The sequence below is a fragment of the Orcinus orca genome, chromosome 1 (assembly GCF_937001465.1).
Source record: "Orcinus orca chromosome 1, mOrcOrc1.1, whole genome shotgun sequence".
In the NCBI taxonomy this organism is placed as follows: domain Eukaryota; kingdom Metazoa; phylum Chordata; class Mammalia; order Artiodactyla; family Delphinidae; genus Orcinus; species Orcinus orca.
This window is the reverse complement of record NC_064559.1, coordinates 117739046-118312270: the sequence shown is the minus strand read 5'-3', so window position 1 is coordinate 118312270 and position 573225 is coordinate 117739046. Positions and strand designations below refer to the sequence as shown.

Sequence of the window (573225 nt, the reverse complement as noted above, 5' to 3'; positions counted from 1 at the left end):
TGTGGTTGTGAAATTTTCTTTCTTTGCCTCAGGAAATCAGGACTGGATTCTATTCAATTTTCTTTCCAAGAAATATCAAATGTCCACTTGGTATAAATATTCTGACAGTTCTGACCATTTCCATATGGAAGAATTTTTTACTTTTAACTATGTTTTCCCTTTTTTTACACTAAAAGTAGTTTTTTCCTTTAGTTACCTAAAACAGTTGCCAATAAATTCTCAGCATAAACTGCACATAAACATAATGTCAGAAAGAGTTAAGAATGCCAGTTATCATATTTTGAAGTTTCACCAACAATCTTGGGAACATGGAGAATTTTTATTCTTTACAACACCTGGTAAGGTGTGACTCACATATTATCATCTTCATTTTGCATCTGAAGAATCAAATAACTAAGAAACAGACATATCCCTTGTATAAATCATGTTATTGCGTTTAACTAGAAAAGAGAAAATAACATCTGGGAAAACTTTATATTAATATTGAAAAATGCAGTTATTTGAGATCTATTGTGGCAGAAAAATTCTACCCCTAATACATTTTTAGAGTAGGTCCTGGAATATGTCTACCAAGAAGACTTAAATGATTTTAGGGGGTGTTGTTTAGATTAATACAGTTGAGCATTTAACTATTGCTGGAATCCCCTCTCTGCCTTTTCCCATCACCCAAGAGCTCTTTTTAATTGACGATTAAATTAAAATGGAGTAGTAACATTTAAAATTATGTGATGTTTTTATTAACCTGAAATGATAGCTGGTAAAATGGGCCATTATTCTGCAAGACCTAATTATGTTAACACTAAAGATTTAGCTAGGCTGGCTGGAGCAAACTGCCGCGAATTGGAAGTAAAAAATAGTATCATTTTCTTAACCTAGTCTCATTTTTTCAGAGGTGTCGCTTTTAACTATTATTTAATTAGTGAACTATGAAATCTATGGGAAAAAGAACCTGACTGGAAGAGAGAAAAATAATAATTACTACCCCTCCTACATCTGTCTGAATAGACGCCAAAATTCCTGTGTGGCGAGAATGTGTCATTATGTTAAAGACACAGTGTACCACGGTGTGTATCCTCTAGCCACCCTGCCCTGAGAGTGCCACATTACAGCTTTGCTCGTACCGGGGGAAGTCATTCAAATCTAATAAAAGAAAGAAAATGGCAGAAAATCACACACCGGAAGTCCTGTTAAGAATAGGTGATTCTTTTTGACCCAGACAGGAAAGAACACAATGTCATCTTTGTTTATTTGTATTTTGCTCTGAAGGAGGGGTCACTCCTGTAGGGGTATGATTTTCCCTCTACCCATGTGAAACATGGCAAGAAAACATTCTCCAAGGAAATAGCATTTTGCTATTTACCAGTCGTGCCTACCCCATGAAGCCCTTAGGACTCGTTTTGGCTTTCATGGTGTGATAAACACCTAAAGGCAAGAGATTAGTGGCATCACTCTTCGTCTCTTTTTCTCTCCCTTTGGAAAAAAAAAAAAAAATGGGTCCAAATATAGAATGATGCCATTTGCAAGAATCCTTCAGTTAGTTGATGCCTAATTATGAAGACTCCAGCTAAATATTTAGTTTACTAAATTAATAGTGTGGCAAGTATTGCAGCAGCTTTACAACCACTTAAACTTGTGTTTACATCCTGTGTGATTACAATTCATAATTGGGAAAGCAGTCAAAACTAAATGCATTCTGATCAATGGTTCCCATTCTGCAAATAGACCCAGCACAACACGTTGCAGTGAGTGACTTAAAAGCGGGCCTTCTGTGTCTAGAGTTCCAACTAGACTTGGGAAAGACAATGGAGGGATTCTAGCACTGAAGTGCTTTAACTTAGGTGTAAGATTTTCTGTATAAGTGATTTTTTTTCTGGGCAGAGGGTCTATTATACTCTCTCTCTCTTTTTTAATTTGTAAAAAGCCTGAAAATATAAGGATGACTGCACTAAAACCTCAGGTTAAGATTTACCCTAACTATGGAAGTTTTTTTTTTTTTTAAATAATAAACTGTTGAAAGGGGATGAGTGAAAATAACACGTTGGTACTTGAAAGCACGTATTTTCCAGCAATTGGCTCTTTTTTCATCTCTTACTGACCTTATCTCTCCTGAGCTGCTAAGGGCATCTATATTCTCTTTTGTAGATATATATTTTAACATGTTCGTGTTTGTTCTGGAAGCCACATGAAGTAAAAGTGAAAATAACCTAGGTCAGGAGTGTAGTGTGAGTGGCAAATGATGAAAATGTCTTGGCAACTCTGCTATATTTCTCATGGCAGCATGTAGTATCAATGGACACTCACTTCCTCTGGGTCCCTGGGTCAACCTTCCTTTAAACTTTGAAGAATATTGGTTCCAATAAAGAGTCCCAAATAAAGCTCTTGGGAGAATCTGAATAATATAAATATCTGCATTAATATGTTGATAATAAAAGCCTCATACCTCATAATCAGTTCCAATTAAATGGTAACTAAATCCTGGCAATTGGATATATAACATTTTTCATTCAATCTGAATATGTACATATTTCTATGTAAATTCTCACTTTAATGCACACAACATATTTTCATTTACAATCACATATCTGTACTATTAAGTGTGGGCTACCTCTAATCAAAGGCAGATATCACTAGGTTGATTTGAGACTTGTCTATTCGAAGATGTTGCCACTGAGACTTAAATCCCTCTGCATTAGTCAGTTTCTGTCACCTGAAATATGAACACACTCTGAAAAAGTCAGAAATAATGTGGGTTCTGATGCTGTTCTCAGGGTTGTGAGAAACACAACCACTCTGACTTCTCTGTTGCAGACATTTTACTAGAAAGGGCTCAAACTTGTACACACTTGTACATTTAAAAAAAATAAAATATGTGTGACACTGGAACACACTCAGGTTGAATGGCACAAACTTATTTTCCTTTTGGCTGGTTTGTTTCATTTTTATGGTGACTCTCGATACAAGCATCAGATCAGGAGCAAAGGTCTTTCTAATTGTCTGTATGGTTCCCTGAGTTGTGAGCACTATTCCCTCTGTTCTGTTTGGGGGCCCTGATTTACATTCCCACCCTGTGCCCTAGACCTGTGCTATCCAAATCGGGAGCTACTAGGCACCTATGGCTTTTGAGCACTTGAATGTGGTTAGTCCAAACTAACATGTCCTGTGAATATAAGATACTCACCGGATTTCAAAGAGTACAAAACAAATGAGAAAAGAATGTGAATTATCTCTTTAATCATTTTCCTATTGATTACGTGTTGGAATGATAATATTTTGGACACACTGTGTTAAATAAAATATATTATTAGAATTGATTTTAACTGTTTCTTTTTCCTTTCTAACGTGGCTACCAGAGACACTTTAATCACATAAATGGCTCACATTATATTTTTATTGGACAGCTCTGCTCCAACCACCTAATTTTCCCATCTCTAAAATAGGGCTAATAGTATTCACTCTCCAGAGTTAATGTGAAAATCTAAGTGAGCTAATGAACGTGAAATTATTGGCAAATTGTAAAGTGTAGGAAGTGTCTAAGAGTGTTGATGACCATGATGGTGATAATCATGATATTTTCAAGCTGTAGTTCCACCTTTCTAGATTTCTCTGGAAATTTTCAGCCAGAGGTCTCACCAAAGCTTTCTCTGAAAGTGCTCCAGGGCAATGAATGCAAGGTTTTAAAAGTTTTGAATGTGACATATGACCTGAACAAGAAGCTTACATTTGTAACAATATCAACAAAGAGAATACTAATGGTAGTAAAAAGTCATAGTAATAGCAACCACACAGCTAATCTTTGATGAAAGCCTTGAGCCAGGAACTGTGTTAAGTATTTTTACCATCTTTATTCTAAATAATGCACTGCGTTTCTGTTAGTGCCGTTTATGAGCATATTGCTGACTCATTTTCTTTCTGCACACTTAATTGTTTCTAAGTTCTGTATGTAGACAATGAACGAAAGATGGCAAAATGTGACTTAGCAACAGCAACTCAGGGGACAAAGGCAAAATGTGAGTCGACAATATGTGCATACACTTGCATAACAGTTCTAGCATCGTAATGTGCACGGTGTTAGGATTTCTATATAGGCATTCTTCATTTTACTGCACTTCACTCTATTGTTCTTTGCAGATAGTGAATTTTTTACAAACTGGAGGTTTATGGCAACCCTGAGTCAAGCAAGTCCATCAATGCTGTTTTTCCAACAGCGTTTGCTCACTTCGTGTCTCTGTATCCAGTGTCGGTAATTCTTGAAATATTTCACATTTTTTCATTATGATTATATGTGTTATGGTGATCTGTGATCAGTGATCTTTGATGTTACTATTTCAGAAAAATTACAACTCACAGAAGGCTCAGATGATCGTTAGTGTATTTTAGCAATAAAATATTTTTAATTAAGGTATGTACACTGTTTTTTTAGACATAATGCTATTGCACACTTAATAGACTACAGTGTAGTGTAAACATAACTTTTATATGGACTGGGAAACCAAAAAATTTGTGTGACACTTTATTGTGATATTCGCTTTATTGTGATGGTCTGGAACCAAACCCGCAAGATCCCCAAGGTATGCCTTATAGTTGGATTCAAGTGTTGACCCTCTCGTTAATTTAAATTCTGTCTGCTTAAAGGATGGTTTTCATGAGAGAACACTTTTGTTATCTCACCGCTCCATTCATAGCCTCTTGAGATAAACTGCTCACTCCGTAGCCTTGAACTCAAACCCCACCTTCATACTGTCCTCAGTACACCTCTCTAATCCATGAAGTCTGAAAATGCCCTGCGCGTTCTCATCTTCTTGACATGTTTAGGTCTTTTTTTTTTTTTTTAAGATGTTGGGGGTAGGAGTTTATTAATTAACTTATTTATTTTTGGCTGTGTTGGGTCTTCGTTTCTGTGCGAGGGCTATCTCTAGTTGTGGCGAGCGGGGGCCACTCTTGATCGCAGTGCGCGGGCCTCTCACTATCGCGGCCTCTCTTGTTGTGGAGCACAGGCTCCAGACGCGCAGGCTCAGCAGTTGTGGCTCACGGGCCTAGTTGCTCCGCAGCATGTGGGATCCTCCCAGACCAGGGCTCGAACCTGTGTCCCCTGCGTTAGCAGGCAGATTCTCAACCACTGCACCACGAGGGAAGCCCCATGTTTAGGTCTTTTTAAAAACCTGGAATGCCTTTCAACATTCTTCACCCATAAAAATCCTACCCCAAGTCAAGTTCCACCTCTCCAAGAAGCCTTGTCAATCATCCTCACTACTTCTACTCATGCTTAACGATCTGACTCACCACTTAGCTCTTGTTACATGTGATTTATACTGATTTACTTGTTATCTCTCCTAATAGATTATCATTGTTAATACTAACATTACACATATAGACACACACACACACACACACACACACACAGGATTTTGCTTATAACAGGGCTCCGTACATTCATTCACAAATATTTATTGAGCACCTATTCTGTGCCTGGCACTGATCTAGATGATTGAAGCAACAGAGTCTAATACAAATTTGAGTGTGTCCCTCTCATTATATTTAAATAGTGCAATTTAAGTAAATTACTATATTAAATAGTATAAAATAAACTGAATTTCTGAAGAGAAAATGTGTATACATTAGATTTATAGATTGAATATCATTTTAAATACTTTAGGGGAGTATTCCTAATTAAAACCTGTGGTTTTAATTAGGAATACTCCCCTAAAGTATTTAAAAAGCAAGCAGTCCTTTATAATATCATCAATGTATCCCAGTTTACCTTTACTAATTTCAGATTTTGATATACATTGCTTTTTCTTAAAATAGAAACATCTGTATTCCTCATTCTTTGTTGTACTTTGCCCTTGAGCAAATCGTTCTCGACTTGAGCGTGCACCAGAATCATCTGGGGGGCTTTAGTAAAACCGTGTGCTAGAGCTAACTCCTGAGTTCTGACTCAGGGATTCTGAGGTGAAGCCCAAAGGTTTGATTTGTAACAAGTTCCCAGGTAAGGCTGTTGCTGCTGGTCAAGACATCAACCTTTGAGAAACATTGCTTTAAGCTAATTAAAAACCTGATGGCAATTTCCTGAGAAACTCACAGGACTTAACCTAACTCCCCTTCCTTGAGACTCAGTGACCTAACATTAAAATGGGTATCATGATTTTCACCCCACAGGCTTGTGATGAGGATTAAATGAGATAATGTACATGAAACTGTCTTATCTGAGGTTCACATTCAGGAAATGTGATTTGAAACCACATACTTTCAATTTAGCCATAAAATAAGGCAAAGGCATTTATTTCACTAGATTCTCTCACTCCAGAAATTCAAGCTATCTATTAGGAATTCTGGTCTCTAAATTCAACTGATTTCACCTACAAAATGATAAAATAATAGGATCTTACAGTCGACAAAGACCTTAGAGATTTTCTGGAAGGAGCCGTTAAATGTTTCGGACCAGGTAAATCGTCAAAACTTTTTTGTTTACTTTCTTGATTCAATAAAGCAATCAAGACAATTGAACTGGTTGCTTGCATCATTCCTCAACTTGAATATTTGGTTCTTCCTAAATTGAATTATTTGACCGAAACAAGCTCCATCCAGACTAAAAGAAAAAAAATAAATAAGATTCTCGTTTTTCTTGTCAGCTCATGGTTGTAGCTTCCACACGGAAGCTCTGCGGCCCTTAATTAAAGCCCAGTTCCTTCTGACTCCGGCTTGCCCTCTAACTCACTCTGTGGCCTCGCTCTGTGATGTTTCTCTACCCACTGGAAGGGCTCAGAGGGCTATTAATGCAAGGAATCAATGATCAAAAATTAATTTTGAAGCCTATGTTAAGAGCCCATTAACAGTGCAGCTTGCCTAACCAAGAGTCTGAGCAGTGCAGCTGAGATCTTCCAAAGGATTTGAGAGCAAAATTTTGCAGGTACAATGTATCTTGAGAATAATGATGCATGTCCCTAACAGCCTAGTGCTAAGTTATAAGCCTAAATTGGAGACTTTAAAGAGGAATACACAGCCTCTGTAATTTCCAGTTTGGTGTAATAATATGGAAATGGCTTTTGATGCCGGGATTGGATCAGCATAAATGAGCTGGAATTGATAGATGCCTGTAATACCAGGGGCAGGAGAGAGTGATCACGTCTGTGTCCTTGCTGACTTATCTAGGGCTCTCCAGACGTGACAGTTTTAAGGAGTGAGACTTTAAATGTGTTACGGAAACGCACTACACTATCCTTCAGCACAGAGCAAGGTACTTCTAAAATTGCCTCAACGAGAATACAGAATGGGGAGGCTCCTTTCCAGGAAGGGAAAAGGGCTTTTGTTCCCTGTAAAAAGTAAAAGGAGATGGTAAATTCAGAAAAAATGTGATGGAGGTGTTCTGAGGGCACAGAGCATTAGCTCTTCCTCTAGGAGACCCACAGGCCCAGTCCACCCACTCTGTCCCCTTGAAGTGATAGCATTCCAAAAGGCAGACACCTGCACCCTTTGGGGGGGCAATGTAAGGGACACTCAAGGGCAAGACAGTTACACTCATGATTAACATGTTAAAACAGCAAAATTCAAAGCCTGTGGTGACAGAGGAAATAAGGAGCTTCTTTAGTTTCTGTATAATCAATAACATCTAAAGTATTACCTAACAGTTTCACTAAGAAGTTGTCACGGCATGGATAAATCATCAGGATTTGTGGAACAGTGGCAATTTTAGACTAGCCCAAATGGAATCAAACTTGATGAGATCTTTACAAAGCACATAAGAGTTCCTATTATTTGTTTGCTTCAGCCTCATCTTCTTGCCAACCTGTGCTCCAGCTGAGTGCGGTGATGGCAATTCCCTGAAGGCACCAGACTCGGGTGTCCCATGCACCTGTGCACTTGTTGCCCCTTCCATCTGATGGGCGCCTCTCCATTGTGTCCATCTAGTGAGCTCATCCCTTAAGACCCAGTGGAGCTACCTCCTGTTTCATGTACGTTCCGGTTATTTGCTGTGTACCAACCACCCAAAAACTTATTGGGATAAAACAAGACCAGAAAGGATGGTTTGTCCCTCCTCCACAATGTCTGGTATCTCAGTTGGGAGTGACTCAAATGTTGGAAGACTCTCAGCTGGGACTGGGAGATCCACTGAAATATCTGGCATGTTTTCAGGGACCTTGAATGCCAAGCTCAGCTGGGATCATCAACCAGACTACCTACACATGGCCCCACCGGCATACCAGACATAGGGTTGTCAGGTGTCTTATATAGAGGCTCAGTATTCCAGCAAACAATATGGAAGCCAGAGGCCTTTTAAGACCCAGCTTCAGAACAGATATAGTATTACTTTTTTCACATTCTATCACTCAACACAGTCACAAGATTCAAGAGGAGGGGACAGACTCTGCTTCTCATTGGGAGAAGTGTCAAAGAATTGGGGACCTTTTTTCTTCTCTGATCCTCCCAACTAGGGTGGTACTTTCTCCTTTACCCACCCCTGTACCATGGGATCTCTATCAACACCTGCTTCTGGCTGTGCTGTGTGGCTGTTTAGTCCACTGGCTTCCACACTAGACCCTGATATGCTAGCAGCATCGTATTTGCAAGGCCTGGCAAAACTCACATAAGACATTGGACAAAAAGTGCTTAATGAATACTTCTCAAATGGAGGGTCTGTTTTACATTTAGATTCCAAACAAAAACTCTTCCACCAAGGGGTGTGTAACCCCTGCCCCATGCTCAGCCCCACTGTGCTGTGTGGAAGAGCAGTGTTTGTGAGCAGAGGGCATGGTGGCCAGGAGAATGTAGACTCAGACTTCTCAGTGAGAGGGACCACCAGAGGCCACAGCCCACAACCTTTTTAGGGCGAGTTATCAAAGGCAAATGCCAGTAATGATCAAACACCCACCAGGGCTGTCAGAGGCACAATCTTGCTGTCATTCTCCTCTGCCATTGCCATCTCAACCTTCCCCTGGAATCCAGCCTCATGTGTCCAATGGCCTATGGGACACCTACATGGATGTCTAATAGATGTGCTCTACCAGCATGTCTCAAATACCAAACTCTCATGTGCCCACCTCCTGCAACCCCCATGTGCTCCTCCTAAGCTTTCCCATCTCAGGTCGTGGTACCTCCTTCCCCACCCCAGTTTCTCAGACCCCAAGCTTCTGATCTTCTCATCCTATCATATCTCCAGTCAGCAAGCCCTTCCAGCTCCACCTTCAGGTTCCATTCCAAACTCAGCACCTATCCCACCTGGTCTTCTGCAACAGTGTCCTTACTGGTTTCCTTTCTTCCAGGCTCACCTCTCATCAGATCTCCCCTCAGCAGGCAGAATGACCCTTTATATGAGGAAATACGGCCGTGTTCCTCCTCAGCTGAAACCCACCAACAGCGTCTCCTCACACGGAAAGTCCAAAGGGATTGCTAAGACTCAAAAGGCCTACATGGATAGCCCTCAGCTACATCTCTGCCCTAACTTCCCACCACACCACCCCTCACTCTTCCCACTTCACACGCACTCTGCCTTTCCCTCCAGCATACTCCAAATCAAACCTCTCCACTTGTTGCTTCCTCTTCCTGGAATCTTCTTCCCTAGATATTCTTCATAATTCATTCAGGACTTGGCTCAAATGTCTCCTTGTTGGAGAGGCCCCTCTTCCTCACCAGTCACCTTTTTTTTTTTGATGTGGACCAATTTTAAAGTCTCCATTGAATTTGTTACAAAGTTGCTTCTGCTCTGTTTTGGTTCCTTGGCCGCAAGTCATGTGGGATCCCAGCTCCCTGACCAGGGAGCGAACCTGTACCCCCTGCATTGGAAACCAAAGTCTTAACCACTGGACCGCCAGGGAAGTACCACCAGTCACCTTCTATTCCTTCATCCAGCTTTATTTGCCTTCTTACCGCTTATCACTACTGACGTTATATTTACTATCTGTTTGTTTATTGTCTATCTCCTTCCACGAGAATGTCTGCTGTGTTTACTGCTGCATTCCAAGCATTCAGAACAGTGCCTGGCATTATAGAAGGCACTAAATAAATATCTGTGGAATTCATGAAGAAATTAATGAATGCTCCTGGAAGACATGGATCACAGTGCTCTTGCCTGCAGATAAGGCGTTAGGACCCCTCTGATCTGTGCTCCAAGTGACCACTAACAATCTAAAAGTATTTTGGTTCAAGACATGAAAAGGATATGCCATCCCTGAATGAAACTGTGGGATGCTTTTGTTTTTGTTTTGTTTTCTTTCTTTACAACAAAAACAGTTTTGTCTCTATATTCCCAGTACCTCACAGTGTCTGGAACTAACAGTACTTGATAAGTGTTCGCTGAACTCATGCTCAGTAGACTAGAAGTACACAAGATGCCTTGATGACTTACCATGTGTAAAAATTAACCGGTGAAATGGTAGCCCCAATTTAATTCTGCAAATACTTCATTGACACCAAGTATGTATCAAGCATAGTGCCTCCGGCACCGTGTTTCTCCCCTCTCTGCTCCATGGCTCATTTGAGGGTTTGGAAGAAAGGAGAAAGTGGTCCTCACTGCTAACCAGCTAGTTCCAGAGAAAAGTGTACCTGGATCCTCTTACCTTCATTAGCACAGCCTCTCTCCCAGCACAGGCTAGAGTGATGTGGCTGGTCACTCCATGCTGGCATCTCTCCCTGAATTTCAGGGAGATAAGAAATAGTGCCGTCTTTATTCTGTGCTTACATATATATAGGATAACTTTTAAGGAAATTAATGCTTGAGTTTGGACAAAAGCCCTTAATTTACATTTGACATTTCCTGTCTTCGGATGTTAACATTCAGTCACTCAGGTGGCGTGATCTTTCAATAGGTCCCAAGACACTGTGCTTTCGGCATTGCTTTTTGCCAGAATGGCCCTCTTACGATAGGTGCTAAATAAGGACAAAGTGAGACGGGGATGCTGCTTTGTGTTTGTAAAACTTCTTTCAACCCAGGCTTTCCAAGCATGGTACAAACATTAAGAGAAGTTATTATCCCCACTTGACAGAAAGAGGAGAAGCGTTTGATTTCTTTAGTAATAGCCTCTTATAACAGTTTCCAAATGTAGTTACATTGGTTGGAAATGCCAACTTGTGCAACGAAATTATCAGCACATTATGTGAAACAAGTAAAGGGAAACAGTACTTCCTAGGACATATCACGTACAAGAGGAGTCTCCTCTAGATCCTGACTCCCACTCTAGCTGGGGGTAAAACCCCAGCATCGCCATAATGAAGAAATCTGATTCATCTTTTTAGGTCATGGTCGAATGTTCTAGCATTATCATTTGAACATTATTATTTGGGCCCTGACTAAACCTTGCTGTGCCTCAGTTTCTTCACTGCTAAATGGGTTTAATAATTCTACTTCACACTGTTATCATAGGAATTGAATGTATCACTACAGATGCCATTATGGAGGTGCTATTCAATCAGGAGAAACAGAACCAAAGGAATGACCATGGAAAGGTTTCCAATACTACCTTAATTTCCCAATTATAGGCAGAGTTCAACATTCTAAGTAAAATACAGTCATAATCAGTGACACCTGGGTCCCTTTGCTTTCCAAGCCTTCCCCTCTTTTTCTCAAGACCTCTTTCTCCTTGGTATAGCTGCCTACAGATAAGACCAACTCACAGTCTCTAGATGATATTCCATCCCTGACCTACTCCTGTCGCTATGAGATGGGAAATTGTTCTCTGAAGACAGAAATGTGCTTACAGTACCTATACACATTCTCATCCCCTTTGGCAATAAAGCCTTAAGGAAAAAAAAATGTGTTTTTGAAGATGTGGCCATAAAACTATCTGGTAGGACCTTATCATCTCAGGGCCAAGAGAAAAAAAAATAGCACAAAAAGGGAAATTTCAATCAATGTTACAGAACCACAGCAGTAAAGAAGCTGTTTCCGGAACAACATAATTGCTGAGCCACGTGACCTTTGCTGTCACGTGAAGAGCGAGGAAATTCTCTAAATTAAATCGGTCAGAATGGTGAACCCGAGAGGTGCCTCCTGATTGAGACCTCCAGCGGCAGGGCAGAGGGCCAGGCTGGGAAATCAAGCAGAATTGAAGTTTCCCTGAGAGAGCAGTAAAGAGCCAAATGGTAGGTGTTTATAAGTTTTGCCAAGTCGTCTCTTGCTGACAGACTGTTGCTTCTCAATTGAGTATTCCACTTCTGTTCTATGCTTCTGCTTCTGTGTCATGGCCTTGCAAATACCATAATGTAATCACAGCTTGTTTCCATCCTCTGAACCTGTACCAGAAGGTAACTCCCAGCTATGTGTGTGTGTTGGGATTAAAGACCAAACAGGCTCATAGCCTCGTGATACTCAGATACACTTCTTTTGAAACAAGGCATTTGGGCTGAGCAGATCTGGGCTTCATATGTACCTGGGAAGAAGAATAGGTGACGTCTCCCTGACCTTATTTACATATGGCCAGGCTGGAGCTCAGGTGCTGTTCATTAATGGTGTTAAGAGGCACCTTCCCCCACTCAGCCAAGAATGTTTAGGGCTCAGCTGCTACCAAGGAGTGGGGTAAGGCAATGTCCTCCATTCTTGTCCCTCCCCACCCCCATGTACCAATTTGAGTCTCCAATTTATTAGAATGCTAACTTGGAATGGATCACACCCAAAATCATATTCCAAGAAAGGACATAAGGGTCCATGGGAGGAAAATGACTTTGGAGTCAGTATCACAGCCTAAGATGCAGGGGAGCGGTTTGGAGTCCAGTCCAGTCAACCTCCTGCCATGGGGGGTGCCTTGGGGAAATGGCTGTGGGTATAGTCAGAGTTCCAACAGGAAACAGACATCATGCTCTAGGAGGGGGCAGTTGAGGAGAATTTAATGAGGGGACTATGTTCACAGACTTGAGCTAAGAGAAAAAGAGTGGTGAAGTATCTGGGTTTGGGGAAGAAGCTACCACCCCTGGGCCAGAAGGGCAAAGGTAGTGAGCCATCCCCAGAACCTGGAGAGACTGGTGGCTTCGGGAGAGGTGTGGGCTTCCATAGAGGAACCAGCCTCTGCCAACCTGCATCCTGCGAGAGGGGATCCTGGGGAAAAACTCCAATTCTTCTCTGCCCTTGAGTCTCTGTCAGTGAGAAGCTCTGTCAGTGGCCAAACTCAATAGGGATAAAGAGGGCAAAGGAGCCTATATGATCCATGAAGCATTACCCAAGGCAGAAAGAAAGCAGAGAAGAGTGGTGGGTAGGTCTGTATGTGCACATGGAGAACATGCAGCATCATTCTTCTCGCCCCCCAAGGTCCTGGCCAATTGGGGAAATCTGAGACTCTTCATGGAAGTCAAGACAAGTGACTTGATTAGGCTTATCTCTGAGACGCTGTCAAGGCCTGTTCTGTCTTGGTTGGCAGCACCCCAGAATGTTGACAAGTTTATGGTTCTACCAATAGCAACTAGGACATTTTGCAACACGGTAACCAGTGCAGAGGTGGGTGGTGGAAACTATGGCCATCAGGAGTGGATGATCCTGCTACAGTGGCCCCTCTGCAGGATGACTGGAGGCCAGCAGTTTCTGAGCCCGGCCTCAAAGGACACATGCAAACTCCCAGTTCCCCAAAATGGACATCTGTAGAGCAATGACGAGAGTCGACATGTAAGCACCCTGGGGAACCTCAAAGATTCTGGAGGCGTGGGAATAGGGCTCAGCAAACTTTTCTGTAAAGAGTCATATGGTAATATTTTAGGCTTTGTGAGCTATATGTTTTCTGTTGTAACTATTCAATTCTCTCATTGTAGCACAAAAACAGCTACAGTACAGCTACTTTACAGACAAGTAAACAAATGAACGTGGCTGTGTTCCAATAAAACTTTACAAAAATAGGTGGCAGGTTAGATCTGACCTTCAAGTAGTAGTTTGCAGACTACTGGCTTAGAACATTGAGATTTAGGGGGTTCATGTAATCCTGACCTCATTTGTACCTGCAAGATGGCAAGGCTGGGGTCATATCTGTTTTATGTATTTACATATCTGATTTTTATTAGGTCGTAAGTCTCATGAAAACAGGAGCCATGTCTTATCGTTCTGGGCATCCTTAATACCCAGAACGACACAAATGAATGAATGAATGAATGAATGGATATCCACAAAAGGTTTACTATAATTTGTAGTTCCATTGCAGTTCTTGTTAAGTTAAACCTCCTGCCTCGTTCATATATTAAAATATTGAATGGTCAGAAGATACATAGAGAAAAAAAACTTTGTATGGGTCCTAAATCTCTCATAAAATTGAGACACAGTTTTATGTGCTGACTGGTGCTGCTTTACTTTAATGAAAGTGGAATAGGTTAGCTCAAACAAACAGCTGTTGACAGTAGAAAAGTAAACAAGATCCTAATTAATGCCTTTGCTAATGAGACTCCCTTAACCATGACACATGAATTAGGTGTTTATTCCTAACATATGCTTAACTTACAGGGTTGGGTATTTGGTGCTTTATTTATCACACATGGCCTTCAAAAACTCCAGAAAAAAAAATCCTTGCAACTCTGTTTTTTTTTCATTTTTATTGGAATATAGTTGATTTATAATGTTGTTTTAGTTTCAGGTATATGGCAAAGTGAATCAGCAACTCTTTTTTGTGATCTTGCATAAGTTCCCTTTCTATTTTCCCTTCCTCCCACCCCAGGGTACTTATGGTGCACCTGCTATCATTAGTGCTCTCATAAAAGATAACTTTGGAACTGCCTGTAAGACACTAGTCTTAGCATCCCAACCACTAGTGCAGATCCAGGACTATATAAACCCATTTGCAGTGAGGTGGAAAGAGCTGGAGAGGAGAACAGCAAATAGTTTATGTAGTATAAGTTCTCACCACCACCCTCCTTCCCAAGTGAAAAGCAAAAGCACATATGCCTTCCATGTAGTCTGATTCTTCTTTGTGATGAATGGAATACAGCCAACAAAGAAATGGAAGAGTGCTTTTGCTTTTTACTTAAACAGTAGTTTGAATCATTTGACCATAAAATCCTGAAATAAAGGAGTTCTTAGCTTTCCCACAGCAGAAACAAACTTTTGGGGATGGTGGAGTTTAGGGAGCCCAAAGACTCTAGTAAATGTGTTTTGACATGAGTGGTTGGAAATGTCTATGATCAAGCATCAAGAAAGAGATATAACCTTCTAGGTCACTGAATTCATTCAGTAATATTTATTGTGCATTCACCAAGCACCCAGCAGAGATGAATCCATATCTGGATGCTGGTACTTCATCCAGTCCTTTGTTGAGCCGACCTACAAACTGTTTTGCAAACTTCTTAGAAGGTATATATTTGATACTTGTTTGATAGTCATCACAGAATCAGAAACAAGTTCCCTGGACACTGACACTCTTGTGTCTGTGTTTGTGCCATGTTTTGCCATGCCTTGCCTTGACATAGCTAGCCAAGGGAATGCAAAAAAGAAAAATTGTAGTTTATTGACAGGCAATTGATAAAGTATTATTCTCATTTGTTGGTGAAAACAAAAAAAAAACTTTTGTAGTTTATTTCAATCTAAGTAAAATGTGAATTTCATCTTTTTATTTTTTAAAAGGGCAACATTTAATTCTTCATAAAACCTGTGGTCCAAGTATTCCTATTTTGATAAATTATAAAATGACTTTCTCTTCTCCCACCTTCTCCTGCTGAGACCTGGCACTACCTAGATCTTCCCTTCTGCCCTTGCAACCCCTGGTGTATGTCTATTACTCAGAGCACCAAGTGGAGGTCAACAAGTTACTGAAAAAGGCCAGACTAATGAAAGAAATCCTACTGCTTCTCAGTGAGTGTTGGCCTGAAAGCACAGTGATTTGTTTTACACTGGGGGGACAAGTTATTGTATGTCAGCCTATGTATGGCAATACATACAGTAAATGAGCCAGACTAATAGCAATATTAAATTGTTTAGGTGCAAATATATTTAAAACTCTATGAAATAAAAAAGGTACCATCCTCATTCTTCTGCTAAAATTAATTCTTATGAATAGTATGACATGAACACAGACCATGAAAAATACTGGAATTTTAGATCAAATAACTAATGTAACTAGAGCTGATTGGTGGCAGATAGTTACATATTGAAAGGCAAACTTAAATCAACTACTTTCATGCTGTTTCTGGATTTCTCATTTACTTTGAAAAATAGTTGTTTGGTTCTAAAGGAGCTATAAGTGTAAATAGTAGAAGACATACTCAGCTGTGGGTGCTGAACCATCAATGAACAGCATTATTGATACCATCAATGAACAGGATTATTGAGCCATCAATGAACACCATTATTGATACCATCAGCTGTGAATTTAAAGCTCTTTTAGTAAGAAAACAGGTATATTTTCAATTCAGATTGACACTATTCAAGATACAGGCACAACTGACATCTCTTAAGTAATACTGTACTAAGATATATCACAGGATCTGAGAAAGTGTCTGATACTTAGAGGAAGCATTAAGTCAAACACTGGGAAAAATACATTCCAACTGCCACAGATGTTCTCAGCAAAAGTGTGTAGGATGTTCAGCTGATGGAAAATTCAATATAAAAGGACTATTTGATGAATTATGTTCTTAAAAACAAATTATCCAGGTTTCTGTGTGGTGTGATTCTTTGTTTTGAATTTGCTAATTGGATATAAGATATAAATGCTAGTCCTTGTTCAGCTGTTATATCCCTCTGGGTCATCTTTAAGAGAATTATGTGGGAGAGAAGGGGTTTTTAGATGCCATTTTAAACTCTCTTTGGGGAAATGAGGCAGTGGACTAAAGATATGGATTTGACAAAAGTGTTTGAGAATTAGAGAGCTCAAAATATGATCCTGTGATTGCATGAGAGCATTCCAGTTTGAGTGTGATAGTAATAGAAATATTGAATAATGTAGTCACACAGCACAAAAATTGTTTGATTTGGGTAGCAGGTTAAGACACTAAAATAGAGACCAGAACTCAGATGATCAGTCAAGGGGCAAAGATTGCACAACCAAACTCAGCACATGGAATGTGATTCCTACTTGCCAAAGAAAATGCCAAACCCTAAATTAGAAGCATCAGCAACTGAAAGAATGTTGGTTATATATCACCTCCAGCCCTCTTACCCTAGATCCATTATTTTGCAGATAGAGAGACCAAGGTCCAAAGAAGAAAAGTGATTCCTCTGATCATATTTTTGTATTCATTCATTCACTCAATAAGTATTTAATGAACATCTATGATGAGCCAGGAACCATGCTAAACAGTAGGCAGGAGTAGATCTGTTACTGTACAAAACTTGGGTCCACCTGCCTACACACAGTAAAGCCAATCTACTGACACCAGGTTGTGGTGAAGGAAAGTGCAGCATTTATAGCAGGGCACCAAGCAAGGAATACAGGCAGCTAGTGCTCAGAAGGCTCAAACTCCTTGATGGCTTTCAAGGAAAGGTTTTTAAAGACAGGGTGAAGAAGAGGGTTGTGGGGTGTGTGATCAGCTCATCTTCTGATGGTTTGGTGGTGATGTAATCAGGAGTCAACATCATGAGACTTCTGAGGTCTATGTGCTTGTGGGTAACATATAGTTAACTTCTTCTACCTAGTGGGGGTTTCAGTATCTGCAGAACAGCAGATGTCCTTTGAAGGACATGGCTCAAGATATTATCTATAGCCCTTGAGGAGGAACTAAATGTCCTTGACTTTGTTTAATTGCTAATCTATTATTATTTTGTCTTGCTTGACTATTTTCCTCTCTTTCTGCATTTTTTCACTTCTCTGGTTAAATTTATTCTTTGGAACTCAGGGAAAGCCTTGGAGGCTAAAGTTTTCTTCATGCAAAAGGCAGGTGGAGGACATGGGGGGATCTGTCCCAGGAAGGCCCCATGGGGTCCTGCTTGGTTACAGATCCAGCTTTGTGAATCCTGAAGCTTATATAGTTTTAAGAAAATAATGTAACTAATACAAATTGCAAATCAACTATACTCCAATAAAAATTTTTAAAAAAGGAAAAGAATGTAAAATTATGTCAGAAAGTAGGTACTCATGTAGAATAATAGAAAAATACAAATGAAAAAAAAAGTTAAAGCCAACAATCAATCATCACAAGCATCACAAAATCCAGAAAAATAGAAAAATATTTTTATTAATTGCCTAGCACACTTTTTTCTTTTTTTAAATTTTTATTTTATATTGGAGTATAGTTGATTAACAATGTTGTGTTAGTTATCACACTTTTATAATATCTTTTCCTGACAATTTTGGCTGCATATTCATTGATCACCTTTTCAATGACAATAATTTTATAATATTTTCTATAGACAGAAAGGAAAAATATTTTAGTCTTTCCTTCGACATCATTGACCAAAATTTGTTTCTGATAATTGGCAATTTGAAATGATTTTTTTCAGCTTTACAACTCATTATTGGTTATATAATATAAAATTTCAGAATTGCCATCAAATTGGGGAAAACATTCATCAAGGAGAGAACTTCTCATTTGATTTGGTTCCAGCAATGAGAACAAAACCCTCTATGACTTTATACAGCTAGTGATTGGAAGAATTTTTCATAGACTAACTTCTGGCGCCATATAGTTCAAACCTTGTTTCTCTTCTACTACCCCCTTACTCCTCTGCTTGAAGCTGTAAGAACACACTCATTTCAAACCACAACCTCTGGTCCTTCATCGTTATATCCCAACCCCAGATGAGTGAGCTCAGAAGGCAGTAGGATCCTATCTGGAAGCCGTTCTTAGACTGGATCAGCAAGCAATAACTTAATGATACAAAAAAGTGAATATGAACCATGTAAATATCTCTCATTAAACCAAAATTAAATATATATGGAACTCAGCTCTTTCTTAGCTGAATTCAAAAATCACTGCTGGACCTACTAGAGAATGGGCTTGAGGACACAGGGAGGGGAAAGGGTAAGCTGGGACAAAGTGAGAGAGTGGCATGGACATATATACACTACCAAATGTAAAATCGGTAACTAGTGGGAAGCAGCCACATAGCACAGGGAGATCAGCTCGGTGCTTTGTGACCACCTAGAGGGGTGGGATAGGGAGGGTGGGAAGGAGGGAGACGCAAAAGGGAAGAGATAGGGGGATATATGTATATGTATATGTATAGCTGATTCACTTTGTTATAAAGCAGAAACTAACACACCATTGTAGAACAATTATACTCCAATGAAGATGTTAAAAAAAAAAAGTCACTGCTCGTCACATAAACACTTCTCAACATGAGGAAAGTGTGACAGAGGGGAAGTCAGTGGGGAAAGACCTGTAAGTTTAACTGATTGTGTTTGAAATATTTTACTTATGCAAAGTTTACCAAAAATAAATGGCCATGTGAACTTTTGTTAAAGACCCCACAAGTAAAGGGACAATGCAAGTTGGGAACCTGAAGCCTAAACCACACTAGCTTTATGGTAAACGCACTTCAGGTGGTAGTGATTCAATAATGAACATCAGGAAGCCATTTGAAAACCATCCAGTGGCTCTCAGTCTAAACCAGTAGATTGGCAATTACCACACAATGTGTTATTTGCTGACATGGAGAATAAGCATGTGGTCTACTTATAAAAACACTAGAAAACATATCTGTCCCTCAGACCTGTCAGGGAACAAGGGAAACTGGTTATAATTGAAAGTAGAACCTAGTCCCATTTCACTTTAACCAGTGCCTAGAGCCAGATAAAAGATATTTTCCAAAGGCTGTATGCTATTCTTTTTTTTAATATAAATTTATTTATTTATTTATTTATTTATTTATTTATTTATTTTTGGCTGCATTGAGTCTTTGTTGCTACGAGCGGGCTTTCTCTAGTTGGGGCAAGCAGGGTCTACACTTCATTGGGATGTGCGGGATTCTCATTGCGGTGGCTTCTCTTGTTGTGGAGCATGGGCTCTAGGTTCGTGGGCTTCAGTAGTTGTGGCACATGGGCTCTAGAGTGCAGACTCAGTAGTTGTGGCGCATGGTCTTAGTTGCTCCACAGCATGTGGGATCTTCCCGGACCCGGGCTCAAACCTGTGTCCCCCTGCATTGGCAGGCGGATTCTTAACCACTACACCACAAGGGAAATCCCCCAAAGGCCATTTGAGCTTATGATGAGCAGAGTTTTAGTTTATGATCCACATGATGGCCACTAACAAAGGACACAGTGAAGCTAATTGATAAAGGAGTCTTGTTAGATTTTCAAGAAGTGATAAACTAGATAGAGCAGCCCCCAAATTATTTATCATCTGCCAAGCAAATTTTCCAAGAATTACAAGTTAGAGATCAGTATCTTGTCCCTTAGACAACTTCTATAGCCCCTGGAACCCTGGCACCCATCTATAACGCACCTATAACTGCTTTGTATTGACCACTCATCATCAACAGGCTCTGGGCTAAGGGCTATATACATGGTGTGCTACATTTCATCCATTTGAAAACCTTCATGTTTGGGATTCTTAGTCTCTTTCCAAATACGGAAACGGATGCTTCAGGAAGTTTAAATGCTTTGCCCAGGGTATACAGATAGTAAGTTGTGAAATGGGATTTGCGATAAAGACTTTCTGACTCCAAAGCCTGTTTTGGGCTTACTATGTGTCAGGCACAGTTACCGCCACAGGAGATAAACAGGTGAAAATAACAGTCCCTGTCCTCACAGAGGACAGACTAACAAGGAACAACAACAAAACCCCAGGCATGTCGTATCTCATGGGTGATAAGGGCTGTGAGAAACTCTGTTCATCCCCAGCTATCACTGCCCCCGCTCACTCGTTCTGCTCTATCACTCTAGACTCCTTACTTGTTCCTTAAATACACAAATATTCACATCTCAGGGCTTTTGTGTTCGATGTTTTCTTTGTCTTAGAACAATTTCCTCCTAGTTTCCATATAGTTTATTCCTTACCTTGCTGAGGTCTCTGCTCAGGTGTCATTTCCTTAAAGAGAAGTTTGACCAAACTGCCTGCCTTTCACTATCTTCTTCCTCTGTTTTATTTTTGTTCATGTCACTTAGCATTACCTGTATGCATGAGTTTACGTACATTTACTCATTTATCTGCATTGACTTTCCCACTAGCATTTGAACTTCATGAGATCAGGGCTTTCTTTTTGATAAATTTATTTTTATTTATTTATTTTTGGCTGTGTTGGGTCTTCCTTGCTGTGCACGGGCTTTCTCTTGTTGCGGCGAGCGGGGGCTACTCTTTGTTGCGGTGCACAGACTTCTCATTGCGGTGGCTTCTCTTGTTGCAGAGCACAGGCTCTAGAGCGCAGGCTCAGTAGTTGTGGCACACGGGCTTAGTTGCTTCACAGCATGTGGGATCTTCCCGGACCAGGGCTCGAACTCGTGTCCCCTGCATTAGCAGGCCGATTCTTAACCACTGCGCCACCAGGGAAGCCCCAAGGCTTTGTTTTATTGTCTCTCTGTCTCCAGTGCTCAGAACAGCATCCAGTCTATTGTAGGTGACTGGTAAATATTGGTGAATAAATGGATGTGCCTCCTGTGTGGCCTGATATCATGAATGGTCAATGAGATAGTCTGTCCCTGAAAAGCAAAAGCAAAAGAAAGATACAAGTCCCTATAGACCTGTCTTTCCACTAAAGGTCTGGATCTATAGTCTGAGTTGTTAAGAGTCCCAGAGAAGCCTCCTGCTTCTTTCTACAAGACAACATTCTTTTTCTTGGTCAGGTAAACTCTTTTCCTGTGAGAGGGCCAGATTTAAGACCAAAATTGAGATTCTTGGCAACACATTTGGTCCTCACACGGACTTTAGTTCTTTGCCATGAGTCACATGTACCTCTACTTGACAGCAAGTCTGACTCTTAAGATATACTTATTGTGTTTCTCTGGGAAGCTGTTTGTGATATTTAGAACAACTTTGTCTGCCATGTTATAAAGTAGACATGTGCTATGGAAAAATGGCTAAAGTTAGTCATATATGCCTAGTGGAGGTGGGACTAAGGATTTACTTGGCAAAAAAGCTGGCTTTGAAACTATTGTTCCTTGGGCCCTATAATGATAGCCTCCTAGTAATAACGCATTTAATGACGAGGATGCATTCCAATGAAACCCTTAAATGCAACAATTCATCAGAGGAGTAATGACCTAGAAAGTGGCAGGGTGTGCTCCAGCTTTGGTGACTAGTAAGTTGCTTCCATTTTCCTAAATTGCCTAAGAACATAGTGGGTTCAGACAGGCCAGTGTGTACAGAAGCATCACTGCAGCTCCATTCCCCAGTTGAGGCCTCAGCCTCATCCCCTATAGCCATGGCTACCAAGAATTTGTGTTATTAAAAAAATACCATTACCTTTTAGAACAATGATGTACTTTATAGATACCGGATGCTCCTGAAATCTTTGCTGGTGAAACCTCATCTCTTGCCATTTGACCCAACCCTGGACACATAGTATGGTGGGAAAATGCATTTATACTCCATAGGCATAGATATTGATTTAAAGCCTTAATTTTGGGGAAGGATTGCCATCATGCCACAGCAGTACAGGAACACCTCCATGCCCTGCAGTCGTCAGGTATGATTTACGAGGTCAGAGGTAGGGCTGGGGAGATAAGGTCCCCTCTGCTCCTGGGGCTGTACCACATTCAGTCATAAGGATGGAAACAGCAAGTTGTGCCTTGCCTGCGCTCACCTATTCTCATGACTGGGCAAGGACCTATCTTCTTCTCGAGATAGATTCCCTGCATCTTCAGATGCTGCCTTGTCCACCATCACCTCAAAACATAGACATTAACTGGAATTGAATATTCAGTAAATTCTTTGAAGTCTGAGACCAGAAATTCTCTAAGCCCACTCCAAACTCTGGTCAAAGGATCTTTGCATCTAAAGGTCTATAGACAACTCTTATTAATTAAGCCCTTTACTATTTGCCAGTGACGTTGATGCGTAGTAGGCAAAGGACAGAAACATACCAGGTGAGGGCAAACAGGTAGTTAAGGGCCAGATCAAGAAGAAACTGTTCATGAGGATTTGGGACACCTCCTTTTGCACTAGGTCACAAAACTTGTTATTGACAAAGCTGGGACAAATATGCAGGCCAGTCTGATCCCACGGCCCAAACTTTTAACAATGATGATGTATCCCTAACTGTATTTATTACCGTTATAAGTCAATTGCCTATAGAAATTTCAGTCTTATTTGTATTTTATCTTATTTCTGTTTCCAGTCTAATTTCTCATTTTTTTTACATCCTTTCATTTGATGAATTTTTTAAAATAGCTATCTCTACCCATTGCCTCCCAATTCTCACCACCTCTTGCTCTCTGTCTCTTAAAATCTGTTCTCTGCTCTCAATAATCTTTCATGAAACCCCTTCCTCAAAAAGTTCTAGTGTGGTTATTGAACTTCAGCTCTAATGGGATTATTTTAGTCCTCATTTTTCTCAGTGTCTCCACAGTGTTTCATACCCTTTCCTTCCAGAAAGCCCCTTCTCCTTTAGCTTCTGTGACACAGCAACACCCCCTCCTTTGCTCCTTTACTGTCTACTCTTCCTTTCCTGCCCCTAAATGTGTGATTGAGCTTCTGTTCCCAGTCCTCTTCTCTAGGTCATCATTTTCTTCACTTCAGTTACCACCTAGACATAGGTGATGCCTATGCTCTGAACTCTATCCTGAATCCTTCAATTTTAATTGGCCCCTGGACCAAATTCTTCTTTCCTCTCCAACTCATTGTTCCTACTGCATTTCTTATTTCTGCTAAAGGCAACTTAATTCTTCTAGTACCCCAGGCTGGAAAACCTAGTCATCCTAGACACTCTGCTCACCTCTCACAGGTAACCATTCAACGAGTCCTGTAGATTCAGCCATGACAATATTTCTCCTATCATCTCTCTTCTATTCCACTGTCAGCATCCTAATTCTTGCTCTCACTATCTCTGGCCTGGATTATTGAACATATTTTCCTGCTTTCCAATAAACTGACGTGAGAGTAGTCTTTCAAAAATGTAAGTTCTGAGCCCATATGCCACTCCCCTACTATTTAAAAAATAACAGTCCAATTAGTCCTCATTGCCCTCATAACAATATTGAGACTCCTAACCACGACTTGTGTATCAATCAGGACAGGATACAGTCTGCTGAAGTAACAAACAATTCCCAGTGTCAGAGTCCTTTAAAATAATGCATTTATTTCTCATTCACACAAAGTCTGATATGGGTTCAAATGGCCCTCCAGGGACACCATCCTACATGTGATGGCCCAGTGTTGAATTTTCATGTCAACACATGTTTTTGTAATCTCATAACAACCGAACCAGATATAGAGTTAGGCACCAGGAATTAAATGTTTCTTCCCACACGCCTCCCATTAGCCAAAGGCGATCATGTGGCCATGCCTAACTTCCAGGAATGCTGAGGGACAGTCCTCCCATGTTCCCAGAAAAAGAGGCCAACAAGACTTCAGTGAACACTAATAAGGCTGTCCACACCTCACAAACATTTGCATGGTCTGTTCCCTGCTTATCGAGCTAAGCTCATCTTTGGCTACTCCATCTCCCTTTGACAATCTAAGTTCCAGCATTCCTGAGATAATTTCAGTTTTCCCAAATATGAGATGGCTTCCATATATTTTTTTTAAATTCTCAGGCCTCAGAGTTAAGGTCATCTATCCAATAACCCTTTTCTGACCCCTAAAGAATATGTTAGGTACCCTAGTAACATGTCTGCATAGACCCTGCATTTATTGTATTTCCATGAAGTTTTCCTTTTGTACTATAACTGCTTTTTGCATTGTGATATCATCCTCAGAAAACTGAAATTTCCTTGAAAGTAAGTAGCATATCTTATTCATAGGGCCACCCATTTAATAGATGCTCAGTAAAAATTGGCTCAATAACAGCATCGTCTATCACATAAAGTCCAAGATTTTTGGCTTAACCAGAATCTGACTCGTATCACCTTTCCAGAGTTATCTGCATTACATGCCTTCATGAACCTTATTTTATCACACAGTTATGTTACTTAATACATCCACTACATGCCCCACATTTTCCCATCCTTGTATCTTTGTTCACACTGCTTCCTTATCCTGGAAGCTTTCCTAACCACATTTTTTTTTTCATGTCCTACAGATATTTCAAAGACCAGCTCTAAAGACAATTCTCTTTCCATCCTGAAATAATGTCTCCCTCCTCTGAACGCCCATCAAATTTTACTCATAGCCTGTAATACCACTTTATCATACAAAGTGCTCAATAATGGTTTGTGGGATGAATGTTGAATGCTTTAAGTAGTATAAAATCCTTTCCATTTCCTCCCCACCTCAGAAACAAGACGTGGACATCAAAAATCTATGAAATATTCAACACCATATTCAGTCCCTATTAACAAGCTGCTGGAACAATGACCCTAGAGTGCAGAATTATCTGTGAAACTTTAAATGAATTATCAACAATCAACATTTTGCCAAGGAAGACCAATAGGTATATCGTATTTGTCGTTTTGCCTATTCTTTCTTCCTGTTGGACTTATTAATGCCCATATCATCAGAGATATAATAAGCCTTAAAATTAATGTGTGATGTCTTTTATAGCTTAAGACTTAATGTATTGCCCAAGCCTTAGATTCTGGCACAATTAGGTTTGATACATGGGCATTTCTGCTTACGCGGGACTTAGTAGTAAAGGACTCCACATTTTGAACAGCCTCATAAATATATATTGAATTTAACTTTCTAACATGCAAAACCCATTTTTCTGTTATTTGGAGGTTTTTCTGGCTTGGGGTAGAGCAAGTTTCTATAAGTATTTTTGTTGTGTGCCATTAATTAGTTCATAAATCAAGGTGTCTTAGAATCGCACAGATTACCCTAAAGCCAATACGGTTAACATCGCAACATACAACTGCATTTTTCGATCTCACCTAGGTCTTGCAAAGGTTTTGTCCCAAGCAATTAAGATTGCTAGGGTCACTTGGACATTAATAAGAAGTTAGTGATACTTCAACAGTTTTTACTGAATTCCTTTTTTTAAAAAAAGGTTACATTTTTTTGTTATAAAATTTTATCTATGAAATTATGAGCCACTAATTTTCCAAAGACTAATGAGCAAATGTTACTATCTTAAATTACACAATTACATAAGTTTTCCCAAAAATCGGTGGAGAAAGATAGAGAAAATACTGATGAACTAAAAGATAAAAAGTTGAGTTAATGTCTCCCAAGCTTCTCCTACCCAGAAACAGCCACAATCAATATACATATATTTTATTACATCCCTTAGGCCTTTATTTGTGGGTTTTTTTCTTTCTCATTTATGGTCAAACTGCCTTATCTGCTTTGTTGCCCACACTCATCTGTTGGTTGTTATGCATATTTTTGATGAGGCTGTGAAACTGTGAATTCTCTCACTTCGTGATAGAGGCAAATAGGAGCAAGACACTCAGAGGATAAGAACTCTCTTACACTGGATATTCTCCAACACTTCTGGTTTCACCAAAGCAACAAATGGGTCTGGCTCCATTACATCCTTCCTTGGTGTAGCCACTCTACCCTCACCTGGGCACATGCAAGTAGTATGCCCAGAGGCCATGCACTACCATTCCTGGCCTGATTTTCACTTCTGACTTTGGAATTGATAACTTCAATGAGGAAGCAAAGCCACATGACGGAGAAAAATAACCAAAGATTGAAAAGTGACTTTGGCTGAAAGCAGGTTAGCCTAGAGATAGATTCATTTATTTTTCTTCACCTCCAGCTCCCAAGCTCTTAAAGAGTTAAATAAAACTAAAGTGATCATCACTGACCATGCTTCAGGGTAGTGGTCATTAAAAAACAAGTATGCACGTTATCCAGATACTGTGTCTGGTTAACTACCCCAGCTCCCCCCAACCCTCCTAGAGTATGATTGCACAGAGGATCTTTAGATGGGCCTGAAAAGCTCAATAATACACCCCTGATTTAACAGGAATATAGAAGAGTAGGCGCATTCTCATTTCAGGTCATCCCCAAAATACAGACCCAAGCTTTCTTGACATCTAGACCCACATAAACCTTACTTTCTAATTTATGAGGTAAATTCAAAAACTTATAATACTTATTCTTTTCTCAGAGGTGGTAAGACTGATATTTTCTCTTCAATCATCCACTAAAATAGATTAGTCACGTTAAGGATTAAAAACAAAAGGAAGCAGAAAACAAACATTTGAAATAAAGATTTACCAAATATGGGCAACAGAAACTTCTTTATGGGAGATACTGGCAAGTATGGCTGCAGTACAGGGTTGGGTAGAAGAGATTAGCGTGCAAAACTGAACAGGAGAATAAAGAATGGAGAAGAATTGCAGGGGAGCAGAGCAAGAGACATTTAGAGGTATTCAAACAGGTCAAACAGATACACACAGGGGAGTTTTCAGGAAAAACAAAATAAGCTGATATACCTTGGGGGGAAAATATTATAGCAGAGCATGCCATATGTCAATAATTAAAAGAAGAGGAGAGAGAAGGTGAAGAGGCAGAGTGAAGGAAGAGGCTGAAGAGGAAGAAGTGAAAGTGAGAAGGAAGTAGATGGGGGGAAACTCCCAAGCATTCTGCATGCTTCCGCATGTGAGAAATGGACTGGAAGCTGCCTTTCACATTCTTACCAAGGCCTTGAAAAAGGAACTTCATTGAGGGAGAAAAGCAGTGGCCATGTCTTCAGTTCAACTTGAAGTATAATTTTCTATGTGGCCTACGATGAAATCTGTAGTGCAGATGTTGCAATGTCTCCTCTTATGTTTTTCCATATATTCAGCATCTATTTTTTAAAAATAATTATAATTATTTAAAATAATTATATTATATATAATTATATTAATTATATAATTAATTATATTATATATAATTATATAATTAATTATATTATATATTATAATTATATTATAATTATAATTATTTAAAATAATTCCCACTCTTTAGTAAGTAAAAAACAATTTTCTAGGCCAGAGAGGCCTCCTTAAGTGACGACACTGTGACCATGGAGAATCATGAATCCATCCATCCATTTATGCAGCCATTCTTTATTCATTTATCACCTGTTCAATTATTCTTTATCAACTCTTATTTATCCATTCTTTATTCCCTAAAGGCCCTGATATTAGGCATGAATAGATCAATAAGATGAAGACCTTAAGGAGTTTACTCTCTAGGATATCATTACATTTCTATTCTGGTAAAAACACACAAGTTCCTTGTTTTTGTCTTAATCCTGAGGTTCCTAAGATTATATTGCACATGCACACACACGTGTGCACACACACGCACATACACACACAGCCCTCTTCAGAGCAATAACCTAATAATTTTCATCAACTTAAGGGAAAAAATTATATTTGTACATTTTTCAGAGTTCAACAGGTTTTCTTTTACTAGAAGAAATAAATCATGCCAAGCTCCCAGCCTTACATTGCCTGGCATGCAGTGAGTAGCTGACTTTTACTTCCCTTTTCTCTTCCCCCTATAAGAGCTGTCTTATGGGATGTTCACATCCACCCACCCTGTGAGTTAAGCTGAATAGGGTTTGATCACTCTCATTAACATATGCAGAAAAGAAAAATCTAAGAATAACCAAAGTGACAGAATTGGGAAATCCATGACTGCTGACCCCTAATCCAGTATTCTTTACACTCAACATGAAACAGCTATTGCTAGGACAATTATAGGGGGGAAATTGCAGTGCAAAAGAAAATCCGGCTTGGAGTTGAATAGTCAGAGCTGTTACATCACAGTGATTTTTCTGAGCCTGCTTCTACATAACCGACCACTATCAGCTCACTCTCACGTTGATCTCTCCAGCATATGAAGTCCTCTACTGCGACAGCAGCAAGAACTTTGGTTTGCTGTCATCTCAGAAATCCCATGTCAGATAGAAAGAGAGCACTTTCTCAGTGACAACCACTGCCATTCCCTTCTTATGCCATCAGCATAAAAGCCAAAGTTTTCATAATGAGCTTAAGGTGAGATGCCATGAGGCCCTCAATCTTCTGCAACACCCCCCTTCTCTCTGATCCAGCCACACAGGCCCTCTTGCTGTTCCTCAGAACAAGCTAGGCCTACTCCTGCATTCAAGCTTTCGCTCTCCTCTTTTCTCTGCCTGGAACACTCTTTTCCGAAATATCCTCATGGAATCCTTCCATACTGCCTTCAAGTCTTTGCTTAGAGTCACCTTTTCCATAAGCCTCACCCTGTCCATTATACTGCAAATGTCAATTACCCCGCCCCTGCCATTCCCCTTCCTCTACTTTTTTTCCATAGCACTTATCATCTTCTGAAGTATATATTTACTTACTTAATATATTTATTATTTATCATCTGTCCCCACGTCCTTTGCCAGTCTTATTCAAAGATACATCTAAAGTGGCGCAGAGGAAATGTTTATTAAGTTTTTGTTGAATGGATGAATGAACACATCCCTAAACACATCCCTGAAGAAGTCAAGGATTTGATTAAGATGGATGCATGGGAGATATTGTTCATATACTGAGATTCATAGGAGGACTCAAGCCTTTCAAACCTTACTTTTTATAACTATTACAGTTACTTAAATATCTTTGGTTCTGTTTTTTTCCCCTCATGAAAATAATTCCCAAAGGGATCCGGAGTTCCCTTAATCCTGCATTGTCTCCCTGTACGAGCCAATTTCCCCCAGGGCTGCCAGCTCTGTCGAAGCAGCATGGGCGTTGCACTAATTGGCGCTCGTTCCTGCCCCCACCTGAGACAGCAAACGCCTTCAATCTGCACGCAGTCTACTTGCAGACACACTTCAGAGCCCAGTCAAAGCTGGTACACCTGGGCTTGCCTTGCCAGCAGCATGTTTTCCCGTTCAATCCGTGTTAACATTCAGTGCAATCTGTCCTAACTGGCACGTATTCTGTCTGATAAACCTCATCCTCCCCCTTCTGGCTTCTGGCTTCTTTTCTCTTATAGAAACGTTATTTACTTATAACATTTGTAACAGACATCTCTACAGCCAAGAGGGAAGTGTACTTCTCCCTAACAATCCCCACATAAGATACTAAGGGTGATATTTCCACTTGCAAGATATAGGCTAGGAAAGTAGCATAGGTTTGACAGGAACTGGAGCTGGAAGGAGAAGAGATGGAGATCCGAGGAAGCCCCTGCAACAGGGTAGGTTTGCTAAGCCATCTCCTCACAGAGCCAGCTCCGCGTGCCTCAGCCTCCCAAAGCACTCAGAGTGCTTCTTCCTTCACATGACTCTGATGAACATTTGGAAGTGGACAACGCTGACCTCTGATCTGTTTGACTGAGCCGTACCCCACAGAATATATCTTGCCGGGAAAGGAGCAAAAAAAGCCTTTATACTTACACAGTTGGAATAAACTCAACAAAATGTGACACAGTGGAAAGGATGCTGGACCTGGAGTTGGATGGTTTGGCATCCAATCTCTGCTTTTCCATTTACCAGCATCACTTTAACTTGGATTGCTCATCTATAAAATGGGTTTTATAGATTCTCTCTTTTGAGAGCACCGGATCACAACTAACTGCTGAACGGTCATCGACAGGAAGACACTGGAACTCACCAAAAAAGATACCCCACATCCAAAGACAAAGCAGAAGCCCCACTGAGATGGTAGGAGGGGCGCAATCACAATAAAATCAAATCCCATAACTGCTGGGTGGGTGACTCACAAACTGGAGAACACTTATACCACAGAAGTCCACCCACTGAAGTGAAGGTTCTGAGCCCCTCATAAGGCTTCCCAACCTGGGGGTCCAGCAATGGGAGGAGGAATTCCTAGAGAATCAGACTTTGAAGGGTAGCAAGATTTGATTGCAGGACTTTGACAGGACTGTGGGAAGCAGAGACTCCACGCTTGCAGGGCACACACAAAGTAGTGTGCAAATCTGGACCCAGGGGAAGGAGCAGTGACCCCATAGGAGACTGAACCAGACCTACCTACTACTGTTGGAGGGTCTTCTGCAGAGATGGGGGTGGCTGTGGCTCACTGTGGGGACAAGGACACTGGCAGCAGAAGTTCTGGGAAGTACTCCTTGTTGTGAGCCCTCCCAGAGTCCACCATTAGTTCTACAAAAGAGCCAGGTAGGTGTCAGGGTTGAGTCACCTCAGGCCAAACAACCAACAGGGAGGGAACCCAGCCCCACCAATCATCAGACAAGTGGATTAAAGTTTTACTGAGCTCTGCCCACCATAGAAACAGCCAGGTCTACCCACCACCAGTCCCTCCCATCAGGAAATTTGCACAAGCCTCTTAGATAGCCTCATCCACCAGAGGGCAGACAGCAGAAGCAAGAAGAACTACAGTCCTGCACCTGGTGGAACAAAAACCACATTCACAGAAAGATAGACAAGATGAAAAGGCAAAGGGCTATGGACCAGATGAAGGAACAAGACAAAACCACAGAAAAACAACTAACTGAAGTGGAGATAGGAAACCTTCCAGAAAAAGAATTCAGAATAATGAAATTGAAGATGATACAGGACCTCGGAAAAAGAATGGAGGCAAAGATCGAGAAGATGCAGGAAATGTTTTACAAAGACCTAGAAGAATTAAAGAACAAACACCTAGAAGAATTGAAGAACAAACACCTAGAAGAATTAAAGAACAAACACCTAGAAGAATTAAAGAACAAACAAACAGAGATGAACAACACAATAACTAAAATGAAAACTACACTAGAAGGAATCAATAGCAGAATAACTGAGGCAGAAAAACGGATAAGTGACCTGGAAGACAGAATGGTGGAATTCTCTGCCATGGAACAGAATAAAGAAAAAAGAATGAAAAGAAATGAAGATAGCCTAAGACACTTCTGGGACAACATTAAACACAACAACATTTGCATAGAGGGGTCCCAGAAGGAGAAGAGAGAGAGAAAGGACCCGAGAAAATATTTGAAGACATTATGGTAGAAAACTTCCCTAACAGGGGAAAGGAAATAGCCACCCAAGTCCAGGAATCACAGAGAGTCCCAGGCAGGATAAATCAAAGGAGAAACATGCCAAGACACATACTAATCAAACTGACAAAAATTAAAGACAAAGAAAAATTATTGAAAGCAACAAGGGAAAAATGACAAATAACATACAAGGGAACTCCCATAAGGTTAACAGCTGATTTCTCAGCAGAAACTCTACAGGCCAGAAGGGAGTGGCATGATATATTTAAAGTGATGAAAGGGAAGAACCTACAACGAAGATTACTCTACCCAGCAAGGATCTCATTCAGATTTCACAGAGAAATCAAAATCTTTACAGACAAGCAAAAGCTAAGAGAATTCAGCACCACAAAACCAGCTCTACAACAAATGCTAAAGGAACTTCTCTAAGTGGGAACAACAAGAGAAGAAAAGGACCTACAAAAACAAATCCATTACAATAAAGAAAATGGTAATAGGAACATACATACTGATAATTACCATAAACATGAATGGATTAAATGCTCTAACCAAAAGACACAGACTCGCTAAATGGATACAAAAACAAGACATATATATGTTGTCTACAAGAGACCCACTACAGACCTAGGGACACATACAGACTGAAAGTCAGGGGATGGAAAAAGATACTCCATGCAAATAGAAATCTAAAGAAAGCTACAGTAGAAATACTCGTATCAGATAAAATAGACTTTAAAATAAAGAATGTTACAAGAGACAAGGAAGGACACTATGTAATGATCAAAGGATCAATCCAAGAAGAAGATATAACAATTATAAATATATATGCACCCAACATAGGAGCACATCAATACATAAGGTAACTGCTAACAGCTATAATAGAGGAAATCGATAGCAACACAATAATAGTGGTGGACTTTAACACCTCACGTACATCAATGGACAGACATCCAAACAGAAAATTAATAAGGAAACAGAAGCTTTAAATGACAAAATCGACCAGATAGATTTAATGGATATTTTTAGGACATTCCATCCAAAAGCAGCAGATTACACTTTCTTCTCAAGTGCACATGGAACATTCTCCAGGATAAATCACATCTTGGGTCACAAATCAAGCCTCAGTAAGTTTAAGAAAATTGAAATCATATCAAGCATCTTTTCTGACCACAATGCTATGAGATTAGAAATCAATTACAGGGAAAAAAACATAAGAAAAACAAACACACAGAGGCTAAACAATACATTACTAAATAACCAAGATATCACTGAAGAAATCAAAGAGTAAATCAAAAAATACCTAGAGACAAATGATGATGAAAACATGATGATCCAACACCTATGGGATGCAGCAAAAGCAGTTCTAAGAGACAAGTTTATAACAATACAAGCCTACCTCAAGAAACAACAAACATCTCAAATAAACAATCTAACCTTACACTTAAAGGAACTAGAGGAAGAACATACAAAACCCAAAGTTAGCAGAAGGAAATAAATCATAAATATCAGAGCAGAAATAAATGAAATAGAAACAAAGAAAACAACAGCAAAGATCAATAAAAATGAAAGCTGGTTCTTTGACAAGATAAACAAAATTGATGATATATTAGCCAGAATCATCAAGAAAAAGAGGGAGAGGACTCAAATCAATAAAATTAAAAATGAAAAAGGAGAAATTACAACAGACACTGCAGAAATACAAAGCATCTTAAGAGACTACTGCAAGCAACTCTATGCCAATAAAATGGACAACCTGGAAGAAATGGACAAGTTCTTAGAAAGGTATAACCTTCCAAACTGAACCAGGAAGAAATAGAAAATATGAACAGACCAATCACAAATAATGAAGTTGAAACTGTGATTAAAAGTCTTCGAACAGGGCTTCCCTGGTGGCGCAGTGGTTGAGAGTCCTCCTGCCGATTCAGGGGACAGGAGTTCGTGCCCTGGTCCGGGAAGATCCCACATGCCGCAGAGTGGCTCGGCCCATGAGCCATGGCCACTGAGCCTGCATTTCTGGAGACTGTGCTCTGCAACGGGAGAGGCCACAGCCGTGAGAGGCCCGCGTACCGAAAAAAAAAAAAGTCTTCCAACAAACAAAAGTCCGGGACCAGATGGCCTCACAGGTGAATTCTGTCAAACATTTAGAGAAGAGCTAACACCCATCCTTCTCAAACTCTTCCAAAAAATTGCAGAGGAATGAACACTCCCAAACTCATTCTTTGATTCCACCATCACCCTGACACCAAAACCAGACAAAGATACTACAAAAAAAGAAAATTACAGACCAATATCACTGAAGAATAAAATCCTCAACAAAATACTAGCAAACAGAATCCAACAACACATTAAAAGGATCATACACCATGATCAAGTGGGGTTTATCCCAGGAATGCAAGGACTCTTCAATATATGGAAATCAATCAAGGTAATACACCATATTAACAAATTGAAGAATAAAAACCATATGATCATCTCAATAGATGCAGAAAAAGCTTTTGAAAAAATTCAACACAAATTTATGATAAAAACTCTCCAGAAAGTGGGCATAGAGGGAGCCTACCTCAACATAATAAAGGCCATATATGACAAACCCACAGCCAACATCATTCTCAATTGTGATAAACTGAAAACATTTCCTCTAAGATCAGGAACAAGACAAGGATGTCCACTCTTGCCACTATTATTCAACATAGTTTTGGAAGTCCTAGCCACGGCAATCAGAGAACAAAAAGAAATAAAAGGAATACAAATTAGAAAAGAAGAAGTTAAACTTTCATTGTTTGCAGTTGACATAGAGGATCCTAAAGATGCCACCAGAAAACTACTAGAGTTAACCAATGAATTTGGTAAAGTTGCAGCATACAAACTTAATACACAGAAATCTCTTGCATTCCTATACACTAATGATGAAAAATCTGAAAGAGAAATTAAGGAAACACTCCCATTTACCATTACAGCAAAAAGAATAAAATACCTAGGAATAAACCTACCTAGGGAGACAAAAGACTTGTATGCAGAAAACTATAAGACACTGATGAAAGAAATTAAAGATGATACCAACAGATGGAGAGATATACCATGTTCTTGGATTGGAAGAATCAATATTGTGAAAATGACTATACTACCCAAAGCAATCTACAGATTCAATGCAATCTCTATCAAATTACCAATGGCATTTTTTACAGAACTAGAGAAAAATATCTTAAAATTTGTATGGAGACACAAAAGGCCCTGAATAGCCAAAGCAGTCTTGAGGGGAATAAAACAGAGCTGGAGGAATCATCCCTGACTTCAGACTATACTGCCAAGCTACAGTAATCAAAACAATATGGTACTGTCACAAGAACAGAAATATAGATCAATGAAACAGGATAGAAAGCCCAGAGATAAACCCACACACCTATGGTCAACTGATCTACGACAAAGGAGCCAAGGATATACAATGGAGAAAAGACAGCCTCTTCAATAAGTGGTGCTGGGAAAACTGGACAGCTACATGTAAAAGAATGAAATTAGAACACTCCCTAACACCATACACAAAAATAAACTCAAAATGGATTAAAGACCTAAATGTAAGACCAGACACTATAAAACTCTTAGAGGAAAACATAGGAAGAACACTCTTTGACATAAATCATAGCAAGATCTCTTTTGATCCAACTCCTAGAGTAATGGAAATAAAACCAAAAATAAACAAATGGGACCTAATTAAACTTAAAAGCTTTTGCAAAGCAAAGGAAACTACAAACAAGATGAAACGACAACCCTCAGAATGGGAGAAAATATTCACAAGAGAATCAACGTACAAAGGATTAATCTCTAAAATATATAAACAGCTCATGCAACTCAATATTAAAGAAACAAACAACCCAATCCAAATATGGGCAGAAGACCTAAATAGACATTTCTCCAAAGAAGACATAAAGATGGCCAAGAAACACATGAAAACTTCTCAACATCACTAATTATTAGAGAAATGCAAATCAAAACTACAATGGGGTATCACCTCACACCGGTTAGAATGGGCGTTATCAGAAGATCTACAAACAACAAATGCTGGAGAGGGTGTGGAGAAAAGGGAACCCTCTTGCAGTGTTGGTGGGAATGTAAATTGATACAGCCACTATGGAGAACAGTATGGAGTTTCCTTAAAAAACTAAAAATAGAATTACCATATGACCCAGCAATCCCACTACTGGGCATATACCCTGAGAAAACCATAATTCAAAAAGACACATGCACCCTGATGTTCATTGCAGCACTATTTACAATAGCCAGGTCATGGAAGCAACCTAAATACCCATCGACAGACGAATGAATAAAGAAGATGTGGTACATATATACAATGGAATATTGCTTAGCCATAAAAAGGAATGAAATTGGGTCATTTGTAGAGATGTGGATGGATCTAGAGACTGTCATGCAGGGTGAAGTAAGTCAGAAAGAGAAAAACAAATATTGTGTATTAACACATCTATGTGGAACCTAGAAAAATGGTACAGATGAACCAGTTTGCAGGGCAGAAATAGAGACTTAGATGTAGAGAACAAATGTATGGACACCAAGGGGGGAAAGTGGTAGGGTGGTGGTGGGATGAATTGGGAGATTGGGATTGACATATATACACTAATATATATAAAATGGATAACTAATAAGAACCTGCTGTATAAAATAATAAATTAAATAAAATTCATAAAAATAAATAAAATGGGTTTTATAATAGATACAGAGCGAGTCGCTGCTCTGGAACTTGGAGAGACATAAGATTGGCATCTGGGAACTCAACTAGTAGAATTCCACACAATGGATGTGACAAGCATCTACGGTAGCAAACCAAGAGATTCTCTGTGACTTGTAGCTTTAGAAAGATCCCAAATTCCGATCAGGTTGCTCTCAGGGAGGGTTAACTTGAACCTAATTAAGATTTAGTAGTAGAAAAAAAATCAATCATATTGAGCCCTTTTTGTAGAAAGATTTTGTGAACAAGGAGATAATCTAGGACAGGCCGGGGGTTGGGGAGGGTCAGTCATCCAGTATGGCTCATGGACCAAATCCAGCTTGTTGCTTGTTTTTGTAAATAGAGTTTGACTGGAACATTTGTTTACATATTGTCTATAGCTGTTTTTGTGTTATAATTACAGAGTTGACTAGTTATGGCAGAAATCATATGACGCACAATACCTAAAATATTTACATCTGACCTTTCACAGAAAAAGTTTGCTAGTCCATATTGTAGAAGATCAGTCTTTGATCTCTTCTGGCTCATCTCCAGAATAAAATATACTCCCATTGGTTCCCAAAATGGGGCTGAGCGGTCCTGGTTCTTATCAGTATCCCTTTGTGTGGGGTGTACTTATAAATGTCCCCTAGTGTGGATATAGTGATAGAAACTCCAGAGTTTCCAAGTTTGGAAATGTTTACGGTGAGATGCCTGATGAGTCCAATACAAGAAGTTAGAGCACCTAATAGCCACATTCCCATCTTAGAGATGAATGCATCAAGCTATCAGAGCTTAACACTGTTTAGTATTCAAATATATAATTCCCAGGTCTATTCCACACCCCTAAAGCAATCTTCTAATAATTTGACTTGCCCTAGAGAGCTGGTCAAGTTGACATCTTTCTGCTTGCCTGTTGTACTGCTCTTTACACATGGCTGAATTGCTGTTCTGGCATATCTTTGTCAGTCTCTGTGAACTTGGTTTTTGTGCCTCAGTCCCTGAATGGGAGACGCCCTCTCAATGTACTAATACATTCAGGGTTCTGAACCCACAATGTTGTCATGAGAATTATATAAATAATGAGCATGGACCCAACTTGGTAAGCTATAAAGACCCACTGTGCTGCTTTGATCCCAGTGTGCATAGTTAGTAAAAGCTGGGGGAAGGGGGTGGGACTATCCTCTGTGGAAGAGGCTTTGCTAATAGTGGAAATAATGTCATACAGTTTGTTAACACTTTTTTATTGAGGTGACTGGTAGAAACTTATATGCCAGTTTCAGTTCAAGTTCTTATTTAAATGGCTTGTCAATCTATCCTGCCCTCCCCCTTAGCTCCCTCCCAACCCTCAGTGAAGCCCTCGTCATTTCTGACCTGGGCCTGCAACACCTGCCTGCCTCGAGTCCAGCCACACCAAGTGATCTCTCAACCACCAAGTAATAGACTGCTCTACCCAAACATGGAGCTCAGTATGTTGGCCCCATTCAACTTTTTTCAGTAATGTACTTTCAGACTCCTCCACATCCGGGTCCCACGCCGCCAGACATCACCGGCCACACCGGCCATGATCCAGCTACCCTCCACCATGTACAAATTCTCCAACTCAGTATTCCCATTAACTCCTTTACTATGACAGGCTGCTGGTTGTTCCCGACAGCTCATTCTTTCTTTTCTCATCTTATTAAAAATACATTTCCCTGCCTTCCCATCATCACTTGGTAGGCTCCAGTTCACCATTTTTGCGAAGAACCACGATGCCCTCAGGACGAAGCAGAATTAATCCTTCCTTGCCTATGCACTCCACAGCTCATTTACTGCTGTAATTTGATTTTTGACAGTTCAGATATACATATATATTTTTTATGGCTGCGCTGTGCAACTTGCAGGATCTTAGTTCCCTGACAAGGGATCGAACCCAGGCCCTGGCAGTGAGAGCGCCGAGACCCAACCACTGGACCCAGGGAATTCCCTGTAATTTGAGTTTTGGCTTGTCTGCTCCATAACCATACTCTCCCATCAGCAAGGTGAGAACCATTTTTAGTTCATCTTTGAATCTTTAAGCCAAAGTTTAGCATGTGGTAGGAAGTCAATATGTTTTAGAAAGTAAATGAATAAAAGCTCATCTCCTCATCTTCTAGCTCAGCAGGAAGGAGCATTTGAAGGGCCAAGAAGCAGAAGACAGCAACTAGAGAAAGAGGGTAAATTAGAAGGAAGGAGGGAAGGGTGAGGCATAGACCCTTCCCTCCAGGTCTTCTGCATCCTCACCAGCACCCGGCCCTCTGTAGGACACAATAACCGCTTATTGATTGGACCCAATCTTTGCTTGTCATTATTGCTTCCTTCTGTCGGATCCCAAGGAAGCTGTTATAGGAAGTCACTCAGGAGACTAAAAAAATAGTGGGGGCAGGGTGTCAGATTGGCTGTTAATTAACAACACCCATCACTCAAATCATTGAGTAAGCACATCTACCTTAGATGTATGCATGTGTTTGGACATATGGCTTTATTTAATTCAATATATTTCAGTTTATAACATGTTTCACAATTACATGAAAGTTATTAAAACCCGTTTCTTTATACAATATCATCGGATTTTCAGACAGAAACTTTCAAAGGAGATTTCTTCTCTAACTGATCCTATTTCTTTCCTATAGTCATGTCCACTCATGATACTCTGTAAATACAGCACATGTTGGTTGTATTAACACATGCTAGTGAAAGAGCTGGGAAACTCAGTGGCCTTTAATTATTCAGGATTTAATCATGCAAGCATGTACAATCAATATTTGTTCACCTTAATCTGATTACCAGCTAGTGGTGTTCAGTACCTCCATCAACAGGATAACAGTATGACACATCTCATAGACTTTCCCTGGACTCTTCTAACAAGCTTATTGGGAGGATTTTAATCAGCTAATGAACTCATCAACGGCATTTTCAGGAACCAGTGCACCTTCCTGCACTTCCATCCCATGACCATACCTTTCTGACATCTTGTGGCCACAAGGAACATGACAGTCTATAAACCCAACATCTGTACCCAGTGCGAGCAGCATCTTTGAATGCTAATGTCAGCATTACAGTTAGAGCAAATACGAAACTGCTTAGAAGATGTGTGACATGTAATTGTTTCATCTAATTAAAATGGAAACTAGCCTTTTTGTTTTATATTTATGAGTCAAGTTGGAACACGTGGTTCAATTCTTCTCTAGGAAGGAATGGGGCCTCTACCCAGGCTATACATCTGGCTTGATGTCAGCTGCCTTGGCCACAGAACATTTCTCCTGTGAAAGATCCACCAAAACAGAATGTGGCTCACTGGGCTGAGGAAAGAAAACATACCTGCAGTCAGCTCCTCTGGGAAAGAGGATTTCAAGCGGGGATTGTTGGAACAAAGAGTGAAGAATCCTCTGAAAGAGGAGACTGATAAAAGGATTTATTTTCAACATATATAGTATAATTTCGTGGCTCACAAACTTCTTTTTAGCACTAGAAGCATTTTGTTTAAAACCAAGTTTAGTGTGGAGTCCTATAATATAAAGCCGGGGGGAAAAAAGGTGCTTTGATTGAATCAGGGGTTCTGAGCTCCACTGGCTTAGCTTTGCTCACCGCCCTGAAAGACCTGCCCAAATCCATACCTTTAAGGGAACAGCTTGATAACCAATGGAAAGATGGAAAGAGTTTAGATTTGAAATTGGGACTCCTAGCTTTGTATCCCAAATCTAGTCCTTAGTAGCTGGAGCATCATTTAATAAGTCATTAACCTTTCTGAACCTCAGGTTCTTCATCTATAAAACAGGGGAAATAATATTTATTCCACAGGGTTATTGGGAACATGAAAAAGAGGCAGTAAAATGAAAGTGCTTTGTAATTACTAGACAAATGATCATGTTGTCATCATTAGGCAACCATAATAGGCAGTCACACAACCAAGAGGAACAGGCGCCAGACAGTGCCTGGCCTTGTCCTCTTGCCAAGCTCCATGGAAATCCGGAGGAATCTATTGGAAGTCTTGATGGATGAATATGTGTCTGAATAGCTTAAAATAGCTAAGACACAGCAGAATGCTCTGAACACTGGTATATAGGGTCTCCAAACACATGTTGGTTCATTGTCATCACGTTGTTTGTGAAGGATAGCTATCCCTGAATCCGTTACCCACTCCCACCTTATGTGATAATGAAATCAGAAGATCTATACTTATATGTCTTAGAAGAAGGTACAGATACAGAGTCACAGAGAGGATGTAACTTGTCTCTGAGCATACAGCAAGCTTATGACTGAATTGGGACTAGGTTGCATTTCTCTTGTCACTCCAGTGACCATTCACCTGCCTAGGACAGCCTGTTTTATAAAGAATACGTGTCTATGTCAGTGAAGGAAGGATGGCGAACTAGTCAATTTCAGAATCACTTCTAGGAGCTGGGAGCTGGCTGAGGACAGCAGATAAAACAGCATTGAAACATAGCATTTGCTTCCCTTGCGAATTTAATGAATGGGGGATGGAATCTGTTCTCTCTGCTGGGAAAAGGACCAGGAGATATTTCTAAGTGTTTCCAAGGGAGGAACACTCTTCACTGATCAGCAGTAGGATGTCAGCCCTTGGAGCCCATGACTCTGGGCACACAGCACCATGAGTGTGTGATACCAGGTGAAGAGATGAAAGGAGGTGTCACTATCATGACAGCCAGCTGGGTGTTACCGGTGAGCTAGGATGTGGTCAAACACATAGGACCTGGCTTATCCCCCAGCACACCTTGAACACTTTAGAATAAATTCTCAAGGAAAGGTATATAATTTCCAGTGGAGAACTTTACAAATAAGCTGTCTGATGTGTGATCCTGACCCCAAAAAGAAGATATAGGCAGAATCAGCTTAACACCTTCCTTTTAAGCTGAAAATTATATGGTTGTATTGTGCCATTAAAGATAATTTTAAAGAAAATGGATATTTAATTTAAAGATCATTTCTGGCAAGGCTGACCCCTATCTTCACCAGCATTTGAAGCTATTATATAAACCAGCAAAATCAGAACCACGGCAATCTTGTCTATTAATGGTCCACGCACTAGTGCCTTTTCTCTCATGCTCTTTAATATTTGCTATTTCCTTTATTTGAACCAAAAGGAGAAAAAGCTCAGTCGCAGAAATAGAACATGTCACACCTGAATTCAGTAGAGTCTTTTTTTTTTTAAAGACTCTTCCGAGGCAAAATGATAAATGGCTAATAAGAAACAGGGGTGCCTGGGGGCTGGCGAGGAGGGGCTAAGTGCACATTGGAGAATTCAGGATTCAGTGATAGGGAGATGCCGTTTGTACCCTTGAAGAAGGAGCTATTGATTCCCTTTTAAGGAGAACAGTTTGGATCCTGGGCACTGCTGAAGGTGGAGCGGCCGCTTCTCTGAGGCTGCCACACTGAGTGACCTTTGCACAGGGCCGCAGCAAGAACAATGGAGAGGGGCCACTCCGAAATTACTCACTGGGGCTGTTTGATTTGTTTCTGTGCCAGATGTTTTCTCGTTGATCCCTGCCTGGCCCATATGTCCTCTGTGAACAAGAGAGCAAGCAGAGCCAGCAGCCACCACTTCAGAAGCAGCCACCAGAGCGGGCTAATGGAGTCCTTGGCAGGAGGTTACCGTCTGATTGGTTCTTCAAGCGTTTCTCTTAGAGATCAAGGGCATTATGTAGACAGCACACCTGCCCACTCCCGGGGCCAGGCTCAGGGCAGCTAGGCAGCCTTGATTCCCACTGAGCTCTAGTGAGCGTCACGGAGCCCCTCAGCTGTGTCCCTGGACCGCTCCCTCTTTTCATCTCCTTCACAAGAAGCCCCTGTGGAATTTAATAAACAGCAGCGGCCGTGTTCAAAGTGGGACCTAATCTGGCCAGCAGGTTTTCTGTTCCCACTAGCAGTATCCATCTGCTGTTCACCGAGCTGAGGTTGGGGGGTGCTCTGCCATCCTCCGAGTGAAGCGGGGAGGGGGGAATTACCATTTTAAACTGGCAGGAAGAGACAAGAGACTTGAGGGCTTGTTCATTTGGGGAGTAGGCTGGGTTTGTTCTTTGTATCAAGAACTGCATTGTGGTGTAAAAGGCAAATGCACCTTTCCCAGCTTCTCACAAGGCCTGTAAGGGACATCGCTTTTGTCTGCTCACCTCATCCCCTTCTGGAATAGCTGCCTCCCCCTATTCTTGGGCACCTATCTCATGCTGGAAATCTAAGAATTTCTCGGCAGTTTTCAAAACAAAACTGGACCGAGAGTCAGTCCTGCTCCAGGAATGGGAACTGTAGGATGTGAGTCTCATGGCAGAAGCCAGAGTGCCATGAACAAGGCTGGGTAGACACCAGCAGCGGGCCAGCCCACTCCCAGCCAGCGACTCCTGAGGCCCCGCTGCAGCTCTGCCCTTCCCGTTTAGCTGTCTGACCCTTCTTTCAATTACACAGGATACTCCCATAGCCTTCTAGTAAATTACTATTTTTGCCAAAGCCATTTTGAGTCTCTGCCCTTGAATCTGAAAGAGTCCTGACCAGTAAATTGATCACATCAAATGGAAAAACAGGACAGTACCCTGAAACACCACATTTTTGAAAGCCAACTCTCTGATTAACCAATTTGCCAAAAATCAGTTCCTCAAATAATCTATCACTATTTACTGGGAGACCTAGTCACAGAGCTGAGAACTTCCCCAGACTTCGGCTTGGCAGTGGCTTCTCTGAGGCTGTCACCAGCTTTTAGCTATGATGTAATTCAGACTCTTCTAAGTCTGAATGTCAGTTTCCTGTGGATTTCCTATCTTGAATGCCCAGGATGTTTTGAAGAGTAGAAGTTTTACATGCAAGTGAAATGTTTCCCTTAAATACAGTTTGCCAACTTTCTAAGTTAAGACCTTATACCCCTATTTCTGCCTGTTTCTTTTCTTCATCTTCTGCTGCTGCTGCCTTGTACCTCATCCGTATCCATGCCCACAAAACAGTTGTGACGAGCTGTTTGAGATCCAGTTAAAGATGGCATCTGACCAATTTTAGTAATTTGATCATTCACAAGTTAGTCTTCAGGCGAAGTGTGAATAATTTATTTCCAGTGACTTGACCATGATTCCAAGCACCCTTACCATTAAGGATAGGCTGGAAATCCAAGAGGAGCCTACATAACCCAGCTTTTATTTACTCCTTCACCCTTCCTGTTCAGTAGTCTAGTTCATTTACCTCGGTAGTAGCTCTCCCCATCCTCCAAGACAGATTCTGAGCCTGTTCTGTAGGGTCTGTCCTGTTGCTCTGAGAGGGCCATGGCTCCCTCTCGGACTGGGCAGGGTGACTGCATTACCTATACCCTCATTATAGCTGTTACTTCTTCACAGCACATCAGTCAGCTGCATTCATTCATTTTTAGTTACAGCTATTTGCTTCCTATATCCTTCCCCGCTAAACTGCAAGTCCTTGGGTGCAAGAACAAATTCAGTCCGGCGTCATCAACGTATCCCGGGTACCTGGCCAGTCAATGGCACCGTTTGGAAACGATCCTATCTTCAGCTTCCTGTACCGACTCTGCCGTTGCTCACTTAAAACTTCTGTCTTCAGTAGACTGAGGATCAGACCCCAGTCATCCATGCCTTCTCTAGCAATCCTGGCTCTTCCGATGGCCACGTGACTGGAAGAGCCTGGTCTCACCTGCTGGACAAGCCCAGCCTAGGCTTCTGCTTCCAATTATTTGACCTGAGCAACTGTTTCCTTCACCTGTCAGGTAAATCTTTGCCACTTCTGGGTCTACCCAAGAGAGGAGCATGAGACACCTGACACCCATTATCTGCGATGACAAGAGAAGGAGACTCAGGGAGATGCTTCAGAAAGAGCAGGGACTGCTCCTGTGGAATGAATTGAGGTTAATATCAGGTTCTATCATTTTGCGTGATGTGACGTGTTGTGAAGAAGAGTTAATAATAACAACTGTTTCACAGTGGCTGTTGTGAAAATAAATACAGGAGCAAATAGAGAATGCCTGGCCCAGAGTAGATGCTCATTAGTATCCTCTCCCCCTCTGCCCGCTGTTGGGTCACACTTACCAGCTAGCTAAAGAGATTTCACACTTAGAGTCTCTGCCTGAGCTCACACCCTTGGCCCCTAGGACTTCCTACGCTTCTCTTGCTTTAAGGGAAAATTTAAAAGCCCTGGAAAAAGTGTGACTGGTTTTAAAATTACCATCCAGTCTATACTCACATCAGGCCAAAGTCGGGCTGGACACAGAGGTGCTGCCTACAGCTTCCCCCCGGACCCTGGTGAAAGCCAGTTTCCTGATTTCCCCACTGACTGAGGGGTCTCTGCAGCTCTGCACAGCAAGCCTACTTCCTGAGCAGAGCCTATGTGTCCTGTGCAGCCCACCTCCTCTAGGCTGCTGCCCACCTGCTTTATCTGACCTTGACCTCTTAATTTAGGGTGGACAAATTTAGCAAAGAAAAATATAGAAATACAGAGTATCTATTTAAATTTCAGATAAACAACAAATACTTATTTCATGTATGTCCCAAATATGCATTGTTTACCTGAAATTTGCATTTAACTGGGTGCCCTGTATGTTTTCTGGCAGTATGTGACTTTGCTGGTTTCCTTCTCTTATGTGGCTTCCTAAATACTCCCTACCCCGCCTCTCCACCCGGGTCTCTCTCTGTCTCTCTCTCTGTCTCTCTCTCACACACAGACAGACACACACACGCACACACACACACACACACCCGTAACCCAAGCAGACCCATGGAGAGAGCTCAATAAAGTGAACCCTCTCCCCACCCTTGCCTGTCTGCCTCAGTCAGGAGTCTCTAACAACAGTCCTGTTCTTACTTGTTTATCCAGCTGCTAGCCTCACTTTTCCATGTCTGATCATTTACACTGGGCACTAGCCTGGCTCAGGCTCATAACAAACCACGCCCTTGGCCCAATACCAGCTGTTTCTGTAGCCAGAATGGGTACCGTTTTTCCTTATGCACTAAAATGTAAGAAGAATAACTTAACCCTTTCCATTTCAAGTCCCTGTTTTGCATCTCCCTCTAAAAGAGTGATCACCCAGCAAGCAAGGCTGCACTATTTCGTTTTCCCCCTCTTTTCTAGGCATCAGTGATATATTCCAGAAAACCTCTCTGGCCCTCACTTTCAGTCTCTGCTGAGCTCTTTGTACTGCTTTCTTAAGGTGTTTTTGTTGTTGTTTTGGCTTGTTTGCATGAAGCTACACTCCAGAGTGCTTCCCTGAGGTAAAATTAAGGAGGGGCAGACTGTATTTGGAATTCTCAAGTTTGAGAGTTGATAAGTCTTGGATCTCGGACCGGAAGAATGCCAAGGTCTGGTATATATCCAGAATTCTTTCATTTGACTTTATGAATTCCAGAAGCCACAGATTTTATCTGAGACTAGAAGAGCTACAGTTTAAATTGTCAGAGATCCCCAAAACACAAAGCAAGCCCCAGGCCCTATGACCTCATGATTCTGAAGGGAAAGAGTGAGAAAAAAATCAGAGAATCTGAACCAGTGCAGCCTGCCAGATATCAGAGAGAAAGAAACACCTGCTCCAGCCACATTGAAGACAAAACAAAGCAGTGCTCAAACTAGAGAAAGAAGGAAAATCTTTTGTCATCGCACACGAAATGTTTGGCAACTGAACGAACTTACGCATCAAGCTCATTTTGGTAAGGGTTATAAATACAAACATCAAAAGATTCTTTTCAGCGTGCCCAAGAGAGAGCAGGTGTTAATGAGAATGAAATTGTAGCAAGGCAGGCTGAATTTTGTTTTGTCCTGGTGTTGCATTATTAGTTCATCACATCCACTTAGCACTCCAGCCTGTGCAGAAAAGAATCTATGCAAATAGTCTGGGCTATAGAAGCCATGATCAGAGTGTGGTCCTGGGCCACAGGCATCAGCACAGCAGAGGAACGTGTTAGAAATGCAGTTTCTTGGGTCCCCCGTCAGGCCTGCTGAACTCAGGCAGTGGAGCCCAGCAAACCCTGTTGCGAGCCCTCCAGGTGACCCTGATGTACTAGAACAACCACTCAGACATCACCTCCATGGTTCATGGTGATTGCCTGGAAACTCACACTCTCTAAGGCTTTGGGAAAAAAGAAACGGCTAGTGGTTTTTTTGTTGATTTTGTTTTTGTTTTAAATATGGCAGGAGTCTAACTTGGTCCCTACCTTGCTTCGCATCAATATCAAAGTCCATGTGGTGTTAATTCCGGACACAAAGAGTTATTTATTTAGTTACCCACAAATAACAAAAGCATTGTTTTCTTACTCCTTACCCTTGTCTGGAGTTCTGAAGAGGGGGAACCAGAGGTAGAGAGAGAGAGGGAGAGAGAGAGAAGGGTCCAAATTCCTGTCTGTCAATATGGAGCAACAAACAGTAAATGAAAACAGGTCTCTTAGGAGTTGCAAAACTGCCTTTACATATTTTCCCTGACCCTGAATACAACGGACGTACCAGTCAGTTTACTTAAGAAAAGCAAAAGGGGGACTTCCCTGGTGGTCCAGCGGGTAAGACTCCGCGCTCCCAATGCAGGGGGCCCAGGTGCATCCTTGGTCGGGGAACTAGATCCCACGTGCATGCCGCAACTTAAGAGTTCGCATGCCACAACTAAGACCCAGTACAGCCTAGATAAATAAATAATAAATAAATATTTGAAAAAAAGAAAAGCAAAAGGGAGACAGTGAAAGGGCACCTGTGCCACTCACAAGTTTTTAAGCCAATTTCCCACTGTGATGGCAAAATAACTCTAGGTTTCTCTTGAGGCTGATTGATATTTAATGTAAATTTGATAAAATGCTTACAACTTCTACGCCATCTACTTTTCCCCTACATACTTCACTATAATATATCTGAGACACTCTTTACATTAGAAAAAAGATTCGAATTATGATTTTTTCAAAGACATGATATTCATGAAATGACTCGTAATTGTTGCCAGCTGGGCGGCCCCTTTCCCACAAGGTGAGGGCTCCTAAAATGATGAGGAAAGCATCCGAATTTTCTTTTGCAGTCGGTGAAAATCAAACACTTTCGAATGAGAATTAAGCTGGCATTCTAGAATGTCTACATGTCTCCGTTTTCACAGTGGAAGACTTGTGGCTTTGGTCTCTGTCTCAGAGGTCAAGAGGTGAGAGTGAGGTTGCTGTGCTTGAGATCTAGTAGGTGGCTCGTTGCCCCTGACTCAAGCCCCATCTCAGCACATACAACCTCCATCTAGATTATTTTTGCCCTGTTATATGGCTCTTAATTAGAAGCCCATACATTTTTAAACCTTGGGTAACTGTACTGATCTTAAGCAACGATTCTTGGTAGAGGCCTGACAGTGAATGAGTCATATCATACTCTATGGCCTTCCCAAATATAACTTTGCATTAAAAGTATGCTCACAAGGTCCTAAACTTCAGTGTGTTTATCAAATATTAAATACACGCACAGTGATTAGTGAGATTTTGGGGTTTTGTCTGTGAGATTGGTGAAACTCAGGCTTTCTGCTTTACATTTACTTTTGTGACCAGGAAAAAAAAGTCGATTTCATTTTAAAATAATAAAACTATTTGGCTTCAAAGTAACTCCCCCCAAGTATTTATTAATTTCTGTGGTGGTTTTAGCGTATGTTCACCATCCTCCTCCCCCAAGTGTGGGCTGGAGTTAATGTTTCTCTTCAAAGGAATAAAGTAGGGAAAGGGAAGAACAGTAACTTTACAGTGGAAGGTCCTGGAAAGTACCACCTTAACCAATCCAAGGAGAACATCACCAATAATAAGTCATGGTGATGTCATGTTGATATCATGTGATGGGAAGGTTAACTCAGTGGCATTCTACCCTGAAATCCAAAACCCCAGTCTAAGCATGATCAAGCATCAGACACACACAAATTGGGGGACATTCCTCAAAACACCTGACCAGTACTCTGCCGAAGTATCAAGGTTGTAGAAAACAAGGAGAGACTGAGAAAATATCACAGATTGGAAAAGACCAGCCAGCTGAATGCAATGCGGCATCCTGAACAGGATCCTGGAAGAGGGAAAGGACATTGGTGGAAACAGTAGTAAAATGTGAACAAAATCTGTCTCAGTGTGAATTTCTGTGTTTTGAAAAATGTACTGTGGCTGTGTAAGGTGTTAACATTAGGGGGAAAGTATATGGGAACTCTCTGTACTGTCTTTACTTCTCAAATGATTTCAAAATAAAAAGTTAAAAATATAATAAGGCTGGGGGCATTTATAAAGACACTAAGCCATCCCCCTGCCAACCACAGCTTATGTACCTAGGCAGCTACTATCTGAGGGCATTGCAGTCAGTCCTTACAGACACAAGAACGCTCATAACTTTGAGCATCCTTTTGACCACCTCCCACAGGAACGGCACATCCTAAGAAGATGTGAAATCACCCTCTGCTTGGGGAAGAGAGGAGTTGGGACAGGAATTCTGCTCACAGCATGCCCTGCATGGCTCCACTGTGGCATGCCCTGCACCTTTCTTGTGGCTGCCCTGGAAAAGAAAGGGTGCATCTGAATATTCAGCCATTTCCTCTCTTCCAAGCGAGCCCAACCAGCCAATCTGCTTAATTCTCCATTTGCCATAAACACAAGACTAGGACATTTTAAATGCACTTTTTGCTTGGTTTTGTTTTTTTCTCCCAGCATGAAAAGAGCTCTTTTACCTCTGAGGGTTTATGTTCTGTCATTTCATGGGCATTGATCTCTTTGCCACATAGCCCAGTATGTCAAACGCCTGAAATCTCTCCTCACTATACTTTGCCACTGGATTTCATTTTCTATACTAGTTCCCAGGGATAGCTTCTCTTTTTTGAAAAACAAAGGATCCTGCCAGTACAGCAACCTTGCTCACAACCTATTTCAGGACGACATCTGACCCAGGAGGTTTGCGTTTTAGCTCAGCTGTTGCTGGTACTGTCATCACACAAGATTCTCCCGTGAGCAAAAACCCTCCTACGCCTCTGTGGATCTCAAAGGGCGTAATTGAATAGACAAGAATGGTGACAACGGGCATCCGGTATCTACAGGGCACTCCACCTTTGGAGACCACTGGCAGTTCATCTTTATGATCATTTGCAAATATACACTGAGGAGACTTTGATGAGGAGATAATGAAAACATTGAACCAGACAAAGGAGAACCTGTCTCAAAGGTTCTGGCCATGAATTCTTACTAGGTTCCTGAGGCAAGTCAGGACCAGAGGAAAAGAATGGGAAGAGATTAATCATGTAAATATTTGGTTCCCTAGTCTCCACCTAGTCTCAGTGGAGACTCACATGTGCTCCAAGGAACTCTGACTGTTTTCTTTTTTTTTGGGGGGGGGGGGCGGGCGGGAAATATTAGGACATGCTCAGAAATGAGACTCCTGAGTCATTGTGGGTTGATCTGGAAGATGAGATCCTTGCTGACAATGTCCATTGAGCCATGCGCAAGTATTGAGCTCCAGCTCTGCAACTCAGCAAGATAGTGCCTATGATTATATAAACGGAAACTCATTTGCTTCAAAAACAAAAACAAGAACAAAACCAGATTTATCTTACTTGTTTGCATGCTTAGTTTACAAGTAACATTTTCACAATATTTTTTTTTAAAAAAACACCATAATTCCAACATTTAGCAAGTCACCTCTTTGTTTATTCAAGTGCCCTTCTACGAGTTGTTCACGTATGGCCATGTTTTACAAAATTGTAATCATAGCATAAACAGATTTTTAAATTTTGTTGTTTAGCTTTAAATGACACAGCATTTTTCTAAGCTCCTATAAAATATACCTAATTACTGTTTTTTAGTAACTGTACAATATTCTATTTTGTTGGTATACTGTAACTTATTTAACTAGCCCTTCTTACTGGGTATGAACTGCTTTCCAGTTTTTTGCTGTTATAAATCAGAATTCAATATGTGTGGCTTTTCTCTTTTTCTGGATAATTTATTTGGGATAACTTCCCAGAGGTTGAATTTAGAGGCTAAGGAAAACTTTTTAATTTTCATTTTTATAGATCATCAGTAATTTTCCAGAGGCATTATCTATAATATGTTTCCTTGTCTAAATGGGTCGAGAAGACTGGAGATAAAAGTGGAATAGAATAGAATAGCCTTGTTTCTGTTGAGCACCGGAGCCATATATCAAAGTGTCTACTGGACATCTCTCTTTGGATGTTTTGTAAGTATTTTAAATTCAACATTTCCACAACTACAGTTGTCGTATCCTTCCCACCTCCTGAAACCTGCCCTCCTCCGGTGCACCCTGGCTCAGAGAAAAGCATCACCATCAACCCCATTGCTCAAGCCAGAAGCTTAGGAGTCATCCCTGATTCCTTCTTTGCCCTCACCTCTCCCTCCATCTAATCAATCATTATGTGCTGTGGGTTCTGTCTCCTGGGAATCCCTTGAACCTGACCATTTCTCTAAATATCCACAGATCCCATTCTAGTCCAAACCCCGTTGTCTCTCACCTGAACTACTGCACCAGCCAAGTAACCGGACCCCATGCCTCTGGTCTTATACCCTTCTAATCATTCTTGTTGCACACAGGCAGATCTTTCTAAAGCATTTCATTCCTGTGCTTAGAATTCTTTGTTTTCCCATTTCCCTTTGCATGATTCTAAACTCCTCAACCAGATTCACAGGGCTATGTGGGATCTGACCCTTTCCAATCTCTCCAGTTTCATTATGAGTCATTCTCCTCCTTGTTTCCTCTGCACTAGCCATTCTTGTCTTATCTTTGTTCCTGAAATGGCCCTTGCTCCCTCTTGCCCTGGGGCTTACACATGTGCCTTTCTCTCTTTTACCGCCCCCTGACCCCCACCTCCTAATCCTCCTAAATCCTGCCCACCCTTTGTATCACATCTCAAATGTGTCTTCCTCAGAGAGGGCCCCGGCCTCAATCACTCCCACCACCTGGACTGTCGTAGTGGAGTGATACGCTCTCGTAACACTCTATGCCTCTCCTCCAGTAACGTTTATCTCACTCTGTTATTAAACATCTGTCTCCACCCCCAGATTGTTAGCTCCATGAAGGGAAGAACTGGTTTTTGCCTTGGTCATCACTGCATCGTCAGTGACCAGCATGCATTTGAGACATAATAGGTACTCAATCTATATTTGTTCAGTGAATGAACAAATGAATGAAGCGCCTAACCCTATTCTCAGACCCTATTTTTAAGATGTCTCCCATCACATTAAACAGGATATTCCAAGAATCCTACTCCCAAATATATTGCTTATGATTCACATCTCCACATTTTATACTGAATGTGCACTAAACTGCAATAGGAATATTTTAACGGTTGATTTTTCTCCCCCCAAGTGGATAGATTATTAGTACAACAGCAGACCAGTGACTAAAGGTAAGGCTAATCCTACGTATTTTCTCCTCTTCCCTGCTTCTCAGACTTGCCCTTTTGGAGAGGAGTGATAAAGCGGATGGATTTAGTTTTTATGTCAGTCATCATCCGCTGAGTGGAGGTTTTCTGTGTGAAAGGAAAGGCTAGCATTAAACTGATTGATGGTTCATTTTTCCTATTTGCTCCTTGGCCACTGGAGTGACACAGGGAGGGCTGTCTAGTTAGAAGTGTGCGAGACAATGGCTCTGACAAAGGCTGTTACACACACAGAATTCATTGCTTATACCCGATCCCTGGAAATGAGCATATTCACACGTAGTCACCTGCATGTTGAACTGCTTGGGAAAATCCATCCTGCACTTATTCAAGGTCTAAAAGAAATTAACATTAGCATGTAATCTCACAAGGAATATTTGTAATTGTATTTCTCTAACAAATGGGAGATGACAAAGAATTCATATGTATATTAATAATTTCACCTTTGAGTTTTCTTCATTTCTCGTCACACCAGGTCCTGTAAGATATGCAAATATGTGATTTCCATGCACTGCTGTAGTTGTATGTGGCACAGGTGCTGTATCCTACCAAACTTCAGCCTTAGAGCCTATTGCTGTTATCACTTCCCTTATTAAAACATCCACGGTTTTTGCCCTAGACGGTGAAGCTCCAGGCAGAAAGAAAGAATTCACCAAGTGGATCCAATATTGTCTACCAGGGTTTATTTTCCCCCTGGGGCTGGCTCACAGAAAATTCCTCTGCCACCAGCCTGCCACCGGAAATGGTTGCACCCTCTTGAATGCTCCAGCACAAGTGGGGACAAAATCTTCTGCCTCTGGCTGTCCTTAGCACAGCTAAGCCTGGCTGGGCCTGTCAAAAAAATTAAGTACAAAAGGAGCACACAGGAGGGATAAACACAAAGAAAGCAAGAATGATAAAATGCCCTGCTTAGAAAGTACAGATTTCTGAGCCTGCCTTAGCCACCTTGCTCTGGAGGCTCAAAGGCCCTTCTCTTTCTATAATTTTCCCCTGAGGATGATGTTATGCTTTAACCTGAAAAGGGAGCAGTGCACCTGACTTTCTGGCTTCTCGGCAGTAGTGTCACTAGTTCCAGACGAGCCTCCATCCGAAGTCCAAGTGAGTTCTCCCCTTGTTCCTCCTGTGCAGACAGTATAAGAGTATCTCACCCCTCTCCTTCCAGCAGGAAATGTGAATATATGAATAAGAGCAACCATCTGTTGGATTCTGGTTCTGGGCCCAGCATTGCAATAAGAGAAGTTTCTTAAGGTAAGGGGCAGGGGTAGGGTGAGAGGCAATAGGGGAGAACTTGTTTTGTGATTCACAGGAAAGGGCAAGTTCACAAGAAATGGAACATGAGTCCATGGGGGTCATTGGTAACCAGGTCTCTTGTTTCTCTCTTCCTCTCCCTTTCCCTCACCTTCTCTGTCTCTCTTTCTCCCTATCTATCTATTATCTATCTATCTATCTATCATCTATCTATCTATCTATCTATCTATCTATCTATCTACCTATCTTTGGAACTGCTAATGGGAATGTATACAGATGCCAAATGTGGCAGTTATCTTATGCTATACCTACTGGCCTGCTGGTGAGAAGCACGCTCTAGACCAGCGCTGTTTGCAGTGATGGAAATAGTCTGTACCCAATGGTGCTGCCCAAGATGGTAGTCACTAGGCTCATGTGGCTACTAAGCACCTGAAATCTGTGACTAAGAAAGTAAATTCTAAATTTCATTTAATTTTAATTTAAGTTAAATAGGCACACACGGCTGGTAGCCAATGTTTTAGGCAGTGCAGCTCAAGAGGCTAAATGTGTCAGGGACCCAAACGAAAGTAGGTACAGCATCTCTGCCACAGGGGTGAAGTCCCACACCCACCAATCCACTTGTCAAGCCATCTGGCCCAACAAAAGAGACTCTTCAGGACCCCCTGTTTATTTCATAGACCTGCACACATCCTTGATGATGCGCTCTCACAGCACTCTGTGATTTTTCCTTTGGGGCACTTTTCACAGCTGTAATTTAGAAACCATTTGTGAGGTTCATTCATTATTTATTTTGTTTAACAAACAGATATTTATCCAGTGTCCCAGGCACTGTTTCAGGCACTGGAAATGCAAAGTGATCAAAGTAGGTAAAGACCCTCTCAGGAGCCTGCTTTCCAGTTGGTAGAGCCAGACCATAAACAAATAAAGGAATAAATGTATTTATTTACCACTTCACTCAAGAAATTCCAAGAGTTTTACGCGTTTTGTGCCAGGAACCAGGGATGAAAACCATATATACATTAGTAATATTACAATGTCACATCATTCTTTTACCACCATTACCATAGAGTAAGTAGTCAATAAATATTTGTGGGCTAAATGATTTGCAGATAGATGATGGCAGGGGCAGAGTTAGGGGAGACTTTGCACCTTCTAGCCCACCCTCTGTATTCACTGTTGCCTTCACACTGACCTAGCCGCGGTCAGGTTTTATGAGCCATGGCCAACCATGCAAGGAGGCAGGTGAGTTGCTATGAGCGAGGTAGAATGGCAGGAGTGTCCCTTGGCCACCCTTCCCATCAATTGACCCCGTGCCTGGTTGACTGAGAAGCTGGAACAGTATGGTGAGGAAGCAGATGGAGGGCGCAGCGGAAGAGGTGGTGTCATGGCTCGCGCTGGCTGCTGAGCTCCATGGGGAAATGGATGCTGACGGCTCAGGTGGGTGGTGGCAGGAGAAGCCGTGTACGTTACGAGCTTGCTCCGCATTTCTGTAACAACAACGATGAGGGCAACTGTATCCCTATCCTCCCCCAAGGAGAAAGGTTGGTTGTGCTCCCGCACCCCCCTTTCACCTCTTCCTCCCGGGCAAGACAATGCCCCCAGTGTGCCTGGGTCTAGCAGGTATATGGGAAGACTTCACGTGGGGATGAGACCTGTACATCCTCTGGTTCAGGATGGGTGGAGGGGGGCACCCTTTTCCCAGGAGCCTGATGTAAGCACAGGACTGTGGAAGCAGAGCTGCAGCTGCCCTCCCTTTCCTGTCCCTCCCCCAGGGAGAACCAGGTGCCGCCCCTTCTGCTGCCGCTGCTCTTACATCCCGGCTCCTCCGCGGCTGTCCACTTACTAAAAGATAGTTCCCAAAGGCCTGGCCCGAGCCCCGTAGATGACACACACCGAACACACAACAACTTCAGCCGTCTGAAGGGCCCATCCTCCACCTGCAAGGGGTACCTGAGTTACCAGTTACGTGGAGATCACAATGACCCCCAGCGATTCGTATGCACCGCCCTTTCGCCACCACCCTACTCCGAACCAGAAGCGACCGGAGAGTGAGACACAACTTCTCACGGGGCAAACGTGGATTTGAGACATGCAAGACCAGACTGAAACCCTGGGGAAGGGCACCGTGACCGCTGCTCAGGGCTGGCCCTTCAGCCTACACCTGGCCTCTGGACTGAAAGGTGAGAAGTTCCCAGGCAGCAGCGCAGGGAGGAGGGGGAGGGGCAGCTGAGATGGAGGCAGGGCTGGAAGGAAGAGAGCAGACCAAGAACAAAGGCGCCCGCATGCCAGGCAGGAGGGTCTCCTTCCTGCCTCGGGGCTCTTGGTGAAAATCCAGCAGAAGGCAATGTGTGAAACTCCTGCTTCTCCTAGGGGTCCGGCCCTCCTGCAGCTCTCACGCACCCCTACCTTTCCCCTGTCACATGGCCTCACTGCTCCCTGCCACGTGGCCTCCAATCCTCTCCTGTGCTTTGCACCTGCTGCCTAACTGAGTGATCATCCGGGGCTTTAGGGTCCCCAGAGGGAGGCTCCTCTTCTATTTTACCTCCGTTTCTAGAACCTGCTGCATCATCGCGGTGGAGACCAAGAGCTAGACCCTACACCTGGGGAAGGAGGCTGGGTGGAAAGGGTGGAGGATTGACTGTGCCCCACAACCTCAATTCTTACCACGTTCCCTGTCATGGGTGCTAAAGCAAGGGTGAAGATGGAGTGTGGTGCGAGACACAGCCCTCCTCTGTGGGCTGTGCAGCACGGCCTCGTCTCAAACCAGACCCTGGACCACCCTCTGCCCCTGACTCTCAGACATCCATCATGTCCCTGACTTCAAGCCCCACAGTGTGGAGCTCCTCCCAGGGGAAGGAGAAGCTCCAAGGAGGAGCTGGGAGGAGACAGAAACTCAGCTCAACTGGCACATCAAGGTCAGGGGCCTCACCTCTCCTGCTATTAAAGAGGAGGTTCTGTAAGCAGAGAAGGGAAGCCAGCTGAGTGACCTCTGAGTGGAAATCAGGGCAGAAGTCTTTTGCAACAGGATCCCCATGGGAAACATGACAAAATTAGTAATGGGAATGAGGTCTCCCTCAGAGGATGTAAGAATCACTGGCTTGAAAATAACCGCAAGGTCTAGTCCAGCTGCCACCAGTTGCCTGAATTTTTCCAACAAATTTTTGGACAAGCAGTTATCCAGCCTCACACAGCAGCTCAGTGCACCATGTGGCAGCCCCTCCTGTTGGGGGACAAGGTTTTAAAACCCCCTGCGGGTCTAGCACTTCCAGGGGCAGCTCACGGTGGGCAGAGGGCCGCACACAGGGGCCTGGGTCCAGCACATTCCTCCATCAGGCTGGTGTGTTTATATTCCCCTGATTTCCAGCAAAGACCCTTGGTGAGATCAAGATTTCTTTACTTTGGCCTGCTTATGTGGCTGCTTTAGTGAACCAGTCTTAAAATGTTCCCCAGGGGAGGCCAATCTTTTGTTGTTATTGGCTTTTATTCTTATGAAAGCTCTGGGAATCATGATTTCAGAACCAGAAGAAACTTAGTCATCTAGTCCAACCTCCTCATTTGACTCATGAAAACTGAAGGGAGCCATGAGCCTTGGGGTGGAATTCAGACAATATCCCCGCTGTTTCCACCCAGTGTGTCCTCTGAGGTTGCAGCTCCTGTAGCTCTGGGACCCTCATAAAGGTGTTCAGTGCCCTCCCTTCAGTTTCCCATTACCTGATCCACTGCAGCACTGGCCCTGTTGACTCTTCCCTTGTTGTCAAAATCCTCCTTCCTTGGGCTTTGCATCACCGTTCCTGGTTTCCACTCACCTTCTTTCCAATCTTCTCAGCTGGATGTTTTTCTACCTGCCCCGTAAATGCAGGTATTCCCTACAGCATGCTCTGGCCCCACCTTGCTACTCACTCCAAATATTCTTTCTCTTGGTTACAATCACTGCCTATATATGGATAATTTATCCATATCCGTCTTCAACCCACAGCTCTCTCCCCAGCTAGTGGTTGTACTTCAGAGCCATTGATCCTACTACTTACTGTTTCCTTCTCAGTGTCTCATAAGCATCTTCACTCAATATGTTAAAAAATGGAATTCATTATCCACTCCCCCCAACCTTGTTCCACTCCTGCATCCCCTACCTCCCCGATACCTGCCTCTAACTGTCATAACACTCAAACCCAGAAGTTATTCTAGACTTCTCTATTTTCCTCAACTCCTACTTCCAATTTGTGCCCACCATGAAGAAATGATGGAAGGAGTACAGCAAACGATTGCAACAAGATTGAGGAAAGTGGACTTGCTTCCCAACCTTGAGGGATGTCAAGACTGTGACAAAGAACAGATTCTCAGACTCTTCTGTTAAGGTCAGCAGACAAACCAGGTTTGCATTACCTCCTACCATTGCACAGGGCAAGGTCTGGGGAAAGGATGTGCAGCTTCTGTGCTCTCTTTGAGGGCATCACCTTCCCCATGTCTCCACGTGTTCACAGACCTAGGAGCGCTCCAAACCCTCTCCTTTTGGGTTTTTTATGGAGGCCTCATTACATAAGACATGGTTGATTAAATCATTAGCCATTGATGATTGGACTCAATCATCTCCAGCCTCTCTCCTCTGCCAGAAGACTGGGGCTGGAGAGGGGCTCAGGACTGAAAGTTCCAACCCTCTAATCATGTGGTTGGTTCCCCTGGTAACAAAGCCCCATCCTTAGATGCTTTCCAAAATTTACCTTATTAACCTAAACCCAGTTATGAGGGAAACGGGCTTGTTATGAATGGTAAGACATCCATTTCACCTGTATGGCTCTGAAGAGACTTCAGGAACTGAGGACAAGAAATCAAATATTACAACAAAAGATGCCCCCATTCCTCTTATTGCTCAGGAAGTTCCAAAGGTTTTGGGAGCTGTGAGCTAGGAACGATGGAACCAATATCTATGAGAAATATATTTTGGTCATCTGAATGAGCAAATAAATATTCTTATACATCACAATATCTCAGGCTGCCAACATCTGCGCAGCCCCTCCTTGACCACTGCCTCCTCCAAACATTTCAGCCACTTAAGCCTACTCACCTTAAAAATAATGTGCTCATTTGGGCAGCTTTGCTCCACTGATTGTGCCTCTCACAGCTACATTTCTTATCTCCTCTCTGCTTCCATTTCCCCACCTTCCCTTCTTCTCTCACTGCCTTATCTGCCTTATGCCCCAATGCTCCCATGAAACTGCTCTCACCAGTGGCCTCCATGTTCCTAACTCCAGTGTTTACTTTTAGCCCCTGCCTTGCTTGATCTCTTCATAATATTGGGCACAGCTGACTGTACCTTCCTCTGTACCCTTGGCTTCCTTGACATCTTTTTCTCCTAACTTTATGGTAGCCTCTTTTGCCTACATGACCCAGGCTTTGAAATGTTGGAGTCAGGTGGCATTCTGCCCCAGCCCTCCTTCCTTATTCATCCTAACCCTTTCCTTGTGGCCCCACCCACCCCAATGACGTGGCTCACCATCTTTCTCTAAACTAATGGCTCTTAATATCTGTTGCACCTGCTCAGGCTTGCTCCTAAGCAGGAATATCACCACAGGGATGTTGCCTATGTATACGTCACACTCAGAACCTTCATGTCATGACTCAGAACCTTCTCCACCTTCTCACCCTCACCACCATATCACTCTGCATCCCAAACCCCACTTACTTCAGGAAGCCTCCCAGAAAATGACACACACCTGCTGTTCAAGGCTGACTGTGAGGTTCATCTTTAACCCCTCTCACTTCCAAATCCACCCAAATCCTATTCAAACAGGTTCTAAGTTCATGTCCTTCTCTCTAATGCAGACTGCCCCAGCCTGTGACCATCATCTCGCAACTGCACTACAGCAATCACCTGTCATCACATCTCCCTGTGTCCACTCTTGACCTTTCCCAACCCATTCTCACACTGCATCCAGAGAGGACTTTATAAAATGTACACAGGACTATGTCACTTGACTGCTTAAAAGCCTTCGATGGTCCCCATGGTTAGGGTAACACCCCAAACCAACAACCAAATCAACGTGGCTTAATTTCTGTCTCACAATGCCATTTCTCAAACCCAGCTCTCCAGCTTAATTCAACATTTTCACTTCTTCAAACGCTTCAATTCTTTCTCATGTCTAATTAATTAATTACTATTCCCACCCATTAGACTTGAAGATCCATGAGGTCATGAATCTTTGTTTTGTTCACCACGGTATATACAGCAATAAGCACAGTGCCTAACACATATTTGGGAAATATATCATTTATTTATTCAGAAAATAGCTTTTGGGCTTCCCTGGTGGCACAGTGGTTGAGAGTCCGCCTGCCTATGCAGGGGACACAGGTTCGTGCCCTGGTCCGGGAAGATCCCACATGCCGCAGAGCGGCTGGGCCCGTGAGCCATGGCCACTGAGCCTGCGCGTACGGAGCCTGTGTTCCGCAGTGGGAGAGGCCACAGCAGTGAGAGGCCCGCGTACCGCAAAAAAAAACAAAAAAATAGAAAATAGCTTTTAGGTGCCTAATGTGTATCAAGCTCTATTCTTGGTTCTTCATGATATGGAAATAATAATTTTTTAAAAGAGAGACAAAACTCCTTGCCCTTAAAGGAGTGTATATTCTAGTAGAGAGAGACAGAATAAACACAATGAGAAAAATATACAATATATATGATGGTGATAAATTCCACAGAAAAAAATTAAGTGGGGAAGGAGGAGGAGGATGGAAAGAGAAAGAAAAGGAGGGAGAGGGAAAGAGAGAGAAAAAAACAAGTGGATATTTGGAGGAAGAATGCTCCAGCAAAGGGAGTGGACAACTTCAAATGTCCTAGACGAGCATATGGCTTCAGAGTTCATGGACCAGAAAGGTCAGTGTGACTGGAGCAGAAAGAGCCCGGGGAGAGCCATGCAAGATCAGTGCAGAGACACAAGGGGCTCCCTGACACCGGAGCTGAGGGAGCTTTCATGCCGTGCAATGTGGAGCCACTGGAGTGCCTTCAGTAGAGGAGTGCCATGGTGTGTCAGGGATTACAGCAGTCTCACTCAGAATGCTAGGTTGGGAATCGACTGAATGGGAGTAAATATGGGAGCAAGAGTGCCAGGTAGGTGGCTTCTGCCACCATCTGGATGGCAGCTCCACCCAGGGTGGTAGCAGAGAGGTTGAATACCATACATATTTTGAAGGTAGAATTGACAAAGTTTACTGATGAACTGGATATTGCATATGAGAGGAAGAGGAAGCAAGAATGATTCTAATGGTTTTGGGCCTGAACAAATGGATAGATGGAGTTGCCACTGAGATGGGAAAGACTGTGGAAGGAGTAGGTTTGAACATATTAATTTTAAGCAGCCTATTAGACATTCGAGACATTTCATGCTGATCAGAGTTGCATTTTTTTAATTAAAATATCACTTGTCAAAATGCCTGCTATCTTTTTGCATGAGTCTCATTCCTTTCAGGTCCAAGGCTCTGGCCCTATCCCAAACTTTATAGATGTTGTAAAACTTGTCTAAGGGGATACATTAGTTTGCTACCGTCTGTGGTGCCAGATCTTCAGAACTGCTGTTGTCTAGATTTACTCTGAGCATCGTTTTAAAAATTTAATAAGCAAAACATTCCTGGTTGTGCAGAAGGATTGGAACTACTCTTCACTCTAAAGCTTCCCAAACTCAGAGGTATTAGATGAGGTTTTCTTGGCCAAACCATGTGCCAGGTCCTCTGATAAACCATCTGCTAGGAATCTGTCCTTCCCTAGCCCTGAGCCAAGCTCTCCAGATGGGGCTGGGAAAGGACTCCAGTCTGGATAACGAAGGCAAAGGGATAACCATGGGCATGTTTTCAAATCATTGCGCCCGGGTCAGCAAGGACATCCTCAGCTAATGCCCTTTCAGGCCTTCTTAGACTGTAAAATCATTGCTGGCCCAAGGATGGGATATTTAAGCTCAGTAAGTTCCTGAAAGAACCTCTGTGGGTAAATTGGGGGCAGATGTTGCCCCCATGAGTAAAGTGAAAAAAATCAGAAAACTCCAACCTGCTGAAAGACAAACGTTTTATCTCAAATCTACGATGCTAAACGAGTGAGTGCACTTTCTTTTCTTAAAATAACTTGCTTACTAAGGAAAAAGATGTGCACAGTTCTCAGACTCAAAAGTGCATCCAAGGAAAAGAGCCAAGTTCTACAGACAGTGCATAATCCACCTTCAGGTTCTTGTGACAGACCTTCAGGTGATTCAAATTTTAGTGTCTGTTTGGAATGAGTGGTCCCCTCTTGAAGAACTTATGAAGCAAGGGGTCCAGCTGAATTCCTAGGGTAGTCCTGGACAGTACCTCTCCTGCTATTCTCATATCGAATAGAGGAACAATATTTCCTGGTGCCGGGGACAGGAGTATCCATCAAATAACCAGCCTGGTTTCTCTGAGAATTAGCTCACAAGACTGATTAGCAACAAGATTTCCAAACCCTTCAGGGAAAAAGGCAACAGCAATGAAATGGGGATAAAGCTCTTCAAAGGGAGGCTTTGAAGATAATAACATGCAGTTGAATATAGAATCACTATAGGTTTACTGTTTAAAAATTCATCTAGAATAGATAGGTAAGTAATGCACTGGGTAAATAAGAATAGATGGAGTAATTTTATTAATAAATGTGTTAAATAACATGATACTCATCTATCTAAACTTTAAAAAAACGATGTAAATAGTTCAAGTAGATTCTGTTTTCATCAGTATCTAGGGTAGGGGTTCAAATGGGGAGACCCCTAGAGGGATGCACGAGAATCTCAGAGATGTAGAAACCACACTTGTCTCTCCCAACCTGGAAACTGTGATCTGCTGCAGGTACAAGACCCATAACTCTATCCCCACAAAATACCCGCAGGGGAGCGCGGGTATTCTCCAGCTGCATTGGGGCAGATAAATTTTGGGAATGAATTGATGTGTATTCATCATAATGTACATTTGTAAATTTGTGATGGTAGGTGGCAGTGATCCTGTCCTGAAAATTACTCTGGAATCATGCCCGCAACACTGACACGCTAATCACGTGTTTGGGGGTTTAACCAGGGAGGCAGGAGTCCTATGTGGGCCACTTGCTAGCTGTGTGATCTTAAGCAAGTGAAGAAAGCTTTATGTGCTTGGTCTCTTCATCTGTAAAGTGGGTAGTAATAGTACAGCCCTCATAGGAAGTTGATGAAATGACTTAGTACGTACAAAGCTTTTCTTCCGGTGCCCGGCCCATAACAAGTGCTGTATAGTTTTTGCTATTTTAATGTCCCCATCATTGTTGGCATAGACACAGATTCTATACCGAATCTGACCAAGAAATGGATTAAAAGGATGCAAGCAAACAAGTCACTGATTGTGTCCCATATCCTGAAGTGACTGCCACCCGAAAATGCCCAGGAACCAAGGCAGGATGGGAAATCACAGAGCGCAGGTTGAGCACTTTTAGACCCTGCTGTGCAGGGACAATGAACTGGCAGAGCTTTGTGGCTAGAGGACAAAGAGGGAGTTCAGATAGCTTTTGGTCTTTTACAGAAATTGAAATATGGTAGTATCGTTCTCTCTTCCACCATCCCCCATCAAAAAAGAAAATAACCCTAAAGATTGTGGCATCAATGTGTAAAGTCAGAGGAAAACATGAAATTCTCAGCTTTTTCCTAATCTGCTGATGTTCCAGACAAACACAACACATTTAAAAATTTTGCATTTTAATGATTTTAGTAGATTGGGCCATATAAAATTGCTGATCTGTGGATCAGATAAGATGAACTATCAGCAATTTTCATAGGGGTCAATTTATAATATGCCCTGGATATTGCTATTCTGTGCAGTACACTTTAATTGTTATTTTTTATGCTTTGTACCTGAGGGAAAATTTATTAAAAGGCATGTTTAAAAAGATGTATATGAAATAAAAACATTTCAAGGCTGACCTATGGCTACATAAACATTGAGTTTGCATAAAAACTTCCATTTTTTCTCGCTGATACATGGAACTTCTAAAATTGGAAGGGGCTTTAGGGAACACCTTTTCTAAACCTTTCTTCTGACGAGGAAACTGAGGGGTCCTGGAGAGGTAAATATATTTGGTCAAAGTTACAGAAAGTTTCATAGCCAAGAACAAATCTCAGGTCCCCCGAGTCCCTATTCAGTTTCTCTTGTGGGAAAATCGAATCTCTATTGTCAGGAAATTTGTCAGGCAGGTGCAGGCTGTGTTCATAAAGAAGCTATACTCATGGTGTGGGTAACACGGGTCTGAGCAGATCTACTCTAACCTGAATGCCTTCTTCTTAGCCAGGCTCCTGATTCTGGGCATAATAAAGCTTGAAAAAAGAAAAGCTATCTGTATCCAAGAATTCTCAAACCCCTTCAATCAAGTGATGCTGCTGTTACAATGTCCAGGAAAGAAATATTGAAAAAGAAGGTGTAAGGGCATCTACCGTGCTTTCATGCAAGGTACCTGATGTTACCCCTGCTTTACAGATGAGGAAACAAGTTCAGAGAAGCTTCCAGCACCCATGTCTGTCCATATTAGCATAGAAAGAAGGGGCCACCTTCCTTCCAGCTTCCAAATCTCACAGGAGTATATTCAGTTGGGAGAACTTCATGGGAGAAACCTGGTCTCAAAGAGCCTTGAACATGCAGTGGTTAGCCTTCTAACCTCCCAAACTGAAAAAAACATAAAATAGAGATAAAGGCAATCCTAGGAGGAGGCCCTGTACGGAATGCCTGGTACTGATTGGTTTGGGTCTCTTTCCCTGACCCAGTAACAGAGGCATAGTCTCATGGCTTAAAGTCTCATGGCTTAAAGCAATCACGGTTTATTTCTTAAGCTGAGGGTTTGTTCATTTCTTGAAGTACAGCTGAGCCTTGAACAACACAGGTTTGAAATGCACAAGTCCACTTATATGCGTATTTTTTTTCAAAATATATATGGGTAAATTATTTGGAGGTTTGACACAATTTGAAAAAACTTGCAGACGAGCCCTGTAGCCTGGAAATATACAGAAAATTAAGAAAAAGGTATGTATGTCATGAATGCATACAACATATGTAGATACTAGTCTATCCTAACACAGGCATGAGTGATACTTAACATAAAATTCATAATGTGTTACTTTTCTTACTGTTTTATAACTTTGCTCTCGAAGAATTAACATTATCATACAGTATGCCTCTCTTGTCATTGTGAAACTGAGGGTTAAATCCACTTCATCTGCCTTCACTAATCAAGGTAGTTTTAACACTTGCATGTCCTCGTAGCAGCACATCGCCTAAACAATAAGATGTTTGCCCCAGTTGTTTTCTAGGAACTTGAACTCAGCTGCGTCTAGTTGGAGCTGAGCCGGTTTAAGACCACCGACCCTTCAACTGGGCATGCGCGAGTGACCTTTGCAGCCTGCAGAGGCCTGTAGCCTGGTTAAGCCTGCGCAGAACCATGACTACCGCACCTTTTTCCAATCACTGTCCGCGCACCCTCCAAGTGCCCCACGCCTCAGACCGCCTTGCTGCTTTGTTCGTTACCCCATAAATACCCCGAGCTCCCTTGCTTTTGGAGAAGGTGATTTGTTCTTCTGCCTCGTTGCTTGCCGCCTCGCGAGTAACCTCCACACACCCCTCTCTTTGCTGCAAACCTCGGCGTCTCAGCGTTCTGGCTTGCGGTGCATTGGGCAAGGTAAACCTGATTCAGTAACAATTGACGCAACTGTATCTCTGTTCGTTTGTTTGTTTTAATGTAACATGTTTCCAATATGATATTATGAATATGGCTATAATACTGTATGCCATAAAAAATGTTATAGTTATGCATTCATTGGTGTATAGGCTAGGCCACCGTGAAGCCAATTGTATCGATTACACTAAGCTGCCGTAAAGCAATCATGTTGCTGTTTCTTCGTTATCAATGCATGAATCGTTATATCTGTAAATACAAGTTTTTCACATTTTTTCATTTTTGATACCTAGTGTTAGTAACATGTGTGATATTGACTGTCTTTTGTATGAGACAATATTGATGTAGGTACCGACTATCCATCTTGTAAAGAGATGACAAAAGCTTACGGTATTGATAAATACAGTACAGTTCTTGTAAATGTATTTTCTCTTCCTTATGATTTTCTTAAAAACATTCTTTAGTTTGCTTTATTGTAAGAATACAGTATATAGTACATGTAATATACAAAATATGTGTTAATTGACTTTTATCAGTAAGGCTTCTGGTTAACAGACTCCTAGTAGTTCAGTTTTACTGAACTAGGGGTGTCGGCAAAGTAATCCCCACATTGTTCAAAGGAAAAGTGTATATGTGCAGGTGCCGGTGTAGGTAGGAAGAATACCCAAATGAAATGTGATATTCTTAGTAAACGGAAAGGGGAAATGGGTACTGGGTAATCAGCCGACAGATACCTGGTAGCGTAGCCTGTATTTAGATATGCTATAATTTATTCAACAGATTTACTACTGTTGGACACCTATGTTCTTTCTGATTTTTCAGTCTTCTAAGTTGTCTCTGCAAACACTTTGTTGGTAGCTCTACATTTGTACACATCCGTGATTATTTTCCTAGAACAAATTCTTAATGTTGAATTGCTGGGTTAAAGTAGATGAATGTTTTAATTTTTATTGGAGTATAGTTGATTTACAATGTTAGTTTCAGGTATACAGCAAAGTGAATCTATTATACATATACATATATCCACTCTTTTTTAGATTATTTTTTCCCATATAGCCCATTACAGAGTACTGAGTAGAGTTCCGGGTACTATACAGTAGATCCTTATTAGTTACAAAGTAGATGAATATTTGATTTGGTCTTGATAAACTTTCTCCCAGAAAGTTTGTTTCCCACCAGTTAATACCTCATAACCCTGGGAGTTGCATGTGTACACACACATGTGCGGGTATGTTTTAATTTTTGCAAATTTGATAGGTAAAAACCTGTGCTTCTCAGATTATGTTCCACAGTGGTGTGCTGGGGTGTGAGGCCACAGAAAAATTGTCACATCTTCATGCAACTGCAATTCTTTCAGACTTACAGAAACTATTTTATATTTCATGATATCATAACGCAGAATGAAAAATCTGTACAAATTTTATTGATAAAACATGAATCTTCAAATGAATTTCCTGTTTACAATGGGGTGCACCTATCATCTCCTTCCCAAGATTCTCCCTAATTCCAGAAATTCACTTTCCTCTGTATTAAGAGACCTTGGTAGAAATATTGAAATAATTGCTCTTCACCAGGGTTCTCTGATTATAATCATTGATTAAATAAAGCTGTGAAGATGCAAAGAGATAGTGCTGGCCCTGAGCGTAAGAATCATATTCAGAGACAAGAAGTAGGAGAAAGAGGAAATGGATAGAAGATGCTAAAACCTGACATCAGAGGGCAAGTAGTTTCATCAAGGGTAAAGAAATTACTCCAGAGGTTTAATGATAGAGCTATGGCCTACCATTTCTAGTGACAGAATCCAAGGCTCTTGCTTTTTGCCTCAGGAAATCCCAGCCTGCAGTCGCCAGCAGATTGGCAGGGGGATGAAGCCTGGCAGCTGTGTGTCCCACCATCATAGGGAAACCCTTGTTAATTCTCAGCACAAGTCAGTCCACAGATTCTTTGTGATCGTATGCCATTTATCTGGTTAAAATGGTTTCAATTGTTTTGCTTATAAGAATCACTTACTATTTGGAATGCAGTGACATTCAATGAAAACTCCAATGGTGAATGAGGAAGAGGTAATATCCAGTTCAATTCACTTATGAATAGCAGGTGTCATTGTGAAGGCATCATTGATGGGTTTTGTGCTCCTCAATTTTCCTAATGATAAAATTCCTGTTCTCTGGGCTGTCCCAAATTGTAGGGGTTCCAAAACAGTTCAAAAGGTTTTTTCATGCACTGCAGCTAAATTAAAATATGTCATCATAGCTCTTAAAGACAAAAAAAAAAAAGACTTCATAGCACTCAAGCCAAGTGGTTTCCACCTGAATGACTATTTGCACATCAAGGTTAGCAAGAGAGTAACAGATAGAGCTTAACTGCACCCTACTGAGTGAAGAGTGCCCTTTCAGGCACATTCATGCAGGATGTCTCTAATAACATGTAATAGCATGGTGATTACGTCTGGGATAAGACTAGTTTTCTCCCCTATAAATCTGGATGCAATAGCCTGTGTGGACATCCTATTTGCCCCTAGATCCATGCTCTACCCTGTAGGCTATAGGCAGCTGATCTTTATGGACAGCATCAACCAGAGGCCCTTGACCTCTTGCTTATTATTGTGTTTGGAAGTGGGAGGTCCTGGCAGAGATGGGAGGGTGGAAGACATTGAAGCAAAGGTATTTATTCCCCAGACCTCTCTGTAGGGCTGTGGGTTGGCAGTGACTCGTCCCAGGCCCTCTCCCCAGCTTCCTCCACCAATTCGAGTTCCTGAAACCACTCATTCCTCTTGCTCCTTTGGTCCCTTGTTCTCCACTGTTGCCAGCCCAGGGATGCTTCACCAAGCCTCACTGGTTTCCTTTAACCCTGTCCTGGGCTCTGTAAACAGTCTCTTCATTAAACTCTCTATTACTCACGTGCCATATGTTTCTTGCTGGGACCATGACAAATGAAGCTCTTGTAGATTCTATCAAACAGCATGAAATGTAATTCCAAGAAGTGCTTGGGGAAAGTACTCGATTTCCCCTAATCCACACTCTGAGTAGAAATGAGCACTTGACCAACCAAGAATTTATTTGGGTTTTTGAAAGTGTTTTTACTGTCTTTCAGAGATGACACTAGTCATCCTGTTCATGACTTGGTGTCCTTTCCAGTTGTACCCCCAAGAGATTAAGTAGCACTGATACACAAACTCTCCTCTAAGGCCAAGGGTATTGGTATTATTGGAGGGGGTGGGGGGGAGTGCCTAATACTCAAAAAAATCTGACATTAAAGAATATGTTAAAACAATACACATTCCATAAAGAACAGTTAGTGTTATTAATGTGACCTTATTTTTGTTTGTTTTTGTTTTTGCGGTACGTGGGCCTCTCACCGCTGTGGCTTCTCCTGTTGCGGAGCACAGGCTCCAGACGCGCAGGCTCAGCGGCCATGGCTCACGGGCCCAGCCGCTCCTCAGCATGTAGGATCTTCCCGGACCGGGGCACGAAGCCGTGTCCCCTGCATCGGCAGGCAGACTCTCAACCACTGCGCCACCAGGGAAGCCCACGACCTTATTTTTGACTTGTAGTAATTGTTAAATGGATTAAGGGAGGTCTTTGGCACTCCTAACTCTGGTCTGCAATAAAACATTAAATGTCTTGTCTATCCTTCCAGTGCCTAGTAACTTAACATGAAAAATCCAAAGTTGCATGAAATTTTGATAACAGAAAATGCATTCCTTGCCCTTCTCCTTGTAACCAGTCTCGAGAAAAAGTAAAATGCTCTCAGATCCTTCTCGTGTGGGAACTTATAGGGCTACTGTGAGAACAGAGATGGTCAGGGCATTAGATGTTGGACATAATGAAAGTTATTTGTGGAGAATTTTAGGTAGTGAATCTGCCAGTGAGGGAAGTGGAGTCACTATGAATATTATGAGATAAGGGCTTTATTGTAGGAATTAGACCTCACACAACAGCAGAAGTAAAGGTTGGAGGGGAGTTGGAGGAATAGAAAATAAGTCACAAACTATACCTTCTGAAGCATTGGAATGGTAGGCAGGTCAGAGCAGGAATATCTAAGAAGCCACTGGACCACAAAAAGGAAGCTTGTGGAAAGGTCTAGGAACCTGTTGCCTTTGTGGAGCTACCACCTCCGTGGTTCCACCATCAAGCATCTGGTAAGAGGCCTAGCACTGCTGTTGGTCAACAAGGCCAACCAATAGGAAGAAGAGCAGGAGGCAGAGTAGAGGAGAGTTGGGAAAAGCTCTAACCTCCCAGGCTCTCCCATGCTTGTTCATCACCATTTATCCAACATGACTCCTTCTGGGAGTAATGAACACTGTTTCCTTTCTATCTTCCAGATCTCAGGCAAGTTCCTTGGTTGGCTCTCACTGGGAACCACACAGAAAAGGGAATTCTGGGAAATGTATTTCCCAGATTAACCAAGTCAATACAGCATAATCCAGCACAGTTCATTCCTTTTCAACTATACATTCCTCTTCAAGCATATTTAACTTCTGAATAAAGACAATAACAAAATCATGCTTCTACCTAACATAGAACAACTGTTTGAAAGTGTACAACCTCTCCTCCAGAAAGGACATATGAAAAATCTCCTATGTCACTTTATCCACCTTTTGGTGATATTCATTCCTCTTCTGAGTCACACTCCCACTCTGATAGCCTAAAACCTAAATATTGAGATGTGAGGTTAATCACTATGAATACATCTTATGTTAGACAGTAGAAAAACTGGTTAAGTATGTCTATATCATCTATATATCAGTACATTTATATAAAAGCAAGAATGGATTTATCACTACTACATTCCTCATTTCTGCAGCTGACCGTGTGATTACTGGTATTTCTAACTTCTTTCTTCCACTGTTTATTCCATATCCCTATTTTTTCCTAAGTTGGTCATAGTTCCTTCTTTGATGAGTCGCCAAACTTTGTGCATGAAGGGTTTGAACATTAATAGTTTACTGTTCTGTTGTAGCTTTCCATTAACTTTTATCACAGGTTATGGGAATACTAATACACAGCCCAGAGGAACTCTGATTCTAGACATACTCTTCTCTGACCCATTGTGCAGTAGCAACTTAATTTCCCCTTGATAATCAGGTCTCAGTATAGTAATCTCCTTTTTGCCTATTGGCTCAGTGACTTGAAGCCAAATGGCCAGGTGGCAGCTTCAACTTCCAGCTTAATGGATTTGTTGAATCCCCTGGTGGAAGCATTCTGCCTTAGAAACTAAGGAGTCAATGGGTTTAGCCCAAAACTAACGGGATAGGAAGCAAAATTTCAATAAGGGTCACTAAGGGTAATTGTGAAAGGACCCACTCCCATATCTATCCCTTGATTACCAGACCTGAAAATCTTGGCTATGGGAAAAACAACATATATTGATTCCTATACTATACTGGAGAGTATTACCCCAACTTTATAATATTGCCAGCCAGCTGGACCCATAACTGAATCTTTAGTTCCATCAGGTCAGCTGCTTCAGCAAGATGGGGAAATATGGTAATACCAGTAAATTCTGTGAATACAGACCACTGTTGAACTTACTTTGATACAAAATGAATTCCTTGGTCAGAAGCAATGCTCTATAGAGTAATAAGACACTCTACAAGTCCATAGATGGTGATTTTGGCAGAAACACTCTGGGCAAAGAAGAAATCCATATTCAGAGTAAGCATTTATTCCAAGGAGAACAAAGCACTGCTCTTCTATGATGGAAGTGGTCCAAAGTAATCAGGTGGCTGGCTGGTTCCCCTGGGGAATGGCGCCATATTTGGCACTCAGGCCTGGTCCCTGTTGTTGGTAGGTTGGGAGCTCAGCATAGGCTATAGTCGGATCAGCCTTAAAGAGTGGAATCCCTTGTGGCCGAGCCCATGAATATCAATGCCAATAACCAAGGTTTAATCAGGAAACTAGAGCCACTATGACTGTTATTGGATAAGAGATTTATTACGGAATTAGACCTTATACAACTGTGGCAAATACTTGAAGTTTCAGCCAGAAGGGAATGTTGGAGGAACCAAGATAGTTGCCAGTCAGTCCTCCTGAAGCACTGGTGCAGGGTGGACGAGTCCAGGCTTGCAGGGAAATCTAGGTGACCCTCCAGGAGCTGCAAAGGGGAAGTTTTTGATGGTTCTGTGGGAAGCTGTGGCCTCTCTACTCCTGACTCTGTGCATCCTAAGCCAAACATCTGGTTTTGAACGTGAGAGTCAGGTCTAGTAGTTGGAAAGAAGAGCTAGATAAATAATGGAGAAGAAAAATGACAATTGGCATCCCCTGAGCACTTCTGAATCTGTTCTCTACATATTTGACTGAAAGACCTTCTTTGAGTAATGCCTATTGCTTTACTTTTATTTTCCAAATCTCGCACTAGTTCATGTTTTGCCAACTTTACTCCAGGGACACGAAGGGAATGAGATTCTGGGAAATGTAATTCCATTTTAACCAAGTTGATCTGGCCCAATCCAGCACAGCCCCAGAGGAAAAGACTGGTTAATCATTCGTTCATTAATTCAAGCAAGAACTATATTGTGCCAATAAGACTCTAGGTACTCATTTTGCAGACCTTAAAAACAGCCTTAATGAACTTGAATAATAGTGGGACAGATATTATATGTGAATTTCAAACACTGAAATCCATAATTATAAACATGATAGTGTAGTGATGGAAAATAAGATGAGACCATGAGAGAGCATGACAGAGGAAGAAACCTTAGATTGGTCAGAGAATATTTTGCTGAGGAATGACATCTAACCTGAGACCTGGAAAAAATGCAAGACAATGTTTCAGAGAAAAAAGTAAGACAAAGACATTGCAAAATGTCTTGAAAGGAGTTGAGGACACTTGCTATAGACTCTTCCTCACCTGCCATTTTATTTGGAATCCACTCCAGAGTTTTTTTATCCCTTCACTAAAACTCATGATGTCAGGGTTACCATCAAGCCCCTAATTGCCAGATCCAGTGGTTAATTCACAGTCCTCATCTCCCTTGATCGCTCAGCATTACTTGTGCAGCTGATCACCTCCATTTTGAAACATTGTCTTCACCTGGCTTCCAGAATGCCAGTGTTTGTCTCTACCTACTAGAATGTGCTGCGCCTCATGACAGCAAGGGCTTTGGCTTGTTCGCTACTGTATCTCCAACGGCAAGGACAGTGTAGGCCCAGAATAGACGCTAAGCATCAATACTTAATGAATTAAAGGAGTCTAGGAAGAAACAGCTAGGGATGTAGGAAAGGGAACAACAAAAAAAATGGTGTTCTAGAAGCTAAGTGAACAGTTATTTCAAGAAGGAAAATGTAATCAGCCATTTAAGTGCTGCTGAGAGCTGACTTTTGGATTTGGCACTGTGGAGGTTTTATTTATTTATTTTTAAATTTTTCATTGAAATATAGTTGATCTACAATGTTGTGTTAGTTTCAGGTATATAGCAAAGTGATTGTTTTATATATATATATATTTTTTGTTTTACATTCTCTTCCATTATAGGTTATAACAAGATATTAGGTAAAAAAAAAAAAAAAAAATACTGAGTATAGTTCCCTGTGCTATATAGTAGATCCTCGTGGGTTCTCTATTTCATATATAGTAGTGCATATATTTTAATCCCAAACTCCTAATTTATCCCTCTCTCCTCCTCCCCTTTGGTAACCATAAGTTTTTTTTCTATGTCTGTGGGTCTCTTTCTGTTTTGTAAATAAGTTCATTTGTATCATTTTTTAGACTCTGCATATAAGCAATATCATATGATATTTGTCTTTATTTGTCTGGCTTATTTCACTTTGTATGATAATCTCTATGTCCATCCATGTTGCTGCAAATGGCATTATTTCATTCATTTTTTTATGGCTAATACTCCATTGTATATGTGTACCGCATCTTCTTTATCTATTCGTCTGTTGATGGACACTTAGGTTGCTTCCATGTCTTGGCTATTGTAAATAGTGCTGCTATGAACATTGGGGTGCATGTTTTTTTTTGTTTGTTTTGTTTTTGTTTTTTTTTTGCGGTATGTGGGCCTCTCACTGTTGTGGCCTCTCCTGTTGCGGAGCACAGGCTCTGGACGTGCAGGCTCAGCGGCCATGGCTCACGGGCCTAGCCGCTCCGCGGCATGTGGGATCTTCCCAGACCGGGGCACGAACCTGTGTCCCCTGCATCGGCAGGTGGACTCTCAACCATTGTGACACCAGGGAAGCCCCATGTATTTTTTTTTTAAATGATGTCTTAATATATTTTCTTTACTGCCTAGGCCATTCATTCAAGACCAAGTAGCACAGTAGTATTCCTATTAGGGACCACAAGTCCTAATGAAGGAAAATTATCACTAATTCTCTTTATTTCCATTGGTAAGTTTGAATTCAGTTTCAAAGGTTTGAAAGGTGTTTTATTATTTTTTTAAATAAATGTATTTATTTATTTATTTATGGCTGTGTTGGGTCGTCGTTGCTGTGCATGGGCTTCTCGTTGCAGTGGCTTCTCTTTTTGCAGAGCATGGGCTCTAGGTGCATGGGCTTCAGTAGTTGTGGCTTGCAGGCTTCAGTAGTTGTGGCTTGCAGGCTTCAGTAGTTGTGGCTTGTGGGCTTCAGTAGTGGTGGCTCGTGGGCTTCAGTAGTTGTGGCTCGTGGGCTCTAGAGTGCAGGCTCAGTAGTTGTGGTGCATGGGCTTAGTTGCTCCGCAGCATGTGGGACCTTTCTGAACCAGGGTTTGAACCCATGCCCCCTTCATTGGCAGGCGGATTCTTAACCACTGCACCACCAGGGAAGCCCTGAAAGGTTTTTTTTTTTGTTTTTTTTTTTAAGTATAGTTGATTTACAATGTTGTGTTAATTTCTGCTCTACAGCAAAGTGACTCAGTTATATACATATATACTTTTTAATAATCTTTTACTTTATGGTTTATCCCAGGATATTGAACATAGTGCTATACAGTTGAAGAGTTTGTACATTTATATCCAGAAAAATGATAGAGATGGGAAATTATGATCAGGAATGTGTTCCCTCCTGTGCTCACAACGTGTCTTACAATAAATGGATGGAGAGTTACATAAAGTTAAGATCACTGGATGAGATGGACTTGGGATCAGGCAAACAAAATCAGAAAAGAGAGCCCTCTGAAACTGATGATCATAAAAATAATGGCTAGAATAATGGCTAGAAACTCAGGCTACATCACAATTTGGAGAGTGCTTATAAATGAAATGAAGCTGCATCCTTTCATAACATCAGAAAACAACTACTTTTTTTTCTCATGCTAGATTCTTCCTTCTTTTATTGGCATATAATTGCTTTACAATGTTTTGTTAGTTTCTGCTGTACAATGAAGTGAATCAACTATAGGTATACCTATATCTCCTCCCTCTTGGACCTCCCTCCCTCCCCCTCCATCCCACCCATCTAGGTCATCACAGAGCACCAAGCTGAGTTCCCTGTGCTATATACCACAGGTTCCCACTAGCTATCTATTTTACACATGGTAGCATATTTATGTCAAACCTAATCTCTCAGTTCATCCCATCTCCCCCTTCCCACCCTGTGTCCACACATCCGTTCTTACATCTGTGTCTCTATTCCTGCCCTGCAAATGGGTTCATCTGTACCATTTTTCTAGATGCCACATATATGTGTTAATATAAGATATTTGTTTTTCTTTTTCTGACCTACTTCACTCTGTATGACAGACTCTAGGTCCATCCACAACTCTACAAATGACCCAATTTCGTTCCTTTTTATGGCCAAGTAATATTCCATTGTATATATGGACCACACCTTCTTTATAAATTCATCTGTCAATGGACATTTAGGTTGTTTCCATGTCCTGGCTATTGTAAATAGTGCTGCAGTGAACACTGGGGTACATGTGTCTTTTTGAACTATGGTTTTCTCAGGGTACATGCCCAGTAGTGGGATTGCTGGGTCATATGGTAGTCCTATTTTTAGTTTAAGGAACCTCCATACCATTCTCCACAGTGGCTGTATCAATTTACATTCCCACCAACAGTGCAAGAGGGTTCCCTTTTCTCCATACCCTCTCCAGCATTTATTGTTTGTAGACTTTTTGATGATGGCCATGCTGACTGGTGTGAGGTGATACCTCATTGTAGTTTTGATTTGCATTTCTCTAATAATTAGTGATGTTGAGCATCTTTTCATTTGCTTCTTGACCATCTGTATATCATCTTTGGAGAAATGTCTATTTATGTCTTCCACCCATTTTTTCATTGGGTTGTTTGTTTTTTTGATATTGAGCTGCAAGAGCTGTTTGTATACTTTGGAGATTAATCCTTTGTTGGTTGCTTCGTTTGCAAATATTTTCTCCCATTCTGAGGGTTGTCTTCTCATCTTATTCATGGTTTGCGTTGCTGTGCAAAATCTTTTAAGTTTAATTAGGTCCCATTTGTTTATTTTTGCTTTTATTTTCATTACTCTAGGAGGTGAATCCAAGAAGATATTGCTGAGATTTATGTCAGAGTGTTCTGCCTATGTTTTTCTCTAAGAGTTTTATAGTGTCTGGCCTTACATTTAGGTCATTGATCAATTTTGAGTTTATTTTTGTGTATGGTGTTAGAGAATGTCCTGATTTCATTCTTTTGCATGTAACTGTCCAGTTTTCCCAGCACCACTTACTGAAGAGACTGTCTTTTCTCCACTGTATATTCTTGCCTCCTTTGTCATAGATTAGGTGACCATAGGTTCGTGGGTTTGTCTCTGGGCTTTCTACCCTGTACCATTGATCTATATTTCTGTTTTTGTGCCAGTACCATACTGTCTTGATTACTGTAGATTTGTAGTATAGTCTGAAGTTGGGGAGTCTGATTCCTCCAGCTCCATTTTTCTTTCTCAGTATTGCTTTGGCTATTCAGGGACTTTTGTGTTCCCCCACAAATTGTAAAATTTTTTGTTCTAATTCTGTGAAAAATGCCATTGGTAGTTTCATAGGGATTGCATTGAATTTGTAGATTGCCTTGGGTAGCATAGTCATTTTGACAATATGGATTCTTCCAATCCAAGAACACAGTATATCTTTCCATTCATTTGTGTCATTTTCAGTTTCTTTCATCAGCGTCTTATGGTTTTTGGAGTACAGGTCTTTTGCCTCCTTAGGTAGGTTTATTCCTAGGTATTTTATTTTTTTTGTTGCAATGGTAAACAGGAGTGTTTCCTTAATTTCTTTCTGACCTTTCATTGTTAGTGTATAGGAATGCAACAGGTTTCTGTGTATTAATTTTTTATCCTGCAACTTTACCGAATTCATTGATGAGCTCTAGTAGTTTTCTGTTAACATCTTTAGGATTTTCTATGTATAGTATCATGTCATCTGCCAACAGTGACAGTTTTACTTCTTTTCCAATTTGGATTCCTTTTACTTTTCTTCTCTGATTGCCAAAACTATGTTGAATAAATTGGCTAAGGGGTACATCCTTGTCTTGTTCCTGATGTTGGAGGAAATGCTTTCAGTTTTTCACCGTTGAGAATGATGTTGGCTGTGGGTTTTTCATATATGACCTTTATTATGTTGAGGTAGGTTCCCTCTATGTCCACTTTCTGGAGAGTTTTTATCATAAATGGATGCTGAATTTTATCAAAAGCTTTTTCTGCATCTAGAAATGCTGAAATGATCAATGATCATCATTGAGATGATCATTTGTTTTTATTCTTCACTTTGTTAATGTGGTATATCATACTGATTGATTTGTGGATATTGAAAAATCCTTGCATCCCAGGGATAAATCCCCCTTGATCATGGTGTATGATCCTTTTAATGTACCGTTGGATTTGGTTTGCTAGTAATGTGGAGGTTTTTAGAGGACATTTTGTTGGAGTCTTTAGGTCAAAGGTCAGATTGGAGTAGTTTCAAGAGAGACTAGAGGAAGAAGTAATGGTAGCTACTTTAGCTCTTTTGAGGAGTGTTGCTTTAGAGGAGGTTGTAAAATGGACAGTAGCTGGAGTGAGATATGGCATGTAAAGGAGCTTTTCCTTAATTTTTAAAAGAAATTTATATCCTGATGAAAAGGGTCTGTTAAAGAAATGAAGCTTGAATTTTCAGAATGGAGAGGGCTAATCACTGGAGTGATGTCCTTGAGGACAGGAGAGGAATGGGATTCCATGTGTAAGTGAACTGGTGGGCTTTGGACAGGAACATGGACAGTTCATGTAACAACAAGAGGGAAGGATGTTGGTGCAGATGTGAATAGTTAAGCGGTTGTGGTAGGGAAAGTCTGTGGATGGGCTTCTGTGCCTTCTCTCCAATTCTGGTGTCTTCTCCACCTCAACTGTAAACGCTGGAATGCCCCAGGGCTCAGTCACTGACTTGCTTCTCCTACGTTCGTTTGCTAAGATGATCTCATTTAGTCCCATGAATTCAAATATGCATCTCATTTCCAAATGTTTGTATCCCTCCTCAACCTCTCAAACCACCAACTCATACCCAACTGTCTACCTAGTGTATGTGCTTAGATGGCTAACAGGCATTCTAGGCTTAATGAATCTACACCTGAGCAGTTGACTTCTCATCTCCCTTCCCAAATCAGCTGCTCACCCTTCACCATGCATGCACATGCTTAAACATCATTTAAGCCAAGATGTTGACATCAGCCTTAATGATTCTGTTTTTCACATCATTCCACATTCGCACTGTAAGCAAGGCCAGCAGTGATTTCAGTATATATCTGAGATGCCAATACTTCTCACAATCCCATGATATCATCCCAGTATGGGCCACCATCATTTCTCACCTGGATTTACACAATCATGATTTTATGGTCTCTGCTTCCACTCTTGTCTCCCTTTAGTAAAACTTCCACCAATAAGCCAAAATGACTCTTTAGAAAGAAAATCGGATCATGCCACTTCCCTGCTCAAAACTTTCCAATGAGTTTTTCAAAATTAAATCTAAATTTCTTTCCATTTATCTGCAAGGCCCACAGTGATCTGGTTCAAGATTAGGTTTCTAACTCATCATCTGCCCATCTTTCCCTTGTCCACTCTGCTCCAGAAGCACAGGTCCACCTGCTGTTACTTGGAAATACCAAACCAAGCACACCCCACCCCAGGATTCTGCACTGGCTCTTCCCTCTGCCTGCAGTGCATTTTACCCTGATATTCGCAGGGCTCCCTCCCTCACTTCTTCAGGTCTGTGTTCAGATATTCCCCAGAGAGGCCTTCCATGGCTACCATGTCTAAAGTAGCACTTTCCTCTGTCTCCTTCCTCTGCTTTGATTTTCTTCATTGTATTTATCACTTCCTAAAATTGTTGTGTGTATTTGTCTGTCTCCCTGTTCTTGCCAATAAAAAGTAGGCTCTACCAGAGCTGAGAGTTGTCTGTTTTGTCCACCACATATCTCCAACTCCATGCCCATACGTCAGTACTCAGTACATGCATTGAATGAATGGGAGCTGTTGAAAATTTTGAAAACAGAAATGAAGTGATATAATCAAAAGAATGGCTGCCTGTTAGGGGCTCTTGCAATTGTCTAGGTGAGATGAGGTTGACTTGGAGTAAGGTAGAGGGAGTGGAGCTATTAAAAAGAGACTGAGTTAGGTCTTCTGCCTTTCAAAGTTGTACACCCCAATTTTGTTTGAGCCTTTCTCTGACCCATTTACAAATTTGATTCCCTGGCCAAATATCTATCGAATGTCTTGGCACAGAATAATAGAATGCTAAAACTGGAAGTAGGCACATAAATTATCAAATTTGATGCCTTCCTCCTACAGATGAGGAAACTGAGCCCCAGAGAGATTAGAGATTCCACTCAGAGTCTCTTGACTTGTTAGTGGAAGGAGCCAAGACTAAACCTGCTTTGCCTTATTCTCACTCCTATGCTTTCACCTCCCCACTTGCTGTATTACAGATTTTTTAAAAAATTACATGTACTTGTAACATCTTAAGGACTTTGAAACTGCTAATTGTTTTAAAAATAACTTGCTATGTGATTACAAGTTCAAGTTTGGCTTTTTGCACAATTTTAATTGTATTTTGGACTGTGCTCAGAAGTCCCAAGAGAGTATATCAGATTTTTGTTGGCATCTTTCTGTTCAATGGCTTCAGACTAGTGGTGCAGAAACCAAGGCATCATTCCAGGGTTGTTTATCCCCCCTTTCCTTTATGATCCTCCTGGATATCTACTCAGTGTCATCTTTGAGGCAGGATCTTAAAAAGTGGGACTATGTCCAATGTTTTAAGGAAAATGAAAAATAAATTGAGTGGTATCAGTAGACCAGACAGTCTGAATAAAGGTAAAGGTAATAAATTTTTTCACACTAATGTAGATTCATTTCATCACATACCATTAATATAAATTTCCACCTTCAAAGCACCCAGGCAACAATACTGTCAATGTTAAGTGTAATAAATGCTGAGGGCATTTTCCCGCCTCTCTATAAAACCACAGCACACTTTTCCTTCCTCCTTCATATTATGCAGGTCTAATTTGCACAGGATTCAGGAGCATTTCACTAGTTCATTTAAATAGGTTGCTTGTTCCTAATGAGCTCATCACACAAGAGCACTTAAGAGCTTCCCTCTCCTTAGCGAGATGATGTGTGACCCTGACATATAGGGTGAGAAAAAAAGGGGTCCTTCACTTGGGCCTGATGGCCTGAGAAGCTGAAAAATAAATGGGTAGAAGTAATATTGTTTCTATTGGCAACTACTTAATAAACTTCTTTGTAAACCAAATAAACTTCTTTGTAAACCAAAGAAGTTTGTCTTTGGTTTACACCCCTCGAACCTGAGCAATACAGACCCTGGATATGTTTGAGAGGTGTGGCTTTGGCTTCCCTTTGCCACATTTTATCTACCCATGCTGCACCCTCTCCCTACTAATCTCTGCTGAAGCTGTTTATTTTTATTAATTAATTAATTAATTAATGTGTCTGGACTTCGTTGTGGCATGCGGGCTCTTCGTTGTGATGCGTGGGCTTCTCTCTAGTTGTGGCACGTGGGCTCCAGAACACGTGGGCTCTGTAGTTTGCGGCATGCAGGCTCAGTAGTTTTGGCGCATGGGTTTAGTTGCCCCGCAGCATGTGAGACCCTGGTCCCCTGACCAGAGATCGAACCTGTGTCCCCTGCATTGGAAGGTGGATTCTTCACCACTGGACCACCAGGGAAGTCCCTGAAACTGTTTATTTTCTAGGAAGCTGTCATATTTTGAGAATATGAGGAAGAGAGCTGTTATGGGTTGAATTGTCTCCTCCCAGAATTCATATGTTGAAGTTCTAACTCCCCAATACCTCAATGTGACCTTATTTGGAAATAGAGTCCTTGCAGATGTAATTAAGTTGAGGTCATACTGAAGAAGGGTGGGACCCTAACCCAGTATGACTGCTATCTTTACAAAATGGGGAAATTTGGACATACACAGGGAGAGTAGCATGTGAAGATTAGTGTCATAAACCAAGGAACTACCAGAAACTCAGAGAGAGCCCTAGAACAGATCCTTCTCTAGTGCCTTCTGTGGGAGCATGGCTCTGATCACACTTTGATCTTGGACTTCTGCCTCTAGATCTGTAAGAGAGTAAGTTCTTGTGTAATCCACAGGGTATGTGGTATTGATACATTGTTACAGCAGCCCTCCTAAACTAATATGGGAGCTGCTAATGGAGGAGTGGCAGAGTGTTAATTTCACAGGTTTAGCTCTGTGTCAAGCCAAACCATCCCCTGTAGCTTCTGAAATGTACATGGGATCATGTCACTGCCCAGCTTAAAACCCTCCAACGGCTCTCACCTCCCTCATTAGAAGGCCTACAAGACCTACCCAATCTGCCCCAAGAAACTCTCTGACGTAACCGCCTGTTACTCTCTTCTTGTTCACTCTCTCCAACCCCACTGCCCCCTGCGGTTCTATACAAACTCTAAGCACTCAGGTATTTACAGTTTTCCTCTCACTTAAATTTGGTTTTTGTTCAAAAATAATTTCCTCGACCACCCTATGAAAAATAACACTCTTATTTTGCTTTTTCCCCCTTCAATAACACCTATCAGTACCTAACTTGATGTATCTCTTTATTACTTGTCACCATCTGCATGCGTGTAAGCTCCTCAAGTGTAGGAATTGTCAGGTTTGTTGTTGGGTCCTCCAAGCCTTTGAATGGTAGAGTACATCAGAGGATCTCAATGTATCTTTCTTGAATGAATGAATGATTTGCCAGATATTTGGATTTTGTAATTTTAAAATTTCAACAGCTATACTTCCAAGGCATGCCTGGCTGCTGCTTTCACTTTTCTGTTACTGTGAGATTGATTCCACTTCCTATGTGTCTGAAAATTCTCCTTTCTCATTCTCTCCCAACACTTTGAGCCTCAGGAAGGGCATTTTCTAAATGAGAAAAGACAGAAAATTAGCTCCTCTGAGAAGTCATTCCTCTCTTATTCTTTCCTGTATCCTCTGCAAAGCCTTGCACACAGTAAATATTGATTTAAGGAATCAACAGGAATTTTTTTTTTAAACAAAGAACCAAATTTTAATCAACTAAATTTCTCCAAAGTAACCCACGCTTTCCAGGTGAACCTCATACTTGGCTTAAATGATCTTTCAATTTACCCACCCGTGGTAAGCAGCTGTTGCCATGGCTCACAGTGATCCCTTGGTCTTGGTATTCACGCGTTGGGTAATCCCCTTCCCTTGAGTGTAAGCTGGTTTAGTAGCTCACTTCTAAGGAATAGACTAGAGCAGAGTGATGGGCTGTCACTTCTGAGGTTAAGTTATAAAGAGGCTAGCTTTCACCTTGAGTCCATTTGCTCTCTCCCTCTTGGATGGCGCGGTTTGGGGAGAGGCCAGCTGCCATGCTGTGAGGCAGCCACGCAGGGAGGCCCACATGACCTAGCTTGAAAGCTGATTATTCCCCACTTGAGCCATGAGATGACTGCAGCGCTGACTGACTTGATTGAGGGCTCATGGGAGACCCTGAACCAGAAACCCCCACTAATCTATTCCCCGATTCCTGACCTACAGAAACTGTGGGATAATAGACATTTGTTGTCCTCAGCTGAAAGGGCTGGACTAATTTGTTATATGAGAGTAGATAAGTAATAAACCATGTTTAATTTGTGCTCATCACTTCTAAAGCACTACTGATGTGAAAAGTTATCTTAAGATGTTTCTTCCAAAGTCTAATATACATACAAGAGGGATTTTTTCCATGTCTGAGTTTAGTTTGTAACATTTATTTTTGTAAAATGGCCAAAATGCAAATATAAAACCTCTGTTAATACATGTTATCCCACTTAATCCTCATGAAAACTGTCTGAAATAAGGTGCTATCATCACCCCATCTTTTTTTTTTTACATCTTTATTGGAGTTTAATTGCTTTACAATGCTGTGTTAGTTTCTGCTTTATAACAAAGTGAACCAGTTATACATATACATATGTTCCCATATCTCTTCCCTCTTGCATCTCCCTCCCTCCCACCCTCCCTATCCCACCCCTCCAGGCAGTCACAAAGCACCATGCTGATCTCCCTGTGCTATGCGGCTGCTTCCCACTAGCTATCTACCTTACGTTTGGTAGTGTATATATGTCCATGCCTCTCTCTTGCTTTGTCACAGCTTACCCTTCCCCCTCCGCATATCCTCAAGTCCATTCTCTAGTAGGTCTGTGTCTTTATTCCTGTCTTACCCCTAGGTTCTTCATGACATTTTTTTTCTTAAATTCCATATATATGTGTTAGCATATGGTATTTGTCTTTCTCTTTCTGACTTACTTCACTCTGTATGACAGACTCTAGGTCTATCCACCTCATTATAAAGAGCTCAATTTTGTTTCTCTTTATGGCTGAGTAATATTCCATTGTATATATGTGCCACTTCTTCTTTATCCATTCATCCAATGAAGGACACTTAGGTTGTTTCCATCTCTGGGGTGTTGTAAATAGAGCTATAATGAACATTTTGGTACATGACTCTTTTTGAATTACGGTTTTCTCAGGGTATATGCCCAGTAGTGGGATTGCTGGGTCATATGGTAGTTCTATTTGTAGTTTTTGAAGGAACCTCCATACCGTTCTCTATAGTGGCTGTACCAACTCACATTCCCACCAGCAGTGCAAGAGGGTTCCCTTTTCTCCACACCCTCTCCAGCATTTATTGTTTCTAGATTTTTTGATGATGGCCATTCTGACTGGTGTGAGATGATATCTCATTATAGTTTTGATTTCCATTTCTCTAATGATTAATGATGTTGAGCATTCTTTCATGTGTTTGTTGGCAGTCTGTATATCTTCGTTGGAGAAATGTCTATTTAGGTCTTCTGCCCATTTTTGGATTGGGTTGTTAGTTTTTTTGTTATTGAGCTGCATGAGCTGCTTATAAATTTTGGAGATTAATCCTTTGTCAGTTGCTTCCTTTGCAAATATTTTCTCCCATTCTGAGGGTTGTTTTTTGGTCTTGTTTATGGTTTCCTTTGCTGTGCAAAAGCTTTGAAGTTTCATTAGGTCCCATTTGTTTATTATTTCCATTTCTCTAGGAGGTGGGTCAAAAAGGATCTTGCTGTGATTTATGTCATAGAGTGTTCTGCCTATGTTTTCCTCTAAGAGTTTGATAGTTTCTGGCCTTACATTTAGGTCTTTAATCCATTTTCAGCTTATTTTTGTGTATGGTGTTAGGGAGATATCTAATTTCATACTTTTACATGTACCTGTCCAGTTTTCCCAGCACCACTTATTGAATAGGCTGTCCTTTCTCCACTGTACATTCCTGCCTCCTTTATCAAAGATAAGGTGACCATATGTGCATGGGTTTATCTCTGGGCTTTCTATCCTGTTCCATTGATCTATCTTTCTGTTTTTGTGCCGGTACCATACTGTCTTGATTACTGTAGCTTTGTAGTATAGTCTGAAGTCAGGGAGCCTGATTCCTCCAGCTCCGTTTTTTGTTCTCAAGATTGCTTTGGCTCTTCGGGGTCTTTGGTGTTTCCATACAAATTGTGAATTTTTTTGTTCTAGTTCTGTGAAAAATGCCAGTGGTAGTTTGATAGGGATTGCATTGAATCTGTAGATTGCTTTGGGTAGTAGAGTCATTTTCACAATGTTGATTCTTCCGATCCAAGAACATGGTATATCTCTCCATCTATTTGTATCATCTTTAATTTCTTTCATCAGTGCCTTACAATTTTCTGCATACAGGTCTTTTGTCTCCTTAGGTAGGTTTATTCCTAGATATTTTATTCTTTTTGTTGCAATGGTAAATGGGAGTGTTTTCTTGATTTCACTTTCAGAGTTTTCATCATTAGTGTATAGGAATGCCAGAGATTTCTGTGCATTAATTTTTTATCCTGCTACTTTACCAAATTCATTGATTAGCTCTAGTAGTTTTCTGGTAGCATCTTTAGGATTCTCTATGTATAGTATCATGTCATCTGCAAACAGTGACAGTTTTACTTCTTTTCCTATTTGGATTCCTTTTATTTCCTTTTCTTCTCTGATTGCTGAGGCTAAAACTTCTGAAACTATGTTGAATAAGAGCGGTGAGAGTGGACAACCTTGTCTTGTTCCTGATCTTAGTGGAAATGCTTTCAGTTTTTCACCATTGAGGACGTTGTTGGCTTTGGGTTTGTCATATATGGCCTTTATTATGTTGAGGCAAGTTCCCTGTATGCCTACTTTCTGCAGGGTTTTTGTCATAAATGGGTGTTGAATTTTGTTGAAAGCTTTCTCTGCATCTATTGAGATGCTCATATGGTTTTTCTCCTTCAATTTGTTAATATGGTGTATCACGTTGATTGATTTGCATATATTGAATCCTTGCATTCCTGGAATAAACCCCACTTAATCATGGTGTATGATCCTTTTAATGTGCTGTTGGATTCTGTTTGCTAGTATTTTGTTGAGGATTTTTGCATCTATGTTCATCAGTGATATTGGCCTGTAGTTTTCTTTCTTTTTGACTTCCTTGTCTGGTTTTGGTATCAGGGTGATGGTGGCCTCGTAGAATGAGTTTGGGAGTGTTCCTCCCTCTGCTATATTTTGGAAGAGTTTGAGAAGGATAGGTGTTAGCTCTTCTCTAAATGTTTGATAGAATTCGCCTGTGAAGCCATCTGGTCCTGGGCTTTTGTTTGTTGGAAGATTTTTTTTTTTTTTTTTTTTTTTTTTTTGCGTTACGCGGGCCTCTCACTGCTGTGGCCTCTCCCGTTGCGGAGCACAGGCCCCGGATGCGCAGGCCCAGCGGCCATGGCTTACAGGCCCAGCCACTCCGTGGCATGTGGGATCTTCCCGGACTGGGGCACGAACCCGTGTCCCCTGCATTGGCAGGCGGACTCTCAACCACTGCGCCACCAGGGAAGCCCTGTTGGAAGATTTTTGATCACAGTTTCAATATCAGTGCTTGTGATTGGTCTGTTCATATTTTCTATTTCTTCCTGACTCAGTCTTGGCAGGTTGTGCATTTCTAAGAATTTGTCCGTTTCTTCCAGGTTGTCCATTTTATTGGCATAGAGTTGCTTGTAGTAATCTCTCATGATCCTTTTTATTTCTGCAGTATCAGTTGTCCCTTCTCCTTTTTCATTTCTAATTCTATTGATTTGAGTCTTCTCCCTTTTTTTCTTGATGAGTCTGGCTAATGGTTTATCAATTTTGTTTATCTTCTCAAAGAACCAGCTTTTAGTTTTATTGATCTTTGCTATCGTTTCCTTCATTTCTTTTTCATATATTTCTGATATTTTTATGACTTCTTTCCTTCTGCTTACTTTGGGGTTTTTTTTTTTGTTCTTTCTCTAATTGCTTTAGGTGCAAGGTTAGGTTGTTTATTTGAGGTGTTTCCTATTTCTTAAGGTAGGATTGTATTGCTGTAGACTTCCCTCTTAGAACTGCTTTTGCTGCATCCCATAGGTTTTGGGTCTCATCACCCCATCTTAACTATAGAGAAACTGAGGAACAAGCAGTGTAAGCAGCTTGCCCAAGGCCATCCTGCTAGTAAGTGGTGGAGCCTAAGGCTGACAACTTGACCACTAATCTGTGCTGCTGCTTAGATGAAAAATTCGATTGTAATATTAAAATAGGCCAAACTGCCTTAAAAACTAGCTCTAGCTCTAGTGTAGAAGAGTTACTCTCCAGGACTAGAGTTTTCATGATTCAAAGATGGGACGTTACCAACCTTTGAATTCTTAGAAAAATTACATGAGGTGAGATTTTAAAAAAATATCCAAATGGGAAGAGACAAAACCTAAATTATCATTGGAAAAAAAAACAGAAACATTTCCCTCTCTGAGGCAAAGTCATTCAAATCACTAGAAAATCCAAAAGCATTCGCTGATCAGACTTTGAGTCATTATGAGATTTACTGACACACTTCCAAGTCCTCAGTGTGTGCTGACAGCAAGAGGCACGAAGATTTTTGACCCAGCTGCACTGCCACCTGACCTAGGACCTCAGCAAATGCACACAGTGTAGACAGCAGCTCCCCAGAACGACTCTCTGAAGAAAGGCCTTAGGAATTGTGAAATCTTGGAAGCTCCTGTGCATTGTCATATCACAGATGAGGGTTGCCCTACCTGCCTTTCAGGGCTGTGCTGCTCCAAATTCAATGAGATGAAGTATGTGAAAAGGCTCCGTGATCTGTAGGTCTCAGATGAAGGGAGACTTTTTATTTTTTATCATTGGCAGAAGGAAAAGGTGACTAAATGAGATCATTTGTATTGTGCCTTCTGTGGGCAGAGAGCAGTACAACTGAAATGTACTGCTGTGGTGGCAGGGCTGGTGTGCTGTCCAGAGCACACATGCCAAGCAGTTAATTCAGAAAGAGAGAGAGGTGGCCGGTGTCATGACACTGGCCAAGAACTGGCCAGTCTCCAGTGCGACCATGAGTAGCGGTGGTTTCAGGGGTTCGATTGTAACCATCCACACAGAATTCAACTGCTGGAGTCAAAGCCAAAGCACATTTAGCTGTGTAGCCATAGAATCTAGAGCTAGTGCCCACAGGTCCCCACATAGGAGTGCTGGGGACTCGCTCACTGTACAAACATCCCCTGACTCTGGCATGTGGTCGTGGACAGGTGCTAAGGGTACCAGTGTGAGTACAGCAGACCCTCGGAGCTGCCCCTGTGCCACTAACAGCCATGAAATGACTGTGCAAAGAATTGTGAGTACAACTGGACAGATATTTGACTTTCACAGTTAAGTGCTAGCATATCTTAAAACCTCTGCGTTTCAATGAAGTCTTTGAATTTCTTTGTGTTTCCTCCATGGTTCAGAATAATTTCGCAAAACCACTGGAGTTAGGATGGAATCACAGTTTTCAACCAGTTAACCCCTTCATTCTCCAAAGACACAGGGGCTCTGTGTGCTTTGCCCAGGGTCACTCGGCTGGTGAGGGGCGATGGCTGTGCCTGCAGAGGGCAGGTCGGCCATTCTGGAGTTCACTTTCCCCCTCAGGACTCAACACGGACGCCAGTGTCCGTTAGCGGACAGGGCATGGAGTGACTTTTGTGTTCATTCTGTTTCTGCTCTGAGGTGTCTTGATTTCTGGGTCACTGTGATTGTATTGTGCCTAGAAATTTTGGAACCTTCTAACAGGGTCAGTCTAGAGTGCTTCAGGAGGAACTGTTTGCTCTTCTGTCACTATGTCCCCGAATCCTAATTGATGGCGCCTAACTAGAGAAAGGATTCCTTTCTGACCTGTTTTTCAGGACTTGTTCATTACTTACAGTAAGGTACCTTCCAAAGTCTGCCAGATTCGAGTGCATAACGTTTCTAATCAGAGTCCAACCAATCCCAGAAAACTAGTTTCAGTGAAAAATGAAGTGACTAATGGACTAAGTTTAAATGATTATGAGCTGGGTGAAAATCTCATTTTTCTAGTCAAAATAGTGTGGAGCTGTTAAATTCAACTTCTGAGATTGTGGGTTTGAATATTAATCTTCCTGAACACACACCTTTTTATTCCATCTGTAATTGGAATGCTTAAAGTGTAATCATGTGCAAGAAACAAAGCATGAGCTCTAGTATTCAAAATAAAAACTGCCAGTCCATAATCTGGTTCTGAAGTATTTTACAGTTCTTCAGGGGAAGGGGACCAACATTTCCTGAGGACCTACCATGTGCCAGGCTCTTTACTGGCATCTTTTTTCATATGTTATGGTTTATTCTTCATAACAGCTCTCTCAGACACTTATGATTATCCCTTTATTACAGAAGATGAAATTGGTGCTCAGAAAGTCACTGACAGGGCTGGGGTTTGAACCCAGGTGTGACTGCTAAAACTTCCACTTTCTATAATACCAAACGATTTAACGTCCTTCCTGGAGACACTGTCTAATTGAGAATCTATAGTTTTGCCCCTTAATCCAGTAAGTGAGTCTGAATTATACTGAAGGAATTCAAAGATTAATATAGCAACTACCCACATTTTGCCAGCAAATCCATCTGACAATGGTAGCCACGATGATGATGATGATAAAAATGGCTCAATGTAAGCAAGGCACCATTCCACTTTATATCCTACGTATGGCCTCAGTTGAGTCTCACAACCATCCTGTGAAGTACCTGCTGTTATTATACTGATTGGCTGAGGCCCTGTGTGGCAAGGATGGGATGTGAACCCAGATATGCAGTCTGAGGTCTGGGGATATGCTTTCATCACTCTTCTCTACAGCTGTCAAATTAAATAGAACAAAGCAAGGCACCTAAAGACTAATTATCAACATATTTTACTTCAATTACTTGATGGAAGACAAAATATTTGAATGCTTTATAAAGGATATTCCCATGTTAACTAATAAATCGAGGGAGTTCTTATCATGATTGGCAGTGGTGGTGAGAGTGGTGATAATAAGATACAAGGTCTAAAGTCACATACATGTTAACATGTCGAAGAGAATTCCAAAGGAATCAGCCCTTCAAGTAAAGGGAGTAAGGGTTGGGATAACCCACTGTACTATAATGAAATAGGGGAGATCTTATATTTCTGAGCATAGTGGTACTGGTGACATCAACCAGAAGCTACTACCGTGGAACTGACTTTTCCTTAGAAGGAACGGGCTTCCACCCTCTCCTGAGCTAGCCGGTCTCCACCACTGTGGACAGCCCGCAGGCCTGCTCTGCCAAGGGAGACTTGCCTCTGTGTCTCTCTGGCTTAGCAGTTCATCATTTTCTGTGGAAAAGTTGAATCAAAATAGAAAAAAAGCTCAATCTCCTCTGACACCTCTCTCTCCAGGCAATATCTGTTTGGGGCTTTCTTTTAAGAGGCAGGAATAGGAGAACATTTCTGAATTCTGTGTTCATCTTCTATCGTTACGATATCTTGTATCATAGCTTCTCAGCTGTGCAGTCTTAGAAACATCCCTAATCTCCCTCTTGACCCTAGTCTAAGTGTCATGGTACAGGCTCTGGAGCCAGACTGTCCAGCTTGGAACTCCATCTCCGACGCTCGTCAGCTCTGAGCGCTGAGTCAAGCTACAGCCTTTTGAAATGCCTGTTTCTTCATCTGAAAAGTGGAGATAATATGGGATTATACCTCCTGGGGTTACTGCAAGTTAGAGCACATAAAGCATTTAGAACAGTGCGAGGCACATGGGAAGCATGTCAACAATATATTATTTGCAACTACTGAGTATGTCTTACAGGCCATTGTTCATAACTGTTCAGGCAGCAAGCCTGAGCTAAACCAGATCAAAGTTAGGGCTTCTAGCCCCGTGTTTCTGATGAGGTTGGTACATGTTGAATTATGTATGGAATTGTTCTATGGAAAGACTTCAACTCTCGATATAATGCAAGTAGTAACTATTTATTATATTGACATATTTACAAAATATTACAAAGTGAAATACCACTCTAATTCACCATATTACACAGGGCTGCATACAGGCAAGACAAAGTATGGAAAAACATTTACTTCTGTCTTTGGTATTAGAAATCTACACAAATTCGCAGCATTAAAGTTTCCAATATGAAGTATTAAACATAGACAAAGATGTAATTGGCAACGTCATGAAAAGGGACTCTACTATCCTCTGCTGGGAAACCCCCAGGCCCATGAAATGCAACAAGAAAGAGAGGGAGTCTATCGGCTAAAACAACAATAAAAGAAACAGCACAAGTTACAATACTATACACAGGAGTGTTTATGAAGCTGCCCTCTCCATAACATTTGGCAGACAGTAACAGACAAAACATTCCCCAGACACAGTGTTGCAGATAAGACTTTATGGGAAAGAATCCACTCCAAGATACACCTTGAGGGTATAACTTTACTGTACAGAACATCTTATAAAACTCAATTTCATGATCATTTACACATATACAAAAACTTAACTGGTTTTTGCAAATAATAACTTTTCTAAAACACAATCACAGTTTACATAATTCTGAGGTAAAGTTCCTGAATCTATACTATTTAAGAAGTCCTAGCCCACGAGGGTCTCAAAGGGAGATGTGTCCAATGAACATCAAGTTCTGGCCCTCAAGTGGGTTGGGGAGAAGGCCAGCCACGCCCACCTCATTTTAGAGATGGTCCAAAATTTCAGAACTAAATGTTCCTACTTTGGCTCTATTAAGTTAATGCTTTTAATGTTTTCTGCAAACACTCTCCGAGTCTTGTCAGAACATGACTTCCGCTATGGAGAAAATATTTCATCAGGAAAGGGCCAAGTTAGTTAGTGTCTTAACTTGACTGTCTTGACTGGGCACTCTGTACATCCCAGGAAAAATGTACTTAGACTTCTCACATAAAGGGTGAAGACTTGGTCAAATAAGTGCACTGCAGACTGATCTTCCCACTGGTTAATACACACCCAGAAATGGCCTCAGATGGGAAGAGCCTCAGTGAGAGCTGGGATTCCCCCAGTGAATAAGACCAGAAAAGCCTAGTGACCCTCCTTCTGTCCCTGAAATGCATAAAGGACCTTGCTGTGCTTTCCTTCAAAAATCCTCGACAAGGTTGTTTGTGCTACTGTAAATCCTCTAGGAAAATGTGGGAATCAGCAATATATCGCAGGTCTTTTTTCTGCGGGGGGGGGGAGGGGGGCTGGGGGGGAGGTGTCAGGGGAGAAAAAGGCATATGTTAATAGATGTTGCTTCTCTAAAATGACTTACTATAAATCATAGCCCTTGGTCTGTTTCTGTAAACAATGCCACCTTAATTCAGATTATTTGTGACTACCTAAAACATACCCAAGATTATCTCATGAGTGAAGTACTACATTTCCAAAATAACCCTATGAAATCATGAAGGTTGTGAAGATTTAATATGAAGATACTCTTTTAGGTACTCTTCTGTATGTCTTCTTTTTATGAAAAAGTTTGCAAATCTCATCAGGACACCAAATGAATAATGGACCCCCCCTCCCATATAATATCACTTATGAAGCAAACCTGAGCATTTGTCTCTTATATTTTAACATGAGTGACATCGAGGGGTAAAAGTGTTTGCCAGGCAATGAGTCACCTTGTGAAGCAATTTAAGACAAGTAATGCTGGATCTTTCCAATAAGCTGCCCCAGTGGCAGAACTCCCATTTTTCTTCATGCTGGGAAAGGCAAAATTAAACTTCTGCTTCTCTGTACCATCAAAAATTCTGGTGAATGGCACGTGAGAAGAAAGTAACTATGTGTTAAGCATTTACTAATGGCTGGCTGGCATTCATGGCATCTGACTGGACGAAGGAAAAAGAAACATGAACCAGTGTGTTTGCAGGAGGAAGAAAAGCTTTTGGCTTTGCCCTGGTCCCTGACGATGACAGGCGGGCAGGCTGTTTCTTGCACAGCTCTAGGCGAGCCATTAATCTGTCCGTACCAGCATCTTTAGAAACCCCAGCATTAAGACTTAGGAGGGGAAAAAGAGGGAGGATGTTGAATAGCCAGAAAGGCAGCTTTTTAAACACTTCAGTGAATTCATAATGCTGTGCAGGCTTCTGTGTATCCCTTCTCTGAAATTCCTGGTGTGGGGTGCAACGCTGGATTGGAATTTATTCATCTTCTTCCACATACGTGGATGGAAACCAGCCCACCTAAAAGGGAAAAGCAACCAACACAGCAACGTGACTCTGCATCTGGCACTTCAAAGGACTCTACAGAGCATTTCATTTTCATAACACCCCGAATTAATCTGGCCTTTTATGCCCACCGCAGGTGAAGAGGATCGGTTTAAACTGCTCCTAAAAGGCCAATAGAGTGAGTGACAGAAAGGGTGGAATACAATACCCTTAAACAGTGTTCTAATCTGCTAGGACACAAATATGTAAATTAAGGGACTCTACTAGTTAATGCTTCCTATTTCTGCTATAGAACAAGATATAAAGACAGAGGTCCTATGCCCCACTCTTTCCAATTTAGAGCATCAGCTCTTATAGATATTTTGTACTCCACATAAAGTTTATGCTCTAGACTTAAAAAGAGGCTTAGAGACTCAAAAGAACTGATATGCTCAACCCTTTTCCCAACAGGAAGCCATCAGACTTGCCCAAGTAAACTTTATTGATGCCGCTATCATATTCACTCAACACGTTTTTCTTGAGTGCCTATTTTCAGGAAGGAGCACCACCGTGCGGAGCCAGGGCTCTGGGGGGTGAAGCCGGCCACACGGTGTAGGGTTCCCCCAACCACAATGGGCGCCAGCGGCTGCCCAGCCCCCTTCATTCATGTGACGAGCACATTGAGAGGGACAGCTCACCCTGCCATTTACTTCTCCTCTCCACCAGCCATTCGCACTCATCTTCGTGTAAATCTTCACCACATCTCCTTTCAACAAGGACAATTCTCGCATATCTCTTGCACAGAAGTCATACCGAGCGATGGCGATGCCCAGCACCTTTGGACTTAACACTGTAAAGAAAGGATGGGGCGTCAGAATTGATGTGCAGTTTACCAACCATAAGCACCTAATCAGATGGATGTTATAGATGCTGTCAAAATGCGCGGCCGTGATTTTGTCACAGACTAGTGATGATGGCAGAGGGGCTTGAAAGCAGCAGAACTGCTGTTTCAATTCAATCAGGTGTAGTCAAGTTCATTTCACCAAGTTTAAAAAACTTGTTCTGTTTTCACATTCTTCATAGGAACTTTGAAACAGGGACTAGTTTTTGTAGTTAAAAAAAAACAAAGGCTAATATCTAAGTTACTACCTAAGGAGATAGAATCTCAAATAACTAGCATAAATTTCCTATTGATGGCATAGTGATCCATTTTTAACTTGAACCTCTATGGTCAAAGCTTCACATTTTTATCTTGTAAACTTTTCAACTTAAGACTCAAAGCAACCAACTTTTTTTGCTCTGAAAGTCTCTTGTTGAATCCATGTCATCACTTCTATCCTCCCCCCTCCCCACGAACAGCCTTTGTTTTCAGTTAAAACTATTTAGGGATAGTTACTCTTTTATATATAATTGTACTCGTGAAGAAGCTTAAATCATGTTTCATAGAATAAACAGATAAACACCATCCATTTATCTTGTTTCAAACAAATACTGCCTTATAGAAAACCTTTACTGAAATACTTAATCAAAAAGAAGATTCAGGGCATCTGCCTCCTATATTCAGTTTTTTGTTTTTTTTTTTAAATGGTAGGAGAGGAGCTAACTTCCTCCCTGCCCTCACCTGCCTGTCCTGAAAAGAAAATGCTGTTCAAGCTGTACATTTGTTTGCCTCTAGTGTTTCAGGACACATTTTATATTAACATCTCTACCTGTTGCTCCTTGGGGTTATAAAGTGTTTTCAATCATATGTTCAGTGATTCTGAGAATCACTCACTTGAGATTGGTGGGACTTTATAAACCTTAAATGGTAGAGAAACTGAAGTATAAGGAAAAAAACATGGGAAACGCCACACATCCATATTTTTAACAGTTCCAAGTGCCTAGGCAGCTGCAGTTATGGCCTGTTACCCTGGAAGAGCCTGCCCACTTGGAGACCGGGATCTCTGGCCTATTTTTCAGGGCTCTGCAATGACAGAAATTTTTTTTTAGTCTCCAGGTGTCCGTCATAAGATAAACGAATAGCAATGCTGTAGATTTCAGAACTGTAAAGGAGCAAAAATAGGTCATTTTATTTTACTGTTCAGACACAAACCACTTTAATAGTTTTCTTACTGAAAACCATCCCATTACTGGGGCACTACTCTTAGAGTCGTGCACATAAAAACATCCCAGTGATGGAAAAACCCATCCTCAACTGTGTGACCTTGAACAGGTCTCTAAACCCTTCTGGGCCACATTCTCTTCACCTAGAAAATGAAAGGTCTATACTAGATGACTTGTAAGGGCCTTCTGGTACTAAATTATTCCACTGGGACTTAGAGGTTAATTTTTAAAAATCTGTAAGAAAACATACTTTATCCAGCCATCATGTACTCCCCTATGTGTCACATAAATAGCCCTTACATTCTCTGGCTAATGACAGAAATCAAGACCAGAATGCCCTGCACAAACTGATGGGCACAGTCATCCTTTAAAGCAATTTGGACCGAATTGTACTCTTATATTTGGAGATAAAGTTGGGATTTGGGTCCTATTTATTTTCTTAATGGAAATACATGAACACTGGCTTTTCTCAACTCAAATTTCTGATCCTCAGGAAAACTAGTTTTATGGAGTGCTTCATTCCCCCTTTATACTTTCGGCTCTCAACTCTTTCCAGCTGATGAAAGAGAAAATGTCTTGCTGAAATACATAACATGAGCACACACACAAAACCAGAGGAGTGGTATGTCAAGACAAACGATGACTTGATGACAGAAAAGGAAAGTGCATGGTGGGAATGGGACTCGAGGGGCTGTTTGTGAGGAGATGTATCTACATGAGAAGCCATACACAGAAGTCAAAATATTTTATTTGCAAACAAAAGCAAGTTGAAAAGACATATAAAAGCAGTAAAGCAGTACCTGACCAGAAAGGAGTGGAAGAAGGGGGAACAAAGCTGTAGTCTGGAGGAGTTACAAAAGAAAACCCACAGAACAAAGAAGGGGCTTAGAGAAGGAAAGAAAAAGAGAGAAGCAAAGACCATTTAGGTGTTGGCAAAACATATTTCGACACAGCTATTTCGTTGTCTATAACCTTAAGAAAATTGTCATATCAAAGTTGAAATATCAAGCTTTGCTTTCACCCACTTGTCTCCTATCACCATTTCTAAATGAAGAACAAGCCAGATTATTACATTTTGACTGACATTAGTTCTGCAATTCAGAGCGATCTGTCCCTTTAGAGGTGAACACAGCATACCCACTCTATCCAAGGACGGCCTTCTCCTCTTGATGTGGTGCACAATTCCCACTTTGTCACATCAGTGGAGAGGGGGATCCTGTAAATTCTTAACGTAAAATACGCTTCACATCAAAACTGATACAAGAAGTAAGAGCCTATAGGGTGGTGTCAGTGAAACATGCAGCGCCCGTTGAAAATTCAAGAAAATCACTCAGACGATTTGTTAGGAACCACACACACCCTCCAAACAAGCATGCACATGCTAGGTTACTTCCAAAAATAAAATGTAAACCACTTTGAATTATATCTGGAAAAGAAAGTAAATCTATCCCCAACTTGTAGGAACGTACAGAAAATTTCTATGCATTTGGATGCTCAAAAACGTCTCACGTTTTAATAATCAGAGCTAAAATGATCAAATGGTTTGGAAGTGTTAGATGCCATGCTCCATGTTTTATATTCATTTAATTATCACAGCAACGCAAAGGGGAAGGTACCATGCTATTTCTTCTTCAGATTTGAGAACAACCTAGATTCAAACCTAGGCAGTGTGACTCCAGAGCCGGGGCTCTTCACTGCTACCCCGCTCTGCATCTACCCCTCTGCTTCAGGTACCACCTTAGGCGGTTTTAAAACTCTCCCTGCTGATACCATGGTGCCATTGCAATGGAGAAGGAAGGTGTGGTTGTAAAGTTTCTCCCAATATTTATCCCTCCCTTAATCCATGTAATAGGTTATTTCGTTGGGCTATGTTTGCCCAGAAGGGATACTAAGTTCTTGCTACTGGGATATATACAGAAGTATCATAAGGCAACTTCTGGTACCTTTCCTGGGAAGGCAGCTGGCACACACCTTCACCCTTCTCTTTGATTCTTTATTCTATGCTGCTGTCTGGAATGTGAAAGCTACCATTCTGCTTCTTGAGGAGGCTGCCCTCACCTTAAGGATGAGCTTCAAGGAAACTGAGTTACTGAAAATTTTATGGCAGAGATACTCCTGTCAAGAAGGGGCCCTAGAGATACTAAGAACGTCAGTAGCTCATTAACGGGATACTTAGATTCCAACCAAGTAAACTGGGGAAAGGAATTGGAAGGAAGGGTTCAGACGTTCTTTGGTTCATATATACATTGTTGCATTCAATGACACTTTTCTCATAAATGGCTTCGCATACTTACTTTTAACCTGCCCTGGAGTATATCCTTGTTAATAATCAAGGTTCTTTTCTAATCCATTGCATGTTCCAAGTTACACTTTTTTATTTTAAAATGCAGCAGTACATGCTATTGCAGCTAATTTTACAATCTGCGCAATTCACTTATTGCCATGCAGTGTAACTGGTTTGTTTTGTGTTCCTCGAGATCATATTATACCCACTGTTAGAGAGAGGAGAGGATGTCATCTTTAATTTAAGGAGGAAAAGGCACCCTAACGCTACTTTCGGCAGAAAATCTAGTGCCAAGATTCCTACCCCACGTTTGTGAGAACTTAAATGAGAACTCCTCATTCTCTCCATTACTTCTTTGTAATGAGGGGCGTTTTCTCCCCAAACTGCTTTCTCAAGTGTCCATCCCCGATTTTATCTCTGGGACTATTTATCCATGGAGTAATAAGAGCAGACAGTATTTCCCCAAAATTTCTAATGAAGGTAATTCAAGAGTCTGAAATATAACAAAAGATAAGTTAACTCTAGAAGGAAGAAATAAGAAATCAGTGAAAACACTATTAAATGCTATTTAAATCTCAAAAATAGGTTATCTAATCTATCTACCTTTCTCTCATCTTAAAATATCTAACATTCCTGAATATGGATAATGCCTCACTAGAGGACTTGAATCTGTTCCAAATACATAACATCGCTGTGCTACCCCTCCCTCCTAACCCTAAAAGCCCTGCAAACATTTGCATTCACGTCAAGTACCTATAATTTGAACCATCTTAAATCTTATCTAAACATTATCATCTTTACTAAATGGTAGCTCTTCCCACCGTGGTTAGGCCTCCGCTCCTCTGCTGGCTTCACTCTAATTTTTTCCCCAATGAATGGAACAGATTCTTGGATATGCCTTGGGGCTCCTCCCCTGAATTCCAGTCTGTGATTTCACACATTTTCATCACCCTGCCATGAGGTACAGTCATGATCTCTGATTTAACTTGTCTGAAACCAAACTCATCATCTTCCTCCCTGTAACCTAGCTCAACCTCCCACAATTGTGTTATTTTTCCAACTACTCCCACGTTCTCTTTGCAAACCATCTTTGCAAGGTCAGTATACCTCTTTAGCTCTTTCTGTCCACTCTCCTCTTCCTCTGAGATATAAAGTTGTTCCTTCACTAAATTCTCAGTTCCACCATCCCAACTCAGGGACTTACACCATTTCTAAACTAAGACAACTGCCTCCTAATTGGTCTTCTTACTTTCAGCTTTCTTTCCATTCTATTCTAAATGCCGCCCCTCAGCTACTCACCGTAAACAGACTCATCATTCCTTTTCCTAAATTATAAAATCCTAACTCTTGACTTCAATTCCATAGCAATTCGTAGTCTGGCTATATCCTGCCTTTCTCACCAAGTCTTCCATCATTTATCCACACAAATTCTTTTCATCCCAGCTTCCTAACTGCCCCCCACACCCCAAACACCAGCCCCACCCTCATTCTGGCACGCTGTTCCTTCACCTTGCTTCTGCGAACCTTAACCTCTTTGTCTCCGAAGCTCAGCTCAGGCCCTTCCCTGACCAATCCAGATAACACTCGTCCCCTTCTCTGTCCTCTGCAGCCATCTGTGAGGCACTTACATCATGGTGCTCCCCGGCCCTGCTGTTTAATTACTGCATGTGCTCCTGTGTTCTATCTCAATGAATCGTTGATTCTGGAGAGTAGGGACTGGCTCTTACGCTGCTTCTGCATCCCCACGGGATCAGGCCCAGGACTAAGCAACTGAAGCTGCTAAGTGGATGAGGATCTCGGCAGGCTATTTAATTCTGCAAGCTCCTTATTTCTCCTCCTCCTGTTTGTTGAGCTCATCTTTTGCTCACTTAACTGCTCAAAGACTTCCAACAAAAGCCAGCACAACGTAAAGGGAAGAACGTGAAATACGTTCAGGTTTTATTCCCCAGGATCCCTGAGAGCCATAATCTATCAATGATATTCCTACAATAACTATAATATTTCTGAATGTCTCATGGCATTAACCATACTGTACACCTGAGGAACCTTCTCAGGAGAAACTGATTAACCTTTTGCTCCTGTCACCCAGTATGTAGCTCTCAGCCAAACACTTTAAAGCTTGGTAAGATGCTTTCTACTTCTCTACACATCGTAGCGTGACTTATTGTTGCCGCTCTTTCTATACATAAATTTTCAATGTGTTTGGGTCCTTAACTCTCGTAAGCTGGCAAAACAGCATTTGAATGTCTGGCACCTATGCAGACGAGTATGAAATAATGTGTTTCCCTAGGAAAGTATGGATTTAAATCTAGATGTAAGCAATGTCAGAATAAGGTATTTGATAAAAATATTTTGCAGAATGGTTTAACCTGCAAAACATATTTCTGTCCATACTGAGAATACATCCACCTATTTCTACACACACGTACAGATACGTGTTTTCTTCATCAGACTCCTCCGACTATACCGAGATGACGCTAATATAAGAATTATTGGTATGTGCAGATCCTGGAATGGAATAGAAGCAGCTGAGTAACAGTGACGTTCAGATGGGAATGTTGAGGGATTATTATTTCCTATCCCTTTCACTTCCTGGCCTAATAGTCACTTCACCACCTAATATTATAGGAAGCCTGCTGCTAGTACATTACATTATTCTGGGAAGCTTCTTGAGAGAAAGAACTTTTATTCATATCTGTATCCACTGAGATAATAGTAAATCTACGTTGAGACCTTTTTCATTGAAGTAATCATTTGCAAACTGCATGCTTAGTTAAGGGCCTAACTTTCGTCCTTCCTCAAATACTTCCAATTCCTTATTAGCACAGACAAAGGAAAACCTTGCTCAGAGAGACCATCACACTTAGGTGGGGGTCTCTGGTTATTTTCACATGATACCTGGCACTCAAATGGGCTAATGTTCATGGAACATTAGCAAATAAGTGGCTCATAGTTTAGTGACTTAAGAGGTCTCGTTAGGAGTTATTAAAATATTAACTCAAATATTAAGTCAAATATTAACTTTTCCAAGTTAAATGAAACTTGAAGTACTAAAATTCTCTAATTGAAACAGAAGCTATTAGCATAGCCATAATAAACTGACTGGTACATCATAAGTGAATATTATCCAGTTCTGAGACTTGACTGAGAGGACAGAGTCACAGAAGCATGTCAATTAAAAGAGGAACACAATGTTCACAGAATAATAAATTACTAGTGAATTGGTATCTGATACCTATACTTTTGTTAAGGTTAACTAAGCATTGCTTTAAAGTATTATGCTCTGCTTTGATTAGGCTATTCATGTTCACAAGCAAATGAAAATCCACTCAAATTTCAATAACATTTGAAATTTGTACACAGCAGAGACCAAGCTCAATCAACACTAGTCCTTAAGGTACTGGTGACCAAATCAAAGTATTTTTGAACTACCACTTAATTATCCATTATATGTATAAGTGAATATGATACTAAGCATTTGCTAATCTCTGGGATAGACATTACCTAATGCTCAGCCTTAAGATGTAACAACCACATGTGTTTACACTCATTTATGTTAAAAAAAAAAAAAAAAAAAGTAAAAATATCAGGCAGTTGTACCAATGATACCATCATCAGTACAGCTATCCCTGTGAGTTTGGGGCCCAGCAGTGGCCTAGAGATTTTCCTGAAGGACTACGTTCCTATGTGGGACACTTTGAGGGATCCAGGAGGTTCCTTTTACCAAGATTGTATACAGGTGGCCTAACAGCAGAGAACATGCTGAGAATTTAATGAATGTTTAAATTTGTGACCCTTAACCTGGTTTTATTTTAGAACGTAGCCATGTCTTCTTCTTAGACTCCCGGAAACATTTATAGACATAGTATCAAATATGTGCTCCCCATCTCCCTCAAATATATCGTATTTATAGTATATTTTATATATTGTCACTGAAAAGGTAGGAATGATTCAGATGGGTTTCATTTAATTGAATGCTGACATCTGGTAAATGGACAAATCTCTTTTAACCTAAAATTCAAAGCTATGACAAGGGAAACTTAGAATTATTGTGAAAAGAAACAGCTACTTTATATTCAGTACTGCACAGTCTAAATACATAAAGCCATTAACAAGCAAAAATATGAGTATAAGGCCTTATTGTTATGGAAAATTAGATCATTTGACATTTCAAGGGATTTTGGATTATTTCTAGGCATCTAGTTTATCAAGATGTGACCCTGATCCTAAATCCTTACTCTTTAATGATAATTGGCAGACATCTATTAAATAACTACTAATGTGCCAAGGACTGTGCTAAGGTGCTATTGGAGATTAAACAGATAAGACAGAGCATCGACTCTAAAGGAGCTTACAAATTAGTAGAGAGACAGACACAGAGATGATACAGATATGGAAATTACCCATCTTGGATAGAGTGCTATGACTAGACTTTAGGCTCCATTTGAGCCTTTCCCTACAAAAATCTCCAATCTTCCGGTTGCTCAGGCCAAAAGCCTTACAGTCACAGCCTTGGGTCTTCTCTTGCTATTCTGTCTTACGTCTGATGTGTCTGCATGTCCTGTTCGGTTACATATTATAAAGGTGACCCATCTGGCTACATGTTGTCCCAGGCTGCTACCATCTCTCACCTGGATTGCTGCATGAGCCTCCTAACTGGTCTTCCTGTTTTTACACAGACTCTAGAACAATCCTATTAAAGTCAGACCATGTTTCTCCTTTGTTTAAATCCTTCCAATGGCTTCCCATGTCTTCTGGAACGAAAGCTAAAGTCCTATAAAGCCTCCCAGAGGCTGGCCTCCCTTGCCCCTCTGATTCCATCTCTGCTGCTCTGGCCACATTGCACATGTCATACATGCTCCTTACTTTGCACTGGCTGTTCTGCTCGCACTTCCTTGAATCTTTACTCAAGTGTTACCTTCACAACGAGGCCTACCCTGATGCCCCATAAAAGAGTCACGGACGCATAGCACTTGTGCCATGTGGTGCAGAGAGAAAGCAGGGCTTATGGGGGGAGGGAGTGATATACAAGCAAAGAAGTAGGTAGAGGGTCCTCAATCCCCTAATTTGCCACTGTCCTACTGCTTAGGTTGGGCACGGATGGTCTGTACACGCCATGGTCAAAGTTCCAGTAGCCTGCTCTTCAGATGGATGGGGTATTTATGTGAGTTTATGATAGCAGAAGCTCCCTGTTTGCTTTGGACCGGATATTTGTGTCCCCCTCCAGACCCCAAAATTCATATGTTGAAACCTAATGCCTCATGCCATGGTATTAGGAAGTTGGCTTTTGGGATGTGCTTAGGTCATGAGAATGAAGCCTGCATGAATGGGATTCGTGCTCCTAAAAAGGCAATCCCGCAGAGCTTCCTCGCCCCTTTCCACCATGTGAGGACACGGGTGCCTTCTATAAACCAGAAAGCAGGCTCTTACCAGATACCAAATCTGCCAGCACCTTGACCTTGGACTTCCCAGCCTCCAGAACTGTGAGCCATAAATTTCTGTGGTTTGGAAGACACTTGGTCTATGGTGTTTTGTTATAGCAGCCCAAACAGACTAAGACACTGGTCATACAAATGACCTTGTTAGAAAGGGGAGCTTCGGAAGCCAGTGGCTAGTATTAGCCTGTTCTACTGTTGAGAACTGAAAACTGCTGAACCGGCTCTCTATTAAGCTACCAAAAGGAGGAAAAATGAATCTCTACTTTTGTCCCTCATCATCTGACCACCCCAGTTAAAATCATAAACCATCCCCAGCACTCCTGAGTAGCATTACATTGTTAGATTATCTTTTCCAGAGCACTCACCAACTTTAATATACTATATAATTTATTTTTAATCTATTATTTGCCTTCCCCATTATCATGTGAGTTCCACAAAGGCGGAGACTTTTTTTTTCCACTGCTGCGTATCCCCAGCAATTTGAACAGTGCCAAGCCGGCAGTAGGCTCTCAATAAAGGTCTGTTGAATGAATGAATGTGGGGACCTGTGGGGTTATTGGTGGGAATGTAATAACTAAAGATGAGATGAGGAGAGAAGTTCTTGGAGAACTGCCCTATGAGGAAGAAGAATAAAGAAAAAGAGGGAAAATTAACAGGGGAAGATGGAGCTTTGAATAGAAAGACTGAGCTTTGAATAGGAAAAGATCTGAACGAGCAAGTCAGATATCTTGAAGTGTTTATGCTCAATTCTGACAAATTTGAGTGTATTCAGAGCAGAGTGGCCAGGATGGTGACAGATTTGGCAACCATGTGTATGACAACCGACGGATAAATCTGAGTAGCTTATTGAAAAAGAAAGAAATACAGTGGGGAAGGGAAAAAAGCACATCAGATGAAAGGTAATCACGGTAGAGTGTGTATGTAGTATAGTTAACTTTGAGTAATTCTGAAGAGATGAGCTAATGATAGTAAATAGCTCCAATAAGTCAAGTTTCTGGATCAACATAAGCATTTAAAAAATTCTGTTCAAAAAATAAATTGGGGGGCTTCCCTGGTGGCACAGTGGTTAAGAATCCGCCTGCCAGGGGCTTCCCTGGTGGCGCAGTGGTTGGGAGTCTGCCTGCCGATGCAGGGGACATGGGTTTGGACCCTGGTCCGGGAGGATCCCACATGCCGCGGAGCCACTAGGCCCATGCACCACCCCTGCTGGGCCTGAGCTCTGGAGCCCGTGGGCCGTGGGTACTGAGCCCACGTGCCACAACTGCTGGGGCCTGCGTGCCTGGAGCCCGTGCTCTGCAGCAGGAGACGTCACGACAATGAGAGGCCCGCACACAGCAACGAGGATCCAGCATGGCCAAAAATAAATAAATTTATTAAAAAAAAAAGAATCCGCCTGCCAGTGCAGGGGACACAGGTTCGAGCCCTGGTCCTGGAAGATCCCACATGCCGCGGAGCAACTAAGCTCGTGGACCACAACTACTGAGCCTGTGCTCTAGAGCCTGTGAGCCACAACTACTGAAGCTCACACGCCTAGAGCCCATGCTCCACAGCAAGAGAAGCCCTTGCACCGCAATGAAGAGTGGCCCCTGCTCGCTGCAACTAGAGAAAGCCCGTGCGCAGCAATGAAGACCCAACACAGCCAAAAATAAATAAGTAAATAAATTTATAAAATAAATAAGATGGGTGATTTGTATGGCCGTAGACATAAAGTCACCTGAGTGTCAAGTAAAGCCAGAGGATGACCTCTCAGGAATGTCACAAAAAAATACTTGCTAAAAAAGCCTCTACCAGGGTTGACGTTGCTGCTAAGTCTGAAGTGCCTCAATACCAGAGTCCCCCTGCATTCCTGTCTATTGTTCAGCTGTTAAGCTAAACTGTATGTAACACCCAAGGGATATGTGCAGTAGAGTGTTCAGTGCAAGTAGATGCTCAAAAATGTTGAATGCATAAAGCAGTGAATGAAGGGAAACCCTGGCCAAGTCGGACCGGCTCCCTTATGCAGATCTGGAATTCAGTAGGGGAAGCTGTGTATCAGTGGTATATATGAGGAAAAAAAGAGCTCTCAGCATTGTTCCTCAAAGCTAGGAGACTGATCCAAATTTTAGCAAGAAAAAAAGGAATTCCTCTCAATTTATGTTTGTTCTACAGGGAAGAGAGACTAGAAAAACCAAAGCCTTGGATCAGGGCTGCCACCTGAGGACACTATAGTCAATTAGGGAACATTACACATATTGAGACCAGTTTTTAATTTAGAAAATAAGGTTTATAGAAAGAACAGTATACAAAATGAGACATATTAAAACATAAGGACTGCTTTTTGAGTTTTGAAACATGAAAAAGGACAGCTTTGAGTGAGGTTACTGGAATCTGTAGAATTTCGATCTGCAAGCTATCGATTTCTGAAGGGACCCTGGGTACTGGCTACTAATTCTTAAAGCCATCAGGTTCAGGATAAAAATCCCTCACAGTAGCTACTAAAGCTCCTGAAACGAGTAAGTAAAAAAGGGAAGCCCAGTATGACCTAATAATGAACATGTTCGGCTGTAGGTGATTAGTTGCCCAAGAACAGTAAGTTCTGTGGACATGATAGACATCCTGAGAAAAAGAGTATAAAAATGACAGCAACGTGTTAGAACCACCTTAGCCCATAGAAAAGCATGCACAGAGCACTTCCCATGTGCCAGACATTGTTCTAAGTACATCACATACACTAACTCTCTCATGGCTCATAATACAAACATTACACATTATGAGACAGTGCTGCAGGATGAAATAAACTAGGGAAACTCATCACTTTCCTATATCATACAAGCAGCACTTCTGGTACATCTGTTTAACAAACGAAACCTTTCATGATGCTTCTCACAGGACTGGTGATTCATTAAACACTCAGTTGGAGACATTAATATAAGTGAAAGGGGTTTGAAAAATATAGTGTTCTTTTAATCATTAAATTATTGAATATCAGACAGAATTACTAGGTTCTTATTCTATATCAAGTATTTTATATAGTGTTTCAAACAATCGGTCATGTAGACCTTTTTGGGAAACTTTCATTGGCTAGAAGTGCTCTCTCTCAGGAAGACAGTGCATTTCACTGCAGGAAAGTTACAAGCCATTGAAAACACTTCATTGTATTAAGGTAATGTTTCCCTTGTAACTCCCCATCCGTTGACTACCCATCTGCCCTAATAGTGCAAAGTCCTCTTATAACTCCAACAACAAAAAAATAAGGATGGAAAAATTTGGAGAAAAATTTAAAATTAGTATGATGAGATTATAGTGAGTTGAATGGTGCCTCACCTCCCCAAAGACATGTCCGCCTAGAACCTGTGAATGTGATCTTATTTGGGAAATGGGTCTTTGCCGATGTAAGTTAAGGACCTCAAGATGAAATCATCCTGTATTATGATGAGCTCTAAATGAAATAAGTGTTTTTATAAAAGAAGAGAAAGGGAGATGACACACAGAGGAGGAGGTTATATGAAGACAAGGCAGAGATTGGAATGGTGTGTCTGTAAGCCAAGGGACAGCAAAATTTGCCAGCAGCCATCCAGAAACTAGAAGAGAGGCATGGTAATGGATTCCCCCTCAAAGCCTCCAGCAGGAGCCAACCCTGCCAACACTTTGATTTCAGACTTCTGGCCTCCAGAACTTAAGAGTAAATTTCTGTTGTTTTAATCCCCTTCATTTATGGTAATTTTTAAGGCAGTTCTAGGAAGCTACAGTGAGATTAAAACAGATATTTAAATTACCAGGATAAAATTAGATTAAATCAAACCCAAATGCCAAATGACCAAGGAAAAAGATGACAAAAGACTGAGGATAAAATTAGGAGATCAGAATAAGAGTAGATGAATATAGATATGTTGAATTACAAGGGCAAGAAGGTAAAAAATAAGTGGATGTTTGAGGAGTGTGTATGAAGGAGATAATAAATATTATCCACTATTACACTGTGATAAAACTAATAAATAATGGTTAAGGCACTATCAGATGTTTCAAGAATTATCAGGAATAAGCAAGTTATATAATGTTACAGTGAGTTAAATAAATATGAACGATACAAATTCTCCAAGTTTCTAAAACACTGGCTAAAATGAAGCTTAAGCACCTTGTCAGATGGCTAATAGAATAACGGGACTACCTGCGTGAAAGGAACAAGACCACAGTAGGGAAAAGCAGCCTGGGCCCTGGCTCTGGCTTTTACTTTTTCCTGTAAGGTCATTCGCACGGTCCCAAAGACCCAGGAAGCCTTTGACAATTTTTGAAGAATTGCTATAATATTTGTCACCACCTCAAAGGATCATGCTGTTCTATATTTTGTTTTCAAGCCCACCCATCTCTCCATGCTTTTTCAAATAACAACTACACATAGTGCTTTTAATACCTGCTATGTCTCCTACAGACCTTAGGCTCTGACTTCACTCATTTAGCCCTTTCTGAACACGTGTTTCATGAAAGGCACTGTGCAAAGTGCAATTTGAGAATGGGAAGCTCAGGAGCCTGGTTCCTAAGGCTTCAGGGAGCAATAGACCAGAAGAAATCATTAAAACTATATAAAAATAATGCTATATTTTATGTAAGCTGAAACGAAGTGTGAGCAATTCATAAAACTCTATCTTCAACTCCAACCACTCTTCTTAGTGTCAAATGCCTACTGAACCACTGAGTGTGCACAGGCACTGAAAGTCTGTGCACAACTGAATGTATTACCTTCTCCTCTATACATGTTATGTCTCTTTTGCTTCTTGATCAGTCCAGTGGTTTCACCGTTTGCCAGTCATCCAAGGCAAATAATTGTGTATCATACATGTACCACTTCTACCTCAATTCCTTTATCCAATCAATTCGACTTCCAGATTATACCAAAATCTGCCCACTGTCCTGCTCCACTGTCTCTATTCAGCTTTTGTCCAAGCCTCCATCATCCCTCCCTTGGACATCTGCAGTAGTTTCCTCACTCATCTCTTTGGTCCATGCCTCCCTTCAAGCCACTCTCACGGAGTAGGCAGTGATCTTTCAAAACAGCGTATATCAGTTCATATCATTTCTGCTTATAAAGCTTCAGTACATTCCCAACGTATATATTAGAATCCACTCACTATGCTTTAAACATTTCCACCCCCTTCTAATTCCTGAAACGTGTGAAGTTATTTCCTGTTAAATGTCCTTCACACAAGCTGCTTCACTGTGATGTTTCCCTACCACCACTAACCCACACCCTGCCAATCCACATAGATCCTTTAAGTTTCGTCTAGACGCCACTTCTTCAAAATGTCCTTCCCTGACCCTACAGGTTAAATAGGCCCTCTTGTTGTACACTTTCACTTTGCTTCTGCTTCACAAGACTTATCAAAATTTGTGATTATTTATGAAGTTATTTGTTTTATGTTTGTTCCTATCCATCTTATTCACTGTTATATTTAGCATCCAGAACAGGACCCGGCACATAGTAAGTGTTGAATAAATAACTGTTGAATAAAACAATGAAGGAATGAGTAAGTAAATACAGTGAGGTTACAGGTAAGGAAGAGATGGTTCAAATACGTCCTACTCCGTACTCTACACACCCTAAAATCAGTGCACCAAGCTGCCCCTGCTCCTGGAACAGGTGAAAGAGGAGAATGCTGCCATTTTCTCCCAATTCTGTTAGTTCTCAGGTAAACGGATCATCTCGAAATTTTAAAACTTTTACTTCTGAAATAATTCAGACTTAAATGTAGCAAGAATAGTACAAAGAATTCTTATACATTTTTTCACTCAAACTCCTCAAGTGTTAATATTTTACCATGTTTATCATCTCTATATTTTCCTGAACTATTTTAGAATATGTTGCAGACAATGCCCTTTATCTCTAAATATTTCAGTGTGTCTTTCCTAAAAACAAAGGCATTTTCTTCTCTTATATAATCACAGTACAATCATCAAAAACAAAAATTATTTAATCTAGAAACTTATTCAAAATGTGTTAATTGTTCCCTGTGTGTCCTTTATAGCAAAAAGCAAAAAAAAAAAAAAAAAAATTCTGGTCCAGGATTCAACCTAGGATCACATGTTGCATGTAGCTGTCATGTTTCTTTGGTCTCCTTCTCTTCAATTTGAAACAATTCTGCAGTCTTTCATGACATTGACATTTTTGAAGAGCATAGGCCAATTATTTTGTAGAATGTCATTGAGTTTGGGTTTCTCTGATACTTCCTCATGATTAGATTCAAATTGTGCACCCTGGGGGGCAGGAATACCACAAAAGTGGTGTTACATCCTTCTCAGAGCATCACATTAGGAGGTGCATGATATCTAGTTGTCCCATTACTGGTGATGTTAACTTTGATCACTTTTAGGTGTTTCTATTTTCCCTCTTTAGTAATTAATAAGGTCTTGTGACATTTTTTTTAAACATGAGCCACCTCTGTGGTCCAACTAGTTCTCCATTTACTTGGGAAAATGCTTAAGGTCTATTAATAGGTAATGAAACAGCTAATTGTGCAACTTTTCCAGGTGTAACGGTCTATTACCATTCTACCTTACCTCCTTCTCTCATGCATACAAAGAAAGAAACCTAGCATGCTATTTTTTAAAGAACATAATAAAATATCTAATCTCATTCCTTATTCATCAGGTGAGAAAGCTGAGGCCCGAATAGGCTAAGTGACTTGCCTGGGGTCAGACAGCTACTCAGTAGCAGACCTGAAAATAATTAAGCGCTCACTGTACAGAAAGAAAGGCAAAAGTCAGTTCAGTGCCCTTCAAATACACAGGCCCTAGGGGTACACCCGCAGCAGTCTAAGGCACGTTTCCTGCGACCGTTTTTGGAAAGTAATGGGATTCTTACACAGATCCACAGAACCACGGAGCCACTGCAGTTTCTAGGGAAGCACAACGGCTCACTGTTGTGCCTGACTGCTCTTTGTTCTCTTCCTTCCTCTCGTCATCTCTCTTGAAACACTCAAGTCATTGCGGAGGCAAAAAGTCTCACAGCTCTAGGAAAGAGCCTTGCTTACAACGGGCTCCTCACCTACAAATGCTACACGCTCCTTGCCCAATACTCTGGATGTCTGTTTAATTCTAATTAGTGTCTTTATATATGTTTTTTGTTTTGTCTTGTTTTGTTTTGTGGTACGCGGGCCTCTCCCTGTTGTGGCCTCTCCCGTTGCGGAGCACAGGCTCCGGACGCGCAGGCTCAGCGGCCATGGCTCACGGGCCCAGCCGCTCCGCGGCATGTGGGATCTTCCCGGACCGGGGCACGAGCCCGTGTCCCCTGCATCGGCAGGCGGACGCTCAACCACTGCGCCACCAGGGAAGCCCTGTATATGTTATTTTGCAATTGCATGAGGTAGGCCTGTCATAATCTTACCATATTTTACAAACTTGAGAAGAGTTTTTAATTCTCCCAAGAACATCCAAACCTAGACTAATACAGAAGCAAGCAGCCTCTTCTACGATGCCCTGGGACTTTCTTTTCCAAGGTGACTATATAGCATATAGGAGAAAAATAATAATAAATCGCAGGTTTCGGGAGTTAGAACTCCAATCTCAACCTCCACCCAGAACACAGCGTGGTCCTAGGCTTTGGCTTGCCTGCTCTGCTTCCTCCATTACTTAGAAGCAATGAAGATGCCATGCCCTGTCCTGTATCCCAAGGTACTACTTCTTCATAAAAGTTATTCTGAGATGGTATTCAGCAGCACACCCAAAGCTGTGAACCAGAGGTAAGGACTCTAAAGACATCCTACACAATCTTTCTATACAGAATATGTAGAGTTTCCTCTTTACCACTTCCTGAGAGACACGTGTGTAAAAATTGAAGCAGTGTTTTAATTAAGGGTTAACCTTTAATCAGGACTTGGTATAAAATAAGCAAGGGGTATTTTAAAAAATCATAAAAGCAAAGATGTAAATTGCTATGAGTTAAAACTAGTAATTCAACAATTAGAAATACAGGAAAATGTTTGCTGTGTTAGAGGAGTGACTAGTAGTAGTAGGAAAGCAACAGCTGTGGTAGAAGTGGTAGAATCAGCAGCAGCTGACTTTTATGGCGTGTTTACCATGTTACCAGCACTCTGCTAAATGCTTTAATGTATAGCACCTCATTCAATCCTCAAAATCATCATAGTGTTCTCATTTCATATGAAACATCAGCAACAAGTAAATGAAACACTGGGATAATATACACTTGATCTAAGATTATAATCCTGCTGAATAATCTTGGAGTGTAGACCATCAGGAAATTATTGCTGACTGACATACCAGCACATGCCCTCACTTCTTTCTGATCACTTTAGGAGTGAGATCTTCCCTGATCATCCTATATAAAAATAAAAATCCTAACCCAGACTTGCCAGAGCTGCCTCATTAAAATATAAGCTCCATAAGGATAGGGACTCTGCTGAATCCCAATACCTAGAACAGTGCGTTTTCTGCGTTAGGTAATTATTATATGCTGAAGGAACGAATAACTGAATGTAGCTTGCATGGATGCTCAAAATCATGTTATTGGCCATGCTTTGAAAAAGAAAAAGAGCCTGTAATGCCATCCCTAGTGGCTAAACAAGTTTGAGCACTGAATACTTGGTCAAACACTAGAAAACAATTTTAGCTAGGCAACTTCATTCGTAGTTGACCAATATTCTCTGAGCACCCACCTGTGCCAAGCACAGGAGTGCCTGAGAGTGACCACACAGTGAAAGAGAGAGTTAAGAACCTTCCACTGACTGCGATACCGGCTCTCCCTGACTGCCAGTCCCTCTCACCCGGACTTTCTAAAACTAAGCAAACAACTCAGACAGGATTTTTAGTGTAACTGACCTCCTGGGCAACTTTATCTCCTGCTACTGGGAAGGCAAAGTAAAAGAACTGAAAGTTATACTTTTCGTGTAGGGAAAAATGTCATAACCCTGGTAGGCTTTTAAGAAGTTTGTAGAAAAAATTGTTTCTTAAGGGGAAGTTCCATTTCTTTTTCTAGAAGATGTTGGGGGTACGAGTTTATTAATTAATTAATTAATTTTTGCTGTGTTGCGCCTTCGTTTCTGTGAGAGGGCTTTCTCTAGTTGTGGCAAGAGGGGGCCGCTCTTCCTCGCGGTGCACGGGCCTCTCAATATCGCGGCCTCTCTTGTTGCGGAGCACAGGCTCCAGACGCACAGGCTCAGTAGTTGTGGCTCACGGGCCTAGTTGCTCCGCGGCACGTGGAATCCTCCCCGACCAGGGCTCAAACCTGCGTTCCCCCACATTAGCAGGCAGATTCTCAACCGCTGCGCCACCAGGGAAGCCTGGGGAAGTTCCATTTTTGAATGAGTGAAACTTATGGCCTATATGAGCATCTAAGATAACTGGGTAAGAGTGGGCTAAAAACTGAAAGATAAATTTTAATGTGTTTACAGTTTCAACAGAAAGTGTGCTCTGACTACTTTCATTGCACAATCTTGTTCATTTATCACTGATCCTTGTGAAGAGAACAGCTATTAAGTTATTCAAATTGAAAAAAAAAAGTCAGTTGATGTGACAAATTACTTGTATATTTACTTTATGGAAATGTTATGAAATTTTACTGGTGGTGTTAGTGCCCTGAGCGTTGCTTCCCTTTCAGTTTCTGCTTTTAGGGAAAAAAAGTTATATTACATGATGCAAATTCTTTTTATTTCAAATACCTCTAGATATTCCTATTTTTCTTAGGCTAAACCTTCTGAGGGTAATAAAATTGTATTCCTTTCTCTTCTAAAAAAGTTTTATGAAATTAAAATAAGAGGATGAAATCACACTTTATTCATAGCATTTTTTCATCATAGTGTTCTCTACATGCTATATCTATTAACAGGAAGATTATATGACATTAAACGGTGACGAGAAAAACGTTTTTGAGTTGAACTCACACTCAAACTATAACATGCTTTCTGTTTGTGTGCTAATCTTTTGTGATTATTTGTGGCACAGTGCTCATTCTGAAAAGAAGTGGCTAATGTTTACTTTTAAATATTGGCATCAGAGGAAACATGCTTTTAGCTATTTCAAAGTTCCGAAAGTAATCATTGAAATAGAATCTATAAGAAGACTTGCAGTGCAAGGTTAGATGGGAGAACTGTGCACCAGCCTTGCTTAAATACTGTTAATCAAACAGGATTATGACCATAAACATGTATCAGTTAAAAAGCGTTTGGCTAATATAAAAGTCAGTGAAAAGTACAAAACTTACATATTAACATACCCTATATTTCTGATGGATTTAACACACACATGATTTTTAATTTGGCATGAAGAACTAAATCTAGGCATGTTCATAAACCTGTTGGTCCATCTGATTCTGCTTTGCTCCAGAAAAATTCCTTGTTAAATGCATCAGCATATTAATTGGTTCTATTCCAAAATCTGGAATGAAGATGTTTAATGTTATCATGCCTTCGATCCTTAAGTGACAGCAAATTGTATTCTAAATTACAATACTCACAGCTGTTGCCTGCTCTGTTACCCCTCTGTCCAGATGAATGTTCTGGCTCCTTGTATGGAAACTGCAGAGTTGTATCCAAGGTTCTGAATCCTTCTTTAAGAGAGTGATGCTTGTAGTACTCCACAAGTTCCTTTAGGAAAAAAGAATCAAACACATGAATTCCTTGACACATGATTATATACAATAGAGGGATGATCAATTTAATGCTAAATTTTCCATAAGCCCATCTTAGCGTGAGTAAATGATCATCTCTCCCTGCAGCCTGGAGGTGCATGACACCTAACTAGTAATTGCCCTTGCTACCCAGGCCATTTATAATGTGAGTTACCCCCTCTTGCTGCCCAACATCCTGTAGTCTTCAGTCAGTTGTAGTAAGTAAAGAGAAGCCATACTAAACCTCAGTTTCAGAGCAGTAATTATTGTTCTTATTTATGAAATAACTCCCTTTATTTTTGTTTAGAAAGGCAACAGCTGTTTTATGAATATATAGCAATTTCTAGCTTCCTGCATTTTCTTTCAACATAAGCAGAAAAACAAACTCAATCCTAAATGTACTCTTCCATGGTAAGCCAAAGTTGTTAAGCTACAAATGCTACTTACTTGACATTGTTTCTGGCTTATGAGGAAGTGTTAGTGCCCTTCTCATAGCTGTCATCTGGTACTTAATGTCATCTGGTACAATAATGTAGTTCTTTCCAATTTTCTCTTATACCTAATTTGCCCCAATGCATCCAAGCCTAATATAATAACCACCCACCATCTTTCATACTAAAATTTCAGGAAATTTCTTTCGAGATGTTGGTTTCATAGGTTCTGCACAAATCTGAATCCCTCTACTTTAAACAGAAATTGAAAAATGATTAATTCATAATGGAAAAATGCATACTATCATTAGATGAGTACTATAGACGTTTCTTAGAAAAACCTGAAATGAAAATAAAAGCATAATCACTTTTAATCTAATTATTCAGTGCTTCTACTACAGCACTATTGTTTAAAACAAACAGTATAAAAGCAACTCATTTCTTTAAAAAACCACACTGTCGTCGATTCAGTATCTCCATTCAATGGGTATGTTCAAAGTTCCCAAAACAAATCAGTCGGGCCAAAAATCACCCAAAAGAAGAGAAAGAGGATCATCAATGATTTATTTATTATTTTTGACCAAACTCGGATGAGTTGTGGAATGCATCGTGCGGGGAGTTCCAGGGGTCACAGAGATTTTGAAGATAAGGTTCCTAGGTGTCCTCACCCTTGAAGGAAAGTGAAGGATTATGGGAGTTCAAAGGCAAGAAAGAGAGCTTCCTTTTCTGAGTCCAGTGGGAGGATGAGGGAAGAGTTCATGATGGAGGTAGCTTGGCTTAAATTGAAGAACAGGTAAAATTTCAAGAGCCAGGAAGGAGGGAAGGATTATTTTAAGTAGAGCAGTCAGGCTGGGAACAGACACAAACATAACAAAGACCACGTTCATAAACTAAAAGGAGCCTGGTTTGGCTAAAGTACTGGATAAGGCAAATGGAGATTCTTTACCTTTCACATCTGGGGATAATAAACCATTTCACAGGCTATAGCAAAGAACGTATAAAGTGCCTGGTACGTGTGAATAATCATGAGAGTTACCATGATCCCATGTGCCAGGCCTTTTATATAGTTTCTTACAATCTTCAAACAAGAAACAAGAGATGGGCCTTTTCCCTCTGATGCTCAAGGCTCAGTGAGATTAATCAGCTTTGGGCAAGTCTGTATAATTGGTGTCTGGCTCCAAAGTTTGTGCTCTGAACTACATCATATTATTAGCAGATAGTACCTGGCAAATGTAAATATGCAAAAAGTGAAGCAAAGGGAAGGAGCATTTTCTAAGTATCTATGGTATACCAGGAATTTGTTCTCTTAGACCCAAGATGCTATGGTTTGACACTTAAAAATATTTTCTTCCATCCTTTCTTCCTTGCTTGGGCCCAGATTATGGGTGCCCTTGATGAAGCAAAGGAATGTGGAACCTGACCAACTTAAAAAAAAAAAAAAAGTTAAAATATCAGAAGATTATATCCTCAAAATGACTTCACTGATCAGAATATGGCATTTATATTATGGTGATTTTAGCATGGCTGGCAAAGGCAATGTCTGGAATTAAATTCTACTTAGAGACCAATATTATCATTTAATTTCTTTAAATGCAAAATTTTGTAAGGTCTCTGGAAGAACGGTACACTTTATTATCATTTGCATCAGCGACACTATATATATATATATATATATATATATATAACAGTTCTCTTAGTCTTCTCATTTAAACTGAATGAAATGTGTTCTTTTCTTTAGCAAAAATGTGAAAATCAACCTGAGAGTAATTATAAGCCAATAACTTTGAACTTCAGTGTAATTTTGTTATAAGTAATATGAATTTTATGCATGATATCATGAATTAGTATGAATTAAGGTTTATGTGAAGTTGGCTAGAAACTACAGAATTATCATTACTGAAAAGGACTTGGTCATCATTTAATACCTACCCACCTCCAAATTTTATGGAAGAAAAAAATGACTTTTCCAAGGCCTAGGGTCATGTGGCTTGGTAAGCTGTAAAACACTTTTTTATCACTTCACTGAGCATGGAAGATATTTTAGTTCCATTTTTACAGTCTTATGAGGGTAAATCTCCCTACATCTTTCTAACTGGGTAGAATTAAATAGTGCCATGGTGGAACTCTTCCAACTTATGCCTTTCAGTATTTTAGTCTAATCCACTTCTGCTTTAGCAATCATTGACCTTCAAGTACTACAAGTAAAGAAGAAGACTCTAAACAAAAGAAATTGCTAAGCTTTCCTTATCTCACACTGACACAGTGGTGTCAACAATTCAGGTCTCTCTGAAAAATAATGAGTGAGAGCCAGTCATTCCAATTACCAAGGAAACAGGCAGTGGAGTTGATTTATAAACAGCATTTGGACAGGGACTGTCTGGCATACATGAAAATTAGAACAAAATTAATGCCTTGTAATCTGGATACAGAAATTCATTTAGAATTTGGATTTACTGACTAAGAAAAACAAAGATTTTGATTAACCGAGCCATTGAAACCAGAGGGAAAAGGTTAGGTCATAACCACCTGAGGCCAATCTTCTTTTCGAGAAACTGGCTAATTTAAAACAAATTCTGGATTTCGTTTTCATTTTACATCCTTTCCAAATTAAATTTAATTCCAGGCCCTAATGAGTGTCATTAGGTAGATGAATATAACTTTACCAGCCATGATGGGAAGATACTGAACTAAAGAAAATGCATAGACTGTTATGTACTTATAATGGGAACTGTGTTATTTGACACCAGCACGATAAAATGTAACCTCCTTGAGGTTGCATGATGCAGGTTCAGAGAAGCCCCTACGTTCCCAAGGTGCCTATCAACCTTCTCTCTTCTTCCAGAGGGGCTAGTTACTGAGATAGGAGCCATTCCTTCTGATCAGGTATCCATGTGGCATTTCCCAGTGGAGGGTCAAAGGACAGCACTATTGTGAGGTTCTCAGTACACAGAGATCTACTAATTTGAAAGCTGTTTTGAACAGTTGAGTCCTTTTTGAATTGTGCAAAAACACAGTAACTTCACATAGTGAGGACTCAATATAAATTTGTTCAACAAATGAACAGAAACAAAGAGGAGGAAGTAGGTCCAGACAACTTCAACACTCTCTTCAGCAACGTTTACAGTGATTTTGTAAGAGCTGACAGAAGTATTCATCTAAGGCTGAGATTTTTCAGCTCCTTGTCTGTCATATCCTTTTGCTGAAGTTTTTTTTTTTCATTGTAGTTTTGCAGTTAGTTCTTAATCCCCTCCCTTAACCCTCTGCACTATGTACTTCCTTACAAAAGATCCCCAGATATGGAGGAAAAAACATGCATGTGTCTCTTGCAGTGGCATTTCTGATGTCTTACACATAGCATATAAGGGGAGCTTATTTTAGCTCTGTGACAACTACTTTTAATTCCCTTTCCAGAACATCATTGCAGAAACTTTTAATGCTCTCTGGTCCAAGTTATTTGAATTCTGGGTCTTTATTGCTTATACTATGATAACAGCTTTACATGCAGATAGGAACTTGAGGATCTGTGTCCACTAATCCAGGTCATGCAGTATTTACTGGCTTTTCACATCTGACCTTAGAGGATGAGGAACTTTCTTGAGCTGAATCCAGGTGACAAAGAGCTGAATTGATTGGCCCTCTCCAGCGACTATTCCTTTCATCCTCTTCGCTTATCTCCTGTGATGGAAGTCCCTTTTGTTGCTTTCAAAGTCATCAAGGCTGGTAGTCAGCTTTGGCCCTACAGCATTTTTTTTTTTTTAAAGCCTCTTATTAACTATAATACCACGGAGCAGCTTCATTACCAACCACCCTAATTTCTTCAGGTGAGTCAAGCTGGTGTGCCTTGCAGCGATGTGGAGACTCCCTGTTCACGCTTTTATCGTGTCTCGGCTGGGGCTGTTACTCATTATTTGTGCATCCACTTGCTACCTCCCTGCTAGGTTTTCCCTTAGGGAAGAACCTCCTCAGGTCCAGTTTTCTTTGTGCACAGCCTGCTTGTTCCAGCAGAACATAACTCACTGCCAGCAGGGAGCATACCTGGATCTTGGTTGCCAACTTGACAGGGTTTACATTTTCCAGGACACAGTCTTGCTACCCATCCTTAGCTTTTGAATTGGGAATGTGATATTTATGTCCAGAGAGGTTTTCTTACTTTTCTTTCAACTCAAGATGCTTCAATTTCTTTAAAACGCTGATTCCTGTCTTGAAGCAGTTCTAAATTTTTAGATAAGGCTTTCAAGCTGGCTTATTTTGTAAGGCTCTCTTACGCTCAGTTTTAACTTTAATGTTAACATCTGCAAAGTGCTTTGAGATGTTTTCTGGAACGATGCAGTGTGTATCATTTGACTGATGGTTCAATCAATGAGTGGTCCTTCCCAATGTTACTCAAAGTACTTATCAGAGTGCTACAAATGCATCTTATGTCCTATCTCCAAATTCTTCATTATCTCAAGAAACGCTTGCAAACTTGAGAAACAGACTTGAGATCATTTTTCATGAAATAAGAACTTTCTTCTTTACTGTCAATGCACAAGCATTGACAGTAAATGCACAAGCACTGACAGTGAATGCACATGTGCACAAGCAATGCACATGTAATGACATACTGATATATGTATTGTTGATATGACATATACTATTCTTATATGCTAAGTTACACTTTTAAAAATCATCAGAATTAATAATCTTTATTTATTTGAAACAAGTTGGTAACAACATACTGTTCAATTTAAATGTAAAATTCCTATGAAATATCACTGTCATGTGGTAAAAATGCCACCTTGTTAATGTTTAATTGTCCAAGCTAATGAAGGAGAACTGTAGTACAGGTCACCTAAAATAGCAGAAAATACAAAAAGGTTTTCCATTTGACAGTATGTTTTGCATGAAATGAACCTAAACGTGAGTGGTATTTTACCAATTACAACTTTTTAATGTTATAATTTAAAATATCTTCCTCTGCCTGAATGAAGAGATAGAGGCAGAGGAAGAAAGAAGCATGTTAAAACTCTGCTGTGTGTCATTCAAACAAGGTAAAACACAAATAACTGAAAGTTGATTGTTTTGAACGTGTCTGTGGCTCTAAGAATCTTCTAGTGTGGACTCTGAAATATTATCTAAAACTTGTAAACTTAGTTTACAATGAAAAATATGTCTAGGGCAATATAAAACTTAACTAGAATTCTTACAATTAAAATTTTCAGGATTCTGCTGCATAATTATGGTATGATTCTCTTTAAACAATGTTTCAGTGAGCAAATACTCCAAGAAACTAGAATTAAACTGACCTTTCTAATAGGAGAAAAATAAGGACCACAGATTGAAAAGAACTAATCAATGCTTACCATTAAGCTTTTAAACTTTCTATTTTCTGCAATGTGAAAAAAGCCATCTCTTGTTAAAATCTTGATGTGCTTTGCTTCATTATTGTACCTGTGGGCAATGAATAACTTATGAATATAAATGTGTTTTTAATCAGTAGAAATCAATAATTACCAGAGGGCATGCCCCAATAACATTATAGGAATTAATTCTGAAGACAAAATATATACCTATGCCAATACACTGGTGACAGCTAATTAACAAAATATATTCACTAGATTGGTTGAAGATACAACCAATATTTGAAGTGAGACGGGGGGGGTTGGGTTAGATTTGATCAATCACTATGCCCAATTTATTTATAAGATCAATTTGGGAATATGGAAAAACAAAATAAAATCTAGTAATTTATAATTCTTAGGATTTACTAGAAACATACACATATCAAGTACAATGTTATGAAAGAAATGTAGCATGCCAATTAGCAGCCTATAACACAATACCATTTTTTCTAACAGATATTTTCAAGTATTAATGAACTGTCTGGAGAGATGATACATTATTTCTGCTGCAATTAGAACCTTGGTTTTCAGCTTCAGTGTTATATATGTCAGATGATCTATGCAATTATGAAAACAGGAAAGCTATTTCTGTAAAAGTACTTGTCCCACTTACTTAATGCTAATTGCATATTCTCCTGACTCTTTGGTCCTGTGCCTCACAAGGTAAGTACTATTTACCCTGTTAATAAGTTCAGTCTCTGCCTGCAATCTTTCCATTGCTCCAGCATACCTATAAGAAACAAAGATGCAGAAAATTTGGGTAATGTACCTGGAAGAGAACAGAGGCTAAAAATATGTATCTGTTAGGATTTTAATTTAGTGGCAGATCTGAACTGTTTTTACTTCTGTACCAATTATAGTACTTCAAAAAAATAATGCAGAAAAAAGTCCTTTAGATACGTCCAAACACAAATGCTCTACAAAGATTACAACAGTGAAGTGAATATCACCTAACATACACTAAATATTTATCAAGTAAATAAATGGGACAAAGACAAGAATTAATAGGCATTGGGTTAGAGAGAGAGTTGTGGGGAATTTAAGGACAAGAAAGAAAAAGACTTGTAGGGAAGGGTTGCCCTGCCTAAGACACACACAGATGTACATACACGTATACACACATACACGCACTCCTCCAAAATTTCACCTTTTCTAGGTAAAACAGTATGAAACAAGATTTCCTTTGAGTATTGTTGTAAGAAAATTCAGAAACAATTTAAATTATTTTAAAATAATTATTTTTTGGATATAAGATTAATTCTTGTAGTCCACAATTTTGATAACCAATTTTCTTAAGAAACTGGTAGTAATGAATAAAATTTTTAAAAGGTAGATATTTTCAAAACCAGAATTCAATTCTTCCTAAACTATACTGGTCTTAAGCATACCCAGATCCCATAACAATAATAATAAAAGGCCCAAATTCAATGTTAAAATATTCTTCAATGACCCTTCGCATCAAATACAGGTTTAGCATTTATTGACAAAATATATCAGATTATGGGTAATAAAAGTTAAAGGAAAAACTTTTATGTTGAGATCAGCTATCTTTCAAATTAATATTCTAGAAAATTTTCTGATTCACATATGGACTCATGTAACCCAGTGAAAATACCCACATCTAATCTATGCTAAATATTGGGTTGGCCAAAACGTTTGTTCGGTTAGTGAATACGTTCAATAAAATTCTTTGTGAAAATGAAAGATGTTTTATTTTTATTTAAAACCGAACGAACTTTTTGGCCAATCCAATATTTAAAATACACATGGTAGGCATTTGACAAGTTTGTAAAGGGAGGAGGACATGTGAGGTTTCCACCAAGTACAGAAGAAAAGCTAAGGGCATTTTATGTAGATGGTACCTTGGGTTAAAGTTAGGATAACCACTGACTCATTACTACCTAGTAAAATCTGACTCACATCTTCCTCTTAAATCTTATCTCTAACAAACCCCTTCTTTACTAGTCTCCAGGCTTCTTTCAGGTTCAAGAATTCTTAGAGTTTTGCATGGACTATATTCCTGTGTTGGAAAACTCTCACCCTCTGTCAACCCACATTGCTTCTCATCCTTCAGGTTTAGAGAGTCTTTTCTGACCATTCCAGCTAAAGAACACTGTCCTGTATCTGGCACTCTCCACTCCATTATTCTCATTACAGTATCCCTAATTTCCTTCATAGCATTTATGGCAATTAGCATACAGCATAAGCATTTTTATCAGAGTAACACATGAACGTAATTTTTAAAAGTCAAGTCGTACTATAAAACTATAATGAAAAAGCAGCACTACCCCATCTTATCAGATTCTACCCCAAGTCCCATTTCAAGTATTTCACCTATTTTTCCTTGTTATTTTTTAATATCTACTTGAATATTTCTAAATAACATGATTAAACTACAATTTATCAATTTTATTTTTATTTTATTTATTTATTTTTTTGCGGTACGTGGGCCTCTCACTGTTGTGGCCTCTCCCGTTGCGGAGCACAGGCTCCGGACACGTAGGCTCAGTGGCCATGGCTCACGGGCCCAGCCGCTCCGCAGCATGTGGGATCTTCCCAGACTGGGGCACGAACCTGTATCCCCTGCATCGGCAGGCGGACTCTCAACCAGATTCAGTTAAACATATACATATATTCATTCTTTTTTGGATTCTTTTCTCTTATAGGTTATCATAGAATATGGAGTAGAGTTCCCTGTCCTATACAGTATGTCCTTGGTTATCTATCTTATATATAGTAGTGTGTGAATGTTCATCCCAAGTTCCTGATTTATCCCTCCCCACAACGTTTCCCCTTTGGTAACTGTAAGTTAGTTTTCAATATCCCAAAGTCCATTTCTGTTTTGTAAATAAATTTATTTGTATCATTGTTTAAAATTAGATTCCAGGGCTACCCTAGTGGCGCAGTGGTTGAGAGTCTGCCTGCCGATGGTTGGTTTCAGATTGCTAGTATTTTGTTGAGGAGTTTTGTGTCTATGTTCATCAGTGATGTTGGCCTGTAATTTTCTTTTTTTGTGGTACCTTTGTCTGATTTTGGTATTGGGGTGATGCTGGCCTCATAGAATGTGTTTGGGATGTTCCATCCTCTGTGACTTTCTGGAAGAGTGTGAGAAGTATAGGTGTTAACTCTTCTCTAAATGTTTGATAGAATTTGCCTGTGCAGCAATCTTGTTCTGGACTTTTGTTTGCTGGGAGTCTTTTAATCAGTTTCAATTTCAGTACTTGTGATTGGTCTGTTCATGTTTTCTATTTCTTCCTGGTTCAGTCTTGGGAGATTGTACCTTTCTGAGAATTTGTCCATTTCTTCTAGGTTGTCCATGTTATTGGCATATAGTTGCTTGTAGTACTCTCTTATGATCCTTTGTATTTCTGTGGTGTCAGTTGTAACTTCTTTTTCATTTCTAATTGTATTGATTTGAACCCTCTCCCTCTTTTTCTTGATGAGTCTGGCTAAAGTTCTGTCAATTTTGTTTATCTTTTCAAAGAACCAGCTTACAGTTTCATTGATCTTTTCTATTTTCTTCATCTCTATTTCATTTATTTCTGCTCAGATCTTTATGATTTCTTTCATTCTACTAACTTTGGGTTTTGTTTGTTCTTCTCTCTCTAGTTGCTCTAGGTGTAAGCTTAGGGTGTTTATTTGAGATTTTTCTTGTTTCCTGAGGTAAGACTGTATTGCTATAAACTTCCCTCTTAGATCTGCTTTTGCTGTGTCCCATAGGTTTTGGATCATCGTGCTTTCACTTTTGTCTGTCTCTAGGTATCTTTTGATTTCCTCTTTGATTTCTTCAGTGATCCATTGGTTGTTTAGTAGCATATTGTTTAGCTTCCACGTGTTTGTGTTTTTTTACAGTTTTTTTCCTTGTAGTTGATTTCTAATCTCATAGCGTTGTGGTTGGAAAAGATGCTTGATGTGATTTCAATTTTCTTAAATTTACTGCGGCTCGCTTTGTGGCCCAGCAGGTGATCAATCCTGGAGAATGTTCCATGTGCACTTGAGAAGAATGTGTATTCTGCTGCTTTTGGATGGAATGCTCTGTAAATATCAATTAAGTCCACCTGGTCTAATATGTCATTTAATGCCTGTGTTTCCTTATTGATTTTCTGTCTGGATGATCTGTCCATTGATGAAAGCGGGGTGTTAAAGTCTCCCACTATTACTGTGTTATTGTCAGTTTCTCCTTTTATGGCTGTTAGTATTTGCTTCATATATTGAGGTGCTCCTATGTTGGGTGCATGTATATTTACAATTGTTATATCTTCTTCTTGGATTGATCCCTTGATCATTATGTAGTACCCTTCTCTGTTTCTTGTAATAGTCTTTATTTTAAAGTCTATTTTGTCTGACATGAGTATTGTTACTCCAGCTTTCTTTTCATTTCCATTCGCATGGAATAGAATTTTTTACATACCTTACTTTCAGTCAGTATGTGTCCCTAGATCTGTAGCATTGCTACTGCATCTTTCTTTTTGTTTTCATTTGCATGGATATATCTTCTTCCATCGTCTCACTTCAGTCTGTATGTGTCCCTAGATCAGAAGTGGGTCTCTTGTAGACACCATATATATGGGTCTTGTTTTTGTATCCATTCAGCTAGTCTGTGTCTTTTGACTGTTGCATTTAATCTGTTTATGTTTAAGATAATTATCAATATGTATGTTCTTATTGCCATTTTGGTAATTGTTTTGGATTTGTTTTTGTTGGTGTTTTTTCTTCCCTTCCTTTTTTGTTCTCTTGTGATTTGATGACCAAATTTATAGTGTTGTGTTTGGATTCCTTTTTCTTTTTTTGTGTGTGTATCTATTGTAGATTTTTGGTTTGCAGCTACCATGAGGTTTTGATATAGCAGTCTATATATATACAAGATTGTTTTAAGTTGTTGGTCTTTTAATTTCAAATGCATTTTCAGTATTCTGCATTTGTGTTCTCCTCCACTCACAGTTGCTGGTTTTGATATATTTGTGTGGAAATGATTTCCTACCTTTACTGTATGTTTGCCTTTACTGATGAGATTTTACATTTGTAATTTTCTTGATTCTAGTTGTGGCCTCTTCTGCCTAGAGAAGTTCCTTTGGCATTTGTTGCAAAGCTGGTCTGGTAGTGCTGAGTTCTCTTGGCTTTTGCTTGTATGTAAAACTTTTGATTTCTCTGTCAAATCTGAATGAAAGCCTTGCTGGGTAGAATATTCTTGGTTGTAGGTTCTTCCCTTTCATCACTTTAAATATATCATGAAACTCCCTTCTGGCCTGTAGAGTTTCTGCTGAAAAATCAGCTGATAACCATATGGGAGTTCCCTTGTATGTTATTTGTTGCTCTTCCCTAGTTGCTGTTAATATTTTTTTCTCTATCTTTAATTTTCATCAATTTTATTACTATGTGGCTTGGTGTGTTCCTCCTTGGGTTTATCCTGCCTGGGACTCTTTGTGATTCCTGGACTTGGGTGACTGTTTCCTTTCCCATGTTAAGGAAGTTTGCAGCTATTATCTCTTCAAATATTTTCTCAGATCCTTTCTCTTCTCTCCTTCTGGGACTGCTATAGTGTGAATGTTGGTGTATTTAATGTTGTCCCTAAGGTCTTGTAGACTGTCCTCATTTATTTTCATACTTTTTTCTTTATTCTGTTCCATGGCAATGATTTCCACCATTCTGTCTTCCAGGTCACTTATCCATTCTTCTGCCTCAGTTATTCTGTTACTGATTCCTTCTAGTTTATTTTTTCATTTCAGTTATTGTACTGTTCATCTGTTCTTTAGTTCTTCTAGGTCTTTATTAAGCATTTCTTGTATCTTCTCAATCTGTGCCTCCATTCTTTTTCCAAGCTCTTGGATCATCTTTACTATCATTACTCTGAATTCTTTTTCAGGTGGATTGTCTATTTCCACTTTACTTAGTTCTTCTGGGGTTTTATCTTGTTCCTTCATCTGGGACATATTCCTCTGCTGTCTCATTTTGTCTTTCTGTGATTGTGGTTTCTGTTCTGCAGGCTGCAGGGTTGTAGTTCTTCTGCTGTCTGCCCTCTGGTGGATGAGGCTGTCTAAGAGGCTTGTGCGGGCTTCCTGGTGTGAGGGACTGGTACCTGCCCACTGGTGGGTGGAGCTGGGTCTTCTCCCTTTGGTGGGCAGGGCCATGTCAGGGGGTGTGTTTACTGGGCAGCTGTTTATTCAGGAAGACTTTAAGCAGCTTGTCTGCTAATGGATGGGGCTGTGTTCCCGCCCTGTTGGTTGTTTGGCCTGAGGTATCCCAGCACTGGAGCCTACAGATTGTTGGGTGGGGCCAGGTCTTGGTGAGATAATGGCAGCCTTCAAGAGGGCTCATGCCAATGAGTTTGTCAAACCTGCCACTACCAGTGTCCTTGTCCCTACAGTGAGCCAGAGCCACCCCTGCCTTCACAGGAGACCCTCTAATACTAGCAGGTAAGTCTGGCTCAGTCTCTTATGAGGTTACCACGTTTTTCCCTGGGTCCTGGTGCACATGAGATCCTGTGTGCACTCACCAAGAGTGGGGTTTCTGTTTCCCCCAGTCCCGTGGAACTGCTGTGATCAAATCCTGCTGGCCTTCAAAGACAGATTCTCTGAGGGCTCCCTCTCCTGTTGCCACACCTCCAATCTGGGGAGCCTAATGTGGGGCTCAGAACTTTCACTCTTGTGGGAGAACTTCTGTGGTATAATTGTCTTCCAGTTAGTGAGTTGGCCACCTGGTGTGTATGGATTTGATTTTATTGCGATTGTGCCCTTCCTACTGTCTTGTTGTGGCTTCTTCTTTGTCTTTGGATGTAGAATATCTTTTTTAGTAGGTTCCAGCATTTTTTTGTTGGTGGTTGTTCAGTCGTTAGTTGTGATTCTGGTGTTTCCATAAGAAGGGGTGAGCATGTGTCCTTCTACCCTGCCATCTTGTCTCCTCTCATTATATATCTCCCATGAGGTTTTGATGTAGCAGTCTATATATATACAAGATTGTTTTAAGTTGTTGATCTCTTAATTTTAAATGCATTTCCAATATCCTGCATTTGTACTCTCCTTTTCTCATTATTGCTGGTTCTGATATCATATTTGTGCATGGATGACTTCCTACCTTTACTTTATGTTTGCCTTTACTGGTGAGCTTTCCCATTCATAATTTTCTTGATTTTAGTTGTGGCCTTTTCTGTAGAGAGAAGTTCTTTTGGCATTTTTTGCAAAGCTGGTCTGGTGGTGCTGAATTCTCTTAGCTTTTGCTTATCTGTAATACTTTTGATTTCTCCATCAAACCTGAATGGGAGCCTTGCTGGGTAGAGTACTCTTGGTTTTAGGTTTTTCCCTTGCATCATGTTAAATGTATTGTGCCACTCCCTTCTGGCCTGCAGAGTTTCTGCTTAAAAATCAGCTGATAACCATATCAGGGTTCCCTTGTATGTTATTTGTTGCTTTTAATATTTTTTGTCTTTAATTTTTGTCAGTTTGATTGATTTGTGTCTTGGCATGTACCTCCTTGGGTTTATCTTGTATGGGACTCTCTGTGCTTCCTGGATTTGATTGATTGTTCCCTTTCTCATGTTAGGGAAGATTTCAGCTATAATCTCTTCAAATATTATTTTCTCAGGCCCTTTCTCCCTCTCTTCTCCTTCTGGGTCTTTATCAATTTTAGATGTCAGGATGGAAAATCACTGTTTCTCCACTTATGCTCATGCCTTCATAGTGCTGCACCTCATTCTTTGTGTAACCTCTCCAAAGCTAAGCCATCATCTTACCCAGTTGTGTCATGTTGTCACATTCGAAGAACATCTGACATCAAAAAACAAGTCCTCGGGCTTCCCTGGTGGCGCAGTGGTTGAGAGTCCGCCTGCTGATGCAGGGGACGTGGGTTCATGCCCCGGTCCGGGAGGATCCCACGTGCCGCGGAGCGGCTGGGCCCGTGAGCCATGGCTGCTGAGCCTGTGTGTCCGGAGCCTGTGCTCCGCAACATGAGAGGCCGCAGCAGTGAGAGGCCCGCGTACCGCAAAAAAAAAAAAAGTCCTCAAGTTTTTGTTTTGCTCAAACTTCTTTGTCTCTACCACAGATTTTTTCCAAATTCTCCAAGAGGATTATAAACCCCTCAGTGATACATTTTCAACACCATGTACTGTACGTAATAATTTTTTCTATGGGGAGACATTCATCTTTCCCAAGCAAGCTCTCCACCCTCTTGGTCTAATCACTACTGCTTGCTCTCTAAGCCTGCTGAATTACTGTAGTCCTGGACATCCCTTTACTCCCATTTCCTAGATTCTGTATCTCCCTCTTTTTTGGTTTACTAGCTCATCCTTCAGATTCCTATAAATGAATACATGGGATTTAGTACTCAGAAGGCCTCACATCTATGAACATATTTTTATTTTACTTAATAATCCTTAATTCACAGTTTGGCTGGATATAGAATTATAGGTGAGAAATTATTTGCTTCTCAAATTTTAAGGCATCGCTCTACTCTTCTAACATCCAATTCAGTGCCATCTTGGTTTCCAAGTCTTTGTATGTAATCTGAATTTTTTTCTCCCTGGAAACTCTCAGATGCTTTATTTTCTCTATGTAGCAAACTTTCATGTTAATATGCCTTTCAGTTATGTGCTGTACTAAATGTTCAATATTGTCCTTGGCCCTTGGTAGCATCTTTGATTTGGAGCCATATACCCTTCAGTTCTAAAAAAAATTTTTTGTATTTTTTTTTTTTTTTGATAATTGTTCTCAGTTTCCCTTTCTGGAGTTCTAGTAAGTGAAGGCTGGACTTCTCAGGTCACTTGTCTACTCTATCTTTTTTTTCTTTTTTAAAATTTATTTATTTATTTATTTTTGGCTGTGTTGGGTTTTCATTTCTGTACAAGGGCTTTCTCTAGTTGCGGCAAGCAGGGGCCACTCTTCATCGCGGTGCGCGGGCCTCTCACTATCGTGGCCTTTCTTGTTGCGGAGCACAGGCTCCAGACGTGCAGGCTCAGTAGTTGTGGCTCACAGGCCTAGTTGCTCCGCGGAACGTGGGATCCTCCCAGACCAGGGCTCGAACCTGTGTCCCCTGCATTGGCAGGCAGATTCTCAATCACTGCGCCACCAGGGAAGCCCCCTACTCTATCTTTTCTCTCATATTATCTCTCTTTGGTTTTCTGAAGGATTTACTCAACTTTATTTTCCAGTTTCTGTACTCAATACTTAACTAGAAGAGCTCTTTCTTATTATCTGATTGTTGCTTTTATAAAACATCCAGCTCACTTCTATGGATACATTGTCATCTCTTAATTCTGAGAATATAACTTGAAGGCTTCTTTCTTCTGCCCATTCTAATGTCTGTAATTCTTCCAAGTTTCTTTTTCCTATTTATTCTTTACTTCAAGGCTTTTCTCAAACGCCTGGTTACTCCTTGTTGTCTGCTTATATTTAAGAGGAAGGGCATCCAAGCCAAGAACTGACTGGAAGCTCTGTGTGGAGGAAGCAAGGGAGGCTCATTGGGTGGGAACCTGATCATTTGGCAAGAACCTTATGATGGGGCTGGATTTTAGATTTTTTATTTTGAGTCTATTCTGTTTCTTTAGAGAAAAATCTTCCAAATTCCTATCTGGATGCAAGAAGAGAGTAGTCCATGTGTGTGAGACACAGCTGTCACAGTACTGAAATTGAGCTACACAAAGGAACTGGGAATCATCATCAGTCTGTATATTGACTTTCCTTAATTTGACCCATCTGGTTTCAGTATGACAGCTCTCCCAATCTCTGCTGGTCCTGCTCTTTCCAAGTCTAGGCCCCATATGGCTCAATTTTTCCATGTAATATACCTTCTAACTTATGTCTCCTGCTAAGGTAGGGAAAGGTAAGTTGCCTGACTACTTGGAGGATGAGGTAGGTTCCTTGGCATCTGTATCCTTTTCTTCATAAGGATTTTCAGACAGTTCCCCAGATTTAAGCCCCATGCCTCATCCCTGCCTTCATGACACCCCAAAACATAGATTGTTGAAGATAATCATCTTGAATTCTGTTTTATTTCATGGCCTATGAAAGAGATAAAGTTTACCTTATGGGAACAACTTGTTTTAAAATGTGGAAATAATGAATACACCATACAGTTGGTGTTATTCACTTTCTTAATGACTTGAGAACCACAGTGTAATTTTTCTCTAAACAGTTTAGTATTTCTAAAATTGAAGATTTCATTTTCTGATCATTTTGTTCCTTAGCAGAAGTCATTTCACATGAAACTGCCTGCTTAGTGTGAAGAAATTGTCCAAGTTGCTCAGAAAAGAAGAAAAAGTAATTATGAAATTATACTATATCTATTTCTTACTGTTTTCAAGGGTCTTCCCTCATCTGAACATCTTGATTTTTTTTTTTTATCAGTAGGAACGATACTTTTCTAACTGGTCATATATTCAATAGAATTTTACATATTGGCAAGGGTACATTTTAAAACAAAGGGCTCAAAAACAAATCTCCTGTGCCCTGACTGGTTCCCAGGTACCTGATTGGTTTATTTCATAAAATGCATCACAGACGTAGAGAACAGACATGTGGACACAGGGGGAAGGGGAGGGTGGGATGAATTGGGCAATTAGGTTTGACATAAATACACTACCATGTGTAAAATACATAGCTAGTGGGAACCTGTGGTACAGCTCAGGGAGCTCAGCTTGGTGCTCTGTGATGACCTAGGTGGGTGGGATTGGGGGAGATGGGAGGGAGGTCCAAGAGGGAGGAGATATAGGTATGCATATAGCTGATTCACTTCGTTGTACACCAGAAACTAACACAACATCGTAAAGCAATTATACTCCAATTAAAAAAAAATCCATCTAGTTTGTGGCTTTAGTATTTCTCTAAAATCATTACTCTTGTAACTATTATGCCTACTTACATGAAAAATAGTAAAAGAAAAGAGAAGGAAACTATCATCATACTCTCATGATTTCACCAGTCCTTTATGTTTTTCAGTTTGATTATCCATGCTATCAGCTCTATTCTCCAAACTTAATTTGTCAGGATTACAGTCTTTAATTCCACGAAAAGTAAGACCTGAAATTTATCTTAAACCAGGTAAACATGTAGCAAAGATTTCCAGTTCCATTACAGACCTGCTACAATTTCTCCAGCAAGCTCAGTGCTGAAGCCCAGAGAGGGATGTCAGAGAAAGCAGACAATGACCACAGAAGGCAGAGATTGCTGGGGAGGGAGAGCAAGACTGCTGAGGAGAGGATCTCATACTATGGACAATATATTCCTACAGTAACCCAGCATTTTTCATGCTTTGGTTATATAACAGAAAATGATCAGAATTTAAAATATCAAAGAACTCAGGTGTTAGCTACACCTGCAAACTGAACTAGTACTATATACTCTCAGAATATCTCATTTATATACATATCCTGATATCTAGTTTGTATACATATATTTCAATATCAAGAAAGTAAAGATAGATGCAGTCATTTTAAGAGGAGCCAAACTCAAAATTCAGGAAGCAAATATCAATAAGTAAATATGCCCATGTTTTGTACTTTAACAGGTGGTATGCCAATGTACAGACAGCATAACTTGGAATCCTGGCTGTACCATTTACTAGCTGGTTGGCCTTAACCTTTGTTTCCTCATCTGTAAAAATAATAAAAATAACCTTCCTTATACAGATGTTGGAAAAACAAAACAAAATGTGTAAAATACTAAGTACATACTAAATACCCAGAATATGTTAGTTATTATCATATAATGATTATAACTATTCTAGATTCTGAATAGTTTTTCCAGTTGAGGATATCATTTCCCCTTAAACTCATAATGTCTAAAAAATAATAATCACTATCTACTGCTTCCTTGTTTCTGTTAGTGATACTGCTAACCTCCAAGTGTTATGTGAGCTCCACAGAGACCTAAAACTTTAGACTTGGACACATCTTGCTCCTCCAATATTATGTGTTATAAAATGTATTTTTAGGATCTACTGTCCTTTCTGGGTTAAATTTTAGTTTCAGAAAATGGAATCATACCTTTTTTCTCAACTCCATGAAATTTACTCTTCTAAAATACAATATACATTTGCCCATGTCCCATTCCTCTCTGTGGATGGTATAAACTTTGGATTTACAGCCAAGTACATGTGCTTGTACACACACATGCACCACTCTCTGATAAAGATATGGAAAGGTCAGCAATATATAAATTCATTATGGTGTTTTGTTGCATCTGAAAACAGCTTTAGCCAGGACAAATGGAAATGGAATGTAGTTTACTACTCCCTCATTTAAGGCGTCCTCGAGCTAAGGATATGGTATTTCAACTCAGCTACATAAACATTTTTAATACTTACCAGGGTTGGCAAGAATAATCTACTGGTTTGGGCACCTAGGATGTAAAAAGGCAAAAATAGATTAAGTTTACTTAAGGGAAGCTTTTAGAAATCAATCATTAATTCAGTTCAGCTGACCCAGCTCTATAAAACCCTAGGTAGCACAGTCCTAGAATTATCCATTGGCAATATTATACAGAGCGAATCATAGTATATGTCAGATAAGTAGAAAATAATTCATTTCACTTTAATTCTTTCATTCATTTTACTGCCACTGTACCTCTAAAGGAAGAGATAACAGGAAAAATATGAATTGGAATCTTTTGGTATTTATTATCAAGGCAGTTTAATCCTATCATAGAAAATCAAAATGAAAATGTTAGGAAAACCAAATAGCACACTGCTTTCCCAATACATGGGGAAAACAGGCAAAATAAACAATATACACCTGATATAGACTCTTATTGTGTATCACAAATTTTAAACTCTGATTTAGAAGTCTACCAACTGGAAAACCGTTTATTTATGAAAAAGTCATAGGAAATATTCATTTTTCCCTTTTCTCCTATGGAGCTTTACAAAAGAGAAAAACTTTATTTTCTATGCAAATAAAGAAAGAAAAAGAAAACTTCTAGTTGCTGATTGCAATTAGAAAATGAGCAAAGCCAAAGAAGGCACACCAATATTCATAAAACAACAAATACAATTCATACTGTGTAATTTTCATGAATCACCTGAATCTTTGATGTATACATTCCATGTTATTCCTGGGCCTTTTAATACTGCGTGATTAAAAATACTGTTACCCTCACTTGTAACTGAGGTCTGGTTAATGTGAATATATCTCTAGCTATGTCCGTTTTCATAATGGGCTGTTACTATTTTGACCTTCCAGGTTAAGAATTATTTGTAAAAAACTATCCTTCTGGTCAGAACATCTCTAAAGTTACTAATATTTAAATATTTTATCCTATGGATCACATTTTCAATTTCACCACTGTGTAAAATCCTGATACACACATAACATATTGAAAGTAAATTATTACCATTCTACTCCTGCGAATATTTTCTTATACCATTTTGTTTTCGCAAATAGAAATCAATCTTCAACAGTTTCCCTTTTAGTAAAATATACATGACCTCAGAAATCTGATGGGGAAAAAAGTGTTTTCCTCCTTCCCTCTACCCCTCTGTATTCTTCAAATGTATGCTCATTCCTAAACCTATCTCTCTCTTCCTGGAGAACGACAACAAAAAGAGAGAAAAAGGACAGAGCAGGTAAAGAGCTTCAACATATTTTGACTGGATTTTCTCAGCTGGGAAGGATCCACAAAAGTGAAGAGTGACATAAAATTCTAAAGTAGAACAGAGATTGAGGCTGTTCCATCCGGATGTGTCCTTCTGAAGCTTTTTCTCTCTTTGGTACATTCTGATGCGTGATGAGCCAGGACTGTCTTCTCAGCTGTGATCCCCATCATCAGAGTAGGATCCTGTCCTTTTCCATCTGACATGAGCCCTCCGCATTTCTATCATGTGTACTTTGGGCCCTCGTCTAGAGGAATATCTCATATATAAGGCTATAAACAATTTTGTTCTCATCTTTGACAGTTTTTCCCTAATGCCTTTTTCTGCCTTCATCATAGGCTGTTTACATTGTTAAAACTTCTGCTGTGGATGTAGCGTTTTAAAAAAATTTCATTGGGAATATAGCATACATATAAAATTAAATATAAGATATATGCTTCTTCCCAAGTACATTTTATAAAAGCTAGATGAGACAGAAGTGAACTTTCTGTGTTTGTTAGGCTAGAAATGTCATTATTTCATCCTCATTGAGGAAAGATATATTTCTAATTTTCTTTCAAAACTTTGAGTATATTATTCTTACTGCTTCAAATATTGAAATTTCATTGTATAGAATTCCCATTCAGTTCTTTTTTATAGTTCTTATTTCTCTGCTGAGGTTTCCTGTTCATTCATTATGAACATACAGTTAACCCTTGAACAAAACGGGTTTGAATTGCATGGGTGCACTTATACGTGGATTTTTTTCAATAGTAAATACTACAATACAACACAATCTGCATTTGATTGAATCTATGAATGTGAAACCACAGATATGGAGGAACTGTGAATATAGAGGGGCGACTATAAGTTATAGGTGAATTTTCCACTGCTTGGAGGGTCAGCACCCTAATCCCTGCATGTTTCAGGGGTCAACTGTATTTTCCTTTATTTATGTCCTTGAGCACGGTTATAATAGCTACTTTAAAAATCCTTTCTTGCAAATTCTATCATTTGGGACATCTGAGGGTTGTTATCCTTTAATTGTCTTTTCTTTTGAGTGTGGTTCACGTTTTCCTGTTTTTTTGTGTACTGAGTGATTTTAGATGGCCTCTTGGACGATTTGAATGATATGCTGTAGAGGCCCTGGATTCAGTTATGCTCCTACAAAGAGTGTGGTTTTTCTTAGAGCAGGCAGTTAACTTGTTTGAACTCCAACTGCAAACTCTGTCTTCCCTGTGGTAAGGGGCAACTGAATACTTCGTTAAGTTCTTTTAGCCTAAGCTCAGCTACTTGAAGTCTGCACCACTCAGAGACTGAGGCAATGTTTATACACAGAATTTGAGGTTCTCCCTCACTCTTCTTTCCTTTCTAAGATTTCTTATCTCCCTTTCCAGATTGTGTTTGCTTCAAACTCCATATTCTGCCCTTCAAGCCAGTAATACTGTGAGGTTTCTATCTGTATTTCAGCCACCCTGCATGGTGCAGCCCAGTGTTTTTCCTTAAGCTAGCCTTAAAGCCAGGAAACTCACCTAGTATCATCCTTCTTCTGAATGTCAAGTCCTCTCCTAGCCAGTATGTTCAGATAGTTGTTTTTGTAAAAAGTATTTTGTCCAGAGTTTGTAGTTATTTTCTGTGGGAGGCTTGGTCCAATAGGAGCTACTTGACAATGACCAGAAGTGGAAACTCCTATTGTTTCCATTATTGCTGTTGTTAGCTATATGTCTAATCATCAACCCTTTATAGGTAATCTGTATTTTCTCTCAGGTTGGTTTTAATATTTTCTCTTTGTCTTTGATGTTCTGCAGTTTCACTAAAATGTATCTAGGTATTGATTAAGTTTAATATATTCTTCTTGACTATTAAGATTAGTTTTATCATAAATTCTGGAAAATTCTCAGCCATCATTTGAACATTGCTTTCCCACAATTATCTATATTCTCTCTCTCAATAGATGTATTTGAACTTTATCATTCCATTCTCTTACATTCTCTATCTCTTAATCTTTCTGGACTATTCACTGAGAAATTTATTCAGATTTTTCTTCCAATTTTCTGCCCAGCTGGGTCTCATACATCATGTAATGTTTCCATTGTTCCTCACTTCAATTGCTATATCTGATTCTTTTTGAAATATGCCCAAACGAGAGTGACTTGTTTTCCTTTTAGACTTTTATTCCCCCTTTTATTTCTTCAACCATATTAAACATACAATTTTGAACTTAGTATCTGATAATTCCACTACCTGTTGTCTTTGTGGGTCTAATTCTGCATTTTATTGTCTCTGCTGACTTTTGCTTAAGGTGGGTTTGTTTCCTCATAAATATAATTATTCCAAATTGTGAATTTATAATCTCTGGGACTTTATCAGTAGAAATCCTTTGAGGCGCCAATCTAGAGAGAATCTGTACTTGCACTGGGAACACAATCAATGTGGCATCATTTTATACTATGTTTCTTTTTAAAAATTTTATTTTATATTGGAGTATTGCTGACTAGCAATGTTGCATTAGTTTCAGGTATACAGCAGAGTGATTCAGTTATACATATACATATACATCATATACATATACAAGTTCTTTCCCCATTTAGGTTATTACAGAATGTTGAGTAGAGTTCCCTATGTTATACAGTAGGTCCATGTTGGTTTTCTGTTTTAAATATAGCAGTGTGTAAATGTCAATTCCAAACTCCCAATCTATGCCTCCCCCGCACCGCTCCCCCCGGTAACCATAAATTCATCCTCTACCTCTGTGAGACTGTTTCTGTTTTGTAAATAAGTTCATTTGTATCATTTTTTTAGATTCTGCATATAAGCGATATCATATAATATTTGTCTTTCTCTGTTTTACTTCACTTAGTATGATAATCTCCAGGTCCATCCATGTTGCTGCAAATGGCATTATTTCATTGTTTTTAATAGCTGAGTAATATTCCATTGTATATATATACCACATCTTCTTTATCCATTCATCTGTCAGTGGACATTTAGGTTGCCTCCATGTCTTGGCTATTGTAAATATTGCAACAATGAATATTGGGGTGCATGTATCCTTTTGAACCATGGTTTTCTCTGGATATGTGCTCAGGAGTGGGATTGCTGGATCATATGGTAGCTCTATTTCTAGCTTTTTAAGGAACCTCCATACTGTTCTCCATAGTGGATGTACCAATTTACATTCCCACCAAGAGTGTAGGAGGGTTCCCTTTTCTCCACACCCCTTCCAGCATTTATTGTTTGTAGACTTTTTGATGATGGCCATTCTGACTGGTGTGAGGTGATGTCTCATTGTAGTTTTGATTTGCATTTCTCTAATAATTACTGATGTTGAGCATCTTTGGATGTACCTCTTGGCCATCTGTGTATCTTCTTTGGAGAAATGTCTATTTAGGTCTTCTGCCCGTTTTTTGATTGGGTGATTTGTTTTTTTTTTTTTTTAATTGAGCTGCATAAAGTGTTTATTTTGGAGACTAATCCCTTATCGGTTGCATCATTTGCAAATATTTTCTCCCATTCTGTGGGTTGTCTTTTTGTTTTGCTTATGGTTTCCTTTGCTGTGCAGAAGATTTTGAGTTTAACTAGGTCACATTTGTTTATTTTTGTTTTTATTTCTATTACTCTAAAAGATGGATTGAAAAAGATATTGCTGCAATTTATGTCAAAGAGTGTTCTGCCTGTATTTTCCTCTAAGAGTTTTATACTATCCAGTATTACATTTAGGTCTTTGATCCATTTTGAGTTTATTTTTGTAAATGGCATTAAAGAATGTTCTAATTTCATTTTTTTACATGTAGCTGTCCAGTTATCCCAGCACCATTTATTGAAGAGACTGTCTTTTCTCCACTCTATGGTCTTACCTCCTTTGTCATAGACTAATTGACCATAGGAATGTGGGTTTACTTCTGGGCTTTCTATACTATTCCATTGATCTATATTTCTGTTTTTGTGCTAGTACCATACTCTTTTGATGACTGTAGCTTTATAGTATAGCCTGAAGTTAAGGAGCCTGATTCTTCCAGCTCCGTTTTTCTTCTCAAGATTGCTTTGGCTATTTGGGGTCTTTTGTATCTCCATACAAATTAAAAAAAATTTTGTTCTAGTTCTGTGAAAAATGCCATTGGTAATTTGATAGGGATTGCACTGAATCTGTAGATTGCCTTGGGTAGTATAGTCATTTTGACAATATTGATTCTTCCAATCCAAGAACATGGTATGTCTCTCCATCTGTTTGTGTCATCTTTGATTTCTTTCATCAGTGTCTTATAGTTTTCAGAGTACACGTCTTTTGCCTCCTTAGGTAGGTTTATTCCTAGGTATTTTATTATTTTTGATGCGATGGTAAATGGCATTGTTTCTTTAATTTCTTTTTCTGATCTTTTGTTGTTAGTGTATAGAAATGCAACAGATTTCTGTGTATTAATTTTGTATCCTGCAACTTTACTGAATTCATTGATGAGTTGTAGTAGTTCTCTGGTAGCACCTTTAGGATTTTCCATGTATAGTATGACGCCATCTGCAAACGGTGACAGTTTTACTTCTTCCTTTCCAATTTGGATTCATTTTATTTTTCCTCTCTCATTGCTGTGGCTAGGATTTCCAAAACTATGTTGAATAAAAGTGGCAAGAGTGGATATCCTTGTCTTGTTCCTTATCTTAGAGGGAATGCTTTCAGCTTTTCCTCATTGAGTAATGATGCTAGCTGTCACATATGGCCTTTATTACATAGAAGGCATCCACACTGGTCCTTTCGTATTTTCTATTTCCTCATGGTTCAGTCTTGGGAGATTGTAGCTTTCTAAGGATTTGTCCATTTCTTCTAGATTATCCGTTTTATTGGCATATAGTTGCTTATAGTAGTCTCTCATGATGCTTTGTATTTCTGTGGTGTCAGTTGTAACTTCTTTTTCATTTGTAATTTTATTGATCTGAGCCCCTTCCCTTTTTTCTTGATGAGTCTTGCTAAAGGTTTATCTATTTTGTTTAACTTTTCACAGAATCAGCTTATAGCTTCATTGATCTTTATTATTGTTTTTTATCTCTATTGCATTTATTTCTGCTCTGATCTTTAGGATTTCTTTCTTTCTATGAACTTTGGGTTTTGTTTGTTCTTCTCTCTCTAGTTGCTCTAGGTGTAAGCTTAGTGTGTTTATTTGAGATTTTTCTTGTTTCCTGAGGTAAGACTGTATTGCTATAAACTTTCCTCTTAGAACTGCTTTTGCTGTGTCCCATAGGTTTTGGATCATCGTGCTTTCATTTTTATCTGTCTCTTGGTATTTTTTGATTTCCTCTTTGATTTCTTCAGTGATCCATTGGTTGTTTAGTAGCATATTGTTTACTTCATGGTTTTTTACAGTTTTTTTCCTTGTAGTTGATTTCTAATCTCATAGTGTTGTGGTTGGAAAAGATGCTTGATGTGATTTCAATTTTCTTAAATTTACTGAGGCTCACTTTGTGGCCCAGCAGGTGATCAATCCTGGAGAATGTTCCATGTGCACTTGAGAAGAATGTGTATTCTGCTGCTTTTGGATGGAATGCTCTTTAATATCAATTAAGTCCATCTGGTCTAATGTGTCATTTAAGACCTGTGTTTCCTTATTGATTTTCTGTCTGAATGATCTGTCCACTATCGAAAGTGGGGTGTTAAAGTCCTCCCCTATTATTGTGTTACTGTTGATTTCTCCTTTTATAGCTATTAATATTTGCCTCATATATTTGGGTATATATATATATATATATATTTATAATTGTTATATCTTCTTCTTGGATTGATCCTTGCTCATTATGTAGTGTCCTTCTTTGTCTCTTGTAATAGTCTTTAAAGTCTATTTTGTTTTATATGAGTATTGCTACTCCAGCTTTCTTTTGATTTCCATTTTCATGAAATACCTTTTTCAGTCCCCTTACTTTCAGTCTGTATGTGTCCCCTAGATCTGAAGTGGTTCTATTGTAGACAGCATATATATGGATCTTGTTTCTGTATCCATTCAGCCAGTCTGTGTCTTTTGTTTGCAACATTTACTTCATTTATGTTTAAGGTAATTATTGATATGTATGTTCTACTATGTTTCTAGCTTAGTATTATTTAGGTCACAAAGCTAGTATGAATTCCAACCCCCCATGTGGGTGGTTTTTGGATCTAAAGTTAAGAATTCTTAGGGGAGAGAGACTTTTTTTTCTGTTCCCCACCAAGATCCAAGACAAAGATAGGCATATCTTCTCCTGTGGGATAGTTTTCTTCTTGTTCACCCACTGAGGGCTCTGCAATTCACAGAGAGACACCCAAGTTTGCACTGTGCTTTAGCTCTAGGCTTTCCCTCCAGTAACCATATTGCCAGAAATGAAATTGTCTCCTGTGTTTTTCCTCCTTCTGCTTAGCTTCATTCACCTAACTTAACCTACAACCAACAAATGAATCTATAATTTCATTAAATAAAGCAGTAAAAATTTAATAGCTATTTATTAACTTTAAGCTATAAAAACAATCATATTTAGTTGGTAGTCCTACCCATAATTATGTGTTCCTCTACAACTCTTTATTAGCTAAAATTGTAAGCACATTTCTTTTTCTAGTAACTAACCAGATCACAAAATATCATTCAGTATTATCCTATAAGCTGATTTAATTAATATCTGCCATTGTTAATTACCTACATTTAGTTAGGAACTTTTGTTTGCTTTTTCACTTCTTTGTTCATTCATACAACAAAAATTTATTAAATACCTACTGTGTGCCATACTATTCCTAAAATAAAACTTCAAATGCTCATTCTATGCTATATTCAAGGAGCTGTGAAAAGAAAACAGTACATGGTACATGAAATGCTTAATAGTTTTTTTTATTGGAGTATAATTGCTTTACAGTGTTGTTAATTTTTGCTGTACAATGAAGTGGATCAGCTATATGTATACATATATCCCCTCACTTTTGGGCCTCCCTCCCCTACTCCCCCCATCCCACCCATCTAGGTCATCACAGAACACCAAGCTGGGCTCCCTGTGCTAGGTTCCCAAAATCTTAATGTTAATTTTCTGCTATGTGCCTACATATAAATATCAGTTCTTTAAGCATAGGAAGCCTTAATCTTATTCATATAAATGACAGAAAACTAGCTAAAGAATCATTTTTGCTTATCTAATTAAATGAGAGTGGTATGAAATTTCAATAATTGTTTTCAAGATTACAACATAACCTGAATAATATGTGGCATTAGATCATAGAACCAACAGAAATAGCAAGAGCTTTTTTTTTTTGATTCCCTTTGCTTTTGAAATTAATTAAGCTTGAATGAGTGGAGTAAATTATTCTTCAGACTACATCTGAGGTTAAGGATGGCAGACATTCCCATTTATAATATTAAAAAGAATGTTCAGTTTAGAAAACTGGGAAGGACTGAAATAAGGCAAGCAGAATAGTTTAAGAAGGTTTTTTCCCCCACAAACCAATAATTCCATTGTATTAGTAAAATAATTTCCTTTAATTAGAGTTAAGAACTTGAAAAGTGTCACAGAAAAATCCACCCCAAACACCAAATTACGATGATAAAATAACATCACCCTAAACAGAAATTTATAAATTTCATAAAGCATCAGAGAGTATATTTTATGTTATAGTCATCCATAATAATATTTGAGTAAATATTCATTCTTCTTGTATCTGCCTAACGTGTTTGATGTTTTCAGAAAATGTCATTACGACACTAAATAAACAGTTATGACAAACTAAAGCACAGAAAAATATATTAAGAGATTTGACTGAAGAATCTGCGGACATTCATGCTTTCTAGCAGGCTTTCAAACACACTAGTTGAAGTGCAATCTCTCTGTAACCCAAAGTGACTGGAAATATATTAGACCATACCATTCTTACCTCAGAGGGAAAAGGGAAGTTTGTACAATACATCTGATCAGTAGCTTTAGTTTATTCCTTCTAAAACCTTATAAAAATGTTAATTTTGTAAATTATACTAAGTAAAATTTTCCTGTTGCATGTATTCCCTTAACATTGTTCTTTTTTGCGGTAGCGGGCCTCTCACTGTTGTGGCCTCTCCTGTTGCAGAGCATAGGCTCCGGACGCGCAGGCTCAGCGGCCATGGCTCACGGACCCAGCTGCTCCGTGGCATGTGGGATCTTCCCGGACCGGGGCACGAACCTGTGTCCCCTGCATCGGCAGGCGGACTCTCAACCACTGCACCACCAGGGAAGCCCCTTCCCTTAACATTTAAAAATATTTCCTGACAATGGAATCATCATAATCTTGGAATATGTTATTAATAAGAAAATATTAATAGAATTAATGAGGGGCCAGACCAGTATCCTTTGTACTTTCTTGACAATTCATTATAGCATCAAAAAACAAAGTAGAAAGAAATAAAATACTCACACATGGGCAAGGCTTGACAGCATCACTCGGAAAAAATCCAACCTCTCCAGATGTTAAATTTCTACCCTAAATTAGAAAAAAAGATGCCAGTTTTGAGAACAAATTTACTATAATGATGATCCCATAGCAGTAGATGCATAATGTTGTCAGTTGGGATCCTCAGAATTACTTCCACATTGTATCCAGTCCTAAGCATTAACTGACTATGGCTCAGGAAGGGAAGCATAAGCAGAAAGGTTTTAAAATTGTTAAACTTTACATATGGCTTCATATCACGATTATAAAATAAGAATTCAAGTTTGACTTTCCAATCTACCATTCATTCAATTTTGTTAACTTCACACCCCTCAATCCTATAATAGAGATAATAGCATACTATATCTTTCAAATTTATATTCATAAATACAAGTAGATCACATTGGTTTTGTGTAAGCTCATAATTAATTAGGATATCGGTATCCCTAACAGAACTCATGAGAATGTTCCTCCAACAGGATGAGACATTTCAAGACATGTGGAAATGGAAAACAGAACATAATATGACATTTTAGATGATTTTCAAATTTAGGAGAAAGAAACAGGATATTGATTAAGGGAAAGGGACAGTTAAGATGTTGGAAGAAAGGATTAGGACTCAAAACGCCATTGTAAATGAGAAAAGAGGGAAGAAATTAACAATAAGAAACGAATTTATTCTTGGAGACCTTTGGTCAAATTCCTCTTTAAAACAATCTCATGACACAATTGTTTCCCTTTTCTAGAAAGACAAACTGTACTCAAAACATACTGCAACAGGGCTTCCCTGGTGGTGCAGTGGTTGAGAGTCCGCCTGCCGATGCAGGGCACACGGGTTCGTGCCCCGGTCCGGGAAGATCCCACATGCCGCTGTGCGGCTGGGCCCGTGAGCCATGGCCCCTGAGCCTGCGCGTCCGGAGCCTGTGCTCCGCGACGGGAGAGGCCACAACAGTGAGAGACCCGCGTACCGCAAAAACAAACAAAAAAAACATATGGCAACAATAAGCACATGTAATTAAAAAGTTCTTGTGAGATTATTTCTCCTTGTCCAGATATTGGGCTTGTTTTTATTTGCCATTTAACCATTGCTTGCTTCTCAGTAGCTCAGATGAATAAGTTGCATTATAATTGAATGCTACATGCTCTATTATTTTTGACAAAGAGAGTAACAAAAAACGATCAGAAAACATCTCCCTCTTGAAGTAGTATCGCTTTGTTCCCACAGATCTTGGCTATGAGTTTGTGGAGGACATTTTAAAAAGTGGGAATCTAGAATTCAAGACAATGATGAGGAGGAAGACGAGGAGAAAAGGGAAGACGGGGGAGGGTAGAGTGGGAGAGAGAGAAGGTAAGTGGAGCAGAAAAGGGGGAAGAGTCAGAGGTATGGGGAAAAGGGGGGAAAAAAGAGAAGAGGAAAGGGTGGGGTTAGGATAGAAGGAGATCAATTACGTAACCAGGCAAGGAGAAGATAATAATTTTGGCCAGGTTCTCAAACCACATTGCACTTGCATATTAGGGAAAAGGTAAGTGAACAAGAGGGGTATTCATTCATTTAGTCAACAAATACAGTATCTCATGTTTGGTTAGACACTGAGAAAAATGCAAAAATTCATAAAACAGTTCTTGTTTTCCCCTGTATTTTCAGAAGATATGTATACACCTAAATATAATACAAAATAGAAAGGGCTAAATACTGAAAGAGGTACAGGAGATGCTATGGAAATTCAAAAGCTAAACTGAGTATTGGGGTTTTGCCAGAAAGCTACATGGAAGAGGGGGCACATGAATGTAAAATGTGCAGGGTTTAAACAAATAGAGATGGAAATGGAGAACATTCTGAAAACAAAATACATCAAGAGAAAGGCATGGGGCTAGGAAATTACAGGATGTGCATGGGAAATGCAAATCGTTCCCTTTAAATGGAGTCTAATAATGAGTAACACTTATTGTACCCCTAACTGTATGCTAGACACTGCCCTGAGTGTTTCATTTAATCCTTATAATAATCCTTTGTCGTAGGTCCAACTACTATCCCTATTTTAAAGGTGAGAAAAATGAGACATAGAGGAGTTAAGTGATTTGACCATGATCACAGAGCCAGTAAGTGACAGAACCAGAATTCAAATTCAATTGTTCTAACTTCAGAGTTTTGCACTGCTTCTCGCTACAGTGTAAGACTCATAAAAGGGCACAGTAGAAAGAAAGCTAAAAGGTACTAAGGAACCAGTTTGACAATGATATCTGAATTTATCATTGGCCATGGGGTTTCAATAAAGGGGTTATATTATATTTTAGAAGAACTAACCTGGCATCAGTATGCAAGCTGGCTTGTAGATGGGCATGACTTTATAGGTGAGAATAACATTAAAGAAATGGTGTCATAGAAAGGGAAGGAGGTCTGGAGGAAGGGAAACAGGTGCTAGAGACATCATTTAACTACAGTGTTTGGGACCTGCCTATGGATTAGATATGGGAAGAGAAGACTATGGGAGTTAAAGATTGGGGGAAAAGTCAAGGATGGAGGTGATCCATCCAGATAACACAGATTTAGATGGCAGTCATATAGAGGGGAACCTTGAAATCACAGGAGCAATAACGTTGTGGAAGGAAATGTAGACAGAAGAAAACAATACTTAGAGAAATTAGTCTAATTAGAAGGCAGGAAGGAACCACCAGGAGGGAGGAGAATCAGACACTAGAGTGTGATGGCAGCACAGTAACTATAAGGTTGGAAGGAAATGTTCCTTTCATTCAACTGTATTTACTGAGTGCTTTTTGGTGCTTTATTTTAAGCATGACACTGAGATACAAGTAAGTATAATATTTGGGGACTATATGACTAGCTAGACCCTTATATAAATATAAATGCACCACGATGCTACCTGAGTAGAAAATATAAGGGTGTGCAGGTGGGAACCATGTACTGACCGAGGCTCATAAGTGAAAAGGGTGATTGTTTTAAAGTAAAATAAGACCTCTGAGAGTACACCAAAGGAGGTAAGTCTGTTTTTCAGGGGAAAGGCCTAAGCAAGAGCTTTACAATGGTTTTTTAAAACCTATATTTGAAGATGTATCAACAAATTGGAAAACTTTGGCAATTATAAGAACGGTGAACTGTCAATTCCTATCCTTCATCAGAAAAAGAACAAAAGGTCTTACTCTATTGAATGCAGAGTTCGGGAAAAGCAGTGATATTCTGTGACAGTGCATTTAACACTATTGGAGAACTCCCAGGAGAAGGAATTTTTCTCACTAAGCAGACTACTAACAGCATTCTGAATTTTTTCCTTAATGAAATGTCCTAGCAGTGCAGGCTACATTTCCTTAATGGTCACAGGCATCCCTTAGATGACAAAGAGGTGAGAAAGAATTTAACATAACAGACAGATAGATGAATAAGGTCACATTTCCTCACTAATTTCTATGAGATGTCAGTTTCAGCTATGGGAAATAATATGTGCTATACTTAATGATTTTCCACTTATAAGGCAGTAGCCATCCTACAACATTTGGAAGATTAAAAAACAAAGTAGTGTGTAGGTGGGGTGTCTTTGGTTCCCTGGTGTTTGTGTGTGTGCTGTGCATTGATCACTCATTAATACTAATGGGCGGAGCAGCTATCAATCTCCTACGCATGGATGGAACTGCAGACTGTAGCTATGAAATCAACCATTTTCAAAGGCAATGATTTTGTACACTTTATGTGATCTATTTATGAAATTTTTACTAACCTTGATAAGAGACATGTAGCTGAATTTCCTTTTTCTTTACTTTTCCTGTGTGGGCATTTTATTCCGGGTCAGATAATCAACTTGTCATTCCTTTTATGCCTATTACAAATGCCAGAAATAGGGAGTCTTCTTTTCGTTATCCTCCTGTCTGATGTTTGTTTTTGTGAGTCCCTTAACATCTTCAAGGTCAACTTGAAAACATTTACAGTTATGTGTCATCTGATGTACCATACTGTGCTATCTTCATATGCATTTAGTCTACAGGGCATTCTCTACGTTATGTGATGGGACTTTTGTAAATCTAACAGTATAGTTTGGGTCATTATGAAAATATTCTCTTTGGAAAGTACCTGAGAGAATAGGTTATGGGCTGTATATGGTAAGAAAAGTTGCACCTTTATAGCTTTCATTAAATGTTGCAGACATAAAACAATATTAAATTATAATTCATAAAATAATCCCTTTTTTCCTGAAAAGCAAGTTGCTTCCTGTATAAAAATGAATCAAACAGAAAATCGACAACTATCTCTGAAATTCCTGAATGTCACAAATATAAATGCATATTCAGACATTTATTCCTAACTGACCTTTGGTTATAACGATTTTTCATTTTTCTTCAATAGGAAACTACAGGGACTCATAATGAATTAAAACTACTTAGAAATGCTGGTAGAAATGATATTTACAATCTACCTATATGGAGAAAAGCATTAATGTATGCTAGAATGGCAGAGCTAAAGCTGCATTTTTAAACTCATAAACAAGGATGGCTGCAAATGATAGAAAATAACCTCCAAAAATCTTAATCGTAAATTGCTTGGCTCCTAACTTTGTACAAAGGAGAAAAAATTGCTTTAAGAAAAATACAGAGTGTCTTTTCCCTGTGGCTCATTTATCCCCTTAATACCACCTGCACTGGAGCTTTAATGCACTCCTGGAATAGCACTGAACAATTTGAAACAGATGTGGAAAGCTGAATGTGAAAGGGACAGATTAATGGTTATTTATGAAAGATTGGAAGTTCTCCCAAGTTACAATGCCCTAAACACTTTCAATGTATGCATGATGGTGCTGTGGAGATTACTAAGCGATTTATCACACATGGGTAAGGGCCAGAGCAACTGTCACTCTGGCCAGTCACTCTCTCACTGTCAGAAATACACTGCCATGGGGGGTGGCGGAGGGGAGATGTACAGGGTGGCCATGAATTATGGGAATACAAGTGAATATACAAATTAATTGACTGAATGGATGGATAGCTTTTAGCAAGCACTACTTTGGGAATTATTCTGACCGGCTTCTTTTTTTTTTTATTCTTCACTTTTTGTGAGTACGTGAAATGGAACCAAAGGACCAGAAAAGGAGAGAAGACCACGACAAAGAACCTGTCTGAAATTGGCCTTTGGTAAGGAATGATCTCTGATCATAGTTGCAGCCACACTGTAACCAGTGTCATCAGTTAGATATACATCAGTGTTAGTTGTTGGAAAACAGAAAAAGGCAGTATCAGACAGCAGGGATGTGGCATCAGAAGAGCTCATTCTCTTCCCAGCTCTGCTATAAAAATCTGTGCAACTGCAGGCAAGCCTCAATGATAAGGAAGAGGATAAGATCTGCCACACAGACCTCACCAGGGTGTTACAAGGATCAAAGAATTAACATATGTGAAAGCACTTGGTAAATGCCAAAAAATCCCTATTCTTTGTTTTTTCCTACAATATTGCTTTTTGATTTATCTCAATTTTTTTTACTCCTAAATTTTCATTTTTTTTGGTTGGCCTATTCACATGTCATTAAAATAGAAATACCTGGTTCTGCGTATAATCCCACCATCTTTCTTATTTATATTTATGCAAGTTTGCTAAGCCACAAGTAACAGGCTCTCATATGTTTCACCTGAATAGGAATTAATTGCATTGCAGACAGTCCATTTCTTTATCTCAATGCTTTCTTGCTAGTACACACATTTTTTTCATTGTTAATTGCTTCTTGTATGTTGAGTAAGGTAAGAAACACATTTTTCTACTCGTGAACACCATGAAAATTTGCCAGACATAATTGCATATGGTTATACTGAATGGTCCTAACAGTGAATTCCAAAATATTCATGCACACACACACAAAGGAACAAAACCATAAACCATGTGCTTTTACCATTTCTCAGTCAAAAGAGAACAGGGTCTTTAACTTTTGTCCAATGTATAAACAGTAAACACAAGGTTTTTCAGAAGGCTGTATGAAACTCACATTCCTGGTATAGTTCATCTGTAGGTAAGTGGCTGTCATAAGCTTAGAATTCTGAATAACTCTAAAAAAAACTTGCATCTTGATCTAGGATCTTTGAAATTAAATTTATCTTCACTTTGTAAAGGTTTATAATTGCATCGAGTCATCAAAATATGTGACAAAGGCCTCTTTTATATTTGATGGTTTTTCCAATGCACACAAAACAGTTTATGTTTACTATATCTGAAATTTTGGCAGACAAGTATCAAAAACTAAAAAAGAAAAGAATTGTGAAATGTACGCTAAGAAAAACCCACTAAAAAGCCATAAGCTGTATTTCTACACTTATTAGATGTGAGATGAATATAAAAGCAGAATGAGACTTGAGACTGCAGTATATTTTTCTTGCTATCCAAAAAATGTATTCTGTGAGGTTCTTGGATTTCTCCAGCAGGGAAGGGAACTCTATAGTTATGGGTGTCTTGAGGCTTTTTCTCCAGATTCTCACTGGCTAAGACACTATACTATACACAGTGCAATCTTGAATCAAAATCTTATAACTGATGAAAGAAAAATCAGCAAGCAAAAAACCAATCTGCATGTAGGTAAGCCAAATCCTAAGTGGTTACTCAGTACAAAATCTGGAAAGAAAAACACAGTTCTACCACATCTTGGAAGAAATCCTATTTGGGGAGAGGCCACATAGTCCCCAAAATAAATCAGGATTACCAAAGGTCCAAAATATAGATATTTGTTTTTCTACTCCTAACAGACAATTGATGAATGTTTTCCTATCCTTGGTGATTTTAATTTTAAGTAATCACAAAGGAAGTATTCTGAGTAATAGCACCTTACAGATTATATGCTCATGGCAGCATTAGGCATTTTTAAAGAAATTACTCTTCTACTAAGGACAGAATTAGTATTTTAATGAAAAGTGTATTGGCTTCTTTATTTACACTATGCTAGGTACCAGGAGATTACAAATGAATAACATGGCTACTATCTTCAAGGATCCCATTCAGATCATGTCTTAACTAGCTTTTGATTTGGTTATTTCCATAGAGTTTTATAGAATTTTGGATCAGAAATAAAACTTTTGTGGTAATATTGATAATTTGATAGGTATAGAGAATCAGGAACCCAGTATTCTCTTCCTGGCTTTCAGAGCTTCAGTAAGTCATTTAATCATTCTTGGCTTCAATATTCTCACCTGTAAAATGACAGACTTTGAACCATGAATTTCTGAGGTCTCTTTTACTACTAAAGTTCTTTGTTTATATGATCATGTTTCCCAAGTCCCTACAGTTCTCTGGTCAGTTACTGTTACTAAGAAATATCTGAGCTACAGACTCTTAATTACGGATACTACGTGTCAGTAATTTAATCTGGTTGTACTTATAGAAGAGAAGAACATTTCAGGTCCTTAATGACTTTCATTCTAACTCAGTGTGAAGTCTTCCGTTTTCCAGGGTACACAGGATTGGCTTGTTAGAAATGACATTCCTTCATTCATTCTTTAGGAATTCACATTACCATGAATAATTAAAATTCAATATATGTTATAATCTGATAAATTACTTGGCCCAAAGCCTTAAGGGTATGCACACGTGCACACTCTATTGAAACCCTTCACAGTATCAAATCAATTGCAGATTGATGGCCCATGGAAGGTATTCTGTGCTTGACACAAACTTGTAGTAATTATGACAGAACATAGCTTATATGGTGGTAAAATAATAGAAGAAAAAGGACCAGAACAGATTTCCTCAGAACTTTTTCCTTAATAATGTTACTCTCTATTTGGAAAAGAAGAGGTAATACTTTAACTGTTGGAACTTCTACTTAGACAGCAGAGACTTCATCTAGTCATATTATAACCTACATTTTGCCCTGTCCCAAATGTAGGTTATAATGGGAAACACGGGAAAAGTACCAGTAAGAACTGTTAATCAAAAATGCCTGTCTTGAGAGTTAACAATTAGGACCTCACCCACTTTGTCAGGAGGTTTGCCAATTCCCACAATACAGTCTGTACACTTGGAAACATTCCTGCAAACTCAGTTTATGATCTATTCAATCAAAGCCAGTTGGCAGTTACCCAGGGAAAATGATTCTTATAGGCCTTTACTAATGTCTATTATCTTCCATAATCATCTCTCCCGGGCCTCTCTCGTTCTATTACAGCCACATTCTGCCTTTATCTACTTTCCTGTAATTAGGGACCCTGATTTAGCTCAATATTTTGAGGTAAACACCTGTAAAATTAAGATCTCATAATTACAGGACATACTTATACCAAATCAGCCTCTACTCTTTTCACACAGCTTCTAATCTTCTAATGCACAATTTCAATTCTGCCTTGGTTTCTCCTAGGTTTACACAAGGGATGTGCAAGTGGTGAGAGGCAGTGTAGAAGCCAAGCCAAGATCACCTGAGGAACACCTGGAACCTGCTCCAGTACTGCCTAAAAAGGTATCGCTGTCATGATAAAAACCAAGTTTCAGATTTCACAAAGAAACGCCCTGGAGTAGGAATCTCACCTAGGAAAAACAGTTCCCAGAGATGTTTACTCTCTGGTTTGTAACGCCAAAGCAATGAGTCTTTTGGTATCAGGAATCAAGTTTTCTTAACAAAAGAGATACGATTCTTTCAGAAATATTTCTTTTGTGTTCTGTTTGCCTCTGATGATGATGCAGTCTGACACTCGAATTTTAGATCAGGAGAAAAAAATGCATAGTTTTAGAAAATTCTATTGTAGCTAATATTCTTGTGTGGTCTAGAAGGAATCAGAAAAGTCTCCTTATTTAGGGCAAAGGAAAAGAATGCTTTGAAGTGACTTGACAACTAAAGTAGCAGGCAGAGATGTTGTTGGGAGGAAAGAGCCACTAATTCCCCTCCACTTACCTCCCTTCTTTGGACATCAGAGGGTGTCTGGGTCAGGTCCTGTGTTATAGGACAGATGGCTTAAGCACAAAAGGTCAACAGTTCCCACAAGTAAGCACACCATTCCCTAAGCAAAGTTTCTTTTCTGTAAACCCCTGTCCCTCTGTTTCCTTCCCACTCTCCTTGAGGTATCTAAGGCCTTCCTGGTCCAAACCTGCTGTGAAGAAAGGGCTCATGATTTTATCCTGTTTATGTCAGCTGTGTCCTTCAGAATTTATCATTTGTGATTTTATGTCTAATTATGAAGTAAAAAGTTTAATATCTAACTAAAGAAATTTCAAGAATTGGGTATCAGAATTGGGTGAGCAGAGTGGTCTTCTATGAGCCTGTGTATATTAGCAGGACTCTTCATATTAAATGTGGGGAAGATGAAATTTTAAGCTTTTTAGAAACCAAACTGATACTCATTTTCCCACTTCTGAAAAATGAAGCTCTTTCAAAATCATTAACAATGATATTTCAAATCAAAATCTTTCAAAATCATTAACAATTACACCAAAATATACTTTTTCTCCTTTTCAATTTTCTTTCAAGTTTACTTCCTATTTCCTATGATTTTTATAACACCAACATGCTTGTGAGTCATTTAAATATTAAAATCCCCATTTTATAGATAAAGAACTTGAGGACACAAGGTTAAATAGCTTTAAGACTATTCTGAGAGAACGAAGATAAATTTCAATCTGACAAGATGAATGAATACTTTTATGGTTTTTCAAATAACAGCATAAAGTGTAATTTGAGTTAATAAACAATGAATTTGAGAACTTGTAAATAACATATGTGTTATGGAAATAGGAGCTCTAACCAGTTATTCATTTTAAACCCATGGACTGAATGCCTCTTTTATTCTAGGCATTAGAGATGAAGATGCGAAAGCCATGGTTCTTACCTTTCTGGAGTGCTCTAACTGGACAGGGAGACGGATGAATAAACCATTAGGATACAGTATGATGAGTTACAAGATAGAAGTCCTTTTGGTTCAGATAATGTGACCCCCCAAATTGAGTCTTGATGGTAAAGAAGGATTTATCTAAGAGAATGTGGGTAGAGGGGAAATTTCAGGCAGAAGGTAAAATATATGTCAGCGACTGAAGGTTTGAGAAAACATGTCTCCTATGAAAAAGATCCCTTCAATTGAACCCTCCAATTTTTTTCCGAGTTAGAATGAGAAAAAATGCACCTGTAAAAAAAAAATCACCTGGATTGTTCGTTTGAACACAAATAAATACAGCAGTCATGTGGGAAGAAAAGTTCTGACAAGGTAAACTAAGACAAGGGTCAACTTGCTGCAGTCACTACCACTGTGTCTTGAGGGCTCAGACGGTGGTAAAGGGGGATTTAACCCCTTTTTGCCCATGGCCAAGTCCAGGGCCAACCCCACCCCTCCCCCACCCCAGTCTCCTTGCCTCGCGACTCCGTGTGGGTAGGAATGCTTCCCTCCTGTTGAGACTCTCCCTAAGTTCAACTTATTTTCTGACTTTTTATTCTTTCCTTTGAGACAAAGAGTTAAAAAAAATTTAAAAAGCAAATACTTCTACGTAAAGCAATGTTTTGTTTCCTGATTATTCTACCAAAACAGAACTAAACTGCCTTTAAAAAAATGTGTTTTCCTTAAAGGTATAAAAAATTACAAGTGACTCTCCTAAAGCAAAGAAAGGATGCTCTAACATATAGAACTAAAGTAGGAGACCAGAAGTCTGGAAGAGAGTCTGATTTTAATTCTGCACATGCCGTCCTATAGATGGATGATAAATTTGGCCCTTTAAAAACCACAGTTATAATTTACCTTCTTCATGGAGATTTCTGTAAATTAATCAGAATGCATATAAAAACATTTTCACTCCTTAGAATAAAGATCATGTAGATGTATGATTTGTAAGTGTGAAGTATCACAACTATTTACTAGGTTATTTAACTTTCATTGTGGATAAAAAATATCTTTGGCACACTGATTACAGTTTACTGCTTATAACCGCCTTTTGGTTCCAATTAGCTTACAAAATTCTCCCTGTGGAACATTTGGGTATTCATAAATGACAATGAAGCAAATAAAGCCCCATGATATAGGACACAGGATCCTCATTGTTTCAGTAAGCTTTATTCTAAGAAGAAAACACATAAAAAGCACTCTATTGTAATGGAACCCATAGATGGCATGGCAGGATGTTATATTTGCCTGTTTCTCTCTCTTGCCCTCTTTCCCTCTCTGATAAGTAGAAATCTGTATCTTTTCTGGGAAAATAAAGTTTCCAATATGAACAAATCTCTTTAGGCCAGAAGGATATTTTCCTCAGTTACTAAGCCCTTATTATCACATATTGCAACACGTTTATCATCAGTCCAATGACATGATCAGGATTGTTCCATATGTTACACTCAGTAAAAACTGTGCCTTACACCTACACTAGGAAACACACTAAATGGCCCATTTCCTATTTTATATTCATTTCACTGGAAGGCAATTTTATAGAACTTTCGAGGAAAGAAAAAGACAACAAAAAAGACTGAGAAAACGAATCCCTTCAATGCAAAGATTAAACAGAGAACATTTTTACAGCTCAAGTGGCAACTCATTGTTTGAAAGAAGTTATGAAAATGCAGATCGCCCACTCACTTCAATAGCATTAGAAATTACTGTTGTTATAATAATAATACAGACTAGACGAATAGCTATTCAAAGAAAGAAAGTTCCTGATAGACAGTAGAGGATAATTTGTACTCTCTGGACATAGAGTATGTAGAAAACATGACAGACTACAATAAAATCCAACTTTCTACACTAATGAGTGAAGTGACTCGCTTGGAAAAAAAAGAAGAAAACAGTTTAGTTTAGAAATCATAATTTCTTGAAAATTTCCAAATAAGCCAAAGCACTTAACTAGTACAAAAGACATTTTTGGAATGCAAATGCAAAGCCACTGTAACAGCCCAGTAACAATCCTAGATTAATATCCTCAGGTTTAACTCTAGGTATATTTGTAACAATATGATTTACAAAAACTCTTAATTAAAAACTTAAAATGGAAACCAGCTGCATCACTTTATCCTGAGCTTTGATCATTCCTCAGATCACTAAGGCCATGAGATTAGAAACCAGTTGTCTTGTTTGTGGTCCTCCCCGGGTGAAGCACAGTCAGACACATAGTAAGCAATTTATTAGTATTTGCATGGATGAATTGGTGATCATTCATCCCTGAACTGATGAATGGGTGAATAAATAGAAGCTACTGTTTAACGAGCACTGTGCTAGAACTCTTCCATATTTTATTCTGTATGCATTTTACAGATGATAAAGCTGAGGTGCACAGAGCAAGTAGTCTCTAAAGGTTATGCTGCTAGATGGCAGAATCAGTAACTAATACTCAGCAAAATGAGCTATAATTTCCTAAATGCTAGCACAGGAAAGAAAATCACTTAACTTGCTTCTCTGGTGCGAATTATGTACAATCTCAAATGAGACCAAACCAACTGAGTAGAGACCAAAGAGAGTTGCTTAAAAACTATCTTCTCAGAAGCAAATGAAAAAGAAAAACTCCCCAATGCAGGAGTCACATCTGATAGGGTGCAGACCATAAAGCACTTGTCACATTGAACACGAAAACTGGCACATTAACGTACCTGATCCACTGTAAACACACCTACAGACTCACATGATTTCAGAGAATCAAACCAGCAACGTTCTTTATACGCTTAGACCCAACAAGGAAGAGAGTTTTGTTCAGAAATTTAAAAAACATGTCACTGTAGAGCATACCACTGAGTAAGTACACATTCAGGCCAGTTTCCTACAGTACTTCCCACATGTACAGCCTGTAAAACAAAAGCTGATTTTATCACGACAGCCTTAAAGTATTGCAAGATCTTAATTGCCTTTTGAATTGGACAAAACAATTGTATCAAGTTCAGTATGAAGGGTGCAGCAACTATATTTTCAATGTATACAGATTCTTTGAAAATATACCCTTTACTCGATATCTGTCAGAGCCAAAGTACTGAGTTCATTTTAACACCATATTTTGTAGTTAGTTTGCTATAAATGACCAAATAGTGAGCTGGGGATAATGCCCTAACTCTCATGGAATCTTACCAATTGGATCATCTAGTCAGTGGCTGACATTAAATTTATCTGGGATTGTATACAATCTACTCACGCCTGGGCTCAACACAGAGTAACTGTATCCTAATCTCTGGAAGTGGAGTTGTGTGTTGACATTTTACAAGGCACCCCCTCCCAGATGACTCAGTCAGAGTTGTGAGCTCTACTCTGGTCCAGCCCCGCTCTTGTAACAAATGAAGAAATTAAGCCACATAGCAATTAACTGACTTGACCCAGGCACAGAGCTATTGGGCTACAGATGCATGACTTGAATCCAGGTTTTCTCATTCTGCCACTACTCCTTTCAATAAGGCTAGTATCTGTTAGCTAAAAATCCTTTGACTGGCTTAGAGGTACCCATAAGACAATTCTGACCCACGCTATATCCTTGTCAGAAATACTTAATGAACTTGGAACATATCTTGGAAATTCAAACAGAGCACTAGCTGCCAGCAGGCATGAAGGGTTCTTCTAAAGACAGGCAACCTAATGTCAAACCAATAATTGGAGCTGATAATTGAAGTGTGAGCTATGTCTGAGCAGTGAGTACAGAGCTGATACTCAATACACACTTGCTGAACTGAACTAAATGTGCTAATTGTTTTCCTCTGTTCTAGACATTAGCCTTTCTTGTTCCTATCATATATCATCCCCTCAACAGATACACACACACGTTTTGTCATCGAGTGGTTCTCATTTCTCCGGAGAGTTTCCAAAGCCATTATACCGTCATACGAGAAACACCTCATGTTTCCAGGCTGCTGAAATGAAATGACAATAATTTCTTTCTTATAGTCTAAAGAGAATAGAAGGCAGTACAATTTAGTAAAAGAGTGCTGGGGCTTCCCGTTCATCACTCCGTCCTAAGAAGAAAGAAGCTGAATGGGCTGAAAAATCAACAACTTTGCTTGGATCCATAAGAGAGGTGAAGACACAGGACAAACCTTGGCCCTGAAGACCAGAGAGACAGACAGGCAAACACAGGGAGTCACAGAGGAGGAAACTCACCAGCAGAAACTACTACAAGACCCAGTGCTGACGCAGCGGTGGAAAACCTGCACTGTAACTGACAAGTTGCTGGCCCCTTAGTGTCAACACCCCTCAGAGTTAAAAACTCCAGGAGCCCAGTCACTGGGGGAGCCCCACCATATTGTAAGACTTACCTTAAGGAGCTCAACCAGATTCCCATGGTAAATATGAGAAAAAAAATTCCCTCTTGGCTACATGCAGAGGGAGGGCAAAAGGCATTCCCCTCTTAACAAGGCCTGCCCTTAGAGGAAACTAGTTAACCAGAGCACAACCTTCTGGGGTATTTTCAGAGCCTACCTGACCTGGGGAAGAAAAACACTCAACTCCAGCCCACTCTAGCCATCCTATACCACCTTAGAGGGGAGAAAGAAAACTGAAAACAAAACAAAACAAAACAAAACCTGTGAGGTTTATCATCCAGAGGCACAAGCTCACTAAAAAATGGGACCTAATCATAGGACAAATATGTCCCCTCCTGCCACACTTCACCACACCACTAAAGGCCTATTTACAGCAGTTCCCTTTACACAGTACCTTACACCTGGCTACCCAAGAAAAAAAAAAAAACCCACCTGGTTACAAGACATACCAAAAGGCTACTTAACTTCACAGTGCGTTAGTTTGCTCATTTATAAAATGGGGATAATAATAGTATTTTTTATAGAATTTTCATTAGCATTATACGTGTTAATATATGTAAAGCGCGCTTAGAACTCTACCTTGTACATAAAAAAGGTATAATGAACACTAGTCATTAGTGCTATTGTTGTCATTATTGTCGCAAGAAAGGAATAAATAGAGGGAATTCTGTCCAGGTCTGCCGGAAACAGGGCTAGGAGTAAGAAGGTAGATGGGACAGGAAAGGCTTCACAGAGAAGGCTCCAAATGAGCTGGAGTAGCAGCAGGAAGGCGTACACGGGAGGGATGGAGGGCACATAGCATATGGGCCACCCATGAGAGATGAGGTCAGAGAAGCAGGCAAGGATCGGACACAGATCCTCGGGTTCACAAATGCTTCCATTCAGACTAAGAAATGTGAATTCCATATGGTCGAAGGAAGACCCTGGAAGACTTTAACAAGGGATTATGTAATTCACTGCAATGTGAACTTTGTAGTGGTGGGAGGGTGGCAGGAAGACAAATTCTGGAGGCGAGGAGACCAGTTAGAAGGTGATTTCAGATGTCAAGCAGCAGCTGATTAGAGTAGAAACTAGGCAGTGACAGTAGAGATGGAGAGGAAGAAATGCATTGAGAGCTAGTCAGAGGATAAAAGGAGGCTTATCTGATGACTAAGGAGATGAGGAGGTGGTGAGAGAATGGAAGGAATAGAGAATATACCAAGATGCCAGACTTGAGTGGAGGGCGGTGGATGGATTGGATGGTTATGTCATCAATCAATAAGGATACAGAACACTTGAACAACACTATCAATTACTTGGACTTCATTGGCATTGGTAGGACATCCCACCACAAAAAGTAGAATACACATTCTTTTCAACTGTACACAGAACATTTCTCAAGACAGACCACTTTCTGGGCCATGAAATAATTCTTAATAAAATAAAAATTATTTAAGTCATACAAACTATTTTCCCTTATGATATGGAATTAAATTAGAAATTAAAAGAGAGCGGGGGAAGATGGCAGAAGAGTAAGACGTGGAGATCAACTTCCTCCCCACAGATACATCAGAAATACATCTACACGTGGAACAACTCCTACAGAACACCTACTGAACGCTGGCAAAAGACCTCAGACCTCCCAAAAGGCAAGAACTCCCCATGTACTTGGGTAGGGCAAAAGAAAAAAGAATAAACAGAGACAAAAGGATAGGGACGGGACCTGCACCAGTGGGAGGGAGCTGTGAAGGAGGAAAGGTTTCCACATACTAGGAGCCCCTTCGCGGGCAGAGACTGCAGGTGGCAAAGGGGGATGCTTCAGCGCCGCGGAGGAGAGCGCAGCAACAGGGGTGCGGAGGGCAAAGTGGAGAGATTCCTGCACAGAGAATCGGTGCCTACCGGCACTCACCAGCCCCAGAGGCTTCTCTGCTCACCCGCTGGGGTGGGCGGGGCTGGGAGCTGAGGCTCGGGTTTTGGGTCGGAGCGCAGGGAGAGGACTGGGGTTGGCGGCGTGAACACAGCCTGAAGGGGTTAGTGCACCAGGGCTAGCCGGGAGGGAGTCCGGGAAAAAGTCTGGACCTGCCGAAGAGGCAAGAGACTTTTTCTTCCCTCTTTGTTTCCTGGTGCACGAGGGGAGGGGATTAAGAGCGCTGCTTAAAGGAGCTCCAGAGACTGGCGCAAGCCACGGCTAAAAGTGCGGACCCCACAGACGGGCATGAGACGCCAAGGCTGCTGCTGCCACCACCCAGAAGCCTGTGTGTGAGCACAGGTCACTCTCCGCACTTCCCGTCCAGGGAGCCTGTGCAGCCCGCCACTGCCAGGGTCCCGGGATTCAGGGACAATTTCCCTGGGAGAATGCACGGCGCGCCTCAGGATAGTGCAACGTCACGCCGGCCCTCTGCCGCCACAGGCTCGCCCTGCATCCGCATCCCTCCTTCCCCCCGGCCTGGGTGAGCCAGAGCCCCCGAATCAGTGGCTCCTTTAACCCCGTCCTGTCTGAACGAAGAACAGATGCCCTCCGGCGACATACACGCAGAGTTGGGGCCAAATCCAAACCTGAACCCCGGGAGCTGTGCGAACAAAGAAGAGAAAGGGAAATCTCTCCCAGCAGCCTCAGGAACAGCAGATTAAATCTCCAAAATCAACTTGATGTACCCTGCATCTGTGGAATACCTGAATAGACAGCAAATCATCCCAAATTGAGGAGGTGGACTTTAAGAGCAAGATTTATTATTTTTTCCCCTTTTCCTCTTTTTGTGCGTGTGTATGTGTATGCTTCTGTGTGAGATTTTGTCTGTATAGCTTTGCTTTCACCATTTGTCTTAGGGTTCTATCCGTCCTTTTTTTTTTTTTTTACTTTAAAAAAAAATCTTTTCTTAATAATTATTTTTTTTATTTTACTAGCTTTATTTTACCTTACCTTATTTTCTTTTCTTTTATCCTCTTTCTTTCTTTCTACTTTTTCTCCCTTTTATTCTGGGCCGTGTGGATGAAAGGCTCTTGGTGCTGAAGCCAGGAGTCAGTGCTCTGGCTCTGAGGTGGGAGAGCCAATTTCAGGATACTGGTCAACAAGAGACCTCCCAGCTCCACAGAATATCAAATGGCGAAAATCTCCCAGACATCTCCATCTCAACACCAACACCCAGCTTCACTCAACGACCAGAAAGCTACAGTGCTGGACACCCTATGCCAAACAACTAGCAAGACAGGAACACAAACCCACCCATTAGCAGAGAGGCTGCCTAAAATAGTAAGTCCACAGACACCCCAAAACATACCACCAGATGTGGACCTGCCCACCAGAAAGACAAGATCCAGCCTCATCCACCAGAACACAGGCACTATTCCCCTCCACCAGGAAGCTTACACAACCCACTGAACCAACTTTAGCCACTGGGGACAGACACCAAAAACAACGGGAACTACGAACCTGCAGCCTGCAAAAAGGAGACCCCAAACACAGTAAGATAAGCAAAATGAGAAGACAGAAAAACACACAGCAGATGAAGGAGCAAGACAAAACCCCACCAGACCTAACAAATGAAGAGGAAATAGGCAGTCTACGTGAAAAAGAATTCAGAATAATGATAGTAAAGATGATCCAAAAGCTTGGAAAGAGAATAGAGAAAATGCAAAAAACATTTAACAAGGACCTAGAAGAACTAAAGATGAAACAAGCAATGATGAACAACACAAAAAATGAAATTAAAAATACTCTAGATGGGATCAATAGCAGAATAACTGAGGCAGAAGAACGGATAAGTGACCTGGAAGATAAAATAGTGCAAATAACTACTGCAGAGCAGAATAAAGAAAAAAGAATGAAAAGAACTGAGGATAGTCTCAGAGACCTCTGGGGCAACATTAAACGCACCAACATTCGAATTATAGGGGTCCCAGAAGAAGAAGAGAAAAAGAAAGGGACTAAGAAAATATTAAAAGAGTTTATAGTTGAAAACTTCCCTAATATGGGAAAGGAAATAGTTAATCAAGTCCAGGAAGCACAGAGAGACCCATACAGGAAAAATCCAAGGAGAAACACACCAAGACACATATTAATCAATCTGTCAAAAATTAAATACAAAGAAAACATATTAAAAGCAGCAAGGGAAAAACAACAAATAACACACAAGGGAATCCCCATAAGGTTAACAGCTGATCTTTCAGCAGAAACTCTGCAAGCTAGAGGGACTGGCAGGACATATTTAAAGTGATGAAGGAGAAAAACCTGCAACCAAGATTACTCTACCCAGCAAAGATCTCATACAGATTTGATGGAGAAATTAAAATCTTTACAGACAAGCAAAAGCTGAGAGAGTTCAGCACCACCAAACCAGCTTTACAACAAATGCTAAAGGATCTTCTCTAGGCAAGAAACATAATAGAAGGAACAGACCTATAATAACAAACCCAAAACAATTAACAAAATGGGAATAGGAACATACATATTGATAATTACCTTAAATGTAAATGGATTAAATGCTCCCACCAAAAGACAGAGACTGGCTGAATGGATACAAAAACAAGGTCCATATATATGTGTCTACAAGAGACCCACTTCAGACCTAGAAACACATACTGACTGAAAGTGAGGGGATGGAAAAAGATATTCCATGCAAATGGAAACCAAAAGAAAGCTGGAGTAGCAATTCTCATATCAGAATATATAGACTTTACAATAAAGACTATTACAAGAGACAAAGAAGGACACTACGTAATGATCAAGGGATCGATCCAGGGAAAAGATATAACAATTGTAAATATTTATGCACCCAACATAGGAGCACCTCAATACATAAGGCAAATACTAACAGCCATAAAAAGGGAAATCGACAGTAACACATTCATAGTAGGGGACTTTAACACCCCACTTTCACCAATGGACAGATCATCCAAAATGAAAATAAATAAGAAACACAAGCTTTAAATGATACATTAAACAAGATGGACTTAATTGATATTTATAGGACATTCCATCCAAAAACAACAGAATACACATTTTTCTCAAGTGCTCATGGAACATTCTCCAGGATAGATCATATCTTGGGTCACAAACCAAGCCTTGGTAAATTTAAGAAAATTGAAATTGTATCAAGTATCTTTTCTGACCACAATGCTATGAGACTAGGTATCAATTACAAGAAAAGATCTGTAAAAAATACAAACACGTGGAGGCTAAACAATACACTACTTAATAACGAAGTGATCACTGAAGAAATCAAAGAGGAAATAAAAAAATACCTAGAAACAAATGACAATGGAGGCACGACAACCCAAAATCTATGGGATGCATGGGATGCAGCAAAAAAAGTTCTAAGAGGGAAGTTTATAGCAATACAATCCTACCTTAAGAAACAGGAAACATCTCGAATAAACAACCTAACCTTGCACCTCAAGCAATTAGAGAAAGAAAAACAAAAAACCCCCAAAATTAGCAGAAGGAAAGAAATCATAAAGACCAGATCAGAAATAAATGAAAAAGAAATGAAGGAAACTACAACAAAGATCAATAAAACTAAAAGCTGGTTCTTTGAGAAGATAAACAAAACTGATAAACCATTAGCCAGACTCATCAAGAAAAAAAGGGAGAAGACACAAATCAACAGAATTAGAAATGAAAAAGGAGAAGTAACAGCTGACACTGCAGAAATACAAAAGATCATGAGAGATTACTACAAGCAACTCTATGCCAATAAAATAGACAACCTGGAAGAAATGGACAAATTCTCAGAATGCACAACCTTCTGAGACTGAATCAGGAAGAAACAGAAAATATGAACAGGGCAATCACAAGCACTGAAATTGAAACGGTGATTAAAAATCTTCCAACAAACAAAAGCCCAGGACCAGATGGCTTCACAGGCGAATTCTATCAAACATTTAGAGAAGAGCTAACACCTATCCTTCTCAAACTCTTCCAAAATACAGCAGAGGGAGGAACACTCCCAAACTCATTCTACGAGGGCACCATCACTCTGATACCAAAACCAGACAAGGATGTCACAAAAAAGAAAACTACAGGCCAATATCACTGATGAACATAGATGCAAAAATCTTCTACAAAATACTAGCAAACAGAATCCAACAGCACATTAAAAGGATCATACACCATGATCAAGTGGGGTTTATTCCAAGAATGCAAGGATTCTTCAATATACACAAATTAATCAATGTGATACACCATATTAACAAATTGAAGTAGAAAAAACATATGGTCATCTCAATAGATGCAGAGAAAGCTTTCAACAAAATTCAACACCACTTTATGATAAAACCCTCCAGAAAGTAGGCATAGTCGGCACTTTCCTCAACATAATAAAGTCCATATATGACAAACCCACAGCTGACATCGTCCTTAATGGTGAAACACTGAAAGCATTTCCACTAAGATCAGGAACAAGACAAGGTTGCCCACTCTCACCACTCTTATTCAACATAGTTTTGGAAGTTTTAGCCACAGCAATCAGAGAAGAAAAGGAAATAAAAGGAATCCAAATCGGAAAATAAGAAGTAAAGCTCTCACTGTTTGCAGATGACATAATACTATACATAGAGAATCCTAAAGAAGCTACCAGAAAACTACTAGAGCTAATCAATGAATCTGATAAAGTAGCAGGATACAAAATTAATGCACAGAAATCTCTGGCATTCCTATACACTAATGATGAAAAATCTGAAAGGAAATCAAGAAAACACTCCCATTTACCATTGCAACAAAAAGAATAAAATATCTAGGAATAAACCTACCTAAGGAGAAAAAAGACATGTATGTAGAAAATTATAAGACACTGATGAAAGAAATTAAAGATGATACAAATAGCTGGAGAGATATACCATGTTCTTGGATCGGAAGAATCAACATTGTGAAAATGACTCTACTATCCAAAGCAATCTACAGATTCAATGCAATCCCTATCAAATTACCACTGGCATTTTTCATAGAACTAGAACAAAAATTTCACAATTTGTATGGAAACACCAAAGACCCCAAATAGCCAAAGCAATCTTGAGAACGAAAAATGGAGTTGTAGGAATCAGGCTCCCTGACTTCAGACTATACTACAAAGATACAGTAATCAAGGCAGTATGGTACTGGCACAAAAATAGAAATATAGATCAATGGAACAGGATAGAAAGCCCAGAAATAAACCCACACACATATGGTCACCTTATCTTTGATAAAGGAGGCAGGAATGTACAGTGGAGAAAGGACAGCCTCTTCAATAAGTGGTGCTGGGAAAACTGGACAGGTAAATTTAAAAGTATGAGATTAGATCACTCCCTAACACCATACACAAAAATAAGCTCAAAATGGATTAAAGACCTAAATGTAAGGCCAGAAACTCTCAAATTCTTAGAGGAAAACATAGGCAGAACACTCTGTGACATAAATCACAGCAAGACCCTTTTTGGCCCACCTCCTAGAGAAATGGAAATAAAAACAAAAATAAACAAATGGGACCTAATGAAACTTAAAAGCTTTTGCACAGCAACGGAAACCATAAACAAGATGAAAAGACAACCCTCAGAATGGGAGAAAAGATTTGCAAATGAAGCAACTGACAAAGGATTAATCTCCAAAATTTACAAGCAGCTAAAGCAGCTCAATAACAACAAAACAAACAACCCAATCCAAAAATGGGCAGAAGACCTAAATAGACATTTCTCCAAAGAAGATATACAGACTGCCAACAAATACATGAAAGAATGCTCAACATCATGAATCATTAGAGAAATGCAAATCAAAACTACAATGCGATATCATCTCACACCAGTCAGAATGGCCATCATCAAAAAATCTAGAAACAATAAATGCTGGAGAGGGTGCAGAGAAAAGGGAACACTCTTGCACTGCTGGTGGGAATGTGAGTTGGTACAGCCACTACGGAGAACTGTATGGAGGTTCCTTAAAAAACTACAACTAGAACTACCATATGACCCAGCATCCCACTACTGGGCATATACCCTGAGAAAACCATAATTCAAAAAGAGTCATGTACCATAATGTTCATTGCAGCTCTATTTACAATAGCCCAGAGATGGAAACAACCTAAGTGTCCTTCATCGGATGAATGGATAAAGAAGATGTGGCACATATATACAATGGAATATTACTCAGCCATAAAAATAAACAAAATTGAGCTATTTGTAACGATGTGGATGGACCTAGAGTCTGTCATACAGAGTGAAGTAAGTGAGAAAGAGAAAGACAAATACCGTATGCTAACACATATATATGGAACTTAAGAAAAAAAAAATTGTCATGAAGAACCTAGGGGTAAGACAGGAATAAAGATACAGACCTACTAGAGAATGGACTTGAGGATATGGGGAGGGGGAAGGGTAAACTGTGACAAAGTGAGAGAGAGGCATGGACATATATACACTACCAAACGTAAAATAGATAACTAGTGGGAAGCAACCGCATAGCACAGGGAGATCAGCTTGGTGCTTTGTGACCACCTAGAGGGGTGGGATAGGGAGGGTGGGAGGGAGGGAGACGCAAGAGGGAAGAGATATGGGAACATATGTATATGTATAACTGATTCACTTTGTTATAAAGCAGAAACTAACACAGCATTGTAAAGCAATTATACTGCAATAAAGATGTAAAAAAAAAAATCAAAATTAGAAATCCCAAATATTTGGAAACTATATAATGCACCTCTAAATAACCCATAAGAAGAAAGTGAAAGTGAAATTAGAAAGTATTCTGAACTGACTTTAAAATACCAAATAAACACACCAAAATTTGGGTGACAGGCAGCAAAAGTAGTACTTAGAAACTTATAGTGCTAAATGTCTATATTAGAAAAAGAAAGTTCTCGAATCAGGAAGTAAATATTCTACCTTAATAAACTAGAAAAATAAGAGCAAATTAAACCCAAAATAATAAGAAGAAAGGAAGTAATAACCAGACTAGTTCTAGGTACTTCTGCTCTAACCTTTTTTGTTGCACACTTTTTTTTTTTTGTGGTACATGGGCCTCTCACTGTTGTGGCCTCTACCGTTGCAGAGCACAGGCTCCGGATGCGCAGGCTCAGCCTCCATGGCTCACAGGCCTAGCCGCTCCGCAGCATGTGGGATCTTCCCGGACCGGGGCAGGAATCCACGTCCCCTGCATCGGCAGGCGGACTGTCAACCACTGCGCCACCAGGGAAGCCCTTTTGCAAACATTTTTGTCACATTAACTAACTGGTCATAAAGCAACTTTGCAGCAAAAGATAAAACAACTGGTTGACAGGTTTTGGTTTGACAATTTGGTTTCAACTGGTTGAGATGTGTGAGCATTTCTTCCCGTCAGCAATGTTATTGATGGCTTTATCCAGCTGACAGATGAAGTTGATTTGCCCCAAGAGTTGTTTCTTATTTTAAAACACACCGTGTTGGAGGAGAAAGAGGCTGAGGGCCTCAAAGGTGCAGAGTTGAACCCACATTTCCCCTAGAAATTGTGCAGAGTTGAACCCACATTTCCCCTAGAAATTTGTAACATCTATCAACAGACATGTGACAATATACCAAGAACAAACAACAGTGCAGAGGCTTTCACAACACAATACAAAGCTCAGGTACGAATATGCATCCTAGTGTTTGGAAACTGATACCCCTCTTAACGAAGGAAGAAATTTTAGTGAAAAAGAGAAAGTGTAATGCCAAACAAAGAGACAAATCAACAAACAAACAATATATATATACATATAATACTATGAACAAAAGACTTGGGAGGTAAGTGCTTAGGGACAACCCACAAAATAAAATCAGTTATTTGTGCAGTACTGTCATGAATCTACTACACATATTTTATTTTTCATTGTTTCATCTTTTATGGCAACATTTTTTATGGCAAGACTGCCTTATGGCTAATTAATTATGAGGCAAAAATGCTTGTGGCAAAGATGTCTATGGCAAAGATGCTTAAGGCGAAAATACTAGACATAAACCAGGTCAGAGCAGAAATCACTGAAATGGGAAACAGAAAAATAATAGAGGGAACCAATGAAACCAAATGCTGGTTCTATGAAAAGGGCAACAAAATTCATAAGTTACAGGCATACCTCATTTTTAGTGTACTTTATTGTGCTTTGCAGATACTGCATTTTTTACAAATTGAAAGTTTCTGGCGACCCTGTGTCAAACAATTCTATCAGTACCATTTTCCAATAGCATTTGCTCACTTCATGCCTCTGTGTCACATTTTGGTAATTCTCTCAATATTTCAAACTTTTTCATTATTATTTTATTTTTTATGGTGATCTGTGATCAGTGATCTTTGATGTTACTACTATGACTCACTGAAGGTTCAGATAATAGCATTTTTTAGCAATAAAGTATTTTAAAATTAAGGTATGAACTTTTTAAAAGACATAATGCGAGGGTGTGGAGAAAAGGGAACACCCTTGCACTGCTGGTAGGAATGTGAGTTGGTACAGCCACTATGGAGAACAGTATGGAGGTTCCTTCAAAAACTAAAAATAGAACTACCATATGACCCAGCAATCCCACTACTGGGCATATATGCTGAGAAAACCATAATTCAAAAAGAGTCAGGTACCAAAATATTCATTGCAGCTGTATTTACAATAGCCCGGCGATGGAAACAACCTAAGTGTCCATCATCGGATGAATGGATAAAGAAGATGTGGCACATATATACAATGGAATATTACTCAGCCATAAAAAGAAACGAAATTGAGCTATTTGTAATGAGGTGGATAGACCTAGAGTCTGTCATACAAAGTGAAGTAAGTCAGAAAGAGAAAGACAAATACTGTATGCTAACACATATATATGGAATTTAAGAAAAAAGAAATGTCATGAAGAACCTAGGGGTAAGACAGGAATAAAGACACAGCCCTACTAGAGAATGGACTTGAGGACATGGGGAGGGGGAAGGGTAAGTTGTGACAAAGCGAGAGAGAGGCATGGACATATATACACTACCAAACGTAAAATAGATAGCTAGTGGGAAGCAGCCGCATAGCACAGGGAGATCAGCTCAGTGCTTTGTGACCACCTTGAGGGCTGGGATAGGGAGGGTGGGAGGGAGGGAGATGCAAGAGGGAAGAGATATGGGAACATATGTATATGTATAACTGATTCACTTTGTTATAAAGCAGAAACTAACACACCATTGTAAAGCAATTATACTGCAATAAAGATGTAAAAAAAAAAACACATAACGCTATTGCACACTTAACAGACTACAGTATAGTGTAAACATAACTTTTATACTCACTGGGAAATTAAAAAAAATGTGTGACTTGCTTTATTGAGGTGGTCTGGAACCAAACCTGCAATATCTCTGAGGTATGCCTGTAGTTAGATTGACCAGAAAAAAAGAGAAGACGCAGATTTCCAATGTCAGAAATGAGAGAGATGACACCACAGATTCTACACACAAACTACCAAACTCACTCCAAAGGAAATGCATAACCTGGATAGCCATATATTTACTTAAGAAATTGAATTTGTAATTGAAAAAAAATCTTATAAAGGAAACTCCAGGCCTCAATAGCTTCTTGGTAAATTTTACAAAACAATTCAGGAAGAAATAATAATGCTGATTCTTTCAGAAAATTTATGAGAATAGTTCCCAATTCATTCTTTGAGTATTAACTATTACCAAACCCAGACAAAGACATTACAAAAAAATAAAATAACAACAAAAAGGACAATATATCCTTACCAACTGGGGTTTATCTCAGAAAAGCAAGATTAGTTTAACATCTGAAAACCAATGTAATTCACAATATTAACAAATTAAAAAAGAAAAACTAATCATTTCAATTGATGCAGAAAGAACATGACAAAATCCAGCATGCATTTCTGATAAAGATTCCCAGCAAACCAGGACTAGAAGGGAAAGTCCTCAACTTGATAAAGGGCGTTTATGAAAAACTACAGATAACATAATATCTAATGGTAAAGGAGTTAATGCTTTCCCTCTAAGATCAAAAATAAAGCGAGGATGTACTCTCTTACTACCTCCATTCGACATTTTTTTTTTTTTTTTAACATCTTTATTGGGGTATAATTGCTTTACAATGGTGTGTTAGTTTCTGCTTTATAACAAAGTGAATCAGTCATACATATCCATTCGACATTTTACTGGAGGTCCTGGCCACTGTCACAAGCCACGAAAAAGACATCAAAGGCATCCAGATTGCAGAGGAAGAAGTAAAACTGTGTTTATACATTGACAACATAATTGTCTAAAAAAAAATCTGCTTCAATCTATAGAAAAAAGCTACTAGAACTATGTGAGTTCAACAAGGTTTCAGGATAAAATGTCAATTTACAAAAATCAATTTATTTCTATATGCTAGCAATAAACAGCAGAAATTGAAATTTTACAACTACCATTTACAGTAGCATCAAAATGAAATATGAAATAATTATAGATAAATATAACAAAAGGTGTGCATGTCTTCTACTTTGACAATGACAAAACATTGCTGAGAATTTAAAGACCTAAATAAATGGAGACATGTATCATGGTCAGTAGTCAGAAGACTCAATATTGTTAAAATGTCAATTCTCTCATATTGATCTACAATTCAACACAATCCCAATCACAATCCCAGCAAGCTTTTATTGACAAAATTGTCAAGATATTCTAAAATTCATATGAAATGCAAAGCACCTGAAATAGCCAAAACATCTGTGGACAGAAAAAATGTGGAGAACTAACAATATCTGATTTTAAGACTTACTATTAGCTGCAATAATCAAAACAGCATCATATTGGTACAGATATGGAGAAAAAGATCAGAAAAACAGATGGTCCAGAAACAGACCTACACATATATGAAAAAACTTTTGTACAAATGTAAAGGCAATCCAGTGGAGAAATGATTTTCAACAAATGGTGCCGGAACACACTGAATCCATATGCAAGACAATAATTATTATTACCATATACAAAAATAGCTCAAAATGGATCATAAACCTAAATGTAAAACCTAAAACTACAAAGCTTCTAGAAGAAAACACAGGGAAATATCTTTGTTGCCTTGGGGAAGGCAAAGATTTCTTTGATACAGTGCTCATAGCTTCTCAAAAGAACAAATTAACAAATTGGACTATATCAAAAGTAAACACTTCTGCTCTATGCATAACATTATTAAGATAATAAAAAGCCAAGCCACAGGCTAGGAGAAAATATATGGAAATAATATAATTTATCAAGGACTTGTATTCAAAATATATAAGGGCCTCTCAAAATTGAATAATTAGAAAACAGATAACCCATTAAAAAATTTGACAAAAATATCTGAACAAGCACTACATCAGTGAAGTTATATGTATGGAAAATAAGCACAGAAAAAGATGCTCAATATCAGTAGTCATTAGGGAAATGTAAATCAAAACCACAATGAGATACCACTATATACCTGTTAGAACAGACAAATTTTAGAAGACTGACCATACCCAACACTGGTGAGGATATACTGCACCTAGAAGTGTAATATACAGCTGGTGGAACTGTAACTTGATAAAGTCACTTAGAAACACAGTTTGGTAGTCTCAAAAAATTAAACATATATCTACTTATGGTCTTTCAGTATTTACCTAAGAGAAATGAAAACATGTGTCCATACAAAGACTTACACTTAAATGTTCATAGCGGCTTTTTTTTTCCTTTGAGAAAGGAAATAAACTTTTTATTCAGTTAATTAGTAAAATCCAAATTTTTTATTGTATAAGCTCACGTTTTAGCTTTTAATGTTTTATATCTGCAGCTTTATGTGTGGAGAAGTTTATTTAAACTTCAACTCATAATTATTTTCTGTATATTTCCCCATAATAATGTACATTTATGAATTTGACTTGCAGATGTCTATCTGTATAGTTTCTCTTTCAGAACAATAGACATGATATAACAACAACAATCACACATATAGCATTTACTTTGTGCCAGGCATTATCTAAAGTGATTTACATATATTAACCAAATTAATCTTCACAATAAGTTGTGATATATATATTAGCATTGGTGATATTTACATCTGAGGAACTGTTGGACAGAGAAGTTAAATAACTTGCTCAAATATATACAGCAGTTAGTAGTTGGTTAAGATGGATTTCAACCCAGACAATTGCTTCCAAACCCCATACGCTTAAATCCTTTCATATTCTCAATACACATGAAGTAGATTATGTTGATTTTGAAAACTTAAAAAGCAGGGATTGCCTTTTCTCACCACTACCCAAATATCCCATCTTGCTATTATTGCCTTTTATCTGTTTTAGCTTGTTTCCCCTACTCAAATGTCCTCTGCATTTTTACGTATAAAATCTCTACTAAACCAACAAGACCTAGACTGAATTATATGTTCCTTTTTAAATTTTTTAACATCTTTATTGGAGTATAATTGCTTAACAATGTTGTGTTAGATTCTGCTGTATAACAAAGTAAATCAGCTATACGTATACATATATCCCCATATCCCCTCCCTCTTGTGTTTCCCTCCCACCCTCCCTATCCCACCCTTCTAGGTGGTCACGAAGCACGGAGCTGATCTCCCTGTGCTATGCGGCTGCTTCCCACTAGCTAGCTATTTTACACTTGGTAGTATATATAAGTCCATGCAACTCTCTCACTTTGTCCCACCTTACCCTTCCCCCTCCCCGTGTCCTCAAATCCATTCTCTACATCTGCATCTTTATTCCTGTCCTGCCCCTACATTCTTCAGAACCTTTATTATTTTTTTAGATTCCACATATATGTGTCAGCATATGGTATTTGTTTTTCTCTTTCTGACTTACGTCACTCTGTATGACAGACTCTAGGTCCATCCACCTCACTACAAATAACGCAATTTCATTTCTTTTTATGGCCGAGTAATATTCCATTGTATATATGTGCCACATCTTCTTTATCCATTCATCTGTTGATGGACACTTAGGTTGCTTCCATGTCCTGGCTATTGTAAATAGAGCTGCAATGAACACTGCAATGACCTGTGGTACAGGTCTCTTTTTGAATTACGGTTTTCTCAGGGTATATGCCCAGTAGTGGGATTGCTGGGTCATATGGTAGTTCTAGTTTTAGTTTTTTAAAGAACCTCCATACAGTTCTCCATAGTGGCTGTATCACTTTACATTCCCACCAACAGTGCAAGAGGGTTCCCTTTTCTCCACACCCTCTCCAGCATTTATTGTTTCTAGATTTTTTGATGATGGCCATTCTGACTGGTGTGAGGTGATACCTCATTGTAGTTTTGATTTGCATTTCTCTAATGATTAGTGATGTTGAGCATCCTTTCATGTGTTTGTTGGCAATCTGTATATCTTCTTTGGAGAAATGTCTGTTTAGGTCTTCTGCCCATTTTTGGATTGGGCTGTTTGTTTTTTTTTTTGGCATGGAGCTGCATGAGCTGCTTGTATATTTTGGAGATTAATCCTTTGTCAGTTGCTTCACTTGCAAATCTTTTCTCCCATTCTGAGGGTTGTCTTTTCATCTTGTTTATGGTTTCCTTTGCTGTGCAAAAGCTTTGAAGTTTCACTAGGTCCCATTTGTTTACTTTTGTTTTTATTTACATTTCTCTAGGAGGTGGGTCAAAAAGGATCTTGCTGTGATTTATGTCACAGAGTGTTCTGCCTGTGTTTTCCTCTAAGAGTTTTATAGTGTCTGGCCTTACATTTAGGTCTTTAATCCATTTAGAGTTTATTTTGCTGTATGCTGTTAGGGAGTGTTCTAATTTCATACTTTTAAATGTACCTGTCCAGTATTCTCAGCACCACTTATTGAAGAGGCTGTCTTTTCTCCATTGTATATTCTTGCCTCCTTTATCAAACATAAGGTGACCATATGTGTGTGGGTTTACCTCTGGGCTTTCTGTCCTGTTCCACTGATCTATATTGCTGTTTTTGTGCCAGTACCATACTGTCTTTATTATTGTAGGTTTGTAGTAGAGTCCGAAGTTAGGTAGCCTCATTCCTCCAGCTCCGTTTTTCTTTCTCAAGATTGCTTTGGCTATTTGGGGTCTTCTGTGTTTCCATACAGATTGTGAAATTTTTTTAGTCCTGTGAAAAATGCCATTGGCAGTTTGAGAGGGATTGCACTGAATCTGTAGATTGCTTTGGGTAGTAGAGTCATTTTCACAATGTTGATTCTTCCAATCCAAGAACATGGTTTATCTCTCCATCTGTTTGTATCATCTTTAATTTCTTTCATCAGTGTCTTATAGTTTTCTGCCTATAAGTCTTTTGTCTCCTTAGGTAGGTTTATTCCTAGGTATTTTATTCTTTGTGTTGCAATGGTAAATGGGAGTGTTTCCTTAATTTCTCTTTCAGATTTTTCATTATTAGTGTATGGGAATGCAAGATATTTCTGTGCATTAATTTTGTATCCTGCTACTTTACCAGATTCATTGATTAGCTCTAGTAGTTTTCTGGTAGCATCTTTAGGATTCTCTATGTATAGTATCATGTCATCTGCAAACAATAACAGTTTTACTTCTTCTTTTCTGATTTTTATTCCTTTTATTTCTTTTTCTTCTCTGAATGCTGTGGGTAAAACTTTCAAAACTATGTTTAATAAGAGTGGTGAGCGTGGGCAGTCTCGTCTTGTTCCTGATCCTAGCGGAAACTGTTTCAGTTTTTCACCATTGAGAACGATATTGGTTGTGGGTTTGTCATATATGGTCTATACAAAGTTGAGGTCAGTTCCCTCTATGCCTACTTTCTGGAGGGTTTTTGTCATAAATGGGTGTTGAATTTTGTTGAAAGCTTTCTCTGCATCTATTGAGATGATCAGATGGTTTTTCTCCTTCAATTTGTTAATATGGTGTATCACATTGATTGATTTGCACATATTGAAGAATCCTTGCATTCCTTGGGTAAACCCCACTTGATCATGGTGTATGACCCTTTTAATGTGCTGTTGGATTCTGTTTGCTAGTATTTTGTTGAGGATTTTTGCATCTATGTTCATCAGTGATATTGGCCTGTAGTTTCCTTTTTTTGTGACATCTTTGTCTGGTTTTGGTATCAGGGTGATTGATGGTGGCCTCATAAGATGAGTGTGGGAGTGTTCCTCCCTCTGGTATATTTTGGAAGAGTTTGAGAAGGATAGGTGTTAGCTCTTTTCTAAATCTTTGATAGAATTCACCTGTGAAGCCATCTGGTCCTGGGCTTTTGTTTGTTGGAAGATTTTTAATCACAGTTTCAATATCAGTGCTTGTGACTGGTCTATTTATATTATCTATTTCTTCCTGGTTCATTCTCAGATGGTTGTGTTTTTCTAAGAATTTGTCCATTTCTTCCAGGTTGTCCATTTTATTGGCATATAGTTGCTTGTAGTAATCTTTCATGATCGTTTGTATTTCTGCTGCATCAGTTGTTACTTCTCCTTTTTCATTTCTAATTCTGTTGATTTGAGTCTTCTCCCTTTTTTTCTTGATGAGTCTCGCTAATGGTTTATCAATTTTGTTTATCTTCTCAAAGAACCAGCTTTTAGTTTTATTGATCTTTGCTATTGTTTCCTTCATTTCTTTTTCATTTATTTCTGATCTGATCTTTATGATTTCTTTCCTTCTGCTAACTTTGGCGCTTTTTTTTCTTCTTTCTCTAATTGCTTTGGGTGTAAGTTTAAATTGTTTATTTGAGATTTTTCTTGTTTCTTGAGGTAGGACTCTATTGCTATACATTTCCCAGTTAGAACTGCTTTGGCTGCATCCCATAGGTTTTGGGTCATCGTGTTTTCATTGTCATTTGTTTCTAGGTATTTTTTGATTTCCTCTTTGATTTTTTCAGTGATCTCTTGGTTATTTAGTAGTGTATTGTTTAGCCTCCACGTGCTTGTATTTTTTACAGTTTTTTTTCCCTGTTATTGATATCTAGTCTCATAGCATTGTGGTTGGAAAAGATACTTGATACCATTTCAATTTTCTTAAATTTACCAAGGCTTGATTTGTGACCCAAGATATGATCTATCCTGGAGAATGTTCCATGAGCACTTGAGAAGAAAGTGTATTTTGTTGTTTTTGAATGGAATGTCCTATAAATATCAATTAAGTCTATGTTGTTTAATGTATCATTTAAAACTTGTGTTTCCTTATTTATTTTCATTTTGGATGACCTGTCCATTGGTGAAAGTGGGGTGTTAAACTTACCTACTATGTTTGTGTTACTGTTGAATTCCCCTTTTATGGCTGTTAGCAGTTGCCTTAGGTACTGAGGTGCTCCTATGTTGGGGCGTAAATATTTACAATTGTTATATCTTCTTCTTGGATCTATCCCTTGATCATTATGTTGTGTCCTTCTTGGTCTCTTGTAATAGTCTTTATTTTAAAGTCTATTTTGTCTGATATGGGAATTGCTACTCCAGCTTTCTTTTGATTTCCATTTGCATGGAATATCTTTTTCCATCCCCTCACTTTCAGTCTGTATGTGTCCCTAGGTCTGAAGTGGGTCTGTTGTAGACAGCATATATATGGGTCTTGTTTTTGTATCCATTCGGCAAGTCTGTGTCTTTTTCTCAGAGCATTTAATCCATTTACATTTAAGGTATTTATCAATATGTATGTTCCTACTACCATTTTCTTAATTGTTTTGGGTTTGTTTTCTTAGGTCTAGAGAAGTTCCTAGAGAAGTTCCTTTAGTATTTGTTGCCTAGAGAAGTTCCTTTAGTATTTGTTGTAAAGCTGGTTTGGTGGTACTGAATTCTCTTAGCTTTTGCTTGTCTGTAAAGTTTTTAATTTCTCTGTTGAATGTGAATGAGATCCTTGCTGGGTAGAGTAATCTTGGTTGCAGGTTTTTCCCTTTCATCATTTTAAATATGTCCTGTCACTCCCTTCTGGCTTGCAGAGTTTCTGCTGAAAGATGAGCTGTTAACCTTATGGGGATTCCCTTGTATATTATTTTTCCCTTTCTGCTTTTAATATTTTTTCTTTGTATTTAGTTTTTGATAGTTTGATTAATGTGTCTTGGTGTGTTTCTCTTTGGATTTATTGTGTATGGAATCCTCTGTGCTTCCTGGACTTGATTGACTATTTCCTTTCCCATATTAGGGAAGTTTTCAACTATAAACTCTTTTAATATTTTCTCAGTCCCTTTCTTTTTCTCTTCTTCTTCTGGGACCCCTATAATTCGAATGTTGGTGCGTTTAATATTGTCCCAGAGGTCTCTGAGACTGTCCTCAGTTCTTTTCATTCTTTTTTCTTTATTCTGCTCTGCAGTAGTTATTTCCACTATTTTATCTTCCAGGTCACTTATCCGTTGTTCTGCCTCAGTTCTTCTGCTATTGATTCCTTCTAGAGAATGTTTAATTTCATTTATTGTGTTGTTCATCATTGTTTGTTTGCTCTATATTTCTTCTAGGTCCTTGTTAAATGTTTCTTGTATTTTCTCCATTCTGTTTCCAAGATTTTGGATCATCTTTACTATCAGTACTGTGAATTCTTTTTCAGGTAGATTGCCTGTTTCCTCTTCATTTGTTTGGTCTGGTGGGATTTTACCTTGCTCCTTCATCTGCTGTGTGTTTCTCTGTCTTCTCATTTTGCTTAACTTACTGTTTTTGGGGTCTCCTTTTCACAGGCTGCAGGTTCGTAGTTCCTGTTGTTTTTGGTGTCTGCCCACAGTGGGTAAGGTAGCTTCAGTGGGTTGTGTAGGCTTCCTGGTGGAGGGGACTGGTGCCCATGTTCTGGTGGATGAGGATTGATCTTGTCTTTCTGGTGGGCAGGACCACGTCCAGTGGTGTGTTTTGTGGTGTCTGTGAACTTATTATGATTTTAGGCAGCCTCTCTGTTAATGGATGGAGTTGTGTTCCTGTTTTGTCAGTTGTTTGGCATGAGGTGTCCAGCACTAGAGCTTGCTAGTCATTGAGTGGAGTTCGGTCTTAGCGTTGAGACGTAGATCTCTGGGACAGCTCTCGCTGACTGATGTTATGTGAGGCCAGGAGGTTTCTGGTGGACCAATGTCCTGAACTCGGCTCTCCCACCTCAGGGGCTCAGGCCTGACACCTGGACGGAGCACCAAGATTCTGTCAGCCACACGGCTCAGAAGCAAACAGAGAGAAAAAAGAAAGAAAGAAAAATAATAATAAAATAAAATAGTTATTAAAATAAAAAAATATTATTAAAATGAGAAAATAAAAAAAGTAATAAAAAAAGAAGAGAGCAACCAAACCAATAAACGAATCCTTCAATGATAACAGAAGCTAAAAACTATACTAAGATAAACATAAAAATCAGAAACTAGTCAGTCGCATACAGCAAACCCCAAGTCTACAGTTGCTCCCAAAGTCCACCACCTCAATTTTGGGATGATTCATTATCTATTCAGGTATTCCACAGATGCAGGGTACATCAAGTTGATTGTGGAGATTTAATCCGCTGCTCCTGAGGCTGCTGGGAGTAATTTCCCTTTCTCTTCTTTGTTCACACAGCTACTGGGGTTCAGCTTTGGTTTTGGCCCCACCGCTGTGTGTAGGTCGTCCTCTGGTGTCTATTCTTCGCCCAGACAGGACGGGGTTTAAGAAGCAGCTGATTAGGGGGCTCTGGCTCACTCAGGCTGGGGGGAGGGAGGAGTACAGAATGCGGGGAAAGCCTGTGGTGGCATAGGCCAGCATGACGTTGCAACTGACTGAGATGTGGCATGTGTTCTCCCGGGGAAGTTGTCCCTGGATCACGGGACCCTGGCAGTGGTGGGCTGCATAGGCTCCCAGGAGGGGAGGTATGGATAGTGACCTTTCCTTGCACACAGGCTTCTTGGTGGCGGCAGCAGCAGCCTTAGTGTCTCATGCCGGTCTCTGGGGTCCGCGCTGATAGCTGCAGCTTGCGCCTGTCTCTGGAGCTCCTTTAGGCAGTGCTCTGAATCCCCTCTCCGTGCATACCCCAAAACAATGGTCTCTTGCCTGTTAGGCAGCTCCAGACTTTTTCCCGGACTCCCTCCCAGCTAGCTGTGGCGCACTAGCCCCCGTCAGGCTGTGTTCGTGCAGTCAACCCCAGTCCTCTCCCTGGGATCTGACCTCCAAAGCCCGAGCCTCAGGTCCCAGCCCCGTCCCGTCCTGGCGGGTGAGCAGACAAGCCTCTCGGGCTGGTGAGTGTCGGTCGGCACCAATCCTCTGTGCAGGAATCTCTCTGCTTTGCCCTCTGCACCCCTGTTGCTGCACTCTCCTCCATGGTTCTAAAGCTTCAACCCCCGCCCCGCCACCCACTGTCTCTGCCAGTGAAGAGGCTTCCTAGTGTGTGGAAACTTTACTCCTTCACAGCTCCCTCCCCAAGGTGCAGGTCCCATCCCTATTCTTTTATCTCTGTTTTTTCTTTTGCCCTACCCAGGTACGTGTGGAGTTTCTTGCCTTTTGGGAAGTCTGAGGTCTTCTGCCAGCGTTCATTAGGTGTTCTGTAGGAGTTGTTCCACATGTAGATGTATTTTTGATGTATTTGTGGGGAGGAAGGTGATCTCCACGTCTTACTCCTCCGCTATCTTGAAGATCCTCTCCATAGTGGATTATTTGTTACAGCCCCAAACAGTAATAACCTGAAAGCCTCTCAATAGGCTACTGGATAAACTGTGCTAAACCCATACCTGGAATAATAATCAGCAATAAAAAGAAAGAACTTCTTTCACTTAGCATTATGTCGCCCAAGTTCTTCCATGTTTTTGCAAATGGGAGGATTTCCTTCTTTTCAAAGTCTGCATAGTATTCCATTATGTTATATACCACATTTTCTTAATTTACTCATTCATCCACTGATGGATATTTAGGTTGCTTCCAAGTCTTTCCTGTACTTATATGAGGAATCTAAAATAGTCAAACTCATAGAAGCAGAGAGTAGAACAGGGGTGGCCAAAGAATGGGGGAAGGGGGAAATGGCGATGAAGTAGTCAAGGGTACAAGTTTCAGTTATGCAAGACGGATAACTCCTAGAATTCTACTGTACGGCACAGAGTTTATAGTTAGTAATACTGTACTATATACTTTCCTAATAGGGTAGATCTTAATGTTGAATGTTATTAATCACAAAATATAAAATAAAAAATAAAGAGGACAGGAGGAAACTTTTAGAAGTGATGGGTATGTTTATGGCATAAATTATGGAGATAGTTTCTCCAAACTCATCAAGCTGTATGCATTAAGTATGTACAGCTTTTTGTATGTTAATCTTACCTCAATAAAGCAGTTTAAAAAAAAACGATAGAACTATTGTTACACAAAGTAACATGTTTTAATCTCAAGATAGTTACATTAAGTGAAAGAAGCCATATGAAAAAGAATACATACTATATGATGTACTATATAAAATTCTGAAAAATGCAAATTCATAGTGTGAAAGCAGAACCACAGTTGGCTGGGGTTGGGGAAGGGCAAGAAGCAGAGGCAGGAGGGAGATTACAAGCGGCACACAAAAACTCTGGGGGCTGATTTTATCATCTTGACTAACAGTGCTTTTACTTATATATACATTTGACAAAACTTATCAAATTCAACTGCACTTTAAGTATGTGTACCTGATTATATATCTCAAAGTAGTTGTTATTTTTTTTTAAGTGGCATTAGTAATCCAAGTAGGAGTAGTTTCTGCAGGAGACTGCATTACGAATAGGACATAAGGAGGCAGAGACTGAATACAGACTACTCTCTCAAGAAGTTCAGCTAGGGAACGGGAGAGGGAGAAGATGAGAGGGAGTGAGGGAGCAGGAGACTGACCTAACTAGACAACACGTTGAGTTATATGTGGTTTTTTTGTTTGTTTGTTTTTACATCTTTATTGGAGTATAATTACTTTACAATGGTGTGTTAGTTTCTGCTTTATAGCAAAGTGAATCAGTAATACATATACACATGTTCCTATTATCTCTTCCCTCTTGTGTCTCCCTCCCACCCTCCCTATCCCAGCCCTCTAGGTGGTCACAAAGCACTGAGCTGATCTCCCTGTGCTATGTGGCTGCTTTCCACTAGCTATCTACCTTACGTTTCGTATATGTATTTTAAGATAGGAGGAACTTGAGCATATTTATAATCTATAGAAAAGGAGCCAGTGGAGAGAATGAAATTGAAAATGTAGGGGTCAAGAGCCAACTGATGAAAGTGGGATGGAAAACTCCAAGCAAAAGGTAAGCCTTGAGTAAGAGGACTCTTATGCGTACACAAGGTTTGTCTTATGGTTGGGCTGGGAGATGCAGGAGTGGATGGAAGAGTTAGTAGAATTGAAGTCTGTCATTCTCTCTCTTCCTTTTTCGGGAAGAATGAGGTATGAGAAGAGTAGGATACTTAAGAAGGATGGTGGAGCTCTGGAAAAGCCACTGGCTACAGAAACTGAAATGTGGTTGGAGCTAAATGTCCAACTTAGGGGCATTCTTCTATAACAAGATGGCAGACAATAAGATAGTTTTGTACAAACAAAATAGCTATCATTTACACATGTGCTCAATGGTTTATTATCTAACAGTCCTTTTCTGGTCTCTTCACCCCTAGAAAATGTCATTCATGTGCTAAGCTTTCTGTTGATCCCACCCTTTTCTTCCTCAACACACAACACTTTTAACACTCTTTCTTTAAGATGTTGGGAAGTATTTCTAACATATACATGAAAATACAGAATAATTTAATGAACAGCAATGTTCTACCATCAAGCTGTATCAAATCTTATCACTATACCATATTTACCTCAGTTAACAAAACCCTTGAACCAAAGCAGGCTAACTGGATGAGAGAGATTTCATCACCAGCAAACATCAATATACTCACTTACTTTTCACATTTTATTTATTTCATAAATAATGCCCATGGTATCTGTAATAGCTTCAGGTATTACTGTGGGTAGGCACAAATGAAATATAGCCAGAAATGGCCACTGGCAAGCTAGTAAGGTAGTTCCTCTGAAGTGAAGTGCTAATATGTGAAAGCCATGTGAATTAGATGATACCCAAGGTCCTACTTTTGGAAAAAATGCTCTGTCAAAGTATGAATTCTTAATATAAATGGGAATTCTGATTCATAGCACAGATACTATTTTCTTTAGTGTTCTAACACTCATTGCCACTTTAGCGTGAGTAAATTTGAGGGTGGTTAATAAAAAATATTTTTCCTCACATCATGTAAAATTTCTGAAGCTTGAAAGCATACAATCATTTTCTAAAGATAGCTTTATTCTCCAAGTGGTAATAAATCATCCGTTAAATCTAAAAAACTGTAATGTGGATAGTACCTGCCAAAACAGACTGTGTGCATCTCCTCTCAGAAGTTCAACTGTATCTCCTGCCTGGATGTGTAACGGGGGTCCTTCATGAAGAGCAGGGGCTGGCATTCCAGTATAGTTCCTAATGGCCTGCATCTTTGGTAAACCTGAAAATAAGCAACACAACACTTAGAATTGAGAAAATTATAAAGTGTGAAGTCCAAATGCACTTTTAAAAAAACCAAAGCTATTATTAACATTAAAGAGGTTTTTTTTTTTTTTTTTTGCGGTACACAGGCCTCTCACTGTTGTGGCCTCTCCCATTGCAGAGCACAGGCTCCGGACGCGCAGGCTCAGCGGGCATGGCTCACGGGCCCAGTCGCTCAGCGGCATGTGGGATCTTCCCAGACCGGGGCACGAACCTGCGTCCCCTGCATCGGCAGGCGGACTCTCAACCACTGCGCCACCAGGGAAGCCCAACATTAAAGAGTTTTAAGAGCACCAAGTCCAAGGAAACATTTGAGGTAATCACAAATGGAATGCTTTTCAACTTTCTCATTATCGGAGATGGTTATGGAATAAGATACACATTTATCCCCTGATTCCTTACATTCTTTTCCTCTCTCTCACCATCAATCTCTTTTTAGTTGAAAAAATGTTTCTTTCAGCTGATGCCTGCTTCATAAAGTACACGTCACGTACAGTTTAATGGAAAAGAATCATTTTTTTCATCCTCTCTATCCTTTCTGCCTATTATTTTCCTCTTGGGCATTGGCTGATTTCATCACTAAGGAGGCTCACCCTTTCTGTGTATGTATCGCATTGCCCAGTATAGGGCTCATATCTTAAGGTTATCTTTGTAATTCAAAAGCAAAAAGGTGATGGATGTGCCACTGCAATACTTAAGACATTTATATGGAGAAATTCTTCAGGCTCAAATTTAGGCTTGCAAAAGAGACCCAATAATGAGAACTTGTCTAAGCCAACAGCATCAACAAGACTTGAAATACAGATGCAGGCCTTTTTGTTGTATTTCTTGGAATGGGCAATGAATGCCTCACTTCAGTATTTCATTTTCGTGAACGGCAGCTCCAACTGCACCCAGGCCTGGCTGCATCGGCGCTGCTCACAAATGGATCGCCTCAGTCACCTTTTCATCTGGAGGTGAAAAACTGCTCCTGCCTACGAGACAGATCGCTCATAAACATGGTATCTGTTACACACTGAGGCACTTAAGTCATCGCTTATTACACTTCAAGACTTTTTATTCTAGTGACTGAACACAGTGAAGCTATAATTGGCTGGAAATGTTGCACTAAATAGAGGAGGATGAATGACAGTCATTCAGTTCTAGGTGTCCAAGTTACCTCGAAAGGACCTCGATATCTAAATGAAATGCTCCAGCAAACAGTTTAATAAAGTCCTCAAAATCTGTTTTCCAATAACCATGCCAGGAGGGGAGAAAACAAGTGTGGCTAGAAACTAAACAGAACTGAAAAGTTTTAGCCAACACTTTCTCATCAACCCAGTCAACCTGAAGGCAGAAGGGCTGAAAAGCCATGTGCCCTTCACCCCAGTTTAATGGCTGTTAACGGCCAAGACATGTTATGAGCTGCCACATCTCCCCTTTCTTCAGTTCTTATGCCACAGAACCGCAGAGGCATGACTTTGATCCCATATCTCTCATGGAGTATTTCCCCACCAGATGGTATAAGGTGGTGGCGCCCTTACCCAAACAGCAGGCTTTATTGTCTTTTCCAAAACAACACTCGAAGAGAACTCTTCTCAGACAAGTGTTTATCAGATTCAATCTTAACACACTGTAAATTCCTGGAGCATAGAAAGAGCTTATTTTACAGTTTTTATTAAGATACTGTTGTTAATATAAAATGGAACCTAAATATCCCATGCACACCAAAATGGATTTAGAAGTTCAATATATGGAAGAGGATGCCGTCTAAAGCAGAATTTTTTCAAAGGAGCATGGTTTGCATGATAGTTATCCCATGTTGAGGAGCCAGAATTGCAGTTAGCCTCAGTTTTCCTGAGCACTGCTAGAGCAAGGAAAGCATTTTGTTCAGAAGGATCCCTTGATAATTTTGTTTTTACGTCAATTTTTAGATAAAGGCTGAAGGCAAGAAAGAAGAGTTTTTAAACCTGAAAGAGCTGACGTGACCTTAAATACTGGGACGAGGTGAGTAGTGGGAAGGGGCATGGCCTTCGCTGCAATTGTCTCTGTAGACAAAGCCCACAGGGACAAAAAGAAGCAGTGCCACGTGACAAATGGTGGAAACAGTAGTTCTCTTATTGCTGATATGTCCAAGTTATTTTCAAGAAGAAATGATTGAAAATGCATAGAGTATTTAAGAAGAAAAATTAAGTTTGATGACATTTCACCAGCCAAATATAGATTAGGGATTAAAATACAGAATGCCCAGGTTACATACAAAGGCTATGAAGTGTCAGGTATAGAACAATCCTGCCTCATTTATCTTTTTTACTGGACTAGAATGCTCATAACACATGACCTACTAAAGTCATGATATTTAAAACTGAAAGTAGTACATATATTAATATACTTTGGTCAAGGAATGAGACCCAAGTACTAGTCTTATGACTTACTTTGGACTAAGCAACCTTCAGAATGATGGACTTGGTTTTCATAGTCTTATTTATTCCTGATTTTTTTCATTGACTCTATCTTTTCTGCTCTTAACTTTCTTCTTGGTTATGAGCTTCTTTTGGAAAGTTGATTGAGTAGCACACTAGCATAGTGTGTGTTGCTGATCTCATTCCTAAAACAAAAATTGTGTGACCTCGCCAAGAATTATGGTTGAGCCCAGGTAATAGTCAAAAGGACATTGCTACTGGCCTGAATTCAGCCATACGTGATTTGCAAACTACAATGTTTATTTGACCCATATGCTTTTTTGTGGGATGAGTTATGGACCTATAATATAATGGAATTTATATCTTTTAGTCATTTGTTAGGATCATCTTTGGTTATTTATTTCTGATTGGTCAGCACGTCTCATTTCAGGATGACCTGTCAGGGCTACAGGGCTATCTACGGAGATCGAAAGATAAAAGGAATGAAACAAGGGCACAGGGACAGGATGAATTCTGACACTCTGCCCCTTGCTTCTGACACCTGCATATAGTAGAAGTTCTACAGTACTGGTGGGATGAATGGTTGCTTTCTAAAAGGCCCCTTTATATTCCTTCCTTTTATTAAAAAAAAAAAAAGACACGGTGACATTGCTAAGAATATGAATATAATCACATTAACTGAGAGATAAAAATGCAATTAAAATAAGAAGAGAGGGAGTGGGTTAAACTTCATGTCAGCACTCAGCCATCAGTATAATTGTTGACACAATCTACTGCCACAGCAGGCATTCACACCTCATAAATGAGATCAAGAAGGGAGAAGAAATTAGATTTACAGATGTTCATATTTCAAATAGCCATTTAGTGTTGATTTAATGTAGGTTTTCTTCTCCCCTTATAAAATATCTGACAGGTTTTAACCTCTGTTTAAAAATGTCCAGGACAGAACATTCACTACACGTTCCTATGACAACTCAGTCATTGTTGCATATAGTTTATTAACAAGCTCTATCTGAAACTTATTCAAAACTCTAACTTCTCTCCGTTGACCTGCCTCCTTCCATCTGGAATTAGGCTGAAGAAGGCAATTCTCCTTTTTATAGATTAGCCTTTCAAAATTTGTTCAGGCTTAAAATTCCTAGTTCCTCATTTAAAAAAAAAAAATCTTATTTTCCTTTGGTTATCCATACTTCAAGGGATTCTGAGATGCAAAACAGTATAAAGCTACAAAAGCAGAACAGTAGTTTCCCTCATTGATACTGAGCAATCAGCAATAAATAGCTAAAAGTTATTCTAAAAACTGATTAAAATATGTAAATTCCATTATATTATAAACTCATAACTCATCCCAGAAAGCTGCTTTTTTCTTCTTGGTTAAACATGGACCCAATAGTTGGTTGTTTAGTTTCTTTCTGCTCCAGAACTGAATTTATAATGGATATATTGGTATAATTACAAGACTGCTCTTCAAAATCTGAAAAGTTATACTGCAACTACCTTCAGATATTAAATGCAAAATAATCATATGTAATGCCAACATGTACAGGTAAGCAACTGTGGAAGTTCCCAAAACTTTATATAATCAAGAATCCTTAGCTAAGGGAATATAGTTAAAATGGCTGAGACAAAATTAGATCTCCTGCCAAATGTTTTGTCATTTCAGCTTGTTTTATTCCCTTCAACAAATGCTCTGATGTACAGCCAACTATATCCTTAATGCATAACTTGTGGACAATTGTGCCCTTTAACTTTTGTTCACACTAGCAATTATGCTTAGTCTTGGCATCAGACAAGGTCCCCAAGTCATCCTTATGCACGAAGAATTAACAAACAGAAGGATCAACAATATTAAAATGACGGTTATACTCCAGTAATAGTCATGGGGTTCTCGTTAAATAAAACCGAAGCCAATGTAATTATGTGGAACACTAGAGTTTTCTAAAACAATACAGAAGTGTTTTTAAAAAGGGGATCTGAAGCAAGATTTCTTTTCACATCTGAATTCAATACCACTAAGAGTGATATATGCCAAGAAATGATTTAAAATGTACTTTTTAAAAAGGAGTTAATTCTAGGTAGAGTTCTATTGGAAAGTTGCTAGCTATAAACTATTTCACTGATAATTTTCACATAAACCCTCAATGAACTTAGCCTACTGTACCTGTATCAGCCACTGTGGCTTCTGAGAAGAGTGACCGGCACAATAGAGATTAGTATCTATTCAGGAGGCTGATATCACTGCCCTAATGCAATGGGTTTCCCTGGGGCAATAACTTAGAGCAGAGTGCTGTGTACTAGATAAATGAGCTGTCAGTAATGGTACTGGCCTTTCACCTCTGAGGCCTAATTTAAAATCTAAACACAGCCGCATTAAAAAAGAATTAGTTTTGCAAGATGTCAGAGGATGTGGTTAGTTTATCCTGGGAAACTGATCATAAGCATAACATATTCATTCATTCGTTAAATGTCTGAAGCACTCCCTAAGTCCTGGGCATGGTGGTCTGAGAAAAGAGCAAGGCCAGGCTTCCTGCCCTCAAAGAGCCTGTAGTGCACTGAGTAGACAGGTGAACTAAAGACAGTAATACAATTGGGCATGGGCTCTTGTCCAGGGGGACCTTTCTCCAAATATGCCTATTAAGAAAAATTTCAGGGGATTGTTTTTGTAAGTCTTCAGTAGGACCCTGAAATAATGTATTTTATCTTTTCTGTAAGTCTCCTAGGTGTGGTTTCCAAATCCTAGACAGGTATGGGAATCACATTCTCATGGGGACAGGAGCAGGTCCCATGACCAACATCCACCACTTCGAAACTTGCATTTGAGAAAACTGTGCTGCCTGGCACGTCTCAGCTCTTCCTGACACAAGTTTACAATCTAACCAGCAGGTCTGATGATCAGGCTGAGTCGACTGAACTGCTGGCAAGTGAGGCGGCCCGGGATGCTGGGCCTCCCCTGCCCATCACATCTTCCAGGGCTCTTCCCCGCGAAGCCATGCACCTTCGTTCACTTACTGATCTTCACGGAGGAGCACGTGGAGCCTTATAATGGAAACCATCTGTTACAACAGAAGCAGACAAGTTGGTGGAAAACAAACTGGTCTAAAGAACTAATTGTTCACAAAGGGAACACTCAATGATTTTGAAGATTTTCACCCAGAGGATCCTACTTTAATTTTATAAACAATGATGAGTCAAGTGAAGGAAACAGCACTGTCAGTGCTCACATAAAAACAAGCATCAGACAGAGATACTTTCCTCCAACTTTATAAACACTGCCTAGTCACTCTTTGGCACTATCTATTGGAGTATTAGTGAACCAAGGGTGAAAGATATAATAATTCCTTTTGGAAATTTTTTCTATTGATTAAAAAGATTTTATAGGCTACCAATTATAAAAGAACTATACAATTTCACGTGTTACTTTAAAATCCATGCAAATTTAACATTCTGTTCTGTTGAATAAGTGACAAAAAAATGTTTCCCTAAAATCTTAAATAAAATCAAAGCTCTAAAAGCTTGTGCCGTTTGTCAGACCCCTAGAAAACCACCACTCCTAGGGGTGGGAGGAGAGCCATCTGAGGAGTGCAGCCTGAGCTATCTCAGGATCTTCTTTAAAGACAGAAAGAGAACACAGTTACACAAGTTCAAGGCAAGAGCTCTGCCACCTAGTCCAACCACCTATGTTTCTACCTTATAAAACTCTTAGACTTGCCTCCTGGTTCAGTCCTCCCGGGTACAGGCCAGTCATTCTCTGCAACCTGCAGGGTACAAGGTTGTGGCAGAGAGGGGTCTCCTGATATCAACTGATACGTGTTTGGGGATCATCTGAATCCCTGCTGGGTATGCAGTGTTATCCTGAGGAGCAGGAAAAGAGGAGGAAGAACTCTCCTTCCAGTGGGGAAAGATTGAGAGCTCCCAAGATTTACTAAATTCTAGGAGGAGAATAATAACTCTCACTGGTGTATTCTAAAGACAGAGGCTTGAGCGCCTCAACTTCAAAAAAAAAATTATTCTTGACAAGCTATGGAACTCTCAGTGACTGACACGTCCCCATGCAGCTCTGTGGATCTGTGAACAAGTGGCCACATGAAGTTCTTTCTACAGTAAATTAGTATCACTTAAACCACATCATTCTGCTGTTCTGACCACACCCGAGTGGATCAGGGATGGTGATTAATCCCAAGGTTGCAATGAATATGCTGACCATGTGAGACACGAGTGGCTGAAAAGGAGCATTGAAGGGAGACTGCCCAAAGGGCGGCCCTCAGAATGAGGGCCCTCAGAATGAGAATGAGAAACAAGACAGTCCAATTTGCTCTCACAACATGAAAGCAGCAGGCAGATACAGGTCAACAGGGAACAATGGTTTCTGACCTTAGAGAAGAAGAGATGACTGGGATTACTAGTTTCCAGAACTGCTGGTCCTGAGAGATTCTTATATAGCCTGCTGTACCTTTCCCCTTCATGGAAAGTACTGAGATATGGAGTGACTATTGAGAAGATTTCCTGGGCTGTTTTCTTACCCTCTGAGCAGAAACCCGCGTCTCCCAAACCACTCAGCACGTTTCTTTCTTGCAACCAAAATAAACCTTTAATAATCCAGTCTTAAAGGCTATCTAAGGAATAAGATAAAGTAAAAGTAAAAATGATTAAGGGAACTCTGCAATAACCTAGTTTCCATTCTTTGTTCTATGAGTTCATTCATTTATTCAACAAATATTTACAGATTATTCAGCATGTGCAGGTACTGGCCTAGCCACTGGGACTGCAGCTGTAAATAAGAATGAGTTAATAAAACTCACATTTTAGTGGAGAAGACAAACATAAAAACAAATGAACAAATACAATAATACCTTATTGAAGTTATATATAGAAGAGTTTAGAGAAAGGTACTGGATTAGAGAGTGACGAGGGTGTATGTTTGAGTGGTGAGGACACGTTTCTTTAGAAAGTGATCAGGTGAAGTTTAAGACCTGAGGAGAAAGCAGTGATCATTTGGGGCACAGCTGGGGGTTGGGAGGTGGAAGGTGGTAATTAAACAGGCAAGCGAGACAATAAACATGAAGACTCAGACTGCAATGACCTTGAAGTACTTGAGGGACAGAAACATGGCCAGTGACATCGCATGAAAGCAACTGATAAATTTTAAATATACGCAGTCTTGAGAGTCTGGCCCATTTCATCAGTTCTTTCATACATGCATCCTGTTGAATTATTTGAAATTTATTAAACAGGTCAAGTTCTCATTAACATGCTGCCCCTTCTTCCTGGCATATACTTGCTGTTGTCTGTACACCCAGGTTACAACGCACCCAAGGAGGGGGGGAATCTAACTCACTCCTCTCAGTTTTTTAAAACTCAAATACGACTTCTGCTAAAAAACCTTCTAACATTCTCTTAAGTATGAGTTTAAGTGCCTGAAACATACGCTCCCTTAGACGTTCATGCTTCCTGCTTCAATACCACTTACCACACCAAAATTACTTATCTAGCTAGTATCAAATGTAAATACTAGACCATAAGCATCTTCCTGTGTACAGTCTTTGTAGAATTTATATATTAGACTGTGACCACCTTGGTGACAAAGATTGTGTTCTTTGTCTTGATGAATTCTTTTGGAAGAAAGAAGGAAAAAGGTAGCTATCCTCTCCCAATAGCCACCCTTCCAAATACACACACACACACACACACACACACACACACACTGAATTACACCCAAATCAGCTCTCTAGTCAACCATTTCTTCCCATTTTTACTTCCTCCCATATTCAAAACTTATGTTTCAAATTGGCCTTTCCTCATCCACTCTTATAATCCTTGACTGTCCTGCACAATGCCACCTGAATGACTTTTTAGAATGTAAATTATGACCTCTCTCGCCTGAGATGGTCTGCATTCTGCCTATGGAATGTATATCTCTCTAAATAACTTGCTTTCATGTAAATATATATATTTAAATAAATATAAATATATTAAAAATATATATATTATAAAATAGCATTCTCTTATGTAAAACCCTTCCCACTGCACTCAGAATTAAATCTGACCTTCTGGCCACAGCCCATAAAACCATATACTTTTAGGCCCCTGATAACTCTCCAATCTCATCTTGTTCCAATCTCACACTTGCTCACTGTTTTCCATCCTACTGAGCTTTTTATACTTGCTTAAACACGCTGAGCAAGTGGGTCCAGCCAAGACAGTCTACATTATGAACCCTGACTTGTAATTCTATACTTACTCATTTACTTGTTACCTGCCTCCTCTCTTTTCATTTTCTATATATTTGTACTGCCTGTTTGTATGATAAACATTTATTATTTTCATAATCAAATTTGGTTTTTATTAAACAAACTGCAACTTCATCTTTAGTTTTGACTTGCTTTTGAACTGTATTTATTTGTGCTTTTATCTATAACTATCAGTATGCTACCTGTAACTGAAATTTTGCAGGAAATAAAATTATTTTTAAGGTACAAAATTGCTAATATATTTCATAAAAGCCCTTAATAATGACTCTCTTAATAATTTATAGTCATCCTGAATATCTTTAAATTAGGTGACTTGCCTAATTTATGGAAAAATACTTTTTTATTCCTATACAATCAATTGCTGATCAGCATAAAAATAACACAAGTTCTAACATAAAAAGTGGCATATACTTTCTCGAACAGTCTGCCCTAGCTTCTTCCTTCTACTCCCCGGCTCTTCTCTATTATTCTCTTTTCTCTTGACCTCCCTACTTCCTGCGATCCCTTGCTTGAGTAGCAGAGAGCATATTCAGTTGCATGCCTAAAACATTCAGATGTGCACAGACAGGGTTTATTGATTTGTAAGTTCAAATGAAGAGCATGGGCAGTTGGTATTCCTGACTGCAAGTTTCAGAGAAAGCAAATGACTCTGGACAATCATTTTGATGTGCTGATTATCTTTTTAAGAGGTCAGGGAACCCTTAGGTCAGAGACCAACGATCAACGTATCTACATAAAAATGCACAAAAACTGAACAGTCTCTTTACCCTTCTTATGAACATTCTTCTATAATAAACTTCAGAAATAGGAAAAAGGAAAATTAGAAGAGCCATCTCCTCTTTCTAAAATGGCACAACACTGAAATTATTGACTTGGAAGAACTTCCAATCTGCTAAGTCTTTATAAACTGTTATGAGCCCATTTTCAAACTCTGAGAATCCACAGTCATCACATTATCTGACAGGGAGCTCTGAGGTTTAGTTTCTCCCCCGTTGTTTACCTTGATTTTTTAAAATCCTCTTTAATCTTCTCCTGAAATAAAAAGTAATTCAGTTCAGATTGAACCATTTAGTTACAATCTTATGAATTCAGATGTGAACTGACTGAGTATAAATTTACCTGTTTGAAATCAAGTGAATGTATAACTATTACTCAAAGCCAGCAATGTTTCATAGGAGCAGACTAGATACTATCTTCATTTCAATGTGGTAAAACTGTCTTTGTTCACATTCCCTTTGCCTGGGGCTACAGATCAACAACCACCATGTCTACATAAGAATGTACGTAAAATGAAAACATTGTCCCCTTCTCGGGAACATTCCTTCTTAACACTATAAAAAGGAGAGGGAAAGATAACAGAAACCACACTGTTGTGTATTGAGTATTGTTGTATATTGAGTTGTGTATTCTTTTGAAATAACGCTGTTCTAGCAATGGAAACACTGCACACTAGCATGGAATGTGATTTGATCAAAGACGCTTCTTAGGATAATTTAGTCAAACATTTTTATTTACATATAAAACAACTCAAGTCCAGTTGCTTATAGCCAGCTAAAGGCAAAAACTGGTGTTCTTTCCAACAACAATCTGTCACCCAGTGAGGGTGACTAGAAAAAACAAGGGAAGATTATGGAAAGGTCATATATGATTGTTTCAGATTTAGGTATTTAATGAATAAATCACTACCTTTCCCCAAGAAAGGGAAAAGAATCAGATTCAAAATGTTCCAATGGGAATGAGTTTTTATATGCAACAGAAGACCCTTCAAACTATTATAGGAAGTTCAGAGATTGCATTTCAAAATCTCTATAGCCCAGAGGTTATCATACTCAGAGTATATATTCCATCTCCTTCCTATAAACTGACTAGGAATACTAAAAAGTTAAGGTATTAGCCTATAAGCTTTTGTCCTCTATAGTTTTTCAATTGAAAATATTTCAAATATACATAGAATATTGACTTTAGAAATAGTACTGGCGTTTTTTTTCAGCCCTTCAAAATCTTAACTTTTTTTCTCCCTCTCCTATCAATTCGAAACTATTACTTCTCTTCCTAGTCTTTTTTTTTTTTTCCTCCGTTCTTACTTTCCTTAAGGTTAGCCATATTCTGTCCCCAAATTTTTAGCTTACTATCTTTTTTTTCCTACATAAAGAGCTTCTTTCATCAACCTTAAATACCAAAATTATGTTACAGTTTCAACTTGTTCAAATTTAGCATAATAGGCTATTTAAATGGTTAGACACCATTGCTTCTAATCATCTAAAAAATGGCAAAAATTAAATGAAACCTATATCCTAAGGGTATAATAAAAATATAAAAGTAATAATTATTAAAATGTAAACTGTGGACTACAAAGAAAAATATAAATGTTAAAAATAATAAGAAATTGTGCCAAAAAGTTATGAATCATCTAGAAGGCAGTTACACAGCTAAAAGCAGGACTGTGCAAAGAAAAGACATACTGAGATAGTGTTTCATTCTGCCTCACTTCTCAAAGACCATTGAATACAAAGACATTGTACTGAAGAGACATTGAATACAAAGTTCACATACAGTTTATAAAAACACCTGATTATAACATATACTAATATGGCACATAACTCTAAAGCCAAACCACTGACTTCTCATTAACTTATACATCATGAAAAAAATGTCTGTTCCTAAAGATGAACTTTTCCTGAGTTCTTGGACAGAGTCTGATCATTTCACTTAGGTGTTTCTTGCTTCTCAATTAAGACAAACTCCTGCAGAACAATGAACAAAACTTCTCTTTCCTTGCCAATATCCCAGTGTTCATCCCATCACAGAAGTGTGATATACACTGGGTTGAGCCCTAGGAATTGGCTGCTGTTGACTGTTTCTGAAGTACAAAAAAAGGCAGTTTCCTATGGCTTAACCTAAGATTCTTTCAATGCACATGTATTGAGTACCTAATATTAATGAAGTTGCAGCAAAAAGGCCTGCTTGAGCTCAAATATGACAAACGCTGGCAAAATTCTGTGTAGAAAAGAACACTCCATGTAAATCTGTACTTGGGCATTGGCTCTGTGGAGCAGCATTAATTAGTAACTCTGTTCAATAAATTCAATAAACATTTTTTGAGGCCCTTGTTCCCATCTACCTTGGAGCCATAACTCTTTTGAAAAACCTAGTTACAGAATTTTTTTTTCAGGTTTCAACAGTAAGGATACCCTATTTTGCCCTTTGAAGCTAGGGAATATAATTGGTGACAGAAGAGTCCCTATTTATTTTATTCCTGTAAAAATTTTTTCCCTCTATAGAGAAAAAAATTTTTTTTATCTATTACAAAATCACAAAATAATTATTTTTGTCTTTAGAGCATAGACTGCTTAAATCATTTATCTTTGTTTTATTAACTTCAAGCACAGTGCTTGGTATGAAGTAAAAACTTGGTAATGAGTGATTAAATTTAATTTTAAAACAAACATACATGGCAAAACCAAATTAATATTTCTTTTTCCTGTTATCTTAACAGATTTAATAATTTATGATATTTGTTCTTAAAACACTTTGATTTAACCACTAAGAAACAGAAATCGTGGCAGTAATTTCTGCATTTTAGTTATCAAGTTTAATTAAACATCAAAGAGGGCATGGTAAACACAAAGTTAAAAAAAAATCCAGAGTGTCCACCTGAGTAACTGAGGCAGTATATTCTTTCTCAAATTCTAAGATTTCTCTAGGGACTATTTCATCAAACAGATAAACTCATAAGCTACTTCTCCAGTATAACAGGTATACCAAGCTTTCCATTGTCTTCCAAATTGTTTCCCCTTTTTCTGCCTCCTAAACTGAAAGATCCTTATAGAATATATCTGTTTTTGTCAAATTTCACCAAGACCAAATAAAATGATTTTGCACAAAACTGAGAAGTTAAGTTTAAAAATGCTTTGGGGGCTTCCCTGGTGGCGCAGTGGTTGGGAGTCCGCCTGCTGATGCAGGGGACACGGGTTCGTGCCCTGGTCCGGGAGGATCCCACCTGCCGCGAAGCGGCTGGGCCCGTGAGCCATGGCCGCTGAGCCTGCATGTCTGGAGACTGTGCTCTGCAACGGGAGAGGCCACAGCAGTGAGAGGCCTGCGTACCGCAAAAAAAAAAAAAAAAAAATGCTTTGAAAAGTTACAAGTATTTTCCCACATATATAATACTTTGGAATCTACAGATATTTAAAACATATTCATTGACAAGTTTGGTAGATTCTCTGACTCTTGGTTGTCTAATTCAGTCGTAAATGTGAGAGGCATTAGAGATGCAATAATGAGTAAGAGATAAAGTCCCTTTCCTTAAGGAGCTTGACATCTTGTAGGGGTAGGGAGGAACACATACACTCCTACACAGAGTGACACTGCTATGATTGTGACCAACATGTTGCTATGGAAATGCTCAGCAGAAGCACCTAAATCAGGGAGCTTAGAAGACTTTCGGGGGAAGTAGACTCTAAGCAGAAACTAAAGTATCGATGGGCATCAGCCAGACATAGGAGAGTGTATACATTGCATCCCACTTAAAGAGGCACACATCTTTGTGCTTGTATGACTTCCTTCAGCAGGACTCTGCAATTCAGCTGCATGAGCAGAGACAGGCTGATTCAGAAAACAGCACAAGAGGGTTCCAACGTTGGACCACAGAAACTAAGCTGATCAGGCAAGGCAGCAAACACAGGAGGGGCTGATGAACAGAAAGGCAGCAGAGGGGCCAAGGATTGAGGTGAGAAAATGAGATATTTGAATTTAAGGTTTTAGAATGGAACAACTCTGGGTGATGACGAGGCCCCAGGTGAGGCTGACATGGAGAGGGGCAGAGGTGACTCAACAGGAAAATGTCAGTGTCAGGTGAAATGAGGCTCAGGTTTGGATGAGTCATCTACAATGTGAAGTCATGCAGGTTGAAGGCAATATACTCTTTTTGTGTGAGATAAAATCACGGAGAGGATCCCATAGGAGAGGGCAGTAATTGTAATGGTCATAAACACGGGTTTTGTATCAAATAGGTCTAAGGTTGAATGCCATAAACACTTCGTTACCACGTCTGGAAAATGGGTATATTGATAGCACTAATGATTATGTGAAATAATTAGCATTTAGCACACTGCCTGCCATGTGGTATGAGTCAAAAGATGTTTGACCCCTAACTAGTTCTATGCAATCATTCTTCTGTAGTAAGTTATTTTCATTAACCTACTTTACCTAAGTAACTTAGATCCAATATTCCTATGCCTCAAAATGTTACAAAAACAAGAAACATTTATCTGTGATAATAATATCAAGCAATCTTCAGGCAAAATACTTTTAATTTCAATGTAATTACTAAAAAGTATAGTAATTAAAATTTTGTGGTATTAGTGTAAGGATAGAGAAACATACCAATGGAACAGAGTAAAGAGCCTAGAAACACATCATCTATGTATCCAGATGACATAAAGATGAAGTGTGAAAAGCAAAACTGTAAAGCTGGGGCTTCCCTGGTGGCGCAGTGGTCGAGAGTCCGTCTGCCGATGCAGGGGACACGGGTTCGAGCCCTGGTCTGGGAGGATCCCACATGCCGCGGAGCGGCTAAGCCCGTGAGCCACAACTACTGAGCCTGCGCGTCTGGAGCCTGTGCTCCACAAAGGGAGAGGCCGTGACAGTGAGAGGCCCGCGCACGCCCTCACCGTGACGAAGAGTGGCCTCCGCTCGCCACAACTGGAGAAAGCCCTCGCACAGAAACGAAGACCCAACACAGCCAAAAATAAATAAATAAGTTAAAAAACAAATCAGATTGCCCAAGTGTTGTAATTGGTTGAAGCTAGGGCTCACTACATTATCCACTTTGCTATTCTGTATATTTGATATTTCTCATAATAAGCAATATTTTAAATGTAATAACTTATCTGGAATTGGAAATTAGTCAAAAAACTGTAAAGCTTTTAGAAGACAAGATATTAAACCATCTTTATGATATTAGGTAGAGAAGGATTGCTTATGCAAGACATGGAAAGAACATAATGAAAGATCACTAAATTTGTTTCCATTAAAATTTAAAACTGAAAAAGAGACCACTAAAACAGCAGATGCATACAATTAAGATAACCAAAGGATTAGTACCCCCAATATAGAAAGAACTCCTAAAAATCAGAAGAAAAAATATAAACAGCCCAACCAAAAAATGTGAAAAGACTATGAATAGGTAATTCACAGATAGGAGAAACGGAATGAATCTTACACATGTGAAAAGATGCTCATTGTCAGGTTCAGGTATTTATTTTGGAGGGGGGGCAAAATTTAAAACAATGAAATAGCAATCTAGACTATTTGTATTGGTAAAATCTTACAAATCAATAGCACAAAGCATTGTTGAAGATTTAAGGGAACAGGAACATTTTGAACAGGATCTAACAAATAGCAAAATGTTAATATCTATTTACTCTTAGAAGTAAGTATTACCTACATCTATCATATTATTTTTGGTATGTTTGAAACGTTTCACAAATGTATTTTTAAATTTTATTTAAAGGTTTTTGATCTAATAAAATATTACCTTTTAAAAAAATTAATTAATTTATTTTTGGCTGTGTTGGGTCTTTGTTGCTGTGTGCGGGCTTTCTCTAGTTGCGATGAGCAGGGGCTACCCTTCGTTGCGGTGCGCGGGCTTCTCATTGCAGTGGCTTCTCTTGTTGCGGAGCACAGGCTCTAGGTGTGCAGCCTTCAGTCGTTGTGGCACGCAGGCTCAGTAGTTGTGGCTGGCGGGCTCTAGAGAACGGGCTCAGTAGTTGTGGCACACGGGCTTAGTTGCTCTGTGGCATGTGGGATCTTCCCGGACCAGAGCTTGAACCTACGTCCCCTGCATTGGCAGGCGGACTCCCAACCACTGTGCCACCAGGGAGACCCTAAAATACTACTTTGAAGAGTTTTAAATGACCTTAAAAGTAGTTTATCTTGTATTTATCATGAATGCTATAAGAAACACAGAAAAAAACTGTAGTTTCAGTGAATGTAAACTAGCAAACACAACTTGCTATGCACTGCAATAGTGCTGTTGCTACTTTGAACTTTATTTAAATCTTTACCATTTGAATATATCTGAACTTGTTGAATACGATGCTATGACTGACAGCAGAAAGTACTAAAGTGTTAAAAAATGGGAGGTCCTATTATACAGAAATTATCCAAGCTCCTGGCTCCCGCTGCAGCGCCTTTTCTCCCCTGTATACACTCTGACTACCTGTGACAATCTTTCAGTAACACTCTCAACAAGGGTCCCCACAGAGTGGAAGCTGAGTAAATGTTACTCTGACATACAAGCCTAACCTCCAGCTTCAGCATAACCTATCACACGTATTTCAAGGAAGACAATCATTTCTATTTCTTGAATAATTAAGGTAAGACTTCAGTTTATGAAACAAAACAATCTAACAAAGGTCAGGTCAATATGGTAGAAAGGTGACATTTATGAGCAAATTCACATCTATAAAGAAAGCCACAGCCTAAAAATAAGAATTATTTTTTTTAAGCAGAATTTCAAATTTCATAGCCTATGCTCTCTCTATTTTCCCTTTCTGGCTGTCTGAGGTAGTAATGAGTGTCATAGAAGAGGGCGGCTAAGAAAGAATTGTCACACACAGGACTTAATCTCTCTCTACATTTTGTCCTCAGACTGGCCGCTGGGCATATATTGTCTTTGACACCACAGTGGTTCATATAACCTTGAACATATTACTTTTGATCTCACCATGACATGGCTCCAGAGGTCAACTGCAGTTCTACACAGCTACAAGAGGCAGGGCAAAACACACAATTCAATGTAAAGATTGCAACCAAGCGTTTTCTGGGATTCACAGAATACATCTTACGATGAAAGGTCTATTTATTAACTGTAAACATGAAAACAGAGCTAAAAATTAAGACGGCATTTTCATACTTGCTATTCAGTGATATCTGCAGATGTTTCACAAGAACTACTGAAAATGTATGTCCAGCAACTTAAATGCTGAATCACTTTATTAGTACAATCACACAAGAGAAATTGCCAACTGATTGCTATTAGTACAGCTACACAGGGGAACTATAACTAGAAAATCTATAACTGGGGTCCTAGTTTTTATTTTGGCATAGAATTTATAGGAGGACACAAGCATTTCATTAAATGTCATTTTCCCTCAATTCTCCTACTGGGCACAATACTTCAATATGTCTTTTTAGTGGAAAAACACTCCTGTTCAAATAAGTGACCTCAATAAAGTTACTAACATATAAATATAGAACATAGCATTATAAACATACAGCTACAGAATAAAAGGTTTGTTACTTAAAAGCTGTACATAGAAAATACGACTGGGAATTAGATAAGTTCATCAAAGAAATTCACTTGTATAAATAAATAAATGGCTAACAGTTGCTCCTGTCAAAATGAAGAACCACTTACACTTCTAAGCATCCTATAGCCTACAGCACTTTACAATATCCATAAGGAAAATGTTGCGGAAGTTTCTTCTTTAAGTACTCTGGAGTACTGATAAGGCGATTGCTCTTTTATAAGGAAGCACTTATATTTTTATGTAAATATAACTACATATAAGTACCAAATACAAAGAATATTTTCTATTTTTACATAACATTCTTGGCATCTATAGAAATGTATCCCAAATTAGTCTTTATTTTTTTTAGGAAATACTTACTAAGCAGCTACTATATATCACCTACTATGTTAGGTCTTAGGGATACCTGATTACCTGTTCTTTGTTTTCTGCTGAACATTACTTTTCCGCTGAAGGTTTCTTTTCATACATGAGTTTAAATATACAACTAGTTTTCTGTAAAATCTACTGAGTAGGTAATGAAGCCTCTAAAAAAAGTGGTGAGGGCTAAACCAGACCTTTCCTATGGCCCATCTTCACAAGCTTAACTGACAAACAGAACAAATTTAAAAGGGCAAACATTTATACTTTTCTTTCCCCTACCTCTATACAAAGGAAAGCTTCCAAAATGCCATCATGTACAAGGGAAAGCTCTCCCACAACTGAAATTAAAATTCTTTGGCATCTGAAAAGTATTGCGACAGATAACCTGATTCATCTTTAATTTACTCACTTCTTTCCCCACTCCATGTTTTATCTTCCAGAGTTTATTCTCTCTTTAATTTCAGGCTATAGCATGTTGAAAACTCTGCAGTGCTTAGCGAGGGGGGATTCCTTTCCTTGAAGACCTCTTTCATGTAGCTTTTATTCTTTGAATAACAGCATTGACAGTGAACCCCACTTTCAAGGTGCTAAACTTGAGGATTTCTTTTTGCTGGGCTGTTGTATAATTGTTATTTTCATGCTAACTATCTCCAGTGAGTGGGAAGGCATGTTGAGGTTTAGTTCCCTTGGCTTTGAAACAAGATAACTAGAAAAGAAACTAATGCATGTGCCAGTTTTTCTAGACATCCGTCTATCTCTTCACAGAAAGACAGAAATACACATCAGGCCACCACAGTGACCAGTGGCTTTACGGCTTCCCTCTCTAACACATGGCGACTCTCACTTACATCCATTTACCCCTTTATGAAACACATCATTCACTATGGCTGCAAAGTGATGGAGACCTTAGGAGGTAATTTATTTGTTGATACTTTGGCTTTCAGTTTCTGTTTGTTTATCTTTTCCTAAGGCATCCATTTATCCTTGTATTTATTAATTAAAAAAAAAACTTCCAAATGCTCTCTTTATGCTTAGAATGGGAGTAATAAATAAGACAGGCGTGACTTCCCCTATAAAACTTGGAATCTAACAAAGAAAAAGAAAATTATACAATTATTATAAAACATTTTGAGTTTTATGGTGGAAAAATTGCAAATGCTGTGGAAAAGGCAAGAGGGCATAATCTCATCAGGGTTCAGGTCAGGAACCTACGATAGGGAAAAAGTCCTGTTACTATGAGAGCTTGTCAGCATGACTGTAGTTTATGTAATGTGATGCAGATGAAATGTTTTTCTATAAGAAATGGGATTTTAAAAAGTGCTCTTATTAAAGTTATAAAAATTTATGGAATCTTAAATAACAATTTAAAGTTCATTTCTAAAACATAATTAGGATTATCTTTCAAACATTCATTCCAGTGCAGTTTATGATATGAAAGAACTGGAAACTATCTAAATGAATAGCAATAGAGAATTGGTTAAATTAAATTTAGGGTACATCCTTATAATTGAATAGCAAGCTTAAATTTTAAAATAATGGTACAGAAGACTGCCTAATGATATCGAATCATGTTCAAAGAGGTTGTGGGAAAAAAAAAAGCAGGTTGCAAAACAGCAGTGTCATAGTAGACCTCATTTCTTTGACCAAAAAAACCAAAAACAGAAACAAAAACCAGTATAGAGAAGCACAGGAAAAAGTTAGCGAAGACACTTACCACAATGTCAATAGTACGTATATTAGGATTAGAAAATTTTGAGAACTTGTTGCTTATCTAAATTTTCTACAGTTAACATCTGCTTCTTTTATAAAATTTTTAAAACTTGTTGTTGTTACCAAATCCTTCCAGGACACCTTGGTTGCCTGCGAAGTAAAGGCCAAAACTCTTTGTACTGACCATAAACCCAGACCCGGCCCAGCTCTTTCCCACTCCACCATTCCAATCGCCAGCCTCCAGGGCCGCCTCTAGTCAATACTGCAGCCATATGTGACTCACGGTGAGCACCCTCTCAGGGCGGGCTTTGGCGGGCAGATGGCACATTCGTACATAGAAACAGCTCTCCTGAGATGCTTTGGGAAGACACTTCCCCGTGCCAGGACCTGCAAGGCCCTGAGGAATGCAGGTTGGAGCTCCGTTCACTAGGCGCCTACGTGAAATGCACCCAGGCCGCACCACCCTTGCCATTCCCCGCGATGCACCCGAAGTGCACACGACCTTCTTCTGCCAAGTGGTCCAGGCACTGTCACATTGCAGGGCCCTGCTAATAGTTCTGTGATCACTGCGGTCCCGACTCTGGGACGCCTTCTGAGCCCTCCCAGGCAGATAGATGCTCCCCTCTGTTCCACTGTGTTTCCACAACCTTTTGCATCACTGTGACAGAAATGACTGCGGTGAGCATAAACTGCATATTAGTATTTCGTTCCTCCCCAGTGGAATATAAACTTCACAAGGTCAGGGACCATGAATTACTCAACTGTCTAACCTTACTTAGTATGGTGGTTGGTAGCCAACAGTCTCTCAACAAACATCCATTGAATAAATAAAAGGCTGTGTGAATGTTCATCATTAAAGAAAAAATTTGTAAGAATAATTTTAATAAAATTTTAAAATGTATTTCTTGACAAATTCTCCTTGTACAAATAAAACAGCAACATAGGACCATTTTGTATGTTCCATATGTGTTGTTGCCAAATTCTCTATTTCAACTGAGTCATGACTTAAGACTCTGAGGACTTACAACAAAGATCATGAACCTGGAGTTCTAGTCTATACCTAACATACTCTGGGACTCAGCATTACCCGGTTTCTCCAACTGGATCTGCCAAGAAAAATAAAACTGGCACCCTAGATTGTTTGGGAGAAGTATTTTTCTCTCCTAAATGAAAAATAATTGCTTAGATTTTCCAGTCATTATGTGTCTGTAAGCAAATAATTAAATAGCTCTGAGAGCAAATGAAATTATAACTCATAATGTGACTAACTGCTTACATGGTATAGACCTGAAATTTTAACACCAGAGCACTGTGTTTAAAGTGACTGTGTCATTAAAAAAAAAAAAGTTGTTTTTTTTTCAACATTGAATCCACTTTGCAAAATGACACTGTCAACAAATTTATATGCCCATACCATCGTCAATACAGAGGCATCCAGGCCCCTTTCTCCAATTAAAATTATATTTAAAAATATGACAGTGTTTTAAAAAAAGGTTACAATTAAGGCTGAAACATTGGAGAAGCTCAAGAAACATGTACAGAAGAATACCTTCTCAATTTTTACTTGGCTCAATTTGGATTTTTCCTTAAAGAATTTCTATAGGGGGAAAAAAAGCATCTGCCTGATGTAGGGATGATAAGGTCAGTGGGGTATAAGTTATCTCAGACACACACAGAGCATTTCCAGAGCCCAAACGCTGCTGCTCCTCAGATCAATGCTGTGGATGGAGGGCCACTAGTTATCTCTCCTCCTTTATTTTTTAAAATTTTTTTATTTTTTATTTTTTGGTATGCGGGCCTCTCACTGTTGTGGCCTCTCCCGTTGCGGAGCACAGGCTCCGGACGCGCAGGCCCAGTGGCCATGGCTCACGGGCCCAGCCGCTCCGCGGCATGTGGGATCTTCCCGGACCGGGGCACGAACTCGTGTCCCCTGCATCGGCAGGCGGACTCTCAACCACTGCGCCACCAGGGAAGCCCTCCCCTACTTTATTAAAAGCACTGAGAGTTGAATGGATTTTATTCAAGGACACTGGTCTTCAAGTTTCTTACATCCCCAATCCAACCAGACTGACAGATTATATGACAAGGTTTTAGCAAGAACATTTACTAACCAAATGAAAACTCTGCAATACACTATGCTTTAGAGAAAAATGCTAACAGAAGCATATTCTCTGTGTGCCTAATGGGTAGAAAAAGACATACTAGTCATATGAGTAATGGGCAAGGAAATGAAGCTAAAAGTTTCTAACTCTATCCAACCACTGTTTAAAATACTGGCAGTTAAAAAGCACTTGGAGAATGGGACGAATGTCAGTCAGAAAGCAGGAATTCCCAAACATGGAATGAGATGCCCACTATTTACAGCAATGTCCTGCACATCTGCTTCTATCTGCTGAGGTTGGTTTGTCCTCCTGAAGCTTCCCTGGGTTTTTCATTGTTCTTTATAAACCTAATCATATTTTAAATATGCCTAGGAATTTCTGTTTTAATGAGATCTGTGGTAACTGCTGTATAAACCAGGGAATGCATTTATAATCGGGACGTGTTACTGCAGCTCAGCCAGTTAGGAGTCATTGGAAGCCTCTGGGGAGGTGTTAATTACCTAATGCAAAGTTCATCAATGACTTTAAAATATACTTTCCATTTGTGAATATTCAAATGGCATTTTAACATATGAACTTTTATACTGTTGAATAGTCTTGTGTGAATCGGAGTTATAAAGAAATTTTATAATTAAAAAAAGGGTTGAGAAATGCATTGTCCTAAAATCAAATATTTCTAGGAGAAAAAAAAAATTCCTCCTAAGAAAATAAATAAACATAATATTCCATTAGGGTTTTGAAAATATCTCTGGGTCTTCTGTAACCTCTACAGGTTAAGCTTAAACTCCCTCTAGATTTTTGAACTTTAGGTACATTTGGATTGAAAAATAAACATAGTGAAAAAACCACGACTGTCTAAATTCCTCTTCCATCAAACTTATTAAACTTAGAAGAATGAGAGGCAAAATTACATGCAACTCGATTCAAGATAATTGCCAATCAACGGGTCAGAGTTTCCAAAAAATGCCAATTTGCAAAATGAAGAGTTTACTAGTATTTTATCTCTGCTGAAAAACTGGATTGTCTTGCTTTTCTGTATCAGCAAATTCCCTACTATAATTCCAGCAAATAATGTTACAGTGATATTCTATCACAGCTATTATAGATCCTAAATGCAACTCTTTTTGTTTCAATTTGGCTCTAGTGGTTGATATTAGAAACATGATTTCACTTGAAGATTCTTGTAAAACTTATCAAAATATCACTTTACACACATGCCTGTGTTCTGTATTGCTATGGGTTTAGAATCTTTTATTCGTTGTTCTTGTGGTTTGAAAAAAAAATTAACAAAGCTAATGCAGACTCACTAATATTAAATATTTTTGTTTATATACACTAATCTGAAAAGTAAGCATTTAATAAAAATAGGGCTGCTGGCCTCAATAACAAACCATTTTTTTAATTTCCAAAGTATATATTAAAAAAAGAAGCATACAGCAGTTTGCCAAAGAGGTTAGAGAATCTGCACACCAGAAATCAGTGTTCCCTTGCATGAAGTTGAGCACACAATTCAGTTCAACACAGTTTTACTGAGCATCAACTATGTTCCAGATACTATGGGTATAAGTATGAAAAAGATGAAGTTCTAGCTATTAATTAAGGAGCTTATGAAAATTTTAGAAAACAGACATGTACCCAAATAATTTCCAAAAACTTAAAAAATACTGTGGTGGGGTTGTCATGGGAGAGGAACCCATATAGCACACCAGCTGTGAGATACTGCAAGATGAGTTTCTTGGACTGAGTTTAGATGGATAAATGATAGATGAGTAAGATGAATAAAATGTATAGATGAATAATATTTAATCAGATGGAGAAGGGGGGTAAGGTTATTTTGGCCAGAAGCAAGAGTGGGAGCCAAGGTACAGAGGCAAGAAAGAAATCTGTGCATGTAGAAAACGACCACATACATCTCTGCTATTGCTGAAGAGGGCTAGGAATGAGTTCAGTAGGAAGCAGACCTTGGGAGTCTTATACACTTAATATCTTGTAGCCTGGTTCTGAGAATGAGCTGAACAGTTGAAGCCGGGCAGGGGGCATGTTGCCCTCTAGGTTAATCATTTTTCTGATGGCACGGAGGAGGGAATAAGGGAAGTTAGGATTAGACGAGGAGCAGCTAAGAGACTATTACAACAGTCAATAAATTGAATAATTATTTACTGTCTACCTGTGCGGGGTGTGTATGGGAAAGGCTGCAGGAAAGTAAGGGGGGTTGGCATGTTCCACACCAGGCCACATAATAAGGGGGGGGGGCATTGTCTAAGGAGAATTTTAAAACAATAATAAAACTGACTAGGGCTTCCCTGGTGGCGCAGTGGTTGAGAGTCCGCCTGCCGATGCAGGGGACACAGGTTCGCGCCCCGGTCCGGGAAGATTCCACATGCCGTGGAGCGGCTGGGCCCGTGAGCCATGACCACGGAGCCTGCGCATCCGGAGCCTGTGCTCCACAGAGGGAGAGGCCACAGCAGTGAGAGGCCCGCGTATCGCAAGAAAAAAAAAAAAAAAACTGACTAAAAGTCAGTTTGATTTTTTTTTTTTTTTTTATCACCATGGGCCAGTAATTCTAAGTGAGGTCAGTGATAAAATATTCCTCCTGCCACGGGGTAGACCATTCCCACAGCACCAGCCTTCTTGGTTCATCACAGCTACACACTTCTGTGCAAGGGGTCCTGCACTAAGACTCTCTGGGAGCTGGAAAGATAAAGACCAAGTGCTTGCCCTGAAAGGAGCTATCACCTTAGCAGGGGAGATAAGGCACACACCCCGATAACCATAACTCACAAAGAGGCTTCCTACAAATCTGCCCTTCTCCAGTCAGACCGCAGGATCAACGGTGGGAACCAAACCAGTCTTCCATCCCCTGCTTGCACATGGCCATCCCTGCTGAGGGCAGAGCCCGTGTCTTTCAGGTCACCTCTGAGACCCCCGTGTTCTGACCTGATCCAGAAGGAGGGTGTGATCCTTCTACATCCAGTCCTGCTGTGCACCTGCCATGTTCCTCCCTTCCGAAAAGTCACAGAGCCAGAAGGCACAGAAGCTTTCGTTGTTACTGCTTTGTACCCACACTAGCGATGCATAAATAAGGAAACAAAAGGCGATGGATATCATCTCTGAATGCACTGTTCAAGGGAGGTAGTGGTAACTGAGAGGGGAAGACAGCACACTGCAAAATCAAAGAACAAGAGGGAGGAGTGTCTTTGGACAAAGCTATTGAGGTCTCTGTATTCATAGCAGCAAGTGCCCCAGAGAGGACAGGCTTTTATGCCATTGTTTCTCCCCCAACCTTCCTCTGTAAATATTTTAGGATACTAAGACCAGAACAGGCATTGGAAATCACCAAATTCAACCCAGCAATTTTCAGGCGTAAAATAAAGCCCAGAAAAGTTAACTGACTTGCCAAAGCCACACAGCTGGCTAACGGCCCTCAGGAATAACTAAGACAGTGCTTACTCTCGAGAGGAAAAAAAAAAACACGGGTTAATGTCTGATTTCTTAAAAGCACAGGCCCTTGGAGAATAAAAAGCGACCTGAAGCAAGGCAGTGTCTACAGTTTGGGAAGGGGTGGGTGGGTCTCTAGGACTGCAATGTCAACGCCCCTCCAAGCAAGGGGGTGAAATTCTTGCTGCCTGGACAAGTGCCACTCTTCCAAGAGCAGCACAGTAGATCACCAGGGCTCCCAACTTGCCACTCGGTCTTTTGTACTCCTGTAGCAAGATCATTTACTGAGATCTGAATTTGTATGGGTTCTCCCAGTATTTTCCCTTTCTCCCTCTTATAATCAGGTAGCTCAGGTCTTTGTTTTCTTGCCTTAGTGAACACTGCAGGGTAGAGAGCAAAGGCTTTCAGAAATCACTGATTCGCCCAGCCCTCTGTAAAACCTGAGTTACTGAAGAGATGATGCTAGGTGTGTTCCAGAGGGGAGAGGAAAGAAGGGACAGCCTTTGAGAAAACCAACAGAGGAAGGAGGAGGTTCCCCAGAGGGAAAGGGGACAGAGGTGTGGGGATTCCAGGGCACCCAGGAACTGCTCACTGCTCTGGGGCTTCTCCAGGGGGAAAGCAAGACTTTGGAGCTGCATGGACACCTAGCAAGGTTGGCCCTGAGCCTCAGACACCCTCCTGATCAGGAATAGACAGTCTTCAAACATCAAGGAGAGGTTTAAGGCCATGGAATTAAGCTGATTTTAAGAAAAAAAAATTTAAATGGTGTCATCTCTTGCACTCTTAAATTTATGGACTGAAATTTCCACCAGCTGCCTTCTGAAGTGTGTGTCAGTCTGGAGACATAGTAGAGGGTTCAACATCCTCTAAGACAGCCAAGCTGTGCCTCGCTTCTTATCCTGAAAACGTTGCACTACCTGCCTGGCACTGTCAGCTCCCTTTAAATATTAATCTACAGCCTTTTAAATATTATAATTACCTCTACATATGACACACTGCTACCATTATCCCCTGATAACTGAAAATCTTTTACTTTTAAAAATAATACTAGCTAACACTTACATAGGACTTACCATGTGTTAGGCCTTAAGAGCTTAATACATATTAACTCATGTTAAGCCTCATGATAATCCTATGAAGTGAGTCTTATTATGATCCTCATTTTAAAGAAGAGGAAGTTAAGGCACAGAGGGGGTAAGTAACTTGAACAAGGTCACAGAGCTGGCAAATAGTGGATACTGTGTTGAAATCCAGGCAGCCTAGCTTTGGAATCCATGTACTATTAATTTCCCCCAAAACATTATAAGCCAGACATGCGGGAGCTAGCAGCCTGTTCTGCTGCCTCTGCTCTAATGGGACTGGTTTCTTAAAAGCAGAACAAACAAGACCACAGCATCGCCACCGGCCTCAGGAGTCTGAAGCCTGGGCCCTACCTCTACAGGTCTCAGCTCGCCTTCCACACCTGCCCAGATCCGGATCCTGAAGACGGTGGTGATGACAACAGATATGATTTATTCAGTGCACACAAAGAGCCAGACGCTGGGCTAATGCTCTACGAATCCCTCCTCTCAGTTAATCCACGTACAGCAATTATGGAAGGCGGATACCAATATTACTCCTACTCGACAGAGGACAGAATAAGGCAAAAGAGGTTGAGCGGCTTCCTAAAATAAAGGTGCACCGCTAAGTGGCAGAGCTAAGCCCTGAGCCAGGCGATGCCAACGACAAAGTCTAATTTCTTAACCACTTATACTGTCTGGCCTCCTACACAATGCACGTAAGAGCATGCCTGTGATGGAGCAACAATGCGGGAAATATAATCCAACAAGGTCTCCGTATTTGCCTGGGAAATTAGATATAATTTATACTCAAAAGAGTGTAAACAGATTTCTTATAAGGAATATTACCATAATTAAAGAGTGAGACCCTTGACTGTTGACAGTTTATGTTAGGATTACACACACACAGACATGACCAACAATAAAGCATGAAAAACATAATCAACCTCTATAAATTATTTAAAATACCCAAATCATGCCCAAATCCTGTTTTCTACACAAAAACTAATGAAGATATTAAGGAAGAAGACAGTATGTATAGAGAATAAACAGAAGCAGCATTTATTACATTTGTTTGGGGTCATTTCCTGATATTTTGCTATGATTTTATTATCTAATCCTATTAAAATCAAAGCAAAGACACACTAATGAAAGCTCTAGAATGCTGTAGGGAATGAGCTTCCTTTCCTGGCTGGAAATGTAGTGACCCTAGGTTGGCAGGGACTCGAGGGGCCATCTATGTTCCTACTTGCCTTGCCCATCCCTGCCCAACTGGTGGTCCTCTTTCATCTAGGACCCAAACATTCATCCATGCAATAGCAAAACTCCCCCTGTCCAGAAGCCCTGACATCAAGGTCATACTCCTCCTTCCTCTGGAGATTAGCAATTCAGAGTGCATAGCCTTCACTGTGACCAGAACTCTCTCCCTATAGCCTTCCTCAGCCCACTTCCTCCCTCCCCTGAGCATTGGGTGTGATCCACAGCTGAGGCCATCCTGGATACAACATAAATCTCCTTGAGAAGTGCACTGATTTAGTGAATGTGCACTCCCCCACCGACCCCCGCTTCCCACAACAAGAATCCTAATATTTAGTTAAAAACATTTGATGTGTTTACTGGTTATAAAATTTTTATAAAACTGTGATTGAAAGCTCAGCTTCAGTCTTTACTATTTATGAGAACTCGAACACATGCCTTAAACTCTCAGGACAGCTTCCTCATCTGTAAAATGGGCATAACATCTACCTCGGAGGCCTTCTTGTGAGAATTAAATATAAAGTATATAGAAATTCCTGCACATGAATAATTATCACTAACATTCACCCCATGGTGAATGTATACATCAGATATGTTAAGAATTAAAGTTGTGGTGTACAATGAAATGTGTAGCACACCAGCAACTTCTCCCTCATTGTATTAAGAGGAGGAAAAATTGGAAGCAAGGTCCCTGGGATCTACATTTGTGCAGATTGGAAAAGAGGAAAGTGACAGTTCTAGAAAAAATTTACTCTCAAAGGAATGTACGTGGTTCCATAGGAATTTCTAAGGTTTAATATTAACTTTAGTTTATATTTTTAAGTGAAGCCTACAGTTAGGCATGCTACACAGGAAATGGAATTTTCAGCTTTTAGTTGGCAATGCCTTATTCTGGAAGCATCCTGTAACAGTTAGTTCCCAAGCTACTTACTGCAACCTGTTTATCTGAATTCTCTTCAACTCTTTTGTAATAAGGGTGTGGCGCTTAGGATTTCTGTGGAAGTCAGTGCTGACTATGCAGAGAAAATCTCCCAGGGAGAAAGTCAAGAGCTGATAAGAAGGTCAAGAAGAATGCAGGGAAAAAAGAGACGAGTGAGGCTGGCGTTCTTTAAAACTGAAGACAGAAAAATTCTTGCCTGCACTTTAATTCTACTTCACCTTATGAAAACCTCCTGCTCTTCTACTCTGCTCAACCTCTTCTTTCCAAACTATTTCGACTTAAAAAATGAACTAAGCCTTTCTACGTGTCCATATGATTACTTCTTGATCCTTTACTGTTTTATGGGGACAAAAAGAGCTACCCCTGCGCTGGACGCTACCCTTGCCTGTCTCCTGGAATTTTTCCAAGGCCTCACGGCTGCATCTTCAACCATAACCTTAGAATGCCTTGTCCTTCCTTTGGCTTTTAACAATGCTTCTCATAGCATGGGCCATAGAAACGAACAAGAAAGGGCAAGTCTTCTGATAGGGACAAGTAAGAAAGCAACTAGTTTTCTGAAGTACCTGAAAGCTTCACCATCCATCCATTCCTACCCCCTGACACTTGGTAGACAACGGGCTGTAAACAAAAGCAGGCAGGAGCCACTTTTTCTTGCACATAAGCTTTTTTTATTCTATTTATGATTGATTGAATCAGTGCATTTGTCTTCTCACATGTGGTTTGTATTATTCCTTTCTTTTTTTTAAGATTGTCATCATTTTCATCTACTGGCTCAGTACCCTGTTACTCAATTTTTTCTTATTTGTAAATAAGTTTTAAAATTAGGAGACAGGAAAAAAAAAGATGTAAAGCCATACTAACAAAGAAAGAACAGTAACATTTTCAGTAAATGATAATTTAAAGATTGCATAGAGGATGTAATAACTACATGGCTGACCCTAAAATTCCATCAAAACTACAATCAGCTACAGAATTCTAACACTGAGAGACTGAAATATATGGCCAAATAATGAAGATTTCACCACTTGGCACTTATTTTTTACTTTATTACACAAGTTTGTATGTCATGACTAGATTCAGTTTTCTATCTTGACTAGGGCATTATCTCATTTGTGCTAATTGATAATCCTGCAATGTAGGTAAGGCAACTATTTCTACCCCCATTTTACAGATGAAAAAACTGAGGCTATTCACTTGCCCACAGATTTACACAGAAGCCTGGAATGAAACCCATCTTTTCAAACTTCAAGCTCATACTGCTTCCTACCAGTCAGAGTAAGAATTTCTGTCACTGCCGGTCATTGGCCAGTTACCCTGTGCCAAGCACTGTGACTGAAGTGCTCTGCATGTTGTGACCACACAGGCAGGAAGTAACACAGCCAGGAATCTTTATCCAGATGTCTCTGATTCAGAAGCCTAAAGCCAATCAATATACTCTACTGCTATATGCTATGCACGGGCATCCTCAGAGCGTGTTAAATTTACATAACATTATCACAAATTAAATAACAGCCAAATTAAAACCTTTTCAAATGAAGATAAAAAATAGGAAAATAGAGGGATTTTTTGCCTTTTAGAAATGTTGCTGAAAAATTGGCAAGAGACATGAAGTATGTTTGTTCTTGTGCTTCGATGATGATTAATGAACTCCGTTTTGGAAAGGCAAGATCTGCACTTGGCATTAATATTATAAACTTTTCTCATTGCAGTAGCTTCCCTTTAGGTGGGAAAACTGGTTACATAAGGCAGTGATTAATGAGATGCCACAAATGTTGATTTAGTCCCAGACACGGGTTTTTTTCCTCTCTCAAATCTAAATGCTTCACCAAAATTAATTTTAAGTCACACAACAAATATGAGTAAAGTACTGATTCAAGTTGAAAATACATCACATGCTCAGGCTGAGTCCATATGCTTTTTTCCAATTTCTTCCTGTTTTGCTAGAAAAAAAACATTCTTGAACAGTCTGAGATTCCAAGAAGGTGTTGCCATTTTGTTTTTCAAAACCATTGGCCAGATTCTGTTCTTGAATACTGTTTGAATTTAAATGGGAGATACATAACTTTTAAAATATCGGATCTCCAAAGCATGGCAATACAGTTTTTAAATGGCAAGTTTCTTCTTCTGGGAGTTAACAGTTGCAATATTAGCAATACGATAGTAGGTGAGTTGGAGAAACACATGAATATTTTCATTTTTCATCTATCTAATCCTTACGATGTACTCTATACCAAGTGAAGGAAGAATTCTTAGTCCCAAGAAGGAAAGTTCTGTCCTGAATTAAAGGTATCACATGATTCCTTTGGGCCATTTGAAACAGTAAGAAGCTACGAGCAAAACTGCTGGTATATGGACATCCAGAGGCATGCTTCCTGAACATATCATTAGTAGCAACACACCAGGTAGGAAATCAAAGTCGTTATTCTAACTGCTTACAACTGGGTCCCCCAAGAAAGACTATTTATTAAACACCTAATGTTTTCATGGCAACATGTAAAACTTCCTAAATAAGAGCTCTAAAACATAGAATTTCTACATTGTTTTGGAAATGAGGATATATCTATGGCATTTTTCAAATAAAGTAGAAGTGAAATTTTCTTACTTTGATGAAAAATTATTAAAACTAAAGATTTCTCTTTTTTTTTTTTTTTTTTTTTGCGGTACGCGGGCCTCCCATTGCTGCGGCCTCTCCCGCCGCGGAGCACAGGCTCCGGACGCGCAGGCCCAGCGCCACGGACCACGGGCCCAGCCGCTCCGCGGCACGAGGGATCCTCCCGGACCGGGCACGAACCCGCGCCCCCTGCATCGGCAGGCGGACTCCCAACCACTGCGCCACCAGGGAAGCCCCAAAACTAAAGATCTTTTAAAATAATAGGTTTAGGCTTAGCCCCAGGAGCTGCTGTGTAAATTTAGTTGAGAAAAGAGTGTAAGATTACGGAGGATGTATATTTACAAGGGGAAAAGAGATTAACGGGAGGTGGGAGATACTCTGAACTCAAATGAATAGCCACAAAATTTTTTTCCTCCTACTTCCAAAGAAAGCTTAGGAGAGGTAATGTTAGTCTGTAATAGTTTACCAACAAAAAAGCATGATTATCTCAATATTAAGTACCTGTATTTGTTTAAAATATTATTCCCTTACTATGTATACAGAGCATATATCATGATATATTTTGCACAAGATAACTTATGATCTAAGCAAAATATATGTAAAATAAAGCACCAAATAAAAATTAAACAATGCAATATCGTTGTCTGGCAACATATAAAACAGGTAAAGTTAAATTTTGTAAAATGTTGTACTATAAATCCTTAAAAATATTTTGATGTACGTCTTGAAACTGCTCACAGAATTTTCATCTATTACTTAAATAAAAATAAGCTAAATGGCATGGGTGAAATGTTACATAAATTAAATAATAAAACTAGAAGTAAGTATTTAACAAAATTCAGAATCAGAGAATTTTCTAAGCATAAAAGTAACAAAAACAAAAAAAAAAACCATAAATAAAATACCAATAACTATGACCACATGCGAATTTAAAACTTTATATAGAAACAAATAATAAGCTAGAAAAATTTTTTTGATAAATACGACCTTTTCTGGAGCAACCCTCTTGTCTCCATTCATGTTCTGTCGACCCCCTACTCATAATATGGGCTTCAGTTTCGACACCATTTCCTGATGTTCACATCCTTAAAGTATTTGCCCCTTTTAAGCATAGGCCCTGCATTTCCCCGATCTCAAATCTTACACTATTACCTTTGCTCCATGACACTGTGTGTTGTGTGAGGGAAAATACTGAATACATCTTGTTCATCTGTGTAAACTTCACACCAAGCCTGCATACTTGTCAAATGGTTGAACAAACAAATGAATAAACAAATATTCTCATGAAACAAAGTCAAGTGATAAAAGCAGGACATTAAATTGAAAATAGAGACATTTTATAAACACATGGCTACACACAAAGAAAACCAGTATTAGAAAAAAGTATATAACAAAACAAAACTGTAAAGGATGATTATCTGAGTGAGGGATTACAGGCAATTTGTCCAGGAAACTTTTCTATACCTCCTTAACGTTTTCTGAATTTTTAAGAATAAACTTTTCAAGGTGTAAAACTCTATTTTTCAATTGAAGAACAGTTCATTTACAATATCATATTCATTTCAGGTATACAGCACTGTGATTCAGTATTTTTACAGATTATACGCCAATAAAAGTTATTATAAGATAATGGCTATAACTCCTTATGCTATATAGCATATCCTTGTTGCTTATCTAGTTTACACATAGTAGTTTGTATTTCTAAATCCCATACACCTAATTTGCCCGTCTCCCCTTCCCTCTCCCCTTTGGTAACCACTAGTTTGTTTTCTATTTCTGTAAGTCTATTCTGTTTTGCATATACATTCATTTATATATTTTTTTAGATTCCATATATCAGTGATATCATACAGTATTGTCTTTGTCTGACTTATTTCACTAAGCATAATATTCTCTAGGTCCATCCATGTTACTGCAAATGGCAGAATTTTATTCTTTTTTATGGCTGAGTAATATTCTACTGTGTATATATACCACTACTTCTTTATCCATTCATCTGCTGACAGGCACTTGGGTTGCTTCCATATCCTGGCTATCGTAAATAGTGCTGCTGCAAACACTGGGGTGCATGTATCTTTTCAAATTAGTTTTTTTTTTTGTTTTTTCCAGATAATGCCCAGAAGTGGGATTGCTGGATCATATGGTAGCTGTATTTTTAATTTTTTAATGTCCCTCCATACTGTTTGCCATAGTGGCTGCACCAATTTACATTCCCACCAACAGTGTACAAGGGTTAAAACTCTAATTTATCTAAGAAGTTCAAATGTCATTAAACAACAACAAAAAAGCATGTGCTACCTCACCTTTAAATTTAAAAAACATCAAAACAGTATGTATATATAAAAAATATGAAATATCGTGACATGAAAAATATGTTGACAACAAATATCTATGGTATTGGTCACTACAGTTATACAAAAGACAACATTCCAAAATAATGTGAACACAGTTTTCCAGAACTGCATGTTATTAAAAAATTATACATTAAGTTAGTTAACTCCTTAAAATGGCTTTCTTAAAAAAAATCAATTGCATTCAAGTTTAATATTCAGACTGCCAGAAATCATTCTTTCCATTTCAAAACTGTTAAGCAGAGTGAGTTCTGCTGGGTGTTATCCACCCAGCATGTTTCAGTGCCAGTGTCTACAGTTGTTTGTTTCAGAACCTCTAATTAGCTGCCTTATCTTTTGCAAGGGATTCTTCTGGTGCTAAGTTTTAATCGTCCAAATTAATTGAAATACTGTAGCAATTTCAGATTAACATTTTCAAAATTAACAATGCATAAAATAAAATCACCCATAAATCTGCTTTGTAACAGCAGCCACTAATGAAGTCTGCACAACATACCAGATCACATTGCTAATTTGCACTGTTCTACATAGCTAAACTTTAGGAAATAAGCTTTCCTCCGTCCAAAGGTTGGCATAAGTAGGGTACACAGAAGATCTCTAGAAGAATGAGGTCTCTGGAGCCAAACACTGCAATTAAGTCCTGGTAATTGCCAGGTGCTGTGTGACCTTGGGTAAATTACTCACCTCTCAGAGCTTTGGTTCCCTCCACTGAAAACTAACAGTATCTCCCTCTTAGAGTTTGTAGCATACAGACTCTAAGATGAACCCCAATAATCTCTGCCTCCTGGTATTCACATGCTTATTTAATCCCCTCCCCTGAAGGTGGGCAAGACCTGTGACTTGCCTCTGGCCAACAGAAAGGTGATGGGATGTCATTTCCATGATTTTGTCATATAAGACTTAATTTTCCATCCTTCTAGGAGACTCCATCACCTTCTTGGCTTGTACACTTTGATGAAGCAAGCAGCCATGTTGGGGAGGCCCATGTGAGGACAGCCTCTGGCCAACAGCAAGCTAGGGATTGAACACCTCAGTTTAAGAGACCAAAAGGACCAGATCCTGCCAAGCTGGGAATGACCTGAGCCTTCAGATGAGACATAGCCCTAGCTAACATCTTGAGTGAGGTCTTATGAGAAACCCTGAAGCAGAGGACCCAGCTAAACCTCGCCCAGACTTCTGACCCACAGAAACTGTGAAATAAAAAACATGCTGTTTTAAGCTGCTAAATGTATGGTAATTTGTTACACAGCAATAGAAAATAAATATAGGAGTGTTTAAGTATTAGTAATCACCACCACCACCATCACTTACAGAGCACTTACTATGTGCCAAACCTTGTTGATAAATGCTTTACCTATTATCTCATTTAATCTTCACAGTGACAGCAGGAGATGTCTGCTACTATTACCCCCCATTTTAGAGAGGCTAAAACAGGTTTACAGGTCCAAGATTGTACAACTAGTTAAGTGGAGGGGCAGGATACAAACCCAGATCTATGACATTGCACAGTGCTCAGTCTAAACGGCTGTACAGGGCTGCCTCTGATGATCAACAAGTGTCCATGTAAGTGAAAGTGCCTAATACAGTTGGCCCTCCCTCTCTGCAGATGTAGAACCCACAGGTAGGGAGGGCCGACTGTACTATGCAATTTTGTGTAAGAGACTTGAGCACCCACAGATTGTGCTATCTGTGGGGGGTTCTGGAACCCCCGTGGATACCAAGGGGCGACTATACAGACAAAACTAGAAAAGATTCTTCCTTCTCCTTCCTTCCCATGATTCCTTTATTGCCACAGAGGCAGGTTATGGTCTAAACTTAATGCCTCAAGGGCTGCAGTCTCTGGCTCTCTGGCACTCTCATCCTGACCCTTCCAGTAGGGAGGGAACATTTCTTCCCACCTGCCTCCACAAAATATGCCGTCTTAGGTCTTGTTTCCCCAGTTCTCTAATTTGATGGACCAATCTACACTAACGTGTATGTAGGTAATGGTGGAACAAAGGATTATCTCCTTACAGAAACAGAGTACCTCTATCTAAAGGAGAATATCACATTGGTATTTTAGGTATAAAGACAGGGTTATAAGAAGATACTGTGATTCAAGAACACTTCCTTTTTGGTATCCCTGCAAACTAAAGCTGTGAGTACGGATGAGCTTTTTGTCAAGACTCTCCAGTTCCCATTTTAGGTACATTCCTCAGGATTTACCTTGTCTGATACTAGAAAACAATCAAATAGAAGAGACGACGAATGGATAAAGGCCAAGGTAGAAGAGGTGGAAAACCCAGCCACAGTACGCCCAAGGAGGACAATGTCTAAAACGCATACACTATAACAGATGTACATTATACTCTGCTCAAACCAAGCTGCTCTTCTTTCCTTCCCCCATTCTTTTGTAAGCAAAGCTGTTCTTTCTTACAGAAAACAAATTTCCTGTGAACAGGCTGGGTCAGGCCCTCTCTGCATGCTAGAGGTGGACACAGAAGCCAGGTGGCTCATCACCTGTACCCTGGCTGCAGTGATGTCCTCAGAGATGATCAGAGATCTGGGCCAGGCCAGTTAAAGACACCTTGGGATTTTTGTTAGATTTACTGGGGCAAAGGCGTCCAGTTTTCTCTGAGATTGCTAGCTGTGGGGAACTGAGAGTTGCTAGTGGCCAACTTCGCTTCCAAGTGAGATAAACTGCCTGAGGTACAGGTTGACAAAAAATCAACAGAAAAGAAAGGAAAACTGAGACGCAAGGAGAAATGGAACATGATATCATTTGAGCCCCTGGATCTAACTCTGCCTGAAGCCAAACATGCTCCCCTTTAGTTACCTAAGTCAGTAAATCCTCCACTCTTTTTTATTTTTTTCCCTTAAATTATAGATCTTCCTCATATGACGGGGTCACATCCCAATAAACCCATTTTAAGTCAAAAATATTGTAAGTTGAAAATGCATTTAATACACCTAACCTACCAAACATCAGAGCTTAGCCTAGCCTACCTTAAACGTACTCAGAATACTTACATTAGCCTACAGCTGGGCAAAATCATTGAACACAAAGCTTTTTTACAATAAAGGGTTGAATATCTCATGTAATTTATTAAATACTATACTGAAAGTGAAAAACAGAGCGGCGGTAAGTATCTTGGTTGTTTACCCAGCGATTGTGTGGCTGACTGGGAGCTGCAGCTCGCTGCTTCTGCCCAGCATCTCTGAGAGCGTCATGCCACACATCGCTAGCTGGGAAAGATCAAAATTCATCATTGGAAGTACGGTTTCTACCGAATGCATAACGCTTTCACACCATTATTAAAGTCGAAAAATCTTAAGTCAAACCATCTTAAGTCTGTAGTTTTTTTTTTTCTTCTGCTTTTCAACAAAATGAATCAGTTATATATATACATATGTTCCCATATCTCTTCCCTCTTGCGTCTCCCTCCCTCCCACCCTCCCTATCCCACCCCTCCAGGCAGTCACAAAGCACCAAGCTGATCTCCCTGTGCTATGCGGCTGCTTCCCACTAGCTATCTACCTTATGTTTGGTAGTGTATATATGTCCATGCCACTCTCTCGCTTTGTCACAGCTCACCCTTCCCCCTCCCCATATCCTCAAGTCCATTCTCTAGTAGGTCTGGATCTTTATTCCTGTCTTACCCCTAGGCTCTTCATGACATTTTTGTTTTCTTAAATTCCATATATATGTGTTAGCATACGGTATTTGTCTCTCTCTTTCTGACTTACTTCACTCTGTATGACAGACTCTAGGTCCATCCACCTCATTACAAATAGTTCAATTTCGTTTCGGTTTTATGCCACTTGACAAACAAGAGCACACTGGATGATACAGAATTGAGGTCAGAATATCAAACCTAGCAAGAGACTGATAACTTTATTTAAATATCTGTAGTTGTATATAAATGCACTTTTATTGATGTACTTATTAGATACCTCGTCTCCCTGTCCTGTGCCCTTCTTTAAACCACAATGAGCCTCTTTTACCCTGCCTACCTAGTCAACAACACCATTCATAAGTGACCACACACACTTTGGTGGTTCCTCATACACCACACGCTATTGCTGTTGGACATGTTTATGTTTGTATGTCCTATCGCTCCAACAAAATTCCAAGGTCCTCAAAGACAGGGAAGCTTCCATATATTTCTAATATCTCTGCAGAAAAAAGTGAGTCTCAAAAGTTATCTGTAAAGAACAATTTAAAAAACCCAACTAGCTTTTCTTTTCATTCAAATAATTGCCAGTATGAGTCATTTTGGTAGAAATTCCACAAACTCCATTCCAATGTTCTAATTAATTTGATAACCATTCTCACTATTTGTGTATAGAATGACTATAAAATTATAAACAGTTATGATACTAAGGATTACTTTATCAGTGTCTGTCCTCTTTCCTGGTATCAGGGCGATATTACTTGTATCAAATATTGTTATTTGAAGCCAATACTTTTGCCTCAACTGGTTCCTCTCATTTACCTCACTTCAGACTAAAGTTCTGGAACAAGCTTACCTGATTCTCATAAGTTGTTGGCTCATAAGAAATTTGTGAAGTTTCTTTGCCTACTTAGCATTATATGGCATGTTCTTTTGCTTCTGAAATGGGATAGTATTTGACTACCAGGGCCGTAGATATAACAAAGGAAGTCCAGGCCATACCTGACCTTCCAAGTGAGGAATGATTTTTCAATGATAAAAATGTTAAAAGCAGCTCACCAGGTTCAAGACTTCCGTTTCAGAATATTTTTCTAAATATGTAATAAATGCATACTTTTTTTTCTAAGACATAATTACTCTAGTAATAGAAATTATAAGTTAAAAGTACATAAACGATCCAGAAGTGGGTTCAGTATATAGTACTCCAAATGTTTTTTAATTTCAATAATCACATTACTGATGCCATGCTTCCCATCTAAAGGCCCCCCCCCCCACCCCATGTACGTCTTCAAATATTCACCTTCCCCTCTTTTTCCTACGCCGGAGGTAACAGAGCCGTGTAAAAGACTGGGCTCGGCAAGGCATGGGCAAACCTGCTAGATGACAGCAATAGTGACACTTTGTGAGCTCGGAATGAGCCTTCAAAGGGAAAAATAAATCTTCCCCAAACGAAAAAAAGATGTGAGGAAGGGACTGTGATGTACGTTTCAGAAAAATATCATCATGGTAAAGGGAATTAGGAAGGCAGTCCTGAAAATAACTACAAGGGGATCAAATGCCTTAGAGCAAAACCAGTCTTTGTGTCCATAGTTTAATAGAAGCTTGAGAAAATCAGCTATTTTAAAAACCGGAGCAGGCTCTCCAGTACTCGTGCACAGCTTGGATTTCTCATTTCTCTGCAATGAATCTTAATCACTAAGTTCTATTGTCCCAGTTTTTTCACGTTCATTCTTTCAATGTGAAATGTATTTTTACAGTTTTACAATTATGCTCCTAATATTTAGATTAGGATTTATGTTTGATGAGAAATTCATTTTAGAGGTGACAGAAAAGACAGAAGTAGGTTTGACTGATTAATATGGAAATATTGTAATCTACAGATACTTTATTACTTATTTACTATAGACAAAAGCTCACTTACTAAAACTTCACGAATATACATTTGTCTCCCTCAAAAAAAAAAAAGGAAAAAAGAAAAATGTAGTTCTAGATAAATAATTTTTAAAATCCTGGGTTGCTATTTTTCTCATCAATGTTTTCTACTCGAGAATTAAAAAGATAAAAGTTCTCTATCGAGCAAATTGGCATTATGTTTAAAAGCAAGTCTAAAAGAAATCAACAATTCTGTTTAGATCTGGAATGAGTTTACCAATAATTTGAAATTAAAACATTAAGGAAAACTGTATTAAGTTGTAATTCAATGCAAAAAAACAGCATAACAAACATTTTATTTATATAAATGAAAACATATATAGACAACTCAGCTTAAAAGCAATCTTAGCCTACATTTGCTTCTCTCTTTTCCAATTCCTTTTGCTTTTTTGCACTAATTACATAATTAGATCTTTTTATATGTTTACCAGACTATTCCCTAATTATTTGTATGATACTATGCCATACTGTAATGAATCAGAGTATAAAATAGAATATTAAAATATTTTATATGCACACTCATCTACATGCATTTATGCAATCAACTTTGTGCCTGTATCTACTCCTTCCTTAGGCAGAATACAAACTGTGGAGGGGGGCCACGTTTTATAATTAATGACATTGCTGGTGCTTATTGTTGTATAAGATACGAAGCTGGTAATGAAAAAAAGATGTCTTGAATTCCTTTCTTCATACAGGAACAGATAGGAATGGCATTATCTACCAATCCTATCCACCTGAAAGAGAAAGTGACCATCTTTGAAGGTGTCTCTTCTAAGAAACAGTAAGACATCTCCTCGGTGAACAAGAAAAAACACTGTTTCTAAGCCACATTTTTCTCTTCGTAATCAAGAGTTTAAAAATGAACACATGTGACGCAAGAGCTCTCAGAAAGAACTCTGTTCACTTACTATTCAAGGTTATCACAAATCACATGAGTAACGTAAGATCAGAAGGAAAATGAGGTACCTAAACATTTCCCATCTACTCCATCTAATCTTTAGGTAGTGCAACACAGAACAACGCCTGGATTTTTTAAAAGGTAGTGACTGTGGACTTAAATACGAGATGCTATGAGTTCCACAAATATGAGATAATTCTGCAATAGTCTAAAAACACAGGGTTGATTGAAAGAACACATATGCTGGTATATAGATTTGCCACATGCAAGCTAAAATAAATCTTGTATCTTCTCTACTCAGACAGAAGAAAACTTTTAAAGCTCAGTATTAAAATTTAATTGGTAACTTTGACCTTGGGTTCCACTTTAGGTGAAATATATTACACCAGTGCTCAGATTTTCTTGAGATTTATGATCTCATGTTCTTGAAAAAGGCCTAGCACCTCCGTGTTTCTGAAATAATTGATCTGTCTCTTATAAGTGTTATTTTCCTGAAACCAACATCTGTCTCAGGAAGAAAAGTACAAACTGATGAAAATACCCTGCTATATTTAAAAAATCCAAAAGAGCTACCAGAATTTGCATCTAACACATTACTATTACTATATTTATAAAAGCAGCCAAGATCATAAATTGATAAATTTCTTAGCACATAATAGAAGACAAGAAAAAGTCAACTAAACTGCAAAGCCATTTGTAAATATTATCTATAAAGATTAACTACAATTATTAATAAAAAGTAAAAGTTTTAAATACGCAAATAAGACACAATGTAAACCTCACATCTTTCGTGGTTTGAACTGAACTCCACAATATTTGCTTTTAACCTTGGGAGTTTTTCTTTCTTTGTTTCTTTATTGCAATCACAAAGACTACTAACTTCACCAAAAAACTCTCAACCACCACTGTTGATTGTGTCTCTTCTTAAAGATAAGCAAAATATCTTGGAAGCCATCAGGTCAGTAGGGAACAACAGCAAATCTGAAAATGACTGTGATAATGTAACTTCTAGCTTCATCTAGAATTCAACATAAAATTCTGAGTTTCTTTGCAAAGAAATAATTGGCAAATACTTTTGATTCTCCTACACATGACAAAACGTCCAATATTTAACATGCTCTACCACAAAGTAATTATTATAATAATTGCCACCTCTTAGCATTTACTACATACTTGGCACTGTTATAAGTACTTTTCATGTATTAACTCATGTAATGCTCAAAACAACTTTGTAAGGTAGCTACTATTATTAATCTCCTTTTACAAATGAGGAAACTACAGAGAGGAAGCAAATTGCCAAAGGTCAACAGCAAGTAAACAGCTAAGTTGGGTCCTCAGCCTAGGCAATGTGGCTCAGAGCCATGCTTCCCACCATTGGACTATTCCATATTCCTTGAGTATACTGGTCCACTTTATCAGCAGGAGGAATTTAAAAAGCAAGAGAGCCAGTGCATGCAGAAGTATATAGCCATTCATTAATTCATTTAACAAATATTTATTAAGCACCAACTGAAACTGTATGCAAGCCCCTGTGTCCTTGTCCTCTGAAGTAAAAGGCTTTTGCTTTAATTTCCCAGGCCTCCCTTGATTGTCAAAAGGCTGGCTCAAGAGTTAATGATTGGGGAATGTGAAGATGATAGAGAAACAAAGAATAGCTGTTGGGCTGGGGAACTGGTAACAATTTAGACTATAAATCCACCACATGGCAGAATCACAGAACTCACAGTTCCCTGAAAGATACAGAAAAAGTCCTGACACACATTCCTAAGTTGTTTTTACAGGGAGCAGACCCCTCCAGATGAAAATTGCTGATCACAAAAATGTACAACCTAGACTGGTTGAAACCAGAAGGCTGATGATACTTGAAATTTCACCCAGATGTCAACCAATCCAAGAATTGTGCAAGAGCTGATCACACACCTTGTAGTTCCCTCCCTCACACTGCCTTTAACACCCCGTCCCTGAAAGTCTTTTGAGCATGAGCTGCCCATTCTCCTCCCTTGGTGCCCTGCAATAAATGCTGTACTTTCCTTCACCACAACCCGGTGTCAGTAGATTGGCTTTACTGCCCAAGGATGAGTGGACCTAAGTTTAGTTCAGTAACACTACTACCCAAAGAACTATGCATTAAGTTCCTTTCCAGAACAAAAGGTCTAGGGAGAAGATATGTAATTTACTTTGGACAGGGCTCTGAAATTTGGACCTGGTGAAGTGGTTACATCTGACCTCCCAAATTCTTTAATCACTTTTTTTCTACAAGCCACTCTAAGTGAGACCCTGGAAAGTAGTCAGTGTGTTAACACTTGGAAAAGACAACTAAAATAGCTAAAAGAGAAAAGATTAAAGGACCTTTCATAGTAAAAACACTGATAGCAAATAATGCTCCTTGGAAGCAGTCTGTCCATGCTTAGGAGGTCTCAGTTTTATTGATCCCTTGTTTAAATATCCTGGAGTGAAACTTCTCCCACACAACTGTGAAAATCTTAACAATAGTTACATCAGGATCAACTCAGAGTAAGACAGTCAGTCATCAAGCTAGGGTTAACTTTGAGCAAAAAAGCTTTGCAACTTGCCAAGAGAAAGTAATAAACAGAAATAAACAGAAATAAGCAAAGATAAAAAAGACAACCAACTCTAAACACATAATTCAAGCCTAACATCAAAAGACACTCTACAGGGAGAAATGATTATTACATTAGGATCTACAACAGGCAAGATCATCAACTATTTGCTTTCTTTTCAAAAGTGTGGAAGAATGAGAAAACACATATGTATTTACTATACCTAATGGAAAGCTATGTGTGTGTGTATATATATATATATATATATATATATATATACACACAGCTATGTATATTATATATAATGCATATTTTTCCCCCAAACATAACATATGGCACTACTTCTTTTGTATTTGTATGTTTATTCTTCATGAAGTTCTAAAAACTTTGGACAAATATAAATACCGGAAGAGCTATACCTAGAGAAAGCCATCACCTTTAGGATAAAGGAAGATAAACTATTTTATTATTGGTCCACTTTGCCATATTTATAATCTGTGAATTCATTATACCTCCCTTTAAATAATCTAAGGGCTCCTAAAAATTCTGGCTATAATGTACATAGTTAAAAGTCAAATGTGTTCCTACTGACACACTGTATATATAGAAATGCATTTCCTTGGGGGAGAATAGATTAAATGAAAATGCCCACAGAAGAAAGAGAAAATAATATTTATAAAGTTTAGGTAATTTTCAGAAACAGAAATACTAACTCATACAAAATAAAGAAAAAATATTATGTTCACAGTCATACACTCCTACTAAATAGAACAGAAGAAGTCACTTTTAAATATTATTGTAGAGTTTTCTGCAAAGGGTATCATCTTGGGAAAGTCAGAACCAATAAAAAAGCAAACCAGAACCCCTAATTTTTTTAATGGCCTTAATTTTGTTCTGTACTTAAAAGATTTAAACTGATCTCAGGACACAAGTGAGGCAATTTCTAGCCAGAGGCAACAAAGCTCCCATAAATCTTTTCAAACAGCTCATAAACTGGCATGGCTACCAGGGGTGTGGTTTCAGTGAAAAGCTATAATGCTTTGAAAGCTAAACTTTACAACTAGGTGAACACTGTTTACGATGAGAAAACAAAACACATAATCCAGATTCTTTTCCGGCAAGACTACTCTATATTTCATGTTCTACTTGATTTATTATTAAGTTCATATATTTGGAATCCTTTAGCCATGAATATCTTTTACTCACAATAATATGACCATATACACAACAAATTTTTGGGTAATTAAACTATGGAAAGCATTGCTTAATGGCCAAAAAATAATTATATGAAAATAATGACAGGGTCAACCTCCTGATATTAAACAGGAAACAACTGAACACTCTCTGCAGACAAAGAACTGGTCTCTGGAGAGGACACTTGTTCACAAAGTCCTTAAACTCATTCTTGTATTATAAAATAATATAGATATAGGATAAAGAAAAGTATTTTCCCAAATGGGGAGGGTACCAAAGTTGTCTGGTTTATGACCTCCCCCCATGCCCTCAGAACATGCTGATTTTTTAAGTGCTGGTTGATTTTTTCCAGGTTTGGGAGGGAGCAGGGAAAGGGTGTTGGATATGTTAGCATTAACCAGGCACCCTGAGGCTGTTCAGTAAGCAAATAACCAGCTCAACTGCTGATTGCGGAAAGACTGTGGTACTGATGGTTACTCATCACATGACCCTGTCCTAGGTAAATGATTTACACAGTAGACGGTCACCTCCTGGTCACACATTATGTACCAAACTGCGAGGAACACAGGCCAACAATCTGTCTGACTTTCTACAGCAATTCCCATATACTTTCATAATCACTTAACTGAAAAAATGATTATAGATGTTTAATCACACACCTGGATCCACCTGCTTGGGGGTTCTTCGGAGTCCATTGGTCCGTTTCTGTACAGAAAGGTAAAACAAAGAACAACAAAGATTTTGTGTTATCAAATTGTATTATTTTGTGACACTTTGGAAGTCCAATGAATGTTGCACTTTTTCCATTTAACACTACGACATTTAACATAGATAACCAACAAGGACCTACTGTATAGCACAGGGAACTCTGCTTAATACTCTGTAATGACTTGCATGGGAAAAGAATCTAAAAAAGAGTGGATATGTGTATATGTATAAGTGATTCACTTTGCTGTACAGCAGAAACTAACACAACATTGCAAATCAACTATACTCCAAAAAAACTTTTTTTTAAAAGTATGACTAAATTTGATCAAAACACTTGGTTCCAAGGTTTCTTTTTATAATTTTTGTTTCTCTAATAAGTCTTCCACTTGAACAACACTGCATTTGATAAATCATTGATATAACACTATGGGAAAGAAATATCTTTTCATTCACCATCTCTGGCGATTATGACTCATTTTTTTAAGTCATAATGACTATAGGAATTATGAAAACAAAGCCCAGGCAGCCATTTTTGCTTAGAAAATACTCCCAACGAAGAGTTTTGATCTCCAAAACTCTAACGCAGCTATTTTTGAGGCCTGACAGACCTGGAGAAAGTCAGTCCGAAAGACAGGGACTGGAGAAATTATACAACCTCCAAACAAAGATCTCAAGCTCTGACTTTAGCAAACACTTAAATGAGAATGGTGTTTTAATTATGGATCAGTGATATCTGAATATTTTAAGAAACAAAACAGCCATGCAGCTTGTGAACCATGAAAGTAAATTCTTATTATAGAAAAGGAATCCATAAGAAAAACTGTGCATTACAAAAATCATAGATAAGATGCAAAACAAAAGAGGTTTTAAATCTTTGAAAATGCCTGTTTACACATTCGATTTCACAAGCATTAAATTAATTCCTACCTAATAACTATGGTAATCTGACTAATTAATAAGAACTTGATTTTCACTTTTCGTTATATAACTGGATGAAATGCTCAGTCTGTAACTACCATATAATTCAGATACTCACAAAAGCAATTTTCTTTCTACATGTGTTGGGGTTTGTGCCTGTGTGTGGAGACTTGGTTTCATTCAGAGCAGACTTGGCTTTGCCAAGCACACTTTAGCCATGGGTTTTTCTAGGGTTCTTCCTGTTGTTTTTATTCATAAGTTAAATGGGCCTCAAAACAGATGTCAGGGTTCTCAGGTAAAAGCAAATTGGAGAATTATTAAAAATATAAATTTTGTTTTTAACCCAACTACTTTTAAAATGGATTTGTGAAGGCCTAATATGATCATTAAATCAGCATTGAAGCTATACTGAACAAGGTGGATGGCTATACTGAAAAAAAAAAAAAACCCTAGTATAAAGAGAGCGCTGTGAGTGAGGAGAAGAAAATATCACACTGGGCTTCTTAACAGCCAAGCACAAAACGGGGAAGCCTGATGAGTTATAGGTTCATATCCAATAACTTGGAAGAAAACTGCTTTCAAAAATGAAATCTTTTCTGTCTAAAACTTTATAAAATTTTTGGAGCTCTCTACATAAATGACAATATTTTCAACAGGAAAATATATAATGATGGATGTCTTGTGGCTATTTACCTCCTGCATTTTCCTCCACCTTCTTAATGTACAACAGAAGCTGTTTTTCTACTACTCTAACTCCTCTTACTATCACAGTGCTTGGAAGGCAAGAAAGAATTCAAACTTTGGGTCTTATTCCTACTAGCCCTAAACTAGTACTATTTAAAAACTATTAACTTAGAAAGTGTAAAAGGGAATTTCAGTTCAAGAGCAACACTATATGACCCTGAAGTTAGGATTAAAATAGGGAACATGGTGCAATTATTAAGAGTATGGATTCTATAATCTGACTGCATAAATTCAAATTCAGACCCTCCCTGTCACTTGACACCTGTTTGATTGGGAACAAATTAGTTGAAGTCTCTTTGCCTGTTTTTTCATCTATAAAATGGGGATAATAATAGCACCTATTTCATAGCATTTGTGGTGAGAGTTAAATGAGTTAATTTATGTTAAATGCTTGGAACAGTTCCTGACACATAGTGAGAATTATTAAGTGATAGCTTATTATTATTGATATAATTGTCATTATTATTCATTTCATGATATTTTGAATGTTTAAACTCAGGTAAATGATACATTTTGCTACTAAAGTATTACCCTACTATTTATATTTTAGGTTTTTCCTCCTGAAAGTCATTGCAAATCAGTGATCCTGAAAACAAACATTTCTACAGGAAGAGTAGGCAGTGGAACAAACTATGATCTGGTGCATTTTAAAAAAGAGAGAAGCGACTTAGACCAAGTACATTGGAGAGCTTGAGATTCATTATACTTTAAAAGCACCGAAAAAGTATTTTATATTGTAAAAAATTTGGAAATGTTTAGCAGAACATCTTTAAACAATGTTAAAGTGCAAATTTCAACTGTTATTCTATCATATCTTATCCAACATGCTCCTCTCCCCCACCTATATTCTCAAAAGCCTGCGACAGAGCTGGACAAGATGCTGTTCCTAGCAGGGAGAGGAGGGCACATCCAGTTGCCACCCTTGGGAGCTCTCAGTTACAGCCCCATGAGATCCGACAATCAGTCTTCAGCACATTCTCAACTTCTTTGATCTACCGAGAAGTAGGGGACGGGCTGGTGGGGACAACCAACCAACCTGATTTTATTTCTTGCTTCATTACCTATTACCTTGTCTTTCTCTAAAAGAAATGCCTTTATCGTCCAAGAATCTCTCTTCTTGCCTCTTTTAGGAGAAACCTAATTCTCTCTGTTGATTTTACCAACACAACGAGCAAAGTTTCATTTGCTATATGAAACTGGCTTTGGTTCCTCTACCTATTTTAAAAGCAGAAAAACCTACGTTAAGGAATAGCTTTGAAGTAGATATATATTAAATAGATATGTGATGATAACCTTGCTTCCTGGAGCTAGAAGTGGCTTCTGAAGGTCCACTCCAGAATGGGAGGCAAGAAGAACATCCCAGGTTAGGGAGGCCCAGGGCGATCCTGTGGCTACTGAGAACTGACCTACCTTGAGAATGAAGTGTGAAATTAAAAATTCACAATCATGGCCATTGACAGGGGAACAGAAGAGGACTACGAATTGGTACGTGGAGAAAAAGAAGACCTCCAAGAGAGGGGGAAAAAAATCACAGAGCTTACAAGAGGTCTTCATTGGTACTTCTGGGAAGACTCCTAAACATCATATAAGCATCTGCCTCAGAGAGTGAATATACCTTCCACAAAGTCTTGGTGGGGAGGTATGGAGTGAAAGATGTTTCTTAACATTCTTTTGCTATACTTCTCCCTTATGCTAAGCTAAAGTTTCCAAATAGGTTGGCCAGTATAAGATTTTACTATAATTATCCATCCAAAGTAGAGATTATTAGCAGAATCACACATTAAATAAAAATTACACTTTGTATAATCAGAAGTTAAGCAAGTCACTGAAGCCAGTCACTAAAATACTGATGCTGCATTTAAGAAAATCAATGTGAAAATTAATTCCTTTCAGAATAGGCTTACGTGTAATTTTTAAGAGTATAAGATGCCTGGAGAGAATTATTTTGTATCATTATTTTGTATCAGTGTGAAAATCATTAACCACTTCTTATTAGCACACTTTCTGTCTGTAAATACGCCCATTTCTCATTGCTTAAATAAAATCAAGTGAAATCATCTCGCCCAGGGCGGGGGTGGGGGGATACATGTATACCTTTATCTAAGAGGATAAAGGTAAAGTAATATTGAGTTAAAGTTCAAAGCTCTACGAGGAAATCTGTCTCAATTATCTAATAACAGAGTGAGAGTAAGAGAAAGAAGGCTACTTTCCAAGATCTTCATTGACACTGCTGGAAGAATTCTTACAGTTCTGATGAAAAATCTTACCTATTGACTAAACACTAAAAACAAGTTTATGTTAATTTATTTTAGCCCTAGCAGAACTCGCATGACCTATTTTTTAAATACTATTATCCTGTTATGCATTCCCTGAGCTAGATTCTAAAGTCTAAAATATAGTCAACTGATAACACTTAAAGGGTGCATGTGAATTTCCTCACATCACATTCTTGATACCCTGTATGTACAAATTATATGCTTATGCAAAAAAGTAAAAACAGTTACCTCTTGTTTGACATCTTGCTGTACTTTTCATTATTTTTACCAACTATATAAATGCCAGCCTATTAAAAACATACTAATACTATACTACTCTTAATGAGATATAATTGTCATGTGCTAAAATAATTTGACATAGAATGTTTTTTGTCATTCTTTTACTCTGAAATTCTCAGATTACTATATTTCTGGTTCATATAACTAATCACAGACATTTTACATTTTAATTTTCTTTGCTATGATTTTTTTTGGTGGTCAGGTAAGAAATGTATTATTTTTGGTTGACGCCCAAGGTACCGGTTGCCTGTAATCTGCTATATTTTTCATTCTTTCATATTTTCTTAAAAGAGCTTTATTCTTTTTTTTACATCTTTATTAGAGTATAATTGCTTTACAATGGCATGTTACCTTCTGCTTTATAACAAAGTGAATCAGTTATACATATACATATGTTCCCATATCTCAAGAGCTCTATTCTGAGAGGTGACAGGGATCTCGTACTTCTAAGCCATTAGACCTCAGACTCTGTGTGAAACCAAAAGGATATGTTATCAGATTTTGATTTCATCAATAGGACATGATATGAATCACATTTGTGCTCAAATGGAAAACTGGCAGAAACACGTAACCACATCCTTAGATGAAGAACCTTAGAACTTTTTAGTACTAGTGAATGTTGGGCAGTGACACTGTTTCATGATAGGGGACAGGTCTACTGACTTCCTGGGATGAGGGCCACCCTTCCTTCTGTCCTAGCAGGATCAGAGATCCATTCCAAGAGAACGCCTTCAGACACATTAAGTTTTTATTTTTAATTACTTTTAAATTTTAATTAAAACATTAAAGTAACAAATAGGAAAACACATTTGCTGGAACAACTTTAGATGGTATAATGAGGCAGGAAGTCAGCTTGAACTTACAGTTAAGAGACTGAAAGCGATGTAGTGCGTCATTTATTTGATTTATAAATTTTATAAAAGTGAATTGATTTGGTTATGTATTAAGTTTTATAAGCCTCAGGGTTTGTGGAGTTCTGTAGCAGGGAACTAGGGAAAGGTACCCCCATACTAGTGCCACAACATTGCTACAATATTTATTTGAAATTTACCTGAATAAGTGAGTACCTAAGATTCTGAAATGTCCCATCGCACACACATTCTTAGATGAAATATTCACATTTTTCCTCTACCTAAGATCTTCAGATGGTATCTGAAAATTCCTCTGATTTACCCTGTGCATTTCACTCACAAGCACTTGATTGCTCACTCTAGCTGTTTTCTATCCATTTTAAAAGGCACATTTAACATTCTAGGAGTTCGAGCCTGCTTAAGTTAGCAAACAATTTGAAATGCAAAAGTTATACAAAAAAAATGTAAACGTTAACCTTACCTCGGATGGTTTGAGCGTCCCTTGTTCTGAAACAAATGTAAAAATTGGCATTGTCAGTTATTTTGTTTGGTTAGCAACCTTAACTTGTTCTCTGCAGAGCGGTAAAACACTACTGCTTTGTTTTCCTAACATATCTGTAATATATTTCCAGGGTCCCTCAGGCAGGGCTAGTAATTGTTTTGCAACCGGGTTCTCTTGCCTTATTGGCTTGTCAGGAAAGTGACTCATAGTACTAAATGACTTCTAGGTTATGCTTAACTTTTTCAATTGTTTATTAAGCAATTTCAATCCAAACACATAAAGCTCCTTGAAACAGGGACTTGCACTAAGTTTATGTGCAAAAGAGAAAGCTAGGTGGGAACATTTCTTTCAACACACCCAGTTTTAAGAATTAAACACAAATAATTTACAAACGTAGTACACTGACTATAACAATTTCAAACTTAACACATATAATCTGCACATGAATTTTTCTGCATTAAGGGGCTATTGCTTTTGGTTTTAATTTGGGGGGAATACAGTTTGATTTAAAGATGGAAATTTAAAAAGGACAGGATTCAATTCTAATGCTAATTTTCCTTTCATCTCAGTGTACCTGTCTGTAAATAGAAACAACAATCTCCATTACATTTCAGTTCCTGAAAATGACTAACAGTTAGGAAGGACCCTGCGATCTTCAAGTAAGTAACATGGCAGAGGGCAAAGGGTATCTCTGAAAGGAAAGGCACACACTGCATGTGGAAAATGCTGGTGGTTAATATTTTGCTTCCTTTCCCCATATCCAGGAGCACCTATGCATGTTATAATTTCTCCAGACTGCGAAGGAAAACAACTCATCATTTGCACCTATGCCTATACTTTTCTCAACCAGAATGATCCTCTGAAGAAGGCTCTGAGAAGAGAAGACACTGACGGAAATATCAGGAGAGAAAGGGCAGCTCTGTCAGCCTAAATGAACCTCTTATAGAGGTTCCAAGAAGCCTCACAACCAGAGTTCCAGGGGAAAAGTACCAGAACACCTTACTAGCTGTCACAGATTGTTTGACACAGGAAGACTGCCTGGGGCATGGAACAGGAGGTTTTGGGGCTTTTTGTTTTTTAAAGGACTATTCCTGATTAATGGAACTGAAGACGCATGAGCAAAAAGTCACCTTTCTGGAGAAAAGCAAAGCCTGCATTTCTTTGTCAATTTCAACCCTAACATACTAACTTTCATACGTAACTGTCTTCTACGAAGTCATTTTTACCAGGTCTGAAGCTGGCCTTTACAAAGGACAGAAAGGTATTTTCCTTTCCCTCTCTGCTAGAAATATGCAAAGTTGCAGAAGAAAGACTGCCTAAGAGAACTGGATTGGGGAGAGAATCTATGAAAGTACCATTCTGCTGGATACTGTGCCCAGACTTAGAACCCAGGTTAGGTGAACTTGGGTTCCTAACGGAACAGTTGTGATACCTGTTTCACCGGTTTGACCAGAAAGACCTATATGCCAGAAAAGCCCTACACTACTTTCTTCTTCTACTGTTGAGTTAGAGAAAGAGCCTGAACTGGGAGTCACAATCTACAAGAAGCACCAAACAGGAGGGGAGTTTAAGTTTTCCATCCAAGGAGATTGAGGAAAGCTTTGATATTTCCCGATGACCTCTAAAATGGGAAAACCTCAGATCTTTCATGGTCAGTGTTTAAAAATGAGTGTGCACCTTAATTTTAATTCAGAAGTATTTTTTTTCCTGACTCTGCAGAGAAGTGTTTTTATGTCCTGGTGAAGTAGGTCTGTTGTAATATGCTTTAAATGTATTTTATTTTTGGCATAAAACCTATGATAGCCCACGTGGCAGTAGTTGGCACACCACGTTCCAGAAGTGCTCTGGGGTTCCTCAGGAAGAGGAAACGATGGTATCTAAGGTGATGATCTAGCTATGCAGATACTTGCACCTCTTTACCCAGAAAACAGATCTGGGAACAGAAGCCCCTCATTTACAGGCCCTTCTTATGTTGTTGCTTAGTGCAAGCCGGCCAGCTCCCGGCATGAGTGAGCACTGACCACGGAACACAAGAGGCATGAATGCGACTGGCAAAGTGAGGAATAAACTAGACTCGGCTGACCACCTTACCCAACACTCTCTCCTTCATTTCTCCCACTGGCTGTTGTCTTCTGCTTTCTTTCTTTGCATCTCATCAAGCAACTCAGCTTTCCTCATAATTCTTATTGGATGTACCTGCTCTTCACCAAGCCTCCTCTGTGTAACCCAGATAGGAAAATGGAAAATGGGCTTTGTGCTGGATGCAACTCCAGCTCTGAGGACATGAGTCCTTGATTGGGGCTTACCCTTTCCTTGCCACTACTCCCTGTCCTCAGGGCCACCACATTCCCCCACCTTCTCCACTGCCACCCAGGAAAGAGGCCTATTTCTTCCATGGACTTGGCATCGAGCAGTTCACACTGTGATCTGCTCATGCTGGGCAGAGCAATAAATAATGGCTCTTGAAAGTCTGAGCTTTTATTTCCTCATATTTCATGGCAAGGTTCTGTAAATATTCTGAGGATAGGGCAAAAGCCAAAGGACTAGAAATAACTCTTAGAATCTGTTCCGAGTTCAGAAATTTTTAGCCAGGCTCCTTTATTTATACTTTTGTACTTGTTCCAGGGGCCGTACCATCAGATTGATTGTCCCTGTTACAAACACAATCTAAATTCTCATAACCATATTGACGCAACAACTTAAAACTTTCGTGAAACTAACAGTGATGAGAGAGCAGAAAACCCAACTGCAACACTGTGTCATACATTTTCAAAGTAAAATTCCGTTTTGGCTGGGAAAATAGAATAACAACCTCTTCTGATGAAGTATTCTATGGAAAAGTTGCTCTGATTTTGAAGTCTACAACACCATCCTTCATTTCCTCTTGATATATGCCCAAAACCACACTGGTGGGCACTTGGATCTCTAAAACACTCTTTGTGCGTCACAGCGCTGCATCAGGACTAGAATAATAAGCGCTGATGATTGTGAAATTTAGTTTGGCTGAATTCTGACCAAATAGAAAGCTTGCTGGTTGAGATCTGATGAAAAGGTCTCTCTCTCTTTTCTGTCTCTTTTTCTCCTGGGAACTTCCTTAGGATAGTAATTCAATTCTTCAAGTTTCCAAAAGTTTTTAATCCTCGACTTGTCTCTACCCTGCAGCCGATTTTTCAGGCTCCTATTGATCAAACTATAAAATGTTCTTACCCTTTCAAGAACCTTTCTAGGTGGTGACTCACAGGCCCTCAAGGTATTTACACCTTGCGTTCTTTCATCAAGTCCCAACTGGTTCAATGCACTTCAGAGAAGTGCTGTTACTGAGGCGCTTGGAGCCTGAGCAGAACTCTAGCTTCAATGCCGGCATAGGGTCAGTAGGCATATTTGTGCAAGACAAATGATTTTCACTGAGACTTTAGACTCATATCATATCATTAATTAATTAATTAATTTTTTTTTGCGGTACGCGGGCCTCTCACTGCTGTGGCCTCTCCCGCTGCGGAGCACAGGCTCCGGACGCGCAGGCTCAGCGGCCATGGCTCATGGGCCTAGCCACTCCGCGGCATGTGGGATCCTCCCGGACCGGGGCACGAACCTGTGTCCCCTGCATCGGCAGGCGGACTCTCAACCACTGTGCCACCAGGGAAGCCCTCATTAATTTTTTATACATAAACTTCAGTCCTATTATATTTGTTTTCCAATACAAGCGACTCTCGATGCATACATTATCACACAATCTGCTTTGTCTCTTGTCTGAAGTTCTATTTCTTAAGACTAAACAAATCGATGCCCCTTCAGATCATTTGTCTTAAAAGGGGCCACAGAAAAGTAATTACCAGGAAAGCTTTTGAAGGTTTTTTGTCATCATGGCTAATATGCTATTTTTATGAAACATTAAAACTAAAAGGCAGTTGGGCTGATCAAGTTTTGGAGGAAGTTGCACAATGCTGTGTTCACCACTCAGATCTACAGCAATATTTTGGAGAAAAAAAAAAACAAAAAACTAATACTTGGAAAGAGGCTTTGATTTCAAATCTTTTCAGGAGCTCTAACAGGAATTCAACCATATAATAGTTTTCAGTTCACTTTAATAATTATTAATATATCATTAAACTGACCCAAATAATTAAATGGAAGGAATAATAACTACCCTTGAGTAAAAAATTGTCTTGATGAGTTAAAAAAGATAACTAATTTATATAAAAGGCTTTAAATAATGTTAAATAGAACCAAAGTTATTTTTTGGTTATGAAATCAATGATCAAGCTTCAGTTTATGTAAAAGTCATGAGATAAAATGCCTAATGGTAGAAGGATGAAATAAAATTATATTCTAAAAGTTCATCTCTTATGATAAAATACTGCAATACTATTTATAAAAGAGCCATTTCAGATGCCAATTTGGGGTGCAGGTCCTAGATAACAATCTTGCAGGTTTAAACCATTAGGATACCAAGGCAACTTCCTTCCAATTAGGAGTGGCTGCAGCACCTAGGAGCAGCAGCTGGCCTAGATAAAAGAGCGATTAAACAGATAAGTAAATGGGGATCTGCTTCTATTAAATATTAGAGCAGCTGAGCAGCTGAGCTGCTCCCACTAAAGGAAAAGATGCAATAAACCGAAGTCATCTGCTCCAGCAATATTTGCCTTCCAATGTTACTTTCTTTGTTTAAAATGAGAGGATGCAAAGCAAGCTATAATATTGATCGTCAAGGTAGGAAGGGGCCAAGAGGAGTTTAGCCACATATTACAGCAGGGAAAAACCACAAATGCCCCCAAAGGTTATAGTCTAGGACTAGACCTTCATGGTGGTGTACTGGGAGAAAGAAATTCCACTCTAGAATTATATTATCTTTGCAGTGACTGGCTGAGAAAGTGTCACATAATGGAGTTCGTAACTATGCATTATTAAGGTTGGAAAGTTTTGGCAGCACACTTCAGAGTCCGTGTACATGTTGATCGCTGAGGTTGCCATGGGGAATGTGAAGAAGTCAACTCAAGTTTAGCAAAAAAGAGAGTGGAATTGCCTGCTCTTTATATCCATGCAAATCCTCAAATGTTAAGACATAAACTAATCACCAAACCTTCAAGTTTGTGTCCAAGTTGCATAGTTTGTCTTATAAATATATATATAAAAAAACGTTAAAGGACCTTTTATAACACTTGAAATGTACTTGAGTTAATAATCTGTCAGAGTCAAATATTAATAAGAATGAATTTCTTCATTCAGAAATGAACTGCATTTTTACCAAGTAATTATTATTTTGAGGATGCATGAAGACTAGACAAATTTCAGGGATACAGATCATGAAATATAAAAGGTTTCTGAACCCAGGGGAGACAACATCCAAAGAAGATGTAACTTCCACAAAAAAGAAGAGCTATTTCAAATGCTTAATGGTTAGTATTTTTACCACATTCAACACTATCAAGGATTGTATTTGGGTTGAAATATTCCTATTTAGGAAAAAGGAGTAACAACTTGAGATTAAGCACCTTGACTTTGGACTTGGTACTAAGGGATAGATACAAAAGATGAGAAACACATTCCCTACAGTGAAGGAGCATATACTCTGCAAGAGGAAATAAAAAGTGGCAGATGGAATTCCTTGGTGGTCCAGTGGTTAGGACACCTCACTTTCACTGCTGAGGGTCCGGGTTTGATCACTGGTCAGGGAACTAAGATCCCACAAGCCATGCAGCATGGCCAAAAAAATAAAATAAAATAAAATGTTACAAACTTCCATTAAAACAAAAAAAAGGTGATTAGAGAATGCTTATTCACAGTGCAAAACTCTTAAAAAAATAAAATAAAATAAAAAAGTGGCAGAGACAGTAGTGTTCCCCAAACAGTCCATGGGTTCCATTACTTGTCCAGCTCCCCTTATATAATTAAGTTGAGGCCATGTGACCAGTTTTAACCAATGAACTTCTGATGTTAGAAAATGGATTTGCTCACTTCCAGTCCATAGGTCTTAAGAGCAGCAAGCCCAGGAGCCATGTGTTGAATTCATAGTCACAAGATGGAACTAGCTTGGATCCCCAAGCCATTACTTAGAAGGGAAGAACCCAAAGCAAACAGGGCATGTGTGAAAATTAAACTTGTATGTGTTAAAGCCACTGGGGTTTTGGGTTTTTTAGTTACCACAACACAGCCTAACCTTGGCAAAGACATAAAACCTACACACAAACTAATCAGAGAACAATTTAATTCAGATGACTACTGGGTGGACAGGATAAGGTTAAATGATTGACGAAGAGCTTGGAGAGGAAGTAAAAGAAGGGTAGATATTGGAACTGTAGGGAGAAAAGGGAGCATATTTCAGGGAGGAGAAACACTAAGAGCCATGCAAGAATTCTAAAAATGGGACTGAATGGAAAGGGAGTAGATTTCTCCAGAAATAGAGGCATTTTTGTCATTAGGTGTTCCATGAGCCAGTTCATTTTCTTGCTACTTATTAACCTAACCCAAGTGTCCCTTGTCAAGGGCCTGATGATCAATGCTCAGGGCATGAACCTTAACTTGAGTAAATACTAGAAAGGAATGCAAAGGTCTACTCAGTTTTCTATCTTTCGTTCTTAAAGTATCAGCCAGGGATTCAGATTAGGTTTTTATTCCACTTATCCCACAACCACTCGAGCTCTAGTCTCTACAAGGGTAGAACCAGAAACTGTCCAATCCCCCACAGCCTCCTGCTTCTGCTTCTAAGACTACAGTGATTTTCAGGACCCAGAAATCCTGGTACACCACAGTTCTACTCATTACTCTATTTGTCGGTCTGTCCACTCACTCATCTATCCATCATGGCTTCCCAGAGGTGAGAACATCAGTTCAGCATGATTCTTATCAGTGAGAGGCTCACCATCTAATTGAAGTTTGAACATTATTCTGTGAGGAATGGAAGGTATAGTGAACAAATAAGTGACACATCAGACTTGATTTTAATAAAGATCGTGTTGCAAATTGCACAGTGGAAGTAAAATTAACAGCAGGGAGTTTGTAGCTGTCCAAACAAGAGACAATGAGCTTTTGTTTAATCTATAGCAATACCATATCAGTGGATATGGTATCTCTCTCCTAGGGAGACTTAGGAGGAGAACTAAGAAGAATAGGTAAGTGAATGAAGATAAAGGAGGCCGGTAAGTCAAGGCTGACACCCAGGTTTGAGTGAGTGTATGAATGGTAGACCTTTAACTAAGACAAGGAAGAGGAGGAAGTTGGTGGTGATGACTAATGAGGTTGGTTTTACATATGTGAAATTTGAGGTCACTGCAGGACACCTGCGAATGGATACATGAGAAGAAAATGGAAATTTGGAATCCAAAGTTCAGGAGAAAAGCCTTAAGTGGAAGTGGAGTCTTATCTATCTGGATTACAGTTATAGCTAATGCCCGAAAAATTAATCAGACATACAAAGGATGACCTGGGGGATGTGGTGGATGGTTAATTGTGCCAGATGATCAAGAAAGGTCAGGTAGGGTAAGGCCTGCAATGTGATGACCAGTAGAAATGACAATTACAAGGTGGAGTGGAAGATTCTTTAGCCTTCATTTAGCTCCTGGGTTACTGTGTCATTTTGTACAACTAGTACCTCTTTGCCAACTGACTGCTCCCTTATCTATAAACCTGTCCAATGTTGAATGAAAATGCTCCACTTTTTGGAACTGTCTTCCACCCCAACTATCCAACGTTTATAACTACTTAGCCATTCCTGGTAGCCGTGGCTTTCTGGACCACAAGTGGACTTTTGACTCACACTGAGCCAACTGGAATCTCTTTTTGTCTGTTGAGAATATAGACTGTGTTAACCAACGAAGCCATAAAGCTCTGTAAAGGTGGGGTCAGTCATCTCAAATCACCGATGATTTCATTTTGTGGGGGAACCTGGATTCTATACAAATTTAAGTTTGCCTTAAACCAGTATTATTCACTTGCTTTAAATTTGGCTGTTGGGATGATTTTCCCCAAAGTCAAGTTCTCTCTCAAGTTCTCTCCTGCGTACAAAAGTCCCATTCAAGTAAACTATATCTCTAGCCTCTGATATATCATGTCCTTCCTCCTGCCCTCCTTCCTTACACCCGTTTTTCTCTAGTCATATCACTCATGGAAAGTTACCTTGCTGAACTCCTGCAAGCAATTACTCTTGGATGTTGAAATAAAGAACTGTGCAAAACTTAAACCAATATTGGGAATTGGGATTCTCTATAGGATAGGTAACAGCCCATAAAGTCTAGCTTGTCCATGTCCTCAAAATACTACCTATTTGGGCTTCCCTGGTGGCGCAGTGGTTGGGAGTCTGCCTGCCGATGCAGGGGACACGGGTTCGTGCCCCAGTCCGGGAAGTTCCCACATGCCGCGGAGCGGCTGGGCCCGTGAGCCATGGCCGCTGAGCCTGCGCGTCCGGAGCCTGTGCTCCGCGATGGAAGAGGCCACAACAGTGAGAGGCCTGCGTACCGCAAAAAAAAAAAAAAAAAAAAAAAAATACTACCTATTTTATCACATTCATAACAGACCCACCAAGATGAAACTCACACTCTACGCATGATCACTACCTACATCAGAGCAGGAAGGGGTGATGTTGAGGAGAGGGTATCATGACTTCCAACTTTCAGAGAGTATCTTTTTGGAAGTGAGGGACAGAAGGCTACTGATAGAGCTGTAATGGAAGTTCCTCTTCGCTCTGAGGATAGATCCCTTTATTTCTAAGGGCTACCCATCAAATCTTAATCCAAAGGCAAAAAAGGGGAGCCTCCTTCATAACACTAATTAACTAACTACGAGCATTCAATGCTATCAGTCTCTTAAAAATCTTGAGCCGGAAAGGACAGAAAGAGGAGAGAGGATGAGAATGAGGACACAGCTGTGCAAAACATAAGGCGAATGGAGGACAACTAAGGACGCAAAGCAGAGAAAGAATCAAGAGGGCAAGGGAATTACGTTCAAAACTCCAAGAAGCAAATTTAGCCAGAGGTTTAAAACAACTATTTCTTGCTTTATAATGAATTAAATAAGAGTTTAGAGAACAATCCTACCTTTTGATGAATGAGTATAAGTAAGCATTATCTATAATCTGCAAAGCACTAACTGTTATTCTTATTTTCATACTCTTTCTGACTCAGTTTCCTCATCTTAAAATAAGAGGCCCTGGAGCTTAAGGTGTCTAAATTACTTCCAGCTATTAGACATTCCATGGGGAAAGGACAGGCATGGTCCCCAGAGATACCTGAATTTCTTGCAGCACATCCGAACATTTAAACCTAAAGATGTTTGGTAGTTACTAACTTAATTAAATTTGAAGTGTTTTTTGCTTTAAAAAAACCAAACAAACACAGATTAGAATTTCTCTCTCTTTCACAGAGAAAGCCAAGCACTTGATTATGTACTTGGGTTAGGTACTATGCATTCGACGCACCTGGCACGTATCATCACAGCTAGTTCACAGGACTGGTGGCCAACCCAGCGGTTAAGAGCAAACTCAGGAGCTGGCTTGTCTGGATTTGAATTTTAGGTCTACTGATTAAGCAACTCAGACATGTTACTTATTTCTCTGTGCCTCAATTTCTCATCATTGCTAAGATAAAAATAGCAATAATACCAACTTTACAAAATTGTTCTAGGACTAAATGAGCTAACGGTGGTAAAGTACTTAGAGCAGTACCTGGTACTACAGATTTATTCAGAAAAACAAAACACTTTTGAAAGCTAGGTACTATTATTATCCCTAATTTATAAGGGCAGAACCTAAGCCTTTAAAAAGTTAAGTAACGGGGGACTTCCCTGGTGGTCCAGTGGTTAAGACTCTGTGCTGCCAATGCAGGGGACACAGGTTCAATCTCTGGTCGGGCAACTAAGATCCCACATGCCATGCAGCACAGCCAAAAGATTGAAAGAAAAAAAAAAGTTAAGTAACTGTGGACCAAAGTCACCCAGCTAGAAAATTGTGGAGCCTCATTCCAACTCGACCAAGACTCCACAGCTTATAGGCTTTAATGCCTTCTCATGCTGTCTCCTTCCATAGAGCAACTCATGCACCGGAAGAAGACACTGAACCAATGACTCTGGAACAGACACTGGGAATATACCACTCTCGTATCTGGCTAGACCAGGAATTCCCAACTGTTTCCTACTGACTTGTGTGTAACGTAAAAATTTTAAGTTCTTTTAATGTCATTCTTGTCTATCACTTCAAAGTCTGGTGCTCACTAGTTTCTCTATACACATTTGCTCCACATCACAAAAACAACCAAAATGCAGATTAAAACCCATTCCTTTCAAAAACCGGCTTCTCATCATAACACCTTGGATGAAAATATTGAATTTTTATTGTGTCCAGGCACTTTGCTAGGCCTAAACATTAATTCATATGATCCTCACAATAATCTTCTAAGTTCCATTTTTCAGATGAATAAATGAAATGTTTACATATTTTCCCCAAGGTCATGCAGCTAGCTAAGAGCAGAGCCAGATTTTCAATCATCTCTGCTTGACTCACAACCACTCTCCTACACTATTCCCTTTAGACTGAAAGAACCCTGCCAACTATGGGGTCACTTTATACTCCTCAGAGACTGAAACTCATAAGACAGGGCTATGGGGGTTTATAAAAATCCATCCACCTACTGTGAGCAAGTAACATGTTAATTGTCCTCAAAGAGATTAAAGGACAGAACACATAAAGATGGAACCACAGAAATTTAAGTGATAAATTGTTTCAGGTAGGCGATTAAATAATAATAAATATATGTAATATTTCTTTTATATTTTATACCTTTGTAGATTGTTTCAGACCTTGAGAAACATTAGTAGGTGCTAATCTTGTCTCCTTTACCTAACAGCCCTTGAGCAAGTTGCATAAGCACGGTGACCTCCATCAGAAACTGGGAAGGGCTCTTTTGAGGACTGAACGAGTCCCTCTAGGAAAGGCCCGGCAGAGGCCCAGGCAGGGCAGGCACAGTGCAGGTGCTCAACTAATGTCGGGCTCTCTCTCCTTGCACTGCCCATGCCTGGCATCGACAATGGCTCGTGGGGCCCTGAAAATACATCTACAGAAGGAGCCGAGTGAGAGGAATGTGCTGTGATCTCAGTCCTCTAATAGGATTCACACCTTTTGTACGATTGCCTATTTTCTGAACTCAGCTCTGAAATGAGCTATTATCCTCTGTTTCACTCTTCTTCGTATTATCCAAAATAATTCAATGTCCACCTTTCCCTTTGGGAAAATCAAAGGTTGACGTGGCTACCTTCTGAACACAAGCTGTTAAAGATCCCTTTCTTCTTTTCAAAAAGTTTTACTGATTTTGAAAGGTCTTATTGATAAAACACAGAGCAACTCAGGGGAAAAGGACAAAGAGAAAGAAGAAGAAAGAGAAAGAATAAAGAGGCCAGAAAAGAAAGAGAAGGAAGAGAGCCCAAGAGGAGCAGACAGAGGCAAAAGGCTACTGAATGCATAATTGCCAACAGTTTTAGAAACTGGCTCAGGTCACAATCACGGAGCATTATTTTTAAAAACCAAGGGGAAAATATTTACACAACCTCCAAAGGATACGTGCTCTTTGTTAAATGCTGTAAAATGACAATGTATTCAATTCATTAATTCATGAATTAGTCTGTGTAATGTTTACCCCTGGCAGCATTAGCATTTCGGAGATGAATATTTAAGAGAAAAAAAGGAGAAATTCAAAAACCAAAGACAGAATTAAACAACCATTTTGTTTTGCTTTGTTTGTACACCTCCATTTGTGTGTTTTGGCTGTATTTGTACAGTGTTGTTAAAATTTCGGGGTTAGGGGTGAATGAAATGGGTGATACGGAACCTTCCAAGTCCCTCTTGAAGCCCTCAGCCTCCCAGGTATGTAGAAAAGTCACAAGAATTTCCAACAATTTCCTAATTGGGCTCATAAACGATAGTTTCAAAAGGCGATGTGTTATAATAAACATATATTATGAGTAAATTAAGCCTTAATTGTGTTTAGCAAGTTTTACGTTCTCATTAAAAGCAGAATCACAACAATAAATATGACTTACCAGCAGAATTAACTCTGCCGCAATTGTCTACTCTTCCCAAACATTCTTTGTGTGCTCTTGCACCACACTTAACACATAAATAGCCTTGATAAAATGTTCCCCTGCAAGGTAAAATTAGAGGGTGATAGGTTAAAAGGTGCGAAATTCTGCCTATAGGAAATCATTACTGCCAGAAAGCCAAACAAGAGAACACAGTGCTATGCAGTTCCCTTCAGCGGAGGGAGAGGACCTTCCTGGGTTCTGAAGGAACTGTCCAGGCACAAGGCCAAGGAAGGACCTGATGGATCCAAACTCGTAAGGCAATATCCCCACTTGAGAACATTTTGCTGGGACTTTAGCAAAGTCTGAAACATTTGGCAATTATACCAGTTCCTTTAAACTGAAAACCAGGATCACACAAACTTACCTCAGGAGCATCTGGCAGACTTTGCAGGATGTAACCCGGTTGAAGGTGTGCATCTTGAACTCATGGAAATTGGAGTCTGCATAGTCTGGCCTTATGTTGGACCTATACAAAGGGAAAAAAGTAACATCCTCAAGAAAGTTTCACAACAAAACTGCAGTCTAATTCATCAACATTACATTGGGTAGAGAGGTAATTCAGTCAAATAGGCTATTAAATATGCAGTGTTTTCTAAGCCAAAGTATGCTTTGCTTTAAAATATGCACCAAAATCTGGTTGTGTGAGAACCAGCAACTTGTAAAGATTGAAGCAACCTAATCCTCCTCAGCATTGAGTGTTCCCAGGGAACTTTACAGAATGGCCATGTAGGTCAACCTGTCAGGATATTCACACTGTGTGATCATTTCTTTTCTCTAGCCACATCACTGAAACAGAAGTGAGCTGCAGGGGGCGGGAGGGAGGGGAAGAGGGTGTGCTGCATTTCCACAGGGTCCCTGTCCAAACAGGTATGTAGATTATGTAATGATCTGTAAAAGTGAATACAATTTTATAAAAAGTGTTGAAACAAAGCCTCAGTCTGATCATTAAAAACTTCCTCCTTAACAAACAGTCCACTTTCCTTGCAATCCAAAAACTAAGCAAAATTATTTTATCATTTATATTATACACATATGCAAAAGAATACTAAGTATACTGCACAATGACATTCACCGTGTATTTACTCTGTGCCGATACTGTGATAAAAATATGATTTGTTCATTATATCTCACTTAACCTTCACACCAATCCTAACTGGTAGGCACTAATAATATCACTAGTTTACAAACAGGGAAATGGAGGCTTACATTAAAGTAAAGGAAATGGCAGAGCTGGGAACTCCAACCCAGGTCTGTGCTCTTAGCCACCAAAGCTATACTGCAAGGAGGAATTCAACAATATTCACCTTCATATAATTAGATTTTCGTGTCTAATAGGCATGTTGGAAACTGTTAAGTTTACTCATTTCCAGAGGATTTTTTTATATTATTCTTAATTTGTCCATGTCACCAAAGAAAGCAGAAAAATTAGGAAAGGATAACTTAAAAATGAATACAGATCAGAGGTACACCTAGAAGGCGAAGATGATGTTCTCTGAGATGTTACAAGCAATTTGTGAGACTGTAGGAAAAGTTTGAGATACTGATGAGCTAGGATTTCCCCTTTTATAGAACACAGCAACTCTCAACCACATTGGCGTAATGAAGCATAACACAGGTGGGCGACCAGGCATCAATCTCTGAGGTACCAGGAGAAGCCTTATGAAAAAACATTCACAAAGGCAATTGGAGTAGCAGGCAGTGTTGCAGAAGTGTCAGCAAGGTCAGCCTTCCAATCCATCTGCTGAATATGAGCGAGCTCAAAATGAAATCAAATATTAGTGCCATCTGGGATTTCTCTGCTCTGTGCTTCTGGTGACCTCACTTTTTAGGAAAATGTTCCACTGCATGCTGAAAAGCACGGCCGTTTCCATAGAGGCATTTTTTTTGTCAGTGATGAAGAAGTAGAGTTCTGCTGCAGGAAGGGAAAAGGTGGGAAAAGATAATGATCTAGAAACAAAACTCTCTTCACATTGTTTAGAAAACATTTGATTCTTGAGTCCATATAGCCAGACGGGAAGGGCCATTGTCCATTTCTCTCTGAGCGTCAAGGTGATAGTCATAGAAGAATTGTCAAATAGCAGCTTCGGTCCCGGGAACTTGAAGAATTCATCACCCCGGAGTTTTAGAATAAAAGTGGGTCTCCTTCAGGCAGGAACTCAAGTAAATAGATACCAAATAGGTAAGAATTTAATTAATCTTAGAAGTCTGCCTGGGACATAGGTAGAACACCTTTCTCCTAGGGTCAACCCAAGTTGTGTGTGTGTGTGTGTGTGTGTGTGTGTGTGTGTGTGTGTGTGTGTGTGTGTGTCATCATTTGTATTTAACACTTTCACCAACTAACCCAAGTTGTGTGTGTGTGTGTGTGTGTGTGTGTGTGTGTGTGTGTCATCATTTGTATTTAACACTTTCACCAACTAACCCAAGTTGTGTGTGTGTGTGTGTGTGTGTGTGTGTGTGTGTGTCATCATTTGTATTTAACACTTTCACCAACTAACTAGGAATAAGCTGACTTTTCAGAAGACAAAAGCTGAGAGGAAGATGACACTAAGAGGTTAAAAAGAAAAATCTTACATAAAAACTCAGAAAATATTGTTAACAGTAGTTGCCATAAGTTAAGTGAGACCTGAAGTAGTAGGGTAGAATGATAGAAAGGAACTGTTGGAAGTTCTGTTTTTTTTTTTTTTAACTAAAACTGCATATTATTTTAAAAATTTTAAATCAAACATTAAAGAATAAAAGTTAACTCTATGACCCTGCAACTGCATTGAGACATTATAGAATATAAAAGCATAGCTGAGGGCAGGAATCTGAAATTAGACCACCTGGGCTTAAATCCTAACTTGCAAATCACTAGCAGGGTGACCTTGGGCAGGTTAGTAAGTATAAAACAGGAATACTAATGAAATCAAACTTGTAAAGGAAGGTAATTTATATAAAGTGCTTAGGACTTTGCCTAGCCCAGAGTTGGTATTCAGTAAGTCTTGGCTCTAATTTATAAATTGCTGATTCCAAATCCACATTAATAATGATGTGATCAGGATAATGCTTTATGAGTGGTGAAGAGTCCCTTGATAGTCTTGGGAATTTCTAGAGGGTCCCCATTCTCCTGGGAATTTCATTGCAGGAAGGTTGTTGTATGTTCAGTGTCCTTGGGACCAGGAATCCATATATAATGATTTAAGCACAATAAGAAATGGGGTTACTCAGGAGAGGACACATATGCAAAAAGCCCAGGAAACTAGATGAAGTCATATGAAGCACCAACTAAAGAGAAGAGAGACATCAATACACATGGAGATGCAAAAGTCAAGCACAGTAAGTTGGCTAGATGGGAAGAGCTAGAAAGGCAGGTTGAAGGAGAAGAGGATAAAGAAACATCAGGTTTATAGATTTGGTAACACAAGGACAAAAATGATCAAGAGTAGAGTTTATTGCACACCTCTAATGTACCAGGCACATTAATTGACTCTTCATATATTTTTTCACATTTACTTCTCATAATAAACCTATAAGGTAGAGTCATTCATTCACTTCATATTTATTGAGTACCTACCATATACATAGGCCGTGAAGCAGGAACAGAAAGAAGAGCCCTTTAGCTGGAGCCTGGTGGGTGAAGAGGGGCAATGTAGGAGATGTGTAAGAGAGGTTGGCAGGGCCAAGGAAAGAGTTGATCTTACATAGGGATTGACCTCACATTTAGTTGACAAAAAAAAAAAAATCTCTGGGGCTACTATGTAGAGAATTCCTTGCAGTGCAGCAAGAGTGGACATAGCAAGACCAATTATGGGGTTGAGTTGCCTGCAGATGAGAACTGAAGATCCAATATAAGTCAGCTCACTTGCTTGGTCATGCAGCTATACAGAAAGGATTCCATTTTCATAACCTGCTTTGATATACTACAGTTTACTTATGAGAACGTGAGTGGAATCTCATAGATTCCATTTCTTTTGCTTCATATAGGGCCCATTATTAATACAATTAATCAGTCAATCAAATATTTATAGAGCGAGGCACGTTGATCCTCTTAAGTCTCCTTATAACTACATGTTCTCCTCCAATTGCCCCCTCTTGTCACCTGGTTCCATGTGGGAGCCAAGATAAGGACTACACAGCTCGGCTCAGCCTAGGCATCCTCTTCATCCTGCAGATCTGCATTCCAACCGTTCCTCAGGCATCTCCAACGCAGCACATGCAAAACTCAACTCCATACCTTTCCTAACATACTTGATTCTTTTTTTAAAAAATAGAAACCCTTGTGTCGAGGGCTGATTTTCAATAGATGACAGCAATGGAGCTGCTATGTATGAAACCCTGAAGCAACATATCTGATTCTAATCAAATTCGGATTTCAATCCATCACCATTCACCCCATCTTCCAGCCGAGAAACTCAAGAGTCATGATGAATTTTTCCCTCTCCCTGAAACCTTCCTACATATTCATTCTCTCTTAACCTCTCATCTGTTCCAATTTCTCCTTCCCTGACACTGTGACCAATTTCTATTGATTCAACCTTAAAAATACGTCCTCTAAAATGCAAGTTCCGTTCTCTCTTCTCACTACCTAATTCAAGCCCTCAATCTCTCCTAACTAAATTGTGACAATGAACTTCTTAATTATTCCATCTACTACTTTCTCTGCCTATTTAAGGCCATCTTCCGTACTATTCCCAGAATCACCCTTAAAAATGAAAATATGATATGTCACTCACTCCTTTGAATATGTCCACTGGTTCCTATTGCCTACAGGGATAAAGTTAAAACTTCTAGCAATGGCATGCAAAGTGTATTAAGCTATAGCTTTATCTACCTCTCACCTGCCTCTTCTTTCCCAAAGACTCACAAGCCATACACTATAGACACACAGACCTTCTCACATTTCTCAAGCATATTCTTCTCATCCATAACCCTCGGTTTTGTAGTCCATTCATTCTAAATGTTTCCCCTAACTTACAACTGTTAATTTACCTAGTTACTCATTTAGGACCAGATTAAAAAATGTGACTCCTTTGATAATATCTTATTTGAGTCTGCATGATAAACATAGTGATTATCATAACATCTAGATTTCCAAAGTACTTTTTCAGCCTTCTAGTATAATACTACATTGTATTATAACCACTTACCATCTGCTTCCAACAACCAGAAAGCTGTTCTATGCTGTTTATGTTTATATTACCATGACCTAGCTCAGTGTTTCATATCTAATATATATTAAGTTGATATTATTGAATAAATTAATTAACAAATATCCCTATCTATATACTAAGTATTCTTCTACTTAGAGGGAAAAGGACTGAAAAAAGAAAAAGCATAGTCATCACACCCTCAGAAAGTTGTCCACTGAATTAGAGAAACAAAAACAACCATGAAATAATGAAAATTTATAATTGAGGAGCAAAGAAATAAAGAGGGGAGATCAGTTAGTGGTTACATTAGTTAGAGAAAGTCAGTGGTATTTAGTAGATAAAGGAAAGGGGGAAAGTGATATAAGTTTTGGGGGAAAACAAGACTGAAAGTTCACAAGTGAATATCAAGTGTTCGTAGAACAATGGAGAGATCAGGGCATCATCTGTGACAGTGTGATGGTTAATTTTATGTGTCAACTTGACTGGTCCATGGGTTGCCCAAATTTTTGGTCAAACATCATCCTGGGTGTTTCTATGAAGGTATTTTTGGATGAAATTACACTTAAATCTGAGACTGAGTAAAGCAGATTGCCCTCCCTAATGTGAGTGGGGCTCATCCAATCAGTTGAAGGCCCAAATAAAATTAAAAGGCTGACCCTCCCTCAAGTGAGAGAGAATTCTTTCTGCCTGACCACCTTCAAACTGGGACATAGACTCTTTTTGCCTTCAGACTCAAACTGAAACAGTGGCTTTGCCTGGGTCTCAAGTCTTCAGGTCGAAGGACAAAACCACACCATCAGCTCTTCAGGTTCTCAGGCCTTTGAACTCATATGGACTATGCCTTTGGCTCTCCTGAGTCTCAGCTTACTGACTCACCCTAGAGATCTTGGGACTTACCAACCTCCCTAAGTGCATGACAATTCCTTATGACATATAATACACACACACATATACATACACAAACATACACAAACATATATATATATATATATATATATATATATATATATATATATATATACACACACTTTATTTGATCTGTTTCTCTGAAGAAACCTATTACAGAGATACTAGGAAATAATGTTAGGCAGGATTAGTGGGGCCAATTACCAAAGGAGGATGTGGGAGCAACACCTAAGTTCAAATTTGTCAGCCTCCATAACATTTTCCTTGACACCCCAATGCCAACTTAATATGAATGACCTAGGCTTTCATTAACTTTGTACAACCCCTAAAAGAAATCACCACATAGCATTAAAAGTGCTTGTTTGCATGTCCATCTCACTGCTGGCCTATGTGGTGATTGAGGGCAGGGGGCATGACTTCTCTTCTTTAACTTGGCTCACCTTTACAGCTATCAAACATTCGACTAGGAAAATAAGCTGCTAGACATTTATGGTTGATGGAAATCAGAAAAACATGCTTTTACTATAGCATTTACTTTACTTATTTTCAGAAGGCTGCTTTTGCCACATTATCAGATGGAAATTTGGATGGAGTAAAAGAGAGATAAAGATATTTTTACTATGCCAAAAAAATTTTATCTCCCATATAAAAGCTGAAGAAAAACAATGATTAACTGAATTTCAATTAAATGTTGTAATTTATGTTTATTTACCTACATCCTCTCTTCCTTGTGAGAATATTTAATCTTTTTACAAGAACTAGAATGCAACTCATAGATACAAATATATTTCAGTAGTAAGTATGACAGGAGTTAGTTATAGTTATAGTCAGCTATTATTTTAAAAATTTATATATTTAAAATTAACATTCTTCTCAATTTTAACTATAAACTGATATCTTTTAGTAATATAGTTTTAGAACACAGGAAGCAAATATTAGCGAAATAAAATAATGTATAATGATCATGACTAATTAGAGTGGAAGATGAGAATCAATTCATGACATCATACTATCTCATGCCCTGTCAATATTACCAACATTCAAATATTCAGTTCATATCTGGGTGCCCACTCCAACAGGAAAAACAAAAAATCACCATTATGGGCACTGTGACAATTATGCAAAACACAAAATAGTTTGTTTCATCATACTGCATTAAAAGTTAGGTGAGAGAGCTGGCAGCATAAGTTGGTGCTTTGAAAAATACTTGTCTGAATGCAGCAGGCTTTTTTTTTGCACCAAAAATACACAGAAAAGTAAAAATATATACACACATAGCTGTATGTGTAAATATTGCTGAAATTCAGAAAATATACATTTTGACAAACACATGCTGGGCATAAAATTACAGTTAACTGTCCCATAAGAAAATGCTGAGCAATCTTAATTTTTCTATGTATTATTCTATTAAATTATTTTATCTTCTATGACATCACAAGATGATGCATCTCACCTTGCATCCTTCTACTAACCTCTATTACTTAAAAGGCAGTAAATTACTATAAGCAATAATACTTAATCTTGTTTTCCAGAGCAAGAATTAAAACTCATTTAAAATAATATGGATACTCTATTACCTTAGGGATACTTAGTTATATCATGTCTCACTTAAAATAACTTTTTTTGGGGATTTCCCTCATGGTCCAGTGGTACAGAATCTGCCTTCCAATGCAGGGGATGTGGGTTCAATCCCTGTTCAGGGAACTAAGATCCCACATGCCGCAGGGCCACTAAACCCACATGCCACAGCTACTGAGCTTGCGTGCCTCAACAAGAGAGCCCGCATGCCGCAAACTACAGAGCCCACACACCCTGGAGCCTACATGCCATGACTAGAGAGAGAAAGCCTGCACACCACAACTAGAGAGAAGCCCGTGTGCTACAACTAGATAGAAGCCCGTGCGCCGCAATGAAGAGCCCACACACCGCAATGAAAGATCCTACGTGCCTCAACGACGATCCCACATGCCTCTACTAAGACCTGACACAGCCCCACCTTCCAAAAATATTAAAAAAAATAAATTTAAAAGTTTTCTTAATTTTAAAAAATTTTCTATGTATTATATATATGTGTATATATGTGTGTGTGTGTATATATATATATATATATATATATATAAAACAATTTCTCAGATTAATAAAGAACCAAAGAAAATGGATCATCTCAAAGGATGTCAAAAAAAGACATAAAATAAAATGTATCATGTGCTTCTGATGAAACTCTAAGTGAACTAGATGTTAGACTAGATGTTAAGGGATGTTTTCATAACACGATAAAGAATATTAAGCTAAAGACAATTGAAAACATATTTAAAACACTACCACAATCATGTTAAAGTTTCCTGAAGTCAACTATACTACTCGACATTTTTCTGGAAGAGCTGATCAATATAATATGACAAGAAAAATAAACGTGAGAGATAAATATTGTTAAAAAGTACACAGAATTATCGTTTGGAGGTGACATTATGAAGACTACTAGGAAAAGCCAAGAGAAGAAACTTAAAACTAATGAAACTAATAAGAGAAAAAGACATATCAGGTGGTGTCTGGAGAAATCCATCTGTAAGCTTCCAATGTTCTCCATCAGTAAAATGCAGTAACACGTGTGTAGTGTTTTTACCCAGCAAGATTCCTTGAGACTCATGGCTCAAGGATTTTTGAGGGGTTGGTTACACAGGCAAGATCATCCACAATCATTAAAAACTCTCAGAAGGAAAGTAGGTGCCCATCATAAACCATTGTATTATCATTATTATTTTTAATTTAGGCAGGCTAGCACAATGAAATTCAGTACCCCTGGCACACCAAATAACCTTACCACTTAGTACCATAGGGAAAGGGAACACTTCAAAACCCAAGTTCCCAGATGTCAGTCAAGGTCTAAGCCTGAAAGCAGACTTTGCTAAAGATAGCAAACTCAAGCCTGCCATGTTAACTCTTTCCTGAACAAAAATGTGTAAGAAAAATCATAGCATGAAATGTTCAGGTTCTGGATGAATAAAATTTTAAAATTAACTGAGGGAAATAAAAAACATTCAAGTAAATAAAAGCTACATACCAAATTCCTGAATAAGAAGCTTGCATATTTTATTAAAAATACACTGTCTTTCCTCAAGTTAATTTATAAATTTAAAACGATTCCTTCCTCCCAAACCAACACATAGACACACACACAAACACAAATATACAATGAGAATTTTTTGAACTTGGCAAATGATTATAAAATTCAAGTGGAAGAATAAATATGTGAGAATAGTTGGAAAAGTTTTAAAACTATGATGAATTATTATAGGGGGTACGTGGTAAGCCATCATAACCTAAGAGATACTAAAATGTCTTCTAAAGCTAGCATTATTAAATCTGTATGGGACCGATAACAAAACAAACAAAGATCAATAATAAAGCCCTCAAGGGGATCACACATGTGCAAAAACTCAGTATGCAATTTTTGTGGCAGTTTGTTCATTTATTTTTCCATTCAAAGAAAAAAAAACAAAAACTTAATATCTAATACCAGGCAGTGGGATATAATGATAAGCAAAAACAAGTAAAGTCCCTGCCTGTTTGGTGCTGGTACGGAAAATAAATATCTAAATAACTCTACAAACAATTGTGAAACTGCAGGAGTGACAACTGTCACAAAGAAAGATTGTATTACGAAAACTTACAATTTGGAATGTGACCTTATCTAACAATTATCACAGAAGGCTTTCCTACAGAAACAATGCTTGAGCTGACATCTAAAGATGATCAAGAATTCAGGCGATGAAAACGAAGAATGTTCCAGACAGAGGAAAGATAACAGACTATAAATACATTTTAGAAAGTACACTTCCAGCTTTTTGAAAATGTTAGGAAAGGACATTTCTATCACCCATTTTATAACAAAATTAAAATTTAGGTAATTAAAGATTTATATTATTTATTTGATACATATGTATTACATACCTGTGATGGGCCATGAATACTGCCAGCAATAGGAATAATAAGATGGACAAAACCACTGCCCTCATGGAGCTTATTTAAATGTCAAATTTATCTATAAATCTATATTTAAATGTAAAATTTAGAGAGAAACCTGAAATTCGTTTTAAGCAAAAAACAAAAACATAAAAGTACTTGAAGAAAATACTGATGACTACTTACATAATCTTTAAAGGTAAAAAATAAAGATAGGTAGATTTATTTATTTGTAAAACCCCAAATTTTTCCTTGAATCAAAACCAGTAAAAATGAAAAGGAAAAGCAGGAAAATATCTGTAATTTTCATGATAAAAGATTAATGTCCTTGCAATATATAAATGCTCTTAAAATCTATAAAGAAAAAAAATGAACACTCCAAATGAAAAATTAGCAAAGAAATTAACAGGGCAATTTATTAAAAAAAAGAAATAAAAACAATTAATAAATACACAAAACATATTTAAGTGACTAGTAACCAAAAGAAATGCAAATTTAAATAAGATATCATTTCACATTAACAAACTGGCAAAAAAGGAAAAGAAAAAAAGATAATACCTAGTGTAGATGAAGCTACAGAAATATCCCAAACCTTAAAGATGTATTAATCATATGACATAAAATTCTGCTTATTAGAAGTAATCATGAAGGGGTCATTACAACATATTTAATAATTAACATTGGAATTGATTTAATTAAAAATAAGGAACAAGGTAAATTATAGCATATCTATAGATGGAATATTACACAATGATTAGCAATGATAAAGTGAACATACATATTAACTAAGAAAGATATCTGCAATATATTAAAGGAGAACAACTTTATTCCAAACTATATCCAGAACTGTGATTAATATACGACATAACTGCTTGCTAACATACATAGTGAATAGGTAGAGGCATTATGAATTATGAATGATTTTTTAAAATTTAGAGTTATCTGTGTTTTCTAAAGATTTTACAGTGAATATACATTATTAAATTTATTCCTTACACCTACTGTTTCCAGAGACAAAAAAAAAAAAGCAAATACAACCATAACAATCCATAAAAGCTTTAAAGAGGTTAAGCAACTTGACTAAAATGCACAGGTAATAAGTCATTGAACAGGGTTTGAGTCAAAGATTTGTCTGAAAGCCTGTGTGTTTAATCACTATGCTAAAAATATCGCAAGGCAATTAAAAAGCAAAGACAAACTGAATGAAATGTTTGCAGCATATGTGAAAATATTCTTGATATAAAAGAAGCCATTACAAATCAATGATAATACAATGATGAACTGACCCATAGAAAACTTGGCAAAGGATATGAACAAGGAATTCATAAAGAAAAACAACTCATTGACAAGCCTGTAATAAACTATTCAGCCTCATTAGTAAATGTAGAGACATGGGAAGGCTACAGTAGACACATTGTTTGGAAACTGTCATTCCTGGACCCTGATTGCTTTGCTCTTCCCTTCTCACCCCCCTCAGGGATGTGATCTTTGTGATGCTGCATTTAGTCTAAGAGCTCATTATTTGTAAATATTTCCATGAATGGAAAAGCACACAGACTGTTAGTGCTTCAACATGGAAGGCTAGCCCCAAGTATAGAAGGATAGTACTGCAGCATGAATTGAATGTTCTGGAACAGGCAAGATGCTGCCCCACGCAGACAAAGTGACTGATGGTTATGGGCCCAAGAAAAGCTAGTTAAACTATGGTGCATTTGTTCCTGCTCTATCTTCTGTCAATAAGACCCTCTATCCTTGACTAATTAAAAAGGATTCTATTCAGACTTCTTGAGTGTGAGGGGTGGGATGGCTTTGGTTTTTGTTTGTTTGTTGTTGTTTTTCCCCTGCTAAAACAGAACTCTTTAGAAAACCTTGGTTTTCAAAAAAATGAAAAATAAAACAATATATATTTTTTACAATAGTGAATAATTTTTAACAAGCTGTGTCCAATGATAAGGTACTGGACAAATATATTGTGATACTTCTACATAATGGAAAAACAATCAGCCATTTAATCATATCGAAGAAGAGTTTTCACAAGAAAACATAAGTATAAATGTATTCTAGAGACAGTGTTTATGTACATATGTATATATGTATGTGTCTAACTGTATGTAAATATGTATCTCTGTTACCATAGAAAGGGATATAACACTTAACAGGAAAAGAGGAATTAGAAACAAAATAGAGTCTCATAGCATCATGTAATGTTCCTTCATTGTACTTGTAACAATTTCCTTTTTTACATTTCTTTGTATGATTATTTGATTAATGCTTATTTTCCCCCCAAAGAATTTAAGCTCCATGAGGCTGGGGCTGTGTCAGATGTGCCCATCACTGTATCTCTGGCATCATGCAGGGTGCCTAACATACACAGGCATTCAACAAATGTGTTGACGTTTAATGGAGTATCAAAAGAAGATTAAATACATAAAAGAGTAAAATAAAGTTAGTATATAAAATGTATCCCAAAATATAATTGATTAATTGTTAAACATGTTACAAATTTACTGCTATACTTCCTAGCAACCAAAGCAAAGAGGAAAACAGGATCACTTGAAAGATAACTGTATAAATTTTCCTGGCACCAAAGTGTAAGAAAAATTGCTCTGATAGATTTTTATAAAAGGGACACTGTGTGAGATATATAGACAATGTCTTCAACAACATCCCTATAAATACAATTGTACCCCTTCCCCTTCTAGTCCTTCTTGATATGAGTCAAGGGCATAATGCTGAAGTACTGCTCAGCAAAAGCAATTCCATGGGGGGCCTTTCAGGACCTATTCCATCTATGCATCATTACTTAACAGCCATCAGCTCCTCTAAAATTAGATACCAAGTTTGGCTAGTCAAATATTTTTCAAATTTAATAATTCCAAACATGAAAATTATCTATAGATAAAACAAATATTTGTGCCAAATCTTCAAATACTAGACCTAGTGGTAGTAGTCCTTATAATTTAGAAGAAATTTCTGAAACAGATAAAAGGCTGTTATCTTAATTGACATTAGCTTATATAAATCAATTCTCTATGAGGACTGAAGACAGGTCAGATAAATACAGAAATCCCAGAGCTTAAAAAAGACCTAAAGTTCTTTGAAACAGAGACACCATTCCCCACACAGTCCCCTACATGCAGGACAGATCCCTGAGCTACCTGGGCAAAGGATCTCACTCAGTAGTGTCTCGTACACCATTAGAATCACCAAGTAAACGTTCAAGAGTGTCCCAATAGTGCATCCAGGTTGTTTTTTGTCAAGTTACAAGCACTTCTGAGGTCTCCAGTTCTGAATAAGCATACTTCAACCAAGTAAAGTCTTAGCCAAAAATCAAAATAAGATCAATCATTTTTTACCTCAAATTTAGGTTTTCCTGTAAGATCCAACTTTAACAGTCTCATTAAACAGTGTTTTCTTTCCCCCTTCCTTTGTTAACATGAAAAATCCAGAATAAAATCCAAATATTTATTCTTAGAATATCCTACATTGTGAAATTAAAGCTACCAAACAGGTAATGGATAAATACAAAAGGCTTTATTCATAAAAAAAAATCTTTCAGTAAAGTATCCTAAATCCTTACCTGTTTTTTCATAATTTGTTCTCATAATACAGTAGCATACTAATGACACTGCTGGCTATTTGAAAGGGCACAAAAATGAAAAAGAAACAGGTCCTTCAAAAACCAAGTTAAAAAAACAGGGTTCAGAAGGGACATCTTCACCTATTTCTAAGGATTCATAAAAGGAATGAAAACAAAAAAGAGATTTATAAATCACATCTAAATCTTATTCTTTGTATTCCAAATCACGTACCATTTTTTATCTAGGGAAATTAATAAATACTTTCAAAATACCAATAAAAATAAGATAATGCTTGGCTCTGAAAAATAGTATTTTCTTATCTTCTATATATAGCACTTCTTTATCTCATTCCATGTTGACTTTATAGTCAATTTTAAATATACATCCATCACTGAATTTCTGTGACATCTCAAAGAAACTGTTGAATGAAATGTAAAGTAAGTTAAATCCATAATAAATTTAAAGTGGAAAAAATGTCAGACTACATATAATTTGGGTCTTTGTTATAAACTTGATGTGTGGCTTCTGGCACATAACATATTGATATCTTTCTATTTCTAGTCTTCTCACCAATCAAAGAACTCTATCTGTCATCCCTGCTATAGAAGGAAGGCTATGGTCCAGGACTGGGAGAAGGAAGAAGGGTCACCATTTTTGGATCCTTTTCTATTCATCATTCAGATTTCTTCTGAGGATAAAGTGAAAGCACATATATGTACAGCTTATTAAATTTTATTTATTAAATGTGAAAAGCATTATACAAATGCTAGATGCTATATCTACTATTATTGTTAGTATTGTCATAAGTGACAAGGATATAGTGGAAAACCCTGAGGCCTCATAAAGGTGGAACAAAATAAATGATGACCTACCCATCACCATATCCTGAATCAATGGGAATAAAGCTCTTATTGTATTAAAGAGTTAATAAGTATATTAAAACATTTTTTTATTTGTTCATACAGTCAAATTAACTAAGTGCCTATGATATGCCAGTCACTTTCTAACACTGGGAACACAATAGTGAATTTATCTCTCCCCAACCATCACGGACCTCCAGTTAATTTGGATTATCTTGCCTTACTTCAGTTCTTCCATTAAAATAGATTGTTTATGCTCTTGGCAGGCAGGGGTGGGGAGAGAGAGAGAGAGAGAAAGAGAGAGAAGGAGAGAGAGAGAGAGAGAGAAAAGCCATGCATCTCCCACTGTGTTAGCTATTCCATGTAAGGGATAGGTTCTAGAGAATTTGGATTTTCTCATTCTCTGGTCCAGTAAATCTGTAGCATAACTCAAACATTCAAGATAACATGGATTAGGAATGCTGAGTGGACACAGTAAATTTAAGTTCTTGTAGCACATTTTAAATTAAGTCCGATAGTATGAAGTTTGCTGTTGAATTAATGTGTTCTAGAAGCATATGGGGATAGAGATGATACTGCTGTGAAGTAGTATTTGGAAACAATAGAAGGAAATCTGAAAGGTAATCTGACAAGCTTCACAAGAACTTCACCTTCAAATTCTATAATGATTGTATATGAAAAAAAAGTTGTTATCAATACTCCCACTTTTGCATATAAAGCCTCTGTTTTACACTAAACTCCACGTGTAGAAATTCAGTATAAATTGAGCAGGATTTCAGTACAAATTTGTCATGAACTGAGGCTACTACCATTTATCAAACCAAAAATCACTCTTCAGCAAAAGGAAGGTTGAAGTGTTAAATATACTTATTTTTTTAAAAAAAGCATATTTATCATTAACATTACTGTGACATAACAGACAACTAATAAAGATTTTTAAAGTGGTTTGGTAATATTCTAGGCCTTATGGGATTTACAGGTTACAAAGATACTTGTCATCTCTAAGCTTGCCATAAAGTTGTGGAGACATGACTCACACATCGACCACTTGTAAAGAAGGTAAGAACTTGAGCAGTTACAGAACTAAACACAAGAACTAGAGACCAGAGGAGATAGAGTGTGAGAGGATGGGTAGCTACTGAGAGTCCCCATGCCAGAGCTGATGTAACTACAACTTTTATCAAAGTAGGGGAGGAGTAACTGGTGTTCAAAGATGTAAGCTGGGCAAAGCAGAGACTTGTTCAGGTGAACAGCTTGATGCCCAGAGTTCTAAAGTGGACAAGAGAACCATTTATGGGTTCATGCTTCCAGACTAAGTTCAGGCACAAAAAATTGAATCAGGGCATTAAAAAAAAAAAAAACAACCAAGAAGGTAACAGAAGTCAAACAGACCTGGATGGAGGGGTGAGGGGGCAATGTGCCCCTTCAGCAGAATAATTAGAGTCAAATGACTAATCCCAAGGTACAGGCTGCTACTGTATGCCTTTTAAAGAATTTCCCAGAGCTGGTCAGGCGCTGCTAAAGGCTAACAGATGAGAACCACATGGCCAATGACCTTGACCAAGGTCTAGGACCTCTGGGAAGGTTTTAGCATTTGAGCTGGAAAGAATGGAGAAATTGCATTGAGAAGGCAAGGCATTCCAATGTCTAGAACTAAGCCAGGGTTAGACATAAGTGGGGAAAAGCCTGGATAGGTAAGGAAAACAGAGCCTTCAGAGGGTAGCAAACACTCCTGACCTTCAAGGAGAGAAACATAATGAAAGCTGTGCAGAGAAGCCTGAACCCAGCATCATTCTCCACTGTGAAGTGTTAGACTGATCCTCTATTCCGGCCTTTCTGATGAATGTTTTGTTTTGTTTTGTTTTGTTTTTTCCTTTTTCCTTCAAAATGAATGACAGTAGAGAAACTCAGAGTAAAATATTCTGCAAAGCAACTTTTCTCACTATCCTTGTCAATGAACTTCAAATTGTCCTGTGATTTGTGATTCTTTATCCTACAGTCCCTATCCACTATAAAATAATTTAAATTCCTGAATGAGGCTCAAAGCACACAGAACATTAAAACTCAAGTGGCTACAGCCCAAACAAAAATCAGAACAGTCTCACTGGCTGGAAATAGATGCATGTGCCAGTCTACCTCGACAAAAAGAACAACACAACCACCCTCCAAAAAGTATCAAGACACTCCAGCAAATGGACTCAATTTCAAAAAACATTTGGGGCTATTATGCTCTGGACAATATATAATAAAAATACAGTTAAACCCTTGAACTTACAGGGTTGCTTTGTGGGTAAAAGAGGACCTGCCTGAGCCAACAGAGCTCTCCAAGCCCCAACACTGGGTGAGGATCGAGGGTGCACAGCAGCATCAGGACACAGTTTCTTCCCTCAAGAGTTCCCCCACTGGGCCTCGCCTCGGCTCCCAGCCACAAGCATCACAGGCCCAAATTACCGCCACAAGCTCCGCTCAGCCCCAGACTTGTGCCACTGCCCTTCAGGGTTCTATCCCCACACAGACGGGCAGAGGTGAGCACCCTATAAAAACGCTGAAGCCCCCAGCTCAGCCCTCAAGTCAGTTCTCCATTGTGTGCCACCATCCTCCGTCTGGACCCCTCTTGCTTGTGTTGGTTTACACCTAGATTCTCCCTTTGGGCCTGGGCCCTTCACAGATTGCCAGCTCAATGAGAGAGTTAGCTTGGTTTTGATTTCTTTGTATTCCCAGAGATTGCCTTTTGGTCTCACACATGAAAGCCTGTAGGAAATGACCGATCAGGCTCCCGGCCACTGTATGCCATCCTCTGGCCAGAACTCTGGCCTGTGTTCATCTGGAAGGAAAAACCCAAACTATCAGCATCAGCAACCTCTAAATGCCCAGGATCTGGATGCAGCATCACGGTAGCTGCTTTCAATATATTTTCTCATTTAACGTCACAACAACTCTGTGAATTAAGTATTATTAACTCCATTTGTAGATTATAAAACTGAGGCTCAGAGAGCTTAAATAATTTTTTGAGGCTCACCTAACTAGAAAATCTAAGCGTCATGATTCAAATGTTGTCCAGTGATTTCCAAAATTAATGCTTCCAACCTCTTTTTTACATGACTTCGAGTTCAACACAAGAGAGAAATTTTAGGGGTCTTGGTTTCTGGGACTTTCATCTGGCCCATCCCTGGGATCACAATCAGAAGAGCAGTGCCAGCCCATGAGAGAGTCCCCAGCAGGGCATGGCCCTCAGCTTAGGCTTGGGGTCACACCAAACCCACTGAGCTCAGCGCTCCAACCACAGGTGTTTGCATTCTTACCACCCCTCCCCAAACCCCAGGCCAATTCCCAGAAGGAGGCTTTCAGTATCACAAGGGGTTTCAGGGTGAAGGTTCCAGCTTGCAAGCTGAAGCTATGCTAGCCACAGGGCACCAAGAAGCTTAGTGGGTCAGCCCACAATTTAGCAGACCCAACCCTACCTTGAACCTGAGGGTGCACTGGTACAATTCAACACGGCTGTCAGCCACCCTATACAGAGGGGCTTATTCCTTTCTTACCCCGAAAAGAATTTGGGAGTGTGTCTCTCATTTTTCCCTCTTTCTGTTTGTGGCACCACCATGTTTCCAATGTTGTAAAGTAAGAACAAAAATATATCTAATCAACGCAGAGCTGATGTAAAGGGTAAAAGAGTTAACACACATAAAGGGCCCTGCACTGAATAGACAGCCCAGAAACAAAGCCACATACCTATGGTCAATTAATCTTTGACAAAGGAGGCAAGAATATACAATGGGAAAAAGACAGTCTCTTCAGCAAGTGGTGCTGGGAAAGTTGGACAGCCACATGTAAATCAATGAAGTGAGAACACACCCTCTCACCACAAAATGGCTTAAAGACTTAAACGTAAGACATGACACCATAAAACTTCTAGAAGAGATCATAGACAAAACATTCTCTGACATAAATCATACCAATGTTTTCTTAGGTCAATCTCCCAAGGCAATAGAAACAAAAATAAATAAATGGGACCTAATCAAACTTACAAGATTCTTCACAGCAAAGGAAACCATAAAAAAAATGAAAAGACAACCTACAGAATGGGAGAAAATATTTGCAAATGATGCAACTGACAAGGGTTTAATTTCCAAAATATACAAACAGCTCAAACAACTCAACAACAACAAAAAAACAAACAACCCAATCCAACAATGGGCAGAAAACCTAAATAGACATTTCTCCAAAGAAGAAACATAAACGGCCAATAGGCACATGAAAAGATGCTCAACATCGCTAATTATTAGAGAAATGCAAATCAAAACTACAGTGAGGTACCACCTCATACCAGTCAGAATGGCCATCATTAAAAACTCTACAAAGAACAAATGCTAGAGAGGATGTGGAGAAAAGGGAACCCTCTTACAGTGCTGGTGGGAATGTAAGTTGGTACAGCCACTATGGAGAACAGTATGGAGGTTCCTCAGAAAATTAAAAATAGAGCCACCATATGATCCCTCAATCCTACCCCTAGACATATATCCAGACAAAACTCTAATTCAAAAAGATACATGGACCCCTATGTTCATAGAAGCACTATTTACAATAGCCAGGACATGGAAACAACCTAAATATCCACTGACAGATGAATGGATAAAGAAGATGTGGTATATATATATATAATGGAATACTACTCAGCCATAAAAAAGAATGAAATAATGCCATTTGCAGCAACATGGATGAAACTAGAGATTATCATACTAAGTGAAGTAAGTCAGAAAGAAAGACAAATACCTTATCACTTTTATGTAGAATTTAAAATATGACACAAATGAACCTATCTATGAAACAGAAACAGACTCATGGAGATAGAGAACAGACTTGTGGTTGCCAAGGGTAAGCGAGGTTGGGGAAGGGATGGAGTGGGAGGTTGGGGTTAGCAGATGTAAGCTATTACATATAGAATAGATAAACAACAAGGTCCTACTTGTTGTTTAGCACAGAGAACTATATTCAATATCCTATGATAAACCACAGTGGAAGAGAATATTAAAAAAAGAGGGTATATATGTATAACTGAATCACTTTGCTATACAACAGAAATTAACACAACACTGTAAATCAATTATACTCCAATAAAAAAAGGGGGGGGTGTCTCTGCACTGTGCCTGACACATGATAAATCCAGAAGAAGTGGTAAATACTGTTATTTTATTTAAATGTTACAACAAACACTGTGAGGTAGATATGATGTCTCCATTTTGTGATTTCCTAACTGAGGCTCAGAAAAGTTCATGGCCAAGCTCATGAAGCTATTAATGGGCTGAGCTCTGATTTGACTCTTAAAGACTACCCAACCCTAAGGGATTTAGAAATTACTATGTAGGTTAGGAAGAGCAACTGAAATATCTTAAATCAGAAAATTACATCTCCAGCAGTAGTATCCTATCATAAGCTCAAAGGAGTCATTTATCTCACTTCAGCCCCAGCTCTAAATTATAATTCCTGGTCATGAATATCCTTCTTTCTTCCCCCCACTCCAAATCCTGTCTATCTCTGTAGTTTGGTCCTCACCTTTTCTTTAAGACTTTCCCAGATCACTGTAGCCCATATGATCTGTGCTTTATCTCAAATCATGTGAAACTTACACTTTACTGTTACTCAGACGCTCTAGTCATTCTTTTATTCAACAACTATTTATTAAATGCCTAATATATATCAAGCACTGTGCTGGGGAAAGAAAGTGCATGGCCCCTGGCCTAAAGGTCCTTTCAAACTAGGATGAAGATAAAGACATAAAAAAGAAGTACATCTAATAAAGTATTCCCCAAAGGTATAAGATATGGTGGCAAATAAAGAAGAAATTGGTTGATCCCATAGTACAGGTGCGGGTGGAAGAAGGCATGAGAGCATGAAAAGAGAGCAACTGCCTGAGATCTGAGTCTTGAAAGATGAAAAGGTGTTCCCTGGCAGACCTCAGGAGGGAATAGGTCCCAGGCCAGTAAAGAACACTGTGATCAAAGGCCTAGAGGAATAAAGGAGCCAAGCATGTTCCGGCAGCTCCCAGGAATTCAGTCTGCTTGCAGCACTGGATATGGTCAAAAACGAGGCTGGACCTGGGCACAAGCCAGACTGTAGATGCCATCTGTGCCTTCTCTGGGAATCTGATCTTTTTCTGTGGGCAGTGAGGGACCACTAAAGGACTGTACACAGATAACCAGATTATGTTTGCATGTTAGAAAGAAAACTGGCAGCCATGTTGTGGGGAGGTGGGAAGACAGGTGGGAAGACAGGTGGGAAGACAGCTTTGGAGACCACTGCAACAGGCTAGGTAGAAGAGTCTGAAGATCTAAGCTAAGACAGTGACATCAGGAGTGAAAATAGGAGTCAAAATGAAAGATAAGTCCAACAAGAGAGAGGAATGCCATATTGGAAATGGGCAATTTAGAAAGGTCACCCTTGCAAAGCCCATTGGGAACTTGTAGGTGGCTATGCTGGCAGCCAGGAGACCAGTTAAGAGGCTAACGGTAGCTTAAAAGACATGATAGGGCTTCCCTGGTGGCGCAGTGGTTGAGAGTCCGCCTGCCGATGCAGGGAACACGGGTTCGTGCCCCGGTCCGGGAAGATCCCACATGCCACGGAGCGGCTGGCCCCGTGAGCCACGGCCGCTGAGCCTGCGCGTCCGGAGCCTGTGCTCCGCAACGGGAGAGGCCACAACAGTGAGAGGCCCGCGTACCGCAAAAATAAAAGACATGACAAAGACTTCTCCATGTTTCCCCTCCTCCTGATTCCACATGACTGGTGTCATCACTGGGCAGGGTCTTAACCTCGCAAATGGTTTTCTGAATCAAAGGTGTCTGATACCTAAACTGAGCTTTTCTTACAGATGGTGAAAAGTAAATAGAAGTAAAGGACATAAAGTGAAGAAAAGCAGGGGAGGCAGAATGGAGTAAGCTGACAGGATCCTCAGGGTTTACTGACTTCAGACCAAATGCTGGTCATACTGGGCAGATTTCAATAGCTAATCAGAGCCTGTTTCAACTATTTCGTTATCCCACAGGAATGTTTTCAGTCAACGACAATTTTTATTGACACATTATTCCTTTTCCTTATAGTAACAAGATAACTATATTGTCCTGGGAAGGATGTACTTTTAAATAGCAATTCTGATAGACGAAGGCAAACACAAAACTCCTTTGAATTTAGGTTATTGCTGGACAAAAAAAAAAACTTTAATGAAAGATTTTAATATTATGCTATCAATATCCCTCTCTCAGAAACAAATGATGATGTGTGACAGCCTACCTTCAGGACAGTTGAAAAAAATCAATGATCTTTTTAAAATCTGAGCTCTGATATTTGCAAAGTGCTTTTGGTTCAGATGAGAAAAAGCAGTAGAGGAGTACACATTTAAATAGATAAATAAATCCATTTAAAAAAAAGAAAAAGAAGCTGCTCACAGAAGATAAACAAATCACTCCAAAGCAGATTTTATTAAACTCGACTCAGATCTGATCCTCACACGACGAGCCACAACTCTCCAGAAAGTCTCTCTGAGCTCTGATTGCAAAGGCACACAACACACATCCTTCCCACGGAGCAGTACTGACCGCTAACGGCCAGTTGGCTCACTTCAGTTTCCCCAGTTATGTCTCAGAACTGCCTTTGAAGAAGTCATTGAATAAAGTAATCAATTCTCTATGTACTAATTCTCTGGCTTCTTGTGCTTTTAATATCAAAAAGCCTTCCTCAATAAAAACGAAGAGTAATCAAGTTTCCTGGATCATACACTATCTGTGCTTTTTGATCAAGGGTTCACAGTTAATTTCTTTGGCTTTGCAAGTTGATGTGTTCTACTGAATCAGCACAGACTATCAACCTGATTTCTTTATTGAGGTTTTGAGTGTAGGCAATGCCTTCATTTATAATTAAACTAATTACACTACTTTTGAGTATTACATTATCATCATTATAATTCCACAGATGGAACAAAGCCCACTTAGTGAATTTTCCTGATGGTTTACAGGATAAGTACGCAGAATTTAAAGTACATTATCATCGTTAGGGCATGAAAGCACCAATCTTCTCAGAGGGACCACATTATCATTGTCCAGTATGCGCATTCATGCACGTTCTTGGAAACACACACATATACACATACACACACACAGAGTAATAACGGTTTAATGTAATTTGGAGAAGCAGAAGAGAACAAGCACAAGAGGAAAATGTCATAACTGTTGTGCAGAAATAAAAGAGGATGAGATTCCACTATTATTTTTGTATCACAATTAGCTTCCACACTTCCCACACCTTCTTTTGCCTTTCACAAGCCTTCAACATATTCAACAAAGAGACTGTACAGAGTCATACATAAGAGCGAATTTTCTAGTGGTGAAGGAAAAAAATAGATCACAAATATTCCTGTCTCCCTTTTAACTAGTGAATGAATTAAGTCCCAGAGAAGGAAAGAGTCTTGCCTGGGTCCCTTGGCAAAGTCAGTGGTTGGACTTGGATCCTGCCTTATCTATTTTCTCTTTGTCCAACACTCTGAATTCCACCAAAATGTCCTCTCCTTTTGGTTCCTATTCTGTTTTTAGGATGATGAATATGATCTCCAAATTAATTCTCAGAATCTTTAAACCCTCATTACTATTCATCATTAACATTATCCTCAGATGCCTTACCTTTCCTCCAAATTATTAAAAGTACTACTAAAGCATACTACTAAATTAATCATTAGGCATTTAACGTCTAAACACCTTTATGAAATCAGGTTTATTGGCAACTTTACATAAATGTGAGTTCTCACTTTCCAAATGAATTTAAAAACCAATTGCAAATAGTCTACTAATAAACAATTAAAATTAATATTTGGCTATTTCCCCCAATCAGTCAGATATTCAGATTGTCAACCTACCTAGTATATTCAAAATGGCCAGCTAGCCATATTTTAAATTAAACATAAGCCCATGGGATCTAGCCTTTGTGGGCTTTGCACGTTTAGACTTGTGTCAATATCAAGAGTCAATACAAACCTAATACTAAAACACTCAATCTCTTATGTTGAAATTTTATAAAACCAAGGCATCTCTTAAAGCATCAATACCCTTTTAGAATCATTTTTAAAACCCCAAATAAACTCAGTCTAAGGGGAGTTTCATTATAATTGAATATGGAATTGCAAGTTGGACTGTGCAACACATTAAACAATTAAACAAGCAAGAAGTTTAATTAAATTTCCAATTCACTTTGGGCTCACTCTGTCCTGCAATTATAATGTTTCATACTGGTGTCAAGTGTTCAGGAGTCAGAAGTGCCCTGATGAAAATAAATCTGCAGTGTCAGTGGTGAGCAATGTATTAATGCCAAATAAACAGTGCGATAATGGGTCCCACTGCTGATAGCCACTGGAGGATGGTTGAGTTTTCCTCTCTACCCCAAGTCCACAGGTCCCTAGATAGGGGATTTGCAGCTTTTCATGGTAAGGATATTGGGGAAAGAGGTAGACTCGCCCATTTTATGAAAAAGGAACCCGCTGATAGAAGGTTTGCCTTGGAAGAAGAAGAATAGCCAGGAATTAAAGGACTTGGGATCTAGTCTAGTTCCTCTGTTTGCTACTCCTGTGGTTTGGGGCAAGTACCTCTGTAGACAACGTTACCCCGGGTCCAAATGGATACAAATTCTGAAGCCATCCAGTACATAGACATTTAAAGAAAAAAACAAAACAAAACATAATCAGTTAATTGCTCTATCTATAAAATTGCTGAGGCTACAGGGTAATTGCTCCTGACTTCTGTGGTTCCAAATATATGGCTCTTTATTACATTGCCCTGAAGAAAAACCTTCACAAGGAGAGTCTCACGTATATGTATTATGTACATACATAAATATGTATATGTAGAAATGTGCATAGGAGAAAAACACAAAATGTCCCTCAATCAGCTGTACTGAGGAAAAGGCTTAGCACAGAACTACTTATCAACCTGCACAAGTCTAATGCCACAAGCCAAAAGAATGCTGAGCTATATAACTAGATAAAATAGTGTTTGCAAAACAAGAGACACTAATGCAAGCCTAGGGCTCAAAGTACAGAGTCATCATTGTCACCAAGCATCATTTTAATCTTGATACTTCCTATCTTGAAGGAGTTAGAACAGTTTCTAATTCATCATTCCTGGTCTCTGTGGTATGTGGAAAATCCATTAGGTTGCTCTACAGTGTTTCTTCTAGTAAATCAAAGCCCTGTAAAACAGTTTAGTTTTTTCTCAGTCTGAAAGATGTTTAGGTCATGATAATTAGAAAATGCAATTCAAACCCCGACCACAATTAAACAGGCGAGGAATAGTCTCGCCTTAGTAAACTGCGTATGACATCAGGTCTATTTTGTTATGTATGAAACACTAGTTCTAAGCCATCTAGTTTTAAAATGCATGGACAGCGACAGCTTTAATTTAAGATGCCGGTGTTCGATATGTCAAAGCTCAAATATTCTCTGAGAAGGAGCCTTAATGCATATATATTATTAATGTGCTATCAGAGAACAGATCCCTGAGTAGATTCTGACCAACGAGTCATTAGTCAAAGACTACATAAAGCAAATTTGGTGTACGATAATAGATGAGAGAATTTTATTTCTGGCTGCTCTTGCTATCCAGGGAGAAAAGAAACAAGGAAAAATACAGGAATTCTGCAGTTTAAGTTTGGAAGATAGAAAAACTGGGTTTAATAAAACATCAGGTTTATTCCTTACTAGCCACTGGGCAAGAAACTCTTTGGAGTAAAGAATGGGGAAAGCACATCATGGGACATGGACCTGGTAGGCTGAAAGGAGCATGGCTGGGATCTCAACTCCATCATGAGCTGTGTGGCTCAGGCAGGTTACTTATATCTCTGTTCCTTAGTTTTCTTATTTGTACAAACAGAGATAAGTGCCCCCCTCATGAGTTTTGGGAAGATTTACAAGACAAATATCAAAACCATATAGCATTGTGCTTGGAATAGAATGTTAATGTCAGAAAATGTTAATTCTCTTATGGGACTGATGCAAGGAAGGACTGAAAGAATAATAAATACAGAAGGTTCTTTTGTTTGTTTACTCTAACAAACTTTGTTAAATAAGACAGCATTATTTTTTATGAATTTTAAAATTTATGGAGCCCATTAATTTAGGGCATTTGTGACTTTTGAAATTACCATCCTTTTTTTTTTTTCAAAGGGCTGGCTGCTTTGTATAGACAGTGATGTTACAAATATAAAGATGTGGATTGGACTAAACAATTAAACTAAACCCATTGACCACTGGAATATTCTAATCACTTCTGAGGCAGATAATCTGAGCTCCCAAATCTCAGTGTTTCCTTGGAGAAAGATGTTTAGAAGAAAGCCCGCTATTCTAATAAGCGACAGACAGGTCAAACGCATGGTCCAGATAACTTCAAATCTGGCTCTCCCCAGGAAGAAGAAGCTATTCAATGGTAGTCCAGTTTATCCTGAAGGAGAAAAATGACAGTGTTTTCACACTGCGTTCATACCTCCAGTGACTTATGTAACACACAGCCACTGCTACCTAAGTACTGGACGAAAACACACACACATATTGATTTAGAACTCAACTTAATCCACCTTGAGAACTGGCCAGGGCTTAGTCTCAGACCCTGAGCCTTCTCCTCCCCAATTCTTTTACCTGTAAAAAGGGAATTTAAACTTTGAGACTAAAATCACATAATGCAAATGCCATCAAATCAAATAAAATCAAGTCTTTGCATAAATCACACTAGGCTCAATCCTATGATAAGGTGACCAAAAATCTTGCTATTAATTAACTTGTAAATTAAGACAATTTATTTTACTCTAAGGAAATTCTTTGAAGCCCAAATCATCCTTACTGTTAATAATATTCAATGCTGTTTATTATTTGATTCCATCAAGATAACCACCTCTTACCGCATCACTAAAAAATAAGTAGAAAGTAATTAAGTTCTAAATTATATTTTTCATCGAGTGTATGAATACACTACACATGAATACCTCTTGCTTATAAAACAAACTGATTCAAACTTTCATCTCTGGAGAACAATAGTAGGTATTCTTGCTATAAATGAGACAGCGTGGTGCAGGGGAAAAGCTCTGGACTGAGATTCAAGACCAGTCTCTTTTTCACTTACTAAGTGAAACACACACACAAAATACTTAATCTCTTCTCTCTTTTCTGACTCTATGTTAAAGATAATATCTCCCTGGCTATCTCACAAAACTCCTTAAGAATCAAATAAGGTATTATCCAAAAACACTTTGGAAACTATAAAGTACCATATAAGAGTAAAGAATTATCCCTATATGCTACCAGACTCTAAATGCTCTAACATGAAGGAATTAAAACCTGAAATCTTCCTTATAATACTCAGAATCAAAAAAAAAAAAAAATTGTCATGCACAATTCAGTCAGAAGTCCCCAAACTGATTTCTGAACACCTTGAAAATTAAAATTGTCTCATTTACCTTTTTGTGGGAATGATAGCAGCTAGCATCATACCTTGTCTATAATATTAGACTGACATTAAACATTCAATTTACCCATACCTTTATCTGATCAGATTAGCATTCTACTCAACTAGTTAACAAAAGAATTCTCCCAAAGTGTCTCTTCATTTATTCAAAGGGAAAGTATGTTTAAAACACGGACTTGGAGAAGAGCTATTCTCAAATATCTGAAGGGTTACCATATAGGGGAAAGAGTTAAGATGTCCTATTTGGGCCCAAGAAGGGACGTTAGGAAGTTATACTTGAATAGACATGTTTCAATTCATTATAAGGAAGAATTCTCTACAGTCAAAGCTAAACAAAGATGGAGCAAATAATTCCAGAGGTAGTAAGTTCCTCATCACAAGAGGCACTCAAGCACAGGCTACAATTAGAAAGAAGTTGTAGGAAAGGCTCAGGTGTTGGAATAAAGGAACATTAAACACCTCTTCAGAGTGTTTATGAGTTCATAAAACATTACAGTTTTTTAAGATCTTGATTATCACAAACTGGCATTCAGCATAAACGGGAGAAAAACCACCTTGAACAAATTAATTTTTCTGAATTACGTATCGGTGGTAAATGATATTTTTCCTAATTATTTTAAGCAAAAAATGCACATACTTAACCTACAACAGCTTACTTTTCCTAAAGTAAAAGGAAAAGCCTTCAGTGCAAATGCCTTCCTTAGATCCTCAGAGGGCCAATAACTCTTTACAAATTTGCCCAAGAGCATCGCATGCATTGGATTTTTCTATGTTCAAATGTCCAATTCCATTCTCCTCACATCAAAATAATGAGTGGTATAAACTATTTCATGTACCTTGCAATTTATCACTGTTTTGCATTGACATTATAATGCTGACTTGAAAATATAAGCCTTGTTAGAATGTAAACTCAGTGAGAGAAAAGAACTTGTCTTATTCATCATTATATTCTTAGTGCCTAGAATAGCTCCTGGGCATGTATGGAATGCTCAATACACACACACAAAAAAGAATACAGATATATAATATTCAGTCTCATTCAGTAATTGTTTCAAGTATGACTTTCTTATCTCTTCAACCAGACTGCTACTGCTTACTATCCCATGAAGAAGAAAACTGAAGTTTCTCTCATTGTTCCCATCGTAAGGATGGCCAACCTTCAACTGCAGCTTATTTTGTATTGTGTAGCCCAAAGTAACAATGCCTGTGACCTAACAATTTCTTATCAAGAAATATCTTAAAAGTAGTACCTGTGACATTAACTGTAATATTAGGTTTAGACTTATAAATTAAAGCTTGCTTACTATTATAGAATTCACTGATTATGTCATTTTCTTAGAGGAAACCATATACACAGTTGACTCACTACAACAAACGGTTCCAAAACAAACTATTCTTTGTGTTAACTTCTAAATAACCCAGACAAGCTGGAGAGAGCAGTGACCACAACTGCCCAGTTAAACTCTCCTGCTTGCACTGTTACTGTTCTCATATACGAAGAAGAAACACACACACACACACACACACACACACACACAATGGATCAAAGGCTCTGTTATAAAAGCTCAGGGACACCAACACTAATTCAGCTGAATTTTATCTGCATTTATTTTTAACCAGAGTAATGCTTGTTTGCTGATGGAAGTTTTGATATCTATCCTTCATTCTTCCTTCTGCCTATGGCTTCTCCTTCCTTATAAGCATGCTCAGGAATGCCAGAAAAATGTCAAATAGGTATTAAATATAAGCTGAAAAAAAGGAGAGAGGTTGATCTCCACTAGGCAATAACAGAACAAGAATAGTATTTAATATTTACTAATGCTTTGTCATGCGTGAAATGCTTTTGCATGTTTCTGGATCAAACAGGCTACTGAAAAACTCCATTTTATGACAGCTGTGATTTTTCTGAGCACTGTCCCGTGTCCTACTTCCTTTTATTGCTGCCAGGAAACTGTGGTTTAGTTCCCTATACTGACTTAACTGCCAATTTTGAAAGGTTATAGACAATACATGAGATTCGGGGAGAGTTGTGCTGGCTTCAACTTGGGAGATTAACGTGAATAGGTCAGTAGCATGAGGCTCAGCGCAGCCTGGGGGGCGATGGATCGTGTCAGCATGGATTTCATATCCACAAACAAATTCTTCATATTAAAAACTGGTAGTGAAACCCTTTAAAGGAGAATGAATAAAAGGTTGTTTTTAGAGTGAATAATTTCTCCCAAAAAACAAAAAAGCATGTGGGCAGACAAATTCAGAGATGCTTTATGGATTGATACTTTGGTAATTGTGCCTGTAAGGTTACCAGTTTCCAAGTAGACACTGATGGGCTTTGGACACTGAAAAAATGCCAAAGCAGATGTCACCGTAGTCAAATGTCACCCCCCACACACAGCTCATCCAGGAAGGCTCACCCTTGGACCAACTCTTGACACCACCGTAGCCTTCCTTCACCCCTTCTAACGTTCCTCAGTGTGCTCTCCAAAGAGGGAATTTCAGAATAAACAACAGGCACAAGTGTCATTACTGGTAGGAAGAAAATGCTTCAAGAGCACAAAGAGCCATCACTGACTAGAAAACTATCCTTGCTGATGTGGTCGACTGTTGAGTAGAGACAAGTTTACCATGTTGTTGCTACTGGCCTGGATTCTTGGGGTCTCATAGTGCTTTCCAATAAACCCCATAATAAAACTTAATGAAACCAGATACCTGGATGGCATTTTTGATATTCAATTGGTCAGTACAAAATAATGCCAAATACATATAATTCATCCAGGTATTTTTGTTCTGGTTTTGGTGGAGTAGAGAACATTTTGAGGCTAAATCGTCATGATGACCTAAACAGGAATTAGTGCTAGTGAGAAAATCACACTTCTACAAAAAGCCACAGCATGGCACCAGTAGAGCTGAGATCCTTCTGTGGCAACACATACTCACTACATTCCCTAGGCCTGAATCATCATCTCTCTGCTGTAAGACAAGGGTCGCTAACTACAGCCCACAGCCTATCTTACTGAAATATACCACACTCACTCATTTATGTATTACCTATGGCGGTATTCTTACTATGATAGACCTGAGTAGTTGTGACAGAGACCATAGGGTCCACAAAGCTGAAAATGTTTACTTTCTGGACCCTGTTCTAAGAGATGAAATTCACAGTCTCAACAGGTACTTATTTATATATTTGAGAAGATCCCAATGGATCTCCTAATGAAGAAAGCAAACAAGAGGAGGGAGAGGAAGGGAAAGGAAGAGGAGAGAGAAGCAGTAGTACCATTATCCTAGTAGTAGTGGCAGTAGTAGCCAGAGCAGCAGTAGTTTGGGCTTGCTATAGAATTCTCTGATTTAGCTTCATGTAGATATTGGGGGAATCTCCATCTAGGCAAAAATATAAATAAAGTCAGTCTATTTTTTTATTTATTTATGTACTTATTTATTTATTTAGCTGTGCCAGGTCTTAGCTGCAGCACACAGGTCTTCATTGCCATGTACAGGGTCTTTAGTTGCAGCATGTGAACCCTTAGTTGAGGCATGCATGTGGGATCTAGTTCCCTGACCAGGGATTGAACCTGGGCCCCCTGTATTGGGAGCATAGAGTCTTAGCCACTGGACCACCAGGAAAGTCTCATAAAGTCAGTCTTTTAAATTTGCACAATAGAATGTCAAATCTGTTGCCAAACCTTTGATATCATAAACATGGGTCTCTCATCAAACAACAACAAGGACCACTTCTCTTGAGTCACTCACCAGATTTTTTAACCCTGAATTGATGGGTAACACAACACAGCTTTATCCCTCCAAATCCCGGGATGGCTAGGGGAGGCACCCTCTCTCTGGCCTGACTAGCCACCCCCCAGAGGAGAAACAGTGAGGTCAGGTCCTGGTCCACTGCAGGGAGCAACATACGGTGGGGAGGGTCACACTCCAGGTGCCACTGAGGGTGTTAAGGAGACCAGGGAAATGGGAGAGGGAACAGGCACGTGAAATGAGTCTCCCTTGTGATGCCCATCAGTATCACAACATGTAGACAGTGATTGGACTTCAGGGGCAAAACAGAGAAGAAGCAGAGCCGCTCTTCTGAGTCTGACAGGTGGAAAAAAATTGAGCAGGTCAGGAATCGGGAGTGTGGACAGAGAGAAATATGAGGAAGTAGGTGGCTTTGAGCATCTCAGACCTTAGAACCAGTCTAAGTTCTATATCCCCTACATCTTCTAGAGGCAAGAGGTCCACGATTTGCATATTGTTCTGTAGTTTTTAGCAGAAGTATAGATTAGATCAATATTACTTGAAAGAATCTAGGTGATGTGAAAATTAGCCATCCTGCTTGGTTTTCTAAGTTCATCTAAGCATCGAGTAAGACTGCCCAAAAGAAACATACATAGATGGACAAAAAGAAACATAACCTGGAAGCATCAGGTAGGTGTCTACAAAAATGCCTTTAAAAAATTGCAACAACCTCATTTTTGAGGGATAATTTAAGAAAAATAATAATATATGACATCAACTTCTAGAACTTCAAAAAAATCTAATGCTGCTCGTGGAGAACATGTTTTTCTGCATCTCTTACTTAAGGATCCACATTATAAAGCCTTCTTATCATACTAGTGAAAGTTTCTTTCCCTCAAGGACTGTTGTATTATTTTGTGAGACAGTAAGAATTTCTTAATTCATCTTTTTTTTTTAAATTGACCTTATTGTCAGAAAACTTAGAGTAGAATTTCAGATTTATAATAAAAATATGATTATCTACTATGTGCCAGGCACTGTGCTAGGATTGATCATGCATGTGAATAGCATTGACAAGATCCCTGTCCTCCTGGTGTTTTTAGTCCACTGGGAGAATAGCCATGAAATAGACAGCTAGATCTAATGGTAATGCCCTCAATCCAAGGGCCCAGGCAGCTCGGCCTTGGGGCATTAAAGGTATACATAGGGCAACCAAATAACCAAACGGCAATTTCATTCTTTACTTAGCATTTCAAAGGACATCAAAAGGAATATAATTCAGAGTCTACAGAAATGCATTTCAAAAGTCCCTTTTCCCCTTTCCAAACCCCTCAGACCCCATAGCTATTCCAGAGCCTCACTCATACCAAAACCCAAAACTTTCTTTGCATTCCCAGACCCATGAAGCTTTCTTTTTCCCTTCTCCCAACATTATCTATGTATTCAATAGTTCAATTTAGCTTCTCTCCTAATAAGTAATAAAGAATCCTTACTCTTTTGGAGGAGAAAAGACAGGTAAAATAGAGTAGGCAAGTAATAGATTATCTTTAACAAGGAGGGGATTGTCGGGTCTCTAGAAGGCTATAAACACTAAACTTGGATAATTTTTGTCTGGCCATATAATTACAATGGTGAGAGAATACTAGGGAAGTGAGGTTACTCATTTAGCATAGTGGTCAGGAGAGATCTCTCTCACAAAGTGATATTTAAAGTCAAGATCAGTAGGATAAAGAACCAGCTACCCAAGGAGCAAGAGGAAAGACCATCTGGTAAGGAAAGCTCACGGTTGAATGCCTGAGGCCTGTGCATATTCTCCAAAAACTGAAATGCACTCAATCTAACTACGGCAAACAGGTGTGTGATGTGGCTGAAGAGATGGGTGGGATAAAACCATGCAGGGCCTTCTGAGGTCCTGGTAAGAATTTTGATATTATACGGAGTGCAGTAAATAGCCAACAAAGGGTCTTAAGTAGGGCAGGACACAGCAGATCACCCTGGATGCTTCTGGAAGAATGGAGGGGGCAGGGAATGCAGAAGCTAATCAGAGATGTGGAAGGCTTAAACCAGGGAGGTGAGGGTGAAGATTACAAGCAAGTGGTCAGATTTAATCTGCAGAGATTGGTGAGAAACTGATTCCATGTGGAGGGAAAAGGCAAATCTTGGCCCTCCATCTAATTACACTTGAATAGATGGGATTGGGAGGAAGAGACTATTTTCATAGAAATATCAAGAGTTCAGTCTTGAAATACAATCCACTATATATTAACTGAACGCTATTATATTTAGAAGCTACAGTAATTAAATTCAATTGCAATAGCTCCCTCAGTGCTATATAGCCAGGGCTTCCAACAGTGTCTGGCAACAAAGCAAATGCTTAGTAAATATTGGGAGAATAAATGCAATTTCCTCTGATAATTACCCTTCTGGTATTCAGAATCTCTGAGAAATACCTTTAGATTAAAACAAATTATATTGGATAAAATATAATTTTATATTTTAAATGTGAAAAACATACTCTTTGCTTTCATATTCAAACTCCAGGAGGCAAATTTCAAGAAAACGTTCTTATCTAGTGGAGCCTGAGTCTGCGGAGAATGCTTTGAAACATTGTTCTGTTTGACCTCTGATTATTTAAATTTTTCTTTTTAATTCTGTGGCATGTGTGCTTTCCATGGTGAGTGACCTCAAATTCCTTCTGTTAGTAAATGGGGAATAAATTAGAAAGATACACTGTGGCTCAGATGAAACGTGATTTGTGAAGTTTCATGGCTGCATTCCCGCCCCTGCCTCACCCCACTTGGAGAGCGCTTCTTTTCAGGGGTTCATCCTAGGGAACGAAGCTCAGGGGCTGCCCCTCCAGATGACAAAGCAGCCTGGTCCCAGAGCCCCTCCCCCAGCTCTAGAATTTCCATACCCCCTTTTCCTTGTCTTCTCCCCATTCCCACTAGTCTTAGCAGCTAACAATATATGCTGGGCTCGTATTTTAGCAGACGTTAATGGTCTCTATGCTATTTTTCCTTAGGTAAGCCATGTGGCACTGTTCCTGGCGTGTGGCACACAGTGAAGAAATCTTGGTGTGGTAATAATGGTATATGCATCTTCAAGGGGGCTTTCTTTATTCAAGGGAGTAAATATAAAATGTTAGAATTTCAAGAATTGGGTGAAGTCAGTCAGAAGAAATTCCAGGCAAAAGGGCCTTTCAGTTCCCTTCAATAAATACTACAGAGGCTGGTTCAAAACCTGCCCCTTGCTACCATACGCAATGCTTTTCTGCCCCTGTTCTACTTTTTCTTCCTCTAACTTTTCCTTTTAAAAATCTTATTATTCTATTACTCAATTTCTTTATTTTACCCAACTCTGACTTATTTCTAGAAAACTTAAGGACACTGTCTGATCCTCCAGGTCCTAGTCACAGTGAAAAAAAGAAAAAAAGAAACCTGATTTCAGTTTTAGATAACAGGATTTGAGTCCAGGTGCTTATTTTAGCCCCTTCCTGGTTAAAAAAATTGCTGGGAACTAAAATCCTGAACTCTATTGTAAATGTTATAGCACTGAACTCGTACAAATGTGCTGAAATACTCCTGCCATTGCTAGTTTCCTGAGCTATAAAATGGGTATGACGTGTTTATCAATTTAAATCTGACAGGAGAAAACATTAAAAACACTTGATTTAAGGGATTTGGGGGAAACACATCCATAGCTTCCTAACAATATTTTGAACATTGCTATGGGCAACGTTCACATCCACACTTTCCAACATCATTATGAAAACTAGCCTAAGCTAATAAAATAACATTTGCCATCCTATTTCACAGATAACTAAATGGAATTGTGGGAAACAGGGACAAAAAGCCCTTCTGAAAATAAATAAGAATAAATAATGTGTATCAATTAGGCTTTTAAAGATATAAATATATTATTTAGAGTGGGAGCCCCAGAACTATAGCTCTTGAACATTATTTGGCTCAAAGACTGTTCAAACAACCTCAGAGCAATCAGTCCTGCTACCACTTCTTCTCACAGGGAAAAAAGAAAAGAAGACATCCTTCTTCCTCCCCTATCCAAGTGGGTCACTGCTGCTTTTCTCTCTGTGAAGCCTTTCTTCCGGAGGTTTGCCAAGTTTATGTGATCCAATGCAGATAATGCTGGAAGTGGCTATGGCCAACGAAGGTCAGAGAATAGGGCTACTGAGTGGGGATGGGGGTGTGCTTGGGAAGGACAGAGGCTGAGATTTAGGTCACCTCTGGGGAGATTTGAGTTTACCGGATACTTACTGTTTATTGGTATTCATGCTTTTCTATGGTCCATTATAACAGTCTAAATTAAGAGCAGTATTCTAAACTCCTTAAAGGTGATTTGCAAATTTTTTAAAATAAAAATGATCCAACCATCCTATAAACAGCAGAATTGCCATCTTCTGTAAATAGAACTGGCAAGCATTTCGTCAGTCTTAAAATATCACCTCCCTTGATTTCCTGCCCCCCTCCCACCAATGCCTCCCTTTCCTTTTCAAAGGTCCTTAAAGCGACACTCCAGAATGCTCTAGGGGGACCCACAGGGCCCCTGTTAATGCCAAAGAGACTGGAAGAAGCTGGTCTGTGGCGAGACACAAGGCTTACTGTTTATCATGTATTGTCATGAATGCTGCAGGATTTCTCAGTCTTCTTTTTCTCTATGGCTTATAGACTAAGAGTACTTGAACTTTAAATAGTGGATAAAATAGCAAAATTTGAGCCATAGGCAAAGTCTTAAGCTTCAGGACTTAGATTATTCTACTTTCCTGAGCACAAGACAAGCAAGACCTGTCTTAGAAAGCTGGAAGCAGGACTTTCCTGCATAACAAGCTTCAAAAGAGAAAGGAAGAAATAAAATAATGGGATATTCTGATGCTCGAATAAAATCCGACTTTTATTTTGCCTAATTTTAATTTACATGCCATACATGGCATAATCCCTGCTTAAAGAAGCCCTCAACTTTGACTTTGAGCAATTCTCAAAAACGGGTACTTCCACCCTCTCACCATCTGCATGGGCAAGTCAGTGGAACTCTAAAATACAAACAGAGTTTAATGGATGTTTAATGACATTGTTGAGGTGCTTGGATAAGGCTCAAAGATGAAGAACCCCACCCAGTTTCCCTGTGTGTGGTACAGCCATCTTTCCTGTGATGGAACAATTTAAAGCTACCCATACTCTTCCCTTATCTATATACCTATAAGGCAGCGACTGATAGCTGCATACAGCTACCCATTTCTCCTTTCTTCCATAATAGGAGAACCTTGATTCGTAGCCAAGCATATTCCTGCCCAGAATGAAGATGGCATTTCTTGGCTCCCTTGTCAGATGTGGCCACATGACTAAGTTCTGGTCAGTATTATGTAACAGAAGTTGTAGCATTTCTGCAAAGAATCCTTAAAAATGAGGATCACCTTCTGCTGCCTAGAATGTAGATTATATAGCTAGAGCTCCAGCAGCTATCTCGGACAACATGTGACCAACCTTGAGGACAGAAGCCAGGCTGACAATGGCAGAGCAGGAAGATCTGAGCCTGGGTTCCTGGCAATACCCCAGAGAGCCCAACCCACCCCTTGTCTACCTACCCCAGATTCTCTTCCATGAGAAAGAGAGATAAGCATCGATTTTGTTGAGTCTCTTACATCCAGAGTTTAGCTGTTTGATTTATGGCAAGTGAACAGACAATTAAGTGATGTGCCTATCAATACAGTCCAAGGAGCCCACCTACTCTGGACAACAAATTTAACTTCCCTCCTCAGCAGAAATTCCTTCACTCACGTAAGGATCATATGAACAGAACCCGTAAGAAAATACCAGCCCAGCATCCTTCCCACAAGAGCAAAGGTGTGAGATCAGCTCTGCCTTTGCATATTATCAGCAACCCCAGCATCCTGTCACTCCAATCCCAACTGCTCAAGTCCAAATATTGCCCATCACTTGAAACCTCACTACAACAGCACACTAGGTTTATGATGTAGCCCACAATTCATCAGAGACTGGGTGGGCGGAGGTCACCAACTTCTTCACTTGTGACCCAAACCAAAAAGGTCCCTGTAGAATAGCCATTTTATGGATGCATACAACTACTAAGGTCTTTTAATTATTATAATCAATAACAATAAATTTTAAAAACTACAATAGTATACTGGAAGATGTCCTCTGAATTTATAAGTCCCTATAGGTATATTAGGATCCTAAATACAAAACAATATTAATAATAGTGATAACAACAGATACCTCTTACAATTCAATACCATATCATTGCTGTTGTACTATCTGGCCACCATTCTGCTTGACACATATATCTGGAATTCAAAATATCATTATCCCTGTTTTAGAGGAGGAAACTGAGGCTCTGAGAGGTTAAACAAATTGGCTAAGACTATGCAGCCAGTCCATGGCAGGGGTTATTGCTGAACCCAGAATTGTCTATAAGCTTAAAACTATTTTAGCTGCACAATCGTATGTCTCAAAGTGTTAGAGAAAATAATCTAAGGAAAATCTCTATTTTTCTCCCCTCAGAACTACAATAAAATATTCTAATCCTATTTCCATTTTATATTAACATGAGCATTTCCAAAAACAAAACAAAGGAGAAAGCAAACAAAAAATCTGATAGAATTTGTCTGCAAAAGGTAAATAATGCTAGAATACATACGAAGCAAATCACAGAAGTGTTTTTTCTTAATTTCACCTTTTGCTAACAGTTTCAATTTCAGGGTGACCTATATGCTTCCATAACAAGGGTCATTATACACTTTTTAATCCATGAACCTCAAAACTGAAAAGAAACTCCTATAATGACATGTCCTTGTGTAATCACGTCTCTGTATGCATTCCTTTTTGAACACGTCTGATTTATTTCCCACCTCTTTGTTGAGTTTCCACTTTAATAAAAGGAAAAAACACTGAGAGAAGTCAAGCCCTGAAAGCATTCATTGAATACGTCAAGCAATTTACCCAGAATTCAAACAATAAATGAGTTAAAAACAAACAGGAGGAACAAATCAATCTTTCTATTAAAAATAAGATATTTGCATGTATGTATGTACGTGTGTGTATGTGTTTGGGAGTATTTCTACTTAATTTAAAGATATATATAAAACATGGCAATTACATTAAAAGTTTATCATTAGAATAATTAATATTTTCGGGGGCTGCTAAAAGCTAAAGAATTAAAATATGCCCATGAGAAGAAAGTCAAACAGAAGGTTAGAGCTCCCTCTTTCTTTTTCTTGAAGAAATTCACCAAAACATCTCTCCCAGGAGACCAAAGTTATCAAGCTGACAGCCTCGTAGCATAGCACTCATGCTCAGAGCAAAGTGTTTTCACAGCCTCTGTACACATGCTACAAATATTACAGTATGTTTATTGGTAGTTCATTGTTCATAAGAAACTGATGCAGTAGAAAAAAGCACTTTTAAAAGTAGAAATACTCACAAAGCCATTTCAAACTGTTCCAGCCACTTTTTCTTTAAATCTTTTGTTTTGCAATAAAATTCTAACCCATTTTGTCCTTGGATATGGATGAGGTAGAAGCCATAAGACCACTGTTAAAATTAATATTCCTCAGGTTAATAGGTATCATTGATTAATAACATCATGTTTCCAAATTCACTAACACACCACCATAATCATCCACAAACCACCCATAACATTATCATCAGACAAACTGTGAACAATCAAGACTACTGTAGTCAACTTCATATCTAGAACAATTGCTATGCCAAGTGCATTTTGCTGCCTTGATCATTAGGGCATTAGAGGGGATCATTATCACCTGTGGCACTGTCCAATTATTTCTCACAAAGGCTTGCTTCTAATTAATCTCTAGAAACAAAAACACCTGGATGGATAAGCGGCCTCTCACATTAATGTATTAGCATACTTTCCTTGAATAGTCAAAGTTATGAGTAAATTATTCATTTCCAAGAATTTACCTTTTTATTTTCCTTATCAGTTGTAGGATTGTTGGCTATTTTGTACTGCTGAAGATCTATTATTTCCTTCATTTCATAGTTATCACCTTTCCTTTTACATACAATCACTGCCAAATCAAATAAGAAGATATGCCTGAGAGAGAGAGAGAGAGATTTATTTAAACGGTTTGGAAGCATGTGTATTAATTCTTCTCAGATAAAATTTAATTTATCCAGTGAGTTAAAGACAAAGGTAGTGTGCACATTGAAAGAATGAACTGTGTGTCCTGGAACTGCCCTTTACTAAATGAATCACCCTGCTGTGCCTCAGTTTTCACAGTTAAAAAATAGGCAAAATTATAATGAGAACATTATGCACAATGCAGAGTTACTGTCAGGAACAATGAAGCCCTAAAGTGTTGTTCGTGAGCTAGTACTTTCTTTCTTCCAGTTTAAAAGCTAAACATTGATGGAATAATATTAATGACAACAATAGCAGTTAACTTCTACTGATGTTACTAGGAGACAGACAGATTGTCTTGAGAAGCGTTCACCCCTTCCACAAAGATGACTCAATTTAAATCCCCAGGACCATCTCCTGAGGTACGTATTATTATCATATTCATTTAACTTGGGAGGAAGCTGAGGCTCAGAGAAGTTAGATAATTTTCTCAGGGTTACACTGCCGGTGGGTGCACAGCAGGATTCACTCTTGGGTCTACTTGTGGAACCTGCACTTTTACCCTGTATGTTGCTCCTTGTGACTTAATGGACAACCTAAAACACAAATTGAGTGGTACCTGACCCAAGTGTAAGCTAGAGAAATGATGGTTAAATTTACATGTTGATATTTCTCTTCTATCTTACTAAAAGCAATGTAATTGGGGGAAAAAAAAACAGACCTTATAATCCTATCATCCGATACCAATATTTGTATCTTTTCGAAAACTCTCAGTGATTAACATGCATACATTTTTTTAAAACAGTAAGAATGAGACATTCACGTAGCTCTATTACTTGCATCACTTTCAAAGCCTATTTTCCGGGAGAGGCTAAAAGGATGTGTGTCTCCAGGGAGCTACCTTTACAGCCTGGGTATCAAGGTGGAAGCAAGAGCTGATGCTGCCCCCTACTGGTTGACTTTCTAGTTTCCAAAGTTTCCAGAAAATGGCCATTTCAACTAAATAAATCAGTTTACCACATAATTAGCTCAACTAATCTTTAAGGACTGCACCTACAAATTTCCCTCGAGAAAATCTCACTAAATGGCCTTCACTTGGACTTCCTTAGGACATGTTGTACCGTTTTTAGTTCTTTTAAAATGCATACCAAAAAATAAAATTAAACAATTGTGTTTTTATAGTAGTTGTCTATTATTGCTTTATTGCTACTCTCATCTTAATGTGTACTTTTTTTTACTCTAGCTGACATTCTATATTTGTCTATTCCTTCTTAAGAACTCAAACTTAGGCAAATCAACAGATACCAGAACAAAGAGGGGAATACCTAACATATCTATATGAGAAATTAAAAAAACACAGATCGATCTGACCCCTTGTTTTTATTCCTTTATTTCACTCCTTTGTCCTGGAGGAACTGTTTTTAAGATTTTCGCAATCTCCTGATCCTAATAACTTATTTTGAAAATAAGTACCGATCCCTCTCACCTTTCTTGTTTTGTATGCTTGTCTAGAGTGGTTATTCGAATTTCACCATCTCCCTGAGGTCGTCCAAAAAGCAAAACTGGTTGGTTCTAAAATATAAAATGTGCATGTCTCAGTTTTTCATAATCACATAAAAACAGAAATTAACATTACTGAGGCTATTTGCTAGGCACAACTATCTTATAACAACTTTTATCATTTTACCTTTTAACACACTTATTCTAAAAAGCTCAGGTCTGTACGATACACTTTCAAAAACAGCCTGTCCTTGGTCATCCCAGGAGGCATACTGAAGACATTAATTGATTTTACTTACACCTCTAACGGAGAAGTTAGCTACCAAAAGAGAGAATTAATTGGAAAAATGCAAATCACGAGGAAGTTACAACAACTAATATTTACTGAGCATCCACTGTGTGCTAGCCACTAGGTACAGGACAAAATGACATAGACTCTGCCCTCGTGAAACATACTGCTCAGTGGGGGAACAAATACTCACAGAAGAATATAATTACAAACATGTGGTTGCCGTGATGGAAGAGCAGAGGAAGCATGCGTATCTGGGGGACCTAATTTGGTCTAGGGAGTCAAGGATGGCTTCTCTGAGCTAAGATCTTAAGAATGAAAATTTCTGACTGGATGATTAAAAATAATGAGTCATTTCCCCAGAGACAGAAAATAAAAAGTTTTAAGTATTTATGAACACCTACTCTACAAGGTGCTAAAGGAAAAGGAACTGACTGAAAATATCACTAACATCTATGAAACTACGTTCTAATAAAACAAGATATGTAATGAATTAACTGATCTACAAGAAAGTATAAAAATAAATGTTTCTTATCTGTATTTTTTGCAGAAACAGAAAACTCCATCCTAAAACCCATATGGAATTGCAAGGGACCCTTAATAGGTAAAACGATCATAAAAAAGAACAGAGCTGGGATCTCACACTTCCTGATTTCAAAACTTATTACAAAACTATGGTAATCCAAACAGTGTAGAACTGGCATAAACACAGACTTCTAAACCAATGTAATACAACAGAACATCCAGAAATAAGCCTTCACATATATGGTCAAATGATTTTTGACAAGAGTGCCAAGACCAATTCAGTGGGGGATAGGAGAGCCTTTTTAACAAAGGGTGCTGGGGGAAACTGGATATGCACAGGCAGAAGAATGAAGTTGGACCCTTACCTTATACTGTTTCCAAAAATTAACTCAAAATGGATCAAAGAGTTAAAACTACAAAACTTTTAGAAGAAAACATAGGGGAAAAGGTTTATGACATTGGATTCAGTAATGATTTTTTAGATAGGACACCAAAAGCACAGGCAACAAAAGAAAAGATCGATAAGGTGGACTTCATCAAAATTCAGAATTTTGCACAAATAACACTATTAACAGAGTGAAAAGGCAACTCACAGAATGGTAGAAAATATTTGCAAACAAAAATGTGGTAAGTATTGATATCCAATAATTCATAAAGACAGAAAGTAGAACGGTGGTTGCCAGGGGCTGGGAGGAAGGGGGAATGAAGAGTTAGTGTTTAGTAGGTGGAGAGCTTCAGTCTTGCAAGATGAAAAGAGTTCTGGAGATGGATGGTGGTGACAGCTGCACAATATGAATGTATCTAACATCACAAAACTGTACACTTAAAAATGGCAAATTTAATGTTTTATATATATTTTACCACAATATAAAAAAAATACAGCTGTCCAGGCAATGTGCTATGGAATTACAAAGAGAAGGAATTAGGGATTCTTTCAGATTAGGGAAAGAATTTTTTTTAAATTGGACCTTGAAGAAATTTGATAGGAAATAATGAAAAAAGATATTCTAGGCTTTGACAAGATTATAATCAAAGGCAGAACTATAAATGCAACTATGTGAAGAGGTAACCAGAGGCTACTGTGATTGGAAAGGTGGCAGATGAGGTCCTGAAAAGGGGAAGTAGCTGTATGTGTGGAAAGAAAGACAGACCAAAGACGTTTCAGAGGAAGAAGCAATAAAATTGCTCTACCAAGAAAAGCATCTTAAATCTATTCATTTATCTGTTTTCTCTCCCCACAGCTTTATCCAAGCCTCCATCATCTCTCTTGAAACGACCTCAATGATTTTCTGACTGGTCTGCCTGATGAAAGGGTTTTCATGACACTTAAATCAGACTGTGAAACCCTCTGGTAAGAACCGTTCACTAGCTTCCTACTGCAATCACTACAAAATCCCAACTCAGCACCTTGCCCTCCAAGGCTGTGGTGTGTAGTTCTCCTGCCCCCACTCCCCCACTTCAGAGCCCACCCTTCTTCCTTTCACTCTCAATTTCCAGCCTCTCTTGTCTTGCTGCTCCTTGAACAGCCCTGGCTCTTTCCCATTTCAGGGCATCTCACTTGCTATGGCTTCTGCCGGGAATCTTCTCTCTGCAGACCTTTGTGCCACTGGCTTCTTCTCATCCTTCAGGTTCAGGTGACAAATGTCTCAGAAGGACTTTTTCTGAGCACCTTATCTAAACTAGGACTCCGCTCACTATCCTCTGTTGCAGCAACCTGTTCACAGCATTCATCTCAATAGAGAGAGCATTTTTAGACTCTCTTTTTACTGTCTCCTCAACCATGAGAACATGTTGTTCATAGTTACAGCCCCGGCCCCAAGCAAAACGTCTGGCACACAGCAGTCACCCAGTAAATATACATAAAATGAATAAATTAACGGGACTCCACCATGGTTACGTATGGGGGTGAGGGAAGGAAAAGAAAAAAAAAAATGGGACTGCGGCAGGCATCACAGTGTGATTAAAGTGACAGGGACAAGCAATGGCAGAAAGTCCCTGGACGATGATGTATCACAGGTGCCACTGAACGTTCATCCCCGTGGATGCTGCCAAACAGAAGTCGGAAAAAACCTAGAACAACAGAAACTTGAAGGTAAACTATTTTTTTTTCAAAAACAACTGCTAGAACATCCCCCAATTTGTGGGTTAGGGGAGCTGGATGGAATGATAATTACATACCAAATTTTCTATAGATAGCTGAAATTGTTTAATTTCACGAAGTGTCTCATTATCTCTTTTCACTTCATTCACATATTGTGCCAAGTCCTAAAGAATAAAGAGAAGGGGAGAAAAAGAAGGCAAGATAAGATTAGACAAGAGATGAGCACTGTTTGAAAGAAAACATCATTAATTTCATTAATAGTAGAAAGTTACCACTATAACTTTTCAATGACAATAAAATGAATACCTAATCGAAGCTGCATCTCAAAAGCAATTTAAAACTGTCTGGAGTATAGCTGGGAAGACTGAAGCCTTGTCATTTACCACAACCCTGAGAAGAGTAAGGATCAAACACAGAAACAAACAAAATATGCTGCCATGCAGAGCAACAAAAAGGAAACCAGGTCGGGAGCATGTAAATTCTAAACACTGACCTTGAGAGAATCACACTTGAACTTGGGTTAGAATAAGGGCAATCATGAAGGATTAGCCGGGAGAAAAAAGTAACTAAAAGTTAGACAATGAATCTAGCAGGGCTGTTGTCTGCATCCAGTTAAGCATCTCACTTCCTGAGAGGGTTCAGTCAGGGAAGCCAGGTCAATTTCAAAGAGTTAATAAAGGGAAGTGAAGGAGAGGAGAGAAACCAAGGAGCGTGAAAATGAACTAAAGGGCACAAACAATGCTGGCCCTGTTTCTCCATGTGCCTTCACCTATTTTAAAATGTCTTTTCTCAAATTTGAGGAAACATTAGCTAATCTTTCCATACTGTAACTAGCTATTTTTATGACATGTGCTCCAGATTTTTCCTGTTTTCTGGGTTTTCTTTTTTCCCTACCCTCTTATATTTATCTGCAACAGCAGGAACAGAACTCAGGCAAAAGCAGTTCCTAACTTTGTTCTAAATGAAAGCCCGACTTTTCATAGGATATATCTATAAACGATTTCTTTAAAAAGATTGGAAACTTGGTATGGTTTTTTTTTATAATAATAAATAATGATGGGCTGTTTCCTGACAGGGTACTAAAGTCAGCTAAACACAGAGCTAACACTGAAACTGGCACAAGGACACAGAGAAGTAATTATGCACTGCTCTGGGCAGAGTCACATTGGCATTTTGTTTTGACAACAAATATTTGTGTATGTTTTAAGCTAGGGACAAATATTATTTCTTTCAAAAAGTCCGGCAGAGCGTGGAAATCGGGGTTTTACCGATTCCCCAATATGTTCAAAAAGCCTGCCTTCACCTACTTCTAGTGCTTGATTTTCAGATTTACCTGAAATAGAAACCCAGACTGATCACTTGTACTGGTGCACAGCATCCAAAAAGGTAAACCTGGCTGACATCCTCACTTGAGAAAAATAAGTCACACCAATGTTCTGAAGTCATCAGCTAAACTGCTGCTTGCACAAGCCAATAGGTTTCTACTAGCAACCATAAAAAGAATGCGAAACAAAACCATTCTATTAAATCATTCCTGGTAGTTATGGAAATTGTCATACTTTCATAAATACTGAAAGTTATTTTAATATACCTCTTGGTTTTATGCTTTTGTCCAACAATTAAATCCATGCAAGGATACTGATTTCAGTTAAAAATATCCAGCTCTCCCCTCCAAAAACAAACCTATGCAAATACTTATAATAACATCTATTAGCGTATCACACATATGTATTAACAGTTTACATTCTATTGTTTTTAGGCAAGAATTAGAAATACAAACAAGTTAATGCTGCATTCGTCTAACCTTCATCGCATCAAGAGCCAGCTTCAAATTTGCCTTCTCCATAGGATCAGTGGTATGTTTGACCAGCTCCTATTTGGAAGATATATTTTAGTACTACTTCCATCAAATTAAAACCAACACATAAGAAAACATTTTACAAATAAACCATTTTTATCATTATTCTCACCATAATGTGATAAATCTGATTTAACTAGGCTCTGTTTTCATCAAAACTTTCAAACTGTTAAGAAGACCAAATAGATATCAAAAGGACATGAGACAATGGTCAGAAAGGTTTTCCTTTCAAAGTTGAATGTGAATTCTATCCCCCACCATCACACTGACACTCTTGCCAGATGTTAAGAAAGATTCCCCTCCTTGACAACTGAACTGATACTTTTTTCTTTTTTGGCTGTGCCACATGACACGTGGAATCTTAGTTCCCCGACCAGGGATCGAACCCGCGCCCCCTGCATTGGAAGCATGGAGTCTTACCCACTGGACCACCAAGGGAAGTCCCTGAACTGATACTTTTCACTTGTTATCAAACTTGGCTTCTCTATGGCTTTGGATTCTGACAACTCCATCTCTTCTTTGGCCTCAGGGACATCAGGCTCTTCTGTTTGTTGTTGTTATTTTTGTTAGTTCATCTTAAATGTTGCCTATTCATTTGTCTTTCATACCTTCTTCTTTCTTTGCACCTTAGAAATGAGTTATTATTCCCTAGATTTTCACCTTAGTCTTCTGTTATCCTTACGTTATATACTCTGTGAATTCTATCACAACCATTGCCATAACATCGCCTATCATCTAATGTGACAGTCACCCTCAAATGAATGTGCTCAACCCAGAATTCACGCCTGAGTCCCAGACTCATATGTCCTATTAAATTGTTCTACCTGGGTTTCTCGCAAGCCCCTGAAATACAGCATGTCCACACTTCATGCACCTTCACCCGCACCCCTACTCTTGTTCCTGTTTATGTTTTACTGAATGAGGGCACCTCCATCACTTAAGCCAAAACCTCAAAGGTGCCCCTGACTCCTCCCTCTCTCTCACTGTGTTCTGTTTGTGTTAACTTCGACCCTTCCCCTTGAAACCTCCTCCACTGGCACTACCTCGGTTCAAGTCCCTGCTCTCTTTCAAATGGGTGACTGTAATAGGCTTCTGATTCATCTTCTGACTTGCAGTCTTTCCTTGCTACAATCTAGTCCCTCGATTGACATCAGAGTTAAATCTCTAAATGTAAATCAGATCCTGTTACTTAGACTTCTGGGAGGTTCACAAAAGCTTCAGGTTGTCACGCATACCTCGTAGATGCTTCATGATCTGAAATCTGCAAACCTCTCCCAACTTCTCTCTCCACTTCCTCTCAGACAACCTATGCCCTACTTCTACTAAGTTAACTGCAATTCTCAAAATAACGTTCTAATATCTGATCCCATTAGGCATGATGTTTTCTCTCCTAGAAAGCCCTTGCTCTCTGATCCACCTGTCAAACCGTCATTCTTCCTTCAAAGCCCAACTCAAGAAACATTCCTCTGTGAAGCTTGTTATGACAGAGGCCTCTTCTCAAGCCATAATTAACTAGGTCTTTATTTGTACCACTTCTGTACCTTCTGCATACTTATCACGTCGTATTGTACTTGGCAGATTACATTTCATTTTCCCCAATAAAACAGTGGACTTTATCAGTGTGAGGGGGGCTGTTTTACATTGTTGAGAGACTCACACTGTATGCAGCTCATGGGATCCATTCAAAAATCTTTGCTGAGGGGCTTCCCTGGTGGCGCAGTGGTTAAGAATCCACCTGCCAATGCAGGGGACACAGGTTTGAGCCTTGGTCCGGGAAGATCCCACGTGCCGCGGAGCAACTAAGCCCGTGCACCACAACTACTGAGCCTGCGCTCTAGAGCCCGAGTGCCACAACTACTGAAGCCCGAGTGCCTACAGCCCATGCTCCACAACAAGAGAAGCCACTGCAATGAGAAGCCTGCGCACTGCAATGAAGAGTAGCCGCAACTAGAGAAAGCCCGCGTGCAATAAGGAAGACCCAATGCAGCCTAAAATAAATAAATTAAAAAAAAAAAAATCTTTGCTGAATTCAATACCAGTAGTGTTTCTAGTTGTAAACAGAACCTACAGATATCAAATCTGTTAAGTATGATAAACTTGTCAGAGTGATACTCTTTTGTTTCTATTTTTACTTTTCCTCTATTAAATAATAACAGTATTCTCAAAGTTTCAAACCCCCCACTATAAAATATTTTAATTTTATAAATCCGTGATTTCAAATCATAAGGCATTTCAAAAATGATTTACCCACTAAAATACAGTAGTAAGTAGAAAATATTCAAATTCATACCATATTTATTTAACACATTTCTAAACAGTAGACAAAATAATTCTACTCTACACTATTTTGAAATGGAAAAACATTTCTAGAATTTTTATCTGAGTGTGGTATCCCAGATAAAACTTTTCCTATTTTAAAAAATCATCATGGAACTAAATATACTTTTGAAATTTAAAATATCAAACAACCCAAGAGAAATGAGCAGAAAAAGTTCACTGACTTTCCAAAAGGTAAGGTCATATTTTATACTTTTATAAGTCTGCTTAAAATCTTTTTTTTTTTAAACATCTTTATTGGAGTATAATTGCTTTACAATGTTGTGTTAGTTTCTGCTGTATAACAAAGTGAATCAGCTATATGCATACATATATCCCCATATCCCCTCCCTCTTGCGTCTCCCTCCTACCCTCCCTATCCCATCCCTTTAGGTGGTCACGAAGCAGGGAGCTGATCTCCCTGTGCGATGCAGCTGCTATTTTACATTTGGTAGTGTATATATGTCCATGCCACTCTCTCACTTCGTCCCAGCTTACCCTTCCCCCTTGCCATGTCGTCAAGTCCATTCTCTACGTCTGCATCTTTATTCCTGTCCTGCCCCTAGGTTCGTCAGAACCATTTTTTTTTTTTTTTAGATTCCATATGTATGTGTTAGCATACGGTATTTGTTTTTTCTCTTTCTTACTTCACTCTGTATGACAGACTCTAGGTCCATCCACCTCACTACAAATAACTCAATTTCATTTCTTTTTATGGCTGAGTAATGAAGAAAATAGATATTTCTTGAAAACTGCAACTTTTAAACTCTTCAATCAATATTTGACTATACTAAAGTTACAAGATAAATTATTATCTTCTTTTGGACATGTTTTTAGTTTCATGATGTCTCAGAAATTGACTGCCTAAGTCTTCCTTATTATTTTTTCATAAAATGCAATTTGATTAAGTTGCTTTGAGTTTAGGTCTCATAAATGTTTTAACGCATTTGTAAGGAATAATCAGGGTTTGAATTTTTCTGATTTCTCAGTAGAAAATAGAAATGACTAATAATTTTGCAGTTACAGTTCAAGAAATTTAATATACAAGATGTATAAAGCACAGCAAACTCAGAATTATATTTCACATACAGGTAGTAGATCTTTTTAAAATGGCATTTCACAAGCATCAGCAAAGCTGATAGACTAATACAGTAAGACATTTCTTTGGAGCAGAACTAATGAGTCTGCTGGTACAGCTATCAAGTTAAATTTATAAGACTCTCCACCCTCATTAGAAGACTAACCGTGGAAACCATAAGCTTTGGGGTTATAACAAGAATCACTTCAAAATAAATGCAGTCTTATTATAATTTATAGCAGAAAGTAACACAGAGTGTGACACAATTCTCTTTCATTTATGGTTATAAGGCACAAATTCTAACACAATTAACCTGTCAAAATTCAAGTGTATTGCAACACTGAGATTCTAATAAATGATTACTGCTAATGACAGAAGACTTGGTTGAAGGGATATTTGTATTTGTTTTGCCTTGTTTTTAAATTTTTTAATTTTTTTGGAGCCAGTTCTGTTTGAAGAACTCAAAATGTGACTGTGTGAAAGATACAGAATTATCTTTGCTTAAAAGGAAGAAAAAATTTCCAGCTGTTCTGTTATTTCCCACTTAGCTATCCTCATAATTGAAAACTGTAAGGGGATAGGGCTCCAAACATAAAGTTTCTGCAGCTTAGTTGATGCTTCATTAGTATTGTGCTGAATTCATGAATGAACAAATAAACAAACAGTTTTAAATTACATACCTGAAGGAGAAGGTGATACTTTAAAACACGCTGCATAGGAACCACAAGCAAATCTCGAAGAGTAAATTTCCCATTATTTGCTCTTTTAGAACATTCCTAAAGAAATTGTTTTTAAATTGAACTGTTTTAGTTTTAGCAAAAGGAGTCATAATACAAACATTAAAGGATGCAAACGCCATAAGCAAAACTGCTATTATACAATAAATATTTTGCTATTTTCCTTAACAATCCTTCTTTCTTAAAACTAGGAAGTATCGTCAGTTAGAAACCAAAAGAAACAAACAAAACTTGTAGCATTTCAACTCTAAATAAGAATAAATATGTAGAACTATTTTACACATGAAAATGATTTTCTCTAGTGGTCCTCCGGCATTTTCCCCTCACTTACCACTTAACCTTTCACCAGTCTCCCCAAGCAGGCCTGTGGACCAGGCATCAAGAACAAGCCCCATTAATTAAACCCACTGTGTTCCCTCCCCACCATCATGCCTTGGTTCATTCGGTTCTCTCCAACTGCCATGTGCTTGGACTAGTTCCCAGCAAAATTCATCATCCTCTTGAAGAACTATACTTCAAGGCTGTTAGTAATAGTCCCAATCAAAATTGTGCTGTCTCTCTGTGCCTTGTGGGTCTCTTAATTATTGTTGTATATGTATAATATCTTCCCCAATATATTATGTCTTTTATACCTCTTAAGAATCTAGTATTTACTGACTAAACATTTGTTGTAATGAATGAAATGGAATGATTGACTCCCAAAATTTGCTAAAGTATAAACCCACTACAGGATTCAAAGTTTTCAAAGCCTCAGATTTTATTTTTTTAATCTCACAATCTCCTTTCTTACAAGTTTATCAAAAAATAGCATTGACGGGTTCACTCTATTGACATTAACTAAGACTTTGAGGAAAGTACTTTGAATTTGCAGTGTCAAAGCCTGAATTTAAATCAAGTTTGGCAATTCTTGTCTGTGTGACCTTGAACAAATTGCTTTTCTGATCTTACTGTGTCTCAAATATTCATGGTATCATCCAAAAAAAACAATAAGGTGTCATAAAGATATTTTTATTTGTGAGCAACCTAAGTCCAAAATCCTCAGACAATTACATAACCAAGACCAAGGAATTTTCCAGTTCATGGAAGGGGTTGTATTCAAGAAAATACTCTTTAGTTTCCCTTTTGCCCACACTTAGCTTTTCCAGCACATGGAAGGATATATTGTATTATCAGGAGCTATAGAAACAAACACCATTAGCTCCAATGACCATATTGAGTTAATGAGTGCTTGACTACAGCTTTCAAACAAGAACTGGTGACACATCCTGACATGTTAGCTCACATCTTGTCAATTGCTGGGGTTCACTGGACAGATAACTATTTCAAATGATTTCTTGCTTCCACAGATTATAGCGAGTTCTGGATCATGGGTCTCAAATAGGAGGTCAAACTGTTAATATTATTGTAATGAATGGGTCTCATCTTCCCAGCTGCATTTTAAGTTCCTTGGAAATTGAGGTTGTATCTTACACTTCTTATGTTATGCCATCTTAACATAGTGTTAAGAACAGAAATGTTATACATTTAAAATTTACTTTGTTATGTTATGGAAGTCAGTGTAAAACTGTTGGGGAAAAAATTATTTCAAGTTCTAAGTTATAAGCTCAGGAAGTAAAGAAACTAACAGCGCTGGCATTAGCTACAATTAGGGGGCCGAGACTGAAGTGTAAAATGCTTATTAGTATTGAAAGCAAATAAAGGGTAGAAATGATCCTTCCAAACATCCAGTCACGTGCTTAGCCTCAACTCCAATTCTAAGTGAAAAGAAAAGAAAATGTAATAGGGATGAGCCAGCTTAGAGAACAAGGTAAAGAGACTCTATTACCCTTCACCCCATGTTACCTTGGTTCTACAGTAGGGGTGAAAAAAAGACAAAAATCATCAAGAATAAAAATAACCACAAAACAGAAGACATGAAGGAGGCAGAGAGAAACCTAGTATAAGGCAGCTTTCCCTCCATCATGCTGGGACTTGCAGAAGACAGTTCCAGCAAAGACTATTTGTTGAGGGCTTATAGTAAGTATCTGGTTAAATACTTCCAAATCAGACCCACGGTTAACACAACCAGCATCACCTCACCCTGAGCCTTTCAAACTCAGTGTGAGGTTCTCTCTTTCCCTAAGACTTACAGTGACTACAGAAACTATAGAGTATGCTCACTGGGCAGGATTTTGACAGTGAGTCTGAAAGAAGGGAGAGTAACACGCATATAATGCTGAGAATATAATGCAGGTTTGATTGACCACTTTCTGACTCCTCTCTTGAACCAGAATTATATATCTTTATTAAAAAAAAAACCTGCCTAAATGGTAGCTCTATTAGGAAGTCGTTGTGTACGTTGTTAACTTTTATCTTACCGTCGTGTTTTAATTTGAGTCAAGGTGGCTTATAGTTCTAGACTTACGAGGCTCTGCTCTCCAAAGAGGAGCAGGGGCCCTTTAGGCTAACAAGGCTGTAAGGATGTCACTTAGTGGTGACTCAAACCATCTCCAGCCATAAGATCCGCATCATCAAGGGATTGTGAGAGGTAAGAAAGAAGGATCCATGATATAGAATTAGTACAGTTACTTGGTAGTCTGTTGATGTGCAAATTTTCTCACCAATAGCTCCCCTTTGTGGGAATTATTTTATTAAATCAGACCAGATATGCTAAACAGTGAAGGGGTTCTGACTTGCAAATCATCTACCTCTTCTTCTCTGTTCATCACCTGACCTCACTGCTAAACCCAACAAAGAGCAGCAAGGAGGATATGAGAGAGCCAACCAAGCCACACACAGAAGAGTTGACTATACATCTCTACCTGAAATTTAAGAAGATCCATACATATGGATAATATATTTGAGATGACAATTCATATGACATATAAATAATCGTTTTTCAAAAGATTTTTGAAAGTGCAAACTCTTCTTGTGTGTGTGGGGGGGAAAGATGTACCAAAAAAATAAATGACCTAACACAGTTTCCAGACTTATTTTCCATTGTTACCATGTGCTCTATTCATACTAACCTACTTGCCATTTCTCAAACTTGCCTGATCCTTCTGGTCAAGATATACCAATTCTTCCAGAATGCCCTACATGGACTCTCGTCTATCAAGACTCACCTCATTCTTCAGTGACCTAACTCAAATGCTCCCTCTTCAGATAAATCTTCCACAGTCTAACTATACTGAAGTGATCACTCAGTCTTACTCATGGAGCCCTGACTACGAGTGCTTATCACATACTACTTAATCTCATCATATGTGTGCCTGTCTTGCCTTCTTATGGGCAATATCCATGCCCTTTTTTTATTTTTTATTATTTTTTTATTATTATTATTTTTTAATATCTTTATTGGGGTATAATTGCTTTACAATGGTGTGTTAGTTTCTGCTTTATAACAAAGTGAATCAGTTATATACATATTCCATGCCCTTTTTATACGTTTTCCCCTAAATATCTTTTGGCCGTGTTATGCAGCATGTGGGATCTTATTTCCCTGACCAGGGATTGAACCCACACCCCCTACACTGGAAGCACAGAGTCTTACCACTGGACCTCCAGGGAAGTCCCAATATCTTATATTTTTAGTAAACAGTTTACATCTACATACATATTATCTCACATACATCTTACTCATCCTGTACCTTTTACTACCCTGGGCAAATTACTCATGATCTCTCTGAACACTGTTAACCATAAGATAAAAAAATTAATTGTATGTATCTCACAAAGTCATGAGGATCGAATGAGATAAGGCATGTAAAAAAGCCATAAATCTTCTATCTTACTACTGTTATTATTACTGCCACATTATTATTTTATAGAGCTATATATTAAAATATTTTATGAAATTACACTTAGAATTCATAGAAATTTGCTGTTGCATAGATCATGAAAAGAATATGTTGGTTTTAGTTTATTTTACTCTGTCATATACACACAAAAAATAAACAGGCACCTCTAATTTCAGTTTGACATCTTCTTTTGTCTTAGAAATGTAGTCTAAACTAGAGATGGCCAACTCCACTCCACTGCAGTACTGCCCATAAATAACCAACCTGAAAGGAAAAGAGAGAGAGGAAAAAATCTAAGGACAAAAAGGCAAGAAAAAAGTGGAAGAGGAAATTCATCTATTTAAAACCACAATTAGGCATAACCAAAGCAAATCTCACTCGTCCTGCTCCTCTTACTTTCCAGGTAACCCTGGGCAGATTACTCATAATTTCTCTGAACCTCAGCTTTCTCGTTTCTTTTTAAGACACACCACACATACAGTTATAGAATGAAAGTCACTCATATTTACAGTATTAAAAATGACTATTTTTAATTTCCAAATTTGAATGGGATTGATTCCATGCATATTTTTATAGCAGGTAGATTTTACAAACTGGCTTAATGACTGTTAATATTGTTTGAGTGCATATAATAATCAAAAACAAAATTAAAAACTTCTCTTCAAGTTTCTATTAGAGATCAACCTTTACACTGTTCACGCTCACTCAGGAATAATTTTATTTTCTACTACTGTTTCACTGTAATCACTACTTACAACTCTACTCATTAATAAACCTCCTACTCCCTCCCCCGTTTTAATTAAGAAAAATACATTATCTGAAAAGTGGGAATGAGAGGGCTGAGCTGTGCTGGCTGGGAGATAACTTATATTGCATGGGGTCTGAGTCTGCTTCGGGAAGGGTATCTCTGGGGTAATACCGATTTTTGCAAAGAGCCCGGTTAATTTATTGTTTCTTTTAGCCCTCTACTGGAAAACAAAAAAACTACTACATTAATATTTATCTAATGTTGATGTAAGCAATTAATTAGCTACTTCTTAGTACTAGGAACTATAGTGCTTGATTTTAAAAGAGAGCGCTCTATTTTAAGCAAAATTCTTTGGTACTTCTAATTTATGTGAATTGTTCAGAAGATTTTTTTCAAATTCAGAAAGGGAAACTGACGTTGGCTGTGAATGTAATACTCCAAAATACAGAATTATAAGGTATTAGAGTTGGAAAAAGCACTACGTACTAGATAATCTACCCCTAACATTTACAGATGGAAAAAAGGAGGCTCAGAGAGTTAAAATGACTTCCTGAAGTCTACAGGACTCAAGAGTGACAGAAACTGCACCTTCTGGTTTTCAATGCAAAAGTCTGAACCCTTCTTTTTTTCTTTTTTTTTTTTTCCCTGATACACATATAGAGGTCAACCACTACCCAGAAATTAACTGTCCCATGTTCTAATTACTGCCCAGACAGTATCTTAATGAACGATAGTAATAGCTACTTATGAGCAATTTTAATACTAACCCTCACTATAATTACAAACTAATAGCCACAAAATTTAAAATCCAAAAGTTACCTTTCCTTGTAGTTAATGAAAACTTGATACAAGTTCTGGTCGTTTTTATTTACAATGGAATCATGAATCTCTTGCATTAGGTTCCGATGAACTTTTACAAGTTCCTTAGAAAAGAAAACAGTGGCAAAGCAAATTAGGAATCTGAACCAAAAAAATCACCCGGAGCCCAGCATCCCTATTGCTGCCAGACTTGCCATTCAAGGATATGCTGAATACCCTCAATATATAAACCTGCTACCATCAGTAAAGAGGAAAAAAAGGAGGGGAAAGAAGAGAAAAGAGAGAAGGGGGAGAGGAGGGAGAGAGGGGGAGAAAGACAGGCCATGTTCACGGAAAATAGCAATTTCAGATCTGACTGTGGAAAAAGAAATTCTCTCTCTAGTTATTAAAGGGTAATTTATTCCTTGTATAAAAATATGTACAGTTCAGCTTCATCTTATAATCACTTTAAATTTTTAAATAAAACTATCCAAGTGCTTAATGTTTTACTGACAGGATAAAGTAATGATTCATGTCCTCGAGACATAAAAATGTAGATTTGTACTTTGGTCAATTAGTGGTGTCCTGGAGCTAAGCTAACAATAATCAGACTAAATTACTTGAAACCAGCCAACTAATGTCATAAATAAGCAGCAAATAAATTGTAGTAGGCAGTTTACTAGGGCAACTCAAAAGATAGAATTTCACATTTTTCCTGATAAGCAAGTAATTTTCGGTCAGACAGTAAAATACATGTCACAGCCAGGAAATGAGGAGATCTGAATCAAGGTGCCAATTCTCCCAGGATCTCTTCCCGTGTACCTTGGAGCACACATTGATGCAGGGCATGCCCTTCCTTAGGAGGTGCTAAGTGAAACATGAATATGTTGGCCCTGTCACTTTTCTGAGGAGCATGGAAAAGCTATTAGAATAAGGACTGTCAAATGCGTTCTAAGTTACAGTGAGCGTATTTAGGTGGTTTAAGATCCTCATCTTCCTAAAATGTGTGGTTTGTTTTATGCTAAATATTCATTTGATATTAGGATCTTTTTCTTCCTTCTACGTCACAAACCAATAAGAATGTCTTCATTTGGCCAAAATCAGGAACAAGGACAACATGCCATAGCTAAACTGGTGCAAGCAACACTAAATGTAAAGGAATCAAAATATTAGAGACTTTACAGGTGATACAAGCAAGCCGGTTCATAAAAGCTTATATACTGTATATAAGAGTTACATATTAAAACTGAGGGACTACCCTGGTGGTCTAGTGGGTAAGACTCTGCACTCCAAATGCAGGGGGCCCGGGTCTGACCCCTGGTCGAGGAACTAGAGCCCACATACATGCCGCAACTAGAAGTCCGCATGCCGCAACGAAGGTCCCGTGTGCCGCAACAAAGGTCCTGTGTGCCACAACGAAGACCCAGCACAGTCAAAATAAATAAATAAAAATTAAAGGAAAAAAAGAAAAACTGAGGCCAGTTCTAGAGGTCTAAGAACTTGAATCTTGCCTAGCAAGACCTTACATGGTATTGCATTTGGCTTGCCTCTATGCTTTTGGGTACATATCCTTTTAGGACCGTCAGATAATAAGGTACCCTGAAATTTGAAATGCTATGTAAATGTGAAGAAAAGCTCCTCACATCTTACCATTAAAATAGACTGTTATATCGGGCTTCCCTGGTGGCACAGTGGTTAAGAACCTGCCTGTCAATGCAGGGGACACAGGTTTGAGCCCTGGTCCAGGAAGATCCCACACGTTGCGGAGCAACTAAGCCCATGTGCCACAACTACTGAGCCTGCGCTCTAGAGCCTGCAAGCCACAACTACTGAGCCCATGTGCCACAAGTACTGAAGCCCATGCGCCTAGAGCCCGTGCTCCACAACAAGAGAAGCCACCACAATGAGAAGCCTGGACACCGCAACGAAGAGTAGCCCCCGCTCGACGCAAATAGAGAAGGCCCACGCAGCAAAAAAAACCCAACACAGCCAAAAATAAATAAATAAATAAATTTATTAAAAAAATAAAAGACTGTTATATCATAAAGAAGCAGTGTATTTCAGAAATGGGAGTTTAGGCTGATGCAACCAGAAGAAGAAAACACCAAAAAGCAGAGGACAAGGAAGAGTAGGAATGGAGGGAAGTGAAGAAGACAGATGGAGCCAGGACAGTGTCTGTAAGATGGGGTTGGGGGGCTGAAAGAATAATACAGCAGGGAGTGGGGCAGAAGGGGATTCCCACAAGAGAAAGAGACCATAACACCAGGGATTAACTGAGACTACCTTGTTATGACAAGCAGTTAAGTATAATACATCAACCTTATCCTTTTGCGTTCAGCATACATTCTGACTTTTGCTTGACAATATGACTTACTAGTTATTTCCAGAAAGTAAGACTATAAAAACTCAGGAGACAGAAAATTGGGTTAAAATTCTTTAAAAATACAATAGAATGTTCAAATAGGGACCCAATAAGAAAATGAGGATTTTATAGAAGTGTACCACAATTTTAGCTAGCATGTTTTTACTTACAGGAATGTTGATGAATACTGAATCAAATTCAGCTGCTGTCAGAAATCTTTTTAATGGTGCCATGAAATACTACCAGGAGAGAAGAGAGGGGTAATAATTAAGCACAACTTATCCTAATCTATATAATAGTTTCTCATCAATGAGCAATAAATATTACTGAAGTTAATCAGTATTATGAATACCAAGAAAAAAGCAGAAACTATTTTCTCTACCGTAAAGATTCTATATTCGAACAGAGATATGAAGACATAAATACAAGTTAATGCATTTAAAATATAAAATAAAAGATTTGGGCTATAAATCCTTCTGAAAGTAAGAAAAAAAAGAAGAGAGAACACCTCTGGTCGAACTGGCAAAAAATGGCAACCTTCTGGAGATACGTTTGAGGACTAATTCAAAATATCCCTCAAATGCTCTGTCAAGATTCTAGATCCCTGAGATCAATAATTTGCATATACAATTTATGGATCATCCCCCTTCATTCTTTGAGAATTTTAGTTCCTGGCCTACCATATCTCTGTCCATTACTACCCCCATCTTCATTTTTGGTCATATCAGTATCTGTGCAGATGGTCCTTCCAATAGCCTGGCCTCTCGGTTCCCTGAACCCCAATAATCTGTGCCCTATCCTAGCTCATGTCCTCCTGAGGTCATAGCCCAAGACCCCGTCATTACCAACAACTGCATATGCTCCACAGAATTAAGTTGAAGCAAGCCAGTCTCTGACCTCTACCCTCCTACCTTTACAGCTCATTTCTCCAAGGACTTCTCCAACCCACTGGGTCTGCCAATCCCCTGACCATCTCACATCCCTCATGTCCTCACTTCCCTTTTTACCCAGTTTACATTCCACGAGCCATCATCAGAATCACTGCCCTACAAGTACCCTTACCCTCTCTTCTTTCATTCTGGAAAAATGAAAACCCTGGTTAAATCTAGCTTGCCATATATTTTGTGCCTATACCTAAGAAGTTAAACAGAAGCTACACTGATAGCTAATTAAAAATATAATCACAAAACCCAAATGAGCCTGTAATGCTACATTATCCTAGTACATTTACCCTCTCGTTCTCCTAAACAACTCTTCCATGCCTTCATCTCTCTTTTTAAACTTCCAAAACTTTCTCCTAGTTCTCATTCTCCTAGCCTCCAAATGTGGAAGTCACCAGAGGTGACCTCAAACCTCTTCTCTATCAACATCCATTCCCTTGGTGATTCATCTAGTGCCATGACTTTAAACACCACTGCATAATGATAATGGCCCAATCTATACATCCAACCTTTCCCCTGAATGTCAGACTCATACATCTAACTTCCTCCTCAATACATCCCCTTGGAAGCTAATAGGTATTACAAATTTAGTAAGTCCCAACAGACTCGTGATTCCTACACCTGTCCTTCTCCATCTCAGTCACCATCTTCACCATTTACACAGTTACTCATGCTAAAAACCTAGCATTGTTAGGAATTTGTGCCATTCACATACTAAGAAATCAATAAATCAATGTGGGATGAGTAAATCTGCTTTGAGATCTTTAAACCCAAAGTTCTGCTGAAAATCAGGATATGCAGACACTGTAGAAACACTGAGCCTAATGTATTTGCAAGGCAGTATTGGAGCATCAAGAATGATACCTAATGACTTACTTTTTCTATTGACTCCAATGTTTCTGTATATTTTTCCTCTGTCTGCTTGATTTCTGCTAGGCAGCAACTCCGTATGTCATTTTCTGGACATTTCTACGATTAGAATTTTCAAATTAACATTATTTAATCAAATTCATGTATTAATCTTTCCAGTAGAAGATAGAAATAAAAATGATTGATTTTTTTAAGTGTGCCATTCTAATAAAACACATAACTGAAAGATATATTTAACTGCATTTGTGAAGGATCTTTGCTTTTTAAAAGAATTTGAACAATGTAAATGAAAAAGTTTTAGATAATTAAAAATATACTTTTGAGTATACTCTCTTTAAACTGAAACATCTATTTTAGTATAAATGTTACTGAATCTGGAGACATCATGAATGGTCTTATACAGTTTTCTTAATGTACAGCATACTTTATAAGTGCTGTAGAAATACTGCAAAAATCATAAAAGGATATTTGGTAAGTAAAAAATCTTAAAATATTTTTTCAAGAGTTAACATCTTGGTGTTTGGCTCTCTTACGGTTTAAGACTCTAGGCAGTAGAACATAGTAGGAAGATCCAAGTTTTGGGGATCAGATAGAATTTGGTTCAAGAACCAGTTTCGCTGTTATTAGCTTGTCTAATCTCTCTGTGTCTTGGTTTTCTCATCTATAAAACAGAATTACAGTACCCAGCCCAAGGAGCTGTAAATGAGATAACCTGTGTAGCATGCTTAACACCCTGAGGAATGCACAAGAAGGGCCCTGTGCGTTCAATCATCATCACTGCTCACCCTGGGCCACATGAACAGCCCAGCACCGTAAGCTCAGTGAAGACGGTCCTTGGGAAAGACAATGAAGAATTTGCTGGTGCCCAAAGAAGTTGATAATTAAAGGGGTATGGACGATACTCCATCACCTAAAACACTCTTAAACTGCTGCCACAGGCGTCCTGTCAGCTCGTGCAGTGGGTTAAAGCACACATTCATGACGTTTACTGAACACAGGCCAGCCAACTTGTTTCCATCCCACAGAAGCTACTGTCCCCTATGTGGGCACCGGACAACCCGCCGGCCCTTTATTAAATGCAAGAGGTCCAAGAGAGCTGAGCGAATTCATCAAAGTACCGAAGAAACCTCAAGTACCACCCAGCTGATGAAGAAAGTCTTTTGTGTAAAGAAAATGTTAATAAAAGCTTAAGCAACTGACCTTATTTTTCATTTCAAATTATATATGAGAAAATCATTCAAGGTAATTCTGAATGTTTTAGATATTTTCATGCAGATAAAGCTTTGTGGGCTGCTGTTGACTATGGCAACATCTGAAACTAAGTTTATAAAATAGTAAAAAATGCTAGGAGACCTATAATGAAACAAACGACAACAACAAAAATATCTCATATCAACCCCTAACAAACAGGAAGAAATATTCTTTAACCTATACTTTATGCCACATCAAACTTAAAGTAGATTTACCTGCTTTGCAAGAGATTTCCTTTCATAACAATATCATTTCATGATCCCCTGAAATTATGTTCTATTGCCACTCTGCAATTATTTAGCTGTGTGGCATGCCGTTTACTTGTTAGACTTGATTTTCTTACTAGTAAACGGAGAGATTTAGACCAGAGATTTCCTATGGTTGTTCTGAACTGTAAAATGTCATGTTTACATGTCTCCAAATGCAGCAACACGTCATGGTTATACAGTTACAAGCAAGTAAACATAAAAAAGAAAACAAAACAAAAAAAATCCCTGCAGAAGTTACATAAATAATTATTGTATTATAATTATGCTATTATTTTATAATTATAATTAATATACTTATAACATAAATATTATTTCATTTTATTAATTATAATTATTATATTCATTCGTCTTTCAAATTATCACTTTCCTAATAAAATAGTCAAAATAACAAGTCATGGTTATAGAGTTATAAGCAACATAAAAAAGAAAAACAACGATCCCAGCAGAAGTTACATAAATAATTATAACCATTGTATTAATTATAATTATGCTATTATTTTATAATTATAATTAGTATAATTAAAACATAAATATTATTTTATTAATTATTATATTAATTAGTCCTTCCAATAATCACTTTCCTAATAAGATACTCAGAGTAACTTAAAAAACAGGCAAGTCAAAGTCCTACAGGCTGATGCGCCTCCTCTGCCTTCATCAAGTCCTCGTACACTTCGCCACCTTCGTCTTCCCCATAAACACAGTCGTACAGACCCTCTTCATCTTCCACACGGGTTTCACTGAAGCAAAAGGTATAACATAAACGTCATTTTCTAGCATGCAGTAAATACAGTAGTTAGAAATAGCTTACTGGTTATCAACAGAAAATCCAGAGAGCAAATCAAATACAGTGGAAAGAGGCAAAGGTTTACATTACAGCTCTGCCCCTCCTAATAAGAACAAGGACAAACGACAACCACAGAATCTGACAACGATGGCAGTGCCCTAACCTTCACTGGGCATTTACTATGCCTCTCTGCATGGGTTATCTCACCTGGTTTGCCCAGGTCCAGCATTAATTTTGTTATCAGGTAGGCACTGCTGTTTGGCCAATTCGAGTGACAAGGACTTTGAGAGAACACAATGTTCTTTGACTTGCCCAGGATAACACAGCTAATCAGACAGCAGAGCCAGGATTTAAAACCCAGTCTGTCTTACACACTGAGTGTTTTAACTGCTCTATCATACTACCTCCCATTTTTCATATGTCAAGACCTCAGTTTCATTACCTGTATTAAAGGGTATAATATGGAGAAGACACAGGAGTTGGGGAGGACCTAATATGTTATAAATAATCTTTATAAAGCAAAAATTTCTGCTGATTATAACTGTCAATATCTAATGCAATGGTTTTCAAACCATGTTCCTTCAAGGCCACTCAGAGGGTACCCACAGGTTTGATTCTGTCAGATTCTGCTTTTATCTGTTCTATTTGTATTTTGCTTAAAGAAATGGTCCCAAGGCCACAAGACATTTTTAAAAGCCATTGAAATTCTTCTGCTGGTCTCCTGGCAGTGGAAAATAATCCCTATTTTTTTTTTTAACATCTTTATTGGAGTATAATTGCTTTACAATGGTGTGTTAGCTTCCGCTTTATAACAAAGTGCATAGGTTTACAATCTCAAATGAAGGGTTAGGGAAAGATAATCAGTCACTGTGGAAGCGTTCATGGAGACTTTAAAAATCGGGCCCTATTCAGTCAACACAGAAACAGCTGTTTCCACCTCTCACCCATTCTGTTACTACTCCTTAAGTTTTTCCTTTCAGTTCAAGAGTTCTAGAATTAGCTTCTATTAACTAATAATGCCAAAGAACTGAGATTAATAAATTTAGGTATGTTAGAAAGAAGCATTAATATCTCTCCGAAAAGAAATTCAACTCGTTCAGTACTGCCAGCCCTTAGCACTTCTCTTGGGCCTGTGCAGATAGAACATTATAAATTGACGTACAAAAATAAAAGCACTAACTATAAATGTCACTCTGCAACTCGGAGCATTTTTCAAAGTAGGTGCAATCACAAGGTTGTCTATGTTTGTCATGAAGAGTTATCTGGAGGCATTTGACAGAAATGAACTGTCAGATACCCAGAAGAAAGGAAGGTGCCTTAAGGGAGAACGCTCTGGTGGTGAGAGAAGTTTCAGAGAACCTGCTGTGAGAAAAATTCATTCCAGGATTACCTGTCCACCCATCCACCCACCTACCTGATTCTTAAACTAAGAACCTACTGATTGCCAGACTCACCAGTGCTAAGAATGCATGGATCCAGAAGATCCAAGGGTTCTCCCATAGTCCAGTGTGGAAAACAGCACATAAACACATAATTCTATGAGTGCAGAGGGAAGAGTAAGAATAACTCTGACTGAGGAAGGCAGGGAAAGCTTCATGGAAGATATTACATCTGAACTGGATCTTGAGTGTATTTATTTATTCAATAGGTATTTGCTGAATAAATACTATGTTCCAGCAGATATAGCTGCAGACAAGGCAGACACAGTTTCCACCCTCCAGGGTTACACAATGAATGAGAAGAGGGGATGAGCATTCAAAGGACCCCAACCTGTGCGATGGCAGAGAGGTGTGCAGAAGCCGGCGACGTGAGGGGTGGAGTCCCGTCCAGTGGGACCAGGTGAGTGAGGGGAGCCCCAGAGGGAAGAGGTGAACCAATCTGAGAAGGGCCCTGCGCTCTGGGAGCTCGAGCTTACCTGGGCATCTGAGGACCACAGTGGGTTATAGAGGGGTAGTGTGGAGGGTCAAGAAGCCAAGCAGGGAGATAGAGAAGCCAAGAAATGAAATGCTGTGGGTGAGAGGTAATGAGTACCATAACCAGGGTAAAGGCAGATGAGGAGAGAAAGAGAGACTCAGGAGACCGTGTCAGCTGCAACCAACCAGACTTGGGGACCAATCCGGATTAGGGAGAGGGGGGAGGACTGAAGGATGCTTTCAGCTCTGTACTATGAAAAACTGGGGAGATGGTGAGTCTTATTGGCAGTTCCAGAATTTCCATACTGAGGGGCTTAGGCAGGCAGTCTCACCTTAGGCAGTCCCGCCTGAGAACAGTGGGGCTGTTAAACTGGTTCGAGCACTTTCTATAACTCATCAAAGGGTAGGAAGGTCTGATGAGTTCATGAAGGAACTGAGATTAAAGAAATGATAAAGGAGTAGGTTCTGTATCAAAGGGGATCCTGTTCAGAAGGAAAACAGGCTGTGAAATCCTTTTCCTCCCTCAGACCCTCCAACCCCCACCCCCAAACCAACAAAAAAAAGCCAAAAAAACAAACAAAAAAATCACATCGTCTTTCTTAAGTCTTGCTATCGACTATTTTGCATGAGGGCAGAGGTACATATGTATAAATTCACACAGATTCTTCTCTAAGAATTGTAGGAGTGACACACATGCACCCACACACATTGCAATTGGGCTAGAACAGTTTGGGTTTTTGTTACTCAATCCCATACTAAAGCTGTTTTTCTTGCTAACAGTTTGGGCAGTAATCTCTGATTTGCACAAAATGAAGAAGGGAGAGAGGAAAAAGCTGTGATTCTTCAAATGGTCAATAAATCAACAGCAATCTATATTAGCTTTCCTGTGTCTGGGCAACCTAGATATGGTCCCGTCTGACACCCTGGTCATAAAGGTTGAAGGAGCAAGGACACTACCGTTTAGCCATCTTACACGCTCTCCATTCCATCCTGTGTCTGTTTCTCTCCACGTGAGGACAGAATGACTCCCCCTGCCTGGGGAGCAGACCAGTGTTTGTTCTGGGGCCCTCCCTTCAAGCGATTCACCCCCAGAGGTTAAAGGGAAGTCTATGAGCCCACAGAGATCATAACAAAGCCAAGACTGAAAAGCAAACCCTCATAGCAAACTCAAAAGCAGGCATTTGCAGGAAACACACGACATTTGGACCTCCGACCACCTGGTGAAGAGGTGAAGCAGACCGCACCTCCCAGAGCATGTGAGTTGGCACCTCAGAGCAGCCGGTTCAGGGGCCCAAGTTTTCTCCAAACTTGCATCCTCACAGGATTTATCTCGGCATCAACAGAACAAGACAAGGGAAGACTATAAAAATGAGTAGGTGTAGGTGGGGAGTTAAGATAGAATGTCATCATAGCACTGGAAATAATATTCTTTCTAAGACGACAAGGAATTCGATTATCTGATAAGTAATCTTATAGTCACTTTATGAAGACTGTAGCCAATTCAATGAGACAATCAGCAATTACCTTGCTGAAGATTAGTGAGTTCTTGGAGATTTTAAGAAGAGATGAGAAACCATTCTTGATACACATGTAAAATACAAGACTTCGAGGCCCATCCAAAGGCAGCCTCCTCTGGGAAGGGCTACCAGCCTTGCCGGTGGCTCCTGCTGAGAGCTCTCAGAGGAGCAAGGCCTCTGGGAATCAATGCAGTGAGTAAGAGCCTCCACGCTAGAATAAGAACTGCCTGGGTTCCCATCCAAAGACTACTATTTCCTTATGATCTTCAGCAAGTCATGATCTTCAATATGATCTTCAGCAAGTTACTTAGCTTTCAAGCCTCATTTTCTCATTTGTAAACTCTGGTGATACTAGGAACAACCTCATAATGTGGTGTTACATGAGAGACGCGTGTAACGTGGTTAGGACAGAAACACGCACTCAGTAAGCTCCTATGAACTGACAGATGTCTCATGATAGCTCCAGCCTGAAGCATCATGCCTGGAAGACAGTAAATGCTCAATGCAGCTTTGGCCTATTAATTCAGAAAACAGATACTTACTGAGGACCTACTAGACACTAGACACTGTCTGAAGTGCTAGGAAAAGAGCCAAGAACAAGGTCAAGTTCCTGACCTCATGCAGCAGGCCTTCTGATGAGGAGACGGACAAAAAGTGAGGCAAGCCGAGACTGCCTCAGGTAGAGGCGAGTACCGTAAAAACACAGAGCAAGGTCAGGGTGGCGGCAATTTTAGATAGGAAAGGCCTCGCTGGCAGAGCCATCTGAGCAAAGACTTGGATGGCGAGGGGTCAGCCATATGGGCAGAAGGGACAGCCAGTGTAAAAGTCCTAGGGCAAGAACAAGGTCCGTGTGCTGGGGTATTAGGATCGATCAGTGGATGAATTTCCACAGGATCTGAATCTCTCCTGGAGCAGAATCTATGTCTTCTTATAATTCTTTGCAAACATACCTGATCTTTGGCATCAGCTCCTTGAGGGGTGAGGATCAAGTTTTACCTTTATTTGTAATCTGCACAAGTCACTCAATCAGCAGAAGATAACCAGCTGCAAAGACCTTTAGCCTCTCCCAACTATTAAATGATACAGCCCCAAAGGATTCTCTCTTCAGAATCAACACCATCTAATGAAACATCCCTGAAGAACTCCCACCCACACTGATCTCGTTCGTCCTTGAACTTACACAGCGAGCACTATCTGTCCTACAGGTCCGGTGGTAGATTCTATTAATACTCCTCTCGTTAATTGTCTGATTCCAGGTTTATCTACTACCTTTCCTATGCCTTCGAGAAACTTCCAAATGTTACTTCATTGCTGTCTGTTTCTTTACTCTCCATAGAGACTTGCACAATGCAAGGCACACAAGAGGAATTGAAAGCCAGTTGAAGTACATTTTCTCATGAAGCTTTCCATCAGGAGTCTGAGATTAATTCTCACATGTCTTAATCACTAAGCCACGGTTCCCCTTCAGAGAGCTGTTTTAACACCCACGGTTAAAATCCACAAAGGATGCAAAAATTGGCAGTGGTGTACTTTTGTTGAAAATGCTCAACATACTCTATTAAATCAGGCAGGCTTTTGTAGATGTCGTCATCATTAACGCTTTCTTCTGTCGGGAAGGGCCTAGGAGGGAGGGAAAAAAAAAGAGTGAATAGCCAACAACTAGGCTGGACGTTTACCTCTCACGAAACACATACGCTCAGCTGCTGCCAAAGTGGTCAGATCAGTCACCATGTTTCACACGACTTCTGGGGCTTCTCCCAAAGTGCCTGGCTGTGGCTGTGTCAGGGTCCCCCAGGGAGGCGTGGCACCTGCTACCTCAAATCACCTGCAGCGATCACGGCTGGTCACCACAGTCATGTGAGCAGTCGTGGACGTGCTGAGGTGCTCATCGGACCTCCCACCAGCCACACACCTGCAGGCTCACGTCAGCGCCCACTGCAGCTCCCCAGCTCAGAGTGGGTCCTTGCCTTTAGCACCATTCAGATTCTTTGCACTTACAGAATCTGATCTGACAAATAACTTGGTAATTAGGTAACAACCATTCTAGCATGACTCAATTCACTAGTATAGATGAGAATTAGAAAACAAAAATGCCATGCCCTTTATATATGATCATTGACTCTGATATACTTTTCTACTCAGACCGTAAGTTGTGTGAGTTGTATTTTTTATTTTTCATCTATTGGACAAATAAGTCAAACAGGCCTCAAAAAGAGTACGATGTTTTCTTTGTCCCCTGCTCAGAGAAAATCACTTTAGTTTCTACCCTATTCCTAGCCATTGGCTTCCCTTGTCTGCTTCGTACTATGAACTTTATTCATAATACCAACATAATGCCCTAAATTTATGTCTAACAAAATCACAGTGATTATACTATAGTGCCAAAAGTTTTACCCTCTTTTACATGAAGTCAGCATGTCATATGTTCCATAAAAACAAGAGGATCCATCAAAATAAAAAATAAGCACTAGATAATTACTAAATAATTATATTTAGTATAGTGAAAACATTTTCACATTCGTTTATGTATTAACTTAGTACTTAAGACATCTGAGGAACATATATTTTTCAAATAAATTAAAATGTGTGAGAAATGCCAGTTTCAAAATCCTTTTTTAAATAAATTTTGACACATTTTATTATACTCTTATATACAAGTCTATTGTAGTAAAAAATTGAAATTATAAGTAAGAAGGAAAAAGTATAAGTAACAAGGAAAAAACTCTTCTATATATAGTTTCAGAACCAACAATATATAAATACATAAGGATAGAATCATGCTATTTCAAAATTTGCTGTTTGCATATAACAAAATATATGTTGACATGGAAAGATAATCATGTATTGAAGAGAAAATGACAAGGTATGGAACATTTATCCGGCCTAGAGACTACTGTAGAAAGCTGCCAGACTCATGGCCCATTTCTGAGGAAGGGTCTGTGGGTGTCTTCCCCAAGATCACTGTGCTTTGTACCCAGGGACTGGGCTGTCATGCTTGGATCCTCTCTGTTTGAATCTGAATGTGAACAGAAAAATGGAAGCAACAGAAGAAGAGACCCAGGGTCACAGAGCCCCATAACGGCTGGAGACTGAATTATGGAGCCCTGAGGAAATCACGTAAAAAATGAGATCCATTCCATTTCCATGTGGCCTGGCTGTGTGGCTACTGAAACTGTTTTTCTGTATTTCTAACATTCCTAATAATACAACTTTCTGACTGACCTAACTTGAATATGCAGTATTTTAAACAGAAAAGGCCCGACACAACATAACACATCTACCTTTCCATATTTAACTGACTGCATAATGCTTCACTGCATGGAGAAGGTATAATTTAAACAATTTACAGTGAACCCTTGAACAACAAGGTATGAACTGCACACGTCCACTTATAAATGGATTTTTTTCAATAGTAAATACTACACGATCCACAGTTGGTTGGAACCACAGGTGCAGAGGAATTGAGGATGCAAAGGGCCGAATATAAGTTATACTTAAATTTTCAACTGTGTGGATGGTTGGTGCTCCTAATTCCCACGTTTTTCAAGGATCAACAGTACTTCCAAGTTTTTCACTTAGTTCCAAACTTTCAATACACCTTCTCGAACATATATTATTTTATACTTGTCTGATTATTTCTGACACGCCTAGAAGTTGTGACTTATTGTTATGGCCTACAGGATATAAATGTACTGCAATATCTTTTTTTAAAATATCAATTTAATTAAGCATTTGTGTTTGTCTTAATGAATCACCTGTATAGGAACGTTAGAGGGAGTTAAAAGAAAGAACTGTATCAGTGACAGTCACCAGTGAGTTGAGAACGATGTTTAGCCAATGTGTCTTATTCAACGCTACGACTCAGTTCTTACTTGCTCGATAAATTTCAAATGTCTATTGAGCACTTATATACCCGGCCACTCTTCATGAATGAGATGTGGTCCCTGTATGCAAAGTGCTTTACACATAGTAGCCATTCAATAAACAATCACTTCATTGAACTGAACAGGACGTACGAACCACAGAGAAGCTAGCTTACCTGATTCCTGTGGCCAGCGCTGCAGGTGTGCGAGAGAGTCGCGATAATGTTTCTATAACCTGAGAAAAGAGGAAAGGGCTCACTGGACGTGTATTTCAGAAAAAAATATTTTTTCTCAAAAACAGTAGTTTTACAATCCAATATTAACAATAGCAGTGGAAACGTAAGTTTGCAGGTGTCACCAAAGTGCAGAAAGGGAAGAGTTGTAACCGAGAAGTATATACACCTACCTATAATTTTGTCCCCTTCCTTAATTTTCTGACTCTACTTATAAGTTTGTCCCTTTCCTTAATTTTATGACTCTAAGCAGGTTACTAACCATGTGGTTTTCAGTTTCTTGATCAGTAAAAACAAGGAGTTAGGGTAATTCTAAAGTTCTCATGTCTCCCCTACTACATGATCTGAAAGACCCTGTAACGCCGCTCTGTCCAAAACAGTAGACACTAACCACACAGAGGCTATTTAAATTTAAATTAATTAAAATTTTAAAAACAAAAAATCAGGTTCCTTAGTTGGACTAGCCATGTTGCATGTGCTCAGTAGCCCATGCGCCTAGTGGCTACGGCATTGGACGACACAGACATCAAACACTTCCGTTATCACAAAAAGTTCTATTGGACAGAACTGCTGTATAGCAAAGTGGTTCAGAGGGTGGGCTCTCCAGCCAGACCACGTCATGTGAGTTCTGATCCCGACTTCACCATTTATTAGCTGTATATCCGTATGCAAACTACTTAATTTCTCTGGGTCTCAGCTTTCTCTTCTGGCTACTGCCTATAATAATTAAGTTAGGTTATTAACAATCACTATCTTATTATGAGAATTAAAAAGATAATACATGTAAAGCATTTATATGGTAGCTATTCTTTATAATTGCCAACTTCAAGAAAATTACCTTATTCTAATTCTGAATATTTTCAGAAAAGGAATTTCCTAAATTACCCTTAATTATCTGTATCTGTTTCAAAAATTCTTCATAAAGGTCTTCAGTACCTAACCCTCGATGTGCCCTGCTAGATCTTTAGCGTTAGTACATAGCAACTGTACCCTTCCTTCCCACGTTTACACCTAACAGCATCTCTTTCAAAGACTTACTGAGGAAGCTAATGAGCTAAAATGTGTTTTTCTCATGAAACCTCTTTCTATGATAATAGATATAATTTGTCTTAAGTATCTAAACAAAACGTAAATACATTCTACTACAAGGCCTATTCACAATGAGAAAACAGAAAGAGAAAAGGTAAAAATCTATCTCTAGGTTGAGGTAATCTTTGAATTCCCCAGTTCAAAGATGGAAATGTTTCCAGTACTAGGAGTCACATAAGGGTATTAGCCACACATATACTTATTTACCACCTAACTTCAGGAGGCAGTATATTGTTGTGGTTACAAACTCTGAACTGAGAACACCTGGATGAGCTAGGCCCACCTTCACCAACCTCTATAAAATGTGGATAATAACAACTACCTACCTGCCTCACAGAGTTACTGAAAAATTAAATGACACGATGCCCATCAAATGCTTAACTCAACAAATGTGAACTGTTATTAATACATAAAATAAAATAATCATTACATACAAATGAAATTTAATCTAATCGAAGGCCTTTATGCAATTTCTTTCTGGTTTAACCTTGCTGAAGAGCAAAAAACAACCTCCTAGGTAACACTTGATATCGATTAATATCCATAAGAAAGATAAAGCAACTTCAGTGAGTCTGTAAATTCAGAAGATCATGAACGAAATAATACATTTATCAAAATAAACTGATTCAAGATAAAAATAATCATCTGCTAAGTTTCCAAAAATATGCATTATTGAGTGAAAAGTCTAGCTATTGGAGGAGTCCAGGATAACCTGTGGAGTAATATTTAGACTGCTGAATTAACTACATTGTTGCATTCTAGCATGAGCCTTATCCTGATGTAGCACTGTTCTAAAGTTATGGGGTGAAGTCGGCTTCTAAATCGTTTTTTCACAGCAGTGTCACTACTCAATAACAAGAGAAATAGTACAGCATTAGTACTGCTATGTGTTTTACTACTGCTATTATTTAACACAAATGTTAAAACACCAGAACTAGTCACAACCTGTCCCCGCCACACAAGACTATATGTAGTTTGATTTTTTTAATACAATTGTCCACCAGAGGGAGCGAGACAATAGTCTATCACTTCACTCCTGCATTGAATGTAAGTACAAACATTTCTGAAAATTAACATGCTGAAACCAACTGTTATTTACTTAAAAGGATTGTCTAGTCTATTCAATGATAGAAAAATAACATAAAGATAAAAGTTCAGTGGATGGGACTGAAGGATAATAGGTAGCATGTCTTAAAGTGAATCTACCAGGGGACTATCACTCAGTTTTGTATCTCTTATTGTACATCAAGTCCATCCATTAACTCAAGTTTAGCCAAAGCAAATAAGGACTGTTTGGTCAATGTAGTGTTTTTAGAACAGTGTGTATTCTATATAAAGGTGGAGTGTATCCGGATTTGGAATAGACAAGTACACAAATTAATGCCAGATTCTGAAGTCCTCTGTGTGGAGAATGACCTGCTGTTAGAAACATCCTTCAAGTATATTTACAAAAGAAAATAGCCCCAAGGGCGGTAAGAAGACTATTTGCCTTGAAATGTCTTAATTTCTAAATTGTTGCCTCAAATAACATGACATATGGACATTTACTCCCAGAAAGGGGGATAACAAGTTAGAATATTTGCAGGTTAATAGGCTGAAAACGAACGACTAAATCCACATCATGGATTTTCTTTCTCTACCTACATCCATCCCTTGTTTGATAAGAAGAATGGCATTTGCAAAGAAGTGAAAAAATTCCAGATAACAAGAATAAGAGTTACCGTGCGAGGAAGGTGGGAGAGGCGAGCAGGGCTTCTGTGTGTCTGCTTTAGAGGGGTGGGTTAGATCCCAGAATCTATGAAGGGTCATTGACAAGTTTAAGGAAGATAGCAGGGTCAAAACTGCATTTTTAGAAGATCACTCAGCAAAGTGAAGGACAGACCGGGGTAGGAGGACATGGGATACAGACAGGGACCAGGAGACCCCCTGGGGGTGGGGGGGTTCTCAATCATCCAGGTGAGAAATGAGAGGTCTACAGGAGAGCTAGAGAAGAGGTGGAAATATGCGAAGTATTTAGGAAAAGCGGCTGACACACCGTGGAGGCTGAGGAAGGAGGAAGAACCCGGGACCACCTGGGCCGGCTGTTACAGCGTAGAGGGGCCACAGTGCTCCGGGATGCTCCCGAGCAGGAAACCCTCGTCCTCGGTTCCCTCCAAACGCCTGACTACATTCATCCTTGTCTCGGCCAGGCTGGTCCCCACCCAGAGCCTTCTCTGACCATCTCCCTCCTCCAGTCTGGGTTCTTTCTGTCCCTACAGGACCCTGGACATAACTCTGCGCTAGCACCTATCCCCTTATTCAAAATTTATCTGCTGTTTAAAATATTTCAAAAGGACTCGTGTTTATCTTTTCAATCGAAATAATGCAGAAATACATAAAAGTTGCCCACCCCCCCACACACACACCCCTCTCTCACCTTCTGCCTAAAGGAGACCAGAGCTAAGAATCTGGTGTGACTCTTGCAGAATTGTTTTTTTCTTTTTCTTTATGATTATTATTTTAGGTAATGTGTTTCTGTTATACAGATTTCTCTACCAACGTGCTTTTGTCATTTACCAACATATCACGTATAGTGGTGTCAACACATACAGATCTTTATTCATTTTAATGAATTCATTCATTCATTTATTCATTTGAATGTTGTATCACATTCCAGTGTCTGTATATAACATAATGATTTAACGCTTCCCCTGCCAGTGAACTTTTTCAACATTTTGCTACAACAATGCTGCAATTACCATCCTTGCCAAATACCTTTGCAATTGTGTGCAGGTATTTCTATAGGAAGGATTCCTAGATGGGCTGACTAGGTATAACCATTGCTCTTCAATAAGTATGCACAAACTCGCATTACCCCCGAAGAGTGTGTAAGAATACAATAAGGCATTCTAATGACCTGTTTGTCTGTCTTTCCCATCCAACAATGGAAAATACCTTAAGGGCAGGGAAACTGCTTCTTCACTGTTCTATTCCCATCACTGCACTCACAGCCAGCCTCCAAACAACCACTTAACACAAAAATATTTGTTGCTCAAACAAATGAATGACTACCACTTACCCTGAAAAATTGTTGTGCGGATTAGTTATAATATGTGTAAAGATATGTAAAGAGTTTAGCCTGCCACAAGTGAGGAATGAATGAGTAATTGAAGAAGCCCATTATGAAAATTAAATATTAAGTATGAGAAACAGTTGCTTATCTCCTCAAACCTAGAGACAACGTACACAGTGGCACGCCCCTCCCCATCAAAATTTTCCCCCTAATGATAATTTTTATTTAGCTTGGGCTCTTTATTTTTTCCATCCCCATTAGTCAGTTTAAAAGCCATGAAAGAAAAACAGTTTGCCAAAACTGAATGGCAACACTGTACGCCAATAAAGCTACCCATTTTAACTCTTCTCTTCATGAGACCTGGCTAATTCTCACCCTCTGCTTACCTGGCACATTAGTGCTGTTGATATCGTAGTTTGTGAGAAAAGCAAGTCAACCGTGCAGAAGCAGTTTGCCATAGCTCCTTCCAAGGTCATGAGTTAAGGAAGCCATGGACATAGAGAAGAACTCAAGGAACCATGGGGACCAGCACACAGGTCTGTCAAGAAGTACTAATTAATTATGGCTTTACCTCCTTGAGCTCTCTACTCTGAAGTTGTATCTCTTAACTCTCTCCCTGAGCCAATGGGAAGGCTATAAAGATTCCTGAACAGGGCTCTGGATTCAATAGGAGTTCCTGGGGAAGTGCTTCTTCCAGGAAGATAGGTTGAAAAAGGGCCATCAGGTGGCTTCAAGCTTGAGCCCCAAGCACCTGACAAGCTTGGCAGTTCAAGAACGGTCTGCAGCATTGCAGCACCACAGCACGAAGCTACCACCTAGCAGCAGAAGCTATGGGCAGGGATGCTGCATCATGGTTCCTACAGGCTCAGAGCAAGTGCCCTGTGGGTTCATGGAGGACAAACCCAAACCCCAGAGGACGTAATCGGAAGTGTGGGCCTGGGGGTGCTGGGCTGAGTAATTCAGACAGGATAGGCCTGTAGACTAGACTGAGTGCAACCAGAAGCAACCCAGAGATCTGGTATTATGCAGGCATCTGATTCTCTGCCAGTGAGGCCTAACTCTAAATCCAACCAGATGGTGAGTTTCAGGCTAACAATATATCTCACTTTCTCCTAGGAAATCAACAGAACTCATTATCTTAATTTCCTTTGCAGTTCTAATCTCACACAGCAAATTACCCCATTAGGATACACTGCAGCTTAGTGTCATTTCTAGCAACATGTTTACATCTTTCCTAAAATAGCTGGTTGTTGCTTTGAATACTGTAGAAGGCTGTTGAAAAACATCCCTAGCACTTCTTCTGTGGGTAAAGCAAAGCAGTACAACTAGATAAGATGAATAAAACATTACTTCTGTATCAAGAAGATTATGAACTATGGGAAACTCATTTGCATTGTTCAGAAGAGTAGAGTATCTATATGGGTTTAAGTGGTCCAAATTACAGTTTGTGCAGACCTTGATACTGATCATAAATGCAAGAATTATTCTGAGGCTTCAAAAGTAAAGCTCTATAGAGAAAAAGAACCTCTCTTTAGGAAAGTCATATACTAGACTGGTTAAGATGCAGGCTTAAGACTCAAATTTTCTGGACTCCCATCCCAGCTCCACCTCTCACTAGCTGGGTAACCACAGAAGAATGTCCTGTACTTCTACTGCCATTTCCTAATGCCATTGTTGCCACCATCATCATTGGTAAAGTAAGATTTGGTCTTTGCAAAGCGCTTCAGAAAATAACATGTGATGTCTACCTCAAGTTATCATAGGATACAAAGGAAAGCTTTCTAATGGCTGGGAATACATTTAATAAATTATGTTGTACATTCGAGTACTTGATGGCTAGCGTTTGTTAATAGTTGCCAACAGTTGCTAAGCTTGTCTAATTGTAACACTATGCTTTTTAAAAATGAGGACTGTTGACAGTAAATGTTTTTCTTTTATTTAGCATTCATTTCCTGCTTCCGTGTAATTAATGTTTAATCAAAATAAATAAAAAATATAAACTCCTGTCATACCAAAGTATGTCTAACAGGCTAAAAACAATTGCATTTGACCTTGCTACAGTGAATTTTAGTAAAAAACAAACAAATGTTCCACGCCTAGTCTGTTCGTGAAGATATAACACTAATAACGACCAGAATCACATCCAGCTCATAAAAGAGCTCTAAGAACTGACAGTACAAAGAGACGGGCTCAGAGAAGCTTCAGCACACATCGCCCCACAGTCCCCATCCCCTCCACACCTCACTGCCTCAAATAAATATAAAAATCTACGTAACTAGAGTGTGTCTGTCATTTAACCACAATTTCAGGACAAGTGCTTTAGCTGAATCCCCACCCCCAACCATATGACAATCCCTCCCAACTCCATCCTCTACAGAAATTCTAGAGCCATCCCCACATTTTATTCAAGTGATTCTTTGAGAGGCTGATGAAAGTTCTTGGTCCTTTCCTCCGAGGGAGGGAAAATAAAGACTGTATATACTAATACACAGATACACATAGACATATAAGTATACACAATTCTGCATTTTATCTCAAGAAATCCAGGGACCTCTTGAAGACCATTCATGGATTTCCTAGATTCTCATTCCATCTCCTTCTTTGCATATAGTAAAACCAAGGCCCAGAAAAATTAACTAGCTTATCCAAGGCCAAAGAACTGAGAGCAACAGAATTGGTACCAGAACCCAGGTCCCTTCTCCTCTACCCAGGCTACTGCTCTTTCCAACTCACCATCCTGCCCATGAATCTCCTGCGTTTACTCAAGGAACATCTATGGAACACTCACTATGGGCTAGATACACCTGATAAACTCCATTTTGTTATACTGAGGATAGCAAAATGGAGACTATATAATTCCTACTCTCAAAAACCCACCATCTGTTGGGAAAGACCACAAGGGTGGATAGTGGAAACACAGACCTAGTATTACAAAGTGCGTCCATAGCCCAGAGGAGAGAGCAAGGCCAGCTGTCCCCCTCGGCCTGAAGAACAGTCAGAGAGGCTCAAAAGGGTCTTTAGAAGAGGTGACCCTGGGCTGCATCTTGAAGGGCAACAGGGAACTTCCCAGACTCTCTGCAGGTTATAAGAGGTCTGATGGGTGAGAACCACCATGCTCTGGCTTCACCTCCTCCCTCATCACATGCTCCAGTGAGAACACTTGCCCCTTACTCTCTGAGAAGCTCTTTGTAGTTGCCATTTCCTGAATAATATTTTCCTTATTTGGTTGACGGTGAATAGTTTTCAGGTTCTAAGAGAGAGGTCATTAAGCAAAGCTTTTCTAAACCAAACAGACCAGCACTTGTCTCATGAGGCACTTCAACACCATCGAGGTCTTGCTGTCTCTGCATTCTCGGCCTCCACACTCGGCCCCTGAAGACCCAAAATAGAGCATCTTTCCTTCAAACCTGTTTCTGCTCCCTATTCCCAATGAGCCCACAGTCTCACTCCTCTCCCTCACCTGCCCAGGCAGCCAGGAAACTTTCTAGACAGGCACTTCTCCTTCATACCCCATCCTACCAATTCTCCCTTTTAAATGTATCTCAGATCCAACTCCTTCTCTCTTCCTGTGCTCAGGTCCTCTCTATCTCTTGCCTCAATCACTGGAAAAGCCTTCCAATTCATCTCCATGTCTTCAATTTCACTTCCTTCATCTTCTACGTGGCTACCACAGAGGCTGTATGACATTTCAAAACTGTCAATCTGGGCACACCACCATCACCACTCTGCCCACCTTAAAATTCTTAAATGTTAGCCTTCGTGCAGAGATCAGATCATTTAGCAGGACACTCTGAGCCTTCAATTGATTGGATCTGCTCCCCACCCCCTTCCAGCCTTCCCCTGCCACCAACTCTCCCCACATCTCCTGTTCAACCCCATACAACCACCTTGCCTGCTGTGCCCCAGACAGACTCTAGAATTTACTCCATACATATAAATTCTACCAGATCAAAAAATTATTTTTACTAAAATTCACAGAGGTGGTTTCAAAATGAACACTTTCGGACTAAAGAGCAGGCAGGGAAGAAGCAAACTGGTACCAGCAATGCTAATTTTCTCACACCAAGTAAAAAGAAGTTACAATTTTTCTTCCACACTGTTCTAACCATCCCCTGGGTCCAAATACCAAAGCAGATGAAACCTGAAATTCATCAGTGCAGAGTTAGGTGTCTGGAAGCACAACTCTCTAGTTAGACATCAGAACAAACATAAATACTGCTTCTCCTAAATTTACACTGTTCTGTGAGGATGTGTTGAAGTTAGCACACCATATAGAATTCAACTTTTTGTAGGCAACTAAAAAGAAATACTTTAGTTTGAAAACATAATCATATTTGCAAATCATTCCCTGCCTTTACACAGAGTAGAGATACAATCTACAAAATTCATGTGGCGCTTTTAATATCTTCACTACTACAAAAGGAATTCTAGTTGTGGGCCCTGTAGGTAAACACTGATTACTCACTGTACAATTATAGTAATGACTCTAGCTCAGCACTTGAGGTGGTAGCAGTGTTATTACCAGCTCACTAAGAACCCACTGTGGCTTTCACACAACTCACTTTAAACAGATGTGTCCTATGTGTTAGTATCAGGCCAGAGGACAGGTTGTTTATGAGACCAGAAATAGACTGGGGGAGTTCTATGTGACTTAAGGGACTTGGAAAATAGAATGAATTTTCAAAGCTGCCTACAAATCATTCAGCTGGGTCAAAGTTAACATATTTTCCAAACCCAGCTCACTTTCAAAGTCACGCAGAGATCTCTGCTTCCTGCATGCTGCCCCCATGGCTATTCCCACTTTAAAGGCTGAAATCACATGGAGTGCAGGAACAAACAGGCAACGCCAGGAAGACAGATCCAATGGTGGGGTAGAACATGTCCCTTTCTGCCAGCCTGGAGATGCTCCATCTTTAGTCCCTACCGCGAGACTGCTCACAGAGCAGAAGGAAATGTCTGCAAAAGTTATTCTCATATTTCAAATCATCTAATAGAAATTGCACCTTGGACTACAGGACTAGGAGAACAAAATGACGGCCCTTAAAATGTGTCTTTGTTCTGGCTGGTCTGGTAACGCTGGTCATTTCATACCGCTTGGAAATGCTCGTTTTCATACGTGCTTGAGCAATTAAAAAGCAGGTAAACTCATTCTTTATTATGTAAGAAACAGTTTCTAGACCAGAGCTGACCATTAAAAATATGTGAGCCACACACATAACTTTAAAATTCTAAGAAGCTACATTAGAAAAAATAAAGACAGGTGAAATTAACTTTAATCTTATACCTTATTTAATTCAATATATTTATAATAGCATCATTTCAATATGTAATCAAGATAAAACACAAGACATTTATATTGTTTTATTTTTTTATTCTAAATCTTCAAAATCTGGTGTGTATCTTACAGCACATGTAATTCAACCAAGGCATATTCGAGCGCTCAAGAGCCACATGGAGTGAACGGCTATAGAGTAGACAGCCCAGGTCCAGACAAAACCCTTCCGAGCGCTCACAGCATACAGGAAAAGGAGTCAGATCCGTAGTGAAGAAAAGGTTGGGCCACACTTTTCATTTTACAGATGCAGGTGGTAGCTACAAGTGGCACGGCCCCCTCGAACTCCACAGCTCCATGTGCTTGAAAGAGAGCCAGAGCCTACACATCTGGACGCCCAGGGTCCATTTTAGTAGAACCAGCGGAGTGCTAAAGAGACCCTGAAAGGGAGTGGGGAGCCCCCGGGGGAGGAGGAAACTGCCCCTCCCCACAAGCCTTCTCTATTTCACATTTCCCCGCCATCTATAAGTGCCAATTGTTTGATCATTCTCTCCACCTGCCAATCTGACGGTCACCCACCAGGACATTCATCACCTGTCCCATGCCAGCCTTGGCCCCACAGACACGCGCTGAAAGCTGGTCAAGTCCTCTGCGCCCAATGTGCTCGCAGTGGGGTTGGGAGACAGACAAGGAAATAATCACAAAGATCCAGGTAAGCCGTTACACAGGTGGTAACAGTTGTGGAGGGATGATGTACAGGGCTTGTAAGAGCAGAAGGACAGACAGTCTTTGTCTAAGACTTCAGGGGATGCTTCTCTGAGGAACGGACATGGAAGTTGAGATCTGAATTTCTAATGAGGTTTTTAAAATTTTTATTGGAGTATAGTTGACTTACAATGTTGTGTTAGTTTCAGGTGTACAGTAAAGTGAGTCAGTTATACATATACATGTACCCACTCTTTTTTAGATTCTTTTGAGCAGACACTCCATTCCAGCATTTTTCACACAAAAGCATTAATGTTTTTAGTATGTGCTATAGCTTGAATGTTTGCATCCCCCCAAAATTAATATTTTGAAACCTAATCCCCAATGTGATGGTACTGGGCTGTGAGGCCTTTGGGAAGTGACTGGGTCATGAAGGCTAATGGGATTGGTGCCCTTCTCAAAGAGACCCCAGAGAGCTCATACCCCGCTTCCACCATGGGAAGACACAGCGAAAAGACATCTATGAACCAGGTAGCAGTCCATACCAGACACTGAATCAGCTGGCACCTTGATCTTGGACTTCCCAGCCTCCAGAACAGTAAGAAATAAATTTCTGTTGTTTAAAGCACCCGGTCTCTGGTATTTTGTCATAACAGCCTAAATGGACTAAGAAAATGTCTAACATCATTCCTTCTTTCCATTTATTTCTAACCCTATTTCTTCTTGTTCTTTCTCCCAAACAAGGAAGGACACTGAGTTCCAGAGATCAATAAACTCACCGAGTCTGTGAGCCGGTCCGACTGTGATGAGAATGGGCTCCCAAATATCTGCCTCCGACAAGGGCTTCTCCCCTCTGACCTGACCGCATTTATCAGACTTGACAAGTTACAGTACAATTTCCCAGGCGTCCTGAGGGGGGTTCGATCCAGGCTGCCAATGGCCATGTAGAAGTTAGGACTGCATTTGATAGGCCACAGAGTTAAGCAAGGTGTTTAAGGAGGACAGTAACATGTTCAGATTTGTTTTCTAGGATAACTGTAACTGTGCTGGCTGTTCAACAGATTAACTGAAAGAGAAACACACTCGTAGAATGGAGACTAGAGAAGAGAGACAACTCCAAGTTCAGGTGACAAAGCACACAGCATGACCCGGGGCACTATGATGTGAAGGAGGGAATACATTCAAGGGCATTTCAGAATATATTCAAGTAAGGTAAGACAGCTACACAAATGTGATTCTCAGATGGCTAAGACCCATGTTTCTCAACACTGGCTGAAAGTCAGAAACAGCTGAGGAGCTTTTAAAAAACACCTATATCCACACCTTGCTTTCATAAAATATGACTCAGTCTGCAGTGGGGGCCCAGCATCAGGAGTTTTAAAAAGCTTCCCAGGTGATTATAATATATAGCCAGGGATGAAAACCACTAGCTTGGATACTAGAACAGCTTTTTGAATCCCTAAAGTCAAGCAGAAACAGTATGTTTTTTAATCTTTAATTTAGCAAATAAGTATTAAGTGCTTAAGATAGGCACTAAATTACGTGTTTAGGTTTATTTACTCCCATAAAATCTGAGTTATGTGATATTCTTATTTTAATACAATAAGAACCCTCTAAGGGTCAGAAGTGGAATGATATCTAGGAACATGATAAGCCAATAGCAGAACCTAGATTTGAACCCAGATCTGAATACTCAGATCTGCTAAAAGCAGACGATGCTGCCATTACCTTTAGAGTTGGGCCTTTGATTGTCATCTGACTTATAGTGTTCCTTAATTTGCAGATATCTTGATCCCCAAGGAGTGTAACCACCTCAAAAGCTAAACCATGCTCCATGTTCCACTGAACCCTCAGCTGTGTCTAACACCATGTGAACAACGGGAGCATCTAAACTCACCTGCTACTAAATTCACCATCACACTGCTGAAGCAAGGGTGGGCTATCTTTTCCTTATTTTGCCAAAATAGAAACCTTGACTATATTTTCACAGAAAACCTTTTTCAGGGTTACAATACACAAAGTATTATGGAAATATAAATCCTGTATATTCATAGCATAAAACAATTCCTTTAATAGTGTAGTTCAAATTCATATGAAAATATAAACATAACAGTAACTTCCTGCATCTTTTTGTCTGAACAATAAACAAACAGGAAACATACACTATTAAAGTAACCACCTATAAAAGCCCATGTAAATTTCAACAAGTAACAAAGACATTAATATTTACTAAACAAGGGCTGCCTCATTATGCAGTCATGCTAACTGCTTATGAAAATTTATTAGTACATTTGCTCTGTAACATTTAGGTACTAATTCATGTATAATAAAATGTCCAAGAAAACGTGTATGATCATAATTAATTCTAACTTATTTCCATATCTTATTTGTTTGAAACTCAGAGAGCAGAGTTTAGCTGCAGAAATAATTTATATGTAAAATTTTCTCGTACTGTCAAATTGAACACAAGAGGAGCAGTTAACACAACAGAACCCACTTAGAAGGGTCTGACTGTTCAAAGCTAGAGCCCATGGGCTCATGTTCCTCCATCTGGTTGGTAATTAAGTAGACTGTAAGGAAACATAGTATTCTATTTTCTCTAAGGGTTATTTCTCTGTTTAGAAGTATAAATATTTATATGGATTTAAAGTTAACCTCATCTAAACAAAAATAACACTGGTAAACAACTGAGTGCTATTATATATATTTACACACACACATACACACCCATAGATTCCAATCTTTATGCTGAGCACTTTATTAAATGCTCACAACAACCTTATGAAGAAGATAACGTCATCATCTTCATTTGAGAGAAAGCTAAACTGAGGAACAGAGAGGTTAAAGAGGCCATACTCCAGAGGCAGCGAGCAGTAAAGCCAACAGCTGCACACAAGTGATCTGACCCAGAATGCGTGCTCTCTTGATCACTACACATGCTGCCTCCCATATGAAAATACTGATGATACATGGTTTGGGAGCTACAAAGAGGCGAAAGACACTGTCCTCATGGTCCAGAAGCAAGAGCTCTGCCTGTTGGAACTAAGCAAGCCCACACATGCTCAGACCCACATGCTGGAAACTAAAACCATGAAAATCAAGACAGCTCGTGATTACTGCTAGATAAATGGTAAAGCCAACTAGGGAAGATGCCTGTGCTATAACTCACCACCCTTTCCATATTTGTTATAACTTCTCACATTTGAAATATTACATATCTGTTTATTATCTGTCTCCCTGAACTAGAGCTGAACTATATACTAGAACTACTATACTAGAGCTGAACTCCCTGAACTATAAGCTCCATGAGAGCAGGGGGTGTGTCAGCCCTGTTCCCAGCAGTACTTACAGCCCCTAGAAACCACAGAGCTCACAGATGCTCAATAACTATATCTGAACAAGGGAAGGACTGAGGAGCACCCACAAATAGAAGCACAATAGAAGGAGATGGATTCACGATGGGGGATTTTGAAATAGGACTGAAGAGGCTAGCTGGAAGCACATGGTATTAAATGTTAGGCTAAGGGCTTCCCTGGTGGCGCCGTGGTTGGGAGTCCGCCTGCCAATGCGGGGGACGCGGGTTCGTGCTCCAGTCCAGGAGGATCCTGCATGCCGCGGAGCAGCTGGGCCTGTGGGCCATGGCCGCTGGACCTGCGCATCCGGAGCCTGTGCTCCGCGACGGGAGGGGCCGCAGCAGTGGGGGGCCCGCGTACCGCAAAAAAAAAAAAAAAAAATGTTAGGCTAAGGAGGCTGCTTATTTATGGGGAGCTAATAAAGATTTCTGAGCTGGAGAATGAACTGTCAGAAAGCAGTATGTTGGGCTTCCCTGGTGACACAGTGGTTAAGAATCGCCTGCCGGTGCGGGGGACACGGGTTCGAGTCCTGGTCCAGGAAGATGCCAGGTGCTGCGGAGCAACTGGGACCATGTGCCACAACTACTGAGACTGCGCTCTAGAGCCCGCGAGCCACAACTACTGAGCCTGCATGCCACAACTACTGAAGCCCACGGGCCTAGAGCCCATGCTCCGCAACAAGAGAAGCCGCCGCAATGAGAAGCCCACGCACCGCAATGAAGAGTAGCCCCCACTCGCCGCAACTAGAGAAAGCCTGCATGCAGCAACGAAAACCCAACGCAGCCAAAAATAAAAATAAATAAATTTATTTAAAAAAAAAAAGCAGTAGTTAAGAATACTAATCTGGTAGCTGTACAAGACAGTTCGGAGGAAGGAGCCTGAAGGTCGGAAGTTGTTTCAACACTCGCCTAGCTCTGAATTCATTACAGAGTGAGCTTGGGAGGTAGCAGAGGAAATGAATATGGTGAGTGTTATGAAAAAGGGATCAACCCAACTTGTGCACTACTGGATACACAGAACCCCAGAGAAGCAAGTCTAGCTTGAGCAAACTTCAGAAAATCTGATCTGACTCTAGTTCATTACAATGTAGAAGATGCACTAGAGAAAGGATTAAATCCAGGCATTTTTTAGAAATATGATTCTATTCCGGTAGGGGACAAAGATAGCTCTGGTTGACAAAAGTTGAAATAGCTGACCCAGAACTGTCTTGAATCTCAGAGACCCATGTGACTGGGACATTTCACATCAGGGCTGCTGACCTGAACCTGTGTTAGGCTGGATTCACAAATCTGGGGCTGGCCCAGAAGTAGCCTGACTCCTACTGAGGGTGTGTGTGTGTGTGTGTGTGTGTGTGTGTGTGTGTGTGTGTGTGTGTGTGTGTGTGTGTGTGTGTGTGTGTGTGTGTGTGTGTGTGTGTGTGTGTGTGTGTGTGTGTGTGTGTGTGTGTGTGTGTGTGTGTGTGTGTGTGTGTGTGTGTGTGTGTGTGTATTGTTTGTTTGTTTTTTCCCTTCATCTTGCTTTTCCTTTTCAGCCTTTGCTGAGGATCATTTGCAAACATGGTACACTGTTTTCCTTCCCACCTAAATTACATTGGATTTAATCAGCTTTTTGAAATTCACTTGCACTATGATCTAAGAAAAAATGCTGAAGATTAACTTGTGTTTTTATTATTTAATTTCACTTTGAGACGCCATCTCTCTTTCATTCCAGGTGTTTGCTGCTGTCCTCTTTAGGAATAACTTTAGCTGAATTACTTAAATAGCTATTTTTGAAGCAGTACAACAATATCTGCTGCTTTAGAATTCTGTTATCTGTGGCTTTTAAATCCTGAAAGGGATTTTACTTTAGGAGCCCTGGAAGACTTCTCTTTCTGGAACTTGGATACTTTGCAATGAGCAAGGAGTACTTTTTAGTCATTAGCTCCTCTGAGTGTACGTGGTTAATCCAGGATAATCTGAATTTTCCTTAGAATCTGAGTATTTACCAAGAACTGGCACAGAGAAAATAATCCTCTCAAAGGCTGTAGAAATGGAGCTCAGCCCTGATGGGCAACATGATACCAGTGAGCATGCAGGGCCGCGCTCTGGTGGTCCTGGTCCCAATTTTTCCTCTGATGCAGTTTTACATTTGATATTTTGTTTGCACTTAACCTCAGATAAAGTATTTCACCTGGAAGAATGGGTACAGTTTACTTACAGGACAAAAAAGAGAGGAAGAAAGAAAGTCAATAAAGTTCACAATTCTTTCACCAGAGTTATTTGGGAGTCATCAGCCCTCTCTTCTGAAGCTGTTTCTCAGCTACTCTTTCTAGTCTCTTTTGAAAAGAGACTCAGACATGGAATATACCAGAGACACACTGCCTAGCAGCCGGACAGTGCTTGGGTTCCCCTGCCAAGCAGGTTTGCCTCCCGGCAGTACCCAGCAATGGAACAGAACTCCCAAGTGAGAAAATAGTCATATACAGAGGACATGATCGAGATAACTCATGTCTAAATAACTTAATAAATTATATCCTTTAAACCCTTGCCATGATGGCATCCTTCACATATCGGTTGTGCTATATCAAAATCCCTATGTCCCATTAGTAAAATTCCTTGAATGGAACCAGGCTGGATCTACCCTGTATTGGCTTCTATGCAATGATAGATTGTACTCTAATAATAATAGAATGTTTCTGTTTTAATACTGTTGTCCTTTTTCTTTTTATAAGCTTCTGTCTTAAATGTCCCCCCAAAATGAATATCCAGTCAAAATATGGCATATTTAAGAGGTTTTGAAATCTGGATCATCTTTTATGGTTATTTCTCCCAGAGAATCCTTGATAGCACCCTAAATCAAGAGGACAAAACCCTAGAGTGGCAGCCCAGACTCCAACATTTATATCCAGTTATAAAAATTTGCTTAAGTCATGGGTCTTTTAATACTATACAGAGAGGAAACCTGAGCTGATACAAAGAGCCCTCAATGAAGTAGAACATTCAGATCCTTACACTTTGTCCAAAGGGACATTTTGAATGGGATGTTTCAAAGCAGCTGTTTTGACGAGGCCAGGCCAAAAGAGCTGTGCCTATTAGGAAGCAATGAACAGAAAGATACTCCTGACCCCATCAAACCCCTGATCCCTGCGCTGATCTTTACCTCATTCCTAACTCCCAGCCCATCAGAACCTAACTCTCAGAACTGAAGATGGGGTAAAAGTTCAAGAATGAGGCAACTGATCACTTGATTTAAAACAAACAAAAAGGGGCTTCCCTGGTGGCGCAATGGTTGGGAGTCCGCCTGCCGATGCAGGGGACGCGGGTTCGTGCCCCAGTCTGGGAAGATCCCACATGCTGCGGAGCGGCTGGGCCCGTGAGCCATGGCCGCTGAGCCTGCGCGGCCGGAGCCTGTGGTACGCAACAGGAGAGGCCACAACAGCGAGAAGCCTGCGTACCGCAAAAAAAAAAAAAAACAGGACAGCTTCATATTATTTTTTTCAGGCCACATAACTCCCTAATATCAAATGGTTTATCAAAGTGGCTCCTAGGATGTGAGGGCGATCTGGCTGCGACATCTGTCACCCCATTGATGGCCAGGGTTCATTCGGCTGATCTGGCTGGCTAGGCGGGTGTCCCCTTCCTCCCTCACCGCTCCATGTGCGTCCCTCCCGAAGCTGCGCGCTCGGTCGAAGAGGACGACCTTCCCTGATAGAGGAGGACCGTTCTTCGGTCAAGGGTATACGAGTAGCTGCGCTCCCCTGCTAGAACCTCCAAACAAGCTCTCAAAGTGGCTCCTACACAATGGCTTTGTTAATATGACTGCCTCAAAACATCATGCCAAGAGAATAGGACTCCACAGAGATTTGGATTCTGGTTCCAGCCATGACTTGATGTGAGACCATGCTCAGACCATGTGGTTTCTCTGGGCCCCAGGCCCTCATCTCTAAAATGACGGGCTATTTGGATCTCTAACCTCAACTCTACCCATCTAAGCTGCCACAGCCCCACCTGCTAACAGTGAGCCAACAGTGGCACAATCTTGCCACTTTTTTTTTTTGAAGTATAACTGATTTACAATATTGTGTTAGTTTCCGGTATACAGCAAAGTGATTCAGTTATATTTTTTTCAGATTATTTTTCATTATAGGTTATTACAAGATATTGAGTATAGTTCCCTGTGCCATATAGTAAATCCTTGTTGCTTATCGATTTTATAAATAGTGGTGTGTATCTGTTAATCTCATATTCCTAATTTATCCCTCCTCACCTTCCTTCCCCCTTTGGTAACCATAAATTTGTTTTCTATGTCTGTTGTCATTTATTCTTTTATGGATCAGTTCTCTTAGAAACAAGACATGTATATTAGTGCAGTGTACTGGACTGTTCATACATGTTATATAATTTGAGGCAAACGATTCAGTGGAAAGGCTCTATATTATTTCTACTAAATATATATAAATACTAGAATCCCTCAATATATGATGGGTACAATTTTTTGAACCCTTAACCCATTTAAAGAGCATATGAATCTGGTTTTGATCTAAATAAGGATCAAAGATTTATAAGAGAGCACATTATAAGTGAATGTAAAAAAATACAAAATAAATTCCTGTCAATCATGGCAGAGTCAATACTTTTTGTAGTAGTCTGATAAGTGGAGTTTGAAAAATAGACATATATTGTTGCTTGTTTTTTAAAAAGTATAGTTATGCAAATTTACCACATAGCAACCTTCTTTACATCATAAGTGTACACTGATTAAAAATTTTTGCCGCCAGTATATTTGATTCATTTTTCTTACCTTCTCCTCCACAAAATATTAAATAGTTTGATTCAATCACATTTATCTGCTTTTTGGTTCTGATGAGTAAAATAACTTTGAAAGATAAGTGGAAATTTATATATAGTATGACTCTGAGGTAGGATAATAAAAGTCTTAAAAATACTGAAATGCACAAAAAGGTACTAATTATATTATGATTATTATTAGCTACCATTTTTCAGAGCTAACTGTGTGCCAGGAACTCTACAAAAAACTGTGAGGTGGGAATTATGCTAACTTTACATAGTAGGAAACAGTATCAGAGAAATTACATAGCTGTCTAACAACCAGTGGAACTCACACCCCAGCCACTTTAGCTTCCTTGTAACACCAGTTTGCCCTACAGTAATTCTCAACTGGAGAAGCTACTATTTATTGGTTTTCACTTCATCCTTCACCTAACATATATGTATTGAGCATCTGCACATGCCACGAATTCCAGTAGGTATCAGGGATAGAAAAAAGTCAGTGATGCATCTCTTTCCTCAAGGAATTCCCAATAATGTGGAAAAGAGAGAGACATGTAAACCAACCCTCAAATCAAATGTGAAGTGCTGTGAACAAGGTACTCACAGGGCTCCAAAAAGCACGAGTCAAGACCACCTGGATCTATGGGTCAGGGGAGGCGTTCCAGTGAGTTACACTGGAATAGAGTTTTAAAAAATGATTAGAGATTTGCTATGCGAGCAGCAGTGGACAATGACACTCAAGACAGAAAAACAGCAGAGACATAAAAGAGCACAGAACTTTTAAACGATGTTATGTCTCAATAACTGCATTATTTCTAGGTTGGGGTAAAAGTGAATGGAGAATGAGTGGGGAAATACCATGTTAAAAAGAATTTTAAATCTTTGCCTTTATATAGCACAGTAGTTCCCAAACCTTATCCTGCATCAGTATCACCTGGAGGACTTGTTAAAATACAGATGCTGGGCTTCACATCCAGAGTTTCCAATTCAGCAGACCTAGGTGAAGCCTGAAAATTTGCATTTCCAACAAGTTCTAAGATGCCACAGATTGTCAGACTAAGGATCACACTTTAAGAACCACTGATATAGAGAAATAAGCCATGAAGAGGTTAATTCAAGAACACAGTATTTTTTAAAGTTATTCCCTTTAGTCCTCTGGTTTCCCCTAAATGTTAATCTAAAAAAGTTCTTGATTTAAAAACTGAAAAGTAACTACATACATACTTGATGTAAACAGTCTTGCAGAAGGAACACAAACCAACAGAGGAATAAGGAATTGTATTTTTTTGGCGTTTACTCCAATCCTACCTTCTAAAGTGAGGTTGTGTGAGAAGGTCTCTTGCCTTCCCACTGCTCTATCAAGAGGAAAGGGCCTGTGTAGAAATAGGAGAGGGTCCTCTCAGACCTGTACTGCACCAAGGTGGGCCCCTGCCCCCATGCTTCTCATCCAACCCCCAGCCAAATGTTGCCTGTGCATCCAATAAACAGGATGTTCAAGGGCATACATTGCACTGTCAACAACAGTGGCTATCTGGCTATGCATTTCACTGTTGCATTTATGTATGTATGTATGTATGCATATATGTATCTATGTATGTCTGTTGCCCCGGGTCTTAGTTGCGGCATGCAGGATCTTTAGTTGCAGTGTGCGGACTGTTGCAACATGGATGCAGGATCTACTTCCCCGACCAGGGATCGAACCCGGGACCCCTGCATTGGGAGCTCGGAGTCTTACCCCTGGACCACCAGGGATGTCCCTACTTTTATTGTTTAACATTTCTATATTGTTTGAAGGTTTATTAATAGGTGTACATAAACTTATTGAAAAAAAATTTTTTTAATACAAAGATGTTTTCAGGATTGTACAACAAACAGAAATGGTTTTCAAACTCTCTTACTGCTCTGTGGTGCCAGCCCTTGGTTCAAATAAAATATTGTCAGAAGCCCAAAACTTAAAACTGATAAAAGAAGAGCTGGTCAGGAAAACGTGATAGTCTAGAGGTGAAAGACCCAAAACTTCTTTGAGGAACAACCACCTTATTGTTTCTCGAGATAATTACAGTACTTTGAAAGAGTACTTTTCATTTAGCTATGTAAGGCCTGGATTTTACTTTAAGTTATGTCATGTTTGTACCTTATACAATCTATTGGCTTGTGTTGAAAAATCAATTAATCATTCAAAATTTCCTGATTCAAAATCAGTTTCCTTATTTGTCTTTTCTGTTTCTGATGTTCACTCAACAAAAAAAGAAAACAAAGATGTCAGGTTCCGTCAGGTTGAAAAAAATCTAAAACTGTAATAACACAAATATAACTTTCATTGTTTTCTATTTAATTTTTTTAGATCCAAATTTGTCAGAACGGTAACTGAACTAAGTATAAAACAAGTTACACACACACACAAACGTAGGGGAAGTTTGTCTGGCATAAATATAGATTAATATGTAAATTAATATAGTAACTTACTTTCCACTAATAATGACTTCTTTCTATTTTCAGTCCCTGAAGGTAGGTACATACTTTGGAATATTTGGCACAATTTAACTTGCTGTGAAAACACTAGTATTTCTAATTTGAATCCTACATGATAAAGCATGGCAAACAATTCTAACTACTCATTATATTTTTTCTCCAAATGAGGTTTCTCTCACTCTAACATTGTAGAGCAAACCTGATATAACCACAAATGTGATGAAGTGCGGTGGATTTTTTTCCTACTGTTCAGCAGCATCATTCAAAAAATAACTACTTTAAAGCCACTGAAACTCTTGGTTTCTAGATGTCAAAATGATCACTTCGAATCAGAGTACTTTTCCAACACAGATTATTTCAGTGCAAATGCTACTGCTTTCTTCTCCATCCTTTCTCAAATAGATATATGGGGAGGACTAGAAACTATAGTAACTCTCTTTCCATTACAGTCAAGACTCAATGTTTATTAGAACTTAACTCTGTTGCTTCTCTCCTTATATAGTGGAGACTGTTACTAATCTCTATACTAAAAGATAATCTGATTTGTCCTGTGCTCTTACATATTGAAACTGGGTTTTTAAAGAGAATCACATGAGATCTGATTATGCAGCACCGATTTGATCCCACATAACAACCCTGCTCCTCCAAGGGACAAGCCAGAAGGAGGTCAGGGTAATGGTGCTGGAGGGCCACTGCACAGGGCCTTGTTCACTGTGCACATAGTAAACCAAGAAGCGCATCCCTTAGCGATGAACAGTGCATAACTGGCTTGATAGCCTAGACCCACTACTCTTCACACCCACTCCTACTATCTGCCTGCCTAAGCTCGGCAAAAGCCCAAGACCAATGCCGGCAATCCATGTAAAACCTCGGCCTTTTGACTTTGCCTTGAAAAAGCATTAAATGTAATTTAACTTTAAAGAAATGTTTCTTTAAAGGCAGTAAAAAATGTTTGTTGGATTTTCTTTTTCCTCTTTTGTAGGGAATGTGGCAATATATTTCAGTGTCCACGTCCTGGATCCAGGGGAACAAAAATTGAGCAATGTTATTGTTCCCCTAAAGAAACTTATGTGTTTACAAATAAGGAGCAAGTGTGGGGATTTAATAACTGACAGAAATGTAATGCTCAGATGGTCAGGCAAGACATAATTTTGGCTATTTTCACACACTTGAACGATGATGACTGATTTCAGAATCTAAATACTTGTTTAGAAAAATGCTTTCAACATACATATTTAATTAGGTCTCAAAATGGAGATAATTTACACAGTGTCCTGGGAGGCTTAGCTGACACAGGATTTCTGAAAGTTTTGACGCTAAAATGTCCATCTTTAGTATGAATATGGGACACATATGGGCTAAGCAATGTTAATGCTTAGCTTAGATAACGCTCATAAACCAGGGCCAGTATTGAACACAGGAATCACAAACATGAGTAAAGAGAACATGCACTCTAGGCCTGCTAGACCTATGAAGAAAGAAAGCGCTTTTAATGAAAAGTGATTAGGAAGGAAGGAAGGAGGGAGGGAGGGAGGAAGGGAAGAAGGAAGGAAAGAAAAGTGATCAGAAGAGACAAAAGCAGTGAACGCACACCAAATAGCAAATTCTAAAAAGCCACATCCTTTTTCAAATTGCTTTTAAAACTCTACAAACATGATTTTCCTACACTATAATATTTTTGTTGGCATATTTTTTTTCATGACTATTGGAAAAAGGAAATTATGCTAAGTGTAAAAACTAAGAAATATTCTGTCACTTTAATTAAATGGGAGGTCACTTTTGGGCCTTGCTCTCACACCTCACAGTGAAGACACTTCATGATCCAAATCAGCTGTCCCTACAAGTCATCCTCAATTCCAAAACACTGTGACACAGGTCACAGGAAACTCCAGGTCTGTTCCGATTTCAGATGTCGCCCCAATGACCCAGAGCACACCTTATATTTTTATACATACATATATATATATAGAAAAGATTGTCTTAGGGCTACACAGTATACTATAGAGGAAGAGGTTACAATGCATTTAATCAACATCCTACTGTTGAACACATGAGGTTTTCCCCCCAACTTAACACAATTACAAACAATGAAAAGAAGAAAACTTTTGAATCTAAATATTTGTCCGTGTGTCTAATTATTTCCTGATAATTATTCCTAGAAGTGAAGTTTCTGGGCCAAAGGGGATGAACATTTTTAAAGTTCTGGATGTATACTGCTAAACCATAGAGGATTTCTTTTTTTATAACTTCCCTACAAATAAGCTATTCCAAACTGCTCACAAGGCTAAGTGGAACTTGCCCAAAAGGAAGGGGATTGTTGTATTATTCAATTGTGCCTTTGATCCTTGAGAAGCATTCTGAGGTGCTCCTGTGATTTTTCTCCCCCCTAAAGCGATTCTAGTGTTATTCTTGGCCACTGAAAAATAAGCAAAACCATACAGTTCCTTTCTTAGAACTATTTCCTGAAGGTTTCCTTTGTCCACTGTCAATTCAGCAACGTTTGGTGGTGGAGTCATTACCATAATTAGACAGCACCTAAGAGTCTGGGAAATTGACACTATCTAACTTCCAATGAAAAGAAGAACATGGAATGAATGAAACATTTAACACATTCAACAAGGAAGATTACATTTCTAGGCAGAAAAGAGCACTGTTGTATCAGCACTAGGTCTTTAGTCCCTGAATGGTAACATGGCATAGGCATCATCTGGGTTCCTGGGATCCTTAACACATCTCTAATTCATAGACAAGTCAAATCACAAATATTTTATGAGCATTTACGATATGCAAGATCCTGTTTCTAAGTATTATGAAGGAAACCAAAAAAATCTATAAACCAAGGAGCTTATAACTTAGGGTAGGGGACCAGAAAATTACATTCAAAATGCATTAAAAGAGAGGAGAAGATATTTAAACATTCCAAAACAATACATAAAAGGCACAAAGCAAAGGCACTAATTTGTGCAATTACCATAGATGACAATCTTTTTGTGGACACATTTTGTTTTATCTTATACATTAGAATACCGACTTTGTGATCAGGTTACAATTCTTTCCAAATAACCCCAACATTATGAAATTAAGAATGACAGAAATGATTAACATCTTTTTCTTTCTATACATTAAGGCAAAGAAAACTATTTGTATTCAGTGATTTGAATTTCTCAGAGAAACACTGTTAGAAAGATTTTAAGAACACTCAAGTTACAGCATAATTTACTGTTACTAGAAAATGACATGTCACAGTAAAAACACCTTTTCAATTGCAAAACATTTCTAGAAGCTTATATTTTTATAAAGACCGTATTTTCTGAAATAATTTCTCCCCTTTTAACAAACATTTTGCCACACAAGAAAAAGGTGATAAAATTCTGCTGATAAATTGCTGCTGACAGGACAAATTCTAGAGATTCCGACAGCAGCAGCCTGGACCGGGATTCTCAGCCCCAAACCTAAGCTCCAGCCTTTGGGAGTCTGGTAGCAGACGCTAGAGAGAGACGGGCGGTCCTGCTCTGACAGGGAAGCTCATGCCTCATGCCTCCCCATCAGCCGGCTTCCTACACTTTCAGAGCCGCAGAACAGAAGAGAAATACACAGAAAGAGGTGGCAGGGGAGCTGCGTGTTTTCTTCTCAGAACCAGAAGAGAAGGATACTCTTGCGTAGAGAACTGCGCTTGTCAGACTTTCCAGTTACACTTTCAATTTCACATACTCTATTTGCATCTCTAACTAAAGAAATTATGACCGTTTTATAAATTGGTATAACCCCAGGAAATTTTACAATTTCATAAAAATTCATAAAATAGTCTCATTTGAATGTTGCTTTAATCATTATATTTACATGACAAGACTAAAATGTGTTTTCTTATAATTTGGGTTTTTTCAGTTAGTAAATCTATGGGATAGTTTATTTTCTTTTCCTCCATACTTCAGCTGGACAATTTTATCTTTCTGTCACCAAATAGGTAATCATGTTACAGTGAAGCTCCCAAACACATTTTTTCCATTCATCCGGATGTCCTGAGATCACCCCACAGTGAACAGTAAGAAGACAGCAGGAAAATGGGTGAAAAACAGGAACATTAGGCAAGAGGACCAGACGTCAGGGAAGGAAGATGGACAATAAGGGAAAGGTAGCATGAGAACCACCAGGACAAAAGAAAAGTAAAATTAAAAAAAAAAATAGGAAAACATGTAAAAAGCCCAAAAGTAATTTTAAGAAACAGGAAATAAGAAACTTAAAAAATAGTATTCTCAAAAGGTCTTTTCATTTCAGGAACATGTGTATAATTCAACTGTTAAAAGCCCCTTCCTGACACATGAACATGTTCTGAATTAACAGACAATTTAACTTTCGTCTAAGACAGACACTGAAGGCCACATAAAGAAGTTGAAAGAAATAAAATTGACATGGTTTGGGGTTTGATTTTGTTATTGTTTTTCCTTTTTAAATCTCCTTTCGTGCTCAGGAAACAAGGTCTTAATTATTCTAAAGCTGTTTAGAAGGTGAACAAATATCTTGAAATGACACGCCAAGGCTCATTCTCTGCCTTACACTCACAGATGACCTGGACAAAGAAAGAAGGGGCCTGACAGTCAGACCCACACTGGATGTGATACTGAGCATGATTACTCACCTGCACAAATGAAGAAGTAGGCTGACATTTTATTTAAAAATAGGATGACACTTTGGGAAAGCCTCATATAAAAAGAAAAGTAGAGAAAAAGCTGGCCAGGCATCAATACTAAGTAAGAGAGAACTGGCTGAATACAATCTGATTTGTAAAAAAAAAAAATCAATTACTTCCTCACCATATACCAGAGAAATTCTAGGTCATTAAAGATTTTTCAAAGATGTTTACCATAAGATTAAAAATATCTCATGATGGGGAGAAATCATATGGAACATTTCAACAGATTAGAATTCATAAAAATGTAAAACTATTATATGGTAATATAATCATAAACAAAAGCAAACATATTAAAGACAGTTAATGCTTTTTTCTAACTAAACTCTTACAAATCAATATGAAAACTATTAACAACCACAAAGAAAAATGGAAAAGAGCAAATCCAAGGAAAAGAAATATGATGGCTGTTAACATACTATGAATCAGAGCTCCTCTGAGAAATGTCTTTTGACTTCTAAAAGAGATTTCTATGAAACAAGAATAATTCACAGATTAGATAATTTGGACAGAAATTTTTATTTTGTTTTAAGGTTTTTCAAGTTGCAACAAGAAGGCATGAGCTCACATCATTTTCTACAAGTGGACAAATTCACCACACTACACTTCACACCAAAATGCTTGCCATTATAAGAAACCATTAGTATTACCTCTTCCTCTGGAAGCAAACACAAAATTTAAAATGGCAAGTACAAAAGTAAACAAAATCACATAGTCTTAGAATATTACATTAAAAATATTAAAATTGTACCATTTACAAAAGTTTAGAGGGAGGCACAGCTCTACAAGTCTGGCTTGCAGGACGGTATTTAGCACAATAGCTGAATACACTAAATTACAGTTCTGTCAGATGCTGCATCAATAGGATCTGTGCACAGTGAATAACAATCCCAATGTAAAGATACCCCAAGGAAATATAGAAAGTGGGAAATCCTATAATAGATACAAGGAAAAATCCTAGGAAAAATAACCTGTCAACTCCTTTGTTTGTTACATGTATTTTATTACCTAAAATACCCTGACAACTGCTGTGCTTTTTCTGTATTATTTCTTACACAGATTTCCAAAGAGTAGGAATAGTGGACGTTAATATTATGTACCTAGTCAATATGAGACGTGAGCAGTTGCAGTTCAGGTTATATATACAGCACTATTTTTAATGTACTCAGCATAAACTTCTGTATGGAAAATCACATGCACAGAGCTCAGAAGTCCAAGCAATGATTGATCCAGAACTGCTAAATCAGATTCCTTTCCTCCAATATCATTAAAAAAATATAACACTAACTAGAACATACATCCAAGGTTATATATTTCCCATTCAATTCATCATTAGTCAAGAATCTGTTATGAATCTAACACCAAGAATAGAATAAACATAAGTACATGTCATGGTTCTTCCCGTTAAGGACTTGGGGTGGGGGGCAGGGAGGGATATAAGAATATGAGAATTAAAAACACTTGACGAAATTAGAAATGCTACTAAATAATAAACTATGAACTACAGATTATAAATATATAAGTAGCAAAGAAAGAAAGATCCATAAGAAAGTCTGGGGCTTCCCTGGTGGCGCAGTGGTTGAGAGTCCGCCTGCCGATGCAGGGGACACGGGTTCGTGCCCCAGTCCGGGAGGCTCCCACATGCTGCGGAGCGGCTGGGCCCGTGAACCATGGCCGCTGAGCCTGCGCGTCCGGAGCCTGTGCTCCGCAATGGGAGAGGCCACAACAGTGAGAGGCCCGCGTACCGAAAAAAAAAAAAAAGAAAGTCTGGAATGATACGGGGACTTCACAGAAAAGGAGAAACAAACTATACTCAAGAAAAGGTAGAATTTAGACATTTGAAAGACCAGGAATCACACTCTAGACAGGAGACAGCATCAGCAAGAGCAGACTTCCTCTCTGATACTCTCTTTCATCAGCCACTAACGGGATGCAAATCAGAAATGATCCACATTAGCAAATCACTTATTAAAGGTCACTGACTCCTGAATCAGCCAATGGTTAACCATAATAATTCTGAGCAATGAAGAGGGATGATGAAAACAGCACTATGGAATAGTATTCTGGCAGGAATCTGCAGAATGGATCCAAGAGAAGAAACTGGTATTGGAAAGACCAGGGAAAGAGATTATGGGGAAAATCCAAACTCAAGGTCTTGAAGACCCAGCCTACAGGGATGCCCCAGTAATAGAGAGGAAGTGGTAGACCTGAACCTGACTTAAAGCATCAGTAGCATTTGGTGATAATTGGTTCCAGATGATGAATAAGAGAGAATGCCAAAGTTTCTACCCCAAGAGAATGAAAAAAACCTATCTCAGTTTTCTTATTATAAAAATGAGAAAATTTACTCTATAAATTACTCATAATCTAAACACGATTAGATGCCACTGTGTCTGTCATTCTCTTTGGCTACTGTGTATCTGAATCATCTTCCTATGTTTGAAGAACACCTGCCTATCTTAGGAGGACGAGCCCGCCTCTTACTCTATGAATAAAAATGCCCCATACTCACACCTCAGCCTCCACTGCAGCTATGGCCTGGGTTCATGACCTACTTTCTGCCAGGGAGATACACTAGCCCCAGACTCTGACTAGGAAGTTTAGAAAAATAAAAAAACAAGACATGCAGACATACTGTCACGTCAACTGGTGGCAGCATCTAACTCAGGGTTCCAGCAGCAGTGGCTGGAGTCCAGGACAACCATCAAGTTGCATGGACAGTGTCCCTGGCCAACTCATCACCAGGCAAGTTCAATGGTGCGATTTTAGGGACAAATCCTGGCTGCCTGCTTCTAAGGCCCTCCCAGAGATTCTGTGAACCACTCAACGCACTTTGACTGACTTCCTTTTTTATTTAAGTCAGCCAGAGTCTGCTTCTGTGGCTTATAAGTAGGAATTCTGATTGACAGAGATGCTAATGAAAATAGCCTGTGAAACAGTAGTAAAAGTGCTTTTAAGAAGATGGGATATTTGGAATGAAGTTCAAGCACTGTCTGCCAATAATCAGGACACTCTTTGTTTAAGATACAGATACTATACCTCCAAAACCTTCCAAAACCCTGGCCTCTTCCACAGGCACACATAGGCACTTATTCCGTTGCCTGACAGAGAGGCGATATGATGTACTGACAAAAGAACATGGGCTTTAGAATCTGATGAACCTATGCTCAAGTAATGACTTGAATATTTGGTGACAGAGTAACTTTGGGCAAGTAACTTCCCTTCTCTGAGCCTGTTTTCTCATATATAAATTTGAAATAACTATGTTAATTCCACAAAGTGGTTGCTGGGATTGGATGAGATAGTTGATGCAAAAGCCCTCACCTGGTGCCAAGTAGATAGCGGTACTCAATTAAATAACTGTCAGTCTCTTAATTGATTCATACTGGCCACACGCAGACTTTCAGTTTCACAATCCTGTCCTGACCCGGGTTATACAATCTCATCTCTGCCCCTGATTCTGCAAACCTCCCAGAACTGTACCATCAGTCACTTAGAAACTTCACTCCAATGCCAAATGCGCCTATCTGTTGGGACTCTCTGATATTCAGGCTTAACATTTTTTCTGCTGGCTCATTTACTTTGGCCTGCTTTGAGTCATAAGAACATCAACCTGGCAGCTCAAGTGTCTAAAGTAATATATTCTCATTTTAGATCATTTGGAAAGCACAGAGAAGTGTACAAAAGAAGAAATATCACAAAACGTTTAGATTTGGAAGAAACCTAAAAGAATGACCCTTCAAACCCTCTTATTTTTTGAAATGAGCCAACTGGAGCACAGAGAGGCTCAAAGGATGGTTCCAAGTTCACAGGGACCATCATTTCATACATAGCAAACTTGTACTGAGCATCTCTAGGTGGCAGCATCGGTGACCAGGGCCAGAGCCCACTCTAGCTCTCCTGACTCCGTTGCGATATCCACTCCATGTCCAGAGGCTGAGGCTGCCCACCTCCCACCAAACCGCCACAGCAAGAGCCCTTCAACAACAGCTGCTAACTCCTGAAGAGACAGGAGGATTCCCAGGGCAGAGAAGGGCATTTGGTACAGAGGCAGGGGCACAACCAGAGGTGTGCGGCGTGCCAGCGCACAGTAGGTCCGCAGACAGTGGACCAGCAGGTACAGAAAGGCCCGTGTGCCAGAAAAGACAAGACATGGAAGTGGCCAAGCCAGTCTGGTCAGGCCAGACTATGGAGACCCTTCAAGGCTGCTTTAGAGACTGTGAGCCTTTTCCTCTGAAGCAGGAGGAGACATCAAAGGCTCAGGAAGAGCAGAGGAGAGGCAGGATCAGAGCTGGGTTTCAAAACTACCCCAGTTGGAGGGGACACAGAGGGAATGAAGGAAGGCCGGGGAAGTGACCACCAGCAGCCCAGGTAGCAGAAGAGGATGCCCCTCCACAGGCCAAGGTTGAGGAGACGGTGGCGGAAGAACGCTTCTCCAGTAGCTGGCAGAACACAAGAGGGCACTGACAACAGGACAGGGCAATCTCTCTCAGAGATCCCAAGACTCTACAGCTGTGCCACGGGCACACACTGAAGAAGAGAAAGGGAAAAAGGAAAAGGCAAAAAATCTCTGAGATTAGCAAATGGCTTTCAGAGAAGAAAAATGCAACTGACTAATCTGAGTTCACTCTCTAGACTCAACTTCACAATTTCATCTGGCAACTGATGACTTAAGTGACCAGATCCCCAAGGGCCAACCCCACAAGCTCTAGACACCACTCACATGGAGGCGATTAATTCAGAAAGGATAACAGGTATACCCTTGTCATTAAATGGCACAGGGGGACTCCTGACGAGGCCAACTGTTCTGATGAGGTTGCCACCTCGGCCAGGTTTTAGGGGATGAGGGGAGCAGAGCAGGGCCGTCTGGACCTTGTGGTAGAAGCAACTCTCTCAGAGCTGATGTGAAAGCCACAACGACTCAGCAGCTCATGGCAGCACCCAAAGGCAGGTCTCCCAGAGGAAAGACTATCTGCCTTCCTGTTCAATCTCATAGTCTCCATGGGCCCAACACCAGTCAATCAGGATCCATCTGGAACGCGGCTGCATTCTCTCAGATGTATTCTCCTCAATTAAATTTAGTGGGAATGCACCCAGAGCAATTTTTACCATAAAACGCCAATCGTGCTTTCAGTAATAATGACTCAGGAATCACACATACACAAGTTTATTTGCTTCCTTTAAAGGAAGGAAGGAAGACTAGATAAACAGTAGGATATGTCCTATATTGGTATTATCTAGAACAGTTAACATAATGTACTAGAACTATATATACCACCAGAGATTTATCTCAAAAACATTTTTTTAAAAAACCTGATTTGTGTCATTTATGTAAATAATATATGTAGGTAAAACGCACAACTAGCATAAAAGTAGTTATGAGTATATACACAAGTAATATATAATATATAATTATATAATATATAATAAAAGTACAAAATGTATAATAAAAGTACAAAATAATATCACACAGGTGAAGGCTGAGGACATTCCCATGAAGCCAGGTCTCCAGGCAGCCGATTATGTAGTCTCCCTCTAGATCCCTGACTCTTGCCATTTCATTCTCATCATTAGGCGAAAATTAGAAAGGCATTTACTCCACAGGCCTCAACTCAAGTACCTGACTTCCCTGAGAATTTTGATTCTTTTAGTCAAAATACGGAGTTTTGTTCAATTAAATTTTATGACATCAAAATTGTTTTAAATCACTTAGTACTGTGTAGATTTTTTCTGTTTGTTGTATTAGTGATTTTTTTATAGAAATGAAACTGATTTACCATATTATATTAGCTTCAGGTATATAGTATAATGACTCAATATTTTTATAGATTATACTCCACTTACACTTATTACAAAATAATGCCTATATATCCCGGTACTGTACAATACATCCTAGTGATCTCTGTTTTTAACTCAAGTTTGGGAGGGAAAAGAGGCTATAAATTTTTCTGAACATTTGATATAGGGCTCCAGCTGAAAGAGCAAAACATACTTCATCAGAGAAACTAAATATTTTGTCTTTAACAATTTAACTTTCTTTCTCCTTCAAAATGTATTACTGTCAACTTCCTACAAACAGGGACTACTTTTTCTCTTGGTATCACACAGATTAAATATATACAGATATCCAACTCTCGGGAAAGAGAGAAGAAAAATCATAGGTAGTATGGAAGTTTTAGCTGTATATGTAACATATTTATACAGAAAAGAAAGTGACATGAAACAAATAAATGTAGTATTTCTTAAATCTTGGTGGTGAGAATATGGATGTCTCAAATTGTACTTTTCAGAGTAATGGAAATATATCATTTTTAAGTTTTAAGTAGAAAAATATGAGGGTGGGGGAATTTGTTACTTATATATACTGCCCAAGTACTTCCTCCAAACTGTTTTATCATCATAGAAGTATGGTAAGTGTAGGATTAAACTCTATGACAACACTTTCAACAACAACTGCCTTGTCCTTTTCTCAAGTCTGGGGTTGCCAGACAAAAATATCTGACCTTCATTTCTCTGATAACCAATTTTTAAAAATCTTTCTAATCCAAAATACTTAGAAGAAAAAACAGTGGTCTAGGCCCTTTTTAATTTACAATGAGGAGCATATGTTACTTAACACCTATGTAACAGAAGGAAAACAACGCAAACTTCCTAATGACTTAGATAACTAAAAGAATAAAAAAGCAGTTAGTATAAATCCACTGTCTTGCGTAAGTCATGCTTTGGGAGATACCTCTTTGACTGATAAGCTGTCTCTGGAGAAATACAATATAAAGAAACAAATTTCGGGACTTCCCTAGTGGCGCAGTGGCTAAGAATCCTCATGCCATTGCAGGGTACACAGGTTCGAGCCCTTGTCTGGGAAGATCCCACATGCCACGGAGCAAATAAGCCCGTGCACCACAACTATTGAGCCCGCGCACCTAGAGCCTGTGCTCCACAACAAGAGAAGCCACCGCGATGAGAAGCCCACGCAACGCAATGAAGAGTAGCCCCCGCTCACCCAACTAGAGAAAGCCTGTGATCAGCAACAAAGACCCAACGTAGCCAAAAATAAATAAAATAAATTAATTTTTTAAAAAAAGAAACAAATTTCTACTTTAGACTTGCTATGAAGATATGACAGAAGCATTACTAATCACAGCATTCAAGTTTCCTAAAATAATCATTTCTGATGCAAATCAAAACTACAATGAGGTATCACCTCACACCCGTCAGAATAGCCATCATCAAAAAGCCTACAGATAATGAATGCTGGAGAGGGTGTGGAGAAAAGAGAACCCTCCTACACTGTTGGTGGGAATGTAAATTGGTGCAGCCACTATAGAGAACAGTATGGAGGTTGCTTAAAAAACTAAAAACAGAGTTACCACATGATCTAGCAATCCCACTCCTGGGCATATACCTGGAGAAAACTCTAATTCAAAAAGATACATGCACCTCTATGTTCATAGCAGCATTACTTACAATTGCCAAGACATGCAAGCAACCTAAATGTCCATTAACAGATAAATAGATAAAGATGTGGTGTGTATATACATACAATGGAATACTACTCAGCCATAAAAAAGAATGAAATAATGTTGTTTGCAGCAACATATATAGACCTGGAGATTATCATACTAAGTGAAGTAAGTCAGACAAAGAAAGGCAAATATCACTTATATGTGGAATCTAAAAAAATTAGACAAATGAAATTATTTACAAAACAGAAATAGACTCACAGACATAGAAAACAAACTTATGATTACGGAAGAGGAAAGGGTAAGGGAATAAATTAGTAATTTGGGATTAACAGATATATATTACTATATATAAAATAAACAATGAGGACCTACTGTATAGCACAAGGAACTATATTTAATATCTTATAATAACCTATAATGGAAAAGAATTTGAAAAAGAATATATATATATATGTGTGTGTGTGTATACATGTGTGTATGCATATATATCTGAATCACTTTGCTATACACCTGAAACTAATACAACATTGTAAATCAACTATACTTCAATAAAAAAATAATAATCATTTCTGTTATTACACTTTTAGAACACAAAGTTGTGAAGACAAAGTGCTTTCAGACACCTGAAGAGAAATACAAATGTTAGAGCATGTGTATTCACTGATTTGACAAATAAGCATAAATTGCCAGGAAGTGTGAGAAGCACTAAAATATGAAGAAGAATAAGAAAGACAACGTCCCATTCTAATGAAGCCAACATGGGAAGGAAACTTCATAAACAAAAATATAAAACAATTATAGATTGGTGCTACAAAGAAAACTTTTCTCCGTGCTCGGTCAGTCAAGGATGGAAACCCCATCTCAGCTAGACAGGGCCTCCCTGAAGAGATGACATGTGAAGACTGACATAAGAGAAGGGGCTAGCCAGGTAAAGATTGGAGAGGAATGTTCCAGGAAGAAGACCAGCAAGTGAAAAGACCTAGAGTTGGGAGAATGTAATTGGTGTACGCTAGGAGACAGCAGACAACCTACATGTCCACAGAATGGATGAGAGGGAATAAGATGAGGTTGAAGGGATATGCAGGGGTCAGTTCACCCAAGGAAAAGCCACTGAAGAGCTTCCAGCCAGGGAGAGCACAGCCTGAGATATAGTTTTAGAAGATCATGTTGGCTGCCTTATGGAAATGGACTGGAGGAAGCCATGAGCAGAAGTAGGAAATGCAAAGTTAAGAGGCTACTGCAGTAGTCCAAGCAAAAGATGATAATTAGCTTGGACTAAGGTGGTAGTAAAAGAGACTCATTCCTTCTACAATAAGTATCTTTTGAATACCTACTGTGTAGTAGCACTATTATAGGTGGTAGAGATATAGTGAAGAGTCAGGCTAACAAGGTCCTTGTTCTTGTTAAGATGACATTCTCAAAGAAGAAGATAAAAAAAAAAGTAAACAAATAAACCACAAAATTTTAGATGGTAAGATGCTTTGAAGACAAAAAAGAATACCAAGTGGAAGTGATGGGAAGGACTATGTGAATGGGGAATCCATAGAGACTATTTAGCCTGGGAAGTCAAGAAAGGTAATCTTTTACTGAGATCTGATTGATGAGAAAGTGTCCAGAAGTACAAAGGAGATGGAGAAAGGTGTGTGGGCCGGAATACTGCCTGCCATTCCGGTAAACAAAGTGCTGCCTGCCATTCCAGGAAATAAGGATCAAAACATCAGCCACTGCAGCCACCCACCTCCCCACTCTGAGGGGAAATCAGGATAGAGAAATCAGGAAGCATTACATGCTTTGGGTACTGGCCCTAGGCAGTTAAGATGCATATCTACAGAATAATTTCAATGACCCCAGAGTCTTGCACCTTCCCATACACAGAAAAGCTCTAAAATCATCAACTATGATGATCAACTTGATGATCAACTCATCAAGATGTCTGTTTTTGTGATTAGCAAAAACCTTTCAATGTTCAACTACATGGTTTTTTCCCCAGAAAAACAACCAGCCAACCAACCCCCCTATATATCCTTACCTCTTTAGAGCAGTTCCCCAGAGCTATCTGGGAGGCTGCCTACCGGCCTTAGAGTCCTCAGTCAGGTCCCAAATAAAACTTAGCTCACAGCTTTTAGGCAGTGCATTTTTTCTTCAGTCAAGAGGTGGAACCAATTCAAGATGAATCTTGCAGATAGAGTCAGCCACACTGGCTTACATGAGTGGTGAGAGAAATAAAGGAATCAGAATAATGCCCAGGATTATGATTTTAGAAACTGTAGATAATGGTACCATCTTCTAAGATGAAAGATTGGGGGGAAAGAATCCATAGGCATTTTGGAATTAAGGGTTCAATTTTGGACATACTAACTTTGAGATCATATGAGATACACATTGTATGTGAGTCTGGAGGTTAGAAACAGCCCTAGGCTAGAGACAAAAATTGGGGAGAATCTTTATAGAGATGGTAAGTGAAGCCATGGGAATGGACAAAACTGCCCAAATGGGCTGTGTGGCATGAAAAAAGGACAGGGCTTAGAATAAGGCTTGAGGAACTCCAAATTTTAGAGATCAAGCAGTGGAAGAGAAGCCAAGTAGAGAGGCAGAGGAATGGTGGGTGGGATAGAAGGAAAGCCGAGAGAATGTCTGCTGTGGACTAAGTGTTTGTGTCCCCTCAAAATTCTTCTTTTGAAGCCCAACCTCCAGCACGGCTGTGTGGCTGTATTTGGAGATGGGGCCTCGAAGTAAGTAATTAAGGTTAAATCAAATCTAAGGGTGAGGCCCTGATAGAACAGGATTAGTGCCTTTAGAAGAAGAGACACCAGAGAGCTCCCACACCCCCACCCCTGTTTCCGTAAATAAAGTTTTATTGGAACAAAGCCATGATCATTCAATTATGTACTGTTTATGGCAGCTTTCCTATTACAGTGGAAGAGCTGAATAACTGCAACATAGACTATATGGCCCAAAAAGCCTAAAATATTTGCTAACTTATCCTTTACAGAAAAAGTCTGCTGACCTGTGATCTAGATAATTTGCAAAAGGGCAGGGCTGCCACATAGAGATCTGTCAGTCTAGAACAGCTGTGTAGTGAGTAGCATCAATCCTATCACCAGTAATGGGTATTTATTGCATCTTCAGGTGACTTTTCTGTAAGCTGTAAAGGTTTCTAAAATAAACTGATGAAAGTGGGGAGGAATAACAATGAAATAACAGATAAAAAGAAAACTGAGAATCCATACAAATACTCTTTAACAAATATGATGACTAATTCCAAAGACAGTACCCTAGTGGGAATAAATTTCTACAGCCTATTCCTCCTTAGTAGACCAAGGAAGAAGGAAATGTAGGAACACTCATGATAAGAGAAAAATCTAGCACTTTTTCATTCCCATATGAATAAAGATAACTACTCTCCTACAGAAACCTTCCCATTCTATCAAATTGGTCTACTGTCCTACCCACAAACACTTTGACTCTTCCTATCTCAATGCCTTTGCCCAAATAGAATTCTTTTATCTCCCATCAAAATAAAACAGCTTCTCTCAAAATGTCTACCAGTCTAAATCTCGGTCACCTTAAATGTCACCTGCTACCTGAATCTCTCTCCCTGTTCTTGGCCAAGGCTGACTTTCCCTTCTGGGACTTAGGTAATCTCATCTTTCTCAGGACACTTATCAAACATTGCTTTACAATGTTGTCAGTTATATCCATCCCTTCACAACCAGGTTATAACAGGCAAGCTAGAGGGAAGGAATCATTTCTTATAACGTTTTCTATCCCTTACAGCAACAATAATAGATGAAATGCCTAAAGACATATATCTTCTTGAGGTTAATGGTAACAAGATCTCTAGCTATAAATATTTACCTTGTTATTGTCTTAAGGTTAGTAAGTTTAACTTGATGAATTTTATTGGTGTGAAATGTTAAGTATTTTCAACTGTTATTGTAACACACATGTTTAAGGCTAAATATTTCTCTCTCTTTACACTACTGCTTACTAGCCTTAGAGAGTCATTAACCCTTCTCAGTTTCATTTGTAAATAGAGATAATAAGAATATGAGCCCTTCTGCCTAATAGTTCACAGTGGGGCTCAATGCAATAATTTAAGTGTAAGTGTTCAGAAAAACTGAAAACACCATTTAAGATGTAAGGACGTTTTTATCATTATTGCTCTAGTGTGCTGCAACTCTGCAAACAGCCCACTGATTGATGTTATATGAATGCTTCTCAGGAAGAATCTCGTTCCAATCTTGGTGAGAAATCAAGGGCTTTTCCGGGCACTTAAGCTTTATGATACTCAACAGACAGGTCAACTGATCATTATAGCCAAAGAGCTCTCACAAAAGGCCTTGTTACAGAGGCCATGAAGGTGAAGTCTTTTTTTTTTGGAAGGTGAAGTCTTTGAGATCATGTCTGCCTGCATTAATCAAATTGATTTTCCTGATAAAGTCTGAAACCAATACTAATATAAAAAAGGAAACAAATGGAAAATAAATGGCACAATGCTAGCCTGAGTCTATATTTTTTTGAATAAGTAACAGTATCTAAGCACCAAATATTCACATTTTTCTAGTTTTCTGTATTAAAAGTATTCAAGTTTTCATTGCAACTACCATTTACTCTATAAATCTTTTAAAAATCTTTAGTAAAAATTAATTCATTAATGACCTAAAACTTAATATACTACAATTTCTCATATGTAACCTCTCATATTTTTTGTCTTCTCTCCAATATTTTAATATAAATATATTTTTAGTTGTATCTAGTCTTTTCCTACTCTGAATCACACATGATGACATTCAGTCAAGGCTGCTCTAAGCAAAATAAAATTTGCTGTGACTAAGCCAGAGGTAAAAAGAAAGAACTGCTTGCCACAGGTAGGAACGGACAAAAAAGCACAATTTGACACTTACTCGTCTCGCCTTCCTTTAAACCCCTCCTTCTGTTCTCCAGGTGTGAGTCTATAGAACTAACCTACAAATGAAGTTAGCACTTCCTGCACTTCACATTTTTAAACTGTCATCACACTGATCATTTCGATTCCATGAAGGAATGTGAGTGGGATCCAGTACATCCAGCTGGATTTATACCTGGCTGCAAAATCACACTTGAGAAATAATGATTAAAGAATTGATTGATATCTGGAGAGACATCTCTAGGAAGTAGATGAGCACTGCTCCCAGCTGCCCAAATCAGTCAGGATCAAAGAACTCTTCTTACCTGATCAAGGTCACAGCCACAGAATCCTTTTCAACAATGTTCTATAGAGCTCTTGCCAACAGATCATATTTGGCAGACGAGTTGAAACATATTTGAAGTCCCTGGATTAGATTTTCTGAGGGATATGTCCTTGCCCTCATCCAATCTTAGATTTTTTTTTATCATTGATTTTATTTGAGATACCCTTATTAGTTCCATCAAGACTAATTTTTTTTTAAGGACCTTAGTGGGAAGTCAGAATCAAAAATTTTTAAAAAGCCAAATGAAAAAACATTTTTAATATCTTGAATTTATTTTACATTTATTCATGGCCAGTCCTCATTCTAGACTAACTCGGGGCTTTAGACTGATTCAGAAAGGTGCCTATGAACTGTATATACATCCACAGATTATCTGGGATATGGGAGTCAAGACAGGAATAGATTGGACACAACCCAAGACAGGCAGTCACAAACTTCTGGGTACTCCGGGCAGAGTTTTAGATACTCCTGAATCAAAATGGTTTTGGCGAGTTTGAAGAACTAAACAGTGCAGCAAGATTGATTCTGCTATTTAGTTTCTCTCTGGAGCATCTGGTGCTTACACATTAGTCCTCAAGCACTTTCTGAGGGGCTCCCATTCATCCATTCCTGGGTTACATCTTGGGGAAGAATAGCAAAGTGGTTTCTGCCTTTCAGGAGTACATAATTTGGTGATATAGTGGGCACTTACCGCCTGAGTAAAGACCTAGACTGTAAGGCACAGGTCTGGGATCTAGACTTGGTTTTATTCTTAACGTGGTGAGTACATTAGTTTTCCATGACTGGTATAACAAATTACCACAAACTTAGTGACTTAACCCAGATTTATTATTACATTTCTGTAGCTCAGAAATTCAACATGGGTCTCACTGGACTGAGTTAAAAGTGTCAGCAGGGCAGTGGCCTTTGCTAGAGGCTCTAGTGGAGAATCCATTTCCTCATCATTTCCAGCTTCTAGTGGCTCAAGGCCCTTTTCCTACATCTTCAAAGCCAGCAATGTTGCATCTCTCTCTGACCCAGATGGGAAAGATTCTTTGCTCTTAAGAAGCCACGTGATTATATTGGGTCCACCAAATAGCACAAGATATCTCCCCATCTCAAGGTCCTTAACTTAATCACATCTGCAAAATCCCTTTTGCCGTGTAAGAGAACATATTCACAGTTTCCAGGAATTAGGACATAGACAACTTTAAGAGGCCATTATTCTGCCTACCACCCTAAGCAGCCTTGAAAACAGAAGTTTACCTCTCAGTGATAGACCTGCAGAATGAGAGATGTGGACTATACCAGTTCCAAAGCTCCTTTCAGCCCTATTTTACACAGGCGTGTCCATTTGAAGAATTCTAACAAGCAGCTTCTCACATCACAAATTACAGATGCTGGAGACCAGCAGGCACACTGCTCTCCCTTCTAGCCATGATCCATCTGCCATGATGAGCCAATTACACAGAGAAATGTTAGTAAAACAGACTGAATGATTTGTGAAAAGAATGACAATAGGACAATTATAAATCTACTGCTAGTCTCCACAGCAAATGAAAGAGGGTGATAGCGCTGCCTACTACAGCACTGTGTTTTAAATCAGGGTTGACTCCTTGTGTGATACTGTCAAAGTCAAACAATTGTCCCTCAACCATCTGTTCCCATTATTTACATAGCCTTTCTGTGGTCTCCTCTCCTAGCTGCATACTGCTAGCAAGCCACATAAAAAAACAAAGTCACTTCATGCTTTACATTAAAGTGTTTCAGAATTAATTCTGAACATAAAATCTAGGAGCAAGGTTTATCTATACCAACTCATTTTTACCTCAAGTGCAAAGTACACCGTTAAGTACTAAGAGTATTTTAGTTTCTTGGTGGGCATTTCCTTTACAGAAACCACAGTCCTGTACAGCATTTCCTGTAAAATAACCACATCTTTTTTTTTTTCTCAAAATGAGGACATTTGGCAGTTGAAGTTGCAGTTTCCTACCAAAGTTTTCTCTACTTACTGTAGCCCAATATACCACCCAAAACGTCGACTGCACATATAAGAACAAAATTAGAAATGTTTAAATCTTGATTTTTAAACCTTAAAAAACAAAATCTTCATAATGCCAAAGTATGGCTTAAAATTTTTTCTAATATAATTATGGAATGTGTTTAATGTCAAAATAGATCACGGTCTTTCTCCGTATCATTTAATCAGAACAAACGAGGGACCTGTCACACAGCCCTTGTGAATGAGATTTAAGGATCTCAGAGTTAAGAGATCTGCTATTTCACACACTCTGTACATGTTTTATTCCATTTAAAGAAGTAAAATTTAAGTGAAACTGTATATGGAAGCACTCCTTGTTAATGTAGGAAAACTACTTGTAACTCCTTCAGCAAAGATAACAGCCTCCTTTCAAGGGAAGTTCCTCTTGATCGTGGATGCAGCTTCAGGAGGACCGTCCTACAGGACAGGAACATAAAGCCAGGAAAAGCTAGATAGCCCTCACATTCAAAATGAATACTGGGCACATTAAAACTGCACTTCTCACCACCTTCTATATTTTATTATACAGACTCATCTGTAAGGTTGCTGAAATACCTGCATAGATAAATTTAAAAGTATATGCAAATATACTTAAAAGTTTCAAGTATCAACCAGAAAATAGCTAATCAGATAATCTGTGATAGATTTTAAAAAGCAAAGAGAAAGAAAAAATAAAAGCTGTACCCGAATATCAAGAGAGGGAAGGTACAGGAGTACTAAAAGGATAATGGCGAGATTATATTTAGGAAGAGTTTAAAAAGTGGCTTTCTTCCATTAAGTGAGATGGAGAAAACATCTAGAATTTAAGAGAAACAATTACTGATTAGAGGACTGGGGGGATTTCCCAGGTCTTACCTTGAATTTTAAACCTCACAGTTCATTATTTTTGAGTGGGTTAAATTTAGTATTAAAATGTCCTTTCTTCTAATAAGCTAGACTCATGTGGCTTTTGCTCCTTCCAACTTTTAAAACTCAGTGGTATTTCTGCCATGGTCAGAGACGCCTGACAAACAGAAGCTCCAGAGCCCCGTGTTTCACAAGCACACGAGAACATTCACTGTTTTGTAAATAAGATCAAATTAAATAAACCCTCCTTTAAGTAGTCTAAGAAAACTGCAAATCCAAGTAAGGAAGGCTTACTCTGAGGTTATATCTTTATTAATTCAAAACTAGTTTATCTCAAAACTAGTGGTAGTAACTTTCACTTAAAATCTTCACTCAATAGAAGTAAAGCTCAAATGTAGGAACTGACCACAATATTTCTAATAAGAACTTGCTAAAATAGTGGGTAGATGGTAGAAAGAATTTAGGGTTTCTTTTTTTTTTGAAGAATATTAGTACTTCTTTTCAGTATATAGTCTTCTAAAGTATTCTTATGAATAATATTGATACATGGAAAACAATATGTGGAAAATGTTTTAAAAATTATTTATGAAATCCATCTCAGTAATACCAATTTGATATTAGCAATGTGAGATGACTGGAAATGAGTGAATTGAGACTGTTTTAGTATTATTTATGAGAAAGGGGTTGGCTACAAAAATTGAAATACAACAGAGCAAAGATAAGCAGAGCTCATATGCAAATAAACACTAATAATTAGAAATTATCTTTCCATATTTATTACAAAGTTTATTCCCAATATTTTCCTTTCAGACTGGTCTTTCTTTTCCCTATTCCAAATCGTATCTGACCTTAGTAGCTCATCTCAAGCTTTACTCCATCTATAAACTCTTACATAATTTACTCCCCTCCCCTTTATTTTCAGCCCTTTGGGTCATGCTATCCATTTGGGTACTTGGGTATATTTTTCCTTCCACATTTATGAGTATGCTTCATCCACAATGAGAACTTAAACTTGTTCAACTTAAACTTGTTCAGAGCAGAGCTTATACTTTAACTCTCTATTTTTAGGGTATTCTGGCCCCCAACATCATGTTGGTATAGGAGGCCCCAATACACGAGAAATAGATTTAGATTGGTTTTAGAAATATTTTCATGTAGGCACAGCAACAACCAAAATTTTATCCACAAATCAGTGGGCGGTTCTGCTGAGTTTAGGTATGTAAGATCCCCCCGAGCTGGAAAAGCTCCTTGAGGAACCTTGACCAAGCACTGATGTGAAACCTAAACCAGAGCCTTGCCTATAACATCTATTCAGTCCTGAAGAGCTTGCTGAATGGGATCACAGGACTGATTTAAAACAACCAGTATGAGGCTGGAGGCAAAGGCAGTCATCCAGGTATGAAGTAAAGTAGGTCTGATCTGGCAAGTAGCCGTGAAAGCGGGGTAAAGGGGCAACAAGGGTGCAGACTAAATCTGGGGGTACGTGTGTGATACCGTGATATAATAAAAAATATATATGTGGACTTCATTCCCAGTTCCTGGCACAGAGCTCTTAAAACCCTTGTAATTTTCTGAGTGAAAGGGATGAAAGGAACATCTTTGTTACAATATTTGGTCTTTGACCCCTGGTCCTGACAGAGCTTCTTAATCCCTTGGAATTTCACAAGTGACAAGAGCACCTTTTGTGCTGATGAGGTAACTCTTGTTGGGTCCCTAGATAGCTTCGGAATGGGGGCTGGTTGCCAGAAAGACCAAATTTTGATTAGAAGCTTGGAACTTTCAGCTCCACCCTCAAACTTAAGGAAGGGGAGAGGGCTGGAGATTGAGTTTTTAATCAATCACGCCTACGTGGTGAAACCTCCATAGAACGCCCTAACGGTGGGGTTCAGGGCTCAAGAGCTTCTGGGTTGGTGACACATCCACATGTCAGGAGGGTGGCACATCCCACTCCACAGGAACAGAAGCTCCTGTGCTCAGGACCCTGCCAGACCTTGCCCTATGTACTTCATCTGGCAATGCATTTGTAGCCTTTATAATGTCCTTTATAATAAACCAGTAACAGTAAATAAAGTGTTTCCCTGAATTCTGTACCTAGAAAATTATCAAACTTGAGGAGGGAGTTGTGGAAACCCTTGATTCTGTAGCCAAATTGGACAGGAGTGTGGGCATCCAATTCTTGCAATTAGTATCTAAAGTGGGAGCAGTCTTGTGGGACTGAGCCCTTGACCCGTGGGGTCTGCGTTAACTCTGGGTAGTTGGTAGTTTAGTGTTGGAAGTGAACTGAATTGTACAACATCCAGTTGATGTCAACAGTGAGAGAATTTGTTGGTGTGGTGGGGGAATAAAAGTGAAACCTACCTATTTGAGGTCATAAGTGCTAAGAGTAAAAACAACTCAGAAAGAGCAACACAAGAATGGGCAGGGGAAAGTTACTAACCCTCCCTGGACAGCTCCCTCCTCTGGAAAATTACATCAGAATTTAAGATGTCTCAGGTCTCCCTCAGCTTCTAAATCCAATGCCTGAGGAGGCAGAGACGCTCACTGTGATCATGTAGGTGCCAAGAGTGTCACTAGAGCATCAGCAGAGCTGTGTGAATTAGAACAACAGAAGCACCTTCAAAGATGACAGGTCTGGTCAGAACCCACAGGTCTGGTCATTAATCTCTGAAAATTAACTAGTAAGCCTAGTGGCAATCTGAGAGGCAATCCTACCAAGGGCCCTCTGTTTTATCATGGCAGCATTTTCAACTTCATAGTTTTTCATTTTTATCTGAATTTTTGTATATAAGAATTTACAAAGCAAACCTTAAAGTTTTTTTTTAAATAAACTCTTTCAACTGACCAATCCACAGGATGTAACACAATGGGTGTCTTTAACACCTTGCTAGAAATAGCTTGCCTTGCCTCTATCTTCCAGCTAATTTATATTTTCTAGAAGGTGTTTTATGGTCCAATGTTCATATTCAAGCCACAGCAATTTCAAAACAAAAAAATCATAGAAAATATAAGTCCCTGAAATTATACTCAGAAAATAACATAACTAAGTCGTTATGTGAATGCATTCATGTCCCTTTTCTGGTTTGTAGAAGATATATGAATTATTTTCAGCACCCACAGAAAGTTTTTTTTAATTAAATAATTACTGAGAATATCAGTCTTAATAAGAGAGCCTCATATGTGATGTCTAACTAAAAATAAAACAAACACTAAAAGGAACTTTTCCAAATCTAAAATGTTATGGTTCTATGATCAGACCTGAAGCCTGGCTTTAAAAGAATCAGCTCAGTTCCTGAGTACATATGCCTGACTACCCAATGGAAAACACAAATAGAGACAAACTGACATACTTTTCATTCTATTAACAGAGCCAGCAGCTTCCAAAAGCTGAGTTTACAATCGTCACTGCTAGATGATTGGTGTCTGCTGTACTCTTCCATTTTGTGAGTTTTCACTATTAAAAGGTTTTTAAAAGTTTGATATGAAAGCGAAAACCTAATGAGAAAGGCACAGAACTTTTTAGTATCTAGCAAATGATAGGAAAAAAATCATGTAGATAGAATTGCATTAACATTTACATTAGGAGGGCCTACTAAGAATACAAGCGAAGGTTAGACAGAGACCCTTCATGTGAATTAAAATTATTTTAATTATCAAATAGATATGCAAATTGGCTTATAGCAACAACAATTTGCAGAAAACCAAAGAGTTAGGCAAAGAACTAGAATATCAAAATTAATTTATTGTCATTAATGGAAATAAAATACAATTCCAATTGCAAATCAGGTTTCTGATACCATAAATTCATTTGATTAATTTACACAGAATGAAAAACTCTCAAATAATTATTCAAAACAAAAACATTCCAAAATTCCTAGATGGGGGAAAAGAAGCAACTTTTGCCCTTGAATAGTCTAAGATCTAATGTGCTTAATAGTTGGAAGAAACCTGACAAAAGACAAAAAAAATCCTTAGCAAAGTTCCAATTTCTTACATCCTCTCTTTATCCTACAACTAGACATTACAAACTCCTATTCATCTAAAACTAAACTCAGACCCAAATAGCATTTTCTTTTATCAGTTTAGCTCAACACACATTTAGTGCCAGTTATATTCCAGGCACCATATTAAGTACAAAGATGAATTTAAGACCCTGGAGGAACTGGAGTTCATTGCTGATGATGTTCATATCTGTGTCCAGGTTTGATTTTGGCTGGACCTTCAGTGACAAGATTCAAGGTCTGATCTATTTCTAGGTCTGTTTATATAATGCACAGACAGCACAATGCTTCTATTTGAAATGATACTTTATGAACATTTGTACTGCTATGAAATACTATGATAGGGTTCAAGATAAGAGTTCAACACATCTGTACTATGAACCTATGGCATGTCCAACTCTGTTAATGTTCAGAACACAAAAGGAAAAACGGTGAGGTTCTTCTCCTCCACCAATCCCAGTGTCATTAAAGCTCTCCCAATTTTGCCCATCTGGACCATTCCTACCTCCTTTAGAGCTCATTTCTGGCATTAACTAGCCTAGAAATCCCTTGCTAGCCAGACAAAGTCAGTCCTACTTCCTTTTGGATTCCTTAGCATTCTGTAAACCTCTATTATCACTTTTGCATCTTCTCTTTCATAAACAAGCTCTTGAGCTCCTTGAGAACAGAAAGTGATCCTTCATTATATTTCGCCAATATCTGGCACTGAACTTAAGACTAGGGAGCCCTCAGTAAATATTGAAAGAATAGATAAATCAATTAATTAGGGTTTTTAATAACTGTGATAGTACTTGGGCACTGTAATCACTATGCAAATATTATCCATTACAAAATATTTAACATTATATAGTATCACCATTTACATAGTGATAATAGTATAAAACACTATCACTTTAATTTTAAATAGCAATAAAGCTGCATGGGAAAGAAATAGAGAACATGAAAAACGTAAGAAAGTTAAATCCCTAGTTATTATATTAGTCAATAGGTATTTTTTTAATTAGTAAATTAAAAATACCAATGTAAATATATTATTTAAAGATACAATGGTAAATACCAAAAGGCATAGGTAAAAATAGTTACTTTTGAAGAGTAGGATAAGGTGAGGGAGAGTGGCACAAAGGACTAATGTTTTTTTTAAGTTTTTGAGTTTTTAAAATATAATAGGTACCATTTTGATAATCTAAAAATTTGTTAAATTTTCTAATGAAGATCATAGAAGTCATTCTACAAATATCACTCACATACATAGAAGCCTAGTTCAAGTTCCCCTTGATATGTAAAACACAAACTACATTACCTTAAATATAGTTACCATTTCAGATTTATTATTTATTGAGACTGTCTTGTCCTCTTCCCACTGAGAATCATATGCATTAAAAGTTAACCCAGAACCTAATATATTCAACAGTCTGACTTCTGAGTAGATTCCAGAATGCCCGGAATTAATTTCATAGTAACCTCTGTACTTAGCAATTAAGTAGTTCATATGGAAGTCTATTATCAAATATTAAAGAAAAATAATGAAAAGGCTAATTTCTATGAATTCAGCCATTCAACTGAAATTCCCTACTGTTCTTAGTGCTTGACCTAACATGAAATCAGGTAATAAAACCCAGCAATGTATGACAGCATTTCCTAGTTTGTTAAAGAAATACGTTTAGACTCCTAGGATGTTTCTACCAGCACAGGGAATCTATGAAATTTAATATTCAATAAACATCAAACATATTACATGTACATAGTACATGCCAGATATTGGGGGAAAATTCAAAAGCTGGAGTTAGACCAATATTACTATGCAGTTGCATTGCCTATTATCTCTTTTTCTACACTTTCTCACTTATAACTGAAACCAGGAAATTTTTTTAAAGTTTTATTTATGTACGTTTAATACTTACCTACCAATATTCTATATTTATTCATTCCAAAAGCTCACACTCTTTTGCAAAGTAAGTAAGTTCTGAATATTCAGGAATCAATTATAGAATATGTTTATTACTTGTAGTCAGTGCCCATTTACCACCTGGCCAACATTTTGCAGCCCCATTGAGCCACAGTGAAATTTACATCATTCCACTGTCCTTGTTATTTTTGAAACTAGCAAAGGTCTGGTGAGCCACTCAGATGACAATGATGGCTTCAGAAAGGGTGCTGGAATTATCCGTGGATTTTAATTAATTGTCCTACTTCAGCTCTTCTCTGACTACTATGAATAACGAATCATTGGCTATGAAAATACTTATTTACAAGCAGTTTTATTCATCATGTTCACACCTTAGGTTTATTTCACACATGAAACAGTATCAGATTTCAACAAACCATAATGCAATTTTGATTCTTTTTCAAAAGTAAAACATATTCTGTGTGGAGATTTTTAAAACTATAGGGAAATGTAATGAAGAACAATTTTTAAACACTTGTAATACCATGGCCCGGGGTTATAATTACAGTCAACATTTTGGTATAAACTCTTTTTGTTCTTTCACTATGAATTTGTGTGTGGGCATGTGCAAACCCATTTTAAAATGGCATCATTATGTACCTACTCAAAACAAGCAGCTTTTAAAGGGAAATAAATGCATGTCACACCCATCTATGACTCAAACGCCACATTTTCTCATTGTAAATGTCTTTAGTGTGCAGTGCCTCTGATGTTATCAAGTAAAAAATTAGCCCCTTTAGGGAATGGCACTCATACTTTTAAACCACTGGACCCCATGTAATGCTCTGAAGCAGCAGTTTTTAAAGTGTTCCATTGCAGAAAATCAGTAAGGACACAGTACTATCAAATAACTTTTTCTTACTGACATTTACAGAATATCCATCCAATGAAAGCAGAATATACATTCTTCCCAAGCTCACACGGAGCTTGACCACATTTTGAGCCATGAAACATACCTTAACAAATTTTAAAGAAAAGAAAGTATACAAAGTATGTTCTCAGATAACACGGTAATTATACTAGATATCAATAACAGAAAGATAGCTGGAAAACTCCCAGATATCTGGAAATCTGACAAAATATTTATAAATAACCCATGGGTCAAAGAAGTCATCTCAAGTAAAATTTAAAATATTTTAACTACATGAAAATGAAACTACAACTTATCACAATTTGTGGAATGTAGCAAACACAGGCTTAAAGGAAAACTTTATAGCATAGAATGCATATACTAGAAGAAAAGAAAGATCTAAAATCAATAACCTAGGCTATCACCTAAGGAACTAGAGAAAGAAGCGCAATTTAAGCCTGAGCAAGGAGAAGAACAGAAATAATAAAAATTAGAGCAGAAATCAATTAAATTGAAAACAGAAAATCAATAGAGAAAATCAACAAAAGGCTGGTTCTTTGAAAAGCGCAATAAAATTGATAAACCTCTAGCTAGGCTAACCAAAAAAAAAAAAAGAGAGAGAGAGAGAGAGAAGACACATATTACCAATATCAGAAATGAAGGAGAGGCCATTACTACTGATCTGATCAACATTAAAAGGATAATAAAGTAATACCATGAACAACAGTATACCCACAGATTTGACAACTTAAATGAAAGGGACCAAGTCCTTGAAAGACATAAATGACAAAACTCACACAAGGAGAAACAGATAATATTAATAGTTCTCTATCAGCTAAAGAAATTGAACCACTAATTAATAATCTTCTGAAAAGAAAACACTAGGCCCACATGGTTTCACTAGTGAATTCTACGAATTTAAGGAAGAAATACCAATTTTCCACAACGTCTTCCACATGATAGAAGCAGAGAAAACACTTCCAAAAGTGTCCCATTGAAAGTTGTAAATATTTTGCTGTTAAGGAAGTAGGTGTGACTGCTTTAAATTCAGCCCATGAAAAGCTGCTGCTTCAGTACAGTACACTAGAAGGCATTGGGGTTACTTTTTGCTTCCTATGAAACTCTGTATATTTTAAGGATGTTGTACAAGACCTTTTTTGATTGGCAGCACTTAAAGGCATAAGGTACTGAAAGACTAGACCAGCAGTCCCCAACCTTTTTGGCACCAGGGACTGGTTTCATGGAAGACAATTTATCCACTGACTGGGGTCGGGGAGGGGGGATGGTTTTGGGATGATTCAAGTGCATTACGTTTATTGTGCACTTTATTTCTATTACTATTACATTGTAATATATAATGAAATAATTATACAACTCACCATATTGCAGAATCAGTGGGAGCCCTGAGCTTGTTTTCACTTGCCACCCACTGATAGGGTTTTGACATGAGTCTGCGAGCAATTGATTTATTATGGTCTCTGTGCAGTCAGACCTCTCTGCTAATGATAATCTGTATTTGCAGCTGCTCCCCAGCACTAGCATCACCACCTCAGTTCCACCTCAGATCACCAGGCATTAGGTTCTCATAAGGAGCGCGCAACATAGATCCTCCGCATGCGCATTTCACGGTAGAGTTCGCGCTCTTCTGAGAATCCAATGCTGTCACTTATCTGACAGGAGGCAGAGCTCAGGCAGTAATGCGAGCGATGGGGAGCGGCCGTAAATACAGATGGAGCTTCACTCACTCACCCGCCGCTCACCTCCTGCTGTGCGGCCCGGTTCCTAACAGGCCATGGACTGGTACCAGCCTGTTGCCCGGGGGTTGGGGACCGCTGAACTAGACTATCAAAGAATGTGAGCACTGGGTCCCTTTTCTCTACAGTTCTCATACTTTGACAGATATTCACTTTTCTCTCAACCATAAATGCTGCTGCATTCCAGGGTACTTGACCATTGGCACATATGCCAAGTGTCTTGCTTTGATGACATTTCATTGTCTATTCATATTTCATAGGGTTTCTATAATCCATCAGCAAAATGCTCCTAAGTTAAAGTTCTTTACAGCAGGTCCCAAGGACAGCTAAAGAAGTAGCAAAAGTTGAGTCAGGGTTCTGGTCAGGGCAGAATGGGAAAAGGGCATCTAAGAATAGAGAATATGTACAAAGAAATAGGAGAAAGCCCTGAATGTATTTTAAAAAATCAAACTGTCCAGTTGGCAAGAGCACAGGATACAAATATAACACATTACAGATATCCCTAAAAGCCACTGTGAAGAAATATAAGCCACTGGAAGGAACTGAAAATTCTGAGCAAGGAACTCACATATTTAGAGATGCTTTTTAACATTCATGTGGCAGTCATTTGTCAAATGGCTTTAAGAGAAAGGCTGGAGGCAGAGAAATGATGACGAGGCTACCATAATGGTCTTGACTACAGGAACTGAAGGCTAGAGTAACTCTGTGGTAGTGTGATGGGGAAGAGTGTGGGTACCAAAGGAAGACCATATAGGATGATGATAATGATGATGGGAGTATCTGTGTACACGGCAGCAGTGAATTCTACATGTCTTAAATCTTTCATTCACACTATCAGGAAATACTAGGCACCTTCTATGTTCCGGGGACTGTTCTAAGATGTAGTGACATAGCAGTGAATACAACAAAGTTCTTGCCCTAAAAGAGCTAACATTCCTGTGTGTGTGTGTGTGTGCTGGGAACAAGGGGGTGCTAAAGAAAGACAAACAATTTTCAAAGTATATATGATATGTCAGATGTAACAGGAATTACGGAGAAAACTAAAGCAATGTAAAGGGCATAGGAATTGTCAGAAGGGTGAGGGGAAATGGTAGAGGTTGCTATTTTGTTTCAAATGTTCAGAGAAGCCAGATGTAATGAGGACATTTAAACAGAGACCTAAAGGAAGTGAGGAAAAAAACCCTTTTCCACTACACCCCTATTGTGGTAAACTTATTTCAGAACTAAAAGAAAAGTACCAGTAATGTTTGGCTACAGACCAAACTATAATTATGCTCCAATTTAAAATGGGTATCATTAACATATAAAATCACAAAATAAAAGTATTACATAGGGCATTTTTTACCTGGGCCAAGAGGTATAAATATATTGCCACATATAGGAATACATTTCAGGTGTCAAGTATTATTTTTATCCATAACACTAAAATGACGAGATGACTATCCCTGTCTCTAAATCAGAACTGAACACTTGAAATGTCCAATACTACTGAACACTTGAAATGAGGCTAGGCTGAACTGAGATATGCTATAAGTACAAATGCAAACAGAACAAGAAAATGAAGAATGTAAAATATCTCATCAATACTTTCTATATGATTGCATGCTGAAATAATACTTTGGATGAACTGGATTAAATAAAATATACTATTAAAACTAAATTGACCCATTGCTTTACTTTTTTAATATGGTGACTAGAAAATTTTAAATTACACAGCTTGCATTTGTGGCTTGTATTTCTGTCAAATAGCCCTGTTCCAGACAGTTTCATTACTTATTAATCAACTTTTCTATACTTATGTTGCTCATGCAGCAAATCACTTAAAAACAAACATCAACTTAGCAAGAATATGAAAATCAGAGAACACTGAAAAACAATTTCTAGAAAATATTTCTTTTTCTTAATATGTGTATTGTCTACCCACTACCTCCCTCTTCTTCCAAAAACAGAACCCCTCTTCTTTCAGACATTGTTATAAACATTTAGTCCAGAGGAAGCTATCAGGAAATACTAGGCACCTTCTGTGTTCCGGGGACTGTTCTAAGATGCAGTGATACAGCAACCAAGAGGAGGCTACCAAGTTCTAAATTAGTTCAACACCCTGGACATAGGTGAGTGGCCAAAGAAGGGAGTGGGGGGATGGGACGGCAGAACCAAAGTACCCTACACTGTTGGCCACAGCTGAGTGGTCTGGGTGGATAGCTGACCCAAACTGGGCCAATTACAGCCTTTCCCACTGATTTTTAGTCTTTCTGAATCATTTCGTTTTAGTTGTGTCTCTGGTATACAGCATACAGTTGGGTCTCTCTTCGTGAATCAAATTGTAAGTATTTTCGGTATTTTTACCCAGAGAGCACACGTTCTCTTTGGCAGTAGTTTCACATTAACCTCAGGCCCAATCTTCTCTCTTGAGGTTTTTCTTTTTTTGTTGTTTTTAATCATTCTTGTTCATGGCAACGGTCTGACGCAAGAATATGAGAGACAGCTTAATGAGATTTGGGTGGGTTTTTTTTTTTTTCTTTTGCTTAGAGTTAATTTGAAATTTGGGTATCCTCAATCCTTGTGTTGTTATTTTTTCTTCTTGTTGCTCTGTATTGTTTGGAGGACCTATTGGGAGAGGGCACAGACTCAGGCAGCTGGTATTATCTATGTATCTAGAAGTTTTTCCCACTGATTTTTTTATAACTGAAGCTGAGAAAAAGTCTTCCAAAGGGAGAAGCTGTGAAATACTAAGGTCAAGATCTACCAGTGGCCATCTACCATGTTGAAGAATCTAGTCAACAATGAGAGCTAAAGCCAGCACACTGAGAAAAAGTATACATAAAAGACAGTGAGAGAGATAATGGTATTTGAATTCCTGGCTCCAGTTATTCCTGAAGCCCATCTCTCTACTTCCCAGTGGTTTGGTTGTTGCAATTTATAGTGGAATCTATGAGTCAATAAATTCTCCACATTAATGTTCTGAGATCAGCATTACAGCCCCTAACAGCTCTGGAGTCAGACCACTTGGATTCGAATCCTGGCTCTAAGACTTGCTATCCTGAGTAAGTTGCCTTTAACCTCTTTGTGCCTCGGTTTTCTCATATATAAAATGGGAACAATAAAAGTACCTACCTAATAAAGCTGTTATTAGAATTTGACAGGATAATATATGTGAAGCCCTTAAAATAATACAACTGCATATAGTTAATGTTTAAAAAACATTATCTCTTAGTACTAACAATAACTCAAATTAGACTTCTTTCATTTACAACTTTAAGATTCCTCACTAATCCAATACAGAGTTAGACTACTGTCCCTCAGAATTATTTTTTGGTACGGGAAAAAGATAAATTTGTGTATACACGTTTTGAAGGAGGTGGTTCCATTAACTAGCGATCTGCTGCAAGAATGAAGAGGCATATCTGCAGCAATGTGGATGGACCTAGAGATTGTCATACTGAGTGAAGTCAGACAGAGAAAGACAAATATCATATGATACTGCTTATATGTGGAATCTACAAAAAGGCTACAAGTGAACTTATCTACAAAACAGAAATAGAGATACAGATGTAGAAAATACGTATGGTTACCAGGGGGGACGGGGAGGTGGAGGGATAAATTGGAAGACTGGGGTTGACATATACACACTACTATATATAAAATAGATAACGAATAAAGACCTGCTGTATAGCACAGGGAACTCTACTCAACCCTCTGTAATGGCCTACATAGGAAAAGAATCTAAAAACGAGTGGATATATGTATAACAGATTCACTTTGCTATACACCTGAAACTAACACAACATTATAAATCAACTATACCCCAATGAAAATTAAAAAAACAAAAAAAACAATGAAGAGGTATATTCAAACCTCCACACTAGCAAGGAGGAGATGCAGAAAGGGTTAGGTAATAGAAAGCCAAGCCTCATCCCACGTTGTCTGCACCAAATTTCTTCACCCCCCTCTCTTGCCATGGTGTTATTCTGAACTGATAAATTCAAACACTGGCAAACATATTGTTGGAGGAGCCTTGTGTCCTGTGAATTGTGGTAAATAATCCTAGGGTGAAACATACCCCTACAGAGGGTGGAGATTTCCACCGTGGAGGTTGAAAGAAGAGGATTCTTCCTGGAAGAGGGAGAAGAGAAAAGAACTTCAACAAAGGAACAGGCTGGGAACTGAGGAGTATTTACGATGGGACTGTCTTTAAAAAGGTTTCAATTTTTATTAAAGTTTTCCTTTTTTGAACTTGGAGAATTATCAGATTGATCAACCATTTTTTAAGATTTTTCTTCCTAACTACAATTCTTTCCTGTTATCTACAAACATCTAACAAAGTCTATCACAAATATATTTCCTTTTGGATAGCTGTACGGTAGGAGACCAGGTAAAGATACCCTTGGCATACATAGCAACAGAACTTGGAGAAGAATTCTCCTAGAATTCTAGGTAGTGACCAGCAGCACAAGCAGAAAGGGACCAAGGTGCAGCTGGGAACAAGGTAGAGCTGGATGAAGTAGAGAAGTAGCTGTCACATGGAAACTGAACAGACCTTCATTCCCAAAGCTACAGGAAGGAGACTGGGGATGGGGTGGGTGCTGACTTTGGCTTCCATGCATTTTCAATCATCGGTATCATCTGGCCTTGAATAGGGCCATTTTTCTAAAATGGTCATTCCCATATCTATTCAGTTTTAATTCAATTATAATGACTAGCCCACCTTAACTATAAAAACACACACACAAAAAAGCCAATTTTATGGTTCAGTAGTGAATTTTTATTTTGCCTTTAATTTTAAATCTTCTTGCCAATTAACTTGGAAAGCATTTTATTCATTTTAGATTTAGGCTCAGGGTAAGATATTTGTTTGCAAGAGAAAAAAAGTCACAATACACCCTATACTTGTTAAGAGTTCTTTAAATAAACAGGAAGTCAAAGGAAACAGAAGTGCTCCCACAGGATGCTGTCCCCAAAGGGAACAGGCTCTGAAAAATAATTCCTCCCAAATCAGGATGTTGCTGGAACTAAACAGATAATAGATGAGTGTTTTTTAAATGTATCTAATGTCACCATTAGGTAACATCAGCTAAATGACTTTCAACAAATACATGAATCTACCCACTCACAAAATGGGTAATCAAATCAATATAGTATTTTCATATAATATTCTGAGAAATATGGAGAAATTGCTTCCATTTTACTCATCTGCTGGTTTAAAAAACAAACAAACAGTTTTTCAATATTTTCAGGTTTAACTAGATACCATAAAATAGAAATTTGATATTCAATTACACTACAGTGAATTTTTTCTTTTTTTAAATCCGTAACTCTCAACGAGGAGGAGCTGACTGCTGGAAAGGCTGTGCCTGAGGGGGCACAAATGAATTATTATACCTCCAACCAGGGATTCTGGTACTAAGCAACTAATGCCAGAGGAATGACTACCAGAGGTGTGACCTGTTCATTAAAATGAAACTGAGAACTGCACCTATACCTTTAATAAAAATTTCTTATAGGAATATAGGAAATGTTTCTCCCCATAAGAATAATGAAATTTCCTGATTTTTTACCTCTCTTTTTTGTTCCTTTCTAAGACTACACAATCTTCCAAAAAATAATTTGAATTCAGTTATTTTTCTAAAAGACTTTTCAAAATCTTCTTGTGTTTTTGAAAACATTTTTCTTTCTTACTAAACAAAGTAAGACATATTCATTGTAGGCAATTTGTAAAATATAGGGAAAAAACCACCTGTAATCTAACTACTTAAAAATAAAAACAGTTAACATTTTGGTAAACTTCCTTCCAGGTATATACATATGATCTCAGTAAAACTGGGATCATAGTCTACATGCTGTTTTATAATCTACTTTTCCTTAATATATTGTGAGGGAGTTTTAAAAAAATTATTCTATTATTCTACCAAAATATTAAATGGCTGCAGAGTACTCCATTGCATATACTTTTGAAAACTCATTTAACAAATTCTCTTATATGGAATGGCTATTGAGTTACTTCCATTTTTTTATAACAAATTATTAAATTAATATTGTGTCTATCAACTAGTATCAATATCTAAATATAAGACTTTATGAATATATATTTCCTTATATTATTAAAAGTATAGCTATTAAGTCAAATACAATTCTAAGGTTTTGTATATAACATGAGAAATCCTGACCAAAAATGATGTACCAGAAACCACTCCGTACATGATAGAAAAAAAGAACATTTTGACTCCAGGACAAGATGGTGACACAGGAGTCTCCTGAATTTCACTCCTCCCATAGATGCACTAAATATACACCTATACACGGAGCAACTCCCTCTAAGAGAAATTCAGAAAAGAGCTGAGTGATTCCTATAAATTGGGTGACTGAGAAAATACTCAAACAGAAACAGGTAGGAAAGGCTGAGATACACTCTCACTATAAACCCCACCCCTGACATAGCATGATACAATCAGAAGGAAACCCCCACTCCATTCTCCCTGACGAGTAAGTGGCTTGGATCTCACATCTAGCACCCCAATTTTTGAGGGACGCTCCCCAAATCACCTAGCTCTGAAAGCCAACAAGGCTTGCGTTCATGAGTCCCACAGAACCGTAGCAAACAAAATAGCTGTTGTTAACAAGTGCACCAGCACTTCCCACAGCCATCCTCCCAGGACTCAGAACAGAGAGAGCAAACAAAAGTACCCATCTCACAGTCCTTCCCTGAAAGAAGTCTGAGTGTATACTTTACAAGCTGCTGCCTCAGAGTCCAGCTTCTAAACAGCATGCATCTAGTTGCCAGAGCCCAAAAGAGACAGTAGGTACCTCGCCCATGTTCTCCCTTCAGCTCACTCCAACACTAAAACCAAGTCACCAGTGCCTCCCTGGAAGGAACTTGTCCACACATCTACCACCCCAAATTTTACAGCTGCCACCCAAGACACAGGCCCCCAAATCACCTAGCTCTGAAAGCCACAGGGCTTTCATTCACAAGTCCCATAGGACTAAAGTACTCAATGCAGCCATTTTTTAAAAGACATAAAAATATCACCCCTGGCTATACATGCTGGCTCAGCAAGCAAAAATGCCCAACTCCTAATTTCTCCCTGAAATGGGTTTGACTGCATACTTTCCAACTGTAGCCTGAGGATCTAGATTCTAATTAGCCTGCACCTAGGTGCTGTGATCCTCCCCTTAGGGACAATGACAGACCTTACAACACCCTCAACTACTGTGAACCACCTAAGAACAAAGAGAGCAACTTGAACAATCACAAAGGTTTGAGAGGCAATCAGAAGCTTTGGCCAGGCTGATTGATGAGGTTCATCTCCTGTAGAGACCACTCCCTCAAGCCTAGGAAAGGAAGCTGTTTTATCTAATGTACAGAAACCAACACAGAGAGTCAAGAAAAATAAATAAATAAAGAACCATGTTCCAAACAAAAGAACAAGATAAATATCAAGAAACTGATCTTAATAAAAAAGAGATAAGTGATTTACCTGATAAGATTCAAAATAAGAGTCATGAAGATGCTCACAGAGGTAAGGAGAGCAATGCATGAACGAAGTGAGACTTCAACAAAGAGACAGAAAATATTTAAAAGTACCAAGCAGAGGGCTTCCCTGGTGGTGCAGTGGTTGAGAGTCCACCTGCCGATGCAGGGGACATGGGCTCATGCCCCGGTCCGGGAAGATCCCACATGCCGCAGAGCGGCTGGGCCTGTGAGCCATGGCCACTGAGCCTGCGCGTCCGGAGCCTGTGCTCCACAACAGGAGAGGCCACAACAGTGAGAGGTCCACGTACTGCAAAAAAAAAAAAAAAAAAAAAAAAAAGGACCAAGCAGAAATCATAGAGTTGAAGAATACAAAACTGAACTGAAAAGTACAATAGAGAGGTTCAACAGCAGACTAGACAAAGTAGCAGAAAAGATAAGCAAACTTGAAGATAGGGCAGTGGAACTCACAACCAGAGCAGCCAAATGAAAAAAGGGTGAAAAAGAATGAAGACAGCTTAAGGGACCTATGGCACAACATCAAGTGGTCCAACATTCGTGTTACAGGAATCCCAGAAGAAGAAAGAGAGAAAGTGGCAGAAAACTTATTTGAAGAAATAATGGCTGAAAACTTCCCTAACCTGGGGAAGGAAACAAATATCCAGATCCAGGAACCCCAGAGAGTTCCAAACAGGATGAACTCAAAGACAGCCATACCAAGTTACGTTATAATTAAACAAAAAGAGAATTTTAACAACAGCAAGTGAAAAGCAAATTGTTATGAACAAGGGAACACCAAAAAGACTATGAGCAGATAATTCAGCAGAAACTTTACAAGCCAGAAGGTAGCAGTAGTATATATTCAAAGTTCTGGGGGAAAAAAACTGCCAACCAAGAATACTCTACCCTGCAAAGCTGTCCTTCAGAATTAAAGGAAAGATAAAAGAGTTCCCAGACAAACAAAAGCCGAAGTAGTTCATCACCATTAGACCAGCCTTAAAAGAAACTTTAAAGAGAGTTCTTCAAGATGAAACAAAAAGATGCTAATTACTAACATGAAAATATATGAAAGTATAAAACTTAATAGTAAAGTCTATAGTTACCTTGAGAATACTCTAATATTCTAATAGTGATGGGAAAATCACTTATAACTCTAATATACAGTTAAAAGACTAAGTATAAAATTAACTACAATAATATTTTTTAACAGATACACAATATAAAAATATGTAAATTATAACATTAAAAACATAAAATGTGAGGGAGGGAGCTTAAAAATGTAAGGATTTTTTATGTGTTGTATGTGTCCAAAGTTAAGTTGTTGTCAGCTTAATATAGACTGTTAGAACTATAAGATGTTATATGAAAGCCTCTGGTAACCACAAAGAAAAACCTATAAAAGATACACAGAGATAAAGGAACCAAATAAAGGAACCAAATAAAGGAAAGACAGGAATCAAAGCGTACCACTACAGAAAACCATCAAATCACACACACAAAAAAAAGAGCAAGGAAGGGAATAAGAAACTACAAAACAACCAGAAAACAATTAACAAAATGGCAAGAGTAACTCCTTACATATAAATAATTATTTTAAATGTAAATGGATTAAGTTCTCCAATCAAAAGACAGAAAGTGGCTAAGTGGATTAAAAAAAATCCAACTATATGCTGCCTACAAGAGACTCACTTCAGCTTTAAAGACACACATAGACTGAATATGAAGAGATAGAAAAAGATGTTCCATTCAAATGCAAACAAAAAGAAAGCTGAAGTAGATTTACTTGTATCAGACAAAATAGCCAAAAACTGTAACAAGAGACAAACAAAGCCATTAAATAATAAAGGGACTGATTCGTCAAAAGGATATAACAATTGTAAGTATTTATGCACCCGACATTGGAACACCTAAATATATAAAGTAAGTATTAACAGATCTGAAGGAAGAAATAGACAGCAATACAACAATAGTATAGGGGACTTCAACATATACTTTCAATAATGGATAGATCATTCAAACAGAAGAAAGTGTATTCTCCCACTCTTGGATGGAATGTTCTATATGTATCCTTTAGTTTCACTAATTTAACATGTAGTTTATGTCCAATGTTGCTTTGTTAATCAAGATCAGGAACAAGACAAGAATGCCCACTGTCACCACTTTTATTCAAAATACTACTGGAAGTCCTAGTCAGATCAATCAGTTAAGAAAAAGAAATAAAAGGCATCCAAATTGGAAAGGAAGAAGTAAATTTGTTTCTGTTTGCAGATGACATGGTATTATATATAGAAAATCCTTAAAACACCAATAAAAAACAGAACTAATAAATGAATTTAGTAAAGTTGCAGGATACAAAATCAATATGTAAAAAATCAGTTGCATTTTTTCTTTTAATTCATTTATTTATTTACTTTTGGCTGCGTTGGGTCTTTGTTGCTGCATGCGGGCTTTCTCTAGTTGCGGCAAGCGGGGGCTACTCTTTGTTGCGGTGCATGGGCTCTAGACACATGGGCTTCAGTAGTTGTGGCACGCAGGCTCAGTAGTCGTGGCTCACAGGCTCTAGAGTGCAGGCTCAGTAGTTGTGGTGCACGGGCTTAGGTGCTCCACGGCATGTGGGATCTTCCCGGACCAGGGCTCAAACCCGTGTCCCCTGCATTGGCAGGCAGATTCTTAACCACTGCACCACCAGGGAAGTCCTACATTTTTATATACTAACAATAAACCACTGGAAAGATAAATTTTTTAAAAATCCCATTTACAATTGCTTCAAAAAATAAAATACTTAAGGATAAATTTACCCATGGAAGTAAAAGATCTATACAATTAAAAATATAAAACACTGGTGAAATAAATTGAAAAAGAAATAAATTGAAAATGTTCATGTTCATGGATTAGAAGAATACTGTTAAAATGTCCATACTATCCAAAGCAATCTACATGTTCAATGCAATTCCTATCAAAATACAAATGGCATTCTTACAGGAAAAAAAAACAAACTCCTAAAATTCGTATAGAACTACAAAAGACCTGAATAGCTAAATGCAATCTTGAGACAGAAGAACAAAACTGGAGGCATCACTCGTCCTCATTTCAAACTATATTACAAAGCTATAATAATCAAAACAGTATGGTACTGGCATAAAAGCAGACACAAAGAACAGTGGAACAAAATAGAGAGATCAGAAATAAAGCCACGCATATTTGGTCAATTAATTTTCAACAAAGGAGGCAAAAATATGAAATGGAGAAAGGCTAATATCTTTAATAAGTGGTCCTGGGGAAATGGGATAGCCATGTGCAAAAGAATGAAACTGGACCCCTATCTTACACCATTCACAAAAATCAACTCCAAATGGACTAAAGATGTGAACATAAGACCTGATAGCACAAAACTCCTAGGAGAAAACATAGGGACAAAGCTCCTTGACATTGGTCTGGCAACAATTTCTTGGAATGAGGTCAAAAGCAAAGGCAACAAAACTAAAAATAAACAAGTGGGATTACATCAACCTCTCTCTCTCTCTCTTTCACTCTCTAATATATATAAACACACACGACACTCTCTCTATACATAAATATTTATAAAATATAAATATAACAAAATTATACATATATTTATATAAATAAAAATACTTATAAATGTATATATAATAAATAAGAAGGACAGAAACAGAGATGGGGTGGGGCTGGGATTACAAAGGAATATTTTTCAACCTTAAAATAGAAGGAAATGCTTCCATTTGCAACAACATGAATGAATCTGGAGGGAGTATGCTAAGTAAATGAACCAGACAGAGAAAGAGAAATACTACATGGCATCACTTATTTGTGGAATCTAGAGGGGAAAAAAGAAAAAAAAGGAAAATAAAAAGTCAAACTCATGAAATCAGAGAGTACAATAGTGGTTACCAGGGGGTGGAGTTGGTGGGGGACAGAGGGAGAAGCTGGTAAAGGGGTACAAACTCAGTTCTTAGATGAATTAAATTAGGTTTAAGGATCTAGTGTATAACACAGAGATTATATTTAATAACAGAATATTTTATAATTGAAATTTGCTGAGAGTAGAACTTAAGTGTTCTCAGCAAAAAAAAAAAGGAAATATGTGTGGTGAAAATATGTTTACTTGATGGTGAGAATCCTTTTGTGGTGTACATGTATATAAAATCATGTTGTATACTTGAAATACATTACAATTATATTTGTCAATTACACCTGAATTTTTAAAAAAAGAATACATACATAAATGCTATGAAAAGAATATTGGATCACCAATATTTCACTCCACCTTTGTCAATTCTCAGTATTTCCGTTTGGTACTAAAGATTTGGTAATCTACCTCATGGACAAAAATTAAGCCTTGTAGTTTGTTCTTTATACTTGTGTTTGTTGTTCCCATGATTTTCAACAACTTTCAGGATTTTTATTGGTCATTTGTGTTAATAAATATATGCACATGAGTGTGGTTCTATGGGAATGAGAACTGGCTGCGTCCTTGGAGCATTCTTCTTTTGACTTTTTCATTTGTATATTGACGAAAGCAGTGGTTAAGAGCTTTTTGTCTGGAATCTGACCACATGTATCGAAACCCCTGCTCTACCACTTATTAGTTGCATGGCCATGGCAAGTTACCCAACCATCATTTGTAAAACTGAAATAATAAAGTAGCTAGAAGTATTAAATTCAATAACCTATGCTGGAATACAGGAGGAGAAACATGTTTTCTATTGTAATCTATATTTACTCTTTACGAAAAATAAAACTTTTAACACTGTATTTGCCCTAAGTATCACATTTTGTCAGAGTCTGCTATATATGCCTTTTATTTGGGGGTACTTTAGAGGCTCATAAGTTTTCTTAAATTATACAGGAAAACCTATCAATGTTTTTATTTGAGTTCCTGTTATCACACTTAGAAAGGTCTTTACCATCTCATGTGCAGGGAAAAAATAATCATCTATATTGCAGCCAGTTCTTTTAATATGTCATTAAAAACAAAAAACAGTTATTCTTTATGACAAAGAGGACACCAAAAAACATCCAAGAGAATAGCCAGAGAAACAATAAAAAACTGACTAAAAGATAATCAGGAACAGTGAAGTTATACAACATTCTTATTTCTAAATATAATCCTATATTAGGGCTAACTCTACAATGTGATTAAAGTAAGAGAAGAAACACAATCTTTCAACTCCCTCATTAAAAAGTAACTAAAGAGGCGGAGTCAAGATGGCTGTGTGGGAAGATGCAGAGTTAGCACCTCCCCACACCTAGGGTGCCTGCCAGCCACCGGTGGGGAACTCTAATGCCCAAGGAGATGGGTAGAACCCCAAAATGAACTGGTAGGATGTAGAGGGACGGAGGCGGGGAGGAGAAGTGGAGGCCAGACAGGATCAGAGCCGCGAAGCCAGGGAAATCAGGAGAGACAGGTGGGAGGGACTCTCTGGGAGGAGCGGGAGAGGAGTGGAGGGCCATCACCTGGCCCACTTGGGCCGGGGAGCCTGCTGAGCTCCCAGGATGATCCCCTGCCCTCCAAAGCCCCCTCTAGGCCGCATGGGTCCTTGGGGGCATAGGAGGGAGGCTGGCGAGATCAGGAGAGGCAGGCAGGAGGAGCCCTCCCAGAGACCAGAGGAGCAGGAGAGGAGGGCATCTGCCCCGCCCATTGGAGCCCAGGAAGCCTGCTGGGTTCCCAGGTGAGGTCCCCTGACCTCTGAAACCAGGGGTTGGGGGCACGCCTGGGCCCCTTCTGTTCCTTGAGCCTAAGCCCTACCCCCACAGCTCCCAAGGCCTTTTCCAGCCCTGTGGGTCTTAAGCATTGGCCCTGCCCACCACCGAAACCTCACCCTTGCTTAGGCCATGCCCTCCACAACCAAGTCCTTCCCCTCCCATTTAAAAATTTTTTTTCTTTTCCCTCCTCCTCTTCTTTACTATTGTGGTACTGATGTACCTTCCGGTTGTTGATTCATCTATATTTTTATTGTTATATTCTTTCTAACATATCTGTTAGTTTCCTAGTCTAATTTTATTTTTTACTTTGTTATTGTTCTTTTTTTGGCCATGCCACATGGCTTGCGGGATCTTTGTTCATGAGACCAGAGTAGGGGTGAAGCTCCTGCGGTGAGAGCTCTGAGTCTGAACCACTGGACTGACAGAGAACCTCAGACCCCAGGGAATATTCACTGGAGTGAGGTCTCACGGAGTTCCTCATCTCAGCACCAAGACCCAGCTCTACAAAATAACCTACAAATTCCAGTGTTGGAAGCCTCAGGCCAAACAACCAGTAAGACAGGAACACAATCCCACTCATTAAAAAAAAAAAAAAAAAGGAGACAGCAAAAAAATATGTCACAGATGAAGGAGCAAAGTAAAAACCTACAAGACCAAATAAATGAAGAGGAAATAGGCAATCTACCTGAAAAAGAAATCAGAGTAATGATAGTAAAGATGATCCACAATCTCAGAAATAGAATGTAGGCACAGATTGAGAAAACACAAGAAATCCTTAACAAAGATACAGAAGAACTAAAGAACAAACAAACAGAGCTAAACAACATAATAAGTGAAATGAAAAATACACTAGAAGGAATCAAAAACAGAATAAATGAGGCAGAAAAACGAATAAGTGAGCTGGAAGACAAAATGGTGGAAATAACTGCCGAGGAGCAGAATAAGGAAAAAAGAATGAAAAGAATTGAAGACAATCTCAGAGAACTCTGAAACAACACTAAATGCACTAACATTCAAATTATAGGGGTCCCAGAAGAAGAGAAATAGAAAGGGTCTGAGAAAATATTTGAAGATACTATAGTTGAAAACTTCCCTAACATGGGAAAGGAAATAGTCACCCAAGTCCAGGAAGCATAGAGAGTTCCATACAGAATAAAACATGTGAAGACACATATTAATCAAACTAGCAAAAATTAAATTCAAAGAAAAAATATTAAAAGCAGCAAGGTAAAAACAAAAAATAACATACAAAGGAATCCCCATAAGGTTATCAGCTGAATTTTGAGTGGAAACTCTGCAGGCCAGAAGGGAGTGGCAGGATATACTTAAAGTGATAAAAGAGAAAAACCTACAACCAAGATAACTCTGCCCAGCTAGGATCTCACTGAGATTCGATGGAGAAGTCAAAAGCTTTTCACACAAGAAAAGCCAAGAAAATTCAGCACCACCAAACCAGCTTTGCAACAAATGCTAAAGAAACTTCTCAAAGTGGGAAACACAAGAGAAGGAAAGGACCCACAAAAACAAACTCAAAACAATTCAAAAAATGGTAATAGGAATATACATATCAATAATAACCTTGAATGTAAATGGATTAAATGCCTGAACCAAAAGATAGACTGGCTGAATGGATACAAAAAAAAAGACCCATGTCTATGCTGTTTACACTTCAGACCTAGGGACACATACAGACTGAAAGTGAGGGGATGGAAAAAGATATTCCATGCAAATGGAAATCAAAAGAAAGCTGGAGTAGCAATACTCATATCAGACAAAATAGACTTTAAAACAAAGACTATTACAAGAGACAAAGAAGGACACTACATAATGATCAAGGGATCAATCCAAGAAGAAGATATAACAATTGTAAATATTTATGCACCCAACATAGAAGCACCTCAATACATAACGCAAATGCTAAGAACCATGAAAAGAGAAATTGACAGTAATGCATTAATAGTAAGGGACTTTAACACCCCACTTACACCAATGGAGAGATCATCCAAACAGAAAATAAATAAGGAAACACAAGCTTTATATGACACAACAGACCAGACAGATCTAGTTAATATTTATAGAACATTCCACCCAAAAGTGGCAGAATATACTTTCTTCTCAAGTGCACATGGAACATTCTCCAGGACAGATCACATCTTGGGTCACAAATCAAGCCTTGGAAAATTTAAGAAAATTGAAATTGTATCAAGCATCTTTTCTGACCACAACTATGAGATTGGAAATCAATTACAGGAAAAAAAACGTAAAAAACAAAAACCACGGAGGCTAAACAGTGCTCTACTAAATAACCAAGAGATCACTGAAGAAATCAAAGAAGAAATTTAAAAATACACCAAAAAAAATGACAACAAAAACACGACAACCCAAAACCTATGGAATGCAGCAAAAGCAGTTCTAAGAGGGAAATTTATAGCAATTCAATCTCACCTCAAGAAATAAGAAAAATCTCAAATAAACAATCTAACCATACACTTAAAACAACTAGAGAAAGAAGAACAAAGAAAACCCAAAGTGAGCAGAAGGAAAGAAATCATAAAGATCAGATCAGAAATAAATGAAAAAGAAATGAAGGAAACGATAGCAAAGGTCAATAAAACTAAAAGCTAGTTCTTTGAGAAGATAAACAAAATTGATAAACTCTTAGCCAGACTCATCAAGAAAAAAAGGGAGAGGACACAAATCAATAAAATTACAAATGAAAAAGGAGAAATCACAACTGACACTGCAGAAATACAAAGGACTATGAGAGATTACCACAAGCAATTATATGCAAATAAAATGGACAACCTGGAAGAACTGCACAAATTCTTGGACAGGTACAAATTTCCAAGACTGAACCAGTAAGAATTAGAAAATATAAACAGACCTATCACAAGTAATGAAATTGAAACCCTAATTTAAAATCTTCCAACAAACAGAAGTCCAGGATCAGATGGCTTCACAGGTGAATTCTATCAAACAATTGGAGAAGAGCTAACACCGGATCCTTCTCAAACTCTTCCAAAAAATTGCAGAGGGAGAAACACCCCCAAATTCATTCTATGAAGCCACCATCATCCTGATTCCAAAACCAGAAAAAGATATCACAAAAAGAGAAAATTATAGACCAATATCACTGATAAACATAGGTGCAAAAATTATGAACAAAACACTAGCAAACAGAATCCAACAGCACATTAAAAGGATCATACACCATGATCAAGTGGGATTTATCCCAGGGATGCAAGGATCCTTCAATATATGCAAATGAATCAATGTGATACACCATATTAACAAATTGAAGGATAAAAACCATATGATAACCTCAATAGATGCAGAAAAAGCTTTTGACAAAATTCAACACCCACTTATGATAAAAACTCTCCAGAAAATGGGCGTAGAGGGAACCTACCGCAACAAAATAAATGCCATATATGACAAACTCACAGCAAGCATCATACTCAATGGTGAAAAACTGAAAGCATTTCCACTAAGATCAGGAACAATACAAGGATGTCCACTCTTGCCACTCTTATTCAACATAGTTTTGGAAGTCCCAGCCACAGCAATTAGAGAAATAAAAGAAATAAAAGGAATAAAAATTGGAAAAGAAGAAGTAAAGCTGTCACTGTTTGCCAATGACATAACACTATACATAGAAAATCCTAAATATGTCACCAGAAAACTACTAGAACTAATCAATGAATTTGGTAAGGTTGCAGGATACAAAATTAATGCACAGAAATTTCTTGCATTCCTATACACTAACAATGAAAAATCAGAAAGAGAAATTAAGGAAACACTCCCATTTACCATTGCAGCAAAAAAGAATAAAATACCTAGTGATAAACCCACCTAATGAGGCAAAAAACCTGTACTCAGAAAACTATAAAACACTGCTGAAAGAAATCAAAGATGACATAAACAGATGGAGAAATATACCATGTTCTTGGATTGGAAGAATCAATATTGTGAAAATGACTATACTACCCAAAGCAATCTACACATTCAGTGCAATCCCTCTCGAACTACCAATGGCATTCTTCACAGAATTAGAGCAAAAAATTTTACAATTCATATGTAAACACAAAAGACCCCAAATAGCCAAAGCAATCTTGAGAAAGAAAAACGGAGTTGGAGGAATCAGGTTCCCCAACTTCAAACTATACCACAAAGCTACAGTAATCAAGACAGTATGGTACTGGCACAAAAACAGAAATATAGATCAGTGGTACAGGATAGAGTGCCCAGAGATAAACCCATGCACATATGGGCACCTAATTTACAACAAAGGAGGCAAGAACATGCAAAGGAGAAAAGACAGCCTCTTCAATAAGTGGTGCTGGGAGAACTGGACAACTACATGTAAAAGAATGAAATTAGAACACTCCCTAACACCATACACAAAAATAAACTCCAAATGCATTAAAGACTTAAATCTAAGCCCAGACAATATAAAACTCTTAGAGGAAAACATAGGAAAAACACATTTTGACATAAACCACAGCAAGATCTTTTTTGACCTACCTCCTAGAGTAACGGAAATAAAATAAAAAATAAACAAATGGGACTTAATTACATTTAAAAGCTTTTGTACATCAAAGGAAACCATAAACAAGACAAAAAGACAATCCTCAGAATGGGAGAAAAATATTTGCAAATGAAATGACAAAGGATTAATCTCCAAAATGTACAAACAGCTCATGGAGCTCAATATCAAAAAAAACCAAACAATCCAGTTAAAAAATGGGCAGAAGACCTAAATAGACATTTCACCAAGGAAGACATACAGATGGCCAAGAGGCACATTAAAAGATGCTCAACATCACTAATTATTAGAGAAATGAGAATCAAAACTACAATGAGGTATCACCTCACAGCAGTCAGAATGTCCATTATCAAAAAATCTAGAAACAATAAATGCCGGAAAGGGTGTGGTGAAAAGGGAACCCTCTTGCACTGTTGGTGGGAATGTAAATTGATACAACCACTATGAAAACAGTATGGAGGTTCCTTAAAAAACTAAAAATAGAATTACCATATGACCCAGCAATCCCACTACTGGGCATATACCCTGAGAAAACCATAATTCAAAAAGAGACATGCACCACAATGTTCACTGTAGCACTATTTACAATAGCCAGGACATGGAAGCAACCTAAGTGTCCATCAACAAATGAATGGATAAAGAAGATGTGGCGCATATATACAATGGAATATTACTCAGCCATAAAAAGAAACAAAATTGAGTTATTTGTAGTGAGGTGGATGGACCTAGAGTCTGTCACACAGAATGGAGTAAGTCAGAAACAGAAAAACAAATACCGTATGCTAATGCATATATATGGAATCTAAAAAAACAAAAATTGGTACTGATGAACCTAGTTGCAGGGCAGGAATAAAGAGGGAGACATAGAGAATGGACTTGATGACATGGGGTGAGAGGGTGAAGTTGGGGTGAAGTGAGTGTAGCATCAACATATATACACTACTGAATGTAAAATAGTTGGCTGGTGGGAAGCAGCAGCATAGCACAGGGAGATCGGCTCGGTGTTCTGCGACGACATAGAGGGGTGGGATAGGGAGGATGGGAGGGAGGCTCAAGAGGGATGGGATATGGGGACATGTGCATGTATATGGCTGATTCACTTTGTTGTGCAACAGAAACTAATACAGTCTTGTGAAGCAATTACACTCCAATAAAGATCTATTAAAAAAAAAAAACTAAAAAACGTTCCACAGATGCAATGGTCACTTATGAGTTAAATTTCTATGTGTTTAACAGCTACTCTTGTACTCAGATGAGGCTGTAAAGTGTGGGGGTGACTGTAAAATATTTTTATCCAAACTAGCCCACCACTAAGAATGAAGGCAGTATTAATGACGCTGGGTTAAAGGCATAAACCAAGTTCACCCTGGGCAAACACAGATGTATGGTTACCTACCATCATGTCAGTGAAGATCCTCGCCTTTGGCTCTTTCCACAAATGGCTTCAACAATAAACAATACTCTTGTTTTCCATGAATTTTACAATCCTATGGTTATCTTGCTGGAATCTATTCCAGTCAATATATTCACTCACTGTCTCCACGAGCTCATCTACCACTCACTTTTCATCCTCCTGCAACTGGGTCTTCTGCCACCCCCAGCCAACTGCAACTGTCCTAACAGTGGTCTAGTTGCTGCTAAATCTAACGGCATTTCTCTGCAATTTTTCTGCAACATGTGATTATAGTGACTTCTCTGTCCATCTTGAAAACACCTTCTCCCTGCCATAGAGGATCATGAATATGGACGTAAGTGCCTCATCTCTCAGGTGTGTGAGAGTGAAAAAGGTTGAGAACTACTGGAAAATGATGTGAAAGTGTAATACTAACTTCTGTAACAAACAAACCCCCAAATTTCAGTGTTTTAACATGCTGAAAGCTTATTTTTGTTCACATAATAATCCGAGTGTTCCTGGTCAGCAGGCAGCCTTCCCCTACATAATGATTCAGGGACCCTGTATCCATACATTCTGTGGGTTCCCCATCCTCTAAGGCCTCAGGGACCTCTATATTCAGTTGGTAGATGGGAAAAAGCAAACACACGTGGAGGATGGCAGTTAGAAAGATTTTACGGGCCAGGCCTCGAGATGATAAATATTACTTCTACCCACATACATGCAGTCACATGGCCACACTGAACTGCCACGGAGGCTGGGAAATGCCATATAGCTATGTGCCCAAAAGAAGAAACAGGTTTGGTGAATAGCATGACAGTGTCTGTCACAAAGAAGGCTTTTCATGAAATCCACAGTATTTTAAAACTCCATTTATACGGTAAATTCCTTAAAAGCAGGAGCAGGGATTGTGTTATTGCTAGAACCTACACCAAATCTTTGTGTTGCAACCATGCCTGACTTCCTTGTTATGACTGGTAGGTGACTCACCATAAATCTAACTGCTGAGGAACCTAAAGATAAATAATTCATCCTAATGACAATATAACCAGAAAGAAAAAAAAGAGGACTCAAGAGCAGGTCTCCCACACACAGAGGGAGGAGGTCCCACAATAGCATAACGTGCTCACTTGTTCCTTCGTCTCTACTGTAGGGACATCTGCTGATCCCAGAGTGGGCACAGACTACAAGAGAGGGGAAAAGTGGAGAGCACTGAGAACGGCAGTATCCTTCCACTTCTGCCCACAATAATACAGTGTGGCTCTGCTGCCGTGAGGGATTCCAATGGCCCAGCTGGGCCTCCAAGGCTTCACTGGTGGTATCCCTCAGCCTTTCCTGACAGGAACCACAGAGGCACCTAGGGACCAATGGAAGAAGAGCCTAGAGCATCTTCTGGAGCATCAGCTGATCCCGAGCACACTCACAGCAAGCTCACAGGTGACACTGATGATACCAGGTGGAGCAGCTAAGGAGCAAGATGACAGACACAGAAAACCTTGTAATCAACTACAAGAATGGCCACGAATTCTTCCCCATGTTTTGGTAATCAACAAACAGTCTGAGAATTATCTTTCTAAAATCACATGCTAAAGCGACAAGACTACTAAACTAAAATATTCAATAATCTGAACAAGATTAGCCTAGATGATTTTTAAATGCTTAATAGGGAAAAACTATCACTTTCAAATTCTCCACTTGATCAAGGGAAATAGAATTAAGTACAGGGAACATCTATAAACTTATGTCATTACCTTCCCCTGCAACCATGACGTTTATCTTCAAAAAATAATAAATCATCATTAGATTTGCTCTTAATAGATCTGCTCAAAGACTGTGACACAATTACATGGAACAGAAAGCTATCAATTCATTTGCATGTGATTTTGATATATTTGCATAAGATTTCCAAGACCTATAACATATTCTTTATTGATTTTCAGGGTTTGTTTCAATACCACCCTTTGAAGCAGAGTAATATTTTGATACTTGCAAAATATGTGCTGTTAAAAAGAATGCCACACATGGACTACTTTGGGTGTTACCACTGGTGAACATGGGGAACAGCAAAAAATGTTTTCCACAGTTCTTATCCTAAATTCCTATATTAGAATATTTTTTCTTTTCCAGAAAAAAAAAAGCTTAGAAGGAAACTTAACTCCCTATCTTTGACTCTACAAATCATTATTCTTGAGGGAATTAAAATCTGGTAGGGCAGACATAATATTAAGCAGTAATTACAAATGTATATTCATTTATCAAAACAGCAATAAAATTTCACAAAGAATCAGGGAGATGAATACAGACCTTATGTTAATTAATATACACAGCTTCTTAAAAGCAAGCCCAATTTATGATAATTTGGATTTCCAAATAAAGAATCAACACTAAATTTTTGTTGACTAGCCAAGAAATAATGTAACAAATGAGAAGGCAAACAATCATAAGAGACAGAACTGGAGAACTCTATTACACCAAACCCAGGTCTCCTGACTAATTCCAAGATTTTATTTTTCTATTACAGAAAGAGAAGCAATACTGTTACTGTTTCCAAGTTCCCCTCTATGTTAAAGGAAAACCACACTTGCTACAACATATACTCATTTGGTTCTAGTTTTACACCCCCCCAAAAAAAGGCATGTAGAAAATATGAACTATACAAAGATGATATGAACATTGTCTACACTGACAGCCCTCATTTTAAAACAATCATCTTTTCTTCATAAGCCATCTAGAGCCAAAATATTATGTTAAACCACACAAACTGCAATTTTCGTCAAATATTAGCAATTTCATATGGTTCAGGCTATATATAATATAGCAAGATGGGTTATGAATTATGGCTACTGGTTATTACTGAGCAATCAGTAGTAAACGTTTTATGCATTTTATGTTTTCATCACTCACGTATTTGGTTCCTCAGAGAAGTTAAATGTATAACTTTGATCTCAAATTGATGCAAATACAAACTGTAGTGGAAAGAGAGGTTTCTCTAAGAGGGAAATTTATAGCAATACAAGCCTACCTCAAGAAACAAGAAAAATCTCAAATAAACAATCTAACCTTACACCTAAAGGAACTAGAGAAAGAAGAACAAACAAAACCCAAAGTGAGCAGAAGGAAAGAAATCATAAAGATCAGAGCAGAAATAAATAAAATAGAAACAGAGAAAACAATAGCAAAGGTCAATAACACTAAAAGCTGGTTCTTTGAGAAGATAAACAAAATTGATAAACCTTTAGCCAGACTCAACAAGAAAAATAGGGAGAGGACTCAAATCAATAAAATTAGAAATGAAAAAGGAGAAGTTGCAACAGACACTGCAGAAATGTAAAGCATCCTAAGAGACTACTACAAGCAACTCTATGCCAATAAAATGGACCATTTGGAAGAAATGGACAAATTCTTAGAAAGGTATAACCTTCCAAGACTGAACCAGGAAGAAACAGAAAATATGAACAGACCAATCACAAGTAATGAAATTGAAACTGCGATTAAAAATCTTCCCCCAAAAAAGGTAGCTGCTGCTGCTAATTTTTAAATAAGCATATATATATATATGTGTGTGTGTAACGGAATCACTTTGCTGTACACTTGAAACTAACACATCTTTAATTAACTATACTTCAATTTTAAAAAAAACTAAAAAAAAAAAATCATCTATATTTTGAACCTAATGAGTTGAACCTGCAGAAGGGGTATTGGAAGGCCTCTGCCAGGGATTCGTGTTGGCCATGTTTGTTTTGAAGGTGAAGCTTGGGTTGTAACAGTTTTTAAGAAGGCACCTGGGGACTTCCCTGGTAGCACAGTGGTTAAGAATCCACCTGCCAATGCAGGGGGCATGGGTTCGAGCCCTGGTCTGGGAAGATCCTACATGCCGCAGAGCAACTAAGCCCATGAGCCACAACTACTGAGCCGGCGTGCCACAACTACTGAGGCCACACGCCTAGAGCCCGTGCTCCGCAACAAGAGAAGCCACCTCAATGAGAAGCCCGTGCACCACTACGAAGAGTAGCCCCTGCTCGCCGCAACTAAAGAAAGCCCATGTGCAGCAACGAAGACACAACGCAGCAAAAAATAAATTAATTTTTTTAAAAAAGAAAGAAAAAAATAAGTCATAATAAAATAGAAGAATTATAACAATATACTATAATAAAAATTATGCGAATGCGGGAAAAAAAGAAAGGTTTCATTTTAGGATAGAGGAACAATATGTAAATATACAAAAAGAACTGCCTCTGTCCAATTAATTATGTTTAAACATATATTTCATCAATAACATTTTTCTAGCACACATTCACATGTCAGGCATTATAGTAAAGACCTTACATACAACATTATCTGTTTTAATCTTCTCAGAAACTGTACAAAGTAGATAAATTGGTTTTCTTGGTTAATTAGCTGATATCATTGCTGAAATCCTGCTTGCCTTCATATTTTAATCACCCTATATGCCTATATTCACTTAGATCAAATTTGTATTTCACTGATATAAATATATGCACTAAAGAGAAGCTATATACGAAGGTAAAGATTGCCTTGTTATTATTAAATTGCTAATGTGTTACTTTTATTCTTTTCTCACACACCCCCAAAAAAGCGTATCTCCTTTGACATGTAATAATAAATTAGCATCATCCCTATTGTTTTACTATTCTTATTAGAAATCCTAAATAATAATCCCTAAACTAGGGATTTTGTTGAATCTTTTAAAAGTTAGTAACATATTTTCCATCATAATGAATAGTGAAGGTTTAGGAACAGGAAGATATCAAGTGTAGAAGAGATTATATTTCAGTACTTTTTCAACTGCTGTTTCATTGCTGTAAAGCTTCTTGCGGGTATTTTGTGGGGTGTTTTGTTTTTTTTTTTTGGCACATCTGGGCATTGTGGTATTTTTTTTTTTCTGCAACAAAACTAAAATCTTTTTTCATGAATTATTCAAAATGAATGCAGAAGGAAAGGGGGGAAATTACTGACTGACTGTGCCTGATTCTCAACTCAGAAAAAGTGTTTACCAAACACTGTGCTGCACTTCCTAAAGGCAGAATGAAGAATGCTTTCCAGATTCCTTTTAGATCAGCCGTACTAGAGACAGAAAGAATGTCAAATAAGATTGTATGGATTACATGGGAAATTTTTCATGGAAAAGAAAAGGATATAACTATTACATTATATCATTGACAAGACTCAAAGAAGGAATAGGTTTTATGTATTTAACAAATGATGTGTAATAACACAGGAAGACAAACGGTTATCCTGAATAAACTACAAGCACACTGGCCCTATAATGAAGAAGATATGCTTATAAAATTTTATGACTTTTTGTTTGTTTGGTTTTGGTTTTGTTTTTGGTTGGTTGGTTTTGGCTACACCGCACGGCATGTGGAACTTCCCCAACCAGGGATTGAACCCATGCCCCCTGCAGTGGAAGCATGGAGTGTTAACCACCGGATAACCAAGGAAGTCCAAAATTTTATGACTTAAATTTTGGTAATTCTTGTCAATGTAGTAACTCACTCTTAATATAACAACAATAAAATTTAAATTAAAGGGGGGAAATCCACCCAGTTATAAGAAAATCCCCTTGTTTCCATTTCTTTGCTACTAAGGGGATAAGACTAAAACATGACCTTTATTTTGAGATTGACATATGGTACCACTGACATATAAGTTCTTCCTAAGAACTATTCTATTCTCCTCTAATCTAGTCCTCAAAATTATTGCTTTTGAAATTTTAATACATTCCTTAAAACCAAAATCTAAGAAAAATTTAAATATAATATCATGCAAGGAAAAATAAAAACAGTGAAACCTCTCTATCAGAATATCCTGGAATTGTGAGCCATACATAATAATATTTGGGTCAACTCTCCATGGAAATAAAATCCCATGGGTAGGAATATGACATCCAACTCTCTAAATGTTCTTGAAATTATAGGATTCTTTCACGCAGGGCTGTATCAGAACACTGACATTTTTGACACGGTCAGAATGGCTTAAATCCTTTCTAGATAATATTTTTTGAGCCAGATAAAAATCTTAGAACTCAAGTGCCCATGACTCTCTCAAGAATTCTTGAGTTTCCTGACAAAAGAACATGTTTTACCAATCAATTTGTCTACAACAGTATATTCACTGTACTGAAACTCTATATAAAAATATATTGAATAATGCCGGATGGTTGTTTCAGAGCTTGGTACATAACAGCAGTCCTAAAATACTTGCAAGTTGTTTACCATTATTGGACTTAAGTTATTTGATTCTAACGAAAACATTTACTGAGCCCCTCCTTTAGTGAATGCAGCCAAGGCTTTTAAAAATGCCCTAGATTACAGAAAACTCAAGCCTGACTCTAAATCAAAAAAAGAAGTAGTTTTAGTAGTTTTAGAAGTAGTTTTAGAAGTACTTTTAGAAGTAGTTTTAGAAGTAGTTTTAGTCCAAGTAGTTTTAGTCCAATAAAAACCCATCAGAAATGATCATCACCTTTGGTAGGTTATCAGAAAATTAAACACAAAACAAAATATGTATAAAACTGAAGAAAACATTTTTCTTTGAGACAACAACCAAATACATTGATTCAATCCTGGTTCAAAGAAACCAGCTATAAAAGATATTTTAGGGGTAACTGTTGAAATCTGAGTATAGTCCAGATATAATAAGAGATATGGTCTAGTGGTATTAGGGAAGTATTATTCATATTATGTGCAATAAAGATTATTATGGCTACATAGGAAATAGCCTTATTTGGGGAGCTATAAAGCTTGAAGTATTTAGGAGACAAATGCATGATGGTTACCTCTAATTTTCTTTGAAATGGTTCAGGAAAAATAGGAAATTATGTTTATATAATAATACTAGAAAAAGCAAATATGGTCAAATGTTAACAACTTTTGAAAAGTGGATATATGAGTGTGGTCACTGTAGTGGTCTTTCTATTGATACATTTCTGTGTGTATGATTATCTCCATAATATATATTTTTTTAATTCATGGGCTTATTCTGTTTTTTTCCAAATTCCACCAGGCACAAAGGTTTAAGGCCAATTCAAAAGCTCACTTTTTTCATTTATTGGGTTTTTTCCTTGACTTCAGGACAGCTGAGAGATAAATGCAATCCTCAAACTAGCCGGTATGATGACAGTGTCCCTTCCTCAAAAGAGCTTCTAATCTCTTTCAATTTTCAATGTTTTAATCTTTAACTGCTCTGTTTTATATGTGTTGTCATGGTAAGGTGTCTCAAATTATTCTTAAACGTGAGCAGGTTATAAACAAAAAGGAAGGAATTGAGGATATTATGCTTATTTCATTTAAAGAAGAAAAGACAGAGGAGCATGAAAACAATCTTAACGTATTTGAAGGATTTTTCTACAGATTCACGTATTTGAAGGATTTTCCTACAGAATATTTATAAATTAATTCTATGCTGCTCCAGGATCGATGACTAGAAAATGTAGGTAGACTATGATTTATCATTAGTGATGATTTTCTAAATAGTTCATTATCTATAACTGGAATTGTTGCTTCTTAGGGAATTTCTGGGCCTTCACTTGGAACTTTCCAAATACTGTACAAGGGAGTAAAACTATGGGCCCAAAACAGTATAGGAAAAAGGATATATGTGTTTGATTGCTTACTTATCTACCTAAATATCTATTTTCTTATGAAAATCTTCGGGGCAGTCTACTGACCAAAATCCAAGTTACAACAAACATGAAAAACCCTTAGTGATCTTTTGGAAAACAAATGCTAATTAATATCATCTCCCTTTTATCATATTTTGTAGTAGTTTCACTATAATGCTCTGAAATTTTCAACTACTAGTTCCCTAAGAAATTGTACGTCATCATCTGGCAGTAATAAATAAACATTCTTCTGCTGTTTCCTCCCCAAAACTGAATAGGCTATTAGAAAAACATCAGCAGGGATTTAGCAAAGGAATGTTAAACTTCATAGACAGAGTTAATTCTAATCTGAATCTGGCCTTCTATGCAACTTTTCTTTTTATTACTTTACCCAATCCAATGCCAATGCTATCAATCATCATCAAAACTTGACCTAGACAAACCAATAAAAATGGTGCACTATATCCTCCCATATCATAATACCACCATTCTAAGGTGATCATTGTCTAAGATGAATTATGAGTAGGCAGCTACTTTAAAAAGACAACTTCAAGAGTAGAAATTACCTACAAGGTACCTGCCCACTCAGAAGCAGCAAGCACGATCCTATACCCTTTACACAGAAACGTAAGAAGAAAGTAGCAAGATAAAGCCTTCCTAGGGTCACGAAGCACATTTAGTATGAAACTGACTGTGTGCACACACGCACACAGTTCCAGGGGAATACTCCAGAAGATTTAAATGCCATTCATTCATTCTAACCCGATGATTTTTGACTGCTCTACGCCCTGGCTTGTCCCGACACTATGAGTCCTCAGACACTATGTTGATTCAGCAGGACTTTTCACACACAGAGGGCACGAGGATGGGCACTGAGGCAAACCAGAGAAAGGCCCCTAATCCATCAATAGTTCTCCAATGCAGTCCTCCAAAGACACAGGTGCTTTAGGTGGAAAACAAGTGACTCAGATACTAAACTATCCGGAGGAAGCTTGTGTGGCCGGACTCCACACAGCTGCAGTGACTGCCAAGCACTGTTCCCTATTGTTTTCTGGGGCCCGTCATGCTCCTGAGGCACACTTCCTCCGCTAACCCTGTGCAGACAAGAGCATTCATCCTGCTCCACCCACACGCTCCGCTCCCTGGGCAGGGAAAGCAAATGCCAGCACTCCTTTATTCCTACAGATGTGCGTAAGCCATTAAAAAAAACCAGCGAGAAGTAAAGATGGAAAGTGACATTCTCCTTTTCTAGAGGATCCTGTTGAGAAGAAATACACAGGCTCAATAGTTGAGGACTAAAGGCCAAGGGTTTTGCATCACTGCTGCTTGTACAGGCTATTATGATATCATGCACTGGGGTTAACCAATTCTCCTTGTGGAATTCTCAACTGTCATACTCACAATAACAATTTGTTTGAAAGCAAATTAGACTCAATGAACTCCATATGTAACTTGGAAAAACTGTACCCGACCTTTAAACCAATGTGACAGGGTTAAGGATCCCAGAACACAGCTGAGATGGGACATGGCTCAACAGCTAAGCTAGGAATAAGAATGTGAATACTAATCTGCGTGTATTTGCCACAGCCTTGGAAATGCAGACACTTTTCCTAGAAAGCTTGCTATTACAAAAAATTCAATTTTTAAAAGAAATCATGAAGCCAAAAAAAAAGGTTTTTAAGTGTTCTACCAGAGACTAAGCCTCCCCTAGATAATCAGCAAGTGAAAAAAACATCAAAAGTGAAATACAGGGAAAATTTAGAATGGTCAAATATAGTAAAAAAAAAAAAAAAAGACCTTTGAAAAATAAGACAGACAAAATACCTACTGGGTTGCAAAATATATCTACAGAAAGTTAGTTAGAAATGCCATTAGAATTCTTTTGCATTAAACCCACACATATACAGTAAGTTACAGCTGCACCTGCTCCATTATTTCCCCCTTGCAGTGAACTCTACTTCCCCTCCAGTCATCCAGGAGCAGCTCAGGAGTCAATGTTCTCTCTTCTCTATCCTTACCCGTTCATGGGCCACATCACTTCCTAAACATCACAAAGCTCTCAAACTCTGGCCCATCTTGCTGTCGCTCTAGTAAAGGTCTGCATACTTCTCAACCACACTGCTTGGGTCTCACATCTGCTCTTCCAACCGCTGCCATTACAACCATCCAGTACAGCCTCCCCCGTCAACTGACGGAATGCTTGGCTCAAGTGCACAGTGGGTCATCTCTTGTCTCTCTGCTAAAACCACTCACTCGCCCTTCATCAGAATCAATGCACACCCTTCAAGACTCAAGAGCCCTCCCACCATGGCCCCAATCTCTGTGGGACCTCGAGATGCAGCTCACCCCAGTTGCATCTTAACTCACGCTAGGATGACTCTCTGCAGAATCCCAAACATTCCAGATGGAGTCCCCCTTCTAAATCTGCCTACTTAACGGCCCCTCAATCTAGAAGATGCTTCCCCACTTCTGCTTGGAAGCAGCACAGTAAAATCATTAAGACTGTGGCCTCTGAAGGTAGACATTGACTCAGATCCATGCTCCATCACCTACAAGCTATCATTTTTTCTTATATTTCTGAGCCTGTTTCTTTGGCCATAAAATGGAGATAAATACCAACATCAAAGGGTTCCTGTGAGGATAGAGTACAATGGTAATAAAAGAACATGGCACTGGTAAGTGCCTAATAAATAAGAGTCAGCAGCAGTGCCTCCTATTTTTTTTGCCTAGATGAAGCATGAGGATAAACTCTAAGGCGCCTTCCTTAACCACACTGAGGATGAGCTGATCCCTTTCCTTGACTTCCTCCACACCATCTTTTGTCAATTACTGCATTTAGCATGTCATATTGTAATAATTTATTTAATTACTTATATAATCTGCAGTGTGGGGGCATTCCTTAAAAAGGATTAAAAGGGCTTCCCTGGTGGCGCAGTGGTTGAGAGTCCGCCTGCCGATGCAGGGGACACGGGTTCGTGCCCCAGTCCGGGAAGATCCCACATGCCGCGGAGCGGCTGGGCCCGTGAGCCATGGCCGCTGAGCCTGCGCGTCCGGGGCCTGTGCTCCGCAACGGGAGAGGCCACAACAGTGAGAGGCCCGCGTACCTCCAAAAAAAAAAAAAAGGATTAAAAGCATGCCAAATACATGCTGAGTAGTACACACAGTCTTATTCCTTTACCTTGCTACTTTGGTTTAAAAGCCTCTTCAAAAAAGCTTAAATTATGAGTATGATTATAATTTTTGTGACTTTGTTTGAATTAAAAAAGAAAAAAAAAGCCTAACTTACATATAAACAACATTAACTAAAGGTATAATGAGGCTCAGGTATGTCCTCATGTGATAGAAATTGCAATGTCTAGCTATACAGTACTTAAGACAATATATGCAAAATAAAAATCATGAATTATGTTTATGCATACAGTTATAAGCATAAGGTTCATTAAATAAGTTACTACAGACAACATGTTTGTAGATACATATACTTTATCTTGGTATATCTGTTAACCCATATCTGTGTGAATATTTACATGTATATTAGGAATCTAATAGAGAGAACTTAAAAAAAAAAAAACCTACCCCAAAGATTCAGTCTTAGTTTCAGGAGGAACCCTGGAGACAGCAAAGACAAGGTGAGTTTCAATTCTCAAACTAGATTTCCATTTCTGGAAATAACATTCTTATAACAATACAAAGAGAGGATGCAAAATCAAAGCAATATTTTTTTATCATGCTTTTATCTCTTTATAACGTCTTTATCTCTCCAAATCATATGTACAGTTAAGTCTTCATAACTCTCAAAATTTTAAAGGAATGTCAATATTATTGAAAATAAAGTAGACCTTAGCAAAAAAAAAAAAATCCTAAGCTTAGGTGTTTTCAGAGAGGATTACACAACTAAGAACTATCAAAGCAAAACATTACTTCATGAAATACTATGTGTACATATTCATTTACCAATAAGTGGCATTTTAGAATTAGGAGGGATTTTAGATTTGACAAAATGTCAAGTTAAAGGACCATCCCAAAGGGTTCTGCTGGAAGAGGTGGGACCAGAATCTAGTTAAAATGTGCTTTACAAGTTATGTAAAACTCAGTGTGAATAAATAGGCAGTAGTACTGGTATCCTTCTCCCAGTGGGTCTCCAGTACTTCAAAGGGGTTCTTCGTTCCACCCTAATGTGGCTTTTGTAACCAAGCAGGACTCTATGGGGCCTTCCCAGGACAGACCCCTCCCCCATATCCTCTGCTTTAGCCCCTCTCTGAAGTACTTAGATAATATAATAGTAACTGATGCACATTTCCTGAGTAGTTTTACAGATGCAAAAACCCCACCAAATGGAAGACATTAACTACTTGATGACCATGAGCATGTAGCCCCCAAGCCTACCGGGGCCTAATGAGTGATAATGTCAACCCCTCTCACATGGCCCTGTTACCGTACCATCAACCAGTCAGAGAATTGTGCACAAACCCTGGGACTCCCCTCCCTCACCTTGCCTTTAAAAACGCTTTCCTGAAACCCACCAAGGAGTTCCCGGTGTTTTGAGGACTAGCTGCCTGGACTCCTCCCTTGGTGCCCTGCAATAAACACTGCACTTTCCTTCACCACAACCAGGTGTCAGTAGATTGGGTTTACTGCAGGCAGGTGAGCAGACCGAAGTTTGGTTCAGTAACAACTTCCTCCAGTCGTTCATCATTTTACTGTTTATTTCCTTAATGGCATTTATCACTGGGTGTAATTATTTTATTTATTTATGTTTTACTTGTTTTGTTTCCTGAACTCAAACAGCATCTTGAGGGAAGGGGACTACCTGTCCACAGTGGTTAAGCAGCACTGGCCATGAAACCATACTCCTTCAGATGGGACTTGAACCCTCAGTCTCTGCCTTAGGACAGGACTCAAACCCAGGTGCGCCTCAGTTGGGACTCAAACCCACAATCTTCCAACTGAAACTGAAACCACACAACTCAGATGGGACTTGAACCCATGTGCCAGGACTCGAACCCATTTTCGCCTCAGTTGAGACTCAAACCCAGTCTTCCAACTGAAACTGAAACCACACAACTCAGATGGGACTTGAACCCATGTGCCAGGACTGGAACCCAGCCAGAACCCAGACCGTGGGACTTGAACCCACGGTCTTTTAATTGAGATCACACACCTGGTCTCAGGATTTAATGAAGCTCACGTTCTTCACATCTCAAAGAATTCAGTGACAGACAAAGTGATAGGTAAGAAGTGGATTTATTTAGAGAGATACACATTCCATAGACAGAATGTGGTCCGTCTCAAAAGGCAAGAACGGCCTTGGGAGAAACACACTCCACAGACAGAGTGTGGGCCATCTCAGAAGGTGAGAGGCCCCAAAATATGGTGTGGTTAGTTTTTATGGGCTGGGTAATTTCATAAGCTAATCAGTGGAAGGATTATTCCAACTATTTGGGGAAGGGGCGGAGATTTCCAGGAATTGGGTCACCGCCCACTTTTATGCCTTTTGGTTGGCTTCAGATATGTCATGGCACTGGTGGGTGTGTCATTTAGATGCTAATGTATTACAATGAGCATATGAGGAGGCTCAAGGTCCACTGGAAATCGAATCTTCCACCATCTTAGACCTAGTTGGTTCCAACCAGTTTTTGTCATGTCCTATGACTATGTCATTCTTTTAAAGGTTGTGCCCTGCCCCCTTCCCTCCTGTTTCAAAACCACACAGCTTGTCTCAGGACTTAAGGAAGCTCAGGTTCTTTGTGCCTCGGCACAGGAGGAATCAGGCGAGAGACAAAGTGATAGGCAAGAAGTAGATTTATTAATACCCTTTGTAAAGAGGTTGCAGGAAAACGGGGCATGAGAAGATGATCACGTCCCAGGTCTCAGGTGAACCCCTGGGACAGGCACCAAGTGAGGGTCCTTGGCTTCGCACAGGAAAGAAATCATGAGCGAGCCATAGTAAAGTGAAAGCAGAGATACACATTCCATAGGCAGAATGCGGTCTGTCTCAGGAGGCGAGGGCCCTGAGGTGTGGCAATTTTTATGGGCTGGGTAATTTCACAGGCTAATGCGTGGGAGGATTATTCCAACTATTTTGGGGAAGGGGCAGGGATTTCCAGGAATTGGGCTACCACCCAGTTTTTGGTCTTTTATGGTCAGCCTTGGAAATATCTTGGCACCTGCGGGTGTGTCATGTAGCTAATGTATTACAATGAGTGTATAATGAGGCTCCATCCTCCGCCATCTTGGGCTGAGTAGGTTCTAACCAGTTTTTGTTGTGTCCTCAGTGACTGTGGCATTCTTTTAGTGGTTGTGCCCTGCCCCCTTCCCTCCTGTCTTAGGCACATGCCCAGCAGAGGAAGCATGCAACCATTTGCAGAATGAAGGAAACGATGGGTGAATTGCTCAGGAGAAGTTACCACTGACTGAGCCTCTGCCAGACACTGTGGCAACTGCTTTACCATAGGATGTGATTCACACTCCTCACTACAATCCTGTGAGGTAGGGATCGTCATTGGGGCCATCATACAGATCAAAACATGGAGGCTCTGAGAAGCTGAGCAACCTCCCTCCCACATAGGGAGCTACGGGCAGGGAAGGTGAAACCCAGGTTTACTTGACCTCAAAGTCTCAGGAGCGGAGGAAGAGAGCCTGTTTAATGTGCCCAGGCCACACATCTGTAGGACAGGGAAGGAGGACGAAGGTCCAGCTAGAACGAAGGGAATGGGCAGGAACAAGTCAGCAGAGTCAGCCCAGGAGGGTTCAGTACATCCAAGAACCAACTAAAGCCCAAGCTCTGGATAAAGTGGTGTGTGTGTATGTGATCTTTAAGTCACTGGAGATGAGGGGGTGAGGGATATGGAGAGGAAGGGGCATCCAGGCAAAGAAAACAGTATTAATAAATATTAATCTGGAGAATGACGACAACTTAGATCATTTGGTGGGACTGAAACAAGGAGGGTAATGGAGCTAGGAAAGCAAGACAAGGAGCCTGATCATGAATAACCTTGTGTGGCTTGAAAAAGGGTTTGGATTTTATTCTGTTATAAGCAACAGAGATCCACTATCAAGTTTTAAACATCTGAGCAACATGATCAGCTTTGCGTTTTTGCAATGTTACTCCGAAAATGAGTTTGGAGTGATTCAAACCTGAAGCCAGATTTGGGAGACTATTTCAATAACCCTTGTGATGGGGGCCTTAACTGTTTACTTTCTGGTAGAGTGAACAAAGGAAGAGCTTTACCCAAATAGAAATGGGTTTGAAGAGGAAAAAAAAAAAGTAGTCCAGTTTTATACACAGTGAGTTTGATGTGATCATGAGATATCTAGATTGCTACTCACATACACATTTGAGAAATCCTAGATTAATTAAAAGTTTAACTGTTTTCCTCACTTCAGGACTTTTCAGTGCCTTCATCATGCTATATCCCATATGTAGAGGGAGGTTGTAACGTGCAGTGTTTACCAAACTTATTTGAACAAGAATATTTTCCCCAGACTATTAACATTTCTCAGGACAATGGGGTTGCTTGGGAAATGCTGTTCTAGAAGTTTTCAACTGTATTAAAATTAGAGAACAGTGACATTTTTTTTGAACTGTCTCAAAAGCAGTTAGAAAGCAGACCAAAAAAAGAGCCTGAATAATCACTAAGGTGTAAAGAATGAGCCTTGCATGGCTCAGCTTCTTAACGTGGTAAGAATGGGGAAATCTGCCTAGTATTAAGGACCCCTGTGAAATATACTATCAAAGAGAGTGAAATAGATGTAGAGATTGCTTAAAAAGTCAGCTCTGTCCAAAAGCAAAGGAGAAGAATACCGCTAATGACACAGAAATTGTCTTAACAGCCAACTAGACATACACATTAGGGAGGGCTAGAAGCTGTTTCCTGGGTCTCAGCTTAAATAGACACAAATGAGGCCCTGGCACAAGCTTTCTTTGTTCAGGAAGGAATCCATGGAGAGCTCTCCCTTAGTTATGTAAATATAGGCAAGCCACCTACTGCTCAGGGGGGGAAAGTAAAGGAGGCCTTTGTGGGTGGACAGAGGTTGACTCTTCACAGTATCCCTGCTAGGCTGTCTGCTGGAGGCTGAAAGTTGGCTGATTTGCAGGGCAAGTCCAGGGCCGCCTTGGACGAAAGACCAGAGATCCCGAATGCTGCTCTGAGAATGAAAGTTGGTACCCCTGTGGGGGCTGCCTAAGGAGGCCCTGACCCTAGATCACTGGCAGGAAAGGATATCAGGAGCTCCTAGACAGAATTCGCTACACAGCTAGAGAAATTTGGCCTGGCCAGGCTCAATGCTGAGGCTAAAATGCTGTGGGGAAGGCGGGAAGCAGGCTTGGGTAGTGTAGGGCTAAACGGGGCACGCCAGTATCAGAGCTGTCAAAGGCACCACCAAGCAGGGCCTGTCTTCACTAGCACCAGGCTAGTGGGCCATCGGCTGGAGGTCAAGCTTCTCATGGTGCTTCGAAGCAAGACTGATTAGGGCCCAAATGACCGCAAAAGCCCCAGAGACTCCTGAATAATTTAGGATGGGAAATATTTTCAGAGAGAAATGTCAAACTTCTAATAAGAGTAGGAGATCAAACAAATAATTATAAAAAAAATACCAAATGATTCATGCTGGGTACATAGGGATATGAGAAAAAATGTTTCTAATTGTTGATCAACGTTCATGCAGTAGCCAATAAGGATCTTTCAAACCATGCCACCCACGGTGAGGTCCCTGAGGCCACCCATGCCCAAGAAAAGCTCAGAAGCCTTTGGTTGGGAGGGTTTTCTTATAACCAGGAAAGCCCAGGTAGATTGCCAAGAGATATACAGGTAGTAGGAAATCATTACGGATTTTCAAGTATCTAGTTTCACTGTGTTGGGATGCAATGAAATGCACTTTGGAGGGTGCACTTCCCAACATACACATAGGACTGGAAGCGGGGAATGAGGATATGGAGATTACCCAGTCATCCAGGTATAAGTGCTGAGGAGCTGGCCTGGGGTATTAGTACACACTGAGCAGGAAGAGGTCCTTGTACCCTTCTTTCTCCATATACCCTGAGGTGTACAATTCAGGCTGGGAAGGGTGAAAAAGTGGAAACACATAAACTTAAAGGACACATCCCGAGCAAATACTCTCATAAGACATGATAAGGCATTACAGATGAGACAGAACTTGAAGAAGAAAGGAAGCCCTATTCATTTCCAGGTGAAGGATTTAGCAGCCTCTTTAAGTCTTTTTACCCTGAAGTTTTAAGGCAATCTTCAAATCATTCTGTAGGGTCCAAATATATATACTCAGCTGGGGGCCTCAGGAAGAAGTGAGTTCTCATCTGCAGAGGCATGCATGCCCATTTTCTTGACCCTGTAGAGCACAGACAAACATGGGAAGGATGCCTGATGACTCAGAGCCTCTTCCAAATCTGAAGAGTATCTATGATACTCTTTGGGTCAAAGGTAAGGAAGAGAAAGCATTTACCACGAAGCTCGATGGCCCTTCTATGTAATTATTTACATGCTGCAAAACAGAGATGTTCTATGACTCTGCGTATCTCCTCTTCTGTACATGACAGAAGATGGAGACACTACAGAATGGTTTCCAAGTTGTGTGGAACGTTGGTAACAGAAGAAAGGTTAACCTATCTACACAACTGAAATCATGTGATGGACAAAACCAGGTGAATCACTTAGATTTCTCTCACTACTGGTTGGAAAAAGTAAGGAAAACTGGCCTGAGGAAGAAGAAAAGGAAGACTGTCTTGGTTCATGTCACAGAAAAATCCACAGATACATGTATCTGGCTTTGGGCAGAGCATGAGTCCAGCCTCACATGATACCACTAGGATCCTTCTCAGCTCTGCTCTCACTGAACTGGGTCTGTTTTCAAACTACATGTGGTTCCCAGATGGCCCTAGCCCCTCCAAGCCTCGTATCCACACAGTTCCATGGCAGGTGGAGAGCAAAAACAAAACTGGCCCTGCCAATGTCTTAAACCATCATACAGGTCCCGAGTGACCTGCCCCATCCCCGAACTCATCACTATGTCCAAGGGGATGGGATATTATAATTGATTAAACCACCCAAACTGGGATTCCCTGGTGGCGCAGTCGTTGAGAGTCCGCCTGCCGATGCAGGGGACGTGGGTTCGTGCCCCAGTCCGGGAGGATCCCACATGCCGCAGAGCAGCTGGGCCCGTGGGCCATGGCCGCTGGGCCTGCGCGTCCGGAGCCTGTGCTCCGCGACGGGACAGGCCACAACAGTGAGAGGCCCGTGTACTGCAAAAAAAAAAAAAAGAAAAAAGAACCACCCAAATTACATGATTGGCAAAGGGAAAAGGGAAAAGGGTGCTTTCTCAAAGGAGATCCAATGTCACAGAAGGAGGGAGAAAGACAGCTATGCAGGATAAAATAGATTAACGCTGTAGCACAGTAGAAAGAACAAAGTTTATTTCCCAAGCTTGCTCCTCCAATATCATTAGTTCTTGCATTCAATTCAAAATTCAACTCCTATGTTTACCACTGAACCTGAAGCCCATTAACACCAGTAATTATAGTTGTAATAATAGTAACAATAAGAGTGAGAACAGCTAATATTTACCGAGTACTACACACTTTGGACCTGGATACTCTTTTTAAGCACTTTACATACATCATTTCATTTCTCACCTAAGCTCAATTTATAGATGAGGAAACTGAAGCTCAAAGAGATTAAGTAGCTTGCGCAAGATCACATGCCATAAGGAGTGCAAACTGCAATCCAACTCAGAAACCATGTTCTTAGCCAAAACACAACACCACCTTCTCAATTAATGTTCTTACCTGAATCCTTGAGCCACACCTAAGCCAATGCTCTGAATTCCTTTAGACAGTGCTTGTCCTGAACCTGAACACATAGAAACTACCCTACTGCTACTAATACCAGCTGGAACTACCTTCAGCCAGTTGTGATTCTCTTTGATTCAAGAAAACATATCACCTTACACTTGTCAGGTGCTTTACAACACTTGAAACAACAGACGTGACATCTGTGGGTAGCGGGAAGTAGGCCCTTATATCCACCTAGAGCTGCCAGGGGAAGGAACTGACTTCATCACTCATCTGCACAGCAGCAGCAGCCTGATTTCTGTTACTCACTAGAAATGTTCTCATTAAAGAAAAATCCCATGTGTTTCTGCACTGTAAGTGTGCCAACAGACAGCTCAGCAGGAAATGTTTCCAAACAACAAAAGTGTTAATCAGAAAATGACAATCTGAACAGAGGAACGGAAAATCCTTTATATGCAGCATGAAAGTGCGCAAATTTACAGATCTTGTTGCAACGTAAAAAGTAATTAATAATTTCTAACATTCCTGGGGGGAAAGGATTTTTTTTTTAATTACATTTCTCAAGCAGAGAGGTCAACTAATAAGATTTTACTTTTTGTTCTTGTTGTTACTAGAAAGCCAGAAAAGGATCCATCTTTTTGAAAAGTAAGAAAGTAATGATTTTTCAGAATCACACAAAAACATAAACCCAAAGGCAGAGAGAGGCGGTAAAGGCTCTTAAAAGGGCACCTAAGCTCCTCCCACCTCAGAGCAGGGAGAAGACTCAGCAGGCTGAGGCCAGGACTCCACCTCTGGCGGGAACCTTATTCAGCATAGTTGACCCTTCAACAACAGAGGGCGGGAAGGTGTCGGGGGCACAGATCCTCCCCACAGTCAAAAATCCATGTATAATTTAGTCGGCCCTCCATATATAAGGTTCCTCAGTATTCACAGTTCTGCATCTGCAGAGTCAACCAACCACGGATCGTGTAGTATTTATTGAAAAAATATCTGCTGTAAGTGGACCCACACAGCTCAAACCCCCATTGTTCAAGGGGGCCAACTGTATTTAACAATCCTGAGAGTCAGACTTAACCTCAAGGCCTCTCTCTGCTGACTCCTGAATGAGTTCAAGTTACTAAACTCATTCTCCGTCCTTGCGTGATTTTTAACCAAAGTACAGAAAGTGTTCAGAACTATTCTAATTTTTGTTGCCATATGAGTTTGAATTAAAATCAATACCCTATTTTCAGTGGGTAAAGAGCTCAATACTAGAAATTAAAGTTAACACTGAAAGGCAAAATTATCATAAGCCCTTCTAGAGCACCCAAGATGTGTGCTCTTCATTATCTCATTAGTGAAAAGGAAAATTATCATTCATTCGTGTTAACACACGCAGTATCCTAAATATAACACATGCAGTATCCTAAATCTTTCCTCTTTCCAAAGATAAAGTATAATTAGATTCCAAGTGACAGATCACTTGTGTTTTTTAATTTCATATGTTCCTTTGGTGTTTCTCCTGTGAGTTCATCCTTTTCCCTGAGCAAGCATCCACACAGGAGTGAGGTCCAAAACATAGGCAGCGGACAAGAAAAGCAGAGGGCTGGGAAGTCAGAAGCCCTGAGCGCCAGATCCTGCTCCATCCCCAAGCAAGGAGAACTTGAAGTCACCACTTAACCTCCCCACCTCCCAGTTTCCTCATCTGAAAACTGGGAACACTTGCTTCCTTCCTTCACAAGACTATTATGAGAATCAAATGAGGTCAGTGATCTGAAACACTCTCCAAGCTTCAAAATGCTAAAAAAAATTAGGTACTGTTATTGCAATTAATATATTCCTAAGTGAAATGGTACCAAGTATACATGGATCCTAGATTTACTATTTGTATGAATTAAGGCAGACAGGGAGCAGACAGAGATATTTTTCATTTTAAATTAATTGAAAAATTTTAATTACGCCTCAAGGAACAGAGAGAAACAAACTACCTGTCTACATCCTGCTAAAATTGATATTCACAATCCCAGAAATTACTTAGTCTCTAAATTAGCAACTTATTCATTTTTTTTAACTTAAAAATGTTAAACTGGGGCTTCCCTGGTGGCGCAGTGGTTGAGAGTCCGCCTGCCGATGCAGGGGACACGGGTTCGTGCCCCGGTCCGGGAAGATCCCACATGCCGCGGAGCGGCTGGGCCCATGAGCCATGGCCGCTGAGCTCACGCGTCCGGAGCCTGTGCTCCACAACGGGAGAGGCCACAACAGTGAGAGGCCCGCATACCGCAAAAAAAAAAAAAAAAAAAAGTTAAACTGCATGAATTGTCCAAGATCCATCACTTACAATCTAGGATTTGTAAATGGGGACAATACTAGAACCTACATGGTGGGACTGATACAAGAATTGAGTCAATACTTGCAAAGCACTTAGGCCCATGCTGGTCCAGGGTACTGGCTATGGGAATGTTTGCTCTGTTGTGCAGCAGTGGAGAACCAGTCAAATCTGGGGTCAAACCACTGCTCCAATCTCTACTAGATATGTGGATTTCAGACACAGGTTTGCTTATCTGTACAAGGAGGAAAATAATACTGGTACGTACACCTCGTAGGGTTGTTATAAGGATTAAAAAATATATTTGAAGATTGAAAAGATATCTGCTACATCAAAAGGGTTCAATAAGTGGTGGCATTGGTGGTTTGGCTTAGAGATTATGTTTAGTAGCAATAATACTGGTAAATTATGGAACAGCCCCTTAAATTCTTTAATTTTCAGTTGTTCATTTAGGTCAAAAACAGTTCGGAAGAGATAGCTGCACCAATCTTGGCAGTAGCAAAAATGTATATAATTTTAAAGTGATAAATATAGGATCAAGTTCTATCCGCAATCCCAGGTTTAATTCTGTTTCAGACCTACCACTGCCAAAATATTTTAAGAAGCCAGAACTATGATTACCCATGAGAAGCATACGGTTAATTCCTTTATATTCAACTTTCTATAACCTCAACTCTCCTACAAAGCTTCCACTGCAGGAAGCTAGCATGCAATGTTATTCCACTAAAACAAAGCCATGCATTTCTAAACAACTTTTATGACTTCACAGTCTTAACACCATTTTGTGCAAATTCGAACAAAAAAAAAAAAAAGAAGAACTTTTTGAAAAGCTTTAAAAAGTCAAGACTTTTCATTTTTTCATTTCCCCAAAAGAGACGGAGGAAATAAAGGAAAATCAAAGAAGATTTTTTTTAAAAACTAGGAGGAAAGGTCAAAGAACAGCAAAAGATGTCTTTATAAGCTATTAAGGCATTTTTCTGGGCCAACAGCTTAGAGGACTGTCCACTTCACCTGGGATTCTCTCTGATTGCTCTTTGTCTTCATGGCTTCACTTCATGGCCATAGACAAATGTGCCACCACTTCTTTACAAGGAGGCTTGGTTTTCAGTTCCTTGTAACTATCACCATATGTCATCCTCCATCACTTTTTTGGACCTCAAGACAACTAAATCACAGCTGGCCAGAGAAAGAGGAATCCTAAAAACCATATCTTTATACCCATTTCCTTTTGTACAGACTTCTAAGCGGGCAGGTGGTCTGATGATGGAGAAGACTGCTGCAGTCCAGATCACGAAGTGACCAAGAGCGAACCCACGCCTTCTTTCTCCCTGGGTAGGTTGGCTTCCCCATACTTGCTGCATGTCAGCATCAAATTTTTTACATTTCTGTTTCAAGTTTGTGCTATTTATTCCCATTGCCAAGCAAACTAATCCATTGCTTGCTTTTTATTTTATAATAAAAATATTACACTTAGAGGGGTAGGATAGGGTGGGTGGGAGGGAGGCTCAAGAGGGAGGGGATATGGGGATATACGTATGCATATGGCTGATTTACTTTGTTATATAACAGAAACTAACACAGCATTGTGAAGCAATTATACTCCAATAAAGATGTATAATAAAAAATATTACATCTTAAAAATCAAATGAAGTGTCACTCTCAAACAGCCTTTTGATGAGATACTAGCACCTGAATTATCAGAGTAAGAGCAAACTTCTCAAGATCTTTTAGGTTTTTCCCTGCTTATTTTCATAATGCAATTATGACATCAGGGGTTACCTAACTGCCTGACTCTTTTATGGCTTCTCAGACACAAGAAGTTTAACTTTATGCCCAATCACTTCAAAATAAATGAATGTAACTTTTAAAAGCTTGATTTCTATCCTTTTACTTTTGATTCTTTTGAAAGGAAGTCACCTATTATACACAAGTGCTTGGTGTACATATAAGTAATAAGAGCAAACATTAAAACCCATTTACATGTGACAAATATCATTGAAATCTAACAATCTAACATATATCTGCTGAAATCCAAGCAATAGGAGTTACTCAACAATCTCAAACATTTCAGCGATTTCATGTGTTCTGCAAGTCACCTACCCAAATGCCAAAACAGGCAACAGAACATTTTCAACTTCCAAAAATTAGAGGCCTTTCAGGTTTGGAGAAGACTGGAGGGAAAGAATACTGGTCCTCAGTCATGACAGCCCAACGAACTATCTAAAAGGTGGGAAATAGTAGTCCTGCCCTCCGAGATAACCAACAGGAAAAGTTACCTCTGGATAAAAAAATTCCCCTTATACTGCTTTAATTAAAAAAAATAATAATTCTAATCTCATTTGGACAGTTGTTGGTATTATTTTTTTGGCTAAGCCACCTACATGTAAAATTTAACTATATAATGCAGATACCACTTCAGTCACATGTCCTACTTCAAGATAAGAAACAACAGTTATTTGATAAAATGTTCTTGAGTTTTAAAATACATAAAAAATAAAATGTAATTACCTTTCCAAAGTCACGGACATCAAACAAGTCAAACGCCTCAAAGAGTTCACTCTTTCTCATTCCAAACGTCTCGCAACAGGCCGTGAGGAATGTCCTTATGTTCTTCAAACAGAGAAACTGAGGAATGGGAAACAGCTATTAGTATATAGCGAATCATTCTGAATGCTACCTATCCTCTGTCACGCCCAGAATGCTGGGGAAATGCCAATGAAGAATCCATCCACTTTTCAGGTTGTTTTCAATTACTCCTTCATCAGTACTTAAATGATTACCCACTCTCTCCCAGGCACCAGTGACACAGCTGTGAACAAGGCAGACGGAAGTCTGCCCTCAGGATACTTACATCCTAATAAAAGGAGACAGACAAGAACAAACTCAGCAACAAAAACAAAAAAGTAAATATTTTTATTTTCATATGGTGATAAGTGCAATAGAGAAAAATAAAGCCAGGAGCAGGGATCAGGAGTGCTGGGTGAGGTGTGGGGAGCTTCAGCGAGATGGTTAGAGAAGGTGTCAGTGAGAAGGGGACAGATAAGCAGAAGAGATTTGAAGGTGGTAAAGAACCAACCATGCAGAATTACAGGACAGAGTATTCAGACTAAAGTAGCAACCCATGCCAAGGACCTGAGGCAGAAGCTTCTGAGGTTACGTCTGAGGAAGGGGCCAATGTGGGTAGAGCAGAGTGGATGACAAGGAGCAAGGCAGGAAGTGAGCTGGAAAGGCAATGAGGTCAGATGATGAAGGACCCTGTTGGACAGGCTTTTACTCTAAATGAGATGGGAAGTCATTGGAGGCCTTGGGACAGAGTCTGATATTTTAAAAGTTTTGTTTTTCTTTCTTTAAAAAAATTTTATTGAGGTATAGTTGATTTAAAACTATACGTCAATAAAGTTTCAGGTGTACAACATAGTGATTCAAAATTTTTATAGATTATACTCCATTTAAAGTTAAAAAAAATACGGCTGTATTCTGTGTGCTATACAAGATATCCTTGCAGCTTATTTTTTTCTAATAATACTTAACTCTATATTAAAAATACTACTATTTCAACAAATGACCAACATAAAACATTTAAATGAAATTAGTTTTAGTACTAAATCTTTGAAATCTAGTATACATTTTACACTTAACAGCATATCTCAATTCAGACTAGCCCCATTTCAAGTGTTCCATAGCCATACGTGGCTAGTTGCTGTCATACTGGACAGCACAGTCCTAGAGTTTCAAGTGCAGGTTTGTAAACAGGTTCCTCTCACATATACAAAATATGCACAGACATAGCAAGTACAAACTTTTAGCTGAGCTTTTAAGGCCCTCTATAACGTGCCCCACCATTGCAGTCAGGCTGTTCTCCTTGTTGGTGCTCGTTACTCCATGTTCATTCCTGCCTCTATGCTTGAACTTTGTCGTTCCTCTAGCCAATAAGCCTCTCTCTTTTCCCTTTTCTATTCTAACTCCCAGCCCAGCTACAGTTCCATCTCCTTCTGGACTGCAACAGTTCCTACTGCTCTTTCTTCAGAGCTTCTTTGTTGTTGTTGTTGTTGTTGTTTTGTTTTATTTTTTGAATATAGATCAAAAGGGGCTGGAGCAAGACTAGAGACAGTAATACCAGACAGGAAGCTATTACAATAATCTGGGTGAGAGACAGCCATGGGAAGTCCAGGTGTTCAATTTTGACTCTTAAATTTGAGATGCCTATTAGTCATCCAATGGGACACAGGGCAGCAGACAGCTGGATACACAAGTCTGGAGTTCAGGACACAGGTGTGTACTCCAGACTTAAATCTGAGAGTCTTTAGAGTATACAAAACATTTTTAACCATGATGTTATCTGGGATGACTTTGGGAGAAAGAAGAGGGGAGGAGGGGACCTGGGGCCAGGTCATCTTAGATGAGGAAAAAAGGAGGAGCCCACAAAGGGGCAGAGAAAGAGGAACCAGTAAGGAAGGAGAACAACCAGGTGAACATGTTTTTCCTGAAGCCAAGTAAAGAAGGTGTTTCTAGGAAGAAGGGGTGATAAGCTGTGTCAGCTGCTGCTGCTACTCAAATAAGATTTTGACCAGGTGCTGTCCTGGGAATCTGGCTGTGTGAAGGTTATGGGTGCACCTTGACAAAAGCAGGTTCCATGTGGAGGGTGGGGGTGGGGAAAGGCTGAGCAGAGCAGCTTCAAGAGGCAATGGGAAGAGAGAAAGATAGAATATAGATTCTTAGGAGTTTTGCTGCAAAAGGGAACAGAGGATTGAGGAGGTAGTCAGAGAGAAAGAGGTCAAGGAAGGGCTTTTTAACAATGGAAGCTGTTACAACATGTTTCTATTTTGACAGGAATAACTTGATAGAGGGGAAAGATGGTCACGCAAGGGAGAGGGACAGTCGCCCAAAGGAAGTCCTTGAGTGGGCAAAGGAGAAGGGTCTGATGCTCAAGCAGAGAAACTGACCTTGAAGAACATGCTCAGCTCATCGATACTAACAGGGACAAGGGGGAAGGCAGACGCTATCACAACTTAGACAACCAACAGAATTTACTTTCAGTATCTAAAATGCAGATCCACCTACGCATAGTACACACATATCCTGAAAGTGAATTTTGGAAATAGTAGTTGCAATGGCACACGTAAAAATAAAATTATTAACCTCCAATAAGTGAGAGATCTATTAGCTAATTATTGCATCTTTGCCTTTTTTTTTTTTTTAAAGCACTGTCAATATTTTATTTTGTTGTTCTGTTTTCCATCTTGGTTTGTTTTTTAATTTGCAGAAAGCACATTTTACTTCTTCTACTTTGGAAAAATTCAGATTTTTCATGGCCTTAACCCAGACATAGTTTTACCCTTTATAGGAATCCTTCTTGAGGCTTAAGTATTTCAGGAGGGGTTAAAACCACAGGGGAAGCATCATAAACCCTTTGAAGTACAAAGGCAGCAGCCAAACTGCACATACAGTTACTGCTTTCATTTTAAAAAATTCATAAGAGACCTTTACAACACGGAACCACTCTACATGTAGCTCTTTCACATAGAATTGCTTATTTACAGATTAAAAGCCTTGCATTCTGCCAAGATAGACAATAATTACCCTCTTGGGGATTATGCAACATCTCTCTCGCAATATTTTTTACATAATTAAGTGCCCAACTCATAGCTCACCAAGGAACAAAGCATAATTGCACATGCTACCCTCTGAAGATTTCACACCAAAGTCAAATTTTCCCCTGTATAGGAAAAACTACAGTAGACCTCCATTCAAGTGTTTTGATCATTAATTCAAAAAAGTATCATTACTGAAAGTAAAAAAAAAGAAAGAAATGTTGTCATTACTGTATGCATACAAGAGATGATTTAAAAACAGAACTTTCCTTCACTTCTGGAACCAATCTTAACCTTATTCGCCCCTTAACTAATTCAATTCTATTTAATTCCACAAATATTTACTGGATTTGAAGAACATCACTGGTATGCTCTCGCATTTCCAGGCAATCATCAAGTTTGGTCACCCCTTTATTTATGTATTTTTTCAGTCAACAGGTTTTGAATGCCTACAATGTTCCAGACACTGGAAATGCTAAAAATGAGTAAGACAAGCTTCTCTATTAATCACAGTTGGAAATTTTCATAGCTTTCCCAAAATTGGCTAATAACACTAGGATCACACTTCCTTTAATGGCTCTGTTCTAGTACAGGAACAGAGTTGAGGGATGGAGGGAGTGGGCCCTAATGCCATCACAGAAGCCCTGGACAGAGCTGGACCTGTCAACCTGTCTGCCCACCTACCATCAGACTTTTGCTTTGTTTTCCTTACGTTGAACTTTCTCTTTTTCCAGTTTATTTTCTAAAATTTCAAACCAAAAGAGAAAGAGAAAGAATAGTACAATGAACACTCCATTTACACAACAACTGTAACATACTGCCATATGGGTTTCTGTGTGCCAACCATATCTCTATATATTTATAAAACTTCATATATGAAAGTAAGTTTAGACACCATAGCACTTCACTCCTAAATAACTCAACATGCATCTCCTAGGAATGAGGATATTTTCCTAAATACCTACAACACCATTACCACCCCGAGAAGATAAACAACAATTCCATATTATTTCATATCCATTCCATGTCCAAATTTCATCAGTTGCCTACCCCATGTCTTTTTTACACTATCCCACCCATCCACACCCAATCCAGGGATCAATTCCGTTTTACCCATTATATTTGGTTGCTTAATTTTGCAGTATCTTTTAATCTAAAAATCCCGCTGCCTTTTTTTTTTTTTTTTTTTTTAATGACACTGTCTTTTGGAAGAGTCCAGACCTAGGTATCTTATAGAATGTCCCGCATTTGGCATTTGTCAGATTATTTCCTCATGGTGTCATTAAACTTATTTCCCCATCACTTATATTTCCTATGAACCAAAGCTAAGTCAAGATACAAGTTAAACAATATTGGAAAAAATATTTTATACTGTGAACTTCATGGTCCATCATATCAGAAGATACAAAATTTAGGGTAACCCATTATTATTGATGCTAGACTTGATTACTTGGTTAAGATGGTTATTGTCACATCTCTTTATTGTAAAGGTACATGTTCCCCTTTATATTAATAAAGCCTGGGGGTGATAATTTGTTACCATGTGGCTGTCCTATTTCCCAATAATTTTTCACCATAGACTTAGCATCCACTGATAGCCCTTGCTTTGATTATTCCATTTGGGACTGCAAAATTCTATCATTCCTTCCACATTTATTAGCTGGTATTCTCACCTAAAGACAAGCTTCCCCTGCCCTCCACCCTCCTTTTTTAATCTTTGTTTGTGTAATAATTAATTGCCATCATTATTCTTTTTGATGTTCATATTGTCCCAAATTTGGCCACTGGGGGTCTCTTCTGTGACCTTTTGATGACTCCATTAGTCTTTGTTTTCTTACATCAAGCTGTCCCAGGCCCACGTCATATTTTCTCTGCCCAAGTTCTGTAATCAGCCATTTCTCCAAACAGTTCCATTTCAATTTATATGGTAAATGGTAGTATTTAGAAAACAAAGGCTGAGTATCAGACTACTCGCAAATGACATGAGCCAATTATATCAAATGAACCAGTAACTCCACCATTTGCTTAAGCAATCTATCACTTTAACAGAAAGAGTTAATGTAAACAAGAATGGCCTAATTGATCTTCAAAATACCTCTCCAAATCCTATCATTTTCTTTATGGAATACCTAATAAGCAAACTCTTATCTCACTTTGTTAAGAAAGAGAAAACTTGAATTCACTGAAGAATGGTGAACAGAGAGTTTCTTTCCGCCTAGGGATGTTGTTGGTGTTTTGACAAGCTGATAGTCCTTTGTAGCATCCACAGCAGCTTAAAACCTTCGGTATTCAGACCCGATGCACAAAGACAGATACACCTCATTATTTCAGTTCATAACCATACCTTACGTTTGACCAAAAATTATATAACTTTGCTAAATCACCTAGTTGATTTATAAGAGAGAACTTTAGGATTTTTTAGAATTTAGGATTAGGATTTTAAAAACCAGAATTAAATAACTCTAGGATTTTTTAAATATTAAATATATCCACACATGATAGTTACCAAAATCAAGGACACATAAAAGGTCTAAATAGCATTTTCTCTCTTAACAGATATTAATGAGTTGCCTTTTATGAAGTTTCATAAAACGTCATAAAACATCGCCCCCCTCAATTGGGTACTTATTTATTTATTTATTTATTTAATGCTGTCAACCAGTGCTTGGCAGTAGGTTGTTTTTCCTTTTTTAAATTTTTATTTATTTATTTATTTTTATTTTTATTTATTTATTTTTTTTGGCTGCCTTAGGTCTTCGTTGCTGCACGCAGGCTTTCTTTAGCTGCGTTAAGTGGGGGTTACTCTTCATTGTGGTGCGCGAGCTTCCCATTGTGGTGGCTTCTCTTGTTATGAACACAGGCTCTAGGCACGCGGGCTTCAGTAGTTGCGGCATGTGGGCTCAGTAATTGTGGTTTGTGGGCTCTAGAGCACAAGCTCAGTAGTTGTGGCGCACGTTCTTAGTTGCTCCAAGGCATGTGGGATCTTCCCGGACCAGGGATAGAACCTGTGTCCCCTGCATTGGCGGGCAGATTCTTAACCACTGCGCCACCAGGGAAGCCTGGTTAATTGAATGAAACTGCCAAGAACTGGGTATTCTTAAAAAAAAAAAAAAATATGACCCAAACTCTGCCCTCAAAAGAGATATTGTAGTCCAGCAAAGCGTATAGACAAGTGAACACGGAGTTACATAACAACATGGCAAATGCTATGAAGACGGCATTCAAAGGTCCCTCAGGAGTCCTGGAGTATCAGAGACAGCCTTCTGGAGTAAGCGACCAAGGATGACTCCCACTCACTGCAGGGTGAGTGGGAGTCAGCCACAAAAAGAGGGGCAGTGGTTGATGTTCAGGGAGCAGAAGGGAAAGTGCCAGACTTGGGGTGTGAGGGTGTCCAGGTAAACGGCACAGGATGGCATGAGGATGAGACAAAACAGATAATGGACTGGTGGGGGCGGGGGAAGGGGTTCAGAATGGACACAACCCTCTGGGGGGCAGTGAGAGCAGGACTGGACAGGGGAGCTGGGACTTACTGAGCAAGCCCAAGGGATGTGGGTTTTATCCTAGAAGAAATATTGAGGTTTTTAAATAGGAGAGTTGGAATTCTCAGTTTTGCATTGTATGACTACTGTAGTCATTTTTGAGTGTTTGCTATGTACCAAGCTCTATGCTAAATGTTTATGTCTTTTCATCCTCACAACACCTCAATCAGGAAAGTTTTATTTTTTTTCTTTCGTATATACAGAGGCTTAGACATTTACCCAACTTTATATAACTGCATATGCCAAAGTAATGGAGCCATAATTCAAATCCAGACATTCTGGCTACAGAGCCTATATCCTTACGGACTCTGTTACACTAGCCCCATTTTGAAGTGTGCAGAATTAACCGTTTTTCTTTTCTCTTTATTAAGGAGATTATTTGGAGTAGATAAGACAAGAATAGGATGCTGTCATATTCACTTAAGGAAAAAAATCATGGTGATTTGGACTAGGATGGAAGAAGGAGAAAGGGAAAGAACTCTATAAGGCAATATGGAAAGGAAATACCTGGTAACTGATTGAATATGGGTGGGGTGAAGGGAGTGAGGGAGAAAAGAAGAATTAAGAAGCATACCCAGAGCTCTGTCCTGAACACTGCAAGGACACTGGGGGTGTTCCCTGAAAATGGTAACTTAGCAAGTTAGGGAACAGGGTATGTGGAAAGGGGCCACAAATTGAGTCAATTAATTCTTGTCTTTATCTGAAAAGGCCTGGTAAGGAGACACTCCACAGCCTCTGTCTCAGGTATATCCAGTAACAAGTAACACATTCTAATATAGCCCACAGTCTTCAGCCACCATGCTCACCCTCTCTGCTCCTTCAGAAATTCATCAACAGCTTGCTTATTTATTACGGGTTGAAAAGCACTCAATAAAGATGCAGAAAACCTTCAAAGAAGAAAGCTTAACACGTTCAAGGTCTGAGACACCCTGAAAATTATACATCAGGCCAGAGCTCTTTAGATTAGAAAATGTTTCATACCCAAATAGCTATCACAACAGAAGAAGCTAATTGGCTTTTCATGGTCCTGCCTCTTAATCTTAGCACTTCAATGCTAGTGATACTGATGTTACAGAAAGGAAACATTTAAAGGTCAGGCTGCTAAAGTTCACTATAAAATGCTTAAAAACTCTCTTTTCCCTCTACTCCTTTTATAAAGTATATGGTTTCCTTTCCCTCTATGTGTGTAGAAACCATTTTGACTTTTCTCAACAATATGAATGCAAACAGGATCGCTTCCCTTTTTTATTTAAAAGAATAAACATGTACTTCTCTAAAATTGTTGGCAATAATGGTCTAAAGTTAACTGAGGCTACGTAACAGGAAAAACCTCCACAGCTTAGGAAATGAGTTATTTCCATCTCAGCTGAGAAATGGTATCTTGTGGGAAGGTCGACAATTTCTAATACGGCTTCACAACCCTGCAGATGTGCTGACTTACTATAATTTTCATAAGAACCACCAACAGCCAGGCTGTCAGATAAGGAAGTCTTCAGGGCCTCATTTCGTGGTGGGCCACTCATCTCATTTGAAGTAAAGTCTCTGAATTTGAGATTTTGGCATAATTCAAATTATGAGTGGCCATTAACAGGCTGATTGACAGTTTTGAAGGCACAGAAGAGACCACGATGAAGCTCATCAACAAATATTAAGGTACAAGGAGAGCTTTCCTTCTTAGCTGAGCCTCTGTGTAGACTTACTCAAGCCTCTGCCTAGTACCCCTGTCAGATTCTAACTCCTCCTAACTGCTCACCTTTTGTAGAACTAGCAGGCAGGAAGGCATGGAAGGGAAATATTAAGAAATCAAGTTTCTCCCCTTACTGGGGTTTTCTACCTCTATCCCTTTTGCCATATCTTCCCCTCTCCCTCTACATCTGTCTTTTAAAATTAGGTCAGCTAAATCTTACACCTTTTGGAAATTTTTTTTTAAAAAGAAAGAAAAGAAGAATAATTTTTATTTGTATGAGGACCTCATTTGTCCCTTTCGCTTGTGAGTTAGTAGGTCCCCATAGAAGAGGCATCATCACCATTGTTCTATGAAGAAATCATATCTACAGATGCCTTCTGAATAATTATAAAATAATTATGCTGAACTCAGCATCAATTCAGGACTGCACAATATCTTGAGTTTTCCTCTTGGTCCTATTATTACAAATACATGAAGAGCTTAAAGGACACTCAGGAAGAAGACCAGAAATGGAGAAGGACCTTTTCTTAGCTCCAATTTTGCACTCAAGTCCCTAAACTAAAACTGCCATATTTTCAGTAAACTAAAAGCCAATATTTCCACTCTGATTATTGTCCAGGCTGCAATTAATTTTTAGAGGATAAAATTTTTTTAATCAAAAATATAATAATTTAATAACATAAATTTACAGGGTTTTTTTTTTTTTTGGATTCTCACAAAAATTCTTTATGATAGAGTAGATACAATTCTTATTTTACACACAAAGAAATCATTACTTAAAGAAGTGAATTGACTATCCCAATATATAAACAGCACATGTCAGCATACAGACTTTTTTTTGAATTTTTGAATTTTATTTTTTTTTTATACAGCAGTTTCTTATTAGTTATCCATTTTATACACATCAGTGTATACATGTCAATCCCAATATCCCAATTCAACACACCACCACCTCCACCCCCCCGCCGCTTTCCCCCCTTGGTGTCCATACATTTGTTCTCTACATCTGTGTCTCAACTTCTGCCTTTCAAACTGGTTCATCTGTACCATTTTTCTAAGTTCCGCATATATGTGATAATATACGATACTTGTTTTTCTCCTTCTGGCTTACTTCACTCTGTATGACAGTCTCTAGATCCATCCACGTCTCAACAAATGACTCAATTTCGTTCCTTCTTATGGCTGAGTAATAGTCCATTGTATATATGTACCACATCTTCTTTATCCATTCGTCTGTTGATGGGCATTTAGGTTGCTTCCATAACCTGGCTATTGTAAATAGTGCTGCAATGAACATTATGGTACATGACTCTTTTGAATTATGGTTTTCCATAATTCCCAGGGTATATACCCAGTAGTGGGATTGCTGGGTCATATGGTAATTCTATTTTTAGTTTTTTAAGGAACCTCCATACTGTTCTCCATAGTGGCTGTATCAACTTACATTCCCACCAACAGTGCAAGAGGGTTCCCTTTTCTCCACACCCTCTCCAGCATTTGCTGTTTGTAGATTTTCCGATGATTCCCATTCTAACTGGTATGATGTCTTTATTGTAGTTTTGATTTGCATTTCTCTAATAATTAGTGATGTTGAGCAGCTTTTCGTGTGCTTCTTGGCCATCTGTATGTCTTCTTTGGAGAAATGTCTATTTAGGTCTTCTGCCCATTTTTGGATTGGGTTGTTTGCTTTTTTAATATTGAGCTGCATGAGCTGTTTATATATTTTGGAGATTAATCCTTTGTCCACTGATTCGTTTGCAAATATTTTCTCCCATTCTGAGGGTTGTCTTTTTGTCTTGTTTATGGTTTCCTTTGCTGTGCAAAAGCTTTTAAGTTTCATTAGGTCCCATTTGTTTATTTTTGTTTTTATTTCCATTACTCTCGGAGGTGGATGCAAAAATATCTTGCTGTGATTTATGCCAAAGAGTGTTCTTCCTATGTTTTCCTCTAAGAGTTTTAAAGTATCCAATCTTACATTTAGGTCTCTAATCCATTTTGAGTTTATTTTTGTATATGGTGCTAGGGAGTGTTCTAATTTCATTCTTTTACATGTAGCTCTCCAGTTTTCCCAGCACCAGTTATTGAAGAGACTGTCTTTTCTCCACTATATATCCTTGCCTCCTTTGTCATAGATTAGTTGACCATAGGTGCGTGGGTTTATCTCTGGGCCTTCTATCTTGCTCCATTGATCTATGTTTCTGTTTTTGTGCCAGTACCATATTGTCTTGATTACTGTAGCTTTGTAGTATAATATGAAGTCAGGGAGTCTGATTCCTCCAGCTCCGCTTTTCTCCCTCAAGACTGCTTTGGCTATTCAGGGTCTTTTGTGTCTCCATACAAATTTTAAGATTTTTTTGTTCTGGCTCTGTAAAAACTGCCATTGGTAATTTGATAGGGATTGCATTGAATCTGTAGATTGCTTTGGGTAGTATGGTCATTTTCACAATATTGATTCTTCCAATCCAAGAACATGGTATATCTCTCCATGTGTTGGTATCATCCTTAATTTCCATCATCAGTGTCTTATAGTTTTCTGCATACAGGTCTTTTGTCTCTCTAGGTAGGTTTATTCCTAGGTATTTTATTCTTTTTGTTGCAATGGTAAATGGGAGTGTTTCCTTAATTTCTCTTTCTGATTTTTCATCATTAGTATATAGGAATGCAAGAGATTTCTGTGCATTAATTTTGTATCCTGCAACTTTACCAAATTCATTGATTAGCTCTAGTAGTTTTCTGGTGGCATCTTTAGGATTCTCTATGTATAGTATCATGTCATCTGCAAACAGTGACAGTTTTACTTCTTCTTTTCGAATCTGTATTCCTTTTATTTCTTTTTCTTCTCTGATTGCCATGGCTTGGACTTCCAAAACTATGTTGAATAACAGTGGTGAGAGTGGACATCCTTGTCTTCTTCCTGATCTTAGAGGAAATGCTTTCAGTTTTTCACCGTTCAGAATGATGTTTGCTGTGGGTTTGTCGTATATGGCCTTTATTATGTTGAGGTAGGTTCCCTCTATGCCCACTTTCTGGAGAGTTTTTACCATAAATGCGTGTTGAATTTTGTCAAAAGCTTTTTCTGCATCTGTTGAGATGATCATATGGTATTTCTTCTTCAATTTGTTAATATGGTGTATCACATTGATTGATTTGCATATATTGAAGAATCCCTGCATCCCAGGGATAAATCCCACTTGATCATGGTTCATGATCCTTTAATGTGTTGTTGGATTCTGTTTGCTAGTATTTTGTTGAGGATTTTTGCATCTATATTCATCAGTGATATTGGTCTGTAATTTTCTTTTTTTGTAGTATCTTTGTCTGGTTTTGGTAGCAGGGTGATGGTGGCCTCATAGAATTAGTTTGGGAGTGTTCCTTCCTCTGCAATTTTCTGGAAGAGTTTGAGAAGGATGGGTGTTAGCTCTTCTCTAAATGTTTGACAGAATTCACCTGTGAAGCCATCTGGTCCTGGACTTTTGTTTGCTGGAAGATTTTTAATCACAGTTTCAATTTCAGTGCTTGTAATTGGTCTGTTCATATTTTCTATTTCTTCCTGGTTCAGTCTTAGAAGGTTATAACTTTCTAAGAATTTGTCCATTTCTTCCAGGTTGTCCATTTTATTGGCATAGAGTTGCTTGTAGTAGTCTCTTAGGGTGCTTTGTATTTCTGTGGTGTCTGTTGTAACTTCTCCTTTTTCACTTTTAATTTTACTGATTTGAGTCCTCTCCCTCTTTTCCTTGATGAGTCTGGTTAATCGTTTATCTATTTCATTTATCTTCTCAAAGAACCAGCTTTTAGTTTTATTGATCTTTGCTACTGTTTTGTTTCTATTTCATTTGTTTCTGCTACTGATCTTTATGATTTCTTTCCTTCTGCTAACTGGGTTTTGTTTCTTCTTCTTTCCCTAGTTCCTTCAGGTGTAAGTTTAGATTGTTTATTTGAAATTTTTCTTGTTTCTTGAGGTAGGCTTGTATAGCTATAAACTTCCCTCTTAGAACTGCCTTTGCTGCATCCCATAGGTTTTGGATCATCGTGTTTTCATTGTCATTTTTCTCTAGGTATTTTTTGATTTCCTCTTTGATTTCTTCAGTGATCTCTTGGTTATTTAGTAACGTATTGTTTAGCCTCCAATGTGTTTGTGTTTTTTACATTTTTTTCCGTGTAATTCATTTCTAATCTCATAGCGTTGTGGTCAGAAAAGATGCTTGATATGATTTCAATTTTCTTAAATTTACTGAGGCTTGATTTCTGACCCAAGATGTGATCTATCCTGAAGAATGTTCTGTGCGCACTTGAGAAGAAAGTGTAATCTGATGTTTTTGGATGGAATGTCCTATAAATATCAATTAAATCTATCTGGTCTACTGTGTCGTTTAAAGCTTGTGTTTCCTTATTAATTTTCTGTTTGGATGATCTCTCCATTGGTGTAAGCAAGGTGTTAAAGTCCCCCACCATTACTGTGTTACTGTCAATTTCCTCTTTCATAGCTGTTAGCAGTTGCCTCATGTATTGAGGTGCTCCTATGTTGAGTGCGTATATATTTATAATTGTTATCTCTTCTTTTTGGATTGATCCCCTTGATCATTATGTAGTGTCCTTCCTTGTCTCTTGTAACATTCTTTATTTTAAACTCTATTTTATCTGATATGAGTATTGCTACTCCAGTTTTCTTTTGATTTCCATTTGCATGGAATATCTTTTTCCATCCCCTCACTTTCAGTCTGTATGTGTCCCTAGGTCTGTAGTGGGTCTCTTGTAGACAGCATATATATGGGTCTTGTTTTTGTATCCATTCAGCAAGCCTGTGTCTTTTGGTTGGAGCATTTAATCCATTCACATTTAAGGTAATTATCGATATGTATGTTCCTATGACGATTTTCTTAATTGTTCTGGGTTTGTTTTTGTAGGTCCTTTTCTTCTCTTGTGTTTCCCACTTAGAGAAGTTCCTTTAGCATTTGTTGTAGAGCTGGTTTGGTGCTGAATTCTCTTAGCTGTTGCTTGTCTGTAAAGCTTTTGATTTCTCCTTTGAATCTGAATGAGATCCTTGCTGGGTAATCTTGGTTGTAGATTCTTCCCTTTCATCACTTTAAGTATATCATGCCACTCCCTTCTGGCTTGTAGAGTTTCTGCTGAGAAATCAGCTGTTAACCTTACGGGAGTTCCCTTGTATGTTATTTGTCATTTTTCCCTTGCTGCTTTCAATAATTTTTCTTTGTCTTTAATTTTTGCCAATTTGATTACTATGTGTCTTGGTGTGTTTCTCCTTGGGTTTATCCTGTATGGGACTCTCTGTGCTTCCTGGACTTGGATGGCTATTTCCTTTCCCATGTTAAGGAAGTTTTCGACTATAATCTCTTCAAATATTTTCTCAGGTCCTTTCTCTCTCTCTTCTCCTTCTGGGACCCCTATAGTGTGAATGTTGTTGTGTTTAATGTTGTCCCAGAGGTCTCTTAGGCTGTCTTCATTGCTTTTCATTCTTTTTTCTTTATTCTGTTCTGCAGCAGTGAATTCCACAATTCTGTCTTCCAGGTCACTTATCCGTTCTTCCGCCTCAGTTATTCTGCTATTGATTCCGTCTAGTGTACTTTTCATTTCAGTTTTTGTATTGTTCATCTCTGTTTGTTTGTTCTTTAATTCATCTAGGTCTTTGTTAAACATTTCTTGCAACTTCTCGATCTTTTCCTCCATTCTTTTTCCGAGGTCCTGGATCATCTTCACTATCATTATTCTGAATTCTTTTTCTGGAAGGTTGCCTATCTCCACTTCATTTAGTTGTTTTTCTGGGGTTTTATCTTGTTCCTTCATCTGGTGCATAGCCCTCTGCCTTTTCATCTTGTCTATCTTCCTGTGAATGTCAGTTGTTTTTTTTTTTTTCATTTTCTCCAATGATGAGGCACTTTTATGGATTATATGTAAATACTGAAATGATTAAGCTCATATGTGTAGTGCTAAGTTGTAAAAACACGTGCATCCTACATACCCTGTAGCACCTGGTTCACACCTGTGATAATAAGTATCTTGACTACATCTGTTTGCCCAACTATTGCTACATGAAATAAACATTTTGGAGATCAGAGACTACATTTATTTCACCTATGTATCCCCACAGCTTTTATAACAGAAACATTTTTTAATAAATTGATGCATGAATGATGATGCAATTTATCTGCATAAAAGAATAAATAATTATCATTCCTTGGTAGCCAGCAAACTCATATTGAAATTTTACATTAAACTGTCACCGTATCCTCTTACTTACATGTTAATATATCAATATATCTTCATTATTAAATTACCTCAAAAGCCTTTTTAGAAGTTAGTGATGTTCATAATTATAAATAAAATAAACACTTTAAATTATTAAGCAGTTTTGTTCATAAGCATCGTCTGGGTGGCCAGCCCAGATGATGGTGTATAATTCAGTGGTGGCCTGCTAACTGATTTTCAAACAACATCTTTAATCCTCCTTATGTTTTTCTAGTCTTTGCACTAGAAAACTGAATGGCTGGGAAGTACAGAGGTCAAAATTACCCTATTTTACTGTGTTCATTAACCTGCTAATGAAAGCAATACCTGCTATGGCCTTTAATAAGAAAAAGTAACACTCAACCACATTGTTACCTGGAACACAGCTAGTCTAAAGCACATTAAAAATGGCCCAATCCACATTCCAGAGAAGCCTGGCTTACAAGGTTCCCTATTGTGGGTACAGAAAAACAGGTATTTCTTTCTGCAGAGGCCACTAAGTGACAGTAGAACGCAATAGCTAAACGTCAGAATTTTGATATTGGTAGGAGTAGTCACAGCAATAGTACCAGTGACAGCAATACCAGTAGAATGGAAGTCGTGGTTGTGGTAGGAGTGGCAGTGGTGGTGGAATCAGCTGCACAGCCAAGGAAGCCACTCCCTGTGAAGCAGGGAGTGAGAGCCACCATGACTGGGTTACCCCAGAAGGCAGGCAGCTGAGGTGGGTCCTCACTAGAAACAACACTCAAAATGAGGAAAAGTCCTATGGTACACAAATTTGTGCTGCTTTTGGAGATGAGCCTTGGAAATCCATTAATCCAGAGAATGGGAATAAAGTTTAGTGTGAGTCTGATCTAAAAGAAAAAAAGAGGTGTATGCAAACAGAAACAAGGAGGTCTGACTGCAAACACCTCACCTCATGCATCACCCCGTACAGACAGCCACCTGGGGAGGCAGCCACAGAACTCCCCACATTTCACCCAAGCACAACTGAGGAGTCCCCACCTCCCTACTCTCTGTGCCTGGACCCATTGCTGCCTGCACACCACCCCTTGCTCCCCAGCACGGCCGGAGCAGGACTGAGTAGCGGGAGACACCAAAGGGAAGGAAAGAGTGGAGGGGCAAGTGAGCCTGTGTCTCTCCCTCCTCATTCCCTCTACCCTTGATTCCATGGACTGGGAACTATCATAATTGCCACTTACGGATGAGGTGACTGAGGCACAGAGAGTAAAATAATTGGCTCTAGGGCACATGGTCAGTAAGTCAGAGAGGAAGTTTCACAGCCATGTTGCTGGCTGCAAAGACCACACCTCTAACAACTATGATAGTCTGTCTCCTACGTAGCAGACTCTGCCCCAAGCCAGGGAGCTGGCAGCCACAAATCCTACCCTCCAAGGGAGGACAGTCCTGTGAAAGAGAGAAACGAATGCACAGAAAGCGCATTGCAATCCCAGTGTAGTAAGTCCAGAGGCAAGCACTGGGTTAGTGAGAGCACAAGGGAATTGCTCCATCCAGTGAAGGAGGCAGGTTGAGATTCATTCCTCCAAGGAAGTGGCTGAACTGAGTGTCAGAGGATGAACAAAAGGTCATGAGAAACCATATGGTGAGAAGCAAAGGCCTGGCCTTTTGGAGGAAATGCAGAAACTCACATGGCCTCCACAGTGAGTGCAGGCAAGAGAGCACAAGAGATGAATGAGGCTGGAAAAGTTGGCCAACACCAGATCCCAACTGGAACTCAGAACTCATCTCTCCAAAAGCACAAGGCAGTGCCTCATAATAATGCCTATGACTCTACAAACAGTGAGTGTAAACATGTATGCCCCAGGTGTGGCACTAAGCACATCTGTGAAGAATCTCAGTTAATATACAACAACCCTATGAGGAAGACACTATTATTCCATTCTATCCATAAGGCATTAAGAAAAAGTAAATAACCCAAGGTCCTGGTAGCTAAGAAGTAACAGAACCAGATCCAAGCCCTGCCAGGATTCTTTCCTGCCAAGCTGTGTCGTCTCCATGGAGCATGGGTGTGGGGAAGCTCTACAGCAGGATTAGGACCTGACTACAGGTGCCTATGACTTAAACAGACTTGGGGTCTGCCCTAAGGAAAGCCTAGGAAGACATCACTCCACAGGAAAATATTACAGCCACTTCAACTATTGGACTTCCTTTATTCTCCTTTGCCCCCAAAGATTTAAGAAATCTAAGAGGACTGAGCTAAGATGGGTTCTGTACAGTGGATGATTTCCAAAAATGCTTTTGTCTTCCTACGAATCTCATTCACCTAGGTTTATATAGACTTGTACTTTCTACCTTCAATTCTGCCCATGCTGGAAACTCTGTCACACTGTTCCCCACAGTTCACTCCCCCTAACACACACCCCAGAGATCATACTTTTATATTTGCCACTGCACTGCACCAGGATTCAGTATAAACTAAAATTTTTAAAAAACAAAAAACAAACCCGAACTTGGGGAAAACTTTAAAAAAAGAGGATTTTTTAAAAAAATACAACAAAAACATACACCTGAAAATATTACACTAACAAATGTTCTACCAGTTACATTTTTTCAAAAGCAAGAACATAAGTTCAATTTGCCTTCCTTAAACACAAGCTATTAAGTTAAACTAGAAACAGACAGCATATTTGTTAGTGATTTTTTTTTTTTAAACATCTTGGCCGTGACCAGGGATTGAACTCAAGCCATGGCAGTGAAAGTGCTGAATCCCAACCACTAGGCCACCAGGGAACTCCTCTGTTAGTGCTTTTTCATGAGTCTAAGAAAACTCTTCTTGGAGGTGTGCCCACAATGCAAGGCTCTGGACCAAATCCACACCTTGCTCAATGTCAGAGCAGCGGCCTGGGGCCCCCCTTCACTACGGAGGCTCCTGAAGCCCAGCCAGTGAGCAGCAATCACCGTGACTGCCAAGCAGCATATTTCAGGAAAGCTCTGGGAAGCCGGTTTTGTAACTGAATCACTTTGATCATCGACTGAATTTAGTACAGTTGACCCTTGGACAACACGGGTTTGAACCACGCGGGTCCACTTACACAGGGATTTTTTTCAATAGTAAATACTACAATACCGTACAATCCGTAGTTGGTTGAATCCAAGGATGTGGAGGAACCTCAGATACAGAGGAACCCTGCGATACAGAGATTTCCATATGGGAGGACCCTCGGATAAGGAGAGCCGACTAGAAGTTATACGTGCATTTTGACTGCGGGTAGGGTCAGCGCCCCAACCCCTAAACTGTTCAAGGGCCAACTGAACTTTTTTTTGGCTATAGTGACCTACCAAGTGAATGTTGTTAAAACAGCAATATCAAGTACACTCTTATCAATAAATTTAGTTTGAGAAAACCTAACTTCTAACATTCTGTCCTTCTACCGCCACAATAAATGCCTCCCAAAGCCTCATATTGGAATATCCAAATTACATCTCTCATACTGCCTTTCACAAAGAAGATTTTTTTAAATACTTTACCAGCCTCATGTCTTCATTTTCAGTCCAAAACCCTTGCTGTTCACATAAAGCCAGGGCCACAAGATGCCCCAATGCACACACCACCCACTCAGATACTTGGGTGTATCAGACACTTGGCTTTCTGATGTCTCCTGACCCCACTCTTTTTGACCTCCTTACCAAAATGACATACATTTATATTTTTCCAGCACACCTTTAATTTTTTCAGTTCATTTTCTGCTTTGTCATTTCTTTGTGTTACAATGAAGTGGGCAAGTCACATTGTTAAATTTGAAATAATTATTAATTTTATAAAATACCAGATTATCTGGGCTCTAGCCAATCTGTTAACCTCAAAATTTTGGGAGGCTTTTTTTGTAAAATATCCTTAGGAGTGCACTTAACAAGAATACTGTGTTAACTCCTGTATATAAAGTATATATAATAAAATGATTAATGGCTGCTTTATAACTTCAGCAACATTATTATACCCACTGGCATGACGAAGTAATACGGAGAACATTGTTATTAACCATATACTGTCGTATCAACTTTGTTGAAAGAAGTCATCTGTGGTGCGACTAAAAATGAAGTGTGACACACTTCCCCAAGTAATTTCAACTTCAGAAAACAGAGGCAGTTTAGAGAAAAGACTTTTCTCTAAATGTTTAAACTGCCATTCAGATCTGCAGCATGTTTAGCTCTACACTAAGCCACCTACTCCCCTTCTTCCCTCACTCCAAAGGAAAACATCACTTTCTTTTTTCTTAGTGCCTTTCAGTAGGCTTCTTCTGCACACTGAACAACTTTGAACAAATCTGAATAACTGAATAACTTTGGAACAAAATTATTCTCATATAGATCACTGGGGTTTGTTTGTATTTTTTTTGCCAAATTACATTCTATTTTCTGCCCACATTTCTAACCTCTCTAATTGTTATTCTATCTGCATATTAGAATAACAATTAGAATAGAATTATTCTATCCCACACCCCCTCCCAATTTAGCATCATCCCCAAATTTTATGCAAACTGTATGTATCACTTCTGATTTTATTACTTGACAGAGAGACGTCTTTATGATTTATGCTTCAGGTTTTAGCTCTGCCCACGATTTCACAATATATTTTATTAAAATAAAATTGTAGTTTTTTTCTGAGTTAAATAAGGGTACGTAGAATTTGCACTAAAATCACGGTATTATCAAGAACTGAACTACAGGTCAGATTTTGATCTGACTTATAAACGTTATCTGTATGCTTACACACACACATGCACACACGTGAATTTTTTTTTCCAGTAAATACTACTACTTCTATATAATACTTCCTTCTGGAAGTATTAACCAAGTAGAATACTTAACCAAGAAGAAATACATCCTAATTAAGTACAGAAAACGCTCCTTGGTCTTTCCTTTTTCCCACCTTTTTCTTAGCTTCCCAGTAAACTTTTCATCTCTAAATCCAGGAGATTTGTACTCTGTTTAGAAAACCTGTTAATCAAACAATCGCTAATACTTCTCACCACACCTTTCCTGAGCTCAATATCAAATTAACAGTGTTTTATTTCCAGGGGCAATAGAAAAATCTAAAAGGAAAAAATACATGGATGTATTAACCCAAGTTGTTAATTTCCACAGCCGGATACCTTTAGTCTTCCTTTTTTGAGTCAAATCTCCCACTGAACTTCTGCAAACTCAAATCTGCCCCCAACTTAGCCTTTTTCCTACCAAAGAATTAAAAATACTTTCAGGTCATACAATTTGAACAGACTGTACTACATCACTCTAGAACTGTCTTCTCTCTAAATAGATGTTCATTGGTTGTTTCTTCAGCAGTAGTTACCCACTGTCACCCTAATCTTATAAGGCAGTTGTGGACCGGGTTTTTGTTTTTGTTTTAATTTTATTTTTTATCTAACACCAATTGAAATGCTATTGCATGATTTTTGAATAGTCATCTGTAAATATAGTTCCCTCTGCCTCAAATGGCATTTCCATAGGAGGACCACTGTCCTGATTTACCAAGCCCTATTGTCCTGCTACAATTATTGATAATATTCCTATCGTTTAAAAAAAGTTGTTTGTACAATAAATTACATCACCATTCCTCTTCTTCCTCTTCCTAGAACATCCCTCACCCTTCACAACACAGCATTCATGTGTTAAGGCTTCCCTGGCAACTCCAGGGAGAGCTGGTCATTCTCTCTTCTTGTTACATCACTTTCATCATATATCTTTCATAAAGTGTACCATATTGTATAGTAACAAGATTTGATTTTTTATTCATTATTATATGTCCCAAACACAGACTAACACAGTGCAAGTGTTGTATATGTATACACACACATACACACATATACAGGAATACACACATTCATTCATACACACGCACACAATATACACACACAATAGACACTGGATACAAAAGGGAATAAGAACTAGGAACAAAGTACCTGGATGTAAGTCCTGGCTCTGCCATCAAGAATTATGTGGTTGTAAGGAAGTCATTTAGTGTAATGATTAAGAAAGGGTTCAGAGGTCAGAAAGTCCTGCACTCAAATGACCCATCCACTGGCCAAGTGAACTTCGGAAACTTACTTGACTTCTCTAAGCTCCTGAGTTTAAATTGTAGACAAATTCTGTCTTCCTCATAGGACTGTACTTATTTTAGTGAAATTATGCATGTTAAGCATAATTTTAGTAAGTATTCCTAAATATAGCTTATTGCTTTTTATAATAAAGTGATATGCCAATAAAATAAAATACATTCCTAATTTTATATGATTAATATGTCATTATGGAATACCATTGTTAGCAGAATTATCATTATTAGGTAATCACTTAACCCATATGAGTCTTGGTTTCTCCATTTATAAAATGGGGATAATCATACTTCCCTACAGGTCTGTTGTATTAGGTGAGATAATCTATGAGAAATCTAAGTTCATTAATTCATTTCATTCATTAAGCACTGACTGAGTGCCTAAGCGTGAGGCATCATTAAAGACAGGCTGATGCCAAAGACACAAGGCTGATACAAGGATATATGCCAAAGACAGAAGAGAAGATAGACAAGCCCCTTCTCCCAGGGAGTTCACAGTCCAAGGATTACCACTTAACCTTAAGGAGTTGTAGAAATGTAAGCATCATTACTATTCTCTTCACTTTCCTATAAACTTCCTTTCTCTGATGTTCCTGGTTCTCTCTCTCTCTTTCTCGCTCTCTCCCTCCCCCCATGTCTCTCTCTCTCTTTTTTTTTCAATTTCTTCAACCAACTTCTCTTACTATCTGAATTTAGGCAATATTTAAAATGTTACTTAATTTGTGCAAAAAAAAAAAGGGACAAAAAGTGAGTTATGAAATCAGTAGGGGACAGACTACTATCTATATATATATATATATATATATATAAAGACTGCAATAAACGCACTGAATTAATACACATTCATTAAAAATGATAAGGATCCCATGAAATTCTTTTGTGAATGAATATTTTTTCCTTGGATTTCTTCAAATCAAGTATTAGGCTTGGTCATTTCATACTCAGGCTCTTGAGCTTAAAGAAGGCAAAGATACTCTTCTCTTGGCCTAGTTTTTCCCCATTCCTATACCTATTTTATTTTTCCAGATTTATTAAGATATAACTGATGTAACTTTGTGTAAGTCTAACATGTACAACATGGCAATTTGATACACTTACATATTGCAAAATGATTACTACCACCATAAAGTTAGCTAACACTTCCATCATGTCACATAATTACCATTTCTTTTTTTGTCCTATACCCATTTTAAGAGTCAGCATTAGTATTCCAAGATTAGCTTTACTTGTCTCTTTCCCAGGTGCCTGCCTGCATGTCATTTAGGACTAGGCTAAGTGCTATGTGGGCTCTAGTCCATGGCTAATAAAAAGGATCTTCCAGATGATTCTGGATGGAAACAAGAATAGTTCAACCAAAACCAGGAAGTGCAAAAATTTTTTAATGTATTTATAGTAAAAAAAAAAAAACTTGGTCAAGTTGCTAAAAGCTCAAGTGTCACCCTACAAATAATACTCATGTGTCAGATGTTTGTACTGTCGGTTATCCTGTCACTGAACATTTTCATTTTTAGCACTGTAATTTTCTTTTAGAACATATTCTGTGTGTAAGACTCTATTTAAAAATTCAAAATAATTTTTCTATTAATATTTTGCTAGACTAAATGCTTCTTTTTAAAGTTTGATTTTTATATGTCTAGAAAAACACTTTTCCCATGAGTAGTCATCTCCAACTTCATAATAAAAATCACAAGGTAAAAGAGTGTTTGCTTAAATGTAATCTATTTTTGCAGAACCCATGTGTTCTTCTGAGAAAGGTTATCTGGAACCTCTTTTTAAAAGATCAAATGCCAAATATGGCATTCTTCTTATTCACCATATCCAACATTTTTCCTAAGTAGGTGTCTATATGCATTAATATTCCCCCACAAGATCATAAAACGACAAAGTTCCCACATGACATAAATGTCAAGGCGTGTCATCTGCTATTGTAAAAATAATGCAGGAATCAGAATAATATTAGTAGAACTAACGTTTATACAGGTCTTACACTTCATGCCAGGCACTATTCTAAGCATCAGTGTGTGCACACCCACACATACACACTCCTCCAATCCTCCCATTAATTCTTGAGTTAACTATCCCCATTTTACAGATGAAGAAACAGAGGCAAAGAAACGTTAAACTCTTGTCCGAGGTCACACAGTCAATAAGTAAAGGGAGCAAGGGTTTAAACTGAGGCAGCATGCCTTCAAAACTACTACTCTAACCACCACATTATTCTAACGGCACAGGAAAGAAAACTTTAGGTGCTTGCCCAGTTTACTGACTTCTGTATACTCTTAAAAGACTTATAATAATAAAAAGAGTAACCTTATTTACATTCTATTGAATAGTAATCTCATTGATTGTGTGTCCTATTTGCTCAAAAATCAGTTATGTATAGACTTTTGCATACTTCTGCACAACTGTTAAATTTTATATCTAGTAAACATGAATCACACAGAAATATAAGAACTATTCTTATTGTGCATATGAGGCTCACAGGAATTTACCCACGAAGTGATTCAGCAGAGGAGTGCTGCTGCATAGAGAGGAGTGTAGTAAAGTGACACTGGAAGTGTCATGCATTTGCTCCAGCGGGGATCCATTCTCACCTGGGACTCCATATAGGAAGTGAGTCTCCCTGTCAGAGCAGGGGCCTCACACTCCTTCCTCCCCCTTGGCCACAGCACATGCAGGACTCTGATTCCACCAGGACAGCACAGACACATAATGTTCAGGTCAGGAAGCCAGAGAACTGCAGAACCACAGAGCCATTTCTATAAACTATTAGGAGGCAAACTGCATTTGGCACTAGATACCAGATATAAATCAAGTGCTAAAAAGAAATCAATTGAGAAAGCTCTCTCTCCACTTAGAGACTTAGACTTCACTTGAACATGTCCTTAAACTGGCCTTTGGAAAAAGACAAGCATGCAGAGTGCCCCCAACCCTGTCTCCACTCAAGAACTATATGCCTCATCCAATATCATCAGAATCACCACTGCCTTTACTCATCAAATTAACTGCATAGCAGCCAATATTACCAATTTGATGTCTTAAATGCTGTGTATATTCTCTCTATTTAGTGTACCGCTTTTATTGTTCAATGTTAGTCAATGGAAAAAAAAAAACTTACATAAAACTTTAAGGTATTTACTCACAAATTTGCTCCCATTTAATTTTTATTTACTATAAAGTCCTTTAGTTCCTCAAGTATAAAATCTCCTACCACAAAGAAACTTATGAACCCAAGCCTAATATACTAGAATGGGGGGGGGTGGTGGTATTGGGGGCATGTGCTTCTATATGGTGTTTGTAATCTTACCTTTAAAAAAGCTGGTATTCAGTTATTAGTCAGGGATACAATCTCTAAAAAATTATGTTTATAAGAATATCAGATTCTATTTATAACCCCTTTCCAGACCTATAACCCACTGTTTTTTATTATGTATTAGAGAGGGAATATGATACACTTGCAACTTAGTCTACAATTTAGGCCATACATGAGACTAAAGAGTTTGACTCTTTTTAAGAGTTTGACTCGGGCTTCCTTGGTGGCACAGTGGTTGAGAATCTGCCTGCTAATGCAGGGGACACAGGTTCGAGCCCTGGTCTGGGAAGATCCCACATGCCGCAGAGCAACTGGGCCCGTGAGCCACAATTACTGAGCCTGCGCGTCTGGAGCTTGTGCTCTGCAACAAGAGAGGCCACGATAGTGAGAGGCCCGCGCACTGCGATGAAGAGTGGCCCCCGCTTGCCACAGCTGGAGAAAGCCCTTGCACAGAAGCGAAGACCCAACACAGCAAAAATAAATAAATAAATTAAACCACATTAGAGAATGGCTGAAAACACTTCAAAAAAAAAAAAAAAAAGAGTTTGACTCTAAATATTGATCAGATCCTCAAAAAGCCCCTCCCGAGAAATGGACAGGAAAAGAAATTTACTCTGTACAAGTCACTGCTTGGCACTCAACAGATATAAGGGGGAAAAAAACAGACTGACCCAAAGAAATCTAAAACCTTCTGAAAGGCTTAAACCAGTACACAGAGTGCCATAACACAAGGAACAGGAAGCAGCCATGACAGCTGCCCATAGTGCTAAAGACCCAAAGCCACTGCCACAGCACCGAGAATTCCCACAGCGGAGGCTGGTGGTGTTTTGGCATCTCTGTTGCCTAGAGAGACACAATGATTCATATATGTTTAATGAACTAAATTAATAAATGCTTTTGACTATTTCACCAACAACATAAGGAAAGAGGACTGTGTCTTAAAAGATCAGCTTTTCTTTGCAGGGGAAACCCAAAGAATCGGAAAAGCAGAGAAAGGGGAAAAAAAAAAAAGCAGAGAAAGGACAGGGAGAGGCAGATATGAGGAGCAACAGGGGAGGGAGCAGCCGCAACGTGGACGGCAGGGGCGTGTAGACTGCAGGGGCGTGTGGACGGCAGGGGCGTGTAGACTGCAGGGGCGTGTGGACGGCAGGGGCAACGTGGACGGCAGGGGCAACGTGGACGGCGGCGGCGTGTGGACAGCAGGGGCGTGTGGAAAGCCGAGGAAGCTGATACCCGAAGAAAGAGAGGAGGTGAGGCAGGAAGGGGCTACCCGCACAGCGACAAGGATCCCACAGTCCCAACTACGTCCGGAGGCCTTTATCCTACTGGACAGCAAGTCACATCACTCAACCTCGTGCCGCACATCATGGGCACACATCCTGCTTATTGCACAACAGCTCATAAGTGCAAATCGTGGCGGGTCCTCAGAACTGCTTATCTGAGCCCTCCTGGTGGTACTTCCAGCATTACGAGACTATACCCTTCCCACGTTGATGGTGTTAGAATCACTCCTCTCTTTTATAAAATGAAGGTGACAGAAGACAATAAGACATTTTCTATGATTGATAACTGCCCTTCCTTGCTACAATTGTCCCCCCCAGCGTTTTCCCCACACTGGTCAATAAAATCCAGCTTCTCAGAACCACTTTTGTATGCCACATTTTAGAAATTTTTTTTCATTAAAAGGAAAAAGAAAAGTTTAAAATATGAGTAAGTAAACCCTTACCTAACTTGGAAACTATTAGGTATTATGTTTTATTCCCAAGTGATTTTATAGATAAAAGACACTTTATTATTCTTGTGAATAAAGAATGTCAGTACAATTTGGAAAAAACTGATAAAATCACTGACATTATTAAGTTTAAAAAGCAAAAAAGCAGATAAAACTCAACACCTGTAGAATGACCTCATTTTGTAAAATATGTGTAGGTGGGTGTGAGCATGTGAACACACATACATAACACATGCATATATACATGTAAACTTGTGTGGAAGTACCTACAATAAATTCGATAATGGTTACCTCTGGGTAGTAAGACTTCATCTTACCTCCACTTTCCTCATAAATAGAAATCACTTTTATAAGTAGATGTATTCTTCAATGACAAGTTTGAAAAATAAAGCTGTTTTAACTTTGGAAAAATAATTATATGAGAAAAAAATAACATGAGAAAATAATATTTATCATCAACTCCCTGAAGAAATAGTGAGTTTCTGCCATGGCCAGTGGCCTTCTGAGTGAAGCATGGTTCTTCTCCCCTATATGCCAAGCCTGGTAGACAAGCATCTCTTTATAAGTGCATTTAATACATCAGTTTACACTAATAATGAAAAGATGACTTTCCTAAAATAAAGATTTCAACCTCTAGGGTCCCTGCAGGGCAATAGGAAACAGTCAGCAGATTCCTGGCTTATTATGTTTTATTATACTTAACAACTCAAATACTTCACAGCACTGGGAATTTTGTTGGTATTTAAAATATATCTACTGTAGGGCTTCCCTGGTGGCGCAGTGGTTGAGAGTCCGCCTGCCGATGCAGGGGACACGGGTTCGTGCCCCAGTCCGGGAAGATCCCACATGCCGTGGAGCAGCTAGGCCCGTGAGTCATGGCCGCTGATCCTTCGCGTCCGGAGCCTGTGCTCCGCAACGGGAGAGGCCACAACAGTGAGAGGCCCGTGTACCGCAAAAAAAAAAAAAAAAAAAAATATATATATATATATATATATATATATCTCTCCTGTAAAACACATCTACAGAAAACACATCTTCCATAAATATCTAAATAAAATGTGCATGCACTGGATTATATATTATACATGAATACAAATAACTGAATGTTATATTTGGATGTGTCCTGTAAAGAAGAAACAAGCACTAAACACCTTTTAAACTATTCTATACAGTGTAGATCAATTTGAAAAGTCTTTTGAGTAATGGGAAGATTCTTCATCCTATCACAAAATTAACAAATCAGCATTTCAGTCTGAGAAAGGAAGATACTCAGGCCATCTATGAACAAATACCCTCTGAGTACTGAGGATGCAGATGAACCAGATGCAAGGCCTACCCTCAAGGAGCTTATTATCCATCAGGGAAACAAACACACAAACAAATACAAGTTCAATATGATGGTTCAAGTAATATGATGAAGATGATGGAAGTATGTACATGGTTCTCTAAGGGCACAGAGAACAGAATGGTTATTCTACCTAGAAGGGAGGGGTCAGAAAAGTTTCCTAGAGAACTTTTTCAATGCAATTATTATTTCTCACAAATGAATTATGATGGCATCTATTTCTTTCACTAAGGGCTCAGAAAGAGTGTCAAGGGCACAGTCACATAGATATAGTAACACAAAGAGCCTAGAGGTGAGCTGACGGAGGTAAGTAGCCGTCCAGTCATGTCATTCGCTCCATGTCATTTTCGAGCACTTAAGTTCTGTGAAGGTACTGAGTAAGGCATGGTTCCCTCCTCAAGAACTGTACAGCCCACTGGAGGAGAGACACGGGGACAAATCATCACAATACAATTCGGTAAGGGCTATAATAGGGGTGTGTTCTCAGCTATGGGAATACAGGAGATGACAGTTAATTACACAGTGAGAGTTCAGGGAAGGCTGAAGAAACAAGCAGCCATGCTTGAGCTCTGAGGACAGGAAAGAGTTCACCCAGTGAACTTTCTGAGGCAGTAGGATGTATCGTATCAGGGCTGAACAACGTCCTTTGTACTGTTACTTCATCATCCTTAGCTCATTCTATGAAATAGATATTGTTCCCATTTTCTAGGTGAGGTACATGTGGTTAGACAGGTGAAGTAACCTGTCCAAAGCCAAACTAATAATAACAGGTGAGGCTGGGTTATGAAAGCAGATCACAATTCTTACTTGGCTCCTTTGGCTTTTCCCAGACAGGTAAGCAGACAACGTAAGGCTTACTTATCTTGACTGGTTTCAACCTGATCTCTTCAGGAATCTCCTTTAGGTCTTTCAACAGTTCTTTCTCCATAAAATTTCTATTTCTTCTATAGGTTCATACATTTTCAGCATACTTATTATATATATCAGCAGGCATTTGTAACTCACTAAAATTATCTCTACTTCCTCCACTTTTCAAGAAACTCAAACCTGCTCCAGACACACTGCAAAGTAAAACTCAACTCTTGATATTCCCAATAACTGAAACAGTTATCTATGGATAGACATCCATTTGTTTCATAGCATATAAGCTACAGTACTTAGGCAACCCACTAAAAATTAACAAGGTATGTGAAGGGAAAACATGATACAGTGTAGTCACAAAGTAACACTAGCTACAAGTTAGGCACAGGAGGTGAAAGTTATCTGAATGTCCCCACCACTGCATGCAAATTTTATATTTTCCCTATGTTTTTCTGGGAAAAAATGTCTGTGCTACTGGTTGGAAGTCATAAGTGCAATATCTAAAAGTTGTTTTTAGGTCTTCACCATTAATAGGTAGAGATGAGAAGTTTTCTTTTCCACACAGTGAAATGTCACACCTCATGAAGCCTACACACTGAATCAGACCCACTTCCAATCTGTTGTCAAGACAAGCCTCTAAACTGTGAGAGTGTAAGAGTTAATGCGTATAGTCTTGTTACAGAATGACCACTGCCTCTAAATCACAACTAAAGACTGCTAAAATAAGCAGTGTGATTGACACTATTTTTCTAAATGGCCTTATAAAAGATCTTCTGAAATAGCTATCTTCACCATGACATGAAGAAAAGTTGACAGTTAACAGAGGTTACAACATCACAGTAGGGACTTTGGGGCCTCTGTGAACTTACCAGGCTTATATCTTGCACACAACTATTTATGTTGTTGTTGTGTGATTAAACTCCCAGGAAAATGGTCCACAAGTTCTCTATTCACTCAGTCTCGTGTCATTAATAAATTTTTTCTGCCTTGTGTGTTTTAAGTAAATACAATTTCTATAAAGCCATCTGCTTTATAGCAGAGACTCAGTAATAACTGTGTCACCCACTTACACATAAAATCAAACTGCCAATAAAATTCGTGATGCTGTACTTAATAAAGATTACTAGACTGTAAATACATGTAAGTCAGAGCACCAGGGGAAAGTATGACTATAAAAACTGATGATATGACAAGAGAAAGATCATTTATATTGACTGGGCACCCAGGCAATATATCTGACAATTTACCTGGGTTATTACACAGCACTTGGGGGCAAGTAATATCCAGTCTCTCTCCCATGATCTACTAGCTATAAAATTATTGATCTATGGGTCCCAGGATATTTTACATTTTCAAAAAAACTCACAGGAATACGCCACATCTTTCATATACTGCATGCACTACTGGCTCAAATTAGTATGCAGTTCCAACACTAGATCACACTGCATTCCTTTCAATGACACATCTTTGTGAAGCTGGATATTCAGCAGTTGCTGTGATTTAAAAAAAATAATACAGTTGATCCTTAAACAAAGCGGGGGTTAGGGACACGGACCCTCAGTGCAGTGGAAAGTCAGATTATTACTTTAGAGTCAGCCTTATGTAATTGTGGTTCCACATCAGTGCATTCAACCAACCACAGATCGTATAGTCCTGTAGCATGTACTTAGAGAAAAATGATCTGCATATAAGTGGTCTCACACAATTCAAACCTGTGTTGTTTGAACGGCAACTGTGCAGCACATCAATGAGTTTGGAACAGGAAACAAGGATATAGTGATGTGTAACCTTATTCCAAGATTTGAGAAGCTGTGTAGTGACCAACAGGCATACACATCCCATAGCAAGTAATTGTGAGTATATACGAAATAAAATTTATTTTTCCTTTCAATTTATGTGTATTCTTTCTTCTCAAACAACTGTGAAGTTGTCTAGAGCTAACTACTTAAAAACAAAAATGCTAGGGTTTTTTGTTTTGTTGTTGTTTTGACCTAGGGGTGAAATGGAAAAAAAAAAATCACAGACACTAAATGTGCTGTAAACTGAGAAAGTCTGAGAACCTCTGCTGTAGATGGATTCTAACCTTTCAAGCCAAAGGACAGGAGGCTGAACTGAGGGTCTCTAGAGGGTTACCTAGTTTTCTGAGCTAAGTTTCTAAACTGATTGATAGAAAGGCCACCTGTGACTGAATGTACACCATCATTTCACATTATCAGTGTAATGGATGACAACGTAGCTGTTACCATGTTTCCCACCCTTACATTGACTTTGCCCATTATCCATTCTGTGCCACTTGTCTAAATACGACGATTAATATGATGTATAATTTTTCTTTCACATTCAGGAAGAATAAATTACATTTCTTTTTGGTAACAGCCCATCTCCCACCTTTTCAACAACTGCCACGCATAGAAGTACTGCTAGACAATAAGCACACAAAGGGGTTTAGGTCAATTTCCTCTGTAGTATGCATTTAATCTGTAAGTAGACTGTTAAGATTTTCTCTTGTTTTCTACACATTTGAGGTCCTACATGTTCAAACCTTCAAGAAAATATTTATGACATTTTCCTAAAATTTATGAAATTATGCCAAGTACACATCAACTGCCATGAGATTATAAATCTTATTATATAGAAGGCAGTAGGATGCCAATGAAATTAAAATTAAGCAAACAACCTTCACTAACATATTTGTAGAATCTCCTGAAATGAGGCAACTTGCTTATATATAGTCATACTCGCGTTTGCCGAACCAAATAAAGAACTTATTAATAATTTCCCAGCCAGAGATACTGTTATTATCGTACTAAGGGATAAATCCCAATGGCTAACATATCTGCATTACTAAATTAGTCTTAGGTTAAAACTGTAAAGGCAGAACTGAAATGAAATCATCTACTAGTGGAAAACAGTTTCACTGACCAGGCAGAGCTAAAGGTGATCGATCGCCTTCCTTCTCAACAAGGTCAGGTGATACACAAAAAGGAAAGACAAGTCAAAATTAACGTGTGGAAGTGTGCTGTTAAGGAAAAAAAAAAAAGAGAGAGAGAGAGAGGTAGCAGGATATTTGATTTTTAAAATATCTGAGCAGTTGGTCTAGAAGAAAAAGCACCTTAGGTCTTTCAGAAGAAAACCAGCATCCCCAAAAGGATTCTTCTGACAGCAGGAAATGTCTGCAGCTGTATCAAAGGTTTGAGCAAATAATGTTTGAAGTAATGAATGGAAAACAAAGTCTGTGAACAACAAATACCATCTTTTCCAGAGATGTGTTACTCACTCCCAAAGACTTCCTAATCAGCCCCCAATGTGATGCCCAGGGATGAAAGCAGAAAGGAATATGCGTTTATGATGAGGGCTTTGGAGGCAGAAAGGCCCTGGTATGACCTCCAGCTCTGTTACTTACAAGCTGTGGGGTGCCAGGCAAATGGTAAAATCTCTCTAACCTCTAATGGAAATTATAACACCACCAATCTTACAGGGTGGTGTGAAGGGGGCAGTCACCTCACAAACTTACCGCAGAGGCTAGAGCAGATCCTGCATCTTTAGGACCATCTCACAGCTTCAACTAGAAAGTGAAAAAACTGATTCCTCTCCTTTAAGTTTGTTCAAAAACTCCATCTACCAGAAATTCCTATCTTAACATCCCCCTGCCATCTCAAACTAAGCATAGCTAAAACTGAACTAACATTTCATGAGACCCAACACCTCCATTTATGTTAAAAAAGGAAACTGGGGGCTTCCCTGGTGGCGCAGTAGTTGGGAGTCCGCCTGCCGATGCAGGGGACGCAGGTTCGTGCCCCGGTCCGGGAAGATCCCACATGCCGCGGAGCGGCTGGGCCCGTGAGCCATGGCCGCTGAGCCTGCGCATCCGGAGCCTGTGCTCCGCAACGGGAGAGGCCACAACAGTGAGAGGCCCGCGTTAACGCAAAAAAAAAAAAAAAAAAAAAAAAAGGGAAATTGATTTGCCTCACCCTCCCACCCTTATGACCTTAAAATTATTCTCAACCTCCTTGTGCTCTCAGTCACACCCAAGCCATCACCAGATCCTCCTGACCCTTTGTATCTGCCTCATGCTACTCCTTTGCTTTCCACCCCTGTTCCCCCGTCGCCCTGCAGCGGGATCCTCTACTCCTTTCACTATCAGCCTCTGCTTTTGGCTTCTTCTCAGCTAACCTATCTCAACTGGAACTGTAGATAACACGTTTCACTTACAACTTTCTGTCACACAATACTTTCCTCTTTCTTCTACAAAATCAGTTCCAATAAGAACTTGTGGTGCCGTCTCCACTCGGGGCCACTGAACGGACACTGCCCACCCACATGGCCCCTTCGTGTGAATCAGAAAAGGCACCCTTCCTTCCTCATGATACTTTATTTCCATCTGCTAGAAAAATTAGCTGAAGTACTGATTTCATTTAAGAATGCCAGATTACTGCTGTACACCGAGATGTTGCTCTAAATAAGTGCTAAAGTGTGATGCAATTGAATGACGAGCAGCAGGTGTGACAGCCATCGTGCACAATCATACACAATGTGGTGTCCTTGTTTCCTTGGTTCTTTTCTAGTACTGACCCCCATCCCCGTGTCATCCACACTCTCCAACTGAAACAAAATTCACCGATGACATCCCAATTGCCAAATATGATGGCTGAATTTTTATTTCTTTTCTTACTTGACTGCTGTATAATTTTGCATTGTGATCACTGTAATTTTCCACTTTCTCCTGGATTTCTTCCTACCCCTCTGACAACTGTGTCACAGTTTCACTTACTGTCTTCTGCCCTTTCTGCAATATAAATGTCACACCTCAGGGTTCCATCCTTGCCCTTTTTATCATATATACAACCTCGGTCATGATTTCAGTGACTCCCAAAGAAGCCCAGGTGTCCCATCTATATTCCCTACTGATACTGCCTATTACAATTTCCCTCTAATATATACCAGAATAGTGAAGTCACTATTCTCAACATCTCCTAAGCTAGAAAGATCAGAGACACTTCGAGTTCATTCTGTACTTATTCACTCAAGAAATATCTGAGTGTGTACTGTATACCAAGATGATGTTCCAGACACTTCGAATATATCAATGAACAAAAAATGGATAAAAGAACAATTTCTCTACCATCACGAAACATTAATTTTACTAGGGGGTAGATAAGAGAAGCAGACAATAATAAACATGCTAATTAAATGTAATATAATTATTCATTATATTCAATATTTATAGATAATGTTACAGCATGGTAATATGGGGGTAAAGAAAACATTTTTACATTGGGCGCACAGGTAAGCCTCATCATAGAGATGATATTTGAGTGAAGGCTTGAAGTGGGCAAGAGAGTTGATCACATGAATATCTGGGGAACGAGCATTAGAGGCAGAAGGAATAGCCAATACAAAAGCCTTAAGGCAGGAATCTGCCTGGGATATTCAAGGAACATCAAGGAACCAGAGCAGGTGGAGCAGACAGACTACCTACATAAAAACTGTCACAAAATATACACAAATCTGCGATGTCTGTGACGGGAACAAGCCCCTTGAAATGGAGTGCCTCGCGCACTGCATGACCTGGTATGTCAGCCTTACCCAGAATTCCTCCTCTCCTCACTGTCTCAGGTCAACCCTCACTTTATATACCACTTTCTCAATGAGGCATCCCAACCCCAAATCATGGCCATCATCAAATTCTCTACACTCCTGTTTGCACATGGTTAACCACTGCTTAACACATATAAATACATGCTACCATCTATTTATATGCGTTTTTTCTTTCTAGATATAGCCTTGATTATATCTCTGACTAGACTGAAAACTGCTATAGAGCAATACCTACCAAAGTGCCTTGTATATAGTAGTCTTATAATAACTGTTCATTGAGATGCTAAAGGTCCCTGACATTTAAAAATAAAATTCCAGGGCTTCCCTGGTGGCGCTGTAGTTGAGAGTCCGCCTGCCGATGCAGGGGACACAGGTTTGTGCCCCGGTCCGGGAGGATCCCACATGCCGCGGCGGAGCGGCTAGGCCCGTGACCCATGGCCGCTGAGCCTGCGCGTCCGGAGCCTGTGCTCCGCAATGGGATAGGCCACAACAGTGAGAGGCCTGTGTACCGCAAAAAAAAAATAAATAAATAAAATAAATAAAAATAAAATTCCAGAATACTTTTTGATAAATCAAACTTTATATCCACACCCAGATAACAATCCACTGAGCCAAGATACCACGATGATAAAGAAAATACTTTAAAAGGCATATTTACAAAGTACATTGATTTTTTCAGTTGATTCCATTTTATTGATTTTATGAAATAACTTAATCATTCATATTTCACTTCAGATAATAAATGGGTTTGATATTGCTTTCTAAGATACAAAATCTTTAATCTTCCTAATAAAATTAAATCTTTAAAAAAAAAGAAACAAAAATAAAGTATTCCCTTCTAATAAAGATACACGTAAAAATCAAAAGACCAGTAAATATATTCAAAGTCAAGCTTGGCTACCCATGTAAATACTAGATAAAAGCTGGTATTGTAGAGTTGATTTAAACACAAGTGAAGAATCTATTGAAGACCAGAGTTCCACCAGAATGTTGAGATTACCAATTCAATTTTGTGATACAATTTTATGATATTGTTCCTATATATCATAAAAGGAAATCTCCTATAACAGAATCTGACCATTTTCTGATCACCTTAAGTCTTACCACCAATGATGAAGTGCTTATTCCTAGTGGATCCATTGATGATCCCCCAGAAAGGCTTAGAGAGAGACCTTCCAGCAACCCCTGCCCATCAGAGCCACTTCCAGCAAAGCAGAGGGCTTGTGATTGTAACCAGAAGTCACAACTCAGCCAAGGCTTCTTAATCACAGGATGGCTTCCTGAGGCCTCCTGTCTTGCTGCTGGAAATGGCCAGCAAGGAACACATGTCAAAGTGAGCTCTACAACTGGGACATCTTGTCTAAAACGACGGAGGTTAAGTCTAAATACTGAGCACCCAGCTCAGGACCCTTAATGAATGTCTTCTTTTTGTTTGTTTTTAATGACCCCAAAAGAAAGGACAGAGGGAGGGAGGAAGACAAAGGCAGAAATACCCGAATATGTGACATGGTGTCTACGGTCTATGGGAGCTGCTTAGACAGTTATTCCTTATGGTAGGAATTATTGTAATCATAACTCTAAACTGCTATTTAAATGACAAACATCCTACATATCACTTACAACAAAACATGTAAGACATGCATTTAGGGTTTCTTAATTTGTGCAAAATCTGGTATCTATCAAAGCAACATGACAAGCCAGAGGCTTGTAAATAATCCTATAAAATAAAAATAAAAATAATTTTTAAGAAAGCTAAAGGAAACTATCAACATTGCCCTCTACCTCTGGGCAGGCCTATGCAGCTATTCAAAACCAAATGGTGCTTATTTTACGGTTAATGTTTGGGTTTTTTTTTAACATCTTTATTGGAGTTTAATTGCTTTACAATGCTATGTTAGTTTCTGCTATATAACAACGTGAATCAGCTATATGTATACATACATCCCCATATCCCCACCCTCTTACGTCTCCCTCCCACCCCTCCTATCCCACCCCTCTAGGTGGGCTCAAAGCACCAAGCTGTTATTTAAGTAAAATATTATCTGAACTATTTGAGCTCACTCCTAGCTTATCAACTTTAGCAATTTCCTAATTTAAAGCTTAAATCAATTTTGTTACAGTTAAAAATGATTTCTTTTTCTACTAATGTGACAGAGAAGCACTATTAATTTTTGTATAGGTATCAAACTTTAATAGTCTTAAAAATTATTATGTGCTTTATTTCTTTACCTAAAAGGTCTTCTGCTCTATACCTTAAATAATACTTTTGTCCTTTCTCGGTACGCAAATTAGCAAATAACAGGCCATGTTGGGATCAATACCCTCTCACCACACACACACACACACACACACACACACACACACACACACAGAGTCATGCAGTAGAAACATCAATGTAGTTCTTAGGGAGCCAAGAAAATTCACAATTAGAAAATACTAGTATTCACTCTCTATAATTAACATTTGTAAAATACTTTTATGAATTCAGATGTCAAACGTAATTCATAAAATGGAAAGTTGTCATTATCACGCCAACCAAATAGAGAATCCCACACTAGGTGTGCCATCCCAGGAGTCTTCATCCATCCTAATCTCTCCAGGGCAGAAAGAGAGCAAAACTGGACCCACGTCCTCGGACCCACATCTTTATTAAACTCCAATAAAGATGTTAAAGATGTTTACACAAGGCGTAAAATACCCCAATGAATGCTCTGAGCGCCAAGATGAGTCACAAGCCACATCCATAACTACTTAGCTGGCGTTTGTGGAGAGCTCACCAAGTGCTTTATGTCTGATTACCTAAGTAGATATTCATAGTAACTTTATGAGGAAGATAACATTTTCCCCATTTGACAGATAGGGGAACTAAAGCTTAGAAAGTGAAGCAACTGGCCCAAGATCACATAGCTTTCAGAACAGTGCTGAGTTTTGAAACTTCACAATCTGATTTTATTTGCAGTTTCATTTTTGCTGTTGCTTTAAACAAATTACCAACACTGTAAAATTATAGAACATAATTTTTAACCTCACAGCACTTTTGCATTTAATTTTGCTCTTAACCACCATACATATTCCCTATCTCTACCCTTGAAATGCTCAGAGGACCATGCTGTTAGGAAATATGAACATAATGCCCAGGGCCAGTGAGCTGTTCATGGGCCTATAGAAAATATCTAAGGCTGAGGGGGGAAAAAATATAGTGTCTCAAAATTATTGAAAGAAAATTTCCTAACTGAACTTAATAAATGTTTGCCTTAAATGTCATAAATGTCACAGGTTCTAATGACAATTGCTCAATTTAGCATTCAAGAAAGTTTAGTTAATTTTGAAAACAGTTTTTAAGTTTAACTCTTCTTACTCTAAAAGAATCCCCAGGGACTTCCCTGGTGGCGCAGTGGTTAAGAATCTGCCTGCCAATGCAGGGGACACGGGTTCGAGCCCTGGTCCGGGAAGATCCCACATACCACGAAGCAACTAAGACCATGCGCCACAACTACTGAGCCTGCACTCTAGAGCCCGCAAGCCACAACTACCAAAGCCCGTGCACCTAGAGCCCATGCTCTGCAACAAGAGAAGCCACAATGAGAAGCACGCACACTGCAATGAAGAGTAGCCCCCACTCACTGCAACTAGAGAAAGCAACAAAGACCCAATGCAGCCAAAAATAAATTAAATAAATTTAAATAAATAAATAAATAAATAAAAGAATCCCCAAATACACATAATGATCATGGAGAATTACAGCCAGCTGTAAATTAAATGTGTTATTTATAGCCAAATTAATAATCAAACCCACAATTATTATTAACATTTACTGAGCAGTTACTAGATACAGGCACTATGCCTGCTTTCTTCATGGAGTTGTGAGGATTACATGAATTCTTTCATTTAATCCTCACAACTCCATGATGAAAGCATGATTATCATCAGTTTGCAGATGAGGAAATGAACTTGCAGAGATTAAGTGGAATGCCCAAGATCACACAGCTAATCACTGGTGTCAGTGGAATTTTTATCCAGGCCTATCTAATTCCAAAGCCTTACCAATACCCAAACTAAATCTTTCTTTGCACCGTTAAGAAACAAGCAAAACTCAACATCCTCCCTGGGTCATCAGCTATTAAAACACTTACAGGAACATACATCACAAAGCCCCCTCTCTCAGATGCTGAGGAAGGCAACCACATATATTTCACTCCAAGAAGAAAGCTTTCATACTACCCTTCAGAATTTAGTAACTCAATCCATATAAAATGTTATATGCTATTTGTTTTCTCTAAGCTACATGATTAGAAGCCCCAGATTAGCACTACTGTAGTGGCAGCTGACAGCAAGGGAAAAGTCAGAAGTACAGTAACCAAAGGTCACAGTATAGACCCTGATTCCAGAAAAAAGTCAAACTCAATTTACTATATCGTCTTTAAATCACAATATATTTAAACATATGCAATACTAAAAAGTTTTCATCTCAAGTTTCAAAATTTTTTAATGTTGGCTTTTGAAGGATAGACTTTGAGTCACATGAAATTTTCTTAGGCAGAATCTCTGACTACTTAACACCAGACAAATAACAACATTACTCAATTGCTTATTGCCCTAAAAATAAAGCAGATTCTCTTCTTCTCCCAACTTCTACAACACAGTGGCAGCACACAAAAATATAATTCATCATCATCAGTTACAGTTAAGGTTTTTAACAGATTTTTCTGATTATAAAAGGAATATGAGCAAAGCACATAGAAGCTTGAAAATATAAAGAAATGCAAATTAGAAAATAAAAGTTACCTATAATGCTACTAACATTAACATCTATATCTGTATATTATAGTTTTTAGTCTTTCTTGTTCTTGTGAGCTATATATAAAACATAAGCTTAATATAAGTAACTTGCAGACAAAGAAATAAGGAGTTGAACACAGGGGAAAAATTCAAGATTACAGTGGCTCACCCAGGTAGAAATTTCTAATGAAATAAACATGCTGTGCCTCCCACGAACACCAATGCAGGAAAATTGATTCTGAAGGCTCTGTAGCAAGGGTACTCTCTGAAAACTGCTTACACCATTTTTAAGTCCTCAAAATGGTTACGATAAATAAATAAAACTTATATCTACTAATTTAAAGGTACATTTGATTTCTTCATTATAGTTTAAGGAGAAAATGTTCTATTATGCGTCTTGGAACAATAGGCCACCACAGAGATAGCTGCTGTAGCTAGAAAAGTGACACTCTTTATCAGCCTGGTGAGAATTAACTGTTAGCAGCCTGGTCAAGGGAGAATGAAACTGGTTCTGTTATAAATAGTCAACCAACAGAGACGTAATACCAAGGAGGGAATAAAGCAAAACCTCCTATCAGCCTGAGTTTAAACACTCTCTAACCCACAAATTTAGCATAGACAATTGGACGGGTCCTATAGATTCCTCTGTTCTTCGATTTTATTATCTAGAAGCAAATGCTACATATTTACTGCAAACAGCACTAGTTTAGACAAAAATGTAGTAAATGTTGATAAGAGGTAACAAGTGCCATGATATAGTAATAAGATAAAGCAGCCTCACTGGGACTAAACAATTGGGGAGTTTAGAAGAAGTTTTGTTTTGTTTTCCACTATTTTTCTATGAAGAATGAAAGCTCTGTGAAATCTGTGGAATATACTGAAATCATACCTAAAACGACCATGTTCTAAAAAGCAAATGTTTCACAAAAACCTTTTTTTGACACAGAAATAACAACCTGTAGGACAGAACGATATTTTCAAAAGAGAATCAACCCATCAATTTAAATAAATAAAACTATTGATTTTTGTTTGTTAGTTTTCTAATTCTTTTAAAACCTCAGGTTTTAGTGAATTCCTTGGTGGTCTCGTGGTGATGACTCCGAGCTTCCACTGCCGGGGGCACAGGTTTGATCTCTGGTTGAGGAACTAAGATCCTGCATGCCACGAGACGCACCCAAAAAACAAAACAAAATGAACCCACGCACACACGTAACACTTTGGGTTTAAAAATGCTTGAGGAAATACCACCAAGAGCAGATAGTGACTAATATTTAATATTCGTAACACAGAAAAATTTCCGCAAAAATCCATACCTAAAACTTAAGGGCTTATCCCCTGATTTTCCAATAGATCTTGGAAAATAAAATCCCAAGAACATTAAAAAGCATGTGTTGGGCTTCCCTGGTGGCGCAGTGGTTGAGAGTCCGCCTGCCAATGCAGGGGACACGGGTTCGTGCCCTGGTCTGGGAAGATCCCACAGGCCACGGAGCGGCTGGGCCCGTGAGCCATGGCCGCTGAGCCTGCGCGTCCGCAGCCTGCGCTCCGCAACGGGAGAGGCCACAGCAGTGAGAGGCCCGTGTACTGCAAAAAAAAAAAAAAAAAAAAAAAAGCATGTGTTGAGAGTGAACAGGACCTCGGGATTCTAACCTGCTGGGACAAACTGTAGAGAGAAAAATCAAAAAGTGCTGCCACCTGAGGTCCAGATTCCAAACCAATCTTTCTGGCTGTTCAAGCTCCACTACTCTCCCCCTTGTCTCATCTCTCACATCACTAATATTAACCACCATAGACCTTAGGTCAAATTTTGCTTCTTATTTTGTTAAAATTGTATCTTCCCCAAATATCCACTAGCTCCTCCAGGGCAGGGACTAGATATCTGCATCCACACTGAGAATGATACCAAAGGGTCCCTCCCAAAGTACCAAGTCCATACTGGGCAATTGCACACTTGGTTCACCATTAGGAACCGAGGCTCTCTAGCAGACTCCCTTGTGAAAAGGTCACCTCAACTACTCAGCTCCAGCTGAACTGAAAAACCGCTACCACACTTTCCATGGCACCAAAACCACTCAGTACAGTGGCATGATGTTTAGAATCAAGTCAGTATGCCTCTTTCTCATTTCTCTCCAGAGCTAAAACGAAGACTTCAATCTCATGTTTATCTACCTCTAAGCTAACCTATTACAATTTCTTCTCCCGTAGGTTTGTTAAAAACTATAAATAGATTATATCCCCTCAAGAACACAGACTTAAGACTGTCTTTTCTTTGCAGAGTCTACACTGTCTACAGAAATCCATGCCTATATTTAATATTTTTAAAAGTTAATCATTTAAAAAATGCTTTTGGCGACTGTACAAACCAAAAGCAAAGGAAATGTTTAAGATGAATTTCACAACCTATATTCCCTCAGACAGACATCAGAAGGCCACAGATCAGCTTCAGTGGGAACTACCCAGTTTGATGGTCCTTTGGCATTTCCTTGTGCCCAGGTGTATAAAAAACCAAGAATATAAAAATGAAATTACACTGCTAACCACTCGTAGAAATAGCAACAAAATGTTAAATGCTACAAATTTTAATCAGATAACTAGAAAAACGTTTTCCTATCCTGCAGCAAAAACTTAATTCATGAGACAAAAGAAAGGAACTGCATTTGACCTTAAAAGTACTCGTAAATTTCCTAGGCTAGAACCCCCGCCCTAGATGATCAGGATTGTTTTTTTGTTTCTGTTTTGTTTATTTTGTTTTGTTAATCATTCATGAAATACATGAGAGCACAAAAGGGTCTCTTTCTCAAAATAATGATATGTGAATTCTCTAGCCCAAAGCTGTCAAGGTGGTTATCCACCAACCTATTCACAGTAACCCTCAACCTAAGTAGAGTTAATAGTTAAGAAAGCACTAACAAAAAGTTTATAACTGTCACAACTAAATTTTTTCTATTATAATTTTTAAGACTTCAGATTGTTTTATACATAATAACTACAGATATCTATACACATACGTACAGAGAGATGATGATGATGACGATGATGATGATGAAGATGATAGAGGAAGAGAAGACAGATAAATACAAACAGTGGTAATTTTTATAATTACCATAAATATTGGTAATTTTATGATTACCATATAGCTAATTGATAGTGAAACTCTAGCAGTAGAAAACCAACTTGATTGTGCCAGCAGAGCCAGACGGATCAGAAGTACGTGCACGGAAATATTCAAAGGGCAGCTGACGCAAGAACCTCAATTTTATGTTGCAACAGTGATGTGCAGTCAAAGATCCTGGGCCCAGCCCTCTGGAGCTTGCAGCCCAGTTGCTCCAGTCCCTCCTGTGTGCACTGGACTCACATGAGCTGTCTTCGGGTCCCAGCTCCAGCTATCTGCTATACAGGCAAAATATTTGAGCCCTAGTGTTATCACCCCACAATGAGGATAAAATGATCCCTCCCCCATAAAATTATTGTGAGGATTAAGTGAGCTCATAGGCACATGAAAACACTCTGTAACTCTTCATGCGCACAACACAAATGGGATGCGTCTCTGTTTTACTAGAGAAGACTGTCTCCTCCGGCCACCTTTCTCCAGGATGCCAAAATGTTTGGAAAACACTGAGGCTTTCAGATATAAGTAGGTAGTACAAACTATAATTAAAGTTACTTCAACCAACATTTAAGCATTTCGTAGGCATAGCCATATGTCTAGCACTGTGCTAGACACTGTGGGAGACAGAAAAAAAACAAAATCAAAAGCAGGATTTAGTCCTTTAACTCCAGAAATTGGAAGTATCACTAGTGAAACAAAACCAGTATATGTGAAATAGCAACAAGGCATAGAGGCCAGCACGGGACTAAGGGGCTAAACTTGCAGGTGGGACTTACTTCAGAACCTAAAAGGAAGGGAAATGTTTTTAACTTTAACTGACAAAAAGTTTACAGAAGGCATTCCAGCAGGGAGCTGGATTCTAAACACAGGTATAAAGGCAGGAATGTATCTGTGGGTCTGATTAGGGATTGTCTTAAGTAGCGAGTGGCAAAGGGGCAGAAATTCTTCAGACTATGGGGGACCCAGACACCAAGAAAAAATTTTAAACTTAATCCAACAGGCCTAAAATGAAGATCAAATAGATCTAAAGGTCACACAAAAATATCGCCATGGAAAATTTTGCCCGCGGTAAGAGTCGCAAAGGCAAAGAGGCTGAGGTTGATTGGGAAAGTTTAATGAGATGCAAAACCTCAATCAGCAATAGGCTCATTTTCAAATCTAAATTCCTTGCCCCATTTTATTTTTATTTATTTATTTATGTAACATCTTTATTGGAGTATAATTGCTTTACAATGTTGTGTTGGTTTCTGCTGTATAACAAAGTAAATCAGCTATATGCATACGTATATCCCCATATCCCCTCCCTCTTCCTTGCCCCATTTTAAAATGGAAACCCCAAAACGCATGAGTGGAAAGAAACAGATGTGATTTTTGATAAGCCAGGATAGACGTAAGGTGTGACTGTCACTGCACGTGGCTTACCAGGCTGGAGGCAGCACACGTTTCAGGAGAAGCATCTGGAGATCAGACAGAGGCAGGTTCCAATCCTATGTGAACCTAAATAAATTACTGGACCTCTCTGTTCCTCAGTGCCCTCATCTCTAGAGTGAAACTGTACATCTTCCAGGGCTATTTTGAGGTTTAAGTTAGAAAAAAAACTTCTGGAAACTTTCAGCAGCATATAAATGGTAATTAAAGAATTAAATTGAGCACATTTTGTGAGTTGATGAGGACTCTGAGGACAAGGGCTGTGTTTTATTCTCCAGTGCAAACCCAGAACCTAGCTCAGTCTCTCACATCTACAGGAAAGCAACACATCTTACGTTATTGCAGGAGTGTCAAATTTAATGCAATGCATTTTTGGTGAGCACCCATTATGTTCTGTGCATGGAGTAGGTCCTGGGTCTAGAGTGGTGAAGAAAACAGAAAGAGCTTCTGCCCTCACAGAGCCTGTGGTCTAGTGAGGAAGACAGGCACTATATAAGTAATTACAACCACAGGATGAATCAAAACAAGAAGCACAGGGCTGTGGAAGTCTACAGCAATGAGGAGAGCATTTAACCTAGTCTACAAGGTCAGAGAGGAGCAAGTAACAGTCATCAATTACTTCTATAATTTCCCAGAGTAACAAAAGCTATTAAAAATTAACTGCCTATTGATTTAAATATAGCTTTTTTTTTTTCAAATATTGATTTGGACAACACGTTAAAGGGGGGAGGGGGAGGCTGTCCAAAAAAGTTAGATGGAAGAAAAAGGTTTCCATGTAAGTTCAAGTGACATCAAATGTATCCTACCTACCATACATAGGAGTAACAAAAGCACAGTGTTCACCCACAATCAACTTTTTACCAGAAAAACCACAATTACTATAAGCAATCTTCCTGTGTAGTTACAGATCTCTTCAAAGGGAACCCATCCCTAAAGCATAAAGATGTATGAATCTCCCTTATTTCAAATACATTCCAAGTAATGCTTCTGATTTTGAAGCTGTAGTTTTAAAACTCAAGCCATGAATGTGACCCTCCAAAATTAACCAGTATTTGAGTTCCTCCTCTGTGTAAAACATCAATAAGACATTAAAGAAAATATTAAAAGCCTTAAAATAATACCCAACTATCAAGAAATTTACAATCCATTGAGAAAAAGAAATACTACAGGAGTTCAATAAATAAATGCAAACTACAAAGATAACACAGGACATGATCCCCTGTCAACTCTGATACAAATCCAAGTTCCAGGGAAGCCTCAGTCTTTGTCTTTTTTGTTCACTGGTGCATGCAAGCACCTAGAACAGCATGTCTCAGCAGCCAGTAAGTGAGTGAGTGAGTGAGCGAATGAAATTCATGGATTAAGCAGGGAGAGCAATGTCACAAGAAAGGGTTCAGGAAAAATTTCACGGGAAAGAAGAATCAGTGGCCTTAAATGATAGGGAATCTAGACAGAAAAAAAAAGGTCAGGGTGGGGGTAGAGGAGAGTGTCCAGCACTAAGACAAGTTGAAGAGATGGAAAGTGTGAAACTGTGACTAGAAATTCATGCAGAAGAGTCCAAAATACGGCCAGAAATGTTGGTGAGGATCAGACTGTCCAAAAATTTAAACGTCAAATTGAAGTGTACAGACTTGACCACCGTAGCTACAGAAAGTCATCACGGTTTCTTGAGAGGAGGACAGTGTGATCACCATCTGCCCATTGGTAGAGTCCTGCGTGGGCGGGAGTGGGCGGCACTACTGCAGTCATTCACGCTGGAGCTGAGAACACGGACTAAGTAGGACAGAAGCAGCCTGACTGGAAACAATGGGAAAGATCAAAAATGCTAACAATCCTCCCATGACTCACTGGAAATCACAGCTGTCGGGAGACAACTTACTCAGCATTTACCATGTGTCACATGTACCGCACTGAGCACTTTCATGCATATTTTGACATAATTCTCAAAAACAACTGCAAGGTGATAAGAATTTGATAATAAGAAAACTAAGATTCAGGGCTTCCCTGGTGGCGCAGTGGTTGAGAGTCCGCCTGCCGATGCAGGGGACACGGGTTCGTGCCCCAGTCCGGGAGGATCCCACATGCCGCGGAGCGGCTGGGCCCGTGAGCCGTGGCCGCTGAACCTGCGCGTCTGGAGCCTGTGCTCCGCAGCGGAAGAGGCCACGGCAGTGAGAGGCCCGCGTACCGCAAAAAAAAAAAAAAAGAAAAGAAAAAAAAAGAAAGAAAGAAAACTGAGATTCAAGGAAATTAAGTAAGTGTGAGGAGTCTGGCTGTGGTCTGACTCACAGCTCACTGATCTGAACCAATACGCTCTAAGTTAGGAAGGGGTACCAGAGATTTTTTTAAATATGAGGTATTATTTTTAAATCCAAGTGACTAAGAGAAAGATGATACCATCTCTAAAAACAGAGAACACAAGAAGGACACTGAGATTCAGACACATCATGTTTGGCGTTACATTAGACAGCTAAGGAGAATTGTCCAGCAGGCACTTGAGAATGAAGATCAAAGATGGAATAACTTATTAGGGCTGGGATGTATAGATCCAAGAATTAACTTTTAAACAGTAGTAATGGAATAACATTCAATTATTTCGTCAATAAATATTTTGTGAGCACCTTTCCTATGCCAAGCACAAAACTAACTTTGGGAGGTAAGTAAAACCAAAAGTTTCTGCTCTCATGTAGCTTAAGTGGCTAAAAGAAGGGAGTTAATGAGACCTGAATACACAGAGTATAAATTACCTTTGGGGAGCATCTACATGCAGTGATGGGAAAGACGGCACGGGAAGAAGAGGACACCAGACTGGAAAGTAAAATAGTACAGAGTGAGAGGAAAAACCCAGTCCCGTGATTTCAACAAAGCAGGTGAAATAGAAGCCACGGTGCAGGTGACAATGATTTTAGTAACAGCAGACCTGGTAAATGGGACTATGGAACTCAGAAGGTCTTGTTGCAAACCTGAGTGGACGTATAAAAATCCTTAGCTTTCTGTGAGAATATAATGTTTCAAAAATGTAAGCCTATATTGTTAAAAACCAAACCAGGGTACACAAAGAAGAGGAAGCTAAGGATAAAAGATACAAGACACAGAAGAAACAAAGTATATTTTGGTGCATTCCATTTCAGAAGTATCTTCTCAGTGTATCTGAATTAAAATAACTGGATATTTTCATAGAAAAAAGAAACTACTCCATGAAAACAAGCCATAAAGTAAAAAGTTCTTTTAAGGCATATTTTTAAATGTATTTCCACTGTTTCATGTACCATATGCAGAAATATTATATCAAAAATATAACTCAAAGTATCCATGTCTACTAATAAACTAGACACAGTTTCACTCAAGTTATTCTCCAGTTTATGCTTTAGTTACAATTTATAGAAATAATAAACCATTAGTTATTGGCTATACATTTATATTCCAGTAAAAAATCGCTGACTTGAAATATACTCTATATTTGCCCTAGAAAATGAAACATTTACCTTTAGATGACAATATATTAAATTTTTATTGAACAGTAATGTATTTTTGTAGAGAAAATTTAGTAAAACTATTGCTTAAATCAAATTCACTCCGGAATTATTATATTACTAATCAATTTAAACATAAAATTTCATTCTTAGAGGAATAGAATATAAAACGTATTGAATCTAGACTAATGCTATTACGTGGCTCCAATGAACCTATTTTAATGATATTTCCATGTAGCAGATCAATTCTAAGAGTTTATCTTTTAGCCTATTCTTAATATAAGTTGGGAAGTTGTCTATAATCCTGGGTAAATCAGACACCTTGAAGTACAAAATGCCTAAGAAATTATCTTTTCTAACCCCATTGTGTTAAAGATGAGAAACCAAGACGAGGGGAGGTTAAACGGCTTTCCCAAGTTGACAAACCTGATTTTAGATGGATGGATGGATGGATGGATAGATAGAGAGGGGAAGATATACATTATGCATGTATTTCCTTTACATATTATGATATACTTTATCTACATATTTTAAAACAGTTATACAAAAAATAATAATAAAATAAAAGTTATACATATAAACATAATTAACATATTTATACAAAAACATATAGAATGCTTATTTCCATAAATATGTGAAACAGTTTAACATTTAAATCAGCTTACCATATTAAACTATATAGTACCTTAATGAGAACAGACATAAAATTGAGAAACAGAATAAATGTTCCAGAAACAGAACTCAGAAAACAGAAATATTTGATATACAGTAACGGTAACCTAAAGAGAAAAAAAAAAAATCAGTGAGGGAAGAAACTGAACCTGTTTTCATCAGTTAAGACAGCTTATTTATGAAATAATTCCTTGAAATCACTTGAATAAGGGTGGGGGGTTCACTGATAATCTTTTCTTTAATAATGCCTGGTCTTATCTCATATTGCAGAAGTAGCTGTAAGGTCTTTAACTTCCATTTAAACCAGACAGGAAACCGCCATGCTTTCTTTTCAGAACACTTTGTATGAAAACTTCTTCAAGATCTACAGCTAAGGGAAAGGGGATGCCCTGCCGAATCTCAGGAACGTGGTAAAATAAGAACAGTATGGTTACAACGTTAGCATTGAAGGGATTTATTCAATTGAGGTTCATTTAACAGTTGAAACACTAGATAAAATGCACAGGAGTTCACCACTGCCACCAATGACAAAGGTATAAATGTGGCCACCCACTATGAAAACTTTGGGACAAACAGGCACAAAACTCTTTTCCACTAAGTAATGAGTAAAAAAGTGCTATTAAAAAACAAGCAAATAAGCCATACCTGGGAGAACTGTTCAGCTATAAATCAACATTGCCTTGATACCATTTAAGGATAGTAAACATGTCCACCAACTATTGCCTTGGAAGGAGAGACAGCATTCTGCGCATCTAAAAAGCTACAGTGATCTTTAAAAATTGATATATCTCTGGATAATCTACTTTTAAAACATAAAAAATTCTGCTCAATTAGTTGAACTCTCCAAACTATTTCTCTTTGATTAAGAAGCTCCCCCACCTACCCCTTATGTTTTACCGTAAAATGATTTTATGTGTTTTTAAAGAAATGATTTATTTTAATTTTTAAAGTGAATGCAAAGAAAATGCAAACATTTCCCTCTCCTCTAGTCAGAAGAAATCCTTTTACTGAATTTCCCCGCAAGTTGTTTGTACCTCTTACAGTGATGATCATATGTTCCCTTTATGATTGTGTGTGTGTGCATGTGTGTGCCTTATTTCCCTTCCAGCTTTTAAATTAGCTGAGAACAGATGAGAGCCTTATCTACATTTTCTGCTCCACACAATATCTTACATACATATAAATAGCATAAAATGCTTATTATATCTTTGAATTAATATTTTATTCTGTACAGATACCATCACAAAACTTTTTAGCTGGCTTCCATCTCCACTGCAATTCACCTTCACACTGTTCCTTAAAGGATTATTCTAAAACAAAACTCCAATTATATTATTCCCCTACTTAAAATCCTTCAGTGGCATCTAAAGGATGAAGTTCATAGACACGCCACATATTGCTATTACAATTCCATCTCCTCTCTTAACATTGCCACAGAGGAACCACAGCCTGGTCTTAGGAAGCATACGTCATTCCCCTATGCCTTTGCTCTCTCGTCCTAGTCTACCAGGCACATTCTTACATATCAACACTTAACCCCAATCTTCAAAGTTCATCATGCACTTTCCTCAAACACACCGCATATTACTATGCTTGTGCCTGTCCTATAGCACTTCTCATATTGCACAGAGCAGGAAACTGGGAGGGTAAATATGGCTTTTTCTCCCCTGAAGTTACAAGAAGGCCATTAGGTGATGAAAAGTTAGAAACCATCTGCAAGAATGTTTGCCTAAATCCCAGAATTAAGCATATGACCTGGCACCAACAAAATTCTAGAAGATAGTAGGAAAGTTTATTCTACTCAAGCATGGAACCTGCCTGACAACTGAACCACCACACTATAACCAGTCATCACTTCAGGATGCATTTCCTAACCTCGACAAAGCACCCGGGCTGTGTGGGGGTGGGGGAGGGGGGAAGGCGGACCTTAAATGGAAATTATGATGGTAAATGCTCTGTAAACACATAAAATAATTTCTTTAACTTTCCAAATATTTAGTTTCTCAAGTAAAATTATCTACTCTAACATGCTAGAAGAATTTGCAAATAGGAAGGTATTGTATTTATGGTTTTGATTTTCTTAATCTACAAAAACCAGGTGTTAAAAGCATAAAAAAATAGAAATATCACTGCTGTTCCTCGCTACAACACCAGTTAACAATGCAAAACCATAAACTATTTATTTAACATCTTAGCTTTTCGTGTGTAAACCAGCCTTCTACCTCGCTCACAAACATGACCCATAGAATAAAGACTAAGTTCTTCTGAGGAGGTTCAGTACTTAAGAAATGCACCGATTAGATTACTTATCTTCTTGATCTGTCAAAATTGCATTTGGGAGGACCATTTCTTCATACATCACATCATCCCCCACTCCAGACAGAGGGCTAACCATTCCCTCCACTGGGCTACCACTCGGCCTCGCACAGACCTCGTGTCCCAATATCAGGTTGTATCATAATACATGTTTACACATCTAACTGCCAAAAACAGAAAGGAAAAAACCTCCATGGGGGTAGAAATTATGTCTTTTCTTTGTATCTCAGGATCCAGGAAAAAAAAAAAAGCTTAATTTACCCAGGCAGTAGGACATCAAGGGATATTTTGAGGTAAATTTTACTAAACTAAGTTAAAAACTGAAACTGTATTATCTAACAGAAGTCACCATATGCTGAGCACATTGTGAGATTTTTGTTGTCTTTCACCTTTTAAAGATGTATATGGATATCTATACAAGATATACTGTATATAATTAAATATATTGGCCTCATTTTTTGTTCTTACAATATAGCCTAGAAAATCGTGATTTTCTAAGCATCACTATCAATTTAATTTTTAAGAATATTGAGAAAAAATTTTATATCATGCCTATTTTAAGACTGAATAACCATGCCTAAATAACAAACTATTAAAAATTCTGAGCACATAAAGAATTTTGATTATTACTAAATGACAAAAGTCAGCTTAATAACCAGTTTTACCTTCCAGTCAATATTATGACAAAAACTATTAACTTACAAAACATTTTTTTAATGTTTTCTGATTCTCTGGATGGCTGACAGGCCTCTAACGGCATGAAAGTTGCCTTATCAGCAAAAAGGAATTTTGTCTCCTGGCTATCTTTCAGTTTTTGCCAACTTCTCAACATCTTATCACCAAAAATATCTATGGCATTTGAATTTCTGATCATGAGTGTACAATATACACTAAGAAAATCTAAGAAGCTGTAAAAGCCCATATATGACCACATTCATTTTATTGACAGCAGCTATGAATAGTGCCTTCATACCTATTTGGAAAGTCGAGGCTATGGTGAAACTGTTGATCCTGTTCCTTTATAGATTCCATGGGGGTGGGAGGAATAGGACCATATGTTCCTTAAGAATACTTGTTGCATTAAATATTAAATAGTATTTAAGAACAGAAGGAAAATTGAGAAGAATAGTTGGAGAAACCTTGGCAAATGCTGTGTGGGACAGTAATACATCTAGAGTTATATGACAAAGCCACTCCTAATTCTATACCCAACAGAAAGATGTACATATGTCCACTAAATTACATGGACAGGATGTTCAAAGCAGTATTTGTAACACCAAAATTTGGAAACAGTAAAATGGATACATTGTGGTATATTCATAATATGAAAAAATTGTGCTACAGGAACAATGTGGATAAATCTCAAAACATAATATTGAGCAGAAGATGCCAGACATAAAAGAGTACATTATGTATGATTCTATTAATATAAAGTTTAAAATAAGAAACAAGAAAAACTACAGTGTTGAAGGTGAAAATACAAGTACCTTTGAGGACTAAGGGGACAAAAGTCCCCTTATTACCAGCACCCCTTAGGATTCTGGGGTGCTGGTAATATTCTATGCTAATCATAGAGGTGAGTTTGTGAAAATTCAGTAAGCTCTATACTTATATACAGAAAAGTGCACAAATCATATTACACTTTAATAAAAAATTGAATTTGTACTCCCATGTTCATAGCATTATTTGTAATGGTCAAGAGGTAAAAGCAACCCATGCCCATCAGCGAATAGATAAACAAAATGTGGTATATATACACAATTGAATATAATTTAGTCTTAAAAAAGAAGGAAATTCTGACACATGCTACCTGTGGATATAAGGATAAACTTTGAAGGGTAAACCAATCACAAAAAGACAATTACTGTATTATTCCACTTATATGAGGTACCTAGAGCAGTCAAATTCAAAGGGACAAAAATAGAATGGTAGTTTCCAGGGCCTGAGGGAGGGGGAATGAGGAGTTTTTGTCTCATGAATACAAAGTTTCAGTGCTGCAAGATGAAAAGAGTTCCGGAGCTGCACCGTGATAGTAGTTGCATGACAATGTAGATATAGTTAATGCCATAAGACTGTACACTTAAAAATAGTTAAAATGGTAAGTTTTAGGCTATATATCTTTTACCACTATTTTTTAAAACTGATGTAAAAAAATAGTTCCCAGAGTCAATAAAGGGTCCCTATTGGCTAAACATAGGACAGTTAGAGTATCAAAAAAATAATGACTACATTGATGAAAACACATTTAATAGATAAAAACCCACTAATTCAGAATGAGACTAAAAACAAAATAGAAAGAAGCCCCATCCCTACCCCAACCCCAAAAGAATTCATTGGTCATTACTGGAAATAACTAGGGCACCAACTCCATACTCTGAAAATTGGGAATCGAAGGGAAAGAACTATTTTTTCCCGTCTTTCCCATATAAATTACACTTCAGAGTTACCAAATACCTAAGATAATTAAAGAAGGCTCTTCTTTCTTTCCGGAAATATTCCAGTCAAAAAATGTAGAAGAAATAATGATAATTTTTTAAAAACACAACTTCACAAATCAATAAAATAATTGTTTAGGAGAAGATTAATAATCCATGACACAGCTGATGAAAAGGTGATAGAAAACTTCACATTGAAGGCATGAGGCTGCCACCACCTGAAACCACTGATCAATCTTAGCATGTCTATAAGTGGGGAAACTAGACCTTATTTGTCCATTGAGACGATTTAAAGTGAAGTGCACTGCACCATCTTTGCAAAAACAGGGGAACATCAATCTATTCAAACCTTTGGAGCTAATATTCAGTTTAAAAGAATTCTAGTGAATAGAGGAACAAGTCAATGACACCATGAAGAGGCAAAACAACAAACCCAGAATGCAGGATGCTGTACAAGTGACCAGGTGTATTTCTCATGTCACCTGCTTGGAGAAAAGGACCACTCTAGAGTAAGAGACTTAGGACATGTAAAATCCAAATGCAAAGTGTAGATCTTATTTGAATACTGATTTGGGACAGACTAAATGTTAAAAAAAAAAAAAAATTGAGACAATCTAAGAAATCTGAATCCAGACCATATGCTAGATTATACTGAGACACTGTTCATGTTAGATGTGATAATGGCATTCTGGCTAGTTAAGAAAATGCTCCAATGTTTAAAGATGCATATCAAAGCATGAAAGGACTAAAATGACATGACTTAGGCCAAAAAAGAAAAAAACAAAAGGCATGTCATTGAAGCACATATGGTAACCCTGGTAATTGTTGAATCCAGGTGATGTGTTGTAGGAGTTCATATTCTTCTCTCTTTGTATATGTTTGAAATTTTTCATTAGAAATAATTTTAGATTTTTCAGTTGATACAGACTATGCTTACATATATACTTCAGATTGCCTATGGATATTAAAACAAAAAATTAAAACATTCTAATAAAGAACTATAGTCAGATACCCCTTCATGTTATAAATAAGGAAACTTATTTATAAAAGCCCAAAGAGCTTAACTGATCTGCTGAAATTCCTAAAACTATCAGTGATAATCAACACCTGAACAACTAACATTACACCACGGAAGCCTAAATTCCATGTCTCAGATTTGAGGGGTTGGTAAAGGAAAAAAGGGATGAATTCTCAGTAATTTAACTCTCATACTATTTTAATTACAAATCTGTACTTTTGAACATTAAACACTGTCCACGTGTAATTCATTTGAAAAATAGCTCTACTTATACATTAATATTTATGTTTTTATATTAATATTATAAATCTATCACATGCTCAAATATTTTTCTCACGTCCAACTACTATAGCACATGGACGGCTGTGATGCTCACTCAGGCAACAAGAACCTGCATGGCACACTGTACTGGGCATTCCCGGTGCCTAAACTGTGCCTTCCTCCATTTCAGTGACCTATGCCACAGTGACCTATGGTTCATTTACTCTACCTGCCATTATTTTATGTGCTAGTGATGATTTTAACTCTTCATAACAACTAATAAAGACATGCAAATTGTAGTACTAGAAAATGCCCCACAAGTGCCAAAGTATTAAGACATAACTTTTCAGGAGTTCAAAGCAAATGACAATGTAGCTGAAGACACTGGGATTTGGTGAGCTGTGAAGCATCACAGACGGACTGGCAGAAGGTCTCTGCAAGGGAGGGAGGGAGGGAAGTTCGCATAGACAGAACCTGAAAATATTCAGAGACATGTCAGACTTGAGGCGATTTGAAAGAAAACAAAACAGTAACCATGAAGTATGCTTTGGGAAACCCAGCTCTACGAGGAGTATGCTGTGAAGACTTGTAAAGTACTCTGTGGTGGGGCTGAATGACAGCCCCCAAAGACACCCCCATCCTAATCTCTAGAACGTATGAACACAACCTTATGGCAAAAGGGGTTTTGCAGACATGATTAAATTAAGGATCCTGAGTTGGAGAAATTATCCTGGATTATCTGAGTGGGTCTTAAATGCAATCACAAGTGTCCTTATAAAAGAGAGGCAGAGTGATATCTGACCACAGAAGAGAAGGCGAATGTGAGGATGGAAGCAGAGATTGAAGTGATGTACTCTGAAGGTAGAGGAGGGTGTCACAGGGCAAACAGTAGAGGTGGCCACTGGAAATTGAAGAAGGCAAGGAAATGGATTCTGCCCTTGGAGCCTCTAGAAGGAACTAGCCCTGCCGTCATCTTGTCATTAGCCCAGTGAAAGTGATTCCAGACTTCTGGCCTCCAGAACAGTAAGATGATAAATCTGGATTGTTTTAAGCCAATAAGTTTGTAGCAATTTGTTACAGCAGCAACAGGAAACTAACATACTCCAATAATGAGGAACATATCCCCACAATAAATAGAATATGACTGTATAAAAGAAATTTATAACAAAGTAATGAAAAGTATATGAATATATTTTAAAACCTCTTAATATTTTGAAGCTTAAATGAAAATAGTATCAACAGTTTTTTTCCAGAGTGTTTATTTGGGGTGGGGTGACGTGTTTTGTTTGTTGTCTTGATTTGTTTATACTACTCACGTTTGAGAGAGCCTAAGAGGCTTGTTTTGCTGGTAGTGGTATTTCACTAAAAGACAGTCTTTATCTAGAAACTACTTGGTTCTCCTCTACTTTCATCAGCAAAGAACATCTTGGACCCATGGTTCTTTAAAATCTGCTTGTAAAATTCTTGGACCCATGGTTCTTTAAAATCTGCTTGTAAAATTCTGAATACGAATGTCCTCAGAGTCAGTTCACATTAATTAGCTCACTTCCAAACGTAGGGACTATTAAAAGGGGGGAGAAAATGAAGGCTCATCTACCCATTTCCTGCAATCGCATTTGCAACACTTTAAACTTTAACTGATGCATATAATTTGAATCTCATTCTTTGATAAATGTGGAAAAAAATAAAGCATATTATGAGTAAATAAAGAAATGTTCCTGTACACACTGCTATATTTAAAATAGGCAACCAACAAGGACCTACTGTATAGCACAGGGAACTCTGCTCAATACTCTGTAATAACCTAAATGGGAAAAGAATTTGAAAAAGAATAGATACATGTATATGTATAACTGAATCACTTTGCTGTACACCTGAAACTAACACATTGTTAATCAACTATACTCCAATATTAAATAATTTTTTTTAATTAAAAAGAAAAGTTCCTTCAGTCATAGGTAAGAGGAGTATACACATTACATTTTCTTCTTTGGCCCTTAGCAGAAACCTGGTTCACAACAGTGATAGGATTAAAATATGACAGCACCACCACTGGTCTCAGGGCTGCCTTGTTTGAATGGCAAATACAAAATGGTTTTTGACTTTATCATTATGACCGTACTCAGATGGCCCTATTTATTAATTTCAATTCAAGAAACTTGGATTTACTCAAGGAAATTTCAAAAGGGATTTATATGCTTATCTTGGGACAATAACAACTCCATGGTTTATTTCATTTTAAAAATACAGATACCTTTCTAAACTAGTAAGGATAAACTCTTGTTATTCTGTGAAATGGCTACATATAAATGTTGCAAAACTCCAGACTTTCCCAGACATCATCTCTAGGACAGAAACAGATATACCTCTATTGAGCTTAAAATCATAAATTCTTTTAGGTGATAGGAAAGAATCCTGAAAAAATGTTCATCTGGACCAAAACCCTGAGAACAGAATATTTTCCCATTCCTTCTTGCCCTACAAAAGCACAAACAGAGCTAAAGAGATTCCGTATCTTTCATACGTGGAATTATTTTTCTGAGCCGTTACCACTGAGTCATAGAAACAATTACTTAAGAATTTCTGATTATTTCAGGCAAAGACGAGTCCCCAGGAGGAATGGCTCATAAGAAAAGTATAGTTCTAACCAAAAAGTCAAAAAGCTCTGTTAAAAACTATACCCATCTTACACAACAAAAACAACAAAAAAGTCCTGTAAGGCTCAAGATGGAGATTTCGAAGTTCCTGGTCTTAGCATCGGGACAGACCCATTGTTAGCTCTTGGGAGTAGTGTATGATATTGCATTTAGGCAGAGACAAGTTCTTAGCCCAGGCCCCAAATCTCTATGGGCAACATTCTGTTACTGATTACTTGAATATATGGTTTACAAAATTCAAATTCCAGTGGTCTCACCAAAAAAAAAAAAAAACTCTGCATCCCAAAAGAAAGAAAACCTGCATCTCCAAAACAAGTTGTGATGAAAACTTAACCACTTAAATTATATGCTGTATTTAGAATTTCCAAGTATTACATTCAGAAAATTTCAGACTACATACATCCTCTTTGGGGAATTTTATAAATCACTGGGTTATTATTAAGACAAAGCCATATGCTAAACAAAACATAGCTGTGCACCAAGGCATGTGAGAGGAGAAGTACTGCAAGAAAGAAACTCCTAAAAAAACCTAACTACAAGGATATCTATAGCTTTGAATAGATCACAGGAGGGTGAAAACTTCCCAGGGCACTTAGTTTGTCTAAGAACCCATCACACACTAGTAATAACAGCTTTTAAATTTCTTCAATCCCTTTCCTCCACACAATATATTTACCTCTCATAGATTAAGCTAATTGATGGAGCCAGGTTACAGTTGGCAAATATTTCTGTGAGCCAATTCGTCAAGGAGAATGTTGGAAGGATTCTATTTTCAAGATAAGTCCCTAAGGTTTTCTCCTTGGGCAACAACAGCTGCACAATTCAAGTTTCCTACAGCTCCCCAAAGCAAAGCAGTTGCTTGTAATTCATTCATTCATTTTAAAGCAATTATGTCAAACGTGATTTGATTCCATCCAAGTCAAACACTGAGCTCCTCCTAAGATAAAAACCCTAGAAAAACAGAGAACTTACACTTCAAGCAACAGCTAAATACAGTGATGAGGTTTAGGAAAGATGTAAACATAATTCTACAGGAGTAAAGAGAAGCAGCAGCATCTACTGTGCAAAGACCACAGTAGTCTCTTCTACAACGTTTGGGGCAGCAAAATACTCAAGGAATAAAGGAAAAAGAGAAGCAAGGGTCTGACAAATACATAAATCTGGTCCCCAATCACAGAAATTAGGATACATTTCCTCATCAGAATAATGAGGAGAAACATTTCATCCATTCATTCACTCACTCACTGCAGTTACAGAAATGAATAAGAAATCACCTGTGCCCTGAAGAAGTTCACAGCCCAGCTGCGGAGACAGTTAGGGTGTGGTAAATGCTATGACAAAGAAGGTATGCTAGGGGAGCAGAGAGAAGAGGTACCTAAAACTGCATGACATCAACCAAGGCCATCACCTGTATGAGTTCTGAAGGCATGGTTTGGGAGTTAACCAGCATATCTGAAGGGGAAGATGTTCCTTTCATAAGAGCGGCATATGCAGGGACATGGAGTGAAGGATAACATGGACTATGCAGGCCAAGGTCTGATGGAAGGGACAGGTGTAGGGGAGGGAGGCGAGTGATGAAGCCAGTAATGTAGGCAGGGCTTTGTGGAGTTAAAATATTGGGTTGGCCAAAAGGTTCGTGCGGTATTTTCCGTAAGATAGCTCTAGTAGCACTTAATTGTCTTTAAATTCATTCAAAACAATTTTGTTGGATTATATGTGACAGCTGTCATAACAGCATGAATTTTTTTTAAAAAAAAACTTATCAAAATTGGTGAATTTTTGTGTAGGCACTTTATACTGAAGATGGAAGAAAAAAAGCAACACTTTCAGGATATTATGCTTTATTATTTGAAGAAAGATAAAAATGCAACTGAAATGCAAAAAAAAGATTTGTGTATACGGAGAAGGTGCTGTGACTGATAGAACATGTCAAAAGTGGTTTGCAAAGTTTCGTGCTAGAGATTTCTCGCTGAACGATGCTCCACGGTCGGGTAGGCCAGTTGAAGTTGATAGCAATCAAATTGAGACATTAATTGAGAACAGTCAACATTATACCATGCAGGAGATAGCCAACATACTCAAAATATCCAAATTAAGTGCTGAAAATCATTTGCACCAGCTTGGTTATGTTAATCGCTTTGATGTTTGGGTTACATAAGTTAAGCAAAAAAAAAAAATTCTTGACCGTATTTCCGCATGCGATTCTCTACTTATGCATAACGAAAATGTTCCGTTTTTCAAACAAATTGTGACGGGCGATGAAAAGTGGATACTGTACAACAATGTGGAACGGAAGAGATCGCGGGGCCAGTGAAATGAACCACCACCAACCACACCAAAGGCCGGTCTTCATCCAAAGAAGGTGATGTGTATATGGTGGGATTGGAAGGGAGTCCTCTATTATGAACTCCTTCCGGAAAACCAAACGATTAATTCCAACAAGTACTGCTCCCAGTTAGACCAACTGAAAGCAGCACTCGACGAAAAGCGTCCAGAATTAGTCAACAGAAAACACAAAATCTTCCATCAGGATTACGCAAGACCACAGGTTTCTCTGACGACCAGGCAAAAGCTGTTACAGCTTGGCTGGGAAGTTCGCATTTATCCGCCATATTCACCAGACATGGCACCTTCAGATTTCCATTTATTTAGGTCTTTACAAAATTCTCTTAATGGAAAAAAATTCAATTCCCTGGAAGACTGTGAAAGGCACCTGGAACAGTTCTTTGCTCAAAAAGATAAAAAGTTTTGGGAAGATGGAATTATGAAGTTGACTGAAAAATGGCAGAAGGTAGTGGAACAAAAGGGTGAATACATTGTTCAATAAAGTTCTTGGTGAAAATGAAAAATGTATCTTTTATTTTTACTTAAAAACTGAAGATACTTTTTGGCCAACCCAATATTTGGGATATTATCCTGAGGATACTGAAATGTTTCACTCAAGAAATATCAAAACACAGGGACTTCCCTGGTGGTCCAGTGGTTAAGAATCTGCCTTCCAAAGCAGGAGATGCGGGTTCCATCCCTGGTCAGGGAGCTAAGATCACACATGCCGTGGGGCAACTAAGCCCGCACGCCACAATTAGAGAGAAGCCCAGTGCAGACAAAAATTTTTTAAATAAATAAAATAAAATAAAGAAATATCAAAAAACATGAATGTTTTAAGAAATGTCACTGTACCCAGAGGGTAGAGCACCAAGAAGCAGGAAGACCACGTGAGAAAAGAAATAAGTCTCTGAACTACAGCAACATCAGAGAAGCAGAGACATCAAAAAGGTGAAAATATCTGAATTCTGTTGTTGTTAAATCTGAAGCAAGTTGACTGATAAAGGAGAGTTTTGTTTTTTCAACATGTGAGAGTTGAGGGCACATTTATGTCCATTTTGGAAACAATATAATTCTGTAATTTGGGGGGAAAAATGAGTGAAGGAGATAATTAAAGTTCCTGAATTGGAAGAATATTTTTAATGTGAAATGCTAAATAAAATATCCTGAAAGTACACAAATATTTTTTAAATACTTGTAAAATAAACTGGAAAATAATCAACAAATGCCTTAATGCAACTTACATTTATGAATAGTACTGGAAAACCCCTATGACTTATATTAGAGGAAACTGCGTTTGGCCAACGAAAAATTCTGTATTTAATGTATGAGTTAATTGTGCATAGCATTAGAATTAGAATAGGATTAGATTAGAACCAAAAGGTAAATCAGATTCCAGGTCTGATTTTTAGACTATAAAAAGAGATCTAGGGCTTCCCTGGTGGCGCAGTGGTTGAGAGTCCGCCTGCTGATGCAGGGGACACGGGTTCGTGCCCCGGTCCGGGAGGATCCCACATGCTGCGGAGCAGCTGGGCCCATGAGACATGGCCGCTGAGCCTGCGCGTCCGGAGCCCGTGCTCTGCAACGGGAGAGGCCGCAACAGCGAGAGGCCCGCGTACCGCAAAAACAACAACAACAACAACAACAACAACAACAAAAGAGATCTAGATTCTAACACTAACCAATTTTTCTTAGAAAAATTTTAAAAATAGGACAATCTGGAGAAACAGCAGGGACACTATATGCAAATTACTATCCTCCATTTAGCTTTACTTTGCAACTTGTGCTTTTGGTCATTTCATTCACTTGCTTAATTGACTGTAAGGACACCAAAACTGGTCAAGGGAGTCACGAATGAGTCACAGCTCACGTCCTGGAGCAGCCACAAGCCTGACTGTGGCTCACTGCACCAAGCCTGAATTTCAAGTTGAAGAAGAATGTTGGGGGGAAAAACGGCAGGGCTGCCAAGGATGCCAAAGAAATTGTTGGGAGAACAAGGACATCTTGAGAGCAGGCTTCCCCACACCTCCTTTTCCAGGTCGGAATTTATGGGCTTACACCTCATCCCTAACCAGAGACAAGATATACCTGCATCCAATCTGCTCCTTTCCCAGCTGATGTTGTGACTTCACACACGGTCATTTGTTAAAGGGAAAAGACAAGTAAGAGTGCATTCCTGATGCTGCCTTCCTAATGCCGCCAATCAGACTTGCAAACACTGTGTGAAATGGGAGGACCAGAGTGACTACCTAGATTGCCACACCTTACAAACAGGTGGGTGCACATGGGACCCACAAGATCACAGTATTCAGAGATATGAAAAACAGATATCACAAAATATATATGATGATTTATTTAGAAAGGAAAAAAACAAAAACACCACCACCATCGAGGTTACTTCCTATAGAGGCAGGGATGAAACCAGTGCGTGACAAATTGGTTCCTTCCACGCTGACTCAGGAACGCTCCTGCCTTTGTACGTAAGTGTGGCTAGTGACTGCAGCAGCTATAAACATCAGCACAGAAGTTTTTCTTCACACATCCACATCTGCTTGCCCCATACTAATAAGTCATGTCCTTCCTGCTGGACTCTACCATTTCTTCTCAAGGACAAGGACCATGTAATTCTTAAACTTACACCGCTGGCATCCTCTACCATTTGAATTAAGCAAAATGCCTCCAACAAATGTATGTTGAATGGGAAAGGAGTGGGAAAAACCTACAACTGTTTCTTAGCTGTTTACCTCCCAACCACCACGCTAACACAATGCTGAAGAACATATATCATTATCCCACTTTCAAGCATTATAGCCAAAATGCTTTTTAAGTTCACCATAAGGTTTTCAGGGGCCAATCCAACAATTTCGTAAAATGTTAAGAGACTCAGGTTGAGGCTCACAGTCCCACTCGTTAATACAATATAAGTATGATATTAACACCCGTATAGGTATATATAAGCCTCAATTTAACAAAAATTTTAAATATAGTCCATTAAAGTTTCTAGTCTTTAGAATTTCTAACTTCTACATTTTCCCAATAAGGGAATAAATTTTTCCAATAAGGTTAAGGTGGTCATGCTCTTAGGCCAGCAGCCAGGAGCCCTCACTTCAAAATGAAGAAACTGAAAAGTGAAATCATTTTGGCTTTACTTCCTTGCTTTTCAACATGATAAAATGCACTCATCACATCAGAGCATGACTGCCGTCTTCTTGGCATGTCTGGTGTGGACCTAAGCCCTAACCCTCATGGGAAGCCAGGGAGGGGGGATCCTTAGGGCTATAACCATTCCAGACTCCTCAAATATGAACAGACTGGGGAAGGGGGTGAGAAGAATGAAAATAGGGAAACAATGATGCTAAAGAAGAGGGAGAGATCCTGAATCAGAAGACCAGCCAACCAACTTAAAGAGATGCCTCTCCCTTCTATACTTCAGGCACAGGGCCAAGGGAACCCCTGCCCAAGGGAGGCTGAAGAGGGAAAGAGCTGCCAGATGGGACCACAAAGGCCAGAGGCAAGAGGCCCTCTGGGATCTACTAAGGGAGCCTACTAAAATGTCAGGAATAGTTGCAGATACATAGGGTGAATTCCCAGAAGACTGAAATATGTTTCCTGCAGAAGCAGGGGTATAGACAGGAAAGGGGGAAGAACAAGAGAAAGGAAAGAGGAAGCAGACATGGAGGGAAGAGAAATTCTTGCATCTGAAGTAGTGAGTTCGAGCCTGGGACATAATTAGGATATTAGAACAATTCAGATATGCCCAGTCCAGGATTAGCTGTCCTATTCCTCAATGTTTCCTGTTTGGATAAGCCCAGAGCACCTGTGTGCTATAATCTCCTACCGCTGAACCCATAACATATTCAAATTCCTTCATGCCTCCAAATAGATATGTAGCTTTGATTACCTCAAGGGCTCCCAATGTACTGTGCATTTAATAAGTACCTACAGAAGAACAATGACAAAAAACGAAAAAAAGAAAGAAAGAAAGAAAGAGGATGATGTATTGTCCCTTGTGTAAAATGATGCTCCTTTAGTATGCTCTCAGTAATTCTGCAAGTGAACTTGTATGTTTTATCACTGAGTAGTCAAATAAGCTGATTACGATGGTAAGCACCTCCCTGTCAAAAGAAAAAAAAAAAAAACAGCAGGGAGGAGGGAAGGATGGATACTTTTGGTTCCCTTTATTGCTTTTACAGGTCATTTATATCCACTATATTACATCACGTATATATTTTAATTATATATGGGCACAATCATTCTTCCTAAAAGACCTTTCCTCCCCAGATGCCAATCACCTCCATCTTTTATAATTTCAAATTTGGCTTAAATGTCCCTACCACAGTGACACCACAAGAATGCCCCTTAACCTTTCAGCCTCAAATGCTCAAACATGAAGAACTTAGGGCAATCAATAAATAACACTCTGTCTTGATCTGAATTTAGAACTGAATAAGCGGTAAATGCCTGAGTCAGAGATAGAGACAAAAAAGTTAGCTTTTTATTCTTTAAAACTTCATTATTATCTCAAGTCTCTGTATGCCCCTACTTTTAAATAGCCTAAAGCATTACAAGTGACTGGCCCACACCCATCACATTTTAAAAGAAGTCAAACCTCAGGCCTGGGCGCAGCTATCCCAAGCAAAATGTTCCCAGAACCCAGTACTCGATATAATCCAGACCCATTCAACTGCTTCCAAAGACAATGGCAGAAACTCCAGGGCATCCGAGAGATGGAGGCAAGAGATGGCAGGTCAACAAGAAGAGCACGATTTTTGCCAAGATATCTGTAATACTAGGCCAATTTTCCAGAGCTTAACACTCAGTTAGAGAACAAGTATCCACGGATGGATAAATGTGGTATACACATGAGAAGCATTATTACTTAGCCTTAAAAAGGAAGGAAGTTCTTATAAATGTTATCACAGGGATGAACTTTGATAATATTAAGCTAATTAAAATAAGCCAGTTACAAAAGAACAAATACTGGATGATCCTACTTATATGAGGTACCTAGAGCAGGCAAATTCATACACGATAGTTGCCAGGGGTTAGGGGGAGGCTACTGCTTAATGGGAACAAAGGAGCTTCAACTGGGGAAGATGAAAAAGTTCTGGAGATGGCTGCACAATGATGTGAATGTACGTTAATGCCACAGAACTGTACCATTAAACACGGTTTAAAAAGTCAATCTTTTATGTGTCTTTTACCACAATTCTAAAAAAAGCTCAGCTCAGAAATCTCCAAAAGCTGGCTAATTTTGGCCCAATGCATTTGCACACAGAGGTAAAAATCCAACTATGCACCTTCTTCTAAGAGAGTGGCATGGAGGTGCCTTCTTTAAAAACTTAGAAATGTGCAGTTGTGGCAGCCCCAGGTCCCTCAGGCCTTAACTGTGGAATCTTTCTTTCCCAACTTACATGTCCAAAGCTTCTTAGCTGCAGTTGCTCTTTGAGCCCCCTTTTCTGGCACTCACATAGTGAATGAATGCAGGCTCTGGCTAGTACCATCAGCATCTCCACAATCTTTTATCAGCAGGAATGTTTAGCCCTGAGCCACAGCATCTGCTGCAACTGCCTTTTCTGTGTAATTGCTTCGGGCTGTGATAAGTGCTTCCTAAGGAAGATGGTCTTTTTCCCTACATTTCTTCCAACTCAACTTCAGCAGATTCCAACACTCTTGGAGGTCTGTAAGGAGCTACATCTTTGCATGGGCATCTCAAGGCACTAGAGTTCCTACACATTTTAATGATCAGGTCCTCAGTACCTTTCTTTCTTTCCTTTTTTTTTTTGCCAAAAGTAGGGCCTATCCCTCTTACTTAATTTATCTCTGCTGATCCCATTTTCTTTTGAGAAGGACTCAGAGGCCAATCCCTTCCCTTCTCTTCCACTTTAGAGCTGTTGGGTACAAATGAACAGTTTACTTCTCAAATTAGATAATCCGAGCCAGGGGATACTCCCATCAGGCCACTCCAGCCTAGAACATGCTTCATGTCTCCCTAACTCGTAACTTGTAAAGAACCTGAGCTGGAGCCTTCAGTGCATAGGTGATACTTGCTGGCCAGATTAAAGTAGCTCCCTCACCTTGAGACTCACTTAATGAACTCTTCAGTATTCTGTGCTTCCCTCTCAAATGCAAATTTTCTGTAACCACTAGGTTTTACTATCCCAGAGCCACCACCACAAGGCTTTAAACACAACAGAAGAAGGTGCCCCCTCAGGGGCATAAGTAAAACCTGGCCTGGATCCACAGTGAAAAGAAAGTCAGTTGCATTTCATCATCTACTAGCAAAAATCTTTATGCAGTACACAAAATGCAAAACCACACCCAGCTCTGAGCCATGACAATCTAGTTTCCAGCTGTTCCTACTTCAGATTCTAGCTGAATCTTTAAAGGGGCACTTCGTAATATTTTCTGGATCTTTGTGGAAACCTTTCATAAATTGTCCCATATGGACCTATATTTCTACAGGCCCATTACCCTTTCTAATTGTTGCTGTTAGGGTGAATCTCCTTTCCTTTTTGTACCTGTCTATCCGGGCTTAAGACCTCACCTTTCTCTTCATTTCTCCCATTAAGATGTGAACCTCTCTCCTAGCTTAATTAGTCCTTTCAGTCTACCATTGCTCCTTTTCTGATAAGATCAAGCATATGTTTCAAACCACTCTAGTACCTCCTTGATTTCCTAAGAAAACCTGACCTCTAAAATCTGAGCGTTGCAGGCACAGGACTTTGTAATCATCGTTTTAGCGTTTGGCTTTGCAATAATTTCACTGACTCATTGGTCTATCTAAACCCAAGAATGTAGCATATGTGTAAGTAAGGATGTTCCTCTTCTTCTGTATTTGCTTCTTAAAAAAATCTACAACTCTTCTATAGGTGAAGCCACAGTTCTATGATCCAATGGTGGGAACTTAAGTAACAAATCCAGAGCAAATCTAAGTCATGTTTCACAGAGCAAAGGAACTTATTATGAGTGTCAGAGCACGGCTTCTGTCCCGCTAGGCACTGTGTGCCTCGGCTCCCTCCAGGGCTGTCTCTGAGGCCTGCCCAGCTGCAGAGATAGCGCTTTCCTGATCTGCTGGAGCTGGGTGGGTAGGTCAGTTAAGGTTGGTCATAGATAGGTGGTCTATTAAGATCTTAGATAAACAACAAAAAATTACCTATGATTAGTCCCTCCAGGGCCTTCCTCTGTTTGGCCTGGAATGAAAGTAACTGAATGTGATGAGGCCAATTTATCACTTCCTACCTTAGCCTCATTCTCACAATTCAAAGGAGGAACCTCACATAACAGCACCCTTGAAATTTTATCATTTTTGCAATTTGAACTCCTGGCCTGCAGCTTTGACTGAAACACAGTAAAAGCAGCAAGTGCTATTCCACCTGAAATAACTAAAAAGATCCAGCCCCTTCCCTGGCCTCACCTGCAACAGAAATCCAAGCTGAACCCGCAAAAAAACCCAAAGTACACACAAGTGCCTCAGCTCACCCGAACAGCCCAGTGAGGTTCACTGCATCCTGCACTTGCTAAGGCCTAAAGCCCCGTCACAAACAGCTGTCTGGTGAAGTCATTTGCCTGTGGGCTAGGCCATCAGAAGCTTCACAGTCCCTCAAAGGCAAAGCAATAAATGTTCCCCTTTCCTGTTGAGTGAGAAACTTAATGAGCAATAGATAAAACAGATACAGAAATAAGATGAATATGTGAACTTTTTATTGATAAAAGCTAATATATATTGGAAAGTGTGGCTTAGGGACGCTGGTTCTCCTCTTGTTCCCCTCCCCCTCCAAAAAATACTGTAAGCCTCCCCCTGGACATAACCTGCTCTGCTTAGCCTACCTTATGAATGAGAATAGACCAGAAAACCATCATCCTCTTTGCAAGTAAGTAGGTCTCAAAAAAGAAGATCCAGAAGAGGTTGAGCCGCATGTACGCAGGTACTACTCTAACACTATAACAGACGTTTTTCCACAGGGAAACAAAGGATGGGGAGAGAGCTTATCCTCCAAAATAGACCTCTCTTATCCCTTGAACTCTGTTACACCTTCAGTGCCTAATCAGAGTTGTGAATATAGTACAAGTTCAATAAATCCAGAGAATGAACTCTACTTCTGAATGAACAAAATGCAGTTTTGCACTTGCGGAAGTGAACGGCATAATATAAAACAGTTTGCACTTCTGGGAAATGCAAGCCAAAATGGTTGGAGGTCTCAAGTGCAAGGAAATGGACCGAGTATAATCTAATCTCTTAGGAATGCTCATCATCGCCATCGAGTCCTTCTGCTGTTTGTTTGGCTCAGGACGGTTCTGTGCCTGGCCTCGATGGCTTAGGTGATGTTATTACAGGTCTTGGATGAACAGTGTTGGTGAAGGCGAAAGACTGCTAGATGCTAAACTATGCTTGACACCAGAATGTCCCCTCTTCTCTTCAGACTTGCCCTCATGAACATGAAATATTATGTAAGAAAAAAGCAAGCAAGATCTTAACTACCAGATATATTCAAGTTTTTAAAAGGTCCTTGGAAAACACCTAGACATTTAATTTCACAGAGCAATTTGAAATCACAAATGCTTTTAACAAATTATACCCAAAATTATTCTCTCCTGTGTTTATTGCTATAATAAGTGACTACGTATTTAGTTATTTATACATTCCTCAAGATTTACTGAGTTCTCCATGCTGGGCACTGTGCTGGTCCTCAGAATGCAGCAGTGAATACAATCTCAGTGGGCCCTGCCACCATAAGGCTTAGGTCTAGCGGGAAAATCGGTCCTGAAGCAAATATCTCCGCCAATGATGAGCTGTATAAAAGGAGAATTTAAAAACCAAGAAACAAGACAAAATGGCAAGTCTCAAGTCTAGAAGAAAAAAAGCGGGGTGACAAATTCTGGTAATGGAAAAACACCCAACATGGCTGCAGCAAGAGAGAGGGAAACTGAGGCTGGAGAGGACGGCAGGGTCAGATCACAAAGGGCCCTATTCAGGATTTTGGATTTCACCCTCAGAGTACTGGAAGCTTTCTAGGAGTGCTAAAAGGGTTCACATGATCAGATTTATGTTTTGTTTTTAAGACTGAAGATGCAATTGGGAGAACACACTGGCATAAGGTATATACCAGTTCAGGGGAGGCAGAGGTCCAGGTGAGAAATGATTGAGTTGGGGAGGAGCACAAATGGGCTTAAGACCGACAGTGAAGGCTGAGCACGAAACACCTTGCACCAACTAAGTACCTGACAGTTATTGTGAGGTAGCTACTTATAACCCAGGTTACAGATGAGCAAACAGACTTAGTAAGGTTAAGTAATTTGCTCATTCAGCAAATAAGTAGCTGAGATATGAATCAAATCGAAACAACACCAGAGTCCTTGTTTTTAACCAAGACTTTGGAAATTTGCCCTTTTTTGTCCATTAAAAATATTTCTCTACAAACTGTCTGCCAGTATGTAACAAGAGCTGCAAAAATGTTTATATCCTTTGACCTGGAAACTTCCCTTTGGAAAATAAAACTGAAGGAAATCATCTGTACAAGGGCATTTATAATCATGCTATCTATAAAAGAGAAGAACTGTAAGTAACCCAAGTGACTAATTATATAAACAGGGAGCATATTAAGAAGAAAGACTCGTCATCATGTTCACAGCTACATACTACTCCATCATCACTTCTTATGTGATCCTGAGAAATTACTCAGTCTTTTCTAAAATATTCAGCCGTAATGATTAAGTTCTCTTAATGAAGCTCTCAACCACCTAGGGAAACTTGCATTAATAATACTAACCACAGTTGTATTTAGTGGAAGAATTGTTATTACCGCTCTCTGATTATGAGTTTATAACGCGCAAAGCTCTGAGGCAGGAACCTGTCATACGTTACCTCATCTAATCATAGCAACTTACAGCATGAACGGTGCTGCTCTCAACAGGCAGCTGAGGGAACAGAGAGGCGAAAGACCTGCCCTAGATCATATAGTTAATTAGTAGCACATCCAAAACCGGAACTCTAAAGCCCGTGTCTTCTTCCCTATACAATGTCACGCCCTGGTTATCAGAGAAAGTGGAGGTTCAGATAAATTGAGCAAACTGAGGCTCAGAGATCACAAAGCTAGGTAGTGATAGAACCAGATTTTGAATGTAGGTCTCCCAATTCCAGGTAGAGTGTTGTTTTTCTACTTGTGTCACAGTTGTCACATATGAGATCACCAACAGATAGATAAAATTATGTAAATTACATCACTTTAAAGCTACAATACTCTAAAGCTTAGATTCAGCTGGCCTAAATAAAACATCTGCAGGGCTTCCCTGGTGGCGCAGTGGTTGAGAGTCCGCCTGCCGATGCAGGGGACATGGGTTTGTGCCCCGGTCCGGGAAGATCCCACATGCTGCGGAGCGGCTGGGCCCGTGAGCCATGGCTGCTGAGCCTGCACGTCCGGAGCCTGTGCTCCGCAACGGGAGAGGCCACAACAGTGAGAGGCCCGCGTACCGCCAAAAAAAAAAAAAAAAAATCTGCAGAAAGATAGAATACTACAGAAAAGAAAAATCTGCCAAAGACCAACGAAAGATTATCTATCCAAAAGAACTGTGGGAAAAGCCCTATATCATGAAAAGATTAGATGGGGTGGGAGACAAAGGGCCTCCCATCATTACTAAGTGCCTACTGTGTCCTAGTCCTGTGCTAGATATTTTGCCATCAGAGTTCACTTGCTCTTCCCACCACTCTGTGAAGATTAGGAAGAATTCTATTTCACAAGCAAGAAAACTAAGATGGTGGCAGATGAAGGGATTTGTCCACAATTACTCAGCCAGTGGGGTATGATTTGAACCCAGGCCAGTCCGATGCTAAAGTCCACATTTTTTCAATATACCACACTGCCTTCCGCTGCAACACGACTGGCAGAATTATATTTTCTGCATCCTTTGATTAAAATGAAGCACACAATAATATCTGGCATTCTTGTCCAAACAATATTAAGGCTAATGTTAGGGATTCATTAAATAGTCACTCAACAGCCATTCATAGGAGCACTCACTCTGTGCCAGGTATGAGCTAGGAACACAAAGTTGAACAAATGGTCCCAAATTTCATGCAACTCTAGGAGAAATAACATGTCTTGGTGTCGCCATTAAGGATCATTCATATTCTTGGGAGTGTGGGACACATTTGTGTCATCTGGTTTGAAATGGCAAAATAGCAAGCTGTCTTAGGAACTGAGTGATTCTGGATGGCTAAGTTTCTGGATAGCTGAGAATTTACTCTGTTAAGCAACAGATCTTCGATTTCACAATTTTTATTACTTAATCATTTCTCAATGCTTTGTCAATTCTCCCAGGGCATTCTGAGCTCCAAAGTCTGAGATCTTATAATCCCCATTCTCAGTGATTCCCCTTTACTATTATAGCCAATGGATGGATGGGTAGATAGATGGATGGGAGAGAATAAGGTCTTTATAACAAGTATTTCACATGAGAAATTCTGAACTCAAGCACTTTCCAATCTTTCTTAAAGAGTTCTTTAAATTTGTTTGTTTGTTTTTAAGGAACAACACGATTTAAACTTCTCTTGAGGGCTGGGTCATTATTAGCATTCTGTAATGAGAAAAATAATGTGCTATGATTCAGAAAACCAAGTAACCTTGGGCAAATCATTGCATATATTAGGAACCTTAGACTGCTCATTTTTAAAATGAAGGAGCTGAGCTAGAATTCTCTGAGGACTTTTCCAGCTCCATAATTGTATAACTCTTTGAACAATAAAATTAGTTACTATAATGGTCGATTCAAACAAAACTATCCTTCTCCAGAGCCTTGTGCAGTATGTGAATTAGTTTGGCTGTGTTCTCCGCAGTCCGAGATTAACATGGTTTTTGAGTTCTTGAGTCCAAGATTTATAGTTTTTACTATTGCCAACCTAACTTTCAGCTCTCCCGCTTTCTCATTTTAACTTGTAACCTGTAATCTCCTTCAACTTAAAAAAACAAACAAACAAAAAACAGGCTTAATGAAAAGGAATGGAACCTACATTTATGAGTACCTTCCAAGTGACAAAATATACATTACTTCAATTAATTTAATCTGTATAACATTGCAGATAGGTATTATCTCATTTAATAAATATGGAAACCCAAGATCAGAGTTGTCCAAGACTGTCAGTGGCAGAGCTAGGCGTCAAAGCCAGGTTGATGTATCCAAGGCCCACAGTGCTGTGTAGTAGAACAGGGAGTAAATTAAAAGTCCTCAGCCTTGAAGTCAGAATCTAGGAACTCTAATGGTTACATAAACTAAGCTTAGCTTATTGCATTTACATGAAGTTTAAGACATTCATTTTATCTCTTCTTTGTAGAGAAGGGCTTTATTTTTTTTTAAAATAATAAGTGCTATTTTTCTAAGCACTTTTTTACTTAGCTTATTTTATATAAAACCCAGGAGGGCTTTAGGTAGTTATCAAATGGGCAAGGATGCCAAAAAGCTTAGTGCTAGCTAGGTAAGAAATTAATTTATATGTATTATTAAAACTGGTGCATCATGTATTAAACATTGAAGGGAAAAAATTAAACCCTTTACCAAATTTTACTACTTTTCTCTTAACTAAGGTCATTAAATATAACTATATATTTGAAAAGACTGAAAACTCAGTAAGGTTTAACTATCAGGGCTGCTGCATAAATAACGCTCAAGAATCCAGCTTCATGTTTTAGAATCTACTGGGATGGAACTGATAAACAGCAATTATGTCACATTCTTTCCTTAAACAGTGTCTCTGGAAGCACCCAAATCTTTTCATGTTGGCGCTCATTCTGAGCTCCAGAAATCTCAGTTCTTGCTTCCCCCTCACTGCGGATGAATAGCTGTATTCTACTGAATCTCCAAGTACAGTTTATGGGCAAATGAAAGACTCTATTGCCAAGTACTCTGTCATCATAAATAATCTGAAGTCAAGCATTTCTTGTGTGGCTGCCTATGAACTAAGTTAACTAAATTTCTCTAGCCAACAAATACTTTCTCATATTTGCAGGTCAAATGCCAGGGAATTTAATAATCTTCTGCTGAATCTACACTTTGGAGTATCAATAAGTGATGGATAATTCTAGATCCACGTTCCTTTGTTGTCAGGCCCCACATATACGATTAAGTGAATGTTGCACTAATTGAATGATAACATTACCATAAAAGAAAAGGCTTACTAAAATAAGCAGACACTATGAGCTGGTTGCCAGGGGGCACATGCAGCCTCAGACCTGCTGGGAACTGATAAAAATGGCTTGAGAGCTTCTGGTTTGTTCAGTGGATGTTCACTAAGTCACACCCCTGGGCTCTGCAGACCACAAACCAAAAGAAGTACTGCTAGTGCACAGAGTTGAACTTCTCACAATCAGTGTTTTCATAACACCTGGTTGCCTCTGGGATTTTCATTGATTAAATATTCCCTTCAAGACCCCTTGGTAGTCAGAAGGTCAAAAAATGTACAAATGTAACTTGTAAAGTTTGCAACAGTCGCTCCCTCTCATGACAGTAATAATGGTCACCATCATGGGTAGTGGATGAGATAGACTGAGGCCAAGTCCAAACTCAGGAGGGCTGGGTGGTAATAATGAGAACCAGGTGAGCTTTCAGGGACTGGGGGAGAGTCAGGGACTCAGGGAGTGTGGCTTTAGAGGGTTGGCATCTGAGTGAGGGAATGAGAGGAAGCCAAAAAGACATGAGGCATGGCAAAGAGGTGAGAAAAACAGCATGAGGCTACAGTGAAGCTGGACAGTAAAAACAGGCTGGTGTGCTGACGTTGACAGCTCTCTTCAGCTCACACGCGAGAACAGGAAAGACTGTGGAGGAGGGTGCTCCAGGCTGGCCCATCTGAGGTCACAGAAGGTGAAGGGGATTGGGGGTGAAAGTGGAATAGCTGACCGCACAGATCCAGACAGGACTTTGGAGTATACAGCCAAGGACAAAAGGACCAGGGAAGGAGGAGATGTCAATCAACAGAAGGGCACAGGGAGGATAAGGAAAGGTTCTGACAGGTGGGAGGCAGAGGTGGCAAGCCAGGAGATTAGAGGCAGAGTGAGAAGGCCTCCAGCTCTCCATGCTTTACTTTACGTGCCCACTAAGCAGTCTGACTCTGTAGTCTCTGCTCCCTCAGCTTTTAAGATATTCAAGACAATAGGCCACCCTCTGATGCTCCAGGTCACACACCAGGCAGATGTAATTGAACATCTTCACGGCCAAATGCCAACGGTACAGCCCTACTCCAGTACTAACGTTACCAGTGCTCAGAATAACTGCCTTCTTTGGGGACATCACCGAAGTCTGAATGTCTCTGTACATCCTCCGTCTCACACACACTCTCCCCACCTAGTTTTCTTTCACAAACCTTCTTCCTCTCTAGTAACCACTCATGTCTGTCCTCTTCCGGGTCTCATCTCTCTCACCCATCTGCGTGCACTTTTGCACCGGCCTTGCAGCATCCAGTGACTTCCTTTCTCATTCTTGCAAAAGCCTCACTCCAGGGTCAAATCTGCTTTCTCCCAGCCCCTCAAAAGCAGAAACTCCGTGTAATGTATCTTTCTGCTTTCAGTGCCTCGCACGGAAGAGGAGGTATTAGACAAAGGTCTATGGAAAGGAGAGCTATACCATGGGCCAGGCACACACATAATCCATTCTGTGATGTTAACGTCATGCCCTGAACATCAGCAAATTAACAATGCATCCAAAAAAGCATCACCCACCTACCAAACATTTGCCACGCCCATCACTCTAACTCAAGTCTCCCTTCCCATCCCCGCGTTTTCTAAGGATATGTCTGAGGTAAAATCCGTGCTGTGTAGCCTAAAAGCAACACAGGGTCAGGGGTTGAGTTTTATTCACCTTTGAATCCTCAGCATCTACTACAAAGCCCAATATTTAGCAGACAAATGGATAATTTGATGAATCAATCAACCATATGCACAAATTTCCATGAAAACAGAACCAAGCAGAAAGCAGAAGAGCTTTGAAACTACCAAAAATCCAATAAGCCACAAACTAGATAATCAGACTCTAAAATAACTGAAATCTGGTTTCATTATTTTAGATGTTTCTATTTTAAATACAGCAAACTTCAGTGCAAAATAATAATGTCATTTTACATTTGCAGAACAGGGCTTGCTTTCTCCAAGCATGTTGCCAGTCATTGGCTCATGCAATTTACCATCTATCAGCTGAGCTTGGTAGCAGGAATGGGAAACTTCACTGAATTTAGAATTAGGACAATTGGACTCAAGTCCTGTCTTTACCACTTCCTATCCGTGACCTTGAGAAAAGTCCTTTAGCCAGTGCACATCTCAGCTTCCTTCTCTGTAGAGCAGAGATAAGACCTTGTTCTTCCTGCCTCTTATGAGGATCAAGGAGGTGGGGGGAGAAGGAAGGAAATAAAATCTTGCCGAATACCTACTATGCCCAGGCATTTTACATATATTATTGAATTCTCACCACATCCTGCAAAGTAGATTTTACTATTTCTTGCCTATTACAGGAGGAAACTGAGACTCAGCAAGGAAACTAACAATTCTATGACCTTGGGAAAGTTAAGTACCAGAGCTGGGATTTAAACATTTCTGGCTTGTCCCAAAGCTCTCCTCATGAAAGGTGATGCCTCCTAGCGGGGGAAGGGTAAGCTGGGACGAAGTGAGAGAGTGGCACGGACATATATACACCACCAAATGTAAAATAGATAGCTAGTGGGAAGAAGCCGCATAGCACAGGGAGATCAGCTCAGTGCTTTGTGACCACCTAGAGGGGTGGGATAGGGAGGGTGGGAGGGAGACGCAAGAGGGAGGGGATATGGGAATATATGTATACATAGAGCTGATTCACTTTGTTATACAGCAGAAACTAACACAACATTGTAAAGTAATTATACTCCAATAAAGATGTTAATAAAAAAGGTAATACCTCCTAAGTGAGATCTAAATATGTGTAAAAAAATTAGCTGCTTTTTAGCACATTGCCATATATGTAAGTATTTTCTATCATTGCTGTAAGTACGGAAGGTGGAGACAAAGAGAAGCAGGTATTTGCTAAGGTCACATGTCAGGGACAGAGCTGGGACTAGAACCTGGGTCTCCTGACTCCTGGCCTGAAGTCTTTTCATTAAACCACACCCCCAGGAAAAGGCTCCTGACTTAGTGGGCACAGAGGCATGATGCTTGTTTATTCAGGCCAGCTGTTCCAGACCTATTTTAAGACAAGCACTTTGAAAATCATGGAAGGTGAGTATCAAGTGTTTCATTAAATATTCCATATTAATTGACCCTTTAGGGCACTCCCCTGTGAGCAGCATATGCTGCCGGCTTCCTGTTAAGCAAACCACTCAAAAGCTGACTACACGTCTTGCAACACATATTTTGAAAGCACATTCAGACAGCAGCATAAAATACAATTCTAAAATAGTTTTTCCATGAAATTCAGAAGTAGCTGCTTCCTTCACTTTTCATGGTTCTGTCCTGTAAATGCTTGAGACGGGGAAAGGCAGAATGTGAATTTGTGACTGTCCTTAATATCATTCAGGGTCTGTGTTAACAGGGGAAAAAAGAGTGGGATATAGCATTCCAATTAACAGCTAACAATAGATGCCTGTGAATTTACAAGAAGAATGATTATAATACATAAAAGAAAAAAAAAGACAATCACTTGAAAACATGCCATTTAAAACAATGGTGTTCCTGTTGCCCAGGGAAATGTAAGCAGTCCTGACCCTGCTCAAGAGTAGGGCATTAAACTATGTGCTCGAGACCAGCTGTCACGAGGCACAGTGTTAAAAGGCCGAAAGGGACCAGCATACACTCATTTTCTCCTTTCCTTTCGTTAACTTTCCTTAGTTTTTCTATCTGCTTTTTTCCTTTCCCCACTGCACACCTGTCAAAAGCCTATCTCCCATTTCATACTGATTCGTGTGATCAATGTGTATAAAACCATCCAGTTGATACATTCAATACCCTAAACCAAAATTATTACTCAATATCCAACTCAGTGTGGAGGTGCTATAATCAACAGCTACAAAACCAATGACAGCATTCCTCCACAGGAATGCCACGAGAGCAAAAGAGAGTGAAAAAAAAAGTCCTCACAGTTCACATTCAGATATGCCAACAGCCTTGTGGATGGGAACTCAGTTCACTATAAATGTTTTAATTCTCATCTTGCCTCTACCACTACTTGTCAGTACAAGTTACTAACTCCTCTTAGCCTTGGAGAGTATCGCGGGGATGAATATCAGTGCCCGTCTCATGGTGTTGTGATGACTGGATGACATAATGCAAGGAAGGTGTTAACACACTGCCTGGAGTGTTTCTGCAGAAACAGTAGTAATAATTGTAGTAAAAGTAGTAAACATTTATTGAGCATTTGTTATGTGCCAAGCATAGGGATAATTAGTTCATTTAGTCCTCACAACCACTCCAGGAGGTAGGTTCTTTTATCACGCCTGCTTTTGAGATATAAAGAAGTTGAAGAACAGACAGGTTCAGGCACTTTCTGGAAGTCACTCAGGTGGTGAGTAGCAGAGTAATGTTATCTGCTATTATTAGTAATGCCACTTAAAGAACAGATGTTTTGGGTTTTTAATGACATAGTGCTTAGCACATCTTATTAAATTTTGTATAGGTGTGTTTGACAAGGTAGTAAACTAAGAGTTATCATTTTCAGTAAGTTTCATTAATGCCTACTTATGTATGCATGTTTCGTATGAGTCCCTGGGTCAGATTCTAGAGATGTATATAAATGAAAAAGCCTATGATAGCCTCAAGCAGGTCACAGCCTGGAAGAGAGAGAGATAAGAAAAAGATTGCAAAACAGTGTACGGAATGCTGCCCTCCACCCACGTACACTATACAGCGTGGCACAAAGTAGTAAGTGATCAGCTACACCTGCGGAAGGAGTTAGGCAGCCCTCACTGCAAAGGGCCCTTGAACCAAGTCTTCCTTCAGACTAATGAGAAAGGACCCTTCAAGTAGAGAAACAGGCAAACGCAATAGCAGCATAGTTCATTTGAGAAGCCACGAAAAGGTCAGGAGCACACAGTTGAAAGAGCTTTGAGACATGAAGCAGGACCAGCCCACGGGTCCCTGAAATGCTTACCAAGGAGCTTGGATATTATCCCATGGTCCATGGGAACAGTTATAAGGAGGTTATGCTGACCTGCCCCAGTAGTTCAGGTCAAACTTCAGGAGTCCTTAGTCACTCTCCCTCATACCCAACGCTCATCAGCAAGTCTTTGTGGCTCTACCTTGAAAATGTATCCCATGCATGCAAACAAAAAGATCCAGGAGAGAACGGAAGATGTAGGAAAGCAGAGAGATAGAGTGAAGGAGGAACTGGCCTTTGCTAGGAGCATTGATAATTCACCCACAGAAGAGGACAGAAAGCATCGTCTACGGGCAAGATGCGGGAAGGTGGGCGCCTGAGGAAGCTCTCCTCTGACTGTGTCTGTTTTCTCGGTGGAATAGGAAGCAAGATCACCAGTTGAGAGGGAGAATGAAGATGCAGGTTCAAGAAGAAAAGGTACCAGACAGGCATCTGGGAGAGTCAGAAATTGAATGGTCTAGGGCAGTTTTCAAATTGGTCTCAGTACCCCTTTACACGCCTAAAAAATTAATGAGTAAGAATCCTCAGCAGCTTTTCTTTATAGGGGTTATATCTACCAACACCTAATATACTAGAATTCTAAAATGAGGAATCTTTAAAACATACACAAACACACAATCACAGGTCAGCAGCATGTAGCTTTGGGAAAACTCCACTATACGCTCGTGGGAAAGGAAGAGTGAGAAAAGGCAAACAGTGTCTTAATAATATTATTAAAAGAATGTGCGACCTTAGGGAATCCCTAAAAGCATTTTAGGGACTAAAATCCTAAAGGGCCCCCAGATCACACTTTAAGAATGTCTGGTCTAGAGACATGTACTCAGATGGCTGGGTTGCCTGAGGCGCCCACCTGAGGTTAGGGATCGTGAATTTAAAGTGAGAGCACTCAGGTGGTATGCGTTTTCCTCCACCGGTCAGGTTCAGCAGCTGAATTGCAGGCAGGGAGTAAGTAGAGAGTTGGATTTAACCAGGGTTATATTTTACCCAAATGAGTATCACCAACCAAGAGAAGCTAAGGAAGTAACTATAATGACCGTGGTATTTAAGCTGAGTAGGAGGGAAATGAAGACACGAAGGCAGTGAAGAGGTGGTGGGACCAACAGTTCAAAAGATTGTTGAATTTTAGGTATTAGTAGAATAATCCAGAAAGGAAGGATTAGTAAGAGAGTAGGATGCTTGAAACAGAATACGGAAGGTAACTAGTAACAACTTCAAACTCAACATCCAAAACTGATTGTGCTCTTCCCTTTGACATCTGTACCTCCTCTCTATTCCCCTAGTCACCCAAGCCTGAAACTTGAGGCTCATCCTCGATACTTCCCACTAGTTCTGCACCTAAGAGGTCCCAAAGTCTGGTGCATTACAACTCTTCATTCTCTCTCATCTTTCTCATTCCTTCCTATGCTTCCACTCCCACCCCTTCTCTGGCCTCGCATCCACTGGCCTCCTCCTCCCCTAACTGAGCTTCAGCAGGAGTCTTTCTCACACCCAGCTCCACCCCATCCAATTCATCCTTCACTCTGCTGTTGCTGAACTTTCTACAGTAAACTCTGATCACGTGATTCTCATCCCTCCATCCAAGCAGTAACTGTAACCACAGAGGTGGGGGCATAAAACAGGCAGATATAGGCTGTCACCATGAACATGCGGTCCATCAGGGTATGAAAAGGAGGTAACGCCACAGTGTCATGAGATGATACAGGGAAGAGGATACGAAAAAAGGCAACGAAGGAGAAAACTCTAAAATTCTTAAGGTATGTTTAAAGAGAAGCCAGCAAAGGAAGCTGAGAAGGAATACAAAAGGTACAAGAGGGACTTCCTGGTGGTCCAGTGGTTAAGAATCCGCCTTCCAATGCAGGGGGATGCGGGGTCGATCCCTGGTTGGGGAATTAAGATCCCACAGGACGCAGGACAACTAAGCCAGCATGCCGCTACTACTGAGCCCGCATGCCACAACGAAGATCCCACGTGCTGCAACTAAGACCCCACGCAGCCAAATAAATAAATAAATAAATATTTAAAAGGTACGAGAGAACCAGGAGAGTATAGTGTGATGACAGTTAAGAGTTTCAGGACGGAAGGAAAAGTCAATAATGTAAATTGCCACTGTGAGTTTAAGAAAAATAATCTAAAAAGAGTACGTTGTATTTGAAAGTTAGGAAATCAGTGGTGATCTAGACTAGATCAATCCTATCTGCATTACAAACATGATGTAATTTTCCCCCTTAAAAAAAAAGGCACTTGCTCATTTTGTTCACTCTGACAACCATGGGATTGCACCTCACCAATAAAGTTTCAGCACTTCAATCCTTTACCCCAGGCTCTGGTTCCTGGAGAGCCCAGGTTAAGCCATCAAGTATGCAGACAGAACAAGTGCTTAAGATGCCTGAGCTACTTCACAGGAAAAGATCTTGATCGGTGTCAAGTTTAAATTTATGCTGGCCAAGAGAATAATCCAACAAATGGCAAAAAGGTTACTGACTCCTGAGAAGAAAGGTTAAATAATGACATTATTTTCTGAACTGACTGGCTAAAAATATAACTGGCACACCACTCTTTTTGGACAATGACAGCCTTTTTTCTCTCTTCTGTATAACCCAGTAATCTTCACACAGCAGTACCTGGGGCGGGGGTGGGGGGAGGGGGGAGGATGCAGACACGCATTTGGGAAGCACACCTTAATGCTAAAACTCATATAATAATAGTTTTTAAATAATGTACAGTTATGTATAGCAGAAATAAAGCTCTCTTTAACTTTAAGAAGTAGTAACAGCAATAAAAACCCAACTGTGTGTTAGGAGCTTGGAAGGAAATCCTGGGAACAAAAGTGATGAATTCTTTTAGAAATGCTGCATCACCAACACATGGTGCTCCGCGGAAAATACGCATTAAATATATTTCATTTATATTTTCTTATATACATACATATTTTTCCCACACATATACATATATACAAGTGTGCCATATGACAAAATTTGTCTAAATCTTAAAAGAGTTCTTATAATCGGTATTAAATAAAAATTCTGTATGATAAGAAAACCCTCTTGATCTCTTTTCCCCTACTAGCCACTACCCCATTTATCTGCTCTCTCCACAGCAAAATCACCCCCTAACACATGTCTATACTCGTGGTCTAGATCCTCTCCCATTCGCCCATCACACACCAAATCTGTTTTTGCCAAGGTCACCAAAGAACTTCATATTGCTTAATACAATATTCTATCTTCAATCTTTTTCCACTTGAAGAGCAGCATTTGACGTGTCTAATCACTCCTTCTAGAAACACTTTATTCACCCGGTTTGCTAGAACCATACTCTGTTGACTTCTCTCCTTCCCCGTGGCCATTCCCTCCCAACTCCTTACAGGTTCCCATCTCTCTACCCTTGACACGTGGGCAGGCCCTATGGCTCACGCGTCTGATCTTTTCTTCCTACACTACTCCCTAGGTGATATCATCCAGTGCTGAGATTTTAAATACCACCTACACCCTGATGACTGCAAACCTTTCCTCTCCCATCTCCAATTTCTCCAGCTGCCTGCTCAGCATCTAGATGCCTGCTGGGCATTTCAGACATAACTAGCTCCAGACTGTCCTCCCCCTCTCCCTACCCCCAACCCCCAAAGCTCTTCTTCCTCCCATCTTCTCCATCTCAGTAAATGGCAACTCCATCAGTTCAATTCCTCAGGCCAGAAACCCTGGATTCATTCCTGGCTCCTCTCTTCTTCTCATACTGTTCATCTGATTCCATCAATAAACCCTGGCTGGCTTTATCTTCAAAATATACCTAGGGTTGGATTCCTTCTCACCACCTGCCCTGCTATCACTCTGGTCAGAGCCGCCATCACCACTTGCCCGAATGATGGCCTTAGCCTGACTCTTCCATCCTGGCTGCTCTGTGGTCTATTCTCAACATAGCAGCCAGAGTGACCCTGTTGAAAAGGTAAGTCAAGCCACATGATTCCTATTTCACCCAGGGTGAACGTCCTTACAATGGCCCACAAGTCCTAAAAATCTGGCCCCCGTTTTCCCTCTCACCTCATCCCTACGACCCCTTCTCACACTCACTGTCCTCCAGCCCACTGGCCTCTGGCTGTTCCTTCAGTTTACCCACCATTTAATTACCTCAAGACCTTGGTGTTCCCTCTGCCAGGAATTTTCTTCTTCCAAACATCCACATTCCTGCCTTCTCTCACTCCCTTCAGGTCCTGCTCAATTGGCATCTCCTGAGAGAAGCCTTTCTTGACTACCTTCCATAAAATCAAATCACATTTCCCTCTAGTCCCTTACCCAGGTCCATCTCTCTTCACAGCACATCACATTCTACAGCCATTTATTTATTTATTGTCCCCCACTAAAATATAAGTCCTTTTAGGGCAGGGACTCCATTGAGTTTGTTTACTGCTCCATGCCAGTGCCTACAACAGTGCCTGACACATAGTAGGAACAAACATTTGTTCAAGGAACCCCTGAAACCTGAATAAGTCATTTTAAGAAAACTCGCAGTTTACCTACACGGTACATAGTGGTCAGTAAATTTATCAAATGTGTTATTCCCATCCTATGACATAATATAAAGCAAAATTTAAAATTACAAAATAGTAAGATTAAGATAATTTCATTGATGATACATCCATGGTTAATTATAGGCATTTATGGAGAACTTCTTAACCACCAAAAGTGACATCAAGCCCACAACCCACAGTCTTCCACGTTGCACCCCCAGTACAACCAGCACAGGAAGGCTCTTCTCTTCCAGTGTCATGTATGTGCTTGGTATCCTAGCTAGAACACTGTTTCAGATGAAAAATAAATCTGTCTACTATATACAGAGACCAGATTTCAAGGATTGTGTGGATTTTCATGGATCATCTGGGTTTTATTTCATTTTTTTCTTTATAATAAAAGGAATATGTTAAATGTGTAACTAAATGTGATTAGTATTTACCACCTTAACTGATAAAAACAAATCTAAATCAGGGTTACAAAAAAAAGGACCTATTTTGAACTAAAGAAGATTGTCCTCTTACCAACATAGCAAGACCCAAAAAAAGGCTGATGTCCACAGCCAAAAAGAACAATTACTAAGTAAGAGAATCGGGGTCCCATTTCTAATTTTATTTTGGAGGACAATTGATTAACTTAAGACTCCACGATTCAAACCTAAAATTGTTTAATTATTTGCAGCGTTATTATTTTTTAACACAAACAAGGCAGAAGGCTAACAGAGTGGAATAAATCCCACTCATTGGAGGTACACACTCTTATTAAAAGAGGCTATTCATAGCCTCTTTCTGAAAACTTAAAAACAATAAGACATCTATACGCTAAAATTTTTTGTGTCAACATCTGTTCATAACAGTCTCAAATACCACAAAACTCTGAAGTGAGAGCCTCCAGTTTTTTCCTGGCTCAGAAGATCAGGTGCTAAAAGGAAATCGTTTATTTCAAGTTAATATCTTCAACAGAACCTAAGCTGGATGGACAGAATGAGTCTTCGACATGGGAAAAGCCACAAATACTAGTAATGACAGCTCTAAATTCAGAAGAGTAAAGTCTGCTGGGGCGTATGTCAGGGTTTCACTGGGTTATTAGGTTATTCACTATATAGTATGGATAGAGCTCATGGCACAGAAGCCTTATAACCAGAAGCAGCCAGAACCTTCACCAAGAAAGATATGAGTAGTCAGAGGCAGAAATAGAGATGTCAGCCCAAAGGAACTTGTAGACCTTGCAACCGTTTTAAAATTTTGATTATAACCTATTACTCTTAATGTGACAATAGCAGAAAAAAAATGTTTTAAGTAATTATGCTAATAGTGAACACCTATTAAGTGCATAGTATCTGCTGGTCACTGTAGGCATGTTAAATACATCAATGAAGTATTTAATGAAAACATGCACTAAATCTCATTTAAGGATTTAAGGACAACCTCTATAATACAAGCTCACCTGTCCAGCACTCAGCTGTTCAGAAACCTTATCTCTCTGCAATGTGGCCAAGAATCAAGAAGGCAACAAAAAGAGACATCACCATATTCAGGTACTAACTTTCCACGGTTCACCTGTGGGAGAAGCCCACACTCACAGAAAATTACTGCATTGAATTTGGAACCAGAAAGCTTAGGGTTAAGAGCCCAAAAGCACAACAGCCTAAGGAAGGTCATTCAGCTGTTTAGTTCATTATAACCTGGTGGCTTATATGATAGAGCAGTGTAATAATTCCTTTAGGGCAAGGATCCTGAGGTGTTCATTGTGGTACTCCCAGTAGGGAATAGAGTTCTTAGAGCAGCATATGTGCTCAATTTTCATTAATGATGCTTATAATGACAATCCTTTGTCAACAAAACGATTAAATTACATCTACTATATTCTACAAGGGGAAGAAAGAGCAAAAAAAATTTCATCCATTGTTACAATTCAAGTAAAGGTTAGAAGCTTGAAATAGGGAGATCCTCAGCTGTCCAGAATACTTCATTATTGAGAACAACTTACTGAACAGCCCCTAGGGGTTCCGGGCAACTGAAGTTTCAGGACATGAGCACAGTACTGCACTCCCTGCTGGTGGGCCAAGGCATCCTGAGGCCATAGGCCAGGTGGAAAATGGGAATCTGCAGACTGGATAATCACCTGCAGCTTCCTACAGAACTCTGTTGAGAGCAGCAACTCCCAGCTTAATGGAAATGTCTGTTAAACCCTTGGGCAGGATATCCTGAATTGGGACAACACTTAAGTGGTCCGTAGAGTTAGCAGTCACCACCCAGGCTCATGGGAGAGTACGAAATAAATTATCTCACTTCTAAAACCATATGGCTCTCACCACTTAACAAGCCTGTTCTTTCTTGGGGACCACTAATCAGCAGGTTGAAGGAAGACAGGCAAGGGATGCAGAATTTGAGGTGCAGAGAGGCCCTGATGAAACGCTGACATCAAGAAGAGAGGAATGTGTGTGCCCTAACTTTAGAAACATAGTTATTCGTTATATAAAGTCAGTTCCGCTGTAAAAGGCACTGTTCTGGTTGCTAAATAGCTGAGGCTCTGTATCATTCAGGATTAGTGGTAAAGTGTGTCATGGAAGGGACTGTTTCCTCTCCCTTGTAAGTTGAAAGTGGTTTTTTACATTCTGAAAGAGAAAACAGATGTATTGACTTGTGTTTAACAGCTTTCTGCATGCAAACTTTCTGACGGGACCAAGAAACAACCATTCCACTTAGTTGAGACTTTTGAGTTTACTCTAGGGTGCACACAGCCTTCCGGAGTTGCATTTTTTTAACCCCTCAAAGAGGCACCTCCAGGAAAGGCTCCAGACACAGGAGCCAAGAGTGCACCACACCACCTGAGCAACCACCAAATGAAGGAAAGCGGAATCTGGAGCGAAACTTCTCGTTTCCTGTCGCTGCTGGGAGAGACTAGACTTGCTCCTTCTCACATGGCTTAAGCCTAGCTATAAACCCAACCATGTAGCTTGCCAGCTGGCCACAAGCTCAGGGGGCTTTCGGGGCAGCCGCCTTGTTGTGCTCCCTTTTCCGCCCTTTGGTCAGTGTCATTCCTGTACAGATAACGGTACCGGAACGCCCTCCACTTCCTAGAGTCCTCTTTATGTCATGGTTCCGCTTTCAAGAAAACATGGGGACGAAACGCAAAGCAAAAGAACAGACTAAAGGCAAAATTACCCCCATCAGCTCCTTTCATGCCTCTCCATCGTTACTATAAAAGAGCTGGATCAAATTCCTTTCGTTGCCTCCCGCCACACACACGCGCGCGCGCACACACACACACACAGGTAGGTGCAGGGCACCCTAAGACAGCTTGTTCCCGCCTCACAGAAAGCCCTTACGAAATCCTCATACCGTCTCAGGACGCAGGGCCCTAGCCTTCAGCTAAAGAGCTAAACCATCTCAAGCCAAGGTACAAGAAGCCGAAGTGGTCCGCAAAGCAGAAGGCTGCGAGGCAGGGGAAACCGAACGCACCTAGATGTTTGCATTTACACAAAGAAATTACCCGGCTGATTAATGCGATTTGCCGGCTGGAGGCGGAGGCGCCCGCGCCGGCCTCCTTACCTGGGACATCTGCGGCCTCAGGTTGATCTCCTTCAGGTTGATGGAGTGCGCCCGGAGGTTGTTGAGCAGCTGGCAGAGCAGGACTCCATCGCGGAGGGTCTGAGCCAGGTCGAACACCTGCGCCGAGTCCCAGGTCACCCGGTGGTTGGCGGGCAGCACCTTGCAGTGGATGAGCCACAGCGCGCACTGCTTCCACGGCTCCATGCCCGACGGCTCCGGGACGCTGCCGGGCAGGGGCAGGCGGCGAGGATGCAGCGGCGGTCGCCGCGGTTCCTCCGCCTCCCCGACGCCAGCCGCGGTCGGCCCGTTTCCTGCAACTGTACGACTGTGCGAGAGAGCAGGAGCCGCGGCAGGCGGACGGGGTGCCCCGCGCGGGTCTTGGTTCCGGTCTCGGCCCGGGTCCACCGCCGCTCGACCGCCGCTGCAAGCGAGTCCCGCGCGCTCTTCGTGCGCCCCGGCCGGCTCGGCGGCGGCGACCGAGCACAGGCTTCCTACTCGCGAGCCCGGCGCCGGGCGACTGAGCATGCCCAGCGCGCCGGCCAGTCTCGCTGCCGTCTGCGAATCCCCAGAGGCGCGGGTGGGAGAGCGCGCGCCGCCCTGGCCTGGGGTCGGCGGCCCGGGCGGGGAAGGGGAGGGGAGGGGAGGGGAGAGGGGCGGTGGCGGCTAAGGGGATCCCAGGGCCCCCGCCTACCACGAGCCCTCAGGTTGGCGGAGCTCACCCAGCTCCAGGCGCCCGGGGATCTTCTCTCCGGACGCCTCCCCGGTTTGGGGAGAGCGCGTCTGAACAATGTAGTCCGGTGGGGGCTCCTGTTAGGACCTCCTAAACGGCAATGACAGTTTTTAAAGGGTCCGAGAGGTGCCAAGGATTAATTGGGGCATCCGTACTCCCCAGAGAAATGGAAAGAAAAAAAAAAAAAAGGCAAAGGGCATGTTGAGAACGCAACGCTTAAAGTTACAGAGATCTTTACCCACTCACCCCCTTCCACCCTCTAAATTCTCTTCCCACAGATAGTTCCTGTTCCTCCAAGTTAGTTGCTCGTAAAGATGTTTTGGCACCTTAAAGTGAGTGTGTGGAGATGCCTGCTGAAACCCTTCCCCGCCCCCCCCCCCCCACAAGCCTATTTCGACGCGAGGTGTTTTTCACTTAGAGATAGTTTCCTTCTGCCCTCTCAGGCTCGGAACTGTTCGGCGTCGCAGTCCGAGCCCTTCAGCTGACAGCCCAAAAACCTGCCGGGGAGAAATAGGCCTGTGAAACGCCCACGGAGCCACGGCGGCCACACTGCGCATGCGTCGGCGACGGGCCCGGGTTTGAGCGCAATTAATCTCAGTCCTCAGCTGCACCGGTTGGGCTAAGCTTTGGGACCCTTAGTGGAACATGACCCCCAGAACTCTAGTGCTGGCTGAGCAGCGCATTCTCATTTCTTAAATTTTGGGGGGGAGGCTCCTAACTTCCCCTTTTACTTCCACTGCCCCTCAAAACCAAAAATAGTGTTTAAATTATTTATCGCAAAATATTGCCACATTGAACTCTTGCTGCTCTCTGTAAATGTGGTCCTGGGTCACCGTTTAGAGATATATTCTTTTAAATTTTGAAAATAAAATATGAAATCACTTGGGATTCTAGATCATTTTTTATTGTACTATTACATTACTGTAGCTCAAATTTTCTATTGTGAACCATATTAATCTTATAAGCAGGTCAAAATGTTATTTTTAAAAGTATATCTGATCTGTTAAGCACAGAGGCTGCGTCCTTTCCCACTAGCCTGTGACAAGCGTAGCACACTGTGTACACTGAGCATTAAACAATAAATCAGCCTGAGGATTTCCTTTCCTCACGCTGATCCTTCCCCAGCAACTTCCTCTTGTGTTCAAACCAGATTGCATCAATGGTACAATGTTTCCTAACCTGTAATTTTGGCAAATAAATCATACAAAACTTTTTTGCTGTACACCTGAAACGAACAGCATTGTAAGTCAACTATACTCCAATATAAAATAAAAATTAAATTTAAAAAATAAAATAAACTTTACATATGATCTTTAGAAACAAAATCTAACACAACTGAATCACTATGTGATACAAGGTCCTGCATAAAGAGAAATCAAATTAGCAAAGAAGTTTCATAAAAAAGGAAGGAATAGTCAACAAAAATATAAATTTTGTTTCAGGTAGCATCAGATCACCTTTGGGGGTTGTAGGACACTTCCAAAGCCCAAACGATATATATCAGGAGGCAGATCTGGGTTTAGAGTCTGAGCATGGCAAGTTTCTAGCAACATGACCTGGGGAAAATGATCTAATTCCTCTAACCTTCAGTTTCCACATACGTAAAATGGGAAAAATAATATTCACCTCATAGTGTTGGTGTGAGGATCAAATGATACAGTGCCTTGCTATTCAAGATGCAGTTTATGGACTGACAGCATCACCCAGGAGCTTGTTAGAAATGTAGACTCTTGGGTCCTACCCCCACACTGAATGAATCAAAACCTACATTTTAAAAAGATCCCCAGGTGACATATATTTACACTAAAGTCTGAGAAGCACTGATATAATGCCAAGATATGCGATGCCTATCACTTAGTGAGAACTCTATAAACATTAATCAATAGCTTTTAGTTCACAAAAAGGCAGCAATGACCTACTAAATTCTATTTAACTTTTTATAATTTATATATATTACATATGACATATAATATATACATTAAAAATATAACTTCAAAACATAATATCTCTCAAGTACAGTAAGCCAGAGAGTGGAGAGAAGGGCAACAGGAAAATATAAGGAAGGCCTAGAAGAGAAGGAGGCTGGTGGAAGTGCAGGCATCTTCAAGTAAACAAGGAGCTCAGTGGCAAAAGTTGAGTCATGTGCAAGACAGTGTCAGAAATTCATATGAGAACAAAAATGGCAATGGGCTTTTTTGAGCTGTCATCTGTGGTCCTTCCCTTAAAACCTTACAACCTAATGACAATGATAAGTTGAGTGATAGGGTACTAAGTTCTGTCAGTGGTACCTCCTTGTCATTCCAGGGCCCCAGTGTTCCAATGAAAGCCATTCTTGCACACATGACATGAGACTCAGGACACAGTGGTCCCACTGCCCTGCAGGCCTATGTGAGCACCTGAAGCACATCCACACTCTACCATTCCCTGAATGCCAAGCCCTCTATTGAGCGCTTCACGTACATTATCTGCCAGTTAGAGGAAATCACCACCACCACCACCATAGATGAAGAACCAAGATCAAAGGCATTGATCACCTTGCTCCCGGTTACAAAGCTCAGTAACAGCCTGAGTTTCATTGGCCTCCACAGCTATGCTGTTTCTGTTCGAAACTGCTGCCCATCGTAATAATTACCTTAGCAAGTTTAATTACTGGTTGAAATGTCTTTCTCCCTGCTAGACTGAAACACCTTGAAGGCAGGAGCAATAACTTATTCATCTTCAAATTCCCAGAACCAGCCCTGGTGCTTGGTACACCACAAGCACTCAGTAAATATTAGTCAAGGGAGTAAATGAATGAACAAATGAACTATGTTGCCCGTTTTTACTCCTTCGATTCTCTCTTCCTGGTAGAGCAAAAAGATCAGGAATTATTCACACCAGTATTTATTTCACCAGGTATCAGGGCCCCATGAAAGGAAGGTCCGTTGCTTCCTGTGTGTCTCGTTAGCATTTCTGGACCCTCCAGCATAGCAGGCAACCTGCTCCTCTCCAGCATGGCTCTGCGGTTTGGATCATTGCCTCCGCCCTACACTTTATACAAAAGGGAAATGTGATGGGTGGCATCCCGAGCTGCAGGAAAGACAATAAATGATGGATGTCACATTCTAGGTCTCTTTCCATGTTCAAAATTACACCATAATCAGAAAAGTAAGGATTAGAAAATTCACTAGATTATGCCTCAGTCCTAATGTACCAAATGACTGAAGTAAAGCTGGTGAGCGCCACGTAAATCCACTGTTCGCTAGAATCTGTGTTGTCGCTCAGTCCTTACTATTTTTTCTTCTTATTCTTTCAACTCCTAAGTTTACAAAAGCACTAAGATTTATCTACCACCAAGAAATTGAGAAACCCAAATTTCTTATTCCTTATTTATTTCTTAATTTATGACACAAAAGAGGTACATCATTTTGAAGCATATTGAAGATAAATCAGTATAGGAAAGAATTAAAAACACAAAAAAATAAATATTGTATACTGCAAACTGAAATCCACTTCTCCGTCTGTTAGGTTAATTTTCTTCAACTACAATCAAATGTTGGTTGGTTTCACATAAACATTAGGGATGCAGGCTTTAAGTTTCTAGTAATTTGATACTGCTTTAAATGTGAGAGAGTGGCATTGACATATATACACTACCAAATATAAAATAGCTAGTGGGAAGCAGCCGCATAGCACAGGCAGATCAGCTAGGTGCTTTGTGACCTAGAGGGATGGGATAGGGAAGGAGGGAGGGAGACGCAAGAGGGAGGGGATATGCGGATATATGTATACATATAGCTGATTCACTTTGTTATACAGCAGAAACTAACACAACATTGTAAAGCAATCATACTCCAATAAAGATGTTTTAAAAAATAAAAACTGATGCAACAAAAATGAATAAATAAATAAATACCACAAAGCCGTTGTGAAGACAGAATGGGGGTAGATTGGGATTTCCATAACAATCATTCTTTTAATAAATGTTCCCAATTCAGTGTGAACTTAAAGATTTTTAGGTACAACTGAGCAGGATCTTTTTAGGATCTCAGGATATTTTTTCTCTTCTGACCTGTTTAAGTCCTGATAGTAATAAGAACAACAACAATGAAAATAATGTCCCTTTTCAAGATGTCACTTAGAATCTAACAAAATAAATTTACGAGAAATAATTTATGACACAAACAGCTTCCAAAGAAGCAGCTTACAAAGGGCCATAAGAACATGACCCTAAGTCTTTTTGTTACAAGGGATGGACTAATTAGGTAACTAATGTGCAAATAAATGAAAATACAACTGTTCCCCCTTTCTCTGCGGGACACACACACACACACACACACAAAATGAGGCTCCAAAGGTTTAATTCACCAAGTTAATTGCACCTCAGCTGGGTCTTCTCAGAATCTGGTTCAATTAAACATGCTGTACCCCTCAAGCTCTGCTTAGACATTCATCCATTGTTAAACATTAGCTGTGACTCATGTACACATTATGTTTTAAAGATGACTGAGAAGGTCGAACTTACAGGGAAAAGCTAAATAGTTATGTATTCCTGTGAGTAACTAAAGGTCTTAATCTAATTTGGGAAACATTTCAATTTCATTTGCATGTTGATATAAACAAACTGTCAAAGAGAGAGCTCTTCACACCGTGATGGTGAATATTAAAATCCAATGTAAGGAAACTTTTGTGGGAAGTCCTTGGAGCTCCTGTTTCCAAATTCTATGCATATCTCAATCATTATACTAAGTTCCTTGCAGAATAATTATCTTTGTCTGACACCACAACTACCACCATCTTCCCTGTACCCGCACCATGACCCTCCTGTGAGCTCCTTGGGAACAGGGATTGTATTTAATTCATGTCACATCTCCAATGTCTAGCACCTAGTAGGGGATAGAGGGAGGGAGGGAAGAAAGGAGGGAGAGAGGGAGAGAGGGAGGGAGGGATGAATGAGATGAAGAAGATGCAAATCATACAATGATAGTGATGCTGGGAGAGGAGCGCAGCAAGGCTAAAGTTCCCTTTACCATTTCCACATTTCACCCAGATTTATTCCTGCCGCCAACAATGTCCTTAGGAAAATAAAGCAATTCTGCAGGACTGATTGGCTTTATCCATGTGAAGAGAGTACAGAAGTATTAAAAAGCCCCCTGGTTTTTGTTTAAATTTTCTTTAACAATTGAAATCCATTATCACACAACTGAAAACTCCCTGGAAAAGTTAACGTTTAGTTAAATTCATACCTCATGCCTGAGAGCAGATAACAACAACAGCTATTATTTACTGAGATATTATGAGCACTGACAGCTAGCTATTGAACATTCTGTGCATTGTTTTGTTTGATTCTCAACGTCTCTGAGGTAAGTACAATTATTTACCTCATTTCAGGGATGAGGAAACTCAGGCTAAGAAAGCTCAACTATCTTTCCTAAATGCAAGCAGCCAGTAAGTGGCAGAACCAGCATTGGAGCCCAAGCACCCTAATGCCAAGATCCACACGTGATCGACACATCCACACATGATGCCATTCTGCCTCCCTGGAGGTTTATCCAGAGAGATTCCCAAGAGCAGACTGCAATGAGATGGCTTTATACATAACCAACTTTAGATGCTCCACACCTGTGCAAACTCATGACTAAAGTACAGTTTTAATATTTACATAAATGACACTCCCCCCCCCACTGCTATTCAGCTATCAGGAAAAGAATCTAAGTCTGTTTGGTAAAGGAATGTTATTTTAAATCTTTGTTTTTATTCTTAAATATTCTATTTTTTTATTTTTAAAATGTTAAGCATTCCATTTATTCTTTTCTACTATAACCCTTTTGTTTTATTTTGTTGTGTTTTGTTATGCTTCAGACTAACATCAGGTTTTGAAACACTGTGGTTTAGAAAACCTGTAGGTATCTTTTTTGATCATCAGACTCATTTTGACAAGACGGGAGTGATTTAATAAAGAGGTTAACCAGCTTTTCTGGGAACTGACATGAGAATGCTAAAAAGCACCAAAATAGGGACTTTCCTGGTGGCGCAGTGGTTAAGAATCCGCCTGCCAGTGCAGGGGACACGGGCTCCAGCCCTTGTCCCGGAAGATCCCACATGCCGCGGAGCAACTAAGCCCCTGCGCCACAACTATTGCAGCCTGCGTGCCTAGAGCCCGTGTTCCACAACAAAGAGAAGCCACCGCAATGAGAAGCCCGCGCACCATAACAAAGAGTAGCCCCCGCGCGCCGCAACTAGAGAAAGCCGGCACACAGACACGAAGACCCAACGTAGCCAATAAATAAATGAATAAATAAATTTATTAAAAAAATAAAAAGCACCAAAATGGAAACCTAACTGCCTTATTAACTTCACACATGTGCACAGACATTCTCACATTCATGTATTTGTAGACAGTTTACGTTCCATTCTGTAATCGTGGCATTAGGTTACCTATAAAATCATAATCTGGTTTTTATTGCCCAAACACAAAAGGGAGACACCGGCAGCACTAAAAGAACACCATATCTGATCAGAATGAAAACACAATAATTATTTCTGTTTCAAACTGTTTGGTTTGTTGCTGGCTATAACTTTTAAGTTGTTCTTACAGAAAGTTCCTAGATTTAGGAAATAACTCATGTGTTCTGCTAACTTTGTTTTCACCCCTCGCTGACATATTTCAGGAATTAAAATTCAGGGCTGTTTAGATCAGAGCATAGTGTTGAAAGAACAGTAATAATTCAGATTATTTTAAAGAGAGAAGAGGATGAAATTGGTAGACCTGAAGAAAATAGGACAAGTACTTTTTTGTATATTTTAAATGTCATTACAATATAGGAAGAACAATCATTTCCAAAAAAAGGGTGGAGGGGGGATTACTGTCCATTACCAAAAAACAAAAACAAAAACCCTGCCAATATATCAAATCTGATTTTCCTACCACATTTAATAAATATTTAGCACTTTCTAAGTGCAAAAACACTCTTTTGAATTTTATGTGAGAATACAGAATAAAAGTGACACAGGGTTCCATACTAAATCTCTGTGAAAATTTAGTTAACACTACAAGGCAAGGATATTATAGTTGGCACAGAGACCCCAGATTTTTCTGTGCAGTGCTGTTTTCATATTTAATATCAACTGCTTATAGTGGTTGAAACTAGAGTAAACTTATGAACACGTACCGAGCTAGGATTGCTAGATAAACCAAACACAGAATACATTTTTCTTGAGGTCTGCCGTAGGCCTAGAAGAGCAGCCAACTAAATGAAGTCTATTATCTTCTAGAATCCTGCTATCTCCACCTTTATGTCCCTTTCCCTCTGTCTACTTAATCACTCTAAGTAACAGGAACCAGGAATAACTTCTGGGGTACCCCCAGGCCCAAAAATGTTGACACCTGCAATTCGATGAAGCAAAAAGAGTTGATGGCATTAATTAAAAACTCCGAAGTGTTGAAAATCCTGACTAATCAAGGTAGTTCACAACAAACCCCCCTCCTCCTGTATCAGCACTCATCTCCCAAGCTACCCTGCTTCAGCACTAAATGGTTCAGATTTCTCATAATACAATGGGAGAGGGGCGGGTGCTGGCCACTGGGGAAGATGAGTGATCAATACCAGCACAAGGGCTATGGTCTCCCAACCTCTCTCCATCACACTGATGGGGAATTGAGTTACTTGAATCAAAGTGAATGAGATTTTGCTGCTCACTGCCTATCAGTGCCTTTCATTTTGATCTGTCTTTTATTTGAAAGTGCCTGGGAAGATGTGGTCACTGGCTGAAATTTCTCTTTCTAGCTGCGTGCTGTGATCTGTATGTGGATGCTGGATGACTGTGACCCTGCACCTCCACTGAAGCTACCAGTTCAATTTTTAGGAAAAGGAAGAGGAGTCATTCTGCTGACCCAAAGCCAGTGGGTCTCCAGCACTGGAATGAGGATGAACAGAAAGGTCTTTCCTCACTACCACATCCGGTTTAGACATTTTATGGCAGATATCTGCCTCATAATTGCTTTTTCATTCTCATTACATCTCTCACATTCAGAGATTAAAAGTTCTTTAGCAACTCCTTTTAGAGTATATACGAAAGTGGCAATAGTTTCTTTATAGATTAAGAAGTGTTTACCTCTGAAGAGACAGAAACTAGTATCAGTGAAGAAAGACTCATGTATCTCTTACATAATAATCTAATTATTTTTGAAATCAGATTTAACTACCGTTTTTCACTTCCCTGCATTTAAAGATAGAGATAATATTTTGCTGCTTGCGAAAACAGATTCAAAGGAGATATAGGTTTAAAGATATTGTCTATGTTTGATCTGTCTTTCCCTCTAGTTTTTCTACCTGGAAGTTCTCCACAGTATTCTCAGACTCTGCAGATAAACTGGAGAAGCCCCTAGCCCTGAATTCCACTTCTTCAAAGGATCTTTCAGGAATGAGCTAAGCAATGGTCAATTTGCAGCTGGATTTAAATCTAAACTGGCATCTCATTCAAGTTACACACCGTGGCAAACCAGAGCAGTTGTTAAATTAGCATTGCCTGTGGACTCAGTTCCTACAGCTATATAAGCCTTGCTATGCTTCGTGGCCACAAAATGTGGCTCTAACCTAAGCCAGATCTGTAGCCTATGCATATGATGAGTGGGTGGGAGGGTTCAGTTAGGCTGAGGCATCTTTCTCTGCCCGCATCAGACTCTGGTAAGCCCAGGTAAAGGCTGCCTCCTCAGAGGACCTGCCCTGGTAATCAGTGACAACCTCATCCTTGCCTCACCACCACCACCATTCACCCATCCCCACCAGTGTCATTTCTACCTTGTCTTGTGGTTGGTTTTAAGAGGAGTCCTTAAGGAAATACAGTGTCTAGTTCATCTGGGAATTCCCAAGAACCCACTAAATATTTATTGAATGAATGAACAAGTGAATAAGTGGTCTCGGACCTATTATTATAGACAGTTCTACCTCTAGTCTTAAGCTACAAAAAGTTTTCATGTTATTTCCAGCGTTCTTGTGCATATTTAACCTTCTGTTGCCTAGATTTTACATTATTGAAACAGTTTTCTCTAAAAAATTTGGAGAAGAGTGTAAGAAGAAGTCTAGAAGGAGTAAAGTGAAGGTTTAGGGGGTAGTACTGGCTGAAGATAGAGGACAAATATAGCTCAGAAATGGTATGATTCATCCAATTAAAAAACAAAATTACTCCAAAAGTGCTAAAGAAGATAAACTACCTAGTGCAATTGTGGTGGTAAATGTTATCTATTTAGTTATTAATAAGCAATTACTATAAACAAAAATGTCATTAAAATAAAAATATGCTTATAGAAGTCTCAGAATTCTTTTTCAATAAGCCTAAATCATACTTCATTCTAGAAGGGGTAGTTTGTTTGTTTTTCAAAGCGATTTTCTCCATAATGGCTGAACTATACATGATTTGTGTGAGAGAAATAAGCTCTTCCAGCTGTTGAAAATTAGCTTAGTCGCCAGTCTAGTGAGACCGTCCATGAAATACCCTGATTATTGACAATTTGTTATCTCTGAGCTCTTTAAATTAAATATGGTTGCAGTTCATTCCAAGAAGAGGTCAAATCACTTAGCAGAGCATAAAGAAGAGAGGATGTGTCAGTACTACTCTTAATCAAATTCTTTCACTTTTTAAATTCTTTTTATTCTTGGTGTTGGTTGCCTAAATTCACCTTCAGGGTTATAAATGGTCATTGGCCATTTATCAGAACAGGAGTCCTTCTTGAAGGGTGCAGGATTCTGGGTTGTTTTTTTTTAAATAAATTTATTTATTTGTTTTTGACTGTGTTGGGTCTTCGTTGCTGCGCACGGGCTTCCTCTAGTTGTGGCGAGCGGGGGCTACTCTTCGTCATGGTGCACGGGCTTCTCATTGCAGTGGCTTCTCTTGTTGCGGAGCATGGGCTGTAGGCCCGTGGGCTTCAGTAGTTGCGGCATGCGGGGCTCAGTAGTTGTGGCACACGGGCTTAGTTGCTCTGCGGCATGTGGGATCTTCCCAGACCAGGGCTCAAACCCGTGTCCCCTGCATTGGCAGACAGATTCTTAACCACTGCGCTACCAGGGAGGTCTCAGGATTCTGTTACTTTAAACATATACTGGGCCTCTGATTTTGAGCCATGAACTGAACTACATGTTTTACACATCTTATTTCACTTACAGTAGATCTGTGGAGAAGATGTTGTGTCCCAATTTTACAGGTCAGGAAAAAGGTTCAGAGAGAGCAATGTTGACAATAGCCTGACTATAAAAAACAAGATTCCTGAATCTCACCTCAAACCACTAAATCAGAATTTATGGGGCATATCTAGGAATCTATTGAATCCGAATTTCTGCATTTTTTACTAGTGCTCCAGGGTGATGATGATGACCATTTATTATGAAAATTTTCAAACCTATATAGAAGTAGAAAGAACTTTTACTAAACCCCCGTGTACTCATCACCAGTTTCAACAGTTATCAACCAAAGGAGTATCTTTTCAGTTGTTCAGATTTTGCTCTGTGATGCTATAATTTCTATGTCTATTGAATGAAATATCCAGGTGATTCTTTAAAATAATAAAATTTGAGAACCTGTGGGGTTTCCTGACTTTCTCATTGTCACTTAGCCGGGGAGCAGCTGAGCTGGGAAGCAAATCCAAAATACGCAGCTCCAAATAGGGTTTGCTTTCCATTAAACCATAGCTGTGTTCATCAAGTCCAGAAATATTTATTGAGCTCCTTTATATTCATACGGCACCAGGCTGAGGACTAAAACGTGTATAAAGAAATAAATGTATAGTATTGTTTTTTTAACGTGTATAATGGAGAAGATGAAATAGACAAATTTAATAGCTAAATATTTCAAAATGTCCTGTGACCAGAAAAGCAGCATAGATAATAAGCCTATTCATGAATCAGAAAGTGGAAGATCAAAGAAGAATGAAACCATTTAAAAGTCTTTATAGAAGAGGTTAAGACTTGACTTAAACCCTCAGCAAGAAAAGACTTCACAACTGAAGAGTAATATGAGCAAAAACATAGCATTCAAAACAAACAAATTATTTCTGGAGGACTAAGGAAAAAGAAAAGGGGCTGGCTGGACCAGAGGGATCATATCAGGAGGCAGTACTGGATTGTCTGAGGGGCCAGATCTTGGAGGTTCTCAAAGGCAAGATAGAATAGGGGGAACAAGAAGACACTGGGAATTTTTGAATAGGAGAGAAATATGGTCAAAGTGGGAATTCAGGAAGAAAACTCTGGCCGCAGTATGTTTGGAAAAGATAAACTGTGGAATCTGGGTGACCAGACAAGAACTTATTGCACTGAATTGGGCATAAGATGAAAAGAATCAAGACTTGAGAGTGGCTGTGGAGCATTTTATAGAGTCAGCTGAACTTGGTGGGGACATGAAGGGAAGAGTTAAGAAGGATTCTGAGGTTTCGTAACTGGGTAGTTAGAAGAACCGAGGAATATCAAAATGAGTTTTACTGAAGACATCAGAAGATAGGAGATTAGTGTTTGGGTGAGAATTAGGATGGGAATATTATGGTTGAGAGTCATCAGCATAGGGAATAGTTGAAACAGAGATAGATAGGAAATCAAGGGAAAGGCTCACTGGAAACTTATAATGGGATTCAGGAGACTGCTCACACCGAGGGAAGGAGAGAAAAAGAAAAGCTAGAGAAGAAATCGTTAGTGGCACTATGGACGTCCCAGTGGGGCTGTCACTGAATTACCGCAATCCAGGTCAGTGTCCACTGAAGGACTACTTCAACATTAGTTCCTGTGAGGTTGCCCCTGACTGGTGCTAAGTGAGTAGAAAGCCCTGCCATATAGCTTCTGTAGTGACTTCCAGATAATCAGTTAGGGCCAACCCTCATTCAATATATCTGACTTACAGAGTGTTAAAAATGTCGTTTAAAATTTGGACTGTAGAAGATAAAAGAAATTAGCAAAAAATAATCGAAGCAGCTCAATGGTAAACTATACATGTTTCATAAAATATTCACTTAGGCCTATTCCATAGGTGTCTTACAGGTGTGGTCTTGTTGAGCCCTAATCCCTCCTCCCCCGCAATGAGGAGATCTACAATAGAGGTAGCATCTCAATTCTGCTTTAGGAGTTTATTTTACTTATCTGAATCCATTTGTTCCCCTTCTAGGATTCCAAATTGGTCTGTGACAATTAAGTCATTTATTAAGTAAGTATTTATTGATCACCCATCTTTTCTAATGCTGGAGATTCCATGGTAAATGAGACAGACAAAATCTTTATCTTCATGGAGTTTACAGTCTCCCTCTGACTTTGCTCAATGACTAATGATCTACGAGTGTACTCATCCAAAATAAAGCAGACTTCCTAACTGTATCAATTGCATGTGCTATTGCTGCCATTGCCTTTTTGGCTATGCATATATTTGAACTCTGATTTCCCATTTGAACTCAAAGCTGTACTTTCTCCTCTACCTGCTAAGAACAGCATCAGACCTTCTGATTGTGAAGGCGTCCACATTCAGTTAAATTGCCACAGGGCCAGTGACATCATATCCCCAATCCCCTGAATAGCCTCTCTTTCTGCTAATACCAAAGACACTGACTACTCCTGATCCCCCATTGCTATTACACCTCAGTGTTCAACCCTCATTCCCAAGTCCTCGTGACCCTTGTAGTTCTAATGCTGTCACCTGCTGAAACAAATAGTCTTGCCCTGTGAGGCCTCAGTACGGTGCTACTAGGAAGAGTGACACCTGCCACCAAGAAACAGTCTTCCCCCATTTGTACCTCTCTCTAAACCCTTGGCAAATTCTGAGCCCGTAATAGAAAATTTAAAATCAATGATTCTGACTACAAGCAGCACAAAAAATACTTTACTTCTTTCTTTCCTCCAATATCCAAGTTGCACTGTATCTCAGAGATCAAGATAGAAGAGAATTTCAAGAAGGATGGGGTGATAGACTCAGAGAACTGGGCTCAATTTTGGCAGGGCTCTCTGGTGCCATCTTGCACTTTCCCACCCATATATTAAAAGCAAGAGCAAATCACTTTATAGGCTCTTTTAAAAAACCAAACAAGTTTTGTCACTTTTAATTAAATGGATTGTATTTAACCAGGAAAATTACTTTTTTCAAGAAAAATGCAGTACTTAGAAGGATATCTACTTAGCAGATAAAAACTACTGTATATAAAATAAACAACAAGTTCCTACTGTATAGCATGGGGAATTATATTCAATATCTTGTAATAAAATATAATGGAAAAGAATCTGAAAAAGAATATATACATATTCTTATTCACACATACATATGTGAAGCATTTGCTGTATACCAGCAACTAACACAACATCGTAAATCAACTACATTTCAATTAAAAACATAATTTTTTTAAAAAAAGGATATCTACCCAGCCTTGCTAATACATTAAAAGAGAATGTTTCACTTTAGTGAGAATACATTTTTAATCATATCCTTTTAGAAACAAGCATTTCTATTTTTTCCTAATCATATATGAGCTAATATTTTCACCTCTCATTTAGGAAGCTTCCCTGCTTAAGTTATCCAGACAACTTTTATATTATTTTCTTCTAAATGACATTGATTATAAAATTATAAAGAATTTTTCTAATTAACACATGGTAAATTAAATCAATCCTGAAAAAATTTTCTGAAAAAAAGCGTATTATTTTATGCTACAAAAATAACAGGACCAAAATCCAAGTTAAATAATTCTCAAATGAATTGTTTCAAAAGGAACATATTTCCTCTTAAGAAGCACCCATGAAAAGTAAATTGTTTGCTTTGCTGAGGCTCCCAAGGGAAAAGGACTGTCCACAGACATGAGGTTTATCATTGGAAAGAAATGCTGTTCTACATTTGAAACTTTGTTCTTTTTCTAAGTTTGGAGGAGGCTCAGAAGCTTAAATCTTTTATTAAAAATTTATATGGCAATTGTTACTACCTTATTTCAGTTTTCTTTTTCTCTTATCTTTCATGAATTTTGTATGATGAGGAAACAACCCCTCTGCTATTAAAAAATGCTTTTAACAAGAGAGCGATGTTATCAGCTACAAGAGGAAGGGATCAAATGATAGATTTAATTTCAGTGTAGAAAGGAGAGTTTCCCTCAATGGTCAAGAAAAGAAATACATTTAAAAACACACAATCAAATTTGTAGTTCTCATGGCTTTACAACAATTAGGCTCCCATGAAATTCTCACATGAAAACATGAATATGTTTTCATGGGAGAATTTATAAAGTTCACAGCGTGAGGTAAAAAAGGTTTTTCCTTCCCATAAAGAAAAATCAGTGCCCAAATTCCCATCAACACACGCTAAATGAAAACTTTCATGTTAATATGGACTATCTTATCTTGATTTATTTTAGCATAGAACTTGTAACTTCAATTAAATATGGAATACATATTAAATTATGAAGTGTTTTAAACCCTGAGGCTTCTATGTAGAAGTAATAAATTAATCCTGTAGAGCCACATTACACATTGCTATCCTCTGACTCTATCTCAAAAGAGAAAATGTATCAGAAATTCAACAGAGGGTTATAAAGAATTATCAGGATATAGAGAAAATCATTCATTAGCATACTCTCTAAATAAAAGTGAATGTTTTTACAGTTTCTAGGTGAATAACTATCAATTCTTAATAAAATAACTATCAATTCTTAATAAAATTGCATGCATAATATCTGAATCTCTGGAAATGAAAAGAAAAATGCTCTTCCTTCAAAATAAACTGGTTTCAATCAATATCCATCCAAATCTGCTAACTTCTGAGAACAAACTTTAACACAGCTGACATCCTTTCTCTACATTAGGAGAAACTGTAAGCTCAGAATCATCATCTGCACCCTTCCTCTGCCTTCCCCACCAAGAAATGATCTGGTAAGTTTCTCCCAAAGTGACTCCTCTTCTCAGCTCCCCATTTCAGTCACATAGCTGATCATGACTTCAGAAAGTACGGTCCTGAATGCCTCATATGCCTCACACACAGACCAGCCACATGGCATCCATTTACTAAAGCAATGCTGTAAATTCTAGCAACTGTCAGCCAATCTGTAGAAGATCAATATCACGGCAACACTCTAGACCAATGGTGGACAACAGGGTTCTAGCCCTAACTCCTCCACATCTGCCCACGTGACCTGGGACAATCTCCTGGGTCTTGGTTTTCCTTGTCCTATTGATTAAATGAACTGGACTCAATTATTTCCAAAGTCCCTTCCAACTCAAAATTCTGATTCTAAAGGCACCCACACTCTCTCCCAGGCCATCAGACTCAAAAACATGAGATTTAACTACATTGTTTTCATCTAAATTATCATCAAGCATGTTTTGGTTGGTTGGTTGGTTGGTTTTTCATCTTACTTGGACTTTATCCTCTTAGGCATGCTCCATAACCTTGTTGACTCATTCTTCCCATGTTTCATATCCACTTCTCAACATCTTTCCTAACTCTGAATCTTCAGGGGTTCCCTATAGCCTATCCTATTAAAGATTCTTAATGAGATGATAATATGCTACATTTTGAGAAATAATTCAGCTCCAACTCATCAATACAATCTTATTCTCCAATACAGCAGAGACCATTGGCTCATCTCATCTCCAGCCTTTCATTTGCCATGGTCTCTCATCTTGAAAATACTCCATTCCCACTCCCAAACCTAGCTTGTTAGAATTCATATAAAATATGTATAAATTCCTACATATTTTTGAAATTCTTCACCCAGGTACTCAAGACCTGCTGCTTTCAGCTAGGGCGAGGTAGCATAGCACAGTGGTTACGAGTGCCTTGGCTGAAGTCACATTGCTTACATCCAACTCCTGGGTCTGCCACTTGCCAGTTCTGTAACTTCAGATATGTGATATAACCTCTCTGTACTTTGGTCCATACAGTGGGGATACATTAATACCTACTGGATTGAGTTGCGGTGAGGCTAACAAGTTAATATGTGTAAAGCACCTGGAACAGTGCTAGGCACACAGTAGGTATTCTAAAAATGTTTGCAATCACTATTACACCAGACCCCTGTAGCATGCTTGGTCAGGAACATATATTTAGGCATGTATATTTAAACTGTCATCTGCTGCTCACTTCTCTTTCTCTCGACTAATTATAAAGAGAAGAGGAGAGCAAGAGGGATGCTACTGTCTCCACGGGCACAGAGTACTGTTCAAACTTCCAGTATCCACAACCAGAGAGAGAAGTATGAAACTACAGAGGAAAGCTGTAACGATGATTAAAGGGTTGGAAAGTGATGATTACAAGGAAAGACTAAAGAGCAAGGACTAGTCATCCCCAAAATGGAACATTAAAGGTTATTTAAATAAAGGTCTTTAGAATACAAAGGGCCCTTGAAACCTCACTGGGAATTGTTTGCTGTCCATTTTCAACTTCCCTATATTTCGTCCTTCCTTTCCCTCCCCGTGACTGCGTTCCTGCCAGGTCTCATTCTGTCCCTCTACCCTGGCTTACCTCAACCATGTGCCAGATACACATATGCATTATGCTCACTACTATTCTGGAAGGTGGATTTCATTAAGCTTTTTGTTGGAGCTTGATGATTAAAAAGATTGCCCACTGTGCCAGTAAGTAGCAGAACCAGAATTTAAACACAGCTCTGTCTGATGCTAACACCCAAGGTTGGCCCGCAACACACACCATCACTCCTATTTCTCCTTATAATTCCTGCTGCCTTATGCCTACCACTCCTCCCAACTCTTCCAGCTTTACACAGTAATAGGCACATAAAAAAAATATTCACTAAGAACTTGATGCTTCAGAAGAAAGTACTGAGAGTTTTAAATACTGCAATAATTCAAGAAATGGGGAAATCTTTTTTTTGAATAATTAAGATTAATACATTAACTAATTAGTTAATTGGCTCTCCAGTGTGTAAGCTGGATTAAGAGTCTAACAGGAAAGCATCTGTCTTGACAACTTTCCGAGTGCTTTTTGGAACCAAAGCTTTTTATGTTCATAGAAAATCCAAGTTGTAGAAAATTCTTTAGCCAATAAAATACAATGGCTGAAAATGACACCAATTTAGAAAACCACATGAACTCTACCAGGGGTTGATAGAGATAATTAATCAAGAAATTTAAAATCGAAGCATTTTAATCCCCTTAACACAAACAAGAGAAAATTGATGAACAAGTTGTTTATGCTAACCACTCATGCAAAGGCGAGTGGGTCTGTGAACTATAGAACTTGCTCAGTAAATCAAATCTTTATAACCTTTGCCCAAGTTTCAGGAAAATCTACATAACAATTACAGAAGATCACCCATCTGAAAATGTTCCACTATTTCATTTAATGACCACAAAATAAAAAATCTTGATACTCTTTTACGATATGTGAAATCTGTTCTGAGTCTACGAACGTCTTTATATTTAAAAGAAGCAAGCAAACATCCCAATACAGGAGGTTGAGATAAAATGAAAAGCTTCCTTTATTCCATCAATATATGTTGATTTGATCCTTTGACCTTCCTTAAAACTGAAATTAAATTAAACATGCACTGTATAAACTCAGGAGAAATGTAGCAGGCACTACAGATCTGACCCTGTTAAAAGATTTTCTTTGAGTGGAACATAAAACAAATTAGAACCATTTTATTGTCATAAAATCAATAGTGAAAAGAAACCCAACAATGTCTTTTACTACTGTAGCTCTCAAATATTTTTCTCCTGTATAATTATTTAAATCTAATTTTACAAAAGCAATATATAATCAATCCAGAGAGTTTAAAAATATATATAATATAAATAAACAGGAATTTCATCTCCAAAAGACCTTTAACATTTTGGTGTGCATTCTTTTCATTTTTTCTAATGATATATATATATTTAAAAAAATAAAAGTGCCCACTTACTGTACATGCTATTTTAGAACATTTTTTCACTTAGCACTCTGTTAAGGTTTTCTCATATTTATATAATCTATTATTTGTTTTATAAACTCCCTTTATGCATTTAATACGATATACACCAGTAGTTGTATTTTGTATTTTTAATGTATGTGAATAAGTCAATAAGTTGTTTAGAAACACAATTAGCTATCCAGCACCAAGATATTCTGGTTATTTATAGCCATGTTATCTTGCTCTTAGATCCAAGGGTATCCAGCTTTAAGCAAATCCACATAACATGAGATGGAAAAAAAAAATTGTATAGTCAACTAGAAGGAAAATACTTTTTAGGTAGAGCAGGCCAGCCTGGAGCGAGAGCACACATGGAAGCCACACATCATATATCTAAATATTTAAAAGTTTTAAATCAAACTAACAAACTGTTGAATAAAATATGTTCTACCTTGACAAAAGTACTTTCAAAATCATCTGAGAGTCAGGTGAGAATGAAGAACTCAGACCAAACATGGAGGTACAGGGAGATGAGCCTGGCCCCTGTCCATCACCCATAGCCTATGGGCCACTTCTCCTTCTCTTCACATCCCTGGCTCTGTCCCACCCCACCAGGGACTCACACACAAGCATGTGGACAACTCAGTTCTGTCTACAACTCTGCCCACAACTACTGTCCCTTGGCCACACATCAGGCCTTGGGAGTGTGCGCTCAGCAGCACATCAGCCCTCAAGAAGAGAGGAAGGGCGAGGGGAAGAGCGCTGTGCAGGCCTTTGGAAGCAAGCTGGAGGGAGAAGTGGCAGGCAATTTGAGGATCTTAGGTACCAAAAGCACAGTGTAAAAGAGGGGGGTGCAGTTTCCCAGGGGAGACATCCCCTAGCCCTGTGAATTCTTGCTCTTGATGTGTACGTTTGGGGTGTAGGGTATGGAATGCAGACCCAGGGTCGGCCTTCTACAGCACAGGGCCCAAGGCAGGGGCCTCTTCTGCCTGTGTCTGAGGGCAGTAGCAGGGCAAGCCCACCTTTTTGAGGGTTTTTTTTTTGACAAGCTCATTTGAAGTAGATATTAAGACCCTGAAGGACAAAGTCTGGGGAGAGAAGATCTAAAAGAGGGAGAATAGTTAAAAGTCTGAAGGCAGAGCCCATGTGATTAAATGCTAAATAACAAAACCTTCTGTTACTCATGAAACAATTATTGGTAATGGGAATTTTTGCACCAAGATGGAAAACCATGAGAGTTTGAACCTAGTTAACTTAGGGTTATATTAGATTGACACACAGAATGTGCGAAGATGAAATAAGCTCTCTGGAACTTTCAAACACCCTAAAGAAATCTCTGGACTCTCAAAGACCATGAAAATAGTTGGCCATGGGAGGGAGAATGTTAAATTGATATATGCTGACTTAATGAGGGACAGAGACATGCCAAGTGACATCTTGGTAATATCTATATGAAAATTTGCATTAGAATAAAAAAAGTATGAGTGCTTTTTCACTTTGTAAATACAATCATTCTGTGATTATTTTTAATGGAATGGTTTAGTACTTTTAAATGATTACATTTTAAAAATGAGGGTGACAAAATAAACATTTCTTTTCTTTTTTAACATTTTTATTGAAGTATAGTTGTTTACAATGTTGTGTTAGTTTCTGCTGTATAACAAAGTGAATCAGCTATACAGATACATGTATCCCCATATCCCCTCCCTCTTGCGTGTCCCTCCCACCCTCCCTATCCCACCCCTCTAGGTGGTCACAAAGCACCCGAGCTGATCTCCCTGTGCTATGTGGCTTCTTCCCACCAGCTTTTACATTTGGTGGTGTATATATGTCCATGCCACTCTCTCACTTCGTCCCAGCGTACCCTTCCCCCTCCCCATGTCCTCAAGTCCATTCTCTACATCGGCATCTTTATAACTGTCCTGCCCCTATGATCATCTAAACCAGTTTTTTTTCTTAGATGCCATATATATGCGTTAGCATACAGTATTTGTTTTTCTCTTTCTTACTTCACTCTGTATGACAGACTCTAGGTCCATCCACCTGACTACGAATAACTCAATTTCGTTTCTTTTTATGGCTGAGTAATATTCCATTGTATATATGTGCCATATCTTCTTTTATCTATTCATCTGTTGACAGACACTTAGGTTACTTCCATGTCCTGGCTATTGTAAATAGCACTGCAATGAACATTGTGGTACATGACTCTTTTTGAATTACGGTTTTCTCAGGGTATATGCCCAGTAGTGGGATTGCTGGGTCATATGGTAGTTCTATTTTTAGTTTTTTAAGGAACTTCCAAACTGTTCTCCATAGTGGCTTTATCACATTACATTCCCACCAACTGTGCCAGAGGGTTCCCTTTTCTCCATACCCTCTCCAGCATTTACTGTTTGTAGATTTTTTGATGATGGCTACTCTGACTGGTGACAGGTGATACCTCATTGTAGTTTTGATGTGCATTTCTCTAATGATTAGTGAGGTTGAGCATCCTTTCATGTGTTTGTTGGCAATCTGTATATCTTCTTTGGAGAAATGTCTATTTAGATCTTCTGCCCATTTTTGAATTGGGTTGTTTGTTTTTTTGATATTGAGCTGCATGAGCTGCTTATAAATTTTGGAGATTAATCCTTTGTCAGTTGCTTCATTTGCAAATATTTTCTCCCATTCTGAGGGTTGTCTTTTGGTCTTGTTCATGGTTTCCTTTGCTATGCAAAACTTTTAAGTTTCATTAGGTCCCATTTGTTTATTTTTGTTTTAATTTCCGTTTCTCTAGGAGGTGGGTCAAAAAGGATCTTGCTGTGATTTATGTCATGGAGGGTTCTGGCTATGCTTTCCTCTAAGAGTTTTATGGGATCTGGCCTTACATTTAGGTCTTTAATCCATTTTGAGTTTATTTTTGTGTATGGTATTAGAGAGTGTTCTAATTTCATTCTTTTACATGTAGCTGTCCAGTTTTCCCAGTACCACTTATTGAAGACGCTGTCTTTTCTCCATTGTATATTCTCGCCTCCCTTATCAAAGATAAGGTGACCATATGTGCATGGGTTTATCTCTGGTCTTTCTATCCTGTTCCATTGATCTATATTTCTGTTTTTGTGCCAGTACCACAGTGTCTTCATTACTGTAGCTTTGTAGTATAGTCTGAAGTCCAGGAGCCTGATTCCTCCAGCTCCGTTTTTATTTCTCAAGATTGCTTTGGCTATTGGGGGTCTTTCGTGTTTCAAAAAAATTGTGAAATTTTTTGTTCTTTTTCTGTGAAAAATGCCAATGGTAGTTTGATAGGGATTGCACTGAATCTGTAGATTGCTTTGGTAGTATAGTCATTTTCACATGTTGATTCTTCCATTCCAAGAACATGGTATATCTCTCCATCTGTTTGTAACGTCTTTAATTTTTTTCATCAGTGTCTTATAGTTTACTGCATACAGGTCTTTTGTCTCCTTAGGTAAGCTTATTCCTAGGTATTTTATTCTTTTGGTTGCAGTGGTAAATGGGAGCGTTTTCTTAATTTCTCTTTCAGATTTTTCATCATTAGTGTATAGGAATGCCAGAGATTTCTATGCATTAATTTAGTATTCTGCTACTTTACCAAATTCATTGATTAGCTGTAGTAGTTTTCTGGTAGCATCTTTAGGATTCTCTGTGTATAGTATCATGTCATTCTCTATATATAGTATCATGTATAGTATCAAAACAGTGACAATTTTACTTCTTCTTTTCCAATTTGGATTCCTTTTATTTCTTCCTCTTCTCTGATTGCTGTGGCTAAAACTCCCAAAACTATGTTGAATAATAGCGGTGAGACTGGGCATCCTTGTCTTGTTCCTGATTTTAGAGGAAATGGTTTCAGTTTTTCACCATTGAGAACAATGTTGGCTATGGGTTTGTCATATATGGCCTTTATAATGTTGAGCTAAGTTCCCTCTATTTCTACTTTCTGGAGAGTTTTTATCACAAATGGTGTTGAATTTTGTCAAAAGCTTTTTCTGCATCTATTGAGATTATCATATGGTTTTATGCTTCAGATTGTTAATATGGTGTATCACATTGATTGATTTGCATATATTGAAAAATCCTTGCATTTCTGGGATAAACCCCACTTGATCATGGTGTATAATCCTTTTAATGTGCTGTTGGATTCTGTTTGCTAGTATTTTGTTGAGGATTTTTGCATCTATGTTCATCAGTGATATTGGCCTGTAGTTTTCTTTCTTTGTGACATCTTTGTCTGCTTTTGGTATCAGAGGGATGGTGGCCTCGTAGAATGAGTTTGGGAGTGTTCCTCCCTCTGCTATATTTTGTAAGAGTTTGAGAAGGATAGGTGTTAGCTCTTCTCTAAATGATAGAATGCACCTGTGAAACTATCTGGACCTGGGCTTTTGCTTGTTGGAAAATTTTTAATCACAGTTTCAATTCCAGTGCTTGTGACTGTCCTCTTTATATTTTCTATTTCTTCCTGGTTCAGTCTCAGAAGGTTGTGCTTTTCTACAAATTTGCCCAGTTCTTCCAGATTGTCCACTTTTGGCATATAGTTGCTTGTTGTAATCTCTCATGATCCTTTGTCTTTCTGCAGTGTCAGTTGTTACTTCTCCTTTTTCATTTCTAAGTCTATTGATTTGAGTCTTCTCCCTTTTTTTCTTGTTGAGTCTGGCTAATGGTTTATCAATTTTGTTTAACTTTTTAAAGAACCAGTTTTTAGGTTTTTTTTTTTTTTTTTTTTTTTTTTTGCGGTATGCAGGCCTCTCACTGTTGTGGCCTCTCCCCTTGCGGAGCACAGGCTCTGGACGCGCAGGCTCAGCGGCCATGGCTCATGGGCCCAGCCACTTCGCAGCATGTGGGATCCTCCCAGACTGGGGCACGAACCAGTGCCCCCTGCATTGGCAGGCGAACTCTCAACCACTGCACCACCAGGGAAGCCCAGTTTTTTTGATCTTTGCTATTGTTTCCTTCATTTCTTTTTCATTTATTTCTTCTCTGATCATTATGATTCCTTTCCTTCTGCTAACTTTGGTTTTTTTTTGTTCTTCTTTCTCTAATTGCTTTAGGTTTAAGGTTAGGTTGTTTATGTGAGATTTTTCTTGTTTCTTGAGGTAGGATTGTATTGCTACAAACTTCCCTCTTAGACCTGCTTTTCCATAGGTTTTGGGTCCTCGTGTTTTCATTGTCTTTTTTTCTAGGTATTTTTTGATTTCCTCTTTGATTACTTCTGCGATCTCTTGGTTATTTAGAAGCATATTGTTTAGCCACAATGTGTTTTTATTTTTTACAGATTTTTTCCTGTAATTGATATCTAGCCTCATAGCATTGTGGTCAGAAAAGATACTTGATATGATTTCAATTTTCTTAAATTTACCAAGGTTTGATTTGTGACCCAAGATATGATCTATCTAGGAGAATATTCCATGAACACTTGAGAAGAAAGTGTATTCTGTTGTTTTTGGATGGAATGTCCTATAAATATCAATTAAGTCCATGTTGTTTAATGTGTCATTTAAAGCTTGTGTTTCCTTATTCATTTTCATTTTGGATGATCTGTCCATTGGTGAAAGTGAGGTGTTAAAGTCCCCTACTATGATTGTGTTACTGTCAATTTCCCCTTTTATGGCTGTTAACATTTGCCTTATGTATTGAGGTGCTCCTATGCTTGTTGCATAAATATTTACAATTGTTATATCTTCTTCTTGGATTGATCCCTTGATCATTATGTAGTATCCTTCTTTGTCTCTTGTAATAGTCATTATTTTAAAGACTATTCTGTCTGATATGAGAATTGCTACTCCAGCTTTCTTTTGATTTCCATTTATATGGAATATCTTTTACCATCTCCTCACTTTCAGTCTCTATGTGTCCCTAGGTCTGAAGTGGGTCTCTTGTATACAGCATATATACAGGTCTTGTTTTTGGATCCATTCAGCCAGTCTATGTCTTTTGGTTGGAGCATTTAATCCATTTACATTTAAGGTAATTATCGATATGTATGTTCCTATTGCCATTTTCTTAATTGCTTTGGGTTTGTTTTTGTAGGTCTTTTCCTTCTCTTGTGTTTCCTGCCTAGAGAAGTTCCTTTAGCATTTGTTGCAAAGCTGGTTTGGTGGTGTTGAATTCTCTTAACTTTTGCTTGTCTGTAAAGTTTTTAACTTCTCCATCAAATCTGAATGAGATCCTTGCTGGGTAGAGTAATCTTGGTTGTACGTTATTCCCTTTCACCATTTTAAATATATCCTCCACTCCCTTCTGGCTTGCAGAGTTTCTGCTGAAAGATCAGCTGTTAACCTTATTGGAATTCCCTTGTATGTTATTTGTTACTTTTCCCTTGCTGCTTTTAATGGTTTTCCTTTGCATTTAATTTTTGATAGTTTGATTAATATGTGTCTTGGCATGCTTCTCCTTGGATTTATCCTGTATGGGACTCTCTGCACTTCCTGGCCTTGACTGACTATTTCCTTTCCCACGTGAGGGAAGTGTTTAAGTATAATCTCTTCATATATTTTCTCAGACCTCTGTTTTTCTCTTCTTCTTCTGGGACCCCTACAGTTCGAATGTTGGTGCATTTAATGTTGTCCCAGAGGTCTCTGAGACTGTCCTTTATTGTTTTCATTCTTTTCTCTTTATTCTGCTCTGCGTTAGTTATTTCCACTATTTTAACTTCCAGGTCACTTATCTGTTCTTCTGCCTCAGTTATTCTGCTATTGATTCCTTCTAGAGAATTTTTAATTTCATTTGTCATCGTTTGTTTGCTCTTTATTTCTTTTAGGTGCTTGTTAAACATTCCTTATATTTTCTCCATTCTATTTCTACGATTTTGGATCATCTTTACTATCAATACTCTGAATTGTTTTTCAGGTAGACTGCCTATTTCCTCTTCATCTTTTTGGTCTGGTGGGTTTTTACCTTGCTCCTTCATCTGCCGTGTATTTCTCTGTCTTCTCATTTTTCTTAACTTACAGTGTTTGGGGTCTCCTTTTCACAGGCTGCAGGTTCATAGTTCCTGTTGTTTTTGGTGTCTGCCACCAGTGGGTAAGGTTGGTTCAATGGCTTCTGTAGGCTTCCTGGTGGACCGTACCGGGGCCTGTGTTCTGGTGGGTAGGGCTGGATCTTGTCTTTCTGGTGGGCAGGGCTGTGTCCAGTGGTATGTTTTGGGGTGCCTGTGAACTTATTTTGATTTTAGGCAGCCTCTCTTCTAATGGGTGGTGTTGTGATCCTGTCGTGCTAGTTGTTTGGCATGGGGCGTCCGGCACTGGAGCTTTCTGGCCGTTGGGTGGAGCTGGGTCTTAGTGTTGAGATGGAGATCTCTAGGAGAACTCCTGCCGATTGATATTATGTGGGGCAGGGGGCCTTTGGTTGTCCAATGTCCTGAACGCAGTTCTCTCACCTCAGAGCCCCAGGCCTGACAGCAGGCCGAAGCACCAAGATCCTAACAGGCACATGGCTCAGAAGAAAAGCGATAAAATAAGAAAAATAAAATAACTTAAAAAAAGAAATAAATTTTAAAAAAGAAATAAAATAAAATCAATTTATTTAAATAAAAATATTATTAAAATTTTAAAATTAAAACATAATAAAAATAAAAGGAGAGCAACCAAAGTGATAAACAAATCCACCAATGATAACAACCGCTAAAAACTATACTAAGATAAACATAAAAATCAGAAACAAGTCAGTTGCAGACAGCAAACCCCAAGTCTACAGTTGCTCCCAAAGTTTACCAACTCAATTTTGGGTTGATTCATTGTCTATTTGGTATTCCACAGATGCGGGGTACCTCAAGTTGATTGTGGGGATTTAATTCACTGTTCCTGAGGCTGCACGGAGAGACTGTGCTTTCCCTTCTTTGTGCGCACAGCTCCTGGGGTTCAGCTTTGGTTTTGGCCCCACCTCTGCGAGTAGTTGCCCTCAGGCATCTGTTCCTGCCCAAACAGGAAGGGGTTAAAGCAGCAGCTGATTAGGGGGCTCTGGCTCACTCAGGCCGGCAGGAGGGAGGGGTACGGAATGCGAGGGGAGCCTGTGGCAGCCAAGGCTACCACGATGTTGCAACAGCCTGAGGCATGCCGTGTGTTCTCCCAGGGAATTTGTCCCTGGATCATGGGACCCTGGCAGTGGTGGGCTGCACGGGATCCTGCGGGGGAGCATGTGGATACTGACCTGTGCTTGCACACAGGCTTCTTGGTGGCTGCAGCAGCAGCGTTAGCGTTTCACGCCCGTCTCTGGGGTCTGAACTGATAGGCGTGGCTCACGCCCGTCTCTGGAGCTTGTTTAGGCTTGCTTCTGTGGGCAGACAGGGAAGGAATCCTCCCTTCTCATGCACCCCGAAACAATGGTCTCTTGCCTCTTAGGCAGGTCCAGACTTTTTCTCGGACTCCCTCCCGGCTAGCTGTGGCACACTAGCCCCCTTTAGGCTGTGTTCACGCAGCTAACCCCAGTCCTTTCCCTGGGATCCAACCTCCAAAGCCCGAGCCTCAGCTCCCAGCCCCGCCCGCCCTGGCAGGTGAGCAGACAAGCCTCTCTGGCTGGTGAGTGCTGGTCGGCTCCAATCCTCTGTGCAGGAATCTCTCCGCTTTGCCCTCTGCACCCCTGTTGCTGCGCTCTCCTCTATGGCTCCATAGCTTCCACCCTGCCCACCCCTATCTCTGCCAATGAAGGGGCTTCCTAGTGTGTGGAAACTTTTCCTCCTTCACAGCTCCCTCCAGAGGTGCAGGTCCCGTCCCTATTCTTTTGTCTCTGTTTTTTCTTTTCTCTTTTGCTCTACCCAGGTAGGTGGGGAGTTTCTTGCCTTTTGGAAAGTCTGAGGTCTTCTGCCAGCATTCAGTAGGTGTTCTGTAGGAGTTGTTCCACATGTAGATGTATTTTTGATGTATTTGTGGGAAGGAAGGCGATCTCCACGTCTTACTCCTCCACCATCTTGAAAGTCCCTCCAATAAACATATTTCTAAAAGGATATGTAGAAAGTCAGAGTCAGAGATAAACAAGGCTCTGAATTCCCTTGTGCTATACAAAATCTGTAACTTACTCTCCCTCTCCCCCTTTAGGACACCAAAATTTTGCAGTTGATGCTAAAGTTTTCAAATAAATTTCAAGAAGCAGTTTTCAAGATTTAACACCAATGTAAAAACCATCTACATTTGCATGTAATGAGCTATCTGTTTCTAACAAGTTTTAGGGGCACTCTTTCCTTTCACAGAACAGAGCAGTAAACCACAAAGTGATGGGTTAGCTCCACACAGAGAAGTGGGAAGCACAATGTATTCTTCACTTCCTTTAATGTACCTTGTGTTTTTAGCCATAATAGACCTGACTTCTATAGTAACAATGGCTGGGGCTTGTTCCCTTTAGTTTCTGGGCCTACAACCATAGCTCCTATGAGAGAGCTCTTCAGAAATATTAGTTATTACCCAAAGAAAAAAGTGGGAGACATCAAACCCTTCCTAGTCAAGACATCTTCTCAATTCAAGTACTGTCGTCAGTAGTTTTCAGTCCTGACAATTACTTTAGATCCTTTATGACCTCTATGAATTTATGTTGACTCTATTTTTGCTAAACCACTTCCCATTATGATCATTCAAATTCACTGAGCATCTGCTGTGTGTCAAGGCTCATTATCTAGTCAGGGAGACAACCCAAATGCATGATTATAAACAACAGAGCACCAGGGTAGAGGTAAAGCCAATTGCTACAGAAGCACAGAGCAAGGGAGGGACCAGCTGCCTGTGATGGGGTAGGTGAACAGGTGGGGAGAGAAGGTTTCACCTGGTGGAAAAGTAGGTGGACAGGCATTATAAGAATAAAACAGCACAGGGCTTCCCTGTGGCGCAGTGGTTAAGCATCCACCTGCCAAAGCAGGGGACACAGGTTTGAGCCCTGGTCCAGGAAGATCCCACATGCCGTGGAGCAACAAAGCCCGTGCGTCACAACTACTGAGCCTGTGCTCTAGAGCCCGTGAGCCACAACTACTGAGCTGCGTCCCACAACTACTGAAGCCTGCACGCCTAGAGCCTGTGCTTTGCAACAAGAGAGGCCACCGCAATGAGAAGCCCGTGCACCGCAATGAAGAGTAGTCCCCACTCATCTCAACTAGAGAAATCCCGCGCACAGCAACAAAGACCCAACACAGCCAAAAATAAATAAAAATTTAAAAAAGAAGAATAAAACAGTACACACAAAAACTCAGAGGCCTAAATGTACTCAACAAACTCAGAGACCAGTAAGTTTTGTGGAGGGGCCAATATATTGTGTGTATGAAGTGAGGGGAAAGGATTGTGTGAAGCTAATGGTTGGAGGTGAGGACAGAAGACAGACAGAGCCAGACTGTAAAAGGTCTGCAGAGGAATCGAGAGCCTCACAAGAAAGCTGTCCTCAAAGCCCACACCTAACAGGTGAAATCCCCTTACAGTGAGATTCTTTTCACATCTTGCCAATGAGACCCAATCTGCCAATGAGTAAAATTCAAAGTTTATGCTGAATTTTTTTCTCTAAGGAATTGTGTTAGAACATGATTCCGTAGCCATCTCAGAGGAGCCAATGGACTGCACACTGTTTCTAAGACCTTGCTGTGCCTGGCTGCACAGAGGAAGAAAGTTGAACACACTAAACTGTTACAAAGATCTTTGTATAACTAACCTGGGAACACAGGGAACCACGTGATAACAGAGAGGGAGAGGCCCACGGGAGATCCTGGGAGAGATTTCGGGAAAGGCAGTCGCCTGGTAGGTTTTTTTTTAGCATAAGGCCATATGTGCCCAAGGCACAATTCCTAATACAAACAGCGAGAATGTGCGTGGGCTCTCCTGAGGGATGTAGAGGTTCAGCCTTAAGTACGTCAGTCTAAACATCTGAAAGCCGCCCAAGCTAACAGGATACAAACACCCTCTGCCTGCAGCCTTGGAGCTCGTGGGTTCTTACACGTCCTGCTCTGTTACACACATAGCGGAACACAGATGCCACTGTGCGGCTCCACCAGCAATCCAAATATTCAAATACGAAAGTTTGAGTAAAAACCATAACTCATTGGCAACTTTCATTTTTAGAGAAAATTGTTTATTTTGACTGCCCAAGTTGAATTCTAGGCTATAAAAAACTAAAACTAAGAAAATCTTTCATAGTAATGTCTAGAGATGCTTTCGAAGGTGACAAAGGAAGCTTCATTTTCCTTTGGTGGATGTTGGTTATTCGTGCCTGAGCAGCATTCGCTTTCCCTTCTAACGACTACTTTAGGGGCATATCCTACACTCCATGGCACACAGTCTTGGTGGATGGTCAATAAAGGTGTCTTACCAAGGGTACGTGGGTCCAGCTAGACCAGTCTCCTTCCCAAAAGGGAAAAGGGAAATATTTAGTAGAGTGACAGAGAGCAAGGAGTGGTTGGAGTTTTCACCCTTCCTCTCTCTCTCCTCTTCCTCTCCCCAACTCTTTCTCTAGGGTCCCCCCGCCCGCCCCTCTGACTCTCTCCCTCATTTTCATTGTGTTAAGTTAACCAGGTTTGGTCTCTTGCTTGCAACCAAAGAATCCTAAAGAATACATTGCAGTTCACACATCTCAGTAATATTGTGAATCTAATGTAATGATCAGAAGGGCAACCACAAGGGAAAGACAGACAAGGGAAACTTGGACATTGAGTTTATAGCTTTATAGAAAGTTCACTAGAATTTCCAAGTTGCTTCAAAATGGTATGAGGGGAGGAGGTGGTGAAGGTGTGGAATGGAAAATTCTACAGGCATGAGCCAACAGAGGCTCTCTTGGGTGCTAATCCAGGTTCTGAGAAGCATCTCGGGCAAGGCACGGCAGTCACGTGAGTCAGGACAGTACCATTGACCAGCCAAGTCACCACCAACACTAAGGTAAGGGCGGCAGCAAGAAGGCAGAGTTCACCCACCGTGGCGGCATTATGGAATTATTCAGGGCAATACCAGTTGGAGGAGGCAGAGCTCCCTGGAGCAACCAGCCAGAGCCCCCGGGAAAGGCATACAGTACTTGCTGCAGTAAGTGCAGAAGCTGAGGGCTGCTTGCTCAGCCATGGCAGGAGCCTTCCTGTCATCTCTGACCTAGTGTCCCCACTGGTAATTTTTCCAGAAAATGCAAGAGTTCCCAGGGCAGTGGAGGTGCCTCAGAGGCTCTTCTAGACCACTGCTCTTGCCCTCCGGTGGCTGGCGAGAAACCCGGACCTCAGTACTCTTCCATTTCATCTACAGTTTGCATATTTGGACCTACAAAGAGCAGGATGCCCCAGTACCTCACATTCTAGAGTCTTTGTCTCTAAGGAAGAGTAATAGGCATGAGGACCAGAACACAAATCCTGCATCCTCTGCCATAGCTGTACAGTCCAGAGGAGCACGACAGCCATCTCACAGGGTTGTTCTGAGGATAAATGAGGTGCTGTATATCACGCATTTCGCACAGAGACCCACACACAGTAAGTGCTCAACAATGTGAGGGAAAGTGGCAGCTAAACACTCACTGACGAAACCAGGAGCAGCTCCAACTCCTTCACTGTTGCTTTCAAAGTCCTATTACACATTGTGCGTAAGAAAAAAAGCCTGCTACTGTGTCCTGCACTCCCCGCGACCATCAAGTGGCCCTAGAAGACTTCACTGCAGGTGGAGGGGTCAGGAGGGGGCTTGGCTCTTGCTTCAAGAGGGGGGAAGGGGAGCATCTGGCAGCAAAGTCCCTTGAGGCCAAGTGGCAGCTGATTCACACAAATGGCATTTGGATTGAGGTGGAAGGAATAAGAGAGGAGACTGCCCCTGCCTCCCGGAAACTGGCCCCTCTCTCATCATCACAGCTGCCATCTTTCATCACCCAGGCCTCCCCCAGATGTGGCAGCCAACTCGCTCACAGAATCCCCTCCCACGCCAGGAACATGTTGAGACATTGCTGCCTGCCCAGCGCTCTTCAGAGCTGTGCTCTGGTCCCTTGCATAAGAGACAGAGAGCAACAGCAGAAGACATGGGGGGGTTGGAGGAGGATTAATAATTGTGTTTTTAACGCAGCTGGACAAAAAAATACGTTTGACATTTAGGTAGTCTGAATATTAGGATAAGAGAAAGTGCCCTTTGAGAAGACAAGGATCCATGTTCACAGAGAAAAATCAATAGTTGTAACAACTAACAATGCAGAAAGACAAAATCCCTGCACTTGCACAATTGCTTCCAGTGAGCCATGGCTGGGACAGTGTTGGCTCCAGAATCAGTGAGACAGTGATATTTATGATGGACACAGTGAGAATTAATTGGTTTCATTCAAAGTCACACTATAACTATAGAGAAAAACCCTAAACTTTATTTGGGTATTTGCACTACATTTTTTTAAATGTAGAAACTTCCAAATATTTTTTCTATGTTTATGTCCAGTTGTTTTACATGAGTAAAATCCCACTTGGGAATTGTTCTACCATTACACTGTCCCTTTGGAAATGGTCCATGGGAAATCAGTGATGCTGAATTCCCATTTCACTCTAAAAAGTTCCCTGGAGGAACTTAAAGCTCTCATTTCCAGTGGCTTCATACCTGAACTCCAATAACAATGTTCGCATATGATGCATAGATTTTTTTTAAGTGCTGTTATTTACTAAGAGTCCCATATCCTGTGCTAAGCATTATAAGCATTGTCTAATTTTGTAGATTATAAAAAGGAGGCTCAGAGAGGTTAACATTGCAGAGCGGAAGAGCTGGGACTCAAATCTGCCCTAGTTTTTTACAATTGTTATGTGACCTTGATAGAACTAGAAGAACATGTTTCACAGCCCCAGTTTTTGTATTACTGTCTCTATGTCCACAGTAACTGGCATATATTGTGTGCTCAACAAATCTTTAGTCTTCGTCATTGGTTTTACTTCTATTAGGATACACCTGAACTTCACCTCCTCTTGGTGTATTCCATCTCAAGCTAACCAAAGAAAGCACTCAACATCTGTAGTTAGTTCTCTCTCTAGAATTCTAGGAGTAAGATTAGAGTATAAAATAGGAGTTAAACAAAAACATAAAATGAACTTTTTGATAGATTACTGAGAGAAGTAATTTGAATTCACATTGGTGTTTTGTTGTTATAGATTTCTTCACAGCTTTTCAGTATTCTCAAAGTCAAGGAGGGTAAAGGATGAAGGGAAATAAACTGAATTACTAAGGATGCAACCTTAATGGGAAGAACCAGATGGTCTAGATGGACCACAAGTGAGTGGAACTCAGGTGCCAGCCATCTAGGTATCCATCCATGTAGTTGCACTTTCTCATCCCAGATGCCAACACGGGCATCAGAGATTCTCTCCACCTCATCCCTGCCCACACCCCATGGCAATCCTGTGAGGATAGAAATCTTGTCAGCCCCATTTTACAGATGAGATCACTAACTTAAAGGAGTCAAGCAGTTTACCTAAGACCACAGAGCCACTGAGTGGCAAAGCTGGGTTACAATCAGTTACCTCTGAGATCTTAAGACTTTTAACTAATACTCTGTTTCCAGCAAAACCTTAGCCTGTTAAAAAAAAGTTACCCTTCAGGAACCTTCCTGGCTGAGATGGGTAATGACCTACAGAGACTGCATTTCTGATACAAATCAAACCTAGGCTGAAGGAGACAAAGCAAGGGCCTAAAACAATGATTCATTGCCTACCTTGTGAAAGATGATGGTAATTCTAGGTCAAAGTCGAATGAACGGATGTCCGCATACCAATTAGCACTGCCAGGCACCTCGGCTGGCAGGCTTGGCAGACCAGCTCTGGATCGTCATAGAAACGGACTCCTCTCTCTCCTTCAGAGGAATCCACTCAGCTGATCCAGGACAGAGCAGGCTTCTGCCAAGGACTCCCCTTCTCCCCCAAGCTGGAATCCTGCCCCTCCAACACCTCCCCGGAGAGAAGCAACTCACAGAGGGAAGGTCACAAGAAGATGGGAGAGTTGTGCCTGTTAGTAACAATACACTTCACCCTTCATTTCATTTAGTTGCTTTAAAACTTGAACTGGCAGCTCACAATTGCCCCCAAGGGCAGCGTCTCAAGTCCGCTAATGAAAATTTAAGTAGAATCAACTTAGCTCAGTATATCCCATTCTGTAAGAGTCATCATTTGTAGTCAAGAATGACAGTATTAATGGAACTAAAAATATATCCCATTAACATTTCATCTTATCTCTATAAATGTCTAAGAGTCTTCCTGATTCTCTTAAAATTTTTTCACCAAGCAATGCTAATCTAATTAGCACTCAGGCCATTAGTTATATATGTTATCATATATAACTAAAATTATATCTTTACTATCATTTATAGTATATGGCATTACTTTATAAGTCTACCTTCTCTTTTACTGGGAAGATTAAGTGAAGGAACCAAAATATATAGAATGCCTAGCATGAACTGAGCATTTGATTTAATCTGCACAACTCTATGAGAAATTTCTTATTATCTCCATTGTATATGAAAAAAAATGAGATTCAGAGACGTTAAATAACCAGATCTTCATCTTACAGACAGTGTGTAGAGCTGGGATTCAAAGCCAGGCCTGTTTGACTCCAAAACATCTGTTCTTTCTGCTACAAAATTTCACATATATTTATTTATAAATTTATTTTATTTTTTATTTATTTTTGGCCGTGTTGGGTCTTTGCTGCTGCACGTGGGCTTTCTCTAGTTGTGGTGAGCGGGGGCTACTCTTCGTTGCAGTGCGCGGGCTTCTCATTGCGGTGGCTTCTCTTGTTGTGGAGCACAGGTTCTAGGCATGCAGGCTTCAGTAGTCGTGGTGCGTGGGCTCAGCAGCCATGGCTTGCGGGCTCTAGAGCAAAGGCTCAGTAGTTGTGGCACATGGGCTTAGTTGCTCCGCGGCATGTGGGATCTTCCCAGACCAGGGCTTGAACCTCTGTCCCCTGCATTAGCAGGTGGATTCTTAACCACTGTACCACCAGGGAAGCTCCACATATATTTATTTTACTTTGCATGCGTCTACATCTGGGGTTACGCTGCAATACATAAATTATAGAAAAATTCCAAAATTTAAACTAGTTGGAACCCAATTAATTAGAATTTTGAATTACATGATTACTCCTCTTCCATCCCCCAATCCTTTGCTACCATCTCATACTAGATGTGTAGGAACAATAATTAAATAGTGACAGAACAACTAGGACCTATGATTGTTTTCAATCCTTAAGGTATGTCATGAGGTAATACAATATTTAGCTCAACTTCCTAAATCTATTTTATTACACCGTTATGCAGGGATTGCTGAAATGAGCCCAAGGCATTGTGAAATTCTAATTATTTTTAAAAATTTTAATTGGAGAATAGTTGATTTACAATGTCGTGTTAGCTTCTGCTGTACAGAAAAGTGAATCTGTTATACATAAGCATATATCCAGTCTTTTTAGATTCTTTTCCCATATAGTCCATTACAGAGTATTGAGTAGAGTTCCCTGTGCTATACAGTAGGTCCTTATTAGTTATTTATTTTATATATAGTAGTGTGTATGTCAATCCCAATCTCCCAATTTATCCACCCCCCCTTACCCCCTGGTAACCATAAGTTTGTTTTCTACATCTGTGATGCTATTTCTGTTTTGTAAATAAGTTCATTTGTACCATTTTCTTAGGTTCCATATATAAGCAATATCATGTGATATTTATCTTTCTCTGTCTGACTTACTTCACTCAGTATGACAATCTCTAAGTCCATCCAGGTTTCTGCAAATGGCATTATTTCATTCTTTTTTGTGGCAGAGTAATATCCCATTGTATACATGTACCACATCTTCTTTATCCATTCCTCTGTCAATGGACATTTAGGTTGCTTCCATGTCTTGGCTATTGTAAATAGTGCTGCAATGAAAATTGGGGTGCCGTATCTTTTCAAACTGTAGTTTTCTTACCCAGCAAGATTCTAAATTATTGAAGAAAGATTCAGTTAAGTTCAGAATATACTACTTAGGCAGTGAAATGGACTGATGAATTTCCCAAAGTTTTGGTAGAAAGCTGAAAGGAGTAATTTGGGGGGGGCCAGGGGGCTATCTAAAAAATTCCATGACACAGTTCCTTGATCAAATAGTTAGTCTATGTGGTTAGATACATTTTAAAAGAAATCCTCATTTTCTTACAAAGGCCTAAATTTTACCATGTAGATGAGAACAAGTGCCATTGGGCAATGAGGCAAAATGACCAGGTTCAAATCCCAGTTCCATCACTAGTCAGCCTTTGGACAACTGGCAAGGCTTAAATCTTTGGACATCAGAGTCCCCATCAATGAAATAATGAGTTAGAATAAGATGATCTCTAAGTATCCATACAGGGGTATGCATTCTTTCATTCAGTAAATATAAGTCTTTTTATAAACAGAATGTTCCAGTGTTTGATGATACCATCTTGACATTATCACTACCATCAACATTACATAGTTATATTTTAGGCACCTGCCATATTAGGCATAATGAATACAAAGAAATGACTGAGTCCTTTCCAAGGAGATCATGAGGGGAACCATGGCGTATACAACTGCAGAGGGTAGCCCAAGGAAAGTTCCAGTGGTTGGTATGGGGGGGAAGCATTACAGGATTTTCCAAGAATTTTTGAAATTTCTTTTTTTAAAAAATACATTTGTTTATTCTTTTTTGGCTGCATTGGGTCTTTGTCGCATGCAGTCTATTCTCTCTAGTTGTGGCGAACGGGGGATACTCCTCGTTGCGGTGCGCGGACTTCTCATTGCGGTGGCTTCTCTTGTTGCGGAGCACGGGCTCTAGGCACGCAGGCTTCAGTAGATGTGGCATGCAGGCTCAGTAGATGTGGCTCACGGGCTCTAGAGTGCAGGCTCAGTATTTGTGGTGCACGGGCTTAGTTGCTCTGTGGCATGTTGGATCTTCCCGGACCAGGGCTTGAACCTTAGTCCCTGCATTGGCAGGTGGATTCTTAACCACTGAGCCACCAGGGAAGTCCTAAATTTCTTTCATTATTTTAGGAGTTACCCTAAGACGAAGATGATGATTATGGAGGACTCCTTAGCCTCCACATTGGACATGGGATTGTATTTGACATTTCCTCTGCATTTTGCCCTCATCATGAGAAGCACATGTACCCAGAACAATAACTAAATGCAATCAAAGACAAATGGTTACGTGCACATAGAGAGTCTTCACAGGAAAATGTGAACAATTACATAGCGAATATTCATACATCATATTTGCCTTCAGTTTGGCGTTCTAGTAAATGCCTGCTCTGTGCTTGGTGCTGAGAGGGCTATAGAGGTAGAAAAGAAAAGACCCTGACCCCTAGGACCTCACTATTTACTCAAGAAGACAAAAATGTAAACAATTCCAATAGGTATGATGACAGCGGCACTAACAATAATGCTTCTGGACAGTCAAAAGGAGAGATCTAATGTTACTTGAAGACTTCTCAGAAAAGATAGGACTTTATCTGAGCTCTCAATAAAGCGGACTTTGCAGAGTGATGTGTGTAAGTATGTGTACAAAAGTAAGAAGGCCTGTTCTTTCAAGTCACAGCAATCTGTGCCAAGATCCATCTGGGCCAGAATAAGTCAATCCATATGACTGCAGCATTAGGGGCTTGAGGGAGTTAGTGGAAGTCTAAATGAAAATCCACAGGGCTTCCTCCCAGTACTGAGTAGCAACTAAGAGCATGAGATCTAGAGCCAGACTTCCCAAGTGTGAATCCTGGCTCTAGGTGACCCTGGGCAAGTTACTTAGCCTTTCTGTTCTGTTGCAAGTATTAAATGACTTAACATGTGGAAGTGCTTAAGCCTGCCTGGCACTTAGTAAGGGCCGTAGAAATGTTTGTTATTCAATATGCAACGAGGAGTCGCCAGAGGTAATGAAATTAGCATCTGAGCTAAGTGGTCTACTTACATAGTTATCCTTGTTGTGCAGTGGCTGCATTAAGGAGCTGAAAAAGGAGTTTGTGGTTGTAATTGCGTTGCAAAGTTCAGAGGAAAATATATTTAATCCATATAACTATTAATGATAGCCCTTCAGCCCTGGAAGCTCTCTGCCTGTTCAGATTCCAAAGACATACCATGGAGGGTGTTTCACATTCTCAGAATCTCCCGGGATTTGGAGGGGACATTTCCTGGCATTAAAACAGTCAGGGTAGGCACTTGCTTTAATATGAAATGACTGTCCTATTTCTTATTCACTCTTTCGTTATTTTTATTATGTTTTGCTTAGAAAATACTAGTGTATTGGAAAATAAAGATTATGGCTCATAGTGAAGAATGTAGAATAGCCAGATTGGCACACATGATTCTTTTAAGAGATGCAAAGGACATTTTCCTCCTAGGAGAACCAGGAGCTTAAAGGGGTTCTAGAGACTGTGTGTATTAATTATAAAGACTAATCTTTGTTTCTCTGCTCTGTTGCTCACAGGTGACCAACCTTAAGAAGAAAAGTCATTGTTACAAACAGCAAGAAAAGAGAAGTTAAAGTTAGAATTGTCTTAGAAGACTCCAAAAATGTGATTTTCCCTTTTTTTGAGGGATAGTAAATGCAGGTATTAAAATTCATAAAGGTTATTCCTTTAGAAAATTCTGGATCAAAATCTTATTACTCTCATCATTGCATTTTCAGCAAGCATTGAATTTCTAGATTACATAAGTTTTATGTAATGAAACTCCACTCAAAGACCTGCAGGTTGAAGAAAAATAAGTAGGGCAGCATTTCTATTCCATGTGCTGAAGGAGGGCTGGAAAAGGAAGCAAAGAAGCATCACCCTGCAGGAACTGCAGCAAGGCAGTATGACCTAGTTGTAGACCCAAACACCTGGCATTCTAGTCCAGTTTTGCTACAATCTGGGCCACATCATTTACTAACCTCCCTGGGCCTGGTTTTCTTTCTCTGTTGAATTGTACATTAATGCCAGGGATAATCCCAACTAAAGAAGTCAGGAATGGTGTTTTTCTCTCTCTCTCTTTCTCTCTCTCTCTCTCTCTCTCTTTCTGTCTCATTGCTATTTTGCTTCATAAAGGCTCAAACTAGGAAGATGTTAGATTTTATGTATACATTTATGAATATGTATGCATACATTTATGTGATGAAGCTGTATCATACATAATGATCATATATATCATTAGCATATATATATATATATATCATACATAATCATTTTGTAGATCTTTAAAACTCATGCCCTTGGGACTTCCCTGGTGGAACAGTGATTAAGAATCTGCCTGCCAATGCAGGGGATATGGGTTCGAGCCCTGGCCCGAGAAGATCCCACATGCCGCGGAGCAACTAAGCCTGTGCACCACAACTACTGAACTTGTGCTCTAGAGCCCGCAAACCACAACTACTGAGGCTGCGCGCCACAACTACTGAAGCCTGCGCGCCTAGAGCCACGCAATGAGAAACCCGCGCACTGCAACGAAGAGTAGCCCCCGCTCACCGCAACTAGAGAAAGCCCACACGCAGCAACAAAGACCAAATGCGGCCATAAATAAATAAACAAATAAATAAATTTAAAACTCATGCTCCCTCTACGCAATGTTATTGTCTAACTGTTGAGGAAAGATCATTTTACTTCCGTGGGATATTGATGGGATGATAGGAACCAGCCCCTTTCACTTCGTGGGTTACTTTCCAAAAAACGCCATTCATGTACATCAAGGGGGCTTTTTTCCAAAGAGTCTGCTTAGGGAGATACAACGTCTCCCTGTTTCCTGGGATCCTCCTGCTCCATGAGCTCCTCATCAGCAGTGGTTCTCAAAGCGTACTTTCTGGACCAGCAGAGTCAGCATCAGCATCACCTGAGAACTTGTTAGAAATGCAACTTCTCAGACCTCACTCCAGATCTATGGAGTCAGAACCTGTGGGGGTGAGGCCCAGAAACCTGTGTTTTCACAAGCCTCCTGGCTGATTCTTATGGATGCCAAAGTTGAGAATCTCCGCCTTATAGTATAGAAACGCGCAGTCACCCATTTCAGAAATACAAGAAACGATTACGGTGGAATAGCAATCTGGTGGTACAAACCATATGCCAAGTAGGTTATTACAGTGAGATCTCTTCAAATGTTATTGTGGTATCCTCCATTTAAAACCAAAATTTTAATATGATTTTATTCATAGTTTTATTTCATTTCTTAAATCAAGAAACATTTATTGAGCCATACCATGTGCCAAGCAGTGGGGAATTCAGATGAAAAAGAACTAGTCCCTGTACTTATCAACCCATACTCCACTAATAATCCAGAATTATACAACCACTATTTATTGAACACTTACTATGTGCTCTTTGCAAATGAGATACTAAGTAAGGCAATCCTTTGAGGTTTTTACCGTCATTACAGGAAAGGAGATAGTCTTAGTGAGGTTAGCAAACTTGCCCAAAGATGGGAAATTATTTTTTTGTGGAAATTTTCAAACATACAGAAAAGTTGAAAGAATATTGCAAGGATGAAAGCCTTCACTTAGATTCACCCCTAAATACACCATCATGTATGTATCTTCCAAGTCAGCCTTCTACGTAAGCACAGCACTACCATCAGATCCAAAAAGCTTATTACTAATACAATAGTATGACTCATAATCCCCACTTGGTCCGGAAATATGCTAGATAGCTGGGGAATTTTCCCCCCAAATTATGTTTCAGTCAAAGATCATGCATTGCTTTGGTTATCATGTTTCTTCAGTTTGTTTCCTTTAATCTAGAATAGTCCTCCTGTTTGTTTTTCTTAATCTTTCATGACGTTGACATTTTTACACAGCCTAGGCCAGTTGTTTAGGAGAATGCCCTACAGTTTTGGACCTGGCTGATTATTTCCTTATTTTAGTGAGAATTTTACATACATAATGTTGTATACTTCATTTTATATCGCATCAGGTGCCTGATATCAGTTTGGACCAATGCTGGACATGCTAATTTAGATCCCTTGGTTAAATTCATGTCCAGCAAATATCTCCATTGCAAAAGTACATTTTTCCCATTGTAATTTTTAAGTGCAGGATGATGTTTTCAAACACTATATTCTGTCCCCCAGAAACCTTTTATCCAGTAGTTTCACTATCCATTGATGATGCTTGTCTGAATAATTTATTATACTGTTGGTGCAAAACAGAGATTTTTCCTAATTCTATAACTTCTTCTAAAATCTTCAGCTGTCATTCTGGAAGAAAAACACAACTTTCTCTTTCTACTTCTTGCATATTCTTTGCAGCATTGCTACGGAAAACCTGATTCTTTTTCTAAAATCAATATATTATAATTTAGTACCATAATAATAATAATTATTTTTTTTTTTTGCGGTACACGGGCCTCTCACTGTTGTGGCCTCTCCCATTGTGGAGCACAGGCTCTGGACGCGCAGGCTCAGCGGCCATGGCTCACGGGCCCAGCCGCTCCGCAGCACGTGGGATCTTCCCAGACCGGGGCACGAACCCGCGCCCCCGCATCGGCAGGCGGACTCTCAACCACTGCGCCACCAGGGAAGCCCCCCATAATTATTATTTTAATGTGAAAATGTTTTCCAAATTGGGCTTCCCATAGGGACCATTTCTCCAAGGAATTCTGGTTCCTTTTTTTTAAGTTCCCCGACCAGGGATTGAACCCAGGTCCTCAGCAGTGAAAGCATTAAGTCCTAACCACTGGACCAGCAGAGAATTCCCTCTGGCTCCCTTTAATAGGCAATAGTGTTTAGAAATCAACATGTAAGAGCCACAGCTGGAATTTGAACCCAGACCATGAGACTCTGGAGCTGAGCCCTTAATACTGTACTTTGTGACTAGAATTAAGTGTAATATCCTCTAATAACTGAGGTACACAAAAGACGCTTTGGGAATATAGAGGATGACGTGGAGTGAAGGAAAGAGAGGGTTAGGCAGGGCAGGTTTGCCTTGTTCATCCACCTTTACTGTTATTTCCATGCTGATGTCAGGGCTATTTCATTTAACCGCCTGGCCACTATAGAAACAGTCTTTATTATCTGGGCCCTAAGTCTATTCTGAGTTTTGGTTTTTCTGTATTTCACCCTAGTCACACAAATCTCTGGAAAACCGCTTCTTTCTGGGGCATTCAGAAAAGGCCGGAAGCCACTCTTCTCTCCCTCATTCCACTCCTGCCCCTCCCTTCACACTGATTCACTCATTCTTGACTTCCTCGTTTCCTCCAAGCATATAAAGTGTGTTTCCTAAGTAATTCTCTTTCTCCAGAGTCATCATTTGGGAGCTTCTAACTCCTGCCCTCCTTGTAATAGATGCCCTCCAGACCTCACTGTCTCAGCACAAGGGTTAGTATCGAATTTTAGCATGCTTAAAACCCAATTTTATATCACATAATATCACTTACATGTGGAATCTAAAACAATGATACCAATGAACGTATTTACAAAACAGAAATAGACTCACAGAAAACAAACTCATGGTTACCAAAGGGAAAGTAGGGGGAGGATAAATTAGGAGTTTGGGATTAATAGATACACACTAATATATATAAAATAAACAAAAAGGTCTTACTGTAAAACACAGGGAACTATATTCAATATCTTATAATAACCTATAATGGAAAAGAATCTGAAAAATAATATGTATTATATATATCTGAATCACTTTGCTGTACATCTGAAACGAACACAACATTGTAAATCAACTATACTTTAATTTTTTAAAAAACCAATATTATATACTCATTACCCTGTCTCATGAGGGGGTAATTTTTACTACCTTGGACAAGTTTAAATTTGCAAAACGAGGGAGAGAGGAGAAAATGGGCACCTTAGCTTTAACATCAGGCCAGATTCCCTTAAAAGGGCAGCAAAAGCAAGCCAGCTGAGCGCTCACCTGGACTGCAGCAACTGAATATACACAGCCTGGGTTAGTTTGGACATTTCTAGATGGAGCTTCTCCCCAGGCATCCTTCATTTTATACTGTGTTACATTTCTTTGTTCCTATTACTGCTGCTGCTGCTATCAGTAATGAAATTAATAATAACATTTTGGCCTTTTCAGCCATCTCAAATTTCTGTCCATTTTAACCCACAGGAGAGATGGCCAACCTGCAACACTGCAGTTGAATAGTAATTAAGTGATCTTGCAGTGGCACAAAGGAAAGAATCAAGGGTCTGTTTAAAACCATTCCCTTAGATCTATTCCAGATAGGAATCAATAAAACATCCCTGCTTAGGGTCGCAAATTGGCCTGGAAGATAGACCCCCAACTGTAAGCCTCATGGCCTCCCCTGAAGCACTCCAGACCAGACCTCTCTCTGTCTGCTGACAAACTCCAATAGCCAGGCTAACCCATTATTCACTCTTAACCTGTTTTTTTGCTGTTGCTTGACCATGAGCCAAGCAAAATGAACATTCCTGTGGTGGGCTTGGGAGCTGCCCCACTCCAGACTGTGCTTTTCCACAGGCCGAGAGAGGCTTTGAAGCTGGCCTCCTCTCTGCTTTGCCCCAAGGTGAGGAATCACACGGGGAAGAGCAGAGATCAGCCAGCGCTGAGTCACGCAGTCCTTCAGTTCAGGTGACATTCAGGAAGGGCCTCGCCTATTGGCCTCATGACTGAGCAGAATGACTTGGCCAACTCTTTGCGCTTCAAAAGAGGTCAGACTTCATGCAAGAGCCTTTTTGCTGTATTTCTAGGGTAAAGAGTTCAGCAATTTACAGTCATACTTTAACATAAGAATGTCCATCCTTGGCTTCCCTGGTGGCGCAGTGGTTGAGAGTCCGCCTGCTGATGCAGGGGACATGGGTTCGTGCCCCGGTCTGGGAGGATCCCACATGCCGCGGAGCGGCTGGGCCCGTGAGCCATGGCCGCTGAGCCTGTGCGTCCGGAGCCTGTGCTCCGCAGTGGGAGAGGCCACAACAGCGAGAGGCCCATGTACCGTTAAAAAAAAAAAAAAAAAGAATGTCCATCCTTTTGCCTGTATGCGCTGAGTTGAGAGAGTGCCCCAGTGCAAGGCTTTAGAAATGTTTTGCAAACTCACACTCAGTTTACCAATGATTAATTACAGGACATAAACTCATATACAGTCAGGATTCAATACAAAGAGCACAAGAGTGAATGGATGGATAAAAGAACAAGTGAAGTTAGAACACCAAATGAGGGAAAGGAATAAATGAACTGAGACTCAACAACTGTCAAGGAATCTGGATTTTAGTCCTGGCTCTGTTTCTTCCTGACCTCTCATTTAACTACTCGGTCATCAACAGCCCCATCTACAAAATGGCTCAGGGGGACGATTGTTGGCATCTCGTCCAGCTATAAGTGGTTTATTATTTAACTTGTGTACATACACAGGTTAATAATAAAAAAATCAAACCAGTTTATAATTCATAGCTATCAGTAATATTCAACAGCTTCTGAATAAGCAGGAATCCAAGAGCAGCCCAAAGTTGAATTATTCCACATGATTCATGAATTGTGAATTTGAGTTTTGATTCTGTCACAGGGTTAAGTAGCTCAATCTCTGTGACACATGCCATCACCTATAAATATTCTAGACACATATACTCCCAAACTAAAGTATTCAGAAAACATAGCAGAAAGAGTATATTACTTACTCCAGGGTTATACTACTGTTCCAGGATGGCCACAGACGTGCTCTTCAAAACTGGTTCCTATTGGAAGACTCCAACACTGGAGGAAATAATGAGTTTGAGTCAGTTTAGTTAACTAAAGGTCTTCTAATTAATCAACAATTAAAAGAGTGCCAAAGTTAGTATGAATGCTTAAGATTACTCAGACGTATGGTCTTTCTACTGCTATCATAATTTAGAAATATGCTGTACTCGCTACTTCTGGTTATTCTTTTTCCTCTACTCTTATTAATATAAATCACTCCAGAAGCTAACATTTCAAAGAAGTTGAGGATAAAAACATCTTCAGGGTACCCAAAATGATCATCAGTCTGTAAAGTGGACCTGGGACTCCCTCACATCTCCCAAGTGATATTTTCTTCTTCCAAGCTGCCCTACATGTAATTAAACTATGAGGGCAAAAGGGCCATCTGCATCAAATGCACAACCTTTCTTGGCACACACAGTTCCAATGGAAATCCACGCAGTTATTGAGAGGGATTAAGAAATGGTCTTCAGGGTCAAATGTCTCCAGCATTTATTGTAATAAGAGTGATATTTTAGCAAATATTAAACTGGCAAATTTTACCTCTTCCAAAATGTTTCACTTCATCCACTTTTGACGTCAAGTCATAAAAGACCCAGGGAAGAATACAGCAGGCATGCTAAAGGAATTTAGACATCCTCTCTATGTCCAAGCAAGGCCTTGTCAGAAGATGTTTTAAATTCCTCTAAGATATCAAGAACCAAACCCGGAAAACCTAGATCATAGGGTTTCTCCAGTCATGTTTAGGATTCTTCTCCACAAAAGGTTAACCACAAAACTGCAGTTGGACGAAAGGAGGCCATGAAGTAGAGGAAGAAAAAGAGAAGCCCTTCCCTCCTAGTGACTGGAGGATGGTGGTTGGATGAGGGAAGGCAGTTAGGGATGGGAGACCTGGACAATATGGCAAAAACAATAAAACATATATTCTTTGATTCAGTCTGTGTTAAAATTAAAAGACTGAAATAAGAGTGATATTTAATGAAAAAACATAGGGAAAAGAATCCTTTTGTCATACACACTTTAAGCTCTCAACGTAGTGTGTCAGCTGTATTCTCAGAAGTTAACGAATAGAATACTAAGATACAAGTAGAATACTTGCCTCCCATGCCTATAGGAGCAGAGGGAACAAAGAGCCCTTTTAAGAGACTAGGCAGGGCTTCCCTGGTGGCGCAGTGGTTGAGAGTCTGCCTGCCGATGCAGGGGACATGGGTTCGTGCCCCGGTCCGGGAAGATCCCACATGCCGCGGAGCGGCTGGGCTCGTGAGCCATGGCTGCTGAGCCTGCGTGGCTGGAGCCTGTGCTCTGCAACGGGAAAGGCCAAAACAGTGCGAGGCCCATGTACCGCAAAAAAAAAAAAAAAAAAAAAAGAGAGACTAGGCAGGTGAGGAAAAAATGTGAATTTGAACAAACTCCATCACCTGTTATGTTTGTGGAGAAACAAGAGGTCTTTCGTTTAATCCTCTAGGAATGAACCCTCTACTGCAAAGCACATGATAACCACAAATTTGTAAAACATATTGTGTATAGGTGCTCATTATAAGAAACAAAACTTGTTCATTTAAACTGTAAATGTAATCACCATCTTGTGCCAACTGACATACCATTATGTAAATTGTGTAGATTCTTTTGTAACTGAGAGAGCTCCAGACTCCCTAGTCTAACTTTTCCTTTGCAGATTGAATGAATAAATGTTGCTTCTAGAGGTTTCCAGTCTTAATAAATGTGAAGTTCTGTTCTCTTACCATGGTGCATTTGTAGAATAAACCACCTAGTCCAGGGGGTCAGATGGAGGATATGGAAGAAACTCAGAAGGTGGACCTCAAGAGCTGGGGTGAGGTCAACCAGCAGGAACTGAGTACAGACCCTGACAGAGGAGAACAGGAGTACCTGTGAATCCACTGGCCTCGAACATTTGCACCAGATATCAGGAGAGGGCCAAGTCAACCTAACCCCAGGGCACCCCAACTACCCTCTCTGCTACCCTAAGTTTACATAAATCACCGCACAACTGCAAATGTACCCAAGTGTCATCTGTCTTGCACTTACCCGCCTTCAAAGAGGAGGTAGAAGTGAAAATATGACTAAGTAAGCAATCATTGCATAGAGGAAGACTGAAAATTACCTAAAGGGCTGCTTACATCTTTGGTTCAGGCTAAATTTAAAACCATTGAGGACCGTTTTCCCCCTGCTCCACAGTGAGTGGGGATCACCAGGAAGACTACATCAGTTATAGATAAAAGAAAGAAAATATATTTACTTTGCAGTTGTAGAGTGAGTGGATTTGCAACTTTGCTAAACTGCCTATGAAATTAGACAACAGCGATGACTCTGATTTAAGGAGCACCCGTGAAGCCTCACCTTCCCCCCAAATCACTGCTCTTAGCTTGCTACAGGGTAAGTCAACTTCTCCTTCTCCTGGCCTGAAACTCCAAACTTTTCAGTAGGTAACAAAGGTAGATGTATTAAGTGCAGATGTTGTTGAAAATGAATCTTGAGGGTGAGAATAAGCTCAATTAGTTAATCTGAAATTAATTCAGAATTGTTATCCTTCTCATTTCTGTGAACCATGCCCTAGAGGAATAAGATATAAGGAGGGTAATGAGTAAACATCGTTGAACACCTAATACGCACCAAATGCTGTCCAATAGAACTTCCTGTGATGGTAGGAGTGATCTATATCTGCATTGTCCAATATGGTAGTCACTAGCCACATGTGGCTTTTGATCATTTGAAATGTAGCTAGAGTGACTGAGGAAATAAATTTCAATTCTAATTAATTTAAATAGCCATGTGTGGCTAGTAACTATTGCATTGGACAGGTTTATATAAATGTTATATAAGGTTTGGAATGTTTATATAAATGTTAAAGTATTTGAGGCTCTAAAGCTTTAAGAGATTCAGGACATGGGAAATATATTAACTTCAATCTCTGGTATTTGAAAATCAAAGCAAAGATTAAGTGTAAATCAAAACTGGTGCCCACTTCCCAGTGTGCATAAGGCTAGTTCTGAGCTAAAGTACCAACACCCATGTTTTGAGAAACAAATATTTAGGGAAATTGTATGTATTACATTCTCCCTTTGAATTCTGGTTATGAATGTAAATGGGCTGAAGTTCTGTTCCTGAAATCGCTTATAAAATGCTTGGGGGGCAGTAAAATACTGCAAGTAGCAAAAAGATGCTTTTGCTTCTGAGTTTCAAACATTTCCTCTCTTTTTCTTACCTCCATGGGCTTATTTTTTTAAATTGTTCCTTTGCTTTTATTTCTCAGAAACTAGATGTTGAGAAATTAAATAAGAGAAGCCAAGCATATAAATTTTTCTATATAGCTTCATGCAGCTCAAACAATGAAGAGGCATTTTGACTATCACCTACTTAGCCACGATGCTCAGCTATCCTCGAGACTGTATTTTACAGTCTTAATGACTCTGAAGCTTTACAGTTTAGATTTGGATTTGATAAGGAAAATAGGCACATGAGGATGTTAGCATCATGCTTGATAGGCTAGAATATGAGGAGGGGAATATGCAACAATAGGGCTGGCATATTTCCTCCCTATATATATATTTTTAACATCTTTATTGGAGTATAATTGCTTTGCAATGGTGTGTTATTTTCTGCTTTATAACAAAGTGAAGCTCCTTATATATTTAAATTGAGAACCAAAAATTAAAGTAAAAAGGTAAAATAGGAATAAGTACACTTAAGAAACAATAGTGCCTATGCTCCCCAGTATATAATATTGACTATTCAATTAAAACAATCAAAAGAGCTTCACTGATCAGCAAGAGGAATTAGCAAAACAAATACATATAAAACAATAACTGCTCTGTCCATCATTTGGGAACGCAGTTGGGTGATGGCCTCAATTAGTTAGAAACGCTGTAATTTGGCATTTGATGTTTACTCCATCTGTCAGGTTCTGGGAAAATTTCTTTAAGTATAGATGGAGAAATTATTCTAAATGATTGTCAGCACAAAAAGGCATCTGAAATACATTTCTCACTGTCTGGAGAACTTGGCTCAGCACAGATTCCAGGGTTATAAATAGGATCATCAGCATATCCTTGACAAGAGTATATCAGGAATCTTAGCAAAGATGGGGAGTTTTCATTGTCTTATGCAGCACAATTACCAGCTCCATCTACAAGTTGGTTGTACCCTACATTGCAGGCAACTGCATCTTACCCAGGCACACTCGCTCAGCATCCATTCCCGATATTCATAACATACTTCTAGTCAAGACCCTGGTGAAATGATTCGGGCAGTAGGTAGGTTGATTTGGTGCCAAACTTAATGGATTTTGAAGGCTGAGATGTGGGGGAAACACACACACACACACACAAACGCACTAACACATTTTACAAAGGAACTCTAGTAGCTAAATATTTATTTATTTAAAATGCTCATAATACCACCTTATTCTGAATGTGTTCATGCTGCCCTAAAGTTCAAGAATAATAAAAGTAAAGGTTTGTTTTAAATTCTTTTCAAAATATGTAAACGTTCAAAGTACTTACTAAAGACTGATCTACTCGATTACTCCTTAGATATTCAATTTAAAGGGTATAAGCATAGACTGGATAAAAGAGGGTGGAAGACATCAAGGGAAGCTAACTGCCCCATTTGTGACCTCTAACAGTGTGCATGTTCGATTCCATTTACTTTGATAAGTAACACATGCTGTCACCCTAGACACTTAAATGCAACTGATGGCAGAATTGATAAATAAATTTTAAAAGGTAACTCTTTTGGAAAAAAGTGAATAAAATACCTCTGGATAACTTAAGAGAACTTTAAAAATGGACTTAACAAATTTTAAAGATATTTTAAAAGAAATCACAAGTAAATATTATACAAAATGGTGTACTAAAACTTTTGGAAAACAATGAAATTGATGATTTCCTGGAAAAATTGAAATCAAAATAGACCCAAATTTATTAATCCAATGAATAGACTCAAGAAAAAATTCTTGATTCTTAGTTAATAATCAAGAAATAAAGAGAAAGTTTCTAAGATTTATCTTTCAAACAACTTCAGCACTCTAGGACCATACCAGTGTGTTAAAAATTATGATTACATTTAATAGTTACATTTATTAGGCACTTACTATCTGCTTGAGATGCACTGACTTACATGCCTTATCTCTTCAATCCTCACAACAACCTTAAGATAGGAATTGTGTTTTCCGAGTTTTACAAAAAAAAGAAGAAACAGGCCTAGAGAGAGCTTATAAAACTAGTATATGCCTGATCCAGGGTTCAAACACAAGGTACAGAAAATGTCTTAATAGATAAATTATTCCACAACATGGAAACAAATGAAAAGCTATAAAATCATTGGATGAAGTACAAAAGCCTGAAAAGAACAGTATGAGAAAGAAAACTACAGACAAGTCTCACTCATGACTATAAATGTATGACTCATACAAAATACTAACAAACTGAATTCCAGTGTATTTTTTCCAACTTTATTGAGGTATAATTGGCAAATAAAAATTGTATATATTTACAGTGTACAATGTAATGTTTTGATATATGTGTATACTGTGAAATGATTACCACAATAAAACTGACATATCCATCATGTCAAATAGTTATCTTGTGTGTGTGTGTGCATGTGTGTGTGTGAGTATGTGAGTATGTGGGTTGAGAACATTTAAGGCCTACTCACTTAGCAAATTTCAAGTATACAGTATGGAATTATTAACTGTAGTCACCATGCTATACATTAGAGCTCCAGAACTTATTCAACCTGCATAACAGAAACTTTCCATTTCCCCCAACCTCTAGCTCCTGGTAACCACCATTCTACTTGCTGCTTCTAAAAGCTTGACTCTTTTAGATTCCAAATATAAGTGAAATCATGCAATATTTGTCTTTCTGTGCCTGGCTTACATCACTTAGCATGTCCTTCAAGTTCATCCATGTTGTTGCAAATGACAGGATTTCTTTCTTTTGCATTGCTGAATAATATTCCATTGTACATATATACCACCTTTTCTTTATCTGTGCATCAGATCTTGTACACTTAAATTAATTCTATATCTGACTATTGTGAATAATGCTATAATATCTCTCTGAGACACTGATTTCACTTTCTCCAGATATAAACCCAGACATGGGATTGTTGGATTATATGGTAGTTCTATTTTTGATTTTTTGAGGAACTTGATCATGTTTTTCATAACAGCTGTACTAGTTTGCATTCCCACCAACAAGGGTCCCACCAATAAGAGTGACAAGGGTCCCTCTCTTCTACAGCTTCGCTGACATTTGTTATTTTGTGTCATTTTGATAACAGCCATTCATACATGTATGAGGTGACATCTCACATGGTTTTAATTTGCATTTCCCTGATAATTAGTGATATTGGGCATTTTTTCATATACCTATTGGTCATTTGTATGTCTTCCTTTGAAAAATGTCTATTCAGGTCCTTTGCCCACTTTTAATAAGGTTATTTGTTTTCTTGCTATTGAGTTGTTTGAGTTCCTTATATATTTTGGATATTAACTCCTTACCAGATGTATGGTTTATAAACAATTTCTTCCATTCTATAGGTTTTCTCTTCACTCTTTTGTGTCCTTTGCTGGGAAGAAGATTTGATTCAATGTGATTTGTCCATTTTTGCTTTTCTTGCCTGTGCTTTTTGTGTCATATCTAAAAAAAATCATTGCTTGCACCAATGTTTTCTTCTAGTAGTTTTATAGTTTCAGGTGTTATATTTAAGTCTTTAATACACTTAGATTTGATTTGTATAATGGTATGAAATAACAGCTCAATTTCATTCTTATGCATGTGGATATCCACTTTTCCCAAAACTATTTATTAAAGAGGCTGTCCTTTCCCCATTGTGTGTTTTTGGCACCTTTGTTGAAGAACAATTGACCATAAATGTATGGATTTATTTCTGGCTCTCTATTCTGTTCAGTTGGTCTATATGTTTGCTGTTTTGATTACTATAGATTTGTAGTATAATTTGAAATCACATACTGAAATGCCTCCAGTTTTTTCTTTTTGATGATGATTGCTTTGGTTAGAATTGTTTTTCTATTTCTGTGAAAAATGCCATTGAAATTTTAATAGAGATTGAGTTGCATCTGTAGATCACTTTGGGTAGATTACTACAGACATTTTACAATAATTAGTCTTCCAATTCATGAACATGGAATTCCTTTCCATTTATTTGTGTCTTCTTCAGTTTCTTTCATCAGTATCTCATAGCTTTCAGTGTGCAGATATTTCATCTCCTTGATTATATTTATTCCTTAGTATTTTATTGTTTTTGATGCCATTATGAATGGGATTGTTTTCTTAACTTCTTTTTTTATAGTTTATTTTTAGAGTATAGAAATGCAACTGATTTTTGTATATTGCTTTTGTATCCTGTGAATTTACTGAATTTGTTTGTTGGTTCTAACAGTTTTTTTGGTGGAGTTTTGAGGTTTGTTTGGTTTATTTCATAAATCCTGTCATCTGCAAACAGAGATAATTTTAATTCTTCCTTTCTAATTTGGACGGCTTTTTTTCTTGCCTAGGTGCTTGGGCTAGGACTTCCAGTACTATATTTAATAGAAGTGGTGAGAGTGTCTTATTCTTGATCTTAGAGGAAAAACTTTCAGCTTATCACCATTGACCATGACGTTCGCTGTGGCCTGTCACATGTGGCCTTTATTATGCTGAGGTACCTTCCTTCTATACCTAATTTGTTGAGAGATTTTATCATAAATAGATAGTGAATTTTGTCAAATGCTTTTTCTTCATCTACTGAGATGACGATTTAATTTTTAGCCTTCTTTCTGCTAATGTGGTGTATCACATTCATTGATTTGTGCATGTTGAACTCTCCTTGCATCCCGGGAATAACTTCCATTTGATCATGGTGTATGATCCTTTTAATGTGCTGTTGAATTTGGCTTGATACTAAAATATTGAGGATTTTTTACATCAGCATTCATCAGGGATATTGGCCTGCAATTTTCTTTTCTTGTACTGTCCTTGTCTGGCTTTGGTGTCAGAGTAATGCTGGCCTCATAAAATAAGTTTGGAAGTATTCCCTTTTCTTCTATTTTTTGGAAGAGTTTGAGGAAAAATGTTATTAATTCTTTACATGTTTGGCAGAATGCACTGGTGGGGCCATCATCTTGGGCTTTTCTTTGTTGGAAAATTCGTTGTTACTGATTCAATCTCTTTACTTGTTATTGTTCTGTTCAGATTTTTTATTTCTTCTTGATTCAGTCTTAGTAGGTTTTTATATTTCTAGGAATTTATCCATCTCTTCCAGGTTGTCCAATTTGTTGATGTTTAATTGACCATAGTACTGTCTTATGATCCTTTGTATTTCTGTTGTATCAATTATAACATCTCCTCTTTCATTTATAATTTTATTTATTTAAGTCTTCTCTTGTTTATTCTTAGTTAGTTTGGCAAAATGTTTGTCAATTTTGTTTAACTTTTCAAAATCCAACCTCTAGGTTTGTTGATCTTTTCTACTTTTTTTTAGTCTCTATTTTATTTTTTCCACTCTGATATTTATTATTTCCTTTTTTTTGCTAACTTTGTGCTTAGGTTATTCTTCTTTTTCTGGTTCTTTGAGGTGTAATGTTAGGTTATTTATTTGAGATCTTTCCTTTATTCTTAATGTAGGTGTCTATTGCTGTACATTTCCCTCTTAGAACTGCTTTTGCTGTATCCCACAAGTTTGGGTATGTTGTGTTTCCATTTTCATTTGTCTCAAGGTATTTTTTTATTCCCATTTTGATTTCTTCTACCAATTGGTTGTTCTGGAGTGAACTGTTTAATTTCCACGTTTGAAATTTTCCAATTTTCCTCCTGTTATTGATTTCTAGTTTCATACCATTGTGGTCATAAAAGATACTTGGTATGATTTCAACCTTTTTAATTTGGTAAGACTTGTGTTGTAGCCTAACATATACTCTGTCATGGAGAATGTTCCATGCATATGTGAAAACAATGTGTATTCTGCTGCTGTTGGATGGATGTTCTGTATATATCTGCTACATCCATTTGGTCTATAGTGTTCAAGTCCACTGTTTCCATATTGATTTTCTGTCTGGATAATCTTTCCATTGTTGAAAATGAGGTATTGGAGTTCCCTATGATTATTGTATTACTGTTTATTTCACCCTTTAGTTCCATTAATATTTGCATTATATTTTTAGGTGCTCCAATGTTGGGTGCATATGTATTTACAATTGTTATATCCTCTTGATGAATTAACCCTTTTGTTATTATCTAATGACCTTCTTTGTATCTTGACTCTTGACTTAGTCTATTTTATCTAAGTATAGGCATTCCTGTTCTCTCTCTCTCTCTTTTATTTTTAATGCATAGTATATGTTTTTCCATCTCTCCATTTATGTGTGTCCTTAAAGCTAAAGTGAGTCTCTTGAGAAACATATATTGGATCCATTTTTTAAATCCATTCAGCTATTCTATGTCCTTTCATTGAATATTTTAATACATTTACATTTAAAGTAATTATTAATAGGAAAGACACAGACATAGAGAATGGACTTGAGGACAGGGGGAGTGGGAAGGCTAAGCTGGGATGAAGTCAGAGCGTGGCATGGACATATATACACTACCAAATGTAAAATAGCTACCGGGAAGCAGCCGCATAGCACAGGCAGATCAGCTCAGTGCTTTGTGACCACCTAGAGGGGTGGGATAGGAAGTGTGGGAGGGAGATGCAAGAGGGAGGGGATATGGGGATATATGTATACATATAGCTGATTCACTTTCTTATAAAGCAGAAACTAACACACCATTGTAAAGCAATTATACTCCATTAAAGATGTTAAAAAAAGTAATTATTGATAGGTAAGTACTTCTTACTGCCAATTTCTTAATTGTTTTCTGTTTTCTAGATCCTTTGTTCCTCTTTAGCTGTCTTCCTTTGTGATTAGATGATTTTTTGGTAGTGGTATGCTTTGATTGCTTTCTCCTTATCTTTTGTATATCTTCTACAGGTTTTCCTTTGTGATTACCATGAGGCTTACCTAAAACATCTCATAGTTATAACAGTCTATTTTAAGTTGATAACAACTTAATTTTGATTATATACAAAAAGGCTACACTTTAATTTTTCTCCCCCCATATTTTGTTATTGATGTCAAAATATGTATCTTTTATATATCATATATCTGTTAACAAATTATTGTAACTATAGTTATTTTAAATAATTTGGTCTTTTAACTTTTTACATTAGAGTTAAAAGGAATTTATGCACTGCCATTACAGTATTAGAGTATTCTGAATTTGAAAATATTCTTACCTTTACAGTGAGTTTTATACTTTCATACTGTTTTTATATTGTTAGTGTCTTTTCATTTCAATTTGTAGAATTTCCTTTAGCATCTCTCATAAGGTAGCTCTCATGGTAATGAAACTCAAATGAATTAATGTTTACCTGATATCTGAACAAGGAATAGCTATCCAAGTGCAAAACTAATAAAAGGAATGATAAAAGGAGGGTGACAAGCAAAAGTTTTTGACAAGCAAAAGTTCAAAATGAAGTTTTGACAAGCAAAACTTCAAAATGGCTGAGTAATATTCCATTGTATATATGTCTGTGTGTTTGTTTGTGTGTGTGTGTGTGTGTGTGTGTGTACCACATATTCTTTATCCATAGAAAAGAGTGAAATTCTGCTATTTGCAGCAGTGTGGATGGACCTAGACAATATTATGCTTAGTGAAATAAGTCAGACAGAGAAAGACAAATACTGTATGATATCACTTATATATGGAATCTTAAAAATAATACAAACAAATGTATATGTAAAACAGAAACAGATTCACTGATATAGAAAACAAACTAGTGGTTACCAGTGGGGAGAGGGAGGGGTGAGGGGCAAGTTAGGGCTATGCGATTAAGACACACAAACTACTCTGTATAAAATAGATAAGCAACAAGGATATATTGTATAGCACAGGGAATCATAGCCATTATTTTGTAATAAGTTTTAATGGAGTATAATCTATAAAAATACTGAAACACTATGTTGTAAACCTGAAGCTAATATAATATTGTAAATCAACTGTACTTCAATTTTAAAAATTCAAAATGTTAGCAAATCAAAGATTATTATAAAACAAATGATACACAAAACAAGCTGAAAAAAATATGGCAAAGTAGTAGCTAAAGGGAAAATATTCTTACATTAAACACTTCATCCGAATTGAAAATAAAAAGCATAAAACCGGGCTTCCCTGGTGGCACAGTGGTTGAGAGTCTGCCTGCCAATGCAGGGGACATGGGTTCATGCCCCGGTCTGGGAAGATCCCACATGCCGCAGAGCGGCTAGGCCCGTGAGCCATGGCCACTGAGCCTGCGCGTCCGGAGCCTGTGCTCCGCAACGGGAGAGGCCACAGCAGTGAGAGGCCCGTGTACCGCAAAAACAAAAACAAACAAACAAAAAAAACATAAAACCATTACAGAAGATGAACAAAGAATAGAAATAGACAATTAACAAAAGAGAAATTTTAATATGTATCAAAGAAACAAAAAAATCTCACATAGAAGTAAAAATTTAAACATTAGTAAGATTTTGTTTTAGCTTATTGAATTATCAAAATAATACTAATCCTGATGAGACTACAATGAAACAGAAGCTACATACACTGCTAATGAAAGTGCGTATAATTTATCCAAAAGCCATTTGGCAATATAATATGAAGAGTCTTAAAAATGTTTATATATTTTGACCCAATAATTCCAGACCTGAGCTTAAAATTCAGGCAAAACTTTATGTATAAGGATAATACATATAGCATTATTTATGACAGTCAAAAATTGGAAATAACCTAAATATCAACCACTAGAAATTGGTTATGTCACATCCATATAGTGCAGCTCTTAAAAATCATGTTCTCGGAAATATTTATCAACACCAAAAATCTTCACACTACTAAATTTATGTTCGTACTATAGAATGTTCATACTATATATTTAGGAAAAGACTAAAAATAAATCACCTAGATTCTCATAAGATAAATATCAATTAAATCAATGTAAATATTATGGATAATTTTTAATAAAATGAAAACAACCTTCTGTTGTTTTTAAAATGGAATATAAAATATGTACAAAAAATGCAAAGAAAGATGGTAAACAAATTTATAGTCTCTAGCTACACACAGATCAAGCAACAATCCAAACAGCTTGGGATGCCAGCTAGCCAAGGAAAAGGCCAAGGGGACACAGTTATCCGTGTGAGGAACAGGTGAGGAGTTTGAATCCAGGAAGTGAAATATTAAAGATAGATACAGGACCGCTGCTGAAGAACCGCCTGACGTCAGGGCAAAGGGCATCTGGGCTAGCAGTTCCTAATATACTATTTCCTGTAAGGGCAAGAATTAGGGTCTGTGTGGGGCTAAGTCTGAATTTGCAGCTGTTTGAAGAATGAGAGAACCGATACTGGATAAGACAAAAAAGAAAAAGAGGTCTAATATTGCAGGTGGTTCCTGACATATATAGAAAGCAAGCTTTGAACAAAAGGCTTGAAGTTTCAGCTGAGCGAAGAGAGAGAGAATTATTGATACCACAACAGTTCAACAAACCTTCTAGTGCAGCCAAGTAAATCAGCACAGCTCAGGATCAGAATGAATCAAGCCAGGAGCCCCATAAAATAAACAGATGGTCTGAACTAGACTCACAGAACTGGCTCCGTGAGGCTCCAGGCTCAAGGATGCACTTCAGGCTGGTGAATGGAGTGTGTCGACAGAGGGACTACAGATTGGCTTCTTTTTCAATCAATAGAATAACTTTTAAATGCTATCTTATTGCTACCTTTGAATGTCTAGTGCCATGACAGCTACCAATCCCCTCATGTCCAATTGCCTAACAGATGGGGAAAATCAGCTTATTTCTCCTGCTGCATTACCCCAAACAAGCTTCCAACAGTTTACTTTGGAATCAACCAGAAATGAATGGTTTACCTACGTTTTGCTCAATCTTTTGAAAGAAAGATGGAAAGGAAAATTTCTGTTAAGAATTGCTGCCTAATGCTTTCTTCAGCCCCACAATACAGAGACTGAATTGATTTTTTCCACCACATTTAAGTTCTTTCTATACCACAGAATTTTTTTTTTTTTTTTATACCACAGAATTTTAAAATGCATCTTTGATACACTACACATTCAGGAGGTGGAGGAGGAGGCGGGCAGCTCGTTTATCCTGAGGATGGTTTAAGAGGTTCGTGGTATTATGCTTTTGGGAGTTTAACCCTTGGAGCAATTGCATTCAGTTGCTCTTCTGCAACCACATCAGATGGTTGATTTCCCTTTTACACGACCATTTATAGCATTCCTTTCTCCCCCTTATGGAAAGATTTTTCAAGTTTCTTATGCCTAGAAAGTAACAGGCATCCTAGGTAAAGTTCCAGGAAATGACTTGCCTTGGATTTCCAGATGCACAGATAGCGCTGAGCCAAGACAGCAGAATTCTTGGGGTTGGATTACCCCAGGGGATGCTACACCCACCCCCATTCCCACCCCCAACACCCAGAAGCTTGTTTTTAGAAGGAAGTGATTGACTTTAACCTTACTGATGATTGACTCAGTAATGTAGAATATATGGTTACACCTAATATTAAGACCTTACTGAGCAGTGGAGAAAACTGTAATAACATAAAGCTTCAAAGGTAAATTACCGCCTCAGATTTACTAAGAGCTCATTGTGTATATAGAACTAGCGTGGAAGGTGCCTTAAACAGCCACAGTCTCTTTCTGTGCCCAAAGCCGAATTGAAACCAAAATTAAATAAATGTGGGCATTCAACATTTAATAGGGAATTCTGCCAAGAATTGGAGTTAGAACACCTAAAAGCCTCCCATGAAGGGAGTATTTCTTTAACTAAGAGGCTGAGGTATCCGTAACACCTAAAATTGGCTTCTTAGTCTTTGAAATATCAGCAGCTCCCCCAATGAGCACTCATAATGAGCCAGCTGTCTACCCTCTATTGATTTACCGGCACCTGTACAAGAACTTGAGTTACGTACCCCAATTATGATCAAGGGTGATAACTGTCATATCTAGTGACCCAATGTAATAGCCACAAAGTTTCTGGTAATTTCCACAGAGGAGGAAGAATTTCATTTTCTCCCTGATAAATGGGAACATATAGATAATTATGAACTCCCCAGAAGCACTGTCTTCAGGTTCAAAACTTCCAACCTTCTACTTGTTACATTACTAATTCACAATACATAATTCTGAGTTAAGTATAAAGCACTAGTCTTTGTAGTACTTTATAGTCATAATACAGAATAAGGAAGCACAGGGTGGTTTTCTATCTTTCCAAGTCATTTTCTAGAAATACTCATGCATTCACTTCACAAGTATTTATTAAGCCAGGGACTACTTTAGTTAGTAGAAAGAAAATAGTAAACAAGAGAGACAAAAACCCTAGCCCTTATAAAACTTATATTCTGAGGGGATTTGGTGGGTGTTATTTACTCAATTGATTGCAGCATATACCTTTTCCAAAGTGCATTTACTACTCAAAGCACAAGTCAAAAATACGAAAATTATCATTGCTAGCATTATAAGGGGCAGTGCTCACCAGATCCTTCAACATAGGACCAGAATTGCTGTTAACAAACAGCATGAACTTAGGTATTCTTCTTTACGTTATATAAATGGGCCTTTTAACTTGGAATTTTATTTCCCAGTTTCCCTCCTGGGAAAGTGGGAGCCCATACTGGACCTGAAACATCAGAGTTTCTGGGTCAAAAATAGGTACATTTTCAGGTTTTTAATACATAGTACAAAATGTCCCTTTAGAAAGTCTGAGTCAATTTGCCCTTCTAGCAGCAATGCATAAGTACTCATTTCACCAACATATACACCCTTGTCAGTACTGGATGTTTTTTACTGGATCTTTTTCAATGTCACAGATGAAAACGATCATACGGTTATCATAATTTGCATGCAGCATGGACAGTTGTTGTACATAGGCTTAGCTGTTGGAATAATCAGTGAGTGAGCTCTGAAGATCTCCAATGTGATTTTTTTCCCTTAGCCTTGAGTCTTATAAACTTCATGTCTTTCTGAGAAAGTGGGGCACCTTTGTTGAGTTATAAAGAACTCCTAGACATGCCCAGCGTTCAATGCCTAAGTTCCTAAACCATCCAATCTTGCTCCATGTACCCTCTGGTCCACCTTGGCAATGAAATTCATCAAGATTCATTTGGTTGCAAGTGAAGGAAACTAAACTCTATCTTATGCAAGGAAAAAGAAAAGGTATTGGCTCAACTGTGAAGTCAAGAGGTAGATCTAGCATGGTTGGGTCCAGCTCTAACGATGTCAATTCATATTTACTCTCTCTCTCTCTTCCCCCTCCCTGCCCTTTCCTCCACTTGTCTCTGCTGTTCTTTATTCTTTCTGCTCTCCCAGGCTCCCCTGCCAGGTCCCACAGAGATATTCAAAGGAGAACACTGGCCTGATTTAGGTGTATGGCTATTCCCGAACCAACAAATTTGCCCAACCTGAGACATCTGCCCATCTCTGTGGGTTTTGAATAGGGGGCATGGGGTAGGGAAGAGATACATTCTAATTAACAGCTTTACTCATACTATGTGGAGGGAAGGAGGAGTTCACCAAAGGAAGTAGAAGAAGGAGATGGCAAAGCTCATCGGACAGACGAAAACTACAGTTACCACTGTTCACTGTAGTTACCAACCTTGTGTTCACATTATGCCCTGTCAATACACATACCCTGAATCATGCCACCATGTTTCCCCTGGCCCCTGATCTTTGCTTTCTTTTTTTCTGGCTTGTCACACTTTGTGCATCCCCCTCAACTTGGGCTGTCCATGGATGCCAACCATCAGGGTAACATCCCTTCTAGAGCAACTATCTCAGCTTATGACGGAGGCTTATAAATTCTATCCTTTTCACTCCAGTCAACAACAGCAAATTAGAGTAAGAGATACAACCTTGATAAAGTAGCAGTTTCTCTGGCTTCTAAATGTCCATCCTTCATCAAATACCTGCCAGGATTTTGAGGCAACAGTGTGGGAGAATGCCAGGTTGGGGGAGATTGGGTTTGTTCAGGGCTGTGACGTGGCTGATTAAGCTATGGGCCCTGGGGGTTGGGAGGTGGAGGGAAGAAGAAAAGTGAGTAGAAGGGAAGGGGGATGGAGAGAGATCAGTAGACTATGAGCTTCCCTGATGGTAGCTCGGATTGCCTCTCTGCCATAGACCCACTCCAGCAGAAGCCCAGGATACTCTGCCCTCAAATTCCCAAACAGAGCCCTCCTGCTGAGTTGGTGCTCCACTTTCAGCGCTGCCCCCAGAAATAATCCTTCTCCAGAAGCCCAACACAGCCACCTTGGCTGAGCAGGTCATTGTAGGCAGGTTTCTGTCATCTTCATTACCATAAACAGATTTGACTGGTCTTTGAAAAGACATTTTATCACTTAGTAGAATGTTTATTACCATTTTAGTATTTACTGTATTTGCTTGACTCCATTTCCTTACTCTCACGTCTATGTTTTCCTCCGTTATTTTTATCCTTTTAAATGGGGAACAAGAAAGAGACATATTCCCAAGTTAAGGCCATACTGCAAAGGAGGGAAGCTGGACGCCCCTTCTCTGGTTTCTTCTTTTCTCAACAGCCACACCTCCTCCACCCATCCGACCCTTCCGGTCAGTCTCTGCAGTGGGCCTGTCAGCACCTGTCAGTCAGCCAGTCACTCAACAAACGCTGTGCCAAGGTTGGGATTTCAGGAGTAACCTCAGCTCATACTTATGGGGGATTCTCTTTCTTTCACAGGGTGACTCTTTGACGTTAAAGACCCACCTCTGGAGAACAACAATGATCGTATTATTTGTATCTTACCAATGTGGAAACTGAGATACAGAAAAGTTCAAAAACTTGTCTAAATCACAAAACTAGTAAAGGGTATTTAGACCAGGCTTGTTTTCAAATCTCCTGCTCTTTCTTTTCACTGAACAGTGCAGTCTCTATAAATATGCAAGTTCACTGGGGGTGGGTTGCATTTGACATGGGCCAAGATTTTCAATCCTTTGTTTATTTCTTTCTGGATATTCTGTCTGCAATTCTGATACTGGATGAACCTCTCTTCCTGGTTGAGAGTGGATAATTGAGAATAGCTCTCAAGTCTCAAGATCTAGAAATAAAACAATCCATAGCAATTTTCCAGTATTACCCTTTAAGTTACACATAGATATGCATGAGTCATAGAAACAATTTAAAGAAATAGTAAACTAAAAAATTTAGAAAAGGTCAATAGAAAGAGCCCTGCATTAGAAGTTAATAGAGCTAGGTTTAATTCTTAGTTCTATCATTAACAAGGTATGTTGGGCAATTTATTTTATTACCTCTTAAGTCCTGGGTTGCAAAAAAAAAAAAGAGATATTTAAATTAGATTCTCTCTAATACGTCCTTCCAGCTCTAAAATTCTGTGAACCAGATACATACTTTATGAAATTTATCTTTCATTTCCCCTTTTCTCCTCTGAGGAGAGACTTTTGACTTTTTCTCACTTAAGGTACCTGGGATGTTGAAAGGCCCCCAAAGTTAAGAAGCCATTTTCTTCCACGGGATCTCTAACTGCCCCTGTCAATCACCTGCAAATCCAAGTTAACCTCTATCCCTTGTTCCACTGTCACTGACACGCAGAAGTGCTCCCACCCCAGCAGCAGTCACTGCCCTCAGAATATCAGGCTGAGCACGGGCTCTGAATCAGGTACACTCTGATCCCCCCAGAGCTGCAAGATTAACATGTCTAGAAGAATTTGGCTCTCCACTCTGCCTCTCCACCTCTTCCTGGGAGACTGGGAGGAGATTAGAAAGAACATGGATGAAGCCTGTGGGGACACTGTAAGTGCCTAGCAAGTGGCAATTTTTCCCTTCCTGATAAAGGGCCCTAATCTTTGGGTTTAGGAGTCTCCCTTTCATGAAGTCTTTCCTAACAATAGTAAAATTTAATCAAAAGCTAGAGGTTTTTGAGCTCCTCATTTTCATCAGATATTTCCACGTAAACTATCATGACACTTAAAACATAATATGGAGCAGTTAAGTTAACCCAGACTTGACCAGTTGTGTCCAAACGTGAGCACGCTTGGGTTCAACACTCCACTGGGAAAAGATGGCCACCATCTGTAAAACAAATTTCTTGACTCTCTTAACTTGGGTGCTGATCAGAAGAATGAATTGGTTTTAGGTGTAAAAAGGCTAAGGTGTAAGAGACAGTTTGCCTGAAGTCATAAGAGTCAGCTTTCAAAGCTCTGAATCAGACCTCCTTATTCAGGTCTGCTGTTGTCTCTGCCCAAATCCATTGGCTTCGCATCTAGCAAATTCCTTTCATATGGCCTCAGTGCTCCAAAATTTAGGCACAGAGACCCTCGCTTTAACATATCTAAGTGGATGGGTCCCATGCCCATTCCCTCAGGACCCTGCCCTCGGCATAGGAAAATGAGCGTGGGCTAATCTGAAAAACCAAGCATGAAGCCACAGATGATGCTACGGGCTTCTCTTCCCATCCAGTTATTTGAGTGTACTTCAGCTTGGTCAACTCAGGGCCCTTTGACATGCAGTTTCCTCTGTCTAGAATGCCTCCTTTTCCCCCAGCCTGGGCACTCCAATTTAGCCTCCAGGTCTCAGATGTCATTACCTTCTGGAAGCCTGCCTGAATCCCTTAAGTCTGGGTCAGATCCCCTGTGATCCCCCAATGCCCTGGCTTATACCTTTTACAGCATGTATTACTCTGTGTTGCACCTGTCTAGACGTACACTGTCCAAAGGAAGTTTCTACAATGATAGAAAGCTTCTATATCTGCACTGTCCAAAATGGTAGCCACCAGCCACGTATGACTATTGGGACACTTGGAATGTGGTTAGTAGGACTGAGTAAATAAATTTTAACTTATTTAAATTTAATTAATTGTTAATAGCCACATGTAGCCAGTGATTGCCATACTGGACTATGCCAGTCTAGACCTTATGTCTCTTAAACATGAGGGGTGTGTATCGTTCACCTTTGAATCCTTGGTACTTTGCTGAGAGCCAGACAATCAATAGGGGCTGGATAAATATTTGTGGAATAACTGAATTTAGCAGAAAAACCTGTTTTGTTGTTTCACCAAAAGAGCTTTCACAGTGGGACCTCTAGGCCAGGCAAAAAGAAAGAGGTGCCTTGATTGACAAGGAGGAAACTTTTAAAGGGCAAATGAGATTGTCACCCAGAAGCACTTCTAGGCAAAATTCTGAAGGATGAGGGTGCCATTGGTGTCTCCCTCTTCCTCTCTCAGTGCGCTTTATCCCCCTCTTAGGGTGTGTCACCCTAAGCTCCTAGTCTCCCAAGGCCAGTCCAGTGCCTCCTGCCTACCCGAGCCCTCACACAGATGTATTCCACGGTCAGTGAGAGTATTTGGTTGCAACTGGCAGAAGCCAACTCAGGCTCACTTAGGCAAAACAGAACAAAACAAAACAAAAACCTAGAAGGATATGGGTTAATTCACATAACTGAAGAAGACTGGGAGACTTGGACTTCAGAATAGACAGGAACCAGAGCAACTCTAAGAATCCTGGTGACAGGTCCTAATGAAGAGTCTCTGGAGAGAGCTGCCCTTGGGATGATGGGATCCAACTGTTTCTTTTCATCTCTCCCAGGATTAAAATCTATGAAGGGTATATTTGATTGGCCTGGCCTTGGACAGGAAAAGGCAGGCACCCTGATGGACTCTTGCCAGACATAAATCCGATAAGAGGCAGTGGTTCCCCCAAAGCAAAATCAGAGTGCTCAAACTAGAATAGATGCTGGCAGGCAAAAATGATAGATGTCCATGAGAACTTCCACTGCGACTAGTACGTCATAGCCATGTGCTTCCAGATCTTTCTTTTCCTGTTTCATCTTCATCTCACCCCTAGCCTGGTCCACCCAATAAGACCCAAACATCCATTATCTCAATTCCCCTTAGTTCATGGTATTGAAAAGTTTGCCTGTCAAGTCTTTAACAAACTTTTTTTCTAGAATACTTATGGCTGAAAAATTAATCAGGGTGATACCAAAACAAAGATTACTTTCATTTTAAGAAAGATTCTCTTTAAAACTGAGAGTGATATAAGACTATCAGACACTGTTCAGGGCCAGGAGGAGAAAGATTTGCAGGTGGAGGGGCTCTCAGACCTGTCTTTCAAATCCAGCACTTGGTCTGCAAATAGGTTTTGTCCTGGTTCTCACTTTCTTCATTTCCTCACTCTAAGGGGGGAAAAAATCATCTGTAACTACTTCTGCAAAGATAATAGCTACAAATATTGCGTGCGTGTGTATGTGTGCGCATGCGCGTGCAATACAGCATACAGTTTATATGTAAAAGATTCTACACTTGTATTTAAATATTTGTAATCCATTGGTGAGAATGGTTGGTCAATCTTAGGTAGCCATCACCAGGAGAGGGGCCTGAGAAGATTTAAGGGAAAATCCAAAAAGGAAGTGACATATGAAGGACTAGAACAGCTCTGCCATGTCCCTGGTCTCTGCTTTATCAGGCTAAAACACTCCTTCCTTGAGGTCTGGAGCCCTCAAATTTAAGAAACAATGCCCCGAATAAAATAGTGCCTGGAGCAGGAATGTCCACCCAGGTCTCTACTGAAAGTAGGAGGGTCATTCCCTGTAGAAAATGGTTCTCCACACTGTGACCAAGGTGATGGCTGACAATTAACAACAACATTAGCTGCTGGCTTCACTATCCCAGCACTGGAATAGAGAAGCAGCAGAGAAGGAAAGTTCCACAGAAGCCGATGATAAGAACAGATTTATTACTGTTATTTTTAAAAGAATTAGCAAATATTTTAAAATTTGTTTAAACATCTAATATAGTAAAATGAACAGACATAACCTACAAAAAATAAAAAACAAACAACAAAAGAACTCACCAGACCAACAGATTTGCTCACACATTCCCTGGGGATAATGTAAACCCAGCTGTTTAGTCTCTGGCTGGGTGGCCAAGCCTCTCTCTCCTACCCACAATTGTTCCAGCTGTCAATTATGGCCCATGAGTCACCACTGCAGAGAGATAAGCATCCTGCTACAAAGACAACCCGAAGTGTCATCCTGTGAATGCTTATTGTTTTTTTCTCACACCACAAATGTTCCTCTTGGCTCCTTCCATCTGGCATTTCAGCACCTGAAAAGTTTCAAACTTGGAGTGTCATCCACATCTAGTTTTTGAGAGCTTTGAATCTCTTTGGAGGTTTCTGAATCTCATGATGCAGGGAAATCATCACAAACACCAGTGATCATTGCACATTAGTCAATGAGCCCTATTATGGATAAAGCCCTGTGTTATGGTGGCCATACAAACAGTATGGTACCCAGCATTGTAATGTAGCAGGAAGAGATGAAGAAAGTTAATAGAATTACATAGCAAATGAGGATTAAATGAACAATAAATATCTTATATACTATAGAAATGTAAACAGAGACAGATATCACTCAAGATAAAGTTATTGCGGGAAGGAAGGAGAGTAGACAAAAGAAGAGGGGACATGACATACCTTAAAATATACTGTGGCATGGATGACCCACGGAAACATCCTGCTGAGTGAAAGAAGCCAGTCATACACGTTGTATGATTTATAGGAAATGTCCAGAATAAGAAAATTCATAGAAACAAAGTAATTAGTGGTTTCCAGAGCCTGGGGTGAGGGAGGAAATGAAGAGTGACTGCTAATGGGAATGGGTTTCTTTTAGGGGGGTGATGAAAATAGTCTACAATTAGATTGTAATCATAATTGAAAATTAGATTGTGGTGATGGTTGTGAATATACTAAAAAACATTGAATTGTACACTTTAAATGGGTGAATTATATGGTATGTGAAATACATATCAACAAAGCTGTCTAAAAAAATATTCCGGGAAATTTAAAAAAAATAAATAAACTTTTGATAATTCAAATTGTTTTTGTACTACTCCTTTCATTATTCTAAAAATCAGCTACCAAGAAAAATTAAATTCATCACAATTTTATTTTACATTCTGTCATCCAGAGCTAGGAAAGGTCTCCAGAGCTGCCCACAGTGTCTGGGCACACACAGCACAGCTGCCAGTGCTACAAGCTGTCCCTTCCAGCCCATAACACTCACTTTCTTCATTCTCTCACTAACATCCAAGAAATCATGTGCCTGCAATGCTCTAAGTCTTGAGGAGATAGTGCTGAGTGAGAGACAAGGTCCCTGGTGACTCAGAGCTTTAATTTCAGTAAGACAGGTGAGGAGAGGTAAAAGTGTGTTGAACCGTCCCTGGGAACCTGAGGTATAGAGAGCAGCTCTGGAAAGATTTTAACCTGAAAACATTCACTAAGCCCATGAGTTGGATTTTGGTCTCCCACCGCTGTCTTCTGCTATGGACTGAATGTTTGTGTCTCCCTCGAATCCATGCTGAAACCCTAATTCTTAATGGGGGAGTGTTTGGAGATGGGCCTTTGGGAGAGTAGCCTCACAGACTGCATGACCTAGTTTTATGTTTCCCCAGAGGTCATTAACTCCACCTTGCTGATCACTTAGTTTAGATCTTGAGATTCATACATTTAATTTTCTTTTAACTCTAAAGTCCCTTAAATTTGAAGAAGCCATATATACACACTACTATATATAAAACAGATAACTAACAAGGACCTACTGTATAGCACAGGAAACTCTACTCAATATCTTGTAATAACCTATAAGGGAAAGGAATCTGAAAAAGAATATATATATATATATATATATATATATATATATATATGTATATATATATATATATATGTATATATATATATATCTGAATCACTTTGCTGTACACCTGAAACTAATACAACATTGTGACCCAAATATACTTAAAAAAATTTTTGAAGGGAGCCTTAAGCTACGTAAATATACTTTCTTCTAACTTGATAGAATTTTGCGATCTTTCATGTTTTTTTGATGACACAACTCTTATCAATATTTAAAATGATATTCCACTGAATTTTGGATACCTCAGATGGCTCTGTCTGACTGTTAAACCATATGAGGTTGTTTTACCACCAAGTTAAAAGGGCAAAAATGTCAATGGTATGTACATGTTGGGAGGCACATGGAGTAGCGGCTGGGTGCAGACCCTGGAACCTAGCTGAATGGGTTTGGATTCAGCTTTGCCTTTTACTGGTTATATCATCTTGGGCAGTTTATTTAACACCTCTCTGCATCACTTTTCCCATCTGAAAAACGGGGTTGCTGTAAGGAAATGAATGAGCCTACATGTGTCTCTACCGCCTTTGAGCACCACTCTTAACTCCTTTTGGGCCCTCCCTTTGCTCCAGCTACCTCTCCAGTGACCGATTCCCTTCAGGCTTGACCAGCTTCACCCAGGAGCACCTTGACAGCACCTCACTCCCAGAAGTCCTTGCATACTATTGCTTCCTGCCCCAGAGCTTCTCTGATGTTCCAGTGGAGAACACCCAGGGGAACCCACTCTGAACTGGTATGTATACAATCTAGAAGTTCAGGGGAGGCCCACACTTGATCTGAGAGGGAAAGGAATCATGGACAAATGCCACCCCTTTCCGTGGGCCAACAACAGTCTTGGGAAGCATCTTATAAGGTTTCCTGCAGAGGGCCAGTTACCCATGGTGGTCACCTACTCCATAAGGCATCCTCGTATTGCGTTTCCCTCCTTCTGTATTTCATTGGCCTTTGTCCCTCACTCCTACTCGCTGGGATAATTTCCCAAATAAACTACCTATATGCAAGTCTTTGGCTCAGCTCAGCTTTGGAGGAATCCAAGTTAGGACCACATGTAAAGTGCTTAACACAGTGCCTGGCTCATGGTAAGCCCTACATAAGGACTAACTACTACTATTTTGCAAGGGAGTAATTGTCATGCTGGGCCATAAAATTTAAGCTGGGTTAGGTAGGAAGTGAGGAAATGATAGAGATGATAGAAAGTGAAAAATTGTGGGGTCAGTGAATTGAATATCACATAAGATATTGAGGTATGAGTAATAGAGCAAGTGAGTGGAGGTGGTCAGAGAGTGAGATTCTGGAAATCAACATTTCAAGGTGGTACAGTTATTGATAGTAACATAGTCTAGAATACAACCATGGAAATGGGTGGCTGAGGGGTGAGGGAAGAAGAGATCTTGAGAGGCAAAGAGGTCAGTGGCTCTGAGGCCATGGTATTTATCTACATATGAATGAGAAAGCTATCACTGCAACAGTACTGTATAACAAAACACCTCACAACTCGATGACTGCACCATCACTGAGCACTTAGCATCATGGTCTTAGTTCATAGGCCTGCAGATCAACAGCTGGCTAATCTGGGCTGGCTCCAGCTTGCTAGTGTGTTGGGTTTTGTTCAAGTTGGCCGCAAATATATTTGTTCTGGGATCCAGGCTGAAGGGTCTCTAGTGACTTGGGGCGTGTTCATCTCACGCAGATCATCACAGCAAGAGCCAAACCAAACCCTGTTGGCATTTTCACCACAAAATTACATTGGCCCAGGTAGGTTGTATGGTGCCAAACTCACCAGAAAAAGTTCAGGAACGAGAGTCAATACTTGCTGAAGGATAATCCAAACTATAGCAACATAGATGCTGCAGTTGCCGAGAATGGTGGTGTGAGGAGTGGTGAGGAGGAGGACAGTGAACCAGGGGCGAGTAAGCACACTTTTCCTCCCTACACGCCCATTCAAATGCATTTCATGGAGCTATATATTTTCCCTACCCCCTTTTGAAATCTTAGGCACACATTTTTCAGTTACTATTAAATAACAGAGTCTTCTGTTTGCTTTTAACTGTAAGAAGTTTGAGTTTTAGTCATTAACATGTCCAATTCTGTGTAATAATCAAAAAACCACATTTTATTCAAAATTCAAGTTTCTCCCCTACCCGATTTAGACCTTTGGAAGGTGGGAAGCCTGCAGCAGGACTGGGGGCAGGGAGTGGCTTCCTTACGTCTCCGCCTCCCATTCACATTCACTCAGATGGCTGGTTCATGCAGGATTGAAGAGGTGGCAAGAACAGAGAGGGAGATGGGAGGCAAGCAGGGCCCAGCCTGACTGCGCTGGTGAAATTGACATTGGTTTCCTCTGACCATAGTGGATGTTTAAATCGACTGGTATTGACAAATGTCCAAAGTTGTCTCTTTCTGGGACATGCTAGTGATTTCTTCAGAGACATCCCTATCTCTTGTTTCCTGGGATTTCTCAGTCAGTTTCTTTATGGAAAGTTGTTCCTCCTCCAGCAGTTGCTTACAAGTCCCCTCTGAGCCTCTAGTTTTACTCCACACTGACTCTCTCTGTTGGGGTCCTGCTGCCTTGCACATTTAGGCTTCTTGGTCACAAGTCGAGCACCAGGCTCAGTGCCCCCAGAGACTCCAGGGGACACAGCTCAAACTCCCTGAGTGGTTTCCTTGAAGCTCTTCTCACTAGGCTTAAAGAGACGGGAATCACTCTCACCCTCACTCAATGAGGGAGACTGAAACCCACAGCACACTAAAAATTCTCTCCAAAAAGCATTCTCCCTCTAATCTCCTACTCCTTTCTCAGAGCTGGATGGTCATCTGAGGGTGCAGACCCAGTTCTCAATCCTCCCGCTTGGGTAATCTAGTACCTTACTTTGGTATGTGAAGCAATTGCCTCCAGTATCTCGGAGCCTCATTTTAATGTCATGAACCTTTAATGCGCATGAATGTAGGAGAGTCATTGAGAAGTCACAAATGGAGTGCAAAGTGGGTAGAGACAAGATTTTCACTCTGCAGAATCAGGACTTCAGAAGAGAACTGATTCTTCCCCTTAGAATTCTTTCCCTGGATTCTTAGTCATTGGATTCCTGCAGGAGCAATCAGAAAAGAAGTATATGGGGTTACAACTTACCTGCTCATACCAGAAAATGTAGAAGGCACTTTTATCGTTTGCCAGTGGAAGATTCACTAAGATTTGAGCTGCAGGAGCTCAGAGGAAGAACTATAATGAAAGCTCTGAGTCGTGAGACAGTAAAGACAAGGACTCTGCAGGCCACCTTGAAAAGAAGGGGAAACTCAGAGCCCACATAATTTATATATAGAAACCCAGAAATCTAGATCCCACATGAAGTGAAAAATCAGGGCCAGCATGTGGGAAAACTGTAGAGTGAGAGAAGTTCAGTTTTCAGGGTACACCCACCTCCCCTTTCTGAGGTCAACCCTCTCTTACTTCCCTGCACTCAGGAAGCTCTTCATTTTGGGGAAGGTAAGTCTCTTTCAAGATGGGGGCAGTGGGGGGGAGAATTTAGGAGGTTGGGATTAGCAGATACACACTACTATATATAAGATAGATAAACAACAAGAACCTACTGTATAGCACAGGGAACTATATTCAGTATCTTGTAATAACCTATAATGGAACAATCTGAAAAAGAATATATATATGTGTGTATATATATATATATATATGTATATATATATATATATAACTTTTCTGTACACCTGAAATTAATACATCTTTGTAAATCAACTATACTTCAAAAAAAAAAAAACAAGTCAGGTGATAACCCTAAATGTACCACTCCATCCAAAGCCATTCCACTGACAAGGTCAAAGCCAGAATCAAAACAATGGGAGTCATCAAAGGGATTTAAGCAAAGTCAAGACATGGTCATATTTACATTTCCAAATGATTACCCTGGTTCTAGTGTGGAGGAATTCAGGAATCAATGAGAGGTGGAGAAAGGGACTTCATAGTTCAAACCATGTGTAAGTTGAATTGTATGTGCTTTTGAGAACAAATATATGATGATATCCACAAAGTGACTGCAAAACAAAACAAAGTCATGGGATACTTGGATTTTAAATCGTTCATATCACATTTGTAAGAGCAGGTATGATGTCCTGTTTGTGCTTGAACACTTGGTATCTAGTCTAGTGTCTGATGCATGGCAGCTGCTAAAGGATGTTTGTGAAATTGAACACATGGAATAATCAGAAAATATTGAACACATGGAATAATACAGTACAAAACACATGGAATAATACAGTAAAAAAGAAAAGTTCGAGGTGGTGTTTCTTAAAATGTTCCTCTGATGAACTGCGATATCTGCTCTTTTCTGATGGCACGAGTTATTGTTTACGTAGTTTCCCCTTTTGCCTTGGCTGCCAGTGAGCTTAGAGTCAACTAATTATTTTAGCCCTCAGGCTCAGTATATTTGCTTCCTTCTCTTTTTGAAGGGTCTCAATAGTTCTTCCTATTTTATGAACCTTATAATATCCCTTTATATAATTTTGGAAAGGAGGCGGGGTACCAATGAATCATATCTCTGCCTATGTTCTTTGCTCTAGAATAAGGATGAATATCAAGATCTGATTGATGGCCAATGCCTGGAGTTGAGGTGGCTGCTTTAAGACAAAGCCAGGGCAACAGGAGACAGAGGTTATTTTATTTCTGGGAGCCCTACCTGGTGCTCTGCTGGAGATCTGTCCCTTCCAACCTCAAATATGGGGAACCCTGAGAGAAACTCAAAGGCAGAAGAACCACAGGAAGACAGATAGAACCTGAGCTAACTAACGCACAACTGCCAGAGTGAACACTGCCCTGGGACAGAAGAGAAGGAGGCAGAGAAGGAGGACAGGAGGGAGGGAGGAAAAGAGAGAGGCCACAGGGAGGAAAACAATAGCAGAAGTAGCAACAGAGTGGCACTAGCCACTGAAGGGAGACGGAGGGAAGAGGAAAGAAAAGGAGGGGAGAAGGATAAGGGAGGGATGGGGAGAAAGAAGGAACATTTATCAAATACTATTAATTCATGGAATAAATATTTAATAAATGCCTTCTTTGTGCCAAGAACTGAAGCTCCAATGATGAACAAGACAGAGAATGTTTCTGCTCTTCTGCCGTTTCCCTTCTAGAAAAGGGTAAAAGATTTTTAACAAGTTACTACCCTTGTGATGAGTGCTGGGAAGAGAAGTACATGTCACTGTTTTAGTGACTAGTGAGTGACCTAATCGAACTCAGTGAGTTGAGGAAGAGATATTTAAGTAAGACCAAAGGATGATGAGGAATTAGAACTGTTCCAGGCAGAGAACTGCGTGTACCTGGCAGAGTGAGGGGGAGGGCAGCAGGAGGGGCGGGGGAGGCAGGAACTCCCTGGGGCCTCACAGCTCCCTGCGAGGATGTACAACTTTCCCTAAAATAATGGGAGGTCATCAAAGGGTTTAAGAGGAGTACTGACAAGGTCATATATACACTATCAACGGATCAATCTGATCCTAGCGTGGAGCGTGAACAGAAGCAGATGGGCGTGGAAGCATGGAGATCAGGAGGGAGGCTCCCCTTATCAAGTTTGGGGGATCAGAAGAGAGCGGTAGCAGTGAGGCTGGGGAGAGGTACACGGGATAAGGATAGCTTACTGGTTGCGTGTGGGAGATGGGGGGGGGTGGGTCAGTCAAGAATGACTCTCAGATTTCTAGTTTAAACCTCAGGCTGAAGGGTGAGGTCATTTTCTTAGAAAGAGAAAACTGGAGGAGAAGGAGCTTGGGGGTGGAAGGAGACGGGAAGACCATGAATTTGTTACAGGAAGGGGGACCCCTTCCAGGGCCCAAGCGTGGGCTCTTGTCTAACACTCGGAAATGAATTGTCCGATGAGATATATATGCTGACAAAGCAAGGGACTTTATTGGAAAGGGGCGCCTGGGTGGAGAGCAACAGGGTAAGGGAACCCAGGAGGACTGCTCTGCCACGTGGCTCACAGTCTCAGGTTTTATGGTGATGGCGTTAGTTTCTAGGTTGTCTCTGGCCAGTCATCTAGCTTGGCCCATGTTTGGTGACTCAGGGTCCTTCCTGGTGGCATGCATCTCTCAGCCAGGATGGATTCCAGCGAGAAGGGCTCTGGGAGGTTAGTCGTCTCCTCCCTCTTGTGGCCCCTCCCGAATTCTCCTGTTTAGTTCTCAGTGGCAGCACCATGTTGCTTATCAGGACCTCCTGTTGTGAGACAACTCATGCAAGAGGGCCTGGCCAAGGCGGGTGGTTTTGGTCAACAGCTTCCTACCAAATTCAGTTTCAGACAAGCTGAGTTTGAGGGGCCTGTAAAACAGTCAAGTGGACGCATAGCAGACAAAGTTGTATATAGGGGTTTGTATCTCAAAGGAGAGTCTGGGCTTAAGATACGATCTGGGGAGTTGCTGGACCATGGGAAATACAGACATACCTTATTTTATTGCACTTTGCTTTACTGTGCTTCATAGATATTGTGGGGGTTTGTTTGTTTACAAATTGAAGGTTTGTGTTGCTAGATGATGGTTAGCATTTTTTAGCAACAAAGTATTTTTTAATTAAGGTATGTACATTTTTAAAGACATACTGCTATTGCACACTTCATCAACTACAGTATAGTGCAAACATAACTTTTACATGTACTGGGAAATTAAAAAATTCACTTTATTGCACTCATTGCTTTATGGCGGTGATCTGGAACCGAGCCCAAAATATATCCGAGGTATGCTTATAAATGAAAGATTTAGGACTGAATAAGTTCACCTAGGAAGCATAGCTTGAAAAGCGTCTCAGATGAAGCCCTGAGAGTCTCTGAGTTTTAGTGGGAAAGGTGGTAAAAGATATAGAGAAGTAGATGCCAGAAAGGTTTTGACTGGTGTTTGTCCAGGAAAACAGATATCACTTTAAGAGATTTTAAATAGGAAGATACAAATCCAGGAAGTTGCTCACGAACCTATCAGAAAGTAAGGAGAGCAGGGAACATTGATCTCAGATTTATTGCTATCTTTCAGAAAATTAGGAAATTGTAAGAAATTGCAAAACTCTAGGGGATCACAGCTACCCGCTCCATGAAGGTGGTGATTTGCAAGAGAGTGTTTGAGGCAGTTATAAACCTCCCAAGTGCCTGCTGCCATTCAAGGAAAAATAACTGGTTTCCCTTCTGCCTTCCCAGTCTCACACATAGGCCTCTCACCGGCAGGACTTTAAGGACGTTAGAAATTGCGTTGCCCAGACTTACAGCCCATGTAATACAGGGAGACCACAAAAAGGTATGGGGTTGCATGCTGCATGCCAAACAAAAATAAAAACAACAGCAATGACAGTAGCAGCAACAATAACAATAATAATAATAACAGTATCCAGCCTGGGCAGGAAAGTGTAGTGTCCCTGACACTCAGGAGTTTCGAAGAGTGAACTTTACTCCTCTGGCCTTTCTAAATGTTTCCTGAGTATCCTTTCTCCTGCGTTAAAGTTTTTACTGCCTGTGAAGCCCAAAACAATTTCTATTTTCCTGACAAAAATGACCTCCCTGACGACTGCACCTCTGCAGTTCTGCCTCCTTCCCACCCAACATGCTTGTTACTATTTTCCAGAAGAAGAAAAGAAGGATGAGAGAAATGAAATAATTTGCTGTGGATTATAGAGCCAGTATTAGCAAAGTTAACATTTTAATCCAGAGTAATCTCTATCCAAATCCCATGCTCTTTGGATCACATGAAACTTTTGTACACAGAGGGTGGGAAACAAAGACTATACAAGAAAGAGAGAGAGAGAGAGAGAAGCAGAAGAGAAAAAGTAAGGCAAGAGACAACAGCCCCATGAAAGCAGAAAGTATGGAAGAAGAAACGATAGTGTTCCTTTCTTTTCTCTCCCCACCCCAAATCTTCTCATTGTCTTCATTCTGGTTTAATCGTCCCATGCTCACCCTGCACCCACTTACCATGCTCTCTCCCTTCCCCCTCCTCTCTTGCCCTCTTGCCCTCACCTCAGTTCAGGTCATCATTTCTTGTCTGAAAGATTGCAACTTCTCCCCTTCTTTCCAGCGCTGTCCTCATCCAGTTCATTCTTTACATTGTCACCAGAGTGAACTTACCAAAGCAGAAAACTGACCCTTTCTGTGACCTTTCAAAAGCGTTTCAGCATCTTTTACATAAAGTTAAAATGTCTTAGCCTGGCTCAGTCTTGTCCCGATCGACCAACCTCTCTCCGTCTTCCTGTCATTCACCCATTCCCCTGCACGTGTCCCATGGGCCAGCTACACCAATTTCCTCCCCATTCATACACAAGTCATCATTCCTCTGACTCCAGAGGAGTCTACTGATGCTTTGACTCCCCTGATGCTGTTCACTGTGCCTGGAATGTCCTTCCCTTTCCCCTTGCCGGTCTGATTCTTACACCTTCTTCCTTCCGTGCTGTGCTTGGGAAGTTTTCCCTGACTTATTGGGCTGTTCTTGATATCTCTCTTCTCTCTGGCACCATTTGCTAACCTCTGTTAGAGCACTCACCACACTGTGTGGTAACTATCGAGTAGCTTTTCTGTTTTCCAACAAACTGTGAGCTCTTTAAGGTAAGAAATCATCTGTTTCCCAACAATAGGTATTTTCTGTATAGTCAATATCTAACTAACAGTTGAATGAATGAATGAATGAATGAAGCTATTCATGAGGATGGTGCCATATGAAGAGACCATCTGTTGCCATAGTAACCTACTAATATGGATAAAAATATTCTCATGAGATGATGGTCAATTCAGTGAATGAAATCAATGAGGATAACATGGCATATAAAAAAGAAGTTAACCAAAGGCCAAGAGGCCAAAGAATTGGAGTGAAACACAGACGTATTTCCCTTGGCCATCAGTCAGTTACCAACTCCCAAGTAAGGAGGAACTGGTGAGAGCTCAGCTTACATTTATGCACTCTGTTTATTGTAATATAAGAATATAATGGGCTACATATGTTTGTTTTGATTGCTTAGTAAATCTGTTTATGATTTTGTCCATGTTGTATAAATTGAATTGTTGTGAAATCACCCAGTTTGTTAAAATTCTAAAGTTTAAATCTCTAGCTAGGTATTGAAATTAGAAACCACTGACTCTAGATGCATCCTATCAACCCTCTAATGGCTACATCCTAGGCGAAAATGGACGGTCCTACTGGCAGGTCCTTAGGTTACCACCTGGTAGCTGGAGAAGCAGGTAAGGAGGAGGTGGAAATGTTTGTATCTGAATAATAATAGCAGCATTTATTGAGGACTTTCTAGATGCCAGGCAGTGGGCTAAATCGTTTCTGTTCATTGTCTCACTAAAACCTATGGGATTTGTGTTACTATGCCATTTTACTGAGGGGCGAAGAGAGGCTTTCATGGGGTTAAGCAAATTTCCTGAAGTCTGGGAACTGTAAGTGGCAGAGCTCTGATTCCCAGTCGCTCTGACTCAAAGCCTGTGCCTTCCACCACTCATTTGCTACACTCTCTGCCTCTCTGAAATTACTCAGCCAGGGGTCTCCATAACGGGCAGCAGAGATGGTTGACTAAGAGAAAAAGCAAGCACGATAAATGACATATTGATTCACAGTAGAGTCACCTAACGAGAAAGGATTTTGCCTGGCCTGGCAAACTGAAGCTCATTCCTCGACGTTCAGCTCAAGGGGGCCCCTCCGCAGCGGGTGGGGCCCACCTCAGTCCTCTTACATAAAGCTGACTGTTCCTCCTCTGTTCACATGTCTATATGTCTCTATAAGGAGGTTTTATTGTTTGTTTGTTTGTTCTTTTAACCTTGTATTGTTATAGTCTACATGCCTATCTCCTTAATGGAACTGTGAGCTTTGTGAAGGAAGGGACGGCGCCTCATCCATCGCCCATCCCCAGCACCTCTCATGGTGCCTGGTACATACAAACCTAGCAAATGTTTGCAGAATGATTGAATGAGTGAGTTATATAAACAACGGAGGCGGTAGTACAATCTGAGACAAGGGAAAACATGAGAACCAGTATCTGCCGGCTTCTGCACACAGGATATGACCTAGACTTCCTCCACTTGAAAAGTGATGCTCACATTTTGAACCACGGCAGGAGCAAAAGGAAGAAAACAGAAGGGACATTGGAAGAACAGAAGCAGGATTTTTCCTGTTCCTGGGCTCCCACTGGGTGTCTGGGCTTCTGGCTGTGATTAGATCAGCATTTTCTACCTCAGGACACTGCTGCAGCACGGAGGGGCTGTGGTCACCTTCTAGTTGTGAAATATATACTATCAATTCTGAAAACAGGTCTCTAAGTAAAACAACACACACACGCACACACTCACTCACAAAATCCGACACAAACTCAGCACAACTCAAGTTGCAAACCAATCCATTATTCCCACGTTTGCTTTCTTTCTCTGTAAACACCTCATAGGCAGATGACACAAGCATTCTTGAAGCTGACAGTCTTTTCAGAGCCATACATCATACCAACTGCAAAACTCACAGTCACCCAAAATGGTGATCTCTTAAATCGTCAGGACCTAATTTTTAAAGCGGTGAGGACTTCTAGAGCCCACGCCTCCCTGGTGTGTACTAGAAAAGCCCTTCTGTCACAGGACTTGGCACAGAGACAGCGCACTTAAACTGGTTAATGTTACAACCACAGTTTTCAGCCCCATAGACTAAACTTTGGAGAGAAAAAATGAATACTAAATACCTGCAGTCAGCTCTGGTACTCGGAGCTGGAAATGAGTCTCTTTCCCTCAAGAAATAAAAATAAAAACAAACCACTCAGAGAGTCTTGGCCTTTATTTTGGCTTATGGTCATAGTCTCTCTCTATATTTCTCTCTCTGTCTCTCTCCTAATTCTCTAAGTGGAACACGTTCAGCTTAAGGAGAAGTCATCTTGAAAATTATTCAAAGCAGAGAAGGCAACCTCAGCCTCCAGGATTTTGCCACACCCAATATAATTTTTATTTCTTATGCTTTACCAGCACTGTCTTTTACCCAACAAGAAGTACAATGTACACAATGCCATCAACAGCACTATTTTGGAAGTCCTTTCCTTCTAACTGAAGATGAAATAGGACCAAGATTTTAAAAAGAAGTTAAATCATCTAGTTATCACCTCATGTAACAATTGGTCAGTCTTTTAGAGTCTTTGCTATATTGATCAATAAAAAAATATAGTTTTCTCAGTAAAGGGTAGTGCCCAGCATTCAATAAGTGTTCATGAATGAATAAACAGATGAGAGCAAACAGTCGACCATCAAGATAAAGATGGCAGATTTCACTAGAGCTCAGTAGTGTTATTATGGTCTTTCATTAGCTGGAAAACAGACAAGGAAGCTACCCGAACAGAATCATAATTATAGGCCTGCCACAAATTTGCAGGGTTTTATGGAAAATGTTACTGGCTCTTGCACGCCTTTTTATAGTGTGAGCAAGGTACTTATCTCTTTCTTCCTCACAAGGATATTATAATTCATCATGTTATTGGTGCGGTTTTTAAATGTCAATCTGTAGCTTAAAACTGCCACAAGCTAAAAATTCAGCTCACAGGTAATGGTAATCCTCAAGGGACATTTTATATATTCAACACCAGTTCAAAGATCCCATAGTGAGCTCAGTCCCCAAAGGTCGCCAGGACCTCCTAGGAGTCAATAAGAAAGTCCAGCTCAGTCCAGAGCCCCAGACTCTCCCTGAAAGAACTGACCTGTCCTTGGACCAACACTCCATAATCTATCATTGCAAGGGCAATTCTAAGGCACACCTTACGTGAGAGCTTCACCAACTTTAACGAGCATTATCTGGGGTTATCTGGGAGTCTTGTTACAATGCAGATTTGGATTTGATAGCTCTAGGATGGGGCCTGAGATTCTGTTTTGCTAATAAACTCCTAGGTGATGAAGATGCCCCTGGTCCATGGATGGCCGCCCTGTAGGAGCAAGAGTCGGGAGGTTTCTGGAGCCACAGTGTGCCTCCTAACAGTGCCTCAGGATAGCAATCACAGAGGTGCCACATGGGCTCAGATCAGAGAGAGTATATTGAATAACTTTCTATCTTAGTAGCAGCCCTTCAGAGCATAGTCTCTGGAGCCAAACAGACATGAACTGGAATCCAGAGGCTCCCACAGTCAGGAGCTTTGTCACCTTAGGCCAATATTCTTTGGATCTCAGTTTCTCCATCTGTAAAGTGGAACTAATAATACCTACTTCATAAAACGATTGCAAAAATTACCAAGTATACCTAAATTTGACATCCAACTCTCCCCTTTGCTCTTACTAGCTGTGAGATATTAGAAAAATGGCCCCACCTCACCAAGCCTCAGTTTCTCATCCGAAAAAGGAAAGATACTAATACCTAACGTGCAAGGTTGTTTTGAAGATTAAGTGAAATAACCCAGTGGCCCCCAATATGGGACACATCCCTGAGGTTTACATTTATTTTAGGATTTCAGAGGAAACAAGTCATAAAGCTAAAATATTCAGAGAAAGTTCTTGGAGAAAGCAGAATATTATCTGAGTCTTGAAAGAATATAAAGATCAACAGAGTGGGCGAGAATGTTGCCATCTTTTAGGCAAGTCAGAGCAGAGAATACAATTCTCCCCCTCTTCACCTGACTAATTCTTATTCTCCATTAGGTTTCAGTTTAGATGGCATTATCTCAGGAAAACCTTCCCTCCCCAGGTTAGTCTCCACACTCTACATTATTACAGTATTCAGTACTCGCCACCATAATTAGGTAATTGGCCTCTCACACTGGTCTCTACAGTCCATGTTACTGGCACCACATCTGCCTGTCACTGCTGTATCTTTGGACCTAGCACGGTGTCCAAGTATACACAAGCCATTCTCTTAAAATGGCTTGCATAATTGAATGAAACAGAATTCAGAACTCAAATGATCAGCTTTCAAAATCTATTTGAAAGGAGATGTGATTTCCTTCTAAAAGTTATACATAAAATACCAGAATTTCCACTCGTTCAACTCAACAACAGGAATTACTGAAGATCAACAGCCCTTGAGGCCTTGCAGGAGACGGAAGAACACAAGCATGAATAAGTCAGAGGCCTGGAATTCTCAGACTAGCAGGATGATTAATGTACCAACAATTGTGGGTTAAGCATTATTATCGAGGTCTGTATGAGCACAGACACAGCAGCAATTTCTTCTCCAGGGGAGGAGTGGGAAGGAAGCAGGGAGAGCTGCAAAGGAGAGGACAGTTGAGCTGGATCTTAAAGGATGAGCAGGAATTGGCTTAGTGAACATCTAGATGGAAGAGTATTTGTTTCATCCTAACAGTGCTTCCAGAGCAGGTTCTGAAACCCAGCTCTGCCGCTTACTGTTGGCCAGAACGGGCAATTTACTCGACCCCTCTATGCTTCAGTCTCCTCATCTGAAAACGGGATTAACAGTAGACCACACTTCATTAGGCCTTTCATGAGGAGTAAGCCAATTAGCACATATCGAGTGCTTAGAGCCGTGCCTGGAACCTAGTAAGAGTAATATACACGTTAGGTGGTGCTGCCACTGCTTTCATTGTTATATTTAGTTGTAGCCAAAATTATTTGCACTTGTTAATCAAAATTTGTCTTTGTACCTGTAATAGGTTCAAGTTCACCTGGTGTCTGGGCACACCAGTTGAAAACAACTGATCTAAAAAGAATGGAGTAGAGACAAGGATGACCAGAGGCAGGCAAATTAGGTATCAGTAGCTGACTGCGGTAATCCAGGTGAACAATGCCGTCTTTTCCTGGACTGCAGACAGAGCCATCGGCGCTTTGGGGTGTTATATTGGAGAGTGCGCGGTTAGTGCTACTTAGGAGGAGAGAGGCCTGAAATCTGTTGTGCATGTTTAAGTGTGAGTGTCAATCAAGCAAGGAGTCCTTCTAAGAATGGTTTCTTTTAATGGCTATTTTTGGCCTCACAATCTTTAAGGCAAGAAGATGGCTTAATACATCAAAGAAACATCATTCATTCTGTATGCATTGCTCTGAAGTAATCTCCTCTATCAATATTTCATGAAACAGACTCCCCGGAATGAGAGTGCAGACTGAAGGTCAGAGAGGGTTAGTCACTGCAGTCGTTGGAAGGCTCGTCTGAAACCCACTCATGTCACGTTCAGAAGCTGTTTATAATCGAGACAAAGGACACGACATTCTAGAGCAGAGGTTTAAAGAAAGAATTCTAGACAGACATCTATTTTAGAAACAAAAAGCCCCGCAGTTTCTTACGTTCGTTACATGGTCCAGTTCCCCACTCTAAACGGTGTCCTTGTTATTCCTCATCCCCTGGATTTTCCTATTTCCACCGATTAATGGTCAGATGATTCTTAACCATAAGACAACTTTGTCACATAAGATGGTCTGTGATTTCTACATACTTCCTCCTTCCACCCCAAAATTTCACCAATGTGACAGAATAATTTTGGTGAAAATCTCAGAATTTATGACAGCCTCTATCTCAGCTACATTTGTTTTCTAAGGGTTTTTTTGGGTTTGGGGCTTGGAGTTTTTGGGGGGTTTGGGGGATGGGGTTGGAATGAAAAGAGCAGACGGCCCACTAGAGGTAAACTGAAGAATGGTCAGTTATGTGTCCCAGCCTTCCCCTAGGTATCATCATGAACTCCCAAGAACAGGAGCCACATCCAGTTCGCTTTCCTTGTAAGCATTTAGCCCAGGACCTCATGCAAACTTCCATTTTTCATATTATTTGATGATGATCGCAACCCTTGGTTTAGATTTTTTTTAAAAAACCTTTATTATATCTCAGATGCTTCAACTGATACCTCTATTTTTTGGAGTTATGTGATAGGAATTTTATTTTTTTAATTTAATGTTTTTATACAGCAGGTTCTTATTATTCAATTGATATCTCTTGTTTCAATTTTGTTTTATTAATAAGTTAGAGGTATTCTTTCTCGGCCCTCTCCAGGCAATGAACGCTTCCCAAAAGCAGTAGTTCTCAAAATGAGACCCTGGACCAGTCACATCAACATCACCTGGGAACTTGTTAGATATGCAGATTCTCCGACCCCACCCAGCCCTACTGATCCTACTGGGGGTGGGATCTAGCAACCTGTGTGTTAACAAGTCCTCTGGGTAATTCTGGTATATACTAAAGTTTGAGTACACTGCTCTAGAGGTACAAAAATTCATTTTTCACAAGTTATACTGAGTCCCAAAAGGTTAACATCAATACATCTGTTTTGTTGAATCTTCCTCTATATGTCAGTTTACCTGCTTAAAATCCTCTGGGGGTCCCCATTGCCTACATAACAAAATACAAGTTCCTTAGCTTGGTCTACAAAGACCTCTGCAAGCTGGTCCCCTACCCAGCCGTGCCTCCGTACCACATCTCCCTACTCCGGGCCCACTGTGCACAGTCCTCTGTCTGCGCTATACAAACGCTGGGTCTTCTCACTAAAATACTCTTCCCCTCCTTCTTCACTTGGCAGACGTCTCTCCTCCCTGAAGACAAAGCTCTGATATCACCTCCTTCCCCAACTCTCCCAAGTAACATTAGATGCTGTGCCTTTAATGTTCCCATGTCTTTTCGTTCATGTGTCTCTAATAGTATCTATTATTTTGTAATGTGTCCTCCCATGGCCACATCCCCTGGGATAAATCTTTTTGGTCTTTGTAGTCCCAGAGCTGTGTTCAGTGCCTGACATTATCAGATGTTCAACATTTTTGTTAAATAATTGCCCGATGCCAATATCACAGTCACAGACAAAACATCCTAACATTTATATATTCTACATTAAGACAAATACAACTAAGGTCAAGGAGAGAGCTCTTATGATTAAATCCTTGTTACATGGGCCTGAAAGTCTGTGTGAATGGAATTTAACAGTAGACAAAGCACGTGCTTCCAAATCAGAAAACATGGGTTTTGATTCCATGTCTTGCAGTTGTTTAACCTTGAGCAGATGAGTCCCTGGGTCTCAGTTTCCTTGTGGGTAGAATGGGATGAAATAATACCTGCCTTGTTTACCTCACTAAGGTTGTCGTGCTGACATGAGCTACTGTAGGTTGTGAGAGATATTATTAACATATCGCGTTCCATCCATATGCTGTTTGATCTTATTATCGTGTCACAACATTAACTGAAACGTGATAGCACACAAAGTATGAAGATTTCAATCTATCCACTAACATGAGGCACTGTGATCGGAGGAGGGAGGAAAAGAAAAAAGAAGTTCACCAGCTGAAAAACACTCCTTTGAACTTAACCTAGCAGAGGTACCTCAACCCAGGAAAATTTCCTGCAGATATTTGTTCTACAGAGTAACCATGTTCACTTTGGGTTATTTTGGGGTTTTTTTTTCCCTATCTGTCTCCATGCCCACTCTTCAAATATCCTCCAACTTCTGATTTCTGAAGGTGAAAGCTACAAGGAGGGTTTAGATTTGTGCTTTCCTTTCCCACCTGCCTTCTACATACTTTCTATCCCCATTCTCCACCTCTGGGAAGGCAGGGGCAGTTCTGCCAATTAGGTTTATCGTCCCTCTCCCAAGAGCCTCATGTTATACAATTACGCCAAACTTCAGGTTGCCCGCAGTTGGTTAGCAGGTTGCTTTCAACTCCTTGCTTTTTGGTAGATGTAAGGCATCTGGCGATACTGGGCAGGGTCTTTAACTCTCAGCCTGCTCTGCTAAGTACAGCTAATGCTTAAGGCAAGAGTAAAGGAATTTGAAATTGACTCTGGCTCTGGAAATTCTGTTTAAGGGATGTCAGCAACTTATAAAATTTAGTCATTTGAAAATTAAGTTTACTGCTTTATTTATTTATTTATTTATTTTGGGTGCTAACCTGTAATCTCCTTTCTTTGGCAGTATTTTCAGCCTACTTTGAGAGCCCTGTTCAGACTCCATTAATCCTATGATGTGATGACTTTGCTACCTTTCAGTGTTGAACGTGCTCCAAGGAAAGTCTGTCCCCCCGAACAGTTGCCTGCTATAACACATTGTAAGCCATTTTTACTATGAAGAGAGTTGTAAGATCAAATACGGGCTTTACTGTGCTGACAATGAACACAGATATGGACCAGGCTGGCTTGACCTCCTGCAGTAAGGATGGTGAGCAAACAGTCTAAGCAAAATGGAGAGAAGATGAAGCCAAAAGAGGAAACAGGAAGGTGAGAGAATAGAAGTGCTGGAGGGAGGGGCGGGAAGGCATTGCATGAGGTCACTGTAAAAGGGACGTGTTCAGTGACCAAAGCAAAACCTATAGAAGGGGCTCCCATGCATAGATAGAGAACACATAGGAGTGTTTTCTCCAGTAAGGAGTGAATGCTGATGCCAGAGAATAACTTGTTAAGAGAAATTTCTAGACTGAGGTAGAGTTCAGGCAATCTGCTGAATTTTCAATACCCATTGGGCAGGTTTCAACGAGGAACAAAGCAGTGGACCCAAGACCCCTACAAAGCTTATGCTCTTGCCTGACAAGAATGAGTCAGGGCTTCCCTGGTGGCGCAGTGGTTGAGAGTCCGCCTGCCGATGCAGGGGACACGGGTTCGTGCCCCGGTCCGGGAAGGTCCCACATGCCGCAGAGCGGCTAGGCCTGTGAGCCATGACCGCTGAGCCTGCGTGTCCGGAGCCTGTGCTCTGCGACGGGAGAGGCCACAACAGTGAGAGGCCCACGTACCGCACAAAAAAGAAAAGAAAAAAAAAAAAGAATGAGTCAAAATAGTTTAGAGTACGTACAGGAATAGAGAGGAATAGCAGTCTTAGAAGAGCCAGTTGGCATGTTAACTTGTGCTACCTAAAATAAAGATCCTGTAGTTATACCCCTCTATGTGGATTCTCCCATGTGCTCTCTCCACCCTGCCATTGTTTTTACCCTCTAATAGGTTGATGATGGATGTGTCCTGCACCACAGAAAACACTGGAGAACAGGGGATCTCTAAAACCAGTGAGGGGAAAGCCCCCATTTCTACGGGATGGTGACAGCAAAGATATAAATAAATACCACTTGTCAACAGGTGTTCCCCAGACTCTAATAGCTAGACAAGATTGATTCAATTCCCATTCAATTAATTGGGAAATGTCCATGGCCTCTGTAACATTTCTCAATTCCTGGGGGGCAAGGGGGTTGCACCTCTTGTAATCACTTCCAGCTCTGAGCTCCCACTTACACTGAATGTTCATTTTAGGGATCATCATTTTAGGGATCATCTCACTATGTCAATTTTGTGGTCCCAATTCCTCATCATATTGACCAAGATATTGAATTCAACCCCTTTCCTTAATTGTCATCATCCCTAATCAACGAACCTACAAAATGAATAAAACTATCACAGAGGTATTTGTGAGAATGGAAGCCTTTGTCAAAGGTTAGGGCAATGGCAGGATGTACATGACAGATATGCAACTTAAGAGAAAAAGAATATATGTATGTATAACTGAATCACTTTGCTGCACACCTGAAACGAACACAACATTGTAAATCAACTATACTTCAATAAAAAAATTCCTTGATAGATATTTCTGTTCCTACAAGTCTCTTGGCCACTTCTAAGACTTGGACTCCAGTCTTCCACCATATTGCTTCACCCTCTTTTCTCTCTCAAGCCCACATTCAAAAAATTCTGTTCACTTCTAATGCAGAGAAGGTCAATTATCTCTTTTGTTACTCTGGCTCTTACCAACCCATCTTATTAGGGGCTCATCTTCTACTACAGGAAGCAACCTTAGATCACATACATAAGCTATTCTACATTCCCAGTGAAAATGTCACTTCAAAATGTATTGAAGAACTATTTATCTAGTGACTCCTGTGTGCCACAAATTTAAATGCACAAAGATGTTTATATAACCTCTCTAATAATGCAAAACTAGAGAATCTTAAATTCCAACCAGAAAGGAATGGGCAAATTCATTATGATTTTATCACTCAGTGAAGCAGTGTGTTCAGTAGGGATCACAAAATTTAACTCACATCACAGCTCGTATTTACCAAAAACTGTGATTGCTTTGTTTAAACTCTAATTCCTCTGGTTTTGCTCCACTGGTTAGTGGGGGGTGGGGGGGAAGAAAACTCATTTTCCAATCTGATTTAAAGCTTAATCTGCGTTGATAATTTAGGTGGTATCTGGTCTCCTAGGATAAAAGGGTTAAATCTCTCACATGATTTCACTCCCCTTGCTTCTCTCATTAAGGGGGCATCTGGGGAAAGGGGGCATCCTACATGTCCTTTTGACAGCAAAAACGAGATGCCCTCAAGCACAGTGCTGGCTCCCTCCTCTGGTCTCTGGAACAGACCCAAGGCGGCTCTGCGTCTTGCTGCCATTCCAAGCCCCCTTGTGCTCCTTGGCTGACTAGGCTTTGCCTCATTTCTGATGGCTGAACATGTCTAAGTGGTCATCAGAGGCCCCGTCCAGCCCTGGGTCTACAGTTCACCCCCAGGCTTTGCTGCTGGGCTCCCTTGTTCCGCCACAACAAATCATTACAGGCTCAGTGCTTTCAACATTACAGGCTCTCTGGGAATGGAGGGGTGTTCCAGAAAGTGCCAACCAGACCCTTCTCTGGTCCAGTCTGACCACACAGCTCCCCTTTGTAATCACAGCCAGAGCTACCCTGCTATGCACAGAAGTCTCCTCCCAAGATCTCAAACATATGTGGGGGGAAGGGTGTGGGTGGGAGCTTCCTGGAGTCTCTTTGCTCCCTCCAGTTATAAAATGCACAGCAAATTAGGACCCACTTTAATTCTTTCACTTTCTTCCCTTCCCCTCTCCTCTCTGCCCCCCTTTCCTCTGGGACAGAAAGTGAACGGACTTGTATTTTGCTTCCTTTTGTCTTAAACACAGCCCTGCATTAGTAGAGCAGTGAGCTTCATGCTCCGCTTTTGAGGACAGAAGAAGCATCTCCCTACCACAGGAGGACTCTATGGCCTGGGTCATCCACATTTGATTGTAATGTGCAAGAGAGTGCATCAGCCAGAGGAATGGCAAATCCTTTCTCCTGCAACATAATCCTATTTGCATGCCAGAAACTAAATATTACTTCAGTCTTACTCCAGACATGATTCCCATGCCAAGGAGGAGGACATCGTGGCCAAGGTGAAAAGGTGAAGGTCAAGTACTCAGGAAGACAAAGGAGAAAAGAATGTTAATAATTTAAAATGTATCTCCATTATAGAGTAACCATTTAAAAATATGTTTATGAAGTTTTTAATAACATAGAAAATGCCTAAGTCAGAATGTCATTGGAAAGAAAGCAGGATAAAAAGTTACAAGAGAAAATCACAACATTAAAATATATCTAGAGGAAAGGTTGAAAGGAAAGATATCAAGATGTTAACTGTGGTGGTCTCTGAGCAACCAGACTAGGATTCCTAACTTCTCTATTTTCCTGAGTTTTCAAAATTTTCATAATGAGGTTATTTGTTTATAAATAAAAACTCTAAAGTAAATTTAAACATATTTTCCTGTGATTCACTCATTCAACCAATATTTATTGAACACCTGCCACATTCCAGCTACTACTCCAAATGCTGTGGGTCATGGGTACAAACAAGACCAAGTCTCTCCTGGAGATTAACATACTAAGTAAGTCAGAGAAAGACAAATATGATATCACTTATATGCAGAATCTAAAAAATTGATACAAATGAACTTATTTACAAAACAGAAACAGACTCACAGACTTAGAAAACAAGCTTATGGTTAAGCTTCCTCCAAAGGGGGAAGGTGCAGGGGAGGGATAACTTGGGAGTTAGGGACTGACATGTACACACTACTATATTTAAAATAGATAATCAACAAGGGCCTACTGTATAGCACAGGGAACTCTGCTCAGTATTCTGTAATAACCTAAATGGGAAAAGAATGTGAAAAAGAATAGATACGTGTATATGTATAATTGTTCACTTTGCTATACACCTGAAACTAATACAAGATTGTTCATCAACTATACCCCCATATAAAATAAAAATTAAAAAAAAAAAAGACCAAGTCACTGCTCTTGTGGAGGTTTATATTCTAACAGGAAAGGCGGGATGATGGTGATGCCAAAATAGGCCAGTCCAGGGTTAAATGAATTATGAACATCAATACAAGAGACTACTATGCAGAGTACAGTATATACCACAGGATACTGTACACTATACTATGTACTATAATACACTATATTGTAATATACACTAGTATTGTGCTATATCATATATAATACATACAGATCACACAGTATATCTCTAAATATAGATACATAAAATATATAAAATTTTTATAGACATATAGTATAGTAAACTATAGATCTATAGTATACAAAAAATACCATGCAGCTGTTAACTATAATTAAGCAATGATTCAGAGAAATTTTCAAACTATAATCATTGGAACAGTGTACAGAGCACACTGCACACACACGTCCTTGTTTAGGTGTATCTCTTTCTGGAGGAATACTTAAGAAGCCATTCACAGTGGTCGCCTGGAGGAGGGGTCACTAGAGATTTAGAGGATGAAATTGGAGGCAGATGTGCTTGGTATATTTGAATTATTTAAGATGTGCTGGTATTGCCTATTTTTAAAGAAGAATAATTTAACATATTTTAAAAATATATGCCCATAGGAACCATGAAGTTTGTTCCATCTTTTTGGAACAAATAAAGATTTTAACTATCCTATCACTCAATTCTATGTAAGTTATTTCTGTGAAAAGAGTGCCAATGTACAGAGAAAGCTATATTTAGATAACGCTAAGTAAGTATCCATTTAGTCTCTCAAATACAGAAAACTTTTGGACTCAAATTATCTTTGGGGATATTTTTATTCACATCTGCCTAGTAAGCTAAAACGTCCTCGGGGGGAGGGATTCATTCTGAGAGACTTGAAAAATAGAAACATGAAGTTGTAGGGGACTCTGTGGGGCACGAAATCCAAATCCCAAAGCAAGAACCCTGGTAACCCGTGTCCCTCTATTCTTCACATAAATGCCGCCAGAAGTTCCCCTGCTCGTGCAGAAACATACCCTGTCTGGGGGCAGCTCAGGTTACCACAAAGGCTATTCAGACATTAGGCGGAAACCTGCAATCGCCAACTGAGTTTTATCTGATACTCGAACTATCCACCCTCTGTGGCACTGCCTTTCATAACTCTACTGGTTTTTCTGGATGCACGTCCAATGCCACAGTCCGTCTTAGGCTTATCACTGACAACCATCCGGGCCAGACCACAGGCCCCTGGGGGGCA

The 573225-nt window shown here is 39.3% G+C and overlaps 1 protein-coding gene and 1 long non-coding RNA gene across 9 annotated transcripts; one reads left to right on the top strand and one right to left on the bottom strand.

Annotated features, from left to right (window-relative positions):
- Window positions 1–89491: 89491 nt before the first annotated feature.
- On the bottom strand, window positions 89492–484876 carry VAV3 (vav guanine nucleotide exchange factor 3). Of its 8 annotated transcripts, none has more exons than XM_004263108.3 (27): window positions 484212–484731; window positions 400116–400232; window positions 308178–308236; window positions 305693–305758; window positions 300553–300661; window positions 298408–298500; window positions 296761–296829; window positions 294250–294353; window positions 292847–292946; window positions 288847–288942; window positions 284719–284787; window positions 282992–283078; window positions 279986–280071; window positions 278340–278472; window positions 277840–277949; window positions 240099–240200; window positions 239693–239793; window positions 227651–227676; window positions 222053–222098; window positions 178183–178319; window positions 139860–139925; window positions 130217–130251; window positions 118539–118655; window positions 117887–117974; window positions 111961–112090; window positions 92393–92544; window positions 89492–91730 (listed from the first exon to the last, which is right to left on the bottom strand). In XM_004263108.3, exons 1-27 carry the CDS (start codon window positions 484413–484415, stop codon window positions 91689–91691), a joined length of 2544 nt encoding a protein of 847 aa, XP_004263156.1. In that variant the 5' UTR covers window positions 484416–484731; the 3' UTR covers window positions 89492–91688. The 8 variants fall into 8 exon arrangements, 7 of the variants coding, with proteins under 7 accessions (XP_004263156.1, XP_033290096.1, XP_033290103.2 ...); XM_033434205.2 differs by having other exon boundaries at window positions 300565–300661; window positions 484212–484704; XM_033434212.2 differs by lacking the exon at window positions 139860–139925 and having other exon boundaries at window positions 484212–484720.
- Window positions 484877–485013: 137 nt separating this feature from the next.
- LOC117202586 (uncharacterized) lies at window positions 485014–485819 on the top strand. Its single transcript, XR_004485039.2, has 2 exons — window positions 485014–485273; window positions 485385–485819. It is a non-coding gene; the product is annotated as an uncharacterized LOC117202586 (long non-coding RNA).
- Window positions 485820–573225: the final 87406 nt, after the last annotated feature.

Excerpts from the sequence above, each read along its gene's own strand:
- VAV3 (XM_004263108.3), bottom strand. The coding sequence starts at position 484,415 with ATGGAGCCGTGGAAGCAGTGCGCGCTGTGGCTCATCCACTGCAAGGTG. Across the intron at positions 292,947-294,249 it reads TTCATTAACTACAAGGAAAG|GTTGGTTATTTATGGGCAGT; the intron begins GTAACTTTTGGA and ends TTTTCCTTTCAG. Across the intron at positions 278,473-279,985 it reads AAGCATACAAAACAAGAAAG|GCATATCTTCTTATTTGATT; the intron begins GTGAGAGGGATC and ends TCTCTCTCTCAG.